General features: G+C 46.5%; 1 protein-coding gene across 1 annotated transcript; it reads right to left on the bottom strand.

Annotated features, from left to right (window-relative positions):
• Positions 1 to 11,878: 11,878 nt before the first annotated feature.
• On the bottom strand, positions 11,879 to 475,099 carry SAR1B (secretion associated Ras related GTPase 1B). The gene is made up of 7 exons (XM_073649602.1): positions 474,881 to 475,099; positions 357,512 to 357,587; positions 291,291 to 291,410; positions 246,982 to 247,047; positions 239,476 to 239,579; positions 46,398 to 46,529; positions 11,879 to 12,997 (listed from the first exon to the last, which is right to left on the bottom strand). Exons 2-7 carry the CDS (start codon positions 357,567 to 357,569, stop codon positions 12,881 to 12,883), a joined length of 597 nt encoding a protein of 198 aa, XP_073505703.1. The 5' UTR covers positions 357,570 to 357,587; positions 474,881 to 475,099; the 3' UTR covers positions 11,879 to 12,880.
• Between the last annotated feature and the right edge of the window lie 101,617 nt (positions 475,100 to 576,716).

The following is a 576,716-nucleotide window of genomic DNA, read 5'->3' on the forward strand; positions in this document are numbered from 1 at the left end:
GGTATCAACGGAGTCACGACCCCTACTGGTGGGGCGGCCGATCCGGCCTGTGCAGTGCTGGGCGCAAGTTGGGCATCAGGAGAGTTAACCGGTGCTCCGGCGGCTTGCTGATCGTCGGCCATGGTTGCGCCCCCCTAGTAAATCGTAGCCTTCCTTCTTCACTTTTTACCGCAGCTCCGCGGCGGTCTTCTTCCAGGACCTTGCGTCGCTCGCGTCTGACGTCAGAGTGTCCTCTGGACTCTTTCCAGGACCTGACGCTTCCTGGTTCGACATCAGGGGTGGGGCGTGTCCTGGGCTTCGTGCGCTTTTCACAGTCACGCCTCTCGGGTTCCCGCGGTTACGCCCCTCTTCTTCCCACGCGGCGACAAGAAAATGGCGGACAATGGCGGGAAACAGCGGCAATTGGCGGGAAAACTTCACCACAGTGAGTATTACAGTCTTTTAAGGCGCACAGTACCTGGTGGCAACGGGCACGGAATCCTGTTTGTGACGCCAGAAGATGACGCGACCCCAGTGCTGTGGGGTGCTCGGCAGCCGGGCCTATGGATGCCAGTGGGGGAGAATATCACGGTGGCTGGCCCGGTCCGTGGCCCAGGGCGGTCAACAAAAAGGGGGATTATTTATAGGGGATTTGGAAAGTTCGTGACGCCACCTGTGGAATGCGGCTAAAGGGAGCCGCCGCTACGGAGCAGTCCTCTGATGCAGATGTTAGGGCAGCTTATGATGGAACGGCTCCCCACAGGTGGAGAGGGCCTCAGGGCAGCGTGGAGAAATAGATGGTGGTACAGGGTGAGAGATGGCCAGGACGGTTCAGGGAGAAATGACAGACACTCACACGGGGGTTCGCTTCGGTACCTTTACTGGTGTAGATGCAGGTATGGTTCAGGGTACTCGGTACGCAGGGTGCACTTCTGGACTCTCCCCAGTGAGCGGGTATAGGGCCTCCTGATCCGTTACTTTCATTTGCTAAGCTTCTGACCTGCCTGAAGCTAGGCCTGGCTTTATTACTGTCTCTCTTTCTCTCTTGCACCTGCTGAGCTGGTGGTAGGGCCTTCTCTTGGAGATCACTCTCCCTGGATGCTGGGGCCTTCCTGACTCCTAGTCCTGGTACAATAGCTAGAGTTGGTCGACCTGGGACTTGTAGTCCTCCAGGTATCCGGTGGTCCCTACTGGGTATAAAGGGGCCCCGTAGGGGCGGACCCGGTGTCCGATGTATAGTTCGGGGTGAGCTTGGTATGCTCCTCTGCCCCCTCGACTCCTCTCTCCTTTCCCCCTTGCCGTCGGCCACACTCAGGTTCGGTGGTCCATGATCCAGTGTACACTGTGTGCAGAATTATTAGGCAAATGAGTATTTTGATAACATGATACTTTTTATACATGTTGTCCTACTCCAAGCTGCATAGGCTTGACAGCCAACTCCCAATTAAGTAAATCTGGTGATGTGCATATCTGTAATGAGGAGGGGTGTTGACTAATGACATCAAAACCCTATATAAGGTGTGCTTAATTATTAGGCAACTTCCTTTCCTTTGGCAAAATGGGTCAGAAGAGAGATTTGACGGGCTCTGAAAAGTCCAAAATTGTGAGATGTCTTGCAGAGGGATGCAGCAGTCTTGAAATTTCCAAACTTTTGAAGCGTGATCACCGAACAATCAAGCGTTTTATGGCAAATAGCCAACAGGGTCGCAAGAAGCGTGTTGGCCAAAAAAGGCCCAAAATAACTGCCCATGAATTGAGGAAAATCAAGCGTGAAGCTGCCAAGATGCCATTCGCCACCAGTTTTACCATATTTCATAGCTGCAACATTACTGCAACGTCAAAAAGCACAAGGTGTGCAATACTCAGGGACATGGCCAAGGTAAGGAAGGCTGAAAAACGACCACCTTTGAACAAGAAACATAAGATAAAACGTCCAGAATGGGCCAAGAAATATCTTAAGACTGATTTTTCAAAGGTTTTATGGACTGATGAAATGAGAGTGACTCTTGCTGGTCCAGATGGATGGGCCAGAGGCTGGATCAGTAAAGGGCAGAGAACTCCACTCCGACTCAGACGCCAGCAAGGTGGAGGTGGGGTACTGGTATGGGCTGGTATCATCAAAGATGAACTTGTGGGACCTTTTCGGGTTGAAGATGGAGTGAAGCTCAACTCCCAGACCTACTGCCAGTTTCTAGAAGACAACTTCTTCAAGCAGTGGTACAGGAAAAAGTCAGCATCGTTCAAGAAAAATATGATTTTCATGCAGGACAATGCTCCATCACATGCATCCAACTACTCCACAGCATGGCTGGCCAGTGAAGGTCTAAAAGAAGAAAAAATAATGACATGGCCCCCTTGTTCACCTGATCTGAACCCCATAGAGAACCTGTGGTCCATCATAAAATGTGAGATCTTCATGGAGGGAAAACAGTACACCTCTCGGAACAGTGTCTGGGAGGCTGTGGTGGCTGCTGCACGCAATGTTGATCGAAAACAGATCAAGCAACTGACAGAATCTATGGATGGAAGGCTGTTGAGTGTCATCATAAAGAAAGGTGGCTATATTGATCAGTAATTTTTTTGGTTTTCGTTTTTGCATGTCGGAAATATTTATTTCTAAATTTTGTTAACTGATATTGGTTTACCTGGTGAAAATAAACAAGTGAGATGGAATTATATTTGGTTTTTATTAAGTTGCCTAATAATTCGGCACAGTAATAGTTACCTGCACAAACAGATATCCTCCTAAGATAGCCAAATCTAAAAAAAAAACCACTCCAACTTCTAAAAATATTAAGCTTGGATAGTTATGAGTCTTTTGGGTTGATTGAGAACATAGTTGTTCATCAATAATAAAAATAATCCTCTAAAATACAACTTGCCTAATAATTCTGCACACAGTGTATAAAGCTGTGAATAGACACAGAATAATTATAGCACAAGAAAACAGGCTTCCCCTGGCACTGTTGGTTATCTTTTACCTTTTACTAAGTAAAAGGCCCCTTATTTAACACCCACACCCCTTCTCCCAGACACGCCCCCTGAGGAAGTGTTGACGAAACGCGAGTCGGGGTTGAGGGACGCGTGCTTGCCCTACACAGAGCTCCTTTACAATTACAGGTAATTCATGGATATAGGTGGACTTTTATATATAATTAATTTTCGGAGTGCTGCATCTTATTAGAGCCTTATTATCAACATTTGGTTCCGAGAATGGTTTTCTAATTCACACCAGCAGCACCTGTATATTGCACTTTACTCCATTTTCAGGACACAGATCCCTCTGCATGAGTTCACCTTATAATTTTTTTTATCATATGAATTATGTGATTTTGTATTTTCTTTTTATGTACTAATTATTGGATTATTGTATTATGGATTTCTGGTTGAGCCCATTTTTTACAATACTGAACTTTTCCAAATTAGACGTAATTTGACTGTTCGAGTATATAGTGGCTACTGGGCAGAGCTATTTACTATCCCTCACTATTGAGGTACTGCATACATGTTAATGTTGCTTATAAATTAATTTTTTGTATTAATAAATATTAATTTTAATGATAACAGCTGTGGTCATGGTTTGATTACCCCCCCCCCCCTTATTATTAGGAGAGGGGGGTCATCTTTTGACTCAATCTTTTACTAAGTATGTCTTATCTAGCCCTATCCATGTGATACTTACATTCTTTGTGTGTTGCAGGATTTTGATGATTGTTTACATTGACCTTAAAAAGGCCACATGACCAATGTTACTGTGACTTTTCCTGCACACTTCTTGCTGTGATCAATGGATTGTATGGGTTGGACTATGTGACTTATCTATAGGTTCAGATTAAATCTGATACCAACTGTGTCTCTATCTACCCTCTGTTGCCTCACCTACCCACGTTGTGTCTTTTTAAATATTCAATAAAGTATTGTACCTTTTTAGTCATCACATTGTGTTCTAACTATGTCCTACCCTGGGGTTTTTGAAACACTTATGGTGTCTCTTTCGCTTATCTAATGTTTTGTGGTATGCCCCTCATTATTTATGAGCTCTTGCTTTCCATTGTTGCTTTCTTGTGCTATTTAAAGTAAAACGCTTCATGTTTGCCTCTGGACGCACCCAATTGAGTAGAAACCCCATAATTGGTGTTAGAAGTGCGGGCAGCGTTCCCAGCAGACACGTGACTGCTACAAAACGTACTGCATGTCCTGGGTATAGTCTGCCACAGGCCAGCAAGCGATGCCATTTAAGATGGAGGACCTGCTTAAGCATCTCGTGCAAGCACAGCAGGCACAACATCAGCAGCAAATTGATTTGCTCACAGAGGCGATTCGTGGCACGGTGACAGCTCCGACAAGGTCAATGGGCAACTTTTCCATCCGGAAGGCGATAAGGGGAGCGCTGCAGAAAATGACCCCGGGGAATGATATAGAGGCCTTTCTGACAGTTTTTGAAAGGGTCGCTGAAAGGGAGAGACTTTAGCCAGAGTTATGGGCAGAGATGCTGGCGCTATACTTGGCAGGGGAGCCCCAGAAGGCTTAATATGACTTAGCTTTGCAGGACGCCAATGAGTATGGCAAACTCAAAACCGAAATCCTGGCGCTCTTGGGGGAGGCCACGGGGGGTCCACTGCTGGGCGTATTACTGGGTTAAACCCCCTCGCTCCCAAATGTTTGACCTTTTGCACCTGGTCCAAAAATGGCTGCAGCCAGAATCCTCTATGCCTGCGTAGATGGTAGAGTGAGTGGTGATGGACCAGTTTGTGCATTTCCTGCCGAGGCCAATACACACTTGGGTTGCCCAGGGTGATCCCCGGAATGCCGATAAACTTATTGGACTGGTCGTGAGATACCAGGGGGTTGAGGGTTCCTTGGGAAGGCAGCCCACTCCATACTGGGGGTCCCAATAGGGGCGGAGACCCAAAAGGGGCTGGGGCATCCAAGGTCCATAGGGGCGGGGAAGGTGATGCTCAAAGTCTCTATGGTAATGTCATTTGCTCCAAGTACCACGGCCCAGGCCATATAGCCACCCATTGACCCCTGATTCCCGAGCAGATGGACTGCAGCCTCAGACGCCGCTGTTCATACTATGCATATCCAGCCTGCATGTGAACTGTCCACCCAGCGAGGGGCCACAAGCATGTCCCGTGAAGGTAAATAGTTGGCAGTTAATGGAACTGCTAGACTCTAGGAGTCTGGTGACCCTTCTGAGGGCCACACTTCCTCTCCAACTGATTCCAGGAAAAAAGGTTGGCGTACGAAGCATTCATGGTGATGCTAAAGACTACCCCATGGCCAGAGTGGACATTGAAATGGCCCACGGTACTGAGTCCTATGAAGTCAGCGTCGTCCAGGACTTGTTGCACCTCATTATTATAGGCCGGGACTTTTGTTTGTTTTGGGATCTGTGGGGGAAGGGTTTAGGGTTCGCTGGCTCAGATAAAAAAACAGTTAACCTTGAAGAGGTATCACCACACCCAGAGTCAGACAGGTTTCCCTTTTGTGCTCTGGAGGGGGATGAGGAGATAGTGTTCCCTGAGTGTGACATTCCGGAGTTAGGGGTGACCAGCGAGAATTTTGGGTCTGCCCAACATAGGGACCTAACTCTAAGGGAAGCCTTTAACAATGTCACAGTCATAAATGGGATTGCACAGGAGCTGGGGGCTGACACAAGATTTCCCTATTTTATGTTGAGTGGGGAGTTGTTGTACCGTGTTACGAAAGTGAGGAAGGAGCTTATGGAACAGTTATTGGTGCTGGGACCCTATAGACGGAGGGTGTTGGACATGACCCATTCACATGTCTTGGGAGGACATTTGGGAGTGGAAAAAATGCAGGAACGAATCGTGCAGAGGTTCTATTGGTCCGGATGTCACCGGAAAATATTAAAGTATTGCAGGTCCTGCCCTATGTGCCAGTTGCCCATCATTGAAATGCCGTTCAAGAGAATTGCTATGTACTTGGTCGGTCCCCTGATTAAATCGGCTCATGGGCAGCAATATATATTGGTCATCTTGGACTATGCCACCCGCTATCCTGAAGCCATCCCTCTGAGAAACTTCTCCGCCAAGAGTATAGCTCGCGAGTTGGTCCATGTTTTCTTCCGACAGGGTTACCAAGGGAGATCCTGACCGACCAGGGAACACCCTTTATGAGTAAGGTGATGAGGGAATTGTGTAAAGTCCTGCAAATCTCCCAACTGAGAACATCAGTATTCCATCCTCAGACAGATGGCCTCGTGGAGTGGTTCAACAAGACTCTGAAAAGTATGCTAAGGAAGGTCATAGAAAAGGATGGCAGAGACTGGGACTGTCTCCTGCCATATCTGTTGCTCTCTATCCGAGAAGGCCACAGGCCTCTACTGGGTTCTCGCCATTTGAACTCCTGTATGGATGACATCTGTGGGGTCACCTGGATATAGCAAAGGAAACCTGGGAAGCCGAGGTCACGCCCCACAGGAGCGCCATTGAGCATGTCTCCCTGATGCATGAAAGGATTGCGAAGGTGATGCACATCGTAAAAGAACATCTCCTCCAGGCACAAGAGGCGCAGGCCAGGGTCTACAACCGGTCAGCCAGAGTGCGAAAGTTCAATCCTAATGACAGAGTCCTCGTACTGATTCCTACCATGGAAAATAAGTTCTTGGCCAAGTGGCAATGGCCGTATGAAGTGGTGGAAAAGGTCGGTGAAGTGAATTATAAGATTCATCAACCAGGATGACGCAAGCCATATCAGATCTACCACGTCAATCTCATCAAGCCATGGGCAAGCCAGAAGAAGAGGTTGGAGGAGTCGCAATAACGGAGACGCTGATGAAGGCCCAAAAACAGCAGCGTCGGGAATTGTGGCAGAAGAACAGGGATCTGTTCTCGGAATTGCTAGGGGTGCACAAAGGTCATAGAACACAAGGTTCTGACGGAGCCACATGTGTGGGTGAACTTGAAGCCCTATCGGATTCCTGACGCCCGACGAGAGTTGATGTCCAAAGAAGTGAGTCGTATACTGAAACTCGGGGTCATTTAGGAATCCATGATTGGTTGGTCAAGCCCGATTGTCCTGGTTCCAAAACCTGATGGCGAATGGAGATTCTATAATGACTATCGGAAGTTGTCTTCAAATTCGACGCATATCCAATGTGGCGTGTCGATGAGCTGAAAGAGAGATTTGGCCAGAAAGGTACATAACCACCTTGTATTTGACGAAGGGATATTGGCAGATCCCCATGTCTCAGGGGGCCAAGGAGAAGACTGCATTTTCTACAGCGGACGGATGCTTCCAATATGTCCGGATGCCGTTTGGTCTGCAGGGGGCCCCTGCCACCTTCCAGAGGGCCATGGATCGAATCCTTGCACCCCTTAAGAAATACGCCGCGGCATACCTGGACGATATTGTAATCTTGACTCGTAAAGTCATCTGGAAAGGTCCAGGCGGTGTTTGATGCTCTAAGGAAGGCGGAATAAATCCAAAAAAATGTGCCGTGGGGAAAGAAGAAGCCAAGTACCTTGGATATGTAGTGGGTAGAGGCGAGATTAAACCCCAAATCACTAAAGTGGAAGCAATCCAAACTTGGCCATGACCGTTGTCAAAGAAGCAAGTTAGAGCCTTTCTGGGAATCGTGTGATACTACAGGAGTTTCATCCCAAACTTTGCCATGATGGCCGCACCCCTGACTGACCTCCTTAAGGGGACAAAATCAGCCATGACCAAGTAGACTGCAGAGGCGGAGACGGCCTTTCAAGAAATGAAAGTGGCTCTGTGTAAGCAACCAGTTTTGGTTGCCCCGACTATTAGAAAGAATTCATCCTCCAAACAGATGCCTCAGATGTCGGTTTAGGAGAAGTCCTTTCCCAGGAGATACAAGGGGAGAAGCAACCTGTTTTCTACCTGAATAGGAAGCTATCCTCAAGCCATAAAAATTATTCTGTCATACAGAAGGAGTGCTTGGCCATAAAGTGGGCGGTGGAGATGTTACGGTACTATCTGTTATTACGAAAGTTTAGATTGGTATCCGACCATGCCCGACTCAGATGGATAAGGGAAAAAAAGGGAAAAAATGCTAGAGTCACCCGCTGGTTTTTAGCCCTACAGGATTTCAACTTCCATGTAGAGCATAAAGCTACATGGTAATGCCGATGCCCTCTCGATAATCCCCTGTCTAGTAGTAAAAGGTGCAAAAACCCATGGCTTTAGGCAGAGGGGGGAGGTATGTAAGGTGGTTAACAGACACATAGTGGATGGGAGGTATGTATCACAGAGATGGCTATTCTCTGTGATGTAACCCGGAATGTTTCTCTAGTGCACGTAAGTACTAAGAGGACTGTTTAGTGCACCTGGGACCGGGTTATGGGTAGTTGGAGAGATGGGCGGGTTTAGCTACCCACATACCTCATCTCTGGGTGTGGTTAACCTATAAAATGGAGGCCACATGGGCTGGGTGTTTGGAGGGAGAAGGCTTCCTTTGTGTTTTGGTTCTCTGACTGAGCCAGTGAACTGATGCTGTCCAGTCTGTGTGCCCACAGGACTGGCTCACCAGTGACTTTGGCTTAAGGACTCTTTACTTTGTTTTGCCTGATCTAAAGGCTGTTTGATTACTTTTTTGCTTGTGCCTGGTTTATGAAGCAATAAACCGATATGGACATTTAACCCTAGAACGCGCAACCATAGAAATCTACACTTTCACATACCTGGGGCCTTTTAGGCCTGCGTGCAATAACATGGAGTAACTCAAATAGAAATACTTTTCAAAGTTTATTTGAGATGTGAATATTTCAAAACATTATAATTATGTGCATAAAACAAAAAAAAGTAATTACACCAGCTTAAAACGCCCAATATATGCATTCTATATAATTCTTTTTATATATATATATATATATATATATATATATATATATATATATATATATGTATATAATGATTTTTTTGTCTAAAAGTTTTTTATATAAAAGTTGTAGTAAACATGGTGCAGGAATATTTCTTTTTCAAAAACTTTCCTTTTCAACTTTACTGATTACCCCAACAATTTTCACATAATTTTTCGGAAGAATGTTCCTTGCAGACATTTTGTCCACAAGTAGTACAGAAACGCTCAGATTTCCTTTACTTCTTTGCTGGACAAATATAACAGCGCTTTCTTTTTTTTTCTCTTGGCTCTGGATGTTCCTGAAAATGTATACCACATCGGATCATAGCTTCCGTAATTTGCCTTGGCAAGCATTTCGTGTTGCTTCGCTCCATCATGGTAGGCATCAAAAGTTCATAGCAAAGTTCCGTCAAGAATAGACGTCTCTTGTCCTTCCTGTTGGCATGGAATTCTGGATGAGTTTCACTATAAACAATATAGCTATTGAGGGCTGACACATCAAGGATATTATAAAAAATGACTACAGGCCAACGTTTTGCCTGCCTCTTGCACGAATACTCTCCAATCATTTCATCCATCTTGTCCACACCTCCTTTTACTTTATTATAATGCAGTATGATTTCAGGATTCTGTTTCCTGTCATCGGTGTCAATACTTCCATCATGATGCATTGTACTCAGTAATATCACGGATTTTTATATCTTTGCTTTATAAGATACCATTGTCTCTTGATTGCAGAAACCAAAGACACTCTCATAAAGTGGTCGCTTGGGATTGTGCTTCATGATTGGAGGAATTTTGCGGCGGTTTAGCCTCATAGTACCAACAAGTGTGAGTTTTTTCTGAAGCAAAAATTTGCCCAGTTCCAGATTGGTAAAGTAGTTGTCCATTGTTACATTTTTTCCAGAATTGAAAATTGGTACTGCAAGTTTTTTTTACTATGTCAGAACATAGGACTTTCTGGACTGGAGCATCAGCTTTTTTGCCACAGTAAATCAGACCATTCATGCCATAATAGCTTGCAGAATCACACATCCAGAAAATTTTTATGCCATACTTGGCAGGTTTACTGGGCATGTACTGAATGAATTTGCAACGTCCCCTAAAGGCAAAAAGTTGCTTATCCACTGTCACATTGTCATTAGAATGGTAAAGCTCTGTACAGTTTTTGATGAAAAGATTCCAGATGTAGCTAATAGGGGCTAATTTATCTGTTTCCAACCTCACAGGATGAGTTCTCTTATCATCAAAACAAAAGGCTTCTCCGAATATTCTCAAATCTATTGACTGACATTGTAGCTTTGTAGTGTGGATCTGAAAAAGGGTTCAGAAATAATTCTCTGATTGGAACATCGTACGATTTTGTACACCCTGCCAGAAGAGTAAGGGCAATATAACCATGTAATTCCTCTTTTGTTATATTTTTCCATATTTTTTTTCTTCCTGACGCGATATGTTTTCCTTCTAAGTAACAGTACAGACAAAAAGACTGAAGATCACATGTAAACCAAGTACAGGCCTAAAAGGCCCCAGGTATTTGAATATGGGGTAGTCCCAAAAAAGAGTTGTTTTACCGAAATGCTTATAACATAAAAATATATGAACAACTGGAAATTACTAACAACTATATACCTGAGTTATACCTAGAGTTTCAAAATTCTAACTAAAGTAATCTTGCAGAAAATAGAAAACAAGTAACCTAGCAGGCCTGCGAGGCCCCAGGTATGCGTTCTAGGGTTAAAGGAAAACGCTTCCTGTATGCCTCCGGACGCACCCAAGTGAGTAGAAACCCCATACCTTGTATAAGCCACCTCTATCTGTCTCCTGAAATCATTATACATTCTGAATTATAGCTAAAATTTATTTGGTCAAATAAAGACAGACTGCCATGTCACTGAGGTGTCAGATTATACCTGTTGAAGTCTATAGAAAGGGAAGCTGTTGGAAGAGAGTGTGAGGCACAAAGACACAGACGGTGTTGTCTCTCACCTCAGTGCCAAATTCAAAACTAAAGTGCTCAGTACTGCTATATGATGTCATCCATGCTGCTGCTTATAAAGATGTGCTACATAAAGACAAGAGAGCAAAAATCTCCCTTGCCTCTGTGTACTGTGTACAGTAGACATTATAGCAGTTAAGCAGTTAGTTTTCCTAGCTCTTAGACTACTGAAAAGTAGACATACCGTATTTTTCGGACCATAAGACACATCGGACCATAAGACGCACCCCAAATTTTTAGAAGGAAAATAGGGAAAAAAATGTAATGCGTCAAATGGGGGTCCGTCTTACAGTCCGAATTCAGCTTACTGGGGAAGGGGGGCAGTGGCAGTGGTGGAGTGGGGTTACAGGAGGTGCAGTGCTGCAGGGTGATGATGCGAGTCCCATCCCAGGCTGGTTGAAGAGGGTGTTTGGCGGTGCTCAGCGGTACTCGACCGTGATGGGACTCCGCCGACATTTTGTGAAAGGCCAGAGCCCCTGCACTTAGATAGCTTCAATGCGGCAGTCTCTGGGAAAACGGTCGCTGGAGGCTGCGCTTGCGCAGATTAACCCTAGAACGCATACCCGCCCTGTTAATTGTTTTCTATTTTCTGCAAGATTACTTTAGTTAGAATTTTGAAACTCTAGGTATTCCTCAGGTATATAGTTGTTTGTCATTTTTGTTTGAGTTATTCCATGTTATTTGCACACGGCCCTAAAAGGCCCCAGGTATGTGAAAAAGTAGATTTTTATGGTCATGCGTTCTAGGGTTAAGATCTCGGGAGCTGAGATCTAAGTGACGAGATCTCAATCTGCGCTTGCGCAGCCTGCGGCGGGCATTTTCCCAGAGACCGCCGCATTGAAACCATGTAAGTATGGGGGCTCCAGGCTTTCACAAAATGTCAGCGGAGCCCCCGCACGAATGTAGGATACTTATCAAATAATGGCCAAAATAACATGGTTAAAGATTATTCTGAAATATCACCTGAAATGACAGGTGTGCTTTAATCTACTTTACATTGTAGTCATTTAGATAAATGGCTGACCATTTAATCAACAGGACTTCAAATATGAACTTGAAACACAGTAGGCAAACAGTCATTTATTTTAATGCTATAATAAGGATAGGTTTCAGGAAAAAATTACTTATGACTTATAGAAAACCACTAGTGTCCATATTTCATCTATTCCGGACAATACAGAGAAAGTAGACTGAACTTTGGTTGCTATGGGCATGTTGAGCCTTCTTTCTACGATAAGGTGACAAAACAGTAGATATAGCCATAAAAATATACAGATAGAAGAAAAAGGGGGCACTGCGTGACATATATCCCTCTTACCAGAATCACAGGTTTCTTCCTTCCTTATAACAATGAAATTGATTTCTTTCAAAGAAAAATTATAATTCTCTTTAAAAAATGCAAGAGTGGTCCTCACCCAATGACAAAAACACGTCTTTATTTGCATGTAAAACATCAAGTATGTAGCAGGCTCTGATGTGGAGGTGGCCATTTCAAACAAAGATATGCTTTGTAATCTTGTTGCCATACTGATAGGATACGTATATACTTCTGAAATTGATGTGTTGGAAGCAAGACAAATGGCCTAGTGTAAGAATCTGAGCATTTGAAAATATCAAGTTTTTGGGATGTTCTTAATATGCAGAGGTTAGTTCCAAGAAGGACAACTGACAAACAAGCAAGGGCATGGGTCTAGATGTCAATGAGGAGCAAAAGCTAGCCCATCTGATCGAAAACCACAAAAAAACTACTGTAATTGCTGAATTAGTTACATATGGCTATAAGACAAAGTTGTCAGAATTAGTCATGGTAGGTAAGTGAAATTCATGTTCTGCTGATCCATAATATGACAGTACAAATACAGGTGTTAGTTTTATTTAAACTATCATAATTTAATAATGAATAGATGATATGAAGACATTTTGCACTTCCGTTGTGTCTGCACTAGCCGTTATCTACTTGAAATACCACTTCCACATTAAAATCAATTTAAGTTACAAAATCTGAAGAGCAAAATAAAATAGAGAATTAAATGAGGAGAACTTGTCAGTCATCAATCAATGTATTGTGATAGCCAGCGGAATCCTTCCCCGAAACCTTGTTGCTTCAGTATGCTGCACATAAATACTTCAAGAGGTCTTGTATTTAGCTGCTTTAAAGGCACTTTACCCTAGAAATATAAATGATTTTGGTAAGATCCTTAATAATTGCATATAATAGACAAAGTACGGCTTTAAGTAAGTTACAGTAAATCATTATGACATAATAAAATCTAATAATGAATACAAGGATTAGAAATGCTGTTATTTCCCAGTGTCCACAATATTATGCATGCCTAAGAAATAGCGTTGAGCGAGCATGCTCGACACTGCTCGTTACTCGCCCGAGCATCTCACTACTCGGGATGTTCGGCGAGCACCGAGCATTTCCGGGTTACTTGGGGGGGGAGCTCGGGTCTCCGCCCTGCACGTCTGGCGCTCTTTACAGAGCCAATAAACATGCACAGTGATTGGCTGGCCGCCCAGCGTCACCTCGAGTATTTAAAACCGGGCACCGCCATCTTGGACACAGTCGCCCGGGATCAGACAGTGTAGTGAGAGTGCTGCTGAGCTAGGGAGAGATTTATACTCCGAAATAGTTAGTGTAGGGTCTCTAAAGCCTGCCAAATCAAACAAACAGTCCTTCTCAGGACTAATATCCATCCCAGATATCAGACAGGCAGGCTGTATAGGAGACGCAGTGGTTATACCAGCAAACGCTGCATTACAGTCTTGTGAGCTCCTGTTGGTCAAATTGCTAGACTTATCCCCCGGTCTCAGGTGCCAGGAAAAATCCTTTTTTTTACATCTAAATCCTTTTTTTTTTTCCCCTCAGTCAAACTCTACAAATACGTGTCTTATTAACCTTTTGGTATTTCCCCTCCCCCCCAAAAAAATTGAGTGTGTCTGTGACTGTTCAGACACCAATATATATGTTTAAAAGAGTCTGGTGTAGGCCAGAAAAATAGAACTGTGGTTTTGCAGTTCCACGGGTCATATCTCTGTATTATCCTGATTTTGGCATTTTTTGCCGTAAAAAAAACTGTAATAGTGTCTCCCTGACTGGTCAGACACCAATATATCTGTTGAAAAGAGTCTGGTGTAGGCCAGAGAAATAGAACTGTGGTTTTGCAGTTCCACGAGTCAAATCTCTGTATTATCCTGCTTTTGGCATTTTTTTGCTGTAAAAAAAACAGTAATAGTGTCTCCCTGACTGCTCAGACACCAATATATCTGTTTAAAAGAGTCTGGTGTAGGCCAGAGAAATAGAACTGTGGTTTTGCAGTTCCACGGGTCAAATCTCTGTATTATCCTTCTTTTGGCATTTTTTGCCATAAAAAAAAACTGTAATAGTGTCTCCCTGACTGGTCAGACACCAATATATCTGTTTAAAAGATTCTGGTGTACGCCATATAACTATAACTGTGGTTTTGCTGTTCTACGGGTCAAATATCTGTATTATCCTGCTTTTGGCATTTTTTGCTGTAAAAAAAAATGTAATAGTGTCTCCCTGACTGGTCAGACACCAAGATATCGATTTAAAAGATTCTGGTGTACGCCACATAACTATAACTGTAGTTTTGCAGTTCCACGGGTCAAATCTCTGTATTATCCTGCTTCTGGCATTTTTTGCTGTAAAAAAACTGTAATAGTGTCTCCCTGACTGGTCAGACACCAATATATCTGTTTAAAAGATTCTGGTATACGTCACGTAACTATAACTGTGGTTTTGCAGTTCCAAGGGTCAAATCTCTGTATTATCCCGCTTTTGGTGTAAAAAAAAAATTTAATAGTGTCTCCCTGACTGGTCAGACACCAATATATCTGTTTAAAAGATTCTGGTGTACGCCACATAACTATAACTGTGGTTTTGCAGTTCCACGGGTCAATTTTCTGTATTATCCTGCTTTTGGCATTTTTTGCCGTAAAAAAAACTGTAATAGTGTCTCCCTGACTGCTCAGACACCAATATATCTGTTTAAAAGAGTCTGGTATAGGCCAGAGAAATAGAACTGTGGTTTTGCAGTTCCACAGGTCAAATCTCTGTATTATCCTTCTTTTGGCATTTTTTGCCGTAAAAAAACTGTAATAGTGTCTCCCTGACTGGTCAGACACCAATATATCTGTTTAAAAGATTCTGGTATATGTCACATAACTATAACTGTGGTTTTGCAGTTCCATGGGTCAAATCTCTGTATTATCCCGCTTTTGGCATTTTTTGTCGTAAAAAAAAAATTTAATAGTGTCTCCCTGACTGGTCAGACACCAATATATCTGTTTAAAAGATTCTGGTGTACGCCACATAACTATAACTGTGGTTTTGCAGTTCCACGGGTCAAATTTCTGTATTATCCTGCTTTTGGCATTTTTTGCCGTAAAAAAAACTGTAATAGGGTCTCCCTGACTGCTCAGACACCAATATATCTGTTTAAAAGAGTCTGGTGTAGGCCAGAGAAATAGAACTGTGGTTTTGCAGTTCCATAGGTTAAATCTCTGTATTATCCTTCTTTTGGAATTTTTTGCCGCAAAAAAAAACTGTAATAGTGTCTCCCTGACTGGTCAGACACCAATACACTGTTTAATAGATTTTGGTGTACGCTACATAACTATAACTGTGGTTTTGCAGTTCCACGGGTCAAATCTCTGTATTATCCTGCTTTTGGAATTGTTTGCCGTAAAAAAAACCTGTAATAGTGTCTCCTTGACTGGTCAGACTCCAATATATCTGTTTAAAAGATTCTGGTGTATGCCACATAACTATAACTGTGGTTTTGCAGTTCTACGGGTCAAATCTCTGTATTATCCTGCTTTTGGCATTTTTTGCTGTAAAAAAAAAATGTAATAGTGTCTCCTTGACTGGTCAGACACCAAGATATCTGTTTAAAAGATTCTGGTGTATGCCACATAACTATAACTGTGGTTTTGCAGTTCCACGGGTCAAATCTCTGTATTATCCTGCTTTTGGCATTTTTTGCCGTAAAAAAAACTATAATAGTGTCTCCCTGACTGGTCAGACACCAATATATCTGTTTAAAAGAGTCTGGTGTAGGCCAGAGAAATATAACTGTGGTTTTGCAGTTCCACGGGTCAAATCTCTGTATTATCCTTCTTTTGGCATTTTTTGCCATAAAAAAAAACTGTAATAGTGTCTCCCTGACTGGTCAGACACCAATATATCTGTTTAAAAGATTCTGGTGTACGCCACATAACTATAACTGTGGTTTTGCTGTTCTACGGGTCAAATATCTGTATTATCCTGCTTTTGGCATTTTTTGCTGTAAAAAAAAATGTAATAGTGTCTCCCTGACTGGTCAGACACCAAGATATCGATTTAAAAGATTCTGGTGTACGCCACATAACTATAACTGTAGTTTTGCAGTTCCACGGGTCAAATCTCTGTATTATCCTGCTTCTGGCATTTTTTGCTGTAAAAAAACTGTAATAGTGTCTCCCTGACTGGTCAGACACCAATATATCTGTTTAAAAGATTCTGGTATACGTCACGTAACTATAACTGTGGTTTTGCAGTTCCAAGGGTCAAATCTCTGTATTATCCCGCTTTTGGTGTAAAAAAAAAATTTAATAGTGTCTCCCTGACTGGTCAGACACCAATATATCTGTTTAAAAGATTCTGGTGTACGCCACATAACTATAACTGTGGTTTTGCAGTTTCACGGGTCAAATTTCTGTATTATCCTGCTTTTGGCATTTTTTGCCGTAAAAAAAACTGTAATAGTGTCTCCCTGACTGCTCAGACACCAATATATCTGTTTAAAAGAGTCTGGTGTAGGCCAGAGAAATAGAACTGTGGTTTTGCAGTTCCACAGGTCAAATCTCTGTATTATCCTTCTTTTGGCATTTTTTGCCGTAAAAAAACTGTAATAGTGTCTCCCTGACTGGTCAGACACCAATATATCTGTTTAAAAGATTCTGGTATACGTCACATAACTATAACTGTGGTTTTGCAGTTCCATGGGTCAAATCTCTGTATTATCCCGCTTTTGGCATTTTTTGTCGTAAAAAAAAAATTTAATAGTGTCTCCCTGACTGGTCAGACACCAATATATCTGTTTAAAAGATTCTGGTGTACGCCACATAACTATAACTGTGGTTTTGCAGTTCCACGGGTCAAATTTCTGTATTATCCTGCTTTTGGCATTTTTTGCCGTAAAAAAAACTGTAATAGGGTCTCCCTGACTGCTCAGACACCAATATATCTGTTTAAAAGAGTCTGGTGTAGGCCAGAGAAATAGAACTGTGGTTTTGCAGTTCCATAGGTCAAATCTCTGTATTATCCTTCTTTTGGCATTTTTTGCCGCAAAAAAAAACTGTAATAGTGTCTCCCTGACTGGTCAGACACCAATACACTGTTTAAAAGATTTTGGTGTACGCTACATAACTATAACTGTGGTTTTGCAGTTCCACGGGTCAAATCTCTGTATTATCCTGCTTTTGGAATTGTTTGCCGTAAAAAAAACCTGTAATAGTGTCTCCTTGACTGGTCAGACTCCAATATATCTGTTTAAAAGATTCTGGTGTATGCCACATAACTATAACTGTGGTTTTGCAGTTCTACGGGTCAAATCTCTGTATTATCCTGCTTTTGGCATTTTTTGCTGTAAAAAAAAAATGTAATAGTGTCTCCTTGACTGGTCAGACACCAAGATATCTGTTTAAAAGATTCTGGTGTATGCCACATAACTATAACTGTGGTTTTGCAGTTCCACGGGTCAAATCTCTGTATTATCCTGCTTTTGGCATTTTTTGCCATAAAAAAAACTATAATAGTGTCTCCCTGACTGGTCAGACACCAATATATCTGTTTAAAAGAGTCTGGTGTAGGCCAGAGAAATATAACTGTGGTTTTGCAGTTTCACGGGTCAAATCTCTGTATTATCCTGCTTCTGGCATTTTTTGCCGTAAAAAAAACTGTAATAGTGTCTCCCTGACTGGTCAGACACCAATATATCTGTTTAAAAGATTCTGTTGTATGCCACATAACTATAACTGTGGTTTTGCAGTTCCACTGGTCAAATCTCTGTATTATCCCGCTTTTGGCATTTTTTGCCGAAAATTTTTTTTTTAATAGTGTCTCCCTGACTGGTCAGACACCAATATATCTGTTTAAAAGATTCTGGTGTACGCCACATAACTATAACTGTGGTTTTGCAGTTCCATGGGTCAAATCTCTGTATTATCCTGCTTTTGGCATTTTTTGCTGTAAAAAAAACCTGTAATAGTGTCTCCCTGACTGGTCAGACACCAATATATCTGCTTAAAAGATTCTGGTGTACGCCGCATAACTATAACTGTGGTTTTGCAGTTCCACGGGTCAAATCTCTGTATTATCCTGCTTTTGGCATTTTTTGCTGTAAAAAAAACCTGTAATAGTGTCTCCCTGACTGGTCAGACACCAATATATCTGCTTAAAAGATTCTGGTGTACGCCGCATAACTATAACTGTGGTTTTGCAGTTCCACGGGTCAAATCTCTGTATTATCCTGCTTTTGGCATTTCTTGCCGTAAAAAAACTGTAATAGTGTCTCCCTGACTGGTCAGACACCAATATATCTGTTTAAAAGAGTCTGGTGTAGGCCAGAAAAATAGAACTGTGGTTTTTCAGTTCCACGGGTCAAATCTCTGTATTATCCTGCTTTTGCCATTTTTTGCCGTAAAAAAAAAACCTGTAATAGTGTCTCCCTGACTGGTCAGACACCAATATATCTGTTTAAAAGAGTCTGGTGTAGGCCAGAGAAATAGAACTGTGGTTTTGCAGTTCCACGGGTTAAATCTCTGTATTATCCTGCTTTTGGAATTTTTTGCCGTAAAAAAAAACTGTAATAATGTCTCCCTGACTGGTCAGACACCAATATATCTGTTTAAAAGATTCTGGTGTACGCCACATAACTATAACTGTGGTTTTGCAGTTCCACGGGTCAAATCTCTGTATTATCCTGCTTTTCGCATTTTTTGCTGTAAAAAAAACCCTGTAATAGTGTCTCCCTGACTGCTCAGACACCAATATATGTTTAAAAGAGTCTGGTGTAGGCCAGAGAAATAGAACTGTGGTTTTGCAGTTCCACGGGTCAAATCTCTGTATTATCCTGCTTTTGGAATTTTTTGCCGTAAAAAAAACTGTAATAGTGTCTCCCTGACGGGTCAGACACCCATATATCTGTTTAAAAGAGTCTGGTGTAGGCCAGAGAAATAGAACTGTGGTTTTGCAGTTCCACGGGTCAAATCTCTGCATTATCCTTCTTTTGGCATTTTTGCCGTAAAAAAAAACCTGTAATAATGTCTCCCTGACTGGTCAGACACCAATATATCTGTTTAAAAGATTCTGGTGTACGCCACATAACTATAACTGTGGTTTTGCAGTTCCACGGGTCAAATCTCTGTATTATCCTGCTTTTGGAATTTTTTGCAGTAAAAATAACTGTAATAGTTAGCGTTGAGCGAGCACCAAAGTGCTCGGGTGCTCGAAGCTCGGGCTGAGCTCGCCGTGATACTTGGGTGCTCGACCAGAGCAACGAGCCCAATGTTAGTCTGTGGGAGACCCGAGCATTTTTGCGGCGGCACCCCCGGCAGTCTTTTAAAAGCCTAACAAGTGCCCAAAACGATAGTGACAGTGCTTAAATGACATGGGGACAGCATGGGGATCGCCCCAGGAAGCATTTCTGACCCCCAGGTCACTGCTGTCAACAACGTGGTCAGAGGTATTAAGCCATTTTTAAGGGCTCACAATAAAATGTTCAAAAACGAAACTGAAACTGCTTTCCTGTGAAATTCGTTAAGGAAGTTCCTTTCCAGGGTAAAGACATGTGTATAAGGTAAAATAAATAACCAAAAAAAAATACTCCTCCACACCTTGGGCTATGTTCACAAGTAGCATTTTTTATGCATTTTTGCACATTTGTATTGGTTTCAACCGTGACAAATGCATTCACCGGGAAATGTGATTTTAACATTTCACAACCTTATCTGGCCATGTGCTGTGTGACACATGCATACAGTGCTGAAAAGACATGGGAACAGCATGGGGAAGACCCCTGGAAGTATCTCTGACACCCAGGTCACTGCCTAAAAGTGTGCCCATCAGAAGTCATCCTTGCCGCATCAGAAGATGCAGACTTGCAACTATCCCCGTGCAAGTTCTTGTCCCTAGCCAGTGTTCAATTGTACCTCCCCCATTCCTTGCAATGCAAGCGCAAATATGCAGCCAACCACCCACCCACCCCCAGGCTGAAAATACCATACTGCTTGCTTGCACTTGAAATTGGGCCTTTTAGGCATGTGGAGGCGGAATCTGGCCACCACGTCATGGCTGCGTTGGCGGCCTAGAATCCATACTCAGTCCCCAGCCGCCCGGCGGCCGGGTGTCCACACTTGGTCCCCAGCCGCCTGGGGGCAGCAGGGTGTCCATAAACGGTCCCCAGGCGCCCCAATTTCTCCTTGGAACATCCCCCCACACACTTTTCTTAGCCTGGCCTGCTTTAGGGCAGCATTGGACAAGCCCACCAGAGAACCAGACTCCTCCGGTGGGCCCTGGCTTCTCCATCAGGGGAGTTGAGAGTGCCAAGGTGAGGAGCATGATGATGATGATACAAGTTAGCATCTGCTTTGTTCTCTTTTAATGCAAGCGCATGTATGTAGTAGCGGCTAGGCCTGAGGTGGTCAGCGTTTTGGCGCATATCCTACCTCCTCCGAGGATTGCTGGATGTTTTCCTGCTACTATCCCAGTTCTATGACTCCCGTTAAAACAAAGTTTCAGGTGATAAATGATGGATGAGGTAGTGGCAAATGAGAAAGAGCAGGAGGAACAAGGACCATTCACATCAATATCAGGCCAGCCAACCACTTGTCTTGTAGGATATGTTTCTGTACCAAAAGGAGCGGTTTGGCTACAAAGTTATAGGGCATACAGTGAGTGCAATGCCTACCAAAAATTTTGAGGCACTCCAATGCCCCTTGAAAATGACATGGAGGTCAGAGGGCCTTAACTAAACCATTTTTTCCATTTATAGCAACTGGGTCTCCTGTACACTGTTGGCCTAAGCAGTGAATGGAAGGCTTTCCAAAAATTATGAGGAACTGCAATGCCCCTTGAAACAGATGTGGATTACAGCGTACTAAAAACCTTCTGCCCATTATTGGGGAGTGGGTCTCCCTTAGTTTTCGCCTTTGCATTGAAAAGCAAAAGCTGACTAAAATTAGGAGGAAATGCAATGCCCGTTGGAAGAGTTGTGGAGGTTAGAGGTAATTAAAACAACATTTCAATGCCCCTTGGAAGAGCTGTGGAGTACAGAGTGGCCTAAGAAGATGCTTTTAATGCCCCTTTGAAGAGACGTGGAGGTCACAGTAGCTTAACAAGATGGTTTTAATGCCCCTCGGAAAAGACGTGGAGGTCCCAGTAGCTTAACAAGATGGTTTGAATGCCCCTTGGAAGAGACGTGGAGGTCACAGTAGCTTAACAAGACGGTTTTAATGCCCCTCGGAAAAGTGGTGGAGGTTGCAGTAGCATAACAAGATGCTTTTAATGCCCCTTCCAAGAGCTATACAGTACAGCATATTACAAACATTATTCCCATTATTGGGGAGTGGGTCTCCCATAGTATTTGCTTATGCCTTCCAAGCAAAAGCTGCCAAAAATTAGGACGGAGGAACTTGCAATGCCCCTTACAAGAGCCATGCAGTACAGCATATTACAAACATTATTCCCATTATTGGGGAGTGTGTATCCCATAGTCTTTGCTTATGCCTTCTAAGCAAAAGCTGCCAAAAATTAGGACGGAGGAACTTGCAATTAGTGTTGAGCCACCCCCGTAGTGTTCGAGTTCGGTTCGGTTCGTCGAACACCAGTATGTTCGCCGAACTGTTCGTCGAACACCTTCGAACACCATTAAAACCAATGTCAGGCAAACAAAAACACATAGAAACACATAGAAAACACATAGAAAACACTTCAAAGCTGTCCAAAAGCTGACAAACTGCTCAGAAGACACAACTAACACATGGAAAAGTGACAAGTACATATAGTCATGCGAAAAGAAAAGAGGTGAAGGAGTAAAAGGAGGGGGAGACACAGATATAGGCATGTCATGCCCTTCTAAAACCAAAAAAGTGCGAAGCCGACACGGCCAGTCCGTTCCTGCCCGTGCGACCTCCGTGTCGCCGGGTTTGTGCCAGAGCCACGGTGGATCCTGATGGCCAGCCCCCCTCTCCAAATACTGGTGCCTGTCCGCTGGTGGGTCGAGCGAGCCCCCCTGCGGTGGAGGCAGGTCTAATCTTTTTAATTTAAATTGTCTCTCTAATTTGAATGAGTACACTTTAAATCCTTTTACAAGGATCTATTGAAGGGCAAGCCTCATGCCAGCAGCAGCGGTAATTCCAGCTCCAGTAGCGTCCACTAAAGCTGCTGCAGTTAAAAAGCTTTTATAAGGCTCGAGCTTGGCGGTCCACCGCAAGGCGTCCTACCGCCAGTCCCAGCCCCTGAGCCTTGGGGTGCCTCCCCGATGCTCTTCACTGAGTGACCCGGGGGCACAAACCATTTCCTTTGAAAAAAATAAGTGTCCAAACTACAGGTGGTGTAGCTTGCTTAACAGCTGGGATAATCCACTGACTAGCAGACACTGCTACTAGGCACAAAGTATTTCCTGGGCTAGATGCAGTTAAAAATTTGTAATTAGATACTCTCGTTGGATGCTGAGAAAGCATTCCATAGAGTCTCCTGGCACACCATATATTATTCTCTTAAAAATCTTGGGGTAGGGGTCTAGGGGACCCTTTTACAGGCAAAATCACGGCCCTGTATCGCAATACGTCACCTAGACTGAAGATAAATGGAACATTTTCATCACCTTTCATAATCACCAATGGGACAAGGCAGGGATGTCCTCTGTCCCCTCTCTTATACATCCTAGTGACGGAGCACCTGCTCTCATCAATTCGCCATAACCCCAATATTAGGTGGATTGAGGTGGGAGGCACCGAGTACAAGTGCTCTGCATTTGCTGATGATGTCCTAGTATATATCACTCAATCACATATATCCATCCCTGCTGTTATGGCTGAAATAGATCACTTTGTTATATGGTCAAATTTTAAAATCAATGCAGCGAAGTCTGAGGCCCTCGATGTCTCCCTCCCCAAATCCAAACAGGATTCCATCCAGTTCAACTTTCCCTTTGCCTGGCCCTCACAGGGTATCAAATACTTAGGAATTCCTATTCATAGAGACCTCTCCCGTCTATGTTATCTTAATTTTGGGCCCTTTATTGAACAACTCCATACAGACCACGGTTGGCAAGTTAGAACTGTAAGATTCACTACGTGAACCACTGGTGTTTTGTGGAAAAGCACATGTACACTGTGTTCCAAATTATTATGCAAAAAGTGTTTAGGAGTGATAAGGTAAGAATTTTTCTGTTTGTCAGTTAAGCTCATTGATGGTGATGTGTGTCAGGGCTCTTTATATCACTGTAAGCAATTGCAGACACCTGTGCTAATTAGTTTGGCAGGTGTGTCCAATGAAAGGCAAGACTACTTAAGAAGGCTGTCCCACATTATTAAGCAGCCTACATTTTCTGCCAAAATGGGAAAGAAAAAGGATGTGTCGGCTGCTGAGAAGCAACAAATTGTGGAGTGTTTAGGTCAAGGCATGACTACAATCAACATTGCCAAGACACTTCATCCTGATCATCGCACAATCAAGAAGTATGTAGCTGATTCACAGTACACACGTGTGCGTGCTGAAAAGGGAAAATTCAGTACTCTTTCCTACAGGCAATTACGTCAGGTTAAAAGAGCAGTGGCAAAAAAGCCTTGTCATAGCAGCAGACAAGTTTTTGAAGCTGCTGGTGCCTCCAACGTCCCCCGAACAACAAGATGCAGGGTCCTTCAGAGGTTTGCAGCTGTGCGTAAGCCATCCTGTCGACCTCCTCTATCCACTGTACACAAGCAGAAACTGCTCCAGTGGGCCAAACAATACATGAAGACTGACTTCAAAACTGTTTTGTTCACCGATGAGTGCCGTGCAACACTCGATGGTCCAGATGGATGGAGTGGAGGATGGCTGGTTGATGGACACCCCATGCAAACACGGCTACGGCGCCAACAAGGAGGAGGTGGAGTAATGTTTTGGGCTGGAATCATGGGGAGAGAGATTGTCGGCCCCTTTAGGATCCCTGAAGGGGTAAAGATGAGCCCCACAATGTATGTGGAGTTTCTCAAACAGTACTTCCTGCCATGGTTCAAGAAGAAGAACCGTGTATTCCGCAGCAAGATCATTTTCATGCATGATAATGCACCGTCTCATGCTGCACACAACACATCTGCATCTCTGGCTGATATGGGCATAAAAGGGGACAAACTTATGGTGTGACCCCCATGCTCCCCTGACCTCAACCCCATTGAGAACTTCTGGAGCATCATCAAAAGGAGTGTCTATTATGGCGGGAGGCAGTTCACATCTAAGCAACAGCTCTGGGAGGGTATTCTGTCCTCATGCACAACAATTAAAGCAGAAACCATCCAAAACCTGACAAATTCAATGGACGAGAGAGTTCAGAAGCTCCTTTCGAACAAGGGGTCCTATGTGCAAATGTAACATCACCTAGAATAAAGTTTTGAGTTGAAGACAGTTTGATTTCAGTTTGTAATAACCTACTAATGCTTATAATTTCAAAAATGACCATTTTTTTGTTCTTTATTAAAATTAAAAGGTTGAAAACTCTGCTGTGCATAATAATTCGGAACATGCATTTTGAGTGCAGTTTGAGTTTTTAATTTTTTTAAAAATATACTGTTATCATAGGCAGTTTGTACAAAAACCTTTCAATTGTACTCTAATAGTTATTTGACTGGAAAATTACAATGACTGCAATTCATATAGGTCATTTGGGAAAATCTGAGAAAATATTATTTGCATTTGCATTATTTGGAACACAGTGTAGTATAGATGGCCTAATAGAATCAGTACTGAAAACTGCTACAAGGCCCAAATTATTTTCCAGCCAAGATACAGATAAACATGATTAGTAATTTTAAATCTGGTGGAGTTTAGTATAGATGGCCTAATAGAATCAGTACTGCAAACTGCTACAAGGCCCAAATTATTTTCCAGCCAAGATACAGATAAACATGATTAGTAATTTTAAATCTGGTGGAGTTTAGTATAGATGGCCTAATAGAATCAGTACTGCAAACTGCTACAAGGCCCAAATTATTTTCCAGCCAAGATACAGGTAAACATGATTAGTAATTTTAAATCTGGTGGAGTTTAGTATAGATAGCCTAATAGAATCAGTACTGCACACTGCTACAAGACCCAAATTATTTTCCAGCCAAGATACATATAAACATGATTAGTAATTTGAAAGCTTAAAAAGGTTGGTGAGGTGATTTTAACAAATCATCAAGCTTTTACTCTCCCCAGGATGACACAGGGGTAGAAAAGTCCTTTCGGATCCATGATTTGTTCATCTTTATGAACGTGAGTCTGTCTACATTATCAGTGGAGAGCCGCGTGCGCTTATCTGTCAGCACACCACCAGCAGCGCTGAACACACGTTCAGACAGAACGCTGGCTGCGGGGCATGACAAGGTCTCCAAGGCCTAAGTGGCGAGCTCCGGCCATTTATCCAGATTGGAAGCCCAAAAAGAACAAGGGTCCAGTGACACAGTCATGGCTTCAATGTTTACTTGGAGATACTCCTGTACCATCGTCCCTAGGCGTTGACTATGTGTCAGACTACTTGTCTCCTGTGGCCTTGCAAAGGATGGGCTAAAAAAGTGGTGAAATGATTCCACAAAATTGATGTTACCAGCAGATACTGTGTTTCTGTTACGTTTTGAGTGCTGAACACTCGACGGTCCCACGGTTGGCAAGTTGGAACTGTCAGATTCACTACGTGCACCACTGGTGTTTTGTGGAAAAACACATGTAAGATTCTGCAACAGTCTCTGCTGATACTCCTGCATGCGTGCATCCCTTTCTATGGCAGGAATAATTTCTGCAAATTTACTTTTGTACCGGGGATCTAACAGTGTGGCAACCCAGTAGTCAGGATTATTTCTAATTCTCCCAATTCGAGGGTCATGTTGCAGGTAGTGCAGCAAGAAGGCACTCATGTGTCTTGCGCATCCAGGAGCACCAAGTCCCTGTTGTGTTGGTGGCGAGGTAACAATCATGCTTCCTTCCTCTGCCCTCTCCCCCCAACCTCGCACAACAGAAATGTGATCAAGGTCTCCCTCATCTGATGAGTCTTCCATCAGTTCGTCCTCCACTACTTCCTGGGCTCCTGCACCTTCCTCACTAGTTTGGCTGCTACCATGCGCCCTGGTAAAATCATCTCCCCCACCCTCACATGCCTGCCACCTTGGTGCTGCCGACCGTCTGGACCTTGCAGATGTTAGCCCTTCCGGATACAACTCCTCCTCCTCTACTTCCTCCACCTCCTCTTGTGCCACCACCTGACTCCGAATTCTGTTTAACATGTGCTCCAGCATGTAAATCACAGGAATAGTCATGCTGATAATGGCATCATCAGCACTAAACATCTTCGTCGCCATTTCAAAACAGTGCAGAAGGGTGCATAGGTCCCTGATCTGAGACCACTCCTCCAGCGTGATTTGCCCCACCTCTGGATCTCGTTGGCCCAGGCTATACGTCAGAACATATTGCACCAGGGCTTGTCGGTGCTGCCACAGTCGCTGCAACATGTGCAGAGTTGAATTCCACCGGGTAGGCACATCGCATTTTAGCCGGTGAAGTGGCAGGCCCAACGACTTCTGTAGAGATGTAAGTCGCTGAGCTGCGGGATGCGAACGGCGGAAATGAGTACACAGCGACCGTGCCCTCTGCAGAAGGCCATCTAGTCCGGGATAGTGGGCTAAAAATTGCTGGACAACCAGGTTCAACATGTGAGCCATACAAGGCACGTGTGTGACATTGCGCCGGCGAAGGGCCGCACCGAGGTTTGCAGCATTGTCGCACATGGCCTTCCCTGGATTCAGGTCCAGTGGAGACAACCATTCATTAAACTGGTTCTCCAGAGCTGACCACAACTCCTCAGCTGTGTGACTCACATTTACCAGACATTTCAAAGTAAAAACCGCCTGATGACGTTGAGCCCTGCTGCCAGCATAGTAAGGAGGTGTGCAGGATCCCTTCTGCGCAGTTAGAAAGCTTGTGGCATGACCAGACAGGCTTTGGGTGCAGGTGGAGGACTGAGAGGAGGTTGAGGAGGCAGAAGCAGTGGAGGAACTTCGAGATAAAGAGGATTGATGCACAACTCGTGGGGACGGCAAGACTTGGACAGCAGCCCCTTGTCCTGCTGTCACCATAGTTACCCAGTGCCCAGTCAGCGACATGTAACGCCCCTGTCCATGCCTACTCGTCCAAGTGTCTGTGGTGAAATGCACCCTGTCACACACAGAGTTTCTCAAAGAAGCGGTGATGTTGTGTGCGACATGCTGGTGGAGCGCAGGCACACCTTTCTTTGAGAAGTAGTGCCGACTGGGCATCTGGTACTGGGGCACTGCGACTGACATAAGGTCTCGAAAATCCTCTGTGTCCACCAGGCGGAAAGGCAGCATTTCTGTAGCCAAGAGCTTGCAGATGGTGAAATTCAACCTCTTAGCTTTCTCAAGGCTAGGAGGAAATGGTCTTTTACTTGTCCACATCTGAGGGACCGAGGGCTGGCTGTTGTGCTTAGACGGGGTTGAGAAGGGTGTCCCCGGCAAACTGCCGGTCTGTGAGGAAGATGCAGGCGGACATGTTAGGTTGCCTTGATCCAAAGGTGGTGCTATCGATGTCGGACAGCGCTGAACGCCAGCTGGTGTTTCCACCTCCAAAGAAAATGATGACCTGCCAATCACGCTGGCTGTTGTGTGTAAAGAGGTGGCAGGTCTGCATCCCAAAACAGGTGTGTCTGCTGTCCCCCCAGTCACAGAGGATGAAGAGGCCGCGGATGCACTAGATGTAGCAGATGGTGGTTGGCCCGGCCGGCTAGGCCACATTGTAGCACAGTGAGCTTCCCACTGCAACTTATGCTTCATATCCATGTGCCGGTACATGCATGAAGTACTCAAACTATGTATTTTTTGGCCTCTACTTAGCTTTTGCTGACAAATGTTACAGATAACATGAGTTGGGTCATCCTTATCGAAAAAATGCCCAGGCTATGCAAGGCTTAGCACCCATGCGACCTGAAGAGCCACCACGACTTGTGCTCAGAAGCAGAGTTGTGTTTGAGGATGCAGTTGTTGACGTGCTTCCAGTACTTCTTCTCTGTCCAGGAAGGCGCAACCTGACCTCGTCGTCACTAGCATCCTCCTCCACCTCCTCTGCTGACCTCATCGACTGGCTGACTGTGGGTTGAAAGTAAGTGGGATCTCCAACCTCGTCATCATCACCCTGTGTGTTATCACACCCGTCGTCCTCAGAGCCAACCTCTTCCTGCCCTGACAAAGAACTCAAGTTGTCGCTCCAATCAGGTATTTGAGTCTCATCATCGTCTTCCTCATTGTCTCCACCAGCAGGAGTTACAGTTTGGGAACGAGGGTCTACATTATAGTCAGAACCTTCTGCGTCTGGTCCTGGATCTGACTCATAAAGATTCTGGGCATCAGTGCAGATCATTTCCTCGTCTGGATTCACAGAAGCTCTGGAGCCGACCTCTGATTCCCAGGCTATAGTATGAGTAAACAGCTCTGCAGACTCAACCATCTGTTCTATCCCATACTCAGACAGGCAGCTGGAGACTTAGGAGCTGTGAGGAAGCAAGTGCGATTGGGGTGACACCTCTGAGGACTGGAGTATTTGTGATGTTGAAGTTGAGGTGGAGGAGAGCCCACTTAAAGGAGCACTTGATATCCGTTGAAGCACCTGCTGTTTTTGTGCCTTATCTGGAATTTGTAACTATTGGTGTGGCCGTAAGAAAGGGATCTTATCACTTTGTCCGCTAAAAGAAGTAGACATCTTAGTTTGGCTGGAAAATGGTCTTTCTTCTGCAGATGTTACTGTTGCTTTAACACCTACCCCACGGACACAACCTTTTTTTCCCTTCCCAATACGCCTATTCCCCTTTCCACCAGCAGCAGGCCTTTTTCCACTCATTTTGGTGGTTAACTAATTGACAACTCTGGAGTTTGCACAAAAAACAATGGATGGGATCCGAACAGAGCTCAGTGGCCAAACTGTGGTATTAGCCCAAAAGTATTGGCTGGGTTAGATGTAGTAAAACAATTTTATTACATACAAAGGTGGTGGAGGTTAGTATAGATGGACTAATAGAACAAGTCCCACACACTGCTACAAGCCCAAATATTTTTTCATAGCTAGATGCAGATAAAAATTATTTTGAATTTGCAACCTGGTGGAGGTTAGTATAGATGGACTAATAGAACAAGTCCCACACACTGCTACAAGCCCAAATATTTTTTCAGAGCTAGATGCAGATAAAAATTATTTTGAATTTGCAACCTGGTGGAGGTTAGTATAGATGGACTAATAGAACAAGTCCCACACACTGCTACAAGCCCAAATATTTTTTCAGAGCTAGATGCAGATAAAAATTATTTTGAATTTGCAACCTGGTAGAGGTTAGTATAGATGGACTTATAGAACAAGTCCCACACACTGCTTCAAGCCCAAATATTTTTTCAGAGCTAGATGCAGATAAAAATTATTTTGAATTTGCAACCTGGTGGAGGTTAGTATAGATGGACTAATAGAACAAGTCCCACACACTGCTACAAGCCCAAATATTTTTTCAGAGCTAGATGCAGATAAAAATTATTTTGAATTTGCAACCTGGTGGAGGTTAGTATAGATGGACTAATAGAACAAGTCCCACACACTGCTACAAGCCCAAATATTTTTTCAGAGCTAGATGCAGATAAAAATTATTTGGAATTAGCAACCTGGTGGAGGTTAGTATAGATGGACTAATAGAATGATGCTATGCCCAAAAGGCTTTACTTGGCTAGGTGCAGTAAAAAAAATTGTATTCTATACACAGGTGGTGTAGCTTGCAACACAGATAGGCTACTCCACTGACTAACACACACTGCAAGAGGCCAAAAAGGATTTGCTTAGCTAGATTTAGCCAAATGCTGTGAAAAAAACTTGCACAGCACTGGCACAGACCTGCCTGGCAAAAAAGTGATAGGAACTGATGTAACCTAGCCCTCAAAAGGACTGCAATTACAATTAGTCCCTACTCCCAACCTATTTATTTAAGAGCACAGACCTGCCTGATAAAAGTCTTAGGAAATGATCTAACCTAGTCCTCAAAAGGACTGCAATCACAACTATTCCCTACTCCCAAGCTATCTGTAGATTTGTGCGAAAATTGGCTGGAAATTAACACTCAAAGTATAGCGCACACAGCAACAGCGGTGCCGTCTAACACGCAGCTGCAGCAGTGAGAAAATGGTGGCTTCGTGGAAAATGGCTGGGTCTTACAAGGCAAGGACATGTGACATACACTGCCAATGACACATGCCCTTGCTTGTGTGAAAAAAAGCAGTTCGCTCCATGTGTGCACTGCTGATAGGCTGACAGATTGCACCTCCCCACTGTAAATGGGGGAAAGAGAAAAAAAAATGGAGATCTTCATTATTTTTGCAGAGATCCATCCCGTTTCCCTCTCCCCGCCCCGCTGTACACGCAAACTGCGTATTAACATTAATTTTCATCATTACTGAGAAAAAATCCTGTTATGATTTTGGTGCACGAACAGTTATCGAACATAACCTCGAACAGCCGGATTTTTTTCAAATCGTTCGGGTTCGTCGAACGGCTCGAACACCGCCCAAAACAGCTCGAATTTGAGATTGGCAAACAGTTCGAGTCTAACACCGCTCATCTCTACTTGCAATGCCCCTTACAAGAGCCATGCAGTACAGCATATTACAAACATTATTCCCATTATTGGGGAGTGGGTCTCCCATAGTATTTGCTTATGCCTTCCAAGCAAAAGCTGCCAAAAATTAGGACGGAGGAACTTGCAATGCCCCTTACAAGAGCCATGCAGTACAGCATATTACAAAGATTGTTCCAATTATTGGGGAGTGGGTCTCCCATAGTATTTGCTTATGCCTTCCAAGCAAAAGCTGCCAAAAATTAGGACTGAGGAACTTGCAATGCCCCTTACAAGAGCCATGCAGTACAGTATATTACAAACATTATTCCCATTATTGGGGAGTGGGTCTCCCATAGTATTTGCTTATGCTTTCCAAGCAAAAGCTGCCAAAAATTAGGACGGAGGAACTTGCAAAGCCCCTTACAAGAGCCATGCAGTACAGCATATTACAAACATTATTCCCAGTATTGGGGAGTGTGTCTCCCATAGTTTTGCTTATGCCTTCCAAGCAAAAGCTGCCAAAAATTAGGAGGTAATGCAGTGTCCGTTCGAAGAGTCGTGGAGGTTACAGTTAATTAAAAACAACATTTCAATGCCCCTTGTAAGAGCTGTGGAGTTCAGAGTGGTTTAACAAGACGCTTTTAATGCCCCTTGGAAAAGTGGTGGAGGTCGCAGTAGCTTAACAAGATGCTTTTAATGCCCCTTCCAAGAGCCATACAGTACAGCATCTTAAAAATATTATTGGGGAGTGGGTCTCCCACAGTCCTTGCTTATGCCTTTGAAGCAAAAGCTGACAAAAATAAGGACGGAGGAACTTTCAATAATGGCAACACGGACCACGGTCACCCTGGTGGTATAGTGGTGGTGGAGGCTGAGGATAAGGAGAACATAAAACAGCCGAAATGAGGAAGCGTATACCCATGTGTGGGTGTGAAGCGGTGCATGGGAATACACCTCCCGAAATAACACAGTGGATTTGACTTTATGTTACTCTGCTGTCATTTGCTGGTGATGAGAAGTCTGGCCCAATCCAGCCCTTGTTCATTTTGATAAGGGTCAGCTTGTCAGCATTGTCAGTTGACAGGTGAGGAATAAGAGAGTGAAAGTTCTCCTTGTAGCGGGGGTCTAAAAGTGTCACCAACCAGTAATGACTGTCACCCAACATTTTGACAACGCGATGGTTACGGTTAAGGCAGCGTAACATAAAGTCAGCCATGCGTGCCAGACTGGTAAAGGGCAAGACTTCCGTGTCCTCACCACGATGACGACTGACCATGCTCTCCTCCTCCTCCTCCCACCTGTCCTCAGGCCACCCATGCTGAACCGACGGTATGACAGTTGAACAGGTACTACCGCCTACAGCGCATGAGACAAGATCCTGTTCTTCCTCCTCCTCTCCCTCATTGTCCCCCAATGCACGTTGGGATGAGATGAGGCTGGGCTGTGTGTAATCGACCGCTATGGCTTCTTCATCCATCTCATCATACTATGGCTGCAATGCCTCCTCTTTAATTCTCTGCAGAGATTTGCAAAAGACAGACAAGTGGAATGCTGACGCTAATGATGGAGTCATCGCCACTCACCATCTTGGTGGACTCCTCAAAGTTTGTCAAGATGGTACATATGTCAGACATCCAGGTCCACTCCTGAGGTCTTATGTGTGGAGTCTGACCTGAATATCGACGGCCTTGTTGCAGCTGGTACTCCACAACTGCTCTCTTCTGCTCACAAATCCTTTGCAACATGTGGAGGGTAGAGTTCCAACGTGTGGGGACATCACACACCAGTCGGTGTGCCAGAAGCTGCAAACGCTGCTGCAGCACAGCAAGGGCGGCGGAAGCTGTAGCCGACTTGCGAAAATGAGCTGACAGGCGGCGTACTTTGACGAGCAGATCTGGCAACTCGGGGTACGATTTAAGAAACTGCTGAACCACGAGGTTAAGCACATGAGCCAGGCATGGTATGTGTGTGATCTCGCCTCGCCTCAGAGCCGCCACCAGGTTATGGCCATTGTCACACACAACCATGCCTGTATGTAGGTTCAGCGGTCTCAGCCACAGATCTGCCTGCTCTTTCACAGCAGTCCACAACTCACAAGCAGTGTGAGGTTTATCACCTAAGCTTATGAGTTTCAGCACAGCCTGTTGCCGCTTGGCGGAGGCAGTACTGCAGTGCTTCCAGCTTGTAACTGATGTGGTGATATCTGAGATGGTGGCTGAACATGAGGAGGAGGATGATGCGCGGGAGCTGTACACTGTGGGGGCAACTCTGACTGACATAGGGCCCGCAATCCTTGGTGTGGGGAGGATGTGTTCCATCCCAAGGTCCGACTGGGTCCCGGCTTCCACTATGTTTACCCAGTGTGCCGTCAGGGAGATGTACCGTCCCTGGCCACAATCACTTGCCCGCATGTCCGTTGTCAGGTGGACTCTCCCAGTAACTGCGTTGTTGAGGGCACGGCAGATGTTTTGGGACACGTGCTTGTGTAGTGCGGGGATGGCACACCGGGCAAAATAGTGTCGGCTGGGGACCGAGTACCGAGGGAAGGCCACCGCCATAAGGTTGCGGAAGGATTCCGTCTTCACCAGCCTAAAAGGCAGCATTTCCAACGCAAGCAGTCGTGAAATGTGCGAATTTAGGACTGTGGCCTGTGGGGTGTTAGCTGCGAATTTCCGCTTTCGTTCAAAGGTCTGGGATATGGACAATTGAACGATGCGGTGGGACGTGGACGTTGATGCTGTTTCTTGAGAAACTGCCACAACAAGTGAAGACTGAGAGGAGGGAGCATCTTTGCATGCAGTATGGACAGGGGATTGCCTTGCACACACAACAGGGGGTTCTATTGCACACACAACAGCGGAAGAAGCAGTGGTGACACCCGCTGACACTGGTCGTGGACCCTGGGGTTCGCCCCACAAAGTTGGGTGCTTTGCTGCCATGTGCCTGATCATGCTGGTGGTGGTCAGGCTGGTAGTTTTGTCACCCCTGCTGATGCTGGCATGGTAGGTGGTACAAATGGCCTTTTTAGGGTTATCAGCAGAGTCTTTAAAAAAAATTCCAGACTCTGGAAGACCTACCGGTTGAACTGGCAACGTCCCTCGTGTTCGTGTTACGGGAAACTGTTGCCCGCCTTCTGTGTGCGGCCACCACACTGCTTCTTCCTGCCTGTTGGGGTACTCTGCTTCCCTCCCCCTGTGTGCTGCTCACATACTGCATGCAAAGATGCCCCCTCTTCTCAGTCTTCACTTATTATGGCAGTTTCTCAAGAAACAGCATCAATGTCCACGTCCACGTCCACGTCCCACTGCAGCGTTCAATTGTCCATATCCCAGAGCTTTGAACGAAAGCGCAAATTCGCAGCCAACTCCCCACAGGCCACAGTCCTAAATTTGCACATTTCACAACTGCTTGCATTGGAAATGCTGCCTTTTAGGCTGGTGGAGACGGAATCCTTCGGCAACCTTATGGCGGTGGCCGTCCTTCAGTACTCGGTCCCCAGCCGACACTATTTTGCCCGGTGTGCCATCCCTGCACTACACAAGCACGTGTCCCAAAACATCTGCAGTGCCCTCAACAACGCAGTTACTGGGAGAGTCCAGCTGACAACGAACACGTGGACAAGTGCTTGTGGCCAGGGACGGTACATTTCCCTGACGGCACACTGGGTAAACATAGTGGAAGCTGGGACCCAGTCTGACCTTGGGACGGAACACATCCTCCCCACACCGAGGATTGCGGGCCCTATGTCAGTCAGAGTTGCCCCCCATCCTCCTCCTCCTCATGTACTGCCTCAGCCAAGCGGCAGCAGGCTGTGCTGAAACTCATAAGCTTAGGTGATAAATCTCACACTGCTTGTGAGTTATGGACAGCTGTGAAAGAGCAGGCAGATCTGTGGCTGAGATTGCTGAACCTACATCCAGGCATGGTTGTGTGTGACAATGGCCGTAACCTGGTGGCGGCTCTGAGGAGAGATCACACACATACCATGCTTGGCTCATGTGCTTAACCTCTTGGTTCAGCGGTTTCTTAAATAGTACCCCGGGTTGCCAGATCTGCTCGTCAAAGTACGCCGCCTGTCAGCTCATTTTTGCAAGTCAGCTACAGCTTCCGCCGCCCTTGCTGTGTTGCAGCAGCGTTTCCAGCTTCCGGCACACCGACTGGTGTGTGATGTCCCAACACATTGGAACTCTACCCTCCACATGTTGCAAAGGATTTGTGAGCAGAAGAGAGCAGTTATGGAGTACCAGCTGAAACAAGGCCGTCGATATTCAGGTCAGACTCCACACATAAGACCTCAGGAGTGGACCTGGATGTCTGACATATGTACCATACTGACAAACTTTTAGGAGTCCACCAAGATGTTGAGTGGCGATGACGCCATCATTAGCGTCAGCATCCCACTTGCCTGTCTTTTGCAACTCTCTCTGCAGAGTATTAAAGATGAGGCATTGCAGCCAGAGTGTGATGAGATGGATCAAGAACCCATAATGGGCAATTACACACAGCCCAGCCTCATCTCATCCCAACATGCATTGGGGGACAATGAGGGAGAGGAGGAGGAGGAGCAAGAACAGGAGCTGGTATCATGCGCTGTAGACGGTAGTACCTGTACAACTGTCATACAGTCAGTTCAGCATGGGTGGCCTGAGGACAGGGGGGAGGAGGAGGAGGAGGAGGAGAGCATGGTCAGTCGTCATCTTGGTGAGGACACGGAAGTCTTGCCCGTTACCAGTCTGGCACGCATGGCTGACTTTATGTTACGCTGCCTTAACCTTGACCCTCGCGTTGTCAAAATGTTGGGTGACAGTCATTACTGGTTGGTGACACTTTTAGACCCCCGCTACAAGGAGAACTTTCACTCTCTTATTCCTGAGGTGGAGAGGTCTACAAAAATGGGGCAGTACCAGAAGGCTCTTGCTGCAGAACTGTTAAAAAAATTCCCATCTGAACACGCTAGCGGCAGAGGTCACAGTTCGTTGACCAATCAAGGCGTACAGGCGAGAGAGACGCTACTCTGTCAACATTCTGGGACAGTTTTCTGAGACCCGCCCAGCTTATAGGCCCTGAGGCGCGGGGTACTCTCACAAGGAGTGGAAAGTTTCAAAAGATGGTGAGGGAACCTTGCCGACCATACCAGAGTCCTCCGCTTAATTATTGGGTATCCAAGCTGGACACTTGGAATGAACTCGCTCTGTACGCCTTGGAGGTCCTGGCCTGCCCTGCCGCTAGCGTGTTATCGGAGCGTGTTTTTAGTGCCGCTGGGGGAATTATAACTGATAAGCGCACTCGCATATCAACTGACAATGCTGACAAGCTGACCCTTATCAAAATGAACAAGGGCTGGATTGGGCCAGACTTCTCATCACCACCAAATGACAGCAGAGTAACATAAAGTCAAATCCACTGTGTTATTTCGGGAGGTGTATTCCCATGCACCGCTTCACACCCACACATGGGTATAGGCTTCCTCATTTCGACTGTATTTTGCTCTTCTCCTTATCCTCAGCCTCCACCACCACTATACCACCAGGGTGACCGTGGTCCGTGTTGCCAGCATTGCAAGTTCCTCCGTCCTAATTTTTGGCATATTTTGCTTGGAGGGCATAGGCAAAGACTATGGCAGACCCACTCCCCAATAATGGGAATAATGTTTTTAATATGCTGGCTCTTGTAAGGGACATGAAAACTGTCTTGTTAAGCTACTGCGACCTCCACCACTTTTCCCAGGGGCATTGATATTGTCTTTTTATTCCACTGCGACCTCCATGTCTCTTCCAATGGGCATTAAAACAGTCTTTTTATTCCACTGCGACCTCCACCACTCTTCCAAGGGGCATTAAAACCGTCTTGTTAAGCTACTGTGACCTTCACCACTTTTCCAAGGGGCATTGATATTGTCTTTTTATTCCACTGCGACCTCCACATCTCTTCCAAGGGGCATTAAAACCGTCTTTTTATTCCACTGCGACCTCCACGTCTCTTCCAAGGGGCATTAAAACCGTCTTGTTAAGCTACTGCAACCTTCACCACTTTTTCAAGGGGCATTGATATTGTCTTTTTATCCACTGCGACCTCCACCATTCTTCCAAGGGGCATTAAAACCGTCTTGTTAAGCTACTGCGACCTCCACCACTTTTCCCAGGGGCATTAAAACCGTCTTGTTAAGCTACTGCGACCTCCACCATTCTTCCAAGGGGCATTAAAACCATCTTGTTAAGCTACTGCGACCCCCACCACTTTCCCCAGGGGCATTGATATTGTCTTTTTATTCCACTGCGACCTCCACGTCTCTTCCAAGGGGCATTAAAACCGTCTTGTTAAGCTACTGCGACCTCCACGTCTCTTCCAATGGGCATTAAAACCATCTTGTTAAGCTACTGCGACCTCCACGTCTCTTCCAAGGGGCATTAAAACCGTCTTGTTAAGCTACTGCGAACTCCACCATTCTTCCAAGGGGCATTAAAACCGTCTTGTTAAGCTACTGCGACCTCCACCACTTTTCCAAGGGGCATTAAAACCGTCTTGTTAAGCTATTGCGACCTCCACCACTTTTTCAAGGGGCATTGATATTATCTTTTTATTCCACTGCGACCCCCACCATTTTTCCAATGGGCATTAAAACCGTCTTGTTAAGCTACTGCGACCCCCAACATTCTTCCAAGGGGCATTAAAACCATCTTGTTAAGCTACTGCGAGCTCCACGTCTCTTCCAAGGGGCATTAAAACCGTCTTGTTAAGCTACTGCGACCTCCATGTCTCTTTCAAGGGGCATTAGAACCATCTTGTTAAGCTACTGCGACCTCCACGTCTCTTCCAAGGGGAATGAAAAGCCGTGTTGTTAAGCTACTGTGACCTCCACCACTTTTTCAAGGGGAATTGATATTGTCTTTTTATTCCACTGCGATCTCCACCATTCTTCCAAGGGGCATTAAAACCATCTTGTTAAGCTACTGTGACCTCCACCACTTTTCCCAGGGGCATTGTTAAACTACTGCGACCTCTACCATTCTTCCAAGGGGCATTAAAACCATCTTGTTAAGGTACTGCAACCGCCACCACTTTTCCCAGGAGCATTGATATTGTCTTTTTATTCCACTGCGACCTCCACGTCTCTTCTAAGGGGCATTAAAACCGTCTTGTTAAGCTAATGCGACCTCCACCACTTTTCCCAGGGGCATTGATAATGTATTTTTATTTCACTGCGACCTCCACGTCTCTTCCAAGGGGCATTAAAACCATCTTGTTAAGCTACTGCGACCTCCACGTCTCTTCCAAGGGGCATTAAAACCATCTGGTTAAGCTACTGCGACCTCCACGTCTCTTCCAAGGGGCATTAAAACCGTCTTGTTAAGCTACTGCGACCTCCACCATTCTTCCAAGGGGCATTAAAGCCATCTTGCTAAGCTACTGCAACCTCCACGTCTCTTCCAAGGGGCATTAAAACCGTCTTGTTAAGCTACTGCGACCTCCACCATTCTTCCAAGGGGCATTAAAACCGTCTTGTTAAGCTACTGTGACCTCCATCACTTCTTCAAGCGGCATTGATATTGTCTTTTTATTCAACTGCGACGTCCACCATTATTCCAAGGGGCATTAAAACCATCTTATTAAGCTACTGCGACCTCCACCACTTATCTCAGAGGCATTAAAACCGTCTTGTTAAGCTACTGCGACCACCACCACTTTTTCAAGGGGCATTGATATTGTCTTTTTATTCCACTGCGACCTCCACCATTCTTCCAAGGGGCATTAAAACCATCTTGTTAAGCTACTGCGACCTCCACCACTTTTTCAAGGGGCATTGATATTGTCTTTTTATTCCACTGCGACCTCCACCATTCTTCCAAGGGGCATTAAAACCGTCTTGTTAAGCTACTGCAACCTCCACCACTTTTCCAAGGGGCATTGATATTGTCTTTTTATTCCACTGCGACCTCCACCATTCTTCCAATGGGCATTGCATTTCCTCCTAATTTTAGTCAGATTTTGCTTTTTAATGCATAGGCGTACAATAAGGGAGACCCACTCCCCAATAATGGGTAGAAGGTTTTTAGTATGCTGTAATTCACGTCTGTTTTAAAGGGCATTGCAATTCCTCATAATTTTTGGAATGACTTCCATTCACTGCTTAGGCCAACAGTGCACAGGAGACCCAGTTGCTATAAATGCTATAATTATCTCTTCATGATTCAGAAAGAGAAGAAATTCGAACTGCACCTGACGAAACAGAGGAATGGAAGCATGTGACCCACAGAAGCAGGAGGATCGAGAGGCAGTCAGCACCCATACTGCTCAGGAACCAGTACCAGGCTCTCACGCAGGAGAACCATGAAGAAATACAGCAAAATAAGACTTTGCCAGCAATGAATAACCTTGTAAGCCATCAGAATCCTCCTGGATGGAGAAAGAAGAATGTTGTGAAGAAAAAACGGAGAGTGGTGGTCATGGGGGATTCCCTGTTAAGAGGAACAGAGGCCGCTATCTGCAGACCAGACATAACCTCAAGAGAAATGTGCTGTCTTCCAGGAGCAAAAATTAAAGATGTGTCTGACAGGATATCAAGACTCTTCAGACCTACAGATCACTACCCATTCCTGCTAATACATGTGGGGACAAATGACACCGCAAGAAAGGACCTGGAAACCATCTGCAGTGACTTTGAAGACTTAGGCAAGAAAGTGAAAGAATTGGGAGCGCAGGTGGTCTTCTCATCCATCCTCCCAGTGGATGGCCATGGAACAATGAGGTGGAATAAGATTCTACAGGTGAACAACTGGCTACGTCGATGGTGCCGTCAACAAGGATTTGGATTTCTGGATCACGGAATGAATTACCTATACGATGGACTACTTGCTAGAGATGGGGTGCACCTTACGAAGACTGGAAAACATGTATTTGGAAGTCGCCTTGCTACACTCATCAGAAAAGCTTTAAACTAGAACAATGTGGGAAGGGAAGCAAAAGGCCAGAAAAAGCCATACATCTGACAAATACTATTGAGATCTCTGCTACTGGAAGTGGAAAGGAAGAACAAAGACAAAACAATTTAAATAATAAAAATATGGGAGGAAGAGAAACCAATCACAAACTAAAATGTTTTTATACAAATGCACAAAGCATGGGCAACAAACAAGGAGAATTGGAACTACTAATGCAGGAAAAGGAATATGATGTCATTGGAATCACTGAAACTTGGTGGGACGATACACATGATTGGAATAAAAGGCTAAAAGGATACAACTTATTTGCAAGAAACAGACTTGATAAACGAGGAGGAGGTGTTGCATTGTATGTTAGAAAAGCGTATATCTGCACAGAGATTGAAGCTTCAGAGTTCTGTGGAAACTGTTTGGGTAAGAATACAAGGAGAGAACAACGGAAAGGACACCATTGTAGGCATTTACTACAGGCCACCTGGGCAAGCTGAAGATATGGATGAACTCTTTATGTATCAAATGACCAAGTTCTCCAAAAAATATGACGTAGTGGTCATGGGAGATTTCAACTATCCAGACATTTGTTGGGAATCTCTCTCAAGTAAAACTAACAGGTCAAGCAAATTCTTATCCTCTCTTGCTGACAACTTTATCTTCCAAAAGGTAGGGGAGAAAACAAGGGGATCTGCTACTTTGGATCTAATCCTTATAAACAGGGAGGAAATGGTTGAGGAGGTAAAGGTGGCTGGGACCCTAGGAGGCAGCGATCATGCTATTATAGAATTTTGGATAACTAGAGGAGGAAGACATGTGAAGACTCAAACTTCAAGGTTAGATTTTAGAAAGGCAGATTTTAAGAGACTCAGAAAGAGAATAGGAGGGATCCAATGGCTGGATGTCCTTAAGGACAAAAATGTCCAGGAAGGATGGGAAATTTTTAAAAATGAGATTCTCAAAGCACAATCGTTAACAATCCCGAAAAGTAGGAAGAATGGGAAGCATTTAAGGAAACCAGGATGGATGAACACAGAACTTAAACACATGCTAAAAAGAAAGAAAGAAATGTTTATTAAATGGAAAGAGGGAGGCATATCTAAAGAAGATTATAATGCAGTCTGCAGATCCTGTAGGGCACGTATCAGGTTAGCTAAAGCTGACAATGAATTAAGGCTTGCAAGAGATGTCAAAAGCAATAAAAAAGGATTTTGGGGGTATGTCAAAAGTAAAAGAAAAGTCAAAGATGCTATAGGATTTTTACAGGATGAAAATGGAGAAATGGTAAGAGAGGATGTTGAGAAGGCCGAACTTTTTAATTCCTATTTTGCATCTGTTTTCTCTCAGAAAGAAAATGTAACATCAACTGATCTTCACTGTCCTTTTAAAGGAATAGAGGAATCCAAGTTATCTGTAAACAGAAAGATTGTGAGGGAATATTTAGCTAACATAAATGAGTTCAAGTCTCCAGGTCCAGATGAATTACACCCCAGAGTACTGAAGGAGATCGTAGAAGAAATTTTAGAACCACTCTCCATAATCTTTGAAAATTCTTGGAGAACAGGAGAAGTCCCAGAAGACTGGAGAAGAGCAAATGTTGTTCCTATCTTCAAAAAGGGGAAGAAGGTGGACCCAGGGAACTATAGGCCGGTGAGTCTGACTTCTATACCAGGAAAGATCTTTGAACAAATTATTAAACAACATGTATGTAAGTACATGGATAAGAATGAAGTGATTAACCAGAGTCAGCATGGGTTTGTAACTAACAAGTCATGTCAGACTAACTTAATTTCCTTCTATGACAGAATCACTGACTGGGTGGATCAGGGAAATGCTGTAGATATAGTATATCTTGACTTCAGCAAAGCATTTGACAAAGTATCTCACACCATCCTTATTGAAAAAATGACCAAGTATGCAATGGACCAGGCAACTGTTAGGTGGATTCATAACTGGCTTAGTGATCGGACTCAAAGGGTGGTTGTAAATGGCTTCACATCCAGCTGGATGAATGTCTCAAGTGGGGTACCACAGGGCTCCGTCCTGGGACCTGTATTGTTCAACATCTTTATCAATGATTTAGATGAAGGAATTGAGGGTAAACTGATTAAATTTGCTGATGACACAAAGCTAGGAGGGATAGCTAATACTAGAGAAGAGAGAGAGAGAGGATTCAAAAAGACCTAAATAAACTGGAGCAGTGGGCAGCAACCAACAGAATGGTTTTTAAAAGGGAAAAATGCAAAGTACTACATCTGGGCAATAAAAATGAAAAAAGCATATACAGAATGGGAGGAATAGAGCTAAGCAACAGTACATGTGAAAAAGACTTAGGTATACTAATAGATCATAGACTGAACATGAGTCAACAGTGTGATGCAGCAGCAAAAAAGGCAAATACAATTCTGGGATGTATTAACAGAAGCATACAGTCTAGATCACGTGAAGTCATTATCGGTCTTTACTCCTCTTTGGTCAGACCTCATCTGGAATACTGTGTACAGTTTTGGGCACCACATTTTAAAAAAGACATAGACAAACTGGAGCAAGTTCAGAGAAGAGCGACCAGAATGGTGACTGGTCTGCAAACCATGTCCTATGAGAAATGGTTGCAGGATTTGGGAATGTTTAGCTTGCAAAAAAGAAGACTGAGAGGAGACTTAATAGCTGTCTACAAATATGTCAAGGGCTGTCACATTGTAGAAGGATCATCTTTATTCTCATTTGCACAAGGAAAGACTAGAAGCAATGGGATGAAACTAAATGGGAGGAGACACAGATTAGATATTAGAAAAAACTTTTTGACAGTTAGGGTGATTAATGAGTGGAACAGGCTGCCACGAGAGGTGGTGAGTTCCCCTTCAATGGACGTCTTCAAACAGAGGCTGGACAGACATCTGTCTGAGATGATCTAGTGAATCCTGCTTTGAGCAGGGGGTTGGACCAGATGACCCAGGAGGTCCCTTCCAACTCTACCATTCTATGATTCTATGATTCTATGAAATGGAAAAAATGGTTTAGTTAAGGCCCTCTGACCTCCATGTCACTTCCAAGGGGCATTGGAGTGCCTCGAAATTTTTTGTAGGCATTGCACTCACTGCATGCCCTATAACTGTGCAGCCGAACCACTCCTTTTGGTACAGAAACATATCCTACAAGACATGTGTGATTGACTGGCCTGATATTGATGTGAATGGTCCCTGTTCCTCCTGCTCTTTCTCCTTTGCCACCACCTCATCCATCATTCATCACCTGAAGCTTTGTTTTAACGGGAGTCATAGAACTGGGATAGTAGCAGGAAAACATCCAGCAATCCTCAAAGGAGGTAGGATATGCGCCAAAACGCTGACCACCTCAGGCCTAGCCGCTACTACATACATGCGCTTGCATTCCAAGAAAACAAAGCAGACTCTAACTTCTATCATCATCATCATGCTCCTCACCTTGGCACTCTCAACTCCCCTGATGGAGAAGCCAGGGCCCGCCGGAGGAGTCTGGTTCCCTGGTGGGCTCGTCCAATGCTGCCCTAAAGCAGGCCAGGCTAAGAAAAGTGTGGGGGAACTTCCAAGGAGAAATAGGGGCGGCTGGGGACCGTATGTGGACACCCGGCCGCGGGGCGGCTGAGGACCGAGTATGGACACCTCGCTGCCAAAGCAGCCATGAGGTAGTGGCCAGCTTCGGCCTCCTCCAAACTAAAAGGCCCCATTTCAAGTGCAAGCTAGCAGTATGGTATTGCAGCCTGGGGGTGGGTGGGTGGCAGGTTGCACACTTACGCTTGCATTCCAAGAAAACAAAGCAGACGCTAACTTCTATCATCATCATCATGCTTCTCACCTTGGCACTCTCAACTCCCCTTATGGAGAAGCCAGGGCCCACCGGAGGAGTCTGGTTCTCTTGTGGGCTCGTCCAATGCTGCCCTAAAGCAGGCCAGGCTAAGAAAAGTGAGGGGGAACTTCCAAGTAGAGATAGGGGCTGCAGGGGACAGTTTATGGACACACTTCCGCCCCCAGGCGGCTGGGGACCGTGTGTAGACACCCGCCGCGGGGCGGCTGGGGACCGAGTATGGACACCCGGCCGCCCCCTGGTGGCTGGGAACAGAGCGTGGACACCCGGCCGCCGAGCGGCTGGGGACTGAGTATGGATACCTCGCTGCCAAAGCAGCCATGAGGTAGTGGCCAGCTTTGGCCTCCTCCAAACTAAAAGGCCCCATTTCAAGTGCAAGCTAGCAGTATGGTATTGCAGCCTGGGGGTGGATGGGTGGCAGGTTGCACACTTACGTTTGCATTCCAAGAAAACAAAGCAGACGCTAACTTCTATCATCATCATCATGCTCCTCACCTTGGCACTCTCAACTCCCCTACTGGAGAAGCCATGGCCCACCGGAGAAGTCTGGTTCTCTTGTGGGCTCGTCCAATGCTTCCCTAAAGCAGGCCAGGCTAAGAAAAGTGTGGGGGAACTTCCAAGGAGAAATAGGGGCGGCTGTTGACCGTTTATGGACACCCGGCCACCCCAAGGCGGCTGGGGACCATGTGTGGACACCCGGCCGCGGGGCGGCTGGGGACCGAGTATGGATACCTCGCTGCTGAAGCAGCCATGAGGTAGTGGCCAGCTTCAGCCTCCTCCAAACTAAAAGGCCCCATTTCAAGTGCAAGCAAGCTAGCAGTATGGTATTGCAGCCTGGGGGTGGGTGGGTGGTTGGCTGCATACTTGCGCTTGCATTGCAAGGAATGGCGGAGGTACAATTGAACACTGCCCTGGGACAAGGACTTGCACGGGGATAGTTGCAAGTCTGCATCTTCTGATGTGGAAAGGATCACTTCTGATGGGCACACTTTTAGGCAGTGACCTGGGTGTCAGAGATGCTTCCAGGGGTCTTCCCCATGCTGTTCCCATGTCTTTTCAGCACTGTATGCATGTGTCACACAGCACATGGCCAGATAAGATTGTAAAATGTTAAAATGACATTTCCCAGTGAATGCATTTGTCACGGTTGAAAGCAATACAAAAGTGCAAAAACGCATAAAAAATGCTACTTGTGAACATAGCCCAAGGTGTGGAGGAGTATTTTTGTTTTTGGTTATTTATTTTACTTTATACACAAGTCTTTACCCTGGAAAGGAACTTCCTTAACATATTTCACAGGAAAACCGTTTCAGTTTAGTTTTTGAATGCTTTTTTGTGAGCCCTTAAAAGTGGCTTAATACCTCTGACCACACTGTTGACAGCAGTGACCTGGGGGTCAGAAATGCTTCCTGGGGCGATACCCATGCTGTCCCCAAGTCTTTTGAGCACTGTCACTATCGTTTTGGGCACTTTTTAGGCTTTCTACAGACTGCCGGGGGTGCCGCCGCAAAAATGCTCGGGTCTCCCATAGACTAACATTGGGCTCGTTGCTCGGGTCGAGCACCGGAGTATCACGGTGAGCTCGGCCTGAGCTTCGAGCACACGAGCATTTTAGTGCTCGCTCAACACTACTAAGAAACACATAGGCCCCAATTCAATATAGTTTTTTTTTCCAGTTTTCTAGTGTAACGTGCTTCTTGTGCTTCTTCTTTGTGTAACTCTTTAAAGTATAGACACTTCTTTCAATGTCGGATTCCGCCAGGAACCTGCTACTGAATAATGGACATAATGCACAACAATGTAAAAAAGACATTGCTGTGCACATGTTCCGGCTTATGTCACTTCTTCAGTGTTCTGAAACTTTGGAGCAGTTAAAAGAAGTAACATGATCATTCTTCAGGCAGGTTAATTTTACTCTTTTTTATAGAAGATAGAGGTAAAGGATGCTGGCTGCAGATAAGCCCTGAAAACAGTTGCAACAATGTCGCTGGAGATGCTTCAGGAAACAAAACCATCAGTTTTTCCTTAAGTGGCTTTGTGATACAAAACTCTGTAGTCAGATTAAAAACTTTGTGCGCACTTACCCTTAATATGTCTTTCTTTTTTGTCTTTTTTACAGTTTTTCCTCCACAACTTGCTTATGTAGTTTTAGAAATATTCATGAAATGTGAGCTATCAAATGTCACATTTTTGTAATGCATCTCTCTCAAGTCCACCCTAGATTAAGGGGTCTGAAGGAATTTCCAATTTGGCGCATTTTTGCCCTTTTTTGTTAAAGGATTTGTAGCTTTTAGTGTTGAAAGGTTGCAAAAAAATGTAAAAGTGAAAAATAGCATTTTTGAAAAAGAACATTTTTTGATTTTGCCCCAAATTCATGGACCATTTGAAGAACTTCATGCCAAAAAAATCATCATTGAATACCACAATAAAAACAAAAAATGAAAAATCACAAATGAAGAATGGGGTCCATCTTTTTTCAGCTTGTTGCCTAGGACACTGATCACTGCTGCTGTCTAGCTTGTAAGCACCGCGCAGTAGCTGGCTACGTTTACCATATAAAAGCGCACTCCAGTGATCCTGGCCAGTTTCAAAACAGTGCTTACAAGCTCAATATAAAAGAGCATAAAAGCACTGCTCATGTTAGTATTTCAAAAATGGCTGAAAATTTTAATAAGCAGGAAATTGCTTGTACTTATAATATCCATTTATGAATATATGAATAATCATTCAAGTTTTGGCTAGACAGACTCAGCTTTATGACAGAAACATTTACACCTGTGCAATTTGTAACAGTATGGTTTTTGCAAGCTGAAGTCAAAGTTTAGCCCTGGCTTTAATACATTCAAAATGACAAACCTAACACAATTTATATGTAAAAGTCAATTCATTACCTTTCCTGTTGTATGACCATAAATTCCAAATGTATGCAAAAGTCTCTCCTCACTTATGGCCTCAGGTCTATCAATCTTATTGCCAAGAAGAAGTATAGGTACACTGCTGATTGTCTCATCAGCTAGCAATTCCTAAAACAAGGGTAAAGTTTGATTAATTTTTCATATTGTTTAATAAAATCTCAAGTATCGTGTACAATAAATTTTGCAATCTGAAGGTAAAAGCTGCCAATAAAAAACAAATCTCAGTGCATTTGGCCCCCCGCCAGGTACCTACATAGCACATAGAGTATCATTGTTATCAGCAACACATGTCTTGTTTACACAGAGTGATAATTTTTAAGCAAGCTTGTTTTGCTGGCTCAACAGGTGACTGGCAGCCTCTTTAGACAGACCAATTATTGGAAATGAGCATTATTACATGCTTACATAAAGAGCTAATAATCTCATCAGCATAAATAATGCACATTATGGTAAAGAAGAACGTCTAGAGATGAGTGGATTGTTTGAAATCTGAATTTGCCAGCTTCACCAAATATTAAAAAAAAAAAAAAAAATTGCCACAAATCTCAAAAATGTAATACTTCAACGCGTATAATTGCATGGGAAAGATGTGTATAACACTTGTAGGTCTGCTTGGAGTGTATTGAACCTTTTTCGGGCTCTTTAGCGCAAACACAGTTTTATTAATGTCAAAGTGTCCGCAACCTATCTGGCTGAGGTAAGATGGATGGTAATCGGTGGTAACCAACCTTATTAGGCAAATGCCGGCCCTGCTGGCATTTTACATAATTGATGCATAAAGAAACGTTTTTATACAAGGCAGTGCTTATTCACATGGTGGGTGGAAAAATGATCCCTGTTTTTGGGAAGCAATTGCTTTTCACAAGCCATCCAAAAATCATCCCTTTATGTAGGGATCTGGAACAAGTTGAATGTTTTAAAAGTGCAGAAATAATGACTTTTCAACTAGGAGTGAAAACAAATATTCTTGTTTTGGAATTTGCAACAGGTTTGCTAATGTCAAAATGATTAATTACTTTTGCTTTTTATTAAGCTGTCCAAAAATTATCCCTTTTTATAGGGAGCAATGACAGGCTGACTGGTTTTAATGTTAAGAAGCAATGGCTTATCAATAAGCCGTTCAAAAAATTAGCACTATATTGGGAGCTGTTTTATGACTGTGTACCCACAAAATAGTGCACATCCCAGCAGCAATACAGTATAACAATAAAACACAATGGGCAGTCAGAAGTTGTGTGGCTGGCATTGTTGTGCTTTTACAGTGGCAGCGGCAGAAGCTGCATGATAGAAACATACAACCAGGGCCGGACTGGGACTAGAAATCAGCCCTGGCAGACAGACGAAACCAGCCCACATATGATATCACTCACCCCTCTACCCCAATTGCTACATTTAAAAAAAGATAATACCACTTGCAATATATTAAGAGGATAAAAATTTTGATGGGAGTGCTTCTTTAAGCAAGCTATACAGTGATATAAGGTACTTAGCTACTGTAAAAATCATACCAGCACTTAACATGTTAGTGGTAGGGGCCTGAGAAAATTATTTTAATTTAATTGCAAATGGGGTGATTTCGGTGCACCACTGTAAATATGAATGGGGTTTTGGTGTGTTTTTTTCTTTGCCCACTCATCATCTCTGGAGAGAGAGTAATGGTGACTGAGCTCTTGGCCACACCAACCAAAGGTGCACCAACCCTCATTTACATTTTAATTAAAAGTAACTTTCCTTGGCTCTGCACCACTAAAATGTACTGCACTAGTATGATTTTTATATGGTCCCCTATATCATTGTCTAATTAGTTTAATATGCGTTTTGGGGGTGATCAAATACCTTTAAATATAAAAACTACACCATCGCCACAAGAATAGTAAATGTGGAATACTTAAATAATTTGTCCCATTTGTGACATTTTTTGGCAAATTTAAAGGATATGCCATATAGTGTTTGTCCAGTAAATGCAGGTCCCAGTGGTGGTTTTCAGAAAAGGTGAGGTGACTGCACACGTATTGTTCTCTCCATTCATTCCTAAAGGAACTCTATAAATTTCTGAATCAACCTGGTGGGACCTGTATGTATGGAACATAAATGATGGATTCTATCAATGTGTCAATAAATTCCCAGATTGGACAAACTCTTTAATTACACGGTCAAGGACCAATATGCACTTGTACTATTAGTGAGGTTATAATAATATATCAAGTTATACCCCCATATAGTGGCCATATGGTGCTCAGGTACCAGGTCTGGGCAGGGAAAGGATTACCACGCTCTGAACTTTACAAGAGTCTACATATTAGAATACTTTATAACAACAGCTTGAAAAATTATTTTAAAATCCGAAATGTTGGCCTACTGAAATGTATATTCAGTAAATGCACTCAATATTTGGTTGGGGCTCCTTTTGCATCAATTACTGCATCAATGCGGAGTGGTATGGAGGCGATCAGCATGTGGCACTGCTGAGGTGTTATGGAAGCCCAGATTGCTGTGATAGCAGCCTTCAGCTCGTCTGCATTGTTGGGTCTGGTGTCTCTCATCTTCCTCTTGACAATACCCCATAGATCCTCTATGGGGTTAAGGTCAGGCAAGTTTGCTGGCCAATCAGGTTTAAGGTGCCTCAGTGAGGTAGTCGTGGGCGAGCTGTGGGCCCTGCTCTCTCTGGCACCCTTCAGACAATACGTGTCCTCCTTCCGATATGTGGCCGTGTATGTGATGCTCTCCACTTACTTCAGACCATCTGATCGCAGCTGTCTCCAGGCATTTCTCTTCTGCGACCAGGGCAGCAATAAATTCAGAGGACACAAGGTTCTTTACCATAACTGGGCAGATATAATGGATAAGGCCCGACAGGTTATCATCTCCCTCACAGGTGCTGGCAACATCTTCAGCCCTGCTTCCCTCTTTAAATGAAGCATCTCTGTGACTCTAATCTCTAGCCCAAGAGAATCTTCCTCACCAGCGACAGTATATCCGGATCCTATATCTCCCCCACGTCTTAGCCTGGAGTCCTATCTTCCTCCTCTGCTGCCTGCAGACTGAAAGTGCCCGGGGTCCTCAATACCTCCATTGAGTTTCTCTGGCCGGCTAACAGGACTCTTGCATAGAGAGATCTTTACACTGGTGATCCTACTGTCTGGGGTACGGAGCTCCCGTCTACCCTAGCAGACACCATATAATCAGGCAGCCCGTACAGTTCACTGTCCAAACTCTCACTGGCTATTTCTGGAAACTCACCACAGGTTTCCTAGAATGCCCACACTCTATGGGCTGTCCTTTTACTCAATTTAACTCCTCACTATCACCCTGCTAGCAGACCCTTACTAACAGCTGTACCCGACAGTGGCATCTTGTGGCTGGTTCCAAGTACTGCAGCCCACAAGGAATTATGTTAAACTAAGCTCTAGACATACTCAATGTTTAACCATGGCACCAAGTTCTCCCTCTACTCTATGGACTGGACCACTGAAGCTAATCCCTTAGCTTGGCCTAACAACAGTTCAGAGAGGTCTAACCACGGGAACATTTTCTTTAACTACTTCAGTGCCAAAGGAAGGTTACATCCTTCCTCACTATTACACAGGCACATTGATACTGTTGTTTTTAAGCCAGGTATTAGTACTTTTGGCAGTGTGGACAGGTGGCAAGTCCTGCTGAAGAATGAAATTTCCATCTCCAAAAACTTGTTGGCAGAGGGAAGCATGAAGTGCTCTAAAATTTCCTGGTAGATGGCAGCGCTGACTTTGGTCTTGATAAAACACAGTGGACCTACACCAGCAGATGACATGGCGCCCCAAACCATTACTGAGTGTGGAAACTTCACACTAGACCTCAAGCAGGTTGGATTGTGTGACTCTCCACTCTTCCTCCAGACTCTGGGACCTTGATTTCCAAATGAAAATTGGAACTCTGGGACCTTGTGGAGTGTGTCGATGACTGCCTTCTGGACATCTGTCAAGTCAGCAGTCTTCTCCATGATTGTGCAGCCTACTGAAACAGACTAAGGGACCTTTTTAAATGCTTAGGAAGACTTTGCAGCTGTTTTTGTTAATTATTGTAATTTACTGAGATAATGACTTTTGTGTTTTCATTGGCTGTAAGCCATAATCATCAACTATAACATAAATAAACACTTGAAATAGATCACTCTGTTTGTAATGACTCTATATAATATATGAGTTTCACTTTTTGTATTGAAGAACTGAAATAAATTAACTTTTTGATGATATTCTAATTTAGTGAGATGCACCTGTATATCGTTCTTAACTGAAAAATCACAATGACATTGACCTACATGTCATATATGTAATCGTGTAGTAATATAAGAGCAACCACATAGAATCGACACAACTGTCAATCAGTGCGGACCTTAAACCCAGACTCATCACAGAGCCTACATATAGTGAAATAAGTGCTATCACCATTGCGTGGACTTTTAGAGTCTATTGCTATATTGACCATAAAATAAATATGTGAATGCAGGGCTATTGAATAAAGCGCGTCTCTAGAGAGAGAATGTTTTGGAATGAGTAAAAAAAAAAAACGCTGCTAAAATGCTGAATGGATTGACATGTTAAAAATGCAAGGGAGAAAAAAACATTGTGATTTTAAAAATCCATTTTATTTTGCTCTAAGATTGCTTATAAACGGACTTGTCTCTGATTTTTTTGCCACGTACAGATTGTAAAAAAATATGGATATGTGAACACACGGTAATAGTTTTATGTCTCGTAGAACACATCCATGTCAATGTGAAAAACATGTCGGAATGAGGCTTAACAAACTTTTTGTAAAAAGGATTTGTGTGAAGCCGCCCTTATGAAAAGCCTAGAGATGGAAGCAGGTTACATATGACCACTCACATATCTGTACACAGGTGTCTGACGTACAGAGATGGGGTACGAGAGGAACCTTACGGATTAGGTGAGTGTGGCGCCCAGCTGCGCTTGGTACCACAGATCCTAGAGGGTTGCATAGAAGGATTTCTCCACAAGAGGCCCCCACAGCATACACACACCTCCACCTTCCACCTCAGACCACCAGAGGGAGCAAGTTAGGGATATAAATAGGGAAGGTGGAGCCAGGCAGCCCAATGATTCAGCAATTCCTGCTCAGACACAGAAGGAGTCAGTGCAGTCGAGCCAGAGCCTAGCAGTTCCTGCAGAAAGAGTTCAGTATAGTCTGTAGAGTGAGTCCAGACTAGATTTCACAGAGCTCAGGATAGAGAGCTAGGAGTGTGCCGACACTCTGAGAGCGGCGAAGAAGAGCAGCGTCCTGGCTGCAGTGTGTGTAGCCTAGTGAGGGCCCGGGCAGGGCCGAAGGCAAGTGGAAGAGAGTAACATAGGGGGCAGAGGAGCTTTACAAGCTCACCCCAGAAGCACATACCGGACACAGGGTCCGAGTTTACGTGGATCTTCATGACCAGTAGAAAACAACCAGAACCCCTGGCGAACTACATGTCTCAGGATCACCAAAAGCTGATATGTACCAGGGTCAGGAATCACGGAGACCCCAGAGAATAGGGAGAGTGATCTCCAACAGAAGGCCCTATCACCAAGTCAGCAGGTGCAGAACAGAAACCAAGTTAGGCCTAGCTCCAGGCAGGTCAGAAACTTACTACAGAGAGGCAAGAAACAGGAGGCCCTACACCCGCTCACTGGGGAGAATCCGGATGTGCACCCCTCACCCTACAGTGCTCCAGGATGTGCCTGAATTTCCATCAGTAAAAGGTACTGAAGTGACTTTCGTGTGTGCTCCTATTCTTGCTCTGACCCGGCTGGGTCCCCTCTGTCCTGCATCCCCCTCCTACGCTGCCCTGAGGCCCTGCTCCACCTGTGGGGAGCGATACCATCTAAGCTGCCACAACACCGGCCTCAGTGGACTGCTGCAGTGCTGGTGATCCTCACCAGACACCACAGGTGGCGTCACGAACATTTACAAACCTATTATCCCAATATGCATTCCCCTCTTTTCAGTTGTCCGCCCTGGGCCATGGACCGGGCCAGCCACCGTGATACCCCCCAAGCTTCGGAAGTCCCGGTGCCGAGTACCCCACGGCCCCGGGGGCGCGACATGAGATCATATAGAAGAGACACAGAGAGGGCGATAACTGCGGAAGATAGAGTCATTATGTGCTGGCATTAGGGTACAGAGCACAGCGCTCATCTGCAGACATGACCGGTCTAGTCGCACTGTGCACAGACATCACTTATACCAGCATCACGCCTGCACCCCGAACATCACAGGACCCCAACATGTTACTGCACTGGACAGGACCCCAGGGTACTCAGGGATGCTAACACATTACACTGTGCGGGATACACGCAGGGAATTATTTCTCAGGAGTGGTCGATGGCAGGAGTGGTCGATGGCAGGAGTGGGAATCTTCCAGGCAGGGACAATTGTGAGTTCAGGCCTGATCACACACACAAGACTCATAGGCAATATATCCATATGTACTCATTTACACACAAAAAAAACATACAATGTATACTACATACATGTGACATGCAGAAGTAGTGCTGTTGCTTTAAAAGCATTCAGCAACTATTAGAAGTAACACAAGCACAGGAGACAGGAAGTGTTGTGAAACAGAAGCATCCAGCAACTAGAGGGGTCACAGGAGAAGGGGAGTGTTTTAGCAGAGCCCCAGGGGGATTGTGGGGAAGTTGTTTACTGTCTGGCTGGAGCCGAAAAGAAAGGTGGCTTATAATCTGTATCTCACAGAAGGCAAGGGAACAGAATTCAGGTCAGGAGGGAAGCTAAACAAAGGTCAGTTAGATTCCTTGAGCTAACAGTGTGGAGTATTATCGGCCAGGAAGATAAGGACTGGAAGGAAGCCTGTCATAGAGATCATCTCCCTCATCACACTCTTCCCCCCTCCATCTCCATGCAGGTTAAAAAATGCTGTGTACTATTGTGTCCTTGTGAAGGAAAAGCCTGTGGTTGTGTATGCATTAAAACTGTGCTGTACTGTGCTACCAGATAATAGACTGTGTACTGCTGTGCTGCAAAGGAGATTGTACTGTTATTACTAAAGCCTGTTGCTCAAACAGACATTTGCGTTGCACTGGCCGTGCCTCATTAAATGTTACTGTTCTACCGTTTATGAAGACTCTTGTCAGATGTGTCTGGTCAGCAACTGAATTTATCGTGTGCCTGAGAGAAGCTGCAGCCTATGGTCGCCCTGAGTAACGGTTCCCCCAGGATTCCAACGAATTCATGTTAGCAGTCTTGCCCCTATCTGAACGTAGGCGGGGTGCGTATAACATTGGTGGCCCGTACGGGGAATCCTGAGCGAGAATTAGCATGTAGAGGGAGAAGAGGAAAAGTGTCTGGAAAAACACAGCAGCACAGCACCTCAACTCAACTACACCAGTGAAAGGGGACCAGCCCTAAAGAAAAACTCACTAGCAGCAATGGATGTGGAAATACAAATGGACAGAATTAGTGAGCTGCTTCTTCAGCTAACCTGTGAAGAATTGAGAACAGTAGTAGAACATATAAAGATGTGAGTAGGACAGATTTCCAAAGCACACAACCGCAGGCAACTGTTAGCTGCCATTAATGCAAAAATGGATGAGCTGGGGGAGAAAGAAGCTGAAGACGTCATGGGGACATTCCTCCAAGAACAAACACAGTTTCTAACCAGGTTGAAGTTAGAGGATGGAGGGGCAGCACCAATTACCAAAAGCAGGAATCTCCGTCCACAGACTGAACTACAGGAATTGAAAGAACAATTCAAAGCCCTAACAACAGCTCTGCAGGAATCAACCAAAACCTCTGAACGGGTGATAGACTCAGACAGGACCTTTAACCTGCTCGAGTTAGATAAATCAGGAAGACAGTCCTCGCTAACAGCACAAATCACCATAAGGAAAGAATTCAAGATCCTGGGAAAGACTGGAGAGTGTGAACAGAAAGAGAGACTGTCTTATATGAACTTGTTGCACCAGATCGATGCAGGCTTACAGAAAGGCTACCAGCCAGATGAGATTGTTGAAGGGGTGGTGAAAGCGATCAGCCAAGGACTGAACCTTCCTAGTATGCTAGAAATGAACAGTCAATTGACCTTGCAGCAGCTGAAGGTGATTTTAAAAGGGCACTATAAAGAAGAGAGTACTTCAGAATTGTTACACCGACTCATTAACCTCTCACAGAAAAATAATGAATCATCCCAAAGTTTCTTGTTCAGAACAATTGAACTGAACGATAGACTGTTGTTTGCATCCAGAGATGTAGTAGCGGAAGAGAAGTTTGATGCTGGATTAGTCCAGAAGAAGTTCTTGAGATCATTGGGAATGGGATTAATCAGCAAAGACATCAAGTTGCAGCTGAAACAGTACCTAGAAGATCCTGGCATTTTGGACGAAGTCCTAATTGAAAAAATGAATGAGGCTGCTAGTGTGGAGTCAGAGAGCGAACAGAAGTTAAAGAAAGGCTCTGCTCCTAAAATCACCAAAATGAGTCAGCTGAAGTTGGAGACTCCCGGTGGCCAGTCCGAAGATCATCATAGAGACCCTCCAGTGCCACCTCCGAGAGGAACCTTAAATCACCAACAAAAGAGAGGACCGCCTGCGCTGACTGGGAGGAAGTAATAGGAGAACTGCGAGCCGAGTTGATTGAGGTGAAAAAGTTTATTCGCTCCAGGCCAGAACCGGTATCCCTCAAACCCAGGAGTGGGTTCCAAAACAGAAGATATCCGGCTTGTGAAGCGTGCCATTCATCAAATCAGAGTACGATGTGAGTCCACTGTCTAAGATGTGGTGAGGAAGGACATTATGCCAAGGAATGCCAATGGTCACGGTCGTTTGGGTTAAAATACAAGAAGTTACCAGTGTGGGTCGACTGGTAACCGCGACACGGAGGAGGCCCAGAAGCAAATCCAAATCTCACCAAACCCCAGAACGGCGCATGAGGTAAATCGGCTGCATCAGTACTATCCCCAAGTGTGTTCCCATCTACAACAGCTGCAAGGGAGACAGGGGCATCAGTTACTTAATGCCCAGTGTGGAGGTCAAACGATGTACTCCTGGGAGGAGGATTCCTCGGTCAGTAAAGATAGCCTCATCAGCCTAATCGGTGAAAGGTGCTTTATACAGTGCCAGCTAGATGGACTCCTAGTAAAAGCACTGTGGGACACAGGAGCCCAAGAAAGCCTTTTAAATGAAAAATGGAAAAGGCGTTACTTGCCACACACTTGCCTTCGGTCACTAAAAGAACTCTTGGGACCAGTGGAACGCCACGGCAAAGCCGTCAACCAGACCGACATCCCTTTCATAGACTGGGTAGAAGTGACTTTCCAACTCAGACTCGTGAAGAACAGCAACACCATCAAGCTTTTGGTACCTTTTCTCGTGACCAGTGATCAGAATGTGGCAGAGGATCCTATTCTGGGATATAATGTAATCAGTGAGGTCATCACGAAACACAAGGAAAGGGCGCTGGTGGTGGATGCAATCGCCACATCGCTCGCCATACCCAACACTGTGGCAGAAAACGTGATTCCTACAGTAAAGAAAGCACAGAATACAATGGACCTAAAAGAAGTCAAGGTAGGTGTTAGGTGTTTGCTGGGTTCAAAATGGGTTCAGAACCATCAGTGGATTCTGTGGTCTCTCATTCTGGTCCAGCCAGTGCTGATGCTGCTTAGCATTGTCATCAGTCCCAATGCCTAGCTGGTGCACGAGATGTACAAGTTGTCTCTTGGGTCTTTGTTCCTAGCAACATGAAGCGTAGGTTGTGGAGGGAAACAGGGCTGCTACTGCCTAAGTCCTGGATTCACTGCACTGAGCATGCCCGTGACATAGCGGACCGTGATTGGTGGTTTGGGAATCAGCTGATCCGGTGACCTGCACTGCCTGATTGGTCGCAGGTGATGTCACCAATAGTGCGACGGTGGGCAGGGTTTAATCTTTAAATAGCCCGCCCACAAACATGGCGGCGCACTCTAATCATTGAGCTGTGATGGTGTTGTTGTGTGGATGCTTGGTCGTTTGGGCTCTACGTGTGCTTTAGCTTCTGTCAGGCAGGTTTAGCGGGGGATAGGCAGCCTTAGATGAGGGAGGCAGGTAGCTTCATCTGACAGTCTGGCTCCGACAAAGGGGTCGCCATACACCCCGAGCAGTCTGCAGACGCCTTATTCCCGGCACCGCCTGTAAGCCACGTGGAGAGATACTCCTCAGTCCGGTAGCACGCCGGCTGGGAGCACGTATATGCCGGCGTGTATCACACACGCATCCTAGCACCTGCTGTGTAGTCCCTGTGCTGTAAACACTATTATTTTTTTAAATGGGGTAATAGGGCTGGGGTTGATGTCAGCTTATAATGCCAGCTGACATCAAGCCCAGGTTAGTAATGGAGAGGTGTCTATAAGACACCCCCATTACTAACCCCATAGTCAAAGTTAAAAAAAAAACACAAACACCCTGAATAAAGTCCTTTAATTGAAATAAACACACAATTCTTTATTGTTCTAAATTAAACCATACTTACCATCACGCCCATTCCAGCTGAAGCCAACGATCTCCTGCAATAAAAGTAAAATAATAAAGCAACATCATTCTTACCTTTCCATGGTTCCCATGACTGCTTCAGCTCTGCTACATTCACATGACAGGCTGGATCGTAGCAGGAAGCTGCCATCCAGCCTGTCATGCCGCAGGCAGACACTGAGAATTCTCCCACGCTGTCAGTGACGTGCATGAGGTGAGCTGAGTTCATTGTTGGCTCATCTGGATGCCATCACAGCCTGACACTGAGGAGCGCAAGCATGCCTGCGCTTCTCAGTGTCTGCCTGCGGCATGACAGGCTGGATGGCAGCTTTCTGCTGCGATCCAGCCTCTCATGTGAATGTAGCAGAGCTGGAGCTGTCCTGGGAATCATCGAAAGGTAAGGATGATGTTGGTTTATTATTTTTCTTTTATTGCAGGAGATCGTTGGCTTCAGCTGGAATGGGCATGATGGTAAGTATGGTTTAATTTAGAACTATAAAGAATTGTGTGTTTATTTCAATTAAAGGACTTTATTCTGGGAGTTGTGTTTTTTTTAAATACTTTACTAGAAATTCATGGCGGTCATGTCTAATATTGGCGTGACCCCATGAATTTCGGGCTTAGGGCCAGCTGATAATACCAAGCTGGCCCTAACCCCTTTATTACCCAGTGAGCCACCGCACCAGGGCCCTGGATGAGTTGGGTACAGCGCCAGAAGATGGCGCTTCTATGAACGCGCCATTTTCCGGGGTGGCTGCGGACTGCAATTTGCAGCGAGGGGGGGGGGGGCAGAAAGCTTGGACCTCCCTGCGCTGCAGATTCCAGCCCCCAGCTGCCTAGTTGTACCTGGCTGGACACAAAAATAGGGCGAAGCCCCACGTATTTTTTTTTTAATTATTTCATGAAATTCATGAAATAATTAAGAAAAAAAGGGCTTCCCTATATTGTTGTGTCCAACCAGGTACAAATAGGCAGCTGGTGGTTGGGGGCAACCCGTTCCTGCCTGCTGTACCAGGCTGGACACAAATATAGTGCGAAGCCCCACGTTAATTTTTTTTTAATTATTTCTGGAAATTCATGTGGGGCTTCGCCCTATATTTGTGTCCAGCCAGGTACAGCAGGCAGGAACGGGCTGCCCCCAACCACCAGCTGCCTATTTGTACCGGGCCAGACACAACAATATAGGGAAGCCCTTTTTTTTTTATTATTTCATGAAATAATTCAAAAAAAGTTGATGTGGGGCTTCGCCCTATATTTGTGTCCAGCCAGGTACAGCAGGCAGGAACGGGCTGCCCCCAACCACCAGCTGCCTATTTGTACCTAGCTGGACACAACAATATAGGGAAGCCCTTTTTTTTTTAATTTTTCATGAAATAATTTTAAAAAAATTGACGTGGGGCTTCGCACTATATTTGTGTCCAGCCTGGTACAGCAGGCAGGAACGGGCTGCCCCCAACCACCAGCTGCCTATTTGTATCTGGTTGGACACAACAATATAGGGAAGCCCTTTTTTTCTTAATTATTTCATGAATTTCATGAAATAATTAAAAAAAAAAAATACGTGGGGCTTCGCCCTATTTTTGTGTCCAGCCAGGTACAACTAGGCAGCTGGGGGCTGGAATCCACAGCGCAGGGAGACCCAAGCTTTCTGCCCCCCCCCACTGCAAATTGCAGTCCGCAGCCACCCCGGAAAATGGCGCTTTCATAGAAGCGCCATCTTCTGGCACTGTACCCAACTCATCCAGGGCCCTGGTGCGGTGGCTCACTGGGTAATAAAGGGGTTAGGGCCAGCTTGGTATTATCAGCTGTCCCTAAGCCCGAAATTCATGGGGTCACGCCAATATTAGACATGACCGCCATGAATTTCTAGTAAAGTATTTAAAAAAAACACAACACCCAGAATAAACACACAATTCTTTATAGTTCTAAATTAAACCATACCTACCGTCACGCCCATTCCAGCTGAAGCCAACGATCTCCTGCAATAAAAGAAAAATAATAAACCAACATCATCCTTACCTTTCGATGGTTCCCAGGACAGCTCCAGCTCTGCTACATCGAGATGACAGGCTGGATCGCAGCAGAAAGCTGCCATCCAGCCTGTCATGCCGCAGGCAGACACTGAGAAGCGCAGGCATGCTTGCGCTCCTCAGTGTCAGGCTGTGACGGCATCCAGATGAGCCGAGTCTCTCACCGCATGCGCAGGAGAATTCTCCCACGCTGTCAGTGACGTGCATGAGGTGAGCTGAGTTCATTGTCGGCTCATCTGGATGCCGTCACAGCCAGACACTGAGGAGCGCAAGCATGCCTGCGCTTCTCAGTGTATGCGGGATGACAGGCTGGATGGCAGCTTTCTGCTGCGGTCCAGCCTGTCATCTCGATGTAGCAGAGCTGGAGCTGTCCTGGGAACCATGGAAAGGTAAGGATGATGTTGGTTAATTATTTTTCTTTTATTGCAGGAGATCGTTGGCTTCAGCTGGAATGGGCGTGACGGTAGGTATGGTTTAATTTAGAACAATAAAGAATTGTGTGTTTATTTCAATTAAAGGACTTTATTCTGAGTGTTTGTGTTTTTTTTTTTAACTTTGACTATGGGGTTAGTAATGGGGGTGTCTTATAGACGCCTCTCCATTACTAACCTGAGCATGATGTCAGCTGGGATTATAAGCTGACATCAACCCCAGCCCTATTACCCCACTGCCACCGCTACAGGGCAGTGGGAAGAGCGATGCTAAGTGCCAGAATTGGCGCATCCTATGGACGCGCCATTTCTGGGACGGCTGACGGCTGGTGTTTCTAGCCTGGGAGGGGGCCAATATTCATGGCACCCTTCCTGGACTATTAATATCAGCCCCCAGCTGTCTGCCTAGCCTTTGCTAGCTATTAAAATAGGGGGGACCCCACGTCATTTTTTTTTGGGGGTCCCCATTTTAATAGCTAGTAAAGGCTAGGTATTCAGCTGGGGGTTGATATTAGTAGCCTGGGAAGCTCTGTGGGTATTACCCCCTTCCCAGGCTTCAAACATCTGCCCCAGCGGTCTGCTTAACCTCCGCTAGAGACTAAAATTACGGGGAACCCCACGCCAATTTTTTTTTAAATAAATCTTTTATTTTAACATTAAATGACAAGTACAGTAACCAACACTGTCACTGTACTTAATATATATGTGACTGACATGTTTCTATCTATCTAATCTATGTGTGATGCTCTATCTTTCTGTTCTAAATTGTCGGATACCGCTGCTGAATTGCCGGCCGGCTTTTTTAAAGAGGCGGTGCATGAAAACACTATTATTTTTTTAAATAAATCCTTTAACACTAAATGACAAGTACAGTAACCAACACTGTCACTGTAATTCTTATATATGTGACTGACATATTTCTATCTATCTAATTTATGTGTGAAGCTCTATTCTTTCTGTTCTAAATTGTCGGGTACCGGTGTATGCCGCTGCTGAATTTCCGGCTTTTCATGTTTCACTGTGAGCACTGTTCCCATCGATTTGGGCAACCACCTCCCCCAATACATTCTACATTGTTGTTAGTTGTTTTCCTTCATGTAGAATTAACCTACAAGGAAAGAAAGGGTTTATTTTCATTCCGATATTTGTGTCCCATTGACTTGCATTGGTTTCCGGTATCGGAATCGGCGATATCCGATACTTTTTGGGTATCGGCCCGATCCAATCCGATATTTCCCGATATCGGAAGGTATCGCTCAACACTAGTCACGACACTTTCCATGTGTCGCTCCTTAAACCCGTTCGCCTGACAAAACTCGCTGAACCCAAACATGCTACAGACACCAGGGGTGATAATCTCGAGGAGCAGGCTATTATGGGGTCTAAGATGGTTCGTGGAAAAAAAGGTTACCCAGTACACTGGAGGGGCCATGGATCTGAGGATCATCCCTGGGAATCGGTGGACCACATTCATACTCCCCTGCTCGTTGAGGAAAATGAACGTCAAGTGGAGGGGGATGTTAGAAGTGGGGATAATATTAGGCATCGGGCGTTTGCTAGATTTGAAATGGGTTCAGAACCATCAGTGGATTCTGTGGTCTCCTATTCGGGTCCAGCCAGGGCTGATGCTGCTCAGCATCGTCATCAGTCCCAACACCTAGCTGGTGCACGAGATGTACAAGTTGTCTCTCGGGTCTTTGTTCCTAGCAACATGAAGAGTAGGTTGCGGAGGGAAACAGGGCTGCTACAGCCTAAGTCCAGGATTCACTGCACTGAGCATGCCCGTGACATGGCGGACCGTGATTGGTGGTTTGGGAGTCAGCTGACCCGGTGACCTGGCACCACCTGATTGGTCGCGGGTGACGTCACCAATAGTGCGATGGTGGGCAGGGCTTAATCTTTAAATAGCCCGCCCACAAACATGGCGGCGCACTCTGATCATTGAGCTGTGATGGTGTTGTTGTGTGGACGCTTGGTCATTTGGGCTCCACGTGTGCTTTAGCTTCTGTCAGGCAGGTTTAGCGGGGGATAGGCAGCCTTAAATGAGGGAGGCAGGTAGCTTCATCTGACAGTCTGGCTCCGACAAAGGGGTCGCCATACACCCTGAGCAGTCTGGAGACGCCTTATTCCCGGCACCGCCTGTAAGCCACGTGGAGAGATACTCCTTAGTCCGGTAGCACGCAGGCTGGGAGCACGTATACGCCGGTGTGTATCACACACGCATCCTAGCGCCTGCTGTGTAGTCCCTGTGCTGTAAACAGGGCTACAGATACATTATTTATCGCACATCTCTCGTGCAGTTAATGGAGATAGTGTGAATCCCTATTCCCATTCCAGTGTGCAGTAACACTGAAGGGATTGTTATTTAAGTTGGTTGTTTTACCTTCTCACCCGGAAGGTGTTCGGCCGCAGTCCTCCAGGCTGCATCGCGGACCCCAGGTTGCTTTCCATTATTTAATAAAGTTGTTTGCAACCGTCCCCTTAACAGTAGGCTTGCGCCCAACCACTGCAAACGAAAAAAGGTGGTGGTGAGGTGTGGAGTCTGGGTAGGACCGGGAAGAAAAGTTCAGAAAAGACTGCTCATGTCAAAAGACTCCTCAGAACTTCCGGAAGGCCTTGTTCAAGGTGAGACTGTGCTTACGATTCCTACTGGAGGGTTTGCTCGAGTGACAGCACCAGTGATGAATACTACAAAACACTAAATTAGACTGGATCCAAAGACTGTGTTAAGTCACATCGAAACCTTTAAAACGGTATATCCAGCCAGAGTGAGACCAGCCCAGGGGTCTACAGTGGATCCAGTCTCCCCACCAAGGAACAGAAGTTGCCCAGGGGAGGAAATTGCGCAACCCACCTCGAAGTCCTGGGATCCCACTGTAGTCCTGGAACGCTTGTGTGCTGAAGATCTAGCGGTAGCAAAACAGATGCTGAGAGAAGAGTGTCATGCATTCTCCAAAGATGACTCTGATATAGGCTGTATCCCGTCGTTGCATTTGAAAATCAATTGCAAAAGACACGACTCCAGTAACCAGAAGTTACATGTCTGTGCCAAAACCATTACATCGTGAAGTGAAAGAATATTTACAAGATCTCATCAACAGAGGTTGGGTCCAAAAGTCTAAGTCGTCGTTTCCTCTCCTATTGTCTGTGTTAGGAAGAAGGACGGTGCGTTGAGACTCTGTTGTGATTACTGGGAACTAAACCGAAAGTCAGTACCTGATTGACACCCAATACCAAAGATCCAAGATATGCTGGATAGCCTATCAGGAAGCACCAGGCTCTCTGTCCTCGATCAGGGTAAGCCATACCACCAAGGGTTTGTCGAAGAGTCCAGTAGACCCTTGACAGCATTCATCACACCGTGGGGATTATATGAATGGATCTGCATACCGTTTGGGCTCAGTTCAGCTCCAGCAGAATTCCAGAGGAACATGGAGACATGTTTAGAAGGATTGAGGGACGATATCTGCCAGCCTTACTTGGATGACAATGTGGTACATAACAAAACCTACAGGGAGCATGTTGAACATGTGAGGACTATATTACAACGGTATCAACAACACAGAGTTAAGTTGACCCCAAAGAAGTGTGAACTGTTCAAAAGACAAGTCCGATTTCTAGGGAAAATTATGTCCGGAGAAGGATATACCATGGACCCAGCAGAAATTGCTCCGGTACTGGCCTTAAAAGAAAAGCGGCCCTCTACCGTCGGGGAGTTGAGGCAGATATTAGGGTTCCTCTCCTATTATCGTACTTACATTCGGAACTTCTCCAGGATTGCCGCCCCACTATACCTCCTCTTGGGGACGACGACAGAGACAACAACACCCAAGGAGAAAAAGAAGAACGCGGGTAGGACAGGGCTTAAAAAAAACAACGCAGTTTCGTCCCAACACTCCATTCTCTGGACAGCAGACCACCAGGAGGTATTGGAAGAACTAGTAGACTACCTAGTAAAACCACCCATCTTGGGATATCCTGATTTCAATTTACAATTTGTTCTTCATTGTGACGCTTCTCAAGTTGGACTGGGAGCTGCCCTGTATCAGCATCAAGATGGAAAAATGAGAGTCATCGATTATGGTTCTAGAACGTTGACAGATTCCGAGAAGAATTACCATCTACATTCCAGAAAATTGGAGTTCCTGCCATTGAAATGGGTTATCTGTGAACGATTTAGAGATTATCTCTACTACAGCAAAGAGTTTGAAGTATACACTGACAACAACCCTTTGATCTATGTCCCCACTACAGCCAAACTGAATGCAACGGGTCAGAGATGGGTCGCTGAACTAGCTGACTTCAATTTCACCATGAAGTACAGGCCAGGAAAATGCAATGCAGATGCTGACAAATTGTCAAGAATGCCGCTAGAGCCTGAGGAGTTCATGCAAGAATGCTCGGAGGAAGTCAGTCTGGAAGCAATTGAGAGCACTACCCAAGCAGTACAAGCTTATCAGGGGGAAGACACACCATTGTGGTGTCCGTTGACTGTGCTGTGCTGTACTGTGCTACCGGATAATGGACTGTGTACTGCTCTGCTGCAAAGGAGATTGTACTGTTATTACTGGAGCCTGTTCCTCAAAGAAACATTTGCATTGCACTAGCCATGCCTCATTAAATGTTACTGTTCTACCGTTTATGAAGAATCTTGTCAGATGTGTCTGGTCAGCAACTGAATCTATCGTGTGCCTGAGAGAAGCTGCAGCCTATGATCACCCTGAATAACGGTTCCCCAAGGATTCCAATGAATTCATGTTAGCGGTCTCGCCCCTATCTGAACTTAGGTGGCGTGCATGTAACATACACTATATATTACATCACATGCTGTATACTAATATATACCCTATGTACTGCAGATACACTACTCGTACTCAAGGATCATATGCACTCATATACACACAGGAAAACAAATATTGTGCACTATTATATACACTATACACACTAATATACAGTGAAGAAAAAAAGTATTTAGTCAGCCACCAATTGTGCAAGTTCTCCTACTGAAAAAGATGAGAGGCCTGTAATTGACATCATAGGTAGACCTCAACTATGAGAGACAAAATGAGAAAACAAATCCTGAAAATCACATTGACTGATTTGGAAAGAATTTTTTTTCAAATGCTAAATAAGTATTTCCTCAATTACAAACAAGCAAGATTTCTGACTCTCACAGACCAGTAACTTCTTCTTTAAGAGGCTCCTCTGTCCTCCACTCATTACCTGTAGTACTGGCACCTATTTAAACTTGTTATCAGTATAAAAGACACCTGTCCGCAACCTCAAACAGTCACACTCCAAACTCCACTATGGTGAAGACCAAAGAGCTGTCAAAGGACACCAGAAACAAAATTGTAGCCCTGCACCAGGCTGGGAAGACTGAATCTGCAATAGGCAAGCAGCTTAGTGTGAAGAAATCAACTGTAGGAGCAATAATTCAAAAATGGAAGACATACAAGATCACTGATAATCTCCCTTGATCTGGGGCTCCACACAAGATCTCACCCTGTGGGGTCAAAATGATCTCAACAATGGTGAGCAAATATCCCAGAACCACATGGGAGGACCTAGTGAATGACCTGCAGAGAGCTGGGACCAACGTTACACAGGTCACCATCAGCAACACACTACGGCGTCAGGGACTCAGATCCTGCAGTGCCAGACGTGTCCCCCTGCTTAAGCAATTACATGACTGGGTCCGTCTGAAGTTTGCTAGAGAGCATTTGGATGATCCAGAAGAGTATTGGGAGAATGTCATATGGTCCGATGAAACCAAACTGTTTGGTAGAAACACAAACTGTTGTGTTTGGAGGAGAAAGAATGCTGAGTTGCATCTGACGCGCCCCTGGGCCTGCTGCTTCGCGCGGCATCGCGCGCACGGGGGAGCTTACCCGGATCCGGATCAGATGGGGGTAGTAGTCTCGTGGCGGTGACCCGGTCCGTGCCCAGGGAGTCAAACTGAGCGGCTGGCAGTCTTGGTAGTTGTTGTTTCTGTGTCGGCTACGCCACCCGTTGATTTGCGGTCACAAGGCCGCCGCTGCAGAACAGTCCGCTGAGGCCGGTAGTATGGGTGCAGCGATGATGGTATAACCCCCAACGGGAGGGGTATGGCCTCAGGGCAGCTAACGTGGATGATGGGGGTAGCAGGAACCACTCGGAGACGGTACGGTGTAGTTCAGGGTCTTTACTGGTGACAAAGATAGACCCTCCCGGAGTACTGGCTAGCGATTGGGGCCTGGTCAGTCCTTGAGCAGATGGGATCTCCCCTGGCCAGGCGGAGTTGTCGGCCTCCCAAACTAACTGTACTCTTCTGGCTACCTTGCTAGAGGCGGGTATAAGTAGCCCACGTCCCTGAGTGTACCGTGTGGTGCTCACCCGTATGGCCGGTGACTCGGGGCCTTCTAGTAGCTTCCGCTCCACGACGGCGGTGCTGGTCCCATGCGTGTGACCGTGCCTTCGGGTTTCTTGGCCAGAGGACCTGGAATCCCCTGCCTGACGGATTCTCCTGCTGGGTAGGAGTTAGTCCCCACAGCCTCGGACTCCGGGTCCGGTAAGAAATCTTCTCAGTCAGGGCGAGCTCTGCAGCTGCCAGCCCCTGACTCCTTGTAGCACTGCTCCCACAGAGCTCCTGTTGTTTCTTCCTATGCTGCTTCTCTTCTCTACTTCTTCTCTACTCACTCACCCTGCCTCAGCCCTAGGTTTATATAGGGGAAGTTCTTCCCCTCCCAGGACTGGGCAGGAGGTGTGGCATGCATAGGATCCCTGACCAAGAGACCTCCCACCTGCTCTCAGACGTAATATCTCTATCACTGTGGCAACCAGACCCCTGGGGTGTCACATTCCCCCCTAGTGAAATTTAGTACTCCGGGACTAAACATATTTTTGGAAAAACATAACAATAACAATACAATAAAGAAACACATAAAGGTGGTCACGGCATGTTCGTAACCGGGTGCAGTCTTTGAAGAAAGCAAGGTGTCCATTTCACCAAAACAGGGAGACGTAACCAGGTAGGGGTCTGTCCTGCCCCGAGTCCTTAACAGTCTTTAGTCCGTCCTGGGTTACGCTCCAACTATGTACACAGGATTCCCGGTAAATCCACCAAAGACTCCTATAAACAACTAGAAACACATAATTATACACAAGCAACAAGAAAAACAGGTAACCACAAATAAAACAATTTATACATTTCAAATCCTCCAACGTGCGGGTAACTGGCCTCTAGTGGCCCTAGTGGACCTACGGAGCTGACTGTCTAGCCCTGAACTACAGGGTGTAGGAGCTGTCAAGGGTAAACTGGGCAGCTGTCTACCGGCTCTTTGGCTCACTAGGGGTACGGCAGGCTCACTATAAGCAGAGGGTTGATCCTCCTGTTCTGCTTGTGTGGAGTCTTCTGCCTCCTGGACCGGCTGCTCTTCCAGCTCTACCTGTCGCTCCGTAGGTGCTTGGGATGCTGGTTGGAGGAAGGTGAGTACGGGTACCACAACTGCGCCATTGACTTGAGTCCAAGACCGAGGGAAGTCTCCGAGCACAGTACTAACCATGTCTTCCCTTTCCTCTACGGGTCGAGGGTCTTCTTGTTCCTCTTCAGGGTTCCGTAGCTGTTCGGGACACTTCTTCAGGTGATCCCGGGATACAATGGTTGTGGTTTCCCCTCCGTCTTTACTGATGGTACAGACCTTTGGGTTGTCGTGGCTTGAGGGCAGTACGGTGTACGGGTCCTTCTCCCACTGGTCGTCCAACTTGTGGAGCTGTCTTTTTCTCTTCAAGACCTGCTCTCCGGGTACCAGGGGAACAGCGGGAGCATACTGGTTGTAAGTTTTCTCTTGTCTTTCCCTAGCCTGACAGAGACTTCGCTCCATGCTCTCCTGTACTCTCCGGTACTGCTGCTGCCTCTCTGTGTCCCAGTCTGCTTCTGGTGAAGTGTCCTCAGGTGTCAGGACTCCCATTTCCAGGTCAACAGGTAACTTACCAGGTCTCGCCCTCATTAGGTAAGCCGGGGTACAGTTGGTGGAACCTACCGGGATGTGGTTGTATAGGTCCACCAGATCGGGCAGCTTCTCAGGCCACAGACTGCGTTCTTCCAGGGGCAACGTTTTCAGAAGATCCATTACCACCTGGTTCATTTTCTCACAAAGTCCATTAGTTTGCGGATGATAGGGTGTTGTCCTTATCTTCCGGCAGCCATACAGAGTGCAGAATTCTTGGAAGACCTCCGCTTCAAAGGCAGGTCCCTGGTCTGTCAACACTTGGTCCGGGTACCCATGTGGACGGCAGAAATGCTGCTGGAAGGCTCTAGCTGCTGTTCGAGCTGTTAAGTCCTTGACGGGGACGACAACCAAGAACCGGGAGTAGTGATCCACGATGGTTAGTGTGTAGACGTAGCCACTCCTGCTTGGGGTCAGTTTTACATGATCCAAGGCTACCAGTTCCAACGGCTGCCGGGTGACGATGGACTGCAGGGGAGTCTTCTGGCTGGCACGGTCCTTCCTTCTTAGGTTGCACGGGCCACAGTCTCTGCACCACCTCTCGATGGTTCCCCTCATGCCTACCCAGTGGAACCGCTCGCGCAGCAGGAACTCCAGCTTCTTCCATCCGAAGTGTCCAGCCCCGTCATGGTATGCCTTCATCACCATGGCTGCGTCTCTTCGTGGCACCACTACTTGCCAGATTAGTTCATGCGTCCGGGAGTTAACCATTCTGCGGCACAACTTCCCCTTGTAAAGGAACAGTCTACTCTTTTCTGCCCACAGTTGCTTGGCTTCCTCCGGAGCGTCTGGGTCAAGGCGAGCCTCTGGCCGAGTCAGCATCTCCTTCACCAGCCGGACGGCAGGGTCACTGTCCTGCGTTTCCGCCCAGTTGTAGTGAGGTAAGGGGTTAAGCGTAGCGCCTTGCTTACTCCTTACCCGATGGGAATACTGGATAGTCCCATGACGGTGAAACGCGGGGAGTTCGACTTCTTCCAGTCCCTCTGGATCTTCTCCTACGTCCGGTAGGTTTGGCATCCTGGACAGGGCGTCCGCGTTGGTATTGGAGCGTCCTGCCCGGTATTTGATGGTGAACTCGTAGTTGGACAGGCGGGCCATCCATCTCTGCTCTAGGGCACCGAGTCTTGCCGTGTCCAGGTGTGTCAACGGGTTGTTATCCGTGTACACGACGAACCGGGAAGAAGTGAGGTAGTGCTTAAAGCGTTCGGTGACTGCCCACACCACTGCCAGGAACTCTAGCTTAAATGAGCTGTAATTCTCAGGGTTTCTTTCGGTGGGTCGCAGTTTTCGGCTGGCGTAAGCGATTACTCGCTCTTTCCCCTGCTGGATCTGGGACAGCACGGCTCCTAGCCCGATGTTACTTGCGTCGGTGTAGAGGATAAAGGGCTGGCTGTAATCCGGGTACGCCAGGATTTCATCCCCCGTGAGGGCCATCTTCAGCTGGCGGAAGGACTCTTCTTCCAACTTCTCCCATCTGAAGGGCGGCTTCTGGTTCTTGGCCTTCCGGGACTGGCCTATCAGGAGGTCTTGCATAGGCGCTGCCTTTTTGGTGAAACCGGGGATGAACCTGCGGTAGTAGCCTACCAACCCGAGGAACTGCCGCACTTCCTTTACACTGGAGGGACTTGGCCATTCCTTAATTGCGGTGATCTTATCAGGGTCGGGAGCCACTCCGTCAGCGCTCACCACGTGTCCCAGGTACTGCACCTTTGGTTTCAGGAGGTGACACTTGGAGGGTTTCACCTTTAGGCCGTAGCTTGCCAGAGCTTCGAACACTTCCGCCAGGTGTTTCAGGTGGTCCTCATAAGTCTTAGAATATACGATGACATCGTCCAGGTACAACAGGACCGTCTCGAAGTTTCTGTGGCCCAGACAGCACTCCATTAATCGTTGGAAGGTTCCTGGTGCGTTGCAGAGTCCGAACGGCATACAGGTAAACTCGCTAAGTCCCATCGGGGTGGTGAATGCGGTCTTCTCCCGGTCCGCCTCTGCTACAGGAACCTGCCAGTACCCACTAGTGAGATCCAAGGTAGAGAAGAAGTTAGCAGATCTTAAAGCAGCCAAAGACTCCTCTATCCTTGGTAAGGGGTACGCATCCTTGTGTGTGATACGGTTGATTTTCCGGTAATCTACACACATCCTCATGGTGTTGTCTTTCTTTTTGACTAAGACTAGTGGAGCTGCCCAGGGGCTACAGCTATCCCTGATCACCCCAGCCTCCTTCATGTCTCTAAGCATCCCCTTGGCGTGTTGGTAGTGTGCAGGGGGTACGGGTCGATACCTCTCTTTTATGGGAGGATGGTCTCCCGTGGGGATGTGGTGTTCTACCCCCTTGACTCGCCCGAAGTCTAACGGGTGTTTACTAAACACTCTCTCGTACTCTTGAACCACCCGATAGACTCCCTGTTTCTGGTGTGAGGGAGTGGAGTCAGTACCCAAATGTAGTTGCTGACACCAGTCCTCCATTGTTTTCTTAGAGCCGTTACCTTCCTCCGGGTGAGATGGAGGCAAGGGTTCCACAGATTGTATAGCATTTTGGTTGATGGTATATAATTTGGCTAGCGTGGCATACCGGGGCAGGTACACTTCCCTCTTCCCGATATTGATTATGCGAACGGGCACCCTCCCATGGCGTACATTAACCACCCCCCGTGCTGTCAAGATGGTGGGCCTACTGTCTGAGTAAACTGGCTCTACCATTGCCTGGTAATCTCTACCTCTCAGACCAATAGCTGCCCGGCACCAAATCATCATTTCACTTTTTGGGGGCATGGCAATAGGGAAAGGGTCACACATTCTCACGCTACCAATCTCACCGCCGGAGAGTTCCACCTGTTGCCGTCGCATCAGTGCCCGGATCTCTTTTTGGAGCACTCGCTGCTCGCCGGAGCTGGCGTTCTTGGCAACCTGCTGTAAAAGGAAAATCACCTCTGCAAGACAATTTTCAATTACATTAGTTCCTAGAGTTATCTTTGGGTGACTCTCGTGTTTGTCAATGTCTACAAGGATCAGTCCCTGTGCTGCCAGTTCAACTCTACCAATTTTAATGGTCACCTCTTTAAATCCGATCTGTGGCACGGGCTGACCATTGCTGGCGATGATACTCAAATCGTCGTCAGGGTAGCGGGTAATATCCGAGTCATTCCAGTACTGCTTGAAGAGCACGTACGGGATGGTGGTGACCTGTGATCCGGTGTCCAGTAGGGCACTCATAGGAATGCCATCCAGTACCACAGGCAAGACTGGACGTCCGCCCACATATTTGTCGCGCCAGTTCGATGGGCCTGATGATCTTTTTCCTAGGGGTTGGCCCTCTACCCTAGGTTGTGCCCGTTTAAAGACAGTACCTTGCCATATGTCCGGGTTGATTGCAGCGGCGGCAGATGGGTTGTCCGTCCTCGTTGTATCGGTCGCTGGGTCTTCCTCTGGCCGGTGGGGTCCTCCTTGGTCGACGCCACGGGATGTCCTCCGGTCCGGATGCCAGCTGGATCTTCCCTGGAGTGGAAACCTGTAAAGACTGCACAGTTCGGGTTAGCGCAGCAACGCTTTTAGCTAGCTCTTGGACCTGATGGTGCAGGTCTGGAGCCGAGTCATTGTTCAAAGCCTGCGCATCAGCTCCCACAGGCCCTGCCGACAAGGGCGCCGCCTCCTGGTGGTAAGTGGTAGTGGGGCGTCTGTGGGTCACAACGCCACCTGGTGCCGGTTCTCGGAGCACCCGGATGGCTCTGTCCTTGAACTGTGCAAATCCCAGATGAGGGTCCTGTAAGGCCATTGCCCGCAACTGGGTTCGGTGGGCATTGCAATATAAACCCTCTATAAATTGTTCAGTTAACAGCCTGTCCTCGTCTCCCACGCCGTCAGGGTCGGTCTGCTTAATGGCCCTCAGGGCCTCTTGTAGGTTCAGGGCATAGTCCCTTATACTCTCATGTGCCCGCTGTTTGCACCCGTAGAATCTAAGCTTGATCTCGGCTGAGGTGCGGGTATCAAAGGTGTCCCTCAGCCGGGTTAGTATCCCTGCGACAGTCCTCCCCCCAGGTGGCCAGGACTTTACCTCCCTTTGGGCTGCCCCGGTTAATTGGGCCACCAGGATGCTCACTTTTTGCTCTTCTGTGAGGGGGTACACCTGGAAGAGGCTATCCAGTTTTTCTCTAAAGTCCTGCAGGGTATGTGACTCCCCTGAGTACTGGGGTAGCCAGGCTGCCCCCGGGATATAGGGCATGGTGAAAGGCATGACCGCCACAGCGGTGGCGCTGGCGGGGGTTGGAGCGGTGAAGCTCTCCTCCGTATCCGACATCCTTCTCCCCCCTAGTGGACCGTGGCCTACCTTGCGATGATCCTCTTCCGTAGGCCGCGGCTCCGCAGTGGATCGTCAGGGTTGAGGACCTTCCGTCGCGCTCCTGTGACGTCGGCGTCTGCTGGGCTCCTTCCAGGACCTTACGCAACGTCCGGACGTGAGGCGGGGCTTCAGTTCTCGCGCGCTTTCGGAGTCCACGCCCCTCTTCTTCCCGCGCGGCGTCTTCAAGATGGCGGCCAACAGCGGGAAAACTCCACGGATGGCGGGAAGAAGGCTGAAGATGGCGCCGGATGGCGGGAAAACCTCACGGATGGTGGGAAGAAGGCTGAAGATGGCGCCGGATGGCGGGAATCTTCACGGATGGCGGGAAGAAGGCTGAAGATGGCGCCGGATGGCGGGAAAACTTCACGGATGGTAAGTTTTAAAAGTCTCTTTTTCAGGCACGCAGTACCCGGTGGTTGCGGGCACGAGATCCTGCCGACTACGCCAAAAGTTGACGCGCCCCTGGGCCTGCTGCTTCGCGCGGCATCGCGCGCACGGGGGAGCTTACCCGGATCCGGATCAGATGGGGGTAGTAGTCTCGTGGCGGTGACCCGGTCCGTGCCCAGGGAGTCAAACTGAGCGGCTGGCAGTCTTGGTAGTTGTTGTTTCTGTGTCGGCTACGCCACCCGTTGATTTGCGGTCACAAGGCCGCCGCTGCAGAACAGTCCGCTGAGGCCGGTAGTATGGGTGCAGCGATGGTGGTATAACCCCCAACGGGAGGGGTATGGCCTCAGGGCAGCTAACGTGGATGATGGGGGTAGCAGGAACCACTCGGAGACGGTACGGTGTAGTTCAGGGTCTTTACTGGTGACAAAGATAGACCCTCCCGGAGTACTGGCTAGCGATTGGGGCCTGGTCAGTCCTTGAGCAGATGGGATCTCCCCTGGCCAGGAGGAGTTGTCGGCCTCCCAAACTAACTGTACTCTTCTGGCTACCTTGCTAGAGGCGGGTATAAGTAGCCCACGTCCCTGAGTGTACCGTGTGGTGCTCACCCGTATGGCCGGTGACTCGGGGCCTTCTAGTAGCTTCCGCTCCACGACGGCGGTGCTGGTCCCATGCGTGTGACCGTGCCTTCGGGTTTCTTGGCCAGAGGACCTGGAATCCCCTGCCTGACGGATTCTGCTGCTGGGTAGGAGTTAGTCCCCACAGCCTCGGACTCCGGGTCCGGTAAGAAATCTTCTCAGTCAGGGCGAGCTCTGCAGCTGCCAGCCCCTGACTCCTTGTAGCACTGCTCCCACAGAGCTCCTGTTGTTTCTTCCTATGCTGCTTCTCTTCTCTACTTCTTCTCTACTCACTCACCCTGCCTCAGCCCTAGGTTTATATAGGGGAAGTTCTTCCCCTCCCAGGACTGGGCAGGAGGTGTGGCATGCATAGGATCCCTGACCAAGAGACCTCCCACCTGCTCTCAGACGTAATATCTCTATCACTGTGGCAACCAGACCCCTGGGGTGTCACACATCCAAAGAACACCATACCTACTGTAAAGCATGGGGTGTCAACATCATACTTTGGGCTGTTTCTCTGCCAACGGACCAGGTCGACTGATCCGTGTGCATGAAAGAATGAATGGGGCCATGAATCGTGAGATATTGAGTGCAAACATCCTTCCATCAGCAAGGGCATTGATGATGAAAAGTGGCTGGCACTTTCAGTATGACAATGATCCCAAGCACACCGCCAGGGCAACGAAGGAGTGGCTTCATAAGAAGCATTTCAAGGTCCTGGAGTGGCCTAGCCAGTCTCCAGATCTAAACCCTATAGAAAACCTTTGGAGGGAGTTTAAAGTCCATGTTGCCCAGCGACAGCCCCAAAACATCACTGCTCTAGAGGAGATCTGCATGGAGGAATGGGCCAACATAACAGCAACAGTGTGTGCCAACCTTGTGAAGACTTACAGAAAACATTTGACCTCTGTCATTGCCAATAAAGGATATACAGTTAGGTCCATATATATTTGGACAGAGACAACATTTTTCTAATTTTGGTTCTAGACATTACCACAATGAATTTTAAACAAAACAATTCAGATGCAGTTGAAGTTCAGATTTTCAGCTTTCATTTGAGGGTATCCACATTAAAATTGGATGATGTGACACAGGACAGAAGCAGCCGAATTCTGATGTCTTCAGAGCCATACTGTTTTCTCAGATCCAGCCAAATGCAGCCAAGCTGATTGGTCGTCGTTTCATACTACAGATGGACAATGACCCAAAACATAAAGCCAAAGCAACCCAGGAGTTTATTAAAGCAAAGAAGTGGAATATTCTTGAATGGCCAAGTCAGTCACCTGATCTCAACCCAATTGAGCATGCATTTCACTTGTTAAAGACTAAACTTCAGACAGAAAGGCCCACAAACAAACAGCAACTGAAAACCACCGCAGTGAAGGCCTGGCAGAGCATCAAAAAGGAGGAAACACAGCGTCTGGTGATGTCCATGAGTTCAAGACTTCAGGCAGTCATTGCCAACAAAGGGTTTTCAACCAAGTACTAGAAATAAACATTTTATTTACAATTATTTAATCTGTCCAATTACTTTTGGTCCCTTTAAAAACAGGGTGGCACATGTTAAGGAGCTGAATCTCCTAAACCCTTCATCCAATTTTAATGTGGATACCCTCAAATGAAAGCGGAAAGTCTGAACTTCAACTGCATCTGAATTGTTTTGTATAAAATTCATTGTGGTAATGTCTAGAACCAAAATTAGAAAAATGTTGTCTCTGTCCAAATATATATGGACCTAACTGTATAACAAAGTATTGAGATGAACTTTTGTAATTGACCAAATACATATTTTCCACCAAAATTTGAAAAAAAAATCTTTCCCAATCAGACAATATGATTTTCAAGATTTGTTTTCTCATTTTGTCTCTCATAATTGAGGTCTACCTATGATGTCTGATTCATTTTGAGAAACATAAGGTTTTACACACAGGTCCACTTGGGTGTTACAAAGCCACTGGCTGTGCTGATTACTTTCTCTGACAGCACACTGGGGGCTGAACATGACAGTATGCCCATAGCAAACAGGTTCACTTCTTGCCTTTAACCCAATTTGCAGAGCTAGAATTCCATGGGATTGGACCTCAGTGTATCTGCTGGAAAAAGGACTAGTGCTGGTATGACTGAACCTGACTGTTCTACTGTGCAGTGGCACATAGAACATCTGGATCATCATATCATATATACTGTAATCGGTGTTGCTGCCTTGATTATTTGTTGTAGCTTTAGTGCTGGCATTACCTGGTGGAATATTGACTCTCAAGGGAGCAGAAAGTGGTCTCCTGGTCAGACATGTGGGTGGCAGCTATTCCCTCTGTGAAGTATTCACCAAGGAACACAGTTGATCTTGGTAATATGCCAAATCACCTACCTCAAAAATCATTAACTATTTTAACAAACATTGAGAATTATGTGAAAGAAAATTGCATTTCCAGGCTTCTAAGAATTTGATAAATAACACAATTTTGCCTTTTTTGCCCAGCACTGCGCAATGGCATCCTATACAAGGAGGTGTTGTCTCTGCAGGGAGCAGAGATGGGTCTCCTGGTCAGCCAAGTGGTCGGCAGCTGTCCATTCAGCAAAAGCTTCATGGAGAAGGGACACATTAGGCCAATTTACCTGCCCCAAAAAGAACATTAACAATTTTGACAAAATATGAGAATTTTGTGAAATTTTGCACTTCCAAAATGTCAAGAATTTTTGTTTTATAATTTACAACAAGTATTTCCTTTGTGTCTTGCCATGCACAGGCACCCAATCCTATGCAGAGTGCGACCAAGAAAATCACACCAGATGCATGCACATTAAAAATAAAACCCAGCAAAGATTACAAAGAAGGTGAGAGTCCCGAGACATATTTATAATTGAATGCATGTAACACCATCAATTTTGTTTTTGAAAAAAATTGCATTTTGTGCCCAACTTGGCAGGGACAGCTTTTTCAATAAATAATGGTGGTAGAAGCAGCAAAAAAATGATTTCTAATTATATATATCAGACCCAGTCATCAGTAGAATACAACAAGGGTATTTCAGACTCTAAAATATAACTTTTAATAGATAAGTTTAAAATATTAATATTAAGATATTGAATAAGAGTAATGGAACATCCTCACCCGATATTTGCGGAGTAGTGCACGTCACGGTGAGGTAGAGAGGGGAGATACTTCCTGGAGGGGAGGCAGGTAAGCAGGCAAAAGTCCATGGGAGGCATATATATATGCCCCTATTAACACCCTATATAGACTGCGCTAACTCTGTACCCCTTTGCTCCTGCCCTAACAAGGACAGTCCACATCTAGACTGCTCTAATAGCCCTGTGCTTGCCCTGTAGTCCCGACGTGTTTCTTCCTTTTGGAGTCATCAGGGGACCCTAATATGTAGCACCATGGAGGTTAAGCTGTCTTAACATAGTAAGGCATAACTGTCTTCACTAATCTCAGATGAAGCAGTGCTATAGCAAGAAAGGGAAGTTTGGATATGAGACCGATATTCAAATATAAATAGCCAGGTGGATACAGGTCCACTACAATGGCCAATAGTGTGAGACCCTTCAGCTGGGTGTGTATAGGGAAATGACCTGCCAGACAGTGGCATGCGGCAGCGTATGGAACGCACGCCCGCCTTGTGGAACGCATGTCACTTCCAGCGGTATCATTTCCAGTGATGTCATATCCGTTGGGATGAGCACGGCAGCATGTGAAACGCATGCCATGTCTGTGGAACACACCGGACGTCACTTCCGGTGATGGCATTTCCGGAGGCGTTACTTTCAGCGACGTCATCGCTGGTTAGTCATTCACAGCGCTGTTTGCAACATCTCAGTTAAAAGAGCCCAGAAGACGGCGTCGCTGGGGGCGGTGCCCGGACACAAATGCAGGACAAACAATCATTTATACATTGTCCTGATTCAGACCCGTGTCTAAGAAATGCAGACTACTCACTGACCCCATTAGATATATATATAAGGGGGGAATATCGCACATGTGTAAATATCATGGCTCATTTAAGCGAAAGATAGCATAGCCATTCGTAAAAATGAAAAAGTGGAAAAAAAAATACTTTTTCATTTTTACGGATTAATTTGTGAAGCACCTGGGGGTTCCAAGTGCTCACTATGCATCTAGATAGGTGCCTTGGGGGGTCTAGTTTCCAAAATGGGGTCACTTGTGGGGGAGCTCCAATGTTTAGGCACACAGGGCCTCTCCAAACGCAACATGGTGTCCGCTAACAATTTGAGCTGAAATTGTTAGCGTACAACATGTTGCGTTTAAAGAGCTCCTGTGTGCCTAAACATTGGAGCTCCCCCATAAGTGACCCCATTTTGGAAACTAGACCCCCCAAGGCACCTATCTAGATGCATAGTGAGCACTTGGAACCCCCAGGTGCTTCACAAATTGATTCGTAAAAATGAAAAAGTGGAAAAAAAAATACTTTTTCATTTTTACGGATTAATTTGTGTAGCACCTGGGGGTTCCAAGTGCTCACAATGCATCTAGATAGGTGCCTTGGGGGGTCTAGTTTCCAAAATGGGGTCACTTGTGGGGAAGCTCCAATGTTTCGGCACACAGGGGCTGTCCAAACACGACATGGTGTCCGCTAACAAATTGGAACCATGTTGCGTTTGGAGAGCCCCTGTGTGTGTAAACATTGGAGCTCCCCCATAATTGACCCCATTTTGGAAACTAGATCCCCCAAGGCACCTATCTAGATGTATAGTGAGCAGTTGGAACCCCCAGGTGCTTCACAAATTGATTCGTAAAAATGAAAAAGTGGAAAAAAAATACTTTTTCATTTTTACGGATTAATTTGTGTAGCACCTGGGGGTTCCAAGTGCTCACAATGCATCTAGATAGGTGCCTTGGAGGGTCTAGTTTCCAAAATGGGGTCACTTGTGGGGAAGCTCCAATGTTTCGGCACACAGGGGCTGTCCAAACACGACATGGTGTCCGCTAACAAATTGGAACCATGTTGCGTTTGGAGAGCCCCTGTATGTGTAAACATTGGAGCTCCCCCATAATTGACCCAATTTTGGAAACTAGATCCCCCAAGGCACCTATCTAGATGCATAGTGAGCAGTTGGAACCCCCAGGTGCTTCACAAATTGATTCGTAAAAATGAAAAAATGGAAAAAAAATACTTTTTCATTTTTACGGATTAATTTGTGTAGCACCTGGGGGTTCCAAGTGCTCACAATGCATCTAGATAGGTGCCTTGGAGGGTCTAGTTTCCAAAATGGGGTCACTTGTGGGGAAGCTCCAATGTTTCGGCACACAGGGGCTGTCCAAACACGACATGGTGTCCGCTAACAAATTGGAACCATGTTGCGTTTGGTGAGCCCCTGTGTGTAAACATTGAAGCTCCCCCACAAGTGACCCTATTTTGGAAACTAGACCCCCCAGGGAACTTATCTAGATGCATAGTGAGCAGTTGGAACCCCCAGGTGCTTCACAAATTGATTCGTAAAAATGAAAAAGTGGAAAAAAAATACTTTTTCATTTTTACGGATTAATTTGTGTAGCACCTGGGGGTTCCAAGTGCTCACAATGCATCTAGATAGGTGCCTTGGAGGGTCTAGTTTCCAAAATGGGGTCACTTGTGGGGAAGCTCCAATGTTTCGGCACACAGGGGCTGTCCAAACACGACATGGTGTCCGCTAACAAATTGGAACCATGTTGCGTTTGGTGAGCCCCTGTGTGTAAACATTGAAGCTCCCCCACAAGTGACCCTATTTTGGAAACTAGACCCCCCAGGGAACTTATCTAGATGTAGTGTATGTGAGTTTGGTGTGTGGTGTGGTGTATACACCACACACACACAAACAACCTCACATACACTACAACACACACACCAACCTGACATAGGTTGGTGTGTGTTGTAGTGTACGTGAGGTTGTTGTGTGTGTGCGTGATGTTTTGTATGTCATGCTAGTGTGGGTGAGTTCTGTAGGGAAGGTCAGGATGTGTTTAGTCCGGGGACATGTGATGAATTTTGAAACATTCATTCAAACACAGTCCCGGTTTATCAGGACACATTTCACATTGGAAACGGGTGACCTTTCTTATCCCCCTTTTATGGCAGACCCGGCACCTTTTTCTTACCGTGACCTCACCAGGAAAATGTTGCCCTGGTACCACACGGGAGACTCGAGTTCCAGGGGTGCTGGGGCCCGCTTCTTCTTCGCTTCTAAAAATCAGGGCCTTTATCACTGCCTCCTGGAAGTTGAGGAAGGTGTTGGTGGTCTGGCCTGCACATCGTGACAGCACGTATGCGTTATACAGTGCCATTTGAACGATGTGCACGGCCAGTTTTTTATACCAGACTTTCGCCTTCCTCATCGCACTGTAGGGCTGGAGGACTTGATCAGAAAGATCAACTCCCCCCATGTGCTTGTTGTACCCCAGGGCACAGTCTGGTTTGCGGACCGGTGCTGGGGTACCTCTAACGTTGGTGGCCGTGGTGCCGGGACCATGGATTGTGGTCAAGAAAAAGACGTCCCTTTTGTCTTTGTACTTCACCACAACCATGTTGCCGCTACATTGAGCTCGGCTCTCACCCTTTGGGAAAACCTGCTCAATTAGCGTCAAAGGGAGACCCCTCTTGGTTCTGCGCACAGTACCGCAAGCGGCGGTAGCTCTGGCAGAGAGGGACTGAAATAGGGGAATGCTTGTATAAAAGTTATCAACGTATAGATGGTAACCTTTATCAAGCAGTGGGCGGATCAAATCCCACACTATTTTCCCACTTACCTTCAGAGCAGGTGGACATTCTGGGGGCTGAATCCTCGAATCCTTTCCTTTGTAAACTCTAAAGCTGTGAGTGTACCCTGAGGCACTCTCGCACAGCTTGTAGAGCTTTATTCCGTACCTGGCCCTCTTACTGGGCAGGTATTGTCGGAATTGAAGCCTCCCTTTGAAGTGGATGAGGGATTCATCCACAGAAATTTCCCTTTGGGGAACGTACACTTCAGCAAACTTGTTGCTGAAGTGTTCTATGACCGGACGAATTTTGAACAGTCTGTCAAAATTCGGGTCATCACGGGGAAGGCTGTCCGCGTTATCCCTGAAATGTAAAAATTTGTGAATGACCTCAAATCTTTTGCGGGTCATCACCATTCCGAACACTGGAGTTTGATATAAAATATCGGTACTCCAGTATTGACGGATTTCTGGTTTCTTCACAATCCCCATGTGAAGTACCAGTCCCCAATATTTCAACATTTCTACTGAGTCAACGGGACTCCAAGTAGAAAACATTGAATTGGGGTTTGCAGACAAAAATTGTTGGGCGTAAATGTTAGTCTGCTCCACCATGAGACTGACAATGGCCTCAGAGAAATAGACTTTGAAAAAGTCTATTTCCCTGAGGTTTGCTGTCTCGAACTGGATTCCTGATTGGGGAAGGAAATCAGGAATCCGTGGAGCGTAATTTTCAGGGACGGGGGTCCACACGGGGGCACTGGTGCTAGGTTGGGCGTGACTAGCACCAGGTTGAGGGTTACTTACAGATGGCTGTGGGTCTTCTTCGACGGCCTCCGTACGATGCCTTGACCTCTGACGTCGTCTTGGTGCCGGCTCGGTGTCACTGGAGGAGGAAGAATGAGAGGAATAGAGGAACGTGGGGTCCTCTCCCTCACTATCAGCTTCGGAGGCAATAAAGGAATATGCCTCCTCAGTAGAGATGAGCGTTGTTCTACTCGAACTGTTCGCCAATCTCAAATTCGAGCTGTTTTGGGCGGTGTTCGAGCCGGTCGGCGAACACGAACAATTTGAGAAAAATTCGGCTGTTCGAGGTTATGTTCGATAACTGTTCGTGCACCAAAATCATAACTGGATTTTTTCTCAGTAATGATGAAAATTAATGTTAATACGCAGTTTGAGTGTACAGCGGGGCGGGGGGAGGGGCAGGGGATGGATCTCTGCAGGAACAATGAAGATCTCCATTTTTTTTTCTCTTTCCCGCATTTGCAGTGGGGAGGTGCAATCTGTCAGCCTATCAGCAGCGCACACACGGAGCGAAGTGCTTTTTTTCACACAAGCAAGGGCATGTGTGATTGGCAGTGTATGTCACATGTCCTTGCCCTATAAGACCAAGCCATTTTCCCCGTCGCCACCAGTTTCTCACTGCTGCAGCTGCGTGTTAGACGGCACCGCTGTTGCTGTGTGCGCTATACCTTGTTAATTTCAAGCCAATTTTCGCACAAATATACAGATAGCTTGGGAGTAGGGAATAGTTGTGATTGCAGTCCTTTTAAGGACTAGGTTACAGCATTTCCTACGACTTTTATCAGGCAGGTCTGTGCTTTTAAATAGATAGATTGTGGGAGTAAAGACTAATTGTAATTGGAGTCCTTTTCAGGACTAGGTTACATCAGTTCCTATCAGTTTTTGCCAGGCAGGTCTGTGCCAGTGCTGTGCAAGTTTTTTTCACAGCATTTGGCTGAATCTAGCAAAGCTAATCCTTTTTGGCCTATTGCAGAGTGTGTTAGTCAGTGGAGTAGCCTATCTGTGTTGCAAGATATACCACCTGTGTATAGAATACCAATTTTTTTACTGCACCTAGTGAAGTAAAATCTTTTGGGCATAGCATCATTCTATTAGTCCATCTATACTGACCTCCATCATGTTGCAAACTGAATATAATTTTTTTCTGCATCTAGCTCTGAAAAAATATTTGGGCTTCTAGCAGTGTGTGGGACTTGGTCTATTAGTCCATCTATACTGACCTCCATCAGGTTGCAAATTAAAAATAATTTTTTTCTTCATTTAGCTCTGAAAAAATATTTGGGCTTCTAGCAGTGTGTGGGACTTGTTCTATTAGTCCTTCTATACTGACCTCCAGCAGGTTGCAAATTGAATATAATTTTTTTCTGCATCTAGCTCTGAAAAAATATTTGGGCTTCTAGCAGTGTGTGGGACTTGGTCTATTAGTCCATCTATACTGACCTCCATCAGGTTGCAAATTAAAAATAATTTTTTTCTTCATTTAGCTCTGAAAAAATATTTGGGCTTCTAGCAGTGTGTGGGACTTGTTCTATTAGTCCTTCTATACTGACGTCCAGCAGGTTGCAAATTGAATATAATTTTTTTCTGCATCTAGCTCTGAAAAAATATTTGGGCTTCTAGCGGTGTGTGGGACTTGGTCTATTAGTCCATCTATACTGACCTCCATCAGGTTGCAAATTAAAAATAATTTTTTTCTGCATCTAACCCAGCCAATAGTTTTGGCCTAATACCACAGTTTGGCCACTCAGCTCTGCTCGGTTACCATCCATTGTTTTTTTGTGCAAACAACTCCAGAGTTGTGAATTAGTTAACCACCAAAATGAGTGGAAAAAGGCCTGCTGCTGGTGGAAAGGGGAATAGGCGTGTTGGGAAGGGGAAAAAAGGTTGTGTCCGTGGGGTAGGTGCAGAAGAAAGACCATCTTCCAGCCAAACTAAAATGTCTACTTCTTTTAGCGGACAATGTGATAAGATCCCTTTCTTACGGCCACGCCAATCGCTACAAATTCCAGATGAGGCACAAAAACAGCAGGTGCTTCAACGGATATCAAGTGCTCCTTTAAGTGGGCTCTCCTCCACATCAACTTCAACATCACAAATACTCCAGTCCTCAAAGGTGTCACCCAAATCGCACTTGCTTCCTCACAGCTCCCAAATCTCCAGCTGCCCGTCTGAGTATGAGGTAGAACAGATGGTTGAGTCTGCAGAGCTGTTTACTCATACTATAGCCTGGGAATCAGAGGTCGACTCCAGCGCTTCTGTGAATCCAGACGAGGAAATGATCTGCACTGATGCCCAGAATCTTTATGAGTCGGATCCAGGACCAGACGCAGAAGGTTCTGACCATAATGTAGACCCTCATTCCCAAACTGTAACTCCTGTTGGTGGAGACAATGAGGAAGACGATGATAAGACTCAAATACCTGATTGGAGCGACAACTTTAGTTTTTTGTCAGGGCAGGAACAGGTTGGCTCTGAGGACGACGGGTGTGATAACGCACAGGGTGATGATGATGAGGTCGGAGATCCCACTTACTGTCAACCCACAGTCAGCCAAGAGATGAGGTCAGCAGAGGAGGTGGAGGAAGATGCTAGTGACGACGAGGTCAGGTTGCGCCTTCCTGGACAGAGACGTAGTACTGGAAGCACGTCAACAACTGCATCCTCAAACACAACTCTGCCTCTCACCACAAGTCGTGGTGGCTCTTCAGGTCGCATGGGTGCTAAGCCTTGCATAGCCTGGGCATTTTTTCAGATCGATAAAGATGACCCAACTCGTGTTATCTGTAACATTTGTCAGCAAAAGCTAAGTAGAGGCCAAAAAATACATAGTTTGAGTACTTCATGCATGAACCGGCACATGGACATGAAGCATAAGTTGCAGTGGGAAGCTCAGTGTGCTACAATGCGGTCTAGCCGGCCGGGCCAACCACCGTCTGCCATATCTTGTGCATCCGCGGCCTCTTCATCCTCTGTGACTGGGGGGACAGCAGTCACACCTGTTTTGGGGCGCAGACCTGCCACCTCTTTACCCGCAACAGCCAGCGTGATTGGCAGGTCATCATTTTCTTTGGAGGTGGTAACACCAGCTGGTCTTGAGCGCTGTCCGACATCGATAGCACCACCTTTGGATCAAGGCAACCTAACATGTCCGCCTGCATCTTCCTCACAGACCGGCAGTTTGCCGGGGACACCCTTATCAACCCCGTCTAAGCACAATAGCCAGCCCTCGGTCCCTCAGATGTGGACAAGTAAAAGACCATTTCCTCCTAGCCATGAGAAAGCTAAGAGGTTGAATTTCACCATCTGCAAGCTCTTGGCTACAGAAATGCTGCCTTTCCGCCTGGTGGACACAGAGGATTTTCGAGACCTTATGTCCGTCGCAGTGCCCCAGTACCAGATGCCCAGTCGGCACTACTTCTCAAAGAAAGGTGTGCCTGCGCTCCACCAGCATGTCGTACACAACATCACCGCTTCTTTGAGAAACTCTGTGTGTGACAGGGTGCATTTCACCACAGACACTTGGACGAGTAGGCATGGACAGGGGCGTTACATGTCGCTGACTGGGCACTGGGTAACTATGGTGACAGCAGGACAAGGGGCTGCTGTCCAAGTCTTGCCGTCCCCACGAGTTGTGCGTCAATCCTCTTTATGTCATTTTTCCTCCTCTGCTTCTGCCTCCTCAACCTCCTCTCGGTCTTCCACCTGCACCCAAAGCCTGTCTGGTCATGCCACAAGCTTTCTAACTGCGCAGAAGGGATCCTGCACACCTCCTTACTATGCTGGCAGTAGGGCTCAACGTCATCAGGCGGTTTTTACATTGAAATGTCTGGGAAATGTGAGTCACACAGCTGAGGAGTTGTGGTCAGCTCTGGAGAACCAATTTCATGAATGGTTGTCTCCACTGGACCTGAAACCAGGGAAGGCCGTGTGCGACAATGCTGCAAACCTGGGTGCGGCCCTTCGCCGGGGCAATGTCACACACGTGCCTTGTATGGCTCACGTGTTGAACCTGGTTGTCCAGCAATTTTTAGCCCACTATCCCAGACTAGATGGCCTTCTGCAGAGGGCACGGTCGCTGTGTGCTCACTTCCGCCGTTCGCATCCCGCAGCTCAGCGACTTACATCTCTACAGAAGTCGTTGGGCCTGCCACTTCACCGGCTAAAATGCGATGTGCCTACCCGGTGGAATTCAACTCTGCACATGTTGCAGCGACTGTGGCAGCACCGACAAGCCCTGGTGCAATACGTTCTGACGTATAGCCTGGGCCAACGAGATTCAGAGGTGGGGCAAATCACGCTGGAGGAGTGGTCTCAGATCAGGGACCTATGCACCCTTCTGCACAGTTTTGAAATGGCGACGAAGATGTTTAGTGCTGACGATGCCATTATCAGCATGACTATTCCGGTGATTTACATGCTGGAGCACATGTTAAACAGAATTCGGAGTCAGGTGGTGGCACAAGAGGAGGTGGAGGAAGTAGAGGAGGAGGAGTTGTATGCGGAAGGGCTAACATCTGCAAGGTCCAGACGGTCGGCAGCACCAAGGCGGCAGGCACTTGAGGGTGGGGGAGATGATTTTACCAGGGCGCATGGTAGCAGCCAAACTAGTGAGGAAGGTGCAGGAGCCCAGGAAGAAGTGGAGGACGAACTGATGGAAGACTCATCAGATGAGGGAGACCTTGATCACATTTCTGTTGTGCGAGGTTGGGGGGAGAGGACAGAGGAAGGAAGCATGATTGCTACCTCGCCACCAACACAACAGGGACTTGGTGCTCCTGGATGCGCAACACACATGAGTGCCTTCTTGCTGCACTACCTGCAACATGACCCTCGAATTGTGAGAATTAGAAATAATCCTGACTACTGGGTTGCCACACTGTTAGATCCCCGGTACAAAAGTAAATTTGCAGAAATTATTCCTGCCATAGAAAGGGATGCACGCATGCAGGAGTATCAGCAGAGACTGTTGCAGAATCTTACATGTGCATTTCCACAAAATAACAGTGGTGCACGTAGTGAATCTCACAGTTCCAACTTGCCAACCGTGGGACCGTCAAGTGTTCAGCACTCAAACCGTAACAGAACCACAGTATCTGCTGGTAGCATCAATTTTGCGGAATCATTTCACCACTTTTTTAGCCCATCCTTTGCAAGGCCACAGGAGACAAGAAGTCTGACACATAGTCAACGCCTAGAGACGATGGTACAGGAGTATCTCCAAGTAAACATTGAAGCCACGACTGTGTCACTGGACCCTTGCTCTTTTTGGGCTTCCAATCTGGATAAATGGCCGGAGCTAGCCACTTACGCCTTGGAGATCTTGTCATGCCCCGCAGCCAGCGTTCTGTCTGAACGTGTGTTCAGCGCTGCTGGTGGTGTGCTGACAGATAAGCGCACGCGGCTCTCCACTGATAATGTAGACAGACTCACGTTCATAAAGATGAACAAATCATGGATCCGAAACGACTTTTCTACCCCTGTGTCATCCTGGGGAGAGTAAAAGCTTGATGATTGGTTAAAATCACCCTACCAACCGTTTTAAGCTTTCAAATTACTAATCATGTTTATCTGTATCTTGACTGGAAAATAATTTGGGCTTTGTAGCAGTGTGCAGCACTGATCCTATTAGGCCATCTATAATAAGCTTCACCAGATTTAAAATTAAAAATAATTTTTAGCTGCATCTAGCCCGGAAAATAATTTTGGGGCTCCGAGATGCGCAAGACACATAAGTGCCTTCTTGCTGCACTACCTGCAGCATGACCCTCATATTGTCAGAATTCGAAGTAATCATGACTACTGGGTTGCCACACTCTTAGATCCCCCAAACTTTTCGATCAACCTTTTCATTTTAATAAAGACCAAAAAAATGGTCATTTTTGAAATTATAAGCATTAGCAGGTTGTTAGAAACTGAAATCAAACAGTTTTCAACTCAAAACTTTATTCTAGGTGATGTTACATTTTCACATAGGACCCCTTGTTCGAAAGGAGCTTCTGAACTCTCTCGTCCATTGAATTTGTCAGGTTTTGGATGGTTTCTGCTTCAATTGTTTTGCATGAGGACAGAATACCCTCCCAGAGCTGTTGCTTAGATGTGAACTGCCTCCCGCCATCATAGACACTCCTTTTAATGATGCTCCAAAGGTTCTGAATGGGGTAGAGGTCAGGGGAGCATGGGGGTCACACCATAAGTTTGTCCCCTTTTATGCCCATATCAGCCAGAGATGCAGATGTTTTATGTGCAGCATGAGATGGTGCATTATCATGCAGAAAAATGATCTTGCTGTGAAATACACGGTTCTTCTTCTTGAACCATGGCAGGAAGTGCTGTTTGAGAAAATCCACATACATTATGGAGTTCATCTTTAGCGCCTTCAGGGATCCTAAAGGGGCCGACAATCTCTCTCCCCATGATTCCAGCCCAAAACATTACTCCACCTCCTCCTTGTTGGCGCTGTAGCCGTGTTTGCGTGGGGTGTCCATCAACCAGCCATCCTCCACTCCATTCATCTGGACCATCGAGCGCTGCACGGCACTCATCCGTGAACAAAACAGTTTTGAAATCAGTCTTCATGTAATGTTTGGCCCACTGGAGCCGTTTCTGCTTGTGTGAAGTGGATAGAGGAGGTCGACAGGATGGCATATGCACAGCTGCAAACCTCTGAAGGACCCTGCATCTTGTTGTTCGGGGGACGTTGGAGGCACAAGCAGCTTCAAAAACTTGTCTGCTGCTATGACAAGGCTTTTTTGCCGCTGCTGTTTCAACCTGACGTAATTGCCTGTAGGAAAGAGTCCTCAATTTGCCCTTATCAGCACGCACACGTGTGTACTGTGAATCAGCTACATACTTCTTGATTGCCAAGACACTTCATCCTGATCATCGCACAATGTTGATTGTAGTCATGCCTTGACCTAAACACTCCACAATTTGTTGCTTCTCAGCAGCCGACACATCCTTTTTCTTTCCCATTTTGGCAGAAAATGTAGGCTGCTTAATAATGTGAGAGAGCCTTCTTAAGTAGTCTTGCCTTTCATTGGACACACCTGCCAAACTAATTAGCACAGGTGTCTGCAATTGCTTACAGTGATATAAAGAGCCCTGACACACATCACCATCAATGAGTTTAACTGACAAACAAACAAATTCTTCCCTTATCACTCCTAAACACTTTTTGCATAATAATTTGGAACGCGGTGTACATGTGCTTTTCCACAAAACACCAGTGGTTCACGTAGTGAATCTTACAGTTCTAACTTGCCAACCGTGGTCTGTATGGAATTGTTCAATAAAGGGCCCAAAATTAAGATAACATAGATGGGAGAGGTCTCTATGAATAGGAATTCCTAAGTATTTGATACCCTGTGAGGGCCAGGCAAAGGGAAAGTTGGACTGGATGGAATCCTATATGGATTTAGTGAGGGAGACATCGAGGGCCTCAGACTTCGCTGCATTGATTTTAAAATTTTACCATGTAACAAAGTGATCTATTTCAGCCATAACAGCAGGGATGGATATATGTGATTGAGTGATATATACTAGGACATCATCAGCAAATAGAGAGCACTTGTACTCGGTGCCTCCCACCTCAATCCACCTAATATTGGGGTTATGGCGAATTGATGAGAGCAGGTGCTCCGTCACTAGGATGTATAAGAGAGGGGACAGAGGACATCCCTGCCTTGTCCCATTGGTGATTGTGAAAGGTGATGAAAATGTTCTGACGCACCCCCTGGGCCTTGGGACACCCGGAGCCGGACCCTTTTTGGTGGATGCTGGTGGTTGTAGTCTTCGTGGCGGCGATCCGGTTCCGTGGCTCAGGGCGGTCAAACCAGTGGCGGAACTATTTATGTGGTTTTGATGTTTAAATGTCCGACTACGCCACCCGTGGATTGCGGTCAGAGTGAACCGCCGCTACAGGGCAGACCGCTAAGGCTGGTGTTGTCGGTGCAGCAGAGCGTAGCAGGAGTATAGCCTCAGGGCAGTGTATGCGGAGGATGGGGGTGATGGTGCAGGGCAGCAGCAGTAACGACACGGAGTCAGTGATGCAGTTCAGGGCCTTTACTCACAGTTCTTATTATCCAGACCACGTCTGCAGGTAACGGCTGCCCACGTCGTACTGTGCTCACCAGGTGAGGGGCTCAGACAACTCCCAGATAACTTTGGAGCGCTTCACAGGACCCCCTTTGTGTGTCCTTTGTCTGGCCTTTCTTACCAACACTTCTGTCCGGCTGCCTCGGGCCTCCTCTTGGTAAACTTGGCGCCAGTTTCCCTGACCCTATGTGGTGCCTTCCTAGCGGGTGGAGCAAGGGGCTGCGCCACATAAAATGTCAGAGCCTCCGGTTTCTAGCTGAGGGTCGTTTCCTGCCTCCACTAGTTCGGGGACCGGTCTCCCCCTTTGGCCTGACCCCTCCACGCAGGTGGATTCGGGCGTGCGGTGGCGACTCGCCCGTCCGCACCCCTGGGATCCCTTCATTCCTCGTTCCTGGAGCCTTCTCCGCTCCTCTTCCTTCCTTCTCCCTCTTGCAGGCCTGGGCCTCTGTTACTAGGCCCGCCTCCGGAGCAGAGCTCATGCAGAGCCCCTGCTCCCTGCCACTTCTGCTCAGACTTCTCTGCACTGAACTAAGATGGTGCCCACTTTTTATACTCCCTTCTCAATGCACCCAGGAACTGCTTCCTCCCTGCTCCTGCACTGCAGGGTTCCCCTTCCTCAGTGTTCCCTCCCCCCACTCCAGCCAGGGACAGGGACTGTCGTGCCCATCTCAGGGGCATATTGGTCGCCCTGCCCCACGGCAATGTGGTGTAATGCATGCAGGTGTCGGGTCCTGATCCACACTCCATCCTTATCTGAGAGTGAGATATCACACCTCTGGGTGAGGTGCAATACGTCTGTAGCAACCGAGCCCTCGGTGCTACAGTTCCATTTATCTTCAGCCTAGGTGACGTATTGTGATACAGGGCCGTGATTTTGGCTATAAAAGGGTCCCCTAGACCCCTACCCCAAGCTTTTTAAGAGAATCATATATGGCGTGCCAGGAGACTCTATGGAATGCTTTCTCAGCATCCAACGAGAGTATCTACTTACAAATTTTTAACTGCATCTAGCCCAGGAAATACTTTGTGCCTAGTAGCAGTGTCTGCTAGTCAGCGGATTATCCCGGCTGTTAAGCAAGCTACACCACCTGTAGTTTGGACAATTAATTTTTTCAAAGGAAATGCTTCGGGACCACGGGATACTTAGTGAAGAGCATCAGGAGGCACCCCAAGGCATAGGGGCTGGGACTGGCACTAGGATGCCTTGCGGTGGACAGCCGAGCTCGATCCTTATAAAAGCTTTTTAACTGCAGCAGCTTTAGTGGACGCTACTGGAGCTGGAATTACGCGGCTGCTGGCATGAGACTTGCCCTCCAATAGATCCTTGTAAATGGATTTAAAGTGTATTCATTCAAATTAGAGGGACAATTTAAATTAAAAAGCTTAGAGCTGCCTCCACCACAGGGGGGCTCTCTCGACCCACCAGCGGACAGGCACCAGTATTGGGAGAGGGGGGCTGGCCGTCAGGGTTCACCGCGGCTCTGGCACAAACCCGGCGACACGGAGGTGGCACGGGCAGGAGCGGACTGGCCGTCTCGGCTTCTCACTTTTTGGATTTTAGAAGGGCATGACATGCCTATATCTGTGTCTCCCCCTCCTTTTACTCCTCCACCTCTTTTCTTTTCGCATGACTATATGTACTTGTCACTTTTCCATGTGTTAGTTGTGTCTTCTGAGCAGTTTGTCAGCTTTTGGACACCTTTGAAGGTGTTTTCTATGTGTTTCTATGTGTTTTTGTTTGCCTGCCATTGGTTTTAACGGTGTTCGAAGGTGTTCGACGAACAGTTCGACGAACAGTTCGGCGAACACACGGGTGTTCGACGAACCGAACCGAACTCGAACACTACGGGGGTGGCTCAACACTACTCCTCAGCTGAGTACGCCCTAGGGCGGGACAGGCGGGACATTTTGTGTGCTGTGGGTAAAAAAAAAAAATCTAAACTTTATTATTAGTGTGAGTGTACGTGTGTATGTGTGAGTGCTTGGTGTAAATCACGTGTGGAGGCGTACGGGGCGCAGGAGGGGGCGCGCTCAGGCGTACGGGGCGCAGGAGGGGCGCGCTCAGGCGTACGGGGCGCAGGAGGGGGCGCGCTCAGGCGTACGGGGCGCAGGAGGGGGCGCGCTCAGGCGTACGGGGCGCAGGAGGGGGCGCGCTGGGGCGCACGGGGCGCAGGAGGGGGCGCGCTCAGGCGCACGGGGCGCAGGAGGGGGCGCGCTCAGGCGCACGGGGCGCAGGAGGGGGCGCGCTCAGGCGCACGGGGCGCAGGAGGGGGCGCGCTCAGGCGCACGGGGCGCAGGAGGGGGCGCGCTCAGGCGCACGGGGCGCAGGAGGGGGCGCGCTCAGGCGCACGGGGCGCAGGAGGGGGCGCGCTCAGGCGCACGGGGCGCAGGAGGGGGCGCGCTCAGGCGCACAGGGCGCAGGGGGGGGCTGAGGAGATGGAAGAGCCAACAGCATCAGGGGGGGTATCACTGGGGCAGAAGGGGCAGAAAGGGGGGCAGGAGCCGGCAGCAGCAAGGGGGGTAGGGGCCGGCAGGCAGTAGCTGGCAGCAGCAGGGGGGGTGATCACTCGGACGGGGGAGGGGGCTGGTGATCACTGGGGGGGGTGATCACTGGGGGGGGGTGAGATCACTAGGACTGGGGGATGGTGGGTGAGATCACTAGGACTGGGGGATGATGGTGTGATCCCTGGGACTGGGGGATGGTGGTGTGATCACAGGCACAGGAGATTTACACGGAGTCTGCTGCTGCCTGTGATCACAGTCCACCGGCTGTCAGAAGGAGAGCAGCAGCCGGTGGATGAAGACGTGGGAGAGGGAGGGAGCGGAGGTCGGGGTACAGGTGAGAAATTGGGACTGGGGTGGAAGGGGGGTGGAGGGGGGGTTGGGGGGGAAGTGGGGGCTGGAAATCTGATAAGGGGGGGGATACTACCGGCAGCGGATCAGCAGCGGAGGCAGCGGCGGGTGCAGGGGGTCGGCGGCAGATCAGCAGCGGTGGCAGAGGCAGGTGCAGAGGATCGGTGGCGGCGATGGAGGTGGCAGACGATCGGCGGCGGGGCAGATGATCTGTGGCAGCAGCGGATCGGCGTGACCAAACTCCTCTGGCTCCACGGAAGGGATGGATCTGGAAAGTTTGGTCAGCCATAGTAAATACACCGCTCGACATCTGATTGGAGCTAGTGTCCATGTGACGCTAGCCCCCAATCAGATCTGGGGGGGTGACACAGAGGTGACACTCCCCCCAGCCAATGGCTGATGCTATAAGCATCAGGCCATGCCCAGAAAGTAAATATTTCACCAATTTCCATTGGTGAAATATTTCATTCATTCCGATTGGCAGTTTCACTAAAAGTGAAAGTGAAACTGCCAATCGGAGGGGTTTTAGGCACGGGGGGGTTAATCCACCCCCTGTGGGGTCAACTACAGGTTGTCTAGTTGCAGTAGCAACTGTGACACCTGAGCGACCCCGCTCGCGGGCGCTGCAGGGGCTCTTTCCCTCCATGTCACAGACGCTGTGACATGGGTCGGGAACGAACTGTTTTCCATGTCACAAACGGTGTGACACGGGTCGGGAAGGGGTTAAAATGGGTATACTCAAATGGCAGTACCTGAGACTGAGGAGGAACTGCACTGACACTGCTACTTTTGATCTTCAATCCAGGGATCTGAGAGAGGTTCAAAAATAGGGGCTATCCCGATTACATCTTGAGGAAAGCCTATCACCACGCTACAGGTCAGACCCAATTGAGCCTGCTTACACCCACTAAGAGGCCCACTACTAAATCTTTTAGGTTCATTACCACCTTTGATAATGGGGCCCAACAGGTCAGAGAAATTCTTAACAAACATTGGGCCATCTTAAAAATGGACTCTGATATTGGGACTTTATTGACGGACAGTCCCTTGATAACATACAGAAAGGGAAGATCCCTCAGTGATCGACTTGTCCAAAGTCACTTCCAAGTCTCTAGAACTCCCACATGGCTTGAAAACCATTAGGGTTGCTACAAAAGTCACAATTGTGTGTCCTGTCGATATGTCCAGACAGGCTCCAGTTTCATGAGCAATGTTACCAGAAAAAATTATGATATAATATCTTTCATTGACTGTCGAACTCAGGGCGTAATCTACAAGGCTACTTGCGCCTGCGGCCTCGAGTATGTGGGCAAGACCATTCGAGAGTTTAGACGCCGTATAGGCGAACATGTTTGTGATGTCGAAGACCAAAGGGACACTCCACTTGCTAGACATATGAACCTGTATCATAATGGAGACATGAAACTGATTAAATTCATGGGGATTGATCATATGCGTAGTAGAGATGAGCGTTGTTCTACTCGAACTGTTCGCCAATCTCAAATTCGAGCTGTTTTGGGCGGTGTTCGAGCCGGTCGGCGAACACGAACAATTTGAGAAAAATTCGGCTGTTCGAGGTTATGTTCGATAACTGTTCGTGCACCAAAATCATAACTGGATTTTTTCTCAGTAATGATGAAAATTAATGCTAATACGCAGTTTGAGTGTACAGCGGGGCGGGGGGAGGGGCAGGGGATGGATCTCTGCAGGAACAATGAAGATCTCCATTTTTTTTTCTCTTTCCCGCATTTGCAGTGGGGAGGTGCAATCTGTCAGCCTATCAGCAGCGCACACACGGAGCGAAGTGCTTTTTTTCACACAAGCAAGGGCATGTGTGATTGGCAGTGTATGTCACATGTCCTTGCCCTATAAGACCAAGCCATTTTCCCCGTCGCCACCATTTTCTCACTGCTGCAGCTGCGTGTTAGACGGCACCGCTGTTGCTGTGTGCGCTATACCTTGTTAATTTCAAGCCAATTTTCGCACAAATATACAGATAGCTTGGGAGTAGGGAATAGTTGTGATTGCAGTCCTTTTAAGGACTAGGTTACAGCATTTCCTACGACTTTTATCAGGCAGGTCTGTGCTCTTAAATAGATAGATTGTGGGAGTAAAGACTAATTGTAATTGGAGTCCTTTTCAGGACTAGGTTACATCAGTTCCTATCAGTTTTTGCCAGGCAGGTCTGTGCCAGTGCTGTGCAAGTTTTTTTTCACAGCATTTGGCTGAATCTAGCAAAGCTAATCCTTTTTGGCCTATTGCAGAGTGTGTTAGTCAGTGGAGTAGCCTATCTGTGTTGCAAGATATACCACCTGTGTATAGAATACCAATTTTTTTACTGCACCTAGTGAAGTAAAATCTTTTGGGCATAGCATCATTCTATTAGTCCATCTATACTGACCTCCATCAGGTTGCAAACTGAATATAATTTTTTTCTGCATCTAGCTCTGAAAAAATATTTGGGCTTCTAGCAGTGTGTGGGACTTGGTCTATTAGTCCATCTATACTGACCTCCATCAGGTTGCAAATTAAAAATAATTTTTTTCTGCATCTAGCTCTGAAAAAATATTTGGGCTTCTAGCAGTGTGTGGGACTTGGTCTATTAGTCCATCTATACTGACCTCCATCAGGTTGCAAATTAAAAATAATTTTTTTCTTCATTTAGCTCTGAAAAAATATTTGGGCTTCTAGCAGTGTGTGGGACTTGTTCTATTAGTCCTTCTATACTGACCTCCAGCAGGTTGCAAATTGAATATAATTTTTTTCTGCATCTAGCTCTGAAAAAATATTTGGGCTTCTAGCGGTGTGTGGGACTTGGTCTATTAGTCCATCTATACTGACCTCCATCAGGTTGCAAATTAAAAATAATTTTTTTCTGCATCTAGCTCTGAAAAAATATTTGGGCTTCTAGCAGTGTGTGGGACTTGGTCTATTAGTCCATCTATACTGACCTCCATCAGGTTGCAAATTAAAAATAATTTTTTTCTGCATCTAGCTCTGAAAAAATATTTGGGCTTCTAGCAGTGTGTGGGACTTGGTCTATTAGTCCATCTATACTGACCTCCATCAGGTTGCAAATTAAAAATAATTTTTTTCTTCATTTAGCTCTGAAAAAATATTTGGGCTTCTAGCAGTGTGTGGGACTTGTTCTATTAGTCCTTCTATACTGACCTCCAGCAGGTTGCAAATTGAATATAATTTTTTTCTGCATCTAGCTCTGAAAAAATATTTGGGCTTCTAGCGGTGTGTGGGACTTGGTCTATTAGTCCATCTATACTGACCTCCATCAGGTTGCAAATTAAAAATAATTTTTTTCTTCATTTATCTCTGAAAAAATATTTGGGCTTCTAGCAGCGTGTGGGACTTGTTCTATTAGTCCATCTATACTGACCTCCATCAGGTTGCAAATTAAAAATAATTTTTTTCTGCATCTAGCTCTGAAAAAATATTTGGGCTTCTAGCAGTGTGTGGGACTTGGTCTATTAGTCCATCTATACTGACCTCCATCAGGTTGCAAATTAAAAATAATTTTTTTCTGCATCTAGCTCTGAAAAAATATTTGGGCTTCTAGCAGTGTGTGGGACTTGGTCTATTAGTCCATCTATACTGACCTCCATCAGGTTGCAAATTGAATAAAAAAAATTTCTGCATCTAGCTCTGAAAAAATATTTGGGCTTCTAGCGGTGTGTGGGACTTGGTCTATTAGTCCATCTATACTGACCTCCATCAGGTTGCAAATTAAAAATAATTTTTTTCTGCATCTAACCCAGCCAATAGTTTTGGCCTAATACCACAGTTTGGCCACTCAGCTCTGCTCGGTTACCATCCATTGCTTTTTTGTGCAAACAACTCCAGAGTTGTGAATTAGTTAACCACCAAAATGAGTGGAAAAAGGCCTGCTGCTGGTGGAAAGGGGAATAGGCGTGTTGGGAAGGGGAAAAAAGGTTGTGTCCGTGGGGTAGGTGCAGAAGAAAGACCATCTTCCAGCCAAACTAAAATGTCTACTTCTTTTAGCGGACAATGTGATAAGATCCCTTTCTTACGGCCACGCCAATCGCTACAAATTCCAGATGAGGCACAAAAACAGCAGGTGCTTCAACGGATATCAAGTGCTCCTTTAAGTGGGCTCTCCTCCACATCAACTTCAACATCACAAATACTCCAGTCCTCAAAGGTGTCACCCAAATCGCACTTGCTTCCTCACAGCTCCCAAATCTCCAGCTGCCCGTCTGAGTATGAGGTAGAACAGATGGTTGAGTCTGCAGAGCTGTTTACTCATACTATAGCCTGGGAATCAGAGGTCGACTCCAGCGCTTCTGTGAATCCAGACGAGGAAATGATCTGCACTGATGCCCAGAATCTTTATGAGTCGGATCCAGGACCAGACGCAGAAGGTTCTGACCATAATGTAGACCCTCATTCCCAAACTGTAACTCCTGTTGGTGGAGACAATGAGGAAGACGATGATAAGACTCAAATACCGGATTGGAGCGACAACTTTAGTTTTTTGTCAGGGCAGGAACAGGTTGGCTCTGAGGACGACGGGTGTGATAACGCACAGGGTGATGATGATGAGGTCGGAGATCCCACTTACTGTCAACCCACAGTCAGCCAAGAGATGAGGTCAGCAGAGGAGGTGGAGGAAGATGCTAGTGACGACGAGGTCAGGTTGCGCCTTCCTGGACAGAGACGTAGTACTGGAAGCACGTCAACAACTGCATCCTCAAACACAACTCTGCCTCTCACCACAAGTCGTGGTGGCTCTTCAGGTCGCATGGGTGCTAAGCCTTGCATAGCCTGGGCATTTTTTCAGATCGATAAAGATGACCCAACTCGTGTTATCTGTAACATTTGTCAGCAAAAGCTAAGTAGAGGCCAAAAAATACATAGTTTGAGTACTTCATGCATGAACCGGCACATGGACATGAAGCATAAGTTGCAGTGGGAAGCTCAGTGTGCTACAATGCGGTCTAGCCGGCCGGGCCAACCACCGTCTGCCATATCTTGTGCATCCGCGGCCTCTTCATCCTCTGTGACTGGGGGGACAACAGTCACACCTGTTTTGGGGCGCAGACCTGCCACCTCTTTACCCGCAACAGCCAGCGTGATTGGCAGGTCATCATTTTCTTTGGAGGTGGTCTTGAGCGCTGTCCGACATCGATAGCACCACCTTTGGATCAAGGCAACCTAACATGTCCGCCTGCATCTTCCTCACAGACCGTCAGTTTGCCGGGGACACCCTTATCAACCCCGTCTAAGCACAATAGCCAGCCCTCGGTCCCTCAGATGTGGACAAGTAAAAGACCATTTCCTCCTAGCCATGAGAAAGCTAAGAGGTTGAATTTCACCATCTGCAAGCTCTTGGCTACAGAAATGCTGCCTTTCCGCCTGGTGGACACAGAGGATTTTCGAGACCTTATGTCCGTCGCAGTGCCCCAGTACCAGATGCCCAGTCGGCACTACTTCTCAAAGAAAGGTGTGCCTGCGCTCCACCAGCATGTCGCACACAACATCACCGCTTCTTTGAGAAACTCTGTGTGTGACAGGGTGCATTTCACCACAGACACTTGGACGAGTAGGCATGGACAGGGGCGTTACATGTCGCTGACTGGGCACTGGGTAACTATGGTGACAGCAGGACAAGGGGCTGCTGTCCAAGTCTTGCCGTCCCCACGAGTTGTGCGTCAATCCTCTTTATGTCATTTTTCCTCCACTGCTTCTGCCTCCTCAACCTCCTCTCGGTCTTCCACCTGCACCCAAAGCCTGTCTGGTCATGCCACAAGCTTTCTAACTGCGCAGAAGGGATCCTGCACACCTCCTTACTATGCTGGCAGTAGGGCTCAACGTCATCAGGCGGTTTTTACATTGAAATGTCTGGGAAATGTGAGTCACACAGCTGAGGAGTTGTGGTCAGCTCTGGAGAACCAATTTCATGAATGGTTGTCTCCACTGGACCTGAAACCAGGGAAGGCCGTGTGCGACAATGCTGCAAACCTGGGTGCGGCCCTTCGCCGGGGCAATGTCACACACGTGCCTTGTATGGCTCACGTGTTGAACCTGGTTGTCCAGCAATTTTTAGCCCACTATCCCAGACTAGATGGCCTTCTGCAGAGGGCACGGTCGCTGTGTGCTCACTTCCGCCATTCGCATCCCGCAGCTCAGCGACTTACATCTCTACAGAAGTCGTTGGGCCTGCCACTTCACCGGCTAAAATGCGATGTGCCTACCCGGTGGAATTCAACTCTGCACATGTTGCAGCGACTGTGGCAGCACCGACAAGCCCTGGTGCAATACGTTCTGACGTATAGCCTGGGCCAACGAGATTCAGAGGTGGGGCAAATCACGCTGGAGGAGTGGTCTCAGATCAGGGACCTATGCACCCTTCTGCACAGTTTTGAAATGGCGACGAAGATGTTTAGTGCTGACGATGCCATTATCAGCATGACTATTCCGGTGATTTACATGCTGGAGCACATGTTAAACAGAATTCGGAGTCAGGTGGTGGCACAAGAGGAGGTGGAGGAAGTAGAGGAGGAGGAGTTGTATGCGGAAGGGCTAACATCTGCAAGGTCCAGACGGTCGGCAGCACCAAGGCGGCAGGCATGTGAGGGTGGGGGAGATGATTTTACCAGGGCGCATGGTAGCAGCCAAACTAGTGAGGAAGGTGCAGGAGCCCAGGAAGAAGTGGAGGACGAATTGATGGAAGACTCATCAGATGAGGGAGACCTTGATCACATTTCTGTTGTGCGAGGTTGGGGGGAGAGGACAGAGGAAGGAAGCATGATTGCTACCTCGCCACCAACACAACAGGGACTTGGTGCTCCTGGATGCGCAACACACATGAGTGCCTTCTTGCTGCACTACCTGCAACATGACCCTCGAATTGTGAGAATTAGAAATAATCCTGACTACTGGGTTGCCACACTGTTAGATCCCCGGTACAAAAGTAAATTTGCAGAAATTATTCCTGCCATAGAAAGGGATGCACGCATGCAGGAGTATCAGCAGAGACTGTTGCAGAATCTTACATGTGCTTTTCCACAAAATACCAGTGGTGCACGTAGTGAATCTCACAGTTCCAACTTGCCAACCGTGGGACCGTCAAGTGTTCAGCACTCAAACCGTAACAGAACCACAGTATCTGCTGGTAACATCAATTTTGCGGAATCATTTCACCACTTTTTTAGCCCATCCTTTGCAAGGCCACAGGAGACAAGAAGTCTGACACATAGTCAACGCCTAGAGACGATGGTACAGGAGTATCTCCAAGTAAACATTGAAGCCACGACTGTGTCACTGGACCCTTGCTCTTTTTGGGCTTCCAATCTGGATAAATGGCCGGAGCTAGCCACTTACGCCTTGGAGATCTTGTCATGCCCCGCAGCCAGCGTTCTGTCTGAACGTGTGTTCAGCGCTGCTGGTGGTGTGCTGACAGATAAGCGCACGCGGCTCTCCACTGATAATGTAGACAGACTCACGTTCATAAAGATGAACAAATCATGGATCCGAAACGACTTTTCTACCCCTGTGTCATCCTGGGGAGAGTAAAAGCTTGATGATTGGTTAAAATCACCCTACCAACCGTTTTAAGCTTTCAAATTACTAATCATGTTTATCTGTATCTTGACTGGAAAATAATTTGGGCTTTGTAGCAGTGTGCAGCACTGATCCTATTAGGCCATCTATAATAAGCTTCACCAGATTTAAAATTAAAAATAATTTTTAGCTGCATCTAGCCCGGAAAATAATTTTGGGGCTCCGAGATGCGCAAGACACATAAGTGCCTTCTTGCTGCACTACCTGCAGCATGACCCTCATATTGTCAGAATTCGAAGTAATCATGACTACTGGGTTGCCACTCTCTTAGATCCCCCAAACTTTTCGATCAACCTTTTCATTTTAATAAAGACCAAAAAAATGGTCATTTTTGAAATTATAAGCATTAGCAGGTTGTTAGAAACTGAAATCAAACAGTTTTCAACTCAAAACTTTATTCTAGGTGATGTTACATTTTCACATAGGACCCCTTGTTCGAAAGGAGCTTCTGAACTCTCTCGTCCATTGAATTTGTCAGGTTTTGGATGGTTTCTGCTTCAATTGTTTTGCATGAGGACAGAATACCCTCCCAGAGCTGTTGCTTAGATGTGAACTGCCTCCCGCCATCATAGACACTCCTTTTAATGATGCTCCAAAGGTTCTGAATGGGGTAGAGGTCAGGGGAGCATGGGGGTCACACCATAAGTTTGTCCCCTTTTATGCCCATATCAGCCAGAGATGCAGATGTTTTATGTGCAGCATGAGATGGTGCATTATCATGCAGAAAAATGATCTTGCTGTGAAATACACGGTTCTTCTTCTTGAACCATGGCAGGAAGTGCTGTTTGAGAAAATCCACATACATTATGGAGTTCATCTTTAGCGCCTTCAGGGATCCTAAAGGGGCCGACAATCTCTCTCCCCATGATTCCAGCCCAAAACATTACTCCACCTCCTCCTTGTTGGCGCTGTAGCCGTGTTTGCGTGGGGTGTCCATCAACCAGCCATCCTCCACTCCATTCATCTGGACCATCGAGCGCTGCACGGCACTCATCCGTGAACAAAACAGTTTTGAAATCAGTCTTCATGTAATGTTTGGCCCACTGGAGCCGTTTCTGCTTGTGTGAAGTGGATAGAGGAGGTCGACAGGATGGCATATGCACAGCTGCAAACCTCTGAAGGACCCTGCATCTTGTTGTTCGGGGGACGTTGGAGGCACAAGCAGCTTCAAAAACTTGTCTGCTGCTATGACAAGGCTTTTTTGCCGCTGCTGTTTCAACCTGACGTAATTGCCTGTAGGAAAGAGTCCTCAATTTGCCCTTATCAGCACGCACACGTGTGTACTGTGAATCAGCTACATACTTCTTGATTGCCAAGACACTTCATCCTGATCATCGCACAATGTTGATTGTAGTCATGCCTTGACCTAAACACTCCACAATTTGTTGCTTCTCAGCAGCCGACACATCCTTTTTCTTTCCCATTTTGGCAGAAAATGTAGGCTGCTTAATAATGTGAGAGAGCCTTCTTAAGTAGTCTTGCCTTTCATTGGACACACCTGCCAAACTAATTAGCACAGGTGTCTGCAATTGCTTACAGTGATATAAAGAGCCCTGACACACATCACCATCAATGAGTTTAACTGACAAACAAACAAATTCTTCCCTTATCACTCCTAAACACTTTTTGCATAATAATTTGGAACGCGGTGTACATGTGCTTTTCCACAAAACACCAGTGGTTCACGTAGTGAATCTTACAGTTCTAACTTGCCAACCGTGGTCTGTATGGAATTGTTCAATAAAGGGCCCAAAATTAAGATAACATAGATGGGAGAGGTCTCTATGAATAGGAATTCCTAAGTATTTGATACCCTGTGAGGGCCAGGCAAAGGGAAAGTTGGACTGGATGGAATCCTATATGGATTTAGTGAGGGAGACATCGAGGGCCTCAGACTTCGCTGCATTGATTTTAAAATTTTACCATGTAACAAAGTGATCTATTTCAGCCATAACAGCAGGGATGGATATATGTGATTGAGTGATATATACTAGGACATCATCAGCAAATAGAGAGCACTTGTACTCGGTGCCTCCCACCTCAATCCACCTAATATTGGGGTTATGGCGAATTGATGAGAGCAGGTGCTCCGTCACTAGGATGTATAAGAGAGGGGACAGAGGACATCCCTGCCTTGTCCCATTGGTGATTGTGAAAGGTGATGAAAATGTTCTGACGCACCCCCTGGGCCTTGGGACACCCGGAGCCGGACCCTTTTTGGTGAATGCTGGTGGTTGTAGTCTTCGTGGCGGCGATCCGGTTCCGTGGCTCAGGGCGGTCAAACCAGTGGCGGAACTATTTATGTGGTTTTGATGTTTAAATGTCCGACTACGCCACCCGTGGATTGCGGTCAGAGTGAACCGCCGCTACAGGGCAGACCGCTAAGGCTGGTGTTGTGGGTGCAGCAGAGCGTAGCATAACTCCCTACGGGAGGAGTATAGCCTCAGGGCAGTGTATGCGGAGGATGGGGGTGATGGTGCAGGGCAGCAGCAGTAACGACACGGAGTCAGTGATGCAGTTCAGGGCCTTTACTCACAGTTCTTATTATCCAGACCACGTCTGCAGGTAACGGCTGCCCACGTCGTACTGTGCTCACCAGGTGAGGGGCTCAGACAACTCCCAGATAACTTTGGAGCGCTTCACAGGACCCCCTTTGTGTGTCCTTTGTCTGGCCTTTCTTACCAACACTTCTGTCCGGCTGCCTCAGGCCTCCTCTTGGTAAACTTGGCGCCAGTTTCCCTGACCCTATGTGGTGCCTTCCTAGCGGGTGGAGCAAGGGGCTGCGCCACATAAAATGTCAGAGCCTCCGGTTTCTAGCTGAGGGTCGTTTCCTGCCTCCACTAGTTCGGGGACCGGTCCTTTGGCCTGACCCCTCCACGCAGGTGGATTCGGGCGTGCGGTGGCGACTCGCCCGTCCGCACCCCTGGGATCCCTTCATTCCTCGTTCCTGGAGCCTTCTCCGCTCCTCTTCCTTCCTTCTCCCTCTTGCTGTTACTAGGCCCGCCTCCGGAGCAGAGCTCATGCAGAGCCCCTGCTCCCTGCCACTTCTGCTCAGACTTCTCTGCACTGAACTAAGATGGTGCCCACCTTTTATACTCCCTTCTCAATGCACCCAGGAACTGCTTCCTCCCTGCTCCTGCACTGCAGGGTTCCCCTTCCTCAGTGTTCCCTCCCCCCACTCCAGCCAGGGTCAGGGACTGTCGTGCCCATCTCAGGGGCATATTGGTCGCCCTGCCCCACGGCAATGTGGTGTAATGCATGCAGGTGTCGGGTCCTGATCCACACTCCATCCTTATCTGAGAGTGAGATATCACACCTCTGGGTGAGGTGCAATACGTCTGTAGCAACCGAGCCCTCGGTGCTACAGTTCCATTTATCTTCAGCCTAGGTGACATATTGTGATACAGGGCCGTGATTTTGGCTATAAAAGGGTCCCCTAGACCCCTACCCCAAGCTTTTTAAGAGAATCATATATGGCGTGCCAGGAGACTCTATGGAATGCTTTCTCAGCATCCAACGAGAGTATCTACTTACAAATTTTTAACTGCATCTAGCCCAGGAAATACTTTGTGCCTAGTAGCAGTGTCAGCGGATTATCCCGGCTGTTAAGCAAGCTACACCACCTGTAGTTTGGACACTTAATTTTTTCAAAGGAAATGCTTCGGGACCACGGGATACTTAGTGAAGAGCATCAGGAGGCACCCCAAGGCATAGGGGCTGGGACTGGCACTAGGATGCCTTGCGGTGGACAGCCGAGCTCGATCCTTATAAAAGCTTTTTAACTGCAGCAGCTTTAGTGGACGCTACTGGAGCTGGAATTACGCGGCTGCTGGCATGAGACTTGCCCTCCAATAGATCCTTGTAAATGGATTTAAAGTGTATTCATTCAAATTAGAGGGACAATTTAAATTAAAAAGCTTAGAGCTGCCTCCACCACAGGGGGGCTCTCTCGACCCACCAGCGGACAGGCACCAGTATTGGGAGAGGGGGGCTGGCCGTCAGGGCTCACCGCGGCTCTGGCACAAACCCGGCGACACGGAGGTGGCACGGGCAGGAGCGGACTGGCCGTCTCGGCTTCTCACTTTTTGGATTTTAGAAGGGCATGACATGCCTATATCTGTGTCTCCCCCTCCTTTTACTCCTCCACCTCTTTTCTTTTCGCATGACTATATGTACTTGTCACTTTTCCATGTGTTAGTTGTGTCTTCTGAGCAGTTTGTCAGCTTTTGGACACCTTTGAAGGTGTTTTCTATGTGTTTCTATGTGTTTTTGTTTGCCTGCCATTGGTTTTAACGGTGTTCGAAGGTGTTCGACGAACAGTTCGACGAACAGTTCGGCGAACACACGGGTGTTCGACGAACCGAACTCGAACACTACGGGGGTGGCTCAACACTAATGCGTAGGCCCCAGAGAGGTGGAAACTGGGATAGACTGATATTACAGGCCGAGACCAAGTGGATTTTTTATCTTAATACAGTGGTACCATCAGGATTAAATGAGCAATGTACATATAATTGTTTTATTTAAGGTCTATGTCCTTTCAAATTTGGTTGCCCTCTATATGGAAATCCTGTATTTGGTATTACTTTAGCTCCATTAATTCAATACTGGCTGACATCATATAATTATGTTTCTGTCTTAGACCCTGTACCGCCAGAGGTAATCCTATTATTCTGTATATATATGACATTCTTGTGCCACGTTCAAAACACCTCTTACATTGTCAACATAGTGTGAACCCCTTAATTATTGTGGTGTAGATACTATAAAAATACTCCTTTGTGTGTGGCCCCTCTTTGCTTATATAGGGGGGGGTAACCTGGCTATGCTATCTTTTGCTTAAATGAGCCATGTTATTTACACATGTGTGGGTATTCCCCCTTTTATATATATCTAATGACACAGGTTTGAATCAGGACAATGTATAAATGGTGGTTTGTCCTGCATTTGTGTCCAGGCACCGCCCCCAGCGACGCCGTCTTCTGGGCTCTTTTAACTGAGATGCTGCAACCAGCGCTGTGAATGACTGACCAGCGATGGCGTCGCTGAAAGTACAGCCTCCGGAAATGTCATCACCGAAAGTGACGTCCGGTACGTTCCACAGACATGGCATGCGGTTCACAAGCTGCCGTGCTCATCCCAACGGATATGACATCACTGGAAATGCTACTGCCGGAAGTGGCTTGCGTTCCACAAGGCGGGCGTGCGTTCCACAAGCTGCCGCATGCCACTGTCTGGCGTGTCATTTCCCTATACACACCCAGCTGAAGGGTCTCGCACTATTGGCCATTGCAGTAGACCTGTATTCACCTGGCTATTTATATTTGAATATCGGTAGCATATCTAAACTCCCCTTTCGTGCCATAACACTGCTTCACCTGAGATTAGTGAAGACAGTTATGCCTTACTATGTTAAGACAGCTTAGCCTCCATGGTGCTACATATTAGGGACCCCTGATGACTCCAAAAGGAAGAATCGAGTCGGGACTACAGGGCAAGCACAGGGCTATTAGAGCAGTCTAGATGTGGACTGTCCTTGTTGGGGCAGGAGCAAAGGGGTACAGAGTTAGCGTAGTCCATATAGGGTGTTAATAGGGGCAGATATATACGCCTCCCCTGGACTTTTGCCTGCTTACCTGCTTACCTGCCTCCCCTTCAGGAAGTATCTCCCCTCTCTACTGCACTACTCCACAAATATCGGGTGAGGATGTTCCATTACTCTTATTCAATATCTTAATATTAATATTTTAAACTTATCTATTAAAAGTAATATTTTAGAGCCTGAAATACCCTTGTTGTATTCTACTGATGACTGGGTCTAATATATATGATTACAAATCATTTTTTTGCTGCTTCTACCACCATTATTTATTGAAAAAAGCTGTCCATGTTCCATTACTCTTATTCAATATCTTAATGCTTTATATATACAGGTGCTTCTCACAAAATTAGAATATCATCAAAAAGTTAATTTATTTCAGTTCTTCAATTCAAAAAGTGAAATTCATATATTATATAGAGTTATTACAAACAGAGTGATCTATTTCAAGTGTTTATTTCTGTTAATGTTGATGATTATGAAAGTCATTATCTCAGTAAATTAGAATAATTAACAAAAAACACCTGCAAAGGCTTCTGAAGCGTTTAAAAAGCTCCCTTAGTCTGTTTCAGTAGGCTCCACAATCATGGGGAAGACTGCTGACTTGACAGATGTCCAGAAGGCAGTCATTGACACACTCCACAAGGAGGGTAAGCCACAAAAGGTCATTGCTAAAGAATCTGGTTGTTCACAGAGTGCTGTATCCAAACATATTAATGGAAAGTTGAGTGGAAGGAAAAAGAGTGGTAGAAAAGGGTGCACAAGCAACCGGGATAACCGCAGCCTTGAAAGGATTGTTAAAAAAGGCCATTCAAAAATTTGGGGGAGATTCACAAGGAGTGGACTGCTGCTGGAGTCATTGCTTCAAGAGCCACCACACACAGACTTATCCAGGACATGGGCTACAAGTGTCGCATTCCTTGTGTCAAGCCACTCATGACCAATAGACAACGCCAGAAGCGTCTTACCTGGGCTAAGGAGAAAAAGACCTGAACTGTTGCTTAGTGGTCCAAGGTGTTTTTTTTCTGATGAAAGTAAATTTTGCATTTCATTTGGAAATCAAGGTCCCAGAGTCTGGAGGAAGAGTGGAGAGGCACACAATCCAAGCTGCTTGAGGTCTAGTGTGAAGTTTCCACAATCAGTGATAGCTTGGGGGGCCATGTTATCTGCTGGTGTAGGTCCACTGTGTTTTATCAAGACCAAAGTCAGGGCAGCCGTCTACCAGGAAATTTTAGAGCACTTCATGCTTCCCTCTGCCGACAAGTTTTTGGAGATGGAAATTTCATTCTCCAGCAGGACTTGGCACCTGTCCACACTGCCAAAAGTACCAATACCTGGTTTAAAAACAACAGTATCACTGTGCTTGATTGGCCAGCAAACTCGCCTGAACTTAACCCCATAGAGAATCTATGGGGTATTGTCAAGAGGAAGATGAGAGACACCAGACCTAACAATGCAGACGAGCTGAAGGCTGCTATGAAAGCAACATGGGCTTCCATAACACCGCAGCAGTGCCACAGGCTGATCGCCTCCATGCCACGCCGCACTGATGCAGTAATTGATGCAAAAGGAGCCCCGACCAAGTATTGAGTGCATTTACTGAACATACATTTCAGTAGGCCAACATTTTGGATTTTAAAAACATTTTTCAAGCTGTTGTTATAAAGTATTCTAATTGACTGAGATAATGACTTTTGTTCATTGGCTGTAAGCCATAATCATCAACATTAACAGAAATAAACACTTGAAAAAGATCACTCTGTTTGTAATGACTTTATATAATATATGAGTTTCACTTTTTGTATCGAAGAACTGAAATAAATTAACTTTTTGATGATATTCTAATTTTGTGAGATGCACCTGTACACATGTATGGATGATATACGTTTCCTCTTGATGATGTCATTAACATAACTTTACCTCATCTACTTTGAATGTGTATGAGAAACGCTTTATTTCGTTCATCCTAAGACGTTTATCTTGTGATAATGATATGATCATCACCTGACATTATTTGACTTCGCGCGAGAAATGTCTAACCTTGTCCACTTGTTTCTTGGACGTTTCATAGGGACCCTGTGTCTTTAAGGTCTTTGTTTGATCCTGTTTGACCAGGGCCCAGTACACTATTCAGGTGACATGTTCTGCTCCCTCATCATAGTTGTTACCATGACCTGGGGAGTATGCTTACTTTGTCTCCATCATATTTGTTTTTAATTTTAATATTTTAAACTTATCTATTAAAAGTTATATTTTAGAGTCTGAAATACCTTTGCTGTATTCCAATAAATAATGGTGGCCACCTATCTTTCAATGAGGCTGAGTGCATGTGATTCTTTAGTTCTTTCGCAATGACAGTACAATCCAGTTGGTTTGCCATCGATTGTGGTGAACCTTAACATGTGGGAGTTCTGTTTACATACAAAAGGACGACTAGACGAATGTATTTGGGCACACAAAAGGCTAACTGACGACACAATGGAGATAGCTGTACAGTACATATAGAAAGAGTACAGAAAGCACAAGAGTATGTTGATGGGACGGTCAGACTTATATCAACACTGAGAGCATTAGTAGATAATGCAACTAACCAAATGCATGAAAAAAAGAACAAGAATTAGTATAGATATATGGCGGCTCTGAAAATGTTGAAAATTAATCAATATATTGAAAAAATTACAAAGGCACTTGATCAATACAATGGCCTATCAGCATCCAGGCCAATATTAAGTGTAATAATGCAATAATGTAAACACTGGATACTAGGCATAAAACACACATAGCAATAAATACATAACCCAAAAACTGCCTCTGGTTTACTACCCAGGGGCAAAGGAAACCAAGTGTAACCGGCATTTGGCACTACTACTGCAGTGATGGTTAGGGTGTGTGCACTCAGTAAACGCTGTGGATTGGACGCGGCGCACTTGCACTGCATGCAAGCCGCAGCATTCTTCATCACAAGCAAAGTGGATGGGATTTGTAGAAATCCCATGCCCACTATGCATCTCCATGCACCTGCGGATCACCGGTGGACACGGACATGCGGTGCGTCTTTCCAGACCGCAGCATGTCAATTTCTCTTGTGGAGTCGATAGTCTTTGCAAGAGAAATTCTATCACTGTAATGTATAGGATGTGGTGAATCCGAATGGTTCAATGAACACATGCGGATTCACCTGCGTGCAGCGCTTTGGATGCAGCATAAAGTATACTGTGTTCAAAGCTCTGACAATACGTACCGTGTGCACATACCCTTTCAAGTGGCTTACACATTTTTTGCCAACATATTTTTTTCATGGTGATTACATGGGCACAAGATCTGTGCCCGCACAATCAACATGGGAGCTTGGCTTAACTGATAGCTGATCTCCTGTAACATCCAGGACTGTTGCCAGCACTGCCCCTGGCTGTTCAACCCTCTAAATGCAGCAATCATTAGCAATCACAACATTTAGAGGGTTGTGAAAGGGACGTGGCTCCTTCTCTTCTGAGCTTTGCAGTGTGCCTAAGCAGTAGTTTCTGACCACATATTAGGGATTTGCATAATCTTCATTTTCTTCTATTACCTTTTATGAAGATGAAAAATTTGATGCTAAAGCAACATTTTAGTGGAAAAAATAGAATTTTCCATTTTTACTGCCAAGTGTTATAAAACTCAGTGAATCCTCTTTTGATTCAAGATATTTACTACACCCCAAGATGGAATTCTTGCAGGATGTACTTTTGGGCTAAAAAAATATTTTCATGTAAAAAAACAAAAAAATTCTTTATTCATGTCCAAATGTTACAAAATTTCAGATCAAATTTTTTTGGTCTACTTTCTCCTGTTACCATTGTGGAAATTAAAAAGTTTAGGCTAAAGTAACATTATCATGAAAAAATTTATAACTATTCATTTTTTATTTTTTATTTTGCATTAATTTCTTTGAAGCACCTGAAGGTTTAACAAACTTCCTGAATGCGGTTTTTAATTTAAAAAAGTAATTTAAAAAATTCTGCTGGCGTAAAGTAGACATATGGTAAATGCTATTCAACAACTATTTCGGATAGCATGACTATCTGTTTTAGACCATATTCAAACGTTCAGTATTTTGTCAGTACTTTACATCTAATATATAAAGCTGAATGTGTGTGTGTGTGTATGTATGTATGTGTGTATGTGTTTATGTCCGGGATTGGCATCTGCACCGTCACAGCTACAGCCACAAAATTTTGCACAGTCACACGTCTGGACCCCGAGAGCGTCATGGGCTAGATTGTGAGGCGAAATTTTAACCCCGCGCGTTCCAATTCACAAAACAATTTTTCCCCTATCAACATAATGGGGAAAAAGTGAAAGGAAAAGTGTTGGAGGCAAATTGACAGCTGCCACATGTGAACAAGGGAGAATTAAAGAATGAGAGCGATGGCGCCAAAGAGTATATACCGTACAGTTGCTAAGGTGGGGCCCCGACATGGGATACTCATACTCACCACACATGGTGATATGAACACACACACAAAATGCGCCACACACTACTACATGCTTGAACACATATCCCACCCTCAGCACACCAAAACTCATCTCACAAAGATTTATCAGGCTGCCAATAGCAACCAATCACAGCTCAGATTCTATTTTGCTACAGTTAATTAATCTGAGCTGTGATTGGTTAATATAGGCAACAAAGGATGTTCTCAGTATAACAAAACTTGTGTAAGGTAATAAGATGTCAGTTAGGGTGTGTTGGTGGAAAGGCTGATGTCAGTCACATTACTTCTATGTGAGAGGATATAGAAACTGCCAGTTACAGACTATTTTTACCACAGTAATGCCTCATAAGAAAAGGAAATTCATGGCATGAATGTCAGCTGATGCGAAAAGAAAAGCTGCATTACGGGCCAATGAAAAATGTGAAGACCGAGAAACAAGGCTGACACACATGAGAACAGCAACTGCTTCCTCAAGAGCCAATGAACTTTCTGAGCAGAGGGAAGTGAGGCTTGCAGACAAGAGAACAAGAGCTGCTTCCTCAAGGGCCAATGAACTTTCTGAGGAGAGGGAAGCGAGGCTTGCAGACATGAAAACAAGAGCTGCTTCCTCAAGAGCCAATAAACTTTCTGAGGACAGGGAAGCAAGGCTTGCAGACATGAAAACAAGAGCTGCTTCCTCAAGAGCCAATGAACTTTCTGAGGAGAGGGAAGCAAGGATTGCAGACATGAAAACAAGAGCTGCTTCATCAAGGGCCAATGAACTTTCTGAGGAGAGGGAAGCGAAGGCATCAAATCTATGAATTAACACATGTGGAATTATATACTTAACAAAAAAGTGTGAAACAACTGAAAATATGTCTTATATTCTAGGTTCTTCAAAGTAGCCACCTTTTGCTTTGATGACTGCTTTGCACACTTTTGGCATTCTCTTGATGAGCTTCAAGAGGTAGCCACCGGAAATAGTTTTCACTTCACAGGTGTGCCCTGTCAGGTTTAATAAGTCGGATTTCTTGCCTTATAAATGGGGTTGGGACCATCAGTTGTGTTGTGCAGAAGTCTGGTGGATACACAGCTGATAGTCCTACTGAATAGACTGTTAGAATTTGTATTATGGCAAGAAAAAAGCAGCTAAGTAAAAAAAAACGTGTGGCCATCATTACTTTAAGAAATGAAGGTCAGTTAGTGCGAAAAATTGGGAAAACTTTGAAAGTGTCCCCAAGTGCAGTTGCAAAAGCCATCAAGCGCTACAAAGAAACTGGCTCACAAAAGGATCGCCCCAGGAAAGGAAGACCAAGAGTCACCTCTGCTTCTGAGGATAAGTTTATCTGAGACACCAGCCTCAGAAATCGTAGGATAACAGCAGCTCAGATTAGAGACCAGGTCAATGCCACATAGAGTTCTAGCAGCAGACACATCTCTTCAACAACTGTTAAGAGGAGACTTTGTGCAGCAGGCCTTCATGGTAAAATAGCTGCTAGGAAACCACTGCTAAGGACAGGCAACAAGCAGAAGAGACTTGTTTGGGCTAAAGAACACAAGGAATGGACATTAGACCAGTGGAAATCTGTGCTTTGGTTTGATGAGTCCAAATTTGAGATCTTTGGTTCCAACCACCGTGTCTTTGTGCGACACAGAAAAGGTGAACGGATGGACTCTACATGCCTGGTTCCCACCGTGAAGCATGGAGGAGGAGGTGTGATGGTGTGGGGGTGCTTTGCTGATGACACTGTTGGGGATTTATTCAAAATTGAAGGCATACTGAACCAGCAAGGCTACCACAGCATCTTGCAGTGGCATGCTATTCCATCCGGTTTGCGTTTAGTTGGACCATCATTTATTTTTCAACAGGGCAATGACCCCAAACACACCTCCAGGCTGTGTAAGGGCTATTTGACCAAGAAGGAGAGTGATGGGGTGCTACGCCAGATGATCTGGCCTCCACAGTCACCAGATCTGAACCCAATCGAGATGGTTTGGGGTGAGCTGGACCGCAGAGTGAAGGCAAAAGGGCCAACAAGTGCTAAACATCTCTGGGAACTCCTTCAAAATTGTTGGAAGACCATTTCCGGTGACTACCTCTTGAAGCTCATCAAGAGAATGCCAAGAGTGTGCAAAGCAGTCATCAAAGCAAAAGGTGGCTACTTTGAAGAACCTAGAATATAAGACATATTTTCAGTTGTTTCACACTTTTTTGTTAAGTATATAATTCCACATGTGTTAATTCATATTTTTGATGCCTTCAGTGTGAATGTACCATTTTCATAGTCAAGAAAATACAGAAAAATCTTTAAATGAGAAGGTGTTTCCAAACTTTTGGTCTGTACTGTATGAAAGTACCTGGATAAGAATGAAGTGATTAACCAGAGTCAGCATGGGTTTGTAACTAACAAGTCATGTCAGACTAACTTAATTTTCTTCTATGACAGAATCACTGACTGGGTGGATCAGGGAAATGCTGTAGATATAGTATATCTTGACTTCAGCAAAGCATTTGACAAAGTATCTCACACCATCCTTATTGAAAAAATGACCAAGTATGGAATGGACAAGGCAACTGTTAGGTGGATTCATAACTGGCTTAGTGATCGGACTCAAAGAGTGGTCGTAAATGGCTTCACATCCAGTTGGATGAATGTCTCAAGTGGGGTACCACAGGGCTCTGTCCTGGGACCAGTATTGTTCAACATCTTTATCAATGATTTATATGAAGGAATTGAGGGTAAACTGATTAAATTTGCTGATGACACAAAGCTAGGAGGTATAGCTAACACTAGAGAAGAGAGAGAGAGGCTTCAAAAAGACCTAAATAAACTGGAGCAGTGGGCAGCAACTAACAGAATGGTTTTTAACAGGCAAAAATGCAAAGTACTACATCTGGGCAATAAAAATGAAAAAAGCATTTACAGAATGGGAGGAATAGAGCTAAGCAACAGTAAATGTGAAAAAGACTTAGGTATACTAATAGATCATAGACTGAACATGAGTCAACAGTGTGATGCAGCAGAAAAAAAGGCAAATACAATTCTGGGATGTATTAACAGAAGCATACAGTCTAGATCACGTGAAGCCATTATCGCACTTTACTCCTCTTTGGTCAGACCTCATCTGGAATACTGTGTCCAGTTTTGGGCACCACATTTTTAAAAAGACATTGACAAACTAGAGCAACTTCAGAGAAGAGCGACCAGAATGGTGACCAGTCTGCAAACCATTTCCTATGAGGAACGGTTACAGGATTTGGGAATGTTTAGCTTGCAAAAAAGAAGACTGAGAGGAGACTTAATAGCTGTCTACAAATATCTCAAGGGCTGTCACATAGTAGAAGGATCATCTTTATTCTCATTTGCACAAGGAAAGACTAGAAGCAATGGGATGAAACTGAATGGGAGGAGACACAGATTAGATATTAGAAAAAACTTTTTGACAGGCTGATCAATGAGTGGAACGCAGCATTTCAGGAGTAGGCAAAGGTAAGACAGCCCCTCTTATCTTGGATCCGGGTCACCAGGCACCAGCAAGTTAGTTAGATCATGCGCAGTGCGTGATCTATCTAACTTGTGTCGGTGCAGAACTGACAGTCCGCAAAGCATAGGGATGCTGCTGCAAGCAATCAGCCTGCAAAAAATGAAAGTCCCATAGTGGGACAATGAAAGAAGTGAAAAAAAAATTGTAAAAAATAAATAGTCCAAAAAAAATTAATATATATATATATATATATATATATATATATATATATACATATATAAATGTATTGTACACATAAATAAAAATTATTATGAAAAAAAAATCAACAATATTGTATTTTCTATGCCTGCTCCTAATTTGTTCATTCTGCCTCCCAAGGATCCACATTATGGCTCAGCTCGCATTTATCCTGCGCACTGCTCTGAGCACTTACACCGGGGTTTCCATGTAAATCTCTGAAATACATGATTCAGACGGTTCCCCCGGTGGAAGATTCCCTGTAATGAGGCAGAAGGAGGCATCGTGGACACCGTCTGGCCTGTGATCCCTTGGTGTCTCTTTTTATTTGGCATGCATAAAATTGCCGTCAACCACAGTTTTGTGAACCTCTGAAAAAAAGGACACTGCTAAACAGAGGCCAGACAGAGTCCAGAGTAACTCAGCTGCCTCATTATAGTGAATGGATCCCTCAGAATAGGGTTAGGGTTGTGTTAGGATTAGGGTTGTGTTAGGGTTAGGATTAGGGTTAGGGTTGTGTTAGGATTAGGATTAGGGTTACGGTTAGGATTAGGGTTGTGTTAGGGTTAGGGTTGTGTTATGGTTAGGATTAGGGTTAGGGTTGTGTTAGGGTTAGGGTTGTATTAGGTTTGGGGTTAGGTTTGTGTTTAGGGTTGTGGTAGATTTGTGTTGGGGTTGGGATTTTTTCAAAAGTAAAGAAAAAAAAATGATGACGATATGGCGACTAGTGTTGAGCGCAAGTGCTCACTACTTGAGTTTGCATCAGGTGCTCGGGTATACACCGAGTATCACAAGTGCTCGAGTCTCCGCCCCATATGTTTCGCTGTTATACAGCCCAAAAAACACAGGGGAATTACCTGCCATACACGAGCAATCCCCGCATGTTTTTTTTTGGATATCTAACAACCGTGAAACATGCGGAGTGTAGTGCCGGCGTCCCTGCCCTCTGCTAGGCAGGGACGCTGCTCCCCTCACCGCTCTGCCCCGTGCCCGGCGTCCCTCTCCCGCTCTGCTGTCAGCGCGCGCTCCTTCCCGGCGTCCTCCTCCCGCTCTGCTCTCAGCGCGCGCTCCTTCCCGGCCCCTGTGCTTAGGGCGCGCGCGCGCGCGCTCCCCTCCTCTTAAAGGGGCCGCGCGCGCCGTCCTAAGGAGTCCCCGGCCAATGGACTTCATCATATATAAGGCACCTCCTCCAAAATGGAGGTGCCCGAGCAATGTTGTTTGCACCTGTGTCTCACCTGTGCTTCAGCCCTCAGGTCCCGTTGCCAGTTACCTGCCAGTTACCTGTCAGATTCCTGCCTGATTACTTGCTACCTGTCTGCTAGTCTGAGGTCCGATGGTCTGCCTTACTACTCCTGTCAGTCTGTCTAAGGACCAGCCTGCCCGCTCACCTGGGAGCGCACCTCAGCTACCTGCCTGCTTGCCTGAGGTCCGACGGTCTGCCTTACAACTCCGGTCAGTCTGTCTATGGACCAGCTTGCCCGCTCACCTGGGAGCGCTTCTCCGTTACCTGCCTGCTTGCCAGCCCGGAGGCTCCGCTGTCACGTGCTGTGACCACCAGCTACTCCAGACTCTTGCCCGCTCACCTGGGAGCACTTCTCCGCTACCTGCCTGCTTACCTGCCCGGAGGCTCCGCTGTCACATGCTGTGACCACCAGCTACTCCAGACTCTTGCCCGCTCACCTGGGAGCGCTTCTCCGCTACCTGCCTGCTTGCCTGCCCGGAGGCTCCGCTGTCACGTGCTGTGACCACCAGCTATTCCTGAGACTCTTGCCCGCTCACCTGGGAGCGCTTCTCCGTTACCTGCCTGCTTGCCTACCTGGAGGCTCCGCCGTCACGTGCTGTGACCACCTGCTATTCCAGAGACTCTCGCTTGCTCACCTGGGAGCACACATTCTCCATCTGCCTCGCTAGCCTACCTGGAGGTTCAGCCATCACAGGTCGTACCTACCCTTTATCCAGAGACTGCCCCGATCACTTGCCGTGTCCTCCTGCCCGTACACCCAGAGACTGTCCTGGTCACCTCCTGTGACTACCTGCCTGGTCGCCACCCGCTCCCTTACAAGGACCGCCCCCTTGTATTGTAGCCCAGAGGTTCCGCCTCCCAGACCTGTTACAGTTTGCTCGGGCCATGGAACCCGGTGGCACCCAAGCTCCCTCGCTCTCGGACCTCTGTCTTGAACTGTCCCGTCAGAGGTCCCAACAGGAGTCCATCCTGGGTCACCTGCGGAATGTCAATACTCGCCTGAACACTCTGTTTGATCCACCAACAACCTCCGCCAGTGCCATATCTTGCAATCCGGCAGCTCCGCTGCCCACTAATACCATGGTATCCTACCCCGGACCCCGGCTTTCTGCACCCCCTCGCTTCGGAGGCGACTCCGTCCAGGCTCGGGGCTTCTTAAATCAGTGCACCCTGCACTTTGAACTTTTGTCCCACCAGTTTAACTCCGACCGGGCCAAAATTGCCTTCATCATGTCCCATCTCACCGGGGATGCCCTGGCCTGGCTAAATCCTCTATGGGAGAGAGGAGACTCCCTGGTGTCCAACTTGCCTGCTTTTCTTACGGCTTTCCGGAAAGTCTTCGACGAACCCGGACGGAAGACCTCATCTGCATCATCGTTGCTACGCCTCCGTCAGGAGAGTCTCACCGTGGGCCAATATGCCATACGGTTCCGTACCCTTGCCTCGGAGCTGGCCTGGGATAACGACGCTCTGGTTTCCGTCTTCTGGGAGGGTCTGTCCGGCCGTATTAAAGATGAACTAGCCGGTCGGGACATTCCTACCACTCTCGATGACTTAATAACTCTTGCCACCCGGATTGACCTACGGTTCCAGGAGCGTGCCAGAGAGGTCACCCGTGAGAGGAGGTTACCACGTCTAGCTCCTACTTTTCAGAAACCCGTCACTCCTTCTGTCTCTAACCAGGTACACCCTCCTGAGCCTATGCAGGTCGACCAGACCAAGATGGTCAAGACCCGTCAGGACTTACGCCGTGCCGAGGGGACCTGCTTCTACTGTGGCAGTAAGGAGCACCGGATCCGTGCCTGCCCGGAGAGGTCGGGAAACGCCTGTGTCTAGGTTCGCTCAGAGAGGTCCACCTAGACAAGAATAAATCCTCTCCATCCCTGCTGTTGTCAGTTTCAATCGTCTACGGGGAGAACCGTTATTTCGAACTAGCCCAACTGGACTCTGGAGCAGCCGGGAATCTTATTTCACAGTCCCTGGTAGAGAAATACCGCATCCCCACCAAACCTCTGGCTGTACCCTTGTCTGTGGCTGCCGTGGATGGGGGGCTCTTACCACGCCCCATCCAACTCATCACCGAATCCATTACTCTGCAGGTGGGAATGCTGCATTCTGAAAGTATCTCCTTTCATGTTCTGCCTGGACTCTCTCACGCCCTCTTGCTAGGTCTGCCTTGGCTCCAGAAACATGCACCCGTGCTTGACTGGCAAACCGGAAAAGTCCTTCGCTGGGGACAAGACTGTCAAAAGACCTGCCTGGTTCCCGTCCATCCCGTCCGTCCCTCTCCTACCCCAGCTAATCTACCTGGACTTCCAATTCCTTATTGGTCTTATGCTGATGTCTTTAATAAAAAGGAGGCAGAGACATTACCCCCTCATAGACCATACGACTGTCCCATCGACCTGTTACCCGGTACTACTCCTCCCCGTGGGCGTATTTATCCTTTATCCGCTGCTGAGACCCGGTCGATGTCCGAATATATTGAGGAGAATCTGGCCAGGGGATTCATCCGGAAATCTACCTCCCCGGCGGGAGCAGGCTTCTTTTTCGTCAAAAAGAAGGACGGCTCTCTCCGTCCCTGTATAGACTATAGAGGCCTAAACCAGATCACGGTGAAGAATAAGTACCCCCTTCCGCTCATTCCAGAATTATTTGATCGTCTGAGGGGGGCTAGAATCTTCACCAAACTAGACCTCCGTGGGGCGTACAACCTGGTTCGTATCCGTCAAGGGGATGAATGGAAGACGGCATTCAACACCCGGGACGGCCACTATGAATACCTGGTAATGCCCTTTGGTCTCTGTAACGCTCCTGCCGTCTTTCAAGAGTTGGTCAATGACATCTTCCGGGACCTTCTCTACTCCTGCGTAGTGGTGTACCTGGACGACATCTTGGTCTTCTCTCCGGATCTCCAGACTCACCGGAGGGACGTTCGTCAGGTCCTGCTCAGGCTCAGGCAGAATCACCTCTTCGCTAAATACGAGAAGTGCCTCTTTGAGCAGACCTCGCTTCCGTTTTTGGGCTACATTATTTCTCAGACCGGCCTACGAATGGATCCAGAGAAACTGTCTGCCATCGAGAAATGGCCCCGACCGGAGGGGTTGAAGGCCATTCAGCGGTTCCTGGGCTTCGCCAACTACTACCGCCTCTTCATACCACACTTCTCTTCCCGGACTGCCCCAATTTCCGCGCTCACCCGTAAGGGTACTAATCCCAAAGAGTGGCCGCCCGAAGCAGAAGAAGCCTTTCTTTCCTTAAAACAGGCCTTCTCTTCCGCCCCGGTGCTGCATCGCCCGGACGGCAACAAGCAGTTCTTCCTGGAAGTGGACGCCTCCTCCTCTGGAGCTGGAGCGGTACTTACTCAAAAATCTTCTTCCGGGAGGATGGTAACTTGCGGCTTCTTCTCTAAACTCTTCTCCTCCTCTGAGCGCAATTATTCCATAGGAGATCGAGAGTTATTGGCCATCAAACTGGCATTGGAGGAGTGGCGTTACCTGCTTGAGGGGGCTCTTCACCCGGTAATAATTTACACTGACCACAAGAACTTGGCTTACCTCCAGCATGCCCAGAGACTTAACCCGCGCCAAGCCCGGTGGTCCTTGTTTTTTGCTCGTTTTGATTTTGTCCTTCATTTTCGCCCGGCTGACAAAAACGTCAAGGCGGACGCCTTGTCTCGATCCTTTCTGGTATCTGATCTCGAGGAAGATCCGAAACACATCATCGATCCCGCCAGAGTAATGCAGGTGGCTCCCGTGAGTCTAAATCGTCTCCCTCCCGGAAAGACGTTCGTATCAGTACCTGATCGGGAGAAGATCCTTCACTGGGGTCACTCGTCTAAACTGGCTGGCCACGCTGGTCAGAAGAAGACCCTCCAGCTTATTTCCCGGCACTACTGGTGGCCTACCCTGCACAAGGATGTAATAGACTTTGTTTCTGCCTGTGTGTCCTGCGCCCGCAACAAGGTTCCGAGACATCTGCCAGCCGGTCGCCTCCTTCCGCTCCCAGTACCTGCTGCCCCCTGGCAGCATATTGCAATGGACTTCATAACTGACCTCCCACTCTCTGCCGGTTGTACGGTCATTTGGGTGGTCGCTGACCGCTTCTCCAAGATGGCTCATTTCGTTCCCCTGCCAGGCCTCCCGTCTGCACCCGAGCTAGCTAGAGACTTTATTCGTCACATCTTCCGTCTTCATGGCCTGCCCCTCCACATCGTGTCGGATCGTGGGGTACAGTTCACCTCACGCTTCTGGAGAGCCACTTGTAAACTACTAGACGTCACCCTGGACTTCTCTTCCGCTTACCACCCACAGTCCAATGGTCAAGTAGAGCGGATCAATCAGAACCTGACCAGTTACCTCCGGCACTTCGTTAATGCCCACCATTCTGACTGGGTGGATCTCCTACCATGGGCCGAGTTCTCTTACAATAATCACGAGAGCGAATCCTCCTCCAAATCCCCGTTTTTTGTAGTCTTTGGTCAGCATCCTCGGATTCCTTTTCCTGTCTCCACCTCGGTGGACAACCCGGCTGCGGAATCTCTCGTTAGCAAATTTTCCTCCATTTGGGAGAGTACCCGATCCGCACTCCTTCAGTCGTCCGAGCGGATGAAAAGACACGCTGACAAAAAACGCCTGGATCCTCCTCAATTTCGTCCAGGAGATAAGGTCTGGCTCTCATCTAAATATGTTCGACTCAAGATACCCTCTTACAAGTTAGGGCCTCGGTTCATCGGACCTCTGGAGGTCACCAGTCAGATCAACCCGGTGGCCTATAAATTGAAACTCCCGGCCAACTTATGGATCCCTAACTCCTTCCATGTATCTCTCCTCAAACCTGTGGTACTTAACTCTTTTTCCAAGTCTACAGGTACGCCTCCTGCTCCGGTTTCTGCTGAGGACGAGTTTGAGGTAGAGAACATTCTTGCCACCAAAAGGGTAAGAGGAAAGACCTTTTTTCTGGTAGATTGGAAGGGGTTTGGTCCTGAGGAGAGAACGTGGGAGCCCCGGGAGAACATCCATGCCCCTCTCATCCTAGCTAAATTTCTGTCTGGCCTAAAAAAGGGGGGGCCTAAAGGGGGGGGTACTGTAGTGCCGGCGTCCCTGCCCTCTGCTAGGCAGGGACGCTGCTCCCCTCACCGCTCTGCCCCGTGCCCGGCGTCCCTCTCCCGCTCTGCTGTCAGCGCGCGCTCCTTCCCGGCGTCCTCCTCCCGCTCTGCTCTCAGCGAGCGCTCCTTCCCGGCCCCTGTGCTTAGGGCGCGCGCTCGCTCCCCTCCTCTTAAAGGGGCCGCGCGCGCCGTCCTAAGGAGTCCCCGGCCAATGGCCGGAGGACTTCATCATATATAAGGCACCTCCTCCAAAATGGAGGTGCCCGAGCAATGTTGTTTGCACCTGTGTCTCACCTGTGCTTCAGCCCTCAGGTCCCGTTGCCAGTTACCTGCCAGTTACCTGTCAGATTCCTGCCTGATTACTTGCTACCTGTCTGCTAGTCTGAGGTCCGACGGTCTGCCTTACTACTCCTGTCAGTCTGTCTAAGGACCAGCCTGCCCGCTCACCTGGGAGCGCACCTCAGCTACCTGCCTGCTTGCCTGAGGTCCGACGGTCTGCCTTACAACTCCGGTCAGTCTGTCTATGGACCAGCTTGCCCGCTCACCTGGGAGCGCTTCTCCGTTACCTGCCTGCTTGCCAGCCCGGAGGCTCCGCTGTCACGTGTTGTGACCACCAGCTACTCCAGACTCTTGCCCGCTCACCTGGGAGCGCTTCTCCGCTACCTGCCTGCTTACCTGGCCGGAGGCTCCGCTGTCACCTGCTGTGACCACCAGCTATTCCTGAGACTCTTGCCCGCTCACCTGGGAGCGCTTCTCCATTACCTGCCTGCTTGCCTACCTGGAGGCTCCGCCGTCACGTGCTGTGACCACCTGCTATTCCAGAGACTCTCGCTTGCTCACCTGGGAGCACACATTCTCCATCTGCCTCGCTAGCCTACCTGGAGGTTCAGCCATCACAGGTCGTACCTACCCTTTATCCAGAGACTGCCCCGATCACTTGCCGTGTCCTCCTGCCCGTACACCCAGAGACTGTCCTGGTCACCTCCTGTGACTACCTGCCTGGTCGCCACCCGCTCCCTTACAAGGACCGCCCCCTTGTATTGTAGCCCAGAGGTTCCGCCTCCCAGACCCGTTACACGGAGCGGGAACTTAAGCAAGTCACTCGAGCACCTGCGATACATGGTGCGTACACGAGTACCTGATGCAAACTCAAGTAGCGAGCACTTGCGCTCAAGACTAATGACAACAAATTGAATATGATGACCTAATGTTAGCAAATTTTGTTTCGTACCTCTGGGTTCAAAATGTTCACTATACCACTTGATAAAATCCATGAGAGGTGTAGTTTCCAAACTGGGTTCGCTTGTGGGGGATTTCCACTGTTTAGGCACATCAGGAGCTCTCCAAACGCGACATGGCGTCCGCTCTCAATTCCAGCCAATTTTACGTTCAAAAAGTCACACAGCGCTCCTTCCCTTCTGAATCCTGCCCTGCGTCCAAACAGTGTTTGCTCCCCACATTACTCCGGAGAAATTGCACAACAAATAGTATGGTGGAATTTTTCCTGTTACCCTTATGAAAATGCAAAATTTGGGGCTAAAAAACATTTTTGTGGGAAAAATGTGAAAATTTTGTTTTTACGCGATAATGTTATAAACTTCTCTGAAGCACCTGGGCATTCAGGGTACTCACCACACATCTAGATAAGTTCCTTGAGGTGTGTAGTTTCCAAAATGGGGTCACTTGGGGATTTCCACTGTTTAGGCACAACAGGGGGTCCACAAATCCGACATGGCGTCCGCTAATTATTCAAGCAAATTTTACATTCAAAAAGTCAAATGGCGCTCCTTCCTTTCTGAACCATGCCATGCACCCAAACAGTGGTTTTCCCCCTCATATGGGGTATTGACGTGTTCAGGAAAAATTGCAAAACAAATTTTGTGGTCCATTCTTTCCTGTTTACCCTTGCAAAAATAAAAAAATTTGGGACGAAAGTAACATTTTTGTGAAAAAAAGTTAAATATTTTCTTCCACGTTCCAAAAATTCCTGTGAAGCACCTGAAGAGTTAATAAACTTCTTGAATGTGGTTTTGAGCACTTTGAGGGGTGCAGTTTTTAGAATGGTGTCACTTTTGGGTATTTTCTGTCATAAAGGCCCCTGTATCACCCCTGACTTCAAATGTGATGAGGTCACTAAAAAAATGGTTTTGCAAATTTTGTTGTAAAAATGAGAAATCACTGGTCAACTTTTAACCCTTATAACCTCCTAACAAAAAAAATTTTGCTTACAAAATTGTGCTGATGTAAAGTAGACATGTGGGAAATGTTATTTCTTAACTATTTTGTGTGATATACAGTGGGTACGGAAAGTATTCAGACCCTTTTACATTTTTTACTCTTTATTTCATTGCAGCCATTTGGTAAATTCTAAAAATTTCATTTTTTTTCTCATTAAAGTACACTCTGCACCCCATCTGGACTGAAAAAAAAACAAATGTAGAATTTTTTGCTAATTTATTAAAAATGAAAAACTGAAATATCACATGGTCATCAATATTCAGACCCTTTGCCCAGACACTCATATTTAAGTCACATTCTGTCCTTTTCCTTGTAATCCTCCTTGAGATGGTTCTACTCCTTCATTGGAGTCCAGCTGTGTTTAATTAAACCGATAGGACTTGATTGGGAAAGGCACACACCTGTCTATATAAGACCTCACAGCTCACAGTGCATGTTAGACCAAATGAGAATCATGAGCTCAAAGGAACTGCCCAAGGAGCTCAGAGACAGAATTGTGGCAAGGCACAGATCTGGCCAATTACTCAAGGTTCCTAAGAGCACAGTGGCCTCCATAATCATTAGATGGAAGAAGTTTGGGACCACCTGAAGTCTTCCTAGACCTGGCCGTCCAGCCAAACTGAGCAATCATGGGAGAAGAGCCTTGGTGAGAGAGGTAAAGAAGAACCCCAAGATCACTGTGGCTGAGCTCAAGAGATGCAGTAGGGAAATGGGAAACTCAAGCATTTTTCAGGCGGCTACCCCCGGCGGTCTGCAGAGGACCTAAAAATTGACCAAATCGATGGGAACAGAGCTCAAATGACATGGGGACAGCATGGGGAAGACCCCTGGAAGCATTTCTGACTCCCAGGTCACTTCTGTCAACAACGTTGTCAGAGGTATTACGCCACTTTTACGGACTCACAATAAAACATACCAAAACAAAACCAAAATGGATTTTCCTGGGAAATATGTTCAGGAACATCCTTTCCATGACATGTACAATGTATATAAAGCAAAATAAATAACCAAAAACAAAAATACTCCTCCACACCTTGGACTATGTTCACACATAGCGTTTTTGATGCATTTTTGCACTTTTGCATTGCTTTCAACCAAGACAAATGCATTCACCAGGAAATTTCATTTTAACATTTTACAACCTTATCTGGCCATGTGGTGTGTGACACATCATCAGACACATGCATACAGTGCTGAAAAGTCATGGGAACAGCATGGGGAAGACCTCTGGAAGCATTTCTGACTCCCAGGTCACTGCCTAAAAGTGTGCCCATTATAAGTGATCCTTGGCGCAAATTTTTGACAGCTGCTTGCACTTGAAATGTGACCTTTTAGGCTCGTTGAGGCGGAAGCTTTTCATAACCTCATGCCGGGGGAAGCCGGGTATCCATATTCGGTCCCCAGCCACCACTATATTTCCCGGTATTGCCTCCGCCTTCCACAAGCACGGGTACCACAAAATTACCCGTGCCCTCCCCAGTGCACTTACTGCGAAGGACCACCTAACCACAAACACGTGGACAGGTGAATGTGGCCAGGGACAGTACGGAGCCAGTCCACAACTTTTTTTGCTGACAGTTGTATTTAGTTCGGTGAAAGGACTGGCATAGAGGGAAACCCTATCTACCCTGCATGTCATTTCTCACAGGAAGTCCTGTAATGCAGCTTGTTGCAGAAGCAATGGCAGCGCGTCCAACATCAACTCACCCTTGTCGGTGCTGCTTTGACACACACACATCTTTCTTTGCGCATTTAATTTCTTGAATACAGAGTTGGACAATGGCCTGATCTGTTAAGTGGTTTGAGTACTAACATGCATAAGCATGGCCGATCAACATTAAAAAAGCAGCAATAGCGTGTCCGGGAACCTTCCCCCACACTTTTCTTAGCCAGGGCTGCTTTTCGGCAGGGATGGACGGGCCCACCAGAGAACCGGAAACTCCTCCGGCGGGCCCTGGCTTCTCCTTCAGGAGAGTTCATAGTGCTGAGGTGAGGCAATGATGATGATAGAGGCCACCATCTGCTTAGTTTTCTGTTACTTGGAATGCAAGTGCAAGTATGCAGCCAGCCACCCACCCACCCACAGGCTGCAACTAGAGATGAGCGGTGTTCGAATCAAACTGTTTGCCAATTTCAAATTCGAGCTGTTTTGGGCGGTGTTCGAGCCATTCGACGTACCCGAACGATTTGAAAAAAATTCGGCTGTTCGAGGTTATGTTCGATAACTGTTCATGCACCAAAATCGTAACTGGATTTTTTCACAGTAATGCTGATAATCAATGTTAATACACAGTTTAAGTGTACAGCGGGGCGGGGGGAGGGGCAGGGGATTGATCTCTGCAGAAATAATGAAGATCTCCATTTTTTTTTCTCTTTTCCGCATTTACAGTGGGGAGGTGCAGTCTGTCAGCCTATCAGCAGCGCACACACGGAGCGAAGTGATTTTTCTCACACAAGCAAGGACATGTGTCATTGGCTGTGTATTTCACATGTCCTTGCCCTATAAGACCCAGCCATTTTCCCCGTCGCCACCATTTTCTCACTGCTGCAGCTGAGTGTTAGACGGCACTGCTGCTGCTGTTAGCGCTATATTGTGTAACTGTGAATTGCAAGCGAATTTTCTCTTAAATAGACAGAAAGGTTTAGGGAGTAGTGACTAGTTGGAATTGCAGCCCTTTTGAGGGCTAGGTTACATCAGTTCCTATCACTTTTTGCCAGGCAGGTCTGTGCCAGTGCTGTGCAAGTGTTTTTCACAGCATTTGGATAAATCTAGCTAAGCTAATCCTTTTGGGCCTCTTGCAGTGTGTGTTAGTCAGTGGAGTAGCCTATCTGTGTTGCAAGCTACACCACCTGTGCATATAATACAATTTTTTTACTGCACCTAGCCAAGTAAAACCTTTTAGGCCTGTAGCAGTGTTTGGTACTCAATCTATTAGGCCATCTATACCAAGCTCCACCAGCTTTCAAATTACTAATAATTTTTAGCTGCATCTAGCCTGTAAAATAATTTTGGGCATATTAGCAGTGTGTGGTACTCATTCTATTAGGCCATCTATACTAAGCTCCACCAGCTTTCAAATTACTAATAATTTTTAGCTGCATCTTGCCTGTAAAATAATTTTGGGCATATTAGCAGTGTGTGGTACTCATTCTATTAGGCCATCTATACTAAGCTCCACCAGCTTTTAAATTACTAATAATTTTTAGCTGCATCTTGCCTGTAAAATAATTTTGGGCATATTAGCAGTGTGTGGTACTCATTCTATTAGGCCATCTATACTAAGCTCCACCAGCTTTCAAATTACTAATAATTTTTAGCTGCATCTTGCCTGGAAAATAATTTTGGGCATAGTAGCAGTGTGTGGTACTCATTCTATTAGGCCATCTATACTAAGCACCACCAGCTTTCAAATTACTAATAATTTTTAGCTGCATCTTGCCTGCAAAATAATTTTGGGCATATTAGCAGTGTGTGGTACTCATTCTATTAGGGCATCTATACCAGGCTCCACCAGCTTTGAAATTAATAATAATTTTTAGCTGCATGTAGCCTGGAAAATAATTTTGGGCATAGTAGCAGTGTGTGGTACTCATTGTATTAGGCCATCTATACCAAGCTCCACCAACTTTGAAATTAATAATAATTTTTAGCTGCATCTAGCCTGGAAAATAATTTTTCTTCCCAATAGTGGTAGCAATAGAAATATGGGGCGCGCGCCTGGCTAACAAAAATATACGCTTCATAACAAAAAACACCAGCCTAGAGCACTGCATTAATAAGATGGCATCATCGTCTCTCCCAGTGCTAGGCCTACTACGCCGGCTAGCATTCCTGTGCCTAAAACACAATGTATGGGTCTGCGCTAGCCACGATGCTGCTAACGCTTTATCACAATTCAATTGGCAGATTTTCACAGAGCTCCTCCCCAATGCCAACCCATCAGGCAACAGTTGCCCACCCTCCCTATGGGATCTAGTGGCGAATAGTTGATGCCATTAATCAGAGCGTCAGTTGCCCGGTCGACGTGGCAAGCATACGGTAAGGGATGGGAAGAGTGGACACGACTAGTAGCAGGCAGATGGGTTGACCAATGTGAACAAGCCAGATTACAAGTCACCATAGAATTTCTCCACCAGCTAATGATCAGGGGCATATCAGGGGCGTCAGCGCAGCGGTGTCTGACCGGAGTAGCATCTCACTTCCAACTACTGAATTGGGGAGATGTGACAAAGAGATTCATCATCAGACAATCCATAAAAGGGTGGAAAAGGGGTCAGCCAAGTCAGGAGTGTAGACGTCCCGTCCCGTGTCACTAAAACTGATTTCTCACATCATATCCCTAACACCATTAACATGACACTCACAATTTGAAGCAACACTACTGTCTACTGCATTTGCGATCGCCTTCTTCGGGGCGATATGCATAATCCAATTAGTCCCTCAATCCAAAATTACCACCAGTGGAGGCTTATTACACCAGGACGTAGTCATAGCCAATAATGCAATACGTCTACGCATACGCAAATCGAAAACGGTTCCAGCGGGCAGGGGCACTTGGGTAATTCTACAACCCACAAACGGTACACTGAGTCGGGTAACAATAGTAAAAACATATATAACCATCAGATCACAAAGTAATTTCTTCCTATCACACATTGATGGAACGCCATTATCAAGATAGCAGTTCCAAGCTATATTTAATAAATGCCTAACATCGGCAGGGAACCACCCCAAAGATTACGGGACACACTCATTCCGCATAGGCGCGGCCACGGAAGCAGCAAGAGGATAGGGAGATGGCGATCCACGTGTTTGGCGAGATACTTAAGACCGGACTTGTTATCCTAACGTGGTTTGTTTCTTGTACAGGTGACGCTAAGCCAACAGTGTGGGTGATAGGCCACTCGTATATATATTGGGCAGAAAAAAGGGCGAAAGTCCGCCCAGGCGGGAGGAAATTAGAGTTTCATAACACATATTTCAATTGGAGAGGTATTAGAGGCATGCTATGGCCATAGGTACTAATGGAGGTAATCAAGGTAGGGAGAGAGGCAAGAGGTCCGGTCATCTTAGTTATACAGGCCGGGGGAAACGACGTAGGTCATCACAAGAGCGCATAACTAATGGCAATAATGAAACTAGACACTGAGCGCTTCAGAGAATTTTTCACAAAACTAACTATAGTATGGTCAGAGATTGTGCTGATAGCGATATGGCAAGGTGCGCGAGACATCACGGCCATCGCGGGTAATAAATATTCGGATGGCAAAATTTAGAAGAGGCAGAGGTGGTGTAGTGATACAACACCGACAACTGGAAGGAGATACAGCAGGCCTCATACGGCCCGACAGTGTTCACTTAATGGATATTGGACTGGACATATTCCTGTCAGGACTCCAGGAAGGAGTGGAACAAGCGTTAAGAGTGATGGATGGGGGTCAGAGTTCTGCATACGAGTACGCAGGATCCTCCGTGGCCTGGAAATAGAAAGGAATTGTTGGAGAGTTACACTTGTTGGCCAACTTGCCGATGTGGAGACCCAGGGCATGCTGCAACAAGCTGAATTATTTTAGAAATAAAATGCCTTTCTAATGGAATGAGTATAAAGAGTTAATAAAGCTGTGACCGATCCTCACCCATCCAGTTGTAAGAGTTACATTATTGCATTGTCAAGGAAAGGGGGGCGGTAGGGGGGCTAAGCATCTGGGTTTGGTTGGGGGTCCCCACAGTCTGCCTAGGCTAGATGCAGTTAAAAATTCTTATTAGATACACAGGCGGTGCAGCTTGCTTCGCAGCTGGGCTACTACGCCCAAAGTATTGCCTAGGCTAGATGCAGTTAAAAATTCTACGCTGACTAGCAGACACTGAAGATTTAGAGCAGACCTCTGAGTAAACAGCTCTTCAGACTCAACCATCTGTGTTACCCCAAGCCATAGTGTATGTAGTTTCTTACTGTTAAAAGGGGGGGGAGCGACCCAACCCACCTGGAATTGATGATGCCAACGTCACGTAAAACACAGCAAGGGGACTCCAAAAAGAGTCTCCATTTTTTCCAAAAATTGTGGCACAGACACCACTTAAGTGGCATCAATTGCCCCAGAGTTGCTTAAAACGGTCGGTGAGGTGATTTTACCAAATCCTCAAGCTTTTAGTCTCCCCAGGATGACACAGGGGTAGAAAAGTCCTTGCGGATCCATGATTTGTTCATCTTTATGAACATGAGTCTGTCTACATTCTCAGTGGACAGCCGCGTGCGCTTATCTGTCAGCACACCACCAGCAGCGCTGAACACACGTTCAGAGAGAACGCTGGCTGCAGGGCATGACAAGATCTCCAAGGCGTGAGTGGCGAGCTCTGGCCATTTTTCCAGATTGGAATCCCAAAATGAGCAAGGGTCCAGTGACACAGTCATGGCTTCGATGTTCACTTGGAGATACTCCTGTACCATCCTCTCTAGGCGTTGACTATGTGTCAGACTTCTTATCTCCTGTGGCCTTGCAAAGGATGGTCTAAAAAAGTGGTGAAACGATTCCACAAAATTGCTGTAACCAGCAGATACTGTGTTACTGTTACGGTTTGAGTGATGAAGACTCGACAGTCCCACGGTTGGCAAGTTAGAACTGTGAGATTCACTACGTGCACCACTGGTGTTTTGTGGAAAAGCACATGTAAGATTCTGCAACAGCCTCTGCTGATACTCCTGCATGCGTGAATCCCTTTCTATGGCAGGAATTATTTCGGCAAATTTACTTTTGTACCGGGGATCTAAGAGTGTGGCAACCCAGTAGTCGGGATTACTTCGAATTCTGTCATTCCGAGGGTCATGTTGCAGGTAGTGCAGCAAGAAGGCACTCATGTGTCTTACGCATCCAGGAGGACCAAGTCCTTGTTGTGTTGGTAGCAAGGTAAGAATCATGCTTCCTTCCTCTGCCCTCTCCCCCCAACCTCGCACAACAGAAATGTGATCAAGGTCTCCCTCATCTGATGAGTCTTCCATGCCCATCGCCAGTTCGTCCTCCACTCCTTCCTCGGCTCCTGCACCTTCCTCAACAGTTTGGCTGCTACCATGCGCCCTGGTTAATCCCTCTCCCCCACCCTCCCATGCCTGCCGCCTTGGTGCTGCTGACCGTCTTGGCCTTGGAGATGTTATCCCTTCTGCATACGATTCCTCCTCTACTTCCTCCACCTCTTCTTGTACCACCACCTGACTCTGAATTCAGTTTAACGTGTGCTCCAGCATTTAAATCACCGGAATAGTCATGCTGATAATGGCATCGTCAGCACTAAACATCTTCGTCGCCATTTCAAAACTGTGCAGAAGGGTGTGTGGCGCCCCTGAGGGTTCAGTCGTCACAGAGGTACTGCACCTCACCCAGAGGTGTGGTATCTCACCCTCAGATAAGGAAGGAGTATGGCTCGGGACCCTAACACCTGCATCAAACACATACCCGCAGTGGGGGTAGGGTGAGATTGCTTCTAAGCGAGAGCACAGTCCCAGGTCCCTAGCTGGCGGGAGAGTCCTATGTAGTGGGTGTGGGTGGAGAAAGCAGCTTAGGGGAGCACATGACAGGGAGAGTATAAATAGGAAGCTATCTTAGAAAGAGCAAGCCAGTCAGAGGAGGAGAAGTGACAGGAGCAGAGGCTCTGCTTGAGCTCTGCTCCGGCGGCGGGCCTAGCCTGGGAGGCACAGGACTGAAGGAGAGAAGAGAGGAGTGGGAGCAGGAAGGCTCCAGGAACCGAAGGGACCCTAGGGGTACGGGCCATGCAGAAGGCCACCCGTACGCCCGCTGCTACCAGGAGGTAGAGGGGTCAGGTCAGATAAGGGGAACCGGTCCCTCAACTAGCGGAGAAACAGCAAGGCTCAACTAGAAACCGGAGGCTGCAGCGTTTCATGTACTGCAGGCCAAAGTCCACACCAGTCTCACTAAGAAGGTAGCCACATAGGACCCAGGGGACGGAACACACTTCGCCCGCCAAAGCCCGAGGATACCGGATAGAAGTGTCACTGGGTGTGAGGTGCAGGGAGAAGGCCAGAGAAAGGACACACAGAAGGGGGTCCTGCTAAGTACTCCGGAGCTATCTGGGGGTGGACTGAGCCCCTCACTGAGTACACACAGCACGACGGGGGAGATTGCTCTGGTACCTGTAATCTGGACTGCAACAACTGTGAGTAAAGATCTTGGGACTGCATCACACGGACTCTGTGTTCATTACTGACTCCCTGCACTACAACCACCATCATCCACCCACACTGCCCTGAAGCTGCACTCTTCCTGTGGGGAGCAATAATACCATTGCTGCAAAACCACCAGCTTCACAGGAATGTTCCGCAGCGGCGTCCCCTTTGGCCGCACTCCACAGGTGGCGTAGTCGGATATTATAAAACCCATATATACAAATTACCCTTGGATTGACCGCCCTGGGTCACGAACCGGGTCACCGCCACAGTGACTACAACCCCCAGCGTCTACCGGCCCGGCTCCGGGTACCCCATGGCCCAGGGGGTGCGTCAACTTCATAGGTCCCTGATCTGAGACCACTCCGGCAGCGTGATTTGTCCCACCTCTGGATCTCGTTGGCCCAGACTATACATCAGAACGTATTGCACCAGGGCTTGTCGGTGCTGCCACAGTCGCTGCAACATGTGCAGAGTTGAATTCCACCGTGTCGGCACATCGCATTTCAGCCGGTGAACTGGCAGGCCCAACGACTTCTGTAGAGATGTAAGTCGTTGAGCTGCGGGATGCGAACGGCGGAAGTGAGCACACAGCGACCGTGCCCTCTGCAGAAGGCCATCTAGTCTGGGATAGTGGGCTAAAAATTGCTGGACAACCAGGTTCAACACATGAGCCATACAAGGCACATGTGTGACATTGCCCAGGTGAAGGGCCGCACCCAGGTTTGCAGCATTGTCGCACACGGCCTTCCCTGGTTGCAGGTCCAGTGGACACAACCATTCATGAAACTGGGTCTCCAGAGCTGACCACAACTCCTCAGCTGTGTGACTCACATTTCCCAAACATTTCAAAGTAAACACCGCCTGATGCCATTGAGCCCAGCTGCCAGCATAGTAAGGAGGTGTGCAGGATTCCTTCTGCGCAGTTAGAAAGTGGATGGCATTACCAGACAGGCTTTGGGTGCAGGTGGAGGACCGAGAGGAGCTTGAGGAGGCAGAAGCAGTGGAGGAACTTCTAGATAAAGATGATTGACGCACAACTCGTGGGGACGGCAAGACTTGGACAGCAGCCCCTTGTCCTGCTGTCACCATAGTTACCCAGTGCCCAGTCAGTGACATGTAACGCCCCTGTCCATGCCTACTCGTCCATGTGTCTGTGGAGAAATGCACCCTGTCACACACAGAGTTTCTCAAAGAAGCGGTGATGTTGTGTGCAACATGCTGGTGGAGCGCAGGCACAACTTTCTTTGAGAAGTAGTGCCGACTGGGCATCAGGTACTGGGGCACTGCGACGGACAAAAGGTCTCGAAAATCCTCTGTGTCCACCAGGCGGAAAGGCAGCATTTCTGTAGCCAACAGTTTGCAGATGGTGAAATTCAACCTCTTAGCTTTGTCATGGCTAGGAGGAAATGGTCTTTTACTTGTCCACATCTGAGGGACCGAGGGCTGGATGTTGTGCTTAGACGGGGTTGAGTAGGGTGTCCCCGGCAAACTGCCGGTCTGTGAGGAAGATGCAGGCGGAAAAGTTAGGTTGCCTTGATCCAAAGGTGGTGCTCTCGATGTCGGAGAGCGCTCAACACCAGCTGGTGTTTCCACTTCCAAATGAAATGATGACCTGCCAATCACACTGGCTGTTGCGGGTAAAGAGGTGGCAGGTCTGCATCCAAAAACATGTGTGACTGCTGTCCCCCCAGTCACAGAGGATGAAGAGGCCGCGGATGCACAAGATGGGGCAGACGGTGGTTGGCCCGGCCCGCTAGGCCGCATTGTAGCACAGTGAGCTTCCCACTGCAACTTATGCTTCATATCCATGTGACGGTTCATGCATGAAGTACTCAAACTATGGATTTTTTGGCCTCTACTTAGCTTTTGGTGACAAATATTACAGATAACACGAGTTGGGTCATCCTTATCGATCTGAAAAAATGCCCAGGCTATGCAAGGCTTAGAGCCCATGCGACGGGAAGAGCCACCATGACTTGTGGTCAGAGGCAGAGTGGTGGTTGAGGATGCAGTTGTTGACGTGCTTCCAGTACTCCGTCTCTGTCCAGGAAGGCGCAACCTAACCTCGTCGTCAATAGCATCTGTGACGCTCAGCTGCACTTGGTATCACAGATCCTAGAAGAGTGCATTGATGGAATCCTCCACAAGAGGCCCCCATAAACATTCACACATCTCCACCTTCCACCTCAGACCAGCAGAGAGAGCCCATTAGGGATATAAATAGGGAAGGTGGAGCTAGGCAGTTCAGTTCCTCTGAAGAGTTCCTGCAGTAGAGAAGCCTAAGAGAGGCCAGTCTGCAGTCGAGCTCAGTCTAGTCTAGAGAACTCAGTTAATAGTTCAGCAGTGGAGCACGAGGCTCCTGCTAGCTAGATTCAGGGAGCCCAGTTAGAGCTTAAGGTGTGCCAGCGCCATAAGATCGGTGAAGCGCGGCAAGCTGCTGTTAGTGTGTATAGCCTAGTGAGGGCCCAAGTAGACCGAAGGCGAGTGGAGAGTTAGTACATAGGGGGCAGAGGAGCTTAACCAGCTCACCCCGAAGCTTTTACCGGACACCGGATCCGAGCTTACCGGGATCTCTATGACCCAGTAAGGCATAACCGGAATCCCTGGAGAACTAGAAGTCCCAGGATCGCTAAGGTGCTGATATGTAACAGAGCCAGGAGACGCTTAGGCCCCGCATACTGGGAGCATGAACTCCAAGACAAGGCCCTACCACAAGGTCAGCCAGCGCAGGACAGAGACAAACTTAGGCCTAGCTCCAGGCAGGTCAGAAACTTACTACGCAGAGGCAAGAAACAGGAGGCCCTACACCCGCTCATTGGGGAGGATCCTGATATGCACCCTTCACCCTACAGTGCTCCGGGATGTGCCTGAATTTCCACCAGTAAAAGGTACTGAAGTGACTACCGTGTCCGTTCCCGTTTTTGCTCTTACCCAGCTGGGTCTCGCCTGACCTGCATTCCCCCTGCATACGCTGCCCTGAGGCCTAGCTCCACCTGTGGGGAGCTATACCATCGAGCTGCCTTACCACCGGCCTCAGTGGACTGCTGCAGCGCTGGTGCTTCTCACCAGATACCACAGGTGGCGTCACGAAGTCTTAAAAAATTAACAATTATCCACCCTTTTAAAGAGTGACCCCAGGGTACGGGCCCGGGAGCCGACCACCGCGACATCCACAAGGCCAGGCAAAGGCCCGGGTACCGAGTCATCCAAATACCCTGGGCTAGTCACATCCTCCTCCACCTCCTCTGCTGACCTCATCGACTGGCTGACTGTGGGTTGACAGTAAGTGGGATCTCCAACCTCGTCATCATCACTCTGTGTGTTCTCACACCCGTCGTCCTCAGAGCCAACCTCTTCCTGCCGTGACCGAAAAGTCAAGTTGTCGCTCCAATCAGGTATTTGAATCTCATCATCGTCTTCATCAATGTCTCCACCAACAGGAGTTACAGTTTGGGAACGAGGGTCTACATTATGCTCAGAACCTTCTTCATCTGGTCCTGGATCCGACTCATAAAGATTCTGGGCATCAGTGCAGATCTTTTCCTCGTCTGGATTAACAGAAGCTCTGGAGCAGACCTCCGCTTCCCAGGCTATAGTATGAGTAAACAGCTGTGCAGACTCAACCATCTGTGTTACCCCATACTCAGACAGGCAGCTGGAGACTTGGGAGCTGTGAGGAAGCAAGTGCGATTGGGGTGACACCTCTGAGGACTGGAGTATTTGTGATGTTGAAGTTGAGGTGGAGGAGAGCCCACTTGAAGGAGCACTTGAAAAAGCGTTGAAGCACCTGCTGTTATTGTGCCTCATCTGGAATTTGTAGCGATGGGTGTGTCCGTAAGAAAGGGATCGTATCACATTGTCCACGAAAAGAAGTAGACATCTTAGTTTGGCTGGAAGATGGTCTTTCTTCTGCAGATGCTACTTCCCCCCCACCACGGGGGGGCTCGACCCACCAGCAGACAGGCACCAGTATTGGGAGAGGGGGGCTGGCCGTCAGGGTCCACCGCGGCTCTGGCACAAACCCGACGACACGGAGGTCACACGGGCAGGAACGGACAGGCCGTGTCGGCTTCACACTCCAGCGTAGTCCCTCTGCCCGCTCGCGCCCGTAACCTCGAAGGGATGCTCAAGCGGCTTTTCTTCCCAGGGCTGTTCCCCGCCCAGCAGGAATGTGGGGGAGCTCAGGTCGGCCTTCCACTGTACTCCCTTACCTCCCTCGCCCTCTTTCCTTCTTCCGCTCTCCATCTAACCCCTCGGCTCTGTGGTGTCCGCTCTCCCTCCAGCTCTCTCCTTCTCACAGGTGGACTACTGCGTGTATTCACACTGTGGCGAATCTTTTGGGCCCAGGCATAAGAAGCTGTTGCGGTAATGGATAATATGTGCCCCCTTAGATACGTCCATTACAACCCATTCGAGGAAGCAACTAAACGCCTCAAATTGTGAGCAGGATCTGGACCACCCCATGGGCAAACAGCGATCTATATAGTATGCTCCTTCCCAGAAGCAGCCCAATAGGTGGACACTATTCGGAGGCACAGGTAGTAAGTAACCGGAACGCCGCATCAATGTCTGTTTTGGCCATTAGGGTGACCCTTCCCAACTTCTTGATCCGCCTGATTGCCTTGTCAAAGGATGTACAGTATATACTACTGTACTTGGTTCCGCGTCGATGTTGTCGTTTACTGACCTGCCCCTTGGATATGACAAATGGTGGATTAGTCCGAATGTATTGGGTTCCGTTTTTGGCACAACTCACAACGGGGATACCACTACGTCTTGTAAGGAAAGTGTTCTTAATGGAACCGCCATTCTACCTAAAGATATTTCTTTTTTTAATTTTCTTGTCACGACGTCTGGGTGTTGGTAGGCTGATTTTAGATTTTTACTCCAGCCTTTCTTGATTTTAGAAGGGCATGACATGCCTATATCTGTGTCTCCCCCTCCTTTTACTCCTCCACCTCTTTTCTTTTCGCATGACTATATGTACTTGTCACTTTTCCATGTGTTAGTTGTCTCTTCTGAGCAGTTTGTCAGCTTTTGGACAACTTTGAAGTGTTTTCTATGTGTTTTCTATGTGTTTCTATGTGTTTTTGTTTGCCTGCCATTGGTTTTAACGGTGTTCGAAGGTGTTCGACGAACAGTTTGACGAACAGTTCGGCGAACATACGGGTGTTCGACGAACCGAACCGAACTCGAACACTACGGGGGTGGCTCAACACTAGCTGCAACACTAAACTGCTAGATTTCTGGGCAGCTTTTTGCACTTGAAATATGGCCTTTTAAGCTCGTGGAGGTGGAAGCTTTTCACAACCTCATGCCGGCGGCGGCCGGGTGTCCATACTCGGTCCCCAGCCGCCACTATATTTCCCGGTATCGCCTCCGCCTTCCCTCAAGCACGGGTCCCAGAACATTACCCGTGCCCTCCCCAGTGCACTTACTGGGAAGGACCACCTAACCACAAACACGTGGACAGGTGAATGTGGCCAGGGACGGTACGGAGCCAGTCCACAACTTTTTTTGCTGACAGTTGTATTTAGCTCAGTGAAAGGACTGGCATAGAGGGAAACCCTATCTACCCTGCATGTCATTTCTCACAGGAAGTCCTGTAATTCAGCTTGTTGCAGAAGCAATGGCAGCCTGTCCAACATTAACTCGCCCTTGTCGGTGGTGCCTTGACACACACACATCTTTCTTTGTGCATTTAATTTCATGAATACAGAGTTGGACAATGGCCTGATCTGTAATGCGGTTTGAGAACTAACATGCATAAGCATGGCTGATCCACATTAAAAAAGCAGCCATAGAATGTCCAGGAACCTTTCCCCACACTTTTCTTAGCCAGGGCTGCTTTTCGGCAGGGTTGGACGGGCCCACCAGAGAACCGGAGACTCCTCCGGCGGGCCCTGGCTTCTCCTTCAGGAGCATTCATAGTGCCGAGGTCAGGCCATGATGATGATAGAGGCCACCATCTGCTTAGTTTTCTGTTACTTGGAATGCAAGTACAAGTATGCAGCCAGCCACCCACCCACCCACAGGCTGCAACACTAAACTGCCAGATTTCTGGGCTGCTTTTTGCACTTGAAATATGGCCTTTTAAGCTCGTGGAGGTGGAAGCTTTTCACAACCTCATGCCGGCGGCGGCCGGGTGTCCATACTCGGTCCCAGGCCACTACTATATTTCCTGATATCGCCTCCGCCTTCCACAAGCACGGATCCCACAACATTACCCGTGCCCTCCCCAGTGCACTTACTGGGAAGGATCGCCTTACCACAAACACGTGGACAGGTGAATGCGGCCAGGGACAGTATGGAGCCAGTCCACAACTTTTTTTGCTGACAGTTGTATTTAGCTGGGTGAAAGGACTGGCATAGAGGGAAACCCTATCTACCCTGCATGTCATTTCTCACAGGAAGCCCTGTAATGCAGCTTGTTGCAGAAGCAACGGCAGCCCATCCAACATCAACTCACCCTTGTCGGTGGTGTTTTGACACACACACATCTTTCTTTGCGCATTTAATTTCTTGAATACAGAGTTGGACAATGGCCTGATCTGTAATGCGGTTTGAGAAATAACATGCATAAGCATGGCCGATCCACATTAAAAAAGCAGCCATGACTTGCATGTCATTTCTCACAGGAAGTCCTATAAAGCTGCTTTCACTTGAAATGTGGCCTTTTAGGCTCGTGCAGGCGGTAGCTTTTGACAACCACATGCCTCATGCCTCGTGTCCATACTCGGTTCCCAGCCGTCACTATTTCTCCCGATGTTGTCTCCGTCTTCTACAAGCGCGGGTCCCTGAACATTACTGCTGGTACTTTTCTGTGGGAATTTGCTTGCCTCCTACCAGCCTGGAATATTTCCGGAAAACGATGGTACGAAGCCATGGTATTAGCACTGCCCCCAGTACCAGTAGCGAAGCCATCCCCAATTTCCTTCTCTGGAATTTTATTTGGTAGACTGAATGACTGCCCAAATATATTTTCTCATAAAGGAGCTGAAGATAGAGTGGCAGTAGGTGCAAGTTTCTCCAGCCTGTTAGATATTCGAGGGTGAACGGCAGCACATTGGATCAGTGGTTAGCACTGAAGACTTGCAGCGCTGGGATCCTGGGTTCAAATCCCAGCAATGACAACATCTGCAAGGACTTTGTATATTCTCCCCGTGTTTGCGTGTGTTTCCTCCTCAGTAAAAAAGCAGCCATAGAGTGTCCAGGAACCTTTCCACAAACTTTTCTTAGCCAGGACAGCTTCTTGACAGGGTTGGACGGTCCCACCAGAGAATCCTCTGGTGTGCCTTGGCTTCTACCTCAGGAGAGTTCATGATAGCGCTAACTTTGCAGCTGCTATGGGGCTCTTGAGCGGGGGAGAAAGGTTATCCTTCAGAATCAAATCTTCTGGTGGGCACAATATTTTTCAATCTGAAACAGCTTCTCAGTGGGAGTTGTATTTCACCACAGCCATATTCTTTAGCTCGGTGAAAGGACTGGCATAGAGGGAAACCGTATCTACCCCGGCTGTCATTTCTCCGTCACCAGGTTCCGCCCATTGTAACACACGACCATGCCAGGCTGTATGTTCAGCGGTGAGAGCCACAGATCAGGCTGCTGTGTTACAGCTTTCAACAACTCTGTTGTCAGCTTGTGACTGATGTGGTCATTTCAGAGATAGAGGAGGAGGTGCATAAGCTGAACAATGTGATTACATTGTTGTTAAATTGGTGACGCTGTTTTTTATACTAAAGAAAGATCCTATTGTTTTGTTTTTTTTTTACGTTTTTTATTAAGACAAATGCATTCACCAGGAAATGTCATTTTAACATTTTACAACCTTATCTGGCAATGTGGTGTGTGACACATCATCAGACACATCCTGTTTTATTTATGATGGAGGGACTCTGAAAGTCATAAAGCCTATTTTTATAGGGACATCAGACGGCCCTTACTATTCTTAAAAGGCCAGCAGTCGGCCCTAGCTATTGTTAGCGAGCCATCAGCCGGCTATGCTTTCTTGTTCCCATTATTAACAAGTGGGTCTCCTTTCTGTTATTGCGCATCCAGTGACTGCAAGGGCTGCCAAAAATTTGGACTCAACACAAAACCCCTTTGAAGAGACATAGAGGAGGGTTTCAGTAAAAAAAATGTTCCCATTATAAAGGAGCAGGTCTCCTATAGCAGTAATGCCCATGCTGTGACTGCAAGGTCTGCCAAAATTTGGGAAAAACCCCACTAAGAATTTAAAGACACATGGAGCAGGGCCACAGTAACAAGGTACGACATGTTCCCATTAGAAAGGAGAGGGTCTGCTATACAGTTATAGGGTATGCAGTGAGTCCATCAGCTGACAATTTTAGGAAAAACCCCACTAAGAATTTAAAGACACATGGAGCATGGTCACAGTAACAAGTACGACATGTTCCCATTAGAAAGGAGAGAGTCTGCTATACAGTTATGGGGTATGCAGTGAGTCCAACGGCTGACAATTTTAGGAAAAACCCCACTAAGAATTTAAAGACACACAGAGTAGGGCCACAGTAACAAGGTACGAAATGTTCCCATTAGAAAGGAGAGAGTCTGCTATACAGTTATAGGGTATGCAGTGAGTCCAACGGCTGACAATTTTAGGAAAAACCCCACTAAGAATTTAAAGACACACAGAGCAGGGCCACAGTAACAAGGTACGACAGGTTTCCATTAGAAAGGAGAGAGTCTGCTATACAGTTATACGGTATGCAGTGAGTCCAACGGCTGACCAATTTTAGGAAAAACCCCACTGAGAATTTAAAGACACACAGAGCAGGGCCACAGTAACGACAAATTCCCATTAGAAAGGAGAGAGTCTCCCATAGTGTTGGCCTATGCAGTGAATGCAAGGGCTGCCAAAAATTTGGAGGCACTTCAATGCCCCTTGGAAGAGACGTGAAGCAGGGCTTCATAAAAAAATGTTCCCATTAGAAAGGAGCGGGCCTAATATACTTGTAATGCCCATGCACTAAGTGTATGGGCTGACAAATATTTACCCCTGGGGGGTATACATGGACATACTGTATAAAAAATTTTTTTACGGGCATCATGAACACCCTTTAAGAAAATTAGGTGGGTGTTGCATCACAGACCACGGTCACCCTGGTGATATGGTGATGGAGGATGAGGAGAAGGAGGAGGACAAGAGTAAATAGACAAAATCAGGAAGCGTATACCCATGTGTGAGTGTGAAAAGGTGCATGGGAATACACCTCCCAAGAAAAGACACTGGATTGGAGTTTATGTTACGCTGCTATCATTCAGTGGTGTTGAGAAGTCTCGACCAATCCAGCCCTTGTTCATTTTTATAAGAGTCAGCCTGTCAGCATTTTCAGTTGACAGGCAGATGCGCTTATCAGTTATAATTCCACCAGCGGCACTAAAAACCCGCTCTGATAAAACGCTGGCGGCAGGGCAGGCCAGGACCTCCAAGCCATAGAGAGCCAGTTCATTCTACGTATCCAGCTTGGATACCCAATAATTATAAAGCACAGCAGAATCACGGAGGACGTTGGTAAGGTCAGCAAGGTACTCCCTCAGCATCTTCCCAAACTTTGCACTCCTTGTGAGAGTACCCCGCGCCTCAGGGCCTGTCCGATGGGAAGGTCTGAGAAAACTCTCCCAGAACTTTGACAGTGTTCCCCTGCTCTGCTGGATTGAAGTTGTGTCTCTCTCGCCTGTACTCCTTAGTTGTCCAACGAAGTGTGCCCTCTGCCGCCAGCGTTTTCAGATGGGAATTTTTTTAATACACTGTGTTCCAAATTATTATGCAAATAAAATTTTCTCAGATTTTCCCAAATTACCTATATGAATTGCAGTCATTGTAATTTTCCAGTCAAATAACTATTAGAGTACAATTAAAAGGTTTTTGTTCAAACTGCCTATGATAACAGTATATTTTTAAAAAAATAAAAAACTCAAACTGCACTCAAAATGCATGTTCCAAATTATTATGCACAGCAGAGTTTTCAACCTTTTCATTTTAATAAAGAACAAAAAAATGGTCATTATTGAAATTATAAGCATTAGCAGGTTATTACAAACTGAAATCAAACTGTTTTCAACTCAAAACTTTATTCTAGGTGATGTTACATTTGCACATAGGACCCCTTGTTCGAAAGGAGCTTCTGAACTCTCTCGTCCATTGAATTTGTCAGGTTTTGGATGGTTTCTGCTTCCAATTGTTTTGCATGAGGACAGAATACCCTCCCAGAGCTGTTGTTTAGATGTGAACTGCCTCCCGCCATCATAGACACTCCTTTTGATGATGCTCCAGAGGTTCTCAATGGGGTTGAGGTCAGGGGAGCATGGGTGCCACACCATAAGTTTGTCCCCTTTTAAGCCCATAGCAGCCAGAGATGCAGATGTGTTATGTGCAGCATGAGACTCCTTGTAGCGTGTCACCAACCAGTAATGACTGTCACCCAAAATTTTGAGAACGCGAGGGTCATGGGAAAGGCAGCGTAACATAAACTCGGCCATGCGTGCCAGACTACTAACAGGCAAGACTTCCGTATCCTCACCAAGGGGATGACTGACGATGCTCTCCTCCTTCTCCTCTCTGTCCTCTGGCCATCCACGCTGAACAGAAGGTATGACAGCTGTGCAGGTAGTACCATCTATAGTGCATGAAACTAGCTCCTGTCCTTCCTCCTCCTCTTCCTCATTGTCACCCAATCCACGTTGGGATGAGATGAGGCTTGGCTGTGTGTAATCACCCTGTATTGTTCCTTGCTCCATCTCATCGTACTCTGACTGCAATGCATCCTCTTTGATTGTGAGCAGAGAGCATTTCAGAAGACAGAAAAGCGGGATGGTGATGCTAATTATGACGTCATCGCCGCTCACCATCTTGGTGGAGTCCTCAATGTTTTGAAGGATGGTACATATGTCTGACATCCATGTCCACTCCTGAGGTCTTATGTGTGGAGTCTGAACTGAATACCAATGGCTTTGTTGATGCTGGTAGTCAACAACTGCCCTCTTCTGCTCACAAATCCTTCCCAACATCTGCAGTGTAGAGTTCCAATGCGTGGGGACATCACACATCAGTCTGTGAGCCGAAAGCTGCAAACGCTGCTGAAACACTGCAAGGGCGGCAGAAGCTGTAGCTGACTTTCTAAAATGGGCACACAGGTGGCGTACTTTAACAAGCATATCCGGCAGCTCCGGGTAGGATTTGAGAAACTGCTGAACTACGAGGTTAAGCACATGGGCCAGGCATGGTACGTGTGTGAGCTCGCCTCGCCTCAGAGCCGCCACCAGGTTCTGGCCATTGTCACACATGACCATGCCTGGCTGTAGGTTCAGCGGAGTGAGCCACAGATCTGCCTACTCTTTTAGAGCTGTCCACAACTCTTCAGCATTGTGCGGTTTTTCACCTAAGCATATTAGCTTCAGCACAGCCTGTTGCCGCTTGGCCGAGGCAGTGCAGCAGTGCTTCCAGCTTGTGACTGATGTGGTCATTTCAGAGATGGAGGCTGAAGAGAAGGAGTAGGCTGAGGAGGATGAGGTGCAGAAGCTGTAGACCGTGAGGGCAACACTGATTGACCTAGGGCCCGCAATACTTGGCGTCGGGAGGACGTGTTCAAGGTTCGACTGGGTCCCGGCTTCCACTATGTTAACCCAGTGTGCCGTCAGCGAGATGTACTGACCATGCCCACAAGCACTTGTCCACGTGTCCGTGGTTAGGTGGACTTTACCGGTAACTGCGTTGTTGAGAGCATGGCTAATGTTTTGAGACACGTGCTTGTGTAATGTGGGGACGGCACACCGGGAGAAATAGTGGCAGCTGGGGACCGAGTACCGAGGGACGGCCGCCGCCATCCGGTTGTGTAATGCGGGGACGGCACACCGGTACTGGGGACCGAGTACCGAGGGACGGCCACCGCCATCAGGTTGCGGAATGCTTCCATCTCCACGAGCCTAAAAGGCAATATTTCGAGCGCAAGCAGTCGTGAAATGTGAGAATTTAGTAGTGTGGCCTGTGGAGCGTTGGCTGCATATTTGCACTTGCGTTCCAAGGACTGGGGTATGGACAACTGAACGCTGTGCTGGGACAAGGACATGGACATGCTTCCTGATGCTGCTACTTGAGAGTGTTCAACGACAGGTGCAGGACAGGAGGCATCTTCGCATGCACCATGGACAGGGGATTGGCTTGCATGCACAACAGCGGAAGAAGCAATGGTACCACCTGCAGACACTGTTCCTGGACCCTGGGGTTCGGCCCACAAAGTTGGGTGCTTTGCTGCAATGTGCCTGATCATGCTGGTGGTGGTCAGGCTTGTCGTTTTGCCACCCCTGCTGATGCTGGCCTGGCAGGTGTTGCAAATGGCCTTTTTGGGGTTATTGGCAGAGTCTTTAAAAACAACCAGACTCGGGAAGACCTAACAGTTGTACTGGCAACCTCCTTCGTGTTGTGTTACGGGGAATGGTTGCCTGCCTTCTGTCTGCGGCCACCACACTGCTTCTTCCTGCTTGTTGGAGTGCTCTGCCTCCCTCCCCCTGTGTGCTGCTGTCCTAGCTCTGCATGTCCTCCTGCCAGGTTGGGTCAGTTACTATATCATCCACCACCTCGTCTTCTACTTCCACACCCTGGTCCGCCTCCTGACTTTCTGGCAATTGTGTCTCATCATCGTCCACCTCTTGTGACTCTTTCCCACTGTCGCCATCATGTGACCGTGGCTGCTCAAATATTTGGGCATCGCTACACGCGATCTCCTCTTGCCCCACTTTAAGTGCACCAGGCGAGAGGCCCGAATCTATAAATGGAAAAGTGAACAGCTCTTCAGAATGTCCAAGTGTTGGATCAGTTGTCTCTGGGTACTTGGCATGGTGGGAGGAAGGAGGATCAGGGTGAGGAATATGCGGTTCAGACTCACGGCTACTTAGACTTCACCATTTGGAAGACAGGGTGGTGGTGGTGGCTAAGTGACTGGAAGCATTATCCGCTATCCAACCAACAACCTTTTGACACTGCTCTGTGTTCAATAGTAGTGTGCTGCGGTCCCCTAGAAATTGGGACAGGAAGGTCAGGCAAGAAGATGTGGGTGTTTGTTGTGGCACAATTTCGGCTTGCCCACGGCCTTGTCCTCGGCCTCTGCATGCACCATTACCATCACGTCCAGTTCCCCGTCCCTTGCCACGTGCCTTGTCCATTTTAAATGGAGGACAGTATCTTCCACGCTCACTACAAATGACTGAGTTTGGAGCGAATTTATATGTGATCCGTGTGACGGAGAAAACAGAGTTTTAAATACCGGGCCTGTAGGTAAGTAGTTTGACCACCAAACTGCTGTGAATTGCTTCACTGATACACTGAAATTTTTTTTTAATGGAGGCCAGAAATGGCAGTATTTTCTGACAACGTATATGTGAACCATGTGACGGAGAAAACACAGTTTTAAATACCTGGCCTGTAGGTAACTGTTTTGAACAGCAAACCAGTGTCAAAAACTTTGCTGACACACTGAAAAAAAAATTTAATGGAGGCCAGAAATGGCAGTATTTTCTGAAAACGTATATGTGATCCGTGTGACAGAGAAAACACAGTTTTAAATAGATGGATTTTTAGCGCTGTAATATGGAAAAGACCTGGCTGTATTTGCAGTACCAACAAGCAAATGGCGCAGAAAAACGGTGTTCTCTGGATTGCTTTTTAAGCAAATAATGAGGATTAAGATGCAAAAAAATGATTCCTGGCCCCTGAGACCTGGGCCTATTTCCAGAAATATCTAACAGCAGCAGCTGACAAAACTGGAATGGAGCCTCTTGTGCTATATGCACTGCTGTCTGCTTTATACACTGCCTGCCTATACACCCTGCCTGCCTGATATCTCTGCAAATGGATTAGTCCTCAGAAGGACTGTTTGTTAAGATGGATATGTGTAATGTACGGTTTAATCTCTCCCTGACACAGCAGCAGCTCTCCCTACACTGTCTGATCCGGAGTGACTGTGACGAGCATGGCGGCGTCAGGTCTGATATAGACCTGATGACGCTGTTCGGCCAGCCAATCACTGTAATGCCCACAACCAACATGACTACGGCATTACAGTGCATGGCAGGCAATCCCTGCATGTTCATTGGCTCTCTAAAGAGCACCAAACATGCAGGGAGGGGACCTGAGTTCCCGCCCAAGCAACCCGGAAATACTCGCTGAGCGCCGAGCTTGTCGAGCACCATGATGCTCGGGCGAGTACCGAGTAGTGGCGAGCACGTTCGCTCATCACTAGTAGGGTGCCATAATGTATAGAAGCTGGACTACTACAGTGTTCATTCCAGGTACACTAACTGCTCTGCAACACATGGATTTGATCATGGAATAAGTGGAACACCCATTTGTCCAAAGTGTCCCTGCAGCCATTTTTCATCATGACAATGCCAGGAAGCATATTGCTCTTGCTACTCTAAGCAGCCTGCATGGTCTAAACGTGCGACCATGGCCTGCAGCCTCTATGGACTTGTTTCTCATTGAGTACATCTGGGATATCAAATAGAGCTGCCAGTAGTGGATCTGCATGATTTGCATGCCCCACTGCATTAAGCATGGCAGAACATTCCTCAGACAATCATTAACCCCTTTAAACCCGAAGGCTGTTTGCACGTTAATGACCAGGCCAATTTTTACAATTCTGACCAGTGTCACTTTATGAGGTCAGAGCTGGTGTGTCTCTCTCCACAAGGAGAAAAGTTACCCCTTAGACCTCAGTCCATAGCCTCTCATCTAGCCAAATCAGTTCTCATACTTTGCACTGACGAGGGCCAACAGCCTGAAACACTGTCTGCAAATTGAGATTCTGATTTGGCTTTTATCCTAAGTCATATTGCACAACTCGTTAAAAGGTTGATTGTGACTTATAGGATTGCTGCTTCCAATAGGTGGCGCTATAGAGTTCAAGTCCTCTTTTTTTCTGAAGAGGAAATTTGCATATTTATGAGGTAATAACTATGGAATGCTTCAACAGATCTTACTGATTCTGAGACTGTTTTTTCGTGCCATATTGTACTTCATGATAGTGGTAAAATTTATTCAATATGTGAAAAAAATCTGAAATTTGGCAAATATTTTGAAAATTTTGCAATTTTCAAACTTTGAATTTTCATGCCCTTAAATCAGAGGGATATGTCACGCAAAATTGTTACTAAATAACATTTCCCACATATCTACTTTACATCAGCACAATTTTGGAACCAAAATTTTTTTTTCTTAGGAAGGGTTAAAAGTTGACCAGCGATTTCTCATTTTCCCAACAAAATTTACAAAACCTTTTTTTAGGGATCACATCACATTTGAAGTGGCTTTGAGGGGCCTTTATGACAGAAAATACCCAAAAGTAACACCATTCTAAAAACTGAACCCCTCAAGGTGCTCAAAACCACATTCAAGAAGTTTATTAACCCTTCAGGTGCTTCATAGGAATTTTTGGAATGTGGAAGAAAACAATGAACATTTAATTTTTTTCACAACAATCTTACTTTAGATCCAAATTTTTCTTATTTTCGCAAGTGTAACAGGACAAAATGGACTCCAAAATGCGTTTTTCAATTTCTCCTGAGCCGATACCCCATATGTGGGGAAAAAACACAGTTTGGGTACACAGAATGGCTCGGAAAGGAAGGAGCGCCATTTGACTTTTTGAATGTAAAGTTTGCTTGAATAATTAGCGGATGCCATGTCGCGTTTGGGAGCGCCTGATGTGCCTAACCAGTGGAAACCCCCCACAAGTGACACCATTTTGGAAACTATATCCCTTAAGGAACTCATCTAGATGTGTGGTGAGCACTTTGAACCCCCAAGTGTTTCACAAAAGTTTACAAAGTAGAGCCGTGAAAATAAAAAAATCACTTTTTTCTCACAAAAATGATCTTTTAGCCCCAATTTTTTTTTTCACAAAGGTCACAGGAGAAATTGGACCCCAAAAATTGTTGTGCAATTTCTTCTGAGTACGCTGATACCCCATATGTGGGGGAAACCCATTTTTTGGGTGCACGGCAGGGCTGGGAAGGGAAGAAGCACCTTTTGACGTTCCCAACGCAAAACTCGCTGGAATTGAGAGAGGACACAATGTTGAGTTTGGAAAGTCCCTGATGTGCCTAAACAGTGGAAACCCCCCACAAGTGACCCCATTTTGGAAATTAGACTCCTTATGGAATTTATCTAGATGTGCGTTGAGCACTTTGAACACCCAATTGTTTCACAAAAGTTTATAACATAGAGCCGTGAAAATAAAAAATCACTTTTTTTCACGAAAATTATCTTTAGCCCCATTTTTTTTATTTTCACAAGGGTAACAGAAGAAATTGGACCCCAAAAGTTGTTTTGCAATTTCTCCTGAGTACGCTGATATCCTGTATATAGGAGAAAACTACTGTTCGGGCGCACGTCAGGGCTCGGAAGGGAAGGAGTGACGTTTTGGAATGCAGACTTTGATGCAATGGTCTGAGGGTGTCATGCCATGTTTGCAGATCCCCTGATGTGCCTAAACAGTGGAAATTCCCAACAAGTGCCCCCTTTTTAAAAACTAGACTCCCCAATGAATTTATCTAGATGTGTGGTGAGCACCTTGAACCCCCATGTGCTTCGCAGAAAATTTTAACATTCACTTGTGAAAATAAAAAATTTTTTATTTTAGCGGGAAAAAAAATATTTTCACAAGGGTAACAGGGGAAAGTACACCCCAAAATTTGTTGTGAAATTTTTCCTGAGCATACCGATACCACATATGTGGGGAAAAACTATTGTTTGGGTGTACGGCAGAGCTCAGAAAGGAAGGACTGACATTTTGGAAAACAGACTTTGATGGAAAGGTCTGCGGGTGTCATATCGCGTTTGGAGAGCCCCTGATGTGAATAAACAGTAGAAACCCCTCACAAGTGACCCCATTTTGGAAAATAAACCCCTCAAGGAATTTATTTAGATGTGTTGTGAGCATATTGAACCCACAGGCGCTTCACAGAATTTTACAATTTGGATCTGTAAAAATGAAAAAATATATTTTTCCCACAAAAATGTTGTTTTAGCCCCCAATATTTTCATTTTCACAAGGATAACAGGAGAAAATGGACCCCAAAATTTGTTGTGCAATTTTTCCTGAGTACGCCGATACCCCACATGTGGTCGAAAACTACTTTTGAGGCACAATTCAAAACTCAGAAGGGAAGAAGTGCCATATTTGAGTTCATATTTTGCTGGGCTGGTTTGACAGTGCCATGTCACATTGGCAGAGCCCCTAAGGTGGCATAACAGCAGAATCCCTTATAAGAGACCCCATTTTACAAACTACACCTCTCAATGAATTCATCTAGGGGTACAGTACACATGTTGAAACCACATGTGCCTAACAAGAAATTTAACACCACTGGGCAGTGAAGAAAGAATAATTACATTTTTATCACCAAAGTTTTGTTTTAGACCCAGATTTTACACATTTTCACACTAGGAAATGGGTAAAAATGGCACCAAAAGTTGTCACACAATTTTTACTGAATGTAGAAATACCCCATATGTGGCCGTACAGTACTACTTAGCCACACGGCGAGACTGGGGAGGGACAGAGTGCTGTTTGCCTCCTGGAGCGCCGATTTTCTTAGAATAGTATGCAAACTCCATATAGAGAGACCCTAAGTGCTAGAAGAGCAGAATCTCCCCTCAAGTGACCCCATTTTTGAAATTATACCACTTTGGGAATTTATCTACAGGTGTGGTGAGGATTTTAACTACATGGGTGTTTTCCAGAAACAAGCAGCAGTAGATGTTGCTCAGTGAAAATTGCAAACTGCCGTTTTAGTGACCAGTACGTTATGCACAGCTCGTGCTTCTGGAGACATGCACCTATAAATTAGGCGGGCTCTCATCGCTACAGAAGTGTCAAACATGAGGACGCTAACTGCAGTTTAGGCACACCATGGGGCTCAAAAGGGAGGTGAGCATTTGTATTTGAGAGCACAGAATTTACTGAATTTATTTTGAGGGGTAAGGGCCATTTCGCTTTACCAGAGCCTTTGTGCTACTAGTAGCCTGGAATCCCCCTATATTTCCATTAACAGATGACGGACCTCAGTGGGGACTTTTTTTGTGGATTGAGTTGAAGCTTTTATTGTGATTCAATGTGTTACGTAAAATGTTCCCATTTATCCTGTGCTCTACGCTGAGCACTGATATCGGGGTTTCCATTTAAATCTCGGAATGACGTAATTCAGATGAAACCTATGAGGGATCCATTCACTATAATGAGGCAGCAGAGTTACTCTGAACTCTATATGGCCTCTGTTTAGCTGTGTCCTTTTTTTCAGAGGATAACAAAACTGTGGCCGACGGCACGTTTATGCACGCCTAATAAAAAGACGGACACCGTGGGATCACAGGCCAGACAGCGTCCACGGTGCCTACATCTGCCTCATTACAGGCAATCTTCCGCCGGGGGTTCTGTTTGAATCACGTATTTCAGAGATTTACACGGAAACCCCAGTGTAAGCGCTGAGCGCAGAGCGTAGGATAAATGTGAGCAGACCTTACAGCAATCTTTGGTAGGCAGAATGATCAAATCAGGAGCTGGTGGAGAATTGTTTTTACTTATTTTTAATGCCATTCATGGTGTGGTATAGGTGATTAGACTACCTCATTCTTCGGATCGGTGTGATTGCAGCAATACCAGATTTATATCAGGTTTTTAGGTATGGCAGCTGTCATACACTAAAAAATACTTTTTTTTGCATCGCCATATTTTGAGAGCTATAATTTTTCCATACTTCAGCCGACAGCCTTTTAAGGGTTTGTCTTTTGCGGGACAAGTTGACGTTTTTTATTAAAGGTACCATTTTTATTTACATTCACATTTTTCATAGCTTTTTATTCCTCTTTTTGTTCGGCGGTATGATGATCAAGCCTGTTTTTTGCTTCGTTTTTTTTTTATTTTACTGTGTTCACTAAAGGGGTTAACTAGTGGGACAGTTTTATAGGTCGGGTTGTTCTGGACACGGCGATACCAAATATGTGTACTTTTATTGGTTATTTTATTTTCTTAATAATATTTATTTATGGGTACAATATATACAGTGGGTATGGAAAGTATTTAGACCCCTTTAAATTTTTCACTCTTTGTTTCATTGCAGACATTTGGTAAATTCTAAAAAGTTCATTTTTTTTCTCATTAATGTACACTCTGCACCCCATCTTGACTGAAAAAAAGCCAGAAATGTAGAAATTTTTGCAAATTTATTAAAAAAGAAAAACTGAAATATCACATGGTCATAAGTATTCAAACCCTTTGCTCAGTATTGAGTAGAAGCACCATTTTGAGCTAGTACAGCCATGAGTCTTCTTGGGAATGATGCAACAAGTTTTTCACACCTGGATTTGGGGATCCTCTGCCATTCTTCCTTGCAGATCCTCTCCAGTTCTGTCAGGTTGGATGGTGAACGTTGGTGGACAGCCATTTTCAGGTCTCTCCAGAGATGCTCAGTTGGGTTTAGGTCAGGGCTCTGGCTGGGCCAGTCAAGAATGGTCACAGAGTTGTTCTGAAGCCACTCCTTTGTTATTTTAGCTGTGTGCTTAGGGTCATTGTTTAGTTGGAAGGTGAACCTTTGGCCAAGTCTGAGGTCCAGAGCACTCTGGAAGAGGTTTTCATCCAGGATATCTCTGTACTTTGCCGCATTGATGTTTCCTTCAATTGCAACCTGTCGTCCTGTCCCTGCAGCTGAAAAACACCCCCATAGCATGATGCTGCCACCACCATGTTTCACTGTTGGGATTGTATTGGGCAGGTGATGAGCAGTGCCTGGTTTTCTCCACACATACCGCTTAGAATTATCACCAAAAAGTTCTATCTTTGTCTTATCAGACCAGAGAATCTTATTTCTCATAGTCTGGGAGTCCTTCATGTGTTTTTGAGCAAACTCTCTGCGGGCTTTCATATGTCTTACACTGAGGACAGGCTTCCGTCGGGCTACTCTGCCATGAAGGTCCGACTGGTGGAGGGCTACAGTGATAGTTGACTTTGTGGAACTTTCTCCCATCTCCCTTCTGCATCTCTGGAGCTCAGCCACAGTGATCTTGGGGTTCTTCTTTACCTCTCTCACCAAGGCTCTTCTCCCACGATTGCTCAGTTTGGCTGGACGGCCAGGTCTAGGAAGACTTCTGGTGGTCCCAAACTTCTTCCATTTAAGTATTATGGAGGCCACTGTGCTCTTAGGAACCTTGAGTAATGCAGAAATTCTTTTGTAACCTTGGCCAGATCTGTGCCTTGCCACAATTCTGTCTCTGATCTCCTTGGGCAGTACCTTTGAGCTCATGATTTCTCATTTGGTCTGACATGCACTGTGAGCTGTGATGTCGTATACAGACAGGTGTGTGCCTTTCAAATCAAGTCCTATCAGTTTAATTAAAAACAGGTGGACTCCAATGAAGGAGTAGAACCATCTCAAGGAGGATCACAAGGAAATGGACAGCATGTGACTTAAATATGAGTGTCTGAGCAAAGGGTCTGAATACTTATGACCATGTGATATTTCAGTTTTTCTTTTTTAATAAATTAGCAAAAATTTCTACATTTCTGTTTTTTTTCAGTCAAGATGGGGTGCAGAGTGTACTTTAATGATAAAAATTTTTTACCAAATGTCTGCAATGAAACAAAAAGTGAAAAATTTAAAGGGTTCTGATTTGAATACTTTCTCTACCCACTACATATATATATATATATATATATACACATATATATATATATATATATATATATACAGTACAGACCAAAAGTTTGGACACACCTTCTCATTTAAAAATTTTTCTGTATTTTCATGACTATGAAAATTGTACATTCACACTGAAGGCATCAAAACTATGAATTAACACGTGTGGAATTCTATGGAATTATATACTTAACAAAAAAAGTGTGAAACAGCTGAAAATATGTCTTATATTCTAGGTTCTTCAAAGTAGCCACCTTTTGCTTTGATGACTGCTTTGCACACTCTTGGCATTCTCTTGATGAGCTGCAAGAGGTAGTCACCGGAAATGGTCTTCCAACAATCTTGAAGGAGTTCCCAGAGATGCTTAGTACTTGTTGGCCCTTTTGCCTTCACTCTGCGGTCCAGCTCACCCCAAACCATCTCGATTGGGTTCAGGTCTGGTGACTGTGGAGGCCAGGTCATCTGGCGTAGCACCCCATCATCAATCTCCTTCTTGGTCAAATAGCCCTTACACAGCCTGGAGGTGTGTTTGGGGTCATTGTCCTGTTGAAAAATAAATGATGCTCCAACTAAACGCAAACTGGATGGAATAGCATGCCGCTGCAAGATGCTGTGGTAGCCATGCTGGTTCAGTATGCCTTCAATTTTGAATAAATCCCCAACAGTGTCACCAGCAAAGCACCCCCGCACCATCACACCTCCTCCTCCATGCTTCATGGTGGGAACCAGGCATGCAGAGTCCATCCGTTCACCTGTTTGGGAATCGCACAAAGACGCGGTAGTTGGAACCAAAGATCTCAAATTTGGACTCATCAGACCAAAGCACAGATTTCCACTGGTCTAATTTCCATTCCTTGTGTTCTTGAGCCCAAACAAGTCTCTTCTGCTTGCTTCCTGTCCTTAGCAGTGGTTTCCTAGCAGCTATTTTACCATGAAGGCCTGCTGCACAAAGTCTCCTCTTAACAGTTGTTGTAGAGATGTGTCTGCTGCTAGAACTCTGTGTGGCATTGACCTGGTCTCTAATCTGAGCTGCTGTTAAACTGCGATTTCTGAGGCTGGTGACTCGGATAAACTTATCCTCAGAAGCAGAGGTGACTCTTGGTTTTCTTTTCCTGGGGCGGTCCTCATGTGAGCCAGTTTCTTTGTAGCGCTTGATGGTTTTTGCAACTGCACTTGGGGACACTTTCAATGCTTGCCCAATTTTTCGGACTGACTGACCTTCATTTCTTAAAGTAATGATGGCCACTCGTTTTTCTTTACTTAGCTTCTTTTTTCTTGCCACAATACAAATTCTAACAGTCTATTCAGTAGGACTATCAGCTGTGTATCCACCAGACTTCCGCACAACACAGCTGATGGTCCCAAACCCATTTATAAGGCAAGAAATCCCACTTATTAAACCTGACAGGCCTCACCTGTGAAGTGAAAACCATTTCTGGTGACTACCTCTTGAAGCTCATCAAGAGAATGCCAAGAGTGTGCAAAGCAGTCATCAAAGCAAAAGGTGGCTACTTTGAAGAACCTAGAATATAAGACATATTTTCAGTTGTTTCACACTTTTTTGTTAAGTATATAATTCCACATGTGTTAATTCATACTTTTGATGCCTTCAGTGTGAATGTACAATTTTCATAGTCATGAAAAGACAGAAAAATCTTTAAATGAGAAGGTGTGTCCAAACTTTTGGTCTGTACTGTGTATATAATATAACCTGGGATGCGTGTTTCTGTCCGAAGCCTCGATAGACTGCGCATGCGTGACGCGCAGTCTGGCTCCAAAGAGAAGCACGCATCCAGCCGTTACAGCTAAGAGGAGGTGTATGGCGCCGGAGATCGCGTGGTATGCGTAGACACTGAACGCATACTGCGATCTCCGGCGCTATACTTACATACGTACCTGACCGGGAGGAGCGTTGCCGCGGCGCCTGTCTTCGCTGGAGACCGGGGGCGGAGTGAAGGCGTCGGCCTGGCGCGTGCGCATAGCGCTATCCGGCGCCATTTTACTGAAGACACATTTACAGTTTGTCTTCAGCAAAATGGCGCCGGACAGCGGGGTGCTCCGGCGCTGCACTCCTCCCCCGGCCTCCGGCAGAAGAGGACACAGCAGCGCTGGAGCACAGAGAAGAAAGGTGAGTATAACTGTTTATTTTTTTCGTATGTGTGTACAGTGTGAAAGGGGTGAGGGGACCATGCATATATCAGGATTGGGGGGTGAGGGGTACCACACATACCAGGATTGGGGGGTGAGTTGTACCACACATACCAGGATTGGGAGTGAGGGGTACCACACATACCAGTATTGGGGGGGAGGGGTACCACGCATACCAGGATTGGGGGTGGGGGGTACCACGCATACCAGGATTGGGGGGTGAGGGGTACCACGCATACCAGGATTGGGGGGTGAGGGGTGCCACGCATACCGGGATTGGGGGTGAGGGGTGCCAGGCATACTGGGATTGGGGATGAGGGGTGCCATGCATACCGAGATTGGGGATGAGGGGTGCCACGCATACCGGGATTGAGAATGAGGGATGGGGTGCCATGCATACCAGGATGAGGGATACCATACACACCAGAATAGGGATGGGGTACCATGCATACCAGGATGAGGGATACCATACACACCAGGATAAGGATGAGGGGTGCCACGCATACTGGGATTGGGGGTGAGGGGTGCCACGCATACTGGGATTGGGGGTGAGGGGAGCCATGCATACCGGGATGAGGGGTGCCACGCATACCGGGATTGGGAGTGAGGGATAGGGTGCCATCCATACCAGGATGAGGGATACCATACACACCAGGATAGTGATGAGGGGTGCCACGTATACCAGGATTGGGGGTGAGGGGTGCCACGCATACCAGGATTGGGGGGTGAGGGGTGCCATGCATACCAGGATTGGGGGGTGAGGGGTAACACCCATACCAGGATTGGGGGGTGAGGGGTGCCACGCATACCGGGATTGGGGGTGAGGGGTGCCAGTCATACTGGGATTGGGGATGAGGGGTGCCATGCATACCGGGATTGGGGATGAGGGGTGCCACGCATACCGGAATTGGGAATGAGGGATGGGGTGCCATGCATACCAGGATGAGGGATACATACACACCAGGATAGGGATGGGGTACCATGCATACCAGGATGAGGGATACCATACACACCAGGATAAGGATGAGGGGTGCCACGCATACCGGGATTGGGGGTGAGGGGTGCCACGCATACCGGGATTGGGGGTGAGGAGAGCCACACATACCGGGATGAGGGGTGCCACACATACCGGGATTGGGGGTGAGGGGTGCCACGCATACTGGGATTGGGAGTGAGGGATAGGGTGCCATGCATACCAGGATGAGGGATACCATACACACCAGGATAGGGGTGAGGGGTGCCACGCATACCAGGATTGGGGGTGAGGGGTGCCACGCATACCAGGATTGGGGGTGAGGGGTGCAACGCATACCAGGATTGGGGGTGAGGGGTGCCACGTATACCAGGATTGGATGGTGGGGACAGGATGGGGGCAGCACAAATACAAGGAGGGGGGCAGCACATACCAGCATGGGAGACCATATACCAATAAAAATGCTCGCCACCCGGGCGTAGAACGTGTTCAATTGCTAGTAATATATAAAGTTGAATGTGTGTGTGTGTATGTATGTATGTGTGTATGTCCGGGATTGGCATCTGCACCGTCGCAGCTACAGCCACAAAATTTTGCACAGTCATGCATCTGGACCCCGAGAGCGTCATAGGCTATATTGTGAGGCGAAATTTTAACCCGCGCGTTCCAATTTACCAAACAATTTTTCCCCTATCTACATAATGGGGAGAAAGGAAAAGTGTTGGAGGCAAATTGACAGCTGCCACATGTGAACAAGGGAGAATTAAAGAATGAGAGCGATTGCGCTAAAGAGTATATACCGTACAGTTGCTAAGGTGGGGCCCCAACATGGGATACTCATACTCACCACACACGGGGATATGAACACACACACAAAATGCGCCACACACTACCACGTGCTTGAACACATATACCACCCTCAGCACACACAAAACTCATCTCACAAAGATTTATCAGGCTGCCAATAGCAACCAATCACAGCTCAGCTTCTATTTTGCTACAGTTAATCTGAGCTGTGATTGGTTAATATAGGCAAGAAAGGACATTCTCAGTATAACAAAGCTTGTGTAAGGTAATAAGATGTCAGTTAGGGTGTGTTGGTGGAAAGGCTGATGTCAGTCACATTACTTCTATGTGAGAGGATATAGAAACTGCCAGTTACAGACTATTTTTACCACAATAATGCCTCATAAGAAAAGGAATTTCATGGCACAAATGTCAGATGATGCGAAAAGAAAAGCTGCATTACGGGCCAATGAAAAATGTGAAGACTGAGAAACAAGGCTGACACACATGAGAACAGCAGCTGCTTCCTCAAGAGCCAATGAACTTTCTGAGCAGAGGGAAGCGAGGCTTGCAGACAAGAGAACAAGAGCTGCTTCCTCAAGGGCCAATGAACTTTCTGAGGAGAGGGAAGCGAGGCTTGCAGACATAAAAAAGAAGAGCTGCTTCCTCAAGAGCCAATGAACTTTCTGAGGAGAGGGAAGCGAGGCTTGCAGACAAGAGAACAAGAGCTGCTTCCTCAAGGGCCAATGAACTTTCTGAGGAGAGGGAAGCGAGGCTTGCAGACATGAAAAGAAGAGCTGCTTCCTCAAGGGCCAATGAACTTTCTGAGGAGAGGGAAGCAAGGCTTGTAGACAAGAGAGCAAGAACTGCTTCCTCAAGAGCCAATGAACTTTCTGAGGAGAGGGAAGCGAGGCTTGCAGATAAGAGAAGAAGAGCTGCTTCCTCAAGGGCCAATGAGTCATCTCAGCAGAGAGAAGGCCGACTTGCCACTAAGAGAATTGCTATTTCTTCCACCAGGGCACAGGAAATGGTTGGAGATTTGAAACATGCTGCCTTTTGTTACCAGTCAGACATAAACTATCAGAATAATCCTAAAGTTCAGATAGGAAAAATGGATGTGGTCTGCATGTACTGCAGTGCCCTGAAATGGAAAGATGAACTGCCAGGTTTATGCTGTGCAAATGGCAAGATAAAACTTCCACCTCTCCTGTCACCACTAGATCCCCTAAAGTCTCTGATGACAGGTACCAAAACAATATCAAAGCATTTCTTGGACAAAATTTGGAAGTACAACTCCTGCTTCCAAATGGCATTATTTGGTGCAACAAAAGAAATGTTTACAACAGGATTTATGCTGACATTTAAAGTTCAAGGACAGGTTTACCACTCAATTGGCTCACTGCTTCCATTACAAGGAGAAGAACCTCAATTTCTTCAACTCTTCTTTACGGGAAATGCAGAAGCAGAGGTTCAGCGGAGATGCTCTTTAATTCCTAACACTCGCCTTGATATTGTCACTATTTTGCAGCAGTTCCTTCACTCCAACAATGTATATGTTCAACTTTTCAAGACTGCACTTGAATGCATGCCAAATGACGATTACAAGGTTGTCATTCGAGCTGACAAAACACCACAAGGTGAACATCAGCGACATTTCAATGCTCCCACATTTGATGAGGTAGCCATCTTGATTGTAGGTAATGATTTTCAAAGCCGTAACATTGTGCTTCAGAAAAGGAACAATAGTTTGCAACAAGTAGCAGAAACTCACAGGTCCTATGATGCTCTGCAATATCCAATCATCTTTTGGCAGGGACAGGATGGCTATCACTTTGGAATACCTCAGACAGATCCTACAACAGGCAACCCTTCAGGAAAAAAAGTGTCTGCCATGGACTTCTATGCATATAGGATCATGACAAGATTTGCAGAGGAAAATCACATCTTGAAATGCAAACACCTCTTCCACCAAGTTATTGTTGGCATGTATGCAAAGATTGAGAGTGAATGTCTTTTATATATCTGACTAAATCAAAAGAAGCTCAGGGCAGAGGAATATATTCACCTTAGAGATGCTGTTGCAAATGATGCTGATCCAAAAGAGTTGGGGAAAAAGGTTATTCTTCCATAAACTGTCACTGGAAGCCCACGACACATGCATGAATACACACAGGATGCAATGACTTATGTGAGAAAGTATGGCCATCCAGATCTTTTCATCACCTTTACTTGCAATCCTGAATGGGAGGAAATTGGAGGGCACCTGTTGCCGGGCCAAAAAACAGTGAATCGCCATGACCTTATTGCTCGGGTTTTCAAACAGAAGCTTTCAAAAATGACTAATCTCATCACAAAATCACATATTTATGGTGAGACGCAGTGCTGGATGTATTCAGTTGAATGGCAAAAAAGAGGCCTTCCTCACGCCCACATCTTGATTTGGCTGAAGCAAAAAATACAGCCTACCGAAATTGACAATATCATCAGTGCCGAATTGCCAGACCCTCAGATTGACCCATTGCTGTTTGACACCATCACAAAAAACATGATCCATGGTCCGTGTGGGAGTCTGAACAAAAATTCTCCCTGTATGATTGATGGCAGGTGTTCAAAGAATTATCCACAATCCCTGGTCCAAGAAACCCAAACAGGACAAGATGGATATCCAGTCTAACGAAGAAGAAAGCCAGGGGATGGTGGTTTCATAGCAAAGCTCAAAATGCGTGTTGGATCATCACTCCAAGAGATAGAAATTGACAATAGGTGGGTAGTGCCTTACAACCCTTTGCTCTCAAAAATCTTCAAGGCCCACATAAATGTCGAATCTTGCCACTCTGTGAAATCAATCAAGTATATCTGCAAATATGTCCACAAAGGAAGTGATCAAGCAGTTTTTGAACTCCAGAAAAATGGACCTATTATTGATGAAGTGGAGGCATTCCAGATGGGCAGGTACATAAGCAGCAATGAAGCTGTTTGGAGAATACTAGGATTCTCCATTCATGAGCGCTACCCACCAGTTGTTCATCTGAGTGTGCACTTGGGAAATGGACAGAGAATTTACTTTAACCCAGCAAACTTGCAGCAGCAGCTCCTAACACCACCTAAGACCACCCTCTTGGCATTTTTTGAGCTGTGTCAACAAGACCCTTTTGCAAAAACAATTCTCTACTGTGATTTACCAAAGTACTACACTTGGAATGCCTCCAGAAAAACACTGGAAATGAGGAAACGGGGGCTTGATATTGAAAGCTATCCAGGGGTGAAAGCAACTGATACTCTTGGTCACGTCTACACTGTTCATCCATCAAATGCAGAGTGCTTCTACCTGCGAATGTTACTTCATGTTGTCAAAGGCCCTACATCATTTTCTTACCTGAAGACCGTCGGAGGCCATGTGTGTGAAACATTCAGGGAAGCTTGCCAAAGAAAAGGACTTTTGGAAAATGATGGACACTGGGACATGACCCTCAGTGAAGCAGCAGCCACACAAACCCCAAAGCGACTAAGACACCTCTTTGCTATTATTCAAACAACCTGTAGCATTTCAAATCCTCTTGAGATTTGGACAAAGTACAAAACTGATCTCAGTGAGGACATCCTCATGCAGATTAGAAGGGAAAATCCTCAGCAACTCATCAACTTCACTGAGGAAATGTTCAATGAAACTTTAATGCTCCTTGAAGATCAGTGCATAGCAATGTCAGGAAAAGCCTTACAGTTGCTTGGTTTGCCTGCTCCAATAAGAAATCCTGAAGGCATCCAAATGTGTAGGGAGATTTTCCTAGAAACAAACTACAATATTGATGAACTGACACCATTTGTGTCTCAGAACGAGCCAATATTGGTACCAGATCAAAGGGACGCCTATAACTACATTTTAAGTTTCAGTGAAACCAACAAAGGTGGGATTGTCTTCCTTGATGCTCCAGGTGGAACAGGAAAGACATTTGTAATCAACTTGCTCCTGGCAAAATTTCGACAACAAAAAAAATTGCACTTGCAGTGGCATCTTCTGGAATTGCAGCTACGCTTTTAAAAGGTGGCAGGACAGCACATTCGACATTCAAAATACCACTTAACCTGTCTCATAGTGTCAGCCCTGTGTGTAATATTGCCAAGGGATCAGGACTGGCCAAATTGTTTCAAAAATGCAGTGCCATCATTTGGGATGAATGCACCATGTCACACAAAAGGGCTCTGGAAGCAGTGGACAGACTGCTGCAAGACCTGCGCAGCAACAAATATATCATGGGAGGAGTAGTTGTTGTTTTGGCAGGTGACTTCCGTCAAACACTACCTGTTATTCCAAGATCAACCCCTGCAGACAAACTGAATGCCTGTCACAAAGCATCGTACCTTTGGAGAAAAGTAAAGAAAATATCACTGAACACAAAAATGAGGGTCTACATGACAGGCAATGTTTCTGCTGGACTGTTTTTGAGCCAGCTGTTGACTATTGGAGATGGCAAGGCACCAGTAAACTCAACCACTGGACAGATCACCTTCCCAAGCAACTTTTGTTGCATTGTGACTTCCATTGAGGAGTTGAAAGCAAAGGTTTTCCCAAACATTCAACTCCCTTCAAAAATTCTGGCTGGCTGTGTGAAAGGGCTACTCTAGCTCCCAAAAATGACAGTGTCAACAAGATCAATCTTCAAATTTTAAATCTCCTTCCAGGTGTGTGCACAACCTACAAGTTAGTGGATACAGTAATAGACCCTGCTCAAGCATTATTTTATCCAACTGAGTTCCTCAATTCCTTGGAGCCACAAGGACTTCCTCCTCACAACCTCTTTCTAAAACCTGGAGCACCTACTCTGCTATTGAGAAATTTGGATCCACCAAAGCTGTGTAATGGAACAAGACTCTTGATTAAGAACCTGTTTCTACATGTAATTGAGGCAATCATTTTGACAGGATGTGCCACAGGAGAAGATGTTTTCATTGCAACAATTCCTCTCATTCCATCTGATTTGCCTTTTGATCTTAAACGCCTCCAGTTTCCTGTTCGACTGACATTTGCTATGTCCATCAACAAGGCTCAGGGACAGTCCTTGAAAGTAGTTGGAATCGATTTACAATCTCCATGCTTTTCTCATGGTCAACTTTATGTGGCCTGTTCAAGAGTTGGAACAGCCAAAAATCTGTTCGTGTTTGCACCTGAAGGAAGAACTAAGAATGTCGTTTATCAAAAGGCTCTCGAATAAGGAGCAGAAGATTACTTCACATTACTTGGCCAATTTAGTTAAATCTGTGCGGAATATCTCTGGTGTTGAAATATATGTGAAATGCTTCTATTAGCTTAGTTTTTGCCTTTTAATAATTGCATTTCAATCTATTTGTTTTGTGTTTTTTGTGTGGAGAATACATTTTTGTTAACACATTCTATTTTGCCAACAGCAGTTATTAACCCGGGCGAAGCCGGGTAGTACAGCTAGTATATACAGTACAGACCAAATGTTTGGACACACCTTCTCATTTAAAGATTTTTCTGTATTTTCATGAGTATGAAAATTGTACATTCACACTGAAGGCATCAAAACTATGAATTAACACATGTGGAATTCTATGGAATTATATTACTTAACAAAAAAGTGTGAAACAACTGAAAATATGTCTTATATTCTAGTTTCTTCAAAGTAGCCACCTTTTGCTTTGATGACTGCTTTGCACACTCTTGGCATTCTCTTGATGAACTTCAAGAGGTAGTCACCAGAAATGGCTTTCACTTCACAGTGTGCCCTGTCAGGTTTAATAAGTGGGATTTCTTGCCTTATAAATGGGGCTGGGACCATCTGTTGTGTTGTGCAGAAGTCTGGTGGATACACAGCTGATAGTCCTACTGAATAGACTGTTAGAATTTGTATTATGGGAAGAAAAAAGCAGCTAGGTAAAGAAAAACAAGTGGCCATCATTACGTTAAGAAATGAAGGTCAGTCAGTGCGAAAAATTGGGAACACTTTGAAAGTGTCCCCAAGTGCAGTTGCAAAAACCATCAAGCGCTACAAAGAAACTGGCTCACATGAGGATCACCCCAGAAAGGAAGACCAAGAGTCACCTCTGCTTCTGAGGATAAGTTTATCCGAGTCACCACCCTCAGAAATCGCAGGTTAACAGCAGCTCAGATTAGAGACCAGGTCAATGCCACACAGCGTTCTAGCAGCAGACACATCTCTACAACAACTGTTAAGAGGAGACTTTGTGCAGCAGGCCTTCGTGGTAAAATAGCTGCTAGGAAACCACTGCTAAGGACAGGCAACAAGCAGAAGAGACTTGTTTGGGCTAAAGAACACAAGGAATGGACATTAGACCAGTGGAAATCTGTGCTTTAGTCTGATGAGTCCAAATTTGAGATCTTTGGTTCCAACCACCATGTCTTTGTGCGACGCAGAAAAGGTGAACGGATGGACTCTACATGTCTGGTTCCCACCGTGAAGCATGGAGGAGGAGGTGTGATGGTGTGGGGGTGCTTTGCTGGTGACACTGTTGGGGATTTATTCAAAATTGAAGGCATACTGAACCAGCATGGCTACCACAGCATCTTGCAGCAGCATGCTATTCCATCTGGTTTGCGTTTAGTTGGACCATCATTTATTTTTCAACAGGACGATGACCCCAAACACACCTCCAGGCTGTGTAAGGGCTATTTGACCAAGAGAGAGAGTGATGGGATGCTACGCCAGATGACCTGGCCTCCACAGTCACCAGACCTGAACCCAATCAAGACGGTTTGGGGTGAGCTGGACCGCAGAGTGAAGGCAAAAGGGCCAACAAGTGCTAAGCATTTCTGGGAACTCCTTCAAGATTGTTGGAAGACCATTTCCGGTGACTACCTCTTGAAGCTTATCAAGAGAATGCCAAGAGTGTGCAAAGCAGTCATCAAAGCAAAAGGTGGCTACTTTGAAGAACCTAGAATATAAGACATATTTTCAGTTGTTTCACACTTTTTTGTTAAGTATATAATTCCATAGAATTCCACATGTGTTAATTCATAGTTTTGATGCCTTCAGTGTGAATGTACAATTTTCATAGTCATGAAAATACAGAAAAATCTTTAAATGAGAAGGTGTGTCCAAACTTTTGGTCTGTACTGTATATATATATATATATATATATATATATATATATATATTATTTATTTATTATTAGTTTGTGATTTTTTTTTTTTAGATTTTTGCCACTTTATTTTACCTTTTTTTTCACTTTTTCAATTAGTCCCACTGGGACTTTCACTTTTAGCAGTCTGATCACAGTTATAAGCTATAGCAGTGCAGAATCACTGCTATATCTTATAGCTGTCAGCCCTGCAGACACAAGATAGTTAGATCATGCACTGCGCATGATCTAACTATCTTGCTAGCGCGTGATGATCTGGATGTCATCATGACATAGGATCACCATGGCAACGATTGGGATGACGTGGTCTCCGATCCAAGAGCAGATGGGCTTTTGTCCCTCTGCTCACTCGCTAAATGCTGTGATCACAGTGATTGCAGCATTTAGGGGGTTAAAGTGCCCACAACGCTCCTGGAACTGAGTGATGGGTGTCAGCTGTCAGAATCAGCTGACACCCGGCGGCGATCGGTGAGGGCACAGGGACGTATTATTACGCCTCACGTCAGAAAGGGGTTAATAACCTCACTGATAACATGCCAAGGTGTGTCAGTACATGTGCTTATTCTACAACTTTTCCTTCTTGGTGTTGCAATTTCAATGTTGAAGAGTATCTAGTATATCTAGTAGGAATAACAAAGGAATGATATTAAAAGGTTCTAAGAAAAGATTCAACCTAAGAAAACCAACAGATCACCACACCAGTAATGGGTTTATCCAGGGTGCTCAGCAGCTTGAACAGAGCTTGTCCATATAATCCAGTAAGAGAAAAGCCAACACTCCATTCTTCTTGATAAAACTCCATGTTTATTGAAACTTTTTTCCACACATGCTGAAACCACTGGACTCAGGTCATCAAACATGTGCTGCTTTTCAGAAGCAAATTTCCTAATTCATAGCTGAATAAGGAAGTTTACTTCCGAAATGCGTTGGAGTTTTCTCAAGAAGAACAGAGTGCTGGCTTTTCTCTTATTGGATTCTAAGAAAAGATGGTCCAGAATGTTTATATTATAGGCAATAAAATTATTTCTTAAAAGAGATACGCCCAATGACCTGATTGATATGCTATTTAAGCATAACAAGAAGAAAGACTGGTACTGAAAGGGTCATTTACACGGAAGCCTAGGGAACATGGACATTTATGGAGTTATCAAAAATAATTATACAACATCTTCATAAGAAGTATTGAGACTCATAGATAATATCAGCAATAATGATGTTTTATAGTTCTGGAGAGGCAAGCCTTGGTTATGAATTCTAACAAAGTTCTCATGGTGCCTGTGCAAAGGAAAACCATAAAATCTCACAGGGTGACCAGGTGAGGGGACTAAAAGCAAGGGGACTTTCTGTAAAACTAGGTGAGCTGACATGCCTTAGGAAAGTATACACAAGCTTCTGCATACGAAGGTTGTCTGTTAACTAGATGCTTAAAGGCTGCTTCTAAGACAAACTTTTGACATTATTTGCAACTTCATGAGTTATACTATGACTAATTAATAATTTTAACATAAGCTTATGGCATTCAGTTAATAAACATAATAAAAAATAGATAATTCAAAGTGTAAATGAAAAACTAATAGTATGCTTTTTACCTATGTAACAGGATAGACCAGTAACTGCAGCGACTTCACGGATAAATATTCCCACTGCCAAATATTATGTTTACTATGCACATAATGAAAGTCCTATGAGAATATGCTGAGCAAATATACATGTCATATGAAAGGTCAACAATAAACTACTAATGTGGATTATTACTTTCAGGGGAGTATCCTTGTACATTCTGGGAAACATTTACAAAAAATGGCATTTTGTAGACCATATTTTGATCAGTGAAAATTGTGCCATTTGTATTTGACACACACCATATTAACATTAATGGATCACAAGACTGCGGAAAAAAATTCAAATACTGTTAAATAACAAATTGTCAAATTTTAACCCACATTATAAGCTGGTCATAGAAAACATAGAAGAGTCCACAGACGAAGCAAAAATCTCCTAACATCAAATTCTTGACTAAGAAATTTGGTTTGGAGTACATTCTAACTATTTGGGGCCGATTTATCAAGACTGCCGCCAGTCGCAATTAGAGATGAGCGTTGTTCGACTCGAACTGTTCGCCAATCTCAAATTCGAGCGGTTTTGGGCGGTGTTCGAGCCGTTCGGCGAACACGAACAATTTGAAAAAAATTCGGCTGTTCGAGGTTATGTTCGATAACTGTTCGTGCACCAAAATCATAACTGTATTTTTCTCAGTAATGCTGAAAATTAATGTTAATACACAGTTTGAGTGTACAGCGGGGCGGGGGGAGGGGCAGGGGATGGATCTCTGCAGGAATAATGAAGATCTCCATTTTTTTTTCTCTTTCCCGCATTTACAGTGGGGAGGTGCAATCTGTCAGCCTATCAGCAGCGCACACACGGAGCCAGCTGCTTTTTTCACACAAGCAAGGGCATGTGTCATTGGCAGTGTATGTCACATGTCCTTGCCCTATAAGACCCAGCCATTTTCCACGTCGCCACCATTTTCTCACTGCTGCAGCTGCGTGTTACACGGCACCGCTGTTGCTGTGTGCGCTATACTTTGAGTGTTAATTTCAAGCCAATTTTCGCACAAATCTACAGATAGCTTGGGAGTAGGGAATAGTTGTGATTGCAGTCCTTTTGAGGACTAGGTTACATCATTTCCTACGACTTTTATCAGGCAGGTCTGTGCTCTTAAATAGATAGGTTGGGAGTAAAGACTAATTGTAATTGCAGTCCTCTTGAGGGCTAGGTTACATCAGTTCCTATCACTTTTATCAGGCAGGTCTGTGCTCTTAAATAGATAGGTTGGGAGTAAAGACTAATTGTAATTGCAGTCCTCTTGAGGGCTAGGTTACATCAGTTCCTATCACTTTTATCAGGCAGGTCTGTGCTCTTAAATAGATAGGTTGGGAGTAAAGACTAATTGTAATTGCAGTCCTTTTGAGGGCTAGGTTACATCAGTTCCTATCACTTTTATCAGGCAGGTCTGTGCTCTTAAATAGATAGGTTGGGAGTAAAGACTAATTGTAATTGCAGTCCTTTTGAGGGCTAGGTTATATCAGTTCCTATCACTTTTTGCCAGGCAGGTCTGTGCCAGTGCTGTGCAAGTTTTTTTCACAGCATTTGGCTAAATCTAGCTAAGCAAATCCTTTTTGCAGTGTGTTTTAGTCAGTGGAGTAGCCTATCTGCGTTGCAAGCTATACCACCTGTGTATAGAATACACATTTTTTTACTGCACCTAGCCAAGTAAAACCTTTTGGGCATAGCATAATTCTATTAGTCCATCAATACTAACCTCCACCAGGTTGCAAATTCAAAATAATTTTTATCTGCATCTAGCTCTGAAAAAATATTTGGCTTCGGCTTGTAGCAGTGTGTGGGACTTGTTCTATTAGTCCATCTATACTAACCTCCACCAGGTTGCAAATTCAAAAAAATTTTTATCTGCATCTAGCTCTGAAAACATATTTGGGCTTGGGCTTGTAGCAGTGTGTGGGACTTGTTCTATTAGTCCATCTATACTAACCTCCACCAGGTTGCAAATTCAAAATAATTTTTATCTGCATCTAGCTCTGAAAAAATATTTTTGCTTGGGCTTGTAGCAGTGTGTGGGACTTGTTCTATTAGTCCATCTATACTAATCTCCACCAGGTTGCAAATTCAAAATAATTTTTATCTGCATCTAGCTCTGAAAAAATATTTGGGCTTGGGCTTGTAGCAGTGTGTGGGACTTGTTCTATTAGTCCATCTATACTAACCTCCACCAGGTTGCAAATTCAAAATAATTTTTATCTGCATCTAGCTCTGAAAAAATATTTGGCTTGGGCTTGTAGCAGTGTGTGGGACTTGTTCTATTAGTCCAACTATACTAACCTCCACCAGGTTGCAAATTCCAAATAATTTTTATCTGCATCTAGCTCTGAAAAAATATTTCAGCTTGGGCTTGTAGCAGTGTGTGGGACTTGTTCTATTAGTTCATCTATACTAACCTCCACCAGGTTGCAAATTCAAAATAATTTTTATCTGCATCTAGCTCTGAAAAAATATTTCGGCTTGGGCATGTAGCAGTGTGTGGGACTTGTTCTATTAGTCCATCTATGCTAACCTCCACCAGGTTGCAAATTCAAAATAATTTTTATCTGCATCTAGCTCTGAAAAAATATTTCGGCTTGGGCTTGTAGCAGTGTGTGGGACTTGTTCTATTAGTCCATCTATACTAACCTCCACCAGGTTGCAAATTCAAAATAATTTTTATCTTCATCTAGCTCTGAAAAAATATTTGGCTTGGGCTTGTAGCAGTGTGTGGGACTTGTTCTATTAGTCCATCTATACTAACCTCCACCAGGTTGCAAATTCAAAATTATTTTTATCTGCATCTAGCTATGAAAAAATATTTGGGCTTAGGCTTGTAGCAGTGTGTGGGACTTGTTCTATTAGTCCATCTATACTAACCTCCACCAGGTTGCAAATTCAAAAAAATTTTATCTGCATCTAGCTCTGAAAAAATATTTGGACTTGGGCTTGTAGAAGTGTGTGGGACTTGTTCTATTAGTCCATCTATACTAACCTCCACCAGGTTGCAAATTCAAAATAATTTTTATCTGCATCTAGCTCTGAAAAAATATTTGGGCTTGGGCTTGTAGCAGTGTGTGGGACTTGTTCTATTAGTCCATCTATACTAACCTCCACCAGGTTGCAAATTCAAAATAATTTTTATCTGCATCTAGCTCTGAAAAAATATTTGGGCTTGGGCTTGAAGCAGTGTGTGGGACTTGTTCTATTAGTCCATCTATACAAAGCTCCACCAGGTTGCAAATTCAAAATAATTTTTATCTGCATCTAGCTCTGAAAAAATATTTGGCTTGGGCTTGTAGCAGTGTGTGGGACTTGTTCTATTAGTCCATCTATACTAACCTCCACCTGGTTGCAAATTCAATATAATTTTTATCTGCATCTAGCTCTGAAAAAATATTTGGGCTTGGGCTTGTAGCAGTGTGTGGGACTTGTTCTATTAGTCCATCTATACTAACCTCCACCAGGTTGCAAATTCAAAATAATTTTTATCTGCATCTAGCTCTGAAAAAATATTTGGACTTGGGCTTGTAGCAGTGTGTGGGACTTGTTCTATTAGTCCATCTATACTAACCTCCACCAGGTTGAAAATTCAAAATAATTTTTATCTGCATCTAGCTCTGAAAAAATATTTGGGCTTGGGCTTGTAGCAGTATGTGGGACTTGTTCTATTAATCCATCTATACTAACCTCCACCACCTGTGTATGTAATAAAATTGGTTTACTGCATCTAACCCAGCCAATACTTTTGGGCTAATACCACAGTTTGGCCACTCAGCTCTGCTCAGTTCGCATCCATTGTTTTTTGTGCAAACAACTCCAGAGTTGTCAATTAGTTAACCACCAAAATGAGTGGAAAAAGGTCAGCTGGTGGAAAGGGGAATAGGCGTGTTTGGAAGGGAAAAAAAGGTTGTGTCCGTGGGGTAGGTGTTAAAGCAACAGTAACATCTGCAGAAGAAAGACCATCTTCCAGCCAAACTAAGATGTCTACTTCTTTTAGCGGACAATATGATAAGATCCCTTTCTTACGGCCACGCCAATCGCTACAAATTCTAGATGAGGCACAAAAACAGCAGGTGCTTCAAAGGATATCAAGTGCTCCTTTAAGTGGGCTCTCCTCCACCTCAACTTCAACATCACAAATACTCCAGTCCTCAGAGGTGTCACCCCAATCGCACTTGCTTCCTCACAGCTCCTAAGTCTCCAGTAGTGTTGAGCCACCCCCGTAGTGTTCGAGTTCGGTTTGGTTCGTCGAACACCCGTGTGTTCGCCGAACTGTTCGTCGAACTGTTCGTCGAACACCTTCGAACACCATTAAAACCAATGGCAGGCAAACAAAAACACATAGAAACACATAGAAAACACCTTCAAAGGTGTCCAAAAGCTGACAAACTGCTCAGAAGACACAACTAACACATGGAAAAGTGACAAGTACATATAGTCATGCGAAAAGAAAAGAGGTGGAGGAGTAAAAGGAGGGGGAGACACAAATATAGGCATGTCATGCCCTTCTAAAATCCAAATGTGAGAAGCCGACACGTTCAGTCCGCTCCTGCCCGTGCCACCTCCGTGTCGCCGGGTTTGTGCCAGAGCCGCGGTGAACCCTGACGGCAAGCCCCCCTCTCCCAATACTGGTGCCTGTCCGCTGGTGGGTCGAGCGAGCCCCCCTGTGGTGGAGGCAGCTCTAAGCTTTTTAATTTAAATTGTCTCTCTAATTTGAATGAATACACTTTAAATCCATTTACAAGGATCTATTGGAGGGCAAGTCTCATGCCAGCAGCCGCGTAATTCCAGCTCCAGTAGCGTCCACTAAAGCTGCTGCAGTTAAAAAGCTTTTATAAGGATCGAGTTTGGCTGTCCACCGCAAGGCATCCTACTGCCAGTCCCAGCCCCTATGCCTTGGGGTGCCTCCTGATGCTCTTCACTGAGTATCCCGTGGTCCCGAAGCATTTCCTTTGAAAAAATTAAGTGTCCAAACTACAGGTGGTGTAGCTTGCTTAACAGCCGGGATAATCCACTGACTAGCAGACACTGCTACTAGGCACAAAGTATTTCCTGGGCTAGATGCAGTTAAAAATTTGTAATTAGATACTCTCGTTGGATTCTGAGAAAGCATTCCATAGAGTCTCCTGGCACGCCATATATGATTCTCTTAAAAAGCTTGGGGTAGGGGTCTAGGGGACCCTTTTATAGCCAAAATCATGGCCCTATATCACAATACATCACCTAGGCTGAAGATAAATGGAACTGTAGCACCCTGAGGGCTCGGTTGCTACAGAGGTATTGCACCTCACCCAGAGGTGTGATATCTCACTCTCAGGTAAGGATGGAGTGTGGATCAGGACCCGACACCTGCATGCATTACACCACATTGCCGTGGGGCAGGGCGACCAATATGCCTCTGAGATGGGCACGACAGTCCCTGTCCCTGGCTGGAGTGGTGGGAGGGAACACTGAGGAAGGGGAACCCTGTAGTGCAGGAGCAGGGAGGAAGCAGTTCCTGGGTGCATTGAGAAGGGAATATAAAAGGTGGGCACCATCTTAGTTCAGTGCAGAGAAGTCTGAGCAGAAGTGGCAGGGAGCAGGGGCTCTGCATGAGCTCTGCTCCGGAGGCGGGCCTAGTAACAGAGGCCCAGGCCTGGAAGAGGGAGAAGGAAGGAAGAGGAGCGGAGAAGGCTCCAGGAATGAGGAATGAAGGGATCCCAGGGGTGCGGACGGGCGAGTCGCCACCGCACGCCCGAATCCACCTGCGTGGAGGGGTCAGGCCAAAGGGGGAGACCGGTCCCCGAAACTAGTGGAGGCAGGAAACGACCCTCAGCTAGAAACCGGAGGCTCTGACATTTTATGTGGCGCAGCCCCTCGCTACACCCGCTAGGAAGGCACCACATAGGGTCAGGGAAACTGGCGCCATGTTTACCAAGAGGAGGCCCGAGGCAGCCGGACAGAAGGGTTGGTAAGAAAGGCCAGACAAAGGACACACAAAGGGGGTCCTGTGAAGCGCTCCAAAGTTATCTGGGAGTTGTCTGAGCCCCTCACCTGGTGAGCACAGTACGACGTGGGCAGCCGTTACCTGCAGACGTGGTCTGGATAATAAGAACTGGAGTAAAGGCCCTGGACTGCATCACTGACTCCGTGTCGTTACTGCTGCTGCCCTGCACCATCATCCCCATCCTCCGCATACACTGCCCTGAGGCTATACTCCTCCCATGGGGAGTTATGCTACGCTCTGCTGCACCCACAACACCAGCCTCAGCGGTCTGCCCTGCCGCGGCGGTTCACTCTGACCGCAATCCACGGGTGGCGTAGTCGGACATTTAAACATCAAAACCACATAAATAGTTCCGCCACTGGTTTGACCACCCTGAGCCACGGAACCGGGTCGCCGCCACGAAGACTACAACCACCCGCATCCACCAAAAAGGGTCCGACTCCGGGTGTCCCAAGGCCCAGGGGGTGCATCAGAACATTTTCATCACCTTTCACAATCACCAATGGGACAAGGCAGGGATGTCCTCTGTCCCCTCTCTTATACATCCTAGTGACGGAGCACCTGCTCTCATCAATTCGCCATAACCCCAATATTAGGTGGATTGAGGTGGGAGGCACCGAGTACAAGTGCTCTCTATTTGCTGATGATGTCCTAGTATATATCACTCAATCACATATATCCATCCATGCTGTTATGGCTGAAATAGATCACTTTGTTACATGGTCAAATTTTAAAATCAATGCAGCGAAGTCTGAGGCCCTCGATGTCTCCCTCCCCAAATCCATATAGGATTCCATCCAGTCCAACTTTCCCTTTGCCTGGCCCTCACAGGGTATCAAATACTTAGGAATTCCTATTCATAGAGACCTCTCCCATCTATGTTATCTTAATTTTGGGCCCTTTATTGATCAACTCCATACAGACCACGGTTGGCAAGTTAGAACTGTAAGATTCACTACGTGAACCACTGGTGTTTTGTGGAAAAGCACATGTACACTGTGTTCCAAATTATTATGCAAAAAGTGTTTAGGAGTGATAAGGGAAGAATTTGTTTGTTTGTCAGTTAAACTCATTGATGGTGATGTGTGTCAGGGCTCTTTATATCACTGTAAGCAATTGCAGACACCTGTGCTAATTAGTTTGGCAGGTGTGTCCAATGAAAGGCAAGACTACTTAAGAAGGCTGTCTCACATTATTAAGCAGCCTACATTTTCTGCCAAAATGGGAAAGAAAAAGGATGTGTCGGCTGCTGAGAAGCAACAAATTGTGGAGTGTTTAGGTCAAGGCATGACTACAATCAACATTGTGCGATGATCAGGATGAAGTGTCTTGGCAATCAAGAAGTATGTAGCTGATTCACAGTACACACGTGTGCGTGCTGATAAGGGCAAATTGAGGACTCTTTCCTACAGGCAATTACGTCAGGTTAAAAGAGCAGCGGCAAAAAAGCCTTGTCATAGCAGCAGACAAGTTTTTGAAGCTGCTGGTGCCTCCAACGTCCCCCGAACAACAAGATGCAGGGTCCTTCAGAGGTTTGCAGCTGTGCATACGCCATCCTGTCGACCTCCTCTATCCACTTCACACAAGCAGAAACGGCTCCAGTGGGCTAAACATTACATGAAGACTGATTTCAAAACTGTTTTGTTCACGGATGAGTGCCGTGCAGCGCTCGATGGTCCAGATGGATGGAGTGGAGGATGGATGGTTGATGGACACCCCACGCAAACACGGCTACAGCGCCAACAAGGAGGAGGTGGAGTAATGTTTTGGGCTGGAATCATGGGGAGAGAGATTGTCGGCCCCTTTAGGATCCCTGAAGGCGCTAAAGATGAACTCCATAATGTATGTGGATTTTCTCAAACAGCACTTCCTGCCATGGTTCAAGAAGAAGAACCGTGTATTTCACAGCAAGATCATTTTTTTGCATGATAATGCACCATCTCATGCTGCACATAAAACATCTGCATCTCTGGCTGATATGGGCATAAAAGGGGACAAACTTATGGTGTGACCCCCATGCTCCGCTGACCTCTACCCCATTCAGAACCTCTGGAGCATCATCAAAAGGAGTGTCTATGATGGCGGGAGGCAGTTCACATCTAAGCAACACCTCTGGGAGGGTATTCTGTCCTCATGCAAAACAATTGAAGCAGAAACCATCCAAAACCTGACAAATTCAATGGACGAGAGAGTTCAGAAGCTCCTTTCGAACAAGGGGTCCTATGTGAAAATGTAACATCACCTAGAATAAAGTTTTGAGTTGAAAACTGTTTGATTTCAGTTTCTAATAACCTGCTAATGCTTATAATTTCAAAAATTACCATTTTTTTTGGTCTTTATTAAAATGAAAAGGTTGATCGAAAAGTTTGGGGGATCTAAGAGTGTGGCAACCCAGTAGTCATGATTACTTCGAATTCTGACAATATGAGGGTCATGTTGCAGGTAGTGCAGCAAGAAGTCACTTATGTGTCTTGCGCATCTCGGAGCCCCAAAATTATTTTCCGGGCTAGATGCAGCTAAAAATTATTATTAATTTTAAATCTGGTGGAGCTTAGTATAGATGGCCTAATAGGATCAGTGCTGCACACTGCTACAAAGCCCAAATTATTTTCCAGCCAAGATACAGATAAACATGATTAGTAATTTTAAATCTGGTGGAGCTTATTATAGATGGCCTAATAGAATCAGTGCTGCACACTGCTACAAAGCCCAAATTATTTTCCAGCCAAGATACAGATAAACATGATTAGTAATTTGAAAGCTTAAAATGGTTGGTAGGGTGATTTTAACCAATCATCAAGCTTTTACTCTCCCCAGGATGACACAGGGGTAGAAAAGTCGTTTCGGATCCATGATTTGATCATCTTTATGAACGTGAGTCTGTCTACATTATCAGTGGAGAGCCGCGTGCGCTTATCTGTCAGCACACCACCAGCAGCGCTGAACACACGTTCAGACAGAACGCTGGCTGCGGGGCATGACAAGATCTCCAAGGCATAAGTGGCTAGCTCCGGCCATTTATCCAGATTGGAAGCCCAAAAAGAGCAAGGGTCCAGTGACACAGTCATGGCTTCAATGTTTACTTGGAGATACTCCTGTACCATCGTCTCTAGGCGTTGACTATGTGTCAGACTTCTTGTCTCCTGTGGCCTTGCAAAGGATGGGCTAAAAAAGGGGTGAAATGATTCCGCAAAATTGATGTTACCAGCAGATACTGTGGTTCTGTTACGGTTTGAGTGCTGAACACTTGACGGTGCCACGGTTGGCAAGTTGGAACTGTGAGATTCACTACGTGCACCACTGGTGTTTTGTGGAAAAGCACATGGAAGATTCTGCAACAGTCTCTGCTGATACTCCTGCATGCGTGCATCCCTTTCTATGGCAGGAATAATTTCTGCAAATTTACTTTTGTACCGGGGATCTAACAGTGTGGCAACCCAGTAGTCAGGATTATTTCTAATTCTCACAATTCGAGGGTCATGTTGCAGGTAGTGCAGCAAGAAGGCACTCATGTGTGTTGCGCATCCAGGAGCACCAAGTCCCTGTTGTGTTGGTGGCGAGGTAACAATCATGCTTCCTTCCTCTGTCCTCTCCCCCCAACCTCGCACAACAGAAATGTGATCAAGGTCTCCCTCATCTGATGAGTCTTCCATCAGTTCGTCCTCCACTTCTTCCTGGGCTCCTGCACCTTCCTCACTAGTTTGGCTGCTACCATGCGCCCTGGTAAAACCATCTCCCCCACCCTCACATGCCTGCCGCCTTGGTGCTGCCGACCGTCTGGACCTTGCAGATGTTAGCCCTTCCGCATACAACTCCTCCTCCTCTACTTCCTCCACCTCCTCTTGTGCCACCACCTGACTCCGAATTCTGTTTAACATGTGCTCCAGCATGTAAATCACCGGAATAGTCATGCTGATAATGGCATCGTCAGCACTAAACATCTTCGTCGCCATTTCAAAACTGTGCAGAAGGGTGCATAGGTCCCTGATCTGAGACCACTCCTCCAGCGTGATTTGCCCCACCTCTGGATCTCGTTGGCCCAGGCTATACGTCAGAACGTATTGCACCAGGGCTTGTCGGTGCTGCCACAGTCGCTGCAACATGTGCAGAGCTGAATTTCACCGGGTAGGCACATCGCATTTTAGCCGGTGAAGTGGCAGGCCCAACGACTTCTGTAAAGATGTAAGTCGCTGAGCTGCGGGATGCGAACGGCGGAAGTGAGCACACAGCGACCGTGCCCTCTGCAGAAGGCCATCTAGTCTGGGATAGTGGGCTAAAAATTGCTGGACAACCAGGTTCAACACGTGAGCCATACAAGGCACGTGTGTGACATTGCCCCGGCGAAGGGCCGCACCCAGGTTTGCAGCATTGTCGCACACGGCCTTCCCTGGTTTCAGGTCCAGTGGAGACAACCATTCATGAAATTGGTTCTCCAGAGCTGACCACAACTCCTCAGCTGTGTGACTCACATTTCCCAGACATTTCAAAGTAAAAACCGCCTGATGACGTTGAGCCCTACTGCCAGCATAGTAAGGAGGTGTGCAGGATCCCTTCTGCGCAGTTAGAAAGCTTGTGGCATGACCAGACAGGCTTTGGGTTCAGGTGGAAGACCGAGAGGAGGTTGAGGAGGCAGAAGCAGTGGAGGAACTTTGACATAAAGAGGATTGACGCACAACTCGTGGGGACGGCAAGACTTGGACAGCAGCCCCTTGTCCTGCTGTCACCATAGTTACCCAGTGCACAGTCAGCGACATGTAACGCCCCTGTCCATGCCTACTCGTCCAAGTGTCTGTGGTGAAATGCACCCTGTCACACACAGAGTTTCTCAAAGAAGCGGTGATGTTGTGTGCGACATGCTGGTGGAGCGCAGGCACACCTTTCTTTGAGAAGTAGTGCCGACTGGGCATCTGGTACTGGGGCACTGCGACGGACATAAGGTCTCGAAAATCCTCTGTGTCCACCAGGCGGAAAGGCAGCATTTCTGTAGCCAAGAGCTTGCAGATGGTGAAATTCAACCTCTTAGCTTTCTCATGGCTAGGAGGAAATGGTCTTTTACTTGTCCACATCTGAGGGACCGAGGGCTGGCTATTGTGCTTAGACGGGGTTGATAAGGGTGTCCCCGGCAAACTGCCGGTCTGTGAGGAAGATGCAGGCGGACATGTTAGGTTGCCTTGATCCAAAGGTGGTGCTATCGATGTCGGACAGCGCTCAACACCAGCTGGTGTTACCACCTCCAAAGAAAATGATGACCTGCCAATCACGCTGGCTGTTGCGGGTAAAGAGGTGGCAGGTCTGCGCCCCAAAACAGGTGTGACTGCTGTCCCCCCAGTCACAGAGGATGAAGAGGCCGCGGAGGCACAAGATATGGCAGACGGTGGTTGGCCCGGCCGGCTAGGCCGCATTGTAGCACACTGAGCTTCCCACTGCAACTTATGCTTCATGTCCATGTGCCGGTTCATGCATGAAGTACTCAAACTATGTATTTTTTGGCCTCTACTTAGCTTTTGCTGACAAATGTTACAGATAACACGAGTTGGGTCATCTTTATCGATCTGAAAATATGCCCAGGCTATGCAAGGCTTAGCACCCATGCGACCTGAAGAGCCACCACGACTTGTGGTGAGAGGCAGAGTTGTGTTTGAGGATGCAGTTGTTGACGTGCTTCCAGTACTACGTCTCTGTCCAGGAAGGCGCAACCTGACCTCGTCGTCACTAGCATCTTCCTCCACCTCCTCTGCTGACCTCATCTCTTGGCTGACTGTGGGTTGACAGTAAGTGGGATCTCCAACCTCATCATCATCACCCTGTGCGTTATCACACCCGCCGTCCTCAGAGCCAACCTGTTCCTGCCATGACAAAAAACTAAAGTTGTCGCTCCAATCAGGTATTTGAGTCTCATCATCGTCTTCCTTATTGTCTCCACCAACAGGAGTTACAGTTTGGGAATGAGGGTCTACATTATGGTCAGAACCTTCTGCGTCTGGTCCTGGATCCGACTCATAAAGATTCTGGGCATCAGTGCAGATCATTTCCTCGTCTGGATTCACAGAAGCGCTGGAGTCGACCTCTGATTCCCAGGCTATAGTATGAGTAAACAGCTCTGCAGACTCAACCATCTGTTCTACCTCATACTCAGACGGGCAGCTGGAGATTTGGGAGCTGTGAGGAAGCAAGTGCGATTGGGGTGACACCTTTGAGGACTGGAGTATTTGTGATGTTGAAGTTGATGTGGAGGAGAGCCCACTTAAAGGAGCACTTGATATCCGTTGAAGCACCTGCTGTTTTTGTGCCTCATCTGGAATTTGTAGCGATTGGCGTGGCCATAAGAAAGGGATCTTATCATATTGTCCGCTAAAAGAAGTAGACATTTTAGTTTGGCTGGAAGATGGTCTTTCTTCTGCAGATGTTACTGTTGCTTTAACAACTACCCCACGGACACAACCTTTTTTCCCCTTCCCAACACGCCTATTCCCCTTTCCACCAGCAGCAGGCCTTTTTCCACTCATTTTGGTGGTTAACTAATTCACAACTCTGGAGTTGTTTGCACAGAAAAACAATGGATGGGAACCGAGCAGAGCTGAGTGGCAAAACTGTGGTATTAGGCCAAAACTATTGGCTGGGTTAGATGGAGAAAAAAATTATATTCGATTTGCAACCAGATGGAGGTCAGTATAGATGGAGTAATAGAACAAGTCCCACACACAGCTAGAAGCCCAAATATTTTTTCAGAGGTAGATGCAGAAAAAAAAAATATTCAGTTTGCAACCTGATGGAGGTCAGTATAGATGGACTAATAGAGAAAGTCCCACACACTGCTAGAAGGCCAAATATTTTTTCAGAGCTAGATGCAGACAAAAAATAATTTTGAATTTGCAACCTGATGGAGTTCAGTATAGGTGGACTAATAGAACAAGTCCCACACACTGCTAGAAGGCCAAATATTTTTTCAGAGCTAGATGCAGGAAAAAATTATATTCAGTTTGCAACCTGATGGAGGTCAGTATAGATGGACTAATAGAACAAGTCCCACACACCGCTAGAAGCCCAAATATTTTTTCAGAGGGAGATGCAGAAAAAAATTATATTCAGTTTGCAACCTGATGGAGGTCTGTATAGATGGATTAATTGAACAAGTCCCACACACAGCTAGAAGCCCAATATTTTTTCAGAGGTAGCTGTATAAAAAAAATTATTTTTAATTTGCAACCTGATGGAGGTCAGTATAGATGGACTAATAGAGAAAGTCCCACACACTGCTAGAAGGCCAAATATTTTTTCAGAGCCAGATGCAGAAAAAATTATATTCAGTTTGCAACCTGATGGAGGTCAGTATAGATGGACTAATAGAACAAGTCCCACACACAGCTAGAAGCCCAAATATTTTTTCAGAGGTAGATGCAGATAAAAATTATTTTTAATTTGCAACCTGATGGAGGTCAGAATAGATGGACTAATAGAGAAAGTCCCACACACTGCTAGAAGGCCAAATATTTTTTCAGAGCTAGATGCAGATAAAAATTATTTTTAATTTGCAACCTGATGGAGGTCAGTATAGATGGACTAATAGAGAAAGTCCCACACACTGCTAGAAGGCCAAATAATTTTTCAGAGCTAGATGCAGATAAAAATTATTTTTAATTTGCAACCTGATGGAGGTCAGTATAGATGGACTAATAGAGAAAGTCCCACACACTGCTAGAAGGCCAAATATTTTTTCAGAGCTAGATGCAGAAAAAAATTATATTCAGTTTGCAACCTGATGGAGGTCAGTATAGATGGACTAATAGAACAAGTCCCACACACAGCTAGAAGCCCAAATATTTTTTCAGAGGTAGATGCAGATAAAAATTATTTTTAATTTGCAACCTGATGGAGGTCAGTATAGATGGACTAATAGAGAAAGTCCCACACACTGCTAGAAGGAGAAATATTTTTTCAGAGCTAGATGCAGATAAAAATTATTTTTAATTTGCAACCTGATGGAGGTCAGTATAGATGGACTAATAGAGAAAGTCCCACACACTGCTTGAAGGCCAACTGTTTTTTCAGAGCTAGATGCAGAAAAAAATTATATTCAGTTTGCAACCTGATGGAGGTCTGTATAGATGGATTAATAGAACAAGTCCCACACACAGCTAGAAGCCCAATATTTTTTCAGAGGTAGATGAAGAAAAAAAAATATATTCAGTTTGCAACCTGATGGAGGTCTGTATAGATGGATTAATAGAACAAGTCCCACACACAGCTAGAAGCCCAATATTTTTTCAGAGGTAGATGCAGAAAAAAAATATACTCAGTTTGCAACCTGATGGAGGTCAGTATAGATGGACTAATAGAGAAAGTCCCACACACTACTAGAAGGCCAAATATTTTTTCAAAGCTAGATGCAGAAAAAAATTATATTCAGTTTGCAACCTGATAGAGGTCAGTATAGATGGACTAATAGAACAAGTCCCACACACAGCTAGAAGCCCAAATATTTTTTCAGATGTAGATGCAGATAAAAATTATTTTTAATTTGCAACCTGATGGAGGTCAGTATAGATGGACTAATAGAGAAAGTCCCACACACTGCTTGAAGGCCAAATATTTTTTCAGATCTAGATGCAGATAAAAATTATTTTTAATTTGCAACCTGATGGAGGTCAGTATAGATGGACTAATAGAGAAAGTCCCACACACTGCTAGAAGGCCAAATATTTTTTCAGAGCTAGATGCAGAAAAAAATTATATTCAGTTTGCAACCTGATGGAGGTCAGTATAGATGGACTAATAGAACAAGTCCCACACACTGCTAGAAGCCCAAATATTTTTTCAGAGCTAGATGCAGAAAAAAATTATATTCAATTTGCAACCTGATGGAGGTCAGTATAGATGGACTAATAGAATGATGCTATGCCCAAAAGATTTTACTTCACTAGGTGCAGTAAAAAAATTGGTATTCTATACACAGGTGGTATATCTTGCAACACAGATAGGCTACTCCACTGACTAACACACTCTGCAATAGGCCAAAAAGGATTAGCTTTGCTAGATTCAGCCAAATGCTGTGAAAAAAACTTGCACAGCACTGGCACAGACCTGCCTGGCAAAAACTGATAGGAACTGATGTAACCTAGTCCTGAAAAGGACTGCAATTACAATTAGTCTTTACTCCCACAATTTATCTATTTAAGAGCACAGAACTGCCTGATAAAAGTCGTAGGAAATGCTGTAACCTAGCCCTTAAAGGACTGCAATCACAACTATTCCCTACTCCCAAGCTATCTGTAGATTTGTGCGAAAATTGGCTTGAAATTAACAAGGTATAGCGCACACAGCAACAGCGGTGCCGTCTAACACGCAGCTGCAGCAGTGAGAAAATGGTGGCGACGGGGAAAATGGCTTGGTCTTATAGGGCAAGGACATGTGACATACACTGCCAATGACACATGCCCTTGCTTGTGTGAAAAACAGCAGTTCGCTCCGTGTGTGCTGATAGGCTGACAGACTGCACCTCCCCACTGCAAATGCGGGAAAGAGAAAAAAAAATGGAGATCTTCATTATTCCTGCAGAGATACATCCCCTGCCCCTCCCCCCACCCCACTGTACACTCAAACTGCGTATTAACATTAATTTTCATCATTACTGAGAAAAAATCCAGTTATGATTTTGGTGCACGAACAGTTATCGAACATAACCTCGAACAGCCGAATTTTTCTCAAATCGTTCGTGTTCGCCGAACGGCTCGAACACCGCCCAAAACAGCTCGAATTTGAGATTGGCGAACAGTTCGAGTAGAACAACGCTCATATCTAGTCTCCAGCTGCCTGTCTGAGTATGGGGTAGAACAGATGGTTGAGTCTGCAGAGCTGTTTACTCATACTATAGCCTGGGAATCAGAGGTCGGCTCCAGAGCTTCTGTGAATCCAGACGAGGAAATGATCTGCACTGATGCCCAGAATCTTTATGAGTCGGATCCAGGACCAGACGCAGAAGGTTCTGACCATAATGTAGACCCTCGTTCCAAACTCTAACTCCTGTTGGTGGAGACAATGAGGAAGGCGATGATGAGACTCAAATACCTGATTGGAGCGACAACTTGAGATTTTTGTCAGGGCAGGAAGAGGTTGGCTCTGAGGACGACGGGTGTGATAATACACAGGGTGATGACGACGAGGTTGGAGATCCCACTTCCTGTCAACCCACAGTCAGCCAGTCGATGAGGTCAGCAGAGGAGGTGGAGGAGGATGCTAGTGACGACGAGGTCAGGTTGCGCCTTCCTGGACAGAGACGTAGAACTGGAAGCACGTCAACAACTGCATCCTCAAACAACTCTGCCTCTGACCACAAGTCGTGGTGGCTCTTCAGGTCGCATGGGTGCTAAGCCTAGCATAGCCTGGGCATTTTTTCAGATCGATAAGGATGACCCAACTCGTGTTATCTGTAACATTTGTCAACAAAAGCTAAGTAGAGGCCAAAAAATACATAGTTTGAGTACTTCATGCATGAACCGGCACATGGATATGAAGCATAAGTTGCAGTGGGAAGCTCACTGTGCTACAATGCGGTCTAGCCGGCCGAGCCAACCACCGTCTGCCACATCATGTGCATCCGCAGCCTCTTCATCCTTTGTGACTGGGGGGGACAGCAGTCACACCTGTTTTGGGACGCAGACCTGCCACCTCTTTACCTGCAACAGCCAGCGTGATTGGCAGGTCATCATTTTCTTTGGAGGTGGAAACACCAGCTGGTGTTCAGCGCGGTCCGACATCGATAGCACCACCTTTGGATCAAGGCAACCTAACATGTCCGCCTGCATCTTCCTCACAGACAGGCAGTTTGCCGGGGACACCCTTCTCAACCCCGTCTAAGCACAACAGCCAGCCCTCGGTCCCTCAGATGTGGACAAGTAAAAGACCATTTCCTCCTAGCCATGAGAAAGCTAAGAGGTTGAATTTCACAATCTGCAAGCAGTTGGCTACAGAAATTCTGCCTTTCCGCCTGGTGGACACAGAGGATTTTCGAGACCTTATGTCCGTCGCAGTGCCCCAGTACCAGATGCCCAGTCGGCACTACTTCTCAAAGAAAGGAGTGCCTGCGCTCCACCAGTATGTCGCACACAACATCACCGCTTCTTTGAGAAACTCTGTGTGTGACAGGGTGCATTTCACCACAGACACTTGGACGAGTAGGCATGGACAGGGGCGTTACATGTCGCTGACTGGGCACTGGGTAACTATGGTGACAGCAGGACAAGGGGCTGCTGTCCAAGTCTTGCCGTCCCCACGAGTTGTGCGTCAATCCTCTTTATCTCGAAGTTCCTCCACTGCTTCTGCCTCCTCAACCTCCTCTCGGTCCTCCTCCTGCACCCAAAGCCTGTCTGGTCATGCCACAAGCTTTCTAACTGCGCAGAAGGGATCCTGCACACCTCCTTACTATGCTGGCAGCAGGGCTCAACGTCATCAGGCGGTTTTTACTTTGAAATGTCTGGGAAATGTGAGTCACACAGCTGAGGAGTTGTGGTCAGCTCTGGAGAACCAATTTCATGAATGGTTGTCTCCACTGGACCTGAAACCAGGGAAGGCCGTGTGCGACAATGCTGCAAACCTGGGTGCGGCCCTTCGCCGGGGCAATGTCACACACGTGCCTTGTATGGCTCACGTGTTGAACCTGGTTGTCCAGCAATTTTTAGCCCACTATCCCGGACTAGATGGTCTTCAGCAGAGGGCACGGTCGCTGTGTGCTCACTTCCGCCGTTCGCATCCCGCAGCCCAGCGACTTACATCTCTACAGAAATTGTTGGGCCTGCCTCTTCACTGGCTAAAATGCGATGTGCCTACCCGGTGGAATTAAATTCTGCACATGTTGCAGCAACTGTGGCAGCACCGACAAGCCCTGGTGCAATACGTTCTGACGTATAGCCTGGGCCAACGAGATCCAGAGGTGGGGCAAATCATGCTGGAGGAGTGGTCTCAGATCAGGGACCTATGCACCCTTCTGCACAGTTTTGAAATGGCGACGAAGATGTTTAGTGCTGACGATGCCATTATCAGCATGACTATTCCGGTGATTTACATGCTGGAGCACATGTTAAACAGAATTTGGAGTCAGGTGGTGGCACAAGAGGAGGTGGGGGAAGTAGAGGAGGAGGAGTTGTATGCGGAAGGGCTAACATCTGCAAGGTCCAGACGGTCGGCAGCACCAAGGCGGCAGGCATCTGAGGGTGGGGGAGATGATTTTACCAGGGCGCATGATAGCAGCCAAACTAGTGAGGAAGGTGCAGGAGCCCAGGAAGAAGTGGAGGACGAACTGATTGAAGACTCATCAGATGAGGGAGACCTTGATCACATTTCTGTTGTGCGAGGTTGGGGGGAGAGGGCAGAGGAAGGAAGCATGATTGTTACCTCGCCACCAACACAACAGGGACTTGGTGCTCCTGGATGCGCAAGACACATGAGTGCCTTCTTGCTGCACTACCTGCAACATGACCCTCGAATTGAAAGAATTAGAAATAATCCTGACTACTGGGTTGCCACACTGTTAGATCCCCGGTACAAAAGTAAATTTGCAGAAATTATTCCTGCCATAGAAAGAGATGCACGCATGCAGGAGTATCAGCAGAGACTGTTGCAGAATCTTACATGTGCTTTTCCCCAAAACACTAGTGGTGCACGTAGTGAATCTCACAGTTCCAACTTGCCAACCGTGGGACCGTCGAGTGTTCAGCACTCAAAACGTAACAGAAACACAGTATCTGCTGGTAACATCAATTTTGCGGAATCATTTCACCACTTTTTTAGCCCATCCTTTGCAAGGCCACAGGAGACAAGAAGTCTGACACATAGTCAACGCGTAGAGAGGATGGTACAGGAGTATCTCCTAGTAAACATTGAAGCCATGACTGTGTCACTGGACCCTTGCTCTTTTTGGGCTTCCAATCTGGATAAATGGCCGGAGCTCGCCACTTATGCCTTGGAGATCTTGTCATGCCCCACAGCCAGCGTTCTGTCTGAACGTGTGTTCAGCACTGCTGGTGGTGTGCTGACAGATAAGCGCACGCGGCTCTCCACTGTTAATGTAGACAGACACACGTTCATAAAGATGAACAAATCATGAATCCGAAACGACTTTTCTACCCGTGTCATCCTGGGGAGAGTAAAAGCTTGATGATTTGTTAAAATCACCTCACCAACCGTTTTAAGCTTTCAAATTACTAATCATGTTTATCTGTATCTTGGCCGGAAAATAATTTGGGCCTTGTAGCAGTGTGCAGTACTGATACTATTAGGCCATCTATATTAAACGCCACCAGATTTAAAATTAAAAATCATGTTTATCTGTATCTTGGCTGGAAAATAATTTGGGCCTTGTAGCAGTGTGCAGTACTGATTCTATTAGGCCATCTATACTAAACTCCACCAGATTTAAAATTACTAATCATGTTTATCTGTATCTTGGCTGGAAAATAATTTGGACCTTGTAGCAGTGTGCAGTACTGATTCTATTAGGCCATCTATACTAAACTCCACCAGATTTAAAATTACTAATCATGTTTATCTGTATCTTGGCTGGAAAATAATTTGGGCCTTGTAGCAGTGTGCAATACTGATACTATTAGGCCATCTATACTAAACTCCACCAGATTTAAAATTACTAATCATGTTTATCTGTATCTTGGCTGGAAAATAATTTGGACCTTGTAGCAGTGTGCAGTACTGATTCTATTAGGCCATCTATACTAAACTCCACCAGATTTAAAATTACTAATCATGTTTATCTGTATCTTGGCTGGAAAATAATTTGGGCCTTGTAGCAGTTTTCAGTACTGATTCCATTAGGCCATCTATACTAAACTCCACCAGATTTAAAATTACTAATCATGTTTATCTGTATCTTGGCTGGAAAATATTTTGGGCCTTGTAGCAGTTTGCAGTACTGATTCTATTAGGCCATCTATACTAAGCTCCACCAGCTTTCAAATTAATAATAATTTTTAGCTGCATCTAGCCCGGAAAATAATTTTGGGGTTCCGAGATGCGCAAGACACATGAGTGCCTTCTTGCTGCATTACCTGCAACATGACCCTCAGATTGTCAGAATTCGAAATAATCCTGACTACTGGGTTGCCACACTCTTAGATCCCCCACACTCTTCGATCAACCTTTTCATTTTAATAAAGAAAAAAAAATGGTCATTTTTGAAATTATAAGCATTAGCAGGTTATTAGAAACTGAAATCAAACAGTTTTCAACTCAAAACTTTATTCTAGGTGATGTTACATTTGCACATAGGACCCCTTGTTCGAAAGGAGCTTCTGAACTCTCTCGTCCATTGAATTTGTCAGGTTTTGGATGGCTTCTGCTGCAATTGTTTTGCATGAGGACAGAATACCCTCCCAGAGCTGTTGCTTAGATGTGAACTGCCACCCGCCATCATAGACACTCCTTTTGATGATGCTCCAGAGGTTCTCAATGGGGTTGAGGTCAGGGGAGCATGAGGGTCACACCATAAGTTTGTCCCCTTTTATGCCCATATCAGCCAGAGATGCAGATGTGTTATGTGCAGCATGAGACGGTGCATTATCATGCATGAAAATTATCTTGCTGCGGAATACACGGTTCTTCTTCTTGAACCATGGCAGGAAGTGCTGTTTGAGAAACTCCACATACATTATGGAGTTCATCTTTACCCCTTCAGGGATCCTAAAGGGGCTGACAATCTCTCTCCCCATGATTCCAGCCCAAAACATTACTCCACCTCCTCATTGTTGGCGCCGTAGCTGTGTTTGCATGGGGTGTCCATCAACCAGCCATCCTCCACTCCATCCATCTGGACCATCGAGCATTGCACGGCACTCATCGGTGAACAAAACAGTTTTGAAGTCAGTCTTCATGTATTGTTTGGCCCACTGGAGCCGTTTCTGCTTGTGTACAGTGAATAGAGGAGGTCGACATGATGGCTTACGCACAGCTGCAAACCTCTGAAGGACCCTGCATCTTGTTCTTCGGGGGACGTTGGAGGCCCCAGCAGCTTCAAAAACTTGTCTGCTGCTATGACAAGGCTTTTTTGCCGCTGCTCTTTTAACCTGATGTAATTGCCTGTAGGAAAGAGTCCTCAATTTTCCCTTATCAGCACGCACACGTGTGTACTGTCAATCAGCTACATACTTCTTGATTGTGCGATGATCAGGATGAAGTGTATTGGCACTGTTGATTGTAGTCATGCCTTGACCTAAACACTCCACAATTTGTTGCTTCTCAGCAGCCGACACATCCTTTTTCTTTCCCATTTTGGCAGAAAATGTAGGCTGCTTAATAATGTGGGACAGCCTTCTTAAGTAGTCTTGCCTTTCATTGGACACACCTGCCAAACTAATTAGCACAGGTGTCTGCAATTGCTTACAGTGATATAAAGAGCCCTGACACACATCACCATCAATGAGTTTAACTGACAAACAAAAAAATTCTTACCTTATCACTCCTAAACACTTTTTGCATAATAATTTGGAACACAGTGTACATGTGCTTTTCCACAAAACACCAGTGGTTCACGTAGTGAATCTTACAGTTCTAACTTGCCAACCGTGGTCTGTATGGAGTTGTTCAATAAAGGGCCCAAAATTAAGATAACATAGATGGGAGAGGTCTCTATGAATACGAATTCCTAAGTATTTGATGCCCTGTGAGGGCCAGGCAAAGGGAAAGTTGGACTGGATGGAATCCTGTATGGATTTGGGGAGGGAGACATCGAGGGCCTCAGACTTCGATGCATTGATTTTAAAATTTGACCATGTAACAAAGTGATCTATTTCAGCCATAACAGCAGGGATGGATATATGTGATTGAGTGATATATACTAGGACATCATCAGCAAATGCAGAGCACTTGTACTCGGTGCCTCCCACCTCAATCCACCTAATATTGGGGTTATGGCGAATTGATGAGAGCAGGTGCTCCGTCACTAGGATGTATAAGAGAGGAGACAGGGGACATCCATGCCTTGTCCCATTGGTGATTATGAAAGGTGATGAAAATGTTCCATTTATCTTCAGCCTAGGTGACGTATTGAGATACAGGGCTGTGATTTTGCCTATAAAAGGGTCCCCTAGACCCCTACCCCAAGCTTTTTAAGAGAATAATATATGGCGTGCCAGGAGACTCTATGGAATGCTTTCTCAGCATCCAACAAGAGTATCTAATTACAAATTTTTAACTGCATCTAGCCCAGGAAATACTTTATGCCTAGTAGCAGTGTCTGCAAGTCAGCGGATTATCCCAGCTGTTAAGCAAGCTACACCACCTGTAGTTTGGACACTTAATTTTTTCAAAGGAAATGGTTCGGGCCCCCGGGACACTCAGTGAAGAGCATCGGGGAGACACCCCAAGACACAGGGGCTGGGACTGGCGGTAGGACGCCTTGCGGTGGACCGCCAAGCTCGATCCTTATAAAAGCTTTTTAACTGCAGCATCTTTAGTGGACGCTACTGGAGCTGGAATTACCGCGGCTGCTGGAATGAGACTTGCCCTCCAATAGATCCTTGTAAAAGGATTTAAAGTGTACTCTTTCAAATTAGAGAGACAATTTAAATTAAAAAGATTAGACCTGCCTCCACTGCAGGGGGGCTCGCTCGACCCACCAGCGGACAGGCACCAGTATTGGGAGAGGGGGGCTGGCCATCAGGGTTCACCGCGGCTCTGGCACAAACCCGGTGACACGGAAGTCGCATGGGCAGGAACGGACTGGCCGTGTCGGCTTCGCACTTTTTGGTTTTAGAAGGGCATGACATGCCTATATCTGTGTCTCCCCCTCCTTTTACTCCTCCACCTCTTTTCTTTTCGCATGACTATATGTACTTGTCATTTTTCCATGTGTTAGTTGTGTCTTCTGAGCAGTCTGTCAGCTTTTGGACACGCTTGAAGTGTTTTCTATGTGTTTTCTATGTGTTTCTATGTGTTTTTGTTTGCCTGCCATTGGTTTTAACGGTGTTCGAAGGTGTTCGACGAACAGTTCGACGAACAGTTCGGCGAACATACGGGTGTTCGACGAACTGAACCGAACTCGAACACTACGGGGGTGGCTCAACACTAGTCGCAATATGCAAGTCCTACTGACATAGAAGGCTCCAAATTCATTAAGAGACTCAAGCCACCTTATGAATTTAGAACCTCTTCTAATTGGCATGCGTCCCCATGCACTACACTAGAAATACTACCCTGGTCAGTGATCAGAGTAGCATTTCTGAAGTAAAAAGAGCCAGAAATTTTGGTGACTCTGATGAGTAGACATGGCCATGCCACATCATGCCTTGGTTTCGCCCCAGCTGAACCCATTTTAGTGGAGCTGAGACAAACTGGCGAAAAACTCCAAAGTTCACATTTTTGCACAAATTGTGCAAAGATTTTGTGACTTTTCAAAGATTTTACAACAGTTTTCTGGTGTTACTATTCGCAAAAGGTGACAGTCACAACTTACCTTCTCTTGCTGCCATCACAATAACATTTGCCAAAATAAAAGCATGCCCAGAAAACCTCTCCTGTATAAGTCAGAGTCAGTCTATCATAGCATATGCACAGAGCACAAAGTATGAGTCTGGTATATTACTGTTGTCACTGTGAAAATTGCAAGATTTTTTTTTGACTAATCATAAATTGTGCTATGGAAAATGTATTCACCCCCTTGACATTTTTTAGTGTTTTGCTACTTCACCCGCGAATTTCACTGTTTTTTTAGGGTTTGCATCAGTTCATGTAAAGAACATGCCTACAACTGTGAACATTTGTTTTTATTTTTAAGCAAACAACAAATAGGACAAAATAACTGAAAAATTCAGTGCACATAACTGTTCACCTCCCTAAAGTCAGTACTTTGTGGGGCCTCCTTTTGCAGCAATTACAGCAGTAAAATTACAACTGAAAGTCACTTTGGATAAGTTTCTATGAGCTTTCCACATCTTGCCACTCCAAGACATTTACATGTTTCCCCTTAAACCACTCGAGTGTTGCTTTAGCAGTATGCTTTGGGTCTTGTTGGAAGGTGAACCTCGGTCCCAGTCTCAAATCACTGACAGACTGAAACAGGTTTTGCGCTAGAATAACCGTGTGTTTCGCACCATCCATCTTCCCCTCGACTCAAATCATTTTCCCTGTCCCTGTTGCCAAACAGTATAGTATGATGCTGCCACCATCATGTTTCAATGAGGGGATGTTGTTCTTGGGTGATGAGTGTGTTGGTTTGGCACAAGACATAGCGTATACCTTGGTAGCCAAAAAGTTACATTTTGGTTTCATCTGACCTCAGCACCTTCCTCCATACATTTGGGGAGTCTACCACATGTCTTTTGGCAAACTCAAAACCATCCTAACAATTTTTGTGTGTAAAGACTTTTTTCTACCCACTATTTCATAAAGCCCACATCTGTTGAATGTATGGCTTACTTTGGGTTAACTTTGGAATCTGTCAGGTGATTTTGGTGTAGTATCCTAATAGTATCCTGAAATAGTGCTCGGGCAGCCTTTTCAGGATATGTAATTTTTATTTCTCTATGTGGCCCCCTTGTCTTGCTGTAAGCGCAGGACAAATTTATTGTCTCGTGACGGCAAGTCAAGCATATGTAAATGCTTAATGCATATTCACCCCTTCCACTGCCCATAATCCCACCAACCCTCTTCCTGTGTCATGGAGTCAGGTGCCAGAGTATGCCAGATGATCGCATCGCAATCCTCGTACTATCCATCGGCTCCATTGACCTGAGTGTGACAGCTGCATAGAAATACAGTCATGGCCAAAAGTATTGAGAATGAGACAAATAGTAATTTTTCCAAAGTTTACTGCTTCGTTTTTTGTAATGGAAATTTGCATATACTCCTGAATGTCAAAGAGTGATCAGCTTAACAGCAATTACTGTACTTGCAAAGTCAATATTTGCCCAGAAAATGAACTTTAACCCCCAAAACACATTTCAACATCATTGCAGTCCTGCCTTAAAAGGAGCAGCTAACATCGTTTTAGTGATTGATCCATTAACACAGGTGTGGGTGTTGATGAGGACAGGGCTGGCGATCAATCAGTCATGATTAAGTAAGAATGACATCACTGGACACTTTAAAAGGAGGCTGGTTCTTGGTATCATTGTTTCTCTTCAGTTAACCATGGTTATCTCTAAAGAAACATGTGCAGCCATCATTGCACTGCACAAAAATGGCCTAACAGGGAAGAGTATCGCAGCTACAAAGATTGCACCTCAGTCAACAATCTATCGCATCATCAAGAACTTCAAGGAGAGAGCTTCCATTGTTGTCAAAAAGGCTCCAGGGCGCCCAAGAAAGACCAGCAAGCGCCAGGACCATATCTTAAAACTGTTTCAGCTGCGGGATCGGACTACCAGCAGTGCCGAGCTTGCTCAGGAATGGCAGCAGGCTGGTGTGAGTGCTTCTGCACGCACTGTGAGGCGGAGACTCTTTGAGCAAGGGCTGGGTTCAAGGAGGGCAGCAAAGAAGCCACTTCTCTCCAGAAAAAACATCAGGGACCGACTGATATTCTGCAAAAGGTACAGGGAGTGGACTGCTGAGGACTGGGGCAAAGTCATTTTCTCTGATGAATCCACTTTTCGATTGTTTGGGACATCTGGAAAACAGCTTATTCGGAGAAGAAGAGGTGAGCGCTACCACCAGTCTTGTCTCATGCCAACTGTAAAGCATCCTGAAACCATTCATGTGTGGGGTTGCTTCTCAGCCAAGGGAATCGGCTCACTCACAGTCTTGCCTAAAAACACAGCCATGAATAAAGAATGGTACCAGAATGTCCTCCAAGAGCAACTTCTCCCAACCGTCCAAGAGCAGTTTGGCGCCCAACAATGCCTTTTCCAGCATGATGGAGCACCTTGCCATAAAGCAAATGTGATAACTAAATGGCTCATGGAACAAAACATACAGATTTTGGGTCCATGGTCTGGAAACTCCCCAGATCTTAATCCCATTGAGAACTTGTGGTCAATCATCAAGAGACAGGTGGACAAACAAAAAACAACAAATTCTGGCAAAATGCAAGCATTGATTATGCAAGAATGGACTGCTATCAGTCAGGATTTGGTCCAAAAGTTGATTGAGAGCGTGCCAGGGAGAATTACAGAGGTCTTGAAGAAGAAGGGGCAACACTGCAAATATTGACTTGCTGCATTAACTCATTCTAACTGTCAATATAACCTATTGGTACTCATAATATGATTGCAATTATCTTTCTGTATGTGATATAAACATCAGACAAACACTAATAAAAACCAGAGGCCAGCAGATCATGTGAAAATATAATTTTGGTGTCATTCTCAAAACTTTTGGCCATGACTGTACACTTGCTATTGAACCCGTTCTACGCCCAGGTGGCAAGCATTTTTAGTGGTATATGGTCTCCCATCCTGGTATTTGTGCTGCCCCCCATCCTGGTATTTGTGCTGCCCCCATCCAGGTATTTGTGCTGCCCCCATCCTGGTATTTGTGCTCCCCAATCATGTCCCCCATCCTGTTATGTGCTGCCCCCATCCTATCCTGGTATGCATGGCACCCCTCATCCCTATTCTGGTATGCATGGCACCTCTCATGCCTATCCTGGTATGCATAGTCCCCTCATCCCTATCCTGGTATGCATGGCACCCCTCATCCCCATCCTGGTATGCATGGCACCCTTCACCCCCAATCCTGGTATGCATGGCACCCCTCACCCCCAATCCTGGTATGCATGGCACCCCTCACCCCAAATCCTGGTATGCATGGCACCCCTCATCCCAATCCTAGCAAGCATGGAGCCCCTTATCCCTCATCCTGGTATGCATGGCTTCCTCATACCCAATCCTGGTATGTATGGCCCCCTCAGCCTTATCCTGGTATGCATGGGCCCCTTACCCCCATCCTGGAATGCATGGCACTCCTCATCCCTATCCTGGTATGCATGGTACCCCTTATCCCTATCCTGGTATGCATGGTACCCCATCCCTCATCCTGGTATGCATTGCACGCCTCATTCCCAATCCTGGTATGCATGGCACCCCTCATCCCCAATTCTGGTATGCATGGCACCGCTCATACCCAATCCTGGTATGCATGGCACCCCTCATACCCAATCCTGGTATGCATGGCACCCCTCATCCCCAATCCTGGTACGCATGGCACCCCTCATTCCAAATCTGGTATACATTGCACCCCTCATCCCAATCCTGGTATTCATGACACCCCATCTCTCATCCTGGTATGCATGGTACCCCTCATCCCTATTCTGGTATGCATGGCACCCCTCATCCCAATCCTGGTATGCATGGCACCCCTCACCCCCAATCCTGGTATGCATGGTAGCCTTCAACCCCAATCCTGGTATGCATGGCACCCCTCACCCTCAATCCTGGTATGCATGGCACCACTCACCCTCAATCCTGGTATGCATGGCACCCTTCATCCCCAATCCTGGTATGCATGGCACCCCTCATCCCCAATCCTGGTATGCATGGCACCCCTCATCCCCAATCCTGCTATGCATGGCACCCCTCATCTCCAATCCTGGTATGCATGGCACCCCTCATTCCCAATCTTGGTATGCATGGCACCCCTCATTCCCAATCCTGGTATGCATGGCACCCCTCATCCCCAATCCTGCTATGCATGGCACCCCTCATCCCCAATCCTGGTATGCATGGCACCCCATCCCTCATCCTGGTATGCATGACAGCCCTCATCTCCAATTCTGGTATGCATGGCACCCCTCATTCCCAATCCTGGTATGCATGGCACCTCTCATCCCTATCCTGGTATGCATGGCACCCCTCATCCCCAATCCTGGTTTGCATGGCACCCCTCATACCCAATCCTGGTATGCATGGCACCCCTCATCCCCAATCCTGGTATGCATGGCACCCTTCATCCCCAATCCTGGTATGCATGGCGCCCCTCATGCCCAATCCTGGTATGCATGGTACCCCTCATCCCCAATCCTGCTATGCATGGCACCCCTCATCCCTATCCTGGTATGCATGGCACCCTTCATTCCAAATCCTGGTATGCATGGAACCCCTCATCCCCAAACCTGGTATGCATGGCACCCCTCATCCCAATCCTGGTATGCATGGCACCCCTCATCCCCAATCCTGGTAAGCATGGCACCCCTTATTCCAAATATGGTATACATTGCACCCCTCATCCCAATCCTGGTATTCATGGCACCCCATCTTTCATCCTGGTATGCATCGCACCCCATCCCTTATCCTGGTATGCATGGTACCCCTCATCCCTATTCTGTTATGCATGGTACCCCTCATCCCAATCCTGGTATGCATGGCACCCCTCACCCCCAATCCTGGTATGCATGGCACCCCTCACCCCTAATCCTGGTATGCATTGCATCCCTCACCCCCAATCCTGGTATGCATGGCACCCCTCATCCCAATCCTGGCATGCATGGCGCCCCTTATCCCTCATCCTGGTATGCATGGCTCCCTCATGCCCAATCCTGGTATGCATGCCCCCCTCAGCCTTATCCTGGTATGCATGGGCCCCTCAACCCCATCCTGCTATGCATGGCACTCCTCATCCCTATCCTGGCATGCATGGTACCCCATCCCTCATCCCTATCCTGGTATGGATGGTACCCCTCATCCCTATCCTGATATGAATGGCACCCCATCCCTCATCCTGGTATGCATGGCACCCCATCCCTCATCCTGGTATGCATGGCACCCCTTATCTCCAATCCTGGTATGCATGGCACCCCTCATCCCCAATCCTGGTATGCATGGCACCTCTCATCCCTATCCTGGTATGCATGGCACCCCTTATCCCCAATCCTGGTATGCATGGCACCCCTCATCACCAATCCTGGTATGCATGGCACCCCCATCCCAAATCTGTTATACATTGCACCCCTCATCCCAATCCTGGTATGCATGGCACCCCATCTCTCATCCTGGTATGCATGGCCCCCCCATCCCAAATTTGGTATACATGGCACCCCTCATCCCAATCCTGGTATGCATGGCACCCCTTATCCCCCAATCCTGATATGTATGGTACCCAATCCCTCATTCTGGTATGCATGACTTCCTCATCCCCAATCCTGGTATGCATGGCACCCCTCACCCCCAATCCTGGTATGCATGGCACGCCTCATCCCAATCCTGGCATGCATGGCGCCCCTTATTCCTCATCCTGGTATGCATGGCTCCCTCATACCTTATCCTGGTATGCATGGCCCTTTCAGCCTTATCCTGGTATGCATGGGCCCCTCACCCCCATTCTGGTATGCATGGTACTCCTCATCCCTATCCTGGTATGCATGGTACTCCTCATCCCTATCCTGGTATGCATGGTACCCCTCATCCCTATCCTGATATGAATGGCACCCATCCCTCATCCTGGTATGCATGGCACCCCTCATCTCCAATCCTGGTATGCATGGCACCCCTCATCCCCCATCCTGGTATGCATGGCACCCCTCATCCCTATACTGGTATGCATCGCACCCCTTATCCCCAATCCTGGTATGCATGGCACCCCTCATCCCCAATCCTAGTATGCATGGCACCCCCATCCCAAATCTGTTATACATAGCACCCCTCATCCCAATCCTGGTATGCATGGCACCCCATCTCTCATCCTGGTATGCATGGCCCCCTCATCCCAAATTTGGTATAGATTGCACCCCTCATCCCAATCCTGGTATGCATGGCACCCCTTGTCCCCCAATCCTGGTATGTATGGTACCCAATCTCTCATTCTGGTATGCATGGCTTCCTCATCCCCAATCCTGGTATGCATGTCACCACTCATCCCCCAATTCTGGTATGCATGGCACCCCATCCCTCATCCTGGTATGTATGGTACCCCTCATCCATATCCTGGTAAGTATGGTACCCCTCATCCTGGTATGCATGGCACCCCATCCCTCATCCTGGTATGCATGGTACCCCGCATCCCTATTCTGGTATGTATGGTACCCCTCATCCTGGTATACATGGCACCCCTCATCCCAATTCTGGTATGTATGGCACCCCTAATCCCCCAATCCTGGTATGTATGGCCTCCTCATCCCCCAATCCTGGCATGCATGGCACGCCATCCATATCCTGGTATGTATGGTACCCCTCATCCTGGTATGCATGGCACCCCTCCCTCATCCTGGTATGCATGGTACTCTGCATCCCTATTCTGGTATGTATGGTACCACTCATCCTGGTATACATGGCACCCCTCATCCCAATTCTGGTATGTATGGCACTCAATCCCTCATCCTGGTATGCATGGCTCCCTCACACCCCAATCCTGGTATGCATGGTCCCCTCACCCCCCAATCATGCTAAGCATGGTCCCCTCACCCCCCTCTTGGTATGCATGATACCCCCTCATCCCTATCCTAATATGCATGGTCCCTTTACCCCCAATCCTGGTATCTGTGGTACCCCTTATCCTGGTATGCAAGGCACCCCATTCCTCATCCTGGTATGCATGGTCCCCTCACCCCCCAATCCTGGTATGCATGGTCGCCCCCTCAGCCCCAAATCCTGGTATGCATGGTACCCCTCACCCCCCAATCCTTATATTCATGGCATCCCTCATCCCCAAATCCTGGTATGCATGGTACCCCTCATCCCTATTCTGCTATGCATGGTCCCCTCACCCCCCAATCCTGGTATGCATGGTACCCCCTCATCCCTATCCTGGTATGCATGGTCCCCTCACCCCCCAATCCTGGTATGCATGGTACCCCTTCATCCCCCAATCCTGGTATGCTTGGCACCCCTCATCCCCCAATCCTAGTATGTATGGTACCCCTCATCCCCAATGCTGGTCTGCATGGCACCCATCACCCCCCAACCCTGGTATGCATGGTCCCCTCGATTCCGATGCCTCACTCCTGCCCCGGTCTCTGACGAGAAGAGAGGCACCGTAGCAACGCTCCTCCTGGTCATGTAAGTATGGCGCCGGAGGTCGCGGTATGCGTTCAGTGTCTACGCATACCGCGATCTCCGGCGCATGCACACTCCTCTTACCTGTAACTGCTCCATGCGTTCTTCTGTCTGGAGCCAGACTGCGCAGGCGTGTCGCGCTTGCGCAGTCTATAAAGGCTTCAGACAGTTGTACGCATCTCCGGTTATAGAAATACATGCTGTCACGCTCAGGTCAGGAGAGCAGACTGCCAGTACAAGGATTGTGATCCTCCTGCATACGGCAGTCTGACTCAGTGACACAGGAAGAGGGATGGGTGGGATTATGGGCGATGAAAGGGGTGTATATGCATTTCACATTTACATGTGTGCCAACTAACCAAGTCTTTATAAATGTATTATACATATTCATCCCTTCCCTCGGCCATATATTTCTATGCAGCTGTCAGTTCATGAGAGCAAATGGCAAGTACGAGGATTGCGATGCGATCCTCTGGCATACTGCAGTCCGACTCAGTGACACAGGAAGAGGGGTGGGCGGGATAATGGGCGGTGGAAGAGGTGAATATGCAATAAGCATATATACGCTTGGCTAATCAGTGACATAGGCAGAGGTGTGGGTGGGATAATGGGCGGGGTAGGGGTGGATATGCATTAAGCATTTACATATGCTTATCTTGCCGATACGAGACAATAAATTTGTCCGGCGCTTACAGAAAGAAATGCAGTGACACAGCCATTACACAGTACACAGCAGGGGCACATTTATAAGATTATCTCAGGACAAGAACATTTTATTTAAACACATCCAATTGTGGAAGTTATTATTATTCCAAGATCTATTGATTAAACTGAACTTTTGTTCATGGGAAAACCCCTTTAAGTGCTCTGTTATGGCCAGAACACTAAATGCATCATTTGCATATAAATTTTAAAAAAAATTCTATGGAATGCAGCAGAAGACAGAAGATCTAAAGTTGTAGATGGATTTATAATTTAGAGACTTGCATGCTCATATATTCTATTTAGGGGGGTTGATTGTACTGACAGATTCAGTTTAAAGGCAACCAGAAAAAAACGCTATTAACCGGCAGATATGGGGTTAATCTAATCTGAAGGTTAATAGCATTATTAACTCCACTTGCCCCAATGCAGGGAGAAAATTAACTTTATTCCAGTAGGCAGCATTCCTGTTTCAGTCAAGGGGGCGGCGCCGGCACTGGTTCAGTCACCGCCCTGACTATACAGAGAAGCTGCTGTAATCGCATACTGATACTGGCTCTGCATTAGGACCAGCTGTCAGTCAGGACCGGAGCATGGTTACAGCTGCTGTTCTGTATACTCAGAGCAGTGACTGAACCAGCGCTCGCGCCGCCCCCCGTTACTGAAACAGGAATTTTGCTGGGAGGAATAAAGTTAATTATCTGCAGGATAATAGCATTTTTTTTCTGGTGACAGGTTCCCTTTAAGGAATATAATGAAAGGATTCATTCCACAGGAGTGGCTCAAAGCAAATATAGTGCTCATGTTCAAATGGGTTTCTAATTTTAATCTCAAATGTAGGCAAACTATTTGATGCTTGTCTAAGAGATGCTATCTTGCAGTATCTTAATAAAAATAACCTTATAACCCAGCGTCACCATTTCTTTATCAGAGATTGGTACAGTCAAACTAATAGGGACAGCTTTTATGTGGAGTTAAGTTCCAGCCTGGACCACGGTAAAATTTTAAAAATCTAATATATAAAATGAGAACTATGGGACTAGGGAGGAAATATGTGTATATGGGTCAACAACTGTCTCAGTGATAGGTAATCTGTCATCAGGGTTTGCCACGTAAAACCTAAGATAGAAACAAAATAAAGTCATGGCCAAAAGTGTTGGCACCCTTTAAATTGTTCCAGAAAATGAAGTATTTCTTCCAGAAGATTATTCCAATTATGTTTTATTATACACATGTTTATTTCCTTTATGTGTATTGGAACAACACACACACAAAAAAAAACAGAGAAAAAAAGGCAATTTGGATATAATTTCGCACAAAACCCCAAAAAGGGCCAGACAAAATTGTTGGCAATTTTCCAAAATGATAAGTAAACCACTTTGTTTCCAGCATGTGATGCTCGTTCAAACTCACCTGTGGCAAGTAACAGGTATGGGTAATATGAATATCACACATGAAACTAGATAAAAGAGGAGAAGTTGACTCAATCTTTGCATTGTGTGTCTGTGTGAGCCACATTTAGCATGGAGAAAAGAAAGAGGAGAAGAGAACTGTCTGAGGACTTGAAAACTACAATTGTTGAAAAATATCAACAATCTCAAGGTTACAAGTCTATTTCCAGAGATATTGATGTTCCTTTGTCCAATCAAGAAGTTTACAACCCATGGCATTGTACAGTGGCATGTAAAAGTCTGGGCACCCCTGTTCAAAATTACTGTTATTGTGAACAGTTAAAGCGCACCTGTCAGCAGGATTGTCCTCAGTAAACCACATACACTGTCAGGAGTGCGACATTACACTGATTAAAATGATACTTTGGTTGATGAAATCTGTCCTGTGGTTTTTGTGTAATCTTTACTTTCAGTTTGGAGATAATGATATGCTCATGCTCCGGGGTGGCCTGTGGGTGGGCTCTATCTGGTGTTCTGCTTACATATTCATCTGTGTGCTCTTATGACGGCTCACTGTGCCTTCACTGACCTGCCTTCTTTTTTACAAAAGGCATCTAGTAGTGTGGGGCTAGGTAAAATAGGAGGCAGGTCAGTGAAGGCACAATGAGCTGTCATAAGAGCATACAGATACAGATGCACCAGATAGAGTTCCCCCAGGATGCCCTGAAGCACGACCATATAATTATCTCCAAATTTTGGATTTTCAGCCATTCTTCCTTGAAAAATTCTTCCAGTTCTGTGAGATTCTTGGGTAATCTTGCATGCACTGCTATTTTGAGGTCTAGCCACATATTTTCAATGATGTTCAGATCAGGGGACTGTTAGGGCCATTGTAAAACCTTCAGCTTGCGCATTTTGAGGTAGTCTATTGTGTATTTTGACGTGTGTTTAGGATCATTATCCATTTGTAGAAAGCATCCTCTTTTCAACTTCAGCTTTTTTACAGATGGTGCTATGTTTGCATCAAGAATTTGTTGAAATTTCATTGAATCCATTCTTCCCTCTACCCGTGAAATTTTCCCCGTGCCATTGGTTGCAACACAATCCCAAAGCATGATTGATCCATCCCCATGCTTAATCGTTGGCAAGATGTTTCCAAAATGCATCAGGCTTGTTTAAATGTTCTTTTGCATACTCCTGATGCTGAATTTTATGGTGAGGATGCAGGAGAGGTTTTCTTCTGTTGACTCTGCCATGAAGGCCATATTTGTGCAGGTGTCTCTGAACAGTAGAACAATGTACCAAAACTCCAGAGTCTGCTAAATATTTTGGAAGGTCTTTTGCAGTCAATTGGGGGTTATGATTTGCCTCTCCAGGAATCATACGAGCAGCTCTCACTGAAATTTTGCTTGATCTTCCACTCCTTATCTTGATCTCCACTGTTCTTGCTGAGATTTCTTAATTGCATTTAGAACTGAGGAAAGGGTAACTTGAAAATACGTTGCTATCTTCTTATAGCCTTCTCTTGCTTTGTGGGCCTCTATCATTTTCATTTTCAGAGTGCTAGGCAGCTTTTTAGAAGAACCCATGGCTGCTGTTTTTTGGCACAAGGTTAGAGGAGACTAGGTTTTTATATAGCTAGGAAATTTACATCACTTGGTCTTTCCTAAAAGTGAACAAGCCATAACCCTAACAGGCTAGTTAAGGTTTGAAACTTTGGTCAAAGTTATCTGAGCTCACAAATCTCCAAGGGTGCCCAAACTTTTGCATCCTTTTTGTAATTTTTAAAATGTAAAACATAACAATATTTTTTTTTGCCTAAAATACAAAGGAAATGTGTCATCTTTAACTTTAGTCCATTTAGAGATCATTTCATCATAAACTTGCATAACTGTTCACAATCACTGTAATTTTGATCAGGGGTGCCCAAACTCTTACATGCCACTGTACAGTGCCATGAGTTGTAAACTTCTTGATTGTACAAAGGAACATACCACTGTAGCAAATCTCCCTGGAGGTGGACAGCAGGAAAACATTGATGAAAGGTTGCAAACTAGGATAGTCCTGATGGTGAATAAGCAGCCCCAATCAAGTTCCAAAGAGATTCAAACTGTTCTGCAGGCTTAGGGTGCATCAGTGTCAGCGCGAACTATCAAACAACATTTGAATTAAAATAAAACACTATGGCAAGTGACCTAGGATGACCCCACTGCTGACTCAGAGACATAAAAAAACCTAGACTGCAGTTTGCCAAAATGTACTTGAGTTATCCGAAATCCTTCTGAGAAAGTGTCTTGTGGACAGATTAGACCAAGATAGAGCTTTATGGTAAAGCACATCATTCTACTGTTTACTGAAAATGGAATGAGGCTACAAAGAAAAGATGACAGTACCCACAGTCAAATGTGGTAGAGGTTCAAAGATGTTTTGGGGCTGTTTTGCTGCCTTTGGCACTTGATGCCTTGACTGTGTGCAAGGCATCATAAAATCTGAAGATTACCAAATGATTTTGAGTTGCATTGTAGTGCCCAGTGTCAGAAAGCTGGGTTTGCGTCCTAGGTCATTGATCTTCCAGCAGAACAATGACCCCAAACATACTTCAAGAAGCACCCAGAAATGTATGGAAACAAAGTGCTAAACAGTTCTGAAGTGGCCAGCAATGAATCCGGATATAAATCCCATTAAACACTTGTGGCGAGATCTTAAAATTGCTATTGGGCGAAAGCACCTTTCAAATATGAGAGACCAGCAGCAATTTGGAAGAAGAGTGGTGAAAAATTCCAGTTGAGAGGTGTAAGAAGCTTGTTGATGGTTACAGGGAGCAATTGATTGCAGTTATTTATTCCAAAGGGTGTGCAACCAAATATTAAGTCAAGAATGCCAACAACTTTGTCTTGACCATATTTAGGGTTTTCTGTGAAATTATGTCCAATTTTCCTTTTTTTCTCTGTTTTTTAGTGTTGTTCCATACACACAAAGGAAATAAACATGTGTATAACAAAACATGGGTAATTTCAATAATTTTCTGGGAGAAATACTTCTAAGCATCCTGAAATCACCTTGCTCACAGAGCGACAGATGGGACCACTAACCTTCTCTAGTTGCTTAAATGCCATGGTCATGCAAATTCCTAAGCCTGCTCCATATAGCAGCATCTGACATGTGACTTACATGTATGTTACATGTCAGAAATGGGTTACGGTAAAAAACAACAGGTAAAAAAAATGACATAGGCTAATTTTTTTCTGTCCTTTTATAATATGGTTTCAGATGGGCATCTTGTTTCATCTTGTTTCAATGCAACTTTTTCTATTATTAATACAACATGAAAAAAACATAGTGTGAATGGGTCCTTATTGTACTAATACAATATATAGGTATTGTAGAAGTTCATATGAACTTATTTGTTAGTATGAATTGCTTTATCACAAAAAAAAGTATATAAAAAAGTAGGTTTTGCATTTGTCTGTTTTTTTCCCATAGGGGGTACATGTACACGATGTCTTTTTGTTTAAATAGTCTTTATTAAGGTTTTTTTTACAATATGGGTAAGGGGAAGGCATGAATCCCAATCCTTATAGTATGACATTTTGTAATATAGACAAGTGTATATAAAATTTAGGCATAAACTTTAAACTTATAGACAAAATATAACATAAAATCAGTTTAACAAAGAAGTTAAAATTTACTAAAGATAACCTGAAATATAAGAAAATGGAAATGAAAGTAGAAATAAAAGGATAAAAAGGGGAGGGGAAGAAGGAAACTTTAAACAAAGGAAAGGGTAAATAATGGTAAAGGAAAGAAAGGGAGGGAAATATAAGGAAAGAAGAAGAGGAAGATTAAGGGGAGAAAAAAAAAAGATAACAGTGTTCTGAGAATGTTTTCACATGGATGTTATACTTTCTAAGAACAGTTATAGAAATAAATCAAACTTGTAAACATTTACCGTAGTCATACTGATAGTCAGGGCCGGCTCCAGGTTTTTGTGGGCCATGGGCGAAAGAGTCTCAGTGGGCCCCTTTAACACATACCACGATTCATGATGCACAGATATGGCGGAGAAATATAGATATATAGTACAATGCAAAGATTTCACTTCTTACATTACATGAGCGATATCTCTTGTAAATTCTACAATAGCTCAGAAACCGGCGAATCCTCGCAGCGCACAGTGCAGACTGGACAGTATAGTCCTCCATACAATATTATGGGCCCCATATATTGCTCCATACAGAATACTGGTCCCCATATAACGCTCCATACAAGATACTGGTCCCCATATAATGCTCCATATAGGATACTGGTCCCCATATAACGCTCCATACAGGATACTGGTCCCCATATAATGCTCCATACAGGATACTGGTCCCCATATAATGCTCCATACAGGATACCGGCCCCCATATAATACTCCATAGAGGATACTGAACCCCTTATAACGCTCCATACAGAATAGTGGCCCCCACATAATGCCCCATGCAGGATGTCACTCCCCCCCCATATAATGCCCCATGCAGGATGTCACCCCCCCATATAATGCCCCATGCAGGATGTCACCTCTCCCCCCCCATATAATGCCCCATGCAGGATGTCACCTCTCCCCCATATAATGCCCCATGCAGGATGTCATCTCCCCCCCCCATATAATGCCCCATGCAGGATGTCACCTCTCCCCCCCATATAATGCCCCATACAGGATGTCACCTCCCCCCCATATAACGCCCCATGCAGGATGTCACCTCTCCCCCCCCATATAATGCCCCATGCAGGATGTCACCTCTCCCCCCCCATATAATGCCCCATGCAGAATGTCTGTCTGTGACGGCTCAGGAGAGCGCGCGGTGTAAAGACGTCACCGTGCCCTCTGACCTGAGATGTCACAGTGTAGCAGCCGCGGAAGAGACCGGAGCTGCTGTGGAGGCACGGGGAGAGGTAAGTATTGTGCTGCCGGCTGCTGGGGCCCTGAGCAAGCGGGGGTGGCGGGTGCCGCACAGCTCACAGGTCCCATAGCGCGGTGGGGGGCCCGATGGTGAGTAGGCTCCCCGCCTGCTCAGGGCACCGGCACTTGCCCGGGTGCGCAGGGTGCTGACGCCGGCCCTGCTGGTAGTATCAAAGTTTATCCTTGATGAAAGACTCCACATTGGAAGAAAAATGTAAGTTCCATAATGACCATTTGAAATGATATTTTGCAATGGAATTATTTTTAAGAGCAAATGCAAGCTCAAATGAGTTACATTGAAAGACCTTGTCCAATATATCATTCATTGTAGGTGTATCCTCAGATTTCCATTTAGATTCAATAAGTAATTTAACAACTACAAAAATATGCAGAGTAATATGTTTAGTTTCTCTAGGGAGGATATCACACTCTAGTGAAAAAAGAGAAAGCTGTGGAGACATAGTAATTTTTTGATTCCCCAAATTGTTGATAAAATCATATAACTTTTCCATAAAACACTAATTTTTGGACAGGTCCAAAAGATGTGTGCAATATTACATTTGATACCACATTTCCTCCAGCAGATGTCAGAATAAGTTGGAAAAGCTTCCTTGAGTCTCACAGAAGTTAAATGCCATCAGTACAGTGTCCATTTTAGGACATGATTAGTGTTGAGCGAGCACTAAAATGCTCGGGTGCTCGAAGCTCGGGCCGAGCTCACTGTGATACTCAGGTGCTCGACCCGAGCAACGAGCCCAATGTTAGTCTATGGGAGACCCGAACATTTTTGCGGCGGCTCCCCCGGCAGTCTGTAGACAGCCTAAAAAGTGCCCAAAACGATAGTGACAGTGCTCAAATGACATGGGGACAGCATGGGGATCGCCCCTGGAAGCATTTCTGACCCCCAGGTCACTGCTGTCAACAACGTGGTCAGAGGTATTAAGCCACTTTTACAGGCTCACAATAAAACGTTCAAAAACGAAAGTGAAAGTGCTTTCCTGTGAAATATGTTAACCCCTTAACGACCATGGGTCTTTCTGTTTTTGTGTTTTCCTTTTTTGCTCCCCTTCTTCCCAGAGCCAGAACTTTTTTAATTTTCGTTCAATGTGGCCATGTGAGGGCTTATTTTTTGCGGGATGAGTTGTACTTTTAAACACCATATCGTGTGCTGGAAAATGGGAAAAAAATTCCAAGTGCAGTGAAACTGCAAAAAAAATGCAATTCCACAGTTGTTTTTTGGGTCCTTTTTTTACCACGTTCACAGATTGCTAAAACTGACCTGCCATCATTATTTTCCAGGTCGTTACGAGTTCATAGACACCAAACATGTATAGGTTCTTTTTTATTTAAGTGGTGAAAAAAAAATCCAAAGCTTGCTAAAAAAAACAAAAAAAAATGATGCCATTTTCCGAGACCCTTAGCTTCTCCATTTTTCATTTTTCGGGATCTGGGGCCAGGTGAGGGCTTATTTTTTGCGTGCCGGGCTGACATTTTTATTGATACCATTTTGGGGTAGATCTGATGTTTTGATCGCCAGTTATTGCATTTTATTGCAAAGTTGTAGCGACCAAAAAAACTTAATTCTGGCGTTTAAAATTTTTTTCTCGTTACGCCGTTTACTGATTGTATTAATTCTTCTTTTATATTGATAGATCGGGCGATTCTGAACGCGGCGATACCAAATATGTGTATGTGTTTTTTTTTTTATATATATATATATTTTATTTTGAATGGGGCGAAAGGGGGGTGACTTAAACTTTTATATATTTTTTATTTTTATTTTTTTTTTAAAAACTTTTTTTTACACTTTCTGCTTGCTTCTATAGTCTCCAGAGGAGACTAGAAGCAGCAGTTGTCTGATTGCTTCTACTGCATACAAGCGATGAGCAGATCGCTTGTATGCAGGAGAAATGCTCACTTGCTATGAGCGCTGACCACTAGGTGGCGCTCATAGCAATTGAGACATGACAACCACAGGCGTCTGCTGCAGACCCTGAGTTGTCATGCCCACCCATTGGTGACCCGCGATCACGTGACGGGGTCACTGATGGGCGGGGCTTAGGACTCCCGGAAGCGCGAGTTAAATGCCACTGTCAGAGATTTAACATATTAACAGCCGCGGGTGGATTGCGATTCCAATAATCAGCTGACATGTGCTCGCTTCAGTGCGGGCTCACCGCCGGAGCCCCCGCTGAACCGGCCTTCCCGACCTGGTGCGTACTATTACTGACCAGGTCGGAAAGGGGTTAAGGAACATCCTTTCCAGGGTAAAGACTTGTGTATAAGGTAAAATAAATAACCAAAAACAAAAATACTCCTCCACACCTTGGGCTATGTTCACAAGTAGCATTTTTTATGCGTTTTTGCACGTTTGTATTGCTTTCAACCGTGACAAATGCATTCACCGGGAAATGTCATTTTAACATTTTACAACCTTATCTGGCCATGTGCTGTGTGACACATGCATACAGTGCTAAAAAGACATGGGAACAGCATGGGGAAGACCCCTGGAAGCATCTCTGACACCCAGGTCACTGCCTAAAAGTGTGCCCATCAGAAGGGATCCTTGCCGCATCAGAAGATGCAGACTTGCAACTATCCCCGTGCAAGTCCTTGTCCCAGGGCAGTGTTCAATTGTACCTCCCCCATAACTTGCAAGTGCAAGCAAGCTAGCAGGATGGTATTGCAGCCTGCCACCCACCCACCCCCCAGGCTGCAATACCATCCTGCTAGCTTGCTTGCACTTGAAATTGGGCCTTTTAGGCATGTGGAAGTGGAATCTGGCCACCACGTCATGGCTGCGTCGGTAGCCTGGTATTCATACTCAGTCCCCAGCTGCCCGGCGGCCGGGTGTCCACGCTTGGTCCCCAGCCGCCAGGGGGCGGCCGGGTGTCCATACTCAGTCCCCAGCCGCCCCGCGGCCGGGTGCCCACACACAGTCCCCAGCCGCGTGGGGGTGGCTGGGTGTCCATAAACGGTCCCTAGCCACCCCTACTTGTCCCGGTGCGCCTTATACACAAGCGCGCATACCAAAACATTACCTGTGCCCTCCCCAGTGCATTTAGTGGGAAGGACAGCCTAACCACAAACACGTGGACAAGTGAATGTGGCCAGGAATGGTCCATCTCACTGATGCCTTCACACTGGGTTAATATTGTGGAAGCCGGGACACAGTTGGACACTGGGATGCAACACGTCCTCCAGACATAGAGGATTGCGGGTCCTGGGTCAATCAGGCTTCAACACAAAGTTCAGAAGGTAGACAGCAGCAGTGGTCGGCCTCCTACACAACGAGTAAATTATTCATGATCATGAGGCCATCCATCTCCTTAGCTTTCTGTTCCTTGGAATGCAAGCGCATGTATGTAGTAGCAGCTAGGCCTGAGGTGGTCAGCGTTTTGGCGCATATTCTACCTCCTTCGAGGATTGCTGGATGTTTTCCTGCTACTATCCCAGTTCTATGACTCCCGTTAAAACAAAGCTTCAGGTGATGAATGATGGATGAGGTGGTGGCAAAGGAGAAAGAGCAGGAGGAACAGGGACCATTCACATCAATATCAGGCCAGCCAACCACACATGTCTTGTAGGATATGTTTCCGTACCAAAAGGAGCGGTTCAGCTACACAATTATAAGGCATACAGTGAATGCAATGCCTACCAAAAATTTCAAGGCACTCCAATGCCCCTTGGAAGTGACATGGAGGTCAGAGGGCCTTAACTAAACCGTTTTTTCCATTTATAGCAACTGGGTCTCCTGTACACTGTTGGCCTAAGCAGGGAATGGAAGGCTTTCCAAAAATTATTAGGCATTGCAATGCCCCTTGAAACAGACGTGGATTACAGCGTATTAAAAACCTTCTACCCATTATTGGGGAGTGGGTCTCCCTTGGTGTTCGCCTATGCATTGAAAAGCAAAAGCTGACAAAAATTAGGAGGAAATGCAATGCCCGTTGCAAGAGTCGTGGAGGTTAGAGGTAATTAAAAACAACATGTCAATGCCCCTTGGAAGAGCTGTGGAGTTCAGAGTGGTTTAACAAGACGGTTTTAATGCCCCTTAGAAGAGACGTGGAGTTCAGAGTGGTTTAACAAGACAGTTTTAATGCCCCTTGGAAGAGTGGTGGAGGTTACAGTGGAATAAAAAGACAATATCAATGCCCCTTGGAAGAGATGTGGAGGTCACAGTAGCTTAACAAGATGGTTTTAATGCCCCTTGGAAGAGACGTGGAGTTCAGAGTGGTTTAACAAGACAGTTTTAATGCCCCTTGGAAGAGTGGTGGAGGTTACAGTGGAATAAAAAGACAATATCAATGCCCCGTGGAAGAGACGTGGAGGTCACAGTAGCTTAACAAGACGCTTTTAATGCCCCTTGGAAGAGTGGTGGAGGTCGCCGTGGAATAAAAAGACAATATCAATGCCCCTTGGAAGAGTGGTGGAGGTTACAGTGGAATAAAAAGACAATATCAACGCCCAGTGGAAGAGACGTGGAGGTCACAGTAGCTTAACAAGACGCTTTTAATGCCCCTTGGAAGAGTGGTGGAGGTCGCAGTGGAATAAAAAGACAATATTAACGACCCTTGGAAGAGACGTGGAGGTCACAATAGCTTAACAAGACAATTTTAATGCCCCTTACAAGAGCCATGCAGTACAGCATATTAAAAACATTATTCCCATTATTGGAGAGTGGGTCTCCCATAGTCTTTGCCTATGCCTTCCAAGCAAAAGCTGCCAAAAATTAGGAAGGGGGAACTTTCAATGTCCCTTACAAGAGCCATGCAGTACAGCATATTAAAAACATTATTCCCATTATTGGGGAGTGGGTCTCCCATAGTATTTGCTTATGCTTTCCCAGCAAAAGCTGCCAAAAATTAGGACGGAGCAACTTGCAATGCCCCTTACAAGAGCCATGCAGTACAGCATATTACAAACATAAGTCCCATTATTGGGGAGTGGGTGTCCCATAGTATTTGCTTATGCCTTGCAAGCAAAAGCTGCCAAAAATTAGGATGGAGCAACTTGCAATGCCCCTTACAAGAGCCATGCAGTACAGCATATTACAAACATAAGTCCCATTATTGGGGAGTGGGTCTCCCATAGTATTTGCTTATGCCTTGCAAGCAAAAGCTGCCAAAAATTAGGACGGAGCAACTTGCAATGCCCCTTACAAGAGCCATGCAGTACAGCATATTACAAACATAAGTCCCATTATTGGGGAGTGGGTCTCCCATAGTATTTGCTTATGCTTTCCCAGCAAAAGCTGCCAAAAATTAGGACAGAGCAACTTGCAATGCCCCTTACAAGAGCCATGCAGTACAGCATATTACAAACATAAGTCCCATTATTGGGGAGTGGGTGTCCCATGGTATTTGCTTATGCTTTCCCAGCAAAAGCTGCCAAAAATTAGGACGGAGCAACTTGCAATGCCCCTTACAAGAGCCATGCAGTACAGCATATTACAAACATAAGTCCCATTATTGGGGAGTGGGTCTCCCATAGTATTTGCTTATGCTTTCCCAGCAAAAGCTGCCAAAAATTAGGACGGAGCAACTTGCAATGCCCCTTACAAGAGCCATGCAGTACAGCATATTACAAACATAAGTCCCATTATTGGGGAGTGGGTGTCCCATGGTATTTGCTTATGCTTTCCCAGCAAAAGCTGCCAAAAATTAGGACGGAGGAACTTGCAATGCTGGCACCCTGGTGGTATAGTGGTGGTGGAGGCTGAGGATAAGGAGAAGAAGATTAAACAGCCTAAACGAGGAAGCGTATACCCATGTGTGGGTGTGAAGCGGTGCATGTGAATACACCTCCCGAAATAACACAGTGGATTTGACTTTATGTTACTCTGCTGTCATTTGGTGGTGATGAGAAGTCTGGCCAAATCCAGCCCTTGTTCATTTTGATAAGGGTCAGCTTGTCAGCATTGTCAGTTGACAGGCGAGTGCGCTTATCAGTTATAATTCCCCCAGCGGCACTAAAAACACGCTCCGATAGCACGCTAGCGGCAGGGCAGGCCAGGACCTCCAAGGCGTACAGAGCGAGTTCATTCCAAGTGTCCAGCTTGGATACCCAATAATTAAAAGGCACAAAGGAATCACGGAGGACGCTGGTACGATCGGCAAGGTACTCCCTCACCATCTTTTGAAACTTTCCACTCCTTGTGAGAGTACCCCGCGCCTCAGGGCCTGTAAGCTGGGCGGGTGTCAGAAAACTGTCCCAGAACGTTGACAGTGTTCCCCTGCCTCTGCTGGATTGGAGTTGCATTTCTCTCGCCTGTACGCCTTGGTTGGGCAACGAACTGTAACCTCTGCCGCTAGCGTGTCCAGATGGGAATTTTTTTAAGAGTTCTGCAGCAAGGGCCTTCTGGTATTGCCCCATTTTTGTAGACCTCTCCACCTCAGGAATAAGAGAGTGAAAGTTCTCCTTGTAGCGGGGGTCTACAAGTGTCACCAACCAGTAATGACTGTCACCCAACATTTTGACAACGCGAGGGTCACGGTTAAGGCAGCGTAACATAATGTCAGCCATGCGTGCCAGACTGGTAACGGGCAAGATTTCCCTGTCCTCACCAAGATGACGACTGACCATGCTCTCCTCCTCCTCCTCCTCTTCCTCCTCCCCCCTGTCCTCAGGCCACCCACGCTGAACCGACGGTATGACACTTGTACAGGTACTATCGTCTACAACGCATGATAGCAGCTCCTGTTCTTCCTCCTCCTCCTCCTCTCCCTCATTGTCCCCCAATGCACGTTGGGATGAGATGAGGCTGGGCTGTGTGTAATCGCCCGCTACGGCTTCTTGATCCATCTCATCATACTCTGGCTGCAATGCCTCCTCTTTAATTCTCTGCAGAGAGCGCTGCAAAAGACAGACAAGTCGGATGCTGACACTAATGATGGCGTCATCGCCACTCACCATCTTGGTGGCCTCCTCAAAGTTTGTCAGGATGGTACATATGTCAGACATCCAGGTCCACTCCTGAGGTCTTATGTGTGGAGTCTGACCTGAATATCGACGGCCTTGTTGCAGCTGGTACTCCACAACTGCTCTCTTCTGCTCACAAATCCTTTGCAACATGTGGAGGGTAGAGTTCCAATGTGTGGGGACATCACACACCAGTCGGTGTGCCGGAAGCTGCAAACGCTGCTGCAACACAGCAAGGGCGGCGGAAGCTGTAGCCGACTTGCGAAAATGAGCTGAAAGGTGGCATACTTTCACGAGCAGATCTGGCAACTCGGGGTACGATTTAAGAAACCGCTTAAGCACATGAGCCAGGCATGGTACGTGTGTGATCTCACCTCGCCTCAGAGCCGCCACCAGGTTACGGCCATTGTCACACACGACCATGCCGGGATGTAGGTTCAGCGGTCTCAGCCACAGATCTGCCTGCTCTTTCACAGCTGTCCACAACTCACAAGCAGTGTGAGGTTTATCACCTAAGCTTATGAGTTTCAGCACAGCCTGTTGCCGCTTGGCGGAGGCAGTACTGCAATGCTTCCAGCTTGTAACTGATGTGGTGATATCTGAGATGGAGGCTGAACATGAGGAGGAGGAGGAGGATGCGCAGGAGCTGTACACTGTGGGGGCAACTCTGACTGACATAGGGCCCGCAATCCTCGGTGTGTGTTCCGTCCCAAGGTCCGACTGGGTCCCGGCTTCCACTATGTTTACCCAGTGTGCCGTCAGAGAGATGTACCGTCCCTTGGCAAAAGCACTTGTCCACATGTCCGTTGTCAGGTGGACTCTCCCAGTAACTGCGTTGTTGAGGGCACGGCAGATGCTTTGGGACACGTGCTTGTGTAGTGCGGGGATGGCACACCGGGCAAAATAGTGTCGGATGGGGACCGAGTACCGAGGGACGGCCACCGCCATAAGATTGCGGAAGGATTCCGTCTCCACCAGCCTAAAAGGCAGCATTTCCAATGCAAGCAGTCGTGAAATGTGCGAATTTAGGACTGTGGCCTGTGGGACGTTAGCTGCGAATTTCCGCTTTCGTTCAAAGGTCTGGGATATGGACAATTGAACGCTGCGGTGGGACGTGGACGTTGATGCTGTTTCTTGAGAAACTGCCATAACAAGTGAAGACTGAGAGGAGGGGGCATCTTTACATGCAGTATGGACAGGGGATTGCCTTGCACACACAACAGGGGGTTCTATTGCACGCACAACAGTGGAAGAAGCAGTGGTGACACCCGCTGACACTGGTCGTGGACCCTGGCTTTCGCCCCACAAAGTCGGGTGCTTTGCTGCCATGTGCCTGATCATGCTGGTGGTGGTCAGGCTGGTAGTTTTGTCACCCCTGCTGATGCTGGCATGGCAGGTGGAACATATGGCCTTTTTGGGGTTATCAGCAGAGTCTTTAAAAAAATTCCAGACTCTGGAAGACCTACCGCTTGTACTGGCAACGTCCCTCGTGTTGGTGTTACGGGGAACGGTTGCCTGCCTTCTGTCTGCGGCCACCACACTGCTTCTTCCTGCCTGTTGGGGTACTCTGCCTCCCTCCCCCTGTGTGCTGCTGGCCTCACTCTGCATGTCCTCCTTCCACGTTGGGTCAGTTACTAGATCATCCACCACCTCCTCCTCTTCCACTTGCGCACCACGATCATCCTCCTCACTTCCTTGGCAATTGTGTCTCGTCATCGTCCACCTCTTGTGACAGATTGCCAACGTCGACTTCCTGTGGCCGTGGCTGTTCAAATATTTGGGCATCGCAACATGGGATCTCCTCTTCCACCACTTCAAGCGTATCAGGCGAGGGGCCCAAATATGGAAATGGACCAGTGAACAGCTCTTCAGAGTGTCCAAGTGTGGGATCACTTGCTGTCTGACGACACTCGGCATGGTGGGAGGAAGGTGCGTCAGGGTGAGGAGGAGTATGCGGTCGAGACTCACGGCTACTAAGAGTTGACCGTGTGGAAGACAGACCGGAGGTGGTGGTGCCCAGGTAACTGGAAGTATTGTCTGCTATCCAATTAATAACCTGTTCACACTGATCAGTTCTCAATACTGGTGTTGTTCTGTGCTTCCCTAGTAATTCGGTCAAGAAGTGGGAGCGAGAAGATGTGGCTGTTGGTTGTGGCACATTTTCACCTTGGCCACGGCCCCGTCCTCTGCACGAACCATCACCAGAACGTCCACTTCCACGTCCCTTGCCACGCGCCTTGCCCATTGTAAATGAAGTAAAATAGCTTACTCTTGCACTATCAATGGAAAAAGGGTAATAAAGAGTAGATTAGAACCGTGGAAGAGGAAAACCACAGTTATTGTTTACTGGGGTATACCACACTTTTTTAAATAGAGATATTTGCGGCTGAACAGTGAGCGACACACTCAAACTGCTTTTTTTTTAGATACCAAAGGCCCAAAACTGGATAGTACAGCGATTTGACCTGTGGAACTGCGAAACCACACTGGGATGTCTGGCCTACACAAGACTATTTTCAACAGATATATTTTTGTGTCACAACAGTCAGGAGACACTACTGTTTTTCTTTACGGAAAAAACGACCAAAACCTGAATAATAGAGATTTTTTACCGTGGAACAGCAAAACCACAGTTATAATTTACTGGTGTATACCAGGCTTTTTAAAATATATACAGTACAGACCAAAAGTTTGGACACACCTTCTCATTTAAAGATTTTTCTGTATTTTCATGACTTTGAAAATTGTACATTCACACTGAAGGCATCAAAACTATGAATTACCACATGTGGAATTATATACTTAACAAAAAAGTGTGAAACAACTGAAAATATGTCTTATATTCTAGGTTCTTCAAAGTAGCCACCTTTTGCTTTGATGACTGCTTTGCACACTCTTGGCATTCTCTTCATGACCTTCAAGAGGTGGTCACCGGAAATGGTTTTCACTTCACAGGTGTGCCCTGTCAGGTTTACTAAGTGGGATTTCTTGCCTTATAAATGGGGTTGGGACCATCAGTTGTGTTGTGCAGAAGTCCGGTGGATACACAGCTGATAGTCCTACTGAATAGACAGTTAGAATTTGTATTATGGCAAGAAAAAAGCAGCTAAGCAAAGAAAAACGAGTGGCCATCATTACTTTAAGAAATGAAGGTCAGTCAGTCTGAAAAATTGGGAAAACTTTGTAAGTGTCCCCAAGTGCAGTTGCAAAAACCATCAAGCGCTACAAAGAAACTGGCTCACATGAGGACCTCCCCAGGAAAGGAAGACCAAGAGTCACCTCTGCTTCTGAGGATAAGTTTATCCGAGTCACCAGCCTCAGAAATCGCAGGTTAACAGCAGCTCAGATTAGAGACCAGGTCAATATCACACAGAGTTCTAGCAGCAGACACATCTCTACAACAACTGTTAAGAGGAGACTTTGTGCAGCAGGCCTTCATGGTAAAATAGCTGCTAGGAAACCACTGCTAAAGACAGGCAACAAGCAGAAGAGACTTGTTTGAGCTAAAGAACACAAGGAATGGACATTAGACCAGTGGAAATCTGTGCTTTGGTCTGATGAGTCCAAATTTGAGATCTTTGGTTCCAACCACCGTGTCTTTGTGCTACGCAGAAAAGGTGAACGGATGGACTCTACATGCCTGGTTCCCACCGTGAAGCATGGAGGAGGAGGTGTGATGGTGTGGGGGTGCTTTGCTGGTGACACTGTTGGGGATTTATTCAAAATTGAAGGCATACTGAACCAACATGGCTACCACAGCATCTTGCAGCGGCATGCTATTCCATCCGGTTTGCGTTTAGTTGGACCATCATTTATTTTTCAACAGGACAATGACCCCAAACACACCTCCAGGCTGTGTAAGGGCTATTTGACCAAGAAGGGGAGTGATGGGGGGCTACGCCAGATGACCTGGCCTCCACAGTCACCAGACCTGAACCCAATCGAGATGGTTTGGGGTGAGCTGGACCGCAGAGTGAAGGCAAAAGGGCCAACAAGTGCTAAGCATCTCTGGGAACTCCTTCAAGATTGTTGGAAGACCATTTCCGGTGACTACCTCTTGAAGCTCATGAAGAGAATGCCAAGAGTATGCAAAGCAGTCATCAAAGCAAAAGGTGGCTACTGTGAAGAACCTAGAATATAAGACATATTTTCAGTTGTTTCACACATTTTTGTTAAGTATATAATTCCACGTGTGGTAATTCATAGTTTTGATGCCTTCAGTGTGAATGTACAATTTTCAAAGTCATGAAAATACAGAAAAATCTTTAAATGAGAAGGTGTGTCCAAACTTTTGGTCTGTACTGTATATATTTGCGGCTGAACAGTGAGCGACACACTCAAACTGTTTTTTTTAGATACAAATGGCCCAAAAGTGGATAATACAGAGGTTTGTACCGTGGAACTGCAAAACCACACTAGTATTTCTCGGGCCTACACCAGACTATTTTCAACAGATATATTTGTGTCTGAAAAATCAGGGAGACACTATTTTTTTTTTTTTACAGCAAAAAATGCAAAAAGCAGGATAATAGAGATTTTTTACCGTGGAACAGCAAAAGCACACTTCTGTCTCTCTGGCCTACACCAGACTATTTTCAACAGATATATTTGTGTCTGAAAAATCAGGGAGACACTATTATTATTTTTATACAGCAAAAAATGCCAAAAACAGGATAATAGAGATGTTTTACCGTGGAACATCAAAACCACAGTAATAATTTACTGGTGTATACCAGGCTTTTTAAAATATATATTTATTTGCGGCTGAACAGTGAGCGACACACTCAAACTGTTTTTTTTAGATACAAATGGCCCATAGAACTGCAAAACCACACTTCTATTTCTCTGGCCTACACCAGACTATTTTCAACAGATATATTTGTGTCTGAAAAATCAGAGGCACACTTTTTTTTTTTTTGGTGGGGGGGGCACCAAAAGGTTAATAAGATGGGTATTTGTACATTGTGAAGGAGGAAAAAAAAAGAGGATTTAGATAAAAAAAAAAGGATTTTTCCTGGCCCCCGGAGCTAAGTCCAGCAATTTCAGCAACAGGAGCAGCACACAGGACTGTAATGCAGCGTTTGCTGGTATAACCACTGCGTCTCCTATACAGCCTGCCTGCCTGCCTGATATACCTGGGATGGATATTAGTCCTGAGAAGGACTGTTTGTTTGATCTGGCAGCCTTTACAGACCCTACACTAACTATTTTGCAGGATATATCTCTCCCTAAATCAGCAGCACTGTCCCTACACTGTCTGATCCGGAGCGACTGTGTCCAAGATGGCGGCGCCCGGTTTTAAATACTCGAGGTGACGCTGTGCGGCCAGCCAATCACTGTAATGCCCACAAACAACATGGCTGCGGCATTACAATGACTGGCTGGCAATCCCTGCATGTTCATTGGCTCTGTAAAGAGCGCCAAACATGCAGGGAGGAGACCAGAGCTCCCGCCCGAGTAACCCGGAAATGCTCGGTGCTCGCCGAACATCCCGAGTAGCGTGATGCTCGGGCGAGTACCGAGCAGTGTCGAGCATGTTCGCTCAACACTAGACATGATCAGATATCAAAATCAAACATCAGAATGATGTCAGTTTGAGGCTAAATACCCTGTCTGAGAAATGATTTTGATAGGTGATTCTGACAAGTGATTTTGATGAGTGATTCTGACTAGTGACTTTTACAACTGTAATAATAATAAAATAAAAGTACTGTTCGCTGATGGGACTTGAACCCAAAATTCTGGGTCCCAAAGACTGTGCACTAACCACTGAGCTATAACCTCAGTTGTAAACACCTTGGGGTTCTATTTGGTTATATGATTTTCGGTGCAAACTTGTCTAAAACTCATGGGGACTTATGCACAGACTGCAAGCAAGCCAAATTCAAATGATGTTTGATTTTGATGTGTGAGTCTGATGTGTGACTTTTTTCAAACATCAGAATCACAATGACTTTTAGTCACCCTGAGTATTTTCATGGTTGATCTCATAAGACAAGAAAAACAATCAGTTAGTATATCTTGACTGGATAGCTTAATGGTAAGGCATCAGACTCTTGAAACTACAGTGTTGGAGTTCAAATCCTGATAAGAATTAGTTTTTTTTTTATTATGGCTATTAAGCACAGAAACTACAGGGGTGTTTTACTTTTAATATCTGACACTCTGATTGTCATCTTGATGTGTTAAAAGTTTCAGACACGCTGTCTATTTGCATGGTAAATTACATAGCCAAAGTAAATTGGGAGTTTGCAGCCAGTACTTGGGTGGATGGAAATAAAAATTTACAATAAAGAAATGTTATCATTAGACCCCTTTAAGAAATTCTGTAAATATAAAGTCACTTGGAAATAGATATGTAGTAAATTATTGCCTCCCAATTTACTTTGGCTATGTAATTTACCATGCAAATAGACAGCGTGTCTGAAACTCTTAACACATCAGGATGACAATCAGCGTGTCAGATATTAAAAGTAAAACACCCCTGTAGTTTGTGTGCTAAATAGTCATAATAAAAAAAAAAAAAAAATCTTATTCCTATCAGGATTTGATCTCTTAACACTGTAGTTTCAGATGCTAATGCCTTACCATTAAGCTATCCAATCAAGTGATAGCATTTCTTGTCTTATGAGATCAACCATGAAAATGCTCAGGGTGACTAAAAGTCATTGTGATTCAGATTCTGATGTTTGAAGAAAGTCACACATCAGAATCAAACATCATTTGAATTTGGCTTGCTTGCAGTCTGTGCAAAAGTCCCAATGAGCTTTAGACAAGTTTGCACGGAAAATCATATAACCAAATAGAACTCCTAGGTTTTTACAGCTGAGTTTATAACTCAGTGGTAAGTGCACTGGCTTTGGGACACAGAATTTTGGGTTGAAGTCCCATCAGCTAACAGTATTTTTTTTATTATTATTATTACAGTTGTAAAAGTCACTTGTCAAAGTCACTTGTCAAAGTCACTCATCAGAATCACTCGTCAAAATCACTTGTCAGAATCACTCGTCAAAGTCATTTGTCAGAATGACTTGTCAAAATCACTTGTCAAGATCGCTCATCAAAATCACTCGTCAAAATCACTTGTCAGAATCACTCGACAGAATCACTCGACAGAATCACTTATCAAAATCAGTTCGCAGACAGGGTATTTAGCCTCAAACTGACTTCATTCTGATGTTTGATTTTGATATCTGATCATGTCCTAAAATGGACACTGTACATCAGGAAACAATCTTGAAGAAATTTTCTTGTATATTTGCATTTACAAAGAATTGGTATGTATACTTCAGAGCTTGCTGCCAATCTCTATCAGATATTTTATTAATTAAATCAACTTCCAATTTCAGGATTGGTTTTGGTTTGGCAAATTCTAAGTCTAGATTAAATAAGGTGCAAATATTTTCATGTTCCAAATATTGTCAGAGGAGGAATGATCTATTAACGTAATGATGGAAAGTGACAAAGACATAGGTAATGATATCTTGTTTCTTATAAATTTCCTTTAATCCAATGTGGTAAAGTGACTTGCTTTGCTGTATGCGGAGGTAGACAAGTAACACTGTCTCTTTAAATTTTCCAGTTGCTTTATTAAGCGGCATAAACCAATGCAAAGTTCATGAAAAAATAAACACAGCCCATCTGGTATAATGTCAAAATAAACTAAGAACATGTCCAGGAAAGTCTTTGCACTGGTTGGGGTCCGGCCACTCAGGATCAACCAACAACACACACGGTTAAGCTTAGCCCAAAACAACACAAGCTGCTCCCTCTGGAGCTGGCCTTCAGATACTAACCACACCTGAGTGTCAAGGCTGTTAAAGCCCAGACACTCCCCTGATTGGAGAGATATAGTGAATGACCTCCCACCCTTCACAATGGTCATTCACAAAAAAACACTCCCTTTTACTATGGACGTAACCCCTCTCAACAAATAACATGCTGGAGGAAACTTAATGGTTTTAGTTCACTGAAGCCAACAGCCTCAGGGAAACATATCACTCCTCCAGCACTTTACCAGTGACTTTGTCACATATCCCCTTTTGGCACCTTCACTCGCTAAACAGGGAAGTCTGGACAGAGCATCTGCCTTTCCATGTAGTTTCCTGAGCCTGTGCTCTGCATGAAAATTAAAGTCTTGTAGTGCTAGGAACCACTTAGTTAACCAAGCATTGTTCCGCTTCCTTTCCCTCATCCATCTCAGAGGTGCATGGTCTGACACTAGCATGAACTTTTGGCCTAACAGGTAGTATCTTAGGGTCTCAATAGCGCATTTGATAGCCAGGCACTCCTTCTCTACAATGGCATAGTTCTTTTCACAGGAGGAGAGTTTCCTACTTAGGAATAGGACTGGATGTTCATCCCCATCTATTTCCTGGAACGACACAGCTCCAAAACCGACCTCGGAGGCATCAGTCTTAACCACAAACTCCTTAGTGAAGTCAGGTGCTACTAAGACTGGCTGCTTACATAGGGAGAGCATCAACTCCTGGAATGCCATCTCCTCTTCAGGGGACCACTTGGCCATCGATGTCTTCGTGCCCTTAAGAAGATCAGTCAGGGGGGGCGGCTATCATGGCGAAGTTCGCATAAATCATGGATAATGCCTCAAAATTCCCAGAAATGAACGAACTTGCTTCTTGGAGTTCGGTTGCAGGCAGTTTTGGATAGCCCCCACCTTCTTTACTTGCGACTTTATTTTGCCCCTTCCAACAACATAGCCCCAGTATTTTGCTTCTTCCTTCCCGATGGCGCACTTCTTTGGGTTTATCGTAAACCCTGCTTTCCTAAGCGCATCCAGTGCTACCTGGACCTTCTGTAAATGACTTCCCCAATCCAGGCTGAATATTACGCAGTCATCCAGGTAAGCTGCGGCATACTTCTTATGAGAGACTAGGATCACGTCCATGGCCCTCTGGAAGGTAGCTGGGGCTCCCTGCAGACTGAACGGCATCCTGGTGTACTGAAAACACCCGTCAGGAGTAGAGAAGGCAATTTTCTACTTGGCACTTGGGGACAAGAGAATCTGCCTGTACCCTATTGTTAGGTCCAGGGTGGTGATATATCTGGGTGTCCCTAGCCTCTCGATTAGCTCATTGATGTGGGGCATCGAATACGCGTTGAACTTTGACACCTCATTCACCTTCCTGTAGTCATTACAGAACCGCCATTCTCCGTCCGGCTTTGGCAACAGGAGAATGGGGCTGGACCAACTGCTCTTTGACTCCTCGATGATACCCAGGCTCAATATTCTCCTCACCTTCTTGGAGATCACCTTGCGGCGGGCTTCAGGAATTCGATACGATCTTTGGTTTACCCGTACATGCTCCACCACTTGCGTACATCCGTGCAATTCTGAGAACAGGTCTCAGTTTCTCTGCAATAGTTCTCGGCACTGTTGTTTTAGGGCCGGTGACAGTGTCTCTGTCAGTGTGACGTCCTTGACCCTGACTTCAGGATTAGCCCCTAGAGACGGAGCTTCCACCAGTTCCCTGTCTCACTATGGCTTCAGTAAGTTGATGTGGTAGATCTGGTACGGTTTCCTTCTACCTGGCTGGTGGACTTTGTAGTTGACTTCACTCAGTTTCTCAACCACTTTGTACGGTTCTTACCACTTAACCAGGAACTTATTCTCGACTGTGGGCACAAACACCCGATCTCCAGGGCTGAATTGTCTCAGCCTTGCGGCTCGATTGCAGACCCTCACTTGAGCTTCTTGAACCTGTAGAAGGCTCTCTTTCACAATGGTCATCACCCTCTCTATCGGATCCTGCATCTGAGCCACATGCTCGATGATTCTCCGGTGGGGAGTAACCTCTGTTTCCCAGGTCTCCTTTTTTATGTCCAGAAGTCCCAGAGGGTGTCGTCCGTATAGCAGCTTGAACGGCGAGAACCCCGTAGAGCTCTGGGGAACTTCCCTAATGGAGAACAGCAGGTACGGCAGTAGGCAATCCCAGTCTTGCCCATCCTCCTTCACGACCTTCTTCAACATTGACTTCAAGGTCTTGTTAAATCTCTCTACCAGTCCGTCCATCTGAGGGTGGTATACCGAAGTCCGGAGTTGTGTAATTTGGAGAGCCTTATACAACTCCCTCATCACCTTTGACATAAAAAGAGTTCCCTGGTCCATCAGGATCTCCTTTGGCAGACCCATCTGGGAGAAAATATGCACCAGTTCTCTGGCGATACTTTTGGCAGAGGAATTTCTCAATGGTACGGCTTCCGGATACTGAGTGGCATAGTCCAAAACTAGGAGGATGTATTGGTGCCCCCGGGCAGACTGCACCAGGGGCCCGACAAGGTCCATGGTGATACGGTAAAATGGGACCTCTATGCTAGGTAGTAGTACTAGGGGGCTGCGGAAATGGGACACCGGAGCCGTTAACTGACAGGTGGGACAGGAGCGGCAGTAATTCACAATTTAATGGTGACATCCAGGCCAGTAGAACCTCTGCAGGACCCGCTCCTGAATGTTGTCTACCCCTAGATGACCACCCAAAATGTGAGAATGGGTCAGGTCTAATACCCTACGCCTATAAGGTCCCGGTACCACCAACTGCTCTATCACCTCCCCTTTTGACTTAGTGACCCAATAAAGAAGTTCCCTATTGAGTGTAAAATATGGGCACCTGGTGTCAGCCCCCGGCTCTTGAGCAACCCAATTGATTACAGATACATTATCAATAGCATACTTCAAGTTCAGATCCTGCATTTGTGCAGTACCAAAGTTCCCCCCAGACACTCCCAAATCCAGAATCTCAGCCTCCGGGGTCACTGGCTCGTCCTCGTCACCCGCAAGGACACACAGGGGGAACTCATCTGCCTCTAAGTGCGACAGCGAGGCTTCATGGTGTAACCGGCTCCTGTTGGAAGCCCCCCACCCGCTTTCTGCTACAAGTCCCAGAACAGACTGAAGTCCCGCCCTATTATTATCGGATGGAGCAGATCCTTAACCGCCATGACCTCATGGGACTCAACCCCACAGTTAGTTTGTATAGTTACTTTGTCCACCGGGTAATCCTTGGCGTCCACGTGAATGCATCGGACACCCACATTTTTCCCGGGGATCAACTGATGAGGGAGTGTGGCCCTTATCAGAGTCACCAAACTCCCTGAGTCCAGGAGTCCTGCCACCAGTACCCCATGAATGGTCACGGGACACGACTGTGGCCCCTCACCGGGCTGATAGTCCACACTGCAGGTGAGGTAGGCATAGTAGGAACAGCGATGTCCCAGGCTGTGGACGTTCCATTTGTTCAGAGGGCAGCAGGAAGCTATATGGCCGGGGCCGTGACACCTCCAACAAATAATCTCTCCCACAGACACCTTGGGCACCACCTCCCCTGCCCCTTTGGACCTTGGACACCCCATCCCTTTTTGGGCCTCCGCCCCCTGGTGAGTTCCCCAGTATGGAGTGGGCTGCCTTCCCAAGGAACCCTCGGACCCCTGCTACCTCTCAACCAGTTCGACCAGCTCATCAGCATCCCGGGGATCACCCTGGTCAAGCCAAGCCTGTATTGGCTTTTGCAGGGAATGTTCGAACCGATCCATAACCACTCGCTCCACCATATGTGCAGGTGTAGAGGACTCAGTCTGCAACCATTTTTGGACCAGGTGCAGTAAGTCAAACATTTGGGAGCGAGGGGATTTCTTGCGGTGATATGCCCAACTGTTGACGCGCTATGCCCTGACAGACATTGTTACCCCCAAGCGTGCCAAAATTTCAGTTTTTAACTTTGCATACTCTTTTGCATCTTGCAACGGCAGGTCATAATAGGCCTTCTGTGGCTCTCCTATTAAATATGGCGTCAGAACCTGCGCCCACTCCTCCGGAGGCAATCTCTCCCGCTCCGACACCCCTTCAAACACAGTCAGGAACGCCTCAATGTCATCCCCCGGGGTCATCTTTTGTAATACTCTTCTTATCGTCTTCCTAATGTGTGAGTCATCACCTGGATTTGAGGGTGGGGCGGTTGTCCTGCCATGGATCTGCTCTCCTAGGAGTTCCATCTGTCTTTGCGGCTGTTGTATTTGTTGCATCAGGAGCTTATTTGTCTCCTGCTGCTGCTCCCGTTGCTGCAGTAGCTGCTCCCGATGCTGCTGCTGCATGTTCTGCTGGCTCTGCAGGTGCTGAATTTGGTACTGCACCTGCTGTTACTGTAGCTGATGCTGGTGCTGCGTTTGCTGCGCCTGCTGGGTCTGCTACAAATGCTTAAGCAGGTCCTCCATTTTTTCCCGCGTCATTTGCTGGCTTACGGCCGACTTCACCCAGGACATGCAGCACCTCTTGTAACAGTCACACGTGTTCGCTGGGAGTTTTGCCCGCACCTGTAACACCACTTGTGGTAAAGCGACTTCCTTGGCTGTATGCGGAGGTAGACAAGTAACACTGTCTCTTTAAATTTTCCAGTTGGTTTATTAAGAGGCATAAATCAATGCAAAGTTCATGAAAAAATAAACATAGCCCATCTGGCATAATGGCAAAAAAAAAAAAAATTATATCCAGCAAAGTCCTTGCACCGGCTGGGGTCCGCCCACCCAGGATCAGCCAACAACCCACATGGTTCAGCTTAGCACAAAACAACACAAGCTGCTCTCTCTGGAGCTGGCCTCCCCTGATTGGAGAGATATGGTGAATGACTTCCCACCCTTCACAATGGTCATTCACAAAAAAACACTCCCTTTTACTATGGACTTAACCCCTCTCAACAAACACCATGCTGGAGGAAACATAATGGTTTTAGTTCACTGAAGCCAACAGCCTCAGGGAAACATATCTTCCCTCCAGCACTTTACCAGTGACTTTGTCACACTATTATATTAAAGATTTCCTCTTCTGGAAGGCCATATAATGATTTTAAAGCGTAAAAATGTAAAAGTTTATCCACCTGGAACCCGCCTGAAAAGGTGAAAAAGAATGAACATTTGCACTGTAATTGAAAAACACTGCTCGAGATGCTCGGCACTCGGCAAGTATTTCCGTGATGCTCGGGCGGGAACTTGGGTCCCCACCCTGCAAGTTTGGTGCTCTTTAGACAGCCAATGAACATGCAGGGATTGTCTGCCACTCACTAATGCCATAGCCATGTTGGTTGAGGCATTACAGTGATTGGCTGGCTGCATAGCATTATCGGGTCTATATAAGACCTGGTTACGCTATGCTCGTCACAGTCTATCCCGGAAACAGGCAGAGTAGTGAGAAGTGCTGCTGTGTGAGGGACAGAATTGGCAGTGTAATAGTTAAATATAGGTATTCCACAGTAAGATACATATCCATCTGAACTAACAGTCCTTCTGAGGACTAATCCAACTGCATATATTCAGTGGTGATAGCAAGAGTTAGGCAGGCACAGATTGTGGACACTATACATCACAATAGGGTCCATTGCACGTTCTGTCTGCTGCTGCTGCCTGTTACAGATAGCCATTGGACTAGATATCAGGACTTTATTTTTTTTTTTTCTCTTAATCCTGATTTTCTTAAAAAGCAATGCAATCCAACATTTTATTGCTCCATTTGCTTGTTAGCACTGCAGAATACAGCCAGATCTTTTCATCATCAGACGTGATCCCTTATCACTGCAGTAGAAATCCAGAAATTTGTAAAGAATGTATAAAATATTCTACTCCATTTAAAGTTTAGCAAAAGTGTGTTGGCGAACCTATTCACACGTGGTCGCTGAGCAGTACTAAACTGGAATGGCAGTGCTTAAAACCGTGGGCATCCGTCAGACGTATCAGATATTAATACGGTACAAATCCAGCAATTTGTATGGACCGTGCAAGATATTATCCTTCACTTACAGTTTGGCAGCAGTGTGGCAGTGAAGCTATTCACACGTGGTCGCTGACCAATAATCGTAAACTACAAGGCCGGTATTTAAAACCGTGGGCGTCCTTCAGACGTATCAGATATTACGGCGGTACAAATCCATAAATTTGTAGGGAACGTGTAAAATATTCTACTCCATTTAAAGTTTAGCAAAAGTGTATTGGTGAACCTATTCACACGTGGTCGCTGCCAATAATAATAAACTATATGGCCATTGTTTAAAGCATTAGGCGTCAGTCAGACGTATCAGATATTACTGCGGTACAAATCCAGCAATTTTTAGGGGATGTGCTAGATATTATCCTCCATTTACAGTTTGGCAAGAGTGTTGTAGTAAAGCTATTCACACGTGGTCACTGGCAATAATAGTAAACTACAAGGCCGGTGTTTAAAACTGTGGATGTCTGTCAGACGTATCAGATATTATCCTCCATTTACAGTTTGGCAGCAGTGTGTAGGTGAACCTATTCACATGTGGTCGCTGCGAATAATAGTAAACTACAAGGCCAGTGTTTAAAACAGTGGGCATCCGTCAGACGTATTAGATATTACTGCGGTACAAATCCAGCAATTTTTAGGGGGAGGGGGGTTTGCTGAGGGAGATGATCCCTGTGACACCATTTCTTACAGTCCTTATCTTTCTGCTTGACAATACTCTGCACTACTATTTCAGGAACTCTACCTGACCTGTGCTTAGCTTCACACCTGACTTGAATCCTTTTCACTTGCAGGGGCGCTTCTGTTAGATGTAGAACACACACACCACCTTTCTCTTCGGCTCCAGCCAGACAGCAAACAACTTCTCCATAATCCCTCTGGGGCTCTGTGCAAACAATCCCCTTCTCCTGTGACTGTGCTAAACCCTCTAGCCGCTGGATGCCCCCGAAGCACAACACTTCCCGTCTCATGTACCCGTGCTACTCCCAATAGTTGCCGAATGCTCCCAACGCAACAGCACCACCTCTGCATGTCACACTCTGCAACAGCACCACTTCTGCATGCCACATGTGGTAGTGAAGCTATTCACATGTGGTCGCTGGCAATAATCGTAAACTACAAGGCTGGTGTTTAAAACCGTGGGCGTCCGTCAGACGCATCAGATATTATCCTCCATTTACAGTTTTGCAGCAGTATGTAGGTGAACCTATTCACATGTGGTCGCTGCCAATAATAGTAAACTACAAGGCCGGTGTTTGAAACTGTGGGCGTCCGTCAGACGTATCAGATATTACTGAGATACAAATACAGCAATTTGTAGGGAACACGTCAAATATTTTACTCTATTTAAAATGGGCAAGGCGCATGGCAAGGGATGGAGAATTGGACGTCATGGTACATGGGTGCAGAAGTGGAAGACGAGGTGGTGGATGATGAAGTCACTGACCCAATCTGGCAAGGTGACATGCAGAGCAAGGACAGCAGCACACAAGGGGAGGGAGGCGTAGAACTACAGCAGGCAGAAACAAGCAGTGGGGAGGCCACAAACACAAGGCAGGCAACTGTTCCCCGGAAAACTAACACTACGGAAGTCGCCAGTCCAACTGTTAGGTCTTCCAGAGTCTGACTCTTTTTTAAAGACTGTCCAGATAACCCCAAAAAGGCCATTTGCAACATCTGCCAGGCCAGCATCAGCAGGGACAGCAAAACTACCAGCCTGATCACCACCAGCATGCTCAAGCACATGACAGCAAAGCACCAGACTAGGTGGGCCAAATGCCAAGGTCCAGAAACAGGGTCTGCGGGTGCCACCACTGCCTGTTCCACTGTTGTGCGTGCACGCCAATCCCCCGTCCATGGTGCAGGCGAAGATACCTCCCACCCTGCACCTGTCGTTGCACACTTGCAACAATCACCATCATCAACCACGTCCACGTCCCTACCCCAGTCAATTGATCGCAAGCGCAAAAGCGCAGCCATCCACCCACAGGTCACACTACTAAACTCTCACATTTCAAGAATGCTTGCACTTGAAATGTTGCCTTTTAGGTTTGTGGAGACAAAATCTTTCCGCAACCTGATGGTGGTGGCAGTCCCTCGGTACTTGGTCCCGGGCCGCCACTATTTCTCCCATTGTGCCGTACCTGAACTACACAAGCATGTGTCCCAGAACATTAGCCGTGCCCTCAACACGGACACGTGGACAATTGCTTGTAGGCATGGAAGGTCCATCTCGCTGACAGAACACTGGGTTAATATAGTGGAATACGGGACCCATCCCAATTACCCTGGGACAGAACACGTCCTCCTGACGCCGAAAATTGCGGGCCCTGGGTAAATCAGGGTTGCCCTTATAATCTACAGCTCCTGTACCTCCTCCACAGCCTCCATCTCCGAAATGACCACATCAGTCGGAAGCTGGAAGCACTGCAGCACTGCCTCGGCCAAGTGGCAACAGGCTGTGCTGAAGCTAATATGCTTAGGTACCAAACCACACACCGATTAAGAGTTGTTGACAGCTCTAAAAGAGCAGGCAGATCTGTGGCTGTCACCACTGAACCCACAGCCAGGCATGGTCGTGTGTGACAATGGCCGGAACCTCGTGGCGGCTCTGAAACGATTCGAGCTCACACACATATAGAAATTAACAGATCTGATATACCAAGAAGGAATCATAACAGTGTAAACATGTAATCCTCTAAAATTATATCTTTATTATTAATTCTTAAAACACACCAATACCCGTGTATTAAAAACCAATGCAACAACTATCAGCATTCAGTAATGACATAACTCCCTGAGGAGAATAGTGATATATACTTATATTGCCCTTATACAGCTCTAATCTGATCCTGCCTAGCGCGGAGGTTGGCACCCTAGTGACGTATTTGGCGCCCCTGCTCAACGGCGGCTGTCCCTTCCTGTCCCTGTTGGGCTCTACCGGTGAACTAAGCATAAAGGATAAGTTGACTGCCTGTTCTAGTACACAGATATTCCTAACATAAAGATAATAATAAATAGATATGCAAAAAAACTAGATTAGTAGACTTATCTCATATTTCAAGCTTTGCCTCAATGCGTTTCTCCAATCATCATGGTTCATCAGGAGGCCGATGGTTGAATACTATGTCCAGAATGGATGAAGCTGCATATTGCAGATTGTTGCAGGATAGCAGGCTAGATAAGGTCACTGCAGGGTAGCTGGCTATGGAACAATGTCCAGAGCCAGGTTTATATACCCCCCTTAAATAGTGTATTGATATATACCAGACTCCCCCATGATATGCTGGAACGCATATTGCGATTCACTCTCACCAGCAGTACTTAAAGCAGGTACATTCCCCCACATGGCTTAGGATGTACCCGCAGGATGACAATACACCCATTCACATGGACACTCCAACTGCACCAGGAGCACCACGACCATGACATTTTCATCCCCATAATGATAAGACCTATCCAGATATCAATCAAAAAGGGGCAGTAATAAAATGCAAAAAAGGGGGAAGGATATAAAGAGTAATATGTCATATATATGTGATAAATGGCACCCAAATGAGGATGCCCAGGATATATATGTGGAGAGGAGTCCAGTGTGGCAGTGCCCTGCTATTATGGTTAATACTGGTCCGTCTCCACACACAGTCTCTTCAATGAGTAGATCACCATTAACCCCTTTACAACCCAAGGTGGTTTGCACGTTAATGACCAGGCCAATTTTTACAATTCTGACCACTGTCACTTTATGAGGTAATTACTCTGGAAAACTTCAACGGATCCCCCTGATTCTGAGACTGTTTTTTCGTGACATATTGTACTTCATGATTGTGGTAAAATTTCTTCGATGTCACTTGCGTTTATTTATGAAAAAAACTGAAATTTGGAGAAAATTTTGAAAGTTTTGCAATTTTCAAAATTTTAATTTTTATGCCCTTAAATCAGAGAGGTATGTCACACAAAATAGTTAATAACTAACATTTCCCCCATGTCTATTTTACATCAGCACAATTTTGGAACCAAAATTTTTTTTTTATTAGGGAGCTATAAGGGTTAAAAGTTGACCAGCGATTTCTCATTTTTACAACAAAATTTACAAAACCATTCTTTTAGGGACCACATCACATTTGAAGTCACTTTAAGGGGTCTTTATGACAGAAAATACCCAAAAGTGACACCATTCTAAAAACTGCACCCCCTAAGGTGCTCAAAACCACATTCAAGAACTTTATTAACCCTTCAGGTGCTTCACAGGAATTTTTGGAATGTGGAAGAAAAAAATTAACATTTAACTTTTTTCACAAAAATGTTACTTTAGACCCTTTTTTTTTATTTTCGCAGGGGTAACAGGAAAAAATGGACCCCAAAATTTGTTGTGCACTTTCCCCTGAGCACGCAGATACCCCATATGTGGGAAAAAAACACTGTTTGTGTGGGAAAAAACACTGTTTGGGAGCATGGCAGGGTTCGGAAGGGAAGGAGCACCATTTGACTTTTTGATTGTCAAATTTGCTTGAATAATTAGCTGACGCCATGTTGCATTTTGAGAGCGCTTGATGTGCCTAAACAGTTGAAACCCCCCCACAAGTGACACCATTTTGGAAACCAGACCCCTCAAGGAACTTATCTCGATGTGTGGTGAGCACCTTGAACCCCAAGGTGCTTCACAGAAGTTTAGAACATTGAGTCGTAAAAATAAAATTTTCACATTTTTGCAACAAAAATGTTTTTCAGCCTCCAATTCTGCATTTTCATGAGAGTAACAGGAGAGATTGCACTATGCACTTTGTTGTGCAATTCCTCCTGAGCACGCCGATACCCCATATGTGGGGGAAAACCACTGTTTGGGCACACGGCAGGGCTCGGAAGGGAAGGAGCGCCATTTGACTTTTTGAATGTAAAATTTGCTTGAATAATTAGCGGACGCCATGTCGCATTTGGAGAGCCCCTGATGAGCCTAAACAGTGGAAACCCCCCACAAGTGACACCATTTTGGAAACTAGACCCCTGAGGGAATTTATCTAGATGTGTGTTGAACACCTTGAACCTCCAGGTGCTTCACAGAAGTTTACAACATTGAGGCGTAAAAATAAAATTTTCACATTTTTCCCACAAAAATGTTTTCCAGCCCCCAATTTTGCATTTTCATAAGGGTAACAGGAGAAATTGCACCATGCAGTTTGTTGTGCAATTTCTCCTGAGTAATCCAATACCCCATATGTGGGGAAAAAGCACTGCTTGGGCATACGGCAGGGTTGGGAAGGGAAGGAACACCATTTGACTTTTTGAATGTAAAATTTGCTTGAATAATTAGCGGATGTGCCCCTGATGTGCCTAAACAGTGGAAAACCCCCACAAGTGACACCATTTTGTAAACTAGGCCCCACAGGGATCTTATCTAGATGTGTGGCGAGCATCCTGATCCCCCAAGTGCTTTACAGAAGTTTATAACATGGAGCCGTGAAAATAAATAAATCTAACTTTTTCCACAAAAATGATGTTTTAGCCCCAATTTTTTATTTTCAGAAGGGTAAGAGGAGAAAATGGACCCCAAAAACGTTTTTGCAATTTCTCCTGAGTACGCCAATACCCCATATGTGGGGAAAATACAGTGTTTGGGCACACGGCAGAGTTCAGAAGTGAAGGAGCACTGTGTGACTTTTTGAACGCAAAATTGGCTGGAATTGAGAGCGGACGCCATGTCGCATTTGGAGAGCCACTGAAGTAGGAAAACCCCCCACAAGTGACCCCATTTTGGGGTACACCCCTCAAGGATTTTATCAAGGGGTATAGTGAGCATTTTGAACACAGAGGTACGACACAGAATTTGATAACATTAGGTCATCATATTAAATAAGTTGTCATTAGTCTTAAGCGCAAGTGCTCACTCCTTGAGTTTGCATTGGTTACATGGGTATGCACAATGTATCGCGTGTGCTCGAGTGACATGCCCGCATGTTTCACGGTTATTAGACATCCAAAAAAAACATGCGGGGATCGCTTGTGACTGGCAGGCAATCCCCGTGAGGCTTTTTTGGCCGCGAAGCATATGGGGCGGAGACTCGAGCATGTCACTCGAGCACCCGCGATACTCAGTGCATACCCAAGCACCTGATGCAAACTAAAGTAGCGAGCACTTGCACTCAACACTAGTCGCCATATCGTCATCTTTTTTTTTTTTTTTACTTTACCCTTTACTTTACCCTAATACAACCCCAACCCAAACCCTAGCCCAACCCTAACCCTAACCCCAACCCTTACCCCAACCCTAACCCTAACCCTAGCCCAACCCCAAGCCCAACCCTAACCCCAACCCCAACTCTAACCCTAGCCCAACCCTAGCCCGCCGTTCCTCGTGCGGTATAAATAATTAGACGACTTTATTCTTCGGGTCGGTGCGATTACAGCGATACCAGAATCATATGGGGTTTTTATGATTGACAGCTGTCACACACTAAAGACGCTTTTTTTGTAAAATCTAGTTTTTGCATCGCCCTATTTTGAGAGCTATAATTTTTCCATATTTTGACCGACAAAGTCATGTGATAGCTTGATTTTTGCGGGATGAGTTGACGTTTTTATTGGTACCATTTTCAGGCACGTGACATTTTTTGATCGCTTTCTATTCCGATTTTTGGGAGGCAGAATAAACAAAAACAAACAATTCAGGAATTTTTTTATTTTTCTGTATGCTGTTCTGCGTGTGGTAAAATTGATAAGGTAGCTTTATTCTTCAGGTCAGTACGTTTACAGCGGTACCACAGTTATATTATTTTTCTAGGTTTTAGCGCTTTTACACAATAAAAGATATTTTCTAGAAAAAAATATTTTTTGCATTGCTTTATTCTGAGAGCTATAACTTTTTTATTTTTCGGCTGATGGAGCTGTATCATGGCTTGTTTTTTGCAGGACAAGATGATGTTTTCAGCGGTACCATTTTTATTTATATTCGACTTTTTGATCGCGTGTTATTCCATTTTTTGTTTGGTGGTATGATGATAAAGCATTGTTTTTTGCTTTGTTTTTTATTTATTTTTTTATCGTGTTCACTAAAGGGGTTAACTAGTGAGACAGTTTTATAAGCCAGGTCGTTCCATTCGCGGCGAGACCAAATATGTGTACTTTTATCGTTTTTTTTTTTTTTTCATAATAATATTTATTGATGGGTACATTATATTTTTATTTTTGGTGGATTTTTTTTTTTTTTTTAACACTTTTTGGACTTTTATACTTTGTCCCACTATGGGACTTTCACTTTTTACATTCTGATCACCTGTATAGCATAGGGATGGAGCACCATCCCTGTGCTATACAGGCTGTCAGCGCTGCAGATGCAGAAGATACTTTGGTCATGCACTGCACATGACCAAAGTATCTTCCTGCTGTCTGGTGACCCGGATGATGTCATGATGACATTGGGTCATCATGGCAACATGAAGCCACGGCAGACAGCGTTGGACGCCGGCAGGAGAGGTGAGTATCGCGATCACCTCCTCTTGCTCCTGCAATGCTGCGATCGACTTCGATCGCAGCATTGTGGGGGTTAATGTGCCGGGAGCGGGGCCGCTCCGAGCACATAGCACCAGGTGTCAGCTGTGACAATCAGTTGACACCCGGGGGCGATCGAGCCCGCACAGCCTGTACGTACCTGGCTCTTAAAGCCCAGGGCGCAGGTACGTATTAGTACGTCTTGGGCTGAAAAAGGGTTAAGGTGGTCAGAAAAGCATGGCAAAATTCAGGTATGTAGAACACCATGTGTTAGGAGGAGGGAGGCCACACAGCACAAACAGAGGGAAAGGAGAGGAAGACCACGAGGGGAGGATTTATAGAAAGCATGTGTATGATAACTGCTCATTCAAGCCTCTTGGGGTCAAAGATTGCATTCTGAAGATCCATTCGGATTCCTTCCTAAGAATGGCTTTATCCAGATTTCCCCCTCTTATTTTGGGTCTAATCAGTTCCACCATGCAAAAAGATATTTCATTTAGGCGGCCTCAATGAGCTTCATTGATGTAGCCTGCAATCGGGGTATCCCGCCTATTTCTTATGTCCCCAAGGTGTTATCCCACTCTTCTTCCAATCTCCCTTGTGGTCTTCCCCACATAGTCCAATGGACAGGTACAGGTGGCCCTATGGACCACCCCAAACATTTTGCATTTACCAAAGTCTCTTATTGAGAATATTTTGCCCGTGAACGCACTCTTGAAGGTTTTACAGACCCCCATCCACTCACAATAACAGTTTCCACACTGGTAATAACCGCAGGGTCTCCTATCTAGCCAGGTTCCCGGTTTGGTTGGTCTTTGGTATAGACTATGTACAAGATGGTCCTTGATCGATCGATCTATTCTGTAGGTGACACTCGGGGAAGATGGAATCAATCCCCCGAGATTTGGGTCTGCCAATAATATATTACAGGGTCTCCTCAGGATTTGATAAACTTTTTGGGACTGGTTGTCGAAGGTACCAATAATCATTGACACCTCTGTCTCTTGTTCTCTTCCCTTATTCATCAGGAGGGAGTGTCTGTTACTGCAATTCGCATTCATATAAGAATTATCCAGGACCTGGCGAGGATATCCCCTGTCCCTAAATCTTTGATAGAGGTTATCTGCTTGTTCCCTGAAGGTACCAAAGTTGGAACAGTTCCTTCTAATCCGAAGGCACTGGCCCTTCGGGATACCTCTCTTCAAAGTTTCTGGGTGGTGGCTATCTCATTTTAAAAGGCTATTTGTGGCAGACGGCTTTCTGTATGTGCTTGTACTAATAGAGCCGTCTCTTTCTTTCTTAATCATCAAGTCCAAAAAGACAATGCTGGATTTCTGGCATTCAAAGGTAAATTTGAGACCCAGAGCATTGTTGTTGAGTACCAGCTGCAACACGTCCGTCGGTATTCCAGTCAGCCTCCGCACATAAGAGCTCAGGAGTGGGCATGGATGTCAGACATCTCTGCCATCCTCCAAAACTTTGAGGACTCCACCAAGATGATGAGCGGCGATGCCGCCATAATTAGCGTCACCATTCCGTTTCTCTGTGTACTGAAATGCTCACTGCTCACAATTAAAGAGGAGGCATTGCAGGCGGAGCACGATGAGAAGAAGCAAGGAACCATACAGGGTGATTCCACACAGCCCAGCCTCATCTCATCCCAACGCGGATTGGGTGACAATCAGGAAGAGGAGGAAGAACAGGAGTTATTTTTCTGTGCTATAGACTGTACTACGTACACAACTGTCATACCATCTGTTAAGCGTGGATGGCCTGAGGAGAGAGAAAACGAGGAGGTTGAGGAGGAGAGCATGCTCAGTCGTCCTCTTGGTGAGGACACGGAAGTCTTGTCTGTTAGCAGTCTGGCACACGTGGCTGAGTTTATGTTACGCTGCCTTTCCCATGACCCTCTCATTGTCCAAAGTTTGGGTGACAGTCATTACTGCTTAGTGACACTTCTAGGCCCACGCTAAAAGGAGAACTTTCTATCTCTCATTCCCGCGGAGGAGAGGTCTACTAAAATGTTGCAGTACTAGAAGGCCTTTATTGCGGAATTATTTAAAAAATTCCCATCTGAAAATGCTGGAGGCAGAGGTCACAGTTCGTTGGACAACCAAGGAGTACAGGTGAGAGAGACACAAATACAATCCAGCAGAGGCAGGGGAACACTGTCAAAGGTCTGGGAGAGTTTTCTCAGACCCTCCCATTGCACAGGCCCAGAGGGTACTCTCACAAGGAGGAATAATTTTTCAAAGATGCTGAAGGAGTACCTTGCCGACCGTACCAACGTCCTCCATGATTCTTATGTGCCTTATAATTATTGGGTATCCAAGCTGGACACGTGGCATGAACTGGCTCTCCGCATCTTGGAGGTCCTGACCTGCCCTGCCGCTCTTGTTTTGTCAGAGCGGGTTTTTAGTGCCACCGGAGGCATTATAACTGATAGGGGCATCCACCTGTCAAAATGCTGGCAGGCTGACTCTTATAAAAATGAACAAGGGCTGGATTGGGCCAGACTTCTCAACACCACCGAATGACAGCAGCGGAAGATAAACTCAAATCCAGTGGCTTTTTTTAAGGAGGTCTAATCCCATGCACCTCTTTACACCCAGACATGGGTATACTCTTCCTGATTTTGTCTATTTTGTGTTGTCCTCCTGCTTCTCCCCATCCTCATCCCCCACCACCATATCACCAGAGTGACCATGATTCAACACCCACATCATTTTTTAAGGGTCTTTATGATGCCCTTAGGAAATGTTTGTTATACAGTATATTCATATATACCCCCCAGGGGTAAATGTTTTTCATCCCATGCACTTAGTGCATGGGCATTACCAGTATAGGAGACCCATTCCTTAACAACGGGAACAATTTTTTAATGAAACCTCCTCTACGACTCTTCAAAGTGGTAATGGAGTGCGTCCAATTTTTGGATAGCCCTTGCGGCGATGATGTCATAATCAGCATAACCATCCCGCTTCTCTGTCTTCTGAAATGCTTGTTGCTCACAATTAAAGAGGAGACATTGCAGGCGGATAACCATGAGATGGAGCAAGGAACCATACAGGGTGATTCCACACAGCCCAGCCTCATCTCATCCAAACGTGGATTGACAATGAGGAAGAGGAGGAAGAACAGGAGCTAGTCTGTTCAGCATGGATGGCCTGAGGTGAGAGAGGAGGATGAGGAGGAAAGCATAGTCAGTGGTCCTCTTGGTAAGGACACAGAAGTCTTGCCTGTTAACAGTCTGGCACACATGGCTAAGTTTATGTTATGCTGCCTTTCCCATGACCCTCGCGTTCTCCAAATTTCTGGTGACAGTCATTACTGGTTGGTGAAACTTCTAGACCCATGTTACAAGGAGAACTTTCTATCTTCCATTCCCATGGTGGACAGGTCTACTAAAATGTTTAAGTACCAGAAGGCCCTTGTTACAGAATTATTAAAAAAATTCCCATCTGAAAACGCTGGTGGCAGAGGTCACAGTTCGTTGGATAACCAAGGAGTACAGGCGAGAGAAACACAAATACGATAAAGCAGAGGCAGGGGAACACTGTCAAAGGTCTGGGAGAGTTTTTTCAGACCCTCCCATTGCACAGGACTGATGCGCGGGGTACTCTCACAAGGAGGGATAATTTTACGAAGATGCTGAAGGAGTGCCTTGTTTACCGTACCAATGTCCTTTGTGATTCCTCTGTGCCTTATAATTATTGGGTATCCAAGCTGGACACATGGCATTTACCCGGTCTCTTTATGCCTTGGAGGTTCTGGCCTGCCCTGCCCTAGTGTTTTGTTAGAGTGGGTATTTAGTGGCGCCGGGGGAATTATAACTGATAGGCGCGTCCACCTGTCAACTGAAAATGCTGACAGGCTAACTCTTATAAAAATGAACAAGGTGCTGGATTGGGCCAGACTTCTCAACACCACTGAATGATAGCAGAGTAACATAAACTCAAATCCAGTGTCTTTTTTTTTGGGTGGTCTTTTCCCATGCACATCTTCACACCCAGACATGGGTATACGCGTCCTGATTTTGTTTATTTTCTGTTGTCCTCCTGTTTCTCCTCACCCTCATCCTCAACCATCATATCACCTGGGTGACCGTAATGCAACACCCATATAATTTTTTTTACGTGTGTTTATGATGCCCGTAGGAAATGTTTGTTATACAGTATGTTCATGTATACCCCCCAGGGTAAATGTTTTTCATCCCATGCACTTAGTGCATGGGCATTACCAGTATAGGAGACCCATTCCTTAACAACGGGAACAATTTTTTAATGAAACCTCCTCTACGACTCTTCAAAGTGGTAATGGAGTGCGTCCAATTTTTGGATAGCCCTTGCAGTCACTGCATGGGCTTTACCGCCATAGGAGACTCACTCCTTAATAATGGGAAGAATTTTTTTAATAAGGCCCTCTTCTACGTCTCTTCAAAGGGGTATTGGATTGCGTCCAAATTTTTGGCAGTCACTGCATACGCAATGACAGTATAGGAGACCCGCTCCTTTATAATGGGAACATTTTTTAATGAGGCGCTCCTCTACGTCTCTTCCAAGGGGCACTGCAGTGCATGCAAGTTTTTGGCAGCCCTTGCAGTCACTGCATAGGCAATAAGAGTATAGGAGACCCACTTCTTTATAATGGGAACATTTTTTAACTGAAGCCCTCCTCTATGTCTTTTCAAAGGGGTATTGGGGTGTGTCCACATATTTTGCAGCCCTTGCATTCACTGCATAGGCAATAACAGTATAGGAGACCCACTTCCTAATAATGGGAACATTTTTTTAACTGAAGCCCTTCTCTATGTCTTTTCAAAGGGGTATTGGGGTGCATCCACATATTTTGCAGCCCATGCATTCACTGCATAGGCAATAACAGTATAGGAGACCCACTTCCTAATAATGGGAACATTTTTTTTAACTGAAGCCCTCCTCTGTGTCTCTTCAAAGGGGTATTGGGGTTAGTCCACATATTTAGCAGCCCTTGCATTCACTGCATTGGCAATAACAGTATAGGAGACCCACTTCTTTATAATGGGAACATTTTTTTAACTGAAGCCCTCCTCTATGTCTCTTCAAAGGGGTATTGGGGTGCATCCACGTATTTGGCAGCCCTTGCATGCACTGCCTAGGCAATAACAGTATTGGAGACCCACTTCCTAATAATAGGAACATTTTTTTAACTGAAGCCCTACTCTATGTCTTTTCAAAGGGGTATTGGGGCGTGTCCACATATTTGGCAGCCCTTGCATTCACTGCATAGGCAATAACATTATTGGAGACCCGCTCCTTTATAATGGGAATAATTTTTTAACTGAGGCCCTCTTCTATATTTCTTCAAAGGGATATTGGGGTGCGTCCACATATTTGGCAGCCTTTGCATTCACTGCATAGGCAAGAACAGTATAGGAGATCTACTCTTTAATAATGGGAACAACAATGCATAGCTGGCTGATGGCTCTCTAAGAATAATGAGGGCTGACTGCTGGCCCTATAACAATAGTAAGGGCCACCTGATGGCCCTGTAAAAATAGGCTTTGTGACTTTCAAAGTCCCTACTTCATAAATGAAACAGGATGTGTCTGATCTTGTCTCACACACCACATAGACAGATAAGGTAGTAAAATGTTAAAATGACATTTACTGGTGAATGTATTTTTCACCGTTGAAAGCAAAGCAAAAGTGCAAAAACGCATCAAAAACGCTATGTGTGAACATAGCCCTAGGTGTGGAGCATTTTTTTTGCCTTGTATACAAGGAATTACCCTGGAAAGATTGTTCCTTTATGTTTTTTCCAGGAAAATCCTTTTTGGCTTTGTTTTTGTATGTTTTATTGTGAGTCCGTAAAAGTGGTGTATTACAACATTGTTTATAGCAGTGATCTGGGAGTCTCAGAGGCTTTCAGGGGTCTCCTCCATGCTGTTCCCATCGATTTGGCCAATTTTTAGGCCCCCTTCAGATGTCCGGGGGGGAAAGGGGAAGCCGGAAAAATGCTCGAGTTTTCCATTGACTTACATTGGGCTCGTTGCTCAGGTCGAGCACCCAAACATTACGATTTGCTCGACCCGAGCAACGAGAACCCAAGCATTTTACTGCTCTCTCATCACTACTCACTACACTGTGTTCCAAATTATTATGCAAATAATATTTTCTCAGATTTTCCCAAATTACCTATATGAATTGCAGTTATTGTAATTTTCCAGTCAAATAACTATTAGAGTACAATTGAAAGGTTTTTGTATAAACTGCCTATGATACCAGTATATTTTTAAAAAAATAAAAAACTCAAACTGCACTCAAAATGCATGTTCCAAATTATTATGCACAGCAGAGTTTTCAACCTTTTCATTTTAATGAAGAACAAAAAAATGGTCATTTTTGAAATTATAAGCATTAGCAGGTTATTACAAACTGAAATCAAACAGTTTTCAACTCAAAACTTTATTCTAGGTGATGTTACATTTGCACATAGGACCCCTTGTTCGAAAGGAGCTTCTGAACTCTCTCGTCCATTGAATTTGTCAGCTTTTGGATGGTTTCTGCTTCAATTGTTTTGCATGAGGACAGAATACATTCCCAGAGCTGTTGCTTAGATGTGAACTGCTTCCCGCCATCATAGACACTCCTTTTTATGATTCTCCAGAGGTTCTCAATGGGGTTGAGGTCAGGGGAGCATGGGTGCCACACCATAAGTTTGTCACCTTTTATGCCCATAGCAGCCAGAGATGCAGATGTGTTATGTGCAGCATGACACTGGGCGGCTAATAATGAGGGCAATCTGGCTTGCTTCTCGGACCCCCAGGCTCCAGGTGGCCTATGGCCAGATTGCCCTCATCATGTGCGGCGGGCAGGGAGTGATACCTCCAGCTCTGCTGCTGACAGGAGGAAAATGGCAGTGGCTTGATAACATCATCATGCAGTGTGCGCCTGGGTCAGAGAGAAAGTTGCCGGCTACGAGGATGCTGCAGGGGAATGAGCAGAGAGGTAAGTTGTTTTTCTTTACTAATACACTGGAGAGAGGTGCAGGAGAATGAGAGGAGGTGGGGGAGAGCAATGAAGGGCAGAGCAATGATGAGAATGGTGGGGATGGGGAGAGCAATAATGAGAATGGTGAGAATGGGGAGAGCAATGATTGGGATGGTGGGGATGGGGAGAGCAATGATGGGGATGGTGGGGATGGGGAGAGCAATGATGGGGATGATGGGGATAGGGAGAGCAATGATGAGGATGGTGGGGATGGGGAGAACAATGATGGGGATGAGGAGAGCAATGGGGGGGATGGAGGGGATGGGAAGAGCAATGATGGGGATGGGCTAGAAATAGTGGGGATGGGGAAAGAAATGGTGGGGATGGGGAAAGTAATGAGGAGGATGGTGAGGATGGGGAGAGCAATGATGAGGATAGTGGTGCTGGGGAGAGCAATGATGAGGATGGTGGGGATGGGGGGAGCAATGATGAGGATGATGGGGCTGGGGAGAGTAATAATGGGGCTGGGGAGAGCAATGATGGGGCTGGTGGGGATGGGGAGAGCAATGATGAGGATGGTGGGGATGGGAAGAGCAATGATGGGGATGGGCTAGAAATAGTGGGGATGGGGAAAGCAATGGTGGGGATGGGGAAAGTAATGATGAGGATGGTGAGGATGGGGACAGCAATGATGAGGATAGTGGGGCTGGGGAGAGCAATGATGAGGATGATGGGGCTGGGGAGAGCAATGATGGGGCTGGGGAGAGCAATGATGGGTCTGGAGAGAGCAATGATGGGGAGCGCAATGATGACGATGGAGAGAGCAATGATGGGGATGGTGAGAACAATGATGAGGATGGTGAGGCTGGGGAGAGCAATTATGGGGATGGGGAGAGCAATGATGAGGATGGTATGGATGGGGAGAGCAATGATGAGGATGGTGTGGATGGGGAGAGCAATGATGGGGCTGAGGAGAGCAATGACGTAGGTTGCTGGGAGAGAACAATGATGGAGGTGCTGGAAGAGAGCAATGACGGGGTTGGTGGGAGAGAGCAATGACAGGGGTGCTGGGAGAGAGCAATGATGGAGGTGCTGGGAGAAAGCAATGATGGGGGTGCTGGGAGAGAGCAATGATGGGGGTGCTGGTCGAGAGCAATGATGGGAACGCTGGGAGAGAGCAATGATAAGGGTTTCACTTTGCTTGTACTGTAAAGCCTTGTATGTTTTCCGTGTGCACATAGCCTTACAGTTAATTGGTGAGAGTCACAGAGACTGAATAATTTATATTATTGGCCGGTGGAGATTATAGTTAATGGGGGGCACAGTGCTGCTTATCACTTTATATTTTTATTACTAGGTGGCTAATAGTATATTAATGGGGGGGTACATATCTGTATTCGACGATGCAGAGCGGGGGAGACACATGTATGCATACAATATGTGACCTTGTTATTTTCTAGGCTGGACATCATCATGACAAGACGAGTCGTGGCTGGGAGATGTCGACATGAAGGTCTGAGCAGATGGAGAAGAAATAGCAGAAATCGTCTCTGATCAGATGAGATGTCAGCGGTAAGTGCCTGGATGTAAATATTACTCTGTATCTGCACTGTGTGACTTGGAGTGATAATGTTATCTGTAAAATCCCTTAGGCGGCATTCTCACATTTGTGTGAAATGTCCGTGTGCTGCCAGATTTTCTTATCGGATGGTCCACGGACTCGTAGAATTTTATAGATCCATTCACACATTCATGAAAATCACGGATCTGAGAATGAGATCTGTGAGGGTCAGAGAATGTCCTGTTCTGATCCGATTTTCAGGATCAGCATAGGACATGCTCAATGCGTCTGTAAAAGTGGGCAGTACACCGACACTGCACACAGATGCAGGAATGTAGCCTTATTATGTCTAGCATAGTATATAGTGTACTCACTTATTCTGTCCAGTCCTATTTCATGAGTTTAATTTTATTTACAATTCTGCAGGGTTGAAAAGCAATGTCTGACTTTCATTTGTTCATTTTCATAGATTTTTAATTTATTATTACTTTTGTCAGATTCAAGTTATTTCTGTGACCATTGTGGGTTTTTCTTTCATTAAATGAGGGGTACCAACAATTTTCACCACGTGTGTAGATATAAATTGATTGCTGATGGAGCAACCGGTGACCAGAAGACCAGTCCATCAGCTCATCCATCAGAAAAGAAGCTTTCCCATGCTCCATCAGCCATTATTGCATTATATATCTAACAAGAGAAGACGATATGTAATAAAGATAGGGGGCTATAAATAATCCAATATGTAAGGGACGGTGCTGTACATAACAAGAGAGGGCACTGTGTAATAAGGGACAACAATATACATAATAAAGGGGGCTATGTAAGAGGTACATATGTGTGTGGCTATATATACATCTGTAGCTTTGTCGCCATAAAAGGTGGCGTGCCCAGACTCATTTCTTGCATGGGGGCTCCAAGCAGTCAGTGTCCGCCCGAGTTGTGGTTTCCTTTTAGAGCCTTTCATAGACTTCCACTTTTTTCTTTCAATTAGAGAAACTATCTTGAATTACAGTATATGAACTTTGAGCACTTTGGAAAATGTTTTGAACGATTTATGTAAGTGTACTTTATGGTGGTTTATTTACAGACCAATTAGGTGTACAATAGGACTTTCTTTTTTACCACCACAAGAATAGAAAAACAACAAATCAAAGAAGACGCTTTAGGGAAAATACCTATAATATCTATAACCCCTTAGTGACCTCCGATACGTCTTTTTACTGACCTGCGATATAAGAGACTAGCATCCCCCGACTGGTAACAATCCTGTAACTGTCCGCTGTACACTATAGCTGACAACTTGCTGCATAAGTCACAATCAGTGTTGGCACCGACTATGGCCAGTTAACCCCTTAGATGCTGCTGTCAATAGTAACTACAGAATCTAAATAGTTAACAGAGCGTGGGGGCTCCATCTTTAACCCCATCGGCACCCTGAGATCTTGATTGTGTGGTCCTGATGTTTGCCATGGCAGCTCATGGCCAAATAACGGCCTTAGAGTCTGCCGGCTATAGCAGCCTGTTCAGAAGCTATCAAAATATAGGTGGTAAAAATAAACTTTTTCATTCCTGTCATGCCACTTTGCATTAATTCCTGAAGGGTTAATGAACTACCTGAAAGTAAAATTGAATACATTGAGGGGTGTGGTTTTTAAAATTGTATCACTTTTGGGGATGTCCAATATATAGGGTCCCCAAAGTCATTTCAAAACTGAATAGGTCCCTATAAAAATAAGTTTTGTAAATTTCCTTGAAAAAATTAAAAATTACTGCTAGAATTTTAAACCTTCTAAAATGCTAACAAAATAAAAGAACAGTTTACAAATGGTGCTGATGTAAGGCAGACATGAGGGTAATGTTATGTATTAATGCTTTTGTGTGGTAGAACGATCTGCATTAAAGGGATAATCATTCAAAGTTTGAAAATTGCAATTTTTTTTACATTTTTGTTACATTTCTGATATTTTTATAAATAAACGCAAAATGGTCCGTGCATATGCCCAAAGAGAGAAAAAAAAAACACCACTAAAATTACAGGACTAGGTCATACTGCAATAGGAAAAAAAACAGTGCCTTGCTGCACTGTGTGAATTGGAAATCACAAAGTATATTTGCTTTGTGATTTATCTAACCATGACTGCTAAATGCTTACTGAATATTGTTGGAAAATCACATTTTAAAATGAGGTACTTACGTCAAGTTCGGCCTTAGATTCAGCTAACCGTTCATGATCAGCACAGTCAATGACATAAACAATGCCATTTATTGCAGGGAGGTAGTTTTTCCACACTCTTCTTGCTAAATTGAAATAAAAAGTATAATTAATTCGAAATGAGGAACTCTATGTTTTCTGCTAGTACCTGAAAATAATCTGAAATTCCATAATAGTTCTAGGCTAGTCAGTGCAATAGTAACCACTAAATGGATCCTCAAACCTCTAGTTTGGAGCTGTAAGAGTAGCTAATTTGCCAAGATGACTTGTCTGTTGTATAGCACAGTATCTTTCCCTACAAGCAGAGTAGGGAGAGGTGCTGCTGTGTGAGGGATAGAATTGGCAGTGTAATAGTTAGATATAGGTATTCCACAGTAAGATACCTATCCATCTGAACTAACAGTCCTTCTGAGGACTAATCCAGCTGCATATATTAATCCTGGTGATTGCAGGAGTTAGGCAGGCAAAGAAATTTGTGAACACTATTGTAGTGCCGGCGTCCCTGCCCTCTGCTAGGCAGGGACGCTGCTCCCCTCACCGCTCTGCCCCGTGCCCGGCGTCCCTCTCCCGCTCTGCTGTCAGCGCGCGCTCCTTCCCGGCCCCTGTGCTTAGGGCGCGCGCGCGCGCGCTCCCCTCCTCTTAAAGGGGCCGCGCGCGCCGTCCTAAGGAGTCCCCGGCCAATGGCCGGAGGACTTCATCATATATAAGGCACCTCCTCCAAAATGGAGGTGCCCGAGCAATGTTGTTTGCACCTGTGTCTCACCTGTGCTTCAGCCCTCAGGTCCCGTTGCCAGTTACCTGCCAGTTACCTGTCAGATTCCTGCCTGATTACTTGCTACCTGTCTGCTAGTCTGAGGTCCGACGGTCTGCCTTACTACTCCTGTCAGTCTGTCTAAGGACCAGCTTGCCCGCTCACCTGGGAGCGCACCTCAGCTACCTGCCTGCTTGCCTGAGGTCCGACGGTCTGCCTTACAACTCTGGTCAGTCTGTCTATGGACCAGCTTGCCCGCTCACCTGGGAGCGCTTCTCCGTTACCTGCCTACTTGCCAGCCCGGAGGCTCCGCTGTCACGTGCTGTGACCACCAGCTACTCCAGACTCTTGCCCGCTCACCTGGGAGCGCTTCTCCGCTACCTGCCTGCTTGCCTGCCCGGAGGCTCCGCTGTCACGTGCTGTGACCACCAGCTATTCCTGAGACTCTTGCCCGCTCACCTGGGAGCGCTTCTCCGTTACCTGCCTGCTAGCCTACCTGGAGGCTCCGCCGTCACGTGCTGTGACCACCTGCTATTCCAGAGACTCTCGCTTGCTCACCTGGGAGCACACATTCTTCATCTGCCTTGCTAGCCTACCTGGAGGTTCAGACATCACAGGTCGTACCTACCCTTTATCCAGAGACTGCCCCGATCACTTGCCGTGTCCTCCTGCCCGTACACCCAGAGACTGTCCTGGTCACCTCCTGTGACTACCTGCCTGGTCGCCACCCGCTCCCTTACAAGGACCGCCCCCTTGTATTGTAGCCCAGAGGTTCCGCCTCCCAGACCCGTTACAGTTTGCTCGGGCCATGGAACCCGGTGACACCCAAGCTCCCTCGCTCTCGGACCTGTGTCATGAACTGTCCCGTCAGAGGTCCCAACAGGAGTCCATCTTGGGTCACCTGCGGAATGTCAATTCTTTCCTGGACACTCTGACTGCTCCGCCAGCAACCTCCGCCAGTGCCATGACCACTAATACCATGGTATCCTACCCCGGACCCCGGCTTTTTGCACCTCCTCGCTTTGGAGGCGACTCCGCCCAGGCTCGGGGCTTCATAAATCAGTGCACCCTGCACTTTGAACTCCTGTCCCACCAGTTTAACTCCGACCGGGCCAAGATTGCCTTCATCATGTCCCATCTCACCGGGGAGGCCCTGGCCTGGCTAAATCCTCTATGGGAGAGAGGAGACCCCCTGGTGTCCGACTTGCCTGCCTTTCTCATGGCTTTCCGGAAAGCCTTCGACGAACCCGGACGGAAGACCTCATCCGCATCATCTCTGCTACGCCTCCGTCAGGGAAGCCTCACCGTGGGCCAATATGTCATACGGTTCCGTACCCTTGCCTCGGAGCTGGCCTGGGATAACGACGCCTTGGTATCCGTCTTCTGGGAGGGTCTGTCCGGCCATATTAAAGATGAACTTGCCGGTCGGGACATTCCTACCACTCTCGATGACCTAATAACTCTTGCCACCCGGATTGACCTACGGTTCCAGGAGCGTGCCAAAGAGGTCACCCGTGAGAGGGGGTTTCCACGTCTAGCTCCTACTTGTCAGAAACCCGTCACTCCCTCCGTTTCTCCCCAGGTACACTCTCCTGAGCCTATGCAGGTCGACCAGACCAAGATGGTCAAAACCCGTCAGGACTTACGCCGTGCTGAGGGGAGCTGCTTCTACTGTGGCAGTAAGGAGCACCGGATCCGTGCCTGCCCGGAGAGGTCGGGAAAACGCCTGTGTCTAGGTTCGCTCAGAGAGGTCGACCTAGACAAGAATAAATCCTCTCCATCTCTGCTGCTGTCAGTCTCAATCGTCTACGGGGAGAACCGTTATTTCGAACTAGCCCAACTGGACTCTGGAGCAGCCGGGAACCTTATTTCACAGTCCCTGGTAGAGAAATACCGCATCCCCACCAAACCTCTGGCTGTACCCTTGTCTGTGGCTGCCGTGGATGGGGGGCTCTTACCACGCCCCATCCAACTCATCACCGAATCCATTACTCTGCAGGTGGGAATGCTGCATTCTGAAAGTATCTCCTTTCATGTTCTGCCTGGACTCTCTCACGCCCTCTTGCTAGGTCTGCCTTGGCTCCAGAAACATGCACCCGTGCTTGACTGGCAAACCGGAGAAGTCCTTCGCTGGGGACAAGACTGTCATAAGACCTGCCTGGTTCCCGTCCATCCCGTCCGTCCCTCTCCTACCCCAGCTAATCTACCTGGACTTCCAATTCCTTATTGGTCTTATGCTGATGTCTTTAATAAAAAGGAGGCAGAGACATTACCCCCTCATAGACCATACGACTGTCCCATCGACCTGTTACCCGGTACTACTCCTCCCCGTGGGCGTATTTATCCTTTATCCGCTGCTGAGACCCGGTCGATGTCCGAATATATTGAGGAGAATCTGGCCAGGGGATTCATCCGGAAATCTACCTCCCCGGCGGGAGCAGGCTTCTTTTTCGTCAAAAAGAAGGACGGCTCTCTCCGTCCCTGTATAGACTATAGAGGCCTAAACCAGATCACGGTGAAGAATAAGTACCCCCTTCCGCTCATTCCAGAATTATTTGATCGTCTGAGGGGGGCTAGAATCTTCACCAAACTAGACCTCCGTGGGGCGTACAACCTGGTTCGTATCCGTCAAGGGGATGAATGGAAGACGGCATTCAACACCCGGGACGGCCACTATGAATACCTGGTAATGCCCTTTGGTCTCTGTAACGCTCCTGCCGTCTTTCAAGAGTTGGTCAATGACATCTTCCGGGACCTTCTCTACTCCTGCGTAGTGGTGTACCTGGACGACATCTTGGTCTTCTCTCCGGATCTCCAGACTCACCGGAGGGACGTTCGTCAGGTCCTGCTCAGGCTCAGGCAGAATCACCTCTTCGCTAAATACGAGAAGTGCCTCTTTGAGCAGACCTCGCTTCCGTTTTTGGGCTACATTATTTCTCAGACCGGCCTACGAATGGATCCAGAGAAACTGTCTGCCATCGAGAAATGGCCCCGACCGGAGGGGCTGAAGGCCATTCAGCGGTTCCTGGGCTTCGCCAACTACTACCGCCTCTTCATACCACACTTCTCTTCCCGGACTGCCCCAATTTCCGCGCTCACCCGTAAGGGTACTAATCCCAAAGAGTGGCCGCCCGAAGCAGAAGAAGCCTTTCTTTCCTTAAAACAGGCCTTCTCTTCCGCCCCGGTGCTGCATCGCCCGGACGGCAACAAGCAGTTCTTCCTGGAAGTGGACGCCTCCTCCTCTGGAGCTGGAGCGGTACTTACTCAAAAATCTTCTTCCGGGAGGATGGTAACTTGCGGCTTCTTCTCTAAACTCTTCTCCTCCTCAGAGCGCAATTATTCCATAGGAGATCGAGAGTTATTGGCCATCAAACTGGCATTGGAGGAGTGGCGTTACCTGCTTGAGGGGGCTCTTCACCCGGTAATAATTTACACTGACCACAAGAACTTGGCTTACCTCCAGCATGCCCAGAGACTTAACCCGCGCCAAGCCCGGTGGTCCTTGTTTTTTGCTCGTTTTGATTTTGTCCTTCATTTTCGCCCGGCTGACAAAAACGTCAAGGCGGACGCCTTGTCTCGATCCTTTCTGGTATCTGATCTCGAGGAAGATCCGAAACACATCATCGATCCCGCCAGAGTAATGCAGGTGGCTCCCGTGAGTCTAAATCGTCTCCCTCCCGGAAAGACGTTCGTATCAGTACCTGATCGGGAGAAGATCCTTCACTGGGGTCACTCGTCTAGACTGGCTGGCCACGCTGGTCAGAAGAAGACCCTCCAGCTTATTTCCCGGCACTACTGGTGGCCTACCCTGCACAAGGATGTAATAGACTTTGTTTCTGCCTGTGTGTCCTGCGCCCGCAACAAGGTTCCGAGACATCTGCCAGCCGGTCGCCTCCTTCCGCTCCCAGTACCTGCTGCCCCCTGGCAGCATATTGCAATGGACTTCATAACTGACCTCCCACTCTCTGCCGGTTGTACGGTCATTTGGGTGGTCGCTGACCGCTTCTCCAAGATGGCTCATTTCGTTCCCCTGCCAGGCCTCCCGTCTGCACCCGAGCTAGCTAGAGACTTTATTCGTCACATCTTCCGTCTTCATGGCCTACCCCTCCACATCGTGTCGGATCGTGGGGTACAGTTCACCTCACGCTTCTGGAGAGCCACTTGTAAACTACTAGACGTCACCCTGGACTTCTCTTCCGCTTACCACCCACAGTCCAATGGTCAAGTGGAGCGGATCAATCAGAACCTGACCAGTTACCTCCGGCACTTCGTTAATGCCCACCATTCTGACTGGGTGGATCTCCTACCATGGGCCGAGTTCTCTTACAATAATCACGAGAGCGAATCCTCCTCCAAATCCCCGTTTTTTGTAGTCTTTGGTCAGCATCCTCGGATTCCTTTTCCTGTCTCCACCTCGGTGGACAACCCGGCTGCGGAATCTCTCGTTAGCAAATTTTCCTCCATTTGGGAGAGTACCCGATCCGCACTCCTTCAGTCGTCCGAACGGATGAAAAGACACGCTGACAAAAAACGCCTGGATCCTCCTCAATTTCGTCCAGGAGATAAGGTCTGGCTCTCATCTAAATATGTTCGACTCAAGATACCCTCTTACAAGTTAGGGCCTCGGTTCATTGGACCTCTGGAGGTCACCAGTCAGATCAACCCGGTGGCCTATAAATTGAAACTCCCGGCCAACTTACGGATCCCTAACTCCTTCCATGTATCTCTCCTCAAACCTGTGGTACTTAACTCTTTTTCCAAGTCTACAGGTACGCCTCCTGCTCCGGTTTCTGCTGAGGACGAATTTGAGGTAGAGAACATTCTTGCCACCAAAAGGGTAAGAGGAAAGACCTTTTTTCTGGTAGATTGGAAGGGGTTTGGTCCTGAGGAGAGAACGTGGGAGCCCCGGGAGAACATCCATGCCCCTCTCATCCTAGCTAAATTTCTGTCTGGCCTAAAAAAGGGGGGGCCTAAAGGGGGGGGTACTGTAGTGCCGGCGTCCCTGCCCTCTGCTAGGCAGGGACGCTGCTCCCCTCACCGCTCTGCCCCGTGCCCGGCGTCCCTCTCCCGCTCTGCTGTCAGCGCGCGCTCCTTCCCGGCCCCTGTGCTTAGGGCGCGCGCGCGCGCGCTCCCCTCCTCTTAAAGGGGCCGCGCGCGCCGTCCTAAGGAGTCCCCGGCCAATGGCCGGAGGACTTCATCATATATAAGGCACCTCCTCCAAAATGGAGGTGCCCGAGCAATGTTGTTTGCACCTGTGTCTCACCTGTGCTTCAGCCCTCAGGTCCCGTTGCCAGTTACCTGCCAGTTACCTGTCAGATTCCTGCCTGATTACTTGCTACCTGTCTGCTAGTCTGAGGTCCGACGGTCTGCCTTACTACTCCTGTCAGTCTGTCTAAGGACCAGCTTGCCCGCTCACCTGGGAGCGCACCTCAGCTACCTGCCTGCTTGCCTGAGGTCCGACGGTCTGCCTTACAACTCTGGTCAGTCTGTCTATGGACCAGCTTGCCCGCTCACCTGGGAGCGCTTCTCCGTTACCTGCCTACTTGCCAGCCCGGAGGCTCCGCTGTCACGTGCTGTGACCACCAGCTACTCCAGACTCTTGCCCGCTCACCTGGGAGCGCTTCTCCGCTACCTGCCTGCTTGCCTGCCCGGAGGCTCCGCTGTCACGTGCTGTGACCACCAGCTATTCCTGAGACTCTTGCCCGCTCACCTGGGAGCGCTTCTCCGTTACCTGCCTGCTAGCCTACCTGGAGGCTCCGCCGTCACGTGCTGTGACCACCTGCTATTCCAGAGACTCTCGCTTGCTCACCTGGGAGCACACATTCTTCATCTGCCTTGCTAGCCTACCTGGAGGTTCAGCCATCACAGGTCGTACCTACCCTTTATCCAGAGACTGCCCCGATCACTTGCCGTGTCCTCCTGCCCGTACACCCAGAGACTGTCCTGGTCACCTCCTGTGACTACCTGCCTGGTCGCCACCCGCTCCCTTACAAGGACCGCCCCCTTGTATTGTAGCCCAGAGGTTCCGCCTCCCAGACCCGTTACAACTATACAGCACAATAGTATCCATTTCACGTTCTGTCTGCTGCTACGGCCTGTTACAGATAGCCATTGGACTAGATATCAAAGAGGACTTTTTTTTTTTGCTCTTAATCCTGATTATTTTCTTAAATAGTAATAGAGTCCAACATTTTACTGCTCCATTTGCTTGTTAGCACTGCAGAATACAGCCAAATCTTTTCCATCATCAGACGTGATCCCATATTACTGCGGTACAAATCCAGCCATTTGTAGGGACCATGTACAATATTATCCTTCATTTACAGTTTGGCAGCAGTGTGTCAGTGAAGCTATTCACACGTGGTCGCTGCCAATAATAAGAAACTACAAGGCCGTTATTTAAAAGCGTGGGCGTCCGTCAGACGTGTCAGATATTATTGCGGTACAATTCCAGCCATTTGTAGGGACCGTGCAAAATATTATCTTATTAGAGACAGAGCTCATTATTGTAGAAAAATCGTTACATTTTCTCTGTATTAATGACTATACATTGCTGAGTGAGTTCAGATGACACTATTCAGTCAGCAGATCAGTGTGTGTTCTGTAGAAACACTGTACAAAGTAGGGATTTTGCAACATTTCAGCTCTGCAGCCAACACAGTTGTGAATGCATTTAGCAGGTGCAAGTATGTGACATATCAAATTTTGTGTTTTTTGTGTTACATGTAATAATTCACCTTGAACATGTCCACCTAGGTCAAATGTAGTGAATGTCATTCCAGCAATTGTTAATTCTTCTGATGCTAAAAAAAAGCCAAGACAAATTTACAATGTATCAAATCTGTTAACATCTTTCAAAATAATAATTGCATATTTTATAATTATTATTACATTTGTCAGTTTAACAAATACAATTTAACATAATATTTGATCTTCATTAATTCAGTAAATAAAGATTTGGAGAATTTAATTGACTTTCATTTATTTTGGTTTTGATTTTCTGGCTCCCAAAAAGTTTTGTCCTCAGGCGCATTTTGTTATAAAAAACGCATGGCTTTTCTCAATTTACTCAACCTCCCCAGCTCCAACAGTAAGTGTCCACCGTTGTCCAAGTCTTTGTTGGCTGTCTGCAGCAATGACATCACTACAGTCAATCACTGCATCAGCAAAGCAGATGAGTTCAGTGATTGGCTGCAGCACCGTCAAAGTTATGTCAGCACTGCAGAAAAAAAGCAGAGACGGGTGAGGGGTGGGGGAGTGGGCGGAGGGGGGGGCAGCAGCAGTGACTCAGTGCAGGACCCCCCTTCATCCTCCAAGCTTTTACTTTCATGACCAGGCCAAATTTTAAAATTCTGACCAGTGGCACTTTATGGAGTAATATCTCTAGAACGCTTTAATGAATCCCAGTGATTCAGAGAAAGATTTTTCGTGACATATTGTACATCATGATAGTGGTTAAATTTCTTCGATATGACTTGCGTTTATTTGTGAAAATATTGGAAATTTGGAGTAAATGTAAAAAATGTTGCAATTTTCAAACTTTTAATTCTTATGTCCTTAAACCAGAGAATTCTGTCACACAAAATAATTAATAAGTAACATTTAAAACGTGTCTACTTTACATCTGCATCATTTTTTAAACATTTTTTTTTTCTTAAGGAGGTTAGAAGAGTTAAAAGTTGATAAGCAATTTCTGATTTTTCCAACAAAATTTACAAAACAAATTGTAGGGACTACATCACATTTGAAGTGATTTTAGAGGCATATATGACAGAAAATACCCAAAAGTGACACCACTCTAAACACTGCGCCCAAAGTCCTCAAAACCACATTCAAGAAGTTTATTAACCTTACAGGTGCTTCACAGGAATTAATGTAACGTGAAAGGAAAAAAATGAACATTCTACTTTTTTTCACAAAAATTTTACTTTAGCCCCACATTTTTTATTTTAAGAAGGGTAACAAGAGAAAAATTACCCCAAAATTTGTTGTGCAATTTCTCCTGAGTACGCCAATACTCCATATGTGTGGGAAAACTACTGTTTGAGCGCATGGCAGAACTCGAAAGGAGCACCCTTTGACTTTTTGAATGGAAAAATGTCTAAAATCGAGAGCAGACGCCATGTTGCATTTGGAGAGCCCCTGATGTGCTTAAACAGTGGAAACAAGTGACCCCATTTTGGAAACTAGACCCCTCTAGGAATGTATCTAGATGTGTGGTGAGCACCTTGAACCCCCAGGTGCTTCACAGAAGTTTATAACGTAGAGCAATGGAAATCATATTTTTCCCACAAAAATGTTCTTTTAGCCCCAAATTCTGCATTTTCACGAGGATAACAGGAGAAAATGCACCATACAATTTTATTTGTAATTTCTCCAGAGTATACGGATACCAAATATGTGGAGGAAAACTACGGTTTGGGTGCACGCCAGGTATTTTTGAATGCAAAATTGGCTGAAAAGAATTTATATAGACGTGTGGTGAACACTTTAAACCCCCAGGTCCTTCACAGTAGATTATAACGCTGAACTGTGAAACTAGAAAAATAAATTTTTCCCGCAAAAATGTTGGTTTTGCCCCGAATTTTTCATTTTCACAAGGGTAACAGGATAACAATTTGTTGTGCAATTTCTCCTGAGTACACCGATATTCCATGTGTGGTCAAAAACTACTTTTGAAGCACAGTGCAAAGCTCAAAAGGAAGAAGCACCATATTATGGTTGAGATTTTGCTGGAATGGTTTGAGGGTTCCATATCACATTAGCAGAGCCCCATAGGTGCTAGAACAGAAGATGGGTGACATAATTTTACAAACTGCACTCAATGAATGCAGGTGCAGTGAGCATGTTAGGGGTGCAGGTAGGGGTGCAGTGAGCATGTTAACACCACGTGTGCCTCACAGAAATTTCTACCATTGGTTGGTGAAGAAAGAATAATTAAGTTTTTACAAAGTGTTGTTTTAGCCGCACATTTTTTAATTTTTTAAGGACTAATAGGGCTAATTGTTTGTTGTGCAATTTCTCCTGAGTATGCCAATACCCTACATGTAATCAGGAACTACTTTTGAGGCACAATGCAAAACTCAGAAGGGAAGGAGCGCCATCATTTAGTGCAGAATTTACTGTTATGGTTTGTGGGTGCCATGACCCACTGGGAGAGCCCCTGAGGTGCCAAAACAGCATAACTCCCCAAAAGTGACCCCATTTTACAAACTACAACTCTCAATGAATTCTGGGCGCAGTGACCATATTGACACCATGGGTGTGTCACAGAATTTTATACCATTGGGCAATGAATAAAATAATTACATTTTTACCACAAAAATTTAGTTTTAGCCCCAGATTTTACATTTTCACAAAGAGAAATGGGGAAAAATGGCAGCAATATTTGTCACACAATTTCTGCTGAATGTGGAAATAATCCATATGTGGCTGTACAGTACTGCATAGACACACAGCTAGACTCGGGAATTTGCCTCCTGGAGCGCAGATTTTCCTAGAATAGTATGCAGACTCCATGTACAGAGCCCCCAAGTTCTAGAAAAGCAGAAAATTGAAAATCTGTTAATGTAGTGCCCAGTACCTTATGCCCAGCTCGTGCTTCTGGAGACATGTACCAGTAAATTAGGTAGGCTCTCATCGCTACAGAAATGCCAAACATGTGGACACTAAATGTGGTTTAGGCACACTGTGGGGCTCAGAAAGCAGGGAGGCATTTGGATTTGGGAGTGCAGAATTCGCTGCATTTCTTTTGGGGGGTGAGGAGCCATATAGCGCTTTTCCAGAGCTTTTGCACTATCAGTAACATGGAAGCCCCCTATATTTCCGTTAACAGATAATGGACCTGAATGGGAATTTCCTTTTTTTGTGGATTGAGTTGAAGCTTTTATTTGGAACATTTTACATAACATTTTGGATCACATTTATATGGCACTCTAAGCCGAGCACTTACATCGGGGTTTCCATCTAAACTCCAAGGGATCCATTCACTATAATGAGGCAGCAGAGTTACTCTGGACTCCATCTAGCCTCTGGTATCCTCCTTTTCAGAGGTGCAGATAACTGTGGTCGACCGTGCTTTTACGCACGCCTAAAATGACAGACACCACCAGATCGTAGGACAGACAGAGTACACATTGTCTTCATCTGCCTCATTATAAGGAATCTTCGGCCGGGGTGCCATCTGAATCACATATTTCAGAGATTTACACAGAAACCCCAGAAACCTGAGCAGAGAGCTCAGAATAAATGTTAGCCGAGCCGATCTTTGGGAGGCAGAATGAATAAATCAACAGCAGGTCAATAATTGGTTTTATTTCTTTTTTACGCTGATCCTTGTGTGGTATAAATGATTAGACGACTTTATTCTTCAGGTCGTTGCAATTACAGCGAGACCAGGTTTACATCGTTTTTTTATGCTTGGCTGCTGCCACACACAAAAAGACGCTTTTTTTTTTTTGCAAAAGCTAGTCTCCATATTTCTGTCGACAGAGTCATGTGAGGGCTTGTTTTTTGCAGGATGAGTTGACGTTTTTATTGGTACCATTTATCAGCACAAGACATTTTTTGATCACATTCTATTCCGATTTTTGGGAGGCAGAATAAAAAAAAAACAGCAATTCAGGAATTGTTTTTTTGTTTTTTTTTATGTCATTACACGTGTGGTAAAATTGATATTGTTCGGGTCAGTACAATTACAGCAGTACCACATTTACATATTTTTTTATGTTTTGGCGCTTTTACACAATAAAAACTATTTTATGGAAAAAATAATTTTTGCTTTGCTCTATTCTAAGAGCTATAACTTTTTTATTTTTCAGCTGATAGAGCTGTATGGTGGCTTGTTTTTTGCGGCACAATATGTAGTTTTCAGCGGTACCATTTTGATTTACATTCGTCTTTTTGATCACGTTTTATTCCACTTTATGTTTGACAGTATTATGAAAAAGCATAGCTTTTTTGCCTTGTTTTTTTTACAGTGTTCACTGAAGGGGTTATCTAGTGGGACAGTTTTATAGGTTAGGTCGCTCCGGATGCAGTGATACCAAATATGTGTACTTTTTTGGTATAATATATTTTTATTTTTTGTTTATTATTTTGTGATTGCAGTATTTAGGGGGTTAAACTGCTGGAAGAGGTGCGGGCACCGCTCCTGGCAGTGAGAGCTGAGTGTCAGCTGTCAGATTCGCTGAAAAACCTGTGGTGATCACCAGGACATATCCATATGTCCAAGATCAGGAAGTCCTTCTCAACCAGGACATATGAATATGTCTAAGGTCATGAAGTGGTTAATAAGAGCTTTTCTAAAACCGGAAAAACCTTTAAACCAAGTACAGGTTCTCGCATAAAAGTCCAATCTATCAAAATACAAAATTAAGTAAACGATGTGCATTGCATAGAGTGGCCGGTGGCTCTGCGGGCCTGATCGTGACAGCTACATAGAAGCACATGAAGCTGTCATGCTATAGTCAAAACCCATCCATGCACTGCGTTCCGATCTTGTTGCGAATTATACGGCCGTCTGACTGCACCCTAATAAAAAGTGATCAAAACACTGTATGCACCCAAGATTAGTATCAATAAAAATGTGTCACCAACCATAAAACAAGTCGTCACACAGCTCCATCAACAAAAAGAATAAAATAGTTATATAGTTACATAGTTACATAGTTTATAAGGCCGAAAAAAGACAAGCGTCCATCCAGTTCTGCCTATTTCTTGGGCACTGCAGCTATTCCGCAGTGTTGATCCAGGGGAAGGCAAAAAAAACCCATGCGGTATAGGCCAATTTACATCATTGAGGAAAAATTTACTACCCGACTCCAATCTGGCAGTCAGATTAAATCCCTGGATTAATTAACTATCACTAAGCATAAGATGTAATTTTATTGTTCTCAAGAAAGGCGTCCAGGCCTCTCTTTAAAACATACCTGGCGGCGTCCTTGCATAGTGGTCCATCTCCCACTGTGCAAGAGCGCACTTGATCTTCAGTCCAGAATGTCTCTCTGGCTTCCCTCGATGCTGTCTGTTTGTGTCTCTTTCTGCTGCTTAAGGGCGGCGCCCGATCACTTCCTGCTTTTTGTACCTGCTGCAGGCACACCCCTTGTGCGTCCTCAGCCTATTGCTGTCTGTCACCTGGTATTTAACCCAGCTGCTCCAATCAATCCCTGCCTGAGCATTGTGTTTCATTTAGTGTGCTCTTGCACTCTGAATGTGCCAGGTCCCTTCTGTGTTCTCTTGTCTGCCTATCCTGGAGGCTGTATTTCCAGGCCTGTCTGAACACGCTCCTAGCCTGTTCCTCCCGCCCTCTAGGGGCTGCATTCCTAGACCCGCTCCTGTATCTAGTCTGTCCTGTCTGAACACGCTCCTAGCCTGTTCCTCCCGCCTTCTAGGGGCCGATTACCTAGACCCGCTCCTGTATCTTGTCTGTCCTGTCTGAACACGCTCCTAGCCTGTTCCTCCCGCCTTCTAGGGGCTGCTACCTAGACCCGCTCCTGTATCTTGCTACTGTGTCTGTTCTTGTCTGTATGCGCTTCTAGCCTGTTTCCCGTGTTTCTCTATGTCCGTACCTTTCCTTTTTCTGCAGAGTCTGAACTCGTACCTAACTCCTGCTCGTTGTCACTGTACTCCCGTTTGTGAGTTTGTGGTCCACTCGCTACTTCACTGCAAGTACTCTGTGGGTATCTGGTTCTGCCTTTCCCTTCCTGTCTGTTCCGTGTGAACAGAGCCCTGTCCCCCCTGCTCTGCCTTTGCTCACCGCTCCGGCGGTTCTAGCCTGCTCTGCCTTTGCTCACCGCTCCGGCGGTTCTAGCCTGCTCTGCCTTTGCTCGCCGCTCCGGCGGTTCTAGTCTGCTCTGCCTTTGCTCTCCGCTCCGGCAGTTCTTGCCTGCTCTGCCTTTGCTCACCGCTCCGGCGGTTCTAGCCTGCTCTGCCTTTGCTCACCGCTCCGGCGGTTCTAGCCTGCTCTGCCTTTCCTCACCGCTCTGGCGGTTCTAGCCTGCTCTGCCTTTGCTCACCGCTCCGGCGGTTCTAGCCTGCTCTGCCTTTGCTCACCGCTCCGGCGGTTCTAGCCTGCTCTGCCTTTGCTCACCGCTCCGGTGGTTCTAGCCTGCTCTGCCTTTGCTCACCGCTCCGGCGGTTCTAGCCTGCTCTGCCTTTTCTCACCGCTCCGGCGGTTCTAGCCTGCTCTGCCTTTGCTCACCGCTCCGGCGGTTCTAGCCTGCTCTGCCTTTGCTCACCGCTCCGGCGGTTCTAGCCTGCTCTGCCTTTGCTCACCGCTCCGGCGGTTCTAGCCTGCTCTGCCTTTGCTCACCGCTCCGGCGGTTCTAGCCTGCTCTGCCTTTGCTCACCGCTCCGGCGGTTCTAGCCTGCTCTGCCTTTGCTCACTGCTCCGGCAGTCTCGCTCTGCTCTGACTCCTTTGCTCACTGCTCCGGCAGTCTCGCTCTGCTCTGACTCCTTGCTCACTGCTCCGGCAGTCTCGCTCAGCTCTGACCCTTTGCTCACCACTCCAGGAGGCCTTGTCCTGCTCTACTCTTGCTCACCGCTCCAGGCGGCCTCGTCCTGCTCTACTCTTGCTCACTGCTCCAGGCGGCCTCATCCTGCTCTACTCTTGCTCACCGCTCCAGGCGGTCTCGTCCTGCCCTGCTCTCGCTCACCTCTCTGGGCGGCCTCACTCTGCTGTGTTTGTCCGCCACATCTGTGGTTCTGTTCCTGAGTCCCAGTGTGTACTGGGTCCTATCCCGCCTGTGTTCCTACCTGCTAGTGTCTCCCTGTCTGCACTCTAGCCGTGCTTGCCTGTACCCCCCTGCCTGCATACCTGCCTGCCTGCATACCAGTCGTCCTGCCTATTCCCACCAGTCTGTGTGCCAGCCTAACCAGTCTGTTCCTGTATTCCCCTGTGTGGGCCAACAGCCGTGTCCGGGGTCTGTCCTGGAGTAGCACCTGGTCCCTCTGCTCGGTTCCTCCTTGGTGCACTGGCGTCGTATGCCGTCGTGCGACCCTGGTCGGATCGGGTGAATACCTAGTTATGCCCCTCCAGGCATTCACTCTCCGGCATGGTCCAGTGGAATCACACGCACACACCGCTCAGCCCGGGCGTGTGCATTACACTCTTGAACTCATTAAGTGAGTTGGACATCACCACTTCCTCTCCCAGAGAGTTCCAGAGTCTCACGGCTCTGATCGTAAAGAATCCCCTTCTATGCCGGTGCAGGAACCTCATTTCCTCCAGAGGCATAGTGTGCCCCCTCGTCTTTGTCACCATCCTTGGTATAAACAGGTCATGGGAGAGATCTCTGAACTGCCCCCCTAAGCCTTCTCTTTTCCAACATAAATAGGCCTAATTTTGACAACCTCTCTGGCTATTCTAGTCCCTCCATTCCCTTTATTACCTTAGTCGCCCTCCTTTGTACCCTCTCTAGCTCCAATATGTCTTTCCTGAGCAGCGGAGCCCAGAACTGTGCACAATATTCTAAGTGCCGCCTTACCAGCGCTTTATACAGAGGAAGAACAATGTTCTCATCATATGCCCCTATTCCTCTTCTGATGCATGCCATGACTCTATTTGCCTTCGCAGCTGCTGCCTGACACTGGGCACTCCAATTTAATTTGCGGTTAACCAAGACGCCCAGGTCCTTCTCCATGTCAGATTTCCCCAACGGTTTCCCATTTAATATGTATGGGTGACTGCTGTTTTTCTTTCCCATGTGCATGACCTTACATTTATCGGCATTGAACCCCATTTGTCATTTTTTGGCCCAACTCCCCAATTTATCTAAATCCTCCTGTAGCTGTGCCCTATCCTCATCTGTATTAACTACTTTACAAAGTTTAGTATCATTTGCAAATATTGCTATTTTACTATGCAACCCTTCCACTAGATCATTAATAAATATATTAAATAATATAGGGCCCAAGACAGACCCTTGAGGCACCCCACTAGTAACCCTGACACACCCTGAGCTTACTCCATTGATAACCACCCTCTGCTTTCTATCACTCAGCCAGCTATTTACCTACTTGCATACATTATCCCCCAGACCAAGCATTCTCATTTTATATACCAACCTTTTGTGTGGCATGGTATCAAACGCTTTGGAGAAGTCAAGGTATACAACATCCACTGACTCTCCCCGGTCCAGCTGTGAGCTCACCTCCTCGTAGAAGGCGATCAGGTTTGTTTGGCAGGAGCGATCCCTCATGAATCCATGTTGATATGGAGTTAGACAGTTATTATCATTAAGATATTCTACAATAGCATCTCTAAGAAATCCTTCAAACAATTTACCCACAACAGACGTTAAGCTTACTGGTCTTTAGTTCCCAGGGTCACTTTTAGACCCCTTTTTTAATATTGGTACCACATTTGCTTGAAACCAGTCTAGTGGGACAGTCCCTGTCCATAAAGAGTGCTTGAATATAAGATACAGCGGTCTGTCTATCACATTACTTAATTCTTTTAGTACCCGGGGGTGTATGCCATCTGGGCCTGGTGACTTGTCTATTTTGATATTATTTAGGCGTTTCTGAACTTCCTCCTGGGTTAGGTGGGTGATATTTAGCGGAGGGTTTACTTTATCACTCTGCATTTCCTCCGATAAATTGTTTTCTTTTGTGAAAACAGTGGAGAAGCTATTGAGTAGGTTTGCTTTACCCTCATCGCCCTCTATGATTTTACCCAGGTTATTTTTCAATGGGCCAACTCCATCAGTTTTAATCCTTTTACTGTTTATATAGTTAAAGAACAGTTTGGGATTCATTTCACTTTCCTTGGCAATTAGTCTCTCTGTCTCCTCTTTTGCTATTCTCATTTGTTTCTTACAGATTTTGTATTTTTTCCCTATAAGATATTAGTGCTTCCTCGCTGCCTTCTTGTTTAAGTTTACCGAAAGCCCTTTTTTTGTTTTTCATTGCCCTCTTGACTTCCTTATTTAGCCACATTGGCTTCCTCCTATTCCTAGCCCTTTTATTCCCATAAGGTATGTACCTTCTACAGTGACTATGTAGGACTGTTTTGAAAATTTCCCATTTTCTATCCGTGCTCCTATTACTGAAGATACTATCCCAGTCTATAAGGTGAAGGGCATCTCTTAGCTGATCAAACTTTGCCCTCCTGAAGTTCAGTGTTTTTGTGACTCCCTTGGGTCTTGGAAAATGCAGACACAAAGCAAAACATTTTTTTCTTTATAAAAAGGTGTTTTTTTTTATCACTTAAATGGAAAAAAAATCAATGGAAGTTTGGTAACACTGGAATCACTGCGAGGCAGTGAGGGGGATCATATACAAGGAACGGAATGTATCCCCCAGGATGCGCATAGAGGCATACTGAACCTGCTGGAGTGCATTGCAATTGTAGCGCCCCGAGGGTTCGGTCGCTACAGAGGTATTGCATCTCACCCAGAGGTGTGATATCTCACTTCCAGGTAAGGATGGAGTGTTGCTCAGGACCCTAACACCCACATGCACTACACCACATTTCCGGGGGGTAGGGCGACAATGCTCCCAAGAGTGAGCACAACTGCCCCTGTCCCTGGCTGGAGTGGGGGGAGGGAACACCTAGAAAGGGGGAACCCGGTAGTGTGTGGGTGGGGAGAGTAGATTCTGGGTGCACTGAAAAGTAGGAGTATATAAGGTGGGCACCATCTTGGAGTCGGAGAGAAGAGAGAGGGGAGAGCAGGGAGAGAGGAAGGCTGGGAGCAGGGGCTCTGCACGGGCTCTGCTCTGCAGGCAGGCCAAGTCTCAAGGCCTGAGCCTGGAGAGAGAAAACAGAAAGGAAAGGAACGGAGGAGGCTCCAGGAGTGGAGTGAAGGGACCCCAGGGGTGCGGACCGGCCAGTCGCCACCGTATGCCCGCCTCTACCAGAGTAGGGGGGTCAGGCCAAGAAAGGGAACCGGATCCCTCATCTAGTGGAGGAGAGCAACTACCCTCAGCTAGTAACCAGAGGCCGTGGCATTGCACGTGTTACGGCCCCTCACTACACCCATTAGGAAGGCACCATATAGGACCCAGGGAAACGGAACAAACGTTTGCCCGCCAAGGCCCGAGGCAGCTGGACAGAAACGTGGTCAATTGTGGAGTATGATGGGCCAGAGAAAGGACACACGAAGGGAGTCCTGAACAGCATTCCAAAGGTACCTGGGAGTTGGCCGAGCCTCTCACATGGTGAGCACAGTACGTCATGGGCAGCCATTACCTGCAGAAGTGGCTTGGAGTGTAAAACTGTGAGTAAAGACCCTGGACTGCATCACTGGACTCTGAGTCATTACTGTTGCTCCCACGCACTATCACCCCCATCATCTGCACTCATGCCCTGAGGGTATACTCCTCCTGTGGGGAGTTATACTACCCACTGCTGCGCACATAACATCAGCCTCAGCGGTCTGCCCCGCAGCGGCGGTTCTCAGTGACCGCAATCCACGGGTGGCGTAGTCGGACATTTCAACATTAAAAACCAAGTAAACAGATCCGCCACTGTTTTGACCACCCTGAGCCACGGGACCGGGTCGAAGCCACGGAGACTACAACCCCTGACATTACACAGAGACCCGGCTCCGGGTATTCCCCCACACACGGCCCAGGGGGAGCGTCACAATCACAGACACAGCTGTGGCTGCAGTGCAGAATAAAAGTAAAGTTTGAACTTGTTCCGGGAAAGTTGGACTGGATGGAATCCTGTATGGATTTGGGGAGGGAGACATCGAGGGCCTCAGACTTCGCTGCATTGATTTTAAAATTTGACCATGTAACAAAGTGATCTATTTCAGCCATAACAGCAGGGATGAATATATGTGATTGAGTGATATATACTAGGACATCATCAGCAAATGCAGAGCACTTGTACTCGGTGCCTCCCACCTCAATCCACCTAATATTGGGGTTATGGCGAATTGATGAGAGCAGGTGCTCCGTCACTAGGATGTATAAGAGAGGGGACAGAGGACATCCCTGCCTTGTCCCATTGGCGATTATGAAAGGTGATGAAAATGTTCCATTTATCTTCTGTCTAGGTGACGTATTGCGATACAGGGCCGTGATTTTGGCTATAAAAGGGTCCCCTAGACCCCTACCCCAAGCTTTTTAAGAGAATAATATATGGCGTGCCAGGAGACTCTATGGAATGCTTTCTCAGCATCCAACGAGAGTATCTAATTACAAATTTTTAACTGCATATAGCCCAGGAAATACTTTGTGCCTAGTAGCAGTGTCTGCTAGTCAGCGGATTATCCCTTAGCTATTTGGCTAAGTTGGATTTAAGAAAACCCGGCTTGGGCTTTTATTTTGGGAGTGAACTACAGGTGGCAGTGGGGTGGGTCACTCCCTCCAACCAGGTCTTACAAGTGGACCAAGGCCACAGTTTCCATTTAAAAAAACTGGCAGCAAAGGTTTGGGTGTGTCAGTGTTTTGTTTGCAATTTGCAGAGCAGGAGGAAAGAAAAACTCATGGCGCGTCTCAGCGCGACACGGCCGTGCAGTCGCCCATGGTAACGGGTTTGGAGACGGACTGTGTTACGTCCCAGCTGCGATCTGGAGGATACCGTTTACCTTTCCTTTGTGAGTTTTTGGAAAATAAAGACATTTAAGTTGAACTTTACTCGGTCACTGCCTCATTAGCACACAGTGTGAACACCGCCGCACTACATCACATTGACCTGGACTATCATGTTTACAAGTCATTTTTTATCACAAAATGAATGCTGTGAAAATAAGATGCAAAAATAAAGGTGTAATTGGTTTTCTGTTTACCATTTCACTGCACATGGAATTATTTTCCTTTTGTTCTGTACATTGTATAGCAAACTAAAGGTGTCAGTGTAGGGGATCGGCCCTGGCTGGACATTGAATACACTGTGACTTTATGGCATCATGCTCCCCTCTGAGTCTTGTGTTTAGACTAGTCGCCTCTCCCTGCTGTGGTTGGTATGTGCTGAGAGAGAGAGAGAAGAACCAGGAAGTAGACACCTTGTGTGTGTCTATGTGTCTGAGGTAACAGGGAGAGACGCCTGCAGGGTTCTTGATCAGCAGAGACTATAAAGAAGACACTGTTACTCTATGGAAATAGAAGATTATGGACTATAGCAAGATTTGTTGCTTGGGACTGTGTCAAGGAGTAGAGAAATTTATCCTTTTCTTGAAGAATATTTTCCCTGGAGATTGAGGACCTGAGATAACATACAACACAGCGTGTCTGCCATTTCTGTGAGAGTGAAGAACAAGGTTTGCCTGCCGGCTGGAAGAAAGAGATCCCGTATACAAGGAAAGGACTCAAATGAATTCATCCGGCTCTTTCACACCAGAAACAAGTGGCGGCCGCCATCTGTGCCTGATCTGTGCAACCGTGAGTGACCCATCAGCGTGAACTGTGTTAGCGTTTAGCATCGTTGTCTGTAGCTGGGATGCTGTAGCAGTGTGGCCCAACTAGCGGAAAGCCAGATAGAGAATTAGCTCAGAGTAGTTTGTGAAACTTGTTGTGTACTGTTTGTTCTGAGCTTTCATTGCCTTAGCTGGAGCATAGTTTGTGACTCGCTCCAGCTATCTATCCCTAAATTCATGTTGGTAATATTGTTATTGTAAATACGGTTATCCTCATCTCCCGGCATATAATTCTTTTGTACATAATAAAGCCGGAGTTTTGTTTCAGCCTTCTCGTCTGCTGTGCCATACTTGAATCCTGCCTTGCGGTGTTCTTTGGTCACCGCTACAAGTGGCGCTGCGAGTAGGGTACAGTTACAGAGATGGAGATGGCCAACAGCAATGTGGCTAATGTGAGTACTGTAGGTAATGGTGGAACCCCTGCAAGGGCCCTCCCTATGAGCACGTTGTTTAGTGTTCTGCCCAAATTTGATGGCCAGAATATACCCCTGACAGACTGGGTCACCAGATTGCAGAGAGCTGCCAAGATTTATAATGTCAACCCAGAACTACAAGTTGAAATCGCTCTGGCCGCCCTGGAGGGCGAGGCGCGCAGAAATGTTTTCTTGCAACTGGAAACCACAAGTAGCACCTTTGGAGAGATGGTGAAGTTTCTGGAAGAGATATACGGTGAAACGGCTAGTGCGCGGCACCTCCGGGCAAAATTCTCCTATCCATTACAGCGAGAAGGGGAGGGAGTCTCCGAATACGCCACAGCATTGCAGGAAGTACTTGCAGAGGTATAAAAGAAGGAGGCAGACTGAGTAGGCGGCATGGGATCTGTAGACCGGATATTATGAGAACAATATATTCTGGGACTCTACAGTACTTCCCTGAGACAGATTATGCACAAGCGAGTGAGAGTGGATTCAGCCTTAAGTTTTCAACAAATATTAGCAGAAGTGGTGGCACGAAGTAAAAAAGACATCTGTGCCTCCAGAGTGGTGTGTACTCAGGCCATCACAACTGTGGGGGGCAGAGGAAATGAAGAGACTCTGTTCAGGGTAGTGCAGCACCTGCAGTGTTCCCTGAATATTATGCAAGAAAAACTGACAGAAATGGAAAAGTGGATGGGATCCAGCTCCACCGCTGAGATCACATACCCGGCCCTAACAGATCCTTATCAGCCCTTCCCTCAGGCCCCTGAACCTAGATCTTTCTACACTTGTCCATTGAACCCTTAGGGTCCCCTGCCTACAACGTCTGTGGGTTGGCCGTGTTATCAAGGTCCTCAATATCATCCACCAGCGGTTCCCCGGCCTGAGCCACTCTACCCGAGGCACCAGCGTCCTTAAAGGTGGCCAACCGTTTGGATGTCAAGGGCCACTCCCTCATGCGAACGAAGAGAGGGAATGAGTCAGGTTGCACAGTGCTGGCGATGTGGAAGTGAAAGACATTTCGCTAGAGAGTGTTGGAATGATTTGCGGGGATGTCCAGCGCCGCCGTTAAACTTCCAGCCCCTGCAGTAGTGCGGTGTACTGCAGGGGGGTTAGAAGGACAAACCACCCAGAACAATTTTGAACATCTGGTTGCAGGCTGTCCCATCCTGCGAGAGGAGTTCGAAGGAATCCCAGTGGACTTGTTTGGTGAATACCAGATCACAGGTGATGACTATGCCCGAGTCATACTTCAATCACTGCTTCCAGGCGCTGGCCAAGCCAGAGTAGGAGACGTTAATTCAGATGACTGCGGCTGATCAGCAACCGATCCCCGGGGGTCATGTGGATGAACGTGCGGTTTTGTGGACAAGATGTAGGAAGGAAAGGTATCCTGTTGGTCTCTGAACCATTCAAAGAAGATGTAATAATGGGTAGAGATGAGCAAATGTTTCAATATTCGATTTGCGATCGCCGAATTTGCGATATTCACCGATTTATTCATTAAATGTTTGTCGAATGCTACCGAACGCCATAGGATTCAATGGTGGGACAAAAAATCGCATATGCAACACCATAAAACCGGCCCAAAATCTGCCAAAAACATCAAATTAGAGGTAGACACCTGGAAAGTGCCATCAATTGACCCAGAGTACAAGTACTATAATTATTATTACTATTACAGCGACATTTATTCCGTGGTGCGTTACATGTCAAAAGGGGTCACCGACTGGTACAAGAGGAGAGAGGACCCTACCCACCAGGGTGCACAAACAATCTACATGGGATAGGTGAGGATACAGTAGGTCAGGGTACAGTAAGTCGTGCAACGGTATGCTGCAGCAAGGGTTGCCGCATATTGTACGTTTGTCACAAGAAGTGGGTCTTCAGCTTCCTTTCAAGGTTTCCACAGTAGGCGACAGTCTGATGTGTTGGGGTACAGCATTATCACAGTAGGGTAGATGCATGGGACAAATCTGTCGAGAGCCTAAATCATGTTAAGTTTCCAGGAGCTCACAACTGAGCAGATTAACCCCTGCACCGATTAATATGAAGGTGTAAGGCTTCTTTCTAATGACTGCAGAAGTGGGAGGAATCAGACACTGCGGTCTTCTGGACCCTCTCTGTCACGGTAAACCCATCTCACCTTGCAAGCTTCAAAACAATGTTCGTAACGTAGACAGCAGAGGTGGTCGGTCTCCTAGACAACGAGCTAATTTCTTTATGATGATAGAGGACAACATCTGCAAGTAGTTTGTATGTTCTCCCCGTGTTTGCCGGGGTTTCCTTTAGGTTCTCCGGTTACCTCCTCAGCAAAAAAGCAGCCATACAGGAGTGTTCACAAATCAAAAAATTAGGCCCTGACACCACCATTTCCGTGGCCAACAGATTGGAGATGGTGGATTTTCACCTCTTAGCTTTGTCATGTGTGGGAGGAAACAATTTTTTACATGACCACAAATGACCGAGGGCTGGCTGCGGTGCTGAGAGAGGGTGGAGTACGGTGAAAAGGACAAACTGCTGGACTGTGAGTGAGGTGCAGGGGGACATGTTACGGTGGATTGAGAAACGTGTGGTGTGCTTGGTGAAACAAGCACAGCATGCATATCCTCTTCCGTTACAGCTGACGGGCTCTTACTCAGTCTGACTGGAGCAGGTAGAGAAGCAGAGGTTCTGCAGTAGGAGACCTGCGTGCCAATACTTGGCATGGTAACAGAGGAGGAGGAAGAAGCTGCGGATGCGGTTGATGGGGCAGATGATGGCAGTCCGCTGGTCTGCATTTTATCGCTGTGAGATTGCCAGAGTAACATATGGTGATTGCACATTTTAAGGTTCATGCATGTAGTAGTCAAATTATTGCACTTTTCCCCTCTGCTGAGTTTTTTATCGCAAAGTTTTCAGATAATGTGAGTTGGCTCATCCTTTGAGGTCTCAAAAAAGGCCCAGGCTAGGCAATCCTTGTCGCCCCTGTGAGTTGCAGACCAGCAACTGCTGCTGGTCACTGCCACGGTTGTGGCTAAGGATGTAGTGCTCCTCCGTGTCTGCACCATAAGACGCAACTACTTCTCCTCGTCTTCCTCATCCACCTCCTCAGATGAGCTACTCAGCTGCGTGCCTCTGGGTTCACACCAAGTTGGATGTGCAACCTCATCATCATCCAATGAGATATCCCATTCCTCGCCCTCAGAGTCATCCTTCTCCTCTTCTTGCCCTGACAGCACAGTACAGTCGAGGGCCAGGAAGCTTTTTTTTTTCCTCCTGTGTGGAGAAGAATATCTGCCCCAAACAATTTTAAGCTGAGATGCAGTCTGCTTTGTATACCCATGTTGAGTTTATCAGGTCTGTGTACTTCTGTGAGATCAAAATAATTTTCACTATAGTATAACTTGTTACGGATCTGGGTGGTGGAACCTCTGTGCTGTGATACAATGAGGGACCAGAGGAGTGTAACTAAGTGCCTACCTGGACCGACCCTGGCCACATGGTGGCTTAGTCGACTCCGTGAACCAAGGAGGGACCGGGAAGGTGAACCAGGTGCCACTCTGGGACCAACCTTGTGTGAGAGCAGGCGACTCCCATGGGACTGATGGCCGAAGCCAACAGGCACAGCTGATGAGCACGGCTGGTAGACAGGCAGGTGATGCGGGTAAACAAACAGGCAGGCACAGCAGATAGACAGGCAGGCGGGCACGGCTGATAGACAGGCAAGTGGGCACGGCTGATAGACAGGCTCGTGGGCAAGGCTGATAGGCTGGTGGGCACGGCTGATAGACAGGCAGGTGGTCACAGCGGATAGACAGGATGGTGGGTACTGGAACCTGAGGGCTGGAGAGAGTGTTAGCACACAAACAACAACTTTGAACAGTTGGAGGAGGTGCCTCAAGTAGGGGCAGTCCTCCGGCCATTGGCCGGGGACTTTTAGGATGGCACGCGCGTCCCCTTTAAGAGGAAGGAAGCGCGCGTACGTGCCCTAAGTACAGAGACTTGCGCACACCTCAGACAGACGATGCAATGAGGCCAGGGGGAGGAGCGGAGAACGCAGGACCGGAGCCGTGGCGGTGAGTAGATCAGCATCTCTGTTGGGCAGGAGGCAGAGACACTGACGCTACATAACTATTGTAAAGGAGACCAAAACCTCTTCCACTACAGCCAACCCAGCACATGGAGACCCATTCAGGGGTGTTCACTTTTCCCTAAATTAGAGCCTAATACCACCAAAGTGGCATCAATTTCAGTACAGTAGAAATTATATAATTAGGAACGACACCTCTTCCATTACAGCCAACCCAATAGATGGAGACCTAATCAGGATTCCCCACATTTCCAAAAATTACTGGCAGACACCAAAAAAGTGGCATCAATTTCAGTACAGTAGAAATTATACAATTAGGAATGACACCTCTTCCAATACATCCAGTCCAATAGATGGAGACCCAATCAGGATTCCCCACATTTCCAAAAATTACTGGCAGACACCAACAAAGTGGCATCCATTTCAGTACAGTAGCAATTGTACAATTAGGAACGACACCACTTCCCCTACAGCCAACACAGTAGATGGAGACCCAATCAGGACTGTTCCCATTTGAAAACATTTGGGCCTAAAACCACCAAAGTGGCATCAATTTCACTAGAGTATAAGTAGTATAATGGGGACCGACCCCTCTTCCACTACAGCCAAGCCAATGGATTGAGAGACCAAATCTGTATTCTCCACATTTCCAAAAATAAGGGCCTAAAACCGGCAGCCACAGCAAGAGCAGGCACACAAGCCATATCACAGACTGCAATTCCGCAAGATCAATGCAGCACACTAAAAACTACAACATCGCCTACTCTGTACAGTCTGCAATTGGGGTGCAAAAGTCCTTTGAGATCCATGACTTGTTCATCTTGATGAAAGTTAGGCGGTCAACAGTTTCATGGGACAGCCGAGTGCACTTATCCGTCAGGACACCATCAGCAGCACTGGCTGCCAGGCATGATAAAACCTCCAAGGCGTGACAGGCGAGCTCAGGCCATTCATCTATTTTTGAAGCCCAAAATGTAGAAAGGTCAAAACCCTCACTGATAGTATTTGTATTGAGCTCTAGATAATCCTCCACCATCCTCTCCAGTCGTTCTCCGCGTGTCAGACTTGTACTCTGTTGTGCTGGTGCCCGAGCTGGTCTAAAAAATGTGTGAAAGGACAAAGTTTTCAGATAACGTGAGTTGGCTCATCCTTTGCGGTCTCAAAAAAGGCCCAGGCTAGGCAATCCTTGCCACCTCTGCGAGCTGCAGACCTGCGACCGCTGCTGCCACAGCCACAGTTGTGGCTAAGGATGCAGTGATCCTCGTACTTGCATCAATCCGTGTCTGCGCCGTAGGGCGGAAGGTAACCTCGTCTCCCCTCTCCACCTCCTCAGATTACCTACTCGGTTGCGTGACTCTGGGTTCACACCAAGTAGAATCTTCAACCTCGTCATCATCCAATGTGTTATCCCATTCCTCGCCCTCACAGTGACCCTTCTCCTCTTGTTGCCCTGACAGCACAGTACAGTCCGCATGAACCTCAGGTATCTGAGTCTCATCTGGATCACCTCCCTCCCCGGTGGTTAACGTCTCGTGACGAGGGTCAGGAACCTGCTCGGATCTTACTCCGTCTAGCCCCGAATCCAACGTAAAAAACTTTTGGGCATCGGGGCAGATGCTTTCCTCCTCTTCTTGACTCTGTGAATGTTTGGAGTACACTTCTGATGCCCATGGTATAGAATGGGGGAACAATTCTACAGACTCGCCCATCTGTGGTTCTCTACAGTCAGTTGAGTGCTTGGACAGTTGTGACACGGGGGGGAAGCAAGGGTAATTGGGGTGCCACCTCTGTAGACTGTACTGTGTGTGATGCTGAGGCGGAGGAAGAAGAGGAGAGGCCACTTGAAGCAGCATTTGCCATCCACTGGAGCACCTTCTTTTTCTGGCCCTTATCAACAAGGCTTATTGCTGTGCAGCTGCCAAAGAAAGGGAGTGGAGTAGCCCGTCCAGTAACAGAAGTTGTCAGTTGTCTTTGGATAGGACATGACGGTGTTGGTTCACTAGTGCTTTCACTAACATTACCACGTACCCCACGTATACCTTGAACACCAAGCCTATTTCCCGTTCCACCACGACCTTTCTTTTTCCCACTCATGCTGCTCAGATACTGTAGTAGGAGCACACTATTAGCAAAACAAAACTAGATTTTTTCATCTGCAACAGCTCTGCACATACCTGAATTTCAGCGGCACTAAATGATAAGTTTAGATATGGATTGCTGTATAACGTTACTAACCAAACAAAGTATTTTTTTTTACTGTGGATGACGCCTATATAACATAGAAGATTTTCTCCAAACTATTTCAAACTGAGATGTTCCTGTTGTATAGTGTTAAAACCCGAACAAAGTATTTTTTTTACTGGGGATGACGCCTGTATAACATGGGAGATATTCTCCAAACTATTTCAAACTGAGATGTCCTTGCTGTATAAAGTTAGGAACCAAAGTATTTTTTTACTGTGGATGAGGCCTGTATAACATAGGAGATATTCTCCAAACTATTTCAAACTGAGATGTCCCTGCTGTATAACGTTAGGAACCGAACAAAGTATTTTTTAACTGTGGATGATGCCTGTATAACATTGGAGATATTCTCCAAACTATTTCTAACTCAGATCTAGGCTGCTGTATAACATTAGCAACAGCAAAAAATAGATTTTTTTGACTCTGCATAAGCTCTGAAAACAGCAGAATTTCACAGCCACTAAAAGCACTAGGTGGCTTATAGCAGAGTGTAACACGTCTTTGACAGAAAAAATATTTGGTGGACTGTGGCTAGCAACAGCAAAAAAAATATTTGTTTTACTGTGCATAAAGCTGAAGTTCATCCATTGAAAAAAATGACGAACTGGGCTAACACAGCTTGTTCTATCATATTAGCAAATGCAAAAAATATTTTTTTGTGCTCTGCACTCAGAAGCTCTGCACTGACAAGCTCTGCACTGACAAGCTCTGCAGATAGCGCAATTTCAACCCCACAAAAACAAAAAGTGGCCTACAAGTGCTTGCTTGCTTGCTTTAGCAAGTGCAAAAATAGAATGAAGGTCAGCATGGAGCACAGTACAACCAATGCACAACACTTTTCTGAGCTATAGGCCCTGCTCTTTCTGTGAGAATCTCGGTAATTGCACAAAAACAAAAAAATGGCTGCAAGGTCGATTGAACAGGTACACAGCACAGGACTTATCTGCACTGTCTGACTTCCACAGAAGCGCCCATCTATCTAGCTAATATCTCTCATTACACACGACAGCCCACACTGAGCAGTGTCTATCTCCTTCAGTGACATGCATAAAATGGCACTGAGGGAACCTGGCTGGTTTTTATATGGAGAGAACATGTGATTTCAGCAGCCAATTGCAGAAGCTCTTGTGTCTGTGACACTGTGGATGCTTCCTGCGCTCTGATTGGCTAGCGCGCCACTGATCTGAACTGTTCTGAGCTTTCACCAGCCCCCCCACTCATCTGCCACCTCTCCTCGCTTATCATATGCAAGCACTATAGTAGCAAAACTGTAAAAAATGCAGTAGTTGCCCCGCAATCACGTAACCACGTAAATTCGCCGAACGTTACCCATTTTCCCGAATTTAACAAATTTTGCTTGCCTTTCCGATCACGAATCAAAGTGTGCCACATTCATGTTGCACTTTTGAGATTGTGTTTCGAACCTATTTGCTCATCACTAATAATGGGTATGAATATTCTGCGGCAGTTAGACCAGATCATGTTCACTAAACGGGGGCCTAGCTACTGGAAACAGGCCACCCCGCATAAGCCCACTCAGAAAGCATTTCAATGGCTGATCCGCGTTTGTGGGACTCAGAAGGGCATCCCAATATACCAGTCTGTGGGAATTATCCGAGTGCCAGGAAGGGCCTCCCTCACCCTCCCTCCTGGTCAGGAGGCCATTCTCCCACTGACCGTGGGAACTTTCCACAACCATGAAGATATGGAGGTGGCTATTGAACCAATGGGCCTAGGTGAAATAGACCAGAATGTCCTGGTGGCTTGGACACTAGCAGTGGTCCGAGAAGGGAGAGTACCAATCCGAGTCATGAATATGGGGCATAGAGAAGTCCATTTACCACCAAGTCTGGAGCTGGCCCGGGTGTACCTATATTGAAGTGAAGTGTTGAGTCTGAGAGAAATGACCCTGGCCCCAGTAGATGATGCAATCTGGACTCTGGCCATCATGGCCGAAGAGAAGGGGGCATCGACTTCAGAATAGAATGGGCGAGCCCTCCTGACTCAGATGGGGGTGGATGTGAAAGCCCTAAATTCGGATCAGATACAAGCAGTGGAAGCAATGCTGTGGGAGAATCAGGCCGCGTTCGCCCGTTATGCTGGCGACTTTGGCTGCACAGACGCCATCACCCAAGAGATACCGACGGGGGTCATTCCTCCGATTTGAGAAAGATATCGACAGATACCTCATAAGCTGTACAAAGAAGTGAAGTCCCTGCTGAAACAGATGTTGGATTTGGAAGTGGTGCAGAGTAGTAAGAGCCCATGGGCAGCACCAGTTGTGCTTGTCAAGAAGAAGGATGGGACCCTTCGTTTCTGCGTGAACTAAAGGCGGTATAGTTCAAGGAGTCTTTGACGGCCCTGGGAAACGCAAAGTACTTCTCTACTCTGGATTTAGCTAGCAGGTACTGGAAAGTACTGGTGGCAGAAAAGGAGAAGGCAAAAACAGCGTTCATACTCCACATAGGACTGTTCAAATTTAATAGGATGCCGTTCAAATTATCCAACGCGCCGGAGACGTTCCAGCGGTTGATGGAGAAGTGTTTGGGTGACCTAAACTTTAAAGTTACTCTTACATACCTAGATGATATCATCATATACTCAGCTACTTTTCAGGAACATCTGGACAGACTCGGGCAGGTGCTCGGACGATTGCAGACCCATGGCCTGAAGATAAAGCAAAGAAGTGTCATCTTTTCAAGAAAGAGATCGAGTACCTGGGCCACAAGGTGTCTCAGGATGGAGTCTTGCCTTCTCAAGCTAAAGTTACTGCAATACAACAATGGCCAGCACCTAGAACCCTACGGGAGTTAAAGGCCTTCCTTGGATTGACCGGGTACTACTGGCGGTTCATCAAAGACTATGCAAAAATAGCGGGCCTGCTGCACGAGTTGCTGAGAGGGACTACTGGGGGACTAAGAAACCAGGTCATACCCTGGAAGCAGAAACAGGAGGAGGCCTTCCAGACACTGACAGACACTTTAACATCAGCCCCCATCTTGGCCTACGCAGATTTCGACCGGCCGTTCCTCTTATACATGGATGGCAGTCTTCATGGACTAGGAGCAGTCCTCTCACAGATTCAACACGGGCATGCAAGAGTTATCGCCTATGCCAATAGGTCCTTGAGGGATACGGAGCGGAACCCCCATAACTGCAGCTCCTTCCAGCTGGTTCTTCATGCCCTAGTATGGGCCATGATGGAGAAATTTGCAGAGTACTTAACGGGAGCCAAGATCCAAGTGCGAACGGATAACAACACAACCCACTGGCCCATCTGGACACTGCCAAGCTGTTGGCCATGGAGCAGAGTTGGGTTGCCCGTCTCACGAAATTTGACTTCTCGATTCGCTACCACTCTGCCATGGAGAATACCAATGCTGATGGATTGTCAAGAGTAACCTTCGAGACTCCGAGAGAACACCGTGATGTGCATCTAGAAGAAGAGGAGATCCCAGATTTCCGCAAATTCACAACCATCGCAGTAGCGGCACTGTCAAGTGGGGAGGCTCGACCTCTACCCAAGTCACTGAGAAGGACTAACGAAGAATGGAGTCGGGTCCAAGATGAGGATGCAGGGTTGCAGTAAGAGAAAAGCTGGGTAGTCCAAGGAAAATCGCCAGACAAGGAAGAAAAAGCTGCCCTAGATCTCGAAACAAAGTCCGTGATACGCCATTGGGATATATTGAAAGTTCGAGAAGCCGTTCTATACCGCAAGTGACAACAGCCTGCTGACTTAGAGGCGAGATGGCAAATAGTAGTCCCTGGAAGAGTGGCACGAGAAATTGCCAAAGAAGCTCATGAGCTTGGAGCTTACTTCAGCCCAGGAAAAACTTACAAGGGGCTGCAGCGTTAAGTACATTGCCCCCGGCTGGAGGAGATGGTTAAAGAAGTGTGCCGACAGTGTCGAATGTGTGACCTCACCAAAAGCACAGAACATGGCACCCATACAGACCATACGGACCAAAGAGCCACTTGAAGTGTTAATGATAAACTACCTCCTCATGGGACAATCGACTAGAGGTCCACAGTACTGCCTGGTAATGACCAACCACTTCTCCAAGTTTGCGTTGGTCACCCTGACTCGGGACCAGACGGCTGAGTCTGCTGCATGAGCCATCTGTCAGGATTTCATCTGGGTCTATGGGTCTCCGAAGCGAATCCATTCATACCATTCAGGGTAAAGTGATGGAGGAACTCTACTGACTGTATGGCATTGAAAGGTCCTGAACAACTCCATATCACCCCCAAGGGAATGGGGCCTGTGAGTGATTTAATTGAACTCTGCTTCAAATGTTGAGGACATTAGAAGAAGACAAGAAGATGCATTGGCCTGACTATGCACCCGAACTAATCTGGACCTATAACAATCAGGTCGACACCACCATAGGTTATACCCCATACACGCTACTGTTTGGTAGAGCCGGCCGAGAAATCATCCAGCTAAATCTGGAACAGCCAAAGGATTTATTCAAACGATCTCCCACCTCCTGGGTGAAGGAGCATCGGTGACAACTTCAGACAATCCGCTGGCTAGCATTGTATTGTGATGAAAGTGGTCCTGTGTTGTATACCGCTGCATGAAGACTTTATTTCTTTCAGAGCTATACAGCGAGGGCGAGGACAGCTGTCTTTAAGTGGGGAGGCATGTAGGGGATCGGCCCTTACTGGACATTGAATACACTGTAACTTTAAGGCGTCATGCTCCCCTCTGAGTCTTGTGTTTGGACTAGTCGCCTCCCCCTGCTGTGGTTGGTATGTGCTGAGAGAGAGAGAAGAACCAGGAAGTAGACACCTTGTGTGTGTCTGTATGTCTGAGGTAACAGGGAGTGACGCCTGCAGGATTCCTGATCAACAGAGACTATAAAGAAGACACTGTTACTCTATGTAAAGAGAAGATTACGGACTATAGCAAGATTTGTTGCTTGGGACTGTGTCAAGGAGTAGAGAAATTTATCCTTTTCTTGAAGAACGTATTCCCTGGAGATTGAGGACCTGAGATAACACACAACACAGCGTGTCAGCCATTTCTGTGAGAGTGAAGCAAGGTTAGCCTGCCGGCTGGAAGAAAGAGGTCCAGTTTACAAGGAAAGGACTCAAGTGAATTCATCCGGCTCTTTCACACCAGGAACAAGCGGCGGCAGCCATCTGTGTCTGATCTGCACAACCGTGAGTGACCCATCAGTGTAAACTGTGTTAGGGTTTAGCGTAGTTTTCTGTAGCTAGGACACTGTAGCAGCGTTGCCCGACTTGTCTTTCAGAGCTATACAGCGAGGGCGAGGACGGCTGTCTTTAAGTGGGGAGGCATGTAGGGGATCGGCCCTTACTGGACATTGAATACACTGTGACTTTAAGGCATCATGCTGCCCTCTAAGTCTTGTGTTTGGAATAGTCGCCTCCCCCTGCTGTGGTTGGTATGTGCTGAGAGAGAGAGAGAAAAACCAGGAAGTAGACACTTCGTGTGTGTCTGTGTGTCTGAGGCAACAGGGAGAGACGCCTGCAGGGTTCCTGATTAGCAGAAACTATAAAGAAGACACTGTTACTCTATGGAAAGAGAAGATTACGGACTATAGCAAGATTTGTTGCTTGGAACTGTGTCAAGGAGTAGAGAAATTTATCCTTTTCTTGAAGAACATTTTCCCTGGAGATTGAGGACCTGAGATAACACAAAACACAGCATGTCAGCCATTTCTGTGAGAGTGAAGCAAGGTTTACCTGCCGGCTGGAAGAAAGAGATTCCGTATACAGGGATAGGACTCAAGTGAATTTATTTGGCTCCTTCACACCAGGAACAAGCGGCGGCCGCCATCTGTGCCTGATCTGCGCAACCATGAGTAACCCATCAGCGTGAAATGTGTTAGGGTTTAGCATAGTTTTCTGTACCTAGGACACTGTAGCAGCGTGGCCCAACTTTTCTTTCAGAGCTATACAGCGAAGTCGAGGATGGCTGTCATTAAGTGGGGAGGCATGTAGGGGATCGGCCCTTACTGGACATTGAAAACACTGTGACTTTAAGGCATCATGCTGCCTTCTGAGTCTTGTGTTTGGACCAGTCGCCTCCCCCTGCTGTGGTTGGTATGTGCTGAGAGAGAGAAAAACCAGTAAGTAGACACCTCGTGTGTGTCCGTGTGTCTGAGGTAACAGGGAGATATGCCTGCAGGGTTCCTGATTAGCAGAGACTATAAAGAAGACACTGTTACTCTATGGAAAGAGAAGATTATGGACTATAGCAAGATTTGTTGTTTGGGACTGTGTCAAGGAGTAGAGAAATTTATTGAGAGATCCAAGATACCAGTTAGTCCACTGGGTGTCAACTCTGGTAGTTCCATCGATACATTGATCCACCCTTCGTCATGATCGGCCACTGGTTCAGTAACTATTTCTAGTGGGGCCTTCATGGGGAGCACCTTCTCATGCTTCTCCACCTCAGAAAGGCATGGGTGAAGCATATTCCTGTGCAACACTCGCGTCGGGGCACTCTCTTCAACTTCAGGTCGGATCTCATAAACTGGGGTCTTTGGGTGGACTCTCCTCACAATTCAAAAGAGCACCTCCTCCCACCAGTAATCTAACTTATTCCTGAGTCGCTTGGCTCGTATCAACACCCGCTCTCCTGTCCGAAGGGGTTCTTCCTGTGCCGGAGCCTTGATGGGGTATTCTATCTCCTTAAGTTTCTGCTACACCAAGTGTCCCATCGTTTGAAGTTGATGATGGCCCCGAACCCAGGTAATTGGATGACTTCCCGGATGTTCATTCTCCAGCTTTAGTCCTAATTCGGTAATTTCTCAAAAACCTCGCCCAAACAGTAACGTATAGGTTGTGTATCCAGTGGTCGCATGAACCCGACTGTTATACACCCACACGAGTTTGGAGATAAACTCAGGACACCTCATCTTCTGATCTTCTTTCAAGTTCTGTAGCATTTGTAATAGATTTCTATTGAAATGTTCGCAAGCTCCATTTCCCTGTGGGAGGTAGGGCATGGTCCAGGATTTGTCTATACCTTAGAGATGGTGCACTTCTCCCTTCCCTTGTAAGCCAAATTTTTGCCCGTTTCTGCTGTCTGATATCAAGTCAGGGTGACTACAGCAAACTTTGTGAATGGTCGATCATTACCAAACAATGCTCATAACGGTTGTAGGATGTTCAGATCATCAGGGGCAGAGGTCTTTATAGTTTGGACCTCTGTAGGCTTGGTTAACTCACACTGACAGCATCTCCGACAGGTTTCTTCCACCGTCTGGCGCAGCTGGAGCCAGTACACTAATCGTTGCAACCATTGGAAAGTGTTTTCAGTGCCGAAATGGGCCCCCCATTAATGAGCTTCCTTAGACATACTCACCACCATTTCTTCAGAGATCACCACTTGCCAGGTGACATCCATTTCCCGAGGCAGCTGAATCCTTCGGCACAGCAGACCATTCTTCATGACAAGTCTTTCCCATTGGCCCAAGATCTCTAATGTACTAGCTGACAGATGTCTTATCTCCTGATCAGGCTTCTACCCCAAAGTGACCCACTTCCTTAGCTTTGCAAGGATTGGATATTCATCTGTGGCTCTTTTCAGACTTGTTGGAGTGACTCTAGATAGTGCATCGGCATAAGTGTTTTGAGCTTTTGATCGATACCTGATTCTGTACCGGTACTTGGACATTCTTGTGACCCACCTTTGTTCCAGTGCTCCCAACTTTGCATTCTCGAGCACCTGCTCCAACAGACGGAGATGTTCCTCAAAGGTGGAGGAGAATACTACAATATCATCCAGATAGATAAGGGTTACTTTCAAATTTAGATACCCAAAGCATCTCTCCATTAATCGTTGAAACATTCCAAGTGCGTAAGTTAAACCAAAGGGCATCCAGTTGAACTCGAATAAACCCATGGGAAGGATGAATGCAGTCTTAGGCCGATCCTTATCGGCCATGGGAACCTGCCAGTAACCGCTGGCCAGATCGAGAGAAGAGAAGTATTTAGCTTTTCCCAACGCCGATAGAGACTCTTCAATCCATGGCAGGGGGTAAGAGTCCCGTACCGAATAGGCATTCAGCCTCTGATAGTCTACACAGAACCTCAAGATCCAATCCTTCTTTGAACTAGTACAATGGGTGCAGCCCAAGGGCTTTGACTTTCTTGAATTACTCCATTTCGTAACATATGGGACAAAAGATCTTTCACTTCTTGATACATTTGCGGTGGGATGTGACAGTATCTCTTTCTGATGGGAGTGGTGTCCCCCGTAGGGATCTCATGCTGGAAAGCCTCAGTGCACCCGAAATCGTCTTCATGATGAGCGAACACCTCATGAAAACGCTGCAGTAGACCCTTGATTTGTCCCACTTTCTCGGGGGGAAATTCTGTAAGGTCACTAAGAGAAAGGTGGTGTGTGTGTTCTGCATGTGACAGAAGCGCCCCTGCAAGTAAAAAGGATTCAAGTCAGGAGTGAAGCTAAGCACAGCTCAGGTAGAGTTCCTGAACTAGCAGTGCAGAGTATTGTCAAGCAAAAAGATAAGGACTGGAAGAAATGGTGTCACAGGGATCATCTCCCTCAGCAAACCCTCCACCTCCTCCATCTCACTGTGCTATAAAGAATGCTGTGTTCATTAATGTGGACCCGTTGAAGTGCAGGACCAGCTCGAAACGACCGTTGTCCTCTCACCCCCGCACCTCAGAACCTGCACCACCACTGTGCATGTGTAATCCCGAATAAACAGGACTATTATCAAGCAACACTGTTGGTGAGTGCATTATCTGTTCCATTTCTACAGCTTTGACAGCTCAGGTTTTACTATATATGGAATTTGCACCACCTGGCTCGCATGCACACGGCTAGTGCCCTGTCTACTTGGTTTTTAGGCTAACATTCTTTCATATGTAGAGTGCAGCGACTAGTGCTCGACATTTGAAGGCTGCATATTGTGACTGGTGCCTCACTATTTCTCTTTATATGCTGTTCATTAATGTGCCTTTGCATTAGGACTGTGCTGTCCTGTACTACTGGGAAAACTGAACTGCTGTGCTGCTAAGGAAACTGTACTGGAGCCTGTTGCTCATAAGACTTAACTTGCACTGGCTGTGCGGCTTCTTATTAAATGCTACTGTTCTACCGTCTGAGGTCTCTTGTCAAGTGTGTCTGGTCAGCAAGTGAAACAACCTATGTGTCTGTGCCTGAGGGTCAATACCCCTGTGTGCCTGACAAAATCTGCAGAACATGGTCTATGGTCGCCCTGAGTAACGGTTCCCCCAGGATTCCAAAGAATTAGTGTAACCTATCTCGCCGCTATCTGAACCTAGTGGTGTGCGTGTAACATTGGTGGCCCTATGGGAAATCCTGAGCGGGAATTAGCATGTAGAGGGAGAAGGGGAAAAGTGTCTGGAAAAACACAGCAGCACAGCCCCTCAAGTCAACTCTGCTACACCAGTTAAAGGGGACCAGCCCTAAAGAAAACCCACTAGCAGCAATGGATGTGGAAATACAAATAGACATAATTAGTGAGCTGCTTCTTCAGATAACCTGTGAAGAATTGAGAACAGTAGCAGAACATATAATGATGTCAGAAGAACAGATTTCTAAAGCACACAACCGCAGGCAACTGTTAGCTGCCATTAATGCAAAAATGGAAGAGCTGGAGGAGAAAGAAGCTAAAGATGTCATGGGGACATTCCTCCAAGAACTAACACAGTTTCTAACCAGATTAAAGTTGGAGGATGGAGGGGATGCACCAATTACCAGTCTCCGTCCACAAACTAAGCTACAGGAATTGAAAGAACAATTCAAAGCCCTAACAACAGTCCTGCAGTAATCGACAAAAACTTCTGAACGGGTGACAGACTCAGACAGGACCCTTAACCTGCTTGGGTTAGATAAATCAGGGAGACAGTCCTCTCTAACACCACAAATCACCATAAGGAAAGAATTCAAGCTCCTGGGACAGATTGGAGAGTGTGAACAGAAAGAGAGACTGTCTTATATGAACTTGTTGCGAAAGATCAATGCAGGCTTGCAGAAAGGCTACCAGCCAGATGAGATCGTTGAGGGGGCGGTGAAAGCAATCAACCCAGAACTGAACCTCCGTAGTATGCTAGAAATGAAGAGTCAACTGACCATGCAACAGCTGAAGATGATTTTAAAAGGGCACTATAAAGAAGAGAGTACTTCAGAATTGTTCCACCGACTCATTAACCTCTCACAGAAAAATAATGAATCACCCGAAAGTTTCTTGTTCAGAGCAACTGAACTGAAGGATAGACTGTTGTTTGCATCCAGAGATGTAGTGTTATGATCTGCTACAAGCACTAAGGAAAGAGAGGAGATCTGTCCCTACAATAGAACTAAGCTAGATCCCTACGATGTAACGGGGAACCTGATTTTGCGATCAGACCCGCTAAAGTCCTCGGCTAGTCTGTACGAAGACCTATAGATGCAAGGGAGGGATCCCTACAAGAACTAGGGACTGGGATAAAGTTGGACACCTCCTAGCAGAAATTGTAGCAGTAAAAGACAAACACACAACATAGAAGATAAAGGTCCGAAGACCTAGCTAAACTGACTGAGAAAGGTAACTAAGCACCAGGCTAGCTTAAGAGTAGAGATGAGCGGTGTTCGACTAGAACTGTTCGCCAATCTCAAATTCGAGCTGTTTTGGGCGGTGTTCGAGTTGTTCGACGAACCCGAACGATTTGCAAAAAATTCGGCTGTTCGAGGTTATGTTCGATAACTGTTCGTGCACCAAAAGCGTGTCCTGCATGTCTGGCGCTATTTAGAGCACCAATCATGCAGGGATTGTCTGCCACTCACTGTAATGCCACAGCCATGGTGGTTGTGGCATTACAGTGATTGCCCAAATCGATGGGAACAGTGCCAACAGTGAAACATGAAAAGCCGGCAATTCAGCAGCGGCATACACCGGTACCCGACAATTTAGAACCGAAAGAATAGAGCTTCACACATAGATTAGATAGATATAAACATGTCAGCCACATATATACGAAGTACAGTGAAAGTGCTGCTTACTGTACTTGTCATTTAGCGTAAAGGATTTATCAAAAAAAATAATAGTGTTTTCATGCACCGTCTCTTTAAAAAAGCCGGCCGGCAATTCAGCAGCGGTACCCGACAATTTATAACAGACAGAATAGAGCATCATACATAGATTAGATAGATAGAAACATGTCAGCCACATATATACGAAGTACAGTGACAGTGTTGCTTACTGTACTTGTCATTTAGCGTAAAGGATTTATCAAAAAAAATAATAGTGTTTTCATGCACTGTCTCTTTAAAAAAGCCGGCCGGCAATTCAGCATCTGTACCCGACAATTTATAACAGACAGAATAGAGCTTCACACATAGATTAGATAGATATAAACATGTCAGCCACATATATACGAAGTACAGTGATAGTGTTGCTTACTGTACTTGTCATTTAGCGTAAAGGATTTATCAAAAAAAATAATAGTGTTTTCATGCACCGTCTCTTTAAAAAAGCCGGCCGGCAATTCAGCAGCGGTACCCGACAATTTATAACAGACAGAATAGAGCATCATACATAGATTAGATAGATAGAAACATGTCAGTCACATATATATGAAGTACAGTGATAGTGTTGCTTACTGTACTTGTCATTTAGCGTAAAGGATTTATCAAAAAAAATAATAGTGTTTTCATGCACCGTCTCTTTAAAAAAGCCGGCCGGCAATTCAGCATCTGTACCCGACAATTTATAACAGACAGAATAGAGCTTCACACATAGATTAGATAGATAGAAACATGTCAGTCACATATATATGAAGTACAGTGATAGTGTTGGTTACTGTACTTGTCATTTAGTATTAAAATAAAGGATTTATTATTAAAAAAATTGGCGTGGGGTTCCCCTTAATTTTAGGCTCTAGCGGAGGTTAAGCAGACGGCTGGGGCAGATGTTTGAAGCCTGGGAAGGGGGTAATACCCACGGAGCTTCCCAGGCTACTAATATCAGCCCCCAGCTGAATACATAGCCTTTACTAGCTATTAAAATGGGGGACCCCCCCAAAAAAATGACGTGGGGTCCCCCCTAATTTAATAGCTAGCAAAGGCTAGGCAGACAGCTGGGGGCTGATATTAATAGCCCAGGAAGGGAGCCATGAATATTGGCCCCCTCCCAGGCTAGAAACACCAGCCGTCAGCCGCCCCAGAAATGGCGCATTCATAGGATGCGCCAATTCTGGCACTTAGCCTCGCTCTTCCACGCTGCCCTGGTGCGGTGGCAGGGGGTAATAGGGTTGGGGTTGATGTCAGCTTATAATGCCAGCTGACATCAAGCCCAGGTTAGTAATGGAGAGGCGTCTATAAGACACCCCGATTACTAACCCCATAGTCAAAGTTAAAAAAAACACAAACACCCAGAATAAAGTCCTTTAATTGAAATAAAGACACAATCCTTTATTGTTCTAAATTAAACCATACTTACCGTCACGCCCATTCCAGCTGAAGCCAACGATCTCCTGCAATAAAAGAAAAATAATAAAGCAACCTCATCCTTACCTTTCCATGGTTCCCACGACAGCTTCAGCTCTGCTACATCGAGATGACAGGCTGGACCGCAGCAGAACGCTGCCATCCAGCCTCTCATCCCGCAGACACTGAGAAGCGCAGGCTTACTTGCGCTGCTCAGCGTCTCTCTGTGACGACATCCAGATGAGCCGAGTTCATGTCCAATGAACTCGGCTCACCTCATGCACGTCACTGACAGCGTGGGAAAATTCTCCTGCACTCAGCGCTTCAGCGTGAGAATTCTCCCGCTGAAGCGCTGAGTGCAGGAGAATTTTCCCACGCTGTCAGTGACGTGCATAAGGTGAGCTCATGTCCAATGAACTCAGCTCACCTCCTGCACGTCACTGACAGCGTGGGAGAATTCTCCTGCACTCAGCGCTTCAGTGTGAGAATTCTCCCACGCTGAAGCGGTGAGTGCAGGAGAATTTTCCCACGCTGTCAGTGACGTGCATGAGGTGAGCCGAGTTCATTGGACATTAACTCGGCTCATCTGGATGCCCTCACAGAGAGACACTGTGGAGCGCAAGCAAGCCTGCGCTTCTCAGTGTCTGCGGGATGACAGGCAGGATGGCAGCGTTCTGCTGCGGTCCAGCCTGTCATCTCGATGTAGCAGAGCTGAAGCTGTCATGGGAACCATGGAAAGGTAAGGATGATGTTGCTTTATTATTTTTCTTTTATTTCAGGAGATCGTTGGCTTCAGCTGGAATGGGCGTGATGGTAAGTATGGTTTAATTTAGAACAATAAAGAATTGTGTGTTTATTTCAATTAAAGGACTTTTTTCTGGGTGTTGTGTTTTTTTTAAATACTTTACTAGAAATTCATGGTGGTCATGTCTAATATTGGCGTGACCCCATGAATTTCGGGCTTAGGGCCAGCTGATAATGCCAAGCTGGCCCTAACCCCTTTATTACCCAGTGAGCCACCGCATCAGGGCCCTGGATGAGTTGGGTACAGCGCCAGAAGATGGCGCTTCTATGAACGCGCCATTTTCCGGGGTGGCTGCGGACTGCAATTTGCAGCGGGGGTGGCCCAGAAAGCTTGGGCCTCACTGCGATGCGGATTCCAGCCCCCAGCTGCCTAGTTGTACCTGGCTGGACACAAAAACAGGGCGAAGCCCCACGTCAATTTTCTTTAAATTATTTCATGAAATAATTAAGAAAAAAAGGGCTTCCCTATATTGTTGTGTCCGGCCAGGTACAAATAGGCAGCTGGTGGTTGGGGGCAGCCCGTTCCTGTCTGCTGTACCTGGCTGGACACAAATATAGTGCGAAGCCCCACGTCAATTTTTTTTAAATTATTTCATGAATTTCCTGAAATAATTTAAAAAAATTGAAGTGGGGCTTCGCACTATATTTGTGTCCAGCCAGGTACAGCAGGCAGGAACGGGCTGCCCCCATCCACCAGCTGCCTATTTGTACCTGGCCGGACACAACAATATAGGGAAGCCCTTTTTTTTCTTAATTATTTCATGAATTTCATGAAATAATTAAAAAAAATTGAAGTGGGGCTTCGCACTATATTTGTGTCCAGCCAGGTACAGCAGGCAGGAACGGGCTGCCCCCATCCACCAGCTGCCTATTTGTACCTGGCCGGACACAACAATATAGGGAAGCCCTTTTTTTCTTAATTATTTCATGAATTTCATGAAATAATTAAAAAAAAAGTACGTGGGGCTTCGCCCTATTTTTGTGTCCAGCCAGGTACAACTAGGCAGCTGGGGGCTGGAATCTGCAGCGCAGGGAGGCCCAAGCTTTCTGGGCCCCCCCCCCGCTACAAATTGCAGTCCGCAGCCTCCCCGGAAAATGGCGCGTTCATAGAAGCGCCATCTTCTGGCGCTGTACCCAACTCATCCAGGGCCCTGGTGCGGTGGCTCACTGGGTAATAAAGGGGTTAGGGCCAGCTTGGTATTATCAGCTGGCCCCAAGCCCAAAATTCATGGGGTCACGCCAGTATTAGACATGACCGCCATGAATTTCTAGTAAAGTATTTAAAAAAAACACAACACCCAGAATAAAGTCCTTTAATTGAAATAAAGACACAATTCTTTATTGTTCTAAATTAAACCATACTTACCATCACACCCATTCCAGCTGAAGCCAACGATCTCCTGCAATAAAAGAAAAATAATAAACCAACCTCATCCTTACCTTTCCATGGTTCCCACGACAGCTTCAGCTCTGCTACATCGAGATGACTGGCTGGACCGCAGCAGAACGCTGCCATCCAGTCTGTCATCCCGCAGACACTGAGAAGCGCAGGCATGCTTGCGCTCCTCACTGTCTCGCTGTGACGGCATCCAGATGAGCCGAGGTCATGTCCAATGAACTCGGCTCACCTCATGCACGTCACTGACAGCGTGGGAAAATTCTCACGCTGAAGTGCTGAGTGCAGGAGAATACTCCCACGCTGTCAGTGATGTGCATGAGGTGAGCTCATGTCCAATGAACTCAGCTCACCTCCTGCACGTCACTGACAGCGTGGGAAAATTCTCCTGCAATCAGCGCTTCAGCGTGAGAATTTTCCCACGCTGTCAGTGACGTGCATGAGGTGAGCCGAGTTCATTGGACATGAACTCGGCTCATCTGGATGTCGTCACAGAGAGACGCTGAGCAGCGCAAGCAAGCCTGCGCTTCTCAGTGTCTGCGGGATGACAGGCTGGATGGCAGCGTTCTGCTGCGGTCCAGCCTGTCATCTCGATGTAGCAGAGCTGAAGCTGTCGTGGGAACCATGGAAAGGTAAGGATGAGGTTGCTTTATTATTTTTCTTTTATTGCAGGAGATCGTTGGCTTCAGCTGGAATGGGCGTGATGGTAAGTATGGTTTAATTTAGAACAATAAAGGATTGTGTCTTTATTTCAATTAAAGGACTTTATTCTGGGTGTTTGTTTTTTTTTTAACTTTGACTATGGGGTTAGTAATGGGGGTGTCTTATAGACGCCTCTCCATTACTAACCTGGGCTTGATGTCAGCTGGCATTATAAGCTGACATCAACCCCAACCCTATTACCCCCTGCCACCGCACCAGGGCAGCGTGGAAGAGCGAGGCTAAGTGCCAGAATTGGCGCATCCTATGAATGCGCCATTTCTGGGGCGGCTGACGGCTGGTGTTTCTAGCCTGGGAGGGGGCCAATATTCATGGCTCCCTTCCTGGGCTATTAATATCAGCCCCCAGCTGTCTGCCTAGCCTTTGCTAGCTATTAAATTAGGGGGGACCCCACGTCATTTTTTTTGGGGGGTCCCCCATTTTAATAGCTAGTAAAGGCTATGTATTCAGCTGGAGGCTGATATTAGTAGCCTGGGAAGCTCCGTGGGTATTACCCCCTTCCCAGGCTTCAAACATCTGCCCCAGCCGTCTGCTTAACCTCCGCTAGAGCCTAAAATTAAGGGGAACCCCACGCCAATTTTTTTAATAATAAATCCTTTATTTTAATACTAAATGACAAGTACAGTAACCAACACTATCACTGTACTTCATATATATGTGACTGACATGTTTCTATCTATCTAATCTATGTGTGATGCTCTATCTTTCTGTTCTAAATTGTCGGGTACCGCTGCTGAATTGCCGGCCGGCTTTTTTAAAGAGACAGTGCATGAAAACACTATTATTTTTTTAAATAAATCCTTTACACTAAATGACAAGTACAGTAAGCAACACTATCACTGTACTTATTATATATGTGACTGACATGTTTCTATCTATCTAATCTATGTGTGAAGCTCTATTCTTTCTGTTCTAAATTGTCGGGTACAGATGCTGAATTGCCGGCCGGCTTTTTTAAAGAGACGGTGCATGAAAACACTAATATTTTTTTTAATAAATCCTTTACACTAAATGACAAGTGCAGTAACCAACACTGTCACTGTGCTTCTTATATGTGTGACTGACATGTTTCTATCTATCTAATCTATGTGTGATGCTCTATTCCTTCTTGTCTAAATTGTCGGGTACCGGTGTATGCCGCTGCTGAATTTGCCGGCCGGCTTTTTTAAAGAGAGTGTCTTCTGAGCAGTTTGTCAGCTTTTGGACACCTTTGCAGGTGTTTTCTATGTGTTTCTATGTGTTTTTGTTTGCCTGCCATTGGTTTTAACGGTGTTCGACGGTGTTCTAAGGTGTTCGACGAACAGTTCGACGAACAGTTCCTCGAACATCCCGGTGTTCGACGAACCGAACCGAACCCGAACACTACGGGGGTGGCTCAACACTACTTAAGAGTAGAAATTACAATGAAGTCCAGCAAGGCCAGGAGGGCGGAGCAGGACTAAATAGGCAAAAAAGGTCATGTGACCAGCAAGATAGAAAAAATCTAACAGGAGAGTTCTAACATGTAGCAGCAGAAGAGAAGTTTGATGCTGGACTAGTCCAGAGGAAGTTCTTGAGATCATTGGGAATGGGGTTAATCAGCAAAGACATCAAGTTGCAGTTGAAACAGTACCTAGAAGATCCTGGCATTCTGGACGAAGTCCTAATTGAAAAAATGAATGAGGCAGCTAGCTTGGAGTCAGAGAGCAAACAGAAGTTAAAGAAAAGCTCTGCCCCCAAAATCACCAAAATGAGTCAGCTGAAGCCCCAGTGGCCAGTCCGAAGATCATCATGGAGACCCTCCAGTGCCGCCTCCAAGAGGGAACCTTAAATCACCAACCAGCGCTGACTGGGAGGAAGTAATAGGAGAACTATGAGCCGAGTTGATTGAGGTGAAAAAGTTGATTAGTTCCAGGCCAGAACTTGTATCCCTCAGACCCAGGAGTGGATTCCAAAACAGAAGATACCCGGCTTGTGAAGCATGCCGTTCATCAAATCAGAGTACGGTGTGTGTCCACTGCCTAAGATGTGGTGAGGAAAGACATTATGCCAAGGAATGCCAATGGTCATGGTCGTTTGGGTTAAAAGACAGAAGGTTACCAGTGCGGGGCGACTGGTAACCGCGACACGGAGGAGGCCCCAGAAGCAAATCCAAATCTCACCAAACCCCAGAATGGCGCATGAGGTAAAATTGCTGCCTCAGTACTATCCCCAAGTGTGTTCCCATCTAGAACAGCTGCAAGAGAGACAGGGACATCAGTTACTTAATGCCCAGGGCGGAGGTCAAATGATGTACTCCTGGGAGGAGGATTCCTCGGTCAGTAAAGATAGCCTCATCAGCCTAATCGGTGAAAGGTGCTTTATACAGTGCCAGCTAGATGGACTCCTGGTAAAAGCACTGTGGGACACAGGAGCCCAAGCGAACCTTTTAAATGAAGAATGGAGAAGGCGCTACCTGCCACATACCTGCCTTTGGTCACTAGAAGAACTCTTAGGACCAGTGGAACTCCATGGCAAAGCTGTCAACCAGACTGAAATCCCTTTCATAGGCTGGGTAGAAGTGACTTTCCAACTGAGGGCCACAAAGAACAGCAACACCATTGAGCTTTTGGTACCTTTTCTTGTGACCAGTGATCAGAATGTGGCAGAGGATCCTATTCTGTGGAATAATGTAATCAGTGAGGTCATCACGAAACAAAAGGCAGGGATGCTGGTCGTGGATGCAGTTGCCACATCACTTGCCATACCCAATGCCGTGGGTATATGATTCATAGAGTAAATAAAGCACAGAATACAATAGACCTAAAAGAAGATAAGGTAAGCTGGCGCCCAGACATCATCCCTGCAAACCAAATGGTGGGGGTGAGGTGTGGAGTTTGGGTAGAACTGAGAAGAAAGGTCCAAAAAAGACTGTTCGTGCCAAAAGACTCCTCAGAACGTCGGGAAGGTCTAGTTCAAGGTGAGACTGTGCTTATGATTCCTACTGGTGGGTTTGTTCGAGTGACAGTACCGGTGATGAATACTACAAAACACGAAATTAGACTGGATCCAAAGACTGTGTTAGGTCACACTGAAACCGTTAAAACGGTATATCCAGCCAGTCTGAGACCCGCCGAGGGGTCTACCGTGAATTCAGTCTCCCCACCAAGGAGCAGGAGTTGCCCAGGGGAAGAAATTGCACGACGCACCTCGGAGTCCTGGAATCCCCCAGCACCCATGGACCCCTGGGACACTTGTGTGCTGAAGATCGAGCGGTAGCAAAACAGATGCTGAGAGAAGAATGTCAAGCATTCTCCAAAGATGACTCTGATATAGGCTGTATCTCATCGTTGCAGTTGAAAATCAAATTTGAAAGACATGTCTGTGCCGAAACCATTACACCGTGAAGTGAAAGAGTATTTACAAGACCTAATCAACAGAGGGTGGGTCCAAAAGTCTAAGTGGTCTTATTCCTCTCCTATTGTTTGTGTTAGGAAGAAGGACGGTACGCTGAGACTCTGCTGTGATTACCGGGAACAAAACCGAAAGTCAGTACCTGATCGGCACCCAATACCAAAGATCCAAGATATGCTGGATAGCCTATCAGGAGGTACCTGGTTCTCTGTCCTCGATCAGGGTAAGGTATACCACCAAGGGTTTGTCGAAGAGTCCAGTAGACCCTAGACAGCATTCATCACACCGTGGGGATTATATGAGTGGATCCGCATACCGTTTGGGCTCAGTTCAACTCCAGCAGAATTCCAGAGGAGCATGGAGACAAGTTTAGAAGGATTGAGGAACGATATCTGCCAGCAGTACTTGGATGACAATGTGGTACACAGCAAAACCTTCTGGGAGCATGTTGAACACGTGAAGACCGTATTACAATGGTATCAACAACACGGAGTTAAGTTGACCCCAAAGTAGTGTGAACTGTTCAAAAGGCAAGTCCGATTTCTAAGGAAAATTGTGTCCGGAGAAGGATATACCATGGACCCAGCAGAAATCGCTCCGTTACTGGCCTTAAAAGACAAGCGGCCCTCTACCGTCGGGGAGTTGAGGCGGATATTGGGATTCCTCTCCTACTTTCGTACTTACATTCGGATCTTCTCCAGGATTGCCGCCCCACTATACCAACTCTCGGGGGGGGGGACAGAGACGACAACACCCATGGAGAAAAAGAAGAACGCGGGTAGGACCAGGCTTAAAAGAAACAACGCTGTTTCATCCCAACAGCCCATTCTCAGGACAGCAGTCCACCAGGAGTTATTGGAAGAACTAGTAGACTACCTGGATAAAAACACCAATCTTGGGATATCCTGATTTCAATTTACCATTTGTTCTTCATTGTGACGCTTCTTAAGTTGGACTGGGAGCTGCCCTGTATCAGCATTAAGATGGAAAATTGAGTCATCGGTTACGGTTCTAGAACATTGACGGATGCTGAGAAGAATTACCATCTACATTCCGGAAAATTGGAGTTCCTGGCACTGAAATGGGCTATCTATGCTGTAGTAGAGATAATCTCTAAATCGTTCACAGAGTTTAAGATATACACTGACAACATCCCTTTGACCTATGTCTTTACTACAGCCAAACTGAATGCAATGGGTCAGACATGGGTCGCTGAACTAGCTGACTTGAATTTCAGCATCAAGTACAGGCCAGGAAAATGCAATACGGATGCTGACGGATTGTCAAGAATGCCACTAGAGCCTGAGGAGTTCATGCAAGATTGCTAAGAGGAAGTCAGCCTGGAAGCAATTGAGAGCACTACCCAAGCAGTACAAGCTTAACAGGAGGAAGACACACCATTGTGGTGTCCGTTGACGGTGGAAACCACCATAAAAGCGAGGGAACAAGATCACCCCCGGTCTATTCAACAATTACCAAAAGGGAAAACCCGTAGAGCACAATCGGAAGATCAGATAATTGGTAGAATACTACTTTATGTGGACCAAAATTGGTTTCCAAGTAAACGAGAGAGAGACAATGAGTCACCAGCAGTATCTGTTTTAATTAAAGAATGGACGAAGCCCTACCTCAGTGAAGACGGTATCCTGTATTGTAAAGGAGGACCAAACCGGCAGTTGGTACTACCCAGAGTATTCCATGGGTTGGTCTTCAAAGAACTCCATGAAAACATGGGACACCTGGGAGTGGAAAGGACAACCAACTTGATTCGTGAACGTTTCTTCTGACCGTACATGCAGAGAGATATGGAGAGGTATGTGACCAGGGAGTGTTGGTGTCTGAAAGATAAACGTCCCAACACATCAATCCTGGCACCTATGGGCAACATCCAAACTACGTATCCATTTGAGATGGTCTCAATAGACTTTCTACATCTCGAGACTTGCAAGGGTGGTCTCGAATACATCTTGGTGGTGATGGACCATTTCCCTCGATTTGCTCAAGCATATGCCACCACCAATAAATCACGTCGAACAGTGGCAGAGAGCATCTTCAATGATTTTGCTTTGAGGTTTGGGTTCCCTACGAGGTTACACCATGACCAAGGAAGAGAATTTGAGAACCAGCTTTTTGCCAAGTTAGGAAAGTACTGTAGAATTCAGAGATCCCACACAATGCCCTATCACCCAGAGGGTAATGGACAAGTGGAACATTTTAGCTGGACATTATTGTCGATGTTGCGCACTTTAACAGCTGAAGAGAAGAAAGACTGGAAGAGTTTTCTGTCAAAAGTGGTGCATGCCTATAACTGTACAAAGAGTGATGCGACAGGTTACTCACCCTTTTTCCTATTGGATGGATGATCGCCAAGGCTGCCAATCGACATCATGTTCGATACTCCGGTGTCAGAGACTTACAGAACGTATCCGGAGTACGTTCGTAAATGGAAGGAACGGATGGCAGAGGCATACAACATACCGACCAAAGTGGTTACGCAAGGACAGAGCAAGAGTAAGGAGTACTATGATCGAAAATGTTATGGAGCAGAATTGGCACCGGTCCAGGAAAACTTTGTTTGTATTGGGAAGACAAGGTGTATTTGGTCATAAGGAGGAAAGCTGATGACAGCCCAGTGTATGAAATCTGATTGGAAACGGGAGACAAGAAAACCAGAATAGTCCATCGGAATTTACTACTACCCTGTGATTATCTCCCACCACAACAAGACTTCCCAGACGTAGACCGACATAGTCCGAGATCGACTAAGGGACCACCACAGATGAAGCTCCGGAGGTGGATAGTGACCTTGAAAGTTCTGATGGAGAAGAACACGCCATTGTATTTCTCAGACCGGCAAGGAGAGGGATGTACCATCCTCAGGAGAGTGAACTTAGTCGTGAGGCTCCAGAGTTCGTGCCATGGAGTACACATGAAGTCCAATTCAAATCTGTTGATCAAACACCGGTCCTTGAAGAGACCGATCGACACTCAGGAGGAGTGGAATTACAAGACCATGCAAAAACAAGCTACTCAGGAGAAGTACAGGAACTTACAGAGGCAACTCCAAGAGCATCTGAGGAAGCACAGGAAATGAGTGCAGCGGAAGAAACGTCTGTGACTGAAGAACCCATGGTATGTGAGGAACAACCCACCAGGAGGATGTCGTCTTGAGTAGTGAGTAGGCCCGTGATGCTGACGTATGAGACAATTGGTGAACTGAGTCAAGTGCCAAGAACTGTCGACTGGAAACAGGTATCTCTGCCTACAGACAAGGTAAGCCCACTTAAGTGGTATTCACCACCAAGAGGCAGTATGGAAGATGTTGCCTACTTGAAAGACTTGTTTTCATGCTTTGATTTTTCTTAAAAGACTTTGTAGAAACAGAGAACTGTTAAAGCATAGATAAAGAGAGCTGGTTGAAGATGTACGAAAAGCTCCAGCTGAAGAGCCTAAAACGTTTTGGAAGAATGTTCTTTGGTCAGATGAGACAAAAGTAGAGCTTTTTGGGAAAAAGCATCAACATAGAGTGTACAGGAAAAAAAAAGAGGCATTCAAAGAAAAGAACACGGTCCCTACAGTCAAACATGGCGGAGGTTCCCTGATGTTTTGGGGTTGCTTTGCTGCCTCTGGCACTGGACTGCTTGACCGTGTGCATGGCATTATGAAGTCTGAAGACTACCAACAAATTTTGCAGCATAATGTAGGGCCCAGTGTGAGAAAGCTGGGTCTCCCTCAGAGGCGTTGGGTCTTCCAGCAGGACAATGACCCAAAACACACTTCCAAAAGCACTATAAAATGGTTTGAGAGAAAGCACTGGAAACTTCTAAGGTGGCCAGCAATGAGTCCAGACCTGAATCCCATAGAACACCTGTGGAGAGATCTCAAAATGGCAGTTTGGAGAAGGCACCCTTCAAATATCAGGGACCTGGAGCAGTTTGCCAAAGAAGAATGGTCTACAATTCCAGCAGAGCATTGTAAGAAACTCATTGATGGTTACCGGAAGCGGTTGTTCGCAGCTATTTAGGCTAAAGGTTGTGCAACCAAGTATTAGGCTGAGGGTGCCAGTACTTTTGTCTGGCCCATTTCTGGAGTTTTGTGTGAAATGATCAATGATTTGATTTTTGCTTCATTCTCTTTTGTGTTTTTTCCTTGCAAGCAAATTAAATGAAGATAATAATACCAACGAATTTGTGATTGCAATCATTTTCAGGAAGAAACTGAGTATTATCTGACAGAATTGCAGGGGTGCCAATACTTTTGGCCACCACTGTATATGGGAAAAATAGAACATGACCCCCACAAGCATTCTACTTTTGAAACGCACATTCATCTCAAAATGGGGCTGGAGTGGGAGGTCCTCCTGACTCCACGGGCCCGATTGTTACGCCCCTGCTAATAGCACTGTGAGCAGACAGCAACAGGTGCAGACATGTTTGTAGTGAGACAAAGCTCAGGTCTGCTTTACTGCCTTTTTCCCCCTGAGATGAAAGCAGAAAGTTGTTTATAATTACAACCACCTCTGTTCTACTCTTTGTAATCTCACACAACAGTCCTGCAGGGAGATCCGTGAGGAGAGCAGACTGTCTCTCATTACATGTCTCACACTGGGAACCCTGCTCTAAGTGTTCTGTCTCCACATAAGGTGATTGGAGGTATAGCTGATATGTAAGATGCTGTGAGATTTCCTTTTCCTTACCTCCGTATCAAAAATGCGGAGCAGACAGTGCCAGTGCAGACTCAGCGTCCGTAGACTTGAATGTAGAACCACAGCGAGGTTCAATTTAAAAATTGTTTTATTTAAAACTGGATACAGAAATAATACTTGATGGTACAATAATGTCGCTTTCTCTGAAGCCGCTGACATCGGTTACTGCTGATCAGAAATTGATCATTTCGTTAGCCCAATAAGTGGTTCATGTATCACAGTAGCTCTGGCTATAAAATGGCTGCCAAGAGCAGGTGACCCACCAACTGCCATGTGAAGCCACGCCCAGTTTTGAACCAACTTAATTGGAATGAACAAGAGTGAGCAGCGAATAAATACTGACCAGCAGATGACGATGTAGCGATAATACATTTAGCAGATAACAAATTCAGAACTTATTTCTTAAGATATGCAAAACAAACATCTGAACAGAAATTATTTCTGGGGGAACAGCACACTAAGCTATTGTGGGGGCATGTTGTTGCCTGCTTATGATTGGTTAACAGAAATGGACGATATACGGCACTCTTATATAAAGTGAGCCTGGTGCACAAGGAGGGTGTCCAACCCATACATCATGTAGAATAGAAAACTTGGGACTCAGATATGGAAAAATGCATTCACTTAAGGTTAAACATTTCGGTCTTAACTCAGACCGCTTCCCTCAGCGATCCAGGTCATACATACTGGCACGTCTTTTTCCAGGAGTTCCATGCCATACGCATTCATTTCTGATGAAGGTCTGAGTTAAGACCGAAAACATTTAACCTTAAGTGAATGCAATAAAAAGGAACTTTTTTCCATATCTGAGTGCCAAGTTTTTTATTCTATATGATTCGTTAACATCATATAGAGGAAGGATTACATACCAGAGGTGAAAAATCTCTAGTAACATGCCTTGGACTTAACATAGTTATAGCCTAAACTTTTCAAGCTAGCATCTCTGCAACAAAGGGGAAAAATTACAAAATTAAAACTACTTTTTATTCAGCTTTGCAGCCAGTTTTCCATGATGTGGCCAGTTTAACCTTCTCAAACAGGTGAAAGGTCATCTTTCATAGTTTGAAAGAGTTTGTTTGTTTTCACATACAACTCACTTGCTTAACTTTTTTCAACAGCAAAATCACAATTGCAATAAAAGTGGCCATTCTGCATTAAAATATGCTGTTTTATTGAGTTTTTGATGCATTTTTCACTGTGATTTTTGATGTTTTTGTTTTGCTGCTCCACCTAATTGATTTCAATTGGAAAAATGCAGTAAAAACACTGAAAGAATTGATATGCTGCATTTAAAAAAAGACAGACTGCAAGTCAATGAAAACAAGAAAAATAACGCAACGTACAACGTGTGAAAGAAATTTTTAGAGATCTCATTAATTTTGATACTCTTTTTCCACGTTAAAAAACAGACAGAAAACCTCATCAAACATGCAGTGATTTACAGGGAATTCAGCTTACATGTCATAGATCTCATTGACCCTATGAGAGGATATGGAATTTTTTAAATACTCACTTGGATGAAGAGTAGGAACATACTGGCCCATTTTTCCAGCTTTAAGCATCTGTAGTAATGTGGTTTTGCCAGCATTATCTAACCCTAAAAAAACTAACTTCCCATTTTTCTTGTAGAGACCTGCAGAATTAAAAACATAATTATATCTACTAATATATGCTGCATTTTACAGTCCACTTTTAGATCACGGGATAAATAATTAGAATGTCACATTTAGTAATAATTTTATGATCTCACAATCAATTCTAAAACAATGTATTAGATTATCATTTATGGCCCAACATGCCATTTCACTTGCTATTTCACTTTTAGTTATGTAACTGCAATTGTTGTTAGCATTTTTTCCCTTTTAAAAAAGTTGATTAAAAATGGAAATAATAAATAAATGTATAGCAACAATTACATCAGTGGGAACAATATGAAATGCATGTGGAACATCAAAGGCCAAGCCAAAGCAAATTTCTGGGAATCCAGGAGTTGTGGCTAGTTGATGGGGAAAATGACATCAGTGACATGGCCATCAGATCAAGAATATTTAGAAAGATGGGTGGTACATGGGATTTAAACCACAGAAAAAAATTACAAAGATTATCAGACAGGGTGGAGCTGCACAGTGTTAAACAAATAAAAGAACAGAGAATATGAGGAAATATATATTGTTATTCAAAAAAGGGCAAAATAAAGATTAAAAAAAAACCTATAATAATGAAACATGTTACATGACTGATAAGATATCGTTTACATAAAGAGGTTTGATCCACATCGAATAAATAACAGATCCCCCAGGTCCCTATGCTGCAATACACACTGCCGGCCAATCAGAGGCCGGCAGCTGACTTCGACAAGCCAGTCACAGGTTTAGCATGGCAGTGACATCATGCGCTGCCCATCGATTGCACTCAGACGTCAACTGCTGGCTTCAGAAGAGGACATCACACGGCGGGGGAGCAGAGGGAAGGTGAGTAGAATTGTTTATCTTTTATGCGTTGAAAACAGCAGCAGAACAGCGAACATATATGCCAGGATGGGGGGACATGTGTACCCAGATGGGCCTACATAGGGGAGATATATAGCAGGATGGGGGACATATAAACCAGGATGGGCCCAAATGGGGGACATATATGCCAGGATGAACCCAGATTGGGGTCATATATACCAGGATGAGCACAGATGGGGGACATATATACCAGGATGTGCCTATATGCGTGACATATATACCAGGATGAGCACAGATGAGGGACCTATATACCAGGATGGGCCCAGATGAGGGACATATATACCAAGATGGGCCCAGATAGGGAAGATGTATACCAGGATGGGACAAATATGGGTGACATATAGTTGAAACCAGAAGTTTACATACAATATATAAAAAGACACAAATGCATGTTTTCTCAATATCTGACATGAAATCAGAATAAACCTTTCCCATTTTATGTCAATTAGGATTACCATCATTTTTAATATTTGCCAAATTCCAGAATAATGAGAGAGAGAATGTTTTAAGGCAATTTTATTACTTACTGCATAGTCAAAAGTATACATACATTTCATTAGTATTTGGTACCATTGTCCATAAACTGAATGACTTGGGTCAAACATTTGGGATATCCTTCCAAAAGCTTCTCACAATAGTTGGTCACAATAGTTGGTCGGAATTTGGGCCCATTACTCCTGACAAAACTGGTGTAACTGATCCAGGTTTGTAGTTCGCCTTACTCGCACCTGTCTTTTCAGCTTTGCCCATACATTTTCAATAGGATTGAGATCAGGGCTTTGTGATGGCCACGCCAAAACATTTACTTTCTTATCCTTAAGCCACTTTGTTACCATTTTGGCAGTACGCTTCTGGTTATTGTCCATTTGGAAGACCCATTTCCACCCAAACTTTAACTTACTGGCTGATGTCATAAGATGTTGTTTTTAGTATTGCCACATAATCTTCTTTTCTCATGATGCCATCTATTTTGTGAAGTGCACCAGTCCCTCCGGCAGAAAAACAACCCCACAACATGATGCTGCCACACTCGTGTTTCACAGTTTTGATGGTGTTCTTAGGCTTTCAAGCTTCTCCCTTTTTCCTCCAAACGTAACGATGGTCATTATGCCCAAAAACTTCAATTTTAGTTTCATCAGACCACAGGACATGTTTCCAAAAATTAAGGTCTTTGCTCCTGTGTGCATTTTCAAACATTAATCTGGCTTTTTTATGTTTCTTTTGGAGTAATGACTTCTTCCTGGCAGAGTTCCCGTTCAGCCCATGTTGATACAGTACTCATTTCACTGTGGATATTGACACAATCTTACCAGTTTCCGCCATCATCCTCACAAGGTCTTTTTCTTCGTTCTTGCGTTGATATGCACATACTCATTACCCTACGAAGAAGCAAGCCGCGAAACGTGCGCGTCGGGGTCTTTTCATCAGCCAGGTCATATAATGATTTATTATTAATAATTAACTTTATTATTTTTTCCACCATTTTTTGATCACTGTTATTGTTTTTTACCTTATTCCATGGCCCTATGGAGGTGCCAGAATTTTGTGATTTCATTGATTGCACTTTATATATGTGGCAGCTTATTTGCACACGGGTTCATATGCACTGTATATAAAAGTATATTTTGCACTTGCAATATCTGTGGCCTTGAGAAGGTGCTTGCATGACTTGCACTATCAATTGCACCTTATAATTGTAGCTTGTTTGCACAGTTGTCCATATGCATTTTATGTGATTTTTTCTGCACTTGCAGTATTTGTGGCCTCAAGGTGGTGCTTATTTTCTTTGCACTATTAATTTGCACTTTATTTAAATGGTAGCTGATTTGCACTATAGCTAATGGCATTTTATGTTATTTGATTTTGATACATTTCTCAATTTTTATAATTCGATATATTTAATCAACATAATTATGGTTCAGTGATTTTTGTGATTTTGAGCACTTGCACTATATGGTGGATATATCATGTTATAACTGGCTTGTATAGTTCTTTTCTGTTCTAGTTTCCTTACCACTTTTTTATGTGTTTTATGTTGTATTTTAAGTATATGTCAATAAAAACTCCATGTTTTATTATACTGGCGCTAATCTTCCAAGTCGTTTATAGGTTTATAATGGGTGACATACAGTGGTGGCCAAAAGTATTGGCACCCCTGCAATTCTGTCAGATAATACTCAGTTTCTTCCTGAAAATGATTGCAATCACAAATTCTTTGGTATTATTATCTTCATTTAATTTGTCTTCAATGAAAAAACACAAAAAGAATTGTCCTAAAGCCAAATTGGATATAATTCCACACCACACCTAAAAAAGGGGGTGGACAAAAGTATTGGCACTGTTTGAAAAATCATGTGATGCTTCTCTAATTCGTGTAATTAACAGCACCTGTAACTTACCTGTGGCACCTAACGGGTGTTGGCAATAACTAAATCACACTTGCAGCCAGTTAACATGGATTAAAGTTGACTCAACCTCTGTCCTGTGTCCTTGCGTGTACTACATTGAGCATGGAGAAAAGAAAGAAGACCAAAGAACTGTCTGAGGACTTGAGAAACCAAATTGTGAGGAAGCATGAGCAATCTCAAGGCTACAAGTCCATCTCCAAAGACCTGAATGTTCCTGTGTCTTCCGTGCGCAGTGTCATCAAGAAGTTTAAAGCCCATGGCACTGTGGCTAACCTCCCTAGATGTGGACGGAAAAGAAAAATTGACGAGAGATTTCAACGCAAGATTGTGCGGATGGTGGATAAAGAACCTCGACTACCATCCAAACAAGTTCAAGCTGCCGTGCAGTCCGAGGGTACAACAGTGTCAACCCGTACTATCCATCGGCGTCTGAATGAAAAGGGACTGTATGGTAGGATACCCAGGAAGACTCCACTTCTTACCCCGAGACATAAAAAAGCCAGGCTGGAGTTTGCCAAAACTTACCTGAGAAAGCCTAAAACGTTTTGGAAGAATGTTCTCTGGTCAGATGAGACAAAAGTAGAGCTTTTTGGGAAAAAGCATCAACATAGGAAAAAAAAAGAGGCATTCAAAGAAAAGAGCGCGGTCCCTACAGTCAAACATGGCGGAGGTTCCCTGATGTTTTGGGGTTGCTTTGCTGCCTCTGGCACTGGACTGCTTGACCGTGTGCATGGCATTATGAAGTCTGAAGACTACCAACAAATTTTGCAGCATAATGTAGGGCCCAGTGTGAGAAAGCTGGGTCTCCCTCAGAGGTCATGAGTCTTCCAGCAGGACAATGACCCAAAACACACTTCCAAAAGCACTATAAAATGGTTTGAGAGAAAGCACTGGAGACCTCTAAGGTGGCCAGCAATGAGTCCAGACCTGAATCCCATAGAACACCTGTGGAGAGATCTCAAAATGGCAGTTTGGAGAAGGCACCCTTCAAATATCAGGGACCTGGAGCAGTTTGCCAAAGAAGAATGGTCTACAATTCCAGCAGAGCATTGCAAGAAACTCATTGATGGTTACCGGAAGCGGTTGTTCGCAGTTATTTTGGCTAAAGGTTGTGAAACCAAGTATTAGGCTGAGCGTGCCAATACTTTTGTCTGGCCCATTTTTGGAATTTTGTATGAAATGATCAATGATTTGATTTTTGCCTCATTCTCTTTTGTGTTTTTTTCCTTGCAAGCAAATTAAATGAAGATAATAATACCAAAGAATTTGTGATTGCAATCATTTTCAGGAAGAAACTGAGTATTATCTGACAGAATTGCAGGGGTGCCAATACTTTTGGCCACCACTGTATAGTTGAAACCAGAAGTTTACATACACTATATAAAAAGACACAAATGCATGTTTTCTCAATATCTAACATGAAATCAGAATTAACCTTTCCCATTTTATGTCAATTAGGATTACCATCATTTTTAATATTTGCCAAATTCCAGAATAATGAGAGAGAGAATGTTTTAAGGCATTTTTATTACTTACTGCAAAGTTAAAAGTATACCTACATTTCATTAGTATTTGGTACCATTGTCCATAAACTGAATGACTTGGGTCAAACATTTGGGATATCCTTCCAAAAGCTTCTCACAATAGTTGGTCGGAATTTGGGTCCATTCCTCCTGATAAAACTGGTGTAACTGATTCAGGTTTGTAGTTCGCCTTACTCGCACCTGTTTTTTCAGCTTTGCCCATACATTTTCAATAGGATTGAGATCAGGGCTTTGAGATGGCCACGCCAAAACATTTACTTTGTTATCCTTAAGCCACTTTGTTACCATTTTGGCAGTATGCTTCGGGTCATTGTCCATTTGGAAGACCCATTTCCACCCAAGCTTTAACTTACTGGCTGATGTAATGAGATGTTGCTTTAGTATTGCCATATAATCTTCTTTTCTCATGATACCGTCTATTTTGTGAAGTGCACCAGTCCCTCCGGCAGCAAAACAACCCCACAACATGATGCTGCCACCCCCGTGTTTCACAGTTGGAATGGTGTTCTTAGGCTTCCAAGCTTCTCCCTTTTTCCTCCAAAACGTAACGATGGTCATTATGCCCAAAAACTTCAATTTTAGTTTCATCAGACCACAGGACATGTCTCCAAAAATTAAGGTCTTTGCTCCTGTGTGCATTTGCAAACATTAATCTGGCTTTTTTATGTTTCTTTTGGAGTAATGACTTCTTCCTGGCAGAGTTCCCTTTCAGCCCATGTTGATACAGTACTCATTTCACTGTGGATATTGACACAATCTTACCAGCTTCCGCCATCATCCTCACAAGGTCTTTTTCTTTTGTCCTTGGGTTGATATGCACATGTTGGACCCAAGCATGTTCATCTCTGGGACACAGAACCCGTCTCCTTCCTGAGCAGTATGATGGCTGGACATTCCCATCTTGTTTGCACTTGCGTATAATGGTTTGTACAGATGAACGAGGCTCCTTCAAGTATCTTGAAATTGTACCCAAGGATGAGCCAGACTTGTGCAAGTCCACAATTCTCTTCCTGATATCTTGACTAATTTTTTTATACTTTCCCATGATGCTACACAAAGAAGCAGTGTGTTTCAGGTTTGCATTAAAATACATCCACAGGTGTGTCTCTAATTATCTCAAATGTTGTCAAAAAGCCTATCACAAGCTTCCAAACACATGACATCATCATATGGGCAGTCCAGAATTGTTTAAAGTCATAGTAATCTTAGTGTATGTAAACTTTTGACTTTGCAGTAAGTAATAAAAATGCCTTAAAGCATTCTCTCTCTCTCATTATTATGGCATTTGGCAAATTGTAAAAATTATGGTAATCCTAATTGACCTAAAACGGGAAAGGTTTATTCTGTTTTTATGTCAGATATTGAGAAAAACATGCATATGTGTCTTTTTATATAGTGTATGTAAACTTCTTGTTTCAACTGTATATACCAGGATGAGCCCAGTTAGGGGACAGATATACCAATTTGGGTTCAAATGGGAGACATATATACCAGGATGGGCCCAGATGGGGGACAGATATATCAGGATGGGGGACACATATACCAAGATGGGCCCAGATGGGGTACAGATATAGCAGGATGGGGTACATATATACCAGGAAGGCCCAGATGGGTGACATACATACCAGGATGGGACCAGATCGAAGACATATATACCAGGATGGGGGACATATATACCAGGAAGGGCCCAGGATGGGGGATCTATACCAGGATGTGCCCAGGATGGGGGACATATATACTGGGATGAGCCCAGATGGGAGACATGTATACCAGGATGGGCCTAGATTGGGGACAGATATACCAGGATAGGGGACATATATTTCAGAATGGGCTCAGATGGGAGACATATATATTAGGATGGGCCCATATGGGCGACATATGAGGAAGGTGAGTAGAATCATTTTTTTTAACACCTTAAGGACCCTGGGATTTTCAGTTTTTGCATTTTCGTTTTTTGCTCCCCTTGTTCCCAGAGCCATAGCGTTTTTATTTTTTGGTCAATATGGCCGTGTGAGGGCTTATTTTTTGCAGGGCGAGTTGTACTTTTGAACGACATTACTGGTTTTACCATATCGTGTATGGGAAAACGGGAAAAAAATTCCAAGTGCTGTGGAATTGCAAAAAAGTGCAATACCGCAGATGTTTTTTTTTATTTTTTTACCACGTTCAATGAATGCTAAAACTGACCTGCCATTCTTATTCTCCAGGGCATTACGAGTTCGTAGATACCAAACATGTATAAGTTCTTTTTTATTTAAGCGGTGAAAAAAAAATCCAAAATTTGCTAAAAAAAACCCCAAAAATTGAGCCATTTTCCAAGACCCGTGGGGTCTCCATTTTTCGGGATCTGGGGCCGGGTGAGGGATTATTTTTTCCGCGCTGAGCTGAAGTTGTTATTGATACCATTTTGGGGTAGATCCGATGTTTTGATCGCCCGTTATTGCATTTTACTGCAATGTTGCGGCGACCAAAAAACGTAATTCTGGCGTTTAGAATTTTTTTCCCATTGCGCCATTTACCGATCGGATTAATTTTCATATTTATTGATCGGGCGATTCTGAATGCGGTGATACCAAATATGTGTATGTGGGTTTTTTATTCTTTTTTTTCATTTTTTAAATATTTTTAAAAACATTTTTTTTACACTTCCTGCTTGATTCTATAGTATCCATAGGAGACTAGAAGAAGCAACTGTCTGATCGCCTCTGCTACATAGAGGTGATGAGCAGATCACCTCTATGTAGCAGAAATGCTCCTGTGCTATGAACGCCGACCACTAGGTGGCGCTCATAGAGATCATTAAATGACAACCACTGGGGTCTGCTGCAGACCCAGGGTTGTCATGCCCACCCATCAGTGACCCGTGATCACGTAATGGGGTCACCGATGGGCGGGGTAAGTGACGCACTTCAGCCGCGGCGATGTTAAATGCTGCTGTCAAAGTTTGACAGTGGCATTTAACACGTTAACAGCCGCGGGTGGATCGCGATACCACCCTTGGCTGTTGCGGGCACATGTCAGCTGTAAGAATCAGCTGACATATGCCCGGTTCAGTGTGGGCTCAGCGCCGGAGCCCGCACTGAACAGAGGGTGATAGCCTGGTGCATACTATTACGCCCCAGGCTGTAAAGGGGTTAAAGAACAGTGTCAGAATGGGTGAAATATACAGTGAAGGAAATAATTATTTGATCCCTTGCTGTTTTTGTAAGTTTGCCCACTGACAAAGACATGAACAGTCTATAATTTTAAGGGTAGGTTAATTTTAACACTGAAAGATAGAATATCCCAAAAAAATCAAGAAAATCACATTGTATAAATTAGATACGTTTATTTGCATTTTGTAGTGAGAAATAAATCATTATGAGTTCTGGCTCCTACAGACCAGTTAGCTCCTAATCAACTCGTTGCCTGCATTAAAGACAGCTGTCTTACATAGTCACCTGTATAAAAGACTCCTGTCCACAGACTCAATTAATCAGTCAGACTCTAACCTCTACAACATCGGCAAGACCAAAGAGCTTTCTAAGGATGTCAGGGACAAGATCATAGACCTGTACAAAGCTGGAATGGGCTACAAAACCATAAGTAAGACGCTGGGTAAGAAGGAGACAAGTGTTGGTGCAATAGTAAGAAAATGGAAGAAATACAAAATGACTGTCAATCGACATCGATCAGGGGCACCATGCAAAATCTCACCTCGTGGGGGATCCTTGATCATGAGGAAGGTGAGAGATCAGCCTAAAACTACACGGGGGGAACTTGCTAATGATCTCAAGGCAGCTGGGACCACAGTCACCAAGAAAATCATTGGTAACACATTACGCCTTGAAGGTTTAAAATCCTGCAGTGCCCTCAAGGTCCCCCTACTCAAGAAGGCACATGTGCATGCTTGTATGAAGTTTGCCAATGAACACCTGGATGATTCTGTGAGTTATTGGGAGAAGGTGCTGTGGTCAGATGAGACAAAAATTCAGCTCTTTGGCATTAACTCAACTCGCCGTGCTTGGAGGAAGAGAAATGCTGCCTATGTCCGAAAGAACACCATCCTCACTGTCAAGCATGGAGGTGGAAACATTATGTTCTGGGGGTGTTTCTCTGTTAAGGGCACAGAACTACTTCACCACATCAATGGGAGAATGGATGGAGCCATGTACCGTAAAATCCTGAGTGACAACCTCCTTCCCTCCGCCAGGACTTTAAAAATGGGTCATGACTGGGCCTTTCAGCAAGACAATGACCCAAAGCATACAGCCAAGGCAACAAAGGAGTGGCTCAAAAAGAAGCACATTAAGGTCATGGAGAGGCCTAGCCACTCTCCAGACCTTAATCCCATAGAAAACTTATGGAGGGAGTTGAATCTCCGAGTTGCCAAGCGACAGCTTCAAAATCTTAATAATTTAGAGATGATCTGCAAAAAGGAGTGGAACAAAATTTCTCCTGACATGTGCGCAACCCTCATGATCAACTACAAAAAACTTCTGACTGCTGTGCTTGCCAACAAGTGTTTTTCCACCAAGTATTAAGTGTTGTTTCCCAGAGGAATCAAATACTTATTTCACACTGCAAAATGCAAATAAATGTATTTAATTTATACAATGTGATTTTCTTGATTTTTTTTGGATATTCTATCTCTCAATGTTAAAATTAACCTACCCTTAATATTATAGACTGTTCATGTCTTTGTCAGTGGGCAAACTTACAAAAACAGCAAGGGATCAAATAATTATTTCCTTCACTGTACAGTCCTGCTCATCGTTATTGGCACCCATGAAGTACATAATGTGGAATATCTCCTAAAAAAAAGAAACTAATGAAACCGTTTTTTTATATAGAGCAATCGTGTTAAATACAAAAGAGCAAATGAAAAACAATAATTTAAAACAAAAAACAATGGGATGGAAAAATTGAAAAAGCTTGCTGTGTCACTAGTATTGGTACTCTTTACATTAATTTAGTATGGAAACATATTTTGACTCGCCTATGATTAATCACAAAAGAGATTCACCTGTGATTAATTGTCAGTGCCCATGTGACATGAATTAGCCAATGAATGATGACTTCAGTGTTTTAAAAAGTCACATGGTAGGCCCAGTTATTTTGTCACATTGGTGAAGACAAAAGAGCTGACTGAGGACATCACAACTGCTATTATTAGTAAACACAAGATTTCCAAAGCGTATAAGGCTATCTCCAAAGACCTTGGTATCCCAGTTTCAACAGTGTGTAATGTTATAAAGAAGTTTGCTAAGCATGGAACCGTCAAGAACCTCCCTGGACGTGGGGGAAAGAGGAAAATTGACAAGAGATGTCTTCGAAGGTTGGTGCTAATGGTGGAAAAAACACCACGTCAAACATCAAAAGGCCAACCTGGAACAATCTCGGGTCATTGTTTTAACAAGTACCACACGCAGCACACTAAGCCAAGCAGAGCTTTATGGGCAAAGGCCAAGGAAGAAACTATTGCTGAAGAAAAGACATAAAAAGGAACAACTGATCTTTGCCAAGAGTACCTTAACATACCACAATCCTTCTGGGAAAATGTTCTGTGGACAGATGAAACAAAAATAGAGCTTTTAGACAATGCAAAGCAACAGTTTGTTTACAGACAGTACAATGAAGCTTATAAATAAAAGAACACCTTATCTACAGTTAAGCATGGTGGAGGATCCATAATGCTGTGGGGTTGCTGTGCTGCGTCTGGTACGGGAGGCCTTGACCGTATCACAGGAATCATGAAATCAGAGAATTATCAAGAGATATTAGAGCAAAATGTCCTACCCAAGAAAACTTGGTTTGAGTCAAATATCATGGGTCCTCCAGTAAGACAATGACTAAAACCAGACATCCAAAAGTACACAGGAATAGTTGAAAAAGAAAAAATGGACTGTTTTAAAATGGCCAGCAATGAGCCCTGACCTCAATGCAATTGAAAATCTTTGGGGTGAGCTGGAATCTGCCATTGGGAAAAAGAACCCTACAAACATTCAAGAGCTTGAACAAACTAAAAAGGAAGAGTGGGACAAAATTTTAGCTGAGAAGTGCAAGAAGCTTATAGATGGCTACAAGTAATGTCTGTAGGCTGTCAGCAATGCCAAAGGGTGTGCAACCAAGTATTAATTAGGGGTTCCTTTATTGGTGCACATGCTGTTTATTCATTTTTTTTTCTTTGAAATTATAACATGGTAGTTGAAAAACAATGTTTTATTGTTGTATTAATTTGGACCACTAATTAAAAAATCCTGAGGATTTAACTTTGGTACATTTCCATTTATTTCTGAAGATATTGTACAGACTATGAAAAAAATGAAGGGGTGCCAATAATGGTGAGCAGCACTGTATATCAGCATGGGGGACATAAATACCAAGATGAGGGGCATATAAACAAGGATGAGCCATGGATGGGAGACATATATACTAGGATGGGCCCAGATGGGAGACATATATAACAGGATCAGCACAGATGAGAGACATATATACCAGGATGGGCCCAGATGGGGGACATAGTTACCACAATGGGCCCAGATGGGGGACATATATACCAGGATGGTCCCAAATGGGAGACATACATACCAAGATGGGCCCATATGGGGGATGGATTTTTATATATAAGGATGGGCCATGGATGGGGGACATATATACCAGGATGGGCCCAGATAGGGGACACATATACAGTTAGGTCCATATATATTTGGACAGAGACAACATTTTTCTAATTTTGGTTCTAGACATTACCACAATGAATTTTAAACAAAACAATTCAGATGCAGTTGAAGTTCAGACTTTCAGCTTTCATTTGATGGTATCCACATTAAAATTGAATGAAGGGATTAGGAGTTTCAGCTCCTTAACATGTAAAGGGACCAAAAGTAATTGGACAGATTAAATAATTGTAAATAAAATGTTCATTTCTAGTACTTGGTTGAAAACCCTTTGTTGGCAATGACTGCCTAAAGTCTTGAACTCATGGACATCACCAGAAGCTGTGTTTCCTCCTTTTTGATGCTCTGCCAGGCCTTCACTGCGGTGGTTTTCAGTTGCTGTTTGTTTGTGGGCCTTTCTGTCTGACGTTTAGTCTTTAACAAGTGAAATGCATGCTGAATTGGGTTGAGATCAGGTGACTGACTTGGCCATTCAAGAATATTCCACTTCTTTGCTTTAATAAACTCCTGGGTTGCTTTGGCTTTATGTTTTGGGTCATTGTCCATTTCTAGTATGAAACGACGACCAATCAGTTTGGCTGCATTTGGCTGGATCTGAGCACACAGTATGGCTCTGAATACATCAGAATTCATTCGGCTGCTTCTGTCCTGTGTCACATCATCAATAAACACTAGTGACCCAGTGCCACTGGCAGCCATGCATGCCTGCGCCATCACACTGCCTCCGCGGTGTTTTACAGATGATGTGGTATGCTTTGGATCATGAGCTGTACCTCACCTTCGCCATAATTTTCTCTTTCCATCATTCTAGTAGAGATTGATCTTGGTTTCATCTGTCCAAAGAATGTTCTTCCAGAACTGTGCTGGCTTTTTTAGATGTTTTTTAGCAAAGTCCAGTCTAGCCTTTTTATTCTTGATGCTTATGAGTGGCTTCCACCGTGCAGTGAACCCTCTGTATTTACTTTCATGCAGTCTTCTCTTTATGGTAGATTTGGATATTGATACACCTACCTCCTGGAGAATGTTGTTCACTTGGTTGGCTGTTGTGAAGGGGTTTCTCTTCACCATGGATGTTATTCTGCGATCATCCAGCACTGTTGTCTTCCGTGGGCGCCCAGGTCTTTTTGCATTGATGAGTTCACCAGTGCTTTCTTTCTTTCTCAGGATGTACCAAACTGTAGATTTTGCCACTCCTAATATTGTAACAATTTCTCGGATGGGTTTTTTCTGTTTTTGCAGCTTAAGGATGGCTTGTTTCACCTGCATGGAGAGCTCCTTTGGCCGCATGTTTACTTCACAGCAAAACCTTCCAAATGCAAGCACCACACCTCAAATCAACTACAGGCCTTTTATCTGCTTAATTGAGAATGACATAACAAAGGGATTGCCCACATCTGTCCATGAAATAGCCTTGGAGTCAATTGTCCAGTTACTTTTGGTCCCTTTAAAAACAGGGTGGCACATGTTAAAGAGCTGAAACTCCTAAACCCTTCATCCAATTTTAATGTGGATGCCCTCAAACGAAAGCTGAAAGTCTGAACTTCAACTGCATCTGAATTGTTTTGTTTAAAATTCATTGTGGTAATGTCTAGAACCAAAATTAGAAAAATGTTGTCTCTGTCCAAATATATATGGACCTAACTGTATACTAGGATGAGCACAGATGAATACCAGGTACATAAAAACTTTAGAGACATATTTACCAGGATGGGAGCCATATACAGGATGAGAGCCATATACTGTATACCAGGATGGGCCCAAATGGGGGACATGTACACCAGGATGAGCCCATGATAACAGACATATATACCAGGATGGTCCCAGGATATAGGATAGATATACCAGGAAGGGGCCCAGGATGGGGGACATGTATACCAAGATGGGAGACATATATACCAGGATGGGCCCAGGATGAGGGACATATTTACCAGGAAGGGGCCCAGGATGAGGGACAGATATATCAGGAGTGACCCAGGATGGGGAACATACAGTAGCTTGCGAAAGTATTCACTGCCTGGACATTTTTTGTGTTTTGCTACCTCTCAACCTGGAATTTCACAGTTTTTTTTTTGAGGGTTTGCATCAGTTTATGTAACGAACATGTAACTGTGAACATTTAGTTTTCTTTTTATTTTGAAGCAAACAACAAATAAGACAAAATAACTGAAAACTTCAGTGTGCATAACTATTCACCCCCCTATAGTCAGTACTTTGTAGAGCCTCCTTTTGTGGCAATTATGGCTGCAAGTTGCTTTCGATAAGTCTCTAAGAGCTTTCCACATCTTTCCACTGGAATTTTTGCCCATTCCTCAAGGCAAAACTGCTCAAGCTCCTTCAAGTTAGATGGTTTATTCTGGTGAACAGCAATCTTCAAGTTTGATCACAGATTCTCAATTAGATTAAGGTCTGGTTTTGACTAGGTGACTCCAATACATTTACACGTGTTCCCTTAAACCATTCGAGTGTTGCTTTTGTTAGAATCTACAGTATGTTTTACCATCGGCCATCTTGTTGTGGTTTGCTGCCTCTAGTCTTTTCCTCTGGTGCTGGGTTTCTTGGTCACCTGATCTCTGCACTCTATTACCCAGCACCTGGCCCTCATTCCCTGCTGGACATCAGTGTTGTAACGCTCGTGCTCTGGCTAAGTAGCCTTGTTTAGTTCTACTTGCTTTTGACTATAGTTATCCTGGGACTTCTAGTTCCACCAGTTTAGTTTTCTTTTATTTTTGTTTCTGCAACTAGCTTTTCTGTTAGGAGGTCTCCTGCTTTTGCTCCCAGTCCTTAGATCTTTTAGGGACCCCTTGCCCCGTCCTACAGGTCTGCGTTTGAGTTCAGTGCAGGAGTTTCGGTGGGGCTATTCACAAGGAATAGGGCACCCACCCCAGCGTAGGGTTAAGCTTAGTCTCAGTGCAGGGACAGCTTTTCCCTTCTATTCCTTAGTTCTAAGTTGCAGAGCATAACAGCTTTAGCAGTATGCTTTGGGTCATTGTCTTGTTGGAAGGTGAACCTCCGTCCCAGTCTCAAATCACTGAGAGACTGAAACAGGTTTTGCTCAAGAACATCCTTGTATTTCACACCATTTATCTTCACCTCAACTCAGACCATTTTCCCTGTCCCTGCTGCTGAAAAACATTCCCACAGCATAATGCTGCCACCACCATGTTTCACTGTGGGGATAATGTTCTTGGGGTGATGAGCTGTGTTGGTTAGACGCCACACATAGCGTTTACCTTGGTGGCCAAAGAGTTCAATTTTAGTCTCATTTGATCACAGCATCTTCCTTCATACATTTGGGAAGTTTTCCACATGTCTTTGGGAAAAATCAAAACAAGCCTTACAATTTTAGTGTGTAAGTAAAGGCTTTTTTTCTGGCCACACTTCCATAAAGGCCACCTCTATGGAGTATACGGCTTATTGTGGTTGCATGGACAGATATTTCACTCTCTGTTTGTGAACTCTGCAGCAGCTCCTTTAGGGTTACCATTGATGCCTGTGATGCCTCTCTGATTAATGCCCTCCGTGCCTAGGCTGAGGGTTTTGGTGGGCTGTCCTCTCTTGGCAGGTTTGTTGTGGTGCCATGTTCTTTCCATTTAATGATAATGGATTTGATGGTGCTCTGGGGGATCATCAGAGGATATTTTTTATAACCCAACCCTGACTTGTACTTCTCAACAACTTTGTCCCTTACTTGTTTGGACATCTTCTTGGTCTTCAGGGTGTTGTTTGGTTAGTGGTCCCTCTTGCTTTATGGTGTTGCAGCCTCTGTGGCCTTTCAGAAAAGGTGTATATGCAGCGGCCGTAAGGGCCTAGGGTACTCGGTAGTGAGGCCCGCAGTCTTCCAGGGAGGTCACGGTGGCAGTGGCCCAGCTCCGTGGCTCTGGCCGAGCAGATGAAGGGAGTAATTACAGGGGATTCATAGTCTTTATGTGACGCCACCTGTGGTGCCTGGTCAGGGATGACCAGCGCTGCTTTGTGGACCCTGAGGGATAGATGGTATAGCATCTGGGATGAAACACTTCCCACGGGTGAAGCGGGCCCCCAGGGATTGAGAAAGCTTATATGAAGGATGGCGGCGAGGGAAACGGTGCAGAAAGCAGGGCGGCAGCAGTGATGATAGCACAGCTGAGGGGAGGTGTTGAAGAAGAAGACAGACACGAGGAATGCAGTCCGGTTACCTTTACTACAGAGAAAGCTGTGGAGTCCGGGGCACTGGTCACTAGGTCCAGGAGGGTCCGGTCAGCCGGGAAGCAATCGATGGCTTTGGAGGCCTGCCTGCTGCGCTTCTCCGTTGCGGGCCCTGCTGCCTGTGAGCTATCATGCGGTCCCTTTTCTTCACTCCTGCCCTAAGCTCCGTACTAGCAGGCAGTGCTAACCTATAACGGGCACTGCCATCTTGGGTGATGCTCCGGGCTCTAGTTATACCGCTGTGCTGCCAGCCCTCTGCTTGTGGCCAGGAAACTTGCAGTCTCCTGTCCCCCAGATTCAGTTGCCAGGACGTGCAATGCCCGTACAACCCAGGACTCTGGCGTCCTCTGCTCTGCTGCCTGGGGTGAGCTCTTCACTTGCTCTGCTCCCCAGAACTTTCTTCTTCTCCCTCTGCTGAAATCTCCCCCTCTCCCTTCCCTCTCACACTCACTGACTAATTCCTCCCCCAAGCCGGAAAAGGCAGCTCCCCAAAATAGGGTTTAGAGCTCCCCCTTCAGGTCAGGGATCAGAACCTGTGTGTGCATGGGGAGTTTACCTGACGTGGGGAGCTCCTCCTGCTTCCAAGTGTAATATCACCTCCGGTGAAGGAGGCAACACTACTGTGGCAACCGGCCCATGGGGCACCACATTCCCCCCTAGTGAAGCACAGTACGTCCCGGACTGTAAAGACATACGGGTGCAAGTGAACAATGAACAATTTCTTGCCTTTTGGGGAGGTGCATTTCTTAAACAATACATTATTATCAAAGATCCAAAAAGAACAAAAAAAATCAGAAAAAAGCAAAATATAAACCATTCAACAAGGTGCCCATCAAAACGCCTATCCGGGGCGTCACCTCACAGGTTTGTAGTGCAGCTCGGTGGAAACCGCCCCAAACCACCTCAAACTTTGTCCCTGGGCGTGGCTACAAGGCACAAAGACCATGGTTTAACCTGGTTCTTCGGCCACACCGACAGTTTTTTTGAGGTCAGGATTGGGTGCGAACACCCCCCCCTTTATTTTTTAAATTTCTTGGCCACACCTAGTCCTATGGCCCAATTGTCCATTAACAGATTAGTATGTACACTTATTCAATTTAGCTTAGAAATTTATACAGTAGTCTATGTAGGTAGTTTACGCGTAGTGATTACTGGGTTTCACATTACTTAGTCCGGGTGGGCACAAGCTTTTTCAACATTTTAACCTAGTCATATGTACATTTTCTAACTCTTATAATACTCTATAAACCATGTTTGTAACAAACTGGGGTCTGACCTAGTGTACTATGCTGCGATCTACGTAACACTAGTGGTTCTGTTGACCTTTCTTGATCTGAGGTGTCTACTACAGGTGTGGTAGGCTCACTATAGACTACACTACGATTAGTGTAACGCAGCACAGGTAGGATTGGTAGTCTTCTACGACCTCTTTGACTCACCATGGGCACGACAGATTCACCGCTAGCAGGGGGTAGATTCTCCTGATCCGCTGCAGACGAGGCATCTGTTTCTGGGGCCGACTGGTCTTCACGAGGACCCAAGGTCTCTGCTGTTTCTCGTGTAGTCATCGGTGGAAATGTCAAGAATGGTACCACCACTGCCTGGTTCACCTGAGTCCAAGACTGAGGAAATTCTCCTAATACGGTGCGGACCTTCCCTTCAACCTATCTGTTGAGGAGTGTCTTGACCTCTACCTCTTTCACGCAGTTGATCTGGGCACACCTTCAGGTGGTCTCTAGATACAGTCGCAGAAGTTCTCCCTCCATCTTTAGTAAAGAGGGAAACCTTACTGTTGTCAAAGTGAGAGGGCAAGATGGTATACGACTCAGCCTCCCACTGGTCATCCAGCTTATAAGTTCTCCACTTTCTTTTCAGCACCTGTTCTCCTGGTGACAAGGGAGCGGCAGGGGCTTGCTGATTGTAATCATTCTCTTGCTTCTGTCTGGCTCGCAATAGACTCTCGTTCACGCACTGTTGGACTTTACGGTACTGTCTTTCAGTGTCCCAGTCTGTGTCTGGCTGTACTTCTGCTGGTGTTAGGACACCCATGTCCAGGTTGATGGAAAGTTTACCTGGTCTTGCCCGCATCAGGTAAGCTGGGGTACAGTTGGTCGAATTCACCGGAATGTGATTGTACAAGTCCACCAAGTCTGGTAACTTCTCGGGCCACCGGTTGCGCTCTTCCAAAGATACGGTTTTCAACAAGTCAATCACCACCTGGTTCATCTTTTCGCACAGACCGTTGGTTTGCAGGTGATAAGGTGCTGTCCGAATTTTCTTACAGCTGTACAGGTTGCAGAATTCTTGAAATATCTCTGCTTCAAAAGTTGGGCCTTGGTCTGTTAGGACTTGCTCAGGATAGCCATGAGGTCGACAGAAGTGCTCTTGAAAGGCTTTAGCAGCTGTGCCCGCCATCTGGTCCTTGACTGGTACAACCACTAGGAAACGGGAGTAGTGGTCCACAATCGTTAAGGCGTAGGTGTATCCCGACCGACTCGGAGACAGCTTTACATGGTCCAGGGCCACGATTTCAAGTGGTTGTCTTGTGATGATGGGTTGTAAGGGGGCTCTCCGGCTACCACAATCTTTTTTTTCTTAGATTGCATGGGCCACACTTTCGACACCACCTCTCGATGGACCTTCTCATGCACATCCAGAAGAGATGCTCTCGGATCAGGACCTCCAACCTCTTCCACCCTAAGTGTCCTACCCCATCATGGTAAGCTTCCAGGACCATTGGCGCATCCTTCTTTGGAACCACTACCTGCCATACCAGCTCATGCGTGCGGGAGTTGATGGTTCTTCTACATAATTTACCTTCATAAAATAACAACTTGGCTCTCTCCTTCCACAGCTGCAAGGCTTCTGGTGGTGCATCCGGGCCTGGGGACGAATTGGCTTGGCTCAGCAGTTCTTTCACCATGCGGACGGCCGGGTCACTATCCTGCGCTTCAACCCATCAATGGTGGGGCACTGAGTTGAAAGAGACTTCTTGAACAGCCTACTGCTTGTTTTTCACACAATGGGAGCATTGGGAAGCACCCTGGCGGTGGAAGGCCAGCATCTCAATTTCTTCGAGGTCTTCCAAATCTTCTCCCGAGTCTGGTAAGTTCGGCATGCGGGAAAAAGCATCGGCATTGGCGTTCTTATTTTCCGCCCGATATTTGAATTACAAACTCGTAGTTAGACAGCCGAGCCATCCATCGTTGTTCTAGGGCACCAAGCTTCGCAGTCTCCAGGTGCGTCAGCGGGTTGTTATCCGTGAAGACTGTAAATATGGAGGAGGCGAGGTAGTGTTTGAACCTCTCAGTCACTGCCCAGACTATGGCCAGGAACTCCAGCTTGAAGGAACTGTAGTTGGTGGGGTTCCTTTCGATAGAGCGAAGCTTCCTACTGGCATAGGCGATGATCCTCTCTTTGGCTTTCTGCATTTGAGACAACACGGCTCCCAAACCAAAGTTGCTGGCATTTGTGTACATGATAAACGGCTGACCATAGTCAGGGTAAGCCAGGATTTCGTCTCCCATGAGAGCTAGCTTCAAGCGGTTGAAGGATTCTTCCACCCTGTCGTCCCACTCAATCGGAGGACTCTTGGTCTTTGCCTTTTTGGAGTGGCCCACCAAGAGTTCCTGAAGGGGAGCGGCTATCTTGGTAAGATAGAGTATTGCTGGGCATTTAGTGGGCGCAGTATCGCTAGGGAGCTGCTATCTTGGTAAAGTCCTTGATGAATCGTCTGTAAGAGCCAACCAACCCTAGAAATTGTCGTACCTCACGAATGGTAGGTAGTTGGCTTCTGCCAGTCCTTGATGACGGTGACCCTTTCCAGGTCTGGTGCCATGCCTTCTGCGCTCACAACATGGCCAGGGTATTGTACCTTGGGTTTCAGGAGATGACATTTAGATGGCTTCAACCTTGAGACTAAAGTTGGATAGGGCTTCGAATACCTCGGTCAGCTGTTTCAAATGGTCTTCATAGGTTTTGGAATAGACAATGACATCATCCAGGTATTACAGTACCGTTTCGAAGTTCTTATGCCCAAGGCAACACTCCATTAACCTCTGGAACATTCCAGGGGCGTTGCACAGCCCGAATGGCATACAGTTGAACTCACATAAGCCCATTGGTGTAGTGAATGCGGTCTTCTCTTTGTCTGCCTCTGCAACGGGAACCTGCCAGTACCCACTGGGGAGAACTAGGGTCGAGAAGCATTTAGCTGATTTCAGGGCAGTTAGCGACTCCTCGATACGCGGCAAGGGATAGGCGTCTTTATGGGTGATGGGATTGATCGGCCTATAGTCAATGCACATACGCATGGTACCTTCCTTCTTTTTGACTAGTACCAAGGGGGCTGCCCAGGGGTTACAACTATCCCTTATTACTCCTGCCTCTTTCATTTCTCGCAACATGCTCTTGGCACACTGGTAGTGAGCCGGAGGGACAGGTCAGTATCTCTCTTTAATAGGGGGGTGATCTCCCGTAGGGATATGGTGTTGGATCCCTTTTACTTCCCCAAAATCCAGGGGGTTCTTACTGAATACCCTTTTGTATTCCTGGACTACCCGGTAGAACCCATCTTTCTGACGTGAAGGGGTGGAATCAGTACCAATGTGCAATTTCTGACACCAGTCCTCCAACTGTCCTGAGGAGCCATTGTCCTCCGTCATTTCAGATGGGTCCAAGGGTTCTACTGCCTGGATTGCGTTATTACTAACAGTAAAGAGCTTGGCTACTGTAGCATACCTGGGTAAGTTGGCCTCTTTTTCCCCACAATTTAATACTCGTATGGGTACCCTCCCCTTTCTGACATCCACCACATCTCGGGCTGTCAGGATAGTGTGTCTGCGGTCAGAGTAAACAGGCTCTACCAAGGCCTGGTAGTCTTGGCCTCTGATGCCCATGGCTGCCCTACACCATATCTTTTCACTCTTGGGGGGTAGCACAATGGGGTACGGGGCACTCATCCTTACGCTGCCAATCTCTCCACCGGACAACTCTACATGTTGTCTTTGCATGAGTGCTTTAATCTCTTTGTGCAGGACTCCTTGTTGTCCGGCGTTGGCGGTTTCAGCTACCTGCTGTAACAACACAATTATCTCACCAAGACAGTTTTCAATAATGTTTGTACCTAGTGTGATCATGGGATGGCATTCACATTTATCAATATCCACAATTATCAAACCTTGCGATTCTAGTTCAACTCTCCCCACCTTAATGGTCACCTCTTTATACCCCACCTGAGGCAAGAGCTGACCGTTACTTGCTACTATAGTCAAGTCATCATCAGGGTGATGGGTAAGGTCAGTGGCAGCCCAATAGCGTTTGTAAAGGATATAAGGCATCGTGGTCACTTGAGAACCAGTGTTCAAGAGAGCGTTCAATGGAATGCCATCAATCACGACGGGCAGGATCGGCCATCCCCCTACATACTTGTCCCTCCAGTTGTGTGGACCATGTTGCTTTATTCCTGGGGGTTGGTCGTTGGTCCCCTGCCCCAGGGGTCGTTTGTTTAATGGACACCACCTTGCGATGTGACTCACCTTGTCGCAGTGTTGGCAGATGGGCCGCCCGGTCGGGTCCTAGTAGTCAGTGCCTCTTCCTTTGGTGCGGGTGGATGGGATCCTCTTCTGTCGTCGCCACGGCAGGTCATCCGGACTCAAGGCCAGCTGGAAGACACTTGTAGAGACTGCACTGTTTTGCCAATGCAGCCACACTTCTGGTTAGTTCTTGTACCTGTAAGCGTTAGTTTGCAGAGGGTTCTTTTCTCAGTATGAGGACATCAGCCTCAACAGATTCCTGGGGCAAAAACACTGCCTCCTCGTGGTAGAGTATTGCTGGGCATTTAGTGGGCGCAGTATCGCTAGGGGTCGTCTCTCGTAGCACATGGATTGCCCTGTCCTTAAATTGATCAAATTTCATGTCAGGGTTTTGTAAGGACTTATACGCAATTGGGTCTTATGCATAGTAGACAGCAGTCCTTCAATAAATTGCTCTGTTAATAGCCTGTCCTCCTCCTGCATGGTCAGGATCAATCTGCTTAATGGCTCGCAGTGCCTCCTGGAGGTTGAGGACATAGTCTCTCACACTGTTCTGCACCCTTTGTTTGCAGCCAAAGAACCGCATTTTTATTTCTGCCGCGGTGCGGGTATCAAAAGTGTCTTGTAGCTTTGTTAGGTTGTGCTTGACTGTCCGTTTATCAGTGTCCGGCCAGGACTTGACTTCCCTCTGCGTGCCACCAGTTAGCTGACAGATTAGAATGCTGACCTTCTGCCCTTCGGCCAAGGGGTAAACGTCAAACAGGCTACACAGTCTCTCTTTGAAATCGCTAAGGGTATGTGACTCCCCTGAGTATTGTGGTAACCAGGCCGCTCCTGGGATATATGGCATAGACAGTGGCATTATGGGGGCTGCGGCAGCACCCGCTGTTGGAGCTTCCTCTAAGTTCGGCATCTTTCTCCCCCCTTAGTTCATCCTTGCCGGGGTAGGACTCACTGCTCCGGATGCTTATGTCGTCGCTCCTTGCACAGCCGGTCACCGAGACTGCTCTGCTGGTCACTGTACAGCTTCTCACACTTGTATTGTATTCACAGGGCTGCAGCAGCTGGGATTGTCGGATGGGTGGATGGATCATACAGCACAGGGCTGCAGCAGCTGGATGGATGGATGCACAGATGGGATCTCACAGCACAGGGCTCCTGCAGCTGGTTGAATGGATGGGATCACACAGCACAGGGCTGCAGTAGCTAGCTGGATGAATAGATGGGATCACACAGCCCTCTGCAGGGGGAGGCGACAATCTCCCCCTTCCGTCTGATGCAAAGGGGAAGGCTGGCACCTTTCAGCCTGAGTGACAGACAACTCTGGTACAGTCTATGCAAGTGGTAGGAGCCTATTTTAGTGCAGTTTCCGAGGCTCCGCCCACGATAGGACACCCCACACATCATTAACACCGCATGTGCTACAGTAATGGCTGCGGTTTATACAGTTATACACAGTCTTTGTGGCACACAGGACCTGGTTAACGGGGTCCACAAATCCTGTTTGTGACGCCAGTTGCAGCGGCCGTAAGGGCCTAGGGTACTCGGTAGCTGGGCCAGCAGTCTTCCAGGGAGGTCACCATGGCAGTGGCCCAGCTCCGTGACCCTGGCCGAGCAAATGAAGAGATTATTTACAGGGGATTCGTAGTCTTTATGTGACGCCACCTGTGGTGCCTGGTCAGGGATGACCAGCACTACTGTGTGGACCCTGGGGGATAGATGGTATAGCAGCTGGGATGAAACACTTCCCACGGGTGAAGCGGGCCCCCAGGGATTGAGAAAGCTTATATGAAGGATGGCGGCGGGGGAAACAGGGAGCAGAGAGCAGGTTGGCAGCAGTGATGATAGCACAGCTGAGGGGAGGCGCAGAAGAAGAAGACAGACACGAGGAATGCAGTCCGGTTACCTTTACTGCAGAGAAAGCTGTGGAGTCCGGGGCACTGGTCACTAGGTCCAGGAGGGTCCGGTCAGCCTGGAAGCAATCTGAGTCCACCCCGTCAGGTGAGTTTGGAGGCCTGCCTGCTGCACTTCTTTTTCTTCACTCTTGCCCTAAGCTCCGTACTAGCAGGCGGTGCGAACCTATAACGGCTACTGCAGTCTTGGGTGCAGCTCCGGGCTCTAGTTATACCACTGTGCTGCCAGGCCTCTGCTTGGGGCCAGGAAAGTTGCAGTCTCCTGTCCCCCAGATTAGTTTGCCGGGACGTGCAATGCCCGTACATCTCAGGACTCTGGCGTCCTCTTCTCCGCTGCCTGGGGTGAGCTCTTCACTTGCTCTGCTCCCCAGAACTTTCTCCTTCTCCCTCCGCTGCATTCTCCCTCTCTCCCTTCCCTCTCACACTCACTGACTAACTCCTCCCCCCAGCCGCTAAAGGTAGCTCCCCAAAATAGGGTGTAGAGCTCCTCCTTCAGATCAGGGATCCAAACCTGTGTGTCCATGTGGGGTTTACCTGATCATGCTTCCAAGCGTAATATCACCTCCGGTGAAGGAGGCAACACTACTGTGGCAACCGGTCCATGGGGCGCCACATATATATAAAGACAGACCATGTGACACTTACATTGCACACAGGTGGACTTCCTTTCACTAAGCATGTGCCTTATGAAGGTAACTGCTTGCACCAGAAATTTTTCGGGGCTTTATCGCAAAAGGGGTGAATACATATTCACATGGCAATTTTTAGTCATTTGATCCCATAAATTAAATTTATACCTATCTTTTTTTCACTTTACTTCACCAACTTAGACTATTTAGTGATGATGCATCACACACAAATCAGATTGCAGAAATATTTAAACACAGGTTATAATGTAACAAAATGGGTAAAAAGCTAAGGGTGGGGGTGCTGAATACTTGCGCAAGCCACTGTATACTAGTATGGGGGACATATATACCTGGAAGGGGCCCAGTATGGGGGACATTAGTACAGGATGGGGAACATTACTAAATAATGGGTAAAGGGGGCAACACTTAAATCCTTATAGGATTTAGAACGCTACAAGGGCCCATAAGTACAGGCCTAAATTTTGCAATGGGGCCCATCGAACTGTAGTTACGCCATTGCCTGGCCCATAATAAACTTGAAAGTGGCTCTACACCAAAGACAAACCAAGCCAAGACAGTGGAGTATAAGGCCACGTGCACATATTGAGTATTTGAGTATTTGTAAGCTGGGAGTGGGTAAAAAAATGAAAAAATGGTGAATGTGTTTCTATTATACTTATCCTCTGACTGTTCCATTTCTGGTTTTGGCTTACAAAAACTGAGGTAAAAACTCACCAAATACTCAACGTGTGCAAGTGACTTAGGGAAGACAGTAAATTAACCCATGTGTGCTCTGGTAAGTATATCAAAATACTTTAGTGACTGTGCACCAAATTATCCAATTCCACTAAAAGACAAGTTATGACTAGTGTTGAGCGAGCACTAAAATGCTCGGGTGCTCGAAGCTCGGCCCGAGCTCGCCGTGATACTCCTATGTTAGTCTATGGGAGACCCGAGCATTTTTGCGGTGGCACCCCCGGCAGTCTGTAGAAAGCCTAAAAAGTGCCCAAAACGATAGTGACAGTGCTCAAAAGACATGGGGACAGAATGGGGATCGCCCCAGGAAGCATTTCTGACCCCCAGGTCACTGCTGTCACAACGTGGTCAGAGGTATAAAGTCACTTTTACGGGCTCACAATAAAACGTTCAAAAACGAAACTGAAGCGGTTTTCCTGAGAAATATGTTAAGGAACTTCCTTTGCAGGGTAAATACTTGTGTATAACGTAAAATAAATAACCAAAAACAAAAATACTCCTCCACACCTTGGGCTATGTTCACAAGTAGCATTTTTTATGCATTTTTGCACTTTTGTATTGCTTTTGTTATAGCAGAAGATGGAGTCCCTCAAGTTTAAAGGCCCCATCTATGCTATATAAGTCTGACAGTTATTTTAGGTGAAAACAACAGCTATGGATGTTCCTTCTTGTATCAATAGCGTGTCCTTGCTAAAAAGATAACGTGATTCTCCCTGGCCAGATGTTTCTTCTTGTAGCAATAATGTGTTCTTGCAGAAAGATGAAATGACCTTGCTAACTAGATAAGTCTAATTAAATATTTTAAAGCATACAGAAACTAGCTTTTTTCGCTTGTTCAGCTAAACTGTATAATCGAACCATATATGGCAAATCCGTTTCCTGCCTTTAGGGTGTATATTAGCCCTGTGTTTTGTAATAAAGTTTTTAGAGTATGTTTAGACACAAACATCCTGTCCTGTGTCTTCATTCTCTCCGAGCTCGTAATCCAAAGGATAGAAGACCCAAAATTCAGTGACGACAGCTGGCGCCTCGAACAGGGACCTTGAGTTAATCTACCCAAGGGTGCTCGACCGGTCCGAGACGTGGGACGAGTGAAGCTCTCTGTTGCTGATATATACAGCGCTGAGGTAAGAATAACTGTTATATTCTACCTAATTATATCACTGCATAGAAGAGACTCCCTCACCCCCGAGCAGTCGGCTCCCCAGGTAATTCAACAGATTGTTGTCTGGCTCGGGTCCCTTTGAACCAGTAGAATCCCTCAGATAAATTGACAGTCCTGCCTTCTATCCTTTGGAGAATTTAAGAATGAAAGTATGGATCCAATGATTGTGTTGTGGATGTGTCCCGGGATTGATGTTTTTGGTCTGTTTTTCTGGCTGGCGTATAAGTCCTAGAGAGGCTAGTAGTGGAATGGTTCAGAAACCTTTGTGGCCCATTGTCTAAGTGACCATTGTCTAAGTGACGGAGGAGTCTCTTCTAGGTGAGGAGAACCGAAAAAAATGGGGAACCAAAATGCCAAGGAAGGCATTATAGCCAAAGACTTAGTGGTACGCAGAGAAGGGAAACAGGCACTGATTGGAATTGACAAAATATTGTGTAAAGCGGGAATGAATGAGAATGGAGAGATGAATGGAGAGAAATGGAAATCCTTCTTTAACTCCTATCATGGATGGCTGAAAGATAAGGGTCTGTTAGGGACAGTAGATGTATGGATGAATGCATGCGCTTATTTTGAAGGAAAGATTGAAGAATTAGGAGACGGACGTTACAGACTGACAAAAACTGGAATGACAGATTTTCCTCCCTGTCCACTCCCGACGTCACCCCCACCCCAGTACCAGAATTCCCAGGAACCTAAATGTTGGGTTTGCCCCAGATGTGGACAACAGAACCCCTTGACAGTAGACATCTGTGTGGCATGTGGAGGACCGAGACCCCACCCAGCTAGACAATTCCCAATGAGGACGGTAGTTGTGCCAGGAGCACCAGCAGCAGCAGCAGCAGGGGGGGATGCAGTGGTTCCAGGTCAGGAAGCTCGTACAATGTTAATGTATAGACCATGGAGCCCTTCAGAGCAGTTGGCACTGATCTCCCAGCTGCCAGATCCGTCCCAGTCCCCTATGGGTTTTGCTAGAATTATCACCACCATACAGGATACGTATCATGCCACTAGAATAGATCTGCAGGGGGTAATTAAGGGAAAATTGGCAGATGAAGCCCGCTATGATAGGTTGATAGATGAGACAAAAAAACAGTATGCCAATAGGACCGGACCCGTAGATGCAGAATCTAATGATGCAGCAGCTGGAGTCCTATTCGCAGCAGCGTTGGTAAAAGCATGTCAAGACAGGCAAGCAGAAAAGCAAGTTACACTAGAAGATAGAGTGCAGGGAAAGGAGGAAGATCCTAAGGATTATTTCTATGCACTAAAGAAAACCTGGTCAGAAATGGGGTTCAACCCCGGGAATAAGACTAGTGAGAGGGTATTAGTGTAGCGTCGGCGTCCCTGCCTCCTGCTAGGCAGGGACGCTGTTCCCCTCACCTCTCTGCTCCGTGCCCGGCGGCTTCCTCCCGCTCTGCTTGCAGCGCCCGCTCTCCCCCGGTCACTGTGCTTAGGGCGCGCGCGCGCGCTCTCCCCCTCTCTTAAAGGGGCCGCGCGCGTCGCCCTAAGGAGTCCCCGGCCAATGAACGGAGGATCCCTCCATATATAAGGCACCTCCTCCAAAATGGAGGTGCCCGAGCAATGTTGTTGCACTGTTCACTACTCTGCTTCAGCCCTCAGGTCCCGTTTCCAGTTACCTGCCAGTTTCCTGCCAGTTTCCTGCCAGTTTGTTGTCTGATTCCTGCCTGTTATCCGCTTACCCATTTGCTAGCCTGAGGTCCGACGGTCTGCCTTCCGACTCCTGTCAGTCTGTCTATGGACCAGCTAACCCGCTCACTTGGGAGCGCTCATCTGCTACCTGCCTGTTAGCCTACCTGGAGGCTCCGCCGTCACGTGCTGTGACCACCTGCCAGTCCAGAGACTCTTGCCCGCTCACCTGGGAGCGCTCATCTGCTACCTGCCTGTTAGCCTACCTGGAGGCTCCGCCGTCACGTGCTGTGACCACCTGCCAGTCCAGAGACTCTTGCCCGCTCACCTGGGAGCGCTCATCTGCTACCTGCCTGTTAGCTTACCTGGAGGCTCCGCCGTCATGTGCTGTGACCACCTGCCAGTCCAGAGACTCTTGCCCGCTCACCTGGGAGCGCTCATCTGCTACCTGCCTGTTAGCCTACCTGGAGGCTCCGCCGTCACATGCTGTGACCACCTGCTTATCCAGAGACTCTCGCCTGCTCACCTGGGAGCACTCATCTGCCATCTGCCTGCTAGCCTACCTGGAGGCTCAGCCGTCACAGGTCGTACATGCCCGTTTACCCAGAGACTGTCCCGATCACTTGCTGTGACCTCCTGCCCGTTTACCCAGAGACTGTCCCGGTCCCTTGCCGTGACCTCCTGCCCGTTTACCCAGAGACTGTCCCGGTCACTTGCTGTGACCTCCTGCCCGTTTACCCAGAGACTGCCCCGGTCACTTGCCGTGACCTCCTGCCCGTTTACCCAGAGACTGTCCCGGTCACCTGCTGTGACTGCCTGCCTGTCTTCCCTGGTCGCCACCCGCTTCCTTACAAGGACCGCCCCCTTGTATAAGTTGCTCAGAGGTTCCGCCTCCCAGACCCGTTACAGTTTGCTCGGGCCATGGAACCCGGTGGCACCCAAGCTCCCTCGCTCTCGGACCTTTGTCATGAACTGTCCCGACAGAGGTCCCAACAGGAGTCCATCCTGGGTCACCTGCGGAATGTCAATACTCGCCTGGACACTTTGACTGCCCCACCAGCAACCACCGCAAGTGTCATGACTCGCAGCCCGGCTGCTCCGCTGCCCACCAATACCATAGTATCCTGCTCTGGAATCCGGCTTTCTGCACCTCCTGGCTTCGGAGGCGACTCCGCTCAAGCTCGGGGCTTCATTAACCAGTGCACCCTGCACTTTGAACACCAGTCCCACCAGTTTAATTCCGACCGGGCCAAAGTAGCCTTCATCATGTCCCATCTCACGGGAGAGGCACTGGCTTGGCTAAATCCTCTATGGGAGAGAGGAGACCCTCTGGTGTCCGACCTGCCAGCCTTTCTCACGGCTTTCCGGAAGGTCTTCGACGAACCCGGACGGAAGACCTCATCCGCCTCATCTCTGCTACGCCTCCGTCAAGGGAGTCTCACCGTGGGCCAATATGCCATACGGTTCCGTACCCTTGCTTCGGAGCTGGCCTGGGATAACGACGCCCTGGTGTCCGTCTTCTGGGAGGGTCTGTCCGGCCGTATTAAAGATGAACTCGCCAGTCGGGACATTCCTACCACTCTCGACGACTTGATTACACTTGCCACCCGGATTGACATCCGGTTCCAGGAGCGCGCTAGGGAGGTCACCCGTGAGAGGAGGATTCCACGTCTAGTCCCTACCTTCCAGAGACCCGTCACTCCCTCTGTTACTCCCCAGGCACACTCACCTGAGCCTATGCAGGTCGACCAGACCAAGATGGTCAAGACCCGTCAAGACTTACGTCGTGCCGAGGGGAGCTGTTTCTACTGTGGCAGTAAGGAGCACCGGATCCGTTCCTGCCCTGAGAGGTCAGGAAACGCCTGTGTCTAGGATCGCTCAGAGAGGTCGCCCTAGACAAAAGTAAACCCTCTCCATCCCTGATGCTGTCTGTTTCTATCTTCTGCAGAGAGAACCGCTATTTTGAACTGGCTCAACTTGACTCTGGAGCTGCTGGAAATCTCATCTCTCAATCCCTGGTAGAAAAATACCACATTCCCACCAAACCTCTGGCCGTACCTTTATCTGTCGCCGCCGTGGATGGGGGTCTCTTACCACATCCCATCCAACTCATCACCGAATCTCTGACTCTACAGGTGGGAATGCTGCATTCTGAGAGCATCTCCTTTCATGTTCTGCCTGGACTCTCTCACGCACTATTGCTTGGCCTGCCTTGGCTCCAGAAACATTCACCCGTGCTTGACTGGCAGACCGGAGAGGTCCTTCGCTGGGGACAGGACTGCCATAAGACTTGTCTAGTTCCCGTTCGTCCTGCCCGTCCTTCTCCTACCCCAGCCAATCTGCCCGGTCTTGCGGTTCCCTATTGGTCTTATGCGGATGTCTTCAATAAAAAAGAGGCAGAGACTTTACCTCCTCATAGACCATACGACTGCCCAATCGACCTGATGCCCAGCTCTACTCCCCCCCGTGGGCGAATCTACCCTTTGTCCGCTGCTGAAACCCGATCCATGTCTGAATATATTGAGGAGAACCTGGCCAGGGGATTTATCCAGAAATCTACCTCCCCGGTGGGAGCAGGCTTCTTCTTTGTCAAAAAGAAGGACGGCTCACTCCGTCCATGTATAGACTATAGAGGCCTAAACCAGATTACTGTGAAGAATAAATACCCCCTTCCGCTTATTCCTGAATTATTTGACCGTCTGAGGGGGGCTAGAATCTTCACCAAACTGGATCTCCATGGGGCGTATAACCTGGTCCGTATCCGTCAGGGGGATGAGTGGAAGACGGCATTCAATAACCGGGACGGCCACTATGAGTACCTTGTGATGCCCTTCGGTCTCTGTAACGCTCCTACCGTCTTTCAAGAGTTGGTCAATGACATCTTCCGTGATCTTCTCTACTCCTGCGTGGTGGTGTACCTGGACGATATCTTGGTCTTCTCTCCGGATCTTCCTACTCACCGGAGGGACGTTCGTCAGGTCCTGCTCAGGCTCAGGCAGAACCACCTCTACGCTAAATATGAGAAGTGCATCTTTGAGCAGACCTCTCTTCCATTTCTGGGCTACATAATCTCTCAGACAGGTCTACAAATGGATCCTGAGAAACTGTCTGCCATCCAGAAGTGGCCCCGACCAGAGGGGTTGAAGGCTATTCAGCGGTTCCTGGGCTTTGCCAACTATTACCGCCTGTTCATACCGCACTTCTCTTCCCGGACCGCCCCTTTCTCTGCTCTCACCCGTAAAGGTACGAACCCCAGAGAATGGCCGCCCGAAGCAGAGGAGGCATTTCTTTCCTTAAAACAGGCCTTCCTCTCCGCCTCGGTGCTGCATCGTCCGGACGGCAACAAACAATTCTTCCTAGAAGTTGACGCCTCCTCCTCCGGAGCTGGGGCGGTACTTACCCAAAAATCTTCTTCCGGAAGAAAGGTAACCTGCGGCTTTTTCTCCAAACTTTTCTCCTCTTCTGAGCGCAATTATTCTATAGGAGACCGAGAATTGTTGGCCATTAAGATGGCACTAGAGGAGTGGCGTTACCTGCTCGAGGGGGCTCTCCACCCGGTAATAATTTACACTGACCACAAGAACTTGGCGTATCTCCAGAGCGCCCAGAGACTTAACCCGCGCCAAGCCCGGTGGTCTTTGTTTTTTGCCCGCTTTGATTTCATTCTTCATTTTCGTCCGGCTGACAAAAACATCAAAGCTGATGCCCTGTCCCGATCCTTTCTGGTGTCTGATCTTGAGGAGGAGCCTAAACACATCATCGATCCCGCCAGAGTAATGCAGGTAGCCCCCGTGGGCCTAAATCGTCTCCCTCCCGGTAAGACGTTCATAACGAAGTCCGATCGGGAGAAGATTCTACACTGGGGTCACTCGTCTAAGCTAGCTGGGCATGCCGGTCAGAAAAAGACCCTCCAGCTTATTACCCGGCACTACTGGTGGCCTACCCTGCACAAGGATGTAATTGACTTTGTTTCTGCCTGTGTGTCCTGCGCCGGCAACAAAGTTCCGAGACACCTGCCTGCCGGCCGCCTTCTTCCTCTGCCTGTGCCTGCTGCCCCGTGGCAACATATAGCTATGGACTTCATAACAGATCTCCCCGTCTCTGCCGGTTGTACGGTCATTTGGGTGGTCGCTGACCGCTTTTCCAAAATGGCTCATTTTATTCCCCTGCCAGGCCTCCCGTCTGCTCCCGAGCTAGCTAAAGACTTTATCCGCCACATCTTCCGTCTCCATGGTCTGCCTCTCCACATCGTGTCGGATCGTGGGGTTCAGTTCACCTCACGCTTCTGGAGAGCCACATGTAAACTGCTCGACGTCACCCTGGACTTCTCCTCTGCTTACCACCCACAGTCCAATAGTCAAGTGGAGCAGATCAATCAGAATTTGACCAGTTACCTCCGGCACTTCGTTAATGCCCACCATTCAGACTGGGTGGATCTCCTACCATGGGCCGAGTTCTCTTACAACAATCACGAGAGCGAATCTTCTTCTAAATCCCCGTTTTTTGTAGTCTTCGGTCAGCATCCTCGGATCCCTTTTCCTGTCTCCACCTCTGTGGACAACCCGGCCGCGGAATCTCTCGTTAGCAAATTTTCCTCCATTTGGGAGAGTACCCGATCCGCACTCCTTCAGTCGTCCGAGCGGATGAAGAGACACGCTGACAAAAAACGCCTGGATTCCCCACAATTTCGTCCCGGAGATAAAGTCTGGCTCTCATCCAAATATGTACGGCTCAAGATTCCTTCCTATAAGTTAGGGCCTCGGTTCATCGGCCCACTGGAGGTTATCAAACAGATCAACCCGGTGGCCTATAAATTGAAACTCCCGGCCAACTTACGGATCCCTAACTCCTTCCATGTATCTCTTCTCAAACCCGTGGTACTTAACTCCTTTTCCAAGTCTACAGGTACGCCTCCTGCTCCGGTTTCTGCTGAAGACGAGTTTGAGGTAGAGAACATTCTGGCCACCAAAAGGGTAAGAGGAAAGACCTTTTTTCTAGTGGATTAGAAGGGGTTTGGTCCTGAGGAGAGAACATGGGAGCCCCGGGAGAACATCCATGCCCCTCTCGTCCTTACTAAATTTCTGTCTGGCCTAAAAAAGGGGGGCCTAAAGGGGGGGGTACTGTAGCGTCGGCGTCGCTGTTCCCCTCACCTCTCTGCTCCGTGCCCGGCGGCTTCCTCCAGCTCTGCTTGCAGCGCCCGCTCTCCCCCGGTCACTGTGCTTAGGGCACGCGCGCGCGCTCCCCCTCTCTTAAAGGGGCCGCGCGCGTCGCCCTAAGGAGTCCCCGGCCAATGGCCGGAGGATCCCTCCATATATAAGGCACCTCCTCCAAAATGGAGGTGCCCGAGCAATGTTGTTGCACTGTTCACTACTCTGCTTCAGCCCTCAGGTCCCGTTTCCAGTTACCTGCCAGTTTGCTGTCTGATTCCTGCCTGTTATCCGCTTACCCATTTGCTAGCCTGAGGTCCGACGGTCTGCCTTCCGACTCCTGTCAGTCTGTCTATGGACCAGCTAACCCGCTCACCTGGGAGCGCTCATCTGCTACCTGCCTGTTAGCCTACCTGGAGGCTCCGCCGTCACGTGCTGTGACCACCTGCCAGTCCAGAGACTCTTGCCCGCTCACCTGGGAGCGCTCATCTGCTACCTGCCTGTTAGCCTACCTGGAGGCTCCGCCGTCACGTGCTGTGACCACCTGCCAGTCCAGAGACTCTTGCCCGCTCACCTGGGAGCGCTCATCTGCTACCTGCCTGTTAGCCTACCTGGAGGCTCCGCCGTCACGTGCTGTGACCACCTGCCAGTCCAGAGACTCTTGCCCGCTCACCTGGGAGCGCTCATCTGCTACCTGCCTGTTAGCCTACCTGGAGGCTCCGCCGTCACATGCTGTGACCACCTGCTTATCCAGAGACTCTCGCCTGCTCACCTGGGAGCACTCATCTGCCATCTGCCTGCTAGCCTACCTGGAGGCTCAGCCGTCACAGGTCGTACCTGTCCGTTTACCCAGAGACTGTCCCGATCACTTGCTGTGACCTCCTGCCCGTTTACCCAGAGACTGTCCCGGTCACTTGCCGTGACCTCCTGCCCGTTTACCCAGAGACTGTCCCGGTCACTTGCTGTGACCTCCTGCCCGTTTACCCAGAGACTGTCCCGGTCACTTGCCGTGACCTCCTGCCCGTTTACCCAGAGACTGTCCCGGTCACCTGCTGTGACTGCCTGCCTGTCTTCCCTGGTCGCCACCCGCTTCCTTACAAGGACCGCCCCCTTGTATAAGTTGCTCAGAGGTTCCGCCTCCCAGACCCGTTACAATTAGCAAGTGCTTTCATGAATGGACTAAAGAAAGAGATTGCAGAGAAGGTAAAAGCAAGTAGACCGGACTGGAGATCAGTGAAGGTAGAAGATTTAGCTAGAATAGCTCAGGGGGCACAGCATGACTTAGCGCAGGCAAAAAGAGCTGCCACAATACATATAGTAGAGACGACCCCCAGAAACAACAGAGGCAGAGGACGGACTGAAGGAGGAGGACAGAAACTGTGTTACGGATGTAAAAAGCCAGGACATTTTAGAAAGAACTGTAGGACCAACCCGTATCCAAATGCTCAGAGTACGGGTCCTCCAGCCGACCAAACAACGCCCCCATAGGATGAGGGTAGCTTGCACATGAACCCCCTCATCTCCTTACCCCTAACTCCCAGTTGTATAGTGCAGGTGAACCTACCAGGGGGACATGAAATCGATTTCCAAGTAGATACGGGGGCCGACAATTCAGTAATTACGCAAGGTGATTGGCCATACACTGACACTGATTTTTCACATCATGTCATTGCCACCCCTTTCAATTCCCCGTCTGTCCTGCTTCCTGTCACTAAAAGAATTCCCCTGCAAATTCAAGGAGCTACTGTACATAGCCAGCTCATGGTATCGCCCCGAGGCCAATGTAACCTTTTGGGAAATGATGTGTTGTCCCAATTACAAGCACATATTGAGTATCATCCCGATGGCACTGTCACCATGACCCCAGGTTTAAAACCAAGTACCCTTTGCAAAATTATGTCACTAGATATTGCCAGCATAGAAGAGACAAATGAGTTTCCCCCGATATTGGAGCAGGCTGTACCACATGATTTTTGGGCCTCAGACAAAACAGATGTTGGTAGGTTAAGAGTTCAACCAGTAATGGTGAAATTAAAACCAGGAGCCATCTTGCCTCAGCAGAGGCAGTATCCCCTTAGCTCGGCTCAGGAGAATGCCATAGCCCAGCAAGTCGAAAAATTACTACAGAGAAGAGTCCTAGTCAAAACCCAGTCCCCTTGCAACACTCCCCTGTTCCCAGTAAAGAAAAAGAGTGTGCCAGGACAACCAGCCGCATATAGAATGGTCCATGACCTCCGGTTGGTTAACAAAGCCACAGAACTTCTAACACCAGTTGTGCCCAACCCGCATACTCTTCTGTCACAGATACCTTCTAACTCTCTTTGCTTTTCAGTGGTTGATTTGGCAAATGCATTTTTCAGTGTACCATTACATCCTGACTGCCAGTACCTGTTTGCTTTCACATTCCAGGGTAGTCAATATACATGGACAGTGTTGCCACAGGGTGCCCAGAATTCACCCACAATGTACACTGCAAGTCTGCAGGAAATACTGGAGGGATGGTCTGAACCACATATCGTTGTTTTGCAATATGTCGATGACCTGCTCATTTGTGCCCCCTCCAGGAAGCAATGTCATAGTGCAACTATATCGCTTATGTTGTTTCTCTATCACGCTGGCTGCAAGGCATCGAAAGATAAGCTTCAGTTTTGTAAATCTTCAGTCACCTTTTTGGGACATTGCATTACACCAGGAGCTCGTCATTTAACAAATGCACGCAAACAAGCAGTACAGGCATTCACCGTCCCCATTAATGTTGCAGCCCTCAGAACTTTTCTTGGACTTGTTTCCTATTGCAGACAGTGGATTCATGCCGTCTCTGTTTTAATGCAGCCCCTCTATGACTGTCTTACCCCAACACCTTTTGTACTAACATCAGAGGCAATAGACTGTTTTTATTCTCTCAAGAACCGTATTTTGGCCGCTCCAGCTTTGGGTACCCCTAATTATGAGCTCCCATTTACTCTGTACCTTCATGAACAAGCTGGACATGCAGCAGGAGTTTTAACTCAAACACACGGTGATAATCAGAGACCTGTTGCCTATTTTAGTGGCAGATTGGATGCGGTAGCCAGAGGTGCACCATCCTGCGTACGTGCTCTGCATGCTGTTGGACTATTACTCTATAAATCCGCAGACATTGTTCTAGATCATCCGCTCACCGTTCTAACACCTCATGATGTCTACACTATATTGAATCAAGTGCAACCCGCTCACCTCTCAGCAGCACGTCATCTCAGGTTACAATGTGCACTGTTAATGCCTTCCAATGTTTCTTTACAGATGTGTACTACCCTGAATCCAGCAACTTTGTTACCTCTCTCGGATCTAAAGGAGGAGTCAGGTACTGTGCTTTTTAAGGAAGATCCAAGAGAGGAAGTTCCTCATGACTGTGTACAAATGATGGCACAAGAAACGGCAGGTTTACCTACTGTATTTGAACATGCATTACAAAATGCAGATTTTGAATTTTTTGTAGATGGATCCCGTCATCAGGACGATTCAGGTACCTTCCATACTGGATATGCAGTTGTCTCCCTCAATGCAGTAATCAAGGCAGAACCAATGCTCCCACACCAGTCGGCTCAAGAAGCTGAACTTAGGGCCCTAACCGAGGCCTGTAAACTAGCGGAAGGTAGTATTGTTAACATTTACACAGATTCTAGGTACGCATTCGGTATATCGCATGATTTTGGTCCAATAAGGAAGTCAAGAGGTTTCCTGACGGCAGCAGGACACCCCATTAAGAATGCTGATGCGGTCCAGCAGTTAATTGATGCGCTACAACTACCTAAACAAGTAGCTGTCATAAAGGTAAGAGCACATACCAGACGCACCGACCAGGTAAGCAGAGGAAACGCGATGGCAGATGCAGCGGCAAAAACAGCAGCCTGTAAGCCGCAACAAGGGTCAACAGTACGTCAGTTAAGTGCCCCTAAAAACCCCTTTGTGTCGGAGGACATCTTATCCCAAATGCAGGCTCAGGCTCAAAAGGAGGAGGTTGATAAGTGGTTAAAGGAAGGTGCATGCCTGAATGAAGCAAATGGGGTATGGGGGAAAGGGACACGACGATGCCTTCCAAGGGCACTGTACCCAGCAGCTGCCCAGATACTACATGGGCCGACACACCAATCTAAAACGGGTGTGATGAGTGTGATGCAGAAATATTGGGTGGCACCAGGATTCTCCACCTGTATTGAAAACCTGGTACAAGGGTGCATGATATGTGCTACACATAATCAGGGTAGAGTAGTTAAAACACCACCCAAACACACCCCCCGGCCCCTCTATCCATTCCAGAGACTGCAAATTGATTATATTCAGCTGCCAAAGTCAGGATCATGGGAATATGTGTTGGTCTGTATTGATTTGTTCTCAGGATGGCCAGAGGCTTTCCCGATTGCCAAAGCCACGGCTGCGGCAACCGCAAAGAAACTGCTTGCGAAGGTGGTCTGCAGGTATGGGGTACCAGAGGTAATTGAGAGTGACAGAGGTACACACTTCACAGGTGAAATAATGAATGAAGTCATGTCAGCTCTAGGAATTCAACAAGCATTCCATACCCCATATCACCAACAAAGTAGTGGTAAAGTGGAAAGACTGAATGGGACATTGAAATTAAAAATTCAGAAAGCCATGGCTGAGACAGGAAAACCATGGTCGGACTGTTTACCACTTGCTCTGTTTTCAGTAAGATACACGCCTAATAGAAAGACTGGACTCTCTCCATATGAGATATTGTTTGGCAACGTACCCAGCCTAGGGTGTTTCTATCCGCAAGCATTAGAAATGAACAACCATTTGCTAAGTTCCTATGTGAGGGCTTTACACAAAAAGATTAAGCAAGTACATGATAATGTCTTCAGTTCTCTTCCAGATCCAGATCAAGACTCTAGCAGCCATACGCTGCAACCTGGAGACTGGGTGGTTATAAAAAGACACGTGAGGAAAAGCCTAGATCCACGGTTTGACGGACCCTTTCAAGTTCTGCTGACCACAAGTACAGCCGTTAAGCTAGAGGGAAAAGAGACCTGGATCCACGCGTCCCATTGCAAAAAAATACTAGGAGAACCAGCGGACAAAGAATGAAGACATTGTTTATACTTACCTGCATACTTGCGACCACAGGTGCATGGACTAGGTTAGGCACCATGGATGGAGACGACAATAGATTCATTAGACACCATCTTGCTCTAATCGATGGACTAAAGGAGCAAAACCAGACCATTGCTAATTGTTGGATATGTACACATGCCCCTGTGACGTCCACTAGCATACCCTTTCTCGCTGTCCCGGTCTCATGGGAAGAGATAAACTTTTGGGTGAACTGTTCAGATACTTTGGCCAATAATTCCACACAGAGATTTTCCTTTCTAAATCCCGCAAATTGGTTTAAAGGTATTGGTGGGTGGTTGGCTGGTATAGTACAAGCTATTTTACAGGTTTTGCTAATGTGTCTTGCGGTTTATTTGGTTTTTAAGCTTTTTCTAATGTGTATTCAGCGTTGTACTAAAAGAAAACATAGAAATTCGTATTGATAAATGAAGGAACAAAAGAATGGAATGTTATAGCAGAAGATGGAGTCCCTCAAGCTTAAAGGCCCCATCTATGCTATATAAGTCTGACAGTTATTTTAGGTGAAAACAACAGCTATGAATGTTCCTTCTCGTATCAATAGCGTGTCCTTGCTAAAAAGATAACGTGATTCTCCCTGGCCAGATGTTTCTTCTTGTAGCAATAATGTGTTCTTGCAGAAAGATGAAATGACCTTGCTAACTAGATAAGTCTAATTAAATATTTTAAAGCATACAGAAACTAGCTTTTTTCGCTTGTTCAGCTAAACTGTATAATCAAACCATATATGGCAAATCCGTTTCCTGCCTTTAGGGTGTATATTAGCCCTGTGTTTTGTAATAAAGTTTTTAGAGTATGTTTAGACACAAACATCCTGTCCTGTGGCTTCATTCTCTCCGAGCTCGTAATCCAAAGGATAGAAGACCCAAAATTCAGTGACGACACTTTCAACCGTGACAAATGCATTCACCGGGAAATGTCATTTTAACATTTTACAACCTTATCTGGCCATGTGCTGTGTGACACATGCATACAGTGCTGAAAAGACATGGTGACAGCATGGGGAAGACCCCTAGAAACATCTCTGACACCCAGGTCACTGCCTAAAAGTGTGCCCATCAGAAGTGATCCTTGCCGCATCAGAAGATGCAGACTTGCAACTATCCCCGTGCAAGTCCTTGTCTCAGGGCAGTGTTCAATTGTACCTTCCCCATTCCTTGCAATGCAAGCGCAAGTATGCAGCCTGCCACCCACCCACCCCCAGGCTGCAATACCATACTGCTAGCTTGCTTGCACTTGAAATTGGGCCTTTTAGGCATGTGGAGGCGGAATCTGGCCACCACTTCATGGCTGCGTCGGTGGCCTGGTATCCATACTCAGTCCCCAGCTGCCCGGCGGCCGGGTGTCCACGCTCGGTCCCCAGCCGCCAGGGGGCGGCCGGGTGTCCATGCTCGGTCCCCATCCACCCCACGGCCGGGTGTCCACACGCGGTCCCCAGCCGCCTAGGGACGGCAGGGTGTCCATAAACGGTCCCCAGCCGCCCCTATTTCTCCTGTCAACTTCCCTCCACACACTTTTCTTAGCCTGGCCTGCTTTAGGGCAGCATTGGACGAGCCCACCAGAGAACCAGACTCCTCCGGTGGGCCCTGGCTTCTCCATCAGGGGAGTTGAGAGTGCCAAGGTGAGGAGCATGATGATGATAGAAGTTAGCATCTGCTTTGTTTTCTTGGAATGCAAGCGTAAGTGTGCAGCCTGCCACCCACCCACCCCCAAGCTGCAATACCATACTGCTAGCTTGCTTGCACTTGAAATTGGGCCTTTTAGGCATGTGAAGGCGGAATCTGGCCACCACGTCATGGCTGTGTCGGCGGCCTGGTATCCATACTCAGTCCCCAGCCGCCCGGCGGCCGGGAGTCCACGCTCGGTCCCCAGCTGCCAGGGGGCGGCCGAGTGTCCATAAATGGTCCCCAGCCACCCCTATTTGAGGGACAGCCTAACCACCAACACGTGGACAAGTGAATATGGCCTGGGATGGTCCATCTCATGCCTTCACACTGGGTTAATATTGTGGAAGCCGGGACACAGTTGGACAATGGGATGCAACACGTCCTCGAAACATAGAGGATTGCGGGTTCTGGGTCAATCAGGCTTCAACACAAAGTTCAAAAGGTAGACAGCAGCAGTGGTTGGCCTCCTACACAACGAGTAAATTATTCATGATCATGAGGCCATCCATCTCCTTAGCTTTCTGTTCCTTGGAATGCAAGCGCATGTATGTAGGATTGCTGGATGTTTTCCTGCTACTATCCCAGTTCTATGACTCCCGTTAAAACAAAGCTTCAGGTGATGAATGATGGATGAGGTGGTGGCAAAGGAGAAAGAGCAGGAGGAACAGGGACCATTCACATCAATATCAGGCAAGTCAACCACACATGTCTTGGAGGATATGTTTCTGTACCAAAAGGAGCAGTTTGGCTACTCAGTTATAGGGCTTACAGTGAGTGCAATGTCTACCAAAAATGTCGAGGCACTCCAATGCCCCTTGGAAGTGACATGGAGGTCAGAGGGCCTTAACTAAACCGTTTTTTCCATTTATAGCAACTGGGTCTCCTGTGCACTGTTGGCCTAAGCAGTGAATGGAAGGCTTTCCAAAAACTATGAAGAACTGCAATGGCCCTTGAAACAGACTTGGATTACAGCATACTAAAAACCTTCTACCCATTATTGGGGAGTGGGACTCCCTTAGTGTTCGCCTATGCATTGAAAAGCAAAAGCTGACTAAAATTAGGAGGAAATGCAATGCCCATTGGAAGAGTCATGGATGTTAGAGTTACTTAAAAACAACATTGCAATGCCCCTTGGAAGAGCTGTGGAGTTCAGAATGGTTTAACAAGACGGTTTCAATGCCCCTTGGAAGAGACGTGGAGGTCACAGTAGCTTAACAAGATGGTTTTAATGCCCCTTGGAAGAGACGTGGAGGTTTCAGTAGCTTAACAAGACGGTTTTAATGCCCCTTGGAAGAGACGTGGAGGTTGCAGTAGCTTAACAAGACGGTTTTAATGCCCCTTGGAAGAGACGTGGAGGTTGCAGTAGCTTAACAAGACGATTTTAATGCCCCTTGGAAGAGACGTGGCGGTTGCAGTAGCTTAACAAGACGGTTTTAATGCCCCTTGGAAGACACATGGAGGTTGCAGTAGCTTAACAAGACGGTTTTAATGCCCCTTGGAAGAGATGTGGAGGTTGCAGTAGCTTAACAAGATGGTTTTAATGCCCCTTGGAAGAGACGTGGAGGTCGCAGTAGCTTAACAAGACGGTTTAAATGCCACTTGGAAGAGACGTGGAGGTTGCAGTAGCTTAAAAAAACGGTTTTAATGCCCCTTGGATGAGACGTTGAGGTCGCAGTAGCTTAAAAAGACGGTTTTAATACCCCATGGAAGAGACGTGGAGGTCACAGTGGAATAAAAAGACAATATCAATGCCCCTGGGAAAAGTGGTGGAGGTCGCAGTAGCTTAACAAGATGGTTTTAATGCCCCTTGGAAGAGCGGTGGATATCGCAGTAGCTTAAAAAGACGGTTTAAATGCCCCTTGGAAGAGACTTAGAGGTCGCAGTAGCTTAAAAAGACTGTTTAAATGCCCCTTGGAAGAGACGTGGAGGTTGCAGTAGCTTAACAAGACGGTTTTAATGCCCCTTGGGAGAGTGGTGGAGGTCACAGTAGCTTAACAAGACGGTTTTAATGCCCCTTGGAAGAATGGTGGAGGTCGCAGTAGCTTAACAAAATGGTTTTAATGCCCCTTGGAAGAGCCATGCAGTACAGCATCTCAAAAACATTATTCCCATTATTGGGGAGTGGGTCTCCCATAGTCTTTGCCTATGCCTTCCAAGCAAAAGCTGACAAAAAATACGAGGGAGGAACTTGCAATGCTGGCAACATGGACCAAGGTCACCCTGGTGGTATAGTGGTGGTGGAGGCTGAGGATAAGGAGAAGAGCAAAATACAGCCGAAATGAGGAAGCGTATACCCATGTGTGGGTGTAAAGAGGTGCATGGGCATACACCTCCCGAAATAACACAGTGGATTTGACTTTATGTTACTCTGCTGTCATTTGGTTGTGATGAGAAGTCTGGCCCAATCCAGCCCTTGTTCATTTTGAGGGTCAGCTTGTCAGCATTGTCAGTGGACAGGCGAGTGCGCTTATCAGTTATAATTCCCCCAGCGGCACTAAAAACACACTCCGATAACACGCTAGCGGCAGGGCTGGCCAGGACCTCCAAGGCGTACAGAGCGAGTTCATTCCAAGTGTCCAGCTTGGGTACCCAATAATTAAAAGGCACAGAGGAATCACGGAGGACGCTGGTATGGTCGGCAAGGTACTCCCTCACCATCTTTTGAAACTTTCCACTCCTTGTGAGAGTACCCCGCGCCTCAGGGCCTGTAAGCTGGGCGGGTCTCAGAAAACTGTCCCAGAATGTTGACAGTGTTCCCCTGCCTCTGCTGGATTGGAGTTGCGTCTCTCTTGCCTGTACACCTTGGTTGGTCAACGAACTGTGACCTCTGCCGCTAGCTTGTTCAGATGGGAATTTATTTAACAGTTCTGCAGCAAGGGCCTTCTGGTACTGCCCCATTTTTGTAGACATCTCCACCTCAGGAATAAGAGAGTGAAAGTTCTCCTTGTAGCGGGGGTCTAAAAGTGTCACCAACCACTAATGACTGTTACCCAACATTTTTACAATGCGAGGGTCATGGTTAAGGCAGCGTAACATAAAGTCAGCCATGCGTGCCAGACTGGTAACGGGCAAGACTTCCGTGTCCTCACCAAGATGACGACTGACCATGCTCTCCTCCTCCTCCCCCCCCCCTGTCCTCAGGCCACCCACGCTGAACCGACGGTATGACAGTTGTACAGGTACAACCGTCTACAGCGCATGATACCAGCTCCTGTTCTTCCTCCTCTTCCTCCTCCTCTCCCTCATTGTCCCCCAATGCACATTGGGATGAGATGAGGCTGGGCTGTGTGTAATCGCCCACTACGGCTTCTTGATCCATCTCATCATACTCTGGCTGCAATGCCTCCTCTTTAATTCTCTGCAGAGAACATTGCAAAAGACAGACAAGTGGGATGCTGACGCTAATGATGGCATCATTGCCACTCACCATCTTGTTGGACTCCTCAAAGTTTGTCAGGATGGTACATATGTCAGACATCCAGGTCCACTCCTGAGGTCTTATGTGTGGAGTCTGACCTGAATATCGACGGCCTTGTTGCAGCTGGTACTCCACAACTGCTCTCTTCTGCTCACAAATCCTTTGCAACATGTGGAGGGTAAAGTTGCAACATGTGGGGACATCACACACCAGTCGGTGTGCTGGAAGCTGCAAACACTGCTGCAACACAGCAAGGGCGGCGGAAGCTGTAGCCGACTTGCGAAAATGAGCTGACAGGCGGCGTACTTTGACGAGCAGATCTGGCAACTCGGGGTACGATTTAAGAAACCGCTGAAACATGAGGTTAAGCACATGAGCCAAGCATGTTACGTGTGTGATCTCGCCTCGCCTCAGAGCCACCACCAGGTTACGGCCATTGTCACACACGACCATGCCTGGATGTAGGTTCAGAGGTCTCAGCCACAGATCTGCCTGCTCTTTCACAGCTGTCCACAACTCACAAGCAGTGTGAGGTTTATAACCTAAGCTTATGAGTTTCAGCACAGCCTGTTGCAGCTTGGCTGAGGCAGTACTGCAGTGCTTCCAGCTTGTAACTGATGTGGTGATATCTGAGATGGAGGCTGAACATGAGAAGGAGGAGGAGGATGTGCTGGAGCTGTACACTGTGGGGGCAACTCTGACTGACATAGGGCCCGCAATTCTCGGTGTGGGGAGGATGTGTTCCGTCCCAAGGTCCGACAGGGTCCCGGCTTCCACTATGTTTACCCAGTGTGCCGTCAGGGAGATGTACCGTCCCTGGCCACAAGCACTTGTCCACGTGTCCATTGTCAGGTGGACTCTCCCAGTAACTGCGTTGTTGATGGCACGGCAAATGTTTTGGGAGACATGCTTGTGTAGTGCGGGGATGGCACACCAGGCAAAATAGTGTCGGCTGGGGACCGAGTACCGAGAGACGGCCACCGCCATACGGTTGCGGAAGGATTCCGTCTCTACCAGCCTAAAAGGCAGCATTTCCAATGCAAGCAGTCGTGAAATGTGCAAATTTAGGACTGTGGCCTGTGGGGCATTGGCTGCGAATTTGCGCTTTCGTTCAAAGCTCTGGGATATGGACAATTGAATGCTGCGGTGGGACGTGCACGTAGACGTTGATGCTGTTTCTAGAGAAACTGCCATAACAAGTGAAGAGTGAGAGGAGGGGGCATCTTTGCATGCAGTATGAACAGGGGATTGCCTTGCACGCACAACAAGGGGTTCTATTACACGCACAACAGCGGAAGAAGCAGTGGTGACACCCGCTGACACTGGTCGTGCACCCTGGGGTTTGCCCCACAAAGTCGGGTGCTTTGCTGCCATGTGCCTGATCACGCTGGTGGTGGTCAGGCTGGTAGTTTTGTCACCCCCGCTGATGCTGGCATGGAAGGTGGTACAAATGGCCTTTTTGGGGTTATCAGCAGAGTCTTTAATAAAATTCCAGACTCTGGAAGACCTACCGGTTGTACTGGCAACGTCCCTTGTGTTGGTGTTACGGGGAACTGTTGCCCGCCTTCTGTGTGCGGCCACCACACTGCTTCTTCCTGCCTGTTGGTGTACTCGGCCTCCCTCCCCCTGTGTGCTGCTGGCCTCGCTCTGCGTGTCCTCCTGCCACTTGGGTCAGTTACTAGATCATCCACCACCTCCTCCTCTTCCACTTGCGCACCACGATCCTCCTCCTCACTTCGTGGCAATTGTGTCTTGTCATCGTCCACCTCTTGTGACAAATTGCCAGCGTCGACTTCCTCTGGCCGTGGCTGTTCAAATATTTGGGCATCGCTACATGGGATCTCCTCTTCCACCACTTCAAGCAGAGCAGGCGAGTGGCACAAATATGGAAATGGACCAGTGAACAGCTCTTCAGAGTGTCCAAGTGTGGGATCAGTTGCTGTCTGACGACACTCGGCATGGAGGGAGGAAGGAGCATCAGGGTGAGGAGGAGTATGCAGTCGAGACTCACGGCTACTAAAACTTGACCGTGTGGAAGACAGACCAGAGGTGGTGCTGCCCAGGTAACTGGAAGTATTATCTGCTATCCAATTAATAACCTGTTCACACTGATCAGTTCGCAATACTGGTGTTGTAGTGTGGTTCCCTAGTAATTCGGTCAAGAAGTGGGAGTGAGAAGATGTGGCTGTTGGTTGTGGCACATTTTCACCTTGGCCACGGCTCCGTCCTCTACATGCACCATCACCAGAACGTCCAGTTCCACGCCTTGCCCATTGTAAATTAAGTAAAATAGCTTACACTCGCACTATCAATGGAAAAAAGGTAATAAAAAGGAGATTAGAACCGTGGAAGAGGAAAACCACAGTTCTATTTCTCTGGCCTACACCAGAATCTTTTAAACAGATATATTTGTGACTGAACAGACAGGGAGACACTATATATATTTTTTTTTAATGTAAAACAGGCAAAAAGTTGGATAATACAGAGATTTGAACCGTGGAACTGCAAAACCACAGTTCTAATTTACTGGCGTATACCAGACTTTTTTTAATAGATATATTTGGGGCTGAACAGTCAGCGACACAATCAAACTGTTTTTTTTATGTAAAAAAGGCCCAAAAGTGGATAATACAGAGATTTGAACCGTGGAACTACAAAACCACAGTTATAATTTTCTGGCCTACACCAGACTCTTTTAAACAGATATATTGGTGTCTGACCAGTCAAGGAGACACTATTACGTTTTTTTTTTATGGCAAAAAATGCCAAAAACAGGATAATACAGAGATTTGACCCGTGGAACTGCAAAACCACAGTTATATTTTTCTGGCCTACACCAGAATCTTTCAAACAGATTTATTTGTGTCTGAACAGTCAGGGAGACACTATTACTGTTTTTCTTTACGGAAAAAATACTAAAAGCTGGATAATACAGAAATTTGAACCGTGGAACTGCAAAACCACAGTTATATTTTTCTGGCCTACACCAGAATCTTTCAATCAGATATATTTGTGTCTGAACAATCAGGGAGACACTATTACTGTTTCTCTTTACGGAAAAAATACCAAAATCTGGATAATACAGAGATTTGAACCGTGGAACTGAAAAACCACAGTTATATTTTTCTGGCCTACACTAGACTCTTTTAAGCAGATACATTGGTGTCTGACCAGTCCGGGAGACACTATTACAGGGTTTTTTTATGGCAAAAAGTGCCAAAAAAAGGATAATACAGAGATTTGACCCGTGGAACTGCAAAACCACAGTTATAGTTATGTGGCGTACACCAGACTCTTTTAAACAGATATATTGGTGTCTGACCAGTCAGGGAGACACTATTACAGTTTTTTTTTTACGACAAAAAATGCCAAAAACAGGATAATACAGAGATTTCACCCGTGGAACTGCAAAACCACAGTTATATTTTTCTGGCCTACACCAGACTCTTTTAAACAGATATATTGGTGTCTGAACAGTCACAGACACACAAATTTTTTTTTTTTGGGGGGGGGGGGATACCAAAAGGTTAATAAGACGCGTATTTGGACAGTCTGACTGAGGGAAAAAAAAAATACAGGATTTAGATGAAAAAAATAATAATTTTTCCTGGCCCCTGAGACCGGGGTGATAAGTCTAGCAATTTGACCAACAGGAGCACACAGGACTGTAATGCAGCATTTGCTGGTATAACCACTGCATCTCCTATACAGCCTGCCTGCCTGCCTGATATCTGGGATGGATATTAGTCCTGAGAAGGACTGTTTGTTTGATTTGGCAGGCTTTAGAGACCCTACACTAACTATTTCGGAGTATAAATCTCTCCCTAGCTCAGCAGCACTGACCCTACACTGTCTGATCCGGAGCGACTGTGTCCAAGATGGCGGCGCCCGGTTTTAAATACTCGAGGTGACGCTGTGCGGCCAGCCAATCACTGCAATGGCCACAAACAACATGGCTGCGGCATTACAGTGACTGGCTGGCAATCCCTGCATGTTCATTGGCTCAGTAAAGAGCACCAAACATGCAGGGCGGAGACCCGAGCTCCCGCCCGAGTAACCCGGAAATGCTCGGTGCTCGCCGAACATCCCGAGTAGCGAGATGCTCGGGGGAGTACCGAGCAGTGTCGAGCATGCTCGCTCAACACTAATTATGACACATTAAAAAATAGCAGCAAAGTGAAAAAGATATACAGTACAGACCAAAAGTTTGGACACACCTTCTCATTTAAATATTTTTCTGTATTTTCATGACTATGAAAATTGTACATTCACACTGAAGGCATCAAAACTATGAATTTACACATATGGAATTATATACTTAACCTCTTGAAGCTCATCAAGAGAATGAAAAGAGTGTGCAAAGCAGTCATCAAAGCAAAAGGTGTCTACTTTGAAGAACGTAGAATATAAGACATATTTTCAGTTGTTTCACACTTTTTTGTTAAGTATAGAATTCCACATGTGTTAATTCATAGTTTTGATGTCTTCAGTGTGAATGTACAATTTTCATAGTCATGAAAATACAGAAAAATCTTTAAATGAGAAGGTGTGTTCAAACTTTTGGTCTGTACTGTAGATGGATATATATATGTCTAAATATGTTGAATATTAAAGTAGTGGTGAGTAAAATAAGCTATATGAATGTTAAAATGCTGGATAAATACCATTTTTGGGGATAAATGCCATAGCAATGTATTGCAAAAGTTCAATAATTAAATAAAAACCAGGGAGCCAACATTGCAATTGAAGTAAGAATGATAGGGTATTCAAACCTCCAGCAGGAGTGACAAAGACTCAGGCAATTCTGCCTTTTACATTATAAGGTAATTATAAATAAATCACACCTGTTTCAAAACTGATTACCTACACAGTGTGTAGTGGAACTGAATGTTACATAAGTCCACCGCTGCATCCAGAAGCACAGGCCAAGATGAACATGCGCTTGCTGTAAAGCTAAGTAGAATTGACACTAGTATAATGTCATAGTCCATATGTGCAGGATAATCCCACATGCTAAAGACTTATTTCCATCGTAGGGCTTACTAAAGACATCATTAGTGATGAGCGTGCATGCTCACTACTGCTCTGTGCTTGCCCGAGCATCTCACTACTCGAGATGCTCGGCGCTCGCCGAGTATTTCCGGGGTTGCTCGGCGGGAACTCGGGTCCCCTCACTGCATGCTTGGCGCTGTTTAGAGCGCCACTCAACATGCAGGGATTGTCTGCCACAAACTGTAATGCCACAGCCATGTTGGTTGTGGCATTACAGTGATTGGCTGGTCGCACAGCGTCATCAGGTCTATATCAGACCTGTCGCTGCCATGCTCGTCACAGTCACTCCAGAATCAGACAGTGTAGGGAGAGGTGCTGCTGAGTTAGGGAGAGATTTCTAGTTAGTGTAGGTATACTAGACTATAATAGAGATACATTTCCATCTCAACTAACAGTCCTTCTGAGGACTAATCAAGCTGCAGAGATATCAATGCTAGGCAGGCAGGGTATATGGCAGACTGCAGTGCACATAGCAAGAGGGTCCATTCCAGTTCTGTCTGCTGGTGCTTTTACAAATATTTGTAGAAATAGGCCCAGGTATCAGGGGACAGGAATATTTTTTTTTATCTTAATCCTGATTATTTGCTTAAAAAGCAATCCAGAGAACACCGTTTATCTGCGCCATTTGCTTGTTGGAACTGCAGAATACAGCCAGGTCCTTTCCATATTACAGCGCTAAAAATAAAGCTCTTTAAAACTATGGTTTGTCCGTCACACGGATCATATATAATTGTGCTGAAAATATTGACATTTCTGGCCTCCATTTAAATTTTGTTGCAGTGTGTCAGTGAACTTATTGACATGAGGTCGGCGCTGTTAAAAATAGTTACCTACAGTCCAGCTATTTAAAACTGTGGTTTGTCAGTAACACGGATCACATATAAGTTCGCTCCAAATTCAGACATTTGTAGTGAGCGTGGAAGATATTGTCCTGCATGTAAAATGGGCAAGGCACGTGGCAAGGGACGGGGAACTGGACGTGATGGTGATTGTGCATGCAGAGCCGAAAGCCGTGGGCAAGCTGAAATTGTGCAACAACAAACACCCACATCTTCTCGCTCGACCTTCCTGTCCCAATTAATAGGGGACCGCAGAATACCACTATTGAACACAGAGCAGTGTGAAAAGGTTATTGGCTGGATAACAGATAATGCTTCCAGTCACTTAGCCACCACTACCACTCTGTCTTCCTCAAGTCTCTGTAGCCGTGAGTGTGGACCGCATATTCCTCACCCTGATCCTCCTTCCTCGCACCATGCCGAGTGCCCAGAAACAACTGATCCCACACTTGGACACGCCGAAGAGCTGTTCACTTTTCCATTTATAGATTTGGGCCTCTCGCCTGGTCCACTTGAAGCGGGGCAAGAGGAGATCGCATGTAGCGATGCCAAAATATTTGAGCAGCCACGGTCATATGAAGGCGATGGTGGGAAAGTGTCACAAGAGGTGGACAATGATGAGACACAATTGCCAGAAAGTCAGGAGGACGACCAGGGTGCGGAAGTGGAAGACGAGGTGGTGGATGATATAGTAACTGATCCAACCTGGCAGGAAAACAGCAGCACACAAGGGGAGCGAGGCAGAGCACCCCAACAGGCAGAAAGAAGCAGTGTGGTGGCTGCATTAACACGACGGAAGTTGCCATTGCAACTGTTAGGTCTTCCCGAGTCTGGTTGTTTTTTAAAGACTTTGCCGATAACCCCAAAAAGGCCATTTGCACCACCTGCCAGGCCAGCATCAGCAGGTGTAGCAAAGCTACCAGCCTGACCACCACCAGCATGATCAGACACATGGCAGCAAAGCACCCGACTTTGTGGGCTGAACCCCAGGGTGCAGAAACAGTGTCTGCGGGTGACACCACTGCTTCTTCCGCTGTTGTGCGTGCAGGATAATCCCTCGTTCATAGTGCATGCGAAGATGCCTCCTGACCTGCACCTGTCGTTGCAGACTCTCAACGAGCACCATCAGCAAGCACGTCCTTGTCCCAGCACAGCGTTCAGTTGTCCATACCCCAGTCCTTGGAACGCAAGCACAAATACGCAGCCAACGCCCCACAGGCCACACTACTAAATTCCCACATTTCGCGACTGCTTGTGCTCGAAATGTTGCCTTTTAGGTTCATGGAGGCGGAAGCTTTCCGCAACCTGATGGCGGCGGTCATCCCTCGGTACTCGGTCCCCAGCCGTCACTATTTCTCCCGGTGTGCCATCCTCGCATTACACAAGCACGTGTCCCACAACATTAGCCGTACCCTAAACAATGCAGTTACAGGGAAAGTCCAACTAACCACGGACATGTGGACAAGTGCTTATGGGCAGGGACGGCACACTGGATTAACATAGAGGAAGCCGGGACCCAGTCGGACCTTGGGACGGAACACGTCCTTCCGACGCCGAGGATTACAGGCCATAGGTTAATCAGGGTTGCCCCCAGAGTCTACAGTTCCTGCACCTTATCCTCTTAAGCCTCCTCCTCCTTTTCAGCCTCCATCTCCGAAATGACAACATCAATCACAAGCTGGAAGCACTGCAGCACTGCCTCGGTCAAGCGGCAACAGGCTGTGCTGAAGCTAATATGCTTTGGTGTCAAACCACACAATGCTGAAGAGTTGTGGACACCTCTGAAAGAGCAGGCAAATCTGTGGCTGACGCTGCTGAACCTACAGTCAGGCATGGTCATGTGTGACAATGGCCGGAACCTGGAGGCGGCTTTGAGGCAAGGCGAGCTCACATATGTACCATGCCTGGCCCATGTGCTTAACCTCGTGGTTCAGCGGTGTCTCAAAACCTACCCGAAGCTGCCGGATCGGCTTGTCAAAGTATGCCGCCAGTGTGCCCATTTTAGAAAGTCAGCTACAGCTTCCGCCGCCCTTGCAGTGCTTCAGCAGCGTTTGTAGCTTGCAGCTCACTGACTGGTGTGTGATGTCCCCACATGTTGGAACTCTACACTGCAGATGTTGGGAAGGATTTGTGAGCAGAAGAGGGCAGTTGTTTACTACCAGCATCAACAAGGCCGTCAGTTTTCAGGTCAGACTCCACACATAAGACCTCAGGAGTGGACATGGATGTCAGACATCTGTACCATCCTCCAAATCTTTGAGCACTCTACCAAGATGGTGAGCGGAGATGATGCCATAATTAGCATCACCATCCCGCTTCTGTCTTCTGAAACGCTCTCTGCTCACAATCAAAGAGGATGCATTGCAGGTGGAGCACGATGAGATGGAGCATACAGGGTGATTACACACAGCCCAGCCTCATCTCATTCCAACGTGGATTAGGTGACAATGAGGAAGAGGAGGAGGAGGCAGGACAGGAGCTAGTTTCATGTATTACAGACGGTACTACCTGCACCACTGTCATACCGTCTGTTCAGCGTGGATGGCCTGAGGACAGGGAGGAGGAGGAGAGTATGGTCAGGTCAGTCGTCCTCTTGGTAAGGACACAGAAGTCTTGCCTGTTGGCAATCTGGCACACATGGCTGAGTTTATGTTACGCTGCCTTTCCCGTGACCCTCGCATTCTCAAAATTTTGTGTGACAGTCATTACTGATTGGTGACACTTCTAGACCCACGCTACAAGGAGAACTTTATATCTCTTATTCCTGAGGTGGACAGGTCTACAAAAATGGGGCAGTACCAGAAGACCCTTGTTGTGGAACTATTAAAAAAATTCCCATCTGAAAACGCTGTCGGCAGAGGTCACAGTTCATTGGACAACCAAGGAGTACAGGCGAGAGATACAACTCCAATCCAGCAGAGGCAGGGGAACACTGTCAAAGTTCTGGGAGAGTTTTCTCAGCCCCTCCCATCGCACAGGCCCGGAGGCACGGGGTACTCTCACAAGGAGTGCAAAGTTTGGGAAGATGCTGAGGGGTACCTTGCCGACTGTACCAACGTCCTCCGTGATTCCTCTGTGCCTTATAATTATTGGGTACCCAAGCTGGAGACGTGGAATTAACTGGCTCTCTACGCCTTGGAGGTCCTGGTCTGCCCTGCCGCTAGCATTTTATCAGAGCGGGTTTTTAGTGCCGCTGGTGGAATTATAACTGATAAGCGCATCTGCCTGTCAACTGAAAAAGCTGACAGGGTTATTCTTATAAAAATGATCAAGGGCTGGATTGGGCCAAACTTCTCAACACCACCGAATGATAGCAGCGTAACATAAACTTAAATCCAGTGTCTTTTCTTGGGAGGTGTATTCCCATGCTCCTTTTCACACCCACACATGGGTATAGCCTTCCTGATTTTGGCTATTTGATCTAGTTCTCCTCCTTCTCCTCATACTCATCCTCCACCACCATGTTTATGATGCCTGTAATTTTTTTTTTATACAGTATGTTCATGTATACCCCACAGGGGTAAATATTTGTCAGCCCATACACTTAGTGCATGGGCATTACAAGTATAGGAGACCCGCTCCTTTCTAATGGGAACATTTTTTTATGAGGCCCTCCTCCACAGCTTTTCCAAGGTGCATTGGATTGCCTCCCAATTTTTGGCAGCCCTTGCATTCACTGAATAGGCCAACACTATGGGAGACCCACTTCCTAATAATGGGAACATTGTTTTCAGAAGGCCCTCTGACCTCTATGTCTCTTCCATGGGGCATTGGAGTAGGTCCATATTTTTTGGCAGCTCTTGCATTCACTGCATAGGCAAACAACATGGGGAACCCACTTCCTAATAATGGGAACATTGTTTTCAGGAGGCCCTCCTATAAGTCTCTTCAAAGGGGTATTGGGGTGCGTCCAAATTTTGGGCAGACCTGCCACTCACTGCATACGCAATAACAGTATAGGAGACCCACTCTTTAGTAATGGGAACAACAAAGCATAGCTGGCTGATGGCTCTCTAAGAATAGTGAGGGCTGACTGCTGGCCCTTTAAGAATAGTAAAGGCCGCCTGATGGCCCTATAAAAATAGGTTCTGTGACTTTCAGAGTCCCTCCTTCATAAATGAAACAGGATGTGTCTGATCATGTCTCACACACCACATGGCCAGATAAGGTTGTAAAATGTTAAAATGACATTTCCCGGTGAATGCATTTGTCACGGTTGAAAGCAATGCAAAAGTGCAAAAACGCATCAAAAATGCTACTTATGAATACAGCCCAAGGTGTGGAGGAGTATTTTTGTTTTTGGTTATTTATTTTGCCTTATATACAAGTCATTACCCTCGAAAGGATGTTCCTTAACATACTACCCAGGAAAATCCATTTAGATTTTGTTTTTGTATGTTTTATTGTGAGTCCGTAAAAGTGGCGTAATACCTCTGACAACATTGTTGACAGCAGTGACCTGGGAGTCAGAAATGCTTCCAGGAGTCTTCCCCATGCTGTTTCCATTTCATTTGAGAATTGTTACCATCGGTTTCCCATAGACTTACATTGGGCTCGTTGCTCGGGTCGAGCACCCAAGCATTCCAATTTGCTCGACCCGAGCATCGAGCACCCAAGCATTTTAGTGCTCGCCCATCACTAGACATCATCCATGTGTCAAAGGTTCTGTTGAGTACAGCATTGAGCATGGTAACAAGATATAACTTTATGTGTATCTTGACAATCAACCCCCACTAGGACTTCCATTGACTGAACTTAGTTATGTTATCTTAGGTCTCCACTTATGTGAGCTATGAAGTTCTAGCCTGATATGTGAATGGCAAGGACCCCAAAGCACTTAGCTAGGGGGACACACGGGGGCACAGGCTCAGTCATTTTAATTATTTCTGTTATGGTTTGCTTGTACTTTCACCCCTTATCTCTTCTTTATTGGTCTCTCTCACTTCCCCCTTTTTTTGTATTAAATTGAAATGGTACTTACCAAATTTTGAGTCATCTACAGGTCACCAGTAAGTGCCAGGAGAAAATGCGAGAAGAAGGGGTCGTTTGTTTGAGTGGGAAGGAACCTTTGATCTAATTAGAGCAGGACTAAAAAGTGCGGGAAATTGGAGAAGGACTGAAAAGTGCGGGAAGATCAAAGGTTTATAAGGCCCTCCTTCTGCGCACTCCAGGCAGTCCATGTACAGCAAGAAAGAAAAGTGTCCCTCCCTCCCCAAAAAACTTCTGTCGCGATATTTGTTAGATGGTATAGTCGTCCAGCTAATGCTGGGTGGACTTGGTTCTTTTTAAAGGTCATATAAATTATTTGATTATTTATTGATGAATTCTTAATGGTATTAATTATTGGGTTTTAATTATTTTTTACTAAATTAATTGGTATTGTTAACCCTTAATAAATAGTGATGAGCGAGCATGCTCGCTACTGCTCGGTGCTCGCCCAAGCATCTCACTACTCAAGATGCTCGGCGCTCGCCGAGTATTTCCGGGGTTGCTCGGCGGGAGCTCGGGTCCCCTCCCTGCATGTTTGGCACTCTTTAGAGCGACAATCAACATGCAGGGATTGTCTGCCACGCACTGTAATGCCGTAGCCATGTTGGTTGTGGCATTACAGTGATTAGCTGGCCGCATAGCGTCATCGGGTCTATATCAGACCTGGCGCCGCCATGTTCCTCACAGTCACTCCGGAATTAGACGGTGTAGGGAGAGGTGCTGCTGTGTCAGGGAGAGATTTGCTTGTGTATTAGGTAGTGTAGGGAGAAAAACCATACATTACACATATCCATCTTAATAAACAGTTCTTTTGAGGACTAACTAATCCATCTGCAGAGATATCAGGCAGGCAGTGTATATAGGCAGACAGGGTACATAACAGACTGCAGTGCACATAGCACAAGAGGCTCCATCCCAATTCAGCCTTCTGCTGCTGTTAGATATTTCTATACAAAGGCCCAGGTCTTAGGGGCCAGGAATACTTTTCTTTGGATCTTAATCCTCATTATTTGCTGAAAAAGCAATCCAGAGAACACTGTTTTTGTGCGCCATTTGCTTGTTGGCACTGCAGAATACAGCCAGGTCCTTTCCATATTACAGCGCTAGAAATCCAGCTTTTAAAACTGTGTTTTCTCCGTCAAACGGATCACATATACGTTGTCAGAAAATACTGCCATTTCTGGCCTCCATTAAAAATTTCTTTCAGTGTGTCAGTGAAGCAATTCACAGCAATTTGCTGTTCAAACTACTTACCTACAGGCCAGGTATTTATAACTCTGCTTTCTCCGTCACACAGATCACATATACGTTGTCAGAAAATACTGCCATTTCTGGCCTCCATTAAAAATTTCTTTCAGTGTGTCAGTGAAGCAATTCACACCAGTTTGCTGTTCAAACTACTTAACTACAGGCCAGGTATTTAAAACTCTGTTTTCTCCATCACACGGATCACATATAAGTTCGCTCCAAACTCAGTCATTTGTAGTGAGCGTGGAAGATACTGTCCTCCATTTAAAATGGGCAAACACGTGGCAAGGGACGGGGAACTGAACGTGATGGTAATGGTGCATGCAGAGGCTGAGGACAAGGCCGTGGGCAAGCTGAAATTGTGCCACAACAAACACCCACATCTTCTCGCCTGACCTTCCAGTCCAAATTTCTAGGGGACCGCAGCACACCACTATTGAACCCAGAGCAGTGTCAAACGGTTGTTGGTTGGATAGCGGATAATGCTTCCAGTCACTTAGCCACCACCACCCAGTATTCCACACGGTCAAGTCTCAGTAGCCGTGAGTCAGGACCGCATATTCCTCACCTTGATCCTCCTTCCTCCCACCATGCCGAGTGCCCAGAGACAACTGATCCCACACTTGGACACGCCGAAGAGCTGTTCACTTTTCCATTTATAGATTCGGGCCTCTCACCCGGTCCACTTGAAGCGGGGCAAGAGGAGATCGCGTGTAGCGATGCCCAAATATTTGAGCAGCCACAGTCACATGAAGGCGACGGTGGGAAAGTGACACAAGAGGTGGGCGATGATGAGACACAATTGCCAGAAAGTCAGGAGGAGGAACAGGGTGGGGAAGTGGAAGACAAGGTGGTGGATGATATAGTAACTGACCCAACCTGGCAGGAGTACATGCAGAGCGAGGACAGCAGCATACAGGGGGAGGGAGGCAGAGCACCCCAACAGGCAGGAAGAAGCAGTGTGGTGGCTGCAGACAGAAGGAAAGCAACCGTTCCCCGTAACACCAACATGAGGGAAGTTGCCAGTACAACTATTAGGTCTTCCTGTTTTTTTTTTAAAGACTCTGCCGATAACCCCAAAAAGGCCATTTGCACCACCTGCCAGGCCAGCATCAGCAGGGGTGGCAAAACGACCAGCCTGACCACCACCAGCATGATCAGGGACATGGCAGGAAAGCACCCGACTTTGTGGGCCGAATCCCAGGGTCCAGGAACAGTGTCTGCAGGTGGCACTATTGCTTCTTCCGCTGTTGTGCATGCAAGCCAATCCCCTGTCCATGGTGCATGCGAAGATGCCTTCTGCCCTGCACCTGTTGTTGTGCACTCTCAAGTAGCAGCATCAGGAAGCACGTCCATTTCCTTGTCCCAGCGCAGCGTTCAGTTGTCCATACCCCAGTCGTTGGAACGCAAGTGCAAATATGCAGCCAACGCCCCATAGGCCACACTGCTAAATTCTCACATTTCACGACTGCTTGCGCTCGAAATGTTGCCTTTTAGGCTTGTGGAGACGAAAGCATTCCGCAACCTAATGGCGGCGGCCGTCCATCGGTACTCTGTCCCCATCCGCCACTATTTCTCCCGGTGTGCCATCCCCGCATTACACAAGCACGTGTCCCAAAACATTAGCCATGCCCTCAACAACGCAGTTACCGGGAAAGTCCCCCTAACCACGGACACATGGACAAGTGCTTGTGGGCAGGGACGGTACATCTCACTGATGGCACACTGGGTTAACATAGTGTAAGCCGGGACCCAGTCGGACCTTGGGATGGAACACGTCCTCCCGACGCCAAGGATTGCGGGCCCTAGGTCAATCAGGGTTGCCCCCACGGTCTACAGATCCTGCACCTCCTGAACTATAATATGGCCATAGACATAAGTCCTTAACCCCTTCAACCCCGCGCCATTTTCCATTTTCCTCCCCTTCTTCCAAGAGCCATACCTTTTTTATTTTTCCATCAATATAATCATATGAGGGTTTGTTTTTTGCGGGGTGAGTTGTACTTTTGAATGACACCATTCATTCTACCACATAGTGCACAGGAAAACAGGAATAAATTACAAGTACGGTGAAATTGCAAAAAAAGTGCAATTTCACAATTGTTTTTTGTTATTTTTATTTACCATGTTCACTATATGAAACCAAAAAGAAAAAAGGGAATGTGCCAGGAACAAAAGTGCAACAATGTCTATAATAAAAACCTAAATTTTATTAGATAAAATTAAATGAAAATCATAATACAATACAATTCAGGCACGGAAAAGAACAAACAAACAGAAACAATTGGTGGGTGAGCTAGTCAGAGTAAATACACTGCTCAAAAATATAAAGGGAACACTCAAATAACACATCCTAGATCTGAATGAATGAAATATTCTCATTGAATACTTTGTTCTGTACAAAGTTGAATGTGCTGACAACAAAATCACACAAAAATCATCAATGGAAATCAAATTTATTAACCAATGGAGGTCTGGATTTGGAGTCACCCCCAAAATTAAAGTGGAAAAACACACTACAGGCTGATCCAATTTTGATGTAATGTCCTTAAAATAAGTCAAAATGAGGCTCAGTATTGTGTGTGGCCTCCATGTTCCTGTATGACCTCCCTACAACGCCTGGGCATGCTCCTGATAAGGTTGCGGATGGTCTCCTGTATGATCTCCTCCCAGACGTGGACTAAAGCATCCGCCAACTCCTGGACAGTCTGTGGTGCAACGTGACGTTGGTAGATGGAGCGAGAAATGATGTCCCAGATGTGCTCAATCAGATTCAGGTCTGGGGAACTTGCGGGCCAGTCCATAGCTTCAATGCCTTCATCTTGCAGGAACTGCTGACACACTCCAGCCACATGAGGTCTGGCATTGTCCTGCATTAGGAGCAACCCAAGGCCAACCGCACCAGCATATGGTCTCACAAGGCGTCTGAGGATCTCATCTCAGTACCTAATGGCAGTCAGGCTACCTCTGGCGAGCACATGGAGGGCTGTGCGGCCCTCTAAAGAAATGCCACCCCACACCATTACTGACCCACTGCCAAACTGGTCATGCTGAAGGATGTTGCAGGCAGCAGATCACTCTCCACTGCGTCTCCAGACTCTGTCATGTCTTTCCCATGTGCTCAGTGTGAACCTGCTTTCATCTGTGAAGAGCATAGGGCGCCAGTGGCGACTTTGTCAATCCTGGTGTTCTGTGGCAAAAGCAAAGTGTCCTGCACGGTGTTGGGCTGTGGGCACAACCCCCATCTGTGGACGTCGGGCCCTCATACCACCCTCATGGAGTCGGTTTCTAACCGTTTGTGCAGACACATGCACATTTGTGGCCTGCTGGAGGTCATTTTGCAGGGCTCTGGCAGTGCTCCTCCTGTTCCTCTTTGCACAAAGGCGGAGGTAGCGGTCCTGCTGCTGGGTTGTTGCCCTCCTACGGTCGCCTCCACGTCTCCTGGTGTACTGGCCTGTCTCCTGGTAGCGCCTCCAGCCTCTGGACACTACGCTGACAGACACAGCAAACCTTCTTGCCACAGCTCGCATTGATGTGCCATCCTGGATGAGCTGCACTACCTAAGCAACTTCTGTGGGTTGTAGAGTCCGTCTCATGCTACCACGAGTGTGAAAGCACAACCCACATTCAAAAGTGACCAAAACATCAGCCAGAAAGCATTGGTACTGAGATGTGGTCTGTGGTCCCCACCTGCAGAACCACTCCTTTATTGAGTGGGTCTTGATAATTGCCAATAATTTCCATCTATTGTCTATTCCATTTGCACAACAGCATGTGAAATTGATTGTCAATCAGTGTTGCTTCCTAAGTGGACAGTTTGATTTCACAGAAGTTTGATTTACTTGGAGTTATATTCTGCTGTTTAAGTGTTCCCTTTATTTTTTTGAGCAGTGTATAAGTACAAATGTGCATGGACCTAACAAGTATAAGTTACCATAAAGTGCATGTCAGTTTGCAAGTCTAATAATGCTCAAAAATAGAGCTTCAAAAATAACTTTTCTTCAGTAGTAAAAGATAAAAACGCATTTGGGCAGAGTAAACCCCTTTTGCATGAACCAGTTAGTGGTCTATAGTGATTACAGAAGTCTTAAGTAATATAGGGGATTTCATACAGCATGCACACAGTTATCTTCAAATGAGTATGATCAGCTCACCCACCAAGGGACCCGACACGTATTTCACCACAGGTTCGTCATGTTCACTATATAGTAAAACTGACCGGCAATATGATTCTCCAGGTCAGTGCGAGTGCGCAGATACCAAACATGTATAGTTTTTTTTATTTAAGTGGTGAAAAAGAATTCGGAAATTTGTAAAAAAAATAAAATGTTGACTTTGTCATCATTTTCCGAGACCCATGAGCTTTTTGATTTTTGGGATATGGGACGGTGTGATGGCTTATTTTTTGAGTCCTGAGCAGATGTTTTTAGTTTTACCATTTTAGGGTAGATGCAAGGTTTTTATCACCTTTTATTGCATTTAATTGCAATAGAGTGGCAGCCAAAAAACGTAATTCTGAAATCTTTCATTTTTTTTTTCATTGCATCGTTTACCGATCCGATTAATTTATTTTATATTTTGATAGATCAGACATTTCTGAACGCATTGATACAAAATATGTGTATTTTTTTAATTTCTTTATTTCCAGTGGGGCATAAGGGGGTGATTTGAAGTTTTGTCGGTTTTTTTCATATTTTTAAAAACTTTTTTTTTTATCTTTCACTGTATTTAATAGTCCCATTAGCAGTGCATAGCAGAAACCACGATCTCCTATTCACCGGAGGATCGTAATGACAGGGAGTCATCTGCAGACCCCTGGCTGTCATGACAACCCATTGGCACCCCACAATCATGTGACGGGTGCGCTGATGGATGGGAGGAATGATGCACTCCTGGCCGGATTGACAGTGGGATTTAACAGGTTAACAACTGTGGGCAGAACACTGATGCACCCACGGCTGTTAAAGGCACATGATGACTTATAAAATCAGCAGTCATGTGCAGGGAAAGATGCGGGCTCAGTGTGTGAGCCTGCATCAAAGGCAGGGACATAACATATGACGTTCATGAAGTCATGAAGGCGTTAATGCGAAACCATACTTTCAAGTAACTTTTCAGAATAAGCTATGCTGTGTGTGTACATGAGGAACAACACCATTTCTGGCTGTTATATTAACTGTATTCTGCATTTTCTCCAGTTTACTTCACTATCTATTAATTAGCAATCCACTGAGCTGATGGGAGGAGCCTAGCTCATTGTGATGCCTTGCATTATTAATTTTTTAGCACACACCGATCAGTAGCTGCTGCAGCATGGAGGGGATTATACGGCAATCCTGAGCTGTCTGGATGTGAATCAAGCTCTAGAGTTAGCTAAAAGCTTTGTTAGAGAGCTCAGCATGATCTTTCTGTGTCTCTCTCTGCCTGTTTTTTTAACTGTGTTCACCTCTCCTCCTCTACCCTCCCCTCTTCATAGAGTACAGTTTGCCATGTCACTTGACACTGCAGTTGGCAGTCCGCCTTTACTGTGCAAGATGAAGTTGAGCATTTGTTACAGAGTGGATGACAAGTTCAAGAGTCAGGGTAGAGGAGAAGATGTGACTGATTTCTAGGGGAAGAAAACAGATTTTTGTCATAAGATATAATACAAAGTTTCTTATATTTGCCTGTTCTATTGATTTTTGCAAAGTTTGTTGAAAATACAGCTTCATTTTGAGCAAACATAGTAACAATATAAACGTTTCTTATGTCTATGTATAGAACGTTACGGCACAACTATCTAACATTGTTGATTTTGCACTGATTTAATATTTATAATGATAAAACAAACAGTGATACTTCCGCAAAGGACCCTCTCTTTGAAAACACAAGATTTTCTATGACAGTTCTTCAGTTATGCACACTGGACATCTTGTTTTAAAAGACCATCTGTAAGGTGCACAGGGTGGTAGTCATGGGCGAGTTGTTCTCCCACACACTGGCACCCCACAAATTAACTCTGTCCCAGTTCCTATGTGCTGTGGATGTAGCACATAACACTGACGACTTGGCCGGAGGCCTCTGATGTCTTTATGTTTCCAGATCCAGAAACAGCTGCACATAAATGAGGGGACACTTTCTTCACAACCAACAGTTCAACTTTACTTAGCAGTCCATGTTCAATTGATATTACAGCACAGTACATTTCTATGCTCTCTGTTCATTTGGCCTGAGCTATCCCTTCCCTTAATGGTTCCCGTGGCCTCTGGTATAGTACATCTGGCCCCGCAGCTCCCATGAGTAGTGTTGAGTCACCCTTATAGTGTTCGGGTTCGGTTCATCGAACACCGGGATGTTCGTGAAACTGTTCGTCGAACACTGTCGAACACCGTTAAAACCAATGGCAGGCAAACAAAAACACATAGAAAACACCTTCAAAGGTGTCCAAAAGCTGACAAACTGCTTAGAAGACACTCTCTTTAAAAAAGCCGGCCGGCAATTCAGCATCGGTACCCGACAATTTAGAACTGAAAGAATAGAGCATCACACATAGATTAGATAGATAGAAACATGTCAGTCACATATATAATAAGTACAGTGACGGTGTTGATTACTGTACTTGTCATTAGTGTTAAAATAAAGGATTTATTAAAAAAAAAATTGGCGTGGGGTTCCCCGTAATTTTAGTCTCTAGCGGAGGTTAAGCAGACGGCTGGGGCAGATGTTTGAAGCTTGGGAAGGGGGTAATACCCACGGAGCTTCCCAGGCTACTAATATCAGCCCCCAGCTGAATACCTAGTCTTTACTAGCTATTAAAATGGGGGACCAAAAAAAAAATGACGTGGGGTCCCCCCTATTTTAATAGCTAGCAAAGGCTAGGCAGACAGCTGGGGGTTGATATTAATAGCCCAGGAAGGGTGCCATGAATATTTGCCCCCTCCCAGGCTAGAAACACCAGCCGTCAGCCGCCCCAGAAATAGCGCATCCATAGGATGCGCCAATTCAGCCACTTAGCCTCGCTCTTCCCACTGCCCTGTAGCAGTGGCAGTGGGGTAATAGGGCTGGGGTTGTTGTCAGCTTATAATGCCATCTGACTTCAAGCCCAGGTTAGTAATGGAGAGGCGTCTATAAGACACACCCATTACTTACACCATTGTCAAAGTTAAAAAAAACACAAACAGCCAGAATAAAGTCCTTTAATTGAAATAAACACAATTCTTTAATGTTCTAAATTAAACCATACTTACCGTCACGTCCATTCCAGCTGAAGCCAACGATCTCCTGCAATAAAAATAAAATAATAAACCAACCTCATCCTTACCTTTCCATGGCTCCCAGGACAGCTTCAGCTGTGAGCGCAGGAGAATTCCCTCACGCTCACCGCAAGCGCAGGAGAATTTTCCCACGCTGTCAGTGACGTGCATGAGGTGAGCTGAGTTCATTGGACATGAACTCGGCTCATCTGGATACCGTCACAGCCAGACACTGAGGAGCGCAAGCATGCCCGCGCTTCTCAGTGTCTGCGGCATGGCAAGCTGGATGGCAGCTTTCGGCTGCGATCCAGCCTGTCATGTGAATGTAGCAGAGCTGGAGCCGTCCTGGGAACCATGGAAAGGTAAGGATGAGGTTGGTTTATTATTTTACTTTTACTGCAGAAGACATTGGCTTCAGCTGGAATGGGCGTGATGGTAAGTATGGTTTAATTTAGAACATTAAAGAATTGTGTGTTTAATTCAATTTTAAAGGACTTTATTCTGGGTGTTGTGGTTTTTTTTAAATACTTTACTAGAAATTCATGGCGGTCATGTCTAATATTGGCATGACCCCATGAATTTCGGGCTTAGGGCCTGCTGATAATATTAAGCTGGCCCTAACCCCTTTATTACCCAGCGAGCCACCGCACCAGGGCCCTAGATGAGTTGGGTACAGCGCCAGAAGATGGCGCTTATATGAACGCGCCATTTTCTGGGGTGGCTGCGGACTGCAATTTGCAGTGGGGGGCAGAAAGCTTGGGCCTTCCTGCGCTGCGGATTCCAGCCCCCAGCTGCCTAGTTGTACCTGGCTGGGCACAAAAATTGGGCGAAGCCCCACGTATTTTTTTTTTAAATTATTTCATGAAATTCATGAAATAATTTTAAAAAAATTGACGTGGGGCTTCGCCCTATTTTTGTGTCCAGCCAGGTACAGCAGGCAGGAAGGGGCTGCCCCCAACCACCAGCTGCCTATTTGTACCTGGCCGGACACAACAATATACGGAAGCCTGTTTTTTTTATTATTTCATGAAATAATTTAAAAAAAAAATACTTGGGGCTTCGCCCTATTTTTGTGTTCAGCCAGGTACAACTAGGCAGCTGGGGGCTGGAATCCGCAGCGCAGGGAGGCCCAAGCTTTCTGGGCACCCCCTTCCCCCCGCTGCAAATTGCAGTCCACAGCCACCCCAGAAAATGGCGCGTTAATAGAAGCGCCATCTTCTGGCGCTGTACCCAACTCATCCAGGGCCCTGGCGCAGTGGCTCACTGGGTAATAAAGGGGTGAGGGCCAGCTTGGTATTATCAGCTGGCCCTAAGCCGAAATTAATGGGGTCACGCCAATATTAGACATGACCGCCATGAATTTCTAGTAAAGTATTTAAAAAAAGCACAACACCCAGAATAAAGTCCTTTAATTGAAATAAACACACAATTCTTTAATGTTCTAAATTAAACCATACTTACCATCACGCCCATTCCAGCTGAAGCCAATGTCTTCTGCAATAAAAGTAAAATAATAAACCAACCTCATCCTTACCTTTTCATGGTTCCCAGGACGGCTCCAGCTCTGCTACATTCACATGACAGGCTGGATCGCAGCAGAAAGCTGCCATCCAGCTTGCCATGCATCAGACACTGAGAAGCGCATGCATGCTTGCGCTCCTCAGTGTCTGGCTGTGACGGCATCCAGATGACATGTCCAATGAACTTAGCTCACCTCATGCACATCACTGACAGCGTGGGAGTATTCTCCTGCGCTTGCCGTGAGTGCAGGAGAATTCTCTCATGCTCAACGCAAGCACATGAGATTTCTCCCACGCTGTCAGTGACATGCATGAGGTGAGCTGAGTTCATTGGACATGAACTCGGCTCATCTTGATGCCGTCACAGGCAGACACTGAGGAGCGCAAGCATGCCTGCGCTTCTCAGTGTCTGCGGCATGGCAAGCTGGATGGCAGTTTTCGGCTGCGATCCAGCCTGTCATGTGAATGTAGCAGAGCTGGAGCTATCCTGGGAACCATGGAAACGAAAGGATGAGGTTGGTTAATTATTTTAATTTTATTGCAGAAGACATTGACTTCAGCTGGAATGGGCGATACGGTAAGTATGGTTTAATTTAGAACATTAAAGAATTGTGTGTTTATTTCAATTAAAGGACTTTATTCTGGGTGTTTGTGTTTTTTTTTTAACTGTGACTATGGGGTTAGTAATGGTTGTGTCTTATTATACGCCTCTCCATTACCAACCTGGGCTTGATGTCAGCTGGAATTATAAGCTGACATCAACCCCAACCCTATTACCCCACTGCCACCGCTACAGGGCAGTGGGAAGAGCGAGGCTAAGTGCCAGAATTGGCGCATCCTATGGATGCGCCATTTCTGGGGCGGCTGACGGCTGGTGTTTCTAGCCTGGGAGGGGGCCAATATTCATGGCATCCTTCCTGGGCTATTAATATCAGCCCCCAGCTGTCTGCCTAGCCTTTGCTAGCTATCAAAATAGGGGGGACCCCACGTAATTTTTTTTTTGGGTCCCCCATTTTAATAGCTAGTAAAGGCTAGGTATTCAGCTGGGGGCTGATATTAGTAGCCTGGGAAGCTCCGTGGGTATTACCCCCTTCCCAGGCTTCAAACATCTGCCCCAGCCGTCTGCTTAACCTCCGCTAGAGACTAAAATTACGGGGAACCCCACGCCAATTTTTTTTAAAATAAATCCTTTATTTTAACACTAAATGACAAGTACAGTAATCAACACCGTCACTGTACTTATTATATATGTGACTGACATGTTTTTATCTATCTAATCTATGTGTGATGCTCTATTCTTTCTGTTCTAAATGATCGAGTACCGATGCTGAACTGTCGGCCGGCTTTTTTAAAGAGATGGTGCATGAAAACACTATTATTTTTTTTAATAAATCCTTTAACACTAAATGACAAGTACAGTAACCAACACTGTCACTGTACTTCTTATATATGTGACTGACATGCTTCTATCTATCTAATCTATTTGTGATGCTCTATTCTTTCTGTTCTAAATTGTCGGGTACTGGTGTATGCCGCTGATGAATTGCCGGCTTTTCATGTTTCACTGTGAGCACTGTTCCCATCGATTTGGGCAACCACTGTAATGCCACAACCACCATGGCTGTGGCATTACAGTGAGTGGCAGACAATTCCTGCATGATGTGAAAAAATCCAGTTACGCTTTTGGTGCACGAACAGTTATCGAACACAATCCCGAACAGCCGAATTTTTTGCAAATCGTTCGCGTTCGTCGAACGACTCGAACACCGCCCAAAACAGCTCGAATTTGAGATTGGCGAACAGTTCTAGTCGAACACCGCTCATCTCTACCCATGGGTTCCGTCCCGTCTCCCTGATGCATTTCCCCATCCGGCTTCCACTTGGGGGGAAGGGAATAAGGCACATTTTCCAGTGCCTAATTCTGGCCATAGACCTAGAACATTACAGAAAACAGTATCCAACGTTCTCATGTTGTCTGAACACTCCGTACTGCTCGTGCCCTCCAGCCCTCGAATGAACACTTTCTTTATCTTCCAATCTAATCTCTCACTCCAGACTCACTGCACTAACCAGGAAGTGCTTCCCATCTTAACTAACCCCTCCCCCCAACAGTTAACTGTATTCTAACCTGTGCAATTCACTTCCTACTTCCTATATCTAGTATGCCCCCAACTGAATCTTTCCCTTCTTAACCTAATCCCTAAGTCCTATGCTATACATATGCCTTATACGTAACTCGAGACTTTCCCTATATGTTACACATAAAGAATATTATAGATTAATCACATTACATCATATTAACTACGCACATTAGTGCCTATAAGATTCTATGGAGTTTCACATTTTACAATAAAACCATGTTCTAAAACATATTCACACACAGCTACTGCAGACGTTATATTTAGGGGGAGGTGGGAGAGGCGTTAGACAGCTCCTATCACACCCTTACACATCCTTATAGAATACCACTTTTAAATGCACCTTTGGGTGGTTAGCTCAAAGAGATTTTACTGTATTGTCAGACATCCCATAAACTTACCTAAGAACTGAAGCACACTGCTGAAGCCACTGGCAATCCAGTTGAATAGGAAAGACATAGTGAATGATTAGTAGCCCTACAGGAAAGAAAATAAGATCTTACAATCTGCGCTTTCCAGACAGACAAGAATGTAGACATGAAGCAATTGAAGAATATAAAAAAAACAGTATTTTATTGCTCAGGCAAAGAACACTTTACTTTGTCATCAGATAAAGCACAAAAGGTTAATGTGTTCAAAACTACTGAAAAGTTGTTCTTATAAAATACACTGTAAAATAGTATACTATGCTGAAATATTACAATAGTTTCTATAAAGAGAAGTAGCACATCCTTTTATATTTTGGGTGGATTCAAACTGACAAGGGCAAGATCGGTATAAAACATCAGATTTTTCTTAGGCGATCATAAAACAATAGCCTTGTGTGATAAGGATTGAGATTGTAAGTGAATATATTTAGAGGGTTTTGAATCCATAACTTGCCTGCTGGTGCTGCCTTATTACCCAAAATGTTGATGTTTACTGTATGAAGCACACAATAATAATCTATATGCATGTGTCTAATATAATTAAGAAGGCAAAACATTTGTGTTTTCCAAACTTTTTCTTTCGTTACCCAAAATCGCCCATGTAAAAAGTTTTATCACAGCAGTGCTGTTGACAGTTCATTTATAAGGTCGCTCATGAAGTTACAAAACAATATCACTAAATGACATTTATTTCATGTCAACAAATTACCAATCGGATTTTATCACATTTTTTGATTACCCAGTTTTGAGAAACACATTGTATATATTTTATTTATCATTGAAATGGGAACATGGACTAATGAGAATGGTGACAATCATTGTACAGTGTTGCAAAATATGTTGGCGCCAACACAAGCAACGAGAAATAAATAAATAATAATTCACAAATACACATAAAATCTATCTAGCCACAAACCTTTTATGAAAGGGAACCTGTCGGCTGCCTTAGCTCCCCTAAACCACCATAATGACTGTATTGTAACTTTTTCCTGCATTTTAACACTCACATTTTCACTGTTAAAAATAAAAGTAAAATCACCTTTATACCCTGCGCTCGTGTAATGTTAATTAGTGAGTGACTTGTAATTGAAGTGCAAATTTCCCCTCATTTTTTAAGCACCCCCTGTGGACGTAAGTGACATGATAAGAGTGATGTCTCTGCTAGTTCCTTGTAAATCCCGTGCATGTTCAGTCATTTCATTTAGTCCCATTATTTGCCATCTTGACAAATGATGGCATATCATTACTACAGTGTCTATTTTAGGACATGACTAGGATTGTAGAGTGCAGCAGCCATGAAGATTTGACTGCTGCACTCAACATTGTAAAGAAAATGTAAGGAAGAAAATGTATACATATCCAATATACATATTATGTATATATATATATATATATATATATATATATATATATACAGTGCTGGCCAAAAGTATTGGCACCCCTGCAATTCTGTCAGATAATACTCAGCTTCTTCCTGAAAATGATTGCAATCACAAATTCTTTGGTATTATTATCTTCATTTAATTTGCTTGCAAGAAAAAAACACAAAAGAGAATGAAGCAAAAATCAAATCATTGATCATTTCACACAAAACTCCAAAAAAGGGCCGGACAAAAGTATTGGCACCCTCAGCCTAATACTTGGTTGCACAAGTAACTGCGAACAACCGCTTCCGGTAACCATCAATGAGTTTCTTACAATGCTCTGCTGGAATTGTAGACCATTCTTCTTTGGCAAACTGCTCCAGATCCCTGATATTTGAAGGGTGCCTTCTCCAAACTGCCATTTTGAGATCTCTCCACAGGTGTTCTGTGGGATTCAGGTCTGGACTCATTGCTGGCCACCTTAGAAGTCTCCAGTGCTTTCTCTCAAACCATTTTATAGTGCTTTTGGAAGTGTGTTTTGGGTCATTGTCCTGCTGGAAGACCCATGACCTCTGAGGGAGACCCAGCTTTCTCACACTGGGCCCTACATTATGCTGCAAAATTTGTTGGTGGTCTTCAGACTTCATAATGCCATGCACACGGTCAAGCAGTCCAGTGCCAGAGGCAGCAAAGCAACCCCAAAACATCAGGGAACCTCCGCCATGTTTAACTGTAGGGACCGTGTTCTTTTCTTTGAATGCCTCTTTTTTTTTCCTGTACACTCTATGTTGATGCTTTTTCCCAAAAAGCTCTACTTTTGTCTCATCTGACCAGAGAACATTCTTCCAAAACGTTTTAGGCTTTCTCAGGTAAGTTTTGGCAAACTCCAGCCTGGCTTTTTATGTCTCGGGGTAAGAAGTGGGGTCTTCCTGGGTATCCTACCATACAGTCCCTTTTCATTCAGACGTCGACGGATAGTACGGGTTGACACTGTTGTACCCTCGGACTGCAGGGCAGCTTGAACTTGTTTGGATGTTAGTCGAGGTTCTTTATCCACCATCCGCACAATCTTGCGTTGAAATCTCTCGTCAATTTTTCTTTTCCATCCACATCTAGGGAGGTTAGCCACAGTGCCATGGGCTTTAAACTTCTTGATGACACTGCGCACGGAAGACACAGGAACATTCAGGTCTTTGGAGATGGACTTGTAGCCTTGAGATTGCTCATGCTTCCTCACAATTTGGTTTCTCAAGTCCTCAGACAGTTCTTTGGTCTTCTTTCTTTTCTCCATGCTCAATGTGGTACACACAAGGACACAGGACAGAGGTTGAGCCAACTTTAATCCATGTTAACTGGCTGCAAGTGTGATTTAGTTATTGCCAACACCTGTTAGGTGCCACAGGTAAGTTACAGGTGCTGTTAATTACACGAATTACAGAAGCATCACATGATTTTTCAAAAGGTGCCAATACTTTTGTCCACCCCCTTTTTTAGATTTGGTGTGGAATTATATCCAATTTGGCTTTAGGACAATTCTTTTTGTGTTTTTTCCATTGAAGACAAATTAAACGAAGAGAATAATACCAAAGAATTTGTGATTGCAATCATTTTCAGGAAGAAACCGAGTATTATCTGACAGAATTGCAGGGGTGCCAATACTTCTGGCCAGCACTGTATATATATATATATATATATATATATATATATATATATATATATACATAGCTACACAGTTGTACTCAAAAGTTTACATACCCCGGCAGAATTTTTCCTTTCTTAGCCTTGTCTCAGAGAATATGAATGATAACAAAAAAACTTTTTCTCCACTCATGGTTATTGGTTGGGTGAAGCCATTTATTGTCAAACTACTGTGTTTTCTCTTTTTAAATCTTAATGACAAACAAAAACATCGAAATGACCCTGATCAAAAGTTCACATACCCCTGGTGATTTTGGCCTGATAACATGCACAAAATTTGACACAAATGGGTTTGAATGGCTACTAAACTTAACATCCTTACCTGTGACCTGTTTGCTTCTAATCAGTGTGTGTGCATAAAAGCTAAGTGAGTTTCTGGGATCCAGAAAGACTCTTGCATCTTTCATCCAGTCACTGACATTTCTGGATTGTGACTCATGGGGAAAGCAAAAGAATTGTCAACGGATCTACGGGAAAAGGTAGTTGAACTGTATAACACAGGAAAGGGATACAAAAAAATATCCAAGGAATTGATAATGCCAGTCAGCAGCGTTTAAACTGTGATTAACAAGGTTTGTTGGTAGATCAACAAAAATTTCGGCCACAATTGCCAGGAAAATTGTTCAGGATGCAAAGAAAAACCCACAAATAACATCAGCTCAAATTCAGGACTCTCTGAAAACTAGCGGTGTGGCTGTTTCAAGATGCACAATAAGGAGGCACTTGAAGAAAAATGGGCTGCATGGTCGAGTCGCCAGAAGAAAACCATTACTGCGCAAATGCCACAAAGTATCTCTCCTACAATACGACAAACAGCACAAAGACAGGCCTCAAAACTTCTGGAACAAGGGAATTTGGAGTGATGAGACCAAGATTAAACTTTTTGGCCACAATCATAAACGTTACATTTGGAGAGAGGTCAACAAGGCCTGTGATGAGAGGAACACCACTACTACAGTAAAGCACGGAGGTGGATCGCTGATGTTTTGGGGATGTGCGAGCTACAAAGGCACAGGAAACTTGGTAAAAGTTGAAGGAAAGATGAATGCAGCATGTTATCAGCAAATACTGGAGTCAAATTTGCACTCATCAGCCCAGAAGCTGCGCATTGGACGTACTAGGATGTTCCAACATGACAACGATCCAAAACACAAGGCAAAGTCGAACTGTAATTGGCTACAGCAGAACAAAGTGAAGGTTCTGGAGTGGCCATCTTAGTCTCCTGACCTCAATATCATTGAGCCACTCTGGGGAGATCTCAAGAGCGCAGTTCATGCTAGACAGCCCAGGAATTTACGGGAACTGGAGGCTTTTTGCCAAGAAGAATAGGCAGCTTTACCATCTGAGAAAATAAAGAACCTCATCCACAACTACCACAAAAGACTTCAAGCTGTCATTGATGTTAGAGGGAGCAATACACCGTATTAAGAACTGGGGTATGTGAAGTTTTGATCAGGGTCATTTGGATGTTTTTGTTTGTCATTAAGAATTAAAACGAGAAAACACAGTAGTTTGACAATAAATGGCTTCACCCAACCAATAACCATAAGTGGAGAAAAAGTTTTTTTTTGTTATCATCCACATTCTCTGAAACAAGGTCAAGAAAGGAAAAATTATGCCGGGGTATGTAAACTTTTGAGCACAACTGTATCTATAATATAATCGTCCAAGCGTCCCTCTGTCTGAAGCCTCTATAGACTGCGCAAGCGCGACACGCCTGTGCAGTCTAGCTCCAGAGAGAAGAACGCATGGAGCCGTTACAGGAAAGAGGAGTGTATGGCGCCGGAGATCGCGGTATCCGTAGACACTGAACGCATACGGTGATCTCCGGCGCCATACTTACCTGACCGGGAGGAGCGTTGCTGCGGTGCTATCTGGCGCCATTTTACCGAAGACACATTGCAGTGTGTCTTCAGCAAAATGGTGCCGGACAGAGCGGTGCTCCGGCGACACACTCCTCCCCCGGCCTCCGGCAGAACAGGACACAGCAGCACTGTAGCACAGGGAATAAAGGTGATTATAAGTGTTTACTTTTTTGTATGTGTGCAGCGTGAAAGGGATGAGGAGTACCATGCATACCAGGATTGGGGGGGTGAGGGGGCCACACATACCTGGATTGGGGAATGAGGGGGCCACACATACCAGGATTGGGGGATGAGGGGTACCATACATACCAGGATTGAGGGATGAGGGGGCCACACATACCAGGATTGGGGGGGGGATGAGGGGACCATGCATACCAGGATTGGGGGATGAGGGGTACCATGCATACCAGGATTGGAAGATGAGGTGTACCATGCATACCAGGATTGGGGGATGAGGGGTGCCATACATACCAGGATTGGGATGAGGGGTGCCATGTATAGAAGATTTGAAATGAGTGGTGCAATGCAAACCAGGATTGGGGATAGGGGGTGCCATGCATACCAGGACTGGGGATAAGGGGTGCCATGCATACCAGGACTGGGGATGAGGGGTGCCATGCATACGAGGATTAGGGGATGAGGGGTGCCATGCATACCAGGATTGAGGGGTGAGGGGTACCATGCATACCAGGATTGAGGGGTGAGGGGTACCATGCATACCAGGATTGAGGGGTGAGGGGTACCATGCATACCAGGATAGGGATCTGGGGGGGCCATGCATACTAGGATTCAGATGAGGGGCCATGCATACCAGGATAGGGATGAGGGGTACCATGTATACCAGGATAGGGATGAGGGGTACCATGCATACCAGGATGAGGGATGGGGTGCCATGCATACCAGGATGAGGGGCGCCATGCATGCCAGGATTGGGGATGAGGGGCGCCATGCATGCCAGGATTGGAGATGAGGGGTGCCATGCATGCCAGGATTGGGGATGAGGGGTGCCATGCATACCAGGATTGGGGATGAGGGGTGCCATGCATACCAGGATTGTGGGTGAGGGGTGCCATGCATACAGGATTGGGGGTGAGGGGCTGCCCTCATCCTGACCCCCATCCTATCCTGGTATGCATGGCACCCCTCACCCACAATCCTGGTATGCATGGCACCCCTCACCCCCAACCTGGTATGCATGGCACCCCTCACCCCCAATCCTGGCATGCATGGCGCCCCTCATCCTGGTATGCATGGCCCCCTCACCCTTGTGATTCCAGTAAATGTGACCTCTTAATGCTGAAAATTCAACAAATAACCATTTTCATTTCTTTGCAACCTATAAAATGTTTGGAAACACTGTTGTGCATATTAAGTAGGAACAGTGCATTTTGAGTTTATTTTTAGTTTTGAAAAAAATACTGTTATCATTGGGAGGTTTGTCCAATACAATTAGATTTATACTCTAAAAGTTGATGATTTAAACATTATAGATAGATAGATACAGTGGAGTTAAAAAGTATTTGCCTGCTTCCTGATTTCTTATTCTTGTGCATGTTTGTCACACTTAAATGTTTCAGCTCACAAAACAAAATTTAAATATTAGACAAAGATAACTCAAGTAAACGAAATGCAAGTTTTAAATGAAGGTCTTTATTATTAAGGGAAAAAGAAATCCAAACCTACAGGGCCCTGTGTGAAAAAGTGATTACCTCCACCCCCCTTAAAACATAAATTAACTGGGAAGCTGAGTTCAATTTCCCTAGCCACAGACACAGGCCCGATTACTGCCACACCTGTTTGCAATCAAGAAATCACTTAAATAGGACCTGCCTGACAAAGTGAAGTAGACCAAAATATCCTCAAAAGCTATCATGCTGCAATCCAAAGAAATTCAGAAACATTGAGATCTATCAGTCTGGAAAAGGTTATAAAGCCATTTCAAAAAGCTTTAGTGCTCCAGCAAACCACAATGAGAGCCATTATCCACAAATGGTGAAAACATGGAACAGAGGTGAACCTTTCCAGGAGTGGCCGGCCGACCAAAATTACCCCAAGAGCGCAGTAACGACTCATCCAAGAGGTCACAAAAGACCCCGCAACAACATCTAAATAACTGCAGGCCTCACTTGCCTCAGTTAAGTTCAGGGTTCATGACTCCACCATAAAAAAGAGACTGGGCAAAAATGGCATGCATGGCAGAGTTCCAAGACGAAAACTACTGCTGAGCAAAAAGAACATAAAGGCTCAGCTCAGTTTTGCCAGAAAACATATTGATGATCGTCAAGGCTTTTGGGAGAATACTCTGTAGACTGACGAGGCAAAAGTTGAACTTTTTGGAAAGTGTATGTCCCATTACAGCTGACGTAGAAATAACACAGCATTTCAGAAAAGGAACATCATGCCAACAGTAAAATGTGATGGTCTCGGGCTGTTTTGCTGCTTCAGGACCTGGAAGACTTGCTGTGGTAAATGGAACCATGAATTCTTATGTCTACCAAAAAATCTTGAAGGAGAATGTCCGGCAAGAGGGAATGACTCTCTTTCCCTCTCTGGAAGAAGCTAACATGAAAAGCGTGTCAGGGGCCTTACCTATTGCTCGCAGGTTGTAAGCCCAGCACTACCTCATTGCCTTTTTATGCATTTACTCTGGTGTTGCTCTTCATCATTTCTACTTTATTTAGCACCAGTGCAAATAGAAATACTCCATCAGTGTATGGTATGTTACATGACCACTAGGTCTTATGCACATTGCACTTTATTTATCCTAAAAACATTTGGTGCTTACTGCTGTGATCACCTGATCTATCAAGGAAATTTCCTGCATATACTTCAATTATCTCCAACTTGCATACATCCAATTTTTCAACTGAAGCATGTATATCATCTGTCATCTTAATAATCTGCAGTAGAACTTTAGTAGAATTCTTTATTGGTTTTTGGGCAATTGTGCAACACTTGGTATAATTATTTGTCTGGGTCACCTTAGTACAGTAGTTTCTCTGTATCCATATTCATTTTTTATTTGTATGTCACTTTTAATATTGATACTAAATAAACATAATTGAATTTTATCTTTTGGGCTTAGTACTTTGTTCTTTTGTAGTTCTTTGTAATTTTTTAAGTAACTTTACCCTTGGCCAATGTTATAGGAATGAGAAATAAAAATGTTACAGGTTTCGGAAAATGGTGCCATAAACCATTTTTTTTAAACTTCTTTCACAACATTAAAAAAAATAAATAAATCTATATTAGTTTGGTATCAATATAATCATACTGGCTTGGAGAATCCTGTTACTAGGTCCTTTTTACCATACAATAAATGCTGGAAACGAACAACTCATCTGCTTTTCATCTCCGTCCTTCCAAAAATTGAGGAATTGCATTTACTCACTGGATCTTCATATTACATTGCTGGGTGAGGCACCATTTCAGTTTTCTTCTCAGTTAGCTAGAATATTAGTATTGACCCTGCCAGGAGTCCTTTGGTGACACTTTCCGTATCTCAGTATCATATTGCAGTAAAAAAAAATGGCGCTGCACTTTAATCCTAAACGACACTGCTTAAAAAAATAAAGGGAACACTCAAATAACACATCCTAGAACTGAATGAATTAAATATTCTCATTGAATACTTTGTTCTGTACAAAGTTGAATGTGCTGACAACAAAATCACACAAAAATCATCAATGGAAATCAAATTTATTAACCAATGGAGGCCTGGATTTGGAGTCACCCCCAAAATTAAAGTGGAAAAACACACTACAGGCTCATCCAACTTTGATGTAATGTCCTTAAAACAAGTCAAAATGAGGCTCAGTATTGTGTGTGGCCTCCACGTGCCTGTATGATCTCCCTACAACGCCTGGGCATGCTCCTGATGAGGTTGCGGAAGGTCTCCTGTGGGATCTCCTCCCAGACCTGGACTAAAGCATCCGCCAACTACTGGACAGTCTGTGCAACGTGACATTGGTGGATGGAGCGAGACATGATGTCCCAGATGTGCTCAATCGGATTCAGGTCTGGGGAACGGGCGGGCAAGTCCATAGCTTCAATGCCTTCATCTTTCAGGAACTGCTGACACACTCCAGCCACATGAGGTCTGGCATTGTCCTGCATTAGGAGCAACCCAGGGCGAACCGAACCAGCATATGGTCTCACAAGGGGTCTGAGGATCTTATCTCGGTACCTAATGGCAGTCAGGCTACCTCTGGCGAGCACATGGAGGGCTGTGCGGCCCTCCAAAGAAATGCCACCCCACACAATTACTGACCCACTGCCAAACCGGTCATGCTGAAGGATGTTGCAGGCAGCAGATCGCTCTCCACTGCGTCTCCAGACTCTCACGTCTGTCACATGTGCTCAGTGTGAACCTGCTTTCATCTATGAAGAGCACAGGGCGCCAGTGGCGACTTTGCCAATCCTGGTGTTCTGTGGCAAATGCCAAGCATCCTGCACAGTGATGGGACCCCCATCTGTGGACGTTGGGCCCTCATACCACCCTCATGGAGTCAGTTTCTAACCATTTGTTCAGACACATGCACATTTGTGGCCAGCTGGAGGTCACTTTTCAGGGCTCTGGCAGTGCTCCTCCTGTTCCTCCTTGCACAAAGGCGGAGGTAGAGGTCCTGCAGCTGGGTTGTTGCCCTCCTACGGCCCCCTCCACGTCTCCTGGTGTACTGGCCTGTCTCCTGGTAGCACCTCCAGCCTCTGGACACTACGCTGACAGACACAGCAAACCTTCTTGCCACAGCTTGCATTGATGTGCCATCCTGAATGAGCTGATGAGCTGCGCTACCTGAGCAACTTCTGTGGGTTGTAGAAACCGTCTCATCCTACCACGAGTGTGAAAGCACAACCAACATTCAAAAGTGACCAAAACATCAGCCAGAAAGCATAGGTACTGAGATGTGGTCTGTGGTCCCCACCTGCAGAACCACTCCTTTATTGAGGATGTCTTGATAATTGCCAATAATTTCCATCTATTGTCTATTCCATTTGCACAACAGCAAGTGAAATTGATTGTCAATCAGTGTTGCTTCCTAAGTGGACAGTTTGATTTCACAGAAGTTTGATTTACTTGGAGTTATATTCTGTTTAAGTGTTCCCTTTATTTTTTTGAGCAGTGTATATTAGACGGGGAGGGGAGGAGTGACATCAGACACATGAGCGCAGCCCACATTTACTGCAGCTATAATGCCAGCTAGCAGTACACCTGGTTTTCATGTCAAATGTCAGCAGCTCCTCCCCTTAAGTGTTTAAAAGTTGTAGATATCAAAACTATTTAAATCATTTTTCATAATGTATACCATTAATAAGTATATATTTTCTTAATTAAAACAATATTTTAAAGATTTTAATTGTTTCACATTTTTTATGATACATTCCCTTTAAAGGGATTAATCAACTCTGTAAAATGAGGTTTCGAATTTTTTAAACAAAATCTGCTGAACTTTCTAATATAGGTAGGTGTATTAAAGTTCAACCTTTGTTCATATTTCATCGCCAGTCCCAGAAGTTACATTTAAGGGCTCACTCACATTAGTGTATAAATCGGACAAGTGCAATGTGAGAAAAAAAAAAATCGCATTGCGCTCTGATCAATGTTAGTAAATGAGTCGGTGCTCATATGCAATTTTTTTCTCAGCTTGGATTGGACCGAGAAAAAAACGCAGCATGCTGCGTTTGTCTCCGAAAATCGGATCGCACTCGCCAATCCAAGTCAATGGGTGTGAGAAAAAAAAAAGTCACAGAGAACAGCGTGTGAGCCGGCCAGCTGTGAACTGCAGTAACCTTATGGAGTTCATCGCAGTTCATTGCTGGCGGCTCACACTGAGGTTACCATGAGCACCGCCAGCTATTGACCTGCGGTAACCTGAATGATGTAACTGGAAATTAAAGTCCTGGAAACCTAAGAACCACCTACTCACTCGGACATTTTTACCCTTCTTTTCCCTTAACCATCTCAGAGGGGCATGGTCTGGCACTAGTTTAAACTTACAGCCTAGTAGGTAATACTTTAGCTTATCTACGGCCCATTTTATGGCTAATCATTCTTTCTCAACAATAGCGTCGTTTTTCTCACAGGAAGAGAGCTTCCTGCTCAGATACAGGATGGGATGCTCCTCCCCATTTATCTCTTGAGACAGCACAGCTCCTAAGCCAACTTCTGAAGCATCTGTCTGGATCACCGATTCTTTATTAAAGTTCAGTGCGACAAGGACCGGTTGCTTACATAGTGCCAGCTTCAGCTCTTGGAATGCCGTCTCCATTTCAGCCGTCCATTTGTCCATCGTTGATTTGGTGCGTTTTAGAAGATCCAATAATGGTGCGGCCATCATGGCAAAATTTGGGATAAACTGCCGATAATATCCCACAATTCAAAGAAACGCTCTCACCTGCTTCTTGGAGAGCAGTTGCGGCCACTACTCGACTGCCTCGACCTAGTTTACTTGAGGCTTGATTCCGCCTCTACCGATGACATAGCCTAAGTACTTGGCCTCTTCTTTCCCAATGGCACATTTTTTTCTGATTTTTAGTAAACCCTGCCTTTCTCAGAGCATCTAGAATTGCCTGTACCTTTGGTAGATGACTAGAGCAGTCTGGGCTAAAGACCACAATGTCATCAAGGTAGGCTGCGGCATACTTCTTATGTGGAGCTAGGATCCAATCCATGGCCCTCTGCAAGGTGGCTGGGTTCCCCTGCAGTCCTAAAGGCATTCTAGTGTACTAAAAAAAAAAATACCCATCAGTGGGTCGAGAAGGTTGCCTTCTCCTTGGCCCTCTGGGACATGGGGATCTGCCAGTAGCCCTTCGTCAGGTCGAGGGTGGTAACGTACCTTGCAGGTCCAAGCCTCTCAATGATTTCATAGATGCAGTGCATCGGGTATGCGTCACACTTGGATACTTCATTCAGCCTGCGGTAGTCCTTGCAAAATATCCACTCCCCGTCGGGCTTTGACATGAGAACAACTGGACATGACCATCCACTCTTGTACTCCTCTACACGCCAAGGTTTAACATTCTCTTCTCCACCACCTCATACGGATCTTGCCACTTGGCCAAGAACTTGCTCTCAACTATGCGAATAAGCATCAGAACACGGTCCCCAGGCTGGAACTGCCTCAATCTCTGATCGGTTATACACCCTTGCCTGTGCCTCCTGTACCTGGAGGAGATGCATCTTCATGATAGGCATCACTTTTGTCATTCTCTCCTGCATCTGGGTGACATGTTCTATGATGCCCCTGTGTAGTGTAACCTTGGCTTCCCAGGTTTCCTTAGCAATATCCAAGAGCCCTCGCAGATGTCTACCATACAGAAGTTTGAATGGGGAGAAGCCAGTAGAGGCTTGAGGAACCTCCCTGATGGAGAAGAACAGGAATGGAAGCAGGTAGTCCAAGTCTCGACCATTCTTCTACATAACCTTCTTGAGCATCGCCTTTAAGGTCTTATTAAAGAGCTCCACTACTCCATCTGTCTATGGATAGTAAACTGAGGTTCATAGCTGGGCAATCTGGAGGACCTTACACAGCTCTTTCATCACTTTGCTCATGAAGTAGGTTCCCTGATCTGTCAATATCTCCTTTGGCAGGCCCATCCTGGAAAAATATGGACAAACTCCCCCGCTATACTTTTGGCCGAGGAGTTCCTTAGTGGTACTCCTTCTGTGTACCAGGTCACATAGTCCAGGACCACTAGAATGTATTGATGTCCCCATGCTGATTTAACTAAGGGACTCACTAGGTCTATGGCAATTCTCTCAAATGGGACCTCTATCATAGGTAATGGGACTATGGAATTGAGAAGAGGGAGCAGTTATCTGGCAGATGGGGCAGGGCCTACAATAATCTAGGAACTCCCGGTAACATCGGGGACAATAGAACCTCCTTATTATCCTCTCCTAAGTTTTCTTGACCCCCAGATGTCCTCCCAAAACATGTGAATGAGCCATTTCTGAAACTCTCTACTGGTAGGGTCCTGGAACTAAGAACTGATCCACTATATCACCACCCCTCAGTTTGGCTACCCGATACAACAACTCCCCTTTAATTGCAAAGTGGGGGAATTTGGTGTCTGCCCCGGCTCTTGAGCAACCCCATTACAGACAGTAACATTGTGAAATGCCCCCTTTAAGGTCAGGTCCTGAACTTGTGCAGTCCAAAAGTTCTCTCCGGACACTTCTAAATGAGGGAAGTTGACCTCCTCGGTCACCATCTCGTCCTCTTCCAGGGGAATTCATCCACCTTGGATTTCGATGAGGTTTCTTCCCGAGGAATCTGACTTTTGTCTGAGTGACTTGATGCAGCCCCCTTTTCCCCGCAAGTCCCAAAACAAGGAAAAATCCCACCCCAATATGACGGGATGTATCAGGTCCTTGACCACCCCTACCTCATGGGACTGGGCACCACAGTCTGTTCCCATGGTTACTCAGGCCACAGGGTAGTCCTTGGCGTTCCCATGTATGCAGCGAATGCCCAAGGTTTGGCAGGAATCAACTGCTGGGGAAGGTTAGCACTGATTAGGGTCACCAGACTCCCAGAGTCCAATAGTACAAGCACCCTAACCCCATTAATGGACAAGGCACACGACTGTGTCCTCTCACCGGGTTGACAGTCCACACTACAAGCCAGATAGGTGTAATAGGAAAAACGTCCAGCTAGGCTGCAATCCATTGATTCAAGGGACATATGACACCAGGCAGCTATGTGTCCAGGATTGTGACATCGCAGCAGACCAAGTGCTTTACTACAGCCTTTGGCGGACTCTCAGTGGGACTGGGACGCTCCCAGTTTGTGGCTCTAGACCCCCTCCGTGGTGAACCCGCACCCCTTTGCGTATTAACAGTATGGGAAAGTGACATTGTCAAGTTTCCTGTGTGATTTCAGAATTGGTGCATTTAAAGGATTCGCTATTTCTGGGGCGACTGAGGGCTGATGTTATTAATCTCGGAAGGGCCAATATCTATTGGCTCTTCTAAGCCTATTAGTAACAGACCGCAGCAGTCTGATTAGCCTTTGTTGGTTATTAAAAATATAGGGGACCCCATGGCCTTTTTTTGTTGGGTTCCCCCTTTTTAATAACCAGTAAAGGCTATGTAGACAGCTGTGAGCTGATATTAATAGGCTTGGAAGATCCATGGATATTGACCTCTTCTAAGAATAATAACATTAGCTCACAGCTGTATTCTTTCTCTTAGCTGGTTATTAAAAAAAGAGGGATCGTATGCCATTTTTTTAAATTATTTAATAGGTTCTTTCTATCTGTATATCTGTCTCTCTACATAAGATTGCTTTATTAGTTTGTAAAGCATACTAGGTGAGAAAAATCACATTGTACTCGAATGACACTCAAATGATACTTGTCCTACTTTTCTGGATCAACATCGGACCTATTCTTTATTAGAGTTGAGCCACCCCCATAGTGTTCGGGTTTGGTTCATCGAACACCGGTGTGTTCACCGAACTGTTCGTCGAACACCGTCAAACACCGTTAAATCCAATGGCAGGCAAACAAAAACACATTGAAACACATTGAAAACACCTTCAAAGGTGTCCAAAAGCTGACAAACTGCTCAGAAGACACAACTAACACATAGAGATGAGCGTTGTTCTACTCGAACTGTTCGCCAATCTCAAATTCGAGCTGTTTTGGGCGGTGTTCGAGCCGTTCGGCGAACACGAACGATTTGAGAAAAATTCGGCTGTTCGAGGTTATGTTCGATAACTGTTCGTGCACCAAAATCATAACTGGATTTTTTCTCAGTAATGATGAAAATTAATGTTAATATGCAGTTTGAGTGTACAGCGGGGTGGGGGGAGGGGCAGGGGATGGATCTCTGCAGGAATAATGAAGATCTCCATTTTTTTTTCTCTTTCCCGCATTTACAGTGGGGAGGTGCAATCTGTCAGCCTATCAGCAGCGCACACACGGAGCGAAGTGCTTTTTTTCACACAAGCAAGGGCATGTGTCATTGGCAGTGTATGTCACATGTCCTTGCCCTATAAGACCAAGCCATTTTCCCCGTCGCCACCATTTTCTCACTGCTGCAGCTGCGTGTTAGACGGCACCGCTGTTGCTGTGTGCGCTATACCTTGTTAATTTCAAGCCAATTTTCGCACAAATCTACAGATAGCTTGGGAGTAGGGAATAGTTGTGATTGCAGTCCTTTTAAGGACTAGGTTACAGCATTTCCTACGACTTTTATCAGGCAGGTCTGTGCTCTTAAATAGATAGGTTGTGGGAGTAAATTCCTATCAGTTTTTGCCAGGCAGGTCTGTGCCAGTGCTGTGCAAGTTTTTTTACAGCATTTGGCTGAATCTAGCAAAGCTAATCCTTTTTGGCCTATTGCAGAGTGTGTTAGTCAGTGGAGTAGCCTATCTGTGTTGCAAGATATACCACCTGTGTATAGAATACCAATTTTTTTACTGCACCTAGTGAAGTAAAATCGTTTGGGCATAGCATCATTCTATTAGTCCATCTATACTGACCTCCATCAGGTTGCAAATTGAATATAATTTTTTTCTGCATCTAGCTCTGAAAAAATATTTGGCCTTCTAGCAGTGTGTGGGACTTTCTCTATTAGTCCATCTATACTGACCTCCATCAGGTTGCAAACTGGATATATTTTTTTCTGCATCTACCTCTGAAAAAATATTGGGCTTGTAGCTGTGTGTGGGACTTGTTCTATTAATCCATCTATACAGACCTCCATCAGGTTGCAAACTGAATATAATTTTTTTCTGCATCTACCTCTGAAAAAATATTTGGGATTCTAGCTGTGTGTAGGACTTTTTCTATTACGCCATCTATACTGACCTCCATCAGGTTGCAAATTGAATATAATTTTTTTCTGCATCTAGCTCTGAAAAAATATTGGGCTTCTAGCTGTGTGTGGGACTTGTTGTAGTAGTCCATCTATACTGACCTCCATCAGGTTGCAAACTGAATATATTTTTTTCTGCATCTACCTCTGAAAAAATATTGGGCTTCTAGCTGTGTGTGGGACTTGTTCTATTACTCCATCTATACTGACCTCCATCAGGTTGCAAATTGAATATAATTTTTTTCTGCATCTAGCTCTGAAAAAATATTGGGCTTCTAGCTGTGTGTGGGACTTGTTGTATTAGTCCATCTATACTGACCTCCATCAGGTTGCAAACTGAATATATTTTTTTCTGCATCTACCTCTGAAAAAATATTGGGCTTCTAGCTGTATGTGGGACTTGTTCTATTAATCCATCTATACAGACCTCCATCAGGTTGCAAACTGAATATAATTTTTTTCTGCATCTAGCTCTGAAAAAATATTTGGCCTTCTAGCAGTGTGTGGGACTTTCTCTATTAGTCCATCTATACTGACCTCCATCAGGTTGCAAATTAAAAATAATTTTTATCTGCATCTACCTCTGAAAAAATATTTGGGCTTCTAGCTGTGTGTGGGACTTGTTCTATTACTCCATCTATACTGACCTCCATCAGGTTGCAAATTGAATATAATTTTTTTCTGCATCTAGCTCTGAAAAAATATTGGGCTTCTAGCTGTGTGTGGGACTTGTTGTATTAGTCCATCTATACTGACCTCCATCAGGTTGCAAACTGAATATATTTTTTTCTGCATCTACCTCTGAAAAAATATTGGGCTTCTAGCTGTGTTTGGGACTTGTTCTATTAATCCATCTATACAGACCTCCATCAGGTTGCAAACTGAATATAATTTTTTTCTGCATCTAGCTCTGAAAAAATATTTGGCCTTCTAGCAGTGTGTGGGACTTTTTCTATTAGTCCATCTATACTGACCTCCATCAGTTTGCAAATTAAAAATAATTTTTATCTGCATCTAGCTCTGAAAAAATATTTGGGCTTCTAGCAGTGTGTGGGACTTGTTCTATTAGTCCACCTATACTGACCTCCATCAGGTTGCAAATTCAAAATAATTTTTTGTCTGCATCTAGCTCTGAAAAAATATTTGGCCTTCTAGCAGTGTGTGGGACTTTCTCTATTAGTCCATCTATACTGACCTCCATCAGGTTGCAAACTGAATATTTTTTTTTCTGCATCTACCTCTGAAAAAATATTTGGGCTTCTAGCTGTGTGTGGGACTTGTTCTATTAGTCCATCTATACTGACCTCCATCAGGTTGCAAATTGAATATAATTTTTTTCTGCATCTAACCCAGCCAATAGTTTTGGCCTAATACCACAGTTTGGCCACTCAGCTCGGCTCGGTTCCCATCCATTGTTTTTTTGTGCAAACAACTCCAGAGTTGTGAATTAGTTAACCACCAAAATGAGTGGAAAAAGGCCTGCTGCTGGTGGAAAGGGGAATAGGCGTGTTGGGAAGGGGAAAAAAGGTTGTGTCCGTGGGGTAGGTGTTAAAGCAACAGTAACATCTGCAGAAGAAAGACCATCTTCCAGCCAAACTAAAATGTCTACTTCTTTTAGCGAACAATGTGATAAGATCCCTTTCTTACGGCCACGCCAATCGCTACAAATTCCAGATGAGGCACAAAAACAGCAGGTGCTTCAACGGATATCAAGTGCTCCTTTAAGTGGGCTCTCCTCCACATCAACTTCAACATCACAAATACTCCAGTCCTCAAAGGTGTCACCCCAATCGCACTTGCTTCCTCACAGCTCCCAAATCTCCAGCTGCCCGTCTGAGTATGAGGTAGAACAGATGGTTGAGTCTGCAGAGCTGTTTACTCATACTATAGCCTGGGAATCAGAGGTCGACTCCAGCGCTTCTGTGAATCCAGACAAGGAAATGATCTGCACTGATGCCCAGAATCTTTATGAGTCGGATCCAGGACCAGACGCAGAAGGTTCTGACCATAATGTAGACCCTCATTCCCAAACTGTAACTCCTGTTGGTGGAGACAATGAGGAAGACGATGATGAGACTCAAATACCTGATTGGAGCGACAACTTTAGTTTTTTGTCAGGGCAGGAACAGGTTGGCTCTGAGGACGACGGGTGTGATAACGCACAGGGTGATGATGATGCGGTTGGAAATCCCACTTACTGTCAACCCACAGTCAGCCAAGAGATGAGGTCAGCAGAGGAGGTGGAGGAAGATGCTAGTGACGACGAGGTCAGGTTGCGCCTTCCTGGACAGAGACGTAGTACTGGAAGCACGTCAACAACTGCATCCTCAAACACAACTCTGCCTCTCACCACAAGTCGTGGTGGCTCTTCAGGTCGCATGGGTGCTAAGCCTTGCATAGCCTGGGCATTTTTTCAGATCGATAAAGATGACCCAACTCGTGTTATCTGTAACATTTGTCAGCAAAAGCTAAGTAGAGGCCAAAAAATACATAGTTTGAGTACTTCATGCATGAACCGGCACATGGACATGAAGCATAAGTTGCAGTGGGAAGCTCAGTGTGCTACAATGCGGCCTAGCCGGCCGGGCCAACCGCCGTCTGCCATATCTTGTGCATCCGCGGCCTCTTCATCCTCTGTGACTGGGGGGACAGCAGTCACACCTGTTTTGGGGCGCAGACCTGCCACCTCTTTACCCGCAACAGCCAGCGTGATTGGCAGGTCATCATTTTATTTGGAGGTGGTAACACCAGCTGGTGTTGAGCGCTGTCCGACATCGATAGCACCACCTTTGGATCAAGGCAACCTAACATGTCCGCCTGCATCTTCCTCACAGACCGGCAGTTTGCCGGGTACACCCTTATCAACCCCGTCTAAGCACAATAGTCCGCCCTCGGTCCCTCAGATGTGGACAAGTAAAAGACCATTTCCTCCTAGCCATGAGAAAACTAAGAGGTTGAATTTCACCATCTGCAAGCTCTTGGCTACAGAAATGCTGCCTTTCCGCCTGGTGGACACAGAGGATTTTCGAGACCTTATGTCCGTCGCAGTGCCCCAGTACCAGATGCCCAGTCGGCACTACTTCTCAAAGAAAGGTGTGCCTGCGCTCCACCAGCATGTCGCACACAACATCACCACTTCTTTGAGAAACTCTGTGTGTGACAGGGTGCATTTCACCACAGACACTTGGACGAGTAGGCATGGACAGGGGCGTTACATGTCACTGACTGGGCACTGGGTAACTATGGTGACAGCAGGACAAGGGGCTGCTGTCCAAGTCTTGCCGTCCCCACGAGTTGTGCGTCAATCCTCTTTATGTCAAAGTTCCTCCACTGCTTCTGCCTCCTCAACCTCCTCTCAGTCTTCCACCTGCACCCAAAGCCTGTCTGGTCATGCCACAAGCTTTCTAACTGCGCAGAAGGGATCCTGCACACCTCCTTACTATGCTGGCAGTAGGGCTCAACGTCATCAGGCGGTTTTTACTTTGAAATGTCTGGGAAATGTGAGTCACACAGCTGAGGAGTTGTGGTCAGCTCTGGAGAACCAATTTCATGAATGGTTGTCTCCACTGGACCTGAAACCAGGGAAGGCCGTGTGCGACAATGCTGCAAACCTGGGTGCGGCCCTTCGCCGGGGCAATGTCACACACGTGCCTTGTATGGCTCACGTGTTGAACCTGGTTGTCCAGCAATTTTTAGCCTGTTATCCCAGACTAGATGGCCTTCTGCAGAGGGCACGGTCGCTGTGTGCTCACTTCCGCCGTTCGCTCAGCGATTTACATCTCTACAGAACTCGTTGGGCCTGCCACTTCACCGGCTAAAATGCGATGTGCCTACCCGGTGGAATTCAACTCTGCACATGTTGCAGCGACTGTGGCAGCACCGACAAGCCCTGGTGCAATACGTTCTGACGTATAGCCTGGGCCAACGAGATCCAGACGTGGGTCAAATCACGCTGGAGGAGTGGTCTCAGATCAGGGACCTATGCACCCTTCTGCACAGTTTTGAAATGGCGATGAAGATGTTTAGTGCTGACGATGCCATTATCAGCATGACTATTCCGGTGATTTACATGCTGGAGCACATGTTAAACAGAATTCGGAGTCAGGTGGTGGCACAAGAGGAGGTGGAGGAAGTAGAGGAGGAGGAGTTGTATGCGGAAGGGCTAACATCTGCAAGGTCCAGACGGTCGGCAGCACCAAGGCGGCAGGCATGTGAGGGTGGGGGAGATGGTTTTACCAGGGCGCATGGTAGCAGCCAAACTAGTGAGGAAGGTGCAAGAGCCCAGGAAGAAGTGGAGGACGAACTGATGGAAGACTCATCAGATGAGGGAGACCTTGATCACATTTCTGTTGTGCGAGGTTGGGGGGAGAGGACAGAGGAAGGAAGCATGATTGTTACCTCGCCACCAACACAACAGGGACTTGGTGCTCCTGGATGCGCAACACACATGAGTGCCTTCTTGCTGCACTACCTGCAACATGACCCTCGAATTGGGAGAATTAGAAATAATCCTGACTACTGGGTTGCCACACTGTTAGATCCCCGGTACAAAAGTAAATTTGCAGAAATTATTCCACGCATGCAGGAGTATCAGCAGAGACTGTTGCAGAATCTTACATGTGCTTTTCCACAAAACACCAGTGGTGCACGTAGTGAATCTCACAGTTCCAACTTGCCAACCGTGGGACCGTCAAGTGTTCAGCACTCAAACCATAACAGAACCACAGTATCTGCTGGTAACATTAATTTTGCGCAATCATTTCACCACTTTTTTAGCCCATCCTTTGCAAGGCCACAGGAGACAAGAAGTCTGACACATAGTCAACGCCTAGAGACGATGGTACAGGAGTATCTCCAAGTAAACATTGAAGCCATGACTGTGTCACTGGACCCTTGCTCTTTTTGGGCTTCCAATCTGGATAAATGGCCGGAGCTAGCCACTTGCGCCTTGGAGATCTTGTCATGCCCCGCAGCCAGCGTTCTGTCTGAACGTGTGTTCAGCGCTGCTGGTGGTGTGCTGACAGATAAGCGCACGCGGCTCTCCACTGATAATGTAGACAGACTCACGTTCATAAAGATGAACAAATCATGGATCCGAAACGACTTTTCTACCCCTGTGTCATCCTTGGGAGAGTAAAAGATGGATGATTGGTTAAAATCACCCTACCAACCGTTTTAAGCTTTCAAATTACTAATCATGTTTATCTGTATCTTGGCTGGAAAATAATTTGGGCTTTGTAGCAGTGCGCAGCACTGATTCTATTAGGCCATCTATAATAAGCTCCACCAGATTTAAAATTACTAATCATGTTTATCTGTATCTTGGCTGGAAAATAATTTGGACTTTGTAGCAGTGTGCAGCACTGATCCTATTAGGCCATCTATACTAAGCTCCACCAGATTTAAAATTAATAATAATTTTTAGCTGCATCTAGCCCGGAAAATAATTTTGGGGCTCCGAGATGCGCAAGACACATAAGTGCCTTCTTGCTGCACTACCTGCAACATGACCTTCATATTGTCAGAATTCGAAGTAATCATGACTACTGGGTTGCCACACTCTTAGATCCGCCAAACTTTTCGATCAACCTTTTCATTTTAATAAAGACCAAAAAAATTTTTGAAATTATAAGCATTAGCAGGTTATTAGAAACTGAAATCAAACAGTTTTCAACTCAAAACTTTATTCTAGGTGATGTTACATTTTCACATAGGACCCCTTGTTCGAAAGGAGCTTCTGAACTCTCTCGTCCATTGAATTTGTCAGGTTTTGGATGGTTTCTGCTTCAATTGTTTTGCATGAGGACAGAATACCCTCCCAGAGCTGTTGCTTAGATGTGAACTGCCTCCCGCCATCATAGACACTCCTTTTGATGATGCTCCAGAGGTTCTGAATGGGGTAGAGGTCAGGGGAGCATGGGGGTCACACCATAAGTTTGTCCCCTTTTATGCCCATATCAGCCAGAGATGCAGATGTTTTATGTGCAGCATGAGATGGTGCATTATCATGCTAAAAAATTATCTTGCTGTGAAATACACGGTTCTTCTTCTTGAACCATGGCAGGAAGTGCTGTTTGAGAAAATCCACATACATTATGGAGTTCATCTTTAGCACCTTCAGGGATCCTAAAGGGGCCGACAATCTCTCTCCCCATGATTCCAGCCCAAAACATTACTCCACCTCCTCCTTGTTGGCGCTGTAGCCGTGTTTGCGTGGGGTGTCCATCAACCAGCCATCCTCCACTCCATCCATCTGGACCATCGAGCGCTGCACGGCACTCATCCGTGAACAAAACAGTTTTGAAATCAGTCTTCATGTAATGTTTGGCCCACTGGAGCCGTTTCTGCTTGTGTGAAGTGGATAGAGGAGGTCGACAGGATGGCGTATGCACAGCTGCAAACCTCTGAAGGACCCTGCATCTTGTTGTTCGGGGGACGTTGGAGGCACCAGCACCTTCAAAAACTTGTCTGCTGCTATGACAAGGCTTTTTTGCCGCTGCTCTTTTAACCTGACGTAATTGCTTGTAGGAAAGAGTCCTCAATTTGCCCTTATCAGCACGCACACGTGTGTACTGTGAATCAGCTACATACTTCTTGATTGCCAAGACACTTCATCCTGATCATCGCACAATGTTGATTGTAGTCATGCCTTGACCTAAACACTCCACAATTTGTTGCTTCTCAGCAGCCGACACATCCTTTTTCTTTCCCATTTTGGCAGAAAATGTAGGCTGCTTAATAATGTGAGACAGCCTTCTTAAGTAGTCTTGCCTTTCATTGGACACACCTGCCAAACTAATTAGCACAGATGTCTGCAATTGCTTACAGTGATATAAAGAGCCCTGACACACATCACCATCAATGAGTTTAACTGACAAACAAACAAATTCTTCCCTTATCACTCCTAAACACTTTTTGCATAATAATTTGGAACACAGTGTACATGTGCTTTTCCACAAAACACCAGTGGTTGACGTAGTGAATCTTACAGTTCTAACTTGCCAACCGTGGTCTGTATGGAGTTGTTCAATAAAGGGCCCAAAATTAAGATAACATAGATGGGAGAGGTCTCTATGAATAGGAATTCCTAAGTATTTGATACCCTGTGAGGGCCAGGCAAAGGGAAAGTTGGACTGGATGGAATCCTATATGGATTTGGGGAGGGAGACATCGAGGGCCTCAGACTTCGCTGTATTGATTTTAAAATTTGACCATGTAACAAAGTGATCTATTTCAGCCATAACAGCATGGATGGATATATGTGATTGAGTGATATATACTAGAACATCATCAGCAAATAGAGAGCACTTGTACTCGGTGCCTCCCACCTCAATCTACCTAATATTGGGGTTATGGCGAATTGATGAGAGCAGGTGCTCCGTCACTAGGATGTATAAGAGAGGGGACAGAGAACATCCCTGCCTTGTCCCATTGGTGATTGTGAAAGGTGATGAAAATGTTCTGACGCGCCCCCTGGGCCTTGGGACACCCGGAGCCCGACCCTTTTTGGTGGATGCTGGTGGTTGTAGTCTCCGTGGCGGCGACCCGGTTCCGTGGCTCAGGGCGGTCAAACCAGTGGCGGAACTATTTATGTGGTTTTGATGTTTAAATGTCCGACTACGCCACCCGTGGATTGCGGTCAGAGTGAACCGCCGCTCCAGGGCAGACCGCTGAGGCTGGTGTTGTGCGTGCAGCAGAGCGTAGCATAACTCCCCACGGGAGGAGTATAGCCTCAGGGCAGTGTATGCGGAGGATGGGGGTGATGGTGCAGGGCAGCAGCAGTAACGACACGGAGTCAGTGATGCAGTCCAGGGCCTTTACTCACAGTTCTTATTATCCATACCACGTCTGCAGGTAACGGCTGCCCACGTCGTACTGTGCTCACCAGGTGAGGGGCTCAGACAACTCCCAGATAACTTTGGAGCGCTTCACAGGACCCCCTTTGTGTGTCCTTTGTCTGGCCTTTCTTACCAACCCTTCTGTCCGGCTGCCTCGGGCCTCCTCTTGGTAAACTTTGCGCCAGTTTCCCTGACCCTATGTGGTGCCTTCCTAGCGGGTGTAGCGAGGGGCTGCGCCACATAAAATGTCACAGCCTCCGGTTTCTAGCTGAGGGTCGTTTCCTGCCTCCACTAGTTTCGGGGACCCGTCTCCCCCTTTGGCCTGACCCCTCCACGCAGGTGGATTCGGGCGTGCGGTGGCGACTCGCCCGTCCGCACCCCTGGGATCCCTTCATTCCTCGTTCCTGGAGCCTTCTCCGCTCCTCTTCCTTCCTTCTCCCTCTTTCAGGCCTGGGCCTCTGTTACTAGGCCCGCCTCCGGAGCAGAGCTCATGCAGAGCCCCTGCTCCCTGCCACTTCTGCTCAGACTTCTCTGCACTGAACTAAGATGGTGCCCACCTTTTATACTCCCTTCTCAATGCACCCAGGAACTGCTTCCTCCCTGCTCCTGCACTACAGGGTTCCCCTTCCTCAGTGTTCCCTCCCCCCACTCCAGCCAGGGACAGGGACTGTCGTGCCCATCTCAGGGGCATATTGGTCGCCCTGCCCCACGGCAATGTGGTGTAATGCATGCAGTTGTCGGGTCCTGATCCACACTCCATCCTTACCTGATAGTGAGATATCACACCTCTGGGTGAGGTGCAATACCTCTGTAGCAACCGAGCCCCCAGGGTAATACAGTTCCATTTATCTTCAGCCTAGGTGACGTATTGCGATACAGGGCTGTGATTTTGGCTATAAAAGGGTCCCCTAGACCCCTACCCCAAGCTTTTTAAGAGAATCATATATGGCGTGCCAGGAGACTCTATGGAATGCTTTCTCAGCATCCAACGAGAGTATCTAATTACAAATTTTTAACTGCATCTAGCCCAGGAAATACTTTGTGCCTAGTAGCAGTGTCTGCTAGTCAGAGGATTATCCCGGCTGTTAAGCAAGCTACACCACCTGTAGTTTTGACACTTAACTTTTGCAAAGGAAATGCTTCGGGACCACGGGATACTCAGTGAAGAGCATCAGGAGGCACCCCAAGGCATAGGGGCTGGGACTGGCAGTAGGATGCCTTGCGGTGGACAGCCGAGCTCGATCCTTATAAAAGCTTTTTAACTGCAGCAGCTTTAGTGGACGCTACTGGAGCTGGAATTACGTGGCTGCTGGCATGAGACTTGCCCTCCAATAGATCCTTGTAAATGGATTTAAAGTGTATTCATTCAAATTAGAGAGACAATTTAAATTAAAAAGCTTAGAGCTGCCTCCACCACAGGGGGGCTCGCTCGACCCACCAGCGGACAGGCACCAGTATTGGGAGAGGGGGGCTGGCCGTCAGGGTTCACCGCAGCTCTGGCACAAACCCGGCGACGCGGAGGTGGCACGGGCAGGAGCGGACTGAACGTGTCGGCTTCTCACTTTTTGGATTTTAGAAGGGCATGACATGCCTATATCTGTGTCTCCCCCTCCTTTTACTCCTCCACCTCTTTTCTTTTCGCATGACTATATGTACTTGTCACTTTTCCATGTGTTAGTTGTGTCTTCAGAGCAGTTTGTCAGCTTTTGGACACCTTTGAAGGTGTTTTCTATGTGTTTCTATGTGTTTTTGTTTGCCTGCCATTGGTTTTAACGGTGTTCGAAGGTGTTCGACGAACAGTTCGACGAACAGTTCGGCGAACACACGGGTGTTCGACGAACCGAACCGAACTCGAACACTACGGGGGTGGCTCAACACTACTAACACATGGAAAAGTGACAAGTACATATAGTCATGTGACAAGAAAAGAGGTGGAGGAGTAAAAGGAGGGGGAGACACAGATATAGGCATGTCATGCCCTTCTAAAATCAAGAAAGGCTGGAGTAAAAATCTAAAATCAGCCTACCAACACCCAGACGTCGTGACAAGAAAATTAAAAAAAGAAATATCTTTAGGTAGAATGGCGGTTCCATTCAGAACACTTTCCTTACAAGACGTAGTGGTATCCCCGTTGTGAGTTGTGCCAAAAACGGAACCCAATACATTTGGACTAATCCACCATTTATCATATCCAAGGGGCAGGTCAGTAAACGACAACATCGACGCGGAACCAAGTACAGTAGTATATACTGTACATCCTTTGACAAGGCAATCAGGCGGATCAAGAAGTTGGGAAGGGTCACCCTAATGGCCAAAACAGACATTGATGCGGCGTTCCGATTACTTACTACCTGTGCCTCCGAATAGTGTCCACCTATTGGGCTGCTTCAGGGAAGGAGCATACTATATAGATCGCTGTTTGCCCAAGGGGTGGTCCAGATCCTGCTCACTATTTGAGGTGTTTAGTTGCTTCTTCGAATGGGTTGTAATGGATGTTTCTAAGGGAGCAAATATTATCCATTACCTCGACAGCTTCTTATGCCTGAGCCCAAAAGATTCGCCACAGCGTGAATACACGCGGTAGTCCACCTGTGAGAAGGAGAGAGCTGGAGGGAGAGCGGACACCACAGAGCCAAGGGGTTAGATGGAGAACGGAAGAAGGAAAGATGGCGAGGAAGGTAAGGGAGTACAGTGGAAGGCCGACCTGAGCTCCCCCACGTTCCTGCTGGGTGGGGAACAGCCCTGGGAAGAAAAGCCGCTTGCGCATCCCTTTGAGGTTACGGGCGCGAGAGGGCAGAGGGACTACGCTGGAGTGCGAAGCCGACACGGCCAGTCCGTTTCTGCTCGTGCGACCTCCGTGTCGCCAGGTTTGTGCCAGAGCCGTGGTGGATCCTGATGGCCAGCCCCCCTCTCCCAATACTGGTGCCTGTCCGCTGGTGGGTCGAGCCCCCCCGCAGTGGAGGCAGGTCTAAGCTCTGTAATTTAAATTGGCTCTGTAATTTGAATGAGTACACTTTAAATCCTTTTACAAGGATCTATTGGAGGGCAAGTCTGATGCCAGCAGCCGCGGTAATTCCAGCTCCAGTAGCGTTCACTAAAGCTGCTGCAGTTAAAAAGCTTTTATAAGGATCGAGCTTGGCGGTCCACCGCAAGGCGTGCTACCGCCAGTCCCAGCCCCCTTGCCTTGGGGCGCCTCCCCGATGCTCTTCACTGAGTGTCCCAGGGGCCTGAAGCATTTCCTTTGAAAAAATTAAGTGTCCAAACCACAGGTGGTGTAGCTTGCTTAACAGCTGGGATACTCCGCTGACTAGCAGACACTACCATTAGGCCCAAAGTATTGCCTGGGCTAGATGCAGTTAAAAATTTGTAATTAGATCTACAGGCGGTGGCTACTCCGCTGACTAGCAGACTCTGAAGCTTTGGAGCAGACCTCTGATTCCCAGGCTATAGTATGAGTAAACAGCTCTTCAGACTCAACCATCTGTGTTACCCCAAGCCATAGTGCATGTAGTTTCTTACGGTTAAAAGGGGGGGGGGAGACCCGACCCACCTGGAATTGACGATGCCAACGTCATGTAAAACACAGCAAGGGGACTCCAAAAAGAGTCTCCATTTTTTCCAAAAATTGTGGCACAGACACCACTTAAGTGGCATCAATTGTCCCAGAGTTGCTTAAAATGGTTGGTGAGGTGATTTTCCAAAATCCTCAAGCTTTTAGTCTCCCCAGGATGACACAGGTGGGGCAGATGGTGGTTTGCCCGGCCCGCTAGGCCGCATTGTTGCACAGTGAGCTTCACACTGCAACTTATGCTTCATATCCATGTGACGGTTCAAGCATAAAGTACTCAAACTATTGTTTTTTTGGCCTTTACTTAGCTTTTGGTGACAAATGTTACAGATAACATGAGTTGGGTCATCCTTAGCGATCTAAAAAAATGCCCAGGCTATGTAAGGTTTAGAGCCCATGCGACACTGCTACTAGCAATACTAGCAAATGATTGGCTCGGTTAGATGCAGTAAAAAATTGTTATTAGATACACAGGCGGTGTAGCTTGCATCACAGCTGGGCTACTACGTCCAAAGTATTGGTAGACTCTATACTAAATAAGGAAGGAGTCACTGACTGTGGTGGCCCCTCCGCGGGCCGTGGCGATTGGTCATCCCCTTTCGCTGTCCCTTACTCAACGAATTCACAAACATCTCCCGTTGGTTTGGAGTCCAATTATGCCCAAAAAAAACCATAGGCCCCACAACAAAGCTATCGTTCTTAGGCATCGAAATCGACACCACAGCAAGGTTGTTCCGCCTCCCATGGGAAAAAATACCAAAACATTACACCTGATCGAGGGTTTTCGCGCAGTATGGAAAGTAACACTACAGCAGATGCAAGTATTACTAGGTCTCCTCGTGTTTGCGAGTCGGGTGATGCCAGTCGGAAGGGTTTTTTCTCGTCATTTATCGCCCGCAACAAAAGGGGCATCAAAACCGAGTCATAGAATCAGAATCAGCAGGCAGCTACGGGTGGACTTAGAGGTGTGGAAAACCTTCTTATAATCATTCAACGGTCACACGTTATTTATGTCAGCAGAACAGTCCAACATTGAACTAAGATTATTCACCGGGGCGGCAGAATCAGGCGGATATGCAGCGATACTAAATAACCAATGGTGCACAAGCTTATGGCCTCCATATTGGGCAGAACAAGTGCTGACAAAAAAACAGACACCCCTGGAACTCTTCCCAATAGTGGTAGCAATAGAAATATGGGGCGCGCGCCTGGCTAACAAAAATATACGCTTCATAACAAAAAACACCAGCCTAGCGCACTGCATTAATAAGATGGCATCATCGTCTCTCCCAGTGCTAGGCCTACTACGCCGGCTAGCATTCCTGTGCCTAAAACACAATGTATGGGTCCGCGCTAGCCACGATGCTGAGGGGTCTAACGCTGCTGCTAACGCTTTATCACAATTCAATTGGCAGATTTTCACAGAGCTCCTCCCCAACGCCTACCCATCGGGCAACAGTTGCCCACCCTCCCTATGGGATCTAGTGGCGAATAGTTTATGCCATTAATCAGAGCGTCAGTTGCCCCGTCGACGTGGCAAGCATATGGTAAGGCATGGGAAGAGTGGACACGACTAGTAGCAGGCAGACGGGTTGACCAATGTGAACAAGCCAGATTACAAGTCACCATAGAATTTCTCCACCAGCTAATGATGAGGGCCATATCAGGGGCGTCAGCGCAGCGGTGTCTGACCGGAGTAGCATTTAACTTCCAACTACTGAATTGGGGAGATGTGACAAAGAGATTCATCATCAGACAATCCATAAAAGGGTGGAAAAGGGGTCAGCTAAGTCAGGAGTGTAGACTTCCCGTCCCGTGTCACTAAAACTGATTTCTCACATCATATCCCTAACACCATTAACATGACACTCACAATTTGAAGCAACACTATGCATAAGCGAATTAGTCCCTCAATCCAAAATTACCACCAGTGGAGGTTTATTACACCAGGACGTAGTCATAGCCAATAATGCAAGACTTGTACGCTTACGCAAATCGAAAACGGTTCCAGCGGGCAGGGGCACTTGGGTACTTCTACAACCCACAAACGGTACACTGAGTCGGGTAATAATAGTAAAAACATATATAACCATCAGATCACAAAGTAATTTCTTCCTATCACACATTGATGGAACGCCATTATCAAGATACCAGTTCCAAGCTATATTTAATAAATGCCTAACATCGGCAGGGAACCACCCCAAAGATTACGGGACACACTCATTCTGCATAGGCGTGGCCACGGAAGCAGCAAGAGCAGGACTGTCAGAAACGGAAGTTCAGAGGATAGGGAGATGGCGATCCACGTGTTTGGCAAGATACATAAGACCGGACTTGTTATCCTAACGTGGTTTGTTTCTTTTACAGGTGATGCTAAGCCAACAGTGTGGGTGATAGGCCACTCGTATATATATTGGGCAGAAAAAAGGGCGAAAGCCTGCCCAGGCGGGAGGAAATCAGAGTTTCATAATACATATTTCAACTGGAGAGGTATTAGAGGCCTGCAATAGCCACAGGTACTAATGGAGGTAATCAAGGTAGGGAGAGAGGCAAGAGGTCCAGTCATCTTAGTTATACAGGCCGGGGGAAATGACCTAGGTCATCACAAGAGCGCATAACTAATGGCAATAATGAAACTAGACACTGAGCGCTTCAGAGAATTTTTCACGAAACTAACTATAGTATGGTCAGAGATTGTGCCGATAGCGGTATAGCAAGGTGCGCGAGACATCACGGCCATCGAACGGACAAGGCGGGTAATAAATATTCGGATGGCAAAATTTAGAAGAGACAGAGGCGGTGTAGTGCTACGACACCGATAACTGGAAGGAGATAAAGCAGGCCTCATACAGCCCGACGGTGTTCACTTAATGGATATTGGACTGGACATATTCCTGTCAGGACTCCAGGATGGAGTGGAACAAGCGTTAAGAGTGATGGATGGGGGTCAGAATCCTGCATACGCGTACGCAGGATCCTCCGTGGCCTGGAAATAGAAAGGACATGTTAGAGAGTTACACTTGTTGGCCAACTTGCCGGTGTGGAGACACAGGGCATGCTGCAACAAGCTGAATTATTTTAGAAATAAAATGCCTTTCTAATGGAATGAGTATAAAGGGTTAATAAAGCTGTGACCGATCCTCACCCATCCAGTTGTAAGAGTTACATTATTGTATTGTCAAGGAAAGGGGGGCGGTAGGGGGGCTGGGTTTGGTTGGGGGTCCCCACAGTCTGCCTAGGCTAGATGCAGTTAAAAATTCTTATTAGATACACAGGCGGTGCAGCTTGCTTCGCAGCTGGGCTACTACGCCCAAAGTATTGCCTGAGCTAAATGCAGTTAAAAATTCTTATTAGATACCCAGGCGGTGCAGCTTGCTTCACAGCTGGGCTACTACACCCAAAGTATTGCCTAAGCTAGATGCAGTTAAAAATTCTTATTAGATACACAGGCGGTGTAGCTTGCTTCAGAGCTGGGCTACTACGCTGACTAGCAGACACTGAAGCTTTGGAGCAGACCTCTGAGTAAACAACTCTTCAGACTCAACCATCTGTGTTACCCCAAGCCATAGTGTATGTAGTTTCTTACGGTTAAAAGGTAGGGGGGAGCGATCCAACCCACCTGGAATTGATGATGCCAGCGTCACGTAAAACACAGCAAGAGGATTCCAAAAAAAGTCTCCATTTTTTCCAAAAATTGTGGCACAGACACAATTTATGTGGCATCAATCGTCCCAGAGTTGCTTAAAATGGTGAGGTGATTTTCCAAAATCCTCAAGCTTTTAATCTCCCCAGGATGACACAGGTGGGGCAGATGGTGGTTGGCCCGGCCTGCTAGGCCGCATTGTAGCACAGTGAGCTTCGCACTGCAACTTTTAGTCTCCCCAGGGTGACACAGGGGTAGAAAAGTCTTTGCGGATCCATGATTTGTTCATCCTTATGAACGTGAGTCTGTCTACATTCTCAGTGGACAGCCGCGTGCGCTTATCTGTCAGCACACCACCAGCAGCGCTGAACACACATTCAGAGAGAACGCTGGCTGCAGGGCATGACAAGATCTCCAAGGCGTAAGTGGCGAGCTCTGGCCATTTTTCCAGATTGGAAGCCCAAAATGAGCAAGGGTCCAGTGACACAGTCATGGCTTCGATGTTCACTTGGAGATACTCCTGTACCATCCTCTCTAGGCGTTGACTATGTGTCACACTTCTTGTCTCCTGTGGACTTGCAAAGGATGGTCTAAAAAAGTGGTGAAACGATTCCACAAGATTGCTGTTACCAGCAGATACTGTGTTACTGTTACGGTTTGAGTGATGAAGACTCGACAGTCCCACGGTTGGCAAATTAGAACTGTGAGTTTCACTACATGCACCACTGGTGTTTTGTGGAAAAGCACATGTAAGATTCTGCAACAGCCTCTGCTGATACTCCTGCATACGTGAATCCCTTTCTATGGCAGGAATTATTTCGGAAAATTTACTTTTGTACCGGGGATCTAATAGTGTGGCAACCCAGTAGTCGGGATTACTTCGAATTCTGACAATCCGAGGGTCATGTTGCAGGTAGTGCAGCAATAAGGCACTCATGTGTCTTGCGCATCCAGGAGGACCAAGTCCTTGTTGTGTTGGTAGCGAGGTAAGAATCATGCTTCCTTCCTCTGCCCTCTCACCCCAACCTCGCACAACAGAAATGTGATCAAGGTCTCCCTCATCTGATGAGTCTTCAATGCCCATCGCCAGTTCGTCCTCCACTTCTTCCTTGGCTCCTGCACCTTCCTCAACAGTTTGGCTGCTACCATGCACCCTGGTTAATCCCTCTCCCCCACCCTCCCATGCCTGCCGCCTTGGTGCTGCCGACCGTCTGAACCTTGGAGATGTTATCCCTTCCGCATACGACTCCTCCTCTACTTCCTCCACCTCCTCTTGTGCCACCACCTGACTTCGAATTCAGTTTAACGTGTGCTCCAGCATTTAAATCACCGGAATAGTCATGCTGATAATGGCATCGTCAGCACTAAACATCTTCGTCGCCATTTCAAAACTGTGCAGAAGGGTGCATAGGTCCCTGACTGAGACCACTCCTCCAGCGTGATTTGCCCCACCTCTGGATCTCGTTGGCCCAGGCTATACATCAGAACGTATTGCACCAGGAATTGTCGGTGCTGCCACAGTCGCTGCAACATGTGCAGAGTTGAATTCCACCGGGTAGGCACATCGCATTTCAGCCGGTGAACTGGCAGGCCCAACGACTTCTGTAGAGATGTAAGTCGTTGAGCTGTGGGATGCGAATGGCGGAAGTGAGCACTCAGCGACCGTGCCCTCTGCAGAAGGCCATCTTGTGGGGGAGCTCCAATGTTTGGGCACACAGGGACTCTCCAAATGCAACATGGTGTCCGCTAACAAATTAAATGGAAAATCGGCTCAAATTGTTAGCGGACACCATGTTGCGTTTGGAGAGCCCCTGTGTGCCCAAACATTGGAGCTCCCCCACAAGTGACCCCATTTTGGAAACTAGACCCCCCAAGGCACCTATCTAGATGCATAGTGTGCACTTGGAACCTCAGGTGCTTCACAAATTGATTCGTAAAAATGAAAAAGTGAAAAATAAAACACTTTTTCATTTTTACGAATCAATTTGTGAAGCACCTGGGGGTTCCAAGTGCTCACTATGCATCTAGATAGGTGCATTGGGGGGTCTAGTTTCCAAAATGGGGTCACTTGTGGGGGAGCTCCAATGTTTGGGCACACAGGGACTCTCCAAATGGAACATGGTATCCGCTAACAAATTGTCGGCTCAAATTGTTAGCGGACACCATGTTGCGTTTGGAGAGCCCCTGTGTGCCCAAACATTGGAGCTACCCCACAAGTGACCCCATTTTGGAAACTAGACCCCCCAAGGCACCTATCTAGATGCATAGAGAGCACTTGAAACCCCCAGGTGCTTCATAAATTGATTCATAAAAATGAAAAAGTGTTTTTTTTTTTTCATTATTTCATTTTTACGAATCAATTTGTGAAGCACCTGGGGTTCCAAGTGCTCACTATGCATCTAGAGAGGTGCCTTGGGGGGTCTAGTTTCCAAAATGGGGTCACTTGTGGGGGAGCTCCAATGTTTAGGCACGCAGGGGCTCTCCAAACGTAACATGGCGTCCGCTAACAATTTGAGCCGATTTTCCATTCAATTGGTTAGCGGACACCATGTCGCGTTTGGAGAGCCCCTGATGTGCCTAAACAGTGGAGCTCCCCCACAAGTGACTCCATTTTGGGAACTATACCCCTCAAGGATTTTATTAAGGTGTATAGTGAACATTTTGAACCCAGAGGTACGACACAGAATTTGATAACATTAGGTCATCATATTGAATAAGTTATCATTAGTCTTGAGCGCAAGTGCTCGCTACTTGAGTTTGTATCGGGTACTCAGGTATGCACCATGTACAGCGTGTGCTCGAGTGACATGCTCGAGTCCCTGCTCCGCATGTTTCACGGTTATTAGACACCCAAAAAAAAACATGCGGGGATCGCTCGTGCATGGCAGGCAATCCCCGCAAAGTTTTTTTGGCCACGAAGCATATGGGGCGGAGACTCGAGCATGTCACTCAAATACCCACGATACTCAATGCATACCAGAGCACCCGATGCAAACTCAAGTAGCGAGCGCTTGCGCTCAACACTAGTCGCCATATCGTCATCTTTTTTTCTCACTTTTCAAAAAAAATCCCAACCCCATCACAACCCTAACCCCAAACCCAGCCCTAACCCTAGCCCAACCCTAACCCGAAAGTTTATTTTTTACGCCGTTCCTCATGCGGTATAAGTGATTAGACGACGTTATTCTTCGGGTCGGTGTGATTACAGCAATACCAGAATCATATGGGGTTTTTATGACTGACAGCTGTCACACACTAAAAGACGCATTTTTTGTAAAATCTAGTTTTTGCATCGCCATATTTTGAGAGCTATAATTTTTCCAGATTTTGGCAGACAGTCATGTGACGGCTCGTTTTTTGTGGGTTGAGCTGACATTGTTATTGGTGCCATTTTCAGGCACATGACATTTTTTGATTGCTTTCTATTCCGATTTTTGGGAGGCAGAATAAACAAAAACCAACAATTCAGGAATTGTTTTTTTTTTTTTTTTTTATTCTGTTCCGCGTGTGGTAAAATTGATAAGGCAGCTTTATTCTTCGGGTCAGTACGTTTACAGCGGTACCACATTTATATCATTGTTCTATGTTTTGCACTTTTACATTATAAAAGCAATTTTATAGAAAAAATTATTTTTTAGCATAGCTTTATTCTGAGAGCTATAACTTTTTTATTTTTCGGCTGATGGAGCTGTATGGTGGCTTGTTTTTTGCGGGACGAGATGACGTTTTCAGCGGTACTATATTTATTTATATTTATCTTTTTGATCGCGTGTTATTCCATTTTTTGTTTGGCGGTATGGTGATAAAGCATTGTTTTTTGCTGCGTTTTTTTTTTTTTTTTTTTACCGTGTTCACTGAAGGGGTTAACTAGTGAGACAGTTTTATAGGTCAGGTTGTTCCGGACGTGGCGATACCAAATATGTGTACTTTAATTGTTTTTTTTTTTATTTTTTATAATAATATTTATTGATGGGTACATTATATTTTTATTTTTGGTGGATTTTTTTGTTTTTTGTTTTTTTTAATATTTTTGCAATATTTTTTTTTTTTTTTCACTTTCTGGGAGTTTTTATACTTTATTACTTTGTCCCACTCTGGGACTTTCACTTTTTTTTCTCTGATCGCCTGCATGGCACAGGAATACAGCACCATCCCTGTGCCATGCAGGCTGTCAGCGCTGGACAGGGAGAAGATTGTTTGGAGATGCACTGCGCATGTCCAAAAAATCTTCCTGCTGTCTGGTGACCCGGATGTTGTCATGACTCAATGGAGTTCACGAAGAAATTTTGGATTTGGTTGTTTTAGATAATTTACCGTCTCCGGTTGTTCTAGGATTGCCTTGGTTAAAACTGCACAATCCTTTACTGGACTGGTCTACTAATGTGATTAAGTCTTGGAGTCTGAAGTGCTATGATAAATGTTGTAATGGTACCTATTCAAGATTTTTGGAGGGTTTTTTTAGAGGAGGAGTCGCAAGTTTTACCTCCTCATAGGGATTATGATTGCGCCATTGAGTTTGTTACGGGAGCTACTCTTCCCAAGAGTCGCTTGTTTAATCTGACTATCCCTGAAAGAAAGGCCTTGGAGGAATACATAGAGACTAGTCTGGCTGCTGGTCACATTAGACCTTCTAAGTCGTCTGTGGCAGTTGGATTTTTCTTTGTTAAAAAAAAGGACGGCGGTTTACGTCCATGTCTGGATTTTCGTGAAATTAATAAGATTACCGTATGCAATTCCTACCCATTGCCGTTAATTCCTGACTTGTTTAACCAGTTATTGAGGGCCAACTGGTTCTCTAAAATTGATCTCCGCGGGGCATACAATTTGTTACGAGTAAAGGAGGGTGATGAATGGAAAACTGCTTTTAACACTCCAGTAGGTCATTTTGAGAATCTGGTGATGCCTTTTGGTCTTACCAATGCACCTGCATTTTTTCAGAACCTTATTAATGACATCCTGAGACCTTTGATTGGTAAGAATGTGGTTGCGTATTTGGATGACATTTTGATTTACTCACCAGATCTAGAGTCCCATTGGCAGAGTGTACGTGAAGTTTTGCAGTTATTGAGTGATAATTCACTCTTTGCTAAGCTGGAGAAATGTGAGTTTGCTGTGCAGAAAATAAATTTTTTGGGCTATATTGTCTCCAGCGAGGGCTTTGAGATGGACCGTGTGAAGGTTCAGGCTGAGGAGGAATGGCCTAGGCCTATTGGTTTGAAATCTATACAGAGATTTTTGAATTTTGCCATTTATTACAGGAAATTTATTAAGAATTTTTCTGTAATTGTTAAACCTCTAACCGATCTCACCAGGAAAGGTGCGAATACGGCCCAGTGGACTACTGAGGCCATTGAAGCGATTGAGTATTTCAAAGTGAGGTTCAGTTCTGCCCCTATCCTTATGCAGCCTGATGAGACCAAGCCTTTTTTGGTCAAGGTCGATGCTTCATCGGTGGGGGTCGGAGCACTTTTGTCTTAGGAGAACAAGGGTGGTGTATATCCTTGTGCCTTCTTTTCAAAAAATTTTTCGGAAAACGAACTGAATTATGATGTTGGAAATCAGGAGTTGCTGGCTATTAAACTCGCGTTTGAACAGAGCCGTGAGAATAAAAAAAATCATCTTTTTCCACAAAAATGATAAAAAAAAGTTTTATTTTCACAAGGGTAACAGGAGAAATTGGACACGAAAAGTTGTTGTGCAATTTCTCCTGAGCACACAGCTACCTCATATGTGGTCGAAAACTACTTTTGAGGCACAGTGCATAGCTCAAAAGTGAAGAAGTGCCATATGAAAGCTGCGATGAGCTCAGTGAGTGACAGGACACCATTCGCTGAGTGTAGCTCCGGTGCCCGCTCACTGGAGCAAGTCATTCTCCCCAGCTTCTTGGCGTGAGCAGTCAGATGGGTTACAGCGGGAGACAGGTCAGTATAAAGATTTTTTATTTTATTCTTATTTTTACACCAGGACTCACGGGAGCAGAATACTACTCTCAAAATTGTCCCTTGCTCATGCTGATCGCAGCGTCGGCAGGAGACAATGATGACGGCAGCGTTCAGCACCCGGTGCTTGGGAACAGTGCTAACTGTACCGCTGAGTCCCAGGCGCCGATACTTGTGCTCCTGATGCGGCACAAGGGCCGCACACTGTTGCCACACGTATGCCACACAGGTTAATATGGATACACGGACACAGATATCTCCGGTACTGTTTTTTCCGGTACCCGAAATATCAGTACTTGTGAAACCAGCCTTACTCTGGACTCTGTTTGGCCTCTGTTTAGTGGCATCCTTTTTTTAGAGGTTCACAAAACTGTGGCCGACGGCACTTTTATGCACGCCTAATAAAAAGACACTGTGGGATAACAGGTCCAGGGTGCCCCCATCTGCCACATTGCAGGAAATCTTCTGCCGGGGGTTCCGTCTGAACCACGTATTTCAGAGATTTACATGGAAACCCTGGTGTAAGCGCTCAACGCAGAGCACAGGATAAATGTGAGCTGAGCCATACTGCGATCTTTGGGAGGCAGAATGAACAAATCAGCAGCAGGTGAAGAGTTGGTTTTATTTATTTTTTACGCTGTTCCTCATGCGGTATAAGTGATTAGATGACTTTAATCTTCGGGTTGGTGCGATTACAGCGATACCAGATTTATATCAGGTTTTTATGTTTGGCAGATGTCACACACTAAAAAACTTATTTTTTTTGCTATCACTAATTTTTTCATCTCCATATTTTGAGAGCTATAATTTTTCCATATTATGGATGACAGTCATGTAAGGGATTGTTTTTCAGGGACAAGTTGATATTTTTATTGGTACCATTTGACATATTTTGATAGCTTTCTATTCCGATTTTTGGGGGCAGAATAAACAAAAACCAACATTTTAGGAATTGTTTTTTTCATGCCGTTCTGCGTGTGGCAAAATTGATAAGGCAGCTTTATTCTTCAGGTCAGTATGTTTACAGCGATACTACATTTATATACCGTAGTTTTTTTATGTTTTGGCGCTTTTAAATAATAAAAACTTTTATACAAAAAATACATTTTTTTGCATTGCTTTATTCTGAGAGCTATAACTTTTTTATTTTTTGGCTCATAGAACTGTATTGTGGTTTGTTTTTTGCAGGGACAAGATGACTTTTCAGCAGTATCATTTTTATTTACATTTGTCTTTTTGATCGTGTTTTATTCCACTTTTTGTTTGGTGGTATGATGATAAAGCACTGTTTTTTGCTTCGTTATTTTATTTTTTTACCGTGTTCACTAAAGGGGTTAACTAGTGGGACAATTTTATAGGTCAGGTCGTTCCAGACGGGGCAATACCAAATATGTGTACTTTTATTGTTCATTTTTTTATTTTCATAATATTTATTCATGGGTACAATATACAGTACAGACCAAAAGTTTGGACACACCTTCTCATTTAAAGATTTTTCTGTATTTTCATGACTATGAAAATTGTACATTCACACTGAAGGCATCAAAACTATGAATTAACACATGTGGAATTATATACTTAACAAAAAAGTGTGAAACAACTGAAAATATGTCTTATATTCTAGGTTCTTCAAAGTAGCTACCTTTTGCTTTTCACTCGCCCAGGGGGATATGGGGGAAACTCGGTACCCAGGCCTTGACCTTCTGTGGGACGTCATGGCAGTCGGCTCATGGGCCCGTACCCTGGGGTCACTCTTTAAAAGGGGTTTGTTACTTGATGGGATGAATAACAGTTTTGTCTCGTGACGCCACCTGTGGTTCCCGGTAATGGGTACCGGCACTGCTGCAGACCTCTGGAGCAGATGTTAGGGCAGCTGGGTTGGTGCGGCTCTCCACAGGCAGAGCACAGCTCCAGGGCAGTGTAGGTGCAGATGGTGATGCTGGGCGTTGTAGTGCAGGAGCGATAGCATGGTAGAAATAACTGACAGAAACCGTGGGGTGCAGTCATCCGAATTTACTCACAGTTATTCAGGTTCCTCAGGTAGCACTATACAGCTGACAGTCTCCCATGTCGCGCTGCGTTCACCAGGCAGGAGTTCAGCACTCCCTCAAGTATCTCAAGAGCACTTAAAGGGACCCCTCTCTGTATGTTCCTTTCTTAGCCGACTTCCCGCGATGGGTCTCTCCCTCTTGCCCTGCGCCCCGCCACACAAAGTCCCGATCGGGTACCTTGAGATCCCTCTGGGCAACTTGAAGTTCCCGGACCTTGATTGGTGCCCTTTTCGGCGGCTTACGTGCGGATGTGGCAACTGCACCTTGAAAGTGCATAAGCCTCCGGTTTTCTAGCTGAGACCTAAAGTAACTCGGCTAGTCCAGGGACCGGTTCCCTTTTTGCGGCCTGATCCCTCTACCGCATGGCAGATTCGGGCATACGGGTGCCGTCCTGCACTCACCGTACCCTCTGGGATCCCTTCAGTTCCTGGAGCCTTCCTCCCTTGCTCCCACTCCTCTCTCAGTCTTGGGCATGACAGGCCAAGCCTGCCTCCCGAGCAGAGCTCCTGAAGAGCCTCTGCTCCCTCCAGTTCTCCTCCTTTGACTCACTCTTCAACTCCTCTAAAAAGATGGCTTCCCTATATAGTGCTCCCCTGTTCTGCGTCCTCCACCCACTACTTGGTTCCCCCTCACTTTTGGTTCCCTCCACTCCAGCCAGGGACGGGGCCAGCAGAAAGCAGTGCATAATGCCCTTCCAGCCGGTCTGGAGTAGTGTAGTGTTGAGTGCAGGTGTTAGGGTCCCGGGCAGTACTCCATCCTTACCTGAGAGAGGGAGATGCCACACCTCTGGGTGAGGTGCAGTACCTCTGTGGCGACTGAACCCACAGGGGCGCCACACTTTGATGACTGCTTTGCACACTCTTGGCATTCTCTTGATGAGCTTCAAGAGGTAGTCACCGGAAATGGTCTTCCAACAATCTTGAAGGAGTTCCCAGAGATGCTTAGCACTTGTTGGCCCTTTTCCCTTCACTCTGCGGTCCAGCTCACCCCAAACCATCTCGATTGGGTTCAGGTCTGGTGACTGTGGAGGCCAGGTCATCTGGCGTAGCACCCCATCACTATCCTTCTTGGCCAAATAGCCCTTACACAGCCTGGAGGTGTGTCTGGGGTCATTGTCCTGTTGAAAAATAAATGATGGTCCAACTAAATACAAACCGGATGGAATAGCATGCCGCTGCAAGATGCTGTGGTAGCCATGCTGGTTCAGTATGCCTTCAATTTTGAATAAATTCCCAACAGTGTCACCAGTAGAGATGAGCGTTGTTCTACTCGAACTGTTCGCCAATCTCAAATTCGAGCTGTTTTGGGCGGTGTTCGAGCCGTTCGGTGAACACGAACAATTTGAGAAAAATTCGGCTGTTCGAGGTTATGTTCGATAACTGTTCGTGCACCAAAATCATAACTGGATTTTTTCTCAGTAATGATGAAAATTAATGTTAATACGCAGTTTGAGTGTACAGCGGGGTGGGGGGAGGGGCAGGGGATGGATCTCTGCAGGAACAATGAAGATCTCCATTTTTTTTTTCTCTTTCCCGCATTTACAGTGGGGAGGTGCAATCTGTCAGCCTATCAGCAGCGCACACACGGAGCGAAGTGCTTTTTTTCACACAAGCAAGGGCATGTGTCATTGGCAGTGTATGTCACATGTCCTTGCCCTATAAGACCAAGCCATTTTCCCCGTCGCCACCATTTTCTCACTGCTGCAGCTGCGTGTTAGACGGCACCGCTGTTGCTGTGTGCGCTATACCTTGTTAATTTCAAGCCAATTTTCGCACAAATCTACAGATAGCTTGGGAGTAGGGAATAGTTGTGATTGCAGTCCTTTTAAGGACTAGGTTACAGCATTTCCTACGACTTTTATCAGGCAGGTCTGTGCTCTTAAATAGATAGGTTGTGGGAGTAAATTCCTATCAGTTTTTGCCAGGCAGGTCTGTGCCAGTGCTGTGCAAGTTTTTTTCACAGCATTTGGCTGAATCTAGCAAAGCTAATCCTTTTTGGCCTATTGCAGAGTGTGTTAGTCAGTGGAGTAGCCTATCTGTGTTGCAAGATATACCACCTGTGTATAGAATACCAATTTTTTTACTGCACCTAGTGAAGTAAAATCTTTTGGGCATAGCATCATTCTATTAGTCCATCTATACTGACCTCCATCAGGTTGCAAATTGAATATAATTTTTTTCTGCATCTAGCTCTGAAAAAATATTGGGCTTCTAGCTGTGTGTGGGACTTGTTGTATTAGTCCATCTATACTGACCTCCATCAGGTTGCAAACTGAATATATTTTTTTCTGCATCTACCTCTGAAAAAATATTGGGCTTCTAGCTGTGTGTGGGACTTGTTCTATTAATCCATCTATACAGACCTCCATCAGGTTGCAAATTGAATATATTTTTTTCTGCATCTACCTCTGAAAAAATATTGGGCTTCTAGCTGTGTGTGGGACTTGTTGTATTAGTCCATCTATACTGACCTCCATCAGGTTGCAAACTGAATATATTTTTTTCTGCATCTACCTCTGAAAAAATATTGGGCTTCTAGCTGTGTGTGGGACTTGTTCTATTAATCCATCTATACAGACCTCCATCAGGTTGCAAACTGAATATATTTTTTTCTGCATCTACCTCTGAAAAAATATTGGGCTTCTAGCTGTGTGTGGGACTTGTTGTATTAGTCCATCTATACTGACCTCCATCAGGTTGCAAACTGAATATATTTTTTTCTGCATCTACCTCTGAAAAAATATTGGGCTTCTAGCAGTGTGTGGGACTTGTTCTATTAATCCATCTATACAGACCTCCATCAGGTTGCAAACTGAATATATTTTTTTCTGCATCTACCTCTGAAAAAATATTGGGCTTCTAGCTGTGTGTGGGACTTGTTGTATTAGTCCATCTATACTGACCTCCATCAGGTTGCAAACTGAATATATTTTTTTCTGCATCTACCTCTGAAAAAATATTGGGCTTCTAGCTGTGTGTGGGACTTGTTCTATTAATCCATCTATACTGACCTCCATCAGGTTGCAAACTGAATATAATTTTTTTCTGCATCTACCTTTGAAAAAATATGTGGCCTTCTAGCAGTGTGTGGGACTTTCTCTATTAGTCCATCTATACTGACCTCCATCAGGTTGCAAACTGAATATAATTTTTTTCTGCATCTAGCTCTGAAAAAATATTTGGCCTTCTAGCAGTGTGTGGGACTTTCTCTATTAGTCCATCTATACTGACCTCCATCAGGTTGCAAATTAAAAATAATTTTTATCTGCATCTACAGTACCTTTGAAAAAATATTTGGGCTTCTAGCTGTGTGTGGGACTCTATTAGTCCATCTATACTGACCTCCATCAGGTTGCAAATTGAATATAATTTTTATCTGCATCTAGCTCTGAAAAAATATTTGGCCTTCTAGCAGTGTGTGGGACTTTCTCTATTAGTCCATCTATACTGACCTCCATCAGGTTGCAAATTGAATATAATTTTTATCTGCATCTAGCTCTGAAAAAATATTTGGCCTTCTAGCAGTGTGTGGGACTTTCTCTATTAGTCCATCTATACTGACCTCCATCAGGTTGCAAATTAAAAATAATTTTTATCTGCATCTACCTCTGAAAAAATATTTGGGCTTCTAGCTGTGTGTGGGACTTGTTCTATTACTCCATCTATACTGACCTCCATCAGGTTGCAAACTGAATATATTTTTTTCTGCATCTACCTCTGAAAAAATATTGGGCTTCTAGCTGTGTGTGGGACTTGTTGTATTAGTCCATCTATACTGACCTCCATCAGGTTGCAAATTAAAAATAATTTTTATCTGCATCTACAGTACCTCTGAAAAAATATTTGGGCTTATAGCTGTGTGTGGGACTTGTTCTATTAGTCCATCTATACTGACCTCCAACAGGTTGCAAATTGAATATAATTTTTATCTGCATCTAGCTCTGAAAAAATATTTGGCCTTCTAGCAGTGTGTGGGACTTTCTCTATTAGTCCATCTATACTGACCTCCATCAGGTTGCAAATTAAAAATAATTTTTATCTGCATCTAGCTCTGAAAAAATATTTGGCCTTCTAGCAGTGTGTGGGACTTTCTCTATTAGTCCATCTATACTGACCTCCATCAGGTTGCAAATTAAAAATAATTTTTATCTGCATCTAACTCTGAACAAAATATTTGGGCTTCTAGCTGTGTGTGGGACTTGTTCTATTAATTCATCTATACAGACCTCCATCAGGTTGCAAACTGAATATAATTTTTTTCTGCAACTAGCTCTGAAAAAATATTTGGCCTTCTAGCAGTGTGTGGGACTTGTTCTATTAGTCCACCTATACTGACCTCCATCAGGTTGCAAATTCAAAATAATTTTTTGTCTGCATCTAGCTCTGAAAAAATATTTGGCCTTCTAGCAGTGTGTGGGACTTTCTCTATTAGTCCATCTATACTGACCTCCATCAGGTTGCAAACTGAATAAAAAAATTTTCTGCATCTACCTCTGAAAAAATATTTGGGCTTCTAGCTGTGTGTGGGACTTGTTCTATTAGTCCATCTATACTGAGCTCCATCAGGTTGCAAACTGAATATAATTTTTTTCTGCATCTAACCCAGCCAATAATTTTGGCCTAATACCACAGTTTGGCCACTCAGCTCTGCTCGGTTCCCATCCATTGTTTTTTTGTGCAAACAACTCCAGAGTTGTGAATTAGTTAACCACCAAAATGAGTGGAAAAAGGCCTGCTGCTGGTGGAAAGGGGAATAGGCGTGTTGGGAAGGGGAAAAAAGGTTGTGTCCGTGGGGTAGGTGTTAAAGCAACAGTAACATCTGCAGAAGAAAGACCATCTTCCAGCCAAACTAAAATGTCTACTTCTTTTAGCGGACAATGTGATAAGGTCCCTTTCTTATGGCCACGCCAATCGCTTCAAATTCCAGATGAGGCACAAAAACAGCAGGTGCTTCAACGGATATCAAGTGCTCCTTTAAGTGGGCTCTCCTTCACATCAACTTCAACATCACAAATACTCCAGTCCTCAAAGGTGTCACCCCAATCGCACTTGCTTCCTCACAGCTCCCAAATCTCCAGCTGCCCGTCTGAGTATGAGGTAGAACAGATGGTTGAGTCTGCAGAGCTGTTTACTCATACTATAGCCTGGGAATCAGAGGTCGACTCCAGCGCTTCTGTGAATCCAGACGAGGAAATGATCTGCACTGATGCCCAGAATCTTTATGAGTCGGATCCAGGACCAGACGCAGAAGGTTCTGACCATAATGTAGACTCTCATTCCCAAACTGTAACTCCTGTTGGTGGAGACAATGAGGAAGACGATGATAAGACTCAAATACCTGATTGGAGCGACAACTTTAGTTTTTTGTCAGGGCAGGAACAGGTTGGCTCTGAGGACGACGGGTGTGATAACGCACAGGGTGATGATGATGAGGTTGGAGATCCCACTTACTGTCAACCCACAGTCAGCCAAGAGATGAGGTCAGCAGAGGAGGTGGAGGAAGATGCTAGTGACGACGAGGTCAGGTTGCGCCTTCCTGGACAGAGACGTAGTACTGGAAGCACGTCAACAACTGCATCCTCAAACACAACTCTGCCTCTCACCACAAGTCGTGGTGGCTCTTCAGGTCGCATGGGTGCTAAGCCTTGCATAGCCTGGGCATTTTTTCAGATCGATAAAGATGACCCAACTCATGTTATCTGTAACATTTGTCAGCAAAAGCTAAGTAGAGGCCAAAAAATACATAGTTTGAGTACTTCATGCATGAACCGGCACATGGACATGAAGCATAAGTTGCAGTGGGAAGCTCAGTGTGCTACAATGCGGCCTAGCCGGCCGGGCCAACCACCGTCTGCCATATCTTGTGCATCCGCGGCCTCTTCATCCTCTGTGACTGGGGGGACAGCAGTCACACCTGTTTTGGGGCGCAGACCTGCCACCTCTTTACCCGCAACAGCCAGCGTGATTGGCAGGTCATCATTTTCTTTGGAGGTGGTAACACCAGCTGGTGTTGAGCGCTGTCCGACATCGATAGCACCACCTTTGGATCAAGGCAACCTAACATGTCCTCCTGCATCTTCCTCACAGACCGGCAGTTTGCCGGGGACACCCTTATCAACCCCGTCTAAGCACAATAGCCAGCCCTCGGTCCCTCAGATGTGGACAAGTAAAAGACCATGTCCTCCTAGCCATGAGAAAGCTAAGAGGTTGAATTTCACCATCTGCAAGCTCTTGGCTACAGAAATGCTGCCTTTCCGCCTGGTGGACACAGAGGATTTTCGAGACCTTATGTCCGTCGCAGTGCCCCAGTACCAGATGCCCAGTCGGCACTACTTCTCAAAGAAAAGTGTGCCTGTGCTCCACCAGCATGTCGCACACAACATCACCGCTTCTTTGAGAAACTCTGTGTGTGACAGGGTGCATTTCACCACAGACACTTGGACGAGTAGGCATGGACAGGGGCGTTACATGTCGCTGACTGGGCACTGGGTAACTATGGTGACAGCAGGATAAGGGGCTGCTGTCCAAGTCTTGCCGTCCCCACGAGTTGTGCGTCAATCCTCTTTATGTCAAAGTTCCTCCACTGCTTCTGCCTCCTCAACCTCCTCTCGGTCTTCCACCTGCACCCAAAGCCTGTCTGGTCATGCCACAAGCTTTCTAACTGCGCAGAAGGGATCCTGCACACCTCCTTACTATGCTGGCAGTAGGGATCAACGTCATCAGGCGGTTTTTACATTGAAATGTCTGGGAAATGTGAGTCACACAGCTGAGGAGTTGTGGTCAGCTCTGGAGAACCAATTTCATGAATGGTTGTCTCCACTGGACCTGAAACCAGGGAAGGCCGTGTGCGACAATGCTGCAAACCTGGGTGCGGCCCTTCGCCGGGGCAATGTCACACACGTGCCTTGTATGGCTCACGTGTTGAACCTGGTTGTCCAGCAATTTTTAGCCCACTATCCCAGACTAGATGGCCTTCTGCAGAGGGCACGGTCGCTGTGTGCTCACTTCCGCCGTTCGCATCCCGCAGCTCAGTGACTTGCATCTCTACAGAAGTCGTTGGGCCTGCCACTTCACCGGCTAAAATGCGATGTGCCTACCCGGTGGAATTCAACTCTGCACATGTTGCAGCGACTGTGGCAGCACCGACAAGCCCTGGTGCAATACGTTCTGACGTATAGCCTGGGCCAACGAGATCCAGAGGTGGGGCAAATCACGCTGGAGGAGTGGTCTCAGATCAGGGACCTATGCACCCTTCTGCACAGTTTTGAAATGGCGACGAAGATGTTTAGTGCTGACGATGCCATTATCAGCATGACTATTCCGGTGATTTACATGCTGGAGCACATGTTAAACAGAATTCGGAGTCAGGTGGTGGCACAAGAGGAGGTGGAGGAAGTAGAGGAGGAGGAGTTGTATGCGGAAGGGCTAACATCTGCAAGGTCCAGACGGTCGGCAGCACCAAGGCGGCAGGCATGTGAGGGTGGGGGAGATGGTTTTACCAGGGCGCATGGTAGCAGCCAAACTAGTGAGGAAGGTGCAGGAGCCCAGGAAGAAGTGGAGGACGAACTGATGGAAGACTCATCAGATGAGGGAGACCTTGATCACATTTCTGTTGTGCGAGGTTGGGGGGAGAGGACAGAGGAAGGAAGCATGATTGTTACCTCGCCACCAACACAACAGGGACTTGGTGCTCCTGGATGCTCAACACACATGAGTGCCTTCTTGCTGCACTACCTGCAACATGACCCTCGAATTGTGAGAATTAGAAATAATCCTGACTACTGGGTTGCCACACTGTTAGATCCCCGCTACAAAAGTAAATTTGCAGAAATTATTCCTGCCATAGAAAGGGATGCACGCATGCAGGAGTATCAGCAGAGACTGTTGCAGAATCTTACATGTGCTTTTCCACAAAATACCAGTGGTGCACGTAGTGAATCTCACAGTTCCAACTTGCCAACCGTGGGACCGTCAAGTGTTCAGCACTCAAACCGTAACAGAACCACAGTATCTGCTGGTAACATCAATTTTGCGGAATCATTTCACCACTTTTTTAGCCTAACCTTTGCAAGGCCACAGCAGACAAGAAGTCTGACACATAGTCAACGCCTAGAGACGATGGTACAGGAGTATCTCCAAGTAAACATTGAAGCCATGACTGTGTCACTGGACCCTTGCTCTTTTTGGGCTTCCAATCTGGATAAATGGCCGGAGCTAGCCACTTACGCTTGGAGATCTTGTCATGCTCCGCAGCCAGCGTTCTGTCTGAACGTGTGTTCAGCGCTGCTGGTGGTGTGCTGACAGATAAGCGCACGTGGCTCTCCACTGATAATGTAGACAGACTCACGTTCATAAAGATGAACAAATCATGGATCCGAAACGACTTTTCTACCCCTGTGTCATCCTGGGGAGAGTAAAAGCTTGATGATTGGTTAAAATCACCCTACCAACCGTTTTAAGCTTTCAAATTACTAATCATGTTTATCTGTATCTTGGCTGGAAAATAATTTGGGCTTTGTAGCAGTGTGCAGCACTGATTCTATTAGGCCATCTATAATAAGCTCCACCATATTTAAAATTACTAATCATGTTTATCTGTATCTTGACTGGAAAATAATTTGGGCTTTGTAGCAGTGTGCAGCATTGATCCTATTAGGCCATCTATACTAAAACTTCACCAGATTTAAAATTAATAATAATTTTTAGCTGCATCTAGCCCGAAAATAATTTTGGGGCTCCGAGATGCGCAAGACACATAAGTGCCTTCTTGCTGCACTACCTGCAGCATGACCCTCATATTGTCAGAATTCGAAGTAATCATGACTACTGGGTTGCCACACTCTTAGATCCCCCAAACTTTTCGATCAACCTTTTCATTTTAATAAAGACCAAAAAAATGGTCATTTTTGAAATTATAAGCATTAGCAGGTTGTTAGAAACTGAAATCAAACAGTTTTCAACTCAAAACTTTATTCTAGGTGATGTTACATTTTCACATAGGACTAGAGATGAGCGTTGTTCTACTCGAACTGTTCGCCAATCTCAAATTCGAGCTGTTTTGGGCGGTGTTCGAGCCGGTCGGCGAACACGAACAATTTGAGAAAAATTCGGCTGTTCGAGGTTATGTTCGATAACTGTTCGTGCACCAAAATCATAACTGGATTTTTTCTCAGTAATGATGAAAATTAATGTTAATACGCAGTTTGAGTGTACAGCGGGGCGGGGGGAGGGGCAGGGGATGGATCTCTGCAGGAACAATGAAGATCTCCATTTTTTTTTCTCTTTCCCGCATTTGCAGTGGGGAGGTGCAATCTGTCAGCCTATCAGCAGCGCACACACGGAGCGAAGTGCTTTTTTTCACACAAGCAAGGGCATGTGTGATTGGCAGTGTATGTCACATGTCCTTGCCCTATAAGACCAAGCCATTTTCCCCGTCGCCACCATTTTCTCACTGCTGCAGCTGCGTGTTAGACGGCACCGCTGTTGCTGTGTGCGCTATACCTTGTTAATTTCAAGCCAATTTTCGCACAAATATACAGATAGCTTGGGAGTAGGGAATAGTTGTGATTGCAGTCCTTTTAAGGACTAGGTTACAGCATTTCCTACGACTTTTATCAAGCAGGTCTGTGCTCTTAAATAGATAGATTGTGGGAGTAAAGACTAATTGTAATTGGAGTCCTTTTCAGGACTAGGTTACATCAGTTCCTATCAGTTTTTGCCAGGCAGGTCTGTGCCAGTGCTGTGCAAGTTTTTTTCACAGCATTTGGCTGAATCTAGCAAAGCTAATCCTTTTTGGCCTATTGCAGAGTGTGTTAGTCAGTGGAGTAGCCTATCTGTGTTGCAAGATATACCACCTGTGTATAGAATACCAATTTTTTTACTGCACCTAGTGAAGTAAAATCTTTTGGGCATAGCATCATTCTATTAGTCCATCTATACTGACCTCCATCAGGTTGCAAACTGAATATAATTTTTTTCTGCATCTACCTCTGAAAAAATATTTGGGCTTCTAGCAGTGTGTGGGACTTGGTCTATTAGTCCATCTATACTGACCTCCATCAGGTTGCAAATTAAAAATAATTTTTTTCTTCATTTAGCTCTGAAAAAATATTTGGGCTTCTAGCAGTGTGTGGGACTTGTTCTATTAGTCCTTCTATACTGACCTCCAGCAGGTTGCAAATTGAATATAATTTTTTTCTGCATCTAGCTCTGAAAAAATATTTGGGCTTCTAGCGGTGTGTGGGACTTGGTCTATTAGTCCATCTATACTGACCTCCATCAGGTTGCAAATTAAAAATAATTTTTTTCTGCATCTAGCTCTGAAAAAATATTTGGGCTTCTAGCAGTGTGTGGGACTTGGTCTATTAGTCCATCTATACTGACCTCCAGCAGGTTGCAAATTAAAAATAATTTTTTTCTTCATTTATCTCTGAAAAAATATTTGGGCTTCTAGCAGCGTGTGGGACTTGTTCTATTAGTCCATCTATACTGACCTCCATCAGGTTGCAAATTAAAAATAATTTTTTTCTGCATATAGCTCTGAAAAAATATTTGGGCTTCTAGCAGTGTGTGGGACTTGGTCTATTAGTCCATCTATACTGACCTCCATCAGGTTGCAAATTAAAAATAATTTTTTTCTTCATTTAGCTCTGAAAAAATATTTGGGCTTCTAGCAGTGTGTGGGACTTGTTCTATTAGTCCTTCTATACTGACCTCCAGTAGGTTGCAAATTGAATATAATTTTTTTCTGCATCTAGCTCTGAAAAAATATTTGGGCTTCTAGCGGTGTGTGGGACTTGGTCTATTAGTCCATCTATACTGACCTCCATCAGGTTGCAAATTAAAAATAATTTTTTTCTGCATCTAGCTCTGAAAAAATATTTGGGCTTCTAGCAGTGTGTGGGACTTGGTCTATTAGTCCATCTATACTGACCTCCATCAGGTTGCAAATTAAAAATAATTTTTTTCTGCATCTAGCTCTGAAAAAATATTTGGGCTTCTAGCAGTGTGTGGGACTTGGTCTATTAGTCCATCTATACTGACCTCCATCAGGTTGCAAATTGAATAAAAAAATTTTCTGCATCTAGCTCTGAAAAAATATTTGGGCTTCTAGCGGTGTGTGGGACTTGGTCTATTAGTCCATCTATACTGACATCCATCAGGTTGCAAATTAAAAATATTTTTTTTCTGCATCTAACCCAGCCAATAGTTTTGGCCTAATACCACAGTTTGGCCACTCAGCTCTGCTCGGTTACCATCCATTGTTTTTTTGTGCAAACAACTCCAGAGTTGTGAATTAGTTAACCACCAAAATGAGTGGAAAAAGGCCTGCTGCTGGTGGAAAGGGGAATAGGCGTGTTGGGAAGGGGAAAAAAGGTTGTGTCCGTGGGGTAGGTGCAGAAGAAAGACCATCTTCCAGCCAAACTAAAATGTCTACTTCTTTTAGCGGACAATGTGATAAGATCCCTTTCTTACGGCCACGCCAATCGCTACAAATTCCAGATGAGGCACAAAAACAGCAGGTGCTTCAACGGATATCAAGTGCTCCTTTAAGTGGGCTCTCCTCCACATCAACTTCAACATCACAAATACTCCAGTCCTCAAAGGTGTCACCCAAATCGCACTTGCTTCCTCACAGCTCCCAAATCTCCAGCTGCCCGTCTGAGTATGAGGTAGAACAGATGGTTGAGTCTGCAGAGCTGTTTACTCATACTATAGCCTGGGAATCAGAGGTCGACTCCAGCGCTTCTGTGAATCCAGACGAGGAAATGATCTGCACTGATGCCCAGAATCTTTATGAGACGGATCCAGGACCAGACGCAGAAGGTTCTGACCATAATGTAGACCCTCATTCCCAAACTGTAACTCCTGTTGGTGGAGACAATGAGGAAGACGATGATAAGACTCAAATACCTGATTGGAGCGACAACTTTAGTTTTTTGTCAGGGCAGGAACAGGTTGGCTCTGAGGACGACGGGTGTGATAACGCACAGGGTGATGATGATGAGGTCGGAGATCCCACTTACTGTCAACCCACAGTCAGCCAAGAGATGAGGTCAGCAGAGGAGGTGGAGGAAGATGCTAGTGACGACGAGGTCAGGTTGCGCCTTCCTGGACAGAGACGTAGTACTGGAAGCACGTCAACAACTGCATCCTCAAACACAACTCTGCCTCTCACCACAAGTCGTGGTGGCTCTTCAGGTCGCATGGGTGCTAAGCCTTGCATAGCCTGGGCATTTTTTCAGATCGATAAAGATGACCCAACTCGTGTTATCTGTAACATTTGTCAGCAAAAGCTAAGTAGAGGCCAAAAAATACATAGTTTGAGTACTTCATGCATGAACCGGCACATGGACATGAAGCATAAGTTGCAGTGGGAAGCTCAGTGTGCTACAATGCGGCCTAGCCGGCCGGGCCAACCATCGTCTGCCATATCTTGTGCATCCGCGGCCTCTTCATCCTCTGTGACTGGGGGGACAGCAGTCACACCTGTTTTGGGGCGCAGACCTGCCACCTCTTTACCCGCAACAGCCAGCGTGATTGGCAGGTCATCATTTTCTTTGGAGGTGGTAACACCAGCTGGTCTTGAGCGCTGTCCGACATCGATAGCACCACCTTTGGATCAAGGCAACCTAACATGTCCGCCTGCATCTTCCTCACAGACCGGCAGTTTGCCGGGGACACCCTTATCAACCCTGTCTAAGCACAATAGCCAGCCCTCGGTCCCTCAGATGTGGACAAGTAAAAGACCATTTCCTCCTAGCCATGAGAAAGCTAAGAGGTTGAAGTTCACCATCTGCAAGCTCTTGGCTACAGAAATGCTGCCTTTCCGCCTGGTGGACACAGAGGATTTTCGAGACCTTATGTCCGTCGCAGTGCCCCAGTACCAGATGCCCAGTCGGCACTACTTCTCAAAGAAAGGTGTGCCTGCGCTCCACCAGCATGTCGCACACAACATCACCGCTTCTTTGAGAAACTCTGTGTGTGACAGGGTGCATTTCACCACAGACACTTGGACGAGTAGGCATGGACAGGGGCGTTACATGTCGCTGACTGGGCACTGGGTAACTATGGTGACAGCAGGACAAGGGGCTGCTGTCCAAGTCTTGCCGTCCCCACGAGTTGTGCGTCAATCCTCTTTATGTCAAAGTTCCTCCACTGCTTCTGCCTCCTCAACCTCCTCTCGGTCTTCCACCTGCACCCAAAGCCTGTCTGGTCATGCCACAAGCTTTCTAACTGCGCAGAAGTGATCCTGCACACCTCCTTACTATGCTGGCAGTAGGGCTCAACGTCATCAGGCGGTTTTTACATTGAAATGTCTGGGAAATGTGAGTCACACAGCTGAGGAGTTGTGGTCAGCTCTGGAGAACCAATTTCATGAATGGTTGTCTCCACTGGACCTGAAACCAGGGAAGGCCGTGTGCGACAATGCTGCAAACCTGGGTGCGGCCCTTCGCCGGGGCAATGTCACACACGTGCCTTGTATGGCTCACGTGTTGAACCTGGTTGTCCAGCAATTTTTAGCCCACTATCCCAGACTAGATGGCCTTCTGCAGAGGGCACGGTCGCTGTGTGCTCACTTCCGCCGTTCGCATCCCGCAGCTCAGCGACTTACATCTCTACATTAGTCGTTGGGCCTGCCACTTCACCGGCTAAAATGCGATGTGCCTACCCGGTGGAATTCAACTCTGCACATGTTGCAGCGACTGTGACAGCACCGACAAGCCCTGGTGCAATACGTTCTGACGTATAGCCTGGGCCAACGAGATTCAGAGGTGGGGCAAATCACGCTGGAGGAGTGGTCTCAGATCAGGGACCTATGCACCCTTCTGCACAGTTTTGAAATGGCGACGAAGATGTTTAGTGCTAACGATGCCATTATCAGCATGACTATTCCGGTGATTTACATGCTGGACCACATGTTAAACAGAATTCGGAGTCAGGTGGTGGCACAAGAGGAGGTGGAGGAAGTAGAGGAGGAGGAGTTGTATGCGGAAGGGCTAACATCTGCAAGGTCCAGACGGTCGGCAGCACCAGGGCGGCAGGCATGTGAGGGTGGGGGAGATGATTTTACCAGGGCGCATGGTAGCAGCCAAACTAGTGAGGAAGGTGCAGGAGCCCAGGAAGAAGTGGAGGACGAACTGATGGAAGACTCATCAGATGAGGGAGACCTTGATCACATTTCTGTTGTGCGAGGTTGGGGGGAGAGGACAGAGGAAGGAAGCATGATTGTTACCTCGCCACCAACACAACAGGGTCTTGGTGCTCCTGGATGCGCAACACACATGAGTGCCTTCTTGCTGCACTACCTGCAACATGACCCTCGAATTGTGAGAATTAGAAATAATCCTGACTACTGGGTTGCCACACTGTTAGATCCCCGGTACAAAAGTAAATTTGCAGAAATTATTCCTGCCATAGAAAGGGATGCACGCATGCAGGAGTATCAGCAGAGACTGTTGCAGAATCTTACATGTGCTTTTCCACAAAATACCAGTGGTGCACGTAGTGAATCTCACAGTTCCAACTTGCCAACCGTGGGACCGTCAAGTGTTCAGCACTCAAACCGTAACAGAACCACAGTATCTGCTGGTAACATCAATTTTGCGGAATCATTTCACCACTTTTTTAGCCCATCCTTTGCAAGGCCACAGGAGACAAGAAGTCTGACACATAGTCAACGCCTAGAGATGATGGTACAGGAGTATCTCCAAGTAAACATTGAAGCCACGACTGTGTCACTGGACCCTTGCTCTTTTTGGGCTTCCAATCTGGATAAATGGCCGGAGCTAGCCACTTACGCCTTGAAGATCTTGTCATGCCCCGCAGCCAGCGTTCTGTCTGAACGTGTGTTCAGCGCTGCTGGTGGTGTGCTGACAGATAAGCGCACGCGGCTCTCCACTGATAATGTAGACAGACTCACGTTCATAAAGATGAACAAATCATGGATCCGAAACGACTTTTCTACCCCTGTGTCATCCTGGGGAGAGTAAAAGCTTGATGATTGGTTAAAATCACCCTACCAACCGTTTTAAGCTTTCAAATTACTAATCATGTTTATCTGTATCTTGACTGGAAAATAATTTGGGCTTTGTAGCAGTGTGCAGCACTGATCCTATTAGGCCATCTATAATAAGCTTCACCAGATTTAAAATTAAAAATAATTTTTAGCTGCATCTAGCCCGGAAAATAATTTTGGGGCTCCGAGATGCGCAAGACACATAAGTGCCTTCTTGCTGCACTACCTGCAGCATGACCCTCATATTGTCAGAATTCGAAGTAATCATGACTACTGGGTTGCCACACTCTTAGATCCCCCAAACTTTTCGATCAACCTTTTCATTTTAATAAAGACCAAAAAAATGGTAATTTTTGAAATTATAAGATTTAGCAGGTTGTTAGAAACTGAAATCAAACAGTTTTCAACTCAAAACTTTATTCTAGGTGATGTTACATTTTCACATAGGACCCCTTGTTCGAAAGGAGCTTCTGAACTCTCTCGTCCATTGAATTTGTCAGGTTTTGGATGGTTTCTGCTTCAATTGTTTTGCATGAGGACAGAATACCCTCCCAGAGCTGTTGCTTAGATGTGAACTGCCTCCCGCCATCATAGACACTACTTTTAATGATGCTCCAAAGGTTCTGAATGGGGTAGAGGTCAGGGGAACATGGGGGTCACACCATAAGTTTGTCCCCTTTTATGCCCATATCAGCCAGAGATGCAGATGTTTTATGTGCAGCATGAGATGGTGCATTATCATGCAGAAAAATGATCTTGCTGTGAAATACACGGTTCTTCTTCTTGAACCATGGCAGGAAGTGCTGTTTGAGAAAATCCACATACATTATGGAGTTCATCTTTAGCGCCTTCAGGGATCCTAAAGGGGCCGACAATCTCTCTCCCCATGATTCCAGCCGAAAACATTACTCCACCTCCTCCTTGTTGGCGCTGTAGCCGTGTTTGCGTGGGGTGTCCATCAACCAGCCATCCTCCACTCCATCCATCTGGACCATCAAGCGCTGCACGGCACTCATCCGTGAACAAAACAGTTTTGAAATCAGTCTTCATGTAATGTTTGGCCCACTGGAGCCGTTTCTGCTTGTGTGAAGTGGATAGAGGAGGTCGACAGGATGGCGTATGCACAGCTGCAAACCTCTGAAGGACCCTGCATCTTGTTGTTCGGGGGACGTTGGAGGCACAAGCAGCTTCAAAAACTTGTCTGCTGCTATGACAAGGCTTTTTTGCCGCTGCTCTTTCAACCTGACGTAATTGCCTGTAGGAAAGAGTCCTCAATTTGCCCTTATCAGCACGCACACGTGTGTACTGTGAATCAGCTACATACTTCTTGATTGCCAAGACACTTCATCCTGATCATCGCACAATGTTGATTGTAGTCATGCCTTGACCTAAACACTCCACAATTTGTTGCTTCTCAGCAGCCGACACATCCTTTTTCTTTCCCATTTTGGCAGAAAATGTAGGCTGCTTAATAATGTGAGAGAGCCTTCTTAAGTAGTCTTGCCTTTCATTGGACACACCTGCCAAACTAATTAGCACAGGTGTCTGCAATTGCTTACAGTGATATAAAGAGCCCTGACACACATCACCATCAATGAGTTTAACTGACAAACAAACAAATTCTTCCCTTATCACTCCTAAACACTTTTTGCATAATAATTTGGAACGCGGTGTACATGTGCTTTTCCACAAAACACCAGTGGTTCACGTAGTGAATCTTACAGTTCTAACTTGCCAACCGTGGTCTGTATGGAATTGTTCAATAAAGGGCCCAAAATTAAGATAACATAGATGGGAGAGGTCTCTATGAATAGGAATTCCTAAGTATTTGATACCCTGTGAGGGCCAGGCAAAGGGAAAGTTGGACTGGATGGAATCCTATATGGATTTAGGGAGGGAGACATCGAGGGCCTCAGACTTCGCTGCATTGATTTTAAAATTTTACCATGTAACAAAGTGATCTATTTCAGCCATAACAGCAGGGATGGATATATGTGATTGAGTGATATATACTAGGACATCATCAGCAAATAGAGAGCACTTGTACTCGGTGCCTCCCACCTCAATCCACCTAATATTGGGGTTATGGCGAATTGATGAGAGCAGGTGCTCCGTCACTAGGATGTATAAGAGAGGGGACAGAGGACATCCCTGCCTTGTCCCATTGGTGATTGTGAAAGGTGATGAAAATGTTCTGACGCACCCCCTGGGCCTTGGGACACCCGGAGCCGGACCCTTTTTGGTGGATGCTGGTGGTTGTAGTCTTCGTGGCGGCGATCCGGTTCCGTGGCTCAGGGCGGTCAAACCAGTGGCGGAACTATTTATGTGGTTTTGATGTTTAAATGTCCGACTACACCACCCGTGGATTGCGGTCAGAGTGAACCGCCGCTACAGGGCAGACCGCTAAGGCTGGTGTTGTGGGTGCAGCAGAGCGTAGCATAACTCCCCACGGGAGGAGTATAGCCTCAGGGCAGTGTATGCGGAGGATGGGGGTGATGGTGCAGGGCAGCAGCAGTAACGACACGGAGTCAGTGATGCAGTTCAGGGCCTTTACTCACAGTTCTTATTATCCAGACCACGTCTGCAGGTAACGGCTGCCCACGTCGTACTGTGCTCACCAGGTGAGGGGCTCAGACAACTCCCAGATAACTTTGGAGCGCTTCACAGGACCCCCTTTGTGTGTCCTTTGTCTGGCCTTTCTTACCAACACTTCTGTCCGGCTGCCTCGGGCCTCCTCTTGGTAAACTTGGCGCCAGTTTCCCTGACCCTATGTGGTGCCTTCCTAGCGGGTAGAGCAAGGGGCTGCGCCACATAAAATGTCAGAGCCTCCAGTTTCTAGCTGAGGGTCGTTTCCTGCCTCCACTAGTTCGGGGACCGGTCTCCCCCTTTGGCCTGACCCCTCCACGCAGGTGGATTCGGGCGTGCGGTGGCGACTCGCCCGTCCACACCCCTGGGATCCCTTCATTCCTCGTTCCTGGAGCCTTCTCCGCTCCTCTTCCTTCCTTCTCCCTCTTGCAGGCCTGGGCCTCTGTTACTAGGCCCGCCTCCGGAGCAGAGCTCATGCAGAGCCCCTGCTCCCTGCCACTTCTGCTCAGACTTCTCTGCACTGAACTAAGATGGTGCCCACCTTTTATACTCCCTTCTCAATGCACCCAGGAACTGCTTCCTCCCTGCTCCTGCACTACAGGGTTCCCCTTCCTCAGTGTTCCCTCCCCCCACTCCAGCCAGGGACAGGGACTGTCGTGCCCATCTCAGGGGCATATTGGTCGCCCTGCCCCACGGCAATGTGGTGTAATGCATGCAGGTGTCGGGTCCTGATCCACACTCCATCCTTACCTGAGAGTGAGATATCACACCTCTGGGTGAGGTGCAATACGTCTGTAGCAACCGAGCCCTCAGGGTGCTACAGTTCCATTTATCTTCAGCCTAGGTGACGTATTGCGATACAGGGCCGTGATTTTGGCTATAAAAGGGTCCCCTAGACCCCTACCCCAAGCTCTTTAAGAGAATCATATATGGCGTGCCAGGAGACTCTATGGAATGCTTTCTCAGCATCCAACGAGAGTATCTAATTACAAATTTTTAACTGCATCTAGCCCAGGAAATACTTTGTGCCTAGTAGCAGTGTCTGCTAGTCAGCGGATTATCCCGGCTGTTAAGCAAGCTACACCACCTGTAGTTTAGACACTTAATTTTTTCAAAGGAAATGCTTCGGGACCATGGGATACTTAGTGAAGAGCATCAGGAGGCACCCCAAGGCATAGGGGCTGGGACTGGCAGTAGGTTGCCTTGCGGTGGACAGCCGAGCTCGATCCTTATAAAAGCTTTTTAACTGCAGCAGCTTTAGTGGACGCTACTGGAGCTGGAATTACCGCGGCTGCTGGCATGAGACTTGCCCTCCAATAGATCCTTGTAAATGGATTTAAAGTGTATTCATTCAAATTAGAGAGACAATTTAAATTAAAAAGCTTAGAGCTGCCTCCACCACAGGGGGGCTCGCTCGACCCACCAGCGGACAGGCACCAGTATTGGGAGAGGGGGGCTGGCCGTCAGGGTTCACCGCGGCTCTGGCACAAACCCGGCGACACGGAGGTGGCACGGGCAGGAGCGGACTCGCCGTGTCGGCTTCTCACTTTTTGGATTTTAGAAGGGCATGACATGCCTATATCTGTGTCTCCCCCTCCTTTTACTCCTCCACCTCTTTTATTTTCGCATGACTATATGTACTTGTCACTTTTCCATGTGTTAGTTATGTCTTCTGAGCAGTTTGTCAGCTTTTGGACACCTTTGAAGGTGTTTTCTATGTGTTTCTATGTGTTTTTGTTTGCCTGCCATTGGTTTTAACGGTGTTCGAAGGTGTTCGACGAACAGTTCGACGAACAGTTCGGCGAACACACGGGTGTTCGACGAACCGAACCGAACTCGAACACTACGGGGTGGCTCAACACTACATAGGACCCCTTGTTCGAAAGGAGCTTCTGAACTCTCTCGTCCATTGAATTTGTCAGGTTTTGGATGGTTTCTGCTTCAATTGTTTTGCATGAGGACAGAATACCCTCCCAGAGCTGTTGCTTAGATGTGAACTGCCTCCCGCCATCATAAACACTCCTTTTAATGATGCTCCAAAGGTTCTGAATGGGGTAGAGGTCAGGGGAGCATGGGGGTCACACCATAAGTTTGTCCCCTTTTATGCCCATATCAGCCAGAGATGCAGATGTTTTATGTGCAGCATGAGATGGTGCATTATCATGCAAAAAAATGATCTTGCTGTGAAATACACGGTTCTTCTTCTTGAACCATGGCAGGAAGTGCTGTTTGAGAAAATCCACATACATTATGGAGTTCATCTTTAGCGCCTTCAGGGATCCTAAAGGGGCCGACAATCTCTCTCCCCATGATTCCAGCCCAAAACATTACTCCACCTCCTCCTTGTTGGCGCTGTAGCCGTGTTTGCGTGGGGTGTCCATCAACCAGCCATCCTCCACTCCATCCATCTGGACCATCGAGCGCTGCACGGCACTCATCCGTGAACAAAACAGTTTTGAAATCAGTCTTCATGTAATGTTTGGCCCACTGGAGCCGTTTCTGCTTGTGTGAAGTGGATAGAGGAGGTCGACAGGATGGCGTATGCACAGCTGCAAACCTCTGAAGGACCCTGCATCTTGTTGTTCGGGGGACGTTGGAGGCACCAGCAGCTTCAAAAACTTGTCTGCTGCTATGACAAGGCTTTTTTGCCGCTGCTCTTTCAACCTGACGTAATTGCCTGTAGGAAAGAGTCCTCAATTTGCCCTTATCAGCAAGCACACGTGTGTACTGTGAATCAGCTACATACTTCTTGATTGCCAAGACACTTCATCCTGATCATCGCACAATGTTGATTGTAGTCATGCTTTGACCTAAACACTCCACAATTTGTTGCTTCTCAGCAGCCGACACATCCTTTTTCTTTCCCATTTTGGCAGAAAATGTAGGCTGCTTAATAATGTGAGACAGACTTCTTAAGTAGTCTTGCCTTTCATTGGACACACCTGCCAAACTAATTAGCACAGGTGTCTGCAATTGCTTACAGTGATATAAAGAGCCCTGACACACATCACCATCAATGAGTTTAACTGACAAACAAACAAATTCTTCCCTTATCACTCCTAAACACTTTTTGCATAATAATTTGGAACACAGTGTACATGTGCTTTTCCACAAAACACCAGTGGTTCACGTAGTGAATCTTACAGTTCTAACTTGCCAACCGTGGTCTGTATGGAGTTGTTCAATAAAGGGCCCAAAATTAAGATAACATAGATGGGAGAGGTCTCTATGAATAGGAATTCCTAAGTATTTGATACCCTGTGAGGGCCAGGCAAAGGGAAAGTTGGACTGGATGGAATCCTATATGGATTTGGGGAGGGAGACATCGAGGGCCTCAGACTTCGCTGCATTGATTTTAAAATTTGACCATGTAACAAAGTGATCTATTTCAGCCATAACAGCATGGATGGATATATGTGATTGAGTGATATATACTAGGACATCATCAGCAAATAGAGAGCACTTGTACTCGGTGCCTCCCACCTCAATCCACCTAATATTGGGGTTATGGCGAATTGATGAGAGCAGGTGCTCCGTCACTAGGATGTATAAGAGAGGGGACAGAGAACATCCCTGCCTTGTCCCATTGGTGATTGTGAAAGGTGATGAAAATGTTCTGACGCGCCCCCTGGGCCTTGGGACACCCGGAGCCGGACCCTTTTTGGTGGATGCTTGTGGTTGTAGTCTCCGTGGCGGCGACCCGGTTCCGTGGCTCAGGGCGGTCAAACCAGTGGCGGAACTATTTATGTGGTTTTGATGTTTAAATGTCCGACTACGCCACCCGTGGATTGCGGTCAGAGTGAACCGCCGCTCCAGGGCAGACCGCTGAGGCTGGTGTTGTGGGTGCAGCAGAGCGTAGCATAACTCCCCACAGGAGGAGTATAGCCTCATGGCAGTGTATGCGGAGGATGGGGGTGATGGTGCAGGGCAGCAGCAGTAACAACACGGAGTCAGTGATGCAGTCCAGGGCCTTTACTCACAGTTCTTATTATCCAGACCACGTCTGCAGGTAACGGCTTCCCACGTCGTACTGTGCTCACCAGGTGAGGGGCTCAGACAACTCCCAGATAACTTTGGAGCGCTTCACAGGACCCCCTTTGTGTGTCCTTTGTCTGGCCTTTCTTACCAACCCTTCTGTCCGGCTGCCTCGGGCCTCCTCTTGGTAAACTTGGCGCCAGTTTCCCTGACCCTATGTGGTGCCTTCCTAGCGGGTGTAGCGAGGGGCTGTGCCACATAAAATGTCACAGCCTCTTGTTTCTAGCTGAGGGTCGTTTCCTGCCTCCACTAGTTTCGGGGACCGGTCTCCCCCTTTGGCCTGACCCCTCCACGCAGGTGGATTCGGGCGTGCGGTGGCGACTCGCCCGTCCGCAGCCCTGGGATCCCTTCGTTCCTCGTTCCTGGAGCCTTCTCCACTCCTCTTCCTTCCTTCTCCCTCTTCCAGGCCTGGGCCTCTGTTACTAGGCCCGCCTCCGGAGCAGAGCTCATGCAGAGCCCCTGCTCCCTGCCACTTCTGCTCAGACTTCTCTGCACTGAACTAAGATGGTGCCCACCTTTTATACTCCCTTCTCAATGCACCCAGGAACTGCTTCCTCCCTGCTCCTGCACTACAGGGTTCCCCTTCCTCAGTGTTCCCTCCCCCCACTCCAGCCAGGGACAGGGACTGTCGTGCCCATCTCAGGGGCATATTGGTCGCCCTGCCCCACGGCAATGTGGTGTAATGCATGCAGGTGTCGGGTCCTGATCCACACTACATCCTTACCTGAGAGTGAGATATCACACCTCTGGGTGAGGTGCAATACCTCTGTAGCAACCGAGCCCTCAGGGTGCTACAGTTCCATTTATCTTCAGCCTAGGTGACGTATTGCAATACAGGGCCGTGATTTTGGCTATAAAAGGGTCCCATAGACCCCTACCCCAAGCTTTTTAAGAGAATCATATATGGCGTGCCAGGAGACTCTATGGAATGCTTTCTCAGCATCCAACGAGAGTATCTAATTACAAATTTTTAACTGCATCTAGCCCAGGAAATACTTTGTGCCTAGTAGCAGTGTCTGCTAGTCAGCGGATTATCCCGGCTGTTAAGCAAGCTACACCACCTGTAGTTTGGACACTTAATTTTTTCAAAGGAAATGCTTCGGGACCACGGGATACTCAGTGAAGAGCATCAGGAGGCACCCCAAGGCATAGGGGCTGGGACTGGCAGTAGGCTGCCTTGCGGTGGACAGCCGAGCTCGATCCTTATAAAAGCTTTTTAACTGCAGCAGCTTTAGTAGATGCTACTGGAGCTGGAATTACGTGGCTGCTGGCATGAGACTTGCCCTCCAATAGATCCTTGTAAATGGATTTAAAGTGTATTCATTCAAATTAGAGAGACAATTTAAATTAAAAAGCTTAGAGCTGCCTCCACCACAGGGGGGCTCGCTCGACCCACCAGCGGACAGGCACCAGTATTGGGAGAGGGGGGCTGGCCGTCAGGGTTCACCGCGGCTCTGGCACAAACCCGGCGACGCGGAGGTGGCACGGGCAGGAGCGGACTGAACGTGTCGGCTTCTCACTTTTTGGATTTTAGAAGGGCATGACATGCCTATATCTGTGTCTCCCCCTCCTTTTACTCCTCCTCCTCTTTTCTTTTCGCATGACTATATGTACTTGTCACTTTTCCATGTGTTAGTTGTGTCTTCTGAGCAGTTTGTCAGCTTTTGGACACCTTTGAAGGTGTTTTCTATGTGTTTCTATGTGTTTTTGTTTGCCTGCCATTGGTTTTAACGGTGTTCGAAGGTGTTCGACGAACAGTTCGACGAACAGTTCGGCGAACACACGGGTGTTCGACGAACCGAACTCGAACACTACGGGGTGGCTCAACACTAGTCACCAGCAAAGCATCCCCATACCATCACACCTCCTCCTCAATGCTTCACGGTGGGAACCAGGCATGTAGAGTCCATCTGTTCACCTTTTCTGTGTCGCACAAAGACACGGTGTTTGGAACCAAAGATCTCAAATTTGGACTCATCAGACGAAAGCACAGATTTCCACTGGTCTAATGTCCATTCCTTGTGTTCTTTAGCCCAAACAAGTCTCTTCTGCTTGTTGCCTGTCCTTAGCAGTGGTTTCCTAGCAGCTATTTTACCATGAAGGCATGCTGCACAAAGTATCCTCTTAACAGTTGTTGTAGAGATGTGTCTGCTGCTAGAACTCTGTGTGGCATTGACCTGGTCTATAATCTGAGCTGCTGTTAACCTGCGATTTCTGAGGCTGGTGTCTCCGATAAACTTATCCTCAGAAGCAGAGGTGACTCTTTGTCTTCCTTTACTGGGGCGGTCCTCATGTGAGCCAGTTTCTTTGTAGCGCTTGATGGTTTTTGCATCTGCACTTGGGGACACTTTCAAAGTTTGCCCAATTTTTCGGACTGACTGACCTTAATTTCCTAAAGTAATGATGGCCACTCGTTTTTCTTTACTTAGCTGCATTTTTCTTGCCATAATACAAATTCTAACAGTCTATTCAGTAGGACTATCAGCTGTGTATCCACCTGACTTCTGCACAACACAACTGATGGTCCCAACCCCATTTATAAGGCAAGAAATCCCACTTATTAAACCTGACAGGGCACACCTGTGAAGTGAAAACTATTTCCAGTGACTACCTCTTGAAGCTCATCAAGAGAATGCCAAGGGTGTGCAAAGCAGTCATCAAAGCAAAAGGTGGCTACTTTGAAGAACCTAGAATATAAGACATATTTTCAGTTGTTTCACACTTTTTTGTTAAGTATATAATTCCACATGTGTTAATTCATAGTTTTGATGCCTTCAGTGTGAATGTACAATTTTCAAAGTTATGAAAATACAGAAAAATCTTTAAATGAGAAGGTGTGTCCAAAATTTGGTCTGTACTGTATACATATATACATAGTGGTAGATCACTCACTCGGCTGCACACGGAGGTAGACACAGGTATGCCGTCTCTTTAAATCTTTGGTTGGTTTATTAATAGTGTGGCATAAACCAACCTTTAGTCCATAAAAATAAACACAGCCCGCTGGGCAAAACAGGAAGACAAAGCCAAAATGGTATCACAAAAAATACAGTCCTTGTATTAGCAGGGATTCGCCTGCTAAGAGTTCAGCAACTCCACATGGTTCAGGAACAAACACAAGCTCCCTTCTGGAGCTTACTTCTCCAGACATTGAATACTGAATGCCTCAGCTGGCTGAGTATTTAAACTCCCCTCAGACCACACACTGAGGTGGAGAGATATGGTGAATGGCCTCCCACCCTTCACAATGGCCATTCACAAAATAACACTCCCTTTTACTATGTGTGTGTTTAGGTTTACATGACATTTCTGGAGGTGAATCTATTCTTCTGCTATAAATCCTGATGAGCGCAGTGTCCTGGTGACCCACTACCTCCTGCAGGGAAGGATAAGGCTGGTTGTGCCCAATCTGCCCCCTAATTCTGAAGACTGAAGTTTTTCAGAGCTAAATGACAGCTGTGGGAATCTTGAGTGGGGCTGCGGTGTCCTCTCAGGGGGGCAGATTGGGCTCAGCCAGCCTTGTGTTTCTCTGCAGGAGGTGAAAGGGGTAGGGGGTTACCAGCACAGACCTCGCTTTTCTCTTATCAGCATTTATAGCTGACAAATAGACAGGATTCAGGGTCAGGACATAACAGCAAGCATTCTCGGACAGCCGGCTGCTGTGCTGATAGCATCAGCCATACTGTTAGTGAGCACACAGCTGACTCACTGACCATGCTTTTTATGAACTCTTAGACTGGAGCCTTTGGCTGTGTGCCCACTATGCATTTTTCAAGCATTTTTGCCACGGAATTTCCTCAGCGAAAATGCTTAAACGCTTGGTAATACGTGCCCCATGGTCCCTAATGATGATCCGATTGCGGATTATCATTGCGGAAAAATCCGCAGCATGTCCATTAATTTTGCTGACACACGGCGTAATTGCCGCCATTGACTTGCATTGAATCGCTTAATATCCGCATGACTACATGTGCACATGCGGATATTAAGCAATTCAATGTGCGGATGGTACCCGGGTCTGGAGAAGAGGCGACTCTCCTCCAGACCCGGGTACCATGGTACCTGTTAAAAAAAAGAATTAAATATAAAAAATATACATTATACTTACCTTCTGATGGCCCCCAGTCTCCTATACGATGCATCCTGGCTCCCCGGTGGTTCGCGATGGTGTAAAAGGACTTTTTTTTTTACTTTTTTTCACTTTTTTATTTAGTCCTACTATGGGACTTTCACTTTTAGCACTCTGATCCCAGTTATAAGGTATAGCAGTGCAAGATCACTACTATATCTCATAATTGTCAGTGCTGCAGACACAAGTTAGTTTGATCATGCACTGCGCATGATCAAACTAACTTGCTGGAGTCTGGTGAGCCGAATGTCGTCATGACGACATCGGGTCACCATGGCTACTATCGGGACCCCACGATGACATCACGGGGTCTCCGATCCAGGAGCAGAGAGGCTTTTGTTAATGAGCCATGCCACATGACTTAGGATAAAAGGCAACCCAGAATCTCAATTTTCAGACACTGTGTTTCAGGGTACTGCCCTTCGTCAGTGCAAAGTGTGAAATCTGGTTTGGCTGGGTAAGAGGCGTCTGACTGGGATCCAAGGGGTAACATTTCCCATTTTTGGAGAGTGACAAGCCAAACCTGGCGTGCTAAGGTGAAGAGACTTTGGACAAGATGAGGCTTGGCACTTGTCACTCTCCACAAGGAGAAACGTTTCCCTTAGATCCATGGTTTTATTATGATATTTTTAAAGATGTGGCAATACCAATTACTATGTAGTTTTTACAATAGTTCTGTATTATGTAGGTTAACAAAATACTAACAGGCATCCATTTAGACATTACGTCTGGCAGGACCTAGAGAAGCACTAAAAGGACCATTGTTAGGCCCTGGACGTCATGATAATCTACTGGTACCCAATTGATCAGGTTGTCAGAGGGATGGGGTATGTAGTGTCATTTAGCTGATATCACACAAAATAGTTAATAATTAACATATTGGCACAACTTGAAGCTCATGGGCTTCATTGCAAAGTTTCCAACAGGGCCCCAGAACCACTGATCTTTAATAGTATTGGTATTCTCATGTAAACCAAAGAGTTCAAAGTTTGTAGATACAGCTCACCCATCCAATATATGGGTGCTTCTCACAAAATTAGAATATCATCAAAAAGTTAATTTATTTCAGCTCTTCAATACAAAAAGAACAGCCAGCTTCTTTAGAAATGACCTTTTGTGGCTTACCCTCCTTGTGGAGTGTGTCAATGACAGCCTTCTGGACATCTGTCAAGTCAGCAGTCTTCCCCATAATTGTGGAGCCTACTGAAACAGACTAAGGGACCTTTTTAAATGCTTCAAAAGCCTTTGCAGGTGTTTTTTTTGTTAATTATTCTAATTTACTGATATAATTACTTTTGTGTTTTCATTGACTGTAAGCCATAATCATCAACATTAACAGAAATAAACACTTGAAATAGATCACTCTGTTTGTAATGACTCCATATAATATATGAGTTTCACTTTTTGTATTGAAAAACTGAAATAAATTAACTTTTTGATGATATTCTAATTTAGTGAGAACTTGAAGCACTTGTATGTATATTGCTTAATCTGGTTCCTGGGCAATCCACTCCATTGCGAATGGCTAAAGCTTGTGAACTATCAAGCAGCTTTGTTCAAAGTAATGAAAAAGGTTTTTCAATACAGCAAAGCAAATTAAAAGCAAAAATTCTTTATTGTGACTTCATTAAAATAGTAGCATGTGCATAAAAAATATCTGATGCATTTTGAGTCTGGCTGATGATTTTATCTACGATTAAAATTAAGCCAGACTCGAAATACAATAAAGAGTTTTTGCATTAAATTCGCTTTGCTGTATTGAAAAGCCTCTTTTCGTTCTTTTTGGCCCCCCTAGGCTCAAGGGCCCAGGTGTGAGTATAACCCCTCCACCTATTATAGTTATGCCCATGTGTCTCATTTTTTAAATATCCATTTATTTTTTATATAAAATAGATGGCCTCTAAGTTTAGCAGCACATATCGAAGAAACTTTCTGAATTTTTTTAGGTACTAATTCAGATCTTAAGTAGCCATATACATCAGGAACCCCCACAAATCACTTCACTTTAGCACGTGCACTCCTTAAAGAATTCAGAATAGTGTTCATGATTTTTTTTCTTGTTTTATCACAACAATTAAAGCAATGTGGGTGTAAAATGTAAACTATTTGATTTTATTTCATAGATATTCAATTTTAATTCATTCTTTTTCATAACATAGCAAGCCAAAACAATGGAAATAACCACCACAGATTTTTATAGCACCATGCAGTAAAAATTAGAAATTATATTTTTGCAAATCTTTTGAAAATCAAATTCCCAATGGTGTGGCAAATTAAAAAAAAACTCAATAAGCAGTGAATACATTCGCTGAGAAATTGCAAGTTCTCCAATAGCCCTGAAAAGATGTGCATAACAATCTGAGGTCTCATAGGACTGTATCCAACGTCATTCAATCTCTTTAATGCAAATGACTGTTTAACAGTCTTGACTTCATCATAGAAATGAATAGTAACTCTGTAGTAACCTATAGCCCATTTAATAACACAGAGTGCTGACAGGCTTTTCATGTTTTATTTTGAATTAAAAAAATGGTCCAAAAATTATCCAGTAATTCATGATCAGGCAGACTGTTATGTGCAGAACACTGACTCCAAGGGTGCAGCAGACTGCCGTATGACTCGCGCAAGCATCGCATCAGAAGTAATACGGCAGTCTGACTGCACCCAAACTGACGGAGTTGCTATTAACATTATTCTGCTGTCACTAAGACGAGTGATGTGCCATATATTCCATAAAACAATCCCCACTAATACCCTTTCCAGAGGTTAAGAAGGCAAATTGTGGCCTGCGCTTGGTAGTACTATTGGCTAGACAGCTGGTGCCAGTGGTGGTGGTGGTGGGGCGTCTAGTGTTGATAGCAGCTCCCATATTCTTAGCCATGGTATGTTTTTTTTTTTTTTTTTAAGTACTTCGTCGATTGTAATCTTTTTCTTTACCATACATTTTGTACAAAATTTTAATTGAAGTTTGACAATCTTTTGCACCCCAATTATTCAACTGTTGCCAAAAAGTATGTAATAAGAAATGCTAGGTAGGTACACATACAGAAAGTAAAATGTGGCAGCAGGCCGCAGTATTGTTGTAGTGTGTATGAAAATTCAACCCTCTTACCAAAAAAGACAAAATAAGAAATGCTAGGTAGGTACATGACCAAAAAAGCACATGCAGCAGAGAGCTATATTTCATGTGTTTTCAGGTGGATGCTCTAAGCCCGGGTCCAGGTGGACACATGGGCCACGTGCTTTGGTACTGCAGGCAGGTCGGCACTCGGCAAACAGGTTCTTGAAGCACTGGAGGCCGCAGGCGGACTGGACATAGGGCAACAGATACTTAAAGCACTGAAGGCTGCGGGTAGATAGGACACTGGAAAATCGGTACTTGAAGCACTGGAGGCCGGAGGCTGACAGGACACAGGGAAACAGATACCTGAAGCATTGGAGGCCACAGGCGAACAGGACACCAGAAAACAAGTACTTGAAACACTGAAGGCGGCAAGCAGACAGGACACAGGGAAACAGGTACTGAGCAGATAGTGGTGCACAGTCAAACTGGTGGGCCTTATATAGACATAGGTAGATGATCACATGAGAGCACGCTGGGCTATTTGCAAAGTCCAACGTAGAAAACAAGAGAGTTTAGCAGATTGGGGTGAAAGCAGGAGAGCTCAGATCCGGGACAGGTGTGTAAAGGCCCCGTCACACATAACGAGATCTCTAGCGAGATCGTTATTGCGTCACGGTTTTGGGATCGCTGCTAAGTCGTTTCGTGATCGCTGGGGAGATGTCAAACATGCAGAACTTCCCGACGATCTCGGCCGCCCCAGCGATCTAACCAACGATCTCGGCGGTCGTTGGGACACTTTCACACAGCAGCTATTTCAACGATCCACACCTTGATAGGAACTGTACTGTGTCAGAAAGGCGTGCATAAAATTACTTTTCCGCGCCCCCCTCATCTCCAATTGGTGGACGCTACTGTGCTCTGATTAGGTGGCCTTAGTTTAACACTGTGTCTCCGGTCAGATGGGATTTCTACTGCGTCTCCATTAAAAATGGAAACTCATTTGAGACCCCAAACAATACCCACCTCGCTAAAGATGCCTGATTTCTTCAAAGTGGATTCACAGCCGGAGAGCGCTGGTGGGATCTGAAAAACAAGGACGCAGCAGCGACCACCAATCGGGGACGAGGAGCGCAGAAAAGTCCAATTTATGCACGCCTACGTGTGTCAGTTCTGAATCGCTAATGAGGTCGTTGATAAGGTGTCAAATACAGCGATGCACACTGCCCAGCGGGAGCGCAACGACCTAGGAATGGTCCAGGAAGCTTTGCAACGATCAGCGATCTCACAGCAGGGGCCTGATCCTTGCTACCTGTCAGACATAACGAGATCGCTAGCGAGATCGCTATTGCGTCACCAAAACCGTGACTCATTAGCGATCTCGCTAGCGATCTCGTTATGTGTGACGGGGCCTTAACAGTACCCATCCTTAAGGCCCTTCCCAGATGACCCTTTAATAGTAAAAGAAATGACACACTCAGGCTCAGCCATGTCTTCCCTGCAGTTCTTTTTGACCCCATGCTTGGAGAAGACATCTGCGGAGTCCTGATAGGAGGCAGAAACATTAGAGGCAGTGAGGAAAAGCAGAGTTTCTAAGAAGGTGTTTTAGGCGGAATTCTGACCACTGTCACTTTATGAGGTAATACCTCTGGAAAGCATCAACGGATCCCCGATTCTGAGAATTTTTTTTCATGACATATTGTACTTCATGATAGTGGTAAAATTTATTTGATATGATTTGCGTTTATTTGTGAAAAAATCGGAAATTTGATGAAAATTTTGAAAATTTAGCAATTTTCAAAATTTGCATTTTCATGCCCTTAAATCAGCGAGATGTCACACAAAATAGTAAATAAATAACATTTCCCACATGTCTACTTTACATCAGCACAATTTTGAAACCAAAATTTTTTTTGTTAGAAAGTTCTAAGGGTTAAAAGTTGACCAACAATTTCTTATTTTTACAACAAAATTTACAAAACCATTTTTTTAGGGACCACACCACATTTGAAGTCACTTTGAGGGATGTATATGACAGAAAATACCCAAAAGTGACACCATTCTAAAAACTGCACCCCTCAAGGTGCTCAAAATCACATTCAAGAAGTTTATTAACCCTTCACATGCTTCACAGCAATTAATCGAACATGAAAGGAAAAAATGAACATTTAACTTGTTTTCAGTAAAATTTTACTTTAGACCCCAATTTTTTTATTTTCACAAGGGTAACATGAGAAATTGAACCCCAAAAGTTGTTGTGCAATTTCTCCTGAGTACCGTGATACCCCATATGTGGGGGAAAAGCCACTATTTGGGCACATGGCAGGGCTCGGAAGGGAAGGGCACCCTTTGACGTTTTCAACGCAAAACTCGCTGGAATTGACAGCGGACGCCATGTTGTGTTTGGTGAGCCCCTTATGTGCCTAAACAGTGGAAACCCCCACAAGTGACCCCATTTTGGAAACTATACCCCTTAAGGAACTTATTTAGGTGTGTGGTGAGCACTTTGAACCTCCAAATGTTTCACAAAAGTTCATGACGTAGAGCTGTGAAAAAAAAATTATTTTTTTCCACCAAAACGATCTTTTAACCGCAATTTTTTTATTTTCACAAGGGTAACAGGAGAAATTGGACCACAAAAGTTGTCTTTGAGCAATTTCTCCTGAGTACGCTGATACCCCATATGTGGGAGAAAGCCATTGTTTGGGCGCTCGGCAGGGCTTGGAAGGGAAGGAGCACCCTTTGACATTTTCAACGCAAAACTAGCTGGAATTGACAGCGGACGCCATGTCGCGTTTGAAGAGCCTCTGATGTGCCTAAACAGTGGAAACCCCCCACAAGTGACCACATTTTGGAAACTAGACCACTTAAGGAATTTATTTAGATGTGTGGTGAGCACTTTGAACCCCAAAATGTTTCGCAAAAGTTCATGATGTAGAGCCGTGAAAAAAAAATCATTTTTTTTCCATAAAAATGATCTTTTAGCCACGATTTTTTTTTATTTTCACGAGGGTAACAGTAGAAATTGGACCCCAAAAGTTGTTGTTTAATTTCTCCTGAGCATGCTTATGCCCCATATGTGAGGGAAAGCCATTGTTTGGGCGCACGGCAGAGCTCAGAAGGGAAGGAGTGACGCTTTGGAATGCAGACTTTAATGGAATGGGCTGCAGGCGACATGTCACATTTTCAGAGCCCCTGATGTGCCTAAACAGTGGAAATGCCCAACAAGTGCCCCCTTTTTGGAACTGATACCTGATTTGTGAATTATATAATGTCGTTTCATACGTCAGCTGTGTAGGACAACCTGACAAACACTACACAACTGACGTGGGACAACCTGACGAACACTACGTCAATTGTGTAGTGTTCGTCAGGTTGTCATACGTCATAAATTAATTTAGTAGTGCATGGAAGTATGGTACCTTCTGAAGCATTCTTTCATGCACAGGCCAGGTTTGTTGGGGCAGGTGTAACATTGATAAATGGTGTCCTTGCGTATTCCCCTTTTGTAACACACTCGGCACTTCTTTTGTGACTTACCTTTTTTTTCGCTTTGAGGGACCTTCCCCGGGAAATGCTGACCTGGTACAATTCAAGGTCCTTCAGTTTCCGAAGTACTGGGGCCCACTCCGTTACCACTGGCAAATATCAGGGCCTTGATCACTACGTTCTGGAAGTGAAGGTACGATATAGAAGTTTGGCCTGCACATCATGATAGAAGGAAAGCATTGTGCATTGCCATCTGTACGAGGTGCACGGCAAACTTCTTGTACCACACCTTGGTCTTTCTCAAAGCATTGTACGGCTGGAGGACTTGATCAGAGAGATCAACTCCCCCTAAATACTTGTTGCACCCCACTACACAGTCTAGTTTGACGACCTGTGTAGTGGAACCTCGTACAGTACTGAAGGTGCTGCCATCACCATGTATGGTGGTCAAGAGAAGGACATCCCTCTTGTCCTTGTACTTGATCACCAACAGGTGGTCGCTACATTGGGCTCTGCTCTCACCCCTTCTGAGCAGCTAACCAATTAGCGTGTTTGGGAGGCCTCTCTGATTTTTGCGGACAGTAGCGCCGGCTGCGGTACCTTGCTCAGAGAGGGACTTGAAGATAGGGACACTGGTATAAAATTTATTCATGTAAAGGTGATAATCTTTATCCAGTAGTGGGGGCACCAAATTCCACACAATTTTCCCACTCATTCTCAGAACAGGGGGGCATTCAGGGAGATCAACACGGGAGTCCTTCCCTTCGCAAACTCTAAACTTGTGAGTGTACCCTGAGGTACTCTCACACAGTTTATACAGCTTGATTCCATACTTGGCCCTCTTACTGGGCAGGTACTGCGGGAATCCAAGCCGCCCCATAAAATGGATAAAGGACTCATCCACACAGATGTCCCTTTGGGGCACGTACACTTTAGCAAACTTGTTCTTGAATTGCTCGATGACCGGCCGAACTTTGAAAAGACGATCAAAATTCATGTCATCTCATGCAGGACACTGTGCATTATCGTTGTAATGCAAGAACTTGTGGATGGCCACAAAACATGTCCGGATCATAGCCATGCGGAACACTGGAATGTTATACAAAACGTCAATTCTCCAGTATTGCCAAACTTCTGGCTTCTTCAGGAACCCCATATGAAGGACCAGGCCCCAAAACGTCATCATTTCTCCTGCGTCTACAGGAGACCAGTTAGAAAATGATGAAGAGAGGTTTTGTTCCAAAAATTGATGAGCGTACAAATTAGTTTGGCCCACCATGAGGTTTACAAAATCCTCAGAGAAAAAGACTTTGAAAAAGTTTATTTCTTTGAGGCTGGTGGTGTCAAACTTGATTCCTGATTCTACTATGAAATCAGGAATCAGTGGTTCATAATTTTCAGGGGGCGAGGTCCATACGGGGTCAGAATGGGGGGCGCTGGTTCATCTTTTCTCCTTGGACGACTGTGGGGAGGTTCAGCAGCACCTGACGGAAAAGAGGAGGACGATGGACGAGGAGTCGAAAAAATAAAGAAAGGTGGGACCCTCTCAGGGGGGTGATAGGGTGGTGACAACCAGTCACCACCTGGTCACGTCCCTGTCAGGCACTCTGATTGGTGCGATCGATGTCATCATCGATTGCTCCAATTAGAGCTGGCTGGGGCCTGGGCAGACATCACTGGGGGTCATGGAGTAGTGACAGGCAGGTCACAAGCCGGTCACGGTTGCTTTTGCTCTCTGATCGGTGCGATCGCCGATTACATCGATCGCACCGATCAGAGCGCAGATTGGGGAGAGGGCTGGCAACAGCCTAGGATCGGTGCTTTTAGGAGCACCAATCCTAGGCTGCATATTACTGTTTCAGGCAATCTGATTGCCTGAAACAGTAACAAATGCTGTGATTGGCTGTTTAGAATTGAATAGCCAATCACAACGATAGTGGTTGTTGGGGGTCAGGGACACCCCCCGGAATGACGACGCCATCTACCCTAAGGTAAGATGGCACCGGAAATTTAATGCGATTACCGCGACCGAAGTCGTGGTGCCGCATTAAAGCTAGGCCGTACTAATATGTATCTAGTCCAATAGGCAGGCCCAGGGCGCAGATACGTATTAGTACGGCCCATATCAGAAAGGGGTTAAAGTCTCCATCTCCATCAAAATGTGCAGGAGTGGAAAAATGTGAAGATGTCTCCCAGGCAGAATGTTGTATTAGGCTGCTGCATGTTTTGAGGAACTAGTTTAGAAATTCTAGGTATCCAAGACAGTGCGTCTACATGGGCTGTGAGATTCTACACAGCTAGGACAAGCTCACGTAAACTTGTAATGACCGGAGGCCTGAGAGAGATCCAGTGAGTCACAAACTGAGACAGAAATAAACAATACTTTCTTTACTAAAACAGGAATTAGACTAAAATTCAGTATTGCATGAATCAGTCTCAGGTTCTACCTGGGACACTGTCTCTACTAACTACACACAATCAGCAAAAGCTGAAATCAATGTGCCAATCTCAAGGTTTCCAGTTTATGTGAATTATTCTAAAGATCTGGAACAATTTTACCCAAACACTGTGTCACTCTAGTGAGGGTGTTCTATAGGGACCCCTGAGATGGCACACTGCATACAATCCTACCACAATTAACAATAACAATGCATGAAACTATACCAATTGCTCTTATTCCCTTAGTATAGGGATACCCAGGTATCTTAAAGTTACAGCACCGTTAACCTCAGATGTAGTCTATCACAGGCCTGTGAATCGCGGTGGCTGCAGCTAGTCCAGGGAAATCTTTGGCGCCAAATAAAAAGCAACGTTCACAAAAACAGCAAAGGTTCCTTGTCTTGTCGGCCGATGCTGAGCCCACACGCCGGGGACTTTAGTCCTGTAGCCTCAGGTTAAGGTCTGGGAAGAACTCTTCACAAGGCTTGTCACTATCCTCTCAATGTGAATGGCACCGGACCTCTTCTCTCCTCTCGCAGTCACTCACTGTTTTCCAGACCACCGACCATGCGCTCCGTCACAGAGATGATATCCTCAGTCTCTTTCCCTCTCACTCGACACTTGGCTCCTTCAGCGCAAAGTCTCTAGTCCACTCAGCATGGACTTCCACAAAACTCCAAAGAGCCACACAGCTTTCCCCAGCTCAGCACTTGTTCTTAAGCAGGGACACAGCTTCACCAGGGCCAGGGGTTATCAACCCCCACAGGAAAGCTTGCAAAGAGAGAGTCTTATTGCAGTTCAGTCCTTGCAGTTCTCCTCAGACACCCGGTCCAGCGTCTCACACAGCAGACACCCTTAGAACACACAGGGTCTCCTGCTCTGCCCCTGCTCTGAGCTCAGCCAGGCAAAAGTCACAGGGTCCTAATGCTCTCCTGCTGCTATCACAGTTCACACTCTCACAAACTCACAGCAAGTTGCTAAACAATTCCAAGCAAATCGTCCATATCCCATGGGAACTTTGATGTTGTTGTTACTGCATATTTGGGATCCATGGCCTTGGTGTTATGGGCTCACCTTGTGAGGTGGATCCTCTGAGCCCCAGATCCGGGTGTACACACGGGCCACATGCGTTGGTGCAGCAGGCAGATAAGGCATGACGAAAACAGGTACATGAAGCACTGGAGGTCACAGGCAGACTGGACACAGGGAAACAGGTATTTCAAGCACTGGAGGCCACAGGAAGATAAGACATTGGAAAACAGGTATTTTAAGCACTGGAGGCCACAGGCATACATGTGTCATGGGTGTGTCAGAGGTGACAGACAGTCGCCCTGCAGTTGGTTGCAGGTGATCTCTACGTTTGGCATTACAGACATCTTCTTAGAGGTTGGCTGTCTCTAGGACCCAGCGGCTACCTCCCTTTTGCTAATTAGCTCTCTGGCCTGGGTGTATAAATACCTGGTGTGTCTGAGAGGAAGGTGCCGGCGATATTCATTACTACTTGTAAGACTTTAGCAAGAGCAGTACTTTGTCCTCTCTGGAGCTTGAGGCGGTGTGCGCATTTGTCTGGAGTCGTCTAAAGCTAAGAAATTCCCCCATTTGTCTACCCTTGTTGTCTATAGAGTTTAGTGGAGATCGACTAGTGCTCATCTCCTTCGTTCCCTAGCCTTAGCCATATGCTAGGGAAAGTCAGGGCGAGGCACGCGTGCGGCGATTGGTGAAGAGCCAATATATGGACGGTAGTTGAGACAAGGTGACACTAGACCAGACTAGGAGGTTTCCACTTCCCCCTTTCCCTAGTGTCTGGGCTCCCTTTCCCTTTTCCCTCTGTGCTTAACTAAGTCTTTCCCACACCTGGCGTGACATTAGGACACTGGAAAACAAGCTTCTCAGATGAACATTGTAGTCACTACCCGGCACCTGTGAATAGCAGGAACTTAACTGCTATTCACAGTTGCCGGAGCAAGAATTTGGGAAAGTGGATTACGGCGGAGCTTTGTGGGAACATTTTGTTAGGGCCGTTTTTGGGGTTTAATGTGAAATGATGTCCAATTTGCCTTTTTCTCTGTTTTTTTGTGTTGTTTCAGTACAAAGGAACACAAAGGAAATAAACATGTGTATAACAAAATGTGTAATTGTAATAATTTTCTGGGAGAAATATTTCATTTTCTGGAACAATTTCAAGGGTGCCAACACTTTTGGCCATCATTGTATGAGATAGAAAACAGCTCACCAGTCATAATGCTCTTTTGTTAGCAATATCCAGATGTCCATCATGCTTGCTGATTTCAAACTTGCGTACAATTAAAATTTTCTCCTTACTTTATTTCTATATCTTAAAACATGACAAAGTGGTCCACTAACTTACTAATTTCGAGCATACTCTTAGAATTGCTTCCCGACACTTTTGACAAGCAGAAAACTTGGTTGAAGTTCGGTGAACATTTCTGAGACTGCTGCTGGCTAAGACTGATTATTTAGTCTAAGGCTCTGTTCACATGGCAGTATTTTGGTCAGTATTTTACATCGCTATTTGTAATTTAGTTTCCATTTTTCATAATTTGCATATCATTAACGGTTTCCATAATTCCATGACTGTCCCTTCTTGGTGTTGCAATTTCACTGATGAGAACTATATATTAGTAAATTGAATTAATTTCAATTTTAAAAATTTATAAACAGAAAAAACTATTAGGGTATGTGCACACGATGCAGAAATGAAGCAGAAAATTTCTGCATCATTTCTGCATCTCCCTGGCAGAAAAAACGCATGCAGATTGTGCATGCGTTTTTCCTGCAGAATACATGCGGATCCACATGCGTTTCCGCATGCAGATTGACAAGCGCTTTCCAGGCGATGTTAGCATCACCTGGAAAGTGCTTGATAACTAGGTCACACTATATAAATCCATGCAAACAGCATGGATTTATACAGTGTGAACCGAGAGAGTGTATATACTTACCTCCGATGGCCCGCGCTGTCCTGCTCAATCTGTTCTCCCTCGCCGGCAACTTTGAATTGAAAGACCTGCCGACGTCAGCGTCACGTGACCCGTCACATGACTCTGACATCAGCGCAGGTCCTACAACTCACTGCAAGTGCCGGGAACCAAGCGGGAGCGCTGCGCGGGCCGACAGATGGTAAGAATACATTTAGTTTTTATTTTATTCTTCTTTTACAGCTTTTTTAATGGTACCTGGGTGTGGATGAGACTCTCCTCTCCTCCACACCCGGGTACCATCCGCACATTAGAACGCACCAATTACGCAAGTACAAATGCTGTCTTGCGGAATTGGCGCTTTCTAATGCAAGTCAATGGCGGCGAAATCGCCGCGTTTCCGCAAAATTAATTGACATGCTGCGGATTTTTGACCGCAGCGTTAACGCTGCGGAAAAATCCGCATCATGGGCACAGCACATGCGGATTTCCATTGGGGAACATTGCTTCCCTTCTACCATGCGTTTTTCATGCGTTTCCGCGGCGTTTACGCAACTGCAAAAACGCCGCGGAAACGCATGAAATACGCATCGTGTGAACACAGCCTTAATATAGTTTTTATATTTGTCATCTAACAAATGCAAATGAAACAAAGCTCACAGCAAAGGTCAAGTGCATTTACAACCACACGACTTGTTGCAGAACTACAATCTTAGCATGCCTATAGCTCTCTGTCAAAGAACAAGAAACATGTGATGCAGCAAGGAGTGTCAGTTTACAACTTACAAATGAAATCTGCTCAGATGACTCACTGTGAGAACATCTTATCTTTCTCAGCACTGAGTCATTCCTGAAAATCTACTGTCAGTACCTATGAAAATGTAGAATTTCCAGTGCGCTGTCACTAGCTAAATGTGACGTGTGTTCCTATTAGTTTTATGTGTAACTTTAAGGCTGTGTGCCCACAATGCATTTTTTAAGCGTTTCCGCAGCCGCAAAAACACTTAAAAAACACATGGTAGAAGGTCTGCCATGTTCCCCAATGACATCCCCTCACGGGACGTAGATGTCCGCCATGTGTGAGGCCGCTAGCGGCTAGCGGATGTCACCCCTCCCCCCCGCTGTACAAGGCAGGAGATCCGGGCCGCGCCGGCGGGGCACGTGACAGGCGTGGCCCTGTGACGTATTTCCAGTGCGTTTGGGACGTCACCGGAAGTGGGCGGAGCTCGCGAGCGCAACCAGGAAGTGCGCGCGAGCATGAGGACACCGAAGCTACGAGGAGGACAACGTCAGCTGGGCAGGCGGCGGTGAGCCCACCTGGGGGGAGGGGAACCATGTGGGAACAATTAACTCTCTCCTGGGTTCGGAAAAAAAAACAAAAACAAAAAAAAAGCCCACATATAGTACCTGGTATGGCCAGTATAAAAGAGTCTTGGCAACATACAGAGGTGCTTCCCAGCCCATTGTTACCTTGGTAGACATGGGAGATTCACAGGAGCAGCTTTCACCTCAGCAAGAACAACTGCTGCAGGAGCAGCCCTCTGGGGAGCCCTCACAACTGGTGGTGCAACGTCATTCCCGGTCTGGGTCTAGTCGTTCAGCTAAGAAGTTCACCACTAAGAGCAGAAAAAATAGTCCGGTTCAGCGTGATTCCCCGCCGGTTATGATGGATTCTTCTGCTTCTACGGTACCAGATATTCTGTGGGGTAAGTGGAATCTTCGTGGAAGTTCTACTAATAGTTTCCTCCTCCTTTTTTCTTTCTATAAACTCCTCTTTCAGAGCAAGAAATGTTCAGCTAAAACGAAACATAAAGAATGTGCCTTATGCAGTAATCCGCTCCCAGATGCATATAATAAAAAAATGTGCCAGCTGTGTATTAACAAAGTAATGGCAGAGGAAACCCCGGGGTTTTCCCTGGGCCTAAAGACTTTAATTAAAGAGGAAATAGGCAAGGCTTTGCAAGGCTCAGAATCTACTCATATTTCTCGGGAACCTCAGCCGGGTTCAGACTCTGACATATCTGACATTTCCTCCTCCGCTCTCTCTTCTTCTGATAGTGAATCGGATAGACAGTGTTTTCCTCTGCAGGAGGTTGATGCCTTGGTAAAAGCTGTCCGGTCTACCATGGGCATTGTAGACATGAGGGCAGAAAAGTCTGTGGAGGACGTAATGTTTGGTGGATTAGGTCAGAAAAAGAGAAAAGGTTTTCCCATGAATACAAGAGTTAAAGACCTCATTGATAGAGAGTGGAAAAAACCCGACAGGAAGGGCAGTGTTCCTCCATCTTTCAAGAGGAGGTACCCATTTGAGGATGCCATATGTTCCTCTTGGTCAAAAGCACCAAAGCTGGACGTTGCTGTCGCTAAAGTGGCAAAAAAGACTTCCCTCGCGTTTGATAACATAGGAGCATTAAAAGACCCCCTGGACAGACGAGCCGATACCTTCTTAAAAGGTGCATGGGAGACAGCTGCAGGAGCACTGAGACCAGCAGTAGCAGCCACCTGCACATCTAGAGCCCTGATGGTTTGGCTGGAACAGTTAAACAGTCAGCTAAGGGATGGTGTCTCTAGGAAGGAGATTATTTCTTCCCTTCCACTGGTTCAGGGTGCAGCGGCCTTTCTTGCTGATGCATCTGCGGACTTAGTCAGATTGGCAGCAAAGTCATCAGCTCTGTCAAATGCGGCTCGACGAACGCTATGGATTAAATGCTGGCCTGGGGATGTACAGACAAAGTCCAGGCTGTGTACAATCCCTTGCGAAGGGGAATATCTCTTTGGCCAGACTATGGACGAATTATTGGAGAAGGCCGGAGATCCTAAGAAGGGTTTTCCATCAGTACCTCTACCCTCCTTTAAGAGATCGTTTCGGAAAAGAAAATTCATCCGAAGAAGATTCTTCAGGGAACCGGACAAGTCCGAAGAAAGAGGTCGAAAAGGTAGAGGCCTTCTCTTTGGTTCATCTCCAAAAAATTAGCAGAAGCCAGGGAATGCACAATCAGCCCAGGTGGGAGGGAGATTGTCATTATTTTTCCCAGCTTGGGAACAGATTTCTCATAGTAATTGGATTTTGAACCTGATTAAATATGGTCTAAAATTTCAATTTCAAGCTTTTCCTCACAAGAGATTCATGATTGTTCCCTCTAGTTCCTCCCCAGAACGCCAAACTGCCCTCGTATCGGAAATTCAAGTCTTAATAAGGAAAAACGTCCTGATTGAGGTTCCGGATTCAGAAAAGGGTCTCGGATTCTACTCCCAAAACCGGATGGGAGTTTCAGGACAATTATAAATCTAAAATCTTTAAATAGCTTCCTTAAAGTAGACACTTTCAAAATGGAATCCTTGAAAACAGTAATAAAGTTGCTTTTTCCCCACTGTTATATGGTAGTTCTCGATCTCAAGGATGCATATTACCATATTCCCATTCATAGTTACTATCAGAAATACCTGAGGCTGGCCATTGAAATTGAGGGGGTGGTTAAACACTTTCAGTACACTGCACTTCCCTTTGGGTTAGCAATAGCCCCGCAAATTTTCACCAAATTAATGGCAGAGGTTATGGCCCATATAAGAGAAAGAGACATTCTAATAATCCCTTACCTAGATGATCTCCTGATAGTGGGAAACTCTTTTGTTCAATGCGAGGCCCACCTTTGGGTGACCATGTCTGTCTTGGAGGGCTTGGGGTGGTTCCTAAATTTGGAAAAATCTAGATTAACTCCACTCAAAGCTCAGCAGTATCTGGGGGTCATGTTAGATTCTAAAAAACAGTTGTTATTTATCTGAAGAAAAAATTACAAGAATCCAGGGTTTGGTAAGACAGTGTATGGATAAACCCTCTATGTCACTCCGTAAAGCCATGTCGCTATTAGGGACCTTAACCTCGAGTTTTTCCGCAGTTCGTTGGTCACAATTTCATTCAAGGGCTCTTCAGTGGGATGTATTGTATAACAACTCAGTCCTAGAGGGACATTTAGACCGTGAGTTTACCCTGTGTCCTCGGGCCATACATTCCCTTTATTGGTGGTTACGACACGATAATCTTTCTAGGGGGGTCCCCTGGTAGTGTAAGCCGACGGCAGTCTTAACTACAGATGCGAGTGCTGCAGGTTGGGGAGCTCACTTCAATGGGAACTTAGTTCAGGGGACCTGGTCAAGGAGTGAGATACAGTTGTCATCAAATGTTAAGGAGCTTTTGGCGGTGGATTATGCATTCAACAAGTTCCTTATATATTTACAGGGCCAGCATGTCCGTATACTCTCGGACAATCAAGTCTCGGTAGCTTATATAAATCACCAAGGGGGAACCCGCTCAAGAGACTTAATGAGGGTAGCGGACAGACTTCTTCAGAAGGCAGAAGATCATTGTCTCTCCCTTTCGGCTATTCATCTAAAAGGGAAAGAAAACATCACAGCGGATTTCCTAAGCCGTACTTCCATAAAAGAGGGAGAATGGTCCTTGAATCCTCAAATCTTCTCCAGAATTGTGGCAATGTGGGGTCTTCCGACAGTGGACTTATTTGCGACAAAATCCAACCGGAAGGTGACAACATTCTGTTCCCTAGACCCCAGAGAAGAACCCCTGACAGTGGACGCCTTTATGGTTCCCTGGAAATTCCCTCTGGCATATGCATTTCCTCCCATGATCCTGCTTCCAGCAGTTATAAGGAAGATCAGGGCAGACAAGGCCAGAGTATTACTCATATGCCCCTTTTGGCCCAAAAGACCGTGGTTCCCTTGTCTCCGAAAAATGTCCATATCAGATCCCTGGATCCTTCCGGAGATTCCGGACCTTCTCACTCAGGGTCCGGTTTCCCATCCTCCAGCCTCGAGTCTCCATTTGACGGCGTGGAATTTGAGAGGGTGCTGTTAACCAACAAGGGATTCCCCGCAAATGTAGTAAATACTCTCTTGTCTAGCAGAAAACCCGTTACCACCCGCATTTATGCTAGGACCGGGAGGAAGTTTTTATCATTTACTGAATTTAAACCAGAGGAGGGGCCCCTATTGGGAAAATACTAGAGTTTCTGCAGCGAGGCTTAGAATTGGGGCTTACCACTAGTACCTTAAAAGTACAGGTGTCGGCTTTGGGAGCTTTGTTTTCTTCCGATATTGCAGCTAATTATTGGATAGCACGATTTATGAAAGCTTCCTTTAGGTGTAGACCCATTATCAAAGCAAAATCCTCTCCCTGGGATTTGAATTTGGTCCTAGAGGCCTTAACTAATCCTCCCTTTGAGCCCCTAGATTTAGCCTTCCCAAAAATTATTCTCCTAAAAACAGCCCTGTTAGTGGCCCTGACTTCAGCCAGAAGAGTGAGTGACATACAGGCTCTTTCCATATGTCCGCCATTTACTCAGATTCTGGATGATAGGATTGTATTAAAACCTGACCCAGCCTTTCTTCCAAAAGTAGTCACTCGGTTCCATAGAACTCAGGAGGTAGTTCTCCCAACCTTTTGCTTTCCCCCCAAAAATCAAAAAGAGGAGAGGCTACACACTTTAGACGTCAGGAGGTGCGTACTCAAATACCTACAGATTTCAGGCAGTTTTAGGAAGGATAATTCCCTATTTATAGGCCATCAGGGGGCTAGAAAGGGTTGTAAGGCCTCAAAGTCTACGATTGCGAGATGGATTAGAGAGGCCATATCCCTCGCCTACTCCTCAGGGAATAAGGAGGTTCCGGAGGGGTTGAGAGCTCATTCCACCAGAGCGATAGCAACCTCCTGGGCGGAGAAGACAGGGCTTTCCATTGAAGAGATATGAAAGGCTGCCACTTGGTCTTCTCCTTCTACCTTTTATAGGCATTATAGATTGGACCTGGGTGTCTCTGCTGATCTCACCTTTGGGAGAAGGGTGCTTCAAGCGGTGATCCCTCCCTAATTTCCTTTCGTCTCTGTAATTCTCTCGTGGTGCTGTCATGGGAGAACGAATAAAGCCTTAGTTACTTACCGGTAACGGGATTTTTCGGAGCCCATGACAGCACCCGTATATTCCCTCCCTTCACTGGTGTTTTTGCACTCCCGTAGAGTTGGCTTTCCTTTGTTTTGTGCACCTTTTGGGAGAAGTTGGTGAAAGTAATGTACTTAATGTAATGATGTGTTTATTGTAACTAACCTTGGCGGTCCTCTCATGCTCTGTTAACTAAACTGAGGCGAGAGAGAGGTGCCGCCCTTTTTAACCTGTAGGTTTCCTGTCCTTGATGGGTGGATCCTCTCTCTCGTGGTGCTGTCATGGGCTCCGAAAAATCCCGTTACCGGTAAGTAACTAAGGCTTTTCGGACTATAAGACGCACCGGACCATAAGACGCACCTAGGTTTTAGAGGAGGAAAATAGAAAAAAAAATTTAAGCAAAAAATGTGGTCACGATGCACTGTTAACGGGGAGCGGGTCTGCTGCTGACACTGGTATAGGGGTAATGTCCCCCAATTCTGATAATATCCCCCATCCTAGTAGATATGTCCCCCCTTCCTATTATACATGGCCCATATCCCTATCCTGGTATGCATGGCATCCCTCCACCCTGATATGCATGGCACCCCGCATCCTTATCCTAGTATGCATGGCACCCCTCATCCTTATCCTAATATGCATGGCACCCCTCATCCCTATCCTGGTATTCATGGCACCCCTCATCCTTATCCTGGTATGCATGGCACCCCTCATCCCTATCCTGGTATGCATAGCACCCCTCAACCCTATCCTGGTATGCATGGCACCCCTCATCCCTTTCCTGGTATGCATGGCACCCCTCATCCCTTTCCTGGTATGCATGGCACCCCTCATCAATATCCTGGTACGCATGGCACCCCTCATAAATATCCTGGTATGCATGGCACCCCACATCCTTATCCTGGTATGCATGGCCCCCTCATCCTTATCCTGGTATGCATGGCACCCCTCATCCTTACCCGGGTATGTATGGCCCCCTCATCCTTACCCTGGTATGTATGGCCCCCTCATCCTTATCCTAGTATGCATGGTCCCCCTAATCCCCATCAGGCTGCACATAAAAAAATAAAAACTACTGCTCACCTTTCTTCTTTCCTCCAGCACTGCGTCCTGTCTGCCCGCACTGATCTCTACATGTGAGCCGCGCATGACATCACTGCCATGCACGGCTCACAAGGAGAGATCAGCTGCCGGAAGTCACTGCTTCCCACGCCGGGTGTGCACGGGGAGCAGTGACTTCATAGCCGGCACAAGGCGTAACCACAGCACGGCTCTTGCTGCTGTCAGGCGATCGCGTGTGCCCGCTGTTAAAGGGCATGAATATTGACCCCCTCTCCACGCCGCTTTTTTGTAGACTGGTGTCTCCCAATGGGTTGCTCGCTGTCCTGTGCATACTTTGAAACTTTTAGCACCTTTCTTGAATGGGTTGTTAGGGATGTTTCTGGTCTAAATTCCAGCATCCATTATTTGGATGATTTTTTGTATGTTGGTCCTGCAAATTCTCCTGTCCGTTCTGTGTTGTTACATACAATGGAGAGTGTGGCTAAGAAATTTGGTGCGCCTTTGGCAGTTGAGAAGACCGTGGGTCCGGTGACATCTTTGAGTTTTCTCAGGATTTTTAATTGACACAGTTAAAATGGAGTGTAGGCTACCCGTTGTTAAGGTAGTTGATTTGTTGGGAGAGGTATCCAGAGTTAGAAAGCTACATAAAGTTACATTGCGTGAATTGCAGTCTCTTCTCGGAGAATTTAATTTTGTGTGCCGTATTATGCCAATGGGCAGGGCATTTTGTAGGCGTTTGTCATTAGGTTACGGAAGGAGTTGCGTGACGATTTGGAAGCATGGACTCAGTATTTGGAGGCTTATAACGGCAAGTCGGTTTGGATTGCTCCGGTGGTGAATGCCTGCGAATTGGGATTGTTCATCGAGGTGTCGGGACAGCGTGGTTTCGCTATCTTTATCTGAGGTAGTTGGATTGAGAAATGGCCAGCGATATGGCGTGATCGAAACTTGTTGGGTAATCATACACTGATCAACCTTTTTCCCATCATGGTCTCTCTGGCTCTATGGGGTGAGTATTTTCAGAACAAAAAAAATCTGTTTTTCTTGCGAGAACCAAGGGGTAGTGTCTGCTATCAATTCTCTGTCAGCTGCATCGCCATTGGTGGTGAAAATACTGCAAAGGCTGGTGCTGATTAGTTTATCGTTGAACATGTGGATAGTGGCGGAGCTTACATTGGCCCCTTTAAATTCGATTGTAAATGCTATTTCTCATTCGCAGTGGGATCCGTTCCGGTTGCTGGCACCTCAGGCATCATCGATAGGTTTGGTATGCCCTCCAGAACTATGGAATCTTCCCTTCGAGCTGTAAGGAATCTGATCGGTCAATCATTATCTACGAGGACCTGGTCTTCATATGAGGTCACTTGCCAGCTATGGGAGGAATGGAAATTTGCTATGGGAAGCCCTTTAGACAGTGACAGCCTATTATTATTATTGGTTGGTCATTGCTGGGAGGAAGGTTGGTCGGTGCCAAAAATAAATAATTTCATGGCAGGTTTGGCCTTTGGCTTTAGAATAAGGGGTCTTCCGGACGTAACAAAAGCAATATTGGTTCGCCAAGCGCTAAAAGGTTGGCGGAAGGGTTGGAAGGTGAGAGATTGTAGGCGGCCCATATCATATGGACTATTGTTAACATTGGGGCAGCTTCTCACGTTGGTATGTAAGTCCCTGTGGGAGATCAGACTATTCCGGTTAGCTTTTTCTCTGGCCTTTTTCGGGGCCTTCCATTTGGGTGAGTTGGTTAGCCCATCAAGATTCGTCAGTGGGGGTTTTTCAAAAGAGGATGTGAATTTATATTTGGATAGAATAGAGGTATTTCTTCGTTGTTCCAAGACGGATCAATTTAAAAAGGGGTATAAAGTGCTGTTGTTCGCAGTGGCTGGATCTGACATGTGTCCGGTACGCTGTGTGAGAGAATTTGGTTTCGGTTCAGGGGGGCACAAATCACCATTGTTAGAAAAGAGCCATCCTCATGAACCATTTCGCTACCAGTTTTTAGCGGTGCTAAAAAAGTGTCTTGAGGCTGGCGGTATCCTGCCAAAAGAGTTTAGCGGTCACTCTTTCAGGATTGGGGCAGCCACCGAGGCAGCCAGGAGGGGGCTGGGTGACGAGTTAGTCAAGAAGATCGGACGGTGGGAATCCATACGGTTTAGGTCTTATATACGCCCGGCTCGGTTGTAGTCAGGAGAATGTTCCGAGTTCTTGTTTGATGTTACCTTTTTTTCTTAGATTTGTATTTTGTTTGACTTCACAGCTGAAAGTCCCAGGCTCGTATGGATCATGGGCCATTCTTTTGTCTTCTGGGCTGCATTACGGGCAGCAGTGAGGCCTGCCGGCCATAAGTTAGGATTCTTGGAGGATGAAGCCATTCTAAGGTGGATTGGGAAACGGGGAATGGTGTGGAGGCAACTCCTGGCTGAATTCCATCACTTTGTGAGGCTTGATCGGGTCCCTGATTTGCTGGTGCTACATTTGGGGGGCAATGACCTGGGTAAGAGGTCTTGTAGGGAGCCTCGGGAAGTTCTGGACCCCCTACATGGTATATAAGGGACGGCCATTTGGGATATGGCAGCCATTTTAGGTTGCCATCATCCCACACATATCATCACCCACCCACCTTTCGAATCTTCTGATGAACAATCTGGAATAATTCTGAGAACTGTGCTTATTATATTGTTAATATGCTTTGTCATGGCAGCTGGCATGGGGGGGTCCTCGAAGTTGGTGATCATGGTTAATGGTGGATCAGTGGACGGAAGACCTCGGGAAGTTCTGGACCCCCCTACATGGTATTCAGTGGTCGCAGGTGGTTGATCCAGTTGGAATGGATCGGAGGGCCTGTGGTTGGGGGCATGTTTCATTGGCCAGGCTGTTTGAATTGGTGCCTCCGAGCAGGTGCTTAGCGGCTGGAGGTAATACGCAATCTGGCCTGAGACAAAGACACTATTGGTTTCTTGGTTTAAAAATAGTTTGGGGCTTCGAGGACCACCCCTATAGGATGTGGTTTATAATGTTTGTATTTTATGTTAATAAACGGCTGCTGTGGCCAATTTAATCCAACAAAGAAATGTGTGGTGTGTTTATTTTAAAAGGGAGACAAAATAATTATAGTAAAGGGTACTACTTATCCCTTGACTCGCAGATACCCGCTGTCATGCTAACAGCAGTATTAATATTCATTAGAATGAGCCCTTATAAGGGCTGTTTCAGATTTTAGAAATAAAAGTGGTGCGGAATCCCTGCCTAAATGCAGGTAAAATTCTCTACCTCGCTCAGCAGCAGCTCTCCCTACTGTGCCTGTTTCCGGGGTAGACTGTGACGAGCATAGGGGGTGATGCTTTGCGGACAGCCAATCACAGTAATGCCACTAGCAACATGGTTACGGCATTACACTGACTGGCAGGCAATCGCCGCATGTTTATTGGCTGTCTAAAAAGTGCCAAACATGTGGGGCTTCCGCCTCAGCTTTAAAAAAATTACTCGCTGAGTAACGAGCAACTCGAGCACAGTGATGCTTGGGCGAGCAACAAGTAGTGACGAGCACACTTGCTCATCAATAATAGTAAACTTGGTGAAGTGCGATATAGAAAAAGATACAAGATATTTAGGGATTAGAAAACAATTTCCTGTGGGATATGATCAATTTTTCTTTGAAATGATTGGCCAGATCAACAGAGCTGAGGTGAGCAATTGGGGCCTGCCCTTTAGGACCGAGGAGGGAGTGAAAAGGATTAAACAGACTGTTATAATTATTGGATAGTGAGGTGGTAAGGGTGTTAAAGTAGGCATGTTTGGGGAGGTGAAGAGCAGAATATGTTATTTTACATTAAGTATACATTACACAATAATGTTATATTTTAATAGGTCAGACTTTTAAACCACATATCTCTATTTTTTATTAGATTTTTTTAAAAATATGGGAAAGGGAGGGTGATTCAAATTTGTATGTTTTTTTCATTTTTTAAAATATTTTTTACACATTTTTTCCACTTTTTACTGTATATATTAGTCTTTTTAGGGGACTTGAAACTGCGATCATCCAATTGTTTGCACTACAGTGACTTGCTAAACTATTCACCCCCTAGTCATTTTTCGTGTTTTGCAACCTCACAACCTGTTTTTTTATGGTTTGCATCAGTTCATGTAAAGAACATGCCTACAACTGTGAACTAATAGCAAATATGACAAAATAACTGAAAACTTTAGTGTGCATAACTATTCACCCCCTATAAAGTCAGTACTTTGTAGAGCCTCCTTTTCTGCATTACACCTGCAAGTTGCTTTGGATAAGTTTCTATGAGCTTTCCACATCTTGTCACTGGGATTTTTGCCAATTTCTCAAGACAAAGCTACTATGGCTCCTTCAAGTTACATGGTTTCCTCTGGTGAACAGCAATCTTCTGACCACAGATTTTCAATTGGGCCACAGCACCTTCCTCCATACATTTGGGGAGTCTCCCACATGTCTTTTGGCAAACTCAAAACGAGCCTCATGATTTTTGTGTGTAATTAAAGGCTTTTTTCTGCCCACTCTTCCATAAAGGCCACCTATATGGAGTGTACAGCTTATTGTGGTCGTATGGACACATACTCCAGTCTCTCTGCTTGGGAACTCTGCTGCTCCTTCAGGGATACATTTGTTCTCTGTGCTGCCTTTCTGATTAATCCCTCCTTGCATGGGCTGAGAGTTTTGTTGGGTGGCCCTCTCTTGGCAGGTTTGTTGTGGTACCATGTTCTTTCCATTTAATAAACATGGATTTGATGGTGCTCCAGGGGATCATCAGTGATTGGGATATTATTTTTAGAACCCAACCCTGACTTGTACCTCTCAACAACTTTGGTTAGTGATGCTTCTTGCTTATTGGTGTTTCAGCCTCTGTGGCCTTTCAGAAAAGGTGTGCATATACTGACAGACCATGCGACACTTAGATTACACACATGTGGACTTACTTTCAATAAGCATGTGACTTATGAAGGTAATTGCATGCACCATAAAATTGTAGGGGCTTCATAGTAAAAGGGGTGAATACATATGCACATGCCAATTTTTCGTTATTTGATCCTATAAATTTAATTTATGCCTATACTTTTCTCAATTCACTTCACCAACTTAGACTATTTAGTGCTGATGCATCACACACAAATCGTATTACAAAAATATTTAAACACAGGTTGTAATGTAACAAAATAGGTAAAAAGCTAAGATGGTGAATAGTTTCACAAGCCACTGTATATACAGCAATATTGTTGTACCTAGAAGAAGTCATGGCATCCTATGAACACCAGCCAGAAGCTGATAGTCATAGGAGTACCATCACGACAGGAACATAGGTCTACAGTAGACCTCTGGCTATTATTGCAACTCATGGGCAACCCACAATTTTGTCAGGGGGCTGCTATCTGTTGTGAGTGAAGTGAAGATACTAGCTGTTAGAGGCAACTTTCATATCACCAGATTAAGAAAATTGCTATTTACAGTACAGTTACTAAATGTGTAGTGATAAGCAATAAAGTGTTGAATGATATTCAATTCTGATCTTTATAAAAGCAAAAACTATAAAAAAAAAACACAGAAGTCTACTATTTACGTGCATTTCCAAACACTTTATGTACAGTAAATCCTCTTTTTCATTGATATTTTTATGTTTTGTGCAGGGAAATATATTCCAGACAGAGCCAAGTGTCAAATAAAATTATGTAGCACATACACGTTTCTTGCACTCCTCAAACAAATAGATGCTATTGCATCTATCGCACAACCAGTCTATGTGTAGCTATGTAACAGGTTATTCCGGATATTAACTGAGTCAGCTCTAATTTCATCTTGGATCTTTACAGTATGCATTTTGGCATAATTTATTTAATACATTTGTCAACATGGGTGTAATACAGGGTAAATATCAGAAACCAACACTTTATTAATTTAACTACTATCTTTTGAATAAACATTACAAGGATTTTAATAGACAATTGTTAATATTGGTGGATGAACCTAGGATTTGTGTGAACGGAACATATCATGTTACATATTACATTCCTTATGGGTTAAGTTCACAAGAGTGTTTAAAAAAACTTTGATCTTCATTAGTGATGAGCGAGTATGTTTTGTTAACCCTTTCGCCGAGTATACTCGGCCGAGCACCGAGTATTTATAGCGTGCTCGGGCTTTAAGTTTTCGTCGCTCCGTGAACATGATTTGCGACTGTTTGACAGATTTAATACATGTGAGGAATGCTGGAAAAACAGGCATTCCTCACATGTATTAAATCTGTCAAACAGTGGCAAATCATATTCACGGAGCGACGAAAACTTAAAGCCCGAGCACACTATAAACACTCGGTGCTTGGCCGAGTATACTCGACGAAAGGGTTAACAAAACATTCTTGCTCATCACTAATCTTCATTAGTGATGATCGAGCACTAAAATGCTCGGGTACTCGTTGCTGTGGTCGAGCAAGTTGGAATACTCGGGTGCTCGACCCGAGCAACGAGCCTAATGTAAGTTTATGGGAAACGCGAGCATTTTTCAGGTGGTTCCCCCCGGCAGTCTGCAGAGGGCCTAAAAATTGCCCAAATCGATGGAAACAGTGCTCAAATGACATGGGGACAGCATGGGGAAGACCCCTGGAAGCATTTCTGACTCCCAAGTCACTTCTGTCAACAACGTTGTCAGAGGTATTACCCCACTTTTACAGACTCACAATAAAACATACCAAAACGAAACCTAAATGGATTTTCCTGTGAAATATGTTAAGGAACATCCTTTCCATGACATGTACAATGTATATAAAGCAAAATAAATAACCAAAAACAAAATACTCCTCCACACCTTGGGCTATGTTCACACGTAGCGTTTTTGCACTTTTGCATTGCTTTCAACCAAGACAAATACATTCACCAGGAAATTTCATTTTAACATTTTACAAACTTATCTGGCCATGTGGTGTGTGACACATCATCAGACACATGCATACAGTGCTGAAAAGTCAGGGGAACAGCATGTGGAAGACCTCTGGAAGCATCTCTGACTCCCAGATCACTGCCTAAAAGTGTGCCCATCATAAGTGATCCTTGGCGCATGCAAAGATGCCTCCCACCATGAACCTGTCGTTGCAGACTTGCAACAATCACCGTCCATGTCCTTGTCCCACAGCAGCGTTCAGTTGAACTACCCCATTCCTTGGAATGCAAGCGCAAGTATGCAGGCAGCCAGCCACCCACCACCCACAGGCTGCAATACTATACTGTCAAATTTTTGACAGCTGCTTGCACTTGAAATGTGGCCTTTTAGGCTCGTGGAGGCGGAAGCTTTTCATAACCTCATGCCGGCGGCAGCTGGGTGTCCATACTCTGTCCCCATCCACCACTATATTTCCCGGTATCGCCTCCGCCTTCCACAAGCACGGGTCCCACAACAGTACCCGTTCCCTCCCCAGAGCACTTACTGGGAAGGACCGCCTAACCATAAACACGTGGACAGGTAAATGTGGCCAGGGACGGTACGGAGCCAGTCCACAACTTTTTTTGCTGACAGTTGTATTTAGCTTGGTGAAAGGACTGGCATAGAGGGAAACCCTATCTACCCTGCATGTCATTTCTCACAGGAAGTCCTTAATGCAGCTTGTTGCAGAAGCAATGGCAGCCCGTCCAACATCAACTCGCCCTTGTCGGTGGTGCTTTGACACACACACATCTTTATTTGCGCATTTAATTTCTTGAATACAGAGTTGGACAATGGCCTGATCTGTAATGTGGTTTGAGAAATAACATACATAAGCATGGCCGATCCACATTAAAAAAGCAGCCATAGAGTGTCCGGGAACCTTCCCCCACACTTCTTAGCCAGGGCTGCTTTTCGGCAGGGTTGGACGGGCCCACCAGAGAATCGGAGACTCCTCCGGCGGGCCCTGACTTCTCCTTCAGGAGAGTTCATATTGCAGAGGTGAGGCCATGATGATGATAGAGGCCACCATGTGCTTAGTTTTCTGTTACTTGGAATGCAAGTGCAAGTATGTAGCCAGCCACCCACCCACTCAAAGGCCGCAACACTAAACTGCCAGATTTCTGGGCAGCTTTTTGCACTTGAAATATGGCCTTTTAAGCTCGTGGAGGCGGAAGCTTTTCACAACCTCATGCCGGCGGCGGCCGGGTGTCTATACTCGGTCCACAGCCACCACTATGTTTCACCGGTATCGCCTCCGCCTTCCACAAGCACGGGTCCCACAACATTACCCGTGCCCTCCCCAGTGCACTTACTGGGAAGGACCGCCTAACCACAAACACGTGGACAGGTGAATGTGGCCAGGGACGGTACGGAGCCAGTCCACATTTTTTTTGCTGACAGTTGTATTTAGCTCGGTGAAAAGACTGACATAGAGGGAAACCCTATCTACCCTGCGTGTCATTTCTCACAGGAAGTCCTGTAAAGCTGCTCTCACTTGAAATGTGGCCTTTTAGGCTTGTGGAGGCGGAAGCTTTTTAAAACCACATGCCTCATGCCTCGTGTCCATACTCGGTCCCCAGCCGTCACTATTTCTCCCGGTGTTGTCTCCGTCTTCTACAAGCACGGGTCCCTGAACATTACTGCTGGTACTTTTCTGTGGGAATTTGCTTGCCTCCTACCAGCCTGGAATATTTCCAGCAAACTATGGTACGACGCTATGGTATTAGCACTGCCCCCAGTACCAGTAGCGAATCCATCCCTAATTTCCTTCTGAGAAATTTTATTTGGTAGACTGAGTGGCTGCCGAAATACATTTTCTCACAAAGGAACTGAAGATAGAGTGGCAGTAGGTGCAAGTTTCTCCAGCCTGTTAGATATTAGAGGGTGAACGGCAGCACATTGGATCAGTGGTTAGCACTGAAGACTTGCAGCGCTGGAATCCTGGGTTCAAATCCCAGCAAGGACAACATCTGCAAGGACTTTGTATGTTCTCCCCGTGTTTGCGTGTGTTTCCTCCTCAGTAAAAAAGCAGCCATAGAGTGTCCTGGAACCTTTCCACACACTTTTCTTAGCCAGGACTGCTTCTTGGCAGGGTTGGATGGTCCCACCAGAGAATCCTCTGGTGTGCCTTGGCTTCTACCTCAGGAGAGTTCATGATAGCATTAACTTTGCAGCTGATATGGGGCTCTTGAGCGGGGGAGAAAGGTTAGCCCTCAGAATCAAATCCTCTGGTGGGCACAATGTTTTTCAATCTGAAACAGCATCTTAGTGGGAGTTGTATTTCACAACAGCAATATTCTTTAGCTCGGTGAAAGGACTGGCAGAGAGGGAAACCGTATCTACCCCGGTTGTCATTTCTCCGTCACCAGGTTCCGCCCATTGTCACACACGACCATGCCTGGCTGTATGTTCAGCGGTGAGAGACACAGATCAGGCTGCTGTGTTACAGCTTTCAACAACTCTGCAGCGCTGGGTGGTTTGTCAATTAAGCATTAAGTATGCTATCTTCAGCACAGCCTTTTGCCACTTGGCCAAGGCAGTGCTGCAGTGCTGTCAGCTTGTGACTGATGTGGTCATTTCGGAGATGGAGGAGCAGGTACATGAGCTGAACAATGTGATTATATTGTTGTTAAGTTGGTGACGCTGTTTTTTATACTAAAGAAAGATCCTATTGTTTGGGGTTTTTTTAAGACAAAGGCATTCACCGGGAAATGTCATTTTAACATTTTACAACCTTATCTGGCAATGTGGTGTGTGACACATCATCAGACACATCCTGTTTTGTTTATTATGGAGGGACTCTGAAAGTCATAAAGCCTATATTTATAGGGACATCAGACGGCCCTTACTATTCTTAAATGGCCAGCAGTCGACCCTAGCTATTGTTAGAGAACCATCAGCCGGCTATGCTTTGTTGTTCGCATTATTAACAAGTGGGTCTCCTATACTGTAATTGCATATCCAGTGACTGCTAGGGCTGCCAAAAATTGTCAATTTCAGTAAAAACCCCACTAAGAATTTAAAGACACATGGAGCAGTGCCACAGTAACAAGGTACAACATGTTCCCATTAGAAAGGAGAGGGTCTGCTATACAGTTATTGGGTATGCAATGCAGTGAGCCCAACGGCTGATAATTTTAGGAAAAACCCCACTAAGAATTTAAAGACACACGGAGCAGGGCCACAGTAACAGGGTACGACATGTTCCCATTAGAAAGCAGAGGGTCTGCTATACAATTATAAGGTATGCAGTGACTCCAATGGCTGACAATTTTAGGAAAAACCCCACTAAGAATTTAAAGACACACAGAGCAGGGCCACAGTAACGACAAATTCCCATTAGAAAGGAGAGAGTCTCCCATAGTGTTGGCTTATGCAGTGAATGCAAGGGCTGCCAAAAATTTGGAGGCACTTCAATGCCTCTTGGAAGAGACGTGGAGGAGGGCCTCATAAAAAATGTTCCCATTAGAAAGGAGCGGGCCTCCTATACTTGTAATGCCCATGCACTAAGTGTATGGGCTGACAAACATTTACCCCTGGGGGGTATACATGAACATACTGTATAAAAAAATTTTTTACCGGCATCATAAACACCCTTTAAAAAAATTAGGTGGGTGTTGCATCATGGACCACGGTCACCCTGGTGATATGGTGGTGGAGGATGAGGAGAAGGAGGAGGACAAGAGCAAATAGCCAAAATCAGGAAGCGTATACCCATGTGTGGGTGTGAAAAGGTGCATTGGAATACACCTCCCAAGAAAAGACACTGGATTGAAGTATATGTTACGCTGCTATCATTCGGTGGTGTTGAGAAGTCTGGCCCAATCCAGCCCTTGTTCATTTTTATAAGAGTCAGCCTGTCAGCATTTTCAGTTGACAGGCGGATGTGCTTATCAGTTATAATTCCACCAGCGGCACTAAAAACCCGCTCTGATAAAAAGCTGGCGGCAGGGCAGGCCAGGACCTCCAAGGCATAGAGAGCCAGTTCATTCCACGTATCCAGCTTGGATACCCAATAATTATAAGGCACAGCGGAATCACGGAGGACGTTGGTACGGTCGGCAAGGTACTTCCTCAGCATCTTCCCAAACTTTGCACTCCTTGTGAGAGTACCCCGCGCCTCTGGGCCTGTCTGATGGGAGGGTCTGGAAAACTCTCCCAGAACTTTGACAGTGTTCCCCTGTCTCTGCTGGATTGAAGTAGTGTCTCTCTCGCCTGTACTCCTTGGTTGTCCAACAAAGTGTGCCCTCTGCCGCCAGCGTTTTCAGATGGGAATTTTTTTTAATAGTTCCGCAACAAGGGCCTTCTGGTACAGCCCCATTTTTGTAGACATGTCCGCCTCAGGAATAAGAGATATAAAGTTCTCCTTGTAGCGTGGATCTAGAAGTGTCACCAACCAGTAATGACTGTCACCCAAAATTTTGAGAACGCGAGGGTCATGGGAAAAGCAGCGTAACATAAACTCGGCCATGCGTGCCAGACTACTAACAGGCAAGACTTCCGTGTCCTCACCAAGAGGATGACTTACCTCCTCCTCCTCTTCCTCATTGTCACCCAATCCACGTTGGGATGCCTGGCTGTAGGTTCAGCGGTGTGAGCCACAGATCTGCCTGCTCTTTCAGAGCTGTCCACAACTCTTCAGCATTGTGCAGTTTGTCATCTAATCATATTAGCTTCAGCACAGCCTATTGCCGCTTTCCCGAGGCAGTGCTGCAGTGCTTCCAGCTTGTGACTGTTGTGGTCATTTCTTAGATGGAGGCTGAAGAGGAGGAGGAGGCTGAGGAGGATGAGGTGCAGGAGCTGTAGACCGTGGGGGCAACCCTGAATGACCTAGAGCCCGCAATCCTTGGCGTCAGGAGGACGTGCTCCGTCCCAAGGTCCGACTGGGCCCCGGCTTCCACTATGTTAACCCAGTGTGCCATCAGCGAGATGTACCGTCCCTGCCCACAAGAACTTGTCCACGTGTCCGTGGTTAGGTGGACTTTACCGGTAACTGCGTTGTTGAGAGCACGGCTAATGTTATGTGACACGTGCTTGTGTAATGCGGGGACGGCACACCGGGAGAAATAGTGGCGGCTGGGGACTGAGTACCGATGGACGGCTGCCGCCATTAGGTTGCGGAATGCTTCCCTCTCCACGAGCCTAAAAGGCAACATTTCGAGAGCAAGCAGTCGTGAAATGTGAGAATTTAGTAATGTGGCCTGTGGGGCGTTGAATGCATATTTGCGCTTGCATTCCAAGGACTGGGGTATGGACAACTGAATGCTGCGCTGGGACAAGGACATGGACGTGCTTCCTGATGCTGCTACTTGAGAGTGTTCAACGACAGGTGCAGAGCAGGAGGCATCTTCGCATGCACCATGGACAGGGGATTGGCTTGCATGCACAACAGCAGAAGAAGTAATGGTGCCACCCGCAGACACTGTTCCTGTACCCTGGGGTTCGGCCCACAAAGTCGGGTGCTTTGCTGCCATGCGCCTGATCATGCTGGTGGTGGTCAGGCTGGTCGTTTTGCCACCCCTGCTGATGCTGGCCTGGCAGGTGTTGCAAATGGCCTTTTTGGGGTTATCGGCAGAGTCTTTAAAAAACAACCAGACTCGGGAAGACCTAACAGTTGTACTGGCAACTTCCTTCGTGTTGGTGTTACTGGGAACGGTTGCCTGCCTTCTGTCTGCGGCCACCACACTGCTTCTTCCTGCTTGTTGGGGTGCTCTGCCTCCCTCCCCCTGTGTGCTGCTGTCCTTGCTCAGCATGTCCTCCTGCCAGGTTGGGTCAGTTACTATATCATCGACCACCTCGTCTTCCACTTCCGCACCCTGGCCCTCCTCCTGACTTTCTGGCAATTGTGTCTCATCATCGTCCACCTCTTGTGACACTTTCCCACCGTCGCCTTCATGTGACCGTGGCTGCTCAAATATTTGGGCATCGCTACACGCGATCTCCTCTTGCCCCGCTTCAAATGGACCAGGCGAGAGGCCCAAATCTATAAATGGAAAAGTGAACAGCTCTTTAGAGTGTCCAAGTGTGGGATCAGTTGTCTCTGGGTACTTGGCATGGTGGGAGGAAGGAGGATCAGGGTGAGGAATATGCGGTCCAGACTCACGGCTACCGAGACTTGACCGTGTGGAAGACAGGGTGGTGGTGGTTAAGTGACTGGAAGCATTATCCGCTATCCAACCAACAACCTTTTGACACTGCTCTGGGTTCAATAGTGGTGTGCTGCGGTCCCCTAGAAATTGGGACAGGAAGGTCAGGCGAGAAGATGTGGGTGTTTGTTGTGGCACAATTTCGGCTTGCCCACTGCCTTGTCCTCGGCCTCCGCATGCACCATTACCATCACGTCCAGTTCCCCGTCCCTTGCCCATTTTAAATGGAGGACAGTATCTTCCATGCTCACTACAAATGACTGAGTTTGGAGCGAATTTATATGTGGTCCGTGTGACGGAGAAAACAGAGTTTTAAATACCTGGCCTGTAGGTAAGTAGTTTGAACAGCAATCTGGTGTCAATTGCTTCACTGACACACTGACATTTTTTTTTAATGGAGGCCACAAATGGCAGTATTTTCTGAAAACGTATATGTAATCCGTGTGACGGAGAAAACACAGTTTTAAATACCTGACCTGTAGGTAACTGATTTGAACAGCAAACCAGTGTCAAAAACTTTGCTGACACACTGAATTTTTTTTTTAACGGAGACCAGAAATAGCAGTATTTTCTGAAAATGTATATGTGATCCGTGTGACGGAGAAAACACAGTTTTAAATAGATGGATTTTTAGCGCTGTAGTATGGAAAGGACCTGGCTGTATTCTTCAGTGCCAACAAGCAAATGGCGCAGAAAAACCGTGTTCTCTGGATTGCTTTTTAAGCAAATAATGAGGATTAAGATGCAAAAAAAATATTCCTGGCCCCTGAGACCTGGGCCTATTTCCAGAAATATCTAACAGCAGCAGCCAACAGAACTGTAATGGAGCCTCTTGTGCTATATGCACTGCAGTCTGTTATATACAAAGCCTGCCTATACACCCTGCCTGCCTGATATCTCTGCAGATGGATTAGTCCTCAGACGGACTGTTTGTTAAGATGGATATGTGTAATGTACGGTTTTTCTCCCTACACTACCTAATACACGATCAAATCTCTCCCTGACACAGCAGAAGCTCTCCCTACACTGTCTGATCCGGAGTGACTGTGACGAGCATGGCGGCGCCAGGTCTGATATAGACCTGATGACGCTGTGCGGCCAGCCAATCACTGTAATGCCCACAACCAACATGGCTATGGCATCATGACGCCCTGCGGCTACAGGCTGTCACAGAACTCCTGGGTGTTGCACAGACGGATTCTCCCCAGTGGCCTCAATACATGCAGACACCTCCACTCAAGTCCACTAGATGGAGCCCTGTCAGGTATATATATACTGGGGGGTGGAGTTCAGGAAGTCAATCAGTGGGAAGCTAGACCCTGTTCCAGACAGGTCAGAAGCTCCAGGGAGAGAGCCAGGAAGATACAGAAAGGAGGCCTTACACCCGCTCACTGGGGAGCAAGACCAGAAGTGCACACCACCTACAAGTACCCCGGACCGTACCTGGCTACCATCTGCAGTAAAGTTACTGAAACTAGCCCTGGTGTGTGTGTCTGTTCTTCCTCTGACCCGGCTGGGTCCCATCTCTCCTGCATCCCTTCACACCATCCCTGCCCCAGGGGCCCGCTCCACCTGTGGAGAGCAGAAACACCTCAACTGCCATCCCAACACCCCTGGAGGTCTGAAGCAGCGCTGGTAATCCTTACCAGGTACCACAGGTGGCGTCACAAACTATTTACTTTATTTTTATTTCTATCCAAGTTCCAATCTCCTTTTTCAAGAGTGACCCCAGGGTACGGGCCCGGGAGCCGACCACCGCGACATCCCCAAACCAGGCAAAGGCCCGGGTACCGAGTCATCCCCATCCCCAGGGCGCGTCAACCTCTTTCTGGCGTCACGAACAGGATTTTGTGCCCGTTGCCACCGAGTAGTGTGCGCCTAAGAGAACTGTGTCGCACACCGTGGTGAAGTTTTCCCGCCAATTGCCGCTGTTTCCTGCCATTGTCCGCCATTTTCGAGTTGCCGCGCGGGAAGAAGAGGGGCGTAACCGCAGAAGCACACCAAGCCCAAGCCCCGCCTCACGCACTAATGCAGCATCAGGTCCTGGAAGGAGACCGCCGTGCCGGGAAGTGCACGCCCTGACGTCAGACGCCAGGTCCTGCACCGGAGTTGCTCGACGGGCAACTCCCCTGTTCCCGTCCGGAGGACCGCAGCCAGCGCTAGAAGCCGGAAGGTAGGCCACAGTTAACTGGGGGGGCACAGCGATGGCGGATGATCAGCAACACGCCGGGGCCCCAGTTGATGCCCCAGATGACCAGTCTGCACCCGGCGCTGCTCAGGCAGGAGCAGTCGCCACACCAGCAAGAGCTGTGGCACGGATGTTGCCCATGGCTCTACAGCATGCCCTAAATGTTCAGAGGGTGAGGGAACTGTTGGAACAGGACACCCTCGCTGAACGGGAGGATGACCAGGACGGGTCACCCACCTCCAATAACGAGGCGCATCCCAGGAGGGGGCGCCCTTGAGCTACTAGTTCCCCGGTAGCTCTCATGTTAAGTATAAGTTAACCTGAACTTGGAGTCCATGAACTATGAGCGGTCCCACCATTGTACATAGTTTGCACCTCCTGAGGTGCCCCCTGGTGGTTTTCACAAGACCACCACCACTAAAAACCTGCTTGGCGTGGCCAAACCAGTGGTCCTACACCAGTCCTGCAGCCCGCCCAGGACCTTCGTTGGGGGTTTGGAGCAGGTCCCCCACAAGCTAGCTTACCCGGATGAGAGGGACACACCCAAGGAGCGATCTCATCAAAACTGACCGTTGCAGATAGTAAAGTTGTGTTGCTGCTAATGTGCGTGTGCTCAATTGTTATAAAAGTATTTTATATATATTAAAAAGAGAGAAAATATTTTTTTCGCTACAAGTAAAGTATAAATAATGTTTATTAAACCTGTTATTGCAACGTTCAAGCCAAGTGCCTCCCATAAAGGGAAGAAAAATAGTTATGTTCATAAAATTGTTATTGATATCACCTGTTTTAAAAATTTGTTTCAGTCCGGGAGTACTGACTTTTACTAGGGGGGAATGTGATGCCCTGCGGCTGCAGGCTGTCACAGAACTCCTGGGTGTTGCACAGATGGATTCTCCCCAGTGGCCTCAATACATGCAGACACCTCCACCCAAGTCAACTAGATGGAGTCCTGTCAGGTATATATACAGTACAGACCAAAAGTTTGGACACACCTTCTCATTTAAAGATTTTTCTGTATTTTCATGACTATAAAAATTGTACATTCACACTGAAGGCATCAAAACTATGAATTAACACATGTGGAATTATATACTTAACAAAAAAGTGTGAAACAACTGAAAATATGTCTTATATTCTAGGTTCTTCAAAGTAGCCACCTTTTGCTTTGATGACTGCTTTGCACACTCTTGGCATTCTCTTGATGAGCTTTAAGTGGTAGTCACCGGAAATGGTTTTCACTTCACAGCTGTGCCCTGTCAGGTTTAATAAGTGGGATTTATTGCCTTATAAATGGGGTTGGGACCATCAGTTGTGTTGTGCAGAAGTCTGGTGGATACACAGCTGATAGTCCTACTGAATAGACTGTTAGCTGATTTTTTCTTGCCATAATACAAATTCTAAGTAAAGAAAAATGAGTGCCCATCATTACTTTAAGAAATGAAGGTCAGTCAGTCCGAAAAATTGGGAAAACTTTGAAAGTGTCCCCAAGTACAGTTGCAAAAACCATCAAGCGCTACAAAGAAACAGGACCGCCCCAGGAAAGGAAGACCAAGAGTCACCTCTGCTTCTGAGGATAAGTTTATCCGAGTCACCAGCCTCAGAAATTGCAGGTTAACAGCAGCTCAGATTAGAGACCTAGTCAATGCCACACAGAGTTCTAGCAGCAGACACATCTCTTCAACAACTGTTAAGAGGAGCCTTTGTGCAGCAGGCCTTCATGGTAAAATAGCTGCTAAGAAACCACTGCTATGGACAGGCAACAAGCAGAAGAGACTTGTTTGGGCTAAAGAACACAAGAAATGGACATTAGACCAGTGGAAATCTGTGCTTTGATCTGATGAGTCCAAATTTGAGATCTTTGGTTCCAACCACCGTGTCTTTGTGCGACGCAGAAGAGGTGAACGGATGGACTCTACATGCCTGGTACCCACCGTGAAGCATGGAGGAGGAGGTGTGATGGTGTGGGGGTGCTTTGCTGGTGACACTGTTGGGGATTTATTCAAAATTGAAGGCATACTGAACCAGCATGGCTACCACAGCATCTTGCAGCGGCATGCTATTCCATCCAGTTTGCATTTAGTTGGACCATCATTTATTTTTCAACAGGACAATGACCCCAAACACACCTCCAGGCTGTGTAAGGGCTATTTGACCAAGAATGAGAGTGATGGGGTGCTACGCCAGATGACCTGGCCTCCACAGTCACCAGATCTGAACCCAATCGAGATGGTTTGGGGTGAGCTGGACCGCAGAGTGAAGGCAAAAGGGCAAACAAGTGCTAAGCATCTCTGGGAACTCCTTAAAGATTGTTGGAAGACCATTTCCGGTGACTACCTCTTGAAGCTCATCAAAAGAATGCCAAGAGTGTGCAAAGCAGTCATCAAAGCAAAAGGTGGCTACTTTGAAGAACCTAGAATATAAGACATATTTTCAGTTGTTTCACACTTTTTTGTTAAGTATATAATTCCACATGTGTTAATTCATAGTTTTGATGCCTTCAGTGTGAATGTACAATTTTCATAGTCATGAAAATACAGAAAAATCTTTAAATGAGAAGGTGTGTCTAAACTTTTGGTCTGTACTGTATACTGGGGGGTGGAGTTCAGGAAGTCAGTCAGTGGGAAGCAATGAGTGTGACACGATGCTGCAGCACCAGACAAGCTGAAGTCTGTGTGGCTGAAAGCCAGGCTAGGCCCAGGCTGCGGGCTAGTCTGGCCAGTGAGGGCCTAGAGTGGGCCAGAAGGCAGAGGAGAGGAGAAGAGCCTTCTGGGACAGAGGAACTATAGAAGGTTTGTCCCAGATGCAAGCCGGGCACCGGGCCCGTGCCTATTGGGATCTCTATGCCCAGTAGGGAATCTGGCTTACCGAGGAGGATTTCATATCCCTCGGTCCACCCGTGAATACCACACATTTAGAGGACTAGGTACCACTAAGGCCCTGTCATCCAGGGATTGTCGTAACCAGGGGAAAGTCCTCACCGCCATGCATACGGGTGAGAGAAACTTCAAGGAAGCTAGACCCTGTTCCAGGCAGGTCAGAAGCTCCAGGGAGAGAGACAGGAAGCTACATCCCTTCACACCATCCCTGCCCCGCGGGCCCGCTCCACCTGTGGGGAGCAGAAACACCTCAGCTGCCATCTCAACACCCACGGAGGTCTGAAGCAGCGCTGGTAATCCTTACCAGGTACCACAGGTGGCGTCACAAACTATTTACTTTATTTTTATTTCTATTCAAGTTCCAATCCCCCTTTTCAAGAGTGACCCCAGGGTACGGGCCACTGCGACATCCCCAAACCAGGCAAAGGCCCGGGTACCGAGTCATCCCCAGCCCCTGGGCGCGTCAGCATTACAGTGCATGGCAGTCAATCCCTGCATGTTCATTGGCTCTCAAAAGAGCACTAAACATGCAGGGAGGTGACCCGAGTTTCCGCCTGAGCAACCCGGAAATACTCGCCGAGCTTGTCGAGCACCATGATGATCGAAAGAGTACCGAGTAGTGGCGAGCACGTTCGCTCATCACTAATCTTCATCCCAAAAAAAAACAGATGATTTTTCATTCTATCTCAGAAACTGGTTGAATCGCTGGATCCAGCCACCTACATTGCCACGACAGTCTTCTCCTACAGGATTTTCTGCCCTAATACAACCCTCATGCAGACTATTATTGACAGTTTAGTCATAACATGTGACCTTCTGGAGGTCATTTTATAGTGCTTTGGCAGTGTTTTTCCTTTTTCACTTCAAGCAAAGGAGTAGATACAGGTCCTGCTGCTGGTTGATGCCCTTCTCTGGCTCTGTTTAGTTTTGCTAGTGTAATGGCCTGTGTACTGATATTTGCTCCATGGGAGACACATCAAATGTTCTTTTTGCGACAACAGGTATGCATGTGACATCCTGGAGGATCTGTATTACCTGTGCAACCTTTATGTTCTGAGAATCTGTCTCATATAGGTAGTGACAAGGACAGTAGAAAAACAGAAAACTAGAGAATAATCAGTCAGGAAGGATAAGAAGAGAGTAATTGTCTGTGGCCAGCACCATTCCCTTCTAGGCGATTGTCTTGTAGTTTTCTTTCCCTTGCACTTGTCACTTTCATTTGCACCAGAGCATGTGAAATTGATCACAATTGCTTAAGTTTCTTAACTGAGCAGATTGATGTCCCTAAAGTTTGTGGTCATACTATGAATATCAGATAAGAACAGTAGAGATATGATTAGCCTCACAAAGGTTATTCTAAGCAAAGCTTGAACGCTCATTCTGCAGTTTCCTGAGGATACAACTCAAAAGATGGTATAAAATAGGGAAGGAGATATATTCTATATCCCATCATTATAAGGAGATTCTTAATATTGACTGCAGAAATAAGGTGGTTAAAACTCTGGTGCCGAGGCATATCCAGGAGGGGGCAGGTGGGGCATCTGCCCCGGGCGCAGCCGACAGGGGAGCGACGTCGGTCAAAGTATCTGAGGTGTTTCCCCGGCAGCTGCATTTTGCCGCCCCCGACACTGGGATTCAGCCATTCTCTGAGCCAGCTGTCAAACTGATAGCAGGCTCAGAGAAGGTGTGGTGCACCAGCTTCCAGTGATCAGAGTGGTCAGACGCGAGTACAATTGAGGCCCTGACCGCTGGCATTTCTGGGTCAGGGCGACGTTAGCAGCATGATCAGGTCATGTGATCACGCTGCTGACATCACTCGCCGCCTCTTCAGAGGCAAAGATGACAGGGCACAGCATTGGTGTAAATGCTCCAGCCTCTAATGGAGCTGAAGACACCGAAGATAATTTGAGGACATACTTTGGAGGGGTAGGAAGGGATGGGTGGGGATGCAATATGGGGAGTCACAGTGGAAGAAATTTGAGTACCCAATGTGAGGAGCAAGGGGGAGATGTATAAGAAAACAGTATGAGTGGGGGATGGGTGCAGACATATGTATGGGGAGCAGAGGGGAAAAAATTGAGAACAGTATGAGGAGCAAGGGAGCTGGATGGGTGCAGACACATGTAGGGGAAGCAGGGGGGAGAAATTTGAGGACCGTATGCAGGGAGAAATTTGAGGACAAGGGTGATGGGATGTGTGCAGACACAGTATGGAGAGCGAGGGTGATGGGATGTGTGAGGAGGTAGTATGGGGAGTGAGGGTGATGAAATGAGTGTGGGCACAGGAATGGAAGTCAGGGAGATGTGTGAGGAGGCAGTATGGAGTGAGGAGGTAAATATATGAGGTGATAATATGGTTAGCAAGGGGGACGTGAGACGAAACAGTATGAGGAGGTAAGGGGAAATGTGTGTGGAGACTATTGAGGGGAATATTATGAGGAGACAGTGTGGGGGGAGAAAAGTGTGGTTGGGCACAGAATAGAGACTTTGTAGTGTGTGGGGAGGTAGAATGGGGACAGTGTAAGGGCACAGCCTGGAAGGGACAGTATGCCAAGAAGGGGGAGTGTGATGAGGGAGCACAATATAGAGACTGGGCCCTATAGGGGGGCACCGTTTGATAGGACAGTGTGTAGAGGGGGCCCAGTATAAAAAGGAGAGGGCAGTGTGGAGGAGATGTACCATAAGAGCCAACATATGGGGGTCATATTTTGTGCAGGAAATATACTGAGGGGCAATTATTTATTCAAGGGCTCAGCATAGGGCAGATAATTTTATTTAGGAGCATTGTAATGACACTGCTAGTTTTAAGGGTAGCTTGTGGGGATGTGCTGCAGAAGACCGGAGAAGAGAGAAGTCTGCAGAGACAAGCTGTGACTCTGAAAAGTCATCATAGAGTCTGGACAAGATGAAGAAAAGAAAGAGAACGACTCCAGAGACAACGTCATCTATAAGGTACTTGGATGTAAAAAAAATTTGGGTTGTTGCCCTCCTACGGCCCCTTCACGTCTCCTGGTGTACTGGCCTGTCTCCTGGTAGTGCCAGCCTATGGACACTATGCTGACAGACACAGCAAACCTTCTTGCCATAGCTCGCATTGATGTGCCATCCTAAATGAGCTGCACTACCTGAGCAACTTCTGTAGAGTCCGTCTCATGCTACCACGAGTGTGAAAGCACAACCAACATTCAAAAGTGATCAAAACATCAGCCAGAAAGCAATGGTACTGAGATGTGGTCTGTGGTCCCCACCTGCAGAACCACTCCTTTATGGAGTGTGTCTTGATAATTGCCAATAATTTCCATCTATTGTCTATTCCATTTGCACAACAGCATGTGAAATTGATTGTCAATCAGTGTTGCTTCCTAAGTGGACAGTTTGATTTCACAGATGTTTGATTTACTTGGAGTTATATTCTGTTGTTTAAGTGTTCCCTTTATTTTTTTGAGCAGTGTATATTTAGAAAATGTAATTATCCATAATAATCTATTGAATTATATATTTTTTTTACATTTTTATAGGATCTTTACTTTATTATTTTATTATTTTTATTTAAATAAATGTTAAAATTATATATACAGTACAGACCAAAAGTTTGGACACACCTTCTCATTTAAATATTTTTATGTATTTTCATGACTTTGAAAATTGTACATTCACACTGAAGGCATCTAAACTATGAATTAACACATGTGGAATTATATACTTAACAAAAAAGTGTGAAATAACTGAAAATATGTCTTATATTCTAGGTTCTTCAAAGTAGCCACCTTTTGCTTTGATGACTGCTTTGAACACTCTTGGCATTCTCTTGATGAGCTTCAATAGGTAGTCACCGGAAATGGTCTTCCAACAATCTTGAAGGAGTTCCCAGAGATACTTAGCACTTGTTGGCCCTTTTGCCTTCACTCTGCGGTCCAGCTCACCCCAAACCATCTCGATTGGGTTCAGGTCTGGTGACTGTGGAGGCCAGGTCATCTGGCATAGCACCCTATCACTCTCCTTCTTGGTCAAATAGCCCTTGCACCTTGTGGAGGTGTGTTTGGAGTTATTGTCCTGTTGAAAAATAAATGATGGTCCAACTAAACGCAAACCGGATGGAATAGCATGCCACTGCAAGATGCTGTGGTAGCCATGCTGGTTCAGTATGCCTTCAATTTTGAATAAATCCCCAACAGTGTCACCAGCAAAGCACCCCCACACCATCACACCTCCTCCTCTATGCTTCACGGTGGGAACCAGACATGTAGAGTCCATCCGTTCACCTTTTCTGCGTCGCACAAAGACGCAGTGGTTGGAACCAAAGATCTCAAATTTGGACTCATCAGATCAAAGCACAGATTTGCACTGGTCTAATGTCCATTCCCTGTGTTCTTTAGCCCAAACAAGTCTCTTCTGCTTGTTGCCTGTCCTTAGCAGTGGTTTCCTAGCAGCTATTTTACCATGAAGGCCTGCTGCAGAAAGTCTCCTCTTAACAGTTGTTGTAGAGATGTGTCTGCTGCTAGAACTCTGTGTGGCATTGACCTGGTCTCTAATCTGAGCTGCTGTTAACCTGCGATTTCTGAGGCTGGTGACTCGGATAAACTTATCCTCAGAAGCAGACGTGACTCTTGGTCTTCCTTTCCTGGGGCGGTCCTCATCTGAGCCAGTTTCTTTGTAGCGCTTAATGGTTTTTGCATCTGCACTTGGGGACATTTTCAAAGTTTTCCCAATTATTCGCACTGACTGACCTTCATTTCTTAAAGTAATGATGGACACTCATTTTTCTTTACTTAGAATTTGTATTATGGCAAGAAAAAAACAGCTAACAGTCTATTCAGTAGGACTATCAGCTGTGTATCCACCTGACTTCTGCACAACACAATTGATGGTCCCAACCCCATTTATAAGGCAAGAAATTCCACTTATTAAACCTGACAGGGCACACCTGTGAAGTGAAAACCATTTCCGGTGACTACCTCTTGAAGCTCATCAAGAGAATGCCAAGAGTGTGCAAAGTAGTCATCAAAGCAAAAGGTGGCTACTTTGAATAACCTAGAATATAAGACATATTTTCAGTTGTTTCACACTTTTTTGTTAAGTATATAGTTCCACATGTGTTAATTTATAGTTTTGATGCTTTCAGTGTGAATGTACAATTTTCAAAGTAATGAAAATACATAAAAATCTTTAAATGAGAAGGTGTGTCCAAATTTTTGGTCTGTACTGTATATATATATAACTTTTTTTTTTTTTTAGATTTTTCATTGTAATTTTTTATGTAAACACGTGGGCAAAATTGTTGGTACCCCTCGTTTAATGAAAGAAAAACCCACAATGATCACAGAAATAACTTGAATCTAAGAAAAGTAATAATAAATTAAAAATCGATGAAAATAAACAAATGAAAGTCAGACAATGCTTTTCAACCCAGTTTCCACAGAATTTTTAAAAAAATTAAACTCATGAAATAGGCAAGGATAGAAATGATGGTACTCTTAACTTAATATTTTGTTGAACAACCTTTTGAGGCAATCGCTGCAATCAAACGTCTCCTGTAACTGTCAGTGAGACTTCTGCACCTCTCGACAGGTATTTTGGCCCACTCCTCATGAGAAAACTGCTCCAGTTGTCTCGTGTTTGAAGGTTGCCTTTTCCAGACAGCATGTTTCAGCTCTTTCCAAAGATGCTCATTAGGATTTAGGTCAGGGCTCATAGAAGGCCACTTCAGAATAGTCCAATCTTTTCCTCTTAGCCATACTTGGGTGTTTTTAGATGTGTGTTTTGGGTCATTATCCTGTTGACCCATGATCTGCGACTGAGACCAAACTTTCACTGGGCAGCACATTTCTCTCTAGAATCCCTTGATAGTCTTTAGATTTCATTGTACCGTGCACAGATTCAAGACACCCTGTGCCAGATGCAGCAAAGCAGCCTGAGAACATAACAGAGCCTCCTCCATGTTTCACAGTAGGGACAGTGTTCTTTTCTTGATATGCTTCATTTTTCCGTCTGTGAACATAGAGCTGATGTGCCTTGCCAAAAACTTCCATTTTTGTCTCAACTGTCCATAGGATATTCTCCCAGAAACTTTGTGGCTTGTCAACATGTAGTTTGGCAAATTCCAGTCTGGCTTGTTTATGATTTTTTTTCAACAATGGTGTTCTCTTTGGTCGTCTCCCATGAAGTCCACTTTGGATCAAACAACGACGGATGGTGCGATCTGACACTGTTGTTCCTTGAGCTTGAAGTTCACCTTCAATCTCTTTAGAAGTTTTCCTGGGCTCTTTTGTTACCATTTGTATTATCCATCTCTTTGATTTGTCATCAATTTTTCGCCTGTGGCCACGTCCAGGGAGGTTGGCTACAGTCCCATGGATCTTAAATTTCTGAATAATATGTGCAACTGTAGTCACAGGAACATCAAGCTGCTTGGAGATGGTCTTATAACCTTTACCTTTAACATGCTTGTCTATAATTTTCTTTCTAATCTCCTGAGACAACTCTTTCCTTTGCTTCCTCTGGTCCATGTTGAGTGTAGTACACACCATGTCACCAAACAGCACAGTGAGTATCTGTAGCCCTATACACAGGCCCATTGACTGATTACAAGATTGTAGACACCTGTGATGCCAATTAGTGGGCACAACTTAATTTAACATGTCCCTTTTATCACATTATTTTCAGGGGTATCATTATTTCTGTCCAGGCCTATTTCATGAGTTTAATTTTTTTTTAAATTCTGTGGAAGCAGGGTTGAAAAGCGATGACTGACTTTCATTTGTTCATTTTCATAGATTTTTAAATTTATTATTACTTTTGTCAGATTCAAGTTATTTCTGTGACCATTGTGGGTTTTTCTTTCATTAAACAAGGGGTACCAACAATTTTGACCACGTGTGTATATTCTTTCAATGTATATTTTTTTATATAATTGACAAATTAATATTCTCATTTCATTGTATATTCACAATCTACTTATAATTTTATTAATTTGATTATATACTGTATATATACAGCATATTCAATTAATCAACATGGAATATTCTTTTTCTTTTATTCTCAAAGGGAATGCACAAATTCAGATCCCCATTAACGTGCTTGGGATGTCTAAAAGAGAAAGAATGATGATGACTGATAGCAACAACGCCCAGTATCTCCTTACCACTGTTAAGGACATACTGGAAGTTGTGGGTTCATGTGATACAAATGTATATGGGTTTGTCCTGACATTACAATTGATGTACCATGTACTGATGGTGGTTACGTGATACATGGCTATCTTAATAAAGTGTTGTGCCATCTGATAAGTTAAGGGTTACTATGTTTTTATTTATGTTTGGAGCATTAAAAGGGTTGTCCAGATTTGTGATGAGTCTGCAGTCATTCTATGTGACTGCAGACTTCTGAATTCTCACAGTGCGCACTGCACAGTCAGGATTCTCTGGTGTTGGCAATTTGCATACATGCGGTCACATGCCAATTAGACATGCGTGGCCTCACTGAATGAAAATGAATTGATCGAGGCCGGACACGTCTAATCAGAATGTGGCCAGAAGAATGCAATTGCATACTTGTGCTCACATGACCGTCCACTTTTGCCACGGCAAGAGAGAATCTTAAAAAGTGTGGAGTGCATGCACTGTGAGAATTCAGAATCCTGCAGTCACATACAGTGGCTGCAGACTTTCATCTCAAACCTGGACGAGCCCATTAATTATAAAGTAAAGCACTGTAGCCAATCCTAACAGCGTGTAATATACTCACTGTCAGGATGCAGCTCTGCTTGCTGGTTCCAGCAGTTATCACATGCCCACTTCACCCATATGCGATTTTCACTCTTATGGTCACGTGAAAACTGGCTTTTCTTCCTGCTTCCCTCAGTTTTTCACTGAACATTGAGAGAATTAGGGAGAGCAGCTAATCGGCACCTGACTAAGTGTGCAAATCATATATGTGCATGGTGGGAGCCAAACTGAATTCTTGTCTCTGGTCCCGAAAAACCTAGATACACCTCTGCTCTGGTACTGATTGAATTTAATTTGCAACTTCAATATGGATAATAATAGCTCAGTTTTTTTTTCTTTGGGGGGTGGGAAATTTTGATTTATTCCTATGCTGAGTGTATGCTAAAGTTTTAGGTTACTGGAAAGGGGTGGCAAAATGCAATCAGATGATCACTGGCTAAACCAGGCAATGAGTCCAAGGCATCACTAATATTCATGCATTATTATCTAGAGAACATGACTTTCGTGCCGTGAATCACCTGGCTACATATCTTAGTAGTCGCAGACAGGATCTTTAGCTGATTAGCAAGATGTGGTCAAAGATGGAGTCGAGTCATAAACAAATGGGAGGCAGACATATTTAGTATAACCTAAAAAGTTTGCCTAAATATTAATGATTGACTGACTTAAATAGAACCCTCAGCATTCTGATTGGCTATGAGGTCAGACATGCTTCTTGGCCAACCATCTTGAGCTCTCTGCTAGGCCGATCATAGAGTACACCGATGTGCCGAGCAGCATCCATAACAAGGACATAATTGAGGTGGTGGCTAATATGAAGTGGCAATGCAGAAGAGCAGCAATCTTAGGGCATTACATTGTACTTTTACAATTTTTAGGTAGGGTTAGATGATGATCCATAAGCAGGTACATGTGGTGTACATGGAAATAAGCCCACAAATAAAAAGGAGAAAATCTTCCTTTTGTAACCATTCACAAGCATTGTTTGTACTATTGTACAATATATCCTCTGTACTATTGGTCCAGCACAAGGTCAAATGCTGGCCATAGTTGCCAAAAAGATATACTACTGAAAGAAATCTATCCCTAGAAAATGTCTGAGGATATGGGCAATGGATTTGTCAATCACAACAGGGGACCTTGTGGCAGCAAAAATATGCAACTTAATGTTGGCTGTGAACATCTGAGGTTGTGGGTTATAATAATCACCTAGGCAGGTTAACAATGCAACTATATTGCAAACCTTACGTTCATGATCTTACAGCAATTCCAGGTAGATGTCCACAATGCAATGCCCCCAGTCCACAAGATTCCAACCCGAGGCTGGTAGTTCCACTGCCACCATGCCAGGTGATTACCACTATCTCCCAACATTTGGTTGGCCCGCAGCTTTTGTATCTCCCAACGGTATAGTATGCAGTTACAGTCCATGCTTCTCCATACAATGGATACCACGGCTGTAGCACTTGTATCTAGCTCCAGCCAGCACCAACTCCCCATTTCCTCGTTAGTGTCTTAAGTACTCCAAGCTGCTCCCCCCCCCCCCCAATTGAGCCCGGCCCTACGGAAACACTCTGCCCAAAGATAACTCTGCATTGGTGGAGGTGTTTTCCTGAAGCCAAGCCCCTCAATGTGAGACCCCCTGCGGTGATGGCTCCACTTGGTCTACTATCCCTATCCACATAATGGGACTAGTGAATGGGAGTACAAAGGCTTAATTGAGACCCCTGAAGCACTAAGGAGAGTAGTGGAATGATTGCTTTACCTGATTACCAATCTCTTGTCTGGCCTTATGTATATATAAGATTCAGTCTGCACATCTTACTCTGCTTACTGTCAGTGAATCGAAACATTGATTCCTGAGGCTGAAAACTTTCCAGGAGAGATGTGTGCACCTTAAACTGACAAGCAAGGAAATCTCTAATAAAACATAAAAATAAAATTGACGTAACCGGTGCTCCGTGCTGGAAAAAGTCAGCATCCCACTCCATTGTACGTCCATTGGTCCAATAGTCATTAGTCCATGGCCAGCTCCTCACATTGGCAAAGCCAGTCAGCCATACAGAGAATAAAGGAAATGTTTATAGCTTATTCACTATGTAATTGCCCTGTCTAATTGATTGTACACCCACTCACAAAAACCTGGTGAAAGTGAGAATTCAGTTGAGGTCCATTTAGGCCCCCTTCAGACGTGCGCTTAATAAAATATACACGTGAGACTGTCTGTTTTTACTACCCGTTTGGTTTTCTGTTAGGTGACACCTCTCCATTACTAGCACCAGGGCTTGATGTCAGCTGTCTTTTTGAACAATTCACAGCTGACATCATTCCCAAAAGCCATTACCCCAATTGCCAAAACAACAGGGCAATTGGAAAGAGCCAAGGCGAAGCACCAGAATTGGAGCATCTTATGTGATGCTCCACTTCTGGGGCCGCTCCAGGCTGGCAATTTTAGGCTGGGAAGGGCCCAATAACCAGAACCTTCCCAGCTTGATAATATCAGCTCACAGCTGCCTGCTTTACCTTTGCTGGTTACCAAACATAGGGGGACCCCACATCAGTTTTTTCACTTCATTAATTATTATACTTAATAGAAAGATCTACAAGCTATCTAAATATCTAGCTATTATCTATATATCTTGTATCTTTCTATCAATCAATCATTATCTTTGCACATCTTTAACACTTAAAAATCAATAATTTCCTGAATACATTACATTGCGATACGTGTCACACGAATGGCACACGGATGTCATCTGTGTGCGATACGTGTTTTAAACGAACCCATAGACTTGTATGGGTCCGTTTGATATGTGCAGCCGGTAAAAATGGCCACGTCTCCTTGTGGTTCATACAGACACACGGTCCATGTGAAAACATGGACATTTGTGCAGCACCATATTCTAATGGGTGTGCATGTGTACATGTCTCCGGTATGTGTGAAAGCGGACATGTACCGGAAACATGGACATATGAAGGGGGCTTTAAACCGTAATTTTGTAATCTAAACCGAATGTCCTGATGAAGGAGCAGAATGTTTGTTTTCTGGGTGAATGGTCTTTTGTTCTGCATAAAAGACTGCATTGTCCTGTTAAACAAGACTCTTGCTGTTGAGAACTATAGCAGCCTATGCGTGTTGAACGATCTTTTTCAGATCGTTCATTGCGCATCAAATGTGAAGTCTGCCTGTATATTCAGCAAATAAGTTGTAGTTTAGTGCCGCACATAAGCTGGAATTATCAGACCCTTGATTGTCTGGTAAGTTAACATTTGCTTCAACATTTCATTGATAAGGAAATACCATGATGTAAAGTATATTGCCAGGACATGGCCCCTATTGACTAATCTAACAAAAAATTTACCTATGTACAAAAGCAGCAGAACTATATGGATTACCAAAGACACTTCCATAAACAACCACAAGTTTGATCAGAGAGCTAGAAATGTGAATCAACACACAATGATTTCTATGCACAGGCATGTACATGGAAGACATATATGCAGCTGTGTGGCACACAGTTATATTTCTTTGTTGTTTTCCTCCACTGTAAAAATCTTTGAATAGTGTAACAGTATATATTATTCTATATTACTCTATAAAACACAGAAAATGTCTAGTTGACATTTTTTTTCATAGATCCCACAGGGTTTGTCCCAGTGTACAGTCATAGTCAAAAGTGTTTGCGCCCTTGAAATTGTGCCAGAAAATGAAGTATTTCTCACAGAAAATTATTGCAATTACATGTTTTGCTATACACGTGTTTATTTTCTTTTGTGTGTATTGGAAAAACAAAAGAGCTGAGAAAAAAGGCAAATTGGACATAATTTCACATAAAACCTCAAAAATGGGCCAGGCAAAATTGTTGGCACCCTCCACTTAATATGTGGTTCCAAACCCTTTGGAATAAATAGCTGCAATCAATCGCTTCATATAACCACCCATAAGCTTCTTACACCTCTCATCAGGAATTTTGGACCACTCTTCTTTTGCAAACTGCTCCAGGTCTCTCATATTTGAAGTGTGCCTTCTCCCTACTGCAATTTTAAAATCTCACCACAGTTAATCAATGGGATTTTGATTCGGACTCATTGCTGGCCACTTCCGAACTCTCCAGTGCTTTATTTCCTTCCATTTCTGGTTGCTTCTTGAAGTATGTTTGGGGTCATTTTCCTGCTGGCAGACTTATGAACTAGGATGTAAACCCAGCTTTCTGACACTGAGCACTACATTGCAACCCAAAATTCAGATTTCATGATTCCTTGCACACAGTTAAGGCACAAAGTGCCAAATGCAGCCAAACAACCCCAAAATATCTTTGAACCTCTACCATATTTGACTGTAGGTACTGTGCTCTTTTCTGATTCTGTTTACAATAAACAGTAGAATGATATGTATTAACAAAAAGCTCTATCTTAGTCTCATCTGTCCATAAGATGCTTTCCTAGAAGGATTTTGGCTTACTCACATAAATTTTGGCAAACTGCAGTTTAGCTTTATTATGTCTCTGTGTTAGCAGTGGGGCGCTCCTCCTGGGTCTCCTGCTGTAGCATTTCATTTGATTCAAATGTTGATGGATAGTTGGCGCTGACACTGATGCACCCTGAGCCTGCAGGACAGCTTGAATTTTTTTTGAGCTTGATTGAAGCTGCTTATCCACCACCCGGACTATCCTTCATTGCAACTTTTCATCAAGCTACAGTGCCATATGTTGTAAACTTCTTCATTATATTGCGCACCGTGGACAAAGGAACATCAAGATCTCTGGAGATGGACATGTAACCTTGAGATTGTTGATATTGTTCAACAATTTTGGTTCTCAAATCCTTAGACAGCTCTCTTCTCCTCTTTCTGTTCTTGAAGCTTAATGCTGCACATTCAGACACACAATGCAAAGATTAAGTCCACTTCTCCCCTTTTTATCTGGTTTCAGTTTTGATTTTCATAATGCCCACACCTGTTACCCATGATTTTGGAAAGGTGCCAATAATTTTGTCCAGCCCATTTTGGGGTTTTTGTGTGAAATTATGTTCAATTTGCCCTTTTTCTCTCAGTTTCTTTGTGTTGTTCCAATGTACACAAGGAAATAAACATGTGTATAACAAAATATGTGTAATTGCAATAATTTTCTGGGAGCGATACTTCATTTTCCAGAACAATTTGAAGTGTGCCAACATTTTTGTCCATGACTGTATATATGGATACATTTTGGCTACGAAAAGGTATTCTTCAAAATAGTGGCATTTGCCACATGTGCACTGTTTGCAGTGTCCTTGCAGCTCCAAAATGGCTACCATGAACAGGCTTGGCACAAGCTACTCCGCTTCCCATGAACCCAATGGTTGCCCTGGCCTTCACCCTTTAACCCCTGTACAGGGATCTGGACTTATGCAGAATCATAAAACAAACAGGTAGTCAAATGTCAAGCTGAGGTCAGATAACGGGAATAATCAGGACAAAACACAGGTTTACAGTACAGAAGTATATACCAAGATAGCAGAACTATTGACTGGCAGTGGAGTCAGAGCTTCAGGGGTTTAAATAGCTGACTGCCCTGCCCACGGCGCTCATGAAGGAGTGATCAAAAACGAGACCAAAATGAACCCAATAGCTCCCTTTAAAGCAGCAACAAAGCACGTTGTCACGCGTCACAAGCAACTAAGGCACAAAGTCGTCCAGCGGCTAAAGCAGAAACAGAGGAGGCATGAATCGGCACAGATGTTACAGCATTGCCAATATGGATGAAAAAGATGAAAAATCCAGGGAAAGTACAAGGGTACAGAAAAAAACTTCCCCTGTGAGTCACTGGATTTAGCTGTTGTTTATTCTCTGATTGCACCTAAAAAGTACTGTATGGCTATGTGCCCACGATGCAGAAATGAAGCAGAAAATTTCTGCAGCATTTCTGCATCTCCCTGGCAGAAAAAACGCATGCAGATTGTGCATGCGTTTTTCCTGCAGAATACATGCGGATTCACATGCGTATCCACATGCGTTAACGCATGTGTTTCCGTATGCGGACTGACAAGCACTTTCCAGGCGATAGCATCACTTGGAAAGTGCTTGACAACTAGGTCACACTGTATAAATCCATGCAAAAGGCATGGATTTATACAGTGTGACCGTAAAAATAAAAAAATAAAGCTATACTTACCCCCGATGCCCGGCCGCGTGAGCTGTCGCGCTCGTCCTGGCTTCTTCCGGGTTGCCAGCACATCGCGAGACAGCCTGCGGTCACATGACCGCGACGTCATCTCAGGTCCTGGAAGGTAAGCGCTGCAGGGGCCGTCGGAAGGTGAATATAATCTTTATTTATTATTTTATTCTTTTTTTTACAGGTACAGTGGTACCCAGGTCTGGATGAGAGTCTTTTCTCCTCCCGACCTGGGTACCATCCGCACATTGAAACGCATATAATCCGCTTGTACAAATGTACAGACACGGATTCTATGCGTCTCAATGCAAGTCAATGGCGGCGCTTCCGCTGCGCTTTCGCAAAATTAATGAACATGCTGCGGATTTATGAGCGCTGCAGAAACGCTGCGGAAAAATCCGCAGCATGTGCATTGACATTGCGGAATGCCATTGGGGACCATGGGGTGCGGATTACCATGCGTTTTTGATGCGTTTCCGCTGCAGAAATTCCGCAGCGGAAACGCATGAAAAACGCATCGTGTGCACGCAGCCTATGTGTTATTCATATTTAGAGGAATGCTATATGCACTTATGCTGAAGTCAGTTATCCACTGAGTGTCCTCCCATTATGCACACTGCTTACTTCCTCCACAATTAACCTGTGCCCTAAGACTCCCTGTTTTTTCATAGCCCTATAGCCAATAGACTTGGGCCCCGATTTATCATTGCTGTATTTTCAATCTTCTGTATTAATTTGCTCTTTATTAATGGCTTTAGTCAAGACGGCTTATTCTCTATAATTTTTGCGTCACTTTTTAAGTTGCCTTTCTTTTTTATTCTTCCTCAACAACTTTGCTATTCCGAATGTTTTAGACAGATTCATGAAATAAACTTTTTCAAAATGTCAAATTTTTTTGTCGCATCTCGCTCCAGTCTCTGCCTGAAGAAAGGTTTTTGGTGGAGTTTATATTTTGGGGCAGTCAAATACCAACATGCATCATCTTAAAGAATTACTATGGTTAAAAAAAAAAATTAAGAGCATTCATGAATTTGGTGCAAACACAAGACAAAAAAAGTGACTTTAAAAATCGCAAATGATGATTCGGTGCATTAGGGTAAAAGATGTTTCCATCCATTTGATGCATGCAGTAATATTCTTATCAAACATACTGGAAACTCTATGAAGATGTGAACATAGATAATTGTTTAGAAATTAAAATGAATGCTCGCAAAGAATCTATGAAAATGTACACTTCACCATTCTGATTGTTTTCTCTTGGGTATAGGTCAAATTGCATTACAAATATTTCATTTTTAAGGTACTGAAATACAGCATAACCCACTACACTTATTTTTCAGGCTATTTAGACATTCCAGTTAAGAGACCACTAGTGATTATAGACATACAGCATGCAAAACAGACGCTGACCACCAGATTCCTCAGTGCACCCTAGAAGAACATTACGGAATTGACTTTTGACACATGAAATGCAAAGTCCACAAAACTACAACACACAAAGTTTTGTGACAATGGCTAGGTATCTCTTTATATCATTTACGTCATAGCATGCAGTTTAAAACACTAGTTTAGAGTTATTGTAAGCAAGTCTACTCATACAACCAAATAGTTTAAAAACCTACAAAGAAAAGTTTCCATTTTGCCTAAAATGTTATTTTCTGTGCACCGCAGTCACATTGGTTTGCAGTGGACAGTTCCCTGAGCAGAGCAAGTTTAAAGCAGAAGTTTAGAGTTTTCATCTTAAAATTGCAAAGCAAATGATCATCAGCTCCTTTCATTTCCCCTCTCATCCTTAAGCCCACAAGACAAATTGTCACCTGAAGCAGCAGCAGGATGAGGTACTAATCCAGTGATCCAGTGTTGGCTCCCTGCTGTACAGTCACAGGATCCCTAGCACACAAATCCTAGGAATCAGGTTGTCTCCTCCCCTGCTGCAGCAACCTCTGCACTGTCACATCTGATCACAGCTTCTGCTGATTGTCACAGGTCTGGTGATCCCCTCCTGACACAGGTTTCTCACTGGATCAGCCACCTCTATAGTAAGCAGGGATCAGCGTGTCCCTTCCTAGAACTGGCGCAGGTACCGCAGTACAACATTTTACAGATACAATATTGCTTCTAGTTTAGCAGAAGTGGCTAAGCACTGTGAAATGAATAAATACCCTGCGGCAAGTAAATAAGTACATAGTAATAGCACATGTAAATGACATAGGATACTTAGTTGACACAGTTTTGATCAAAAAAGCGTACAAGCCATCCCACCACGACAGGGTGTACCCAATAAGGATGGTCCTATCTCTAATGTAAAACCACTCTGTGTGGCAACCGGCCTCAATAGACGGGGGCAAAGCAGGACCCAGGTTTGACGGTTTAAAAACTTACACACCCAAGAAGGGGGAGTCATGTCCCTGTATGTACAAAGTACAAAAAACTGAAGCAAAACCAAAGAAATGAGCTGGAACACATGTTGATATAAGTGTAATGTGTAGGTGCACATTCACACTGTGGCCATTAATAAACATAACCTAAAATAAAAACAAAGCGAGCAAACACCCTGCAGTAAGTAAATAAGTAATAGTACATGTGAATAACATAGGGTACTTAGTTGACAAACTCTTTTTATAATCATAGACACATTATTTTGTGTCATGCTTATTTCTCCATTCATTGTTGTTATTTGCAAGTTGATTCTCATTTCTATTGTATAAATTATTCATTAGTTGGTTTTATAATATTTGATTTTGATTGTACATTTACATGTGCTGCAAAGTATGTTGCCACTACATATAGAGTATTATTGTTATTATTTATAAACCTGTAACACATACTGCATGCTGAGAATGTTGGAGACTTGGAGATGAGCTCTGGAACACAATCTTAAACTTCCTTCCTTTGTAATTTTGCCAAATAAGATGAAAAGTACAAATCAACAAAATCCTCTATTAAACAAATATATCTTTCGCAGCCACAAATAAAACTATAAGCGAGGCCAAGTAGATTACAGAAAAGCCTTAAAATGGAGCAGCCAATGTTCAAGGCATATTAGATTAGGATTTGTAGACCATACTAAACAGTTTTTGTCTCTTCTGATGTCTCAGCAGTTGTCCCTTGGCTTTCATAACATTATGTGCATCCATTCAGCCTATTAGAAATGTCACAGTAGCAGTAACAAAATGTGCCAATCTTGAGAGATACAGTAATCTGACCATTAGGTGATGATGGTAGAATGAACTGCATGAACCAGGAGTGTACCATAATGCAGAATTTGGTTTGTGAGGGTTTCAAAAGTTTGTCTCTAATAAGACCCCATAATTCAAAATGTGGCAACAGGGGTGCAATCTGGGTATTTAGTTGGTCATGATACAGGCAGCCCTGATGAAACAGCTGATTTTACTAGAGAAAGGCCATGGCTATTGTGGCTATTTCCCAGCCACAACCTTTTATGATGTCCATGTGCCCTAATAAGGCACATAGACTGGGGTTGTCATCACTTCTTCAGAATTCAAGGCTCTTGATTGGGAAAGACCACAATATCATTTGTACGATTATAAATACAACATCATTTCTACTTAGTTTATTCATAACTTAACAAATAATTTAACATTTGCTCCAGACTAGCTTGATGACTTGTCAGCTCACCTACATATTTACCATATATTTCTCACTTAATACCATTGCTGCAGTACTGTTTTTCAGAAGTTTGCAACAAAACATTCTTCTGTTATTTTTCCTGGAAATATATATAATCAACACTTTGTAGTTTATGTCCATACACAATACAGTCAGCACTGACTGGAGAATGCAAAACTTCCTTCTCAGTCATATGTCTTCTCATATTTCTGTGTTGTATTCTTGCTTTAAAGGGGTTGTCCGGTCTAAAATAGTAAGTCTGCAGTCACTCTTGTTTGACTGCAGACTTATGAATCCCCCAGCGCACACACTGGGGGATTCGCCGGTTTCTGAGCCGGGAAAGGCAGTGATGTATGATATATGGATACAGACTTTTCAATTTAGACCAGACAATCCCTTTGTATAAATTTAAACCAAATTTAAATTTAAACCTTTAGACCTTTAACTTAGTGCAAACTCTCCAAATAATCCTAACAAAAGTACAGGTGCTTAGCCTGGCAGCTCCTGTGCCAGAACAGCTGAATCACAAGAGTTACACAATCTGACACTTGGATTGTTTTTATCAGTAGAGTACAAAGTTTCTATACACGCTGGTGACTGCTGTAACAAAGGCAAAGGCTATGCTCATTTTTTATATTTATATTAAATATACACCTGGTACTGAAGGCCTTAATCAGGGGAAGAATAACTAAAGATTCTATTTTCCTTATAATATTTCATTTTTTAGGTATGTTAGGTTGTACAGATTTATAAATCCTAAGCATGTCTTGAAACATAAAAATTGCTGTTAATTATTATTTGCCCCTTGATCATAAGTCTACTATTTTCTTATAAGACGATAAATCAGAGGCGTTTCATGATAATTGCATAGTAATATATTAACTGTAGCTAATCTTAACTTACTAATATACAGTGTGTATATAGATCCTATGCATTATAAAATCATTGTAAATGGTCACTTTGAATGGATAGAGAATTATCTTAATAGATACTCTGTACTTCAAAGACCTTTAAAAAAGCCCTTCCATTAAAGCATACATGTCAAACTGTGGCCTGTGGGCCAAATCTGGCCCTCAGGGTGGTTTTATTTGGCTCGCGATACCAGAACCACTGCCCCTATGTGGGACCATTATTCTCTATGGATTACTATGTGAGGCCCATAATACTGTATGGAGGACAATGTTGGGCTCATTATTCAATATGGAGGACTATATGGGGCGCATTATACTGTATGGAGGACTATATGGGGCCCATTATACTGTATGGAGGACTATGTGGGGCTCATTATACTGTATACTGGTTGACCTGCGACTTTGTCCAAGTTTTTAATTTTGGCCCTCTGTGTGTTTGACCCTGTGGCAGGGTCTAACAGGCTAATCCAAAGAAAAGGTTATGGACAGAAATAACTGTTGTGTAAAATAAATTACATAAATACCTACAAAAGTCTACACAACAACCATACTATTCAGATAAAAGTAGTATTCTACTATAAAATTAAAATCATATGGGGAATAAAACAACAGGTGGAAAAGCAAGGCAGGGGACAGATAGTGTTCCACACAATACTAGTTAACCTTAGCTAAGTAAATATTTTGGCTCAGAAAAAATATGTATATAGCAAAATTATCAAAACAAAAAATGATTTATCCTATGTAATTTCATCAATCAATAGGTATAGCCCCTGTGCAAATATGCCGTATAGCCAGAAAAATGTATAGAGTAAATAGATATGTAAAGTGGCTGTGCATCAATAAATAAATAAATACTATGAATATAATCTCCCATGTGGTACATATGGACCAATAGAGTTTCTGATGAAAGTCAATGAACTGAGAAAATGGAAAGTGCACTGATAAATTGGCAGTGCATAGTGAAGATATAGGAACAGGAGGTAAGTAATGACACAGGATAAAACAAAATAGGTATTAGCTAAGGTGGCAGTGCACTGCTAAAGTGACAGTGCATGATATCAGAGTAGCAATCAAATACAAGTAGATTGCATAATGCAGTAGTCAAATTATGTGGTGTCCACACAATCTGGTCCCGACGCGCGTTTCGCCACTAGGGCTTTGAAGAGGGATATGTGGTGAGAGACCTGACGGGTATTTTAAGTCACCGGGAGCCAATCGGAGTGGGGGCGTAAGTGACAGCAGCTGTGCCTAGCCGGGGATCTTCATACATGACGTCCGGTGTCACTTCCGGTCCGTCTGACACGCTTCAATAGGAGCGCATCTGCAGGGCGGAAGTGGTGTCAGATGGGTGTCACAGTGGAACGCATTGGAGCAGGAAGTGCACTCCATCGTGGAACGCGGAGGCAAAAATAATAGAGACATATGTATTAAAGGCACATACTGCCAGTGATCAGAAAAGGGGTGTGATGTGATAAGTGAGAAATAGAGCAAAAATGAAAATGTGAATATGAATTTAAGTACAAGTGAATGGTGTAAAAAGGATGTGAATGTGTAAGTGAAAAAGGTGAAAGGGAAGAACAAATGTAAATAAATATGTAAATAAACATATTCACGTGAATTAGTGTAACTAAAAATTAGAAATAATACTGCAATACCAAGCAGGGTATAATAAAAATACCATACTACATAAAATATAGTAACACAAAAAATATTAATATTGCAAAAAGAGCAGTAAGTGTATAGAGAATCTTCTTTTATGAAAAAAACAAAAAGTCCTCATGCACTTTACAATTAAGGTTACAAATATACGGTTAAGTTCACACGATGCGTTTTAATGCGCTTCCGCGGCAATTAAAACCGCTTATTAATAGGTCTGCCATGTATAGCAATGGTAATCCGGATTACTATTGCGGCAAAAAACGCTGTATTACCATTTATTGCGCGATTACGCTGCAAATTTGCACCCATTGACTTGCATTGGATCGCAGCAAACCCACAGGTACAATATCTATACCTGAGGATTTTGCTGCGTTCCAATAAAAGTCAATGGGCGTGAATTCGCACCAGAAACTTGCTGCGGGTGGTACCCGAGTCAGGAGAGGAGGCTATTACTCCTCTCATCTGACCGCCGATCTGGCTGATAACAGCGAGAGCAGCGTGGATGGGAGGAGCAGTAGTCTGCTCTTCAAAGCCCGCGTGCCCGCAGTAGTAAAAAAGAGAAAAAAAAAGTTAAAAATAAACCCTCTATACTCACCTGTCCGGTGGCCCCCGGTGTCTCCTTGGTCCCCGGCGGCAATGTCCTCAGCCTGGCGGCCAGCGGTACACTGAAGGAGTGGGTCCTGGAAGCACAGTATATTGTGCTTCCAGAACCTGCACTGACGTCATCGATCAACTGCTGGTCACGTGACCATCAGCTGATCGCAGACGCTGGCAATCAGCTGATTGGTCTCGTTACCGATCAGCTGATGGTCATCTGACCCGGGGAACATTCGCAAGAATATTCCCAGGGTGGTAAGTTCACCGGGGCTGATCAGCTGACCTCCTGCAGCATGTATACTGACAGGGGTGATTTTACACCCCTGTCAGTATACAGTGCTGTATTCTACAGCTGTGACATCAGTGATTGCTGATTTCGCTGCTGTAGAAGTGACCGAGATCGTGGGACACTCGTTGCCGGTACGTGGACTGCGTCGTTGACTGCGGACAGGTGAGGAATATGGTTGTTTGTTATTTAACGCTTTTTTTCAGGAGATAGAGGGATTCGCGGAGGAGTACATTAAAAAATTTTTAAAAACCGTGTGTTTTTTATTTCATTAAAATACTTTATTCTGGCTGTGTTTTTATTGAAAAGGCGGCGACTATTTTACCACGCGGTTAGTAATGGGGGCGTCTTCCATTACTAACCTGGGCTTCACATCAGCCGCCAATACAAGGCTGATGTGAACCCCAACCCCATTACCCCACTCGCCACCGCTACAGGGCAGTGGGAAGAGCATGCCAATTTCTGTAGCGGACACGCTAGTCTCCGCTGCAGATTTTGACCGATTGAAGTGTCATTACATGAGGTGGATTCACATGTACTGACAACAAAGGTGAGGTATTAGAACACCACATTTTGGACGCAACAAAAATACGTTGTGTCTAAAGCGCTGCTGAGTGCTGCTTGGGGGGGACGTAGCAGCTAACGAACCAGTTGTGAGATTTTAATTATAGCGAGGAAAAATATTTGCCCAATGGCACCTTCCCAGGCTAAAAATAACAGCTAACAGCAGCCGCATCAATTACATGAATAGAAATGCTAATGAAGATTGGGCGAATGGTACTAGCTGACACCCAGCTCTTTTGTTTGCTGATGACAAGGTGTCAATCAGACCTTTTAATGACCAAACTTAATTAAAGTAAAAAGAGTTAAATAAACACACAGACACAGTGTAAACACTTTATTTGAAATACAACAAACACATTCTTTAATCATTTAAATGAACCAATATACTCACACTAGTTCTATGGTAATCCAAGGGTTTAAGCAATGTCCCACCAAATAACTTTCTGCGGTAAGTAACTGCAGGGTTACTGGTCACATAGCTAAAAAGAGAAGGGTCAAGTATTAAGATTAGTGATGAGCGAGCACTAAAATGCTCGGGTGCTCAATGCTCGGGTCAAGCACATTGGAATACTCGGGTGCTCGATCCGAGCAACGAGCCCAATGGTAGTCTATGGGAAACTCGAGCATTTTTCAGGCGGCTCCCCCCGGCGGTCTGCAGAGGGCCTAAAAATTGCCCAAATGGATGGGAACAGTGCTCAAATGACATGGGGACAGCATGGGGAAGACCCCTGGAAGCATTTCTGACTCCCAGGTCACTTCTGTTAAAAATGTTGTCAGAGGTACTACGCCACTTTTACGGACTCACAATAAAATATACAAAAACAAAACCAAAATGGATTTTCCTGGGAAATATATTAAGGAACATCCTTCCCAGGGTAATGACTTGTATATAAAGCAAAATAAATAACCAAAAACAAAAATGATCCTCCACACCTTGGGCTATGTTCACACGTAGCGTTTTTGGTGCGTTTTTTCACTTCTGCATTGCTTTCAACCGTGACAAATGCATTCACCAGGAAATATCATTTTAACATTTTACAACCTTATCTGGCCATGTGGTGTGCGAGATATCATCAGACACATCGTGTTTCATTTATGAAGGAGGGACTCTGAAAGTCACAAAGCCTATTTTTATAGGGCCATCAGGCGGCCTTTACTATTCTTAAAGGACCAGCAGTCGGCCCTCACTATTCTTAGAGAGCCATCAGCCGGCTTTGTTTTATTGTTCCCATTACTAAAGAGTGGGTCTCCTATACTGTTATTGCATATGCAGTGAGTGCCAGGGCTGCCCAAAATTTGGACGCACCCCAATACCACTTTGAAAATTTGGATGCACCCCAATACCCCTTTGAAGAGACTTAGAGGAGGGCCTCCTGAAAACGATGTTCCCATTATTAGGAAGTAGGTCTCCCATTGTGTTTGCCTATGCAGTGAATGCAAGGGTTGCCGAAAATATGGAAGCACTCCAATGCCCCATGGAAGAGACATAGAGGGCCTCATGAAAAAATGTTCCCATTATTAGGAAGTGGGTCTCCCATAGTGTTGACCTATGCAGTGAATGTAAGGGTTGCCAAAAATTTGGAGGCACTTCAATGCCCCTTGGAAAAGACATGGAGGTCAGAGGGCCTCCTCAAAACAATGTTCCCATAATTAGGAAGTAGGTATCCCATAGTGATGGGCTATGCAGTGAATGCAAGGGCTGCCAAAAATTGGGAGGCACTCCAATGCCCCTTGGAAGAGACGTGGAGGAGGGCCTCATAAAAAAATGTTCCCATTAGAAAGGAGCGGGCCTCCTATACTTGTATTGCCCATGCACTAAGTGTATGGGCTGACAAGCATTTACCCCTGTTGGGTATACATGAACATACTGTATAAAAAATTTTTTTTTTACGGGCATCATAAACACCCTTTAAAAAAATGATGTGGGTGTTGCATCACAGACCACAGTCACCCTGGTGATATGGTGGTGGAGAATGAGGAGAAGGAGGAGGACAAGAGCAAATAGCCAAAATCAGGAAGCGTAAACCTATGTCTGGGTGTGAAAAGGTGCATGGGATTACACCTCCCAAGAAAAGACACTGGATTGGAGTTTGTTACGCTACTATCATTCGGTGGTGTTGAGAAGTCTGGCCCAATCCAGCCCTTGTTCATTTTTATAAGAGTCAGCCTGTCAGCATTTTCAGTTGACAGGTGGATGCGCTTATCAGTTATAATTCCACCAGCGGTACTAAAAACCCACTCTGATAAAACGCTGGAGGCAGGGCAGGCAAGGACCTCCAAGGTATAGAGAGCCAGTTCATTCCACGTATCCAGCTTGAATACCCAATAATTATAAGGCACAGAGGAATCACGGAGGACGTTGATACCGACGGCAAGGTACTCCCTCAGAATCTTCCCAAACTTTGCACTCCTTGTGGGAGTAACCCGTGCCTCAGGGCTTGTGCGATGGGAGAGGCTGAGAAAATTCTCCAAGAACTTTGACAGTGTTCCTCTGCCTCTGCTGGATTGAAGTAGTGTCTCTCTCGCCTGTACTCCTTGGTTGTCCAACGAAGTGTGCCCTCTGCCGCCAGTATTTTCAGATGGGAATTTTTTTAATAGTTCTGCAACAAGGGCCTTCTGGTACAGCCCCGTTTTTGTAGACCTGTCCGCCTCAGGAATAAGAGATATAAAGTTCTCCTTGTAGCGTGGGTCTAGAAGTGTCATCAACCAGTAATGACTGTTACCAAAAACAGGCAAGAGGATGACTGACCATGCTTTCCTCCTCCTCCTCTTCCTCCTCCTCTCTGTCCTCTGGCCATCCACGCTGAACAGACGGTATGACAGCTGTGCAGGTAGTACCGTCTATAGCACGTGAAACTAGCTCCTGTTCTTCCTCCTCTTCCTCATTGTCACCCAATCCATGTTGGGATGAGATGAGGCTGGGCTGTGTGTAATCACCCTGTATGGTTCCTAGCTCCATCTGATCATGCTCCGCCTGCAATGCATCCACTTTGTTTGTGAGCAGAGAGCGCTTCAGAAGACAGAATAGCGGGATGGTGATGCTAATTATGGCGTCATCATCGCTCACCATCTTGGTGGCGTCCTCAAAGTTTTGGAGGATGGTACATATGTCTGACATCCATGTCCACTCCTGAGGTCTTATGTGTGGAGTCTGAACTGAATAACGATGGCCTTGTTGATGCTGGTACTCAGCAACTGCCCTCTTCTGCTCACAAATCCTTCCCAACATCTGCATAGTAGAGTTCCAACGCGTGGGGACATCACACACCAGTCTGTGAGCCGGAAGCTGCAAACGCTGCTGAAACATGGCAAGGGCAGCGGAAGCTGTAGGTGACTTTCTAAAATGGGCACACAGTCGGCGAACTTTAACAAACAGATCCGGCAGCTTCGGGTAGGATTTGAGAAACCACTGAAAAACGAGGTTAAACACATGGGCCAGGCATGGTACGTGTGTGAGCTTGCCTCACCTCAGAGCCGCCACCAGGTTCCGGCCATTGTCACACATGACCATGCCTGGCTGTAGGTTCAGCAGTGTGAGCCACAGATCTGCCTGCTCTTTCAGAGCTGTCCACAACTCTTCAGCATTGTGCGGTTTGTCACTGAAGCATATTAGCTTCAGCACAGCCTGTTGCCGCTTGGCCGAGGCAGTGCTGCAGTGCATCCAGCTTGTGACTGATGTGGTCATTTCAGAGATGGAGGCTGAAGAGAAGGAGGAGACTGAGGAGGATGAGGTGCAGGAGCTGTAGACCTTGGGGGCAACCCTGATTGACCCAGGGCCCGCAATCCTTGGCGTCGGGAGGACGTGTTCCGTCCCAAGGTCCGACTGGGTCCCGGCTTCATCTATGTTAACACAGTGTGCCGTCAGCGAGATGCACCGCCCCTGCCCACAAACACTTGTCCACGTGTCCATGGTTAGGTGGACTTTCCTTGTAACTGCGTTGTTGAGCGCACAGCTAATGTTTTGGGACACGTGCTTGTGTAATGCGGGGATGGCACACCGGGAGAAATAGTGGCGGCTGGGGACTGAGGACCGAGGGACGGCCGACGCCATCAGGATGCGGAATGCTTCCGTCTCCACAAGCCTAAAAGGCAACATTTTGAGCGCAAGCAGTCGTGAAATGTGAGAATTTAGTAGTGTGGCCTGTGGGGCATTGGCTGCGTATTTGCGCTTGCGTTCCTACTGACTGGGGTATGGACAACTGAACGCTGAGCTGGGACAAGGACATGGACGTGCTTCCTGATGCTGCTACTTGAGAGTGTGCAATGACAGGTGCAGGGCAGGAGGCATCTTTGCATGCACAATGGACAGGTGATTGGCTTGCTTGCACAACGGCGGAAGAAGCAATGGTGCCCCCCGCAGACACTGTTCCTGTACCCTGGGGTTCGGCCCACAATGTCGGCTGCTTTGCTGCCATGTGCATGAAAATGCTGGTGGTGGTCAGGCTAGTCGTTTTGCCACCCCTGCTGATGCTGGCCTGGCAGGTGGTGCAAATGGCCTTTTTGGGGTTATCGGCAGAGTCTTTAAAAAACAACCAGACTCTGGACGACCTAACAGTTGTACTGGCAACTTCCTTCGTGTTGGTGTTACCGGAACGGTAGCCCGCCTTCTGTCTGCGGCCACCACACTGCTTCTTCCTGCCTATTGGGGTGCTCTGCCTCCCTCCCCCTGTGTGCTGCTGTCCTCACTCTGCATGTCCTCCTGCCAGGTTGGGTCAGTTACTATATCACCTACCACCTCGTCTTCCACTTCCGCACCCTGGTCCTCCTCCTGACTTTCTGGCAATTGTGTCTCATCATCATCCACCTCTTGTGACACTTTCCCACCGTCGCCTTCGTGTGACCGTGGCTGCTCAAATATTTGGGCATCGCTACATGTGATCTCCTCTTGCCCAGCTTCAAGTGGACCCTCCTGTTTTTTTATTTTTCCATCTTGTGTTTTGCGTTCACGTGACCACCTGCCTTTATATTCCAGCTCCGCCCTTCTGGCTGTGCTGGACTTCAGTGTTTGACTGTTTCTCTAGTCAGGTGCTTCGGTGCCTATCTCTGTCAGTTCGCTTGGTCCTTCTGGGACCTCTAGTACCTTTTTGTCAGTTTGTCTTTTTGTGTTCTGCAACAACTTCTCTTTTTAGGAGGTGTCCCATTTTTGTTCCAGTCCTTAGTTCTTTTAGGGACCCCTCCCCTTATGCTATAGGTCTTTGTTCAGACTATCCGAGGACTAAGGCGGGTCTGTTTGCTAGGAACAGGCAGCCCGCTACATCGTAAGGATTCAGCTTAGTCTTACTGTAGGGACAGCTTTCCCCTTTCTTTCCTTAGTACTTGTTGCAGATCATAACACCAAGTGTGGGATCAGTTGTCTCCGGGCACTCGGCATGGTGGGAGGAAGGAGGATCAGGGTGAGGAATATGCGGTCCAGACTCACGGCTACTGAGACTTGAACGTGTGGAAGACAGGGTGGTGGTGGTGGTGGTGGTTAAGTGACTGGAAGCATTATTCGCTATCCAACCAAAAAACTTTTGACACTGCTCTGGGTTCAATAGTGGTGTGCTGCGGTCCTCTAGGAATTGGGACAGGAAGGTTGGGCGAAAAGATGTGGGTGTCTGTTGTGGCACAATTTCAGCTTGTCCACGGCCTTGTCCTCGGCCTCTGCATGCACCATCACGTCCAGTTCCCCGTCCATTGCCACGTGCCTTGCCCATTTTAAATGGAGGACAATATCTTCCACGCCAGGGCCGGCGTCAGCACCCGGCGTACCCGGGCAAGTGCCGGGGCCCTGGAAAATCAGAGGGGCCCACTCACTGTCGGGGCCCACCGCCCACTCACTGTCGGGGCCCTGGCCGCTTCCTCGGCACCTGTTCAGTGACGCAGGCGCTGCTTGATTGCCGGCACTCCCCCAGTCCCAGACATGGCCGTGCGCTGCGCGGCTGTGTCTGCTAGTAATGACACGGAAGGGTCGACGGCACTGCACCTATAATTGTGCTTGTGTGTCACCCCTGCCGCATCATTACTAGCAGGCACAGCGCGCGGCCATGTCTGGGGGAGTGCCGGCAATCAAGCACCGTTGGAGGTCCTGCACAGATGGGGGGGAGCGGCCCGGACCCGACCGCAAGTGGGCCCCTCTGATGGTCCAGGGCCATGATGTCTGTGACACGCCGGGGGCCCTGCACTGCCCCATACCTGAGGAGCTGCTGGACAGGACACTGGACCAGGGACAGGTGAGTGAGGATTCCCCAATCCCCATATTAAAAATATTTGTAATGGGTCTGTGTGAGTGCATGTATGTGAATGTCAGTGTGTATGACTGTGTATATATATTTGTCTGTTTTATATATGTTTTTAAGAATTTGTGTAAAAATGTGTGTATGTGTACATATCTGTGTACCGTGTGTGCGTGCATATGTCTGCGTACCGTGTTTGTGCGTGCATATGTCTGCGTACCATGTGTGTGCGTGCATATGTCTGCGTACCGTGTTTGTGCGCGCATGTCTGCATATGTGAAGGATGAGGTGGCAGGCTGGGTCCTGTGTACTATATATATTTCTCTGCGGTATCTGTGCATCATGAATCGTGTATGTGTTAAAAGGGCCCACTGAGACTCTTTCGCCCGGGGCCCAGAAAAACCTGGAGCCGGCCCTGTTCCACGCTCACTACAAATGACTGAGTTTGGAGCGAACTTATATGTGATCCGTGTGACGGAGAAAACACAGTTTTAAATACCTGGCCTGTAGGTAAGTAGTTTGAACAACAAACTGGTGCAGAAGGCAGAATTGGAATGGAGCCTCTTGTTTGATATGCACTGCAGTCTGCTATATACCCTGCCTGCCTGATATCTCTGCAGATGGATTAGTCTGCAGAAGGACTGTTTGTTAAGATGGATATGTGTAATGTATGGTTTTTCTCCCTACACTGCCTAATACACAAGCAAATCACTCCCTATCTCAGCAGCACCTCTCCCTACTGTTAGGTGTTTGCTGGATTTGAAATGGGTTCAGAACCATCAGAGGATTCTGTGGTCTCCCATTCCAGTCCAGCCAGGGCTGATGCTGCTCAGCATCATCATCAGTCCCAACGCCTAGCTGGTGCACGAGATGTACAAGCTGTCTCTTGGGTCTTTGTTCCTAGCAACATGAAGCGTAGGTTGCAGAGGGAGACAGGGCTGCTATAGCCTAAGTCCAGGATTCACTGCACTGAGCATGCCCATGACATTGCAGACCGTGATTGGTGGTTTGGGAGTCAGCTGATCCGGTGACCTGGCACCGCCTGATTGATCGCGGGTGACGTCACCAATAGTGCGACGGTGAGCAGGGCTTAATCTTTAAATAGCCCGCCCACAAACATGGCGGCGCGCTCTGATCATTGAGCTGTGATGGTGTTGTTGTGTGGACGCTTGGTTGTTTGGGCTCCATGTGTGCTTTAGCTTCTGTCAGGCAGGTTTAGCGGGGGATAGGCAGCCTTAGATGGAGGGAGGCAGGTAGCTTCGTCTGACAGTCTGGCTCCGACAAAGGGGTCGCCATACACCCCGAGCAGTCTGCAGACACCGTATTCCCGGCACCACCTGTATCCACGTGGAAAGATACTCCTCAGTCCGGTAGAACGCCGGCTGGGAGCACGTATACGCCGACGTGTATCACACACGCATCCTAGCGCCTGCTGTGTAGTCCCTGTGCTGTAAACAGGGTTACAGATACATTATTTATCGCACATCTCTCGTGCAGTTAACGGAGATAGTGCGAATCCCTATTCCCGTTCTGGTGTGCAGTAACACGAAAGGGATTGTTATTTAAGTTGGTTGTTTCACCTTCTTACCCGGAAGGTGTTCGGCCGCAGTCCTCCAGGCTGCATCGCGGACCCCGGGTTCGGTGGCTTTCCATGATTTAATAAAGTTGTTTGCAACCGTCCCCTTAACACCTACTCTGCCTGATTCCGGAGTGACTGTGACGAGCACAGTGGCGCCAGGTCTGATATACAGTTAGGTCCATATATATTTGGACAGAGACAACATTTTTCTAATTTTGGTTCTAGACATTACCACAATGAATTTTAAACAAAACAATTCAGATGCAGTTGAAGTTCAGACTTTCAGCTTTCATTTGAGGGTATCCACATTATAATTGGATGAAGGGTTTAGGAGTGCCACCCTGTTTTTAAAGGGACCAAAAGTAATTGGACAAATTAAATAATTGTAAATAAAATGATCATTTCAAGTACTTGGTTGAAAACCCTTTGTTGGCAATGACTGCCTGAAGTCTTGAACTCATGGACATCACCAGACGCTGTGTTTACTCCTTTTTGATGCTCTGCCAGGCCTTCACTGCGGTGGTTTTCAGTTGCTGTTTGTTTGTGGGCCTTTCTGTCTGAAGTTTAGTCTTTAACAAGTGAAATGCATGCTCAATTGGGTTGAGATCAGGTGACTGACTTGGCCATTCAAGAATATTCCACTTCTTTGCTTTAATAAACTCCTGGGTTGCTTTGGCTTTATGTTTTGGGTCATTGTCCATCTGTAGTATGAAACGACGACCAATCAGTTTGGCTGCATTTGGCTGGATCTGAGCACACAGTATGGCTCTGAATACATCATGCATGCCCAAGCCATCACACTGCCTCCGCCGTGTTTTAAAGATGATGTGGTATGCTTTGGATCATGAGCTGTACCACGCCTTCGCCATACTTTTCTCTTTCCATCATTCTAGTAGAGGTTGATCTTGGTTTCATCTGTCCAAAGAATGTTCTTCCAGAACTGTGCTGGCTTTTTTAGATGTTTTTTAGCAAAGTCCAGTCTAGCCTTTTTATTCTTGATGCTTATGAGTGGCTTGCACCGTGCTGTGAACCCTCTGTATTTACTTTCATGCAGTCTTCTCTTTATGGTAGATTTGGATATTGATACGCCTACCTCCTGGAGAGTGTTGTTCACTTGATTGGCTGTTGTGAAGGGGTTCCTCTTCACCATGGAGATTATTCTGCGATCATCCACCACTGTTGTCTTCCGTGGGCGCCCAGGTCTTTTTGCATTGATGAGTTCACCAGTGCTTTCTTTCTCAGGATGTACCAAACTGTAGATTTTGCCACTCCTAATATTGTAGCAATTTCTCAGATGGGTTTTTTCTGTTTTTGCAGCTTAAGGATGGCTTGTTCACCTGCACGGAGAGATTCTTTGACCGCATGTTTACGTCACAGCAAAACCTTCCAAATGCAAGCACCACACCTCAAATCAACTCCAGGCCTTTTATCTGCTTAATTGAGAATGATATAATGAAGGGATTGCCCACACCTCTCCATGAAATAGCCTTGGAGTCAATTGTACAATTACTTTTGGTCCCTTTAAAAACAGAGTGGCACATGTTAAGGAGCTGAAACTCCTAAACCCTTCATCCAATTTTAATGTGGATAGCCTCAAATGAAAGCTGAAAGTTTGAACTTCAACTGCATCTGAATTGTTTTGTTTAAAATTCATTGTGGTAATGTCTAGAACCAAAATTAGAAAAATGTTGTCTCTGTCCAAATATATATGGACCTAACAGTAGACCTGATGACGCTGTGCGGCCAGCCAATCACTGTAATACCACAACCACCTTGGCTACAGCATTAAAATGAGTGGTAGGCAATCCCTGCATGTTGATTGGCGCTCTAAAGAGCGCCAATCATGCAGGGAGGGGACCCGAGCATCCGCCCGAGCATCTCGCAAGTACTCGGCGAGCTCCGAGCATCTCGAGTACTGAGATGATCGGGCGAGTGCCGAGTACTTGCGAGTATGCTCGCTCATCACTAGTTAAGATATTCCAGTATTTTTTCAAAGCTTTCCACATATCATTATTTCTTGAGTGAAAAGTAGAAATTAATCTTACGATGTCATTATCCCCTTCATTCTTCTGTTTATAAAGTAAATTGTTTCGCTTAGAAAATCTAGCTCGTCGATATCCACGTTGGATGGTGCATTCCGAGTATCCCTGCTCCCTAAATTTATTTAGCGGCAGTCGGCTATCTATGTACGTCTGTTTGTATCATACCTGATTCATCAATGTCCAGCTGAACATCCAAGAAGTCCATACCCCGGAGCCCTGATTAGTCGCATATTCAAACTGTTCTTGTTTAGCGAGTCCATGAAGTTGGATAATTCTTCATTTGTGCCCTGCCATAAAAAATTATATTGTCTATGCAACAATTCCAATATAAGACCTTGTTGCTGTGGGCTACAGATTCTGTCAAGAAAATATCTCTCTCCCACAGTCCAGGAACAAGTTGGCATACGAGGGCGCACAGGATGCCCCCATAACCGTGCCCCATAGCTGCAGGAAGAGGGATCCCTCGAACAGAAAAAAATTATGCATAAGGGCAAATTGGAAACGTTCCATGACAAAATTGACCAGAGATATTTCCAGGATGGGCAGTTCAAGAAAAAACTTTGTCGCTCTAAGTCCATCATTGTGATCAATGGATGTATATAATGATTCTACATCGCAAACAACAAGAACAGTTGCCTCATCTGTCACTATTTCATCCATTTTTTCAAGAATATCACTAGTGTCTTTTAGATAGGATGGTAGTGTCTCTACCATGGGTTTGAAAATGTGGTCAATAAATCTACAAATTGGTTCACACATACTCTGTATGCCAGACACTACTGGTCTTCCTGGGGGTACCTTAGATTTTTGTGCACCTTAGGTAATAAGTAAAGTGTAGCAACTCTGAGGTTTTTGTGAAAAAGACACTCCATTTCTTTCTCAGTAATTGTCCCAGCTGACCCAGCAGCATGCAAAATAGACTGAAGTTCGGTCTGGAATTTAAGCAAAGAATTGAAGGTAAGTTTGTTGTAAGTGGATAATTCTCCCAATTGGCGCCTGGCTTCTCTATTATACATATATGTGGGCCAAAGGACCACATTACCCCCTTTATCTGAAGCTTTAATGGTGATATCTTCCATTTTTTTTCAATTCTTACAACGCTGATCTTTCATTTTTATTTAAGTTTTCAAAGGGTAGTGAGGTAGAGATTAGTTTAAATTCCTCACTTACTTATTGTACAAATAATTCAATATTTGAATACATGGATAGTGGAGGAACTTTTGGAGGAGGGAATGATATTGTTAGGTAGCCTACCTGATTGGGATGTTGTTTGTTCGTCTGGCAGACTTTGAAGAGTCCTCACCACCTCCTGTTCTTCTGTAGTAGAGAAGATATTATCATCAATTAAAAATCAATTTCTGGACAAAAAGATGTAGGTCTTTTAACAAAGTAAAAAAGTTGAATTTAGAGGTAGGTGAGATGGACAGGCCTTTGCTCAGGACATTAATTTGAAAGTCAGTGAGGGTTCTTTCAGAGATTTTAATTACCTTAGAGGCAGAGTTGCTTGGGTTGCCCTGACTTGGATACTTGTCTCGTTTGGTATTACGCCTAAAGTCATATTTCCTGGGACCGGTACGTGGTCTATTCTGGTTTGTCTCGAATGTGGATTTCATCCCATTGGATTCAGTATCTGTAGATGCTACTGATGAGAAAGACGAATGTCGAACAGATTGTGTTGTTGCCGACTGCCATTTATAAATTCTATTATTCTGGAAGTCTTGTTGATCACGTTTGTACTTATTAGCTTTACTGTTCTGGATTTGACCTTCCCAAGTCCAACGAATTTAAATTCATCCTGTAATTTGTTAATTTCGGTATCCAGCTCATTGAGAGTACTATCATTTTTCTTAACAATAAGTGCTAGAAATCTCTCAGAGCATTGGTTACAAATTTCTTTCCAGTGTGTAGTGAATTCAACATCATCTCTACCATAAGATGGAAAAACCTGGACACGAAGTCCTCTTGGAATACATTTTTGCTCAATATAATTTTCAAGGGTTATTTTAATCCACCAGTTCTTGGTTTTCTGGTGGGATAAGTGTTTTACATCCCATTTGAGGTCAGACAATTTAGTTTGCTCAACACTATCCACCTGTACATTTTTCCTTTAAAAACAGTGCGTGCTTGTGAGTGTCAAGCAGCCTCTTTAGAGCGCCAGTCCATAAGGTTAAACAATACCTCTGTGAAAGCACAGGAAATTAGATTAATCCAAAGAAAAGGTTATGGATATAAATAACTGTTGTGTAACATAAATTACATAAATACCTACAAAAGTCTACACAACAACCATGCTGTTCAGATCAAAGTAGTAATTTATTAGATACCAGCTGTATCAGGCCACGCGTTGCTGTGGCTCAGTCTGGGTAAATTGAAAAGAAAGAAAAGAGAAAGTGCACGTTTCTTAAATATTTAATTTCACAATGCTTGTGGGTATACAATATTTTTTGTTGTTCCATTGTCTGTGTAGATATAGAGATTGTCTGGTTTGCGGACTCCAGAACACACAACATACAATTGTTTATGTGAGAAGCAATCCGTGTCTAGATTTAAACCGCACAATTCAAAAGATTGGCCCTGAGCTTTGTTGATGGTGATTGCAAACGCCAATCGAATTGGGAATTGCAATCTCTTAAATTGAAATGGCATATCCGTTGGAATCATAGGAATGTGAGGAATGAGGACATCTTTATCTTTGAAAGGTCCTGTCAAGATTGTTGCTTCAACAACGTTGCTCATTAATTGTTGCCTGTTCCCTGTGACTCCTTCAGGCCTATACTCTGTACAGGTCACTAAAGAGGTTGGTACAATGGAGTCAGTCATGTCAGGGATTGCTAGTTATACAATTCCCTAGTACAATTCCTACAATTCCTAGAGCGAATGTGATAAGAGGGGATGCAGAGATGAACGCAGATGGCGGCAAAGGAGGAGTGGGTGATCCGCTTGACATGCCCTGGGCCAGATCACAGCGCCGCTCCCGCCGGTGGCGCAGTGGGATTTGTCCTCGCTCTCTATCTGCCCACTGCTCCGAAACTCGGGCCCAGCTTAGTGCTCAGAGCGGAGGCCGCGGTCTGTGCCTCTCCGTGCAGCCTCCCTCTCTCCTTCCCTCCTACCCTGGCTTGTTGTTGCGCAGTCGGAAATAACACTCACCTGTCGGTGAAGAAGAAGCCGCAGCAGCAGCGGTGCCGGAGAGCAGAGGCGGGCGCCTCTCAGGCGGTGGTGGTGATGAGCATCAGCGTCTTTCGGCCTCAAACAGACAGTCTGTTCATTCCCCTACCCCCTAAAACCCACGGGAGACATGAAAGGAGCAGAGCACAGGCAGCGGCTGGGGCTAAAGAAGGGAAGGGAGAATGGTTTATGAATGAGATGTCACTAAGGGGGGGGGATGCCGGGCGGTCGGAGAGAGCCAGCCTGGGCTGAGTTCATAACACCCCCCTCTCGCTGTTGCTTTTAAGTCCAACAGCTGGTATATAAAAACATAGTAGGTTTATAAAAACATGCGTGTATTCGAATGCAACGTTGAGTCAAAATTTCAAAGCAATTGGGGAAGAACTTTCAGAGATTTAAGATTTTGAACAAACGAACATTTACATTTTTGTTTATATAGATAAAATTAAAATTATATGGGGAATAAAATACCAGGTGGGAAAGCAAGGCAGGGGACAGATACTGTTCCACACAATACTAGTTGCAGAAGTGTATGACAATAATTAAGCTCAGCTAAGTAAATATTTTGGCTAGGAAAAAGTACGTATATAGCAAAATGATAAAAATCAAAAATTATTTATCCTATATAAAGACATCAATCAATAGGTATAGCCCCTGTGCAAATATGCCTTATAGTCAAAAAAATTCATAGATGAAATAGATATGTACAGTGGGTATGGAAAGTATTCAGACCCCTTTAAATTTTTCACTCTTTGTTTCATTGCAGCGATTTGGTAAATTCTAAAAAGTTCTTTTTTTTCTCATTAAAGTACACTCTGCACCCCATTTTGACTGAAAAAAAACAGAAATGTAGAACTTTTTGCAAATTTATTAAAAAAGAAAAACTGAGATGGTTCTACTCCTTCATTGGAGTCCAGCTGTGTTTTAATTAAACTGATAGGACTTGATTTGGAAAGGCACACACCTGTCTATATATGACCTCACAGCTCACATTGCATGTCAGACCAAATGAGAATCATGAGCTCAAAAGGAACTGCCCAAGGAGCTCAGAGACAGAATTGTGGCAAGGCACAGATCTGACCAAGGTTACAAAAGAATTTCTGCATTACTCAAGGTTCCTAAGAGCACAGTGGCCTCCATAATCCTTAAATGGAAGAAGTTTGGGACCACCAGAAGTCTTCCTAGACATGGCCGTCTGTGGCTGAGCTCCAGAGATGCAGTAGGGAGATGGGAGAAAGTTCCACAAAGTCAACTATCGCTGCAGCCCTCCACCAGTCGGGCCTTTATGGCAGAGTGGCCTGACGGAAGCCTCTCCTCAGTGCAAGACATAGGAAAGCCCGCATAGAGTTTGCTCAAAAACACATGAAGGACTCCCAGACTATGAGAAATAATATTCTCTGGTCTGATGAGACGAAGATAGAACTTTTTGGTGATAATTCTAATCGGTATGTGTGAAGAAAACCAGGCACTGCTCATCACCTGCCCAATACAATCCCAACAGTGAAACATGGTGGTGGCAGCATCATGCTATGGGGGTGTTTTCCATCTGCAGGGACAGGACGACTTGTTGCAATTGAAGGAAACATGAATGCGGCCAAGTACAGAGATATCCTGGATGAAAACCTCTTCCAGAGTGCTCTGGACCTCAGACTTGGCTGAAGGTTCACCTTCCAACAAGACAATGACCCTAAGCACACAGCTAAAATAACAAAGGAGTTTCTTCAGAACAACTCTGTGGCCATTCTTGACTGGCCCAGCCAGAGCCCTGACCTAAACCCAATTGAGCATCTCTGGAGAGACCTGAAAATGGCAGTCCAACAACGTTCACCATCCAACCTGACGGAACTGGAGAAGATCTGCAAGGCAGAATGGCAGAGGATCCCCAAATCCAGGTGTGAAAAACTTGTTGCATCATTCCCAAGAAGACTCATGGCTGTACTAGCTCAAAAGGGTGCTTCTACTCAATACTGAGGAAAGAGTCTGAATACTTATGACCGTGTGATATTTCAGTTTTTCTTTTTTAATAAATTTGCAAAAATGTCTACATTTCTGTTTTTTTCAGTCAAGATGGGGTGCAGAGTATACTTTAATGAGAAAAAAAAAGAACTTTTTAGAATTTACCAAATGTCTGCAATGAAACAAAGAGTGAAAAATTTAAAGGAGTCTGAATACTTTCCGTACCCACTGTATAAGGACTAATAGAGTTACTGATGAAAGTCAGTGAACTGAGAAAATGGAAAATGCACTGATAAAGTTGCAGTGCATAGTGAAGATATAGTAACAGGAGGTTAGTAATGACACAGGATGAAACAAATTAGATATTAGCTAAGGTGGCAGTGCACTGCTAAAGTGACAGTGCATGATATCAGAGTAGCGATCAAATACAAGTAGATTGCATATCGCACTAGTCAAGTTATTTGGTGTCCATGCTGCCTGGTCCTGACAGTAGGGCTTTGACGAGGAATATGTTGTGAGAGACCTGACAAGTATTTTATGTCACCGGGAGCCAATTGGAGCAGGGGGGTAAGTGACAGCAGCTGTGCCTGGCCGGGGATCGTCATACATGACGTCCAGCGTCACTTCCGGTCCGTCTGACGGGCTCCAATAGGAGTGCATCTGCAGGGTGGAAGTGGCGTCAGATGCGTGTCACAGTGGAATGTGTGGCACCCCAGGGGTCTGGTTACCACAGTAATAGAGATATTATGTCTGAGATGAAGTGGGAGGTTTCTCTGGTCAGGAGCCCTAAGCATGCAACACGGCCCACCCAGACCTGGGAGGGGAGGAATCTGCCCTTATAAACTGGGTCTGGGGCGGGATTAGTGAGTGAAGTCCCAGACAGAGACGCAGTCAGGTCTGGAGGACAGCAGACGCGGAAAGTGACAACAGGAGCTCTGTAGTAGCAGGAGCGAGTGCCAGAGGCTGGAAGCTAGGAAGCTCGCCTTGGCTGAAGACACTAAACCCGGACACGGAGTCCGAGGCTGTGGGGACATCAAGGTCCAGCAGCAGAATCCAACCGGCAGGGGATTCCATGTCCTCTGGCCTTAGAAGCCCGGAGGCACGGTCACAAGCAAGGGACCAGCACCGCCATCGTGAAGCGGAGGCTAACGGAAGGCCCCAAGTCACCGGCCATATGGGTGAGCACCACACGGTATACTCAGGGATGTGGGCTACTTCTACCCGCATAGAGCAAGGTAGCCAGGGAAGAGTGCAGATAGTCGGGGAGGCCTACAACTCCACCTGGCCAGGGGAGAACCTGCTTGCTCACAGACTGACCAGGCCCCTACTGCTAACCAGTACTCCCGGGAGGGTCTGCTTTATACGACCAGTAAAGACCCTGAACTGCACCACACGTCTCTGTGTTCCATCGCCGCACCAGCACCATTACTACCGGGACGCTCACACCATCACTCCCATCATCTCACATTAGCTGCCCTGAGGCAATACTTCTCCCGTGGGGAGTTATTCCATACTCGGCTGCGCAAATTACATCAGCCTCAGCGGTCTGCAGCGCAGCAGCGGTCCCCACTGACCGCAATCCACGGGTGGCGTAGTCGGACATTGTTATTACCTAAGACTGCCACTGGTTTGACCGCCCTGGGCACGGAACGGGTCACCGCCACACTGAGACTACAACCCCCAGCGATCCGGCTCCGGGTATCCCCCTGCACAGCACAGGCCCAGGGGGCGCGTCAGAATGCATTGGGGCAGGACGTGCACTCCATCGTGGAACGTAGAGGCGCATATAATGGAGACATATGTATTAAAGGCACATACTGCCAGTGATCAGAAAAGTGGTGTGATGTGATAAGTAAGAAATAGAGCAAAAATGAAAATGCGAATATGAATGTAAGTAAGAGTGAATGGTGTAAAAAGGATGTGAATGTGTAAGTGAACAAAGTGAAGGGGAACAACAAATATAAATAGATATGTAAATAAACAAATTCACGTGAATTAGTGTAACTATAAATTAGAAATTATACTGGAATACCCAGCAGGATATAATAAAAATACTACATAAAATATAGTAACACTAAAAATATTAATATTGCAATAAGAGCAGTATGTACAGTATTTAGAGAATCTTCTTTTATGAAAAAACAAAAAGTCCTCATACACGTTACAATTATGTACAACTGATGAAGGGATTTAAACAATAACAATATGTAGACAATTGCAAGATAAAAGATTACAGGACAGAATCTTGAAAAGGCTTCCTATATTGGCTCCAAACGGATCAGATACCATTCGTCGGCGAAATAGCTAAGTTACATAATTGTAACGTGTATGAGGACTTTTTGTTTTTTCATAAAAGAAGATTCTCTATATACATAATGCTCTTATTGCAATATTAATATTTTTAGTGCTACTATAATTTATAAAGTATAGGTATTTTTATTATACCCTGCTGGGTGTTGCAGTATAATTTCTAATTTTTAGTTACACTAATTCACGTTAATATGTTTATTCACATTTATTTACATCTGTTGTTCTCTTTCACGTTGTTCACTTACAGTTGTGCTCAAAATTGAACATACCTCGGCAGAATTTTTCCTTTCTTGACATTGTTTCAGAGAATATGAATGATAACAAAAAAACTTTTCCTCCACTCATGTTTATTGGTTGGTTGAAGCCATTTATTGTCAAACTACTGCATTTTCTCTTTTTAAATCTCTTTGCTTAGTACATGATTTTACTAACTCTCCCCTTCCACTGTCTGACCATAATCTTCTTTCATTCTCTGTTAAGAACTGTGACTCTACTCAAGACCCCCCCACTTTCCGCACTTATAGGAATATACGCGCCATTAACACCCAGAAATTTATGAAAAAGTTGCAATCATTATTGGCCCCAATCTCCTCCCAATCATGTCCCGACTCTGCATTGAAGCATTATAGCGAAATAATGCTATGCGCCCTGGATGAAGCCGCACCTCCTACACAAAGAACTATTCGGCATAGACGGTGACAACCCTGGCACACACCTCAAACACGTCTTCTCCAGCGGTGTTCCAGGTGTCTTGACGGAATTTTTGACTCAGATCTTTCCTTCACTCCTCACATAAAATCACTCGCTCATTCATGTCATCTACACCTCAAAAACATCTCAAGAATCACGACTTTTCTCACCTTTGACTCGGCAAAAACTCTTACTGTAGCTCTTATTCATTCCCGTCTGGACTACTGCAACTCTCTACTTATCGGGCTCCCTCTTACTAAACTCTCCCCTCTCCAATCAGTCCTTAATGCAGCAGCCAGGATCATATTTCTCGCCAACCGCTACACTGATGGCTCTTCCCTGTGCCAATCATTGCATTGGTTACCCATCCAATATAGAGTTCAATTTAAACTTATCACGCTTACCCACAAAGCGCTCCATGCTTCAGTATCCCCCTACATCTCCTCCCTTGTCTCAGTCTACCACCCTACACGTGCCCTCCGTTCTGCCAGTGACTTAAAACTAAAATCCTCCATAATCCGAACTTCCCACTCCCGTCTCCAAGATTTCTCACGTGCTGCGCCAATTCTTTGGAATGCACTACCCAGGACAGTTCGATTAATTCCCAATACCCACAGTTTCAAGTGGACCCTAAAAACCCATTTCTTTAGACTGGCGTATCGCCTCCACACACTATCTGTCCATCCCAGTTGTCCATCCCAGTTTTCCCCCATATTAAAATCTTCAGTTTCAAGTTCATACCAACCATGCACATAATAGCCTCGGTCAGGACTGCACACATACTGGCAGACGACCAATCCATGTATTATTTATCCTATTTAGTATATAAAGGCTGCATTATACAATATATGTACATTCTACCTTTTGTGTCTCCCCCATTTCCTCATAGACTGTAAGCTTGCGAGCAGGGCCCTCACTCCTTTTGATATGAGATATGCTTATTCTGTATTGTTTGTATAAGTCCCCCGTAAAATTTGTAAAGTGCTGTGGAATATGTTGGCGCTATAAAAATAAAAATTATTATTATTATTATATTATTATTAATGACAACCAAAAACATCCAAATAACCCTGATCAAATACTCTGGTGATTTTGGCCTGATAACATGCACAGAATTTGACACAAATGGGTTTGAATGGCTACTAAAGGTAACATCCTCACCTGTGACCTGTTTGCTTGTAATCAGTGTGTGCATAAAAGCTGAGTGAGTTTCTGGGATCCAGACAGACTCTTGCATCTTTCATCCAGCCACTGACGTTTCTGCATTGTGAGTCATGGGGAAAGCAAAAGAATTGTCAATGGATCTACGGGAAAAGATAGTTATACTGTATAACACAGGAAAGGGATACAAAAAAATATCCAAGGAACTGATAATGCCAGTCAGCAGCGTTCAAACTGTGATAAAGAAATGGTAAATTAGGGGCTCTGTAAAAACCAAACAATGGTCAGATAGACCAACAAAAATTTTGGCCGCAACTGCCAGGAAAATTGTTTGGGATGCTAAGAAAAACCCACAAATAACATCAGCTGAATTTCACGACTCTCTGAAAACTAGTGGTGTGGCTGTTTCAAGATGCACAATAAGGAGGCACTTGAAGAAAAATGGGTTGCATTGTCGAGTCGTCAGAAGAAAGCCATTACTGCGCAAATGCAACAAAATATCTCGCCTACAATACGCCAAACAGCACAGAGACAAGCCTCAAAACTTCGGGAACAAGGTAATTTGGAGTGATGAGACCAAAATTTAACTTTTTGGCCACAACCATAAACGTTACATTTGGAGAGAGGTCAAAAATGCCTATGATGAAAGGAACACCATTCCTACAGTAAAGCACGGAGGTGGATCGCTGATGTTTTGGGAATGTGTGAGTTAGAAAGGCACAGGAAACTTGGTAAAAGTTGAAGGAAAGATGAATGCAGCACGTTATCAGCAAATACTGGAGGCAAAATTGCACTCATCAGCCCGGAAGCTGCGCATGGGACGTATTTGGACGTTCCAACATGACAATGATCCAAAACACAAGGCCAAGTCGATCTGTCATTGGCTACAGCAGAACAAAGTGAAGGTTCTGGAGTGGCCATCTCAGTCTCCTGACCTCAATATCATTGAGCCACTCTGGGGAGATCTCAAGCGCGCAGTTCATGCTAGACAGCCCTGGAATTTACAGGAACTGGAGGCTTTTTACCAAGAAGAATGGGCAGCTTTACCATCTGAGAAATTAAAGAACCTCATCCAAGACTACCACAAAAGACTTCAAGCTGTCATTGATGTTAGAAGGGGCAATACACGGTATTAAGAACTGGTGTATGTGAACTTTTAATCAGGGTCATTTGGATGTTTTTGGTTGTCATTAAGATTTGAAAAGAGAAAACACAGTAGTATGACTATAAATGGCTTCACCCAACCAATAACCATGAGTGGAGAAAAAGTTTTTTGTTATCATTCATATTCTCTGAAACAAGGCCAAGAAAGGAAAAATTCTGCCGGGGTATGTAAACTTTTGAGCACAACTGTACACATTCACATCCTTTTTACACCATTCACTCTTACTTACATTCATTTTCACATTTTCATTTTTGCTCTATTTCTCACTTATCACATCACACCACTTTTCTGATCACTGGCAGTATGTGCCTTTAATACATATGTCTCCATTATATGAGCCTCTGCATTCCACGATGGAGTGAACTTCCTGCCCCAATGCATTCCACTGTGACACGCATCCAATGCCACTTCCGCACTGTAGACGTGCTCCTATTGGAGCCTGTCAGACGGACCGGAAGTGACGCCGGACATCATGTAAGACGATCCCCGGTCAGGTGCAGCTGCTGTCACTTACGCCCTCGCTCCGATTGGCTATCGGTGAATTAAAATACCTGTCAGGTCCCTCGCCAAAGACCTAGTGGCGAAACACGCTTCGGGACAAGGCTGCGTTTGCGTTGTATTCGATCACTACTCTGATATCATGCACTGTCACTTTAGGAGTGCACTGCCACCTTAGCTAATATCTATTTTGTTTTATCCTGTGTCATTACTTACCTCCTGTTCCTATATCTTCACTATGCACTGCCACTTTATCAGTGCACTTTCCATTTTCTCAGTTTACTGACTTTCATCAGTAACTCTATTGGTCCATATATACCACATGGGAGATAATATTCATAGTATTTATTTAATGATGCACTGCCACTTTACATATTTATTTAATCTATGAATTTTTCTGACTATACGACATATTTGCACAGGGGCTATACCTATTGATTAATGTATTTCCATAGGATAAATCCTTTTTCTGTTTTAATAATTTTGCTATATACGTATTTTTTTCTGAGCCAAAATACTTAGCTGAGGTTAATTATTGTCATACAATTCCGCAACTAGTATTGTGTGGAACACTATCTGTCCCCTGCCTTGCTTTCCCACCTGTTTAAATGATTTTAATTTTAAATCTAATAAATTACTACTTTTATCTGAACAGTATGGTTGTTGTGTAGACTTTTGTAGTTATTTATATCCATAACCTTTTCTTTGGATTAATCTAATTTCCTGTGTTTTCAGAGAGGTATTGTTTAACCTTATCATGGATTGGCGCTCTAAAGAGGCTGCTTGCCACTCACAAGCACGCACTATTTTTAAAGGAAAAAAAACGTACAGGTGGATAGTATTGAGCAAACTAAATTGGCTGACCTCAAACGGGACTTAAAACACTTATCCCACCTGAAAACCAAGACCTGGTGGAATAAAATAACCCTTGAAAATTATATTGAGCAAAAACGTATTCCAAGAGGACTTTGTGTCCAGGTTTTTCCATCTTAGGGTAGAGATGATGTTGAGTTCGCTACACAATGGAAAGAAATTTGTAACCAATGCTCTGAGAGATTTCTAGCACTTATTGTTAACAAAAATGATAGTACTCTCAATGAGCTGGATACCGAAATTACCAAACTACAGGATGAATTTAAATCCCTCGCTAATCAAAATGAATATGAGTCCTTCAATAAAGATATGGATGAATGTTTTCTGACTTGGGAAGGTCAAATACAGAACACTAAAGCTAATAAGTACAAACGTGACCAACAAGACTTCCAGAATAATAGAATTTACAAATGGCAGTCGGCAACAACACAATCTGTTCCACATTCGTCTTTCTCATCAGTAGCATCTACAGATACTGAATCCAATGGGACGCAATCCACATTCGAGACAAACCAGAATAGACCACACACCGGTCCAAGGAAATATGACTTTAGGCGTAATACCAATCGAGACAAGTATTCAAATCAGGGCAACCCTAGCAACTCTGCCTCTAAGGTAATTAATAGTGATGAGCGAGTATGTTTTGTTAACCCTTTCGCCAAGTAAACGCGGCCAAGCACCGAGTATTTATAGCGTGCTTGGTGATATGTTTGAATCACTCCGGTGTGCATGATTTGCGACTGTTTGACAGTTTTAATACATGTGAGGAATGTGTAAGAAGCGGACATTCCTCACATGTATCAAAGCTGTCAAAAAGTCGCAAATCATGCACACAGGAGTGATTCAAACATATCACCTAGCACGCTATAAATACTCGGTGCTCGGCCGAGTATACTCGGCAAAAGGGTTAACAAAACATCACTAGTAATTAATAGTGAGGAGCGAGTATGATTTGTTAACATTTTTGCCGAGTATACTCGGGTGATCACCGAGTATTTACAGCGTGCTCGGGCTTTAAGTTTTCGTCGCTCCGTGAACATGATTTGCAACTGTTTGACAGATTTAATACATGTGAGGAATAGAGATGAGCGGTGTTCGACTAGAACTGTTCGCCAATCTCAAATTCGAGCTGTTTTGGGCGGTGTTCGAGTTGTTCGACGAACCCGAACGATTTGCAAAAAATTCGGCTGTTCGAGGTTATGTTCGATAACTGTTCGTGCACCAAAAGCGTGTCCTGCATGTCTGGCGCTATTTAGAGCACCAATCATGCAGGGATTGTCTGCCACTCACTGTAATGCCACAGCCATGGTGGTTGTGGCATTACAGTGATTGCCCAAATCGATGGGAACAGTGCCAACAGTGAAACATGAAAAGCCGGCAATTCAGCAGCGGCATACACCGGTACCCGACAATTTAGAACCGAAAGAATAGAGCTTCACACATAGATTAGATAGATATAAACATGTCAGCCACATATATACGAAGTACAGTGACAGTGTTGCTTACTGTACTTGTCATTTAGCGTAAAGGATTTATCAAAAAAAATAATAGTGTTTTCATGCACCGTCTCTTTAAAAAAGCCGGCCTGCAATTCAGCATCTGTACCCGACAATTTATAACAGACAGAATAAAGCATCACACATAGATTAGATAGATAGAAACATGTCAGTCACATATATATGAAGTACAGTGATAGTGTTGGTTACTGTACTTGTCATTTAGTATTAAAATAAAGGATTTATTATTAAAAAAATTGGCGTGGGGTTCCCCTTAATTTTAGGCTCTAGCGGAGGTTAAGCAGACAGCTGGGGCAGATGTTTGAAGCCTGGGAAGGGGGTAATACCCACGGAGCTTCCCAGGCTACTAATATCAGCCCCCAGCTGAATACATAGCCTTTACTAGCTATTAAAATGGGGGACCCCCCCAAAAAAATGACGTGGGGTCCCCCCTAATTTAATAGCTAGCAAAGGCTAGGCAGACAGCTGGGGGCTGATATTAATAGCCCAGGAAGGGAGCCATGAATATTGGCCCCCTCCCAGGCTAGAAACACCAGCCGTCAGCCGCCCCAGAAATGGCGCATTCATAGGATGCGCCAATTCTGGCACTTAGCCTCGCTCTTCCACGCTGCCCTGGTGCGGTGGCAGGGGGTAATAGGGCTGGGGTTGATGTCAGCTTATAATGCCAGCTGACATCAAGCCCAGGTTAGTAATGGAGAGGCGTCTATAAGACACCCCCATTACTAACCCCATAGTCAAAGTTAAAAAAAACACAAACACCCAGAATAAAGTCCTTTAATTGAAATAAAGACACAATCCTTTATTGTTCTAAATTAAACCATACTTACCATCACGCCCATTCCAGCTGAAGCCAACGATCTCCTGTAATAAAAATAAAATAATAAAGCAACCTCATCCTTACCTTTCCATGGTTCCCAGGACAGCTTCAGCTCTGCTACATCGAGATGACAGGCTGGACCGCAGCAGAACGCCGCCATCCAGCCTGTCATCCCGCAGACACTGAGAAGAGCAGGCTTGCTTGCGCTCCACATTGTCTCTCTGTGACGGCATAAAGATGAGCCGAGGTCATGTCCAATGAACTCGGCTCACCTCATGCACGTCACTGACAGCGTGGGAGAATTCTCACGCTGAAGCGCTGAGTGCAGGAGAATTTTCCCACGCTGTCAGTGAGGTGCATGAGGTGAGCTGAGTTCATTGGACATGAGCTCACCTCATGCACGTCACTGACAGCGTGGGAGAATTCTCCTGCACTCAGCACTTCAGCGTGAGAATTTTCCCACGCTGTCAGTGACGTGCATGAGGTGAGCTGAGTTCATTGGACATGAACTCGGCTCATCTGGATGCCGTCACAGCGAGACACTGAGGAGCGCAAGCATGCCTGCTCTTCTCAGTGTCTGCGGCATGACAGGCTGGATGGCAGCGTTCTGCTGCGGTCCAGCCTGTCATCTCGATGTAGCAGAGCTGAAGCTGTCGTGGGAACCATGGAAAGGTAAGGATGAGGTTGGTTTATTATTTTTCTTTTATTGCAGGAGATCGTTGGCTTCAGCTGGAATGGGCGTGATGGTAAGTATAGTTTAATTTAGAACAATAAAGAATTGTGTGTTTATTTCAATTAAAGGACTTTATTCTGGGTGTTGTGTTTTTTTTAAATACTTTACTAGAAATTCATGGCGGTCATGTCTAACATTGGCGTGACCCCATGAATTTTGGGCTTGGGGCCAGCTGATAATACCAAGCTGGCCCTAACCCCTTTATTACCCAGTGAGCCACCGCACCAGGGCCCTGGATGAGTTGGGTATAGCGCCAGAAGATGGCGCTTCTATGAACGCGCCATTTTCCGGGGTGGCTGCGGACTGCAATTTGCAGCGGGGGGGGCCCAGAAAGCTTGGGCCTCCCTGCGCTGCAGATTCCAGACCCCAGCTGCCTAGTTGTACCTGGCTGGACACAAAAATAGGGCGAAGCCCCACGTATTTTTTTTTTAATTATTTCATGAAATTCATGAAATAATTAAGAAAAAAAGGCCTTCCCTATATTGTTGTGTCCGGCCAGGTACAAATAGTCAGCTGGTGGTTGGGGGCAGCCCGTTCCTGCCTGCTGTACCTGGCTGGACACAAATATAGTGCGAAGCCCCACTTCAATTTTTTTTAATTATTTCATGAAATTCATGAAATAATTAAGAAAAAAAGGCCTTCCCTATATTGTTGTGTCCGGCCAGGTACAAATAGGCAGCTGGTGGTTGGGGGCAGCCCATTCCTGCCTGCTGTACCTGGATGGACACAAATAAAGTGCGAAGCCCCACTTCAATTTTTTTAAATTATTTCAGGAAATTCATGAAATAATTAAAAAAAAATTGACGTGGGGCTTCGCACTATATTTGTGTCCAGTCAGGTGCAGCAGGCAGGAACGGGCTGCCCCCAACCACCAGCTGCCTATTTGTACCTGGCCGGACACAAAAATATAGGGAAGCCCTTTTTTTCTTAATTATTTCATGAAATAATTTAAAGAAAATTGACGTGGGGCTTCGCCCTGTTTTTGTGTCCAGCCAGGTACAACTATGCAGCTGGGGGCTGGAATCCGCAGCGCAGGGAGGCCCAAGCTTTCTGGGCCACCCCCGCTGCAAATTGCAGTCCGCAGCCACCCCGGAAAATGGCGCGTTCATAGAAGCGCCATCTTCTGGCGCTGTACCCAACTCATCCAGGGCCCTGATGCGGTGGCTCACTGGGTAATAAAGGGGTTAGGGCCAGCTTGGCATTATCAGCTGGCCCTAAGCCCAAAATTCATGGGGTCACGCCAATATTAGACATGACCACCATGAATTTCTAGTAAAGTATTTAAAAAAAACACAACACCCAGAAAAAAGTCCTTTAATTGAAATAAACACACAATTCTTTATTGTTCTAAATTAAACCATACTTACCGTCACGCCCATTCCAGCTGAAGCCAACGATCTCCTGAAATAAAAGAAAAATAATAAAGCAACATCATCCTTACCTTTCCATGGTTCCCACGACAGCTTCAGCTCTGCTACATCGAGATGACAGGCTGGACCGCAGCAGAACGCTGCCATCCAGCCTGTCATCCCGCAGACACTGAGAAGGGCAGGCTTGCTTGCGCTCCACAGTGTCTCTCTGTGAGGGCATCCAGATGAGCCGAGTTAATGTCCAATGAACTCGGCTCACCTCATGCACGTCACTGACAGCGTGGGAAAATTCTCCTGCACTCAGCGCTTCAGCGTGGGAGAATTCTCACACTGAAGCGCTGAGTGCAGGAGAATTCTCCCACGCTGTCAGTGACGTGCAGGAGGTGAGCTGAGTTCATTGGACATGAGCTCACCTTATGCACGTCACTGACAGCGTGGGAAAATTCTCCTGCACTCAGCGCTTCAGCGTGGGAGAATTCTCACGCTGAAGCGCTGAGTGCAGGAGAATTCTCCCACGCTGTCAGTGACGTGCATAAGGTGAGCTCATGTCCAATGAACTCGGCTCACCTCATGCACGTCACTGACAGCGTGGGAAAATTCTCCTGCACTCAGCGCTTCAGCGTGGGAGAATTCTCACACTGAAGCGCTGAGTGCAGGAGAATTCTCCCACGCTGTCAGTGACGTGCAGGAGGTGAGCTGAGTTCATTGGACATGAGCTCACCTTATGCACGTCACTGACAGCGTGGGAGAATTCTCCTGCACTCAGCGCTTCAGCGTGAGAATTTTCCCACGCTGTCAGTGACGTGCATGAGGTGCGCCGAGTTCATTGGACATGAACTCGTCTCATCTTTAAGCCGTCACAGCCAGACACTGCAGAGCGCAAGCAAGCCTGCGCTTCTCAGTGTCTGCGGGATGACAGGCTGGATGGCAGCGTTCTGCTGCGGTCCAGCCTGTCATCTCGATGTAGCAGAACTGAAGCTGTCGTGGGAACCATGGAAAGGTAAGGATGATGTTGCTTTATTATTTTTCTTTTATTGCAGGAGATCGTTGGCTTCAGCTGGAATGGGCGTGATGGTAAGTATGGTTTAATTTAGAACAATAAAGGATTGTGTCTTTATTTCAATTAAAGGACTTTATTCTGGGTGTTTGTGTTTTCTTTTAACTTTGACTATGGGGTTAGTAATGGGGGTGTCTTATAGACGCCTCTCCATTACTAACCTGGGCTTGATGTCAGCTGGCATTATAAGCTGACATCAACCCCAGCCCTATTACCCCCTGCCACCGCTACAGGGCAGCGTGGAAGAGCGAGGCTAAGTGCCAGAATTGGCGCATCCTATGAATGCGCCATTTCTGGGGCGGCTGACGGCTGGTGTTTCTAGCCTGGGAGGGGGCCAATATTCATGGCACCCTTCCTGGGCTATTAATATCAGCCCCCAGCTGTCTGCCTAGCCTTTGCTAGCTATTAAATTAGGGGGGACCCCACGTCATTTTTTTGGGGGGGTCCCCCATTTTAATAGCTAGTAAAGGCTATGTATTCAGATGGGGGCTCATATTAGTAGCCTGGGAAGCTCCGTGGGTATTACCCCCTTCCCAGGCTTCAAACATCTGCCCCTGCTGTCTGCTTAACCTCCGCTAGAGACTAAAATTAAGGGGAACCCCACGCCAATTTTTTTTAATAATAAATCCTTTATTTTAATACTAAATGACAAGTACAGTAACCAACACTATCACTGTACTTCATATATATGTGACTGACATGTTTCTATCTATCTAATCTATGTGTGAAGCTCTATTCTGTCTGTTATAAATTGTCGGGTACAGATGCTGAATTGCCGGCCGGCTTTTTTAAAGAGACAGTGCATGAAAACACTATTATATTTTTTAATAAATCCTTTACACTAAATGACAAGTACAGTAAGCAACATTGTCACTGTACTTCATATATATGTTGTTATGCACACGCCCGGGCTGAGCGGCGTGTGCGTGTGATTGTAGTGATTCCACTGGACCATGAACCGGGGAGTGCCTGGAGGGGCGTGACTAAGTATCTGGCCGATCCGACCAAGATGGCACGACGGCATACGACGCCAGTGCACCAGGGAGAAACCGGGCAGAGGGACCAGGTGCTACTCCAGGTCAAACTCCGGACACGGGGGTTGACCCACACAGGGATTACTGGATCAGGCTGGTTAGGCTGGCGCAGACTGGTGGATATAAGCAAACACGGCAGGTATGCAGATGGGTGGATACAGGCGAGTATGCAGGCAGGGAGGTACTGGCCGAAAGGACGGGCTGGAGCACAGAAAGGTTAAGACCCAGTACAGACTGGGTCACAGAACCGCAGATGCGGTAGACAACCACAGCAGAGAGGGAACGCCCGAAGCGGTGGGCAAGAACAGAGCAGGACGGGGCTGCAGGAGCAGCGAGCACAAGCAGGGCAGGACAGGACTGCCGGAGCAGCGGGCAGAAGCAGGGCAGGACAGGACTGCCGGAGCAGCGGGCAGAAGCAGGGCAGGACAGGACTGCCGGAGCAGCGGGCAGAAGCAGGGCAGGACAGGACTGCCGGAGCAGCGGGCAGAAGCAGGGCAGGACAGGACTGCCGGAGCAGCGGGCAGAAGCAGGGCAGGACAGGACTGCCGGAGCAGCGGGCAGAAGCAGGGCAGGACAGGACTGCCGGAGCAGCGGGCAGAAGCAGGGCAGGACAGGACTGCCGGAGCAGCGGGCAGAAGCAGGGCAGGACAGGACTGCCGGAGCAGCGGGCAGAAGCAGGGCAGGACAGGACTGCCGGAGCAGCGGGCAGAAGCAGGGCAGGACAGGACTGCCGGAGCAGCGGGCAGAAGCAGGGCAGGACAGGACTGCCGGAGCAGCGGGCAGAAGCAGGGCAGGACAGGACTGCCGGAGCAGCGGGCAGAAGCAGGGCAGGACAGGACTGCCGGAGCAGCGGGCAGAAGCAGGGCAGGACAGGACTGCCGGAGCAGTGGGCAGAAGCAGGGCAGGCTAGAACCACCGGAGCGGTGAGCAAAGGAGTCAGAGCAGGCTAGGCTGAGTAGGGGGGACAGGGCTCTGTTCACACGGAACAGACAGGAAGGGAAAGGCAGAGCCAGACACCCACAGGGTACTAGCAGAGAAGTAGCGAGTGGACCACAAACTCACAAACGGGAGTACAGAGACAACAAGCAGGAGTTAGGTACGAGTTCAGACTCTGCAGAAAAAGGAAGGGAACGGACATAAAGGCAAAACAGGTAAAGGATAGGAGAGAGTTCAGACTGGAACTGAGTGTACGGAGGAGACCGACACTGCAGCGGAATACAGGAGCGGGTCTGGGAATACGGCCCCCAGAGAGGCAGGACGAACAGGCAAGGTGCGTGTTCAGACAGGACAGACAAGATACAGGAGCAGGTCTAGGTAATCGGCCCCTAGAAGGCAGGAGGAACAGGCTAGGAGCGTGTTCAGACAGGTCAGACAAGATACAGGAACGGGTCTAGGTAATCGGCCCCTAGAAGGCAGGAGGAACAGGCTAGGAGCGTGTTCAGACAGGCCTGGAAATACAGCCTCCAGGATAGGCAGACAAGAGAACACAGAACGGGACCTGGCACCTTCAGAGTGCATGCACACACTGAATGAAACACTATGCTCAGGCAGGGATAGATGGGAGCAGCTGAGCTATATACCAGGTGACAGACAGCAATAGGCTGAGGACGCACAAGGGGTGTGACCCACAGCAGGTACAAAAAGCAGGAAGTGATCGGGCGCCGCCCTTAAGCAGCAGAAACAGACACAAACAGACAGCATGGAGGGAAGCCAGAGAGACATTCTGGACAGGAGATCAAGTGCGCGCTCTTGCACAGTGGGAGATGGACCACTATGCAAGGACGCCGCCAGGTATGTTACAGTACCCCCCCCCCTTACGCCCCCTCTTCTTCAGGCCTGCCAGAATCTTCCGCAGGGAATTCGAGGGCCAATTCTTCACTTCGAAGAGATCACTTCCCCTGTCCACCGGAAAAACTGGTCTCCTCTGGGTAGCTAGGATGCTACCTCCCATCCAGCCACCCTTAGCAACAGACGAAACGGGTGGAGTACCAGGAACAGCACACAAGGAAGTCTCTCTCCACATATTTTCAAGTGGCACCCCAGAGGGTACAGGAGACAACTGGAAGTCCTCCACCGGGTTGGAGGGGGACAGAGACTTGGGGGTAATCTCTGCTTCGAGGTACATCTTGTCAAGCTCACAGGAAGAAATAGACGGGTTATCAGGTACATAATGAGGAAAAGTCACTGTCTCTTTGTTTTCTGGTGGTACCCCGGAGGATTCAGGAAACAACTGGAGGTCCTCCGCCGGGTCAGAAGAGTGCAGAGGCTCAGAGAAAACATCTGCTTCAGAGTACACTAGGTCGGACTCACTGGACGAAGCAGGCGAGGTATCGGGTACCGAGTATAGGAAAGTCTCTGTCCATTCTCCACCAGGTGGCACCCCGAAGGGTTCTGGAGACAACTGGCGGTCCTCCGCCTGGTCAGAGGGGTGTAGAGACTCACGGGTAACCTCTGCTTCAGAGTACACTAGGTCGGACTCACTGGACGAAGCAAGCGAGGTATCAGATCCAGGATATAGGAAAGTCTCTGTCCATTTACCACCAGGTGGCACCCCGAAGGGTTCTGGAGACAACTGGAGGTCCTCCGCCTGGTCAGAGGAGTGTAGAGACTCGGGAGTAACCACTGCTTCAGAGTACACTAGGTTGGACTCACTGGACGAAGCGAGCGAGGTATCAGGTACAGAGTATAGGAGAGTCTCTGTCCTTTCGCTACCAGGTAGCACCCCGAAGGGTTCAGGAGACAACTGGAGGTCCTCCGCCTGGTCGGAGGGGTGTAGAGACTCGGGAGTAACCTCTGCTTCGGAATACACTAGGTTGGACTCACTGGACGAAGCGAGCGAGGTATCAGGTACAGAGTATAGGAGAGTCTCTGTCCTTTCGCTACCAGGTAGCACCCCGAAGGGTTCAGGAGACAACTGGAGGTCCTCCGCCTGGTCGGAGGGGTGTAGAGACTCGGGGGTAACTACCACTTTGGGGTACCCATTGTCAGGCTCACAGGACGAAGCGGACAAAGTATCGAGTACCGGGTGTAGAGAATTCTCTCTCCATTTGTCATCGAGTGGTATCCCGGAGGATTCAGGAGGCAACAGGGGGTCCTCCGCCAGGTAATAGAGGTGCACAGACTCTGAGGTAACCACAGCTTTGGAGCATCCTTGGACATGCACACCGGTTAAAGTGGGTGAAGCATCTGATGCCGGGTGCAGGAAGTTCTCCTGTGTGGAGTCTGGATGGGCAGAAGTCTCTTCGGGCAGGAGAACTGGTGCACTACCCACGCACATTACCCATTGGGGCTTCTCCGGGATACAGGGAGATGAAGCTTCAGTAGGAACTTCAAGGTTGGGGTCAGGAGGTCTCAGGGAGGACAGACCCTGGCGTGACGGCTTGCCTCTACGTCTAGCACGTCTGGACTGCCTCTTGAGGTTGGGAGAAGTATTCCGGAAAGCGTAGTCACCCTGTGAGGATTCTGGGTGGGCAGTAGTCTCATTGGGCTGGAGGACTATTGCACTACCCACACACATTACCCATTGGGGCTGCTCCGGGATATTGGGAAGTGAAGCTTCAGCAGGAGCCTCTGGGTTAGGATCATCGAAGACCATTAGAAAGGCCACCAGGAAGGCCATTAGGTCCAGGAGGATCGGATCCTGTGTTTCATATAGGGGGTTGATCCATTCCAAGGCATCACCCGCCAGGTAAGACATAATGAATGCCACCTTAACCCGATCGGTGGGAAAACATAGAGGGTAGAACTTGAAGTGTAGCATGCATTGCTCCACAAATGCACGACTTTGTCTAGGATCCCCATAATAACGTAGCGGATCCGCGGGAAAGAGAGCAGATAGATCCATCTGGACGGGTGCGTAATTCGCCTGGAACTCAGCTAAAGGAAAAAAAAAAATATTTATTTATTTTAATGCATGTATTCGCTGGAAAACTTCTCAGAGAGCGAAGGCCGTGGGGCTCAACGGGAACCATGGCCTGAGCATGCTGTTATGCACACGCCCGGGCTGAGCGGCGTGTGCGTGTGATTGTAGTGATTCCACTGGACCATGAACCGGAGAGTGCCTGGAGGGGCGTGACTAAGTATCTGGTCGATCCGACCAAGATGGCACGACGGCATACGACGCCAGTGCACCAGGGAGAAACCGGGCAGAGGGACCAGGTGCTACTCCAGGTCAAACTCCGGACACGGGGGTTGACCCACACAGGGATTACTGGATCAGGCTGGTTAGGCTGGCGCAGACTGGTGGATATAAGCAAACACGGCAGGTATGCAGATGGGTGGATACAGGCGAGTATGCAGGCAGGGAGGTACTGGCCGAAAGGACGGGCTGGAGCACAGAAAGGTTAAGACCCAGTACAGACTGGGTCACAGAACCGCAGATGCGGTAGACAACCACAGCAGAGAGGGAACGCCCGAAGCGGTGGACAAGAACAGAGCAGGACGGGGCTGCAGGAGCAGCGAGCACAAGCAGGGCAGGACAGGACTGCCGGAGCAGCGGGCAGAAGCAGGGCAGGACAGGACTGCCGGAGCAGCGGGCAGAAGCAGGGCAGGACAGGACTGCCGGAGCAGCGGGCAGAAGCAGGGCAGGACAGGACTGCCGGAGCAGCGGGCAGAAGCAGGGCAGGACAGGACTGCCGGAGCAGCGGGCAGAAGCAGGGCAGGCTAGAACCACCGGAGCGGTGAGCAAAGGAGTCAGAGCAGGCTAGGCTGAGTAGGGGGGACAGGGCTCTGTTCACACGGAACAGACAGGAAGGGAAAGGCAGAGCCAGACACCCACAGGGTACTAGCAGAGAAGTAGCGAGTGGACCACAAACTCACAAACGGGAGTACAGAGACAACAAGCAGGAGTTAGGTACGAGTTCAGACTCTGCAGAAAAAGGAAGGGAACGGACATAGAGGCAAAACAGGTAAAGGATAGGAGAGAGTTCAGACTGGAACTGAGTGTACGGAGGAGACCGACACTGCAGCGGAATACAGGAGCGGGTCTGGGAATACGGCCCCCAGAGAGGCAGGACGAACAGGCAAGGTGCGTGTTCAGACAGGACAGACAAGATACAGGAGCAGGTCTAGGTAATCGGCCCCTAGAAGGCAGGAGGAACAGGCTAGGAGCGTGTTCAGACAGGTCAGACAAGATACAGGAACGGGTCTAGGTAATCGGCCCCTAGAAGGCAGGAGGAACAGGCTAGGAGCGTGTTCAGACAGGCCTGGAAATACAGCCTCCAGGATAGGCAGACAAGAGAACACAGAACGGGACCTGGCACCTTCAGAGTGCATGCACACACTGAATGAAACACTATGCTCAGGCAGGGATAGATGGGAGCAGCTGAGCTATATACCAGGTGACAGACAGCAATAGGCTGAGGACGCACAAGGGGTGTGACCCACAGCAGGTACAAAAAGCAGGAAGTGATCGGGCGCCGCCCTTAAGCAACACAAACAGACAGCATGGAGGGAAGCCAGAGAGACATTCTGGACAGGAGATCAAGTGCGCGCTCTTGCACAGTGGGAGATGGACCACTATGCAAGGACGCCGCCAGGTATGTTACATATGTGACTGACATGTTTCTATCTATCTAATCTATGTATGATTCTCTATTCCTTCTATTCTAAATTGTCGGGTACAGATGATGAATTGCCGGCCGGCTTTTTTAAAGAGACAGTGCATGAAAACACTATTATATTTTTTAATAAATCCTTTACACTAAATGACAAGTACAGTAAGCAACACTGTCACTGTACTTCATATATATGTGACTGACATGTTTCTATCTATCTAATCTATGTGTGAGGCTCTATTCCTTCTTGTCTAAATTGTCGGGTACCGGTGTATGCCGCTGCTGAATTGCCGGCCGGCTTTTTTAAAGAAAGCGTCTTCTGAGCAGTTTGTCAGCTTTTGAACACATTTGAAGGTGTTTTCTATGTGTTTCTATGTGTTTTTGTTTGCCTGCCATTGGTTTTAACGGTGTTCGACGGTGTTCTAAGGTGTTCGACGAACAGTTCGACGAACAGTTCCTCGAACATCCCGGTGTTCGACGAACCGAACCGAACCCGAACACTACGGGGGTGGCTCAACACTAGTGAGGAATGCCTGTTTTTCCAGGGAGTGATTCAAACATATCACCTAGCACGCTATAAATACTCGGTGCTCGGCCGAGTATACTTGGCGAAAGGGTTAACAAAACATACTCGCTCATCACTAGTAATTAATAGTGATGTGTGAGCATGCTCGCTGCTGCTCGGTGCTCGCCCGAGCATCTCACTGCTCGAGATGCTTGGCGCTCGCCGAGTATTTCCTGGGGGTTGCTCGGCGGGAGCTCGGGTCCCCTCCCTGCATGTTTGGTGCTCTTTAGAGCGCCAATCAACATGCAGGGATTGCCTGTCACTCACTGTAATGCTGTAGCCATGTTGGTTGTGGCATTACAGTGATTGGCTGGCCGCACAGCGTCATTACGTCTATATCAGACCTGGCGCCGCTGTGCACGTCACAGTCATTCCGGAATTAGGCAGAGTAGGGAGAGGTGCTGCTGCGTCAGGGAGAGATTTGCTTGTGTATTAGGTAGTGTAGGAAAAAAAAACGTACATTACACATATCCATCTTAACAAACAGTCCTTTTGAGGACTAACTAATCCATCTGCAGAGATATCAGGCAGGCAGTGTATATAGGCAGGCAGGCTCGGTATATGGCAGACTGCAGTGCATATAGCACAAGAGGCTCCATTCCAATTCTGCCTTCTGCTGCTGTTAGATATTTCTATACAAAGGCCCAGGTCTCAGGGGCCAGGAATAATTTTTTTGGGATCTTAATCCTCATTATTTGCTTAAAAAGCAATCCAGAGAACACCGTTTTCCTGCGCCATTTGCTTGTTGGCACTGCAGAATACAGCCAGGTCCTTTCCAAATTACAGCGCTAAAAATCCAGCTATTTAAAACTCTGTTTTCTCCGTCACACGGATCACATATACGTTGTCAGAAAATACTGCCATTTCTGGCCTCCATTAAAAATTTCTTTCAGTGTGTCAGTGAAGCAATTCACACCAGTTTGCTGTTCAAACTACTTACTTACAGGCCAGGTATTTAAAACTCTGTTTTCTCCATCACACAGATCACATATAAGTTGTCAGAAAATACTGCCATTTCTGGCCTCCATTAAAAATTTTCTTTAGTGTGTCATTGAAGCAATTCACACCAGTTTGCTCTTCAAACTACTTACCTACAGGCCAGGTATTTAAAACTCTGTTTTCTCCGTCACACGGATCACATATACGTTGTCAGAAAATACTGCCATTTCTGGCCTCCATTAAAAATTTCTTTCAGTGTGTCAGTGAAGCAATTCACACAAGTTTGTTGTTCAAACTACTTACCTACGGGCCAGGTATTTAAAACTCTGTTTTCTCCGTCACACGGATCACATATACGTTTTCAGAAAATACTGCCATTTCTGGGGTGCCACACATGCAGAAGCCGAGGACAAAGCCGTGGGCAAGCTGAAATTGTGCCACAACAAACACCCACATCTTCTCGCCTGACCTTCCTGTCCCAATTCCTAGGGGACCGCAGCGCACCACTATTGAACCCAGAGCAGTGTCAAAAGGTTGTTGGTTGGATAGCGGATAATGCTTCCAGTCACTTACCACCACCACCACCCTGTCTTCCACACGGTCAAGTCTCAATAGCCGTGAGTCTGGACCGCATATTCCTCACACTGATCCCCCTTCCTCCCACCATGCCGAGTGCCCGGAGACAACTGATCCCACACTTGGACACTCTTAAGAGCTGTTCACTTTTCCATTTATAGATTCGGGCCTCTCGCCGGGCCACTTGAAGCGGGGCAAGGGGCGATCGCGTGTAGCGATGCCCAAATATTTGAGCAGCCACAGTCACACGAAGGTGACGGTGGGAAAGTGTCACAAGAGGTGGACGATGATGAGACACAATTGCCAGAAAGTCAGGAGGAGGACCAGGGTGTGGAAGTGGAAGATGAGGTGGTGGATGATATAGTAACTGACCCAACCTGGCAGGAGGACATGCAGAGCGAGGACAGCAGCACACAGGGGGAGGGAGGCAGAGCACCCCAACAGGCAGGAAGAAGCAGTGTGGTGGCCGCAGACAGAAGGCAGACAACCGTTCCCAGTAACACCAACACGAAGGAAGTTGCCAGTACAACTGTTAGGTTTTCCCGAGTGTGGTTGTTTTTTAACCCCTTAACCCCCGAGGGTGGTTTGCACGTTAATGACCTGGCCAATTTTTACAATTCAGACCACTGTCAATTTATGAGGTAATTACTCTGGAACGCTTCAACGGATCCCCCTGATTCTGAGAATGTTTTTTCGTGACATATTGTACTTCATGATTGTGGTAAAATTTCTTCGATATCGCTTGCGTTTATTTGTGAAAAAAATGGAAATTTGGCAAAAATTTAGAAAATTTTGCAATTTTCAAACTTTGAATTTTTATGCCCTTAAATTAGAGAGATATGTCACACAAAATAGTTAATAAATAACATTTCCCACATGTCTACTTTACATCAGCACAATTTTGGAACCAAAATTTTTTTTTGTTAGGGAGCTAAAAGGGTTAAAAGTTGACCAGCGATTTCTCATTTTTCCAACAAAATTTACAAAATCATTTTTTTAGGGACCACATCACATTTGAAGTCACTTTGAGAGGTCTTTATGACGGAAAATACCCAAAAGTGACACCATTCTAAAAATTGCACCCCTCAAGGTGCTCAAAACCACATTCAAAAACTTTATTAACCCTTCATGTGCTTCACAGGAATTTTTGGAATGTGGAAGAAAAAAATGAACATTTAAGTTTTTTCACATAAATGTTACTTTAGACCCAATTTTTTTTATTTTCACAGGGGTAACAGGAAAAAATGAACCCCAAAATTTATTGTGCAATTTCCCCTGGGCACGCAGATACCCCATATGTGGGGAAAAAACACTGTTTGGGCGCACGGCAGGACTCGGAAGGGAAGGAGCGCCATTTGACTTTTTGATTGTAAAATTTGCTTGAATAATTAGTGGATGCCATGTTGCGTTTGGAAAGCCCCTCATGTGCCTAAACATTGGAGCTCCCCCACAAGTCACCCCATTTTGGAAACTAGACCCCCCAAGGCACCTATCTAGATGCATAGTGAGCACTTGGAACCCCCAGGTGCTTCACAAATTGATTCGTAAAAATTAAAAAGTTTTTTTTTTTCACTTTTTCATTTTTACAAATCAATTTGTAAAGCACCTAGGGGTTCCAAGTGTTCACTATGCATCTACATAGGTGCCTTGGGGGGTCTAGTTTCCAAAATGGGGTCACTTGTGGGGGAGCTCCAATGTTTTGGCACACAGGGACTCTCCAAATGCAACATGGTGTCCGCTAACAAATTGAATGGAAAATCGGCTCAAATTGTTAGCCCACACCACGTTGCGTTTGGAGAGCCCCTGTGTGCCCAAACATTGGAGCTCCCCCACAAGTGACCACATTTTGGAAACTAAACCCCCCAAGGCACCTATCTAGATGCATAGTGAGCACTTGGAACCCCCAGGTGCTTCACAAATTGATTCGTAAAAATTAAAAAGTGAAAAAAAAAACACTTTTTCATTTTTATGAATCAATTTGTGAAGCACCTGGGGGTTCCAAGTGCTCACTATGCATCTAGATAGGTGCCTTGGGGGGTCTAGTTTCCAAAATGGGGTCACTTGTGGGGGAGCTCCAATGTTTGGGCACACAGGGACTCTCCAAACGCAACATGGCATCCGCTAACAATTTGAGCCGATTTTCCATTCAATTTGTTAGCGGACACCATGTCGCGTTTGGAGAGCCCCTGATGTTCCTAAACAGTGGAGCTCCCCCACAAGTGACCCCATTTTGGAAACTATACCCCTCAAGGATTTTATTAAGGTGTATAGTGAACATTTTGAACCTAGAGGTACGACACAGAATTTGATAACATTAGGTCATCATATTGAATAAGTTGTCATTAGTCTTGAGCGCAAGTGCTCGCTACTTGAGTTTGCATCGGGTACTCAGGTATGCACCATGTACTGCGTGTGCTCGAGTGACATGCTCGAGACCCTGCCACGCATGTTTCACGGTTATTAGACACCCAAAAAAAAACATGCGGGGATCGCTCGTGCATGGCAGTCAATCCCCGCAAAGTTTTTTGGCCGCGAAGCATATGGGGCGGAGACTCGAGCATGTCACTCAAATACCCACGATACTCAATGCATACCCGAGCACCTGATGCAAACTCAAGTAGCGAGCACTTGCGCTCAACACTAGTCACCATATCGTCATCTTTTTTTCTTACTTTTGAAAAAAATCCCAACCCCATCACAACCCTAACCCCAAACCCAGCCCAAACCCAGCCCTAACCCTAGCCCAACCCTAACCTGAGAGTTTATTTTTTACGCCGTTCCTCGTGCGGTATAAGTGATTAGACAACTTTATTCTTCGGGTCGGTGCGATTACAGTGATACCAGAATCATATGGGGTTTTTATGACTGACAGCTGTCACACACTAAAAGACGCATTTTTTGTAAAATCTAGTTTTTGCATCGCCATATTTTGAGAGCTATAATTTTTCCAGATTTTGGCAGACAGTCATGTGATGGCTTGTTTTTTGCGGGATGAGTTGACGTTGTTATTGGTGCCATTTTCAGGCACGTCACATTTTTTGATCGCTTTCTATTCCGATTTTTGGGAGGCAGAATAAACAAAAACCAACAATTCAGGAATTGTTTTTTTTGTTTTTTTTTATTCTGTTCCGCGTGTGGTAAAATTGATAAGGCAGCTTTATTCTTCGGGTCAGTACGTTTACAGCGGTACCACATTTATATCGTTTTTCTATGTTTTGCACTTTTACATAATAAAAGCAATTTTATAGAAAAAATTATTTTTTAGCATAGCTTTATTCTGAGAGCTATAACTTTTTTATTTTTTGGCTGATGGAGCTGCATGGCAGCTTGTTTTTTGTGGGACGAGATGACTTTTTCAGCAGTACCATTTTTATTTATATTCGTCTTTTTGATCGCGTGTTATTCCAATTTTTGTTTGGCGGTATGATGATAAAGCATTGTTTTTTGCTTCGTTTTTTATTTTTATTTTTTACCGTGTTCACTGAAGGGGTTAACTGGTGGGACAGTTTTATAGGTCAGGTTGTTCCGGACGTGCCGATACCAAATATGTGTATTTTTATTGTTTGTTTTTTTTTTTTTTATAATAATATTTATTGATGGGTACATTATATTTTTATTTTGGTGGATTATTTTTTTTTATATTTTTACAATTTTTTTATTTATTTTTTTTCACTTTATGACAGTTTTTACACTTTTTTACTCTGTCCCACTCTGGGACTTTCACTTTTTTTATTCTGATCGCCTGCATGGCACAGGAATGCAGCACCATCACTGTGCCATGCAGGCTGTCAGCGCTGGACAGGGAGAAGATAGTTTGGAGATGCACTGCGCATGTCCAAACAATCTTCCTGTTGTCTGGTGACCCGGATGTTGTCATGACGACATCGGGTCGTCATGGCAATGTGACACCCCAGGGGTCTGGTTGCCACAGTGATAGAGATATTACGTCTGAGAGCAGGTGGGAGGTCCTTTGGACAGGGATCCTGTGCATGCCACACCTCCTGCCCAGTCTTGGGAGGGGAAGAACTTCCCCTATATAAACCCGGGGCTGAAGCAGGGTTAGGAGTCAAGGAGAGTAGAGACAAGAAACAAGCATAGGAAGAAACAGCTGGAGCTCAGTGGGAGCAATACTACTACGAGTCAGGGGCTGGCAGCTGCAGAGCTCGCCCTGACTGAGAAGCTTTCTTACCGGACCCGGCGTCCGAGGCTGTGGGGACTAACTCTTACCCAGCAGCAGAAGCCGACCGGCAGGGGATTTCAGGTCCTCAGGCCCAGAAACCCGAAGGCACGGTCACACGTGTGGGACCAGCACCGCCATCGTGGAGCGGAAGCCATTAGAAGGCCCCGAGTCACCGGCCATACGGGTGAGCACCACACAGTACACTCAGGGACGTGGGCTACTTATATCCGCTTCTAGCAAGGTAGCCAGAAGAGTACAGTCAGTTTGGGAGGCCTACAACTCCGTCTGGCCAGGGGAGATCCCATCTGCTCAAGGACTGACCAGGCCCCGTTCGCTAGCAAGTACTCCGGGAGGGTCTATCGTTGTTACCAGTAAAGACCCTGAATTACACCGCACCATCTCTGAGTGGTTCTGTAGCACCCTGAGGGTTCGGCTGCTACAGGGGTATTGCACCTCAACCCAGAGGTGTGATATTCCACTCCCGGGTAAGGAGGGAGTGTGGATCTGAGCTCGGTAGGCTGCATGCACTACACACATCCCATTTCCGAGGAGCAGACCGACGGTACTCCCACTTAGAAATGTGCAGGTACGACCGAGTCTGTTCCTGGCTGGAGTGGGAGGGGGGTGGTACATCCCAAGTAGTGTAGGGGCAGATAGGGGGAGCAGCCTGGGTAAAGATAGGAGCTCATTGGGTGCTGGTCACCTGAGCTCACACATAGAGGGTGTATATAAGGTGGGCACCAACTAAGAACAGGGTCAGTTGCAGAGAGAAAGTCAGGAGCAGAGGAGAAGAGAGACCCAGAGTGAGAGAGGAGAAGAGAGAGAGACCCAGAGGGGGAAACAGCAGAAAAGGACTCCAAGATCCCAACTTAAATCCCCGGGTGAAGAGTCGGCATCAGGGTACCGGAACCCAAGCTGGTGGGGGTAAAAACACTCCCCAGCCAGAGACCGGAGACCGTGGGCAGCGTTTGCCACGGTCACCCGCCACATCCACCACGAAGGCATACCACGAGGAGGGTCAGGGAACCCAAGGCCAAGGGTCTCCCAACAGAAGGCCCGAGGGAGCTGGACCTGGGTGGATCAATAGTGGGGACGGCCAGAGAAAGGACTGAAGGAGAGCTCAGGGTCACGCTCCGGACTTATTTGGGAGTTGGCTGGATCCAGAACCTGGTGGACGCAGCACGGCTCGGGAGGTCACTCGAAGCTGGAGTGACCAGAACATCAGCAGTGAGTAAAACATCCTAAACTGCATAACCCGACTCTGTCTCTGATTGCCGTCTACACTGCATCACCACAACTCCCATCCTCTGCACCTGATCCCCCTGAGGCTATACCCCACCCGTTGGGGGTTATATCACCAAAGCTGCACCTACACCACCAGCCTCAGCGGACCCTGCTGCAGCGGCGGCCACAGTGACCGCAACACAACGGGTGGCGTAGTCGACAAATAAAGAACTTATAACATCTGTATGACTGCCACATACAACTCAGTTTGACACCCTGGGCACGGACCGGGTCACAGCCACTCGGAAGACTACAACCCCCATCTGATCCGGCTCCGGATATTCCCCCTAAAAGAATATGGCCCAGGGGGCGCGTCAACTTTGGCGTAGTCGGCAGGATTACGTGCCCGCAACACCCGGGTACTGCGTGCCTGAAGAAAAGTGCGAGTTTACCTCAAAAAGAAGTCTCCTGCCGGTTCCGGAGGGTCCCCGCCATCGGACCCCATCACCAGTCGATTCCAGCCGGTTGTCCGCCATTAACAACTTTTTCCCGCCATCTGCAGAGTTTCCCGCCACTGGGAAGCGATTCCCGCCATTTCCAAAGGTTTCCCGCCTTGTCAGAGCGGACGCCATTATGGGCGTGCCAGAGGGTGGCAGGAGGCCGCCTCCCATCGTGGGCCAGGACCGAAAATGGCGCCAAAAGTGGAAACCGCCCCCACCAACAGAGACTGTGATGCTAGAGGTGTCTGTCAGCGTGAAAGAACCGCCCCTGGAGCTGACAGTCACCCAGTGGCCCCGGGACCGCCCTCGAAGGGGGAGGAGACGAAAGAAAAGAACGAAGATGGGTGCCGCCTGGAGCAGTCTGGAGCGAGCGCACCCGGAGGCAGGAAGCCTGGAGAGGAGTAGCAGAGAAGCTCACCCGGAGATGGCCAGAGAGCAGAGCAGCACCGGCCCGCTGGCCAGGAGCCTGCTGGAAGAAGAGCAGAGCAGCACCGACCCGTTGGTCAGGAGCCTGCTGGAAACCACGACCCCACTAGGCCTAGTGGAGGTCCTCGCACAGCTCCCCAGAGACCGGGAGTGTGCACAGACTGCCCTGGAGGGCCTCGCAAGGAGGATGGCCCGGGTACAGCGAGAGACATTGGCGGAGTGGAGCCGAGAGATGGCCCAGCAAACCAAGACCCGGAGCACGCCAGCCAAGATGAGGAGACAGACCGCCTCTGAGGATGGCGCGGGAGGACCCAAGGCCGGAGACGGCGCCGAGAAGGGAGCCGAACGCATGGAGGCAGGTAAAGGGGACGTCTATACCCCAAGCCGGGACACCGCTTACCTGCCCCAGCTCCCCGTCGCAGAGCCCGAAAGTCCCCCTGCTGTGCCCGAAAACGCCATGTCACCGACGCAGACTAGGCCCCAACCGGAAGCCGCCGCCGCGACCCCTGTGACGTCACACGCCTCGACCCCGAGCGTGACCAAGCAGGAAGTACCACCAGCCTGGTCGCAAGGCCTAGTACCCCCGGGCGCCGCAATACCAACAGCGCCCCCTACCTCCGCGGAGCCTCCGGCCTGGCCACAAGGCCAGGTAGCCCAGGGTGCCGCCGTCCTAACGGTGCCCTTCACCTTCCAGGTGCCCCAGGCCTGGCCGCAAGGCCTGGGCAACCCGGGCGCCACCACCACCGCGCCCGCACCCGTAAAACCAAGGGTGCCGCGTCTGGGAGAGGACTTGTTTGCCCAGCACACGTGGCCGGACGGGCAGCCTTTCATCTGGCCCCAGAAATATTATGAACTGGAGCACCAGAGGAGAGTTGGGGCCATGTGTGCACCCCTGATTCCGGCTCCGAAGCCCGTGATAAGGATCTCGCCCCCGCTTGAAGAGACCCAATTTGAGTGGGACCCCACCGGAGAAGACCTAATGGGGTTCACTCAAGAAACCAGGGCAGCTGCAGCGGAGCGTGCTGAGTGCTGCCGACAGCAGCTCGAGGAGTTTGCGAGGGAGCGGAGAGAGAGGCGGGTCCGGGAACAACAGGCCCAAATAAGGAGCGCCGAGCAGAAGAGCCGAACCAGGAGGGACCCCCGTGCAGCGCACAGTCCCCGCACCACCGGGACTGTAATTAAGTTCAATATGCAGCATGGGTGGGGCTTCATCAGAGACCACAACACCCCCGGCGACGTCTTTGTCACGCGCAGAGATGTGGAGTCCCATCTGCCGGAGGGGCACAGAGGTCGTGACCTTTATATCGGGGACGAGGTCACCTTTACCCGGCACAAGTGTGCCAAAGGACCTTACGCCCTCCATGTGCATCACCTGACAGAGGAGGAGCTGCGATGTGAGGAGGAAGAGCAAGAGGATCCGGACGGGTCTGAAGCTGAGATCCCCAAAGAAGGAGCAGGAGGAAGACGTTGTTGAGTACAGCGGAGCAGGTGCTGTAAATAGTTACCCGATCGGGGTATAAAGAAACTGTTACCGCAAATATAGTCCCCGTTGGGACCAGCTGAGTGAACTGTTTACCCGTTTACCCTTAATCCCACAGGCTGAGGACTGTGAGCAGCCATTCCCTTTCCCTCCTTAACTGGCCGAGGACTGAGAGCGGCCATATCCCTTGTATATAGTTGCGCGTCCTAAAGCGCCCCCTACCGGTTTTATAGGAAAACCAGTTTTTCTAAGAGACTGTCGCACTTTTCCCGGACACACGTTGCACAGTGTCCGGAGGAGGAACCAGAAACAAGAGACGACGAGAATGTTATATGAAAAGTTTTATATATATATAATGTTTTATATGTTTTATATGTTTATATGAAAATTTTGTATGTTTTGGTGTTGTTTTTGTCTTACAGCCCGAGGGCGTGCTGTGATTTACCAGGGGGGAATGTAGCACCCTGAGGATTCGGCTGCTACAGGGGTATTGCACCTCAACCCAGAGGTGTGATATTCCACTCCCGGGTAAGGAGGGAGTGTGGATCTGAGCTCGGTAGGCTGCATGCACTACACACATCCCATTTCCGAGGAGCAGACCGACGGTACTCCCACTTAGAAATGTGCAGGTACGACCGAGTCTGTTCCTGGCTGGAGTGGGAGGGGGGTGGTACATCCCAAGTAGTGTAGGGGCAGATAGGGGGAGCAGCCTGGGTAAAGATAGGAGCTCATTGGGTGCTGGTCACCTGAGCTCACACATAGAGGGTGTATATAAGGTGGGCACCAACTAAGAACAGGGTCAGTTGCAGAGAGAAAGTCAGGAGCAGAGGAGAAGAGAGACCCAGAGTGAGAGAGGAGAAGAGAGAGAGACCCAGAGGGGGAAACAGCAGAAAAGGACTCCAAGATCCCAACTTAAATCCCCGGGTGAAGAGTCGGCATCAGGGTACCGGAACCCAAGCTGGTGGGGGTAAAAACACTCCCCAGCCAGAGACCGGAGACCGTGGGCAGCGTTTGCCACGGTCACCCGCCACATCCACCACGAAGGCATACCACGAGGAGGGTCAGGGAACCCAAGGCCAAGGGTCTCCCAACAGAAGGCCCGAGGGAGCTGGACCTGGGTGGATCAATAGTGGGGACGGCCAGAGAAAGGACTGAAGGAGAGCTCAGGGTCACGCTCCGGACTTATTTGGGAGTTGGCTGGATCCAGAACCTGGTGGACGCAGCACGGCTCGGGAGGTCACTCGAAGCTGGAGTGACCAGAACATCAGCAGTGAGTAAAACATCCTAAACTGCATAACCCGACTCTGTCTCTGATTGCCGTCTACACTGCATCACCACAACTCCCATCCTCTGCACCTGATCCCCCTGAGGCTATACCCCACCCGTTGGGGGTTATATCACCAAAGCTGCACCTACACCACCAGCCTCAGCGGACCCTGCTGCAGCGGCGGCAACAGTGACCGCAACACAACGGGTGGCGTAGTCGACAAATAAAGAACTTATAACATCTGTATGACTGCCACATACAACTCAGTTTGACACCCTGGGCACGGACCGGGTCACAGCCACTCGGAAGACTACAACCCCCATCTGATCCGGCTCCGGATATTCCCCCTAAAAGAATATGGCCCAGGGGGCGCGTCAGTTCCTGCTACCCCCATCTTCCACGTCGGCTGCCCTGAGGCCATACCCCTCCCGTTGGGGGTTATACTATCACGCTGCACAATTCTACACCGGCCTCAGCGGTCTGCCCTGCAGCGGCAGCTCCATAGCTGCAAATCAACGGGTGGCGTAGTCGACACTCAAATAACATCTATCAAGACTGCCACACACGGAGTTTGACTCCCTGGGCACGGACCGGGTCCCCGCCACTCGGAGACTACAACCCTCATCTGATCCGGTTCCGGGTAAGCCCCCGTGCGCGAGACGCTGCGCGACTCAGCAGGCCCAGGGGCGCGTCAGCAACATCCTGGAAGCCACGGCAGACGGCGCTGGAGGCCGGAAGAGGAGGTGAGTATCTGCGATCACCTCCCCTTGCCACCGCAATGCTGCGATTGACTTCGATCGCAGCATTGCGGGGGTTAATGTGCTGGGAGCAGTGCAGAACCGCTCCCTGCACATTGTCACAGCTGACACCCGGTACTATCAGCTGACACCCGGCGGCGATCGCGCCCGGTGTCAGCTGTGACAATCAGCTGACACCCGGCGGCGATCGCGCCCGCACAGCCTGTGTGCGCGCGCGATCACGATGACGTACTAATACGGGTCTGGCTCTTAAGTCCCAGGGCACAGACACGTATTAGTACGTCTAATGTTGTTAAGGGGTTAAAGACTCTGCCGATAACCCCAAAAAAGCGATTTTCACCACCTGCCAGGCCAGCATCAGCAGGGGTGGCAAAACGACCAGCCTGACCACCACCAGCATGATCAGGCACATGGCAGCAAAGCTCAGGGGACAGAGTGCCCAATCTAAAAATCCAATAACTCTCACGATTAATTAAACGACGCAAGCGGTCCGTCATGGTTTCAGAAATCTGATCAAATAATGTATTCAAATTTAATTCTTCCACAAACATAGATGCCTCCTCTTTAGTCCCTAACCACAGAAAGAAGAGATCATCAATGAAACGCTTGTAGAGGAGAACATGCCCAGCTGCAGAGGGGGACTGCGCGATGAAGACGGACTCAAACACCCCCATAAACAAGGGGCCGTACCATACAGGCCATGCATGCACGGATGAATAAGCATAGATCTAATATTCGTAGTGGTTTCCTTCTACATAGCGTTTCTAAACATTTTTCTGTGGCGCATAATAAGGATCCTAGTGACTTAAGGCTTAAAATTATTGATCAGATTGCTGAAACCACGACAGACCACTTGGGTCATTTAATTAATCGTGAGAGTTATTGGATTTTTAGATTGGGCACTCTGTCCCCTGAGGGCCTTAATTTAACGATTGAGAATGCGATTCATTAGCCTTAGTTTTCTCTTGGCTCTTATTCACGCATTACTAGTTTTTATTAATTTGATATTTTATTTATAATCCCTGCTTTTAGTACATCATGACATTATTGGGTATATTGTGGCATCTTTTATCCTCTTTTTTTAATCTTTTGATCTAATGTAGTTTTATATTTATATTCATATTTATACGATATTCATTTCCTTTTTTTTATTTTTATTTTTATTTACTTCCTGTTTTGTATTTCCTGTGTTGTCATAATTGTTAGTGTCTTTTGATTGGTGCACCTACCCTATATAATGGTTGATCTTTCATTTTCTCTCTAATCTACCTGAGGAAGATAGCTCAGTCGTGGCGTTAGAGAGCATATTAAAGAAATAAAAGGTTTGTGTTTTATAACCTTAATTCCCAGTCTAGCTGTTCTAGCGCTTCCCTAACACCGCAAAATTCTTTCCTTCTTTAAATTCTTAGTGGGGTTTTCTCTAAAATTGGTCAGCTGTTGGACTCACTGCATACCCTATAACTGTATAGCAGTCCCTCTCCTTTCTAATGGGAACATGTCGTACTTGTTACTGTGGCCCTACTCTATGTGTCTTTAAATTCTTTGTGGGGTTTTTCCTAAAATTGGTCAGCCGTTGGACTCACTGCATACCCTATAACTGTATAGCAGACTCTCTCTTTTCTTATGGAAATTTGTCGTTCCTTGTTACTGTGGCCCTGCTCTATGTGTCTTTAAATTCTTAGTGGAGTTTTTCCTAAAATTGGTCGGCCTTTGGACTCAGTGCATACCCTATAACTGTATATCAGACTCTCTCCTTTCTAATGGGAACATGTTGTACCTTGTTACTGTGGCCCTGCTTTATGTGTCTTTAAATTCTTAGTGGGGTTTTTCCTAAAATTGTTCAGCCATTGGACTCACTGCATACCCTATAACTGTATAGCAGACTCTCTCCTTTCTAATGGGAATTTGTTGTTACTGTGGCCCTGCTCTATGTGTCTTTAAATTCTTAGTTGGGCTTTTCCTAAAATTAGTCAGCCGTTGGACTCACTGCATACCCTATAACTGTATAGCAGACCCTCTCCTTTCTAATGGGAATTTGTCATACCTTGTTACTGTGGCCCTGCTCTATGTGTCTTTAAATTCTTAGTGGGGTTTTTCCTAAAATTGTTCAGCCGTTGGACTCACTGCATAACCTATAACTGCATAGCAGACCCTCTCCTTTCTAATGGGAACATGTCGTACTTGTTACTATGGTACCACCTGGGGAAGATAGTTTCACTTTCGAAACGTGTTGTGGAAAGGGCTCATTAAATTTTATTTTTTAGCCCCAATCTATCATCTCCAGTGTTAATTTCTTTAGCGCTCCATAGATCGCTTTTTATTTAATCCACTATATTTCTAGTCCCTCTTTGGGGGTTAGTGGCAGGAGCAGCTTCCATACAATTAGTTTTTTAAAAAATTCCCCCTCTGTAAACACCCCTCCGTTTGCTTAAATCGAGGACTTGCGGTCAGGGGGCCGTATACTTTCAACTAACAGGACCTGTGATGACGCGCACCTGATCCCGAGTCACGTGGTCTGTGGGCGGTCACGGGGTCCGCAACTTGGAACCCGGAAACGGTGAACATGAACGGCGGTTTACAACACACTGCACGTGGCCTGCCCAGCCACCCGCACCGCACGGTGAGACTTCCCTGCTCCCTCCATCTTCACATTACCACCGGGGTTGTGCAGGGGTGCAAAACCCCAATAGGTGAGTGGCCTTTTGTCTAGTTTTGCCACATCAATCCATCAGGTCCTTCACATAGCGCGCTCTTCTTCTTTTCTCCCCCGTACTTGTTACTGTGGCCATGCTCTATGTGTCTTAAAATTTTTAGTGGGGTTTTTCCTAAAATTGGTCAGCCTTTGCACTCACTGCATACCCTATAACTGAATAGCAGACTCTCTCCTTTCTAATGGGAACATGTCGTACTTGTTATTGTGGCCCTGCTCTATGTGTCTTTGAATTCTTAGTGGGGTTTTTCCTAAAATTGGTCAGCCTTTGGACTCACTGCATACCCTATAACTGTATAGCAGACTCTCTCCTTTCTAATGGGAATTTGTCGTTACTGTGGCCCTGCTCTATGTGTCTTTAAATTCTTAGTGGGGTTTTTCCTAAAATTGTTCAGCAGTTGGACTCACTGCATACCCTATAACTGTATAGCAGACTCTCTCCTTTCTAATGGGAATTTGTCGTTACTGTGGCCCTGCTCTATGTGTCTTTAAATTCTTAGTGGGGTTTTTCCTAAAATTGGTCATCCGTTGGACTCACTGCATACCCTAGAACTGTATATGTCGCGCCCCCGTGGGCCTTACTGTTTGGGGACAGTATATATATATCACGGTGGCTGGCCCAGGGCGGACAGTGCACAAAAGGGGTAGCGATTGCTAATAAAAGTTCAGAGAAATTCGTGACACCACCTGTGGTGTCTGGTGAAGGTCAACAGCTCTGCAGCAGTCCTCTGAGGCAGGTGACAAGGCAGCTAAAGATGGTACAGCTCCCCACAGGTGGAGCGGGCCTCAGGGCAGTGTAGATAGATAGATGGTGGGTGCGCTGGGCGTTGTGGTGCAGGTAGAGATATAATCGCGCGGCCGGAGTAACGGACAGAGACAGGGGGTTTTGCTTCGTTACCTTTACTGGTACAGTTGGTAGATATGGTCCAGGGTACTCTAGGTGAAGGGCGCACTTTTGGACTTCTCCCCAGGGAGCGGGTATAAGGCCTCCTGATCCGTGTCTGCCTCTGTGTAAGCTCCTGGCCAGCCTGCAACTGTGCCTAGCTTATGTGTCTTGCTTTTACTCCACCTGTTGCTCTGAAGTAGGACCTCCGATTGGTAACCACTTTCCCTGGACGTCGGGGCCTTTGTGGTTCCTGGTCCTGTATGTGTCTAGCTTCAGGTTTGCCAGGGACTTGTAGTCCTCCTGGGATTCCGGTTATCCCTACTGGGTGTAAAGGGTCCCTGTAGGCTCGGACCTGATGTCCGGTAGATATACTGGGGTGAGCCTGGTATGCTCCTCTGCCCCCCTTGATCACTCTTTCCTTCCACTCACCTTCGGCCACGCTCGGGGCCCTCACTAGGCTTCAGTACTGCTGGAGGCCTAGCTTGCCTCACACAGCAGCCTGCGTGCTCCTCTCTGAACACTGGAACTGTAGACTAAACTATTCTCTGACTAGAAACTGAGCTGCCTGGCTCCACCTTCCCTATATATATCCCTATCAGGGCTCCCTCTGCTGGTATGAGGTGGAAGGTGTAGTGGGGGCCTCTTGTGGAGAATTCTGTCCGTGCACCCTTCCGGGTTCTGTGGCACCATGCGCAGCAGGCGCCACATTCCCCCCTAGTAAAACTCAGTACTCCTGGACTGAAGCATTTTTTGCAAAAACAAGTTAAACAACAATAATAACAATTACATTAATAATAACAACAACAATAAGGTTACGGCAAGTCACATAACCTGGTGTCCTTTTCACCAAAAGTACATGGTAGCATGAGGGACCCATCCGCAAACCCTCCACGTAGGCCCTGGGCGTGGCTGCAGGGCATAGGTGATCCAGGTGATGGACCACGTCTTCCACCACGCCAAACGGGTTTTTGTTCAGTGGTCAGTAACAAGGCACTCCAGGGAGTGCAATTATTTACAGGAATAGTTTTTGGGCTGCTCAGAGTCCTCAGCCACAGAGTCTTTTTATATATACCCTTACGGGTAACTAAATACAATAGAAAAGTGTCCATGTCACCTATATTGTCCATAAGCAAGGCAAAACAAAACAATGATTAAATACATGGCAATTTCACAATAATGACATACCCCAGGGGCAACTATTTATACTGTAGGTATTTTTATTTATTCGCTAAACCTAACAGGGGCCTGGCCTTTGGTGCTACGCGTGGATCTACGTAGTACGGGAGTGTGGATGGTATCTGTGTTTATTACCCTGTCAGTTCTATGTGTGGGTAAGTTGTAATACTGCCTTAACCTCTCCATGGGACTGGCAAGTGTACCATTGGCTGGGCCTTCTTGCCCCGCTCCAACCGGGGATCCTTCTTCCGGGGATTCTTCTCGAGCAAGCTCTTCTGGAGCACTTATAGGTTCTTCTTGCTGTGGAGGGTCTTCTGGCTGTGGGAAGACTGGGATCACAGGTATTATCACCGCTCCTCCTATTTGGGGCCAACTGCGGGGAAATCTCCTAATTCAGTGTGTATTACAGCTTCTTTAGGCTCCTCCGGTTCAGTGAGAGGCACTTCCTCCTGGGGCTTTAGCAGGTGTGGACACAACTTCAGGTGGTCCCTTGATACCATTGCAGTTGTTCTTCCTCCGTCTCTACTAATTAGGCAGGTCTTCCTATTATCGAATCTTGACTGTAACACAGTGTAGGGTTCTCTCTCCCACTCTTCATCAAGTTTATGGTTCCTTCTCTTTCTTTTTAACACCACTTCTCCTGGTGTGAAGGGTTTTGCTGGTGCACTTTTATTGTAGTGAGCTTCCTGCTTGTCTCTTACCCTATTCAGACTGTCTTCGACACAGGCTTGTACCCGCCTGTACTGTTCCTGTCTGGTCGTGTCCCAGTCCTCAGTGGACATATCTGCTTCTGGTTCTACTACACCTAGCTCCAGGTCCATGGGCAACTTCCCAGGTCTTGCTCGCATGAGATATGCTGGAGTACAATTGGTGGAACTCACAGGTATGTGGTTGTACAGATCTACCAGGTCAGGTAGTAGGTCTGGCCACTGATTTCTCTCCTCTAATGGTAAGGTCTTCAGCAGGTCGATGACGATGTTATTCATCTTTTCACAGAGACCATTGGTTTGGGGGCGGTACGGTGTAGTCCGGATCTTTTTACACCCGTACAGATGGCAGAACTCTGCGAAGAATTCGGCTTCAAAGGCTGAGCCTTGATCTGTCAGCACATGCTCCGGGTATCCATGGGGCCTGCAGAAGTACGCCTGAAATGTCTTCACCGCAGTTTCTGCCGTCAGATCCTTGACGGGGGCGACCACCAGGAACCGGGAGTAGTGATCCACCATGGTAAGGGCATAGGAATATCCTGACCTGCTGAGTGACAGCTTGACATGATCCAGGGCCACGATCTCCAAGGGTCGAGTTGTCTTGATGGGTTGCAGGGGTGCCTTCTGGCTGCTGTAGTCTTTCCTTCTGAGGCTACAGGGCCCACAGTCTCGGCACCATCTCTCTATGGAGCTCCGCATTCCAACCCAGTAAAACTGACCTTTTAGCAGGGTTTCTAGCTTCTTCCAGCCAAAGTGCCCCGCTTGATCGTGGTAGGCCTCCAAAACCATCTGGATGTCCGTCCTGGGCACTACGATCTGCCACACCATCTCATGGGTCCTCGGGTTGACGTACCTTCGGCACAGCTTCTCCCTATAGATGAACAGCCGGCTTCTCTCACCCCACAGTTGCTTGGCTTGTAGAAACACTTCCTTCTCCAGGGAGGAACCCTCCTGGGTTATCAGTTCTTTAATACGGCTGACAATCGGGTCGCTGTCCTGGGTCTCTTTCCAGCTGTGGTGAGGCAGAGGGTTTAACGTCTTACCACAATGCCTCCTGGAGACTCGGTGCTCGTGGACCATTCCATTACGGTGGAAGGCAGGTAGCTCAATCTCTTCCCGGTCATCCACTTCTTCTTCAGTGTCCGACTGGTGAGGCATCCTGGACAGGGCATCGGCGTTGGCGTTCTTGTGGCCTGCCCGGTACTTAATGGTGAACTGGTAGTTTGACAGCCGAGCCATCTATCGTTGTTCCATGGCTCCTAGCTTGGCTGTTTCCAGATGAGTCAGGGGGTTGTTGTCTGTGTAGGCAGTGAACTTACTGGAGGCTAGGTAGTGCTTGAACCACTCGGTGATGGCCCAGACCAGGGCCAGGAACTCCAACTTGAAGCTGCTATAGTTCTCTGGGTTCCTCTCGGTCGGGCAGAGCTTCCTGCTTGCATAGGCGATCACTTTCTCTTGGCCATTCTGCTTATGACTTAACACAGCTCCTAATCCCTCGTTTCTGGCATCTGTGTACAGCAGGAATGGTTGGCTGTAGTCAGGGTAGGCTAGGATCTCTTCGCCGGTCAGGATCTCCTTCATCACCTTAAAGGATTCAGCTTGCTCCGTACCCCACTGGAACGGGGGGTTTCTGCCTTTCCCGGACTGTCCTACCAGGAGATCTTGCAAAGGTGCCGCTTTCTTGGTATAGTCCTTCACAAACCTCCGGTAATACCCGACTAGTCCCAGGAACTGACGTACCTCCTCGAGGCTCTTTGGCTCCGGCCATTTCTGGATGGCAGTGACCTTCTCCGGGTCTGGTGCTACTCCTTCTGGACTGACGATGTGCCCCAGGTACTGTACCTTCCGCTTGAGCAGGTGGCACTTTGAGGGCTTCAGCTTCATCCCATACCGGGACAGTGACTCAAATACCTCTGCCAGGTGCTTCAAGTGGTCCTCATATGTTCTGGAGTACACTATCACGTCATCCAGGTATAGTAGTACAGTCTCGAAGTTGCGGTGTCCCAGGTAGCACTCCATCAACCTCTGGAACGTTCCGGGGGCATTGCTGAGTCCGAATGGCATATTGTTGAACTGGCAGAGTCCCATCGGGGTGGTGAAGGCCATCTTCTCCCGATCCTCCTCAGCAACAGCTACTTGCCAGTACCCACTAGTGAGGTCAAGGGTGGAGAAGTAATTTGCAGACTTTAAGGCAGCCATGGATTCCTCTATACATGGTAAAGGGTATGCATCTTTATGTGTAATGCGATTTACTTGTCTGTAATCTACACACATTCTCATGCTTCCGTCCTTTTTCCTGACTAGAACTAGGGGAGCTGCCCAGGGACTACAACTATCCCTTACTACCCCTGCCTTCTTCATGTCGTGCAACATCTCCTTCGCCTTCTGGTAGTGTGCTGGTGGTATAGGCCTGTAACATCCTTTGATGGGTGGATGGTCACCTGTGGGGATATGGTGTTGTACCCCTTTAATTCTCCCAAAGTCAAGTGGGTGTTTACTGAATACCTGCTCGTATTCCTGGACCACCCGGTGTACACCCTGCTCCTGATGGGCAGGAGTGGTGTCTGTCCCAACATGGAGCTGTTGACACAAATCCTCCACCTGAGTTCCCGGGTCATTATCTTCCACTTCGTCTGGTGAGGTTAAGGACTCCGCCGTGTGTATGGAGTTGTTATCTACTGTGTACAGTTTGGCAACAGTGGCATAGCGTGGTAATCTAATCTCGTCCTCCCCGTAGTTTAGGAGGCGTACGGGCATCCTCCCATTGCGTACATCTACTACCCCTCTGGCAGTCAAGAGTGTAGGTCTATGTTTTGAGCTAAGGGGCTCTACTACCGCCTGGTAGCTCCGTCCTTTGAGACCTATTGCTGCTCTACACCAAATCAGCATTTCACTCATTGGGGGAATCACAATGGGTATCGGGTCTGTCACCCGTACATTACCAATTTCTCCACCTGATAGCTTTACCTGTTGCTGGTACATAAGGGATCGGATCTCTTTCTGGAGCACCCTCCTCTGCCCTGGTCTGGCGGTGTCAGCCATCTGTTGGAGCAAGATCAACAATTCTCCCAAACAGTTACTAACAATATTTGTGCCAGTACCATATACAAGTCTGTATCATCAGGATTAGTCTCTACTACAATTAGTCCTTGGTCCTTCAGTTCCACTCTTCCCACGTTTACTGCCACATCCTTAACCCCTACTAGGTTAAGGGGAAGGCCATTGGAGGCATACACGGAAAGGTTTGGAGCTGGCGGGCTCAGTTCGTCTATGGACCAGAACCTTTTGTAAAAGACATCAGGCATAATGGTTACCTGAGATCCTGTGTCCAGCAGGGCAGGGGTCGCGATGCCGTCCAGCACAATGGACAGGAAAGGTCTTCCTCTCATGAACCGGCGGTACCAGTTTGTTGGGCCTGATTGATCTACTCCTGGATGTCGGCGCTCTGCCCCAGGGTTTTCTCGTTTAAAGGACACCTCCGCGTGGTGTGGCCTGCTTTATGGCAGCGGTAGCAGATGAAGTCTTCTGGACGGCGGCATTGGTCATTGGTCCTTCCACGGGGCAGCGTTGTCCCCCTCCGGGGTGGTGTTGTCCTCCTTCTTCTTCTCATCCAGGGAACATCCTCAGGGCTGTCGGCTAGCAAGATCCTTCCTTCCGGCTCAGGCTCCGTCTGCAGCTGCTGGATGCTTATGACAGTGGCCAGGGTTTTACTCAGAGCGTAGGCTGTCCAGCTCACTAGGGGGCACTGTTTGCATCCTTGTTTCAGCGGTTAGTGAAGGAGCGGTGGGTGCTGCAGGCACTGGGGTGGCCCCACCTTGGTAACGCTGGATAGCAGTGTCTGCGGTTTCCAGGGGCTGCAAGCCCTTTATAGCCATGTCCTTAAGGGTGTCAAAGGTGGCATCTGGATGGTCTAAGGCCCACCACCGTACAGATCTGCTTTCTTCTTGGGACTTTAACCCCCGGATGAACTGTTCCGTCAGCATTTTATTTTCATCATGGATGCTGGCTGGACTAACCTGTTTCAGGGACAGCAGGGCCTCCTGTAAGCGCCAGGCATAGTCCCGGATACTGTCCTCAGGCTTTTGGACACAATGGTAGATCCTCATCCGGAGATCTGTTTCAGTGCGGTTTTCAAACGCGGTTTGCAGTCTCTTAAAGATGGTGGACACTGATTCTCGGTCTGCGGCTGGCCAGGTTTCAACTTCTCGCTCAGTGGCACCAGTCAATTGTCCTAACACTACAGCGGCTCTCTGCTTGCCAGGCATAGAGTACATGTCCAGTATGCCGCATATCTTCCTCTTGAATCTGGACAGTGTGTCCGGTTGGCCGTTATACTGAGGGAACCACTTCACTCCCGGGATATACGGCATGGCCATAGGTATGACAGGGGTTACAGGCCCTGCTGGTGGAGCGGCCGCTTCAGCCTTCTCAGCGCCGAACGCAAGTGGGACATTGGGGCCGTTAACTGGTATTCCGGCGCTCTGCTGGGCTTCGGACATCGTTGCGCCCCCCTAGTAAACCGGAGCCTAGCGTCTGAACTTTTCTTTTAGGTAGGCCGCAGCTCCGCGGGCGACGGTCTTCTTTTAGGACCTTGCGTCGCTCGCTTCTGACGTCGGAGCGTCCTCCCGGCTCCTTCCAGGACCTAACGCTTCCTGGTACGACGTCAGGGGCGGGGCGTGTGTAGTGCCGGCGTCCCTGCCCTCTGCTAGGCAGGGACGCTGCTCCCCTCACCGCTCTGCCCCGTGCCCGGCGTCCCTCTCCCGCTCTGCTGTCAGTGCGCGCTCCTTCCCGGCGTCCTCCTCCCGCTCTGCTCTCAGCGCGCGCTCCTTCCCGGCCCCTGTGCTTAGGGCGCGCGCGCGCTCCCCTCCTCTTAAAGGGGCCGCGCGCGTCGTCCTAAGGAGTCCCCGGCCAATGGCCGGAGGACTTCATCATATATAAGGCACCTCCTCCAAAATGGAGGTGCCCGAGCAATGTTGTTTGCACCTGTGTCTCACCTGTGCTTCAGCCCTCAGGTCCCGTTGCCAGTTACCTGCCAGTTACCTGTCAGATTCCTGCCTGATTACTTGCTACCTGTCTGCTAGTCTGAGGTCCGACGGTCTGCCTTACTACTCCTGTCAGTCTGTCTAAGGACCAGCCTGCCCGCTCACCTGGGAGCGCTTCTCCGCTACCTGCCTGCTTGCCTGCCCAGAGGCTCCGCTGTCACGTGCTGTGACCACCAGCTATTCCAGAGACTCTCGCCCGCTCACCTGGGAGCGCACATCAGCTACCTGCCTGCCTGCCTGAGGTCCGACGGTCTGCCTACCAACTCCTGTCAGTCTGTCTATGGACCAGCTTGCCCGCTCACCTGGGAGCGCACATCAGCTACCTGCCTGCCTGCCTGAGGTCCGACGGTCTGCCTACCAACTCCTGTCAGTCTGTCTATGGACCAGCTTGCCCGCTCACCTGGGAGCGCACATCTGCTATCTGCCTGCTAGCCTACCTGGAGGCTCCGCTGTCACGTGCTGTGACCACCTGCCTGTCCAGTGACTCCTGCCCGCTCACCTGGGAGCGCTCATCTGCTACCTGTCTGTTTGCCTACCCGGAGGCTCTGCCGTCACATGCTGTGACCACCTGCCTGTCCAGAGACTTCTGCCCGCTCACCTGGGAGCGCTCATCTGTCGCCTGTCCGCTGGTCTTCCTGGAGGCTCCGCCGTCACATGCTGTGACCACCCGTTCATCCAGAGACTCTCGCCTGCTCACCTGGGAGCTCTCGTCTATCTTCAGCCGCCACAGGTCGTACCAACCCTATACCTAGAGACTGCCCCGGTCACTTGCCGTGACCTCCAGCCCCGTTCACTCAGAGACTGTCCCGTTCACTCAGAGACTGTCCAGGTCACCTCCTGTGACTGCCTGCCTGGTCGCCACCCGCTCCCTTACAAGGACCGCCCCCTTGTATTGTAGCCCAGAGGTTCCGCCTCCCAGACCCGTTACAGTTTGCTCGGGCCATGGAACCCGGTGGCACCCAAGCTCCCTCGCTCTCGGACCTGTGTCATGAACTGTCCCGTCAAAGGTCCCAACAGGAGTCCATCTTGGGTCACCTGCGGAATGTCAATACTCGCCTGGATACTCTGACTGCTCCACCGACAACCTCCGCCAGTGCCATGTCTCGCAATCCGGCAGCTCCGCTGCCCACTAATACCATGGTATCCTACCCCGGACCCCGGCTTTCTGCACCTCCTCGCTTCGGAGGCGACTCCGTCCAGGCTCGGGGCTTCATAAATCAGTGCACCCTGCACTTTGAACTATTGTCCCACCAGTTTAACTCCGACCGAGCCAAAATTGCATTCATCATGTCCCATCTCACCGGGGAGGCTCTGGCCTAGCTAAATCCTCTATGGGAGAGAGGAGACCCCCTGGTGTCCAACTTGCCTGCTTTTCTCACGGCTTTCCGGAAAGTCTTCGACGAACCCGGACGGAAGACCTCATCCGCATCATCATTGCTACGCCTCCGTCAGGAAAGCCTCACCGTGGGCCAATATGCCATACGGTTCCGTACCCTTGCCTCGGAGCTGGCCTGGGATAACGACGCTCTGGTTTCCGTCTTCTGGGAGGGTCTGTCCGGCCGTATTAAAGATGAACTTGCCGGTCGGGACATTCCTACCACTCTCGATGACTTAATAACTCTTGCCACCCGGATTGACCTACGGTTCCAGGAGCGTGCCAGAGAGGTCACCCGTGAAAGGAGGTTACTACGTCTAGCTCCTACTTTTCAGAAACCCGTCACTCCTTCTGTCTCTAACCAGGTACACCCTCCTGAGCCTATGCAGGTCGACCAGACCAAGATGGTCAAGACCCGTCAGGACTTACGCCGTGCCGAGGGGACCTGCTTCTACTGTGGCAGTAAGGAGCACCGGATCCGTGCCTGCCCGGAGAGGTCGGGAAACGCCTGTGTCTAGGTTCGCTCAGAGAGGTCCACCTAGACAAGAATAAATCCTCTCCATCCCTGCTGTTGTCAGTTTCAATCGTCTACGGGGAGAACCGTTATTTCGAACTAGCCCAACTGGACTCTGGAGCAGCCGGGAATCTTATTTCACAGTCCCTGGTAGAGAAATACCGCATCCCCACCAAACCTCTGGCTGTACCCTTGTCTGTGGCTGCCGTGGATGGGGGGCTCTTACCACGCCCCATCCAACTCATCACCGAATCCATTACTCTGCAGGTGGGAATGCTGCATTCTGAAAGTATCTCCTTCCATGTTCTGCCTGGACTCTCTCACGCCCTCTTGCTAGGTCTGCCTTGGCTCCAGAAACATGCACCCGTGCTTGACTGGCAAACCGGAGAAGTCCTTCGCTGGGGACAAGACTGTCATAAGACCTGCCTGGTTCCCGTCCATCCCGTCCGTCCCTCTCCTACCCCAGCTAATCTACCTGGACTTCCGATTCCTTATTGGTCTTATGCTGATGTCTTTAATAAAAAGGAGGCAGAGACATTACCCCCTCATAGACCATACGACTGTCCCATCGACCTGTTACCCGGTACTACTCCTCCCCGTGGGCGTATTTATCCTTTATCCGCTGCTGAGACCCGGTCGATGTCCGAATATATTGAGGAGAATCTGGCCAGGGGATTCATCCGGAAATCTACCTCCCCGGCGGGAGCAGGCTTCTTTTTCGTCAAAAAGAAGGACGGCTCTCTCCGTCCCTGTATAGACTATAGAGGCCTAAACCAGATCACGGTGAAGAATAAGTACCCCCTTCCGCTCATTCCAGAATTATTTGATCGTCTGAGGGGGGCTAGAATCTTCACCAAACTAGACCTCCGTGGGGCGTACAACCTGGTTCGTATCCGTCAGGGGGATGAATGGAAGACGGCATTCAACACCCGGGACGGCCACTATGAATACCTGGTAATGCCCTTTGGTCTCTGTAACGCTCCTGCCGTCTTTCAAGAGTTGGTCAATGACATCTTCCGGGACCTTCTCTACTCCTGCGTAGTGGTGTACCTGGACGACATCTTGGTCTTCTCTCCGGATCTCCAGACTCACCGGAGGGACGTTCGTCAGGTCCTGCTCAGGCTCAGGCAGAATCACCTCTTCGCTAAATACGAGAAGTGCCTCTTTGAGCAGACCTCGCTTCCGTTTTTGGGCTACATTATTTCTCAGACCGGCCTACGAATGGATCCAGAGAAACTGTCTGCCATCGAGAAATGGCCCCGACCGGAGGGGTTGAAAGCCATTCAGCGGTTCCTGGGCTTCGCCAACTACTACCGCCTCTTCATACCACACTTCTCTTCCCGGACTGCCCCAATTTCCGCGCTCACCCGTAAGGGTACTAATCCCAAACAGTGGCCGCCCGAAGCAGAAGAAGCCTTTCTTTCCTTAAAACAGGCCTTCTCTTCCGCCCCGGTGCTGCATCGCCCGGACGGCAACAAGCAGTTCTTCCTGGAAGTGGACGCCTCCTCCTCTGGAGCTGGAGCGGTACTTACTCAAAAATCTTCTTCCGGGAGGATGGTAACTTGCGGCTTCTTCTCTAAACTCTTCTCCTCCTCAGAGCGCAATTATTCCATAGGAGATCGAGAGTTATTGGCCATCAAACTGGCATTGGAGGAGTGGCGTTACCTGCTTGAGGGGGCTCTTCACCCGGTAATAATTTACACTGACCACAAGAACTTGGCTTACCTCCAGCATGCCCAGAGACTTAATCCGCGCCAAGCCCGGTGGTCCTTGTTTTTTGCTCGTTTTGATTTTGTCCTTCATTTTCGCCCGGCTGACAAAAACGTCAAGGCGGACGCCTTGTCTCGATCCTTTCTGGTATCTGATCTCGAGGAAGATCCGAAACACATCATCGATCCCGCCAGAGTAATGCAGGTGGCTCCCGTGAGTCTAAATCGTCTCCCTCCCGGAAAGACGTTCGTATCAGTACCTGATCGGGAGAAGATCCTTCACTGGGGTCACTCGTCTAAACTGGCTGGCCACGCTGGTCAGAAGAAGACCCTCCAGCTTATTTCCCGTCACTACTGGTGGCCTACCCTGCACAAGGATGTAATAGACTTTGTTTCTGCCTGTGTGTCCTGCGCCCGCAACAAGGTTCCGAGACATCTGCCAGCCGGTCGCCTCCTTCCGCTCCCAGTACCTGCTGCCCCCTGGCAGCATATTGCAATGGACTTCATAACTGACCTCCCACTCTCTGCCGGTTGTACGGTCATTTGGGTGGTTGCTGACCGCTTCTCCAAGATGGCTCATTTCGTTCCCCTACCAGGCCTCCCGTCTGCACCCGAGCTAGCTAGAGACTTTATTCGTCACATCTTCCGTCTTCATGGCCTGCCCCTCCACATCGTGTCGGATCGTGGGGTACAGTTCACCTCACGCTTCTGGAGAGCCACTTGTAAACTACTAGACGTCACCCTGGACTTCTCTTCCGCTTACCACCCACAGTCCAATGGTCAAGTGGAGCGGATCAATCAGAACCTGACCAGTTACCTCCGGCACTTCGTTAATGCCCACCATTCTGACTGGGTGGATCTCCTACCATGGGCCGAGTTCTCTTACAATAATCACGAGAGCGAATCCTCCTCCAAATCCCCGTTTTTTGTAGTCTTTGGTCAGCATCCTCGGATTCCTTTTCCTGTCTCCACCTCTGTGGACAACCCGGCTGCGGAATCTCTCGTTAGCAAATTTTCCTCCATTTGGGCGAGTACCCGATCCGCACTCCTTCAGTCGTCCGAACGGATGAAAAGACACGCTGACAAAAAACGCCTGGATCCTCCTCAATTTCGTCCAGGAGATAAGGTCTGGCTCTCATCTAAATATGTTCGACTCAAGATACCTTCTTACAAGTTAGGGCCTCGGTTCATCGGACCTCTGGAGGTCACCAGTCAGATCAACCCGGTGGCCTATAAATTGAAACTCCCGGCCAACTTACGGATCCCTAACTCCTTCCATGTATCTCTCTTCAAACCTGTGGTACTTAACTCTTTTTCCAAGTCTACAGGTACGCCTCCTGCTCCGGTTTCCGCTGAGGACGAGTTTGAGGTAGAGAACATTCTTGCCACCAAAAGGGTAAGAGGAAAGACCTTTTTTCTGGTAGATTGGAAGGGATTTGGTCCTGAGGAGAGAACGTGGGAGCCCCGGGAGAACATCCATGCCCCTCTCATCCTAGCTAAATTTCTGTCTGGCCTAAAAAAGGGGGGCCTAAAGGGGGGGGTACTGTAGTGCCGGCGTCCCTGCCCTCTGCTAGGCAGGGACGCTGCTCCCCTCACCGCTCTGCCCCGTGCCCGGCGTCCCTGTCCCGCTCTGCTGTCAGCGCGCGCTCCTTCCCGGCGTCCTCCTCCCGCTCTGCTCTCAGCGCGCGCTCCTTCCCGGCCCCTGTGCTTAGGGCGCGCGCGCGCGCGCTCCCCTCCTCTTAAAGGGGCCGCGCGCGTCGTCCTAAGGAGTCCCCGGCCAATGGCCGGAGGACTTCATCATATATAAGGCACCTCCTCCAAAATGGAGGTGCCCGAGCAATGTTGTTTGCACCTGTGTCTCACCTGTGCTTCAGCCCTCAGGTCCCGTTGCCAGTTACCTGCCAGTTACCTGTCAGATTCCTGCCTGATTACTTGCTACCTGTCTGCTAGTCTGAGGTCCGACGGTCTGCCTTACTACTCCTGTCAGTCTGTCTAAGGACCAGCCTGCCCGCTCACCTGGGAGCGCTTCTCCGCTACCTGCCTGCTTGCCTGCCCGGAGGCTCCGCTGTCACGTGCTGTGACCACCAGCTATTCCAGAGACTCTCGCCCGCTCACCTGGGAGCGCACATCAGCTACCTGCCTGCCTGCCTGAGGTCCGACGGTCTGCCTACCAACTCCTGTCAGTCTGTCTATGGACCAGCTTGCCCGCTCACCTGGGAGCGCACATCAGCTACCTGCCTGCCTGCCTGAGGTCCGACGGTCTGCCTACCAACTCCTGTCAGTCTGTCTATGGACCAGCTTGCCCGCTCACCTGGGAGCGCACATCTGCTATCTGCCTGCTAGCCTACCTGGAGGCTCCGCTGTCACGTGCTGTGACCACCTGCCTGTCCAGTGACTCCTGCCCGCTCACCTGGGAGCGCTCATCTGCTACCTGTCTGTTTGCCTACCCGGAGGCTCTGCCGTCACATGCTGTGACCACCTGCCTGTCCAGAGACTTCTGCCCGCTCACCTGGGAGCGCTTATCTGTCGCCTGTCCGCTGGTCTTCCTGGAGGCTCCGCCGTCACATGCTGTGACCACCCGTTCATCCAGAGACTCTCGCCTGCTCAACTGGGAGCTCTCGTCTATCTTCAGCCGCCACAGGTCGTACCAACCCTATACCTAGAGACTGCCCCGGTCACTTGCCGTGACCTCCAGCCCCGTTCACTCAGAGACTGTCCCGTTCACTCAGAGACTGTCCAGGTCACCTCCTGTGACTGCCTGCCTGGTCGCCACCCGCTCCCTTACAAGGACCGCCCCCTTGTATTGTAGCCCAGAGGTTCCGCCTCCCAGACCCGTTACAGCGTGTCTTTGACTTCGCGCGCTTCCAGCGGTTACGCCCCTCTTCTTCCCGCGTGACGACTCGAAAATGGCGGATAATGGCGGGAAACAGCGGCAATTGGCGGGAAAACCTTCACCACGGTATGATTTACAGTCTTTTAAGGCGCACAGTACCCGGTGGCAACGGGCACGCAATCCTGTTCGTGACACAAGTTGGGATGATCGCGCCCCCGTGGGCCTTACTGTTTGGGGACAGTATATATATATCACGGTGGCTGGCCCAGGGCGGACAGTGCACAAAAGGGGTAGCGATTGCTAATAAAAGTTCAGAGAAATTCGTGACGCCACCTGTGGTGTCTGGTGAAGGTCACCAGCGCTGCAGCAGTCCTCTGAGGCAGGTGACAAGGCAGCTAAAGATGGTACAGCTCCCCACAGGTGGAGCGGGCCTCAGGGCAGTGTAGATAGATAGATGGTGGGTGCGCTGGGCGTGGTGGTGCAGGTAGAGATATAATCGCGCGGTTGGAGTAACGGACAGAGACAGGGGGTTTTGCTTCGTTACCTTTACTGGTACAGTTGGTAGATATGGTCCAGGGTACTCTAGGTGAAGGGCGCACTTTTGGACTTCTCCCCAGGGAGCGAGTATAAGGCCTCCTGATCCGTGTCTGCCTCTGTGTAAGCTCCTGGCCAGCCTGCAACTGTGCCTAGCTTATGTGTCTTGCTTTTTACTCCACCTGTTGCTCTGAAGTAGGACCTCCGATTGGTAACCACTTTCCCTGGACGTCGGGGCCTTTGTGGTTCCTGGTCCTGTATGTGTCTAGCTTCAGGTTTGCCAGGGACTTGTAGTCCTCCTGGGATTCCAGTTATCCCTTCTGGGTGTAAAGGGTCCCTGTAGGCTCGGACCCGATGTCCGGTAGATATACTGGGGTGAGCCTGGTATGCTCCTCTGCACCCCTTGATCACTCTTTCCTTCCACTCGCCTTCGGCCACGCTCGGGGCCCTCACTAGGCTTCAGTACTGCTGGAGGCATAGCTTGCCTCACACAGCAGCCTGCGTGCTCCTCTCTGAACACTGGAACTGTAGACTAAACTATTCTCTGACTAGAAACTGAGCTGCCTGGCTCCACCTTCCCTATATATATCCCTATCAGGGCTCCCTCTGCTGGTATGAGGTGGAAGGTGGAGGTGTTTGCATGTAGTGAGGGCCTCTTGTGGAGAATTCTGTCCATGCACCCTTCCGGGATCTGTGGCACCATGCGCAGCAGGGCACCACATATAGCAGACTCTTTCCTTTCTAATGGGAATTTGTCGTTACTGTGGCCCTGCTCTATGTGTCTTTAAATTCTCAATGGGGTTTTTCCTAAAATTGTTCAGCCGTTGGACTCACTGCATACCCTATAACTGTATAGCAGACCTTCTCCTTTCTAATGGGAACATGTCGTAATTGTTACTGTGGCCCTGCTCTGTGTGTCTTTAAATTCTTAGTGGGGTTTTTCCTAAAATTGTTCAGCCGTTGGACTCACTGCATACCCTATAACTGTATAGCAGACTCTCTCCTTTCTAATGGGAATCTGTCGTTACCGTGGCCCTGCTCTATGTGTCTTTAAATCCTTAGTGGGGTTTTTCCTAAAATTGTTCAGCCGTTGGACTCACTGCATAACCTATAACTGTATAGCAGACTCTCTCCTTTCTAATGGGAACATGTCATACTTGTTACTGTGGCCCTGCTCTTTGTGTCTTTAAATTTTAAGTGGGGTTTTTCCTAAAATTGGTCAGCCGTTGGACTCACTGCATACCCTATAACTGAATAGCAGACCCTCTACTTTCTAATGGGAACATGTCGTACCTGTTACTGTGGCCCTGCTCTATGTGTCTTTAAATTCTTAGTGGGATTTTTCCTAAAATTGGTCAGCCTTTGGACTCACTGCATACCCTATAACTGTATAGCAGACTCTCTCCTTTCTAATGGGAATTTGTCGTTACTGTGGCCCTGCTCTATGTGTCTTTAAATTTTTAGTGGGGTTTTTCCTAAAATTGGTCAGCCTTTGGACTAACTGCATACCCTTTAACTGTATAGTAGACTTTCTCCTTTCTAATGGGAATTTGTCATTACTGTGGCCCTGCTCTATGTGTCTTTAAATTCTTAGTGGGGTTTTTCCCAAATTTTGGCAGCCCTTGCAGTCTCAGCATGGGCATTACCACTATAGGAGACCCGCTCCTTTATAATGGGAATATTTTTTTTTCTGAGACCCTCCTCTATGTCTCTTCAAAGGGGTAATGGGTTGGATCCAAATTTTGGCAGCCCTTGCAGTCACTGGATACGCAATAACAGTATAGGAGACCCACTTGTTAATAATGGGAACAACAAAGCATAGCCGGCTGATGGCTCTCTAGCAATAGCGAGGGCCGACTGCTGGCCTTTTAAGAATACTAAGGGCCGTCTGATGGCCCTATAAAAATAGGCTTTATGACTTTGAGTCCCTCTGTCATAAATAAAACAGGTTGTCTGATGATGTGTCACACACCACATTGCCAGATAAGGTTGTAAAATGTTAAAATTACATTTCCCGGTGAATGCATTAGTTTTAAAAAATAACATAAAAAAAAACAAACAATAGGATCTTTCTTTAGTATAAAAAACAGCGTCACCAATGTAACTTCAATGTAATCACATTGTTCAGCTCCTGCACCTCCTCCTCTATCTCCGAAATTACCACATCAGTCACAATCTGACAGCACTGCAGCACTGCCTTGGCCTAGCGGCAACAGGCTGTGCTGAAGATAACATGTTTAATTGACAAACCGCCCAGCGCTGCAGAGTTGTTGAAAGCTGTAACACAGCAGCCTGATCTGTGGCTTTCACCATTGAACATATAGCCATGCATGGTCGTGTGTGACAATAGGCGGATCCTTGTGATGGAGAAATGACACCCAGAGTAGATACGGTTTCCCTCTATGCCAGTTCTTTCACTGAGATAAATACAACTCTCAGCAAAAAAAGTTGTGGACTGGCTCCGTACCGACCCTGGCCACATTCACCTGTCCACGTGTTTGTGGTTAGGCGGTCCTTCCCAGTAAGTGCACTGGGGAGGGCACGGGTAATGTTGTGGGACCCGTGCTTGTGGAAGGCGGAGACGATACTGGGAGAAATAGTGGCAGCTGGGGACCAAGTATGGACACCCGGCTGCCGCCGGCATGAGGTTGTGAAAAGCTTCCACCTCCACGAGCCTAAAAGGCCACATTTCAAGAGCAAGCAGCTGCCCAGAAATCTGACAGTTTAGTGTTGCGGCCTGTGGGTGGGTGGGTGGCTGGCTGCATACTTGCGCTTGCATTCCAAGTAACAGAAAACTAAGCAGATCGTGGCCTCTATCATCATCATGGCCTCACCTCGGCACTATGAACTCTCCTGAAGGAGAAGCCAGGGCCCACCGGAGGAGTCTCCGGTTCTCTTGTGGGCCCATCCAACCCTTCCGAGAAGCAGCCCTGGCTAAGAAGTGTGGGGGAATGTTCCCAGACACTCTATGGCTGCTTTTTTAATGTGGATCGGACATGCTTATGCATGTTATTTCTTAAACCGCATTACAGATCATACCATTGTCCAACTCTGTATTCATGAAATTAAATGCGCAAAGAAAGATGTTTGTGTGTCAAAGGACCACCTACAAGTGCGAGTTGATGTTGGACGGGCTGCCATTGCTTCTGCAACAAGCTGCATTAGAGGACTTCCTGGGAGAAATGACACCCAGGGTAGATACAGTTTCACTTTATGCCAGTCCTTTCACCGAGCTAAATACAACTCTCAGCCAAAAAAACTGTGGACTGGCTCCGTTCCATCCCTGGCCACATTCACCTGTCCACTTATTTGTGGTTAGGCGGTCCTTCCCAGTAAGTGCACTGGGGAGGGCATGGGTAATGTTGTGGGACCCGTGCTTGTGGAAGGAGGAGACGACACTGGGAGAAACAGTGGCAGTTGGGGACGGAGTATGGACATCCATCGCTGCCAGCATGAGATTATGAAAAGCTTCCGCCTCCACGAGCCTAAAAGGCCACATTTCAAGTGCAAGCAGCTGTCAAAAATTTGGCAGTATAATATTGCAGCCTGTGGGTGGGTGGGTGGCTGGCTGCATACTTGCGCTTGCATTACAAGGAATGGGGTAGGGACAACTGAACGCTGCACTGGGACAAGGACGTGGACGGTGATTGTTGCAAGTCTGCAATGACAGGTGAATGGCGGGAGGCATCTTTGCATGCGCCAAGGATCACTTATGATGGGCATACTTTTAGGCAGTGACCTGGGAGTCAGAAATGCTTCCAGAGGTCTTTCCCATACTGTTCCTATGTCTTTTCAGCACTGTATGCATGTGTCTGATGATGTGTCACACACCACATGGCCAGATAAGGTTGTCAAATGTTAAAATGACATTTCCCAGTGAATGCATTTGTCTTTGTTGAAAGCAATGTAAAAGTGCAAAAACGCATCAAAAACGCTACGTGTGAACATAGCCCAAGGTGTGGAGGAGTATTTTTGGTTTTGGTTATTTATTTTGCCTTATATAAAAGTCATTACCCTGGAAAGGATGTTCCTTAATATATTTCCGAGGAAAATCCATTTTGGTTTTGTTTTTGTATATTTTATTGTGAGTCCGTAAAAGTGGGGTAATACTCTGACAATGTTGTTGACAGCAGTTACCTGGGAGTCAGAAATGCTTCCAGGGGTCTTCCCCATGCTGTTCCCATGTCATTTGAGCACTGTTCTCATCGATTTGGGCAATTTTTAGGCCCTCTGCAGACCGCCAGGGGGAGCCGCCTGAAAAATGCTCGAGTTTCCCATAAACTTACATTGGGCTCATTGCTCGGGTTGAGCACCCGAGTGTTCCAATTTGCTCGACCCGAGCAACGAGTACCCGAGCATTTTAGTGCTCGCTCATCACTAGTAATTAACCTCTCTGAAAGAACCCTCACTGACTTTCAAATTAATGTCCTGAGCAAAGGCCTGTCCTTCTCACTAGTAGGCATGAGCGAATATTTCAGTGTTCGGTTCGGAAAAGTTTGCCGAACAAATTGATATCCGCCGAATTTATTCGCCAAATGTTCGTCGAACATTTCCAAATTCCATAGGAGTAAATGGGGGGACAAAAAAAATGCATAGACAACACCTAGAAACGGGACAAAAGATGTCAAAACACATCAAATTAGGTGTAGACACCAGGGAAGTGCCATCAATTGACCCAGAGTACAAGTACTATAATTATTATTACTGTGACAGCGACATTTATTCAGTTGCGCTTTACATGTCAAAAGGGGTCACCGACTGGTACAACAGGAGAGAGGACCCTGCCTGCAAGGGCACACTGTCACGGATGTGGTTTGGGGAACCCCTGTGCCATGGACCCCGGAGAGCCTGGAGGGGCGTGACTAAGTGAGCACCAGACTGTTCACTAGAGCCTCTGATGGTGTGGTTAGACTTGGCTGTCGATGAACGCCAGGTGCCACTCCAGGACAGACCAACGGACGCGCAGCAGCTGGACCCAGTAGGACAGACTAGATGGTGCAGCAGGCAGAGTCTGTATCAGGGTGCAGCAGGCAGAGTCTGTATCAGAGTGCAACGGGCAGAGTCTGTATCAGAGTGCAGCGGGCAGAGTCTGTATCAGAGTGCTGCAGGCAGAGTCTGTATCAGTAGTGCAGCAGGCAGAATCTGTATCAGAGAGCAGCAGGCAGAGTCTGTATCAGGAGTGCAGCAGGCAGAGTCTGTATCAGGAGTGCAGCAGGCAGAGTCTGTATCAGAGTGCAGCAGGCAGAGTCTGTATCAGTAGTGCAGCAGGCAGAGTCTGTATCAGAGTGCAGCAGGTAGAGTCTGTATCAGAGTGCAGCAGGCAGAGTCTGTATCAGGAGTGCAGCAGGCAGAGTCTATATCAGAGTGCAGCACGTAGAGTCTGTATCAGGAGTGCAGCAGGCAGAGTCTGTATCAGGAGTGCAGCAGGCAGAGTCTGTATCAGAGTGCAGCAGGCAGAGTCTGTATCAGAGTGCAGCAGGCAGAGTCTGTATCAGGAGGGCAGCAGGCAGAGTCTGTATCAGGAGTGCAGAAGGCAGAGTCTGTATCAGGAGTGCAGCAGGCAGAGTCTATATCAGGAGTGCAGCAGGCAGAGTCTGTATCAGAGTGCAGCAGGCAGAGTCTGTATCAGAGTGCAGCAGGCAGAGTCTGTATCAGGAGTGCAGCAGGCAGAGTCTGTATCAGAGTGCAGCAGGCAGAGTCTGTATCAGGAGTGCAGCAGGCAGAGTCTGTATCAGGAGTGCAGAAGGCAGAGTCTGTATCAGAGTGCAGCAGGCAGAGTCTGTATCAGGAGTGCAGCAGGCAGAGTCTATATCAGAGTGCAGCACGTAGAGTCTGTATCAGAGTGCAGCAGGCAGAGTCTGTATCAGGAGTGCAGCAGGCAGAGTCTGTATCAGGAGTGCAGCAGGCAGAGTCTATATCAGGAGTGCAGCAGGCAGAGTCTATATCAGGAGTGCAGCAGGCAGAGTCTGTATCAGAGTGCAGCAGGCAGAGTCTGTATCAGAGTGCAGCAGGCAGAGTCTGTATCAGAGTGCAGCAGGCAGAGTCTGTATCAGGAGTGCAGCAGGCAGAGTCTGTATCAGGAGTGCAGCAGGCAGAGTCTGTATCAGAGTGCAGCAGGCAGAGTCTGTATCAGGAGTGCAGCAGGCAGAGTCTGTATCAGGAGTGCAGCAGGCAGAGTCTGTATCAGAGTGCAGCAGGCAGAGTCTGTATCAGAAGTGCAGCAGGCAGAGTCTGTATCAGGAGTGCAGAAGGCAGAGTCTGTATCAGAGTGCAGCAGGCAGAGTCTGTATCAGGAGTGCAGCAGGCAGAGTCTATATCAGAGTGCAGCACGTAGAGTCTGTATCAGAGTGCAGCAGGCAGAGTCTGTATCAGGAGTGCAGCAGGCAGAGTCTGTATCAGGAGTGCAGCAGGCAGAGTCTATATCAGGAGTGCAGCAGGCAGAGTCTATATCAGGAGTGCAGCAGGCAGAGTCTGTATCAGAGTGCAGCAGGCAGAGTCTGTATCAGAGTGCAGCAGGCAGAGTCTGTATCAGAGTGCAGCAGGCAGAGTCTGTATCAGGAGTGCATCAGGCAGAGTCTGTATCAGGAGTGCAGCAGGCAGAGTCTGTATCAGGAGTGCAGCAGGCAGAGTCTGTATCAGGAGTGCAGCAGGCAGAGTCTGTATCAGAGTGCAGCAGGCAGAGTCTGTATCAGAGTGCAGCAGGCAGAGTCTGTATCAGGAGTGCAGCAGGCAGAGTCTATATCAGGAGTGCAGCAGGCAGAGTCTGTATCAGGAGTGCAGCAGACAGAGTCTGTATCAGAGTGCAGCAGACAGAGTCTGTATCAGAATGCAGCAGGCAGAGTCTGTATCAGAGTGCAGCAGGCAAAGTCTGTATCAGGAGTGCAGCAAGGACTGGAACGCAACCTTACACAACTTAGACTGCAGAACAGGAAGATTCCACTGCAGCCAACCCAATAGATGGAAACCCAATCAGGATTCCCCACATTTAAAAAAATTAGTGGCAGACACTAGCAATTAGTGTTGAGCCACCCCCGTAGTGTTCGGGTTCGGTTCGGTTCGTCGAACACCGGGATGTTCGAGGAACTGTTCGTCGAACTGTTCGTCGAACACCTTAGAACACCGTCGAACACCGTTAAAACCAATAGCAGGCAAACAAAAACACATAGAAACACATAGAAAACACCTTCAAAGGTGTCCAAAAGCTGACAAACTGCTCAGAAGACACTCTCTTTAAAAAAGCCGGCCGGCAAAGTCAGCAGCGGCATACACCGGTACCAGACAATTTAGACAAGAAGGAATAGAGCATCACACATAGATTAGATAGATGGAAACATGTCAGTCACACATATAAGAAGCAAAGTGACAGTGTTGGTTACTGCACTTGTCATTTAGTGTAAAGGATTTATTAAAAAAAATATTACTGTTTTCATGCACCGTCTCTTTAAAAAAGCCGGCCGGCAATTCAGCAGCGGTACCCGACAATTTAGAAGAGAAAGAATAGAGCTTCACACATAGATTAGATAGATAGAAACATGTCAGTCACATATATATGAAGTACAGTGACAGTGTTGATTACTGTACTTGTCATTTAGTGTAAAGGATTTATTTAAAAAAATAATAGTGTTTTCATGCACTGTCTCTTTAAAAAAGCCGGCCGGCAATTCAGCAGCGGTACCCGACAATTTATAACAGACAGAATAGAGCTTCACACATAGATTAGATAGATAGAAACATGTCAGTCAGATATATAATAAGTACAGTGATAGTGTTGGTTACTGTACTTGTCATTTAGTGTTAAAATAAAGGATTTATTAAAAAAAAAATTAGCGTGGGGTTCCCCATAATTTTAGTCTCTAGCGCAGGTTAAGCAGACGGCTGGGGCAGATGTTTGAAGCCTGGGAAGGGGGTAATACCCATGGAGCTTCCCAGGCTACTAATATCAGCCCCCAGCTGAATACCTAGCCTTTACTAGCTATTAAAATGGGGGACCCCCCCCCAAAAAAATGACGTGGGGTCCCCCCTATTTTAATAGCTAGCAAAGGCTAGGCAGACAGCTGGGGGCTGATATTAATAGCTCAGGAAGGGTGCCATGAATATTGGCCCCCTCCCAGGCTAGAAACACCAGCCGTCAGCCGCCCCAGAAATGGCGCATCCAAAGGATGCGCCAATTCTGGCACTTAGCCTCGCTCTTCCCACTGCCCTGTAGCGGTGGCAGTGGGGTAATAGGGCTGGGGTTGATGTCAGCTTATATTGCCAGCTGACATCAAGCCCAGGTTAGTAATGGAGAGGCGTCTATAAGACACCCCCATTACTAACCCCATAGTGAAAGTTAAAAAAAACACAAACACCCAGAATAAAATCCTTTAATTGAAATAAACACACAATTCTTTATTGTTCTAAATTAAACCATACTTACCGTCACGCCCATTCCAGCTGAAGCCAACGATCTCCTGCAATAAAAATAAAATAATAAACCAACATCATCCTTACCTTTCGATGGTTCCCAGGACAGCTCCAGCTCTGCTACATCGAGATGACAGGCTGGACCGCAGCAGAACGCTGCCATCCAGCCTGTCAACCCGCAGACACTGAGAAGAGCAGGCTTGCTTGCGCTCCTCAGTGTCTCGCTGTGACGGCATCCAGATGAGCCGAGGTCATGTCCAATGAACTCGGCTCACCTCATGCACGCCACTGACAGCGTGGGAAAATTCTCCTGCACTCAGCGCTTCAGCGTGGGAGAATTCTCACGCTGAAGCGCTGAGTGCAGGAGAATTTTCCCACGCTGTCAGTGACGTGCATGAGGTGAGCTGAGATCATTGGACATGAACTCACCTCATGCACGTCACTGACAGCGTGGGAAAATTCTCACGCTGAAGCGCTGAGTGAAGGAGAATTTTCCCACGCTGTCAGAGACGTGCATGAGGTGAGCTGAGTTCATTGGACATGAGCTCACCTTATGCACGTCACTGACAAGTACAGTAATCAACACTGTCACTGTACTTCATATATATGTGACTGACATGTTTCTATCTATCTAATCTATGTGTGAAGCTCTATTCTTTCGGTTCTAAATTGTCGGGTACCGGTGTATGCCGCTGCTGAATTGCCGGCTTTTCATGTTTCACTGTAAGCACTGTTCCCATCGATTTGGGCAATCACTCTAATGCCACAACCACCATGGCTGTGGCATTACAGTGAGTGGCAGACAATCCCTGCATGATTGGTGCTCTAAATAGCGCCAGACATGCAGGACACGCTTTTGGTGCACGAACAGTTATCGAACATAACCTCGAACAGCCGAATTTTTTGCAAATTGTTCAGGTTCGTCGAACAACTCGAACACCGCCCAAAACAGCTCGAATATGAGATTGGCGAACAGTTTTAGTCGAACACCGCTCATCTCTACTAGCAATGTCTAATCAATTTCACTACAGTAGAAATAGTGTAAATAAGACCCACACCTCTTCCAGTACAGCCAACCCAGGAGATGGAGACCTAACCAGTAGTGTTTACATTGCCCTAAATGAGGGCCTCTTATGGGTCCGGGTGGTGGAACCTCTGTGCTTCGGTGCAAGAAGGGACCAGAGGGGCGTGACTAAGTGCCTACTCAGCCCGACCCAGGTCAAACGGGGGGGCACAGCAGGTAACTGGCAGGTGCTCCGGGTTGGCAGGCTGGCGGGCACAGCAGGTAACTGGCAGGTGCTCCAGGTAGACAGGCTGGTGGGCACAGCAGGTAACTGGCAGACTGGCGGGCAGAACTATAGACAGATTGGCGGACTGGACGGTAGCCAGACTGGCTGACTGGACTGTTAGACAGACTGGCGGGCTGGACTGTTAGACAGACTAGCAGGCAGGACTGACAGGCAGCGGTACCTGAAGGCTGAAAGCACATGGAACAACAACCTTGCACAGACACCTCCATTTTGGAGGAGGTGCCTTATATAGGAGAAGTCCTCCAGCCATTGGCCGGGGACTTTTTACGACGGCGTGCGGCCCCTTTAAGAAGAAGGGAGCGTGCGTGCACTAAGTATAGTGCCTGGGAAGCTGCACGCAGTGTGCGACACAGCAGCAGGGGAGCAGGAAGACGCCGGACCTGGACCGCGGCGGTTAGGGGAACAGCGTCTCTGCCCGGCAAGAGGCAGAGACGCAGATGCTACAGTATGCCCCCTTTATGCCCCCTCTTCTTTAGGCCCGTGAGAAATTTTTTAAGAAGATGAGGGGCATGAATGTTCTCCCTGGGTTCCCAAGACCTCTCCTCCAGGTCAAACCCCTTCGAATCCACATGAAAGAAAGTCTTTAATCTTACCCTCTTGGTGGCCAAAATGTTCTCTACCTCAAAGACGTCCTCAGCGGAGACTGGAGCTGGGGTGGTACCTGGATCGTCAGAGAAAGAATTAAGAACAACTGGTTTGAGGAGAGATACATGAAAGGAGTTGGGAATCCGTAAGGTGACCGGGAGTCTCAGCTTATAAACCACTGGGTTAATTTGGTTCAGAACCTCGAACGGACCGATTAACCGCGGACCCAACTTATAAGAAGGTATCTTGAGGCGGACATATTTGGAGGAAAGCCAGACCTGGTCTCCCGGACGGAATTGAGGCGGATCCAATGTCTCTTATCAGCATGTCTCTTCATCCACTCGGAGGACTGAAGAAGTGCAGATCTAGTGTCTTCCCAAATAGCCGAAAATTCACTGACGAGAGACTCTGCTGCAGGATTGTCCACTGAAGAGGAGACGGGAAATGGAATCCGGGGGTGTCGACTGTAGACTAGAGATGAGCGTTGTTCTACTCGAACTGTTCGCCAATCTCAAATTCGAGCTGTTTTGGGCGGTGTTCGAGCCGGTCGGCGAACACGAACAATTTGAGAAAAATTCGGCTGTTCGAGGTTATGTTCGATAACTGTTCGTGCACCAAAATCATAACTGGATTTTTTCTCAGTAATGATGAAAATTAATGTTAATACGCAGTTTGAGTGTACAGCGGGGCGGGGGGAGGGGCAGGGGATGGATCTCTGCAGGAACAATGAAGATCTCCATTTTTTTTTCTCTTTCCCGCATTTGCAGTGGGGAGGTGCAATCTGTCAGCCTATCAGCAGCGCACACACGGAGCGAAGTGCTTTTTTTCACACAAGCAAGGGCATGTGTGATTGGCAGTGTATGTCACATGTCCTTGCCCTATAAGACCAAGCCATTTTCCCCGTCGCCACCATTTTCTCACTGCTGCAGCTGCGTGCTAGACGGCACCGCTGTTGCTGTGTGCGCTATACCTTGTTAATTTCAAGCCAATTTTCGCACAAATATACAGATAGCTTGGGAGTAGGGAATAGTTGTGATTGCAGTCCTTTTAAGGACTAGGTTACAGCATTTCCTACGACTTTTATCAGGCAGGTCTGTGCTCTTAAATAGATAGATTGTGGGAGTAAAGACTAATTGTAATTGGAGTCCTTTTCAGGACTAGGTTACATCAGTTCCTATCAGTTTTTGCCAGGCAGGTCTGTGCCAGTGCTGTGCAAGTTTTTTTCACAGCATTTGGCTGAATCTAGCAAAGCTAATTCTTTTTGGCCTATTGCAGAGTGTGTTAGTCAGTGGAGTAGCCTATCTGTGTTGCAAGATATACCACCTGTGTATAGAATACCAATTTTTTTACTGCACCTAGTGAAGTAAAATCTTTTGGGCATAGCATCATTCTATTAGTCCATCTATACTGACCTCCATCAGGTTGCAAACTGAATATAATTTTATTCTGCATCTAGCTCTGAAAAAATATTTGGGCTTCTAGCAGTGTGTGGGACTTGGTCTATTAGTCCATCTATACTGACCTCCATCAGGTTGCAAATTAAAAATATTTTTTTTCTTCATTTAGCTCTGAAAAAATATTTGGGCTTCTAGCAGTGTGTGGGACTTGTTCTATTAGTCCTTCTATACTGACCTCCAGCAGGTTGCAAATTGAATATAATTTTTTTCTGCATCTAGCTCTGAAAAAATATTTGGGCTTCTAGCGGTGTGTGGGACTTGGTCTATTAGTCCATCTATACTGACCTCCATCAGGTTGCAAATTAAAAATAATTTTTTTCTGCATCTAGCTCTGAAAAAATATTTGGGCTTCTAGCAGTGTGTGGGACTTGGTCTATTAGTCCATCTATACTGACCTCCATCAGGTTGCAAATTAAAAATAATTTTTTTCTTCATTTATCTCTGAAAAAATATTTGGGCTTCTAGCAGCGTGTGGGACTTGTTCTATTAGTCCATCTATACTGACCTCCATCAGGTTGCAAATTAAAAATAATTTTTTTCTGCATCTAGCTCTGAAAAAATATTTGGGCTTCTAGCAGTGTGTGGGACTTGGTCTATTAGTCCATCTATACTGACCTCCATCAGGTTGCAAATTAAAAATAATTTTTTTCTGCATCTAGCTCTGAAAAAATATTTGGGCTTCTAGCAGTGTGTGGGACTTGTTCTATTAGTCCTTCTATACTGACCTCCAGCAGGTTGCAAATTGAATATAATTTTTTTCTGCATCTAGCTCTGAAAAAATATTTGGGCTTCTAGCGGTGTGTGGGACTTGGTCTATTAGTCCATCTATACTGACCTCCATCAGGTTGCAAATTAAAAATAATTTTTTTCTGCATCTAGCTCTGAAAAAATATTTGGGCTTCTAGCAGTGTGTGGGACTTGGTCTATTAGTCCATCTATACTGACCTCCATCAGGTTGCAAATTAAAAATAATTTTTTTCTTCATTTATCTCTGAAAAAATATTTGGGCTTCTAGCAGCGTGTGGGACTTGTTCTATTAGTCCATCTATACTGACCTCCATCAGGTTGCAAATTAAAAATAATTTTTTTCTGCATCTAGCTCTGAAAAAATATTTGGGCTTCTAGCAGTGTGTGGGACTTGGTCTATTAGTCCATCTATACTGACCTCCATCAGGTTGCAAATTAAAAATAATTTTTTTCTGCATCTAGCTCTGAAAAAATATTTGGGCTTCTAGCAGTGTGTGGGACTTGTTCTATTAGTCCTTCTATACTGACCTCCAGCAGGTTGCAAATTGAATATAATTTTTTTCTGCATCTAGCTCTGAAAAAATATTTGGGCTTCTAGCGGTGTGTGGGACTTGGTCTATTAGTCCATCTATACTGACCTCCATCAGGTTGCAAATTAAAAATAATTTTTTTCTGCATCTAACCCAGCCAATAGTTTTGGCCTAATACCACAGTTTGGCCACTCAGCTCTGCTCGGTTACCATCCATTGTTTTTTTGTGCAAACAACTCCAGAGTTGTGAATTAGTTAACCACCAAAATGAGTGGAAAAAGGCCTGCTGCTGGTGGAAAGGGGAATAGGCGTGTTGGGAAGGGGAAAAAAGGTTGTGTCCGTGGGGTAGGTGCAGAAGAAAGACCATCTTCCAGCCAAACTAAAATGTCTACTTCTTTTAGCGGACAATGTGATAAGATCCCTTTCTTACGGCCACGCCAATCGCTACAAATTCCAGATGAGGCACAAAAACAGCAGGTGCTTCAACGGATAACAAGTGCTCCTTTAAGTGGGCTCTCCTCCACATCAACTTCAACATCACAAATACTCCAGTCCTCAAAGGTGTCACCCAAATCGCACTTGCTTCCTCACAGCTCCCAAATCTCCAGCTGCCCGTCTGAGTATGAGGTAGAACAGATGGTTGAGTCTGCAGAGCTGTTTACTCATACTATAGCCTGGGAATCAGAGGTCGACTCCAGCGCTTCTGTGAATCCAGACGAGGAAATGATCTGCACTGATGCCCAGAATCTTTATGAGTCGGATCCAGGACCAGACGCAGAAGGTTCTGACCATAATGTAGACCCTCATTCCCAAACTGTAACTCCTGTTGGTGGAGACAATGAGGAAGACGATGATAAGACTCAAATACCTGATTGGAGCGACAACTTTAGTTTTTTGTCAGGGCAGGAACAGGTTGGCTCTGAGGACGACGGGTGTGATAACGCACAGGGTGATGATGATGAGGTCGGAGATCCCACTTACTGTCAACCCACAGTCAGCCAAGAGATGAGGTCAGCAGAGGAGGTGGAGGAAGATGCTAGTGACGACGAGGTCAGGTTGCGCCTTCCTGGACAGAGACGTAGTACTGGAAGCACGTCAACAACTGCATCCTCAAACACAACTCTGCCTCTCACCACAAGTCGTGGTGGCTCTTCAGGTCGCATGGGTGCTAAGCCTTGCATAGCCTGGGCATTTTTTCAGATCGATAAAGATGACCCAACTCGTGTTATCTGTAACATTTGTCAGCAAAAGCTAAGTAGAGGCCAAAAAATACATAGTTTGAGTACTTCATGCATGAACCGGCACATGGACATGAAGCATAAGTTGCAGTGGGAAGCTCAGTGTGCTACAATGCGGTCTAGCCGGCCGGGCCAACCACCGTCTGCCATATCTTGTGCATCCGCGGCCTCTTCATCCTCTGTGACTGGGGGGACAGCAGTCACACCTGTTTTGGGGCGCAGACCTGCCACCTCTTTACCCGCAACAGCCAGCGTGATTGGCAGGTCATCATTTTCTTTGGAGGTGGTAACACCAGCTGGTCTTGAGCGCTGTCCGACATCGATAGCACCACCTTTGGATCAAGGCAACCTAACATGTCCGCCTGCATCTTCCTCACAGACCGGCAGTTTGCCGGGGACACCCTTATCAACCCCGTCTAAGCACAATAGCCAGCCCTCGGTCCCTCAGATGTGGACAAGTAAAAGACCATTTCCTCCTAGCCATGAGAAAGCTAAGAGGTTGAATTTCACCATCTGCAAGCTCTTGGCTACAGAAATGCTGCCTTTCCGCCTGGTGGACACAGAGGATTTTCGAGACCTTATGTCCGTCGCAGTGCCCCAGTACCAGATGCCCAGTCGGCACTACTTCTCAAAGAAAGGTGTGCCTGCGCTCCACCAGCATGTCGCACACAACATCACCGCTTCTTTGAGAAACTCTGTGTGTGACAGGGTGCATTTCACCACAGACACTTGGACGAGTAGGCATGGACAGGGGCGTTACATGTCGCTGACTGGGCACTGGGTAACTATGGTGACAGCAGGACAAGGGGCTGCTGTCCAAGTCTTGCCGTCCCCACGAGTTGTGCGTCAATCCTCTTTATGTCATTTTTCCTCCACTGCTTCTGCCTCCTCAACCTCCTCTCGGTCTTCCACCTGCACCCAAAGCCTGTCTGGTCATGCCACAAGCTTTCTAACTGCGCAGAAGGGATCCTGCACACCTCCTTACTATGCTGGCAGTAGGGCTCAACGTCATCAGGCGGTTTTTACATTGAAATGTCTGGGAAATGTGAGTCACACAGCTGAGGAGTTGTGGTCAGCTCTGGAGAACCAATTTCATGAATGGTTGTCTCCACTGGACCTGAAACCAGGGAAGGCCGTGTGCGACAATGCTGCAAACCTGGGTGCGGCCCTTCGCCGGGGCAATGTCACACACGTGCCTTGTATGGCTCACGTGTTGAACCTGGTTGTCCAGCAATTTTTAGCCCACTATCCCAGACTAGATGGCCTTCTGCAGAGGGCACTGTCACTGTGTGCTCACTTCCGCCGTTCGCATCCCGCAGCTCAGCGACTTACATCTCTACAGAAGTCGTTGGGCCTGCCACTTCACCGGCTAAAATGCGATGTGCCTACCCGGTGGAATTCAACTCTGCACATGTTGCAGCGACTGTGGCAGCACCGACAAGCCCTGGTGCAATACGTTCTGACGTATAGCCTGGGCCAACGAGATTCAGAGGTGGGGCAAATCACGCTGGAGGAGTGGTCTCAGATCAGGGACCTATGCACCCTTCTGCACAGTTTTGAAATGGCGACGAAGATGTTTAGTGCTGACGATGCCATTATCAGCATGACTATTCCGGTGATTTACATGCTGGAGCACATGTTAAACAGAATTCGGAGTCAGGTGGTGGCACAAGACGAGGTGGAGGAAGTAGAGGAGGAGGAGTTGTATGCGGAAGGGCTAACATCTGCAAGGTCCAGACGGTCGGCAGCACCAGGGCGGCAGGCATGTGAGGGTGGAGGAGATGATTTTACCAGGGCGCATGGTAGCAGCCAAACTAGTGAGGAAGGTGCAGGAGCCCAGGAAGAAGTGGAGGACGAACTAATGGAAGACTCATCAGATGAGGGAGACCTTGATCACATTTCTGTTGTGCGAGGTTGGGGGGAGAGGACAGAGGAAGGAAGCATGATTGTTACCTCGCCACCAACACAACAGGGACTTGGTGCTCCTGGATGCGCAACACACATGAGTGCCTTCTTGCTGCACTACCTGCAACATGACCCTCGAATTGTGAGAATTAGAAATAATCCTGACTACTGGGTTGCCACACTGTTAGATCCCCGGTACAAAAGTAAATTTGCAGAAATTATTCCTGCCATAGAAAGGGATGCACGCATGCAGGAGTATCAGCAGAGACTGTTGCAGAATCTTACATGTGCTTTTCCACAAAATACCAGTGGTTCACGTAGTGAATCTTACAGTTCTAACTTGCCAACCGTGGTCTGTATGGAATTGTTCAATAAAGGGCCCAAAATTAAGATAACATAGATGGGAGAGGTCTCTATGAATAGGAATTCCTAAGTATTTGATACCCTGTGAGGGCCAGGCAAAGGGAAAGTTGGACTGGATGGAATCCTATATGGATTTAGGGAGGGAGACATCGAGGGCCTCAGACTTCGCTGCATTGATTTTAAAATTTTACCATGTAACAAAGTGATCTATTTCAGCCATAACAGCAGGGATGGATATATGTGATTGAGTGATATATACTAGGACATCATCAGCAAATAGAGAGCACTTGTACTCGGTGCCTCCCACCTCAATCCACCTAATATTGGGGTTATGGCGAATTGATGAGAGCAGGTGCTCCGTCACTAGGATGTATAAGAGAGGGGACAGGGGACATCCCTGCCTTGTCCCATTGGTGATTGTGAAAGGTGATGAAAATGTTCTGACGCACCCCCTGGGCCTTGGGACACCCGGAGCCGGACCCTTTTTGGTGGATGCTGGTGGTTGTAGTCTTCGTGGCGGCGATCCGGTTCCGTGGCTCAGGGCGGTCAAACCAGTGGCGGAACTATTTATGTGGTTTTGATGTTTAAATGTCCGACTACGCCACCCGTGGATTGCGGTCAGAGTGAACCGCCGCTACAGGGCAGACCGCTAAGGCTGGTGTTGTGGGTGCAGCAGAGCGTAGCATAACTCCCCACGGGAGGAGTATAGCCTCAGGGCAGTGTATGCGGAGGATGGGGGTGATGGTGCAGGGCAGCAGCAGTAACGACACGGAGTCAGTGATGCAGTTCAGGGCCTTTACTCACAGTTCTTATTATCCAGACCACGTCTGCAGGTAACGGCTGCCCACGTCGTACTGTGCTCACCAGGTGAGGGGCTCAGACAACTCCCAGATAACTTTGGAGCGCTTCACAGGACCCCCTTTGTGTGTCCTTTGTCTGGCCTTTCTTACCAACACTTCTGTCCGGCTGCCTCGGGCCTCCTCTTGGTAAACTTGGCGCCAGTTTCCCTGACCCTATGTGGTGCCTTCCTAGCGGGTGGAGCAAGGGGCTGCGCCACATAAAATGTCAGAGCCTCCGGTTTCTAGCTGAGGGTCGTTTCCTGCCTCCACTAGTTCGGGGACCGGTCTCCCCCTTTGGCCTGACCCCTCCACGCAGGTGGATTCGGGCGTGCGGTGGCGACTCGCCCGTCCGCACCCCTGGGATCCCTTCATTCCTCGTTCCTGGAGCCTTCTCCGCTCCTCTTCCTTCCTTCTCCCTCTTGCAGGCCTGGGCCTCTGTTACTAGGCCCGCCTCCGGAGCAGAGCTCATGCAGAGCCCCTGCTCCCTGCCACTTCTGCTCAGACTTCTCTGCACTGAACTAAGATGGTGCCCACCTTTTATACTCCCTTCTCAATGCACCCAGGAACTGCTTCCTCCCTGCTCCTGCACTGCAGGGTTCCCCTTCCTCAGTGTTCCCTCCCCCCACTCCAGCCAGGGACAGGGACTGTCGTGCCCATCTCAGGGGCATATTGGTCGCCCTGCCCCACGGCAATGTGGTGTAATGCATGCAGGTGTCGGGTCCTGATCCACACTCCATCCTTATCTGAGAGTGAGATATCACACCTCTGGGTGAGGTGCAATACGTCTGTAGCAACCGAGCCCTCGGTGCTACAGTTCCATTTATCTTCAGCCTAGGTGACGTATTGTGATACAGGGCCGTGATTTTGGCTATAAAAGGGTCCCCTAGACCCCTACCCCAAGCTTTTTAAGAGAATCATATATGGCGTGCCAGGAGACTCTATGGAATGCTTTCTCAGCATCCAACGAGAGTATCTACTTACAAATTTTTAACTGCATCTAGCCCAGGAAATACTTTGTGCCTAGTAGCAGTGTCTGCTAGTCAGCGGATTATCCCGGCTGTTAAGCAAGCTACACCACCTGTAGTTTGGACACTTAATTTTTTCAAAGGAAATGCTTCGGGACCACGGGATACTCAGTGAAGAGCATCAGGAGGCACCCCAAGGCATAGGGGCTGGGACTGGCACTAGGATGCCTTGCGGTGGACAGCCGAGCTCGATCCTTATAAAAGCTTTTTAACTGCAGCAGCTTTAGTGGACGCTACTGGAGCTGGAATTACGCGGCTGCTGGCATGAGACTTGCCCTCCAATAGATCCTTGTAAATGGATTTAAAGTGTATTCATTCAAATTAGAGGGACAATTTAAATTAAAAAGCTTAGAGCTGCCTCCACCACAGGGGGGCTCTCTCGACCCACCAGCGGACAGGCACCAGTATTGGGAGAGGGGGGCTGGCCGTCAGGGTTCACCGCGGCTCTGGCACAAACCCGGCGACACGGAGGTGGCACGGGCAGGAGCGGACTGGCCGTCTCGGCTTCTCACTTTTTGGATTTTAGAAGGGCATGACATGCCTATATCTGTGTCTCCCCCTCCTTTTACTCCTCCACCTCTTTTCTTTTCGCATGACTATATGTACTTGTCACTTTTCCATGTGTTAGTTGTGTCTTCTGAGCAGTTTGTCAGCTTTTGGACACCTTTGAAGGTGTTTTCTATGTGTTTCTATGTGTTTTTGTTTGCCTGCCATTGGTTTTAACGGTGTTCGAAGGTGTTCGACGAACAGTTCGACGAACAGTTCGGCGAACACACGGGTGTTCGACGAACCGAACCGAACTCGAACACTACGGGGGTGGCTCAACACTACTGTAGACCACAAAAAACAGGGATTTAGAAGAAGACTCGCTCTCATGGTTGTTATAGGAGAACTCGGCCCAGGGCAGGAGCTCAACCCAATCATTATGGTGAGCGTTGACAAAGTGCCGAAGAAAGCTAGTAAGGATTTGGCTGATACGTTCCACTTGACCATTGGACTTGAGGATGATAAGCAGAAGAGAAATCCAAAGAGACATCCAGCAGCTTGCACGTAGCTCTCCAGAAGCGCAAAGTGAACTGAACCCCGCGATCAGAGACAATGTGGAGGGGTAGGTCGTGAAGATGGAAGATGTGATGGATGAAGTCCTTAGCCAGCACAGATGCAGACGGAAGACCAGGCAGAGGGATGAAGTGGGCCATTTTAGAAAAGCGGTCAGCGACCACTCAAATGACAGTACAACCACCAGAAACTGGGAGATCCATGATGAAGTCCATTGCAATGTGTTGCCATGGAGCGGAAGGCACGGGAAGAGGAAGGAGGCTGCTGGCTGGAAGGTGCCTGGGAACCTTGTTACGGGCACAAGAGGAACAAGCCGCGACAAAGTCCGCAACATACTTGCGCAGGGAAGGCCACCAGTAATGTCGGGAGATGAGCAGAAACGTCTTCCTCTGGCCAGCATGACCGGCAGGTTTGGATGAATGGCCCCAGAGTAGATTTCGATCCGGACCGATGCAAAGGTCTTACCGGGTGGAAGATGAGACAGGTCCAACGGAGCAACAGTCATCACTTTGGAGGGGTCAATGATATGTAGAGGCTCCTCCTCTTGGTCGGAAGGCAGGAATGAGTGAGATAGAGCGTCAGCTTTAATGTTCTTGTGCGCCGGGCGGTAATGCAAAGTGAAGCAGAATCGGGCAAAGAATTGAGACCACCTGGCCTGACGCTGATTTAGTCTTTGGGCATTCTGCAAATAAGCGAGGTTTTTGTGGTCAGTGTAGATGACCACAGGGTGCAGAGCCCCCTCCACCAAGTAGCGCCATTCCTCCAGTGCTAATTTGATGGCCAGCAGCTCACGATCTCCTATGGAGTAATTGCGCTCGGACGAGGAGAAGAGCTTGGAGAAGAAGCCGCAGGTTACCATTCTCCCGGACGATGATTTCTGGGTGAGCACCGCTCCGGCTCCGGAGGAGGAAGCATCTACCTCCAGGAAAAACTGCTTATTGCCATCCAGACGGTGCAGCACAGGAGCGGAAGAGAAGGCTTGTTTAAGGGAGACTAAGGCCTTCTCCGCATCGGAAGGCCATTCCCTGGGATTTGCTCCTTTACGGGTGAGCGCGGAGATGGGAGCAGTCCGGGAGGAGAAATGAGGAATGAAGAGGCGGTAATAGTTTGCAAAGCCCAGGAATCGCTGAATCGCCTTCAACCCCTCCTGTCGGGGCCACTTTAAGATGGCAGACACCTTCTCGGGATCCATCCGCAGACCATTCTCGGAGATAATATAGCCCAGGAACGGTAGTGAGGTCTGCTCAAAGAGGCATTTCTCGAATTTAGCGTATAGGCAATTCTTCCGGAGTCTTAGCAGAATCTGACGAACATCTCTCCGGTGTGAGGGCAGATCCGGAGAGAAAACCAAGATATCGTCCAGGTACACCACAAAGAAAGAATACAGGAGATCACAGAAGATGTCATTAACCAGCTCCTGGAAGACGGCTGGAGCATTACAGAGACCAAAGGGCATCACATGGTATTCGTAGTGACCGTTCCGGGTGTTGAATGCCGTCTTCTACTCGTCACCCTGGCGGATCTGGACCAAATTGTACGCCCCACGAAGATTGAGCTTGGTGAAGATCTTTGCGCCTTTAAGGCAGTCAAACAGCTCCGAGATGAGAGGCAGGAGTTATTTATTTTTGATGGTAATCTGATTAAGACCCCTGCAATCAATACAGTGACGTAGAGAGCTGTCTTTCTTCTTGACGAGGAAGAATCCTGCTCCAGCCGGAGAGGTGGATTTCTGGATAAATCACCTAGCAAGATTTTCTTCTATGTATTCAGACATGACCCGTGTCTCAGCCAGCGACAAGGGGTAGATTCGCCCACGGGGATGCGAAGCACCAGGTAACAGGTCAATGGGGCAATCATACGGCCTATGAGGTGGTAGTGTCTCCGCTTCCTTTTTGTCAAAGACTTCCGCATAGGACCAGTAGGGTGCCGGCAGACCAGGTAGATTAGCCGGAGTAGACGGGGGTCGAGCAGGATGAACCGGAACCAGGCAGGACTCATGGCATTCCTGAACCCAACGGAGCACTTCACCAGATCTCCAATTCAGGACGGGCTCATGTCTTTGCAACCAGGGTAGACCAAGCAAGAGGGGGTGAGAGAGACCGGACGGCACATGAAAGGATATCTTCTCCGAGTGCGGCATTCCCACCTGAAGGGTTATGGGCTCAGTGATGAGCAAGATGGTTTCTGGAAGGAGCCTCCCATCCACGGAGGCAACCGCCAACAGTTAAGCCAGACGTACGGTAGGAATCTGATACCGCTCCACAACAGTCTGTTGGATGAGATTCCCAGCGGCTCCAGAATCCAGATGGACAGTCTCAAAGAAGCGGGTCTCACCACTGGATATAGAAACAGACAGAGTCAAGGATGGAGAGGATTTACTCTTGTCTAGGACGACCTCTCCGAGCGGTCCTAGACACTGGAGTTTCCCGACCTCACCTGCTCTATACTGCCACAGTAGAAGCAACTCCCCTTGGCTCGGCGCGTCTCCAGGTGAGACTTGACCATCTTGGTTTGTTCAATTTGCATTGGCTCAGGTGAACATGCCTGGGGAATTGCTGGTTGCGAAGCTGGCCTTTGGAATGTGGGAGCGAGACGCGGAAGTCTTCTCTCCCGGGTAGTCTCCTTAGTACGTTCCAGAAAACGGATGTCAATCCCAGTAGCTAATGACACCAGATCGTCCAGGGCGGAAGGGATGTCACGCCCGGCTAGCTCATCCTTGATCTGTCCTGAAAGACCCTCCCAAAAGGCGGACACCAGGGCCTCGTTGTTCCAGGCAAGTTCACATGCAAGGGTTCGGAAATGTATGGCATACTGGCCCACAGTGAGACTCCCTTGGTGGAGTCGGAGAAGTGAGGAGGCAATAGAAGATTTTCGTCCGGGCTCATCGAAGACCTTCCGGAAGGCAGCGAGGAAAGCCAGAAGATCGGACACCAGGAGATCCCCTCTTTCCCACAGAGGGTTTAGCCAAGCCAATGCCTCCCCGGTGAGGTGAGACATGATGAACGTCACCTTTTCCCGGTCGGAGGTGAACTGGTGTGCCAGGAGTTCAAAGTGCAGTGTGCACTGATTAATGAAGCCCCGACATAAGGCGGGGTCACCACCAAAACGTGAAGGTGCAGAGAGGCGGGGTCCAAAGCCGGGTGCCACAGAGCCACTGGGTGGAGGTGCCGCCGGAGCGGGTGCCGCTCTGCTAGAGACGGACACATACGGGGTGGACAGCGTGTCCAGGCAGGAGTTGACAGTCTGCAGATAGGACAGGATAGTTTCCTGTTGGGATCTCTGACGTGAGACCTCCTGGTACAGGTCAGAGAGCGAAGGGGCCTGGGGGCCACCGGGTTCCATGGCCTGTGCAAACTGTTACGGGTCCAGATGGTGGAACCTCTGTGCTTGGGTGCAAAGAGGGACCAGAGGGGCATGACTAAGTGCCTACTCGGCCCAACCCAGGTCACACTGTGGCTTAGTCGACTCCGTGAACCAGGGAGGGACCGGTCAGGTGAACCAGGTGCCACTCTGGGACCGACCTTGTGTGAGAGCAGGCGACTCCCACGGGTCAAATGACAGGAGCTGACCGGTACAGCGGATGAGCACGGCAGGCAGGCTGGCAGGTGGTCCAGGTAGATAAGCAGGCAGGTACGGCTAATAGGTAGACAGGTGCTCCGGGTAGGCAAGGAGGTGGGCACGACAGGTTACTTGGCAGGTGCTCCGGCTTGGCGGGCTGGCGGGCTCAGCAGGTAACTGGCATGTGCTCCGGGTTGGCAGGCTGGTGGGCACGGCAGGTAACTGGCAGGTGCTCCAGGTAGACAGGCTGGCAGGCACGGCAGGTAACTGACAGGTGCTCCAGGTAGGCAGGCTGGTGGGCACGGCAGGTAACTGGCAGACTGGCGGGCAGAACTATTGACAGACTGGCAGACTGGACTGTTAGACAGACTGGCGGGCTGGACTGTTAGACAGACTGGCGGGCTGGACTGTTAGACAGACTGGCGGGCTGGACTGTTAGACAGACTGGCGGGCTGGACTGTTAGACAGACTGGTGGGAAGGACTGACAGGCAGCGGGACCTGAGGGCTGAAGCAAGTGTTAGCACACAGAACAACAACCTTGCTCAGACACCTCCATTTTGGAGGAGGTGCCATATATAGGAGAAGTCCTCCGACCATTGGCTGGGGACTTTTTAGGATGACGCGCGCGGCCCCTTTAAGAGGGAGGGAGCGCGCACGCGCCCTAAGCACAGTGCCCGGGAAGCTGTGCACGGTGCACGCCACAGCACCAGGGGAGCAGGAAGAAGCCGGACCTAGATCGCGGCGGTGAGGGGAACAGCGTCTCTGCCCGGCAAGAGGCAGAGACGCCGATGCTACAGGGCCTAACACCACCGAAGTGGCATCTGATGACTACAAGTAGTTTGCAGACCCAAACCTGTCCCACTACAGCCAACCCAATGGATGGAGACACAATCAGAATTCTCCACATTTCCCAAAATTAGGGCCTAAAACCTGCAGCAGCAAAGAGCAGCACAGAAGCCATATCACAGACTGCAATTTCAAGAGATCAATGCAGCACACTCAAAACGACAACATCGCCTACTCTGTACAGTCTGCAATTGGAGTGCAAAAGTCTTTGGAGATCCATGACTTGTTCATCTTGATGAAAGTTAGGCGATCTGCACTTTCAGGGGAAAGCTGGGTGCGCTTATCCGTCAAGACACTACCAGCAGCACTGAAGACACATTCAGAAAGAACGCTGGCTGCCGGGCATGATAAAACCTCCAAGGCGTGAGAGGCGAGCTCAGGCCATTCATCCATTTTTGAAGACCAAAATGTAAAAGAGTCAAAATCCTCCCTGATGGTATTCATATTAAGCTCTAGATATTCCTCCACCTTCCTCTCCAGTCGTTCACCACGTGTCTGACTTGTACTCTGTTGTGCTGGTGCACGAGCTGGTGCAAGAAATGTGTGAAAGTACTCCCAGAAATTGCTTCTGCCACTTACTCTGCTGCTGCTAATGTTTTGGCGTTGACAAACTGACCTGCTGGGAGTTGAAAGACTACAGCTGCGATGCACACTGTGCGCCTCACTGTTATCTTAGGGAAAACCTCTATTAAGGTTGCTTAAAAGCTTGTTTCGATACTCCAACATAAGCGGGTCCCTTTCCAGGGCGGGAAGCATTTGGCAAAATTGACTCTTATAACATGGATCTAACAGTGGCAACCCAGTAGTCTGCATTATTTCGAATCCTAACTATACGGGGATCATGTTGCAGATAGTGCATCAAGAAGGCACTCATATGTTAGGCTCTTCCAGGAGGTCCAAAGCCAGGCTGTATTGTGGGCTGCGTAACTCTGATGCTTGTTTCCTCCGTCCCCCCCGCCAACCACATTCAAACAAGAGGGGATGATTATCCTCTTCATCTTCTAACAGCTGCTCGCCCATCACCTCTTCCTCCTCCATCGGCTCTTGCACCTTCTCTTGTTCGCCTGGTATCACCAAACCCCCTTGATCGCTGTAATCCACCGTCATTTGGCATCCACCTGTGTGATGACAGTCTTGAAATTTGAGATATTGGTATCCCTTCCGCATCCTCCTCTTCTTCTGGGGCAACCACCTCCTGCCGCAGGTTATTCAAAGTTTGCTCCAGCAAACCAGGGGAGGAGTCCTGAGGAGATAATTTGCATATTCCCACTGCATTTTGGGGTAAGTGAAGAGTCTCCGCGAGCTCAAAGAACACTGGATTTTGGCTGTTGGAGCTGAAAAGAGGACATCGGTAAACCAGGGGAGGAGTCCTGAGGAGATAATTTGCATATTCCCACTGCATTTTGGGGTAAGTGAAGAGTCTCCGTGAGCTCAAAGAACACTCGATTTTGGCTGTTGGAGCTGAAAAGAGGACATCGGTAAACCAGGGGAGGAGTCCTGAGGAGATAATTTGCATATTCCCACTGCATTTTGGGGTAAGTGAAGAGTCTCCGTGAGCTCAAAGAACACTCGATTTTGGCTGTTGGAGCTGAAAAGAGGACATCGGTAAACCAGGGGAGGAGTCCTGAGGAGATAATTTGCATATTCCCACTGCATTTTGGGGTAAGTGAAGAGTCTCCGTGAGCTCAAAGAACACTCGATTTTGGCTGTTGGAGCTGAAAAGAGGACATCGGTAAACCGCGCGCCGGTAGGCGCGCGCATTTTGAAACTTTTTTTTTAAGCTTTTTTCACTGTTTTCAGAACATTAACAGTAAGAACATGGAAGAGTCCAGGAGCCATTTGGTGAGCTGCATATCCTGCTACATGTTCACAGACTTGCCAGTGGAAAAGCCAAACTTCACATGCCAGAAATGCAAGCTTGTGTCCCTGTTGGAGGAAAAGTTGCGAAATCTAGAAGAGAGGTTAACTACCTTGAAAATCATTAAGGAAGGTGAAGAGTTCTTAGACAGAGCAGAATTATCTCTTCATGATTCAGAAAGAGAAGAAATTCGAACTGCACCTGACGAAACAGAGGAATGGAAGCATGTGACCCACAGAAGCAGGAGGATCGAGAGGCAGTCAGCACCCATACTGCTCAGGAACCAGTACCAGGCTCTCACACAGGAGAACCATGAAGAAATACAGCAAAATAAGACTTTGCCAGCAATGAATAACCTTGTAAGCCCTCAGAATTCTCCTGGATGGAGAAAGAAGAATGTTGTGAAGAAAAAACGGAGAGTGGTGGTCATGGGGGATTCCCTGTTAAGAGGAACTGAGGCCGCTATCTGCAGACCAGACATAACCTCAAGAGAAATGTGCTGTCTTCCAGGAGCAAAAATTAAAGATGTGTCTGACAGGATATCAAGACTCTTCAGACCTACAGATCACTACCCATTCCTGCTAATACATGTGGGGACAAATGACACCGCAAGAAAGGACCTGGAAACCATCTGCAGTGACTTTGAAGACTTAGGCAAGAAAGTGAAAGAATTGGGAGCGCAGGTGGTCTTCTCATCCATCCTCCCAGTGGATGGCCATGGAACAATGAGGTGGAATAAGATTCTACAGGTGAACAACTGGCTACGTCGATGGTGCCGTCAACAAGGATTTGGATTTCTGGATCACGGAATGAATTACCTATACGATGGACTACTTGCTAGAGATGGGGTGCACCTTACAAAGACTGGAAAACATGTATTTGGAAGTCGCCTTGATACACTCATCAGGAGAGCTTTAAACTAGAACAATGTGGGAAGGGAAGCAAAAGGCCAGAAAAAGCCATACAGCTGACAAATACTATTGAGATCTCTGCTACTGGAAGTGGAAAGGAAGAACAAAGACAAAACAATTTAAATAATAAAAATATGGGAGGAAGAGAAACCAATCACAAACTAAAATGTTTTTATACAAATGCACAAAGCATGGGCAACAAACAAGGAGAATTGGAACTACTAATGCAGGAAAAGAAATATGATGTCATTGGAATCACTGAAACTTGGTGGGACGATACACATGATTGGAATAAAAGGCTAAAAGGATACAACTTATTTGCAAGAAACAGACTTGATAAACGAGGAGGAGGTGTCGCATTGTATGTTAGAAAAGCGTATATCTGCACAGAGATTGAAGCTTCAGAGACTGGGAGTTCTGTGGAAACTGTTTGGGTAAGAATACAAGGAGAGAACAACGGAAAGGACACCATTGTAGGCATTTACTACAGGCCACCTGGGCAAGCTGAAGATATGGATGAACTCTTTATGTATCAAATGACCAAGTTCTCCAAAAAATATGACGTAGTGGTCATGGGAGATTTCAACTATCCAGACATTTGTTGAGAATCTCTCTCAAGTAAAACTAACAGGTCAAGCAAATTCTTATCCTCTCTTGCTGACAACTTTATCTTCCAAAAGGTAGGGGAGAAAACAAGGGGATCTGCTACTTTGGATCTAATCCTTATAAACAGGGAGGAAATGGTTGAGGAGGTAAAGGTGGCTGGGACCCTAGGAGGCAGCGATCATGCTATTATAGAATTTTGGATAACTAGAGGAGGAAGACATGTGAAGACTCAAACTTCAAGGTTAGATTTTAGAAAGGCAGATTTTAAGAGACTCAGAAAGAGAATAGGAGGGATCCAATGGCTGGATGTCCTTAAGGACAAAAATGTCCAGGAAGGATGGGAAATTTTTAAAAATGATATTCTCAAAGCACAATCGTTAACAATCCCGAAAAGTAGGAAGAATGGGAAGCATTTAAGGAAACCAGGATGGATGAACACAGAACTTAAACACATGCTAAAAAGAAAGAAAGAAATGTTTATTAAATGGAAAGAGGGAGGCATATCTAAAGAAGATTATAATGCAGTCTGCAGATCCTGTAGGGCACGTATCAGGTTAGCTAAAGCTGACAATGAATTAAGGCTTGCAAGAGATGTCAAAAGCAATAAAAAAGGATTTTGGGGGTATGTCAAAAGTAAAAGAAAAGTCAAAGATGCTATAGGATTTTTACAGGATGAAAATGGAGAAATGGTAAGAGAGGATGTTGAGAAGGCCGAACTTTTTAATTCCTATTTTGCATCTGTTTTCTCTCAGAAAGAAAATGTAACATCAACTGATCTTCACTGTCCTTTTAAAGGAATAGAGGAATCCAAGTTATCTGTAAACAGAAAGATTGTGAGGGAATATTTAGCTAACATAAATGAGTTCAAGTCTCCAGGTCCAGATGAATTACACCCCAGAGTACTGAAGGAGATCGTAGAAGAAATTTTAGAACCACTCTCCATAATCTTTGAAAATTCTTGGAGAACAGGAGAAGTCCCAGAAGACTGGAGAAGAGCAAATGTTGTTCCTATCTTCAAAAAGGGGAAGAAGGTGGACCCAGGGAACTATAGGCGGGTGAGTCTGACTTCTATACCAGGAAAGATCTTTGAACAAATTATTAAACAACATGTATGTAAGTACCTGGATAAGAATGAAGTGATTAACCAGAGTCAGCATGGGTTTGTAACTAACAAGTCATGTCAGACTAACTTAATTTTCTTCTATGACAGAATCACTGACTGGGTGGATCAGGGAAATGCTGTAGATATAGTATATCTTGACTTCAGCAAAGCATTTGACAAAGTATCTCACACCATCCTTATTGAAAAAATGACCAAGTATGCAATGGACCAGGCAACTGTTAGGTGGATTCATAACTGGCTTAGTGATCGGACTCAAAGGGTGGTTGTAAATGGCTTCACATCCAGCTGGATGAATGTCTCAAGTGGGGTACCACAGGGCTCCGTCCTGGGACCTGTATTGTTCAACATCTTTATCAATGATTTAGATGAAGGAATTGAGGGTAAACTGATTAAATTTGCTGATGACACAAAGCTAGGAGGGATAGCTAATACTAGAGAAGAGAGAGAGAGGATTCAAAAAGACCTAAATAAACTGGAGCAGTGGGCAGCAACCAACAGAATGGTTTTTAACAGGGAAAAATGCAAAGTACTACATCTGGGCAATAAAAATGAAAAAAGCATATACAGAATGGGAGGAATAGAGCTAAGCAACAGTACATGTGAAAAAGACTTAGGTATACTAATAGATCATAGACTGAACATGAGTCAACAGTGTGATGCAGCAGCAAAAAAGGCAAATACAATTCTGGGATGTATTAACAGAAGCATACAGTCTAGATCACGTGAAGTCATTATCGGTCTTTACTCCTCTTTGGTCAGACCTCATCTGGAATACTGTGTACAGTTTTGGGCACCACATTTTAAAAAAGACATAGACAAACTGGAGCAAGTTCAGAGAAGAGCGACCAGAATGGTGACTGGTCTGCAAACCATGTCCTATGAGGAACGGTTGCAGGATTTGGGAATGTTTAGCTTGCAAAAAAGAAGACTGAGAGGAGACTTAATAGCTGTATACAAATATGTCAAGGGCTGTCACATTGTAGAAGGATCATATTTATTCTCATTTGCACAAGGAAAGACTAGAAGCAATGGGATGAAACTAAATGGGAGGAGACACAGATTAGATATTAGAAAAAACTTTTTGACAGTTAGGGTGATTAATGAGTGGAACAGGCTGCCACGAGAGGTGGTGAGTTCCCCTTCAATGGACGTCTTCAAACAGAGGCTGGACAGACATCTGTCTGAGATGATTTAGTGAAACCTGCTTTGAGCAGGGGGTTGGACCAGATGACCCAGGAGGTCCCTTCCAACTCTACCATTCTATGATTCTATGATTCTATGTATATGACCGGAATAGTGATGCTGATGATGGCATCGTCAGAGCTAACCAGTTTAGTAGCCATTTCAAAACCGTGCAGAGGTCCCCAATCTGTTCCCATTCCGCAAACGTGATATGCCCCAAGTCCGTACTGCATTGCCCCAAGCTATACATCATGACATACTGAATCAGAGCTCGTTGCTGCTGGCACAGTTGCTGCAACATGTGTAGAGTGGAATTCCACCGCTTCGGCACATCACAGATCAACCTGTTAACTGGCACCGACAAAGACCTCTGTATCGATGCAAGTTGATGACATGAGGGGTGCGAACGGTGGAAGTGAGCACACAGCTTCCATACTTTGTTAAGAGGCTCAGGATAGTGGCAGAGAAATTGCTGTACCACCAGGTTGAGGATGTGAGCCATGCAAGGCACGTGTGCGAGCTTGCCTCAGCTTAGGGCTGCTAACAGGTTTGCACCGTTATCGCACACGGTCTTCCCTGGCTCTAGGTTCAGTGGAGACAGCCATTGCTCAAACTAAGCCTGGAGAGCTGCCCACAACTCTTCACCTGTATGACTGCGATCTCCAAGGCATATTAATTTGAAGACTGCATGATTACGGTAAGCCCCGACTGCGCAGTACGGAGGTGGTGTATATTCGCTCCGCACCCTTGGAATGCATGTCTCGTTAAGGCAGAGGTTGAGTGTGCAGGTGGAGGCCCTAGAGGAGGTCGAGGACCAGAAGCATCGGAGGAAGTAGGAAATACAGAGGTTTCTTCTGCAAGCCTTGGGGATTCCAAGATTTGTGGAGCAGCCCCTTCCCCGCCTGCCACCACAGCCACCAGAGTCACCCAGTGCCCAGTCAGCAAGATGTAACGCCCTTGGCCATGCTTACTCATCCAGGTGTCTGTGGTGAAATTCACCCTAGCACACGTAGATTTAGACAAGAAACGGAAGATGTTGTCTGCGACATGCTGGTGTAGCGCAGGCACAGCTTTCTTAGAGAAGTAATGGCGACTGGGCAACTGGAACTGGGGGACTGTGACGGCCATCAGTTTTCAGAAACCGTCTGAATCTACCAGGTGGAAAGGCAGCATTTCCGTGGCCAACAGATTGGAGATGGTGGAGTTCAACCTCTTAGCTTTGTCATGCATAGGATGAAACAATCTCTTACGTGACCACAACTGTGGGACCGAGGGCTGGCTAAGGTGCTGATAGAGTACGGAGAATGGTGACCGGAAAAACTGGTGGAGCGTGAGTGAGATGCAGATGTTACAGTGGATTGAGAAACATGCGGTGTGCTCGGTGAAACAAACACAGCAGGCATGTCCGCTTCCATTACAGCTGACGGGCTGTCACTCAGCCTGACTGGAGCGGGTAAAGAAGACCTGCGTGACAATACTTGGCACGGTAACAGAGGAGGAGGAAGAAGCAGCGGATGCGTTTGGTGGAGCAGCTGATGGTTTTTGAGGTGCACTGGTCCGCATTTGAGCACGGTAAGATTCCCAGCGTAAATAATGTTGTTTGAGCATGTGATCGTTCGTGCATATAGTAGTCAAATTATTGCAGTTTTTCCCTCTACTGAGTGTTTTATCGCAACGTTTGCAGATAACGTGAGTTGGCTCATCCTTTGCAGTAACAAAAAAGGCCCATACTAGGCAACCCCTGCTGCTCCTGCGAGCTGCAGACCCGTGACCGCTGCTGGCCACAGCTGGTTGTGCCTAAGGATGCAGTGCTTGTATCACTCCGTGTCTGCGCTGTAGGGTGAAATGTAACCTCCTCATCTTCCTCCTCCACCTCCTCAGATGAGCTACTCAGCTGCGTGACTCTGGGTTCACACCAAGTAGGATCTTCAACCTCGTCATCATCCAATGTGTTATCCCATTCCTCACCCTCAGAGTGACCCCTCTCCTCTTGTTGCCCTGACAGCACAGTACAGTCCGCATGAACCTCAGGTATCTGAGTCTCATCTGGATCACCTCTCTCCCCTGTGGTTAACGTCTGGTGATGAGGGTCAGGAACCTTCTCAGACCCTACTTCGTCCTGCCCCGAATCCAAGCTAAAAAAATTTTGGGCATCGGTGCAGATGCTTTCCTCCCCTTGACTCTATGACTGGAGTACACTTCTGATGCCCAAGGTGTAGAATGGGTGAAGAGTTCTACAGACTCGCCCAACTATGGTTCGCTACAGTCAGTTGGGCAGTTGGCCAGTTGTGATGCGGGGGGAGGCATGGGTAATTGGGGTGCTACCTCTGTGGACTGTACTGCGTGTGATGTTGAGGTGGAGGAAGAAGAGGAGAGGCCACTGGAAGCAGAGCTTTCCATCCACTGGAGCACCTGCTCTTTCTGGGCCTTATCAACAAGGCGTATCGCTGTGCGGCTGCCAAAGGAAGGGAGTGCAGTAGGCCATCCACTAACATAAGTTGTCAATTGTCTTTGGATAGGACCTGTTTTTGTTGGTTCACTAGTGCTTTCACTAACATTACCACGTACCCCACGTACACCTTGAACACCAAGCCTATTCCCCCTTCCACCGCGCGCTCTCTTTTTCCCACTCGTGTTGGTCAGATACAGTGGTAGGAGCACACAATTAACTAAAGAAAGATATGTTTTTTCCTGTGCAATAGTTCAGCACACACCTGAATTTCAGCGACACTAAATGACAAGGTAAGATATGGCCTGCCGTATAACGTTACTAACAGACAAAAAAAATTTGTTAGTGTGCATGAGGCCGATAAAACCTACAAGATATTCTCCAAACAATTTCAAACTGAGATGTCACCTGCTGTATTACTTTAGAAACAGAAGAAATTTTTTTTTGAATGTGGATGAGGCCAGTATGACATAGAATATGTGACACCCCAGGGGTCTGGTTGCCACAGTGATAGAGATATTACGTCTGAGAGCAGGTGGGAGGTCTCTTGGTCAGGAATCCTATGCATGCCACACCTCCTGCACAGTCCTGGGAGGGGAAGAACTTCCCCTATATAAAACTGGGGCTGAGGCAGGGTTAGTGAGTAGAGAAGAAGTAGAGACAGAGAAAAGAAGCAAATATAGGAACAGAACATCAGGAGCTCTGTGGGAGCAGTGTTACAAGGAGTCAGGGGCTGGCAGCTGCAGAGCTCGCCCTGACTGAGAAGATTTCTTACCGGACCCGGAGTCCGAGGCTGTGGGGACTAACTCCTACCCAGCAGCAGAATCCGTCAGGCAGGGGATTTCAGGTCCTCTGGCCAAGAAACCCGAAGGC

This window comes from Phyllobates terribilis, unplaced genomic scaffold (assembly GCF_046119375.1).
Source record: "Phyllobates terribilis strain yellow unplaced genomic scaffold, ASM4611937v1 Scaffold_10__3_contigs__length_209671492, whole genome shotgun sequence".
Taxonomy (NCBI): domain Eukaryota; kingdom Metazoa; phylum Chordata; class Amphibia; order Anura; family Dendrobatidae; genus Phyllobates; species Phyllobates terribilis.

Coding starts and splice junctions, on each gene's coding strand:
- SAR1B (XM_073649602.1), bottom strand. CDS start 357,569: ATGTCTTTCCTATTCAACTGGATTGCCAGTGGCTTCAGCAGTGTGCTT. Junction 291,411..357,511: donor CAGTGTGCTTCAGTTCTTAG/GTAAGTTTATGG, acceptor TTAATTCTGCAG/GTCTCTACAAGAAAAATGGG. Junction 247,048..291,290: donor TGTTCCTACTCTTCATCCAA/GTGAGTATTTAA, acceptor GCTTTTTTTTAG/CATCAGAAGAATTAACAATT.